The 576,716-nt window shown below is 44.7% G+C and overlaps 3 protein-coding genes, 1 long non-coding RNA gene and 65 other non-coding genes across 78 annotated transcripts; 32 read left to right on the top strand and 37 right to left on the bottom strand.

Annotated features, from left to right (window-relative positions):
• The first annotated feature begins 2,075 nt into the window (after positions 1 to 2,075).
• trnaa-agc (transfer RNA alanine (anticodon AGC)) lies at positions 2,076 to 2,148 on the top strand. Its single transcript has one exon. It is a non-coding gene; the product is annotated as a tRNA-Ala (tRNA).
• Positions 2,149 to 2,428: 280 nt separating this feature from the next.
• Positions 2,429 to 2,501, bottom strand: trnam-cau (transfer RNA methionine (anticodon CAU)). Its single transcript has one exon. It is a non-coding gene; the product is annotated as a tRNA-Met (tRNA).
• A 2,445-nt stretch (positions 2,502 to 4,946) lies between these two features.
• Positions 4,947 to 5,019, bottom strand: trnam-cau (transfer RNA methionine (anticodon CAU)). Its single transcript has one exon. It is a non-coding gene; the product is annotated as a tRNA-Met (tRNA).
• A 2,092-nt stretch (positions 5,020 to 7,111) lies between these two features.
• trnaa-agc (transfer RNA alanine (anticodon AGC)) lies at positions 7,112 to 7,184 on the top strand. Its single transcript has one exon. It is a non-coding gene; the product is annotated as a tRNA-Ala (tRNA).
• A 280-nt stretch (positions 7,185 to 7,464) lies between these two features.
• Positions 7,465 to 7,537, bottom strand: trnam-cau (transfer RNA methionine (anticodon CAU)). Its single transcript has one exon. It is a non-coding gene; the product is annotated as a tRNA-Met (tRNA).
• Positions 7,538 to 9,629: 2,092 nt separating this feature from the next.
• On the top strand, positions 9,630 to 9,702 carry trnaa-agc (transfer RNA alanine (anticodon AGC)). The gene has a single exon. It is a non-coding gene; the product is annotated as a tRNA-Ala (tRNA).
• Positions 9,703 to 9,982: 280 nt separating this feature from the next.
• On the bottom strand, positions 9,983 to 10,055 carry trnam-cau (transfer RNA methionine (anticodon CAU)). Its single transcript has one exon. It is a non-coding gene; the product is annotated as a tRNA-Met (tRNA).
• A 2,092-nt stretch (positions 10,056 to 12,147) lies between these two features.
• trnaa-agc (transfer RNA alanine (anticodon AGC)) lies at positions 12,148 to 12,220 on the top strand. Its single transcript has one exon. It is a non-coding gene; the product is annotated as a tRNA-Ala (tRNA).
• A 280-nt stretch (positions 12,221 to 12,500) lies between these two features.
• Positions 12,501 to 12,573, bottom strand: trnam-cau (transfer RNA methionine (anticodon CAU)). The gene has a single exon. It is a non-coding gene; the product is annotated as a tRNA-Met (tRNA).
• A 2,092-nt stretch (positions 12,574 to 14,665) lies between these two features.
• trnaa-agc (transfer RNA alanine (anticodon AGC)) lies at positions 14,666 to 14,738 on the top strand. Its single transcript has one exon. It is a non-coding gene; the product is annotated as a tRNA-Ala (tRNA).
• A 280-nt stretch (positions 14,739 to 15,018) lies between these two features.
• On the bottom strand, positions 15,019 to 15,091 carry trnam-cau (transfer RNA methionine (anticodon CAU)). The gene has a single exon. It is a non-coding gene; the product is annotated as a tRNA-Met (tRNA).
• Positions 15,092 to 17,184: 2,093 nt separating this feature from the next.
• trnaa-agc (transfer RNA alanine (anticodon AGC)) lies at positions 17,185 to 17,257 on the top strand. Its single transcript has one exon. It is a non-coding gene; the product is annotated as a tRNA-Ala (tRNA).
• A 280-nt stretch (positions 17,258 to 17,537) lies between these two features.
• Positions 17,538 to 17,610, bottom strand: trnam-cau (transfer RNA methionine (anticodon CAU)). Its single transcript has one exon. It is a non-coding gene; the product is annotated as a tRNA-Met (tRNA).
• Positions 17,611 to 19,702: 2,092 nt separating this feature from the next.
• trnaa-agc (transfer RNA alanine (anticodon AGC)) lies at positions 19,703 to 19,775 on the top strand. Its single transcript has one exon. It is a non-coding gene; the product is annotated as a tRNA-Ala (tRNA).
• A 280-nt stretch (positions 19,776 to 20,055) lies between these two features.
• trnam-cau (transfer RNA methionine (anticodon CAU)) lies at positions 20,056 to 20,128 on the bottom strand. Its single transcript has one exon. It is a non-coding gene; the product is annotated as a tRNA-Met (tRNA).
• A 2,092-nt stretch (positions 20,129 to 22,220) lies between these two features.
• trnaa-agc (transfer RNA alanine (anticodon AGC)) lies at positions 22,221 to 22,293 on the top strand. Its single transcript has one exon. It is a non-coding gene; the product is annotated as a tRNA-Ala (tRNA).
• Positions 22,294 to 22,573: 280 nt separating this feature from the next.
• trnam-cau (transfer RNA methionine (anticodon CAU)) lies at positions 22,574 to 22,646 on the bottom strand. The gene has a single exon. It is a non-coding gene; the product is annotated as a tRNA-Met (tRNA).
• A 2,092-nt stretch (positions 22,647 to 24,738) lies between these two features.
• trnaa-agc (transfer RNA alanine (anticodon AGC)) lies at positions 24,739 to 24,811 on the top strand. The gene has a single exon. It is a non-coding gene; the product is annotated as a tRNA-Ala (tRNA).
• Positions 24,812 to 25,091: 280 nt separating this feature from the next.
• trnam-cau (transfer RNA methionine (anticodon CAU)) lies at positions 25,092 to 25,164 on the bottom strand. The gene has a single exon. It is a non-coding gene; the product is annotated as a tRNA-Met (tRNA).
• Positions 25,165 to 27,256: 2,092 nt separating this feature from the next.
• Positions 27,257 to 27,329, top strand: trnaa-agc (transfer RNA alanine (anticodon AGC)). The gene has a single exon. It is a non-coding gene; the product is annotated as a tRNA-Ala (tRNA).
• Positions 27,330 to 27,609: 280 nt separating this feature from the next.
• On the bottom strand, positions 27,610 to 27,682 carry trnam-cau (transfer RNA methionine (anticodon CAU)). Its single transcript has one exon. It is a non-coding gene; the product is annotated as a tRNA-Met (tRNA).
• A 2,093-nt stretch (positions 27,683 to 29,775) lies between these two features.
• trnaa-agc (transfer RNA alanine (anticodon AGC)) lies at positions 29,776 to 29,848 on the top strand. The gene has a single exon. It is a non-coding gene; the product is annotated as a tRNA-Ala (tRNA).
• A 280-nt stretch (positions 29,849 to 30,128) lies between these two features.
• On the bottom strand, positions 30,129 to 30,201 carry trnam-cau (transfer RNA methionine (anticodon CAU)). Its single transcript has one exon. It is a non-coding gene; the product is annotated as a tRNA-Met (tRNA).
• A 2,092-nt stretch (positions 30,202 to 32,293) lies between these two features.
• Positions 32,294 to 32,366, top strand: trnaa-agc (transfer RNA alanine (anticodon AGC)). Its single transcript has one exon. It is a non-coding gene; the product is annotated as a tRNA-Ala (tRNA).
• A 280-nt stretch (positions 32,367 to 32,646) lies between these two features.
• Positions 32,647 to 32,719, bottom strand: trnam-cau (transfer RNA methionine (anticodon CAU)). Its single transcript has one exon. It is a non-coding gene; the product is annotated as a tRNA-Met (tRNA).
• A 2,093-nt stretch (positions 32,720 to 34,812) lies between these two features.
• Positions 34,813 to 34,885, top strand: trnaa-agc (transfer RNA alanine (anticodon AGC)). The gene has a single exon. It is a non-coding gene; the product is annotated as a tRNA-Ala (tRNA).
• A 280-nt stretch (positions 34,886 to 35,165) lies between these two features.
• Positions 35,166 to 35,238, bottom strand: trnam-cau (transfer RNA methionine (anticodon CAU)). The gene has a single exon. It is a non-coding gene; the product is annotated as a tRNA-Met (tRNA).
• A 2,093-nt stretch (positions 35,239 to 37,331) lies between these two features.
• Positions 37,332 to 37,404, top strand: trnaa-agc (transfer RNA alanine (anticodon AGC)). The gene has a single exon. It is a non-coding gene; the product is annotated as a tRNA-Ala (tRNA).
• A 280-nt stretch (positions 37,405 to 37,684) lies between these two features.
• On the bottom strand, positions 37,685 to 37,757 carry trnam-cau (transfer RNA methionine (anticodon CAU)). Its single transcript has one exon. It is a non-coding gene; the product is annotated as a tRNA-Met (tRNA).
• Positions 37,758 to 39,850: 2,093 nt separating this feature from the next.
• trnaa-agc (transfer RNA alanine (anticodon AGC)) lies at positions 39,851 to 39,923 on the top strand. Its single transcript has one exon. It is a non-coding gene; the product is annotated as a tRNA-Ala (tRNA).
• Positions 39,924 to 40,203: 280 nt separating this feature from the next.
• Positions 40,204 to 40,276, bottom strand: trnam-cau (transfer RNA methionine (anticodon CAU)). Its single transcript has one exon. It is a non-coding gene; the product is annotated as a tRNA-Met (tRNA).
• Positions 40,277 to 42,368: 2,092 nt separating this feature from the next.
• trnaa-agc (transfer RNA alanine (anticodon AGC)) lies at positions 42,369 to 42,441 on the top strand. Its single transcript has one exon. It is a non-coding gene; the product is annotated as a tRNA-Ala (tRNA).
• A 280-nt stretch (positions 42,442 to 42,721) lies between these two features.
• On the bottom strand, positions 42,722 to 42,794 carry trnam-cau (transfer RNA methionine (anticodon CAU)). The gene has a single exon. It is a non-coding gene; the product is annotated as a tRNA-Met (tRNA).
• Positions 42,795 to 44,887: 2,093 nt separating this feature from the next.
• Positions 44,888 to 44,960, top strand: trnaa-agc (transfer RNA alanine (anticodon AGC)). Its single transcript has one exon. It is a non-coding gene; the product is annotated as a tRNA-Ala (tRNA).
• A 280-nt stretch (positions 44,961 to 45,240) lies between these two features.
• Positions 45,241 to 45,313, bottom strand: trnam-cau (transfer RNA methionine (anticodon CAU)). Its single transcript has one exon. It is a non-coding gene; the product is annotated as a tRNA-Met (tRNA).
• Positions 45,314 to 47,406: 2,093 nt separating this feature from the next.
• Positions 47,407 to 47,479, top strand: trnaa-agc (transfer RNA alanine (anticodon AGC)). Its single transcript has one exon. It is a non-coding gene; the product is annotated as a tRNA-Ala (tRNA).
• Positions 47,480 to 47,759: 280 nt separating this feature from the next.
• Positions 47,760 to 47,832, bottom strand: trnam-cau (transfer RNA methionine (anticodon CAU)). The gene has a single exon. It is a non-coding gene; the product is annotated as a tRNA-Met (tRNA).
• Positions 47,833 to 50,278: 2,446 nt separating this feature from the next.
• On the bottom strand, positions 50,279 to 50,351 carry trnam-cau (transfer RNA methionine (anticodon CAU)). Its single transcript has one exon. It is a non-coding gene; the product is annotated as a tRNA-Met (tRNA).
• Positions 50,352 to 52,444: 2,093 nt separating this feature from the next.
• Positions 52,445 to 52,517, top strand: trnaa-agc (transfer RNA alanine (anticodon AGC)). The gene has a single exon. It is a non-coding gene; the product is annotated as a tRNA-Ala (tRNA).
• Positions 52,518 to 52,797: 280 nt separating this feature from the next.
• Positions 52,798 to 52,870, bottom strand: trnam-cau (transfer RNA methionine (anticodon CAU)). The gene has a single exon. It is a non-coding gene; the product is annotated as a tRNA-Met (tRNA).
• Positions 52,871 to 55,315: 2,445 nt separating this feature from the next.
• On the bottom strand, positions 55,316 to 55,388 carry trnam-cau (transfer RNA methionine (anticodon CAU)). The gene has a single exon. It is a non-coding gene; the product is annotated as a tRNA-Met (tRNA).
• A 2,093-nt stretch (positions 55,389 to 57,481) lies between these two features.
• Positions 57,482 to 57,554, top strand: trnaa-agc (transfer RNA alanine (anticodon AGC)). The gene has a single exon. It is a non-coding gene; the product is annotated as a tRNA-Ala (tRNA).
• A 280-nt stretch (positions 57,555 to 57,834) lies between these two features.
• trnam-cau (transfer RNA methionine (anticodon CAU)) lies at positions 57,835 to 57,907 on the bottom strand. The gene has a single exon. It is a non-coding gene; the product is annotated as a tRNA-Met (tRNA).
• Positions 57,908 to 60,000: 2,093 nt separating this feature from the next.
• On the top strand, positions 60,001 to 60,073 carry trnaa-agc (transfer RNA alanine (anticodon AGC)). The gene has a single exon. It is a non-coding gene; the product is annotated as a tRNA-Ala (tRNA).
• A 280-nt stretch (positions 60,074 to 60,353) lies between these two features.
• On the bottom strand, positions 60,354 to 60,426 carry trnam-cau (transfer RNA methionine (anticodon CAU)). Its single transcript has one exon. It is a non-coding gene; the product is annotated as a tRNA-Met (tRNA).
• Positions 60,427 to 62,518: 2,092 nt separating this feature from the next.
• trnaa-agc (transfer RNA alanine (anticodon AGC)) lies at positions 62,519 to 62,591 on the top strand. The gene has a single exon. It is a non-coding gene; the product is annotated as a tRNA-Ala (tRNA).
• Positions 62,592 to 62,871: 280 nt separating this feature from the next.
• On the bottom strand, positions 62,872 to 62,944 carry trnam-cau (transfer RNA methionine (anticodon CAU)). Its single transcript has one exon. It is a non-coding gene; the product is annotated as a tRNA-Met (tRNA).
• A 2,092-nt stretch (positions 62,945 to 65,036) lies between these two features.
• Positions 65,037 to 65,109, top strand: trnaa-agc (transfer RNA alanine (anticodon AGC)). Its single transcript has one exon. It is a non-coding gene; the product is annotated as a tRNA-Ala (tRNA).
• A 280-nt stretch (positions 65,110 to 65,389) lies between these two features.
• On the bottom strand, positions 65,390 to 65,462 carry trnam-cau (transfer RNA methionine (anticodon CAU)). Its single transcript has one exon. It is a non-coding gene; the product is annotated as a tRNA-Met (tRNA).
• A 2,092-nt stretch (positions 65,463 to 67,554) lies between these two features.
• trnaa-agc (transfer RNA alanine (anticodon AGC)) lies at positions 67,555 to 67,627 on the top strand. Its single transcript has one exon. It is a non-coding gene; the product is annotated as a tRNA-Ala (tRNA).
• A 277-nt stretch (positions 67,628 to 67,904) lies between these two features.
• trnam-cau (transfer RNA methionine (anticodon CAU)) lies at positions 67,905 to 67,977 on the bottom strand. Its single transcript has one exon. It is a non-coding gene; the product is annotated as a tRNA-Met (tRNA).
• A 2,092-nt stretch (positions 67,978 to 70,069) lies between these two features.
• trnaa-agc (transfer RNA alanine (anticodon AGC)) lies at positions 70,070 to 70,142 on the top strand. The gene has a single exon. It is a non-coding gene; the product is annotated as a tRNA-Ala (tRNA).
• Positions 70,143 to 70,422: 280 nt separating this feature from the next.
• Positions 70,423 to 70,495, bottom strand: trnam-cau (transfer RNA methionine (anticodon CAU)). The gene has a single exon. It is a non-coding gene; the product is annotated as a tRNA-Met (tRNA).
• A 2,093-nt stretch (positions 70,496 to 72,588) lies between these two features.
• trnaa-agc (transfer RNA alanine (anticodon AGC)) lies at positions 72,589 to 72,661 on the top strand. Its single transcript has one exon. It is a non-coding gene; the product is annotated as a tRNA-Ala (tRNA).
• Positions 72,662 to 72,941: 280 nt separating this feature from the next.
• trnam-cau (transfer RNA methionine (anticodon CAU)) lies at positions 72,942 to 73,014 on the bottom strand. The gene has a single exon. It is a non-coding gene; the product is annotated as a tRNA-Met (tRNA).
• A 2,093-nt stretch (positions 73,015 to 75,107) lies between these two features.
• Positions 75,108 to 75,180, top strand: trnaa-agc (transfer RNA alanine (anticodon AGC)). The gene has a single exon. It is a non-coding gene; the product is annotated as a tRNA-Ala (tRNA).
• Positions 75,181 to 75,460: 280 nt separating this feature from the next.
• trnam-cau (transfer RNA methionine (anticodon CAU)) lies at positions 75,461 to 75,533 on the bottom strand. Its single transcript has one exon. It is a non-coding gene; the product is annotated as a tRNA-Met (tRNA).
• A 2,089-nt stretch (positions 75,534 to 77,622) lies between these two features.
• On the top strand, positions 77,623 to 77,695 carry trnaa-agc (transfer RNA alanine (anticodon AGC)). Its single transcript has one exon. It is a non-coding gene; the product is annotated as a tRNA-Ala (tRNA).
• A 280-nt stretch (positions 77,696 to 77,975) lies between these two features.
• On the bottom strand, positions 77,976 to 78,048 carry trnam-cau (transfer RNA methionine (anticodon CAU)). The gene has a single exon. It is a non-coding gene; the product is annotated as a tRNA-Met (tRNA).
• Positions 78,049 to 80,141: 2,093 nt separating this feature from the next.
• Positions 80,142 to 80,214, top strand: trnaa-agc (transfer RNA alanine (anticodon AGC)). The gene has a single exon. It is a non-coding gene; the product is annotated as a tRNA-Ala (tRNA).
• Positions 80,215 to 80,494: 280 nt separating this feature from the next.
• trnam-cau (transfer RNA methionine (anticodon CAU)) lies at positions 80,495 to 80,567 on the bottom strand. The gene has a single exon. It is a non-coding gene; the product is annotated as a tRNA-Met (tRNA).
• A 2,089-nt stretch (positions 80,568 to 82,656) lies between these two features.
• trnaa-agc (transfer RNA alanine (anticodon AGC)) lies at positions 82,657 to 82,729 on the top strand. Its single transcript has one exon. It is a non-coding gene; the product is annotated as a tRNA-Ala (tRNA).
• A 280-nt stretch (positions 82,730 to 83,009) lies between these two features.
• trnam-cau (transfer RNA methionine (anticodon CAU)) lies at positions 83,010 to 83,082 on the bottom strand. Its single transcript has one exon. It is a non-coding gene; the product is annotated as a tRNA-Met (tRNA).
• An 8,773-nt stretch (positions 83,083 to 91,855) lies between these two features.
• trnam-cau (transfer RNA methionine (anticodon CAU)) lies at positions 91,856 to 91,928 on the top strand. Its single transcript has one exon. It is a non-coding gene; the product is annotated as a tRNA-Met (tRNA).
• Positions 91,929 to 96,867: 4,939 nt separating this feature from the next.
• Positions 96,868 to 151,838, bottom strand: tmem71 (transmembrane protein 71). 3 transcript variants are annotated; one of them, XM_087986568.1, is made up of 11 exons: positions 151,594 to 151,836; positions 135,835 to 135,899; positions 134,814 to 134,871; positions 132,296 to 132,499; positions 120,360 to 120,532; positions 117,195 to 117,389; positions 110,727 to 110,802; positions 110,567 to 110,631; positions 110,393 to 110,460; positions 105,961 to 105,985; positions 96,868 to 99,120 (listed from the first exon to the last, which is right to left on the bottom strand). In XM_087986568.1, the coding sequence occupies exons 2-10, from the start codon at positions 135,863 to 135,865 to the stop codon at positions 105,962 to 105,964; spliced, it is 894 nt and encodes a 297-aa protein (XP_087842694.1). In that variant the 5' UTR covers positions 135,866 to 135,899; positions 151,594 to 151,836; the 3' UTR covers positions 96,868 to 99,120; position 105,961. The 3 variants fall into 3 exon arrangements, with proteins under 3 accessions (XP_087842694.1, XP_087842692.1, XP_087842693.1); XM_087986566.1 differs by lacking the exon at positions 105,961 to 105,985 and having other exon boundaries at positions 151,594 to 151,838; XM_087986567.1 differs by lacking the exons at positions 105,961 to 105,985; positions 151,594 to 151,836 and adding an exon at positions 148,183 to 148,261.
• A 74,627-nt stretch (positions 151,839 to 226,465) lies between these two features.
• On the top strand, positions 226,466 to 396,713 carry cables1 (Cdk5 and Abl enzyme substrate 1). 2 transcript variants are annotated; one of them, XM_087986560.1, is made up of 10 exons: positions 226,467 to 227,286; positions 291,523 to 291,594; positions 292,317 to 292,409; positions 310,373 to 310,450; positions 329,290 to 329,395; positions 341,326 to 341,482; positions 346,490 to 346,593; positions 369,839 to 369,945; positions 384,591 to 384,798; positions 395,401 to 396,713. In XM_087986560.1, the coding sequence occupies exons 1-10, from the start codon at positions 226,709 to 226,711 to the stop codon at positions 395,539 to 395,541; spliced, it is 1,644 nt and encodes a 547-aa protein (XP_087842686.1). In that variant the 5' UTR covers positions 226,467 to 226,708; the 3' UTR covers positions 395,542 to 396,713. The 2 variants fall into 2 exon arrangements, with proteins under 2 accessions (XP_087842687.1, XP_087842686.1); XM_087986561.1 differs by lacking the exon at positions 310,373 to 310,450 and having other exon boundaries at positions 226,466 to 227,286.
• On the bottom strand, positions 308,130 to 309,506 carry LOC122547336 (uncharacterized). The gene is made up of 3 exons (XR_006310975.2): positions 309,409 to 309,506; positions 308,413 to 308,586; positions 308,130 to 308,243 (listed from the first exon to the last, which is right to left on the bottom strand). It is a non-coding gene; the product is annotated as an uncharacterized LOC122547336 (long non-coding RNA).
• On the bottom strand, positions 360,160 to 538,331 carry slc35d4 (solute carrier family 35 member D4). 7 transcript variants are annotated; one of them, XM_087986562.1, is made up of 16 exons: positions 538,148 to 538,330; positions 535,043 to 535,089; positions 534,855 to 534,935; positions 533,968 to 534,049; positions 521,357 to 521,434; positions 514,976 to 515,001; positions 514,375 to 514,426; positions 512,175 to 512,223; positions 494,601 to 494,646; positions 492,988 to 493,023; positions 487,492 to 487,526; positions 482,136 to 482,205; positions 473,730 to 473,823; positions 440,428 to 440,492; positions 360,997 to 361,116; positions 360,160 to 360,372 (listed from the first exon to the last, which is right to left on the bottom strand). In XM_087986562.1, the coding sequence occupies exons 1-16, from the start codon at positions 538,211 to 538,213 to the stop codon at positions 360,315 to 360,317; spliced, it is 1,005 nt and encodes a 334-aa protein (XP_087842688.1). In that variant the 5' UTR covers positions 538,214 to 538,330; the 3' UTR covers positions 360,160 to 360,314. The 7 variants fall into 7 exon arrangements, with proteins under 7 accessions (XP_087842688.1, XP_087842690.1, XP_087842689.1 ...); XM_087986563.1 differs by lacking the exon at positions 440,428 to 440,492 and having other exon boundaries at positions 360,169 to 360,372; positions 538,148 to 538,331; XM_043688004.2 differs by lacking the exons at positions 360,160 to 360,372; positions 360,997 to 361,116 and adding an exon at positions 412,188 to 414,780 and having other exon boundaries at positions 538,148 to 538,323.
• Positions 484,735 to 484,807, bottom strand: trnaa-agc (transfer RNA alanine (anticodon AGC)). The gene has a single exon. It is a non-coding gene; the product is annotated as a tRNA-Ala (tRNA).
• Positions 538,332 to 576,716: the final 38,385 nt, after the last annotated feature.

Raw genomic sequence — 576,716 nt, 5'->3', positions numbered from 1 at the left:
GCATACCGGGTGCCCAAATAGGCCGGTTTTCAAGGTGCTGCGAGCCACAGAACAAGCCTTGTCAGAAAGCTGCAGCTCAAGTGAGGCCAGGATATCGGCTTTCAATCCACAATCACGCACGTCGCCCGTTACATGCTGGGCTCCGGCCCGTGCAGAGACACGGCCCACTCGCGGTGCCGCAGAGCCGTGGCGTCAGGAGGTCGGCAAAGCCCGGTATGTCTTGCTCTTGGCAGCCAACATTCGGCCTCTTTGCCTCGATGGCTCCGCTACTGGAGAGCCACGCCACAGCGCACTAAGATCCTTTGCTCAGCAAGAAGGGAGGTGCTTCCGTTTACCAAAGAGCCTAAGAAAATGAGGGTTTGGTTAAGAAAAAGAAGGAAGCACATGTCAGGTATAGACAGGATAGATCGAGTGAATCCTTACCAGAGTATAAAGACAGTCGGGAAATCAGGAGGGCAAAAAGGGGACCTGAGATAGCTTTGGCAGATAGAGTTAAGGAAAATCCAAAGGGTTTTTACAAATACATTATAAGGACAAAAGGGTGACTAGGGAGAGAATAGGGCCCCTCAATGATCAGCACAGCGGCCTTTGTGTCGAGCCGCAGGAGAGGTGGGGGGTGGGGGGGGCTGGGCGATACTAAACGAGTAGTTTGCATCAGTGTTTACTGTGGAAAAGGATAGAATGTAGGGAGAAGTATAGAATATAGGGAAATGGATGGTGACATCTTGTAAATTGTCCACATTGCAGGGGAGGAATGCTGGATGCCTTGAAACGCATACAAGTGGATAAATGCCCAGGACCTGAGCAGGTCTGTGGGAAGCTAGGGAAGTGATTGCTGGGCCCCTTGCTGAGATATTTATATCATTGATATAAAATCATGAGGCGTATAGATAGGATAAATAGACAAAGTCTTTTCCCTGGGGTGCGGGAGACCAGCACGAGAGGGCAGAGGTTTAGGGTGAGAGGGAAAAGATATGAAAGAGAACTAAGGGGCACCTTTTTCACACAGAGGGTGGTACGTGTATGGAATGAGCTGCCAGAGGAAGTGGCGGAGGCTAGTACAATTGCAACATTTAAAAGGCATCTGGATGGCTATATAAATAGGAAGGGTTTGGAGGGATATGGCCCGGGTGCCGGCAGGTACGACTAGATTGGGATGGGATATCTGGTCGGAACGGTCCGACCGAAGGGTCTCTTTCCGTGATGTACATCTCTATGACTCTATGACTCCTTCCAAGCAAAGTTTTCCCGCGAAGCAGCGCTCTAAACTGCTCGATGACAACTTACTATGTCAATGTCCGGACGAAGGAGCCTTCCATTCCTGTCGGAAAACTGGCTGTGGACTTCTCTTCGTTTCTTCTTCTTGAAATTTGGCCTGCACGGGGTGTGCCACTTCCACAGTTGCACAAGTTGAACAGCAACGCATCCGAGCAGGTCAGCACTAAGGAAAGGCCCTACCGGTCAGACAGGGCTCGCGGGTGCTGCTTCAGACGAGTGGCGGTTGCTATTTGCATCTCGGCCTGCTTGGCGTGTATCTGAAAGCAGCACTTTGCGGAACCTGACCGCATGGCTGCAGCTCACGAGGATGAAGGAGAAGGCCTCTTTTTTTGTCTGGTAACAGCCCCCAGTGTTCTCTTTCTCCAAAATACACCTTCTTCTTCTTCAGAGAATTCTGCCTGTTGGTGTGCTGTGACGTCTGCAGTTGCAAACCACGAGCAGCAGGGAGCCCTCTGGAGGAACACAACATCCACGCAGTCAGTCAGCACTCACTTGAAAGTGTCGCAAGTCTCCAATCAGTCAGACAGCGCTCTCGAGTGCTACCTCACACTTGTTGTGACTGCTCGTGCCGATCGGTTCCTTTGGATTCTGGAATCTCAGAGCGTCTCGCTGGCGATTCTTTCGGCGGCACCGTGTTTTCCAGAAGACTTCGCGCACGTGCTGCTGCTGCTCGGATGTGCCGATAGTCGCATCGCGTTGTTCGGCTGAATACAGCGTACAATCTCGAGAGGAAATCGCCTGCTGCTCTCAGCTCATCGTTCCGAAGCACCATGGGGCTGAGGTGAGCACCTAGCATAGGGGAATTAGCTCAAATGGTAGAGCGCTCGCTTAGCATGCGAGAGGTAGTGGGATCGATGCCCACATTCTCCACAATGCTTTTCCTGGGGACACGTTTGGGACGCAAGCAGTGTGACCTCGCGTGAACCCTGCATGTGGCTCCAGTCTTTGCTGCTGCACAGATGGCACGATGGTGAGTTTACAAAATGCTGCGCAGAACAAAAAGTTGAGCACGTGTCGCCCAGATGTTAAACCTTGCAGCAGCGCGTTTGCTCTGGTGTGGTCAGCTCAAATCAGGCGTGAAGCCGTCCAAAGCAAATATTCTTGCCCGCGGAGAGAAAGAAAACACGCACGGTGGCAAAGGCCACAGTCTTGCCTTCTCTGAGGATTGAACTCAGGACCTTCAGACTATGAGACTGACGCGCTGCCTACTGCGCTAAGAAGGCCAGCCGACAGCCGAGGGGCATACCGGGTGCCCAAATAGGCCGGTTTTCAAGGTGCTGCGAGCCACAGAACAAGCCTTGTCAGAAAGCTGCAGCTCAAGTGAGGCCAGGATATCGGCTTTCAATCCACAATCACGCACGTCGCCCGTTACATGCTGGGCTCCGGCCCGTGCAGAGACACGGCCCACTCGCGGTGCCGCAGAGCCGTGGCGTCAGGAGGTCGGCAAAGCCCGGTATGTCTTGCTCTTGGCAGCCAACATTCGGCCTCTTTGTCTCGATGGCTCCGCTACTGGAGAGCCACGCCACAGCGCACTAAGATCCTTTGCTCAGCAAGAAGGGAGGTGCTTCCGTTTACCAAAGAGCCTAAGAAAATGAGGGTTTGGTTAAGAAAAAGAAGGAAGCACATGTCAGGTATAGACAGGATAGATCGAGTGAATCCTTACCAGAGTATAAAGACAGTCGGGAAATCAGGAGGGCAAAAAGGGGACCTGAGATAGCTTTGGCAGATAGAGTTAAGGAAAATCCAAAGGGTTTTTACAAATACATTATAAGGACAAAAGGGTGACTAGGGAGAGAATAGGGCCCCTCAATGATCAGCACAGCGGCCTTTGTGTCGAGCCGCAGGAGAGGTGGGGGGTGGGGGGGGCTGGGCGATACTAAACGAGTAGTTTGCATCAGTGTTTACTGTGGAAAAGGATAGAATGTAGGGAGAAGTATAGAATATAGGGAAATGGATGGTGACATCTTGTAAATTGTCCACATTGCAGGGGAGGAATGCTGGATGCCTTGAAACGCATACAAGTGGATAAATGCCCAGGACCTGAGCAGGTCTGTGGGAAGCTAGGGAAGTGATTGCTGGGCCCCTTGCTGAGATATTTATATCATTGATATAAAATCATGAGGCGTATAGATAGGATAAATAGACAAAGTCTTTTCCCTGGGGTGCGGGAGACCAGCACGAGAGGGCAGAGGTTTAGGGTGAGAGGGAAAAGATATGAAAGAGAACTAAGGGGCACCTTTTTCACACAGAGGGTGGTACGTGTATGGAATGAGCTGCCAGAGGAAGTGGCGGAGGCTAGTACAATTGCAACATTTAAAAGGCATCTGGATGGCTATATAAATAGGAAGGGTTTGGAGGGATATGGCCCGGGTGCCGGCAGGTACGACTAGATTGGGATGGGATATCTGGTCGGAACGGTCCGACCGAAGGGTCTCTTTCCGTGATGTACATCTCTATGACTCTATGACTCCTTCCAAGCAAAGTTTTCCCGCGAAGCAGCGCTCTAAACTGCTCGATGACAACTTACTATGTCAATGTCCGGACGAAGGAGCCTTCCATTCCTGTCGGAAAACTGGCTGTGGACTTCTCTTCGTTTCTTCTTCTTGAAATTTGGCCTGCACGGGGTGTGCCACTTCCACAGTTGCACAAGTTGAACAGCAACGCATCCGAGCAGGTCAGCACTAAGGAAAGGCCCTACCGGTCAGACAGGGCTCGCGGGTGCTGCTTCAGACGAGTGGCGGTTGCTATTTGCATCTCGGCCTGCTTGGCGTGTATCTGAAAGCAGCACTTTGCGGAACCTGACCGCATGGCTGCAGCTCACGAGGATGAAGGAGAAGGCCTCTTTTTTTGTCTGGTAACAGCCCCCAGTGTTCTCTTTCTCCAAAATACACCTTCTTCTTCTTCAGAGAATTCTGCCTGTTGGTGTGCTGTGACGTCTGCAGTTGCAAACCACGAGCAGCAGGGAGCCCTCTGGAGGAACACAACATCCACGCAGTCAGTCAGCACTCACTTGAAAGTGTCGCAAGTCTCCAATCAGTCAGACAGCGCTCTCGAGTGCTACCTCACACTTGTTGTGACTGCTCGTGCCGATCGGTTCCTTTGGATTCTGGAATCTCAGAGCGTCTCGCTGGCGATTCTTTCGGCGGCACCGTGTTTTCCAGAAGACTTCGCGCACGTGCTGCTGCTGCTCGGATGTGCCGATAGTCGCATCGCGTTGTTCGGCTGAATACAGCGTACAATCTCGAGAGGAAATCGCCTGCTGCTCTCAGCTCATCGTTCCGAAGCACCATGGGGCTGAGGTGAGCACCTAGCATAGGGGAATTAGCTCAAATGGTAGAGCGCTAGCTTAGCATGCGAGAGGTAGTGGGATCGATGCCCACATTCTCCACAATGCTTTTCCTGGGGACACGTTTGGGACGCAAGCAGTGTGACCTCGCGTGAACCCTGCATGTGGCTCCAGTCTTTGCTGCTGCACAGATGGCACGATGGTGAGTTTACAAAATGCTGCGCAGAACAAAAAGTTGAGCACGTGTCGCCCAGATGTTAAACCTTGCAGCAGCGCGTTTGCTCTGGTGTGGTCAGCTCAAATCAGGCGTGAAGCCGTCCAAAGCAAATATTCTTGCCCGCGGAGAGAAAGAAAACACGCACGGTGGCAAAGGCCACAGTCTTGCCTTCTCTGAGGATTGAACTCAGGACCTTCAGATTATGAGACTGACGCGCTGCCTACTGCGCTAAGAAGGCCAGCCGACAGCCGAGTGGCATACCGGGTGCCCAAATAGGCCGGTTTTCAAGGTGCTGCGAGCCACAGAACAAGCCTTGTCAGAAAGCTGCAGCTCAAGTGAGGCCAGGATATCGGCTTTCAATCCACAATCATGCACGTCGCCCGTTACATGCTGGGCTCCGGCCCGTGCAGAGACACGGCCCACTCGCGGTGCCGCAGAGCCGTGGCGTCAGGAGGTCGGCAAAGCCCGGTATGTCTTGCTCTTGGCAGCCAACATTCGGCCTCTTTGTCTCGATGGCTCCGCTACTGGAGAGCCACGCCACAGCGCACTAAGATCCTTTGCTCAGCAAGAAGGGAGGTGCTTCCGTTTACCAAAGAGCCTAAGAAAATGAGGGTTTGGTTAAGAAAAAGAAGGAAGCACATGTCAGGTATAGACAGGATAGATCGAGTGAATCCTTACCAGAGTATAAAGACAGTCGGGAAATCAGGAGGGCAAAAAGGGGACCTGAGATAGCTTTGGCAGATAGAGTTAAGGAAAATCCAAAGGGTTTTTACAAATACATTATAAGGACAAAAGGGTGACTAGGGAGAGAATAGGGCCCCTCAATGATCAGCACAGCGGCCTTTGTGTCGAGCCGCAGGAGAGGTGGGGGGTGGGGGGGGCTGGGCGATACTAAACGAGTAGTTTGCATCAGTGTTTACTGTGGAAAAGGATAGAATGTAGGGAGAAGTATAGAATATAGGGAAATGGATGGTGACATCTTGTAAATTGTCCACATTGCAGGGGAGGAATGCTGGATGCCTTGAAACGCATACAAGTGGATAAATGCCCAGGACCTGAGCAGGTCTGTGGGAAGCTAGGGAAGTGATTGCTGGGCCCCTTGCTGAGATATTTATATCATTGATATAAAATCATGAGGCGTATAGATAGGATAAATAGACAAAGTCTTTTCCCTGGGGTGCGGGAGACCAGCACGAGAGGGCAGAGGTTTAGGGTGAGAGGGAAAAGATATGAAAGAGAACTAAGGGGCACCTTTTTCACACAGAGGGTGGTACGTGTATGGAATGAGCTGCCAGAGGAAGTGGCGGAGGCTAGTACAATTGCAACATTTAAAAGGCATCTGGATGGCTATATAAATAGGAAGGGTTTGGAGGGATATGGCCCGGGTGCCGGCAGGTACGACTAGATTGGGATGGGATATCTGGTCGGAACGGTCCGACCGAAGGGTCTCTTTCCGTGATGTACATCTCTATGACTCTATGACTCCTTCCAAGCAAAGTTTTCCCGCGAAGCAGCGCTCTAAACTGCTCGATGACAACTTACTATGTCAATGTCCGGACGAAGGAGCCTTCCATTCCTGTCGGAAAACTGGCTGTGGACTTCTCTTCGTTTCTTCTTCTTGAAATTTGGCCTGCACGGGGTGTGCCACTTCCACAGTTGCACAAGTTGAACAGCAACGCATCCGAGCAGGTCAGCACTAAGGAAAGGCCCTACCGGTCAGACAGGGCTCGCGGGTGCTGCTTCAGACGAGTGGCGGTTGCTATTTGCATCTCGGCCTGCTTGGCGTGTATCTGAAAGCAGCACTTTGCGGAACCTGACCGCATGGCTGCAGCTCACGAGGATGAAGGAGAAGGCCTCTTTTTTTGTCTGGTAACAGCCCCCAGTGTTCTCTTTCTCCAAAATACACCTTCTTCTTCTTCAGAGAATTCTGCCTGTTGGTGTGCTGTGACGTCTGCAGTTGCAAACCACGAGCAGCAGGGAGCCCTCTGGAGGAACACAACATCCACGCAGTCAGTCAGCACTCACTTGAAAGTGTCGCAAGTCTCCAATCAGTCAGACAGCGCTCTCGAGTGCTACCTCACACTTGTTGTGACTGCTCGTGCCGATCGGTTCCTTTGGATTCTGGAATCTCAGAGCGTCTCGCTGGCGATTCTTTCGGCGGCACCGTGTTTTCCAGAAGACTTCGCGCACGTGCTGCTGCTGCTCGGATGTGCCGATAGTCGCATCGCGTTGTTCGGCTGAATACAGCGTACAATCTCGAGAGGAAATCGCCTGCTGCTCTCAGCTCATCGTTCCGAAGCACCATGGGGCTGAGGTGAGCACCTAGCATAGGGGAATTAGCTCAAATGGTAGAGCGCTCGCTTAGCATGCGAGAGGTAGTGGGATCGATGCCCACATTCTCCACAATGCTTTTCCTGGGGACACGTTTGGGACGCAAGCAGTGTGACCTCGCGTGAACCCTGCATGTGGCTCCAGTCTTTGCTGCTGCACAGATGGCACGATGGTGAGTTTACAAAATGCTGCGCAGAACAAAAAGTTGAGCACGTGTCGCCCAGATGTTAAACCTTGCAGCAGCGCGTTTGCTCTGGTGTGGTCAGCTCAAATCAGGCGTGAAGCCGTCCAAAGCAAATATTCTTGCCCGCGGAGAGAAAGAAAACATGCACGGTGGCAAAGGCCACAGTCTTGCCTTCTCTGAGGATTGAACTCAGGACCTTCAGATTATGAGACTGACGCGCTGCCTACTGCGCTAAGAAGGCCAGCCGACAGCCGAGGGGCATACCGGGTGCCCAAATAGGCCGGTTTTCAAGGTGCTGCGAGCCACAGAACAAGCCTTGTCAGAAAGCTGCAGCTCAAGTGAGGCCAGGATATCGGCTTTCAATCCACAATCACGCACGTCGCCCGTTACATGCTGGGCTCCGGCCCGTGCAGAGACACGGCCCACTCGCGGTGCCGCAGAGCCGTGGCGTCAGGAGGTCGGCAAAGCCCGGTATGTCTTGCTCTTGGCAGCCAACATTCGGCCTCTTTGTCTCGATGGCTCCGCTACTGGAGAGCCACGCCACAGCGCACTAAGATCCTTTGCTCAGCAAGAAGGGAGGTGCTTCCGTTTACCAAAGAGCCTAAGAAAATGAGGGTTTGGTTAAGAAAAAGAAGGAAGCACATGTCAGGTATAGACAGGATAGATCGAGTGAATCCTTACCAGAGTATAAAGACATTCGGGAAATCAGGAGGGCAAAAAGGGGACCTGAGATAGCTTTGGCAGATAGAGTTAAGGAAAATCCAAAGGGTTTTTACAAATACATTATAAGGACAAAAGGGTGACTAGGGAGAGAATAGGGCCCCTCAATGATCAGCACAGCGGCCTTTGTGTCGAGCCGCAGGAGAGGTGGGGGGTGGGGGGGGCTGGGCGATACTAAACGAGTAGTTTGCATCAGTGTTTACTGTGGAAAAGGATAGAATGTAGGGAGAAGTATAGAATATAGGGAAATGGATGGTGACATCTTGTAAATTGTCCACATTGCAGGGGAGGAATGCTGGATGCCTTGAAACGCATACAAGTGGATAAATGCCCAGGACCTGAGCAGGTCTGTGGGAAGCTAGGGAAGTGATTGCTGGGCCCCTTGCTGAGATATTTATATCATTGATATAAAATCATGAGGCGTATAGATAGGATAAATAGACAAAGTCTTTTCCCTGGGGTGCGGGAGACCAGCACGAGAGGGCAGAGGTTTAGGGTGAGAGGGAAAAGATATGAAAGAGAACTAAGGGGCACCTTTTTCACACAGAGGGTGGTACGTGTATGGAATGAGCTGCCAGAGGAAGTGGCGGAGGCTAGTACAATTGCAACATTTAAAAGGCATCTGGATGGCTATATAAATAGGAAGGGTTTGGAGGGATATGGCCCGGGTGCCGGCAGGTACGACTAGATTGGGATGGGATATCTGGTCGGAACGGTCCGACCGAAGGGTCTCTTTCCGTGATGTACATCTCTATGACTCTATGACTCCTTCCAAGCAAAGTTTTCCCGCGAAGCAGCGCTCTAAACTGCTCGATGACAACTTACTATGTCAATGTCCGGACGAAGGAGCCTTCCATTCCTGTCGGAAAACTGGCTGTGGACTTCTCTTCGTTTCTTCTTCTTGAAATTTGGCCTGCACGGGGTGTGCCACTTCCACAGTTGCACAAGTTGAACAGCAACGCATCCGAGCAGGTCAGCACTAAGGAAAGGCCCTACCGGTCAGACAGGGCTCGCGGGTGCTGCTTCAGACGAGTGGCGGTTGCTATTTGCATCTCGGCCTGCTTGGCGTGTATCTGAAAGCAGCACTTTGCGGAACCTGACCGCATGGCTGCAGCTCACGAGGATGAAGGAGAAGGCCTCTTTTTTTGTCTGGTAACAGCCCCCAGTGTTCTCTTTCTCCAAAATACACCTTCTTCTTCTTCAGAGAATTCTGCCTGTTGGTGTGCTGTGACGTCTGCAGTTGCAAACCACGAGCAGCAGGGAGCCCTCTGGAGGAACACAACATCCACGCAGTCAGTCAGCACTCACTTGAAAGTGTCGCAAGTCTCCAATCAGTCAGACAGCGCTCTCGAGTGCTACCTCACACTTGTTGTGACTGCTCGTGCCGATCGGTTCCTTTGGATTCTGGAATCTCAGAGCGTCTCGCTGGCGATTCTTTCGGCGGCACCGTGTTTTCCAGAAGACTTCGCGCACGTGCTGCTGCTGCTCGGATGTGCCGATAGTCGCATCGCGTTGTTCGGCTGAATACAGCGTACAATCTCGAGAGGAAATCGCCTGCTGCTCTCAGCTCATCGTTCCGAAGCACCATGGGGCTGAGGTGAGCACCTAGCATAGGGGAATTAGCTCAAATGGTAGAGCGCTCGCTTAGCATGCGAGAGGTAGTGGGATCGATGCCCACATTCTCCACAATGCTTTTCCTGGGGACACGTTTGGGACGCAAGCAGTGTGACCTCGCGTGAACCCTGCATGTGGCTCCAGTCTTTGCTGCTGCACAGATGGCACGATGGTGAGTTTACAAAATGCTGCGCAGAACAAAAAGTTGAGCACGTGTCGCCCAGATGTTAAACCTTGCAGCAGCGCGTTTGCTCTGGTGTGGTCAGCTCAAATCAGGCGTGAAGCCGTCCAAAGCAAATATTCTTGCCCGCGGAGAGAAAGAAAACACGCACGGTGGCAAAGGCCACACTCTTGCCTTCTCTGAGGATTGAACTCAGGACCTTCAGACTATGAGACTGACGCGCTGCCTACTGCGCTAAGAAGGCCAGCCGACAGCCGAGGGGCATACCGGGTGCCCAAATAGGCCGGTTTTCAAGGTGCTGCGAGCCACAGAACAAGCCTTGTCAGAAAGCTGCAGCTCAAGTGAGGCCAGGATATCGGCTTTCAATCCACAATCACGCACGTCGCCCGTTACATGCTGGGCTCCGGCCCGTGCAGAGACACGGCCCACTCGCGGTGCCGCAGAGCCGTGGCGTCAGGAGGTCGGCAAAGCCCGGTATGTCTTGCTCTTGGCAGCCAACATTCGGCCTCTTTGTCTCGATGGCTCCGCTACTGGAGAGCCACGCCACAGCGCACTAAGATCCTTTGCTCAGCAAGAAGGGAGGTGCTTCCGTTTACCAAAGAGCCTAAGAAAATGAGGGTTTGGTTAAGAAAAAGAAGGAAGCACATGTCAGGTATAGACAGGATAGATCGAGTGAATCCTTACCAGAGTATAAAGACAGTCGGGAAATCAGGAGGGCAAAAAGGGGACCTGAGATAGCTTTGGCAGATAGAGTTAAGGAAAATCCAAAGGGTTTTTACAAATACATTATAAGGACAAAAGGGTGACTAGGGAGAGAATAGGGCCCCTCAATGATCAGCACAGCGGCCTTTGTGTCGAGCCGCAGGAGAGGTGGGGGGTGGGGGGGGCTGGGCGATACTAAACGAGTAGTTTGCATCAGTGTTTACTGTGGAAAAGGATAGAATGTAGGGAGAAGTATAGAATATAGGGAAATGGATGGTGACATCTTGTAAATTGTCCACATTGCAGGGGAGGAATGCTGGATGCCTTGAAACGCATACAAGTGGATAAATGCCCAGGACCTGAGCAGGTCTGTGGGAAGCTAGGGAAGTGATTGCTGGGCCCCTTGCTGAGATATTTATATCATTGATATAAAATCATGAGGCGTATAGATAGGATAAATAGACAAAGTCTTTTCCCTGGGGTGCGGGAGACCAGCACGAGAGGGCAGAGGTTTAGGGTGAGAGGGAAAAGATATGAAAGAGAACTAAGGGGCACCTTTTTCACACAGAGGGTGGTACGTGTATGGAATGAGCTGCCAGAGGAAGTGGCGGAGGCTAGTACAATTGCAACATTTAAAAGGCATCTGGATGGCTATATAAATAGGAAGGGTTTGGAGGGATATGGCCCGGGTGCCGGCAGGTACGACTAGATTGGGATGGGATATCTGGTCGGAACGGTCCGACCGAAGGGTCTCTTTCCGTGATGTACATCTCTATGACTCTATGACTCCTTCCAAGCAAAGTTTTCCCGCGAAGCAGCGCTCTAAACTGCTCGATGACAACTTACTATGTCAATGTCCGGACGAAGGAGCCTTCCATTCCTGTCGGAAAACTGGCTGTGGACTTCTCTTCGTTTCTTCTTCTTGAAATTTGGCCTGCACGGGGTGTGCCACTTCCACAGTTGCACAAGTTGAACAGCAACGCATCCGAGCAGGTCAGCACTAAGGAAAGGCCCTACCGGTCAGACAGGGCTCGCGGGTGCTGCTTCAGACGAGTGGCGGTTGCTATTTGCATCTCGGCCTGCTTGGCGTGTATCTGAAAGCAGCACTTTGCGGAACCTGACCGCATGGCTGCAGCTCACGAGGATGAAGGAGAAGGCCTCTTTTTTTGTCTGGTAACAGCCCCCAGTGTTCTCTTTCTCCAAAATACACCTTCTTCTTCTTCAGAGAATTCTGCCTGTTGGTGTGCTGTGACGTCTGCAGTTGCAAACCACGAGCAGCAGGGAGCCCTCTGGAGGAACACAACATCCACGCAGTCAGTCAGCACTCACTTGAAAGTGTCGCAAGTCTCCAATCAGTCAGACAGCGCTCTCGAGTGCTACCTCACACTTGTTGTGACTGCTCGTGCCGATCGGTTCCTTTGGATTCTGGAATCTCAGAGCGTCTCGCTGGCGATTCTTTCGGCGGCACCGTGTTTTCCAGAAGACTTCGCGCACGTGCTGCTGCTGCTCGGATGTGCCGATAGTCGCATCGCGTTGTTCGGCTGAATACAGCGTACAATCTCGAGAGGAAATCGCCTGCTGCTCTCAGCTCATCGTTCCGAAGCACCATGGGGCTGAGGTGAGCACCTAGCATAGGGGAATTAGCTCAAATGGTAGAGCGCTCGCTTAGCATGCGAGAGGTAGTGGGATCGATGCCCACATTCTCCACAATGCTTTTCCTGGGGACACGTTTGGGACGCAAGCAGTGTGACCTCGCGTGAACCCTGCATGTGGCTCCAGTCTTTGCTGCTGCACAGATGGCACGATGGTGAGTTTACAAAATGCTGCGCAGAACAAAAAGTTGAGCACGTGTCGCCCAGATGTTAAACCTTGCAGCAGCGCGTTTGCTCTGGTGTGGTCAGCTCAAATCAGGCGTGAAGCCGTCCAAAGCAAATATTCTTGCCCGCGGAGAGAAAGAAAACACGCACGGTGGCAAAGGCCACAGTCTTGCCTTCTCTGAGGATTGAACTCAGGACCTTCAGATTATGAGACTGACGCGCTGCCTACTGCGCTAAGAAGGCCAGCCGACAGCCGAGTGGCATACCGGGTGCCCAAATAGGCCGGTTTTCAAGGTGCTGCGAGCCACAGAACAAGCCTTGTCAGAAAGCTGCAGCTCAAGTGAGGCCAGGATATCGGCTTTCAATCCACAATCATGCACGTCGCCCGTTACATGCTGGGCTCCGGCCCGTGCAGAGACACGGCCCACTCGCGGTGCCGCAGAGCCGTGGCGTCAGGAGGTCGGCAAAGCCCGGTATGTCTTGCTCTTGGCAGCCAACATTCGGCCTCTTTGTCTCGATGGCTCCGCTACTGGAGAGCCACGCCACAGCGCACTAAGATCCTTTGCTCAGCAAGAAGGGAGGTGCTTCCGTTTACCAAAGAGCCTAAGAAAATGAGGGTTTGGTTAAGAAAAAGAAGGAAGCACATGTCAGGTATAGACAGGATAGATCGAGTGAATCCTTACCAGAGTATAAAGACAGTCGGGAAATCAGGAGGGCAAAAAGGGGACCTGAGATAGCTTTGGCAGATAGAGTTAAGGAAAATCCAAAGGGTTTTTACAAATACATTATAAGGACAAAAGGGTGACTAGGGAGAGAATAGGGCCCCTCAATGATCAGCACAGCGGCCTTTGTGTCGAGCCGCAGGAGAGGTGGGGGGTGGGGGGGGCTGGGCGATACTAAACGAGTAGTTTGCATCAGTGTTTACTGTGGAAAAGGATAGAATGTAGGGAGAAGTATAGAATATAGGGAAATGGATGGTGACATCTTGTAAATTGTCCACATTGCAGGGGAGGAATGCTGGATGCCTTGAAACGCATACAAGTGGATAAATGCCCAGGACCTGAGCAGGTCTGTGGGAAGCTAGGGAAGTGATTGCTGGGCCCCTTGCTGAGATATTTATATCATTGATATAAAATCATGAGGCGTATAGATAGGATAAATAGACAAAGTCTTTTCCCTGGGGTGCGGGAGACCAGCACGAGAGGGCAGAGGTTTAGGGTGAGAGGGAAAAGATATGAAAGAGAACTAAGGGGCACCTTTTTCACACAGAGGGTGGTACGTGTATGGAATGAGCTGCCAGAGGAAGTGGCGGAGGCTAGTACAATTGCAACATTTAAAAGGCATCTGGATGGCTATATAAATAGGAAGGGTTTGGAGGGATATGGCCCGGGTGCCGGCAGGTACGACTAGATTGGGATGGGATATCTGGTCGGAACGGTCCGACCGAAGGGTCTCTTTCCGTGATGTACATCTCTATGACTCTATGACTCCTTCCAAGCAAAGTTTTCCCGCGAAGCAGCGCTCTAAACTGCTCGATGACAACTTACTATGTCAATGTCCGGACGAAGGAGCCTTCCATTCCTGTCGGAAAACTGGCTGTGGACTTCTCTTCGTTTCTTCTTCTTGAAATTTGGCCTGCACGGGGTGTGCCACTTCCACAGTTGCACAAGTTGAACAGCAACGCATCCGAGCAGGTCAGCACTAAGGAAAGGCCCTACCGGTCAGACAGGGCTCGCGGGTGCTGCTTCAGACGAGTGGCGGTTGCTATTTGCATCTCGGCCTGCTTGGCGTGTATCTGAAAGCAGCACTTTGCGGAACCTGACCGCATGGCTGCAGCTCACGAGGATGAAGGAGAAGGCCTCTTTTTTTGTCTGGTAACAGCCCCCAGTGTTCTCTTTCTCCAAAATACACCTTCTTCTTCTTCAGAGAATTCTGCCTGTTGGTGTGCTGTGACGTCTGCAGTTGCAAACCACGAGCAGCAGGGAGCCCTCTGGAGGAACACAACATCCACGCAGTCAGTCAGCACTCACTTGAAAGTGTCGCAAGTCTCCAATCAGTCAGACAGCGCTCTCGAGTGCTACCTCACACTTGTTGTGACTGCTCGTGCCGATCGGTTCCTTTGGATTCTGGAATCTCAGAGCGTCTCGCTGGCGATTCTTTCGGCGGCACCGTGTTTTCCAGAAGACTTCGCGCACGTGCTGCTGCTGCTCGGATGTGCCGATAGTCGCATCGCGTTGTTCGGCTGAATACAGCGTACAATCTCGAGAGGAAATCGCCTGCTGCTCTCAGCTCATCGTTCCGAAGCACCATGGGGCTGAGGTGAGCACCTAGCATAGGGGAATTAGCTCAAATGGTAGAGCGCTCGCTTAGCATGCGAGAGGTAGTGGGATCGATGCCCACATTCTCCACAATGCTTTTCCTGGGGACACGTTTGGGACGCAAGCAGTGTGACCTCGCGTGAACCCTGCATGTGGCTCCAGTCTTTGCTGCTGCACAGATGGCACGATGGTGAGTTTACAAAATGCTGCGCAGAACAAAAAGTTGAGCACGTGTCGCCCAGATGTTAAACCTTGCAGCAGCGCGTTTGCTCTGGTGTGGTCAGCTCAAATCAGGCGTGAAGCCGTCCAAAGCAAATATTCTTGCCCGCGGAGAGAAAGAAAACACGCACGGTGGCAAAGGCCACAGTCTTGCCTTCTCTGAGGATTGAACTCAGGACCTTCAGATTATGAGACTGACGCGCTGCCTACTGCGCTAAGAAGGCCAGCCGACAGCCGAGTGGCATACCGGGTGCCCAAATAGGCCGGTTTTCAAGGTGCTGCGAGCCACAGAACAAGCCTTGTCAGAAAGCTGCAGCTCAAGTGAGGCCAGGATATCGGCTTTCAATCCACAATCACGCACGTCGCCCGTTACATGCTGGGCTCCGGCCCGTGCAGAGACACGGCCCACTCGCGGTGCCGCAGAGCCGTGGCGTCAGGAGGTCGGCAAAGCCCGGTATGTCTTGCTCTTGGCAGCCAACATTCGGCCTCTTTGTCTCGATGGCTCCGCTACTGGAGAGCCACGCCACAGCGCACTAAGATCCTTTGCTCAGCAAGAAGGGAGGTGCTTCCGTTTACCAAAGAGCCTAAGAAAATGAGGGTTTGGTTAAGAAAAAGAAGGAAGCACATGTCAGGTATAGACAGGATAGATCGAGTGAATCCTTACCAGAGTATAAAGACAGTCGGGAAATCAGGAGGGCAAAAAGGGGACCTGAGATAGCTTTGGCAGATAGAGTTAAGGAAAATCCAAAGGGTTTTTACAAATACATTATAAGGACAAAAGGGTGACTAGGGAGAGAATAGGGCCCCTCAATGATCAGCACAGCGGCCTTTGTGTCGAGCCGCAGGAGAGGTGGGGGGGTGGGGGGGGCTGGGCGATACTAAACGAGTAGTTTGCATCAGTGTTTACTGTGGAAAAGGATAGAATGTAGGGAGAAGTATAGAATATAGGGAAATGGATGGTGACATCTTGTAAATTGTCCACATTGCAGGGGAGGAATGCTGGATGCCTTGAAACGCATACAAGTGGATAAATGCCCAGGACCTGAGCAGGTCTGTGGGAAGCTAGGGAAGTGATTGCTGGGCCCCTTGCTGAGATATTTATATCATTGATATAAAATCATGAGGCGTATAGATAGGATAAATAGACAAAGTCTTTTCCCTGGGGTGCGGGAGACCAGCACGAGAGGGCAGAGGTTTAGGGTGAGAGGGAAAAGATATGAAAGAGAACTAAGGGGCACCTTTTTCACACAGAGGGTGGTACGTGTATGGAATGAGCTGCCAGAGGAAGTGGCGGAGGCTAGTACAATTGCAACATTTAAAAGGCATCTGGATGGCTATATAAATAGGAAGGGTTTGGAGGGATATGGCCCGGGTGCCGGCAGGTACGACTAGATTGGGATGGGATATCTGGTCGGAACGGTCCGACCGAAGGGTCTCTTTCCGTGATGTACATCTCTATGACTCTATGACTCCTTCCAAGCAAAGTTTTCCCGCGAAGCAGCGCTCTAAACTGCTCGATGACAACTTACTATGTCAATGTCCGGACGAAGGAGCCTTCCATTCCTGTCGGAAAACTGGCTGTGGACTTCTCTTCGTTTCTTCTTCTTGAAATTTGGCCTGCACGGGGTGTGCCACTTCCACAGTTGCACAAGTTGAACAGCAACGCATCCGAGCAGGTCAGCACTAAGGAAAGGCCCTACCGGTCAGACAGGGCTCGCGGGTGCTGCTTCAGACGAGTGGCGGTTGCTATTTGCATCTCGGCCTGCTTGGCGTGTATCTGAAAGCAGCACTTTGCGGAACCTGACCGCATGGCTGCAGCTCACGAGGATGAAGGAGAAGGCCTCTTTTTTTGTCTGGTAACAGCCCCCAGTGTTCTCTTTCTCCAAAATACACCTTCTTCTTCTTCAGAGAATTCTGCCTGTTGGTGTGCTGTGACGTCTGCAGTTGCAAACCACGAGCAGCAGGGAGCCCTCTGGAGGAACACAACATCCACGCAGTCAGTCAGCACTCACTTGAAAGTGTCGCAAGTCTCCAATCAGTCAGACAGCGCTCTCGAGTGCTACCTCACACTTGTTGTGACTGCTCGTGCCGATCGGTTCCTTTGGATTCTGGAATCTCAGAGCGTCTCGCTGGCGATTCTTTCGGCGGCACCGTGTTTTCCAGAAGACTTCGCGCACGTGCTGCTGCTGCTCGGATGTGCCGATAGTCGCATCGCGTTGTTCGGCTGAATACAGCGTACAATCTCGAGAGGAAATCGCCTGCTGCTCTCAGCTCATCGTTCCGAAGCACCATGGGGCTGAGGTGAGCACCTAGCATAGGGGAATTAGCTCAAATGGTAGAGCGCTCGCTTAGCATGCGAGAGGTAGTGGGATCGATGCCCACATTCTCCACAATGCTTTTCCTGGGGACACGTTTGGGACGCAAGCAGTGTGACCTCGCGTGAACCCTGCATGTGGCTCCAGTCTTTGCTGCTGCACAGATGGCACGATGGTGAGTTTACAAAATGCTGCGCAGAACAAAAAGTTGAGCACGTGTCGCCCAGATGTTAAACCTTGCAGCAGCGCGTTTGCTCTGGTGTGGTCAGCTCAAATCAGGCGTGAAGCCGTCCAAAGCAAATATTCTTGCCCGCGGAGAGAAAGAAAACACGCACGGTGGCAAAGGCCACAGTCTTGCCTTCTCTGAGGATTGAACTCAGGACCTTCAGACTATGAGACTGACGCGCTGCCTACTGCGCTAAGAAGGCCAGCCGACAGCCGAGGGGCATACCGGGTGCCCAAATAGGCCGGTTTTCAAGGTGCTGCGAGCCACAGAACAAGCCTTGTCAGAAAGCTGCAGCTCAAGTGAGGCCAGGATATCGGCTTTCAATCCACAATCACGCACGTCGCCCGTTACATGCTGGGCTCCGGCCCGTGCAGAGACACGGCCCACTCGCGGTGCCGCAGAGCCGTGGCGTCAGGAGGTCGGCAAAGCCCGGTATGTCTTGCTCTTGGCAGCCAACATTCGGCCTCTTTGTCTCGATGGCTCCGCTACTGGAGAGCCACGCCACAGCGCACTAAGATCCTTTGCTCAGCAAGAAGGGAGGTGCTTCCGTTTACCAAAGAGCCTAAGAAAATGAGGGTTTGGTTAAGAAAAAGAAGGAAGCACATGTCAGGTATAGACAGGATAGATCGAGTGAATCCTTACCAGAGTATAAAGACAGTCGGGAAATCAGGAGGGCAAAAAGGGGACCTGAGATAGCTTTGGCAGATAGAGTTAAGGAAAATCCAAAGGGTTTTTACAAATACATTATAAGGACAAAAGGGTGACTAGGGAGAGAATAGGGCCCCTCAATGATCAGCACAGCGGCCTTTGTGTCGAGCCGCAGGAGAGGTGGGGGGTGGGGGGGGCTGGGCGATACTAAACGAGTAGTTTGCATCAGTGTTTACTGTGGAAAAGGATAGAATGTAGGGAGAAGTATAGAATATAGGGAAATGGATGGTGACATCTTGTAAATTGTCCACATTGCAGGGGAGGAATGCTGGATGCCTTGAAACGCATACAAGTGGATAAATGCCCAGGACCTGAGCAGGTCTGTGGGAAGCTAGGGAAGTGATTGCTGGGCCCCTTGCTGAGATATTTATATCATTGATATAAAATCATGAGGCGTATAGATAGGATAAATAGACAAAGTCTTTTCCCTGGGGTGCGGGAGACCAGCACGAGAGGGCAGAGGTTTAGGGTGAGAGGGAAAAGATATGAAAGAGAACTAAGGGGCACCTTTTTCACACAGAGGGTGGTACGTGTATGGAATGAGCTGCCAGAGGAAGTGGCGGAGGCTAGTACAATTGCAACATTTAAAAGGCATCTGGATGGCTATATAAATAGGAAGGGTTTGGAGGGATATGGCCCGGGTGCCGGCAGGTACGACTAGATTGGGATGGGATATCTGGTCGGAACGGTCCGACCGAAGGGTCTCTTTCCGTGATGTACATCTCTATGACTCTATGACTCCTTCCAAGCAAAGTTTTCCCGCGAAGCAGCGCTCTAAACTGCTCGATGACAACTTACTATGTCAATGTCCGGACGAAGGAGCCTTCCATTCCTGTCGGAAAACTGGCTGTGGACTTCTCTTCGTTTCTTCTTCTTGAAATTTGGCCTGCACGGGGTGTGCCACTTCCACAGTTGCACAAGTTGAACAGCAACGCATCCGAGCAGGTCAGCACTAAGGAAAGGCCCTACCGGTCAGACAGGGCTCGCGGGTGCTGCTTCAGACGAGTGGCGGTTGCTATTTGCATCTCGGCCTGCTTGGCGTGTATCTGAAAGCAGCACTTTGCGGAACCTGACCGCATGGCTGCAGCTCACGAGGATGAAGGAGAAGGCCTCTTTTTTTGTCTGGTAACAGCCCCCAGTGTTCTCTTTCTCCAAAATACACCTTCTTCTTCTTCAGAGAATTCTGCCTGTTGGTGTGCTGTGACGTCTGCAGTTGCAAACCACGAGCAGCAGGGAGCCCTCTGGAGGAACACAACATCCACGCAGTCAGTCAGCACTCACTTGAAAGTGTCGCAAGTCTCCAATCAGTCAGACAGCGCTCTCGAGTGCTACCTCACACTTGTTGTGACTGCTCGTGCCGATCGGTTCCTTTGGATTCTGGAATCTCAGAGCGTCTCGCTGGCGATTCTTTCGGCGGCACCGTGTTTTCCAGAAGACTTCGCGCACGTGCTGCTGCTGCTCGGATGTGCCGATAGTCGCATCGCGTTGTTCGGCTGAATACAGCGTACAATCTCGAGAGGAAATCGCCTGCTGCTCTCAGCTCATCGTTCCGAAGCACCATGGGGCTGAGGTGAGCACCTAGCATAGGGGAATTAGCTCAAATGGTAGAGCGCTCGCTTAGCATGCGAGAGGTAGTGGGATCGATGCCCACATTCTCCACAATGCTTTTCCTGGGGACACGTTTGGGACGCAAGCAGTGTGACCTCGCGTGAACCCTGCATGTGGCTCCAGTCTTTGCTGCTGCACAGATGGCACGATGGTGAGTTTACAAAATGCTGCGCAGAACAAAAAGTTGAGCACGTGTCGCCCAGATGTTAAACCTTGCAGCAGCGCGTTTGCTCTGGTGTGGTCAGCTCAAATCAGGCGTGAAGCCGTCCAAAGCAAATATTCTTGCCCGCGGAGAGAAAGAAAACACGCACGGTGGCAAAGGCCACAGTCTTGCCTTCTCTGAGGATTGAACTCAGGACCTTCAGATTATGAGACTGACGCGCTGCCTACTGCGCTAAGAAGGCCAGCCGACAGCCGAGTGGCATACCGGGTGCCCAAATAGGCCGGTTTTCAAGGTGCTGCGAGCCACAGAACAAGCCTTGTCAGAAAGCTGCAGCTCAAGTGAGGCCAGGATATCGGCTTTCAATCCACAATCATGCACGTCGCCCGTTACATGCTGGGCTCCGGCCCGTGCAGAGACACGGCCCACTCGCGGTGCCGCAGAGCCGTGGCGTCAGGAGGTCGGCAAAGCCCGGTATGTCTTGCTCTTGGCAGCCAACATTCGGCCTCTTTGTCTCGATGGCTCCGCTACTGGAGAGCCACGCCACAGCGCACTAAGATCCTTTGCTCAGCAAGAAGGGAGGTGCTTCCGTTTACCAAAGAGCCTAAGAAAATGAGGGTTTGGTTAAGAAAAAGAAGGAAGCACATGTCAGGTATAGACAGGATAGATCGAGTGAATCCTTACCAGAGTATAAAGACAGTCGGGAAATCAGGAGGGCAAAAAGGGGACCTGAGATAGCTTTGGCAGATAGAGTTAAGGAAAATCCAAAGGGTTTTTACAAATACATTATAAGGACAAAAGGGTGACTAGGGAGAGAATAGGGCCCCTCAATGATCAGCACAGCGGCCTTTGTGTCGAGCCGCAGGAGAGGTGGGGGGTGGGGGGGGCTGGGCGATACTAAACGAGTAGTTTGCATCAGTGTTTACTGTGGAAAAGGATAGAATGTAGGGAGAAGTATAGAATATAGGGAAATGGATGGTGACATCTTGTAAATTGTCCACATTGCAGGGGAGGAATGCTGGATGCCTTGAAACGCATACAAGTGGATAAATGCCCAGGACCTGAGCAGGTCTGTGGGAAGCTAGGGAAGTGATTGCTGGGCCCCTTGCTGAGATATTTATATCATTGATATAAAATCATGAGGCGTATAGATAGGATAAATAGACAAAGTCTTTTCCCTGGGGTGCGGGAGACCAGCACGAGAGGGCAGAGGTTTAGGGTGAGAGGGAAAAGATATGAAAGAGAACTAAGGGGCACCTTTTTCACACAGAGGGTGGTACGTGTATGGAATGAGCTGCCAGAGGAAGTGGCGGAGGCTAGTACAATTGCAACATTTAAAAGGCATCTGGATGGCTATATAAATAGGAAGGGTTTGGAGGGATATGGCCCGGGTGCCGGCAGGTACGACTAGATTGGGATGGGATATCTGGTCGGAACGGTCCGACCGAAGGGTCTCTTTCCGTGATGTACATCTCTATGACTCTATGACTCCTTCCAAGCAAAGTTTTCCCGCGAAGCAGCGCTCTAAACTGCTCGATGACAACTTACTATGTCAATGTCCGGACGAAGGAGCCTTCCATTCCTGTCGGAAAACTGGCTGTGGACTTCTCTTCGTTTCTTCTTCTTGAAATTTGGCCTGCACGGGGTGTGCCACTTCCACAGTTGCACAAGTTGAACAGCAACGCATCCGAGCAGGTCAGCACTAAGGAAAGGCCCTACCGGTCAGACAGGGCTCGCGGGTGCTGCTTCAGACGAGTGGCGGTTGCTATTTGCATCTCGGCCTGCTTGGCGTGTATCTGAAAGCAGCACTTTGCGGAACCTGACCGCATGGCTGCAGCTCACGAGGATGAAGGAGAAGGCCTCTTTTTTTGTCTGGTAACAGCCCCCAGTGTTCTCTTTCTCCAAAATACACCTTCTTCTTCTTCAGAGAATTCTGCCTGTTGGTGTGCTGTGACGTCTGCAGTTGCAAACCACGAGCAGCAGGGAGCCCTCTGGAGGAACACAACATCCACGCAGTCAGTCAGCACTCACTTGAAAGTGTCGCAAGTCTCCAATCAGTCAGACAGCGCTCTCGAGTGCTACCTCACACTTGTTGTGACTGCTCGTGCCGATCGGTTCCTTTGGATTCTGGAATCTCAGAGCGTCTCGCTGGCGATTCTTTCGGCGGCACCGTGTTTTCCAGAAGACTTCGCGCACGTGCTGCTGCTGCTCGGATGTGCCGATAGTCGCATCGCGTTGTTCGGCTGAATACAGCGTACAATCTCGAGAGGAAATCGCCTGCTGCTCTCAGCTCATCGTTCCGAAGCACCATGGGGCTGAGGTGAGCACCTAGCATAGGGGAATTAGCTCAAATGGTAGAGCGCTCGCTTAGCATGCGAGAGGTAGTGGGATCGATGCCCACATTCTCCACAATGCTTTTCCTGGGGACACGTTTGGGACGCAAGCAGTGTGACCTCGCGTGAACCCTGCATGTGGCTCCAGTCTTTGCTGCTGCACAGATGGCACGATGGTGAGTTTACAAAATGCTGCGCAGAACAAAAAGTTGAGCACGTGTCGCCCAGATGTTAAACCTTGCAGCAGCGCGTTTGCTCTGGTGTGGTCAGCTCAAATCAGGCGTGAAGCCGTCCAAAGCAAATATTCTTGCCCGCGGAGAGAAAGAAAACACGCACGGTGGCAAAGGCCACAGTCTTGCCTTCTCTGAGGATTGAACTCAGGACCTTCAGACTATGAGACTGACGCGCTGCCTACTGCGCTAAGAAGGCCAGCCGACAGCCGAGGGGCATACCGGGTGCCCAAATAGGCCGGTTTTCAAGGTGCTGCGAGCCACAGAACAAGCCTTGTCAGAAAGCTGCAGCTCAAGTGAGGCCAGGATATCGGCTTTCAATCCACAATCACGCACGTCGCCCGTTACATGCTGGGCTCCGGCCCGTGCAGAGACACGGCCCACTCGCGGTGCCGCAGAGCCGTGGCGTCAGGAGGTCGGCAAAGCCCGGTATGTCTTGCTCTTGGCAGCCAACATTCGGCCTCTTTGTCTCGATGGCTCCGCTACTGGAGAGCCACGCCACAGCGCACTAAGATCCTTTGCTCAGCAAGAAGGGAGGTGCTTCCGTTTACCAAAGAGCCTAAGAAAATGAGGGTTTGGTTAAGAAAAAGAAGGAAGCACATGTCAGGTATAGACAGGATAGATCGAGTGAATCCTTACCAGAGTATAAAGACAGTCGGGAAATCAGGAGGGCAAAAAGGGGACCTGAGATAGCTTTGGCAGATAGAGTTAAGGAAAATCCAAAGGGTTTTTACAAATACATTATAAGGACAAAAGGGTGACTAGGGAGAGAATAGGGCCCCTCAATGATCAGCACAGCGGCCTTTGTGTCGAGCCGCAGGAGAGGTGGGGGGTGGGGGGGGCTGGGCGATACTAAACGAGTAGTTTGCATCAGTGTTTACTGTGGAAAAGGATAGAATGTAGGGAGAAGTATAGAATATAGGGAAATGGATGGTGACATCTTGTAAATTGTCCACATTGCAGGGGAGGAATGCTGGATGCCTTGAAACGCATACAAGTGGATAAATGCCCAGGACCTGAGCAGGTCTGTGGGAAGCTAGGGAAGTGATTGCTGGGCCCCTTGCTGAGATATTTATATCATTGATATAAAATCATGAGGCGTATAGATAGGATAAATAGACAAAGTCTTTTCCCTGGGGTGCGGGAGACCAGCACGAGAGGGCAGAGGTTTAGGGTGAGAGGGAAAAGATATGAAAGAGAACTAAGGGGCACCTTTTTCACACAGAGGGTGGTACGTGTATGGAATGAGCTGCCAGAGGAAGTGGCGGAGGCTAGTACAATTGCAACATTTAAAAGGCATCTGGATGGCTATATAAATAGGAAGGGTTTGGAGGGATATGGCCCGGGTGCCGGCAGGTACGACTAGATTGGGATGGGATATCTGGTCGGAACGGTCCGACCGAAGGGTCTCTTTCCGTGATGTACATCTCTATGACTCTATGACTCCTTCCAAGCAAAGTTTTCCCGCGAAGCAGCGCTCTAAACTGCTCGATGACAACTTACTATGTCAATGTCCGGACGAAGGAGCCTTCCATTCCTGTCGGAAAACTGGCTGTGGACTTCTCTTCGTTTCTTCTTCTTGAAATTTGGCCTGCACGGGGTGTGCCACTTCCACAGTTGCACAAGTTGAACAGCAACGCATCCGAGCAGGTCAGCACTAAGGAAAGGCCCTACCGGTCAGACAGGGCTCGCGGGTGCTGCTTCAGACGAGTGGCGGTTGCTATTTGCATCTCGGCCTGCTTGGCGTGTATCTGAAAGCAGCACTTTGCGGAACCTGACCGCATGGCTGCAGCTCACGAGGATGAAGGAGAAGGCCTCTTTTTTTGTCTGGTAACAGCCCCCAGTGTTCTCTTTCTCCAAAATACACCTTCTTCTTCTTCAGAGAATTCTGCCTGTTGGTGTGCTGTGACGTCTGCAGTTGCAAACCACGAGCAGCAGGGAGCCCTCTGGAGGAACACAACATCCACGCAGTCAGTCAGCACTCACTTGAAAGTGTCGCAAGTCTCCAATCAGTCAGACAGCGCTCTCGAGTGCTACCTCACACTTGTTGTGACTGCTCGTGCCGATCGGTTCCTTTGGATTCTGGAATCTCAGAGCGTCTCGCTGGCGATTCTTTCGGCGGCACCGTGTTTTCCAGAAGACTTCGCGCACGTGCTGCTGCTGCTCGGATGTGCCGATAGTCGCATCGCGTTGTTCGGCTGAATACAGCGTACAATCTCGAGAGGAAATCGCCTGCTGCTCTCAGCTCATCGTTCCGAAGCACCATGGGGCTGAGGTGAGCACCTAGCATAGGGGAATTAGCTCAAATGGTAGAGCGCTCGCTTAGCATGCGAGAGGTAGTGGGATCGATGCCCACATTCTCCACAATGCTTTTCCTGGGGACACGTTTGGGACGCAAGCAGTGTGACCTCGCGTGAACCCTGCATGTGGCTCCAGTCTTTGCTGCTGCACAGATGGCACGATGGTGAGTTTACAAAATGCTGCGCAGAACAAAAAGTTGAGCACGTGTCGCCCAGATGTTAAACCTTGCAGCAGCGCGTTTGCTCTGGTGTGGTCAGCTCAAATCAGGCGTGAAGCCGTCCAAAGCAAATATTCTTGCCCGCGGAGAGAAAGAAAACACGCACGGTGGCAAAGGCCACAGTCTTGCCTTCTCTGAGGATTGAACTCAGGACCTTCAGATTATGAGACTGACGCGCTGCCTACTGCGCTAAGAAGGCCAGCCGACAGCCGAGTGGCATACCGGGTGCCCAAATAGGCCGGTTTTCAAGGTGCTGCGAGCCACAGAACAAGCCTTGTCAGAAAGCTGCAGCTCAAGTGAGGCCAGGATATCGGCTTTCAATCCACAATCATGCACGTCGCCCGTTACATGCTGGGCTCCGGCCCGTGCAGAGACACGGCCCACTCGCGGTGCCGCAGAGCCGTGGCGTCAGGAGGTCGGCAAAGCCCGGTATGTCTTGCTCTTGGCAGCCAACATTCGGCCTCTTTGTCTCGATGGCTCCGCTACTGGAGAGCCACGCCACAGCGCACTAAGATCCTTTGCTCAGCAAGAAGGGAGGTGCTTCCGTTTACCAAAGAGCCTAAGAAAATGAGGGTTTGGTTAAGAAAAAGAAGGAAGCACATGTCAGGTATAGACAGGATAGATCGAGTGAATCCTTACCAGAGTATAAAGACAGTCGGGAAATCAGGAGGGCAAAAAGGGGACCTGAGATAGCTTTGGCAGATAGAGTTAAGGAAAATCCAAAGGGTTTTTACAAATACATTATAAGGACAAAAGGGTGACTAGGGAGAGAATAGGGCCCCTCAATGATCAGCACAGCGGCCTTTGTGTCGAGCCGCAGGAGAGGTGGGGGGTGGGGGGGGCTGGGCGATACTAAACGAGTAGTTTGCATCAGTGTTTACTGTGGAAAAGGATAGAATGTAGGGAGAAGTATAGAATATAGGGAAATGGATGGTGACATCTTGTAAATTGTCCACATTGCAGGGGAGGAATGCTGGATGCCTTGAAACGCATACAAGTGGATAAATGCCCAGGACCTGAGCAGGTCTGTGGGAAGCTAGGGAAGTGATTGCTGGGCCCCTTGCTGAGATATTTATATCATTGATATAAAATCATGAGGCGTATAGATAGGATAAATAGACAAAGTCTTTTCCCTGGGGTGCGGGAGACCAGCACGAGAGGGCAGAGGTTTAGGGTGAGAGGGAAAAGATATGAAAGAGAACTAAGGGGCACCTTTTTCACACAGAGGGTGGTACGTGTATGGAATGAGCTGCCAGAGGAAGTGGCGGAGGCTAGTACAATTGCAACATTTAAAAGGCATCTGGATGGCTATATAAATAGGAAGGGTTTGGAGGGATATGGCCCGGGTGCCGGCAGGTACGACTAGATTGGGATGGGATATCTGGTCGGAACGGTCCGACCGAAGGGTCTCTTTCCGTGATGTACATCTCTATGACTCTATGACTCCTTCCAAGCAAAGTTTTCCCGCGAAGCAGCGCTCTAAACTGCTCGATGACAACTTACTATGTCAATGTCCGGACGAAGGAGCCTTCCATTCCTGTCGGAAAACTGGCTGTGGACTTCTCTTCGTTTCTTCTTCTTGAAATTTGGCCTGCACGGGGTGTGCCACTTCCACAGTTGCACAAGTTGAACAGCAACGCATCCGAGCAGGTCAGCACTAAGGAAAGGCCCTACCGGTCAGACAGGGCTCGCGGGTGCTGCTTCAGACGAGTGGCGGTTGCTATTTGCATCTCGGCCTGCTTGGCGTGTATCTGAAAGCAGCACTTTGCGGAACCTGACCGCATGGCTGCAGCTCACGAGGATGAAGGAGAAGGCCTCTTTTTTTGTCTGGTAACAGCCCCCAGTGTTCTCTTTCTCCAAAATACACCTTCTTCTTCTTCAGAGAATTCTGCCTGTTGGTGTGCTGTGACGTCTGCAGTTGCAAACCACGAGCAGCAGGGAGCCCTCTGGAGGAACACAACATCCACGCAGTCAGTCAGCACTCACTTGAAAGTGTCGCAAGTCTCCAATCAGTCAGACAGCGCTCTCGAGTGCTACCTCACACTTGTTGTGACTGCTCGTGCCGATCGGTTCCTTTGGATTCTGGAATCTCAGAGCGTCTAGCTGGCGATTCTTTCGGCGGCACCGTGTTTTCCAGAAGACTTCGCGCACGTGCTGCTGCTGCTCGGATGTGCCGATAGTCGCATCGCGTTGTTCGGCTGAATACAGCGTACAATCTCGAGAGGAAATCGCCTGCTGCTCTCAGCTCATCGTTCCGAAGCACCATGGGGCTGAGGTGAGCACCTAGCATAGGGGAATTAGCTCAAATGGTAGAGCGCTCGCTTAGCATGCGAGAGGTAGTGGGATCGATGCCCACATTCTCCACAATGCTTTTCCTGGGGACACGTTTGGGACGCAAGCAGTGTGACCTCGCGTGAACCCTGCATGTGGCTCCAGTCTTTGCTGCTGCACAGATGGCACGATGGTGAGTTTACAAAATGCTGCGCAGAACAAAAAGTTGAGCACGTGTCGCCCAGATGTTAAACCTTGCAGCAGCGCGTTTGCTCTGGTGTGGTCAGCTCAAATCAGGCGTGAAGCCGTCCAAAGCAAATATTCTTGCCCGCGGAGAGAAAGAAAACACGCACGGTGGCAAAGGCCACAGTCTTGCCTTCTCTGAGGATTGAACTCAGGACCTTCAGATTATGAGACTGACGCGCTGCCTACTGCGCTAAGAAGGCCAGCCGACAGCCGAGTGGCATACCGGGTGCCCAAATAGGCCGGTTTTCAAGGTGCTGCGAGCCACAGAACAAGCCTTGTCAGAAAGCTGCAGCTCAAGTGAGGCCAGGATATCGGCTTTCAATCCACAATCACGCACGTCGCCCGTTACATGCTGGGCTCCGGCCCGTGCAGAGACACGGCCCACTCGCGGTGCCGCAGAGCCGTGGCGTCAGGAGGTCGGCAAAGCCCGGTATGTCTTGCTCTTGGCAGCCAACATTCGGCCTCTTTGTCTCGATGGCTCCGCTACTGGAGAGCCACGCCACAGCGCACTAAGATCCTTTGCTCAGCAAGAAGGGAGGTGCTTCCGTTTACCAAAGAGCCTAAGAAAATGAGGGTTTGGTTAAGAAAAAGAAGGAAGCACATGTCAGGTATAGACAGGATAGATCGAGTGAATCCTTACCAGAGTATAAAGACAGTCGGGAAATCAGGAGGGCAAAAAGGGGACCTGAGATAGCTTTGGCAGATAGAGTTAAGGAAAATCCAAAGGGTTTTTACAAATACATTATAAGGACAAAAGGGTGACTAGGGAGAGAATAGGGCCCCTCAATGATCAGCACAGCGGCCTTTGTGTCGAGCCGCAGGAGAGGTGGGGGGGTGGGGGGGGCTGGGCGATACTAAACGAGTAGTTTGCATCAGTGTTTACTGTGGAAAAGGATAGAATGTAGGGAGAAGTATAGAATATAGGGAAATGGATGGTGACATCTTGTAAATTGTCCACATTGCAGGGGAGGAATGCTGGATGCCTTGAAACGCATACAAGTGGATAAATGCCCAGGACCTGAGCAGGTCTGTGGGAAGCTAGGGAAGTGATTGCTGGGCCCCTTGCTGAGATATTTATATCATTGATATAAAATCATGAGGCGTATAGATAGGATAAATAGACAAAGTCTTTTCCCTGGGGTGCGGGAGACCAGCACGAGAGGGCAGAGGTTTAGGGTGAGAGGGAAAAGATATGAAAGAGAACTAAGGGGCACCTTTTTCACACAGAGGGTGGTACGTGTATGGAATGAGCTGCCAGAGGAAGTGGCGGAGGCTAGTACAATTGCAACATTTAAAAGGCATCTGGATGGCTATATAAATAGGAAGGGTTTGGAGGGATATGGCCCGGGTGCCGGCAGGTACGACTAGATTGGGATGGGATATCTGGTCGGAACGGTCCGACCGAAGGGTCTCTTTCCGTGATGTACATCTCTATGACTCTATGACTCCTTCCAAGCAAAGTTTTCCCGCGAAGCAGCGCTCTAAACTGCTCGATGACAACTTACTATGTCAATGTCCGGACGAAGGAGCCTTCCATTCCTGTCGGAAAACTGGCTGTGGACTTCTCTTCGTTTCTTCTTCTTGAAATTTGGCCTGCACGGGGTGTGCCACTTCCACAGTTGCACAAGTTGAACAGCAACGCATCCGAGCAGGTCAGCACTAAGGAAAGGCCCTACCGGTCAGACAGGGCTCGCGGGTGCTGCTTCAGACGAGTGGCGGTTGCTATTTGCATCTCGGCCTGCTTGGCGTGTATCTGAAAGCAGCACTTTGCGGAACCTGACCGCATGGCTGCAGCTCACGAGGATGAAGGAGAAGGCCTCTTTTTTTGTCTGGTAACAGCCCCCAGTGTTCTCTTTCTCCAAAATACACCTTCTTCTTCTTCAGAGAATTCTGCCTGTTGGTGTGCTGTGACGTCTGCAGTTGCAAACCACGAGCAGCAGGGAGCCCTCTGGAGGAACACAACATCCACGCAGTCAGTCAGCACTCACTTGAAAGTGTCGCAAGTCTCCAATCAGTCAGACAGCGCTCTCGAGTGCTACCTCACACTTGTTGTGACTGCTCGTGCCGATCGGTTCCTTTGGATTCTGGAATCTCAGAGCGTCTCGCTGGCGATTCTTTCGGCGGCACCGTGTTTTCCAGAAGACTTCGCGCACGTGCTGCTGCTGCTCGGATGTGCCGATAGTCGCATCGCGTTGTTCGGCTGAATACAGCGTACAATCTCGAGAGGAAATCGCCTGCTGCTCTCAGCTCATCGTTCCGAAGCACCATGGGGCTGAGGTGAGCACCTAGCATAGGGGAATTAGCTCAAATGGTAGAGCGCTCGCTTAGCATGCGAGAGGTAGTGGGATCGATGCCCACATTCTCCACAATGCTTTTCCTGGGGACACGTTTGGGACGCAAGCAGTGTGACCTCGCGTGAACCCTGCATGTGGCTCCAGTCTTTGCTGCTGCACAGATGGCACGATGGTGAGTTTACAAAATGCTGCGCAGAACAAAAAGTTGAGCACGTGTCGCCCAGATGTTAAACCTTGCAGCAGCGCGTTTGCTCTGGTGTGGTCAGCTCAAATCAGGCGTGAAGCCGTCCAAAGCAAATATTCTTGCCCGCGGAGAGAAAGAAAACACGCACGGTGGCAAAGGCCACAGTCTTGCCTTCTCTGAGGATTGAACTCAGGACCTTCAGACTATGAGACTGACGCGCTGCCTACTGCGCTAAGAAGGCCAGCCGACAGCCGAGGGGCATACCGGGTGCCCAAATAGGCCGGTTTTCAAGGTGCTGCGAGCCACAGAACAAGCCTTGTCAGAAAGCTGCAGCTCAAGTGAGGCCAGGATATCGGCTTTCAATCCACAATCACGCACGTCGCCCGTTACATGCTGGGCTCCGGCCCGTGCAGAGACACGGCCCACTCGCGGTGCCGCAGAGCCGTGGCGTCAGGAGGTCGGCAAAGCCCGGTATGTCTTGCTCTTGGCAGCCAACATTCGGCCTCTTTGTCTCGATGGCTCCGCTACTGGAGAGCCACGCCACAGCGCACTAAGATCCTTTGCTCAGCAAGAAGGGAGGTGCTTCCGTTTACCAAAGAGCCTAAGAAAATGAGGGTTTGGTTAAGAAAAAGAAGGAAGCACATGTCAGGTATAGACAGGATAGATCGAGTGAATCCTTACCAGAGTATAAAGACAGTCGGGAAATCAGGAGGGCAAAAAGGGGACCTGAGATAGCTTTGGCAGATAGAGTTAAGGAAAATCCAAAGGGTTTTTACAAATACATTATAAGGACAAAAGGGTGACTAGGGAGAGAATAGGGCCCCTCAATGATCAGCACAGCGGCCTTTGTGTCGAGCCGCAGGAGAGGTGGGGGGTGGGGGGGGCTGGGCGATACTAAACGAGTAGTTTGCATCAGTGTTTACTGTGGAAAAGGATAGAATGTAGGGAGAAGTATAGAATATAGGGAAATGGATGGTGACATCTTGTAAATTGTCCACATTGCAGGGGAGGAATGCTGGATGCCTTGAAACGCATACAAGTGGATAAATGCCCAGGACCTGAGCAGGTCTGTGGGAAGCTAGGGAAGTGATTGCTGGGCCCCTTGCTGAGATATTTATATCATTGATATAAAATCATGAGGCGTATAGATAGGATAAATAGACAAAGTCTTTTCCCTGGGGTGCGGGAGACCAGCACGAGAGGGCAGAGGTTTAGGGTGAGAGGGAAAAGATATGAAAGAGAACTAAGGGGCACCTTTTTCACACAGAGGGTGGTACGTGTATGGAATGAGCTGCCAGAGGAAGTGGCGGAGGCTAGTACAATTGCAACATTTAAAAGGCATCTGGATGGCTATATAAATAGGAAGGGTTTGGAGGGATATGGCCCGGGTGCCGGCAGGTACGACTAGATTGGGATGGGATATCTGGTCGGAACGGTCCGACCGAAGGGTCTCTTTCCGTGATGTACATCTCTATGACTCTATGACTCCTTCCAAGCAAAGTTTTCCCGCGAAGCAGCGCTCTAAACTGCTCGATGACAACTTACTATGTCAATGTCCGGACGAAGGAGCCTTCCATTCCTGTCGGAAAACTGGCTGTGGACTTCTCTTCGTTTCTTCTTCTTGAAATTTGGCCTGCACGGGGTGTGCCACTTCCACAGTTGCACAAGTTGAACAGCAACGCATCCGAGCAGGTCAGCACTAAGGAAAGGCCCTACCGGTCAGACAGGGCTCGCGGGTGCTGCTTCAGACGAGTGGCGGTTGCTATTTGCATCTCGGCCTGCTTGGCGTGTATCTGAAAGCAGCACTTTGCGGAACCTGACCGCATGGCTGCAGCTCACGAGGATGAAGGAGAAGGCCTCTTTTTTTGTCTGGTAACAGCCCCCAGTGTTCTCTTTCTCCAAAATACACCTTCTTCTTCTTCAGAGAATTCTGCCTGTTGGTGTGCTGTGACGTCTGCAGTTGCAAACCACGAGCAGCAGGGAGCCCTCTGGAGGAACACAACATCCACGCAGTCAGTCAGCACTCACTTGAAAGTGTCGCAAGTCTCCAATCAGTCAGACAGCGCTCTCGAGTGCTACCTCACACTTGTTGTGACTGCTCGTGCCGATCGGTTCCTTTGGATTCTGGAATCTCAGAGCGTCTCGCTGGCGATTCTTTCGGCGGCACCGTGTTTTCCAGAAGACTTCGCGCACGTGCTGCTGCTGCTCGGATGTGCCGATAGTCGCATCGCGTTGTTCGGCTGAATACAGCGTACAATCTCGAGAGGAAATCGCCTGCTGCTCTCAGCTCATCGTTCCGAAGCACCATGGGGCTGAGGTGAGCACCTAGCATAGGGGAATTAGCTCAAATGGTAGAGCGCTCGCTTAGCATGCGAGAGGTAGTGGGATCGATGCCCACATTCTCCACAATGCTTTTCCTGGGGACACGTTTGGGACGCAAGCAGTGTGACCTCGCGTGAACCCTGCATGTGGCTCCAGTCTTTGCTGCTGCACAGATGGCACGATGGTGAGTTTACAAAATGCTGCGCAGAACAAAAAGTTGAGCACGTGTCGCCCAGATGTTAAACCTTGCAGCAGCGCGTTTGCTCTGGTGTGGTCAGCTCAAATCAGGCGTGAAGCCGTCCAAAGCAAATATTCTTGCCCGCGGAGAGAAAGAAAACACGCACGGTGGCAAAGGCCACAGTCTTGCCTTCTCTGAGGATTGAACTCAGGACCTTCAGATTATGAGACTGACGCGCTGCCTACTGCGCTAAGAAGGCCAGCCGACAGCCGAGTGGCATACCGGGTGCCCAAATAGGCCGGTTTTCAAGGTGCTGCGAGCCACAGAACAAGCCTTGTCAGAAAGCTGCAGCTCAAGTGAGGCCAGGATATCGGCTTTCAATCCACAATCACGCACGTCGCCCGTTACATGCTGGGCTCCGGCCCGTGCAGAGACACGGCCCACTCGCGGTGCCGCAGAGCCGTGGCGTCAGGAGGTCGGCAAAGCCCGGTATGTCTTGCTCTTGGCAGCCAACATTCGGCCTCTTTGTCTCGATGGCTCCGCTACTGGAGAGCCACGCCACAGCGCACTAAGATCCTTTGCTCAGCAAGAAGGGAGGTGCTTCCGTTTACCAAAGAGCCTAAGAAAATGAGGGTTTGGTTAAGAAAAAGAAGGAAGCACATGTCAGGTATAGACAGGATAGATCGAGTGAATCCTTACCAGAGTATAAAGACAGTCGGGAAATCAGGAGGGCAAAAAGGGGACCTGAGATAGCTTTGGCAGATAGAGTTAAGGAAAATCCAAAGGGTTTTTACAAATACATTATAAGGACAAAAGGGTGACTAGGGAGAGAATAGGGCCCCTCAATGATCAGCACAGCGGCCTTTGTGTCGAGCCGCAGGAGAGGTGGGGGGGTGGGGGGGGCTGGGCGATACTAAACGAGTAGTTTGCATCAGTGTTTACTGTGGAAAAGGATAGAATGTAGGGAGAAGTATAGAATATAGGGAAATGGATGGTGACATCTTGTAAATTGTCCACATTGCAGGGGAGGAATGCTGGATGCCTTGAAACGCATACAAGTGGATAAATGCCCAGGACCTGAGCAGGTCTGTGGGAAGCTAGGGAAGTGATTGCTGGGCCCCTTGCTGAGATATTTATATCATTGATATAAAATCATGAGGCGTATAGATAGGATAAATAGACAAAGTCTTTTCCCTGGGGTGCGGGAGACCAGCACGAGAGGGCAGAGGTTTAGGGTGAGAGGGAAAAGATATGAAAGAGAACTAAGGGGCACCTTTTTCACACAGAGGGTGGTACGTGTATGGAATGAGCTGCCAGAGGAAGTGGCGGAGGCTAGTACAATTGCAACATTTAAAAGGCATCTGGATGGCTATATAAATAGGAAGGGTTTGGAGGGATATGGCCCGGGTGCCGGCAGGTACGACTAGATTGGGATGGGATATCTGGTCGGAACGGTCCGACCGAAGGGTCTCTTTCCGTGATGTACATCTCTATGACTCTATGACTCCTTCCAAGCAAAGTTTTCCCGCGAAGCAGCGCTCTAAACTGCTCGATGACAACTTACTATGTCAATGTCCGGACGAAGGAGCCTTCCATTCCTGTCGGAAAACTGGCTGTGGACTTCTCTTCGTTTCTTCTTCTTGAAATTTGGCCTGCACGGGGTGTGCCACTTCCACAGTTGCACAAGTTGAACAGCAACGCATCCGAGCAGGTCAGCACTAAGGAAAGGCCCTACCGGTCAGACAGGGCTCGCGGGTGCTGCTTCAGACGAGTGGCGGTTGCTATTTGCATCTCGGCCTGCTTGGCGTGTATCTGAAAGCAGCACTTTGCGGAACCTGACCGCATGGCTGCAGCTCACGAGGATGAAGGAGAAGGCCTCTTTTTTTGTCTGGTAACAGCCCCCAGTGTTCTCTTTCTCCAAAATACACCTTCTTCTTCTTCAGAGAATTCTGCCTGTTGGTGTGCTGTGACGTCTGCAGTTGCAAACCACGAGCAGCAGGGAGCCCTCTGGAGGAACACAACATCCACGCAGTCAGTCAGCACTCACTTGAAAGTGTCGCAAGTCTCCAATCAGTCAGACAGCGCTCTCGAGTGCTACCTCACACTTGTTGTGACTGCTCGTGCCGATCGGTTCCTTTGGATTCTGGAATCTCAGAGCGTCTCGCTGGCGATTCTTTCGGCGGCACCGTGTTTTCCAGAAGACTTCGCGCACGTGCTGCTGCTGCTCGGATGTGCCGATAGTCGCATCGCGTTGTTCGGCTGAATACAGCGTACAATCTCGAGAGGAAATCGCCTGCTGCTCTCAGCTCATCGTTCCGAAGCACCATGGGGCTGAGGTGAGCACCTAGCATAGGGGAATTAGCTCAAATGGTAGAGCGCTCGCTTAGCATGCGAGAGGTAGTGGGATCGATGCCCACATTCTCCACAATGCTTTTCCTGGGGACACGTTTGGGACGCAAGCAGTGTGACCTCGCGTGAACCCTGCATGTGGCTCCAGTCTTTGCTGCTGCACAGATGGCACGATGGTGAGTTTACAAAATGCTGCGCAGAACAAAAAGTTGAGCACGTGTCGCCCAGATGTTAAACCTTGCAGCAGCGCGTTTGCTCTGGTGTGGTCAGCTCAAATCAGGCGTGAAGCCGTCCAAAGCAAATATTCTTGCCCGCGGAGAGAAAGAAAACACGCACGGTGGCAAAGGCCACAGTCTTGCCTTCTCTGAGGATTGAACTCAGGACCTTCAGACTATGAGACTGACGCGCTGCCTACTGCGCTAAGAAGGCCAGCCGACAGCCGAGTGGCATACCGGGTGCCCAAATAGGCCGGTTTTCAAGGTGCTGCGAGCCACAGAACAAGCCTTGTCAGAAAGCTGCAGCTCAAGTGAGGCCAGGATATCGGCTTTCAATCCACAATCACGCACGTCGCCCGTTACATGCTGGGCTCCGGCCCGTGCAGAGACACGGCCCACTCGCGGTGCCGCAGAGCCGTGGCGTCAGGAGGTCGGCAAAGCCCGGTATGTCTTGCTCTTGGCAGCCAACATTCGGCCTCTTTGTCTCGATGGCTCCGCTACTGGAGAGCCACGCCACAGCGCACTAAGATCCTTTGCTCAGCAAGAAGGGAGGTGCTTCCGTTTACCAAAGAGCCTAAGAAAATGAGGGTTTGGTTAAGAAAAAGAAGGAAGCACATGTCAGGTATAGACAGGATAGATCGAGTGAATCCTTACCAGAGTATAAAGACAGTCGGGAAATCAGGAGGGCAAAAAGGGGACCTGAGATAGCTTTGGCAGATAGAGTTAAGGAAAATCCAAAGGGTTTTTACAAATACATTATAAGGACAAAAGGGTGACTAGGGAGAGAATAGGGCCCCTCAATGATCAGCACAGCGGCCTTTGTGTCGAGCCGCAGGAGAGGTGGGGGGGTGGGGGGGGCTGGGCGATACTAAACGAGTAGTTTGCATCAGTGTTTACTGTGGAAAAGGATAGAATGTAGGGAGAAGTATAGAATATAGGGAAATGGATGGTGACATCTTGTAAATTGTCCACATTGCAGGGGAGGAATGCTGGATGCCTTGAAACGCATACAAGTGGATAAATGCCCAGGACCTGAGCAGGTCTGTGGGAAGCTAGGGAAGTGATTGCTGGGCCCCTTGCTGAGATATTTATATCATTGATATAAAATCATGAGGCGTATAGATAGGATAAATAGACAAAGTCTTTTCCCTGGGGTGCGGGAGACCAGCACGAGAGGGCAGAGGTTTAGGGTGAGAGGGAAAAGATATGAAAGAGAACTAAGGGGCACCTTTTTCACACAGAGGGTGGTACGTGTATGGAATGAGCTGCCAGAGGAAGTGGCGGAGGCTAGTACAATTGCAACATTTAAAAGGCATCTGGATGGCTATATAAATAGGAAGGGTTTGGAGGGATATGGCCCGGGTGCCGGCAGGTACGACTAGATTGGGATGGGATATCTGGTCGGAACGGTCCGACCGAAGGGTCTCTTTCCGTGATGTACATCTCTATGACTCTATGACTCCTTCCAAGCAAAGTTTTCCCGCGAAGCAGCGCTCTAAACTGCTCGATGACAACTTACTATGTCAATGTCCGGACGAAGGAGCCTTCCATTCCTGTCGGAAAACTGGCTGTGGACTTCTCTTCGTTTCTTCTTCTTGAAATTTGGCCTGCACGGGGTGTGCCACTTCCACAGTTGCACAAGTTGAACAGCAACGCATCCGAGCAGGTCAGCACTAAGGAAAGGCCCTACCGGTCAGACAGGGCTCGCGGGTGCTGCTTCAGACGAGTGGCGGTTGCTATTTGCATCTCGGCCTGCTTGGCGTGTATCTGAAAGCAGCACTTTGCGGAACCTGACCGCATGGCTGCAGCTCACGAGGATGAAGGAGAAGGCCTCTTTTTTTGTCTGGTAACAGCCCCCAGTGTTCTCTTTCTCCAAAATACACCTTCTTCTTCTTCAGAGAATTCTGCCTGTTGGTGTGCTGTGACGTCTGCAGTTGCAAACCACGAGCAGCAGGGAGCCCTCTGGAGGAACACAACATCCACGCAGTCAGTCAGCACTCACTTGAAAGTGTCGCAAGTCTCCAATCAGTCAGACAGCGCTCTCGAGTGCTACCTCACACTTGTTGTGACTGCTCGTGCCGATCGGTTCCTTTGGATTCTGGAATCTCAGAGCGTCTCGCTGGCGATTCTTTCGGCGGCACCGTGTTTTCCAGAAGACTTCGCGCACGTGCTGCTGCTGCTCGGATGTGCCGATAGTCGCATCGCGTTGTTCGGCTGAATACAGCGTACAATCTCGAGAGGAAATCGCCTGCTGCTCTCAGCTCATCGTTCCGAAGCACCATGGGGCTGAGGTGAGCACCTAGCATAGGGGAATTAGCTCAAATGGTAGAGCGCTCGCTTAGCATGCGAGAGGTAGTGGGATCGATGCCCACATTCTCCACAATGCTTTTCCTGGGGACACGTTTGGGACGCAAGCAGTGTGACCTCGCGTGAACCCTGCATGTGGCTCCAGTCTTTGCTGCTGCACAGATGGCACGATGGTGAGTTTACAAAATGCTGCGCAGAACAAAAAGTTGAGCACGTGTCGCCCAGATGTTAAACCTTGCAGCAGCGCGTTTCCTCTGGTGTGGTCAGCTCAAATCAGGCGTGAAGCCGTCCAAAGCAAATATTCTTGCCCGCGGAGAGAAAGAAAACACGCACGGTGGCAAAGGCCACAGTCTTGCCTTCTCTGAGGATTGAACTCAGGACCTTCAGATTATGAGACTGACGCGCTGCCTACTGCGCTAAGAAGGCCAGCCGACAGCCGAGTGGCATACCGGGTGCCCAAATAGGCCGGTTTTCAAGGTGCTGCGAGCCACAGAACAAGCCTTGTCAGAAAGCTGCAGCTCAAGTGAGGCCAGGATATCGGCTTTCAATCCACAATCACGCACGTCGCCCGTTACATGCTGGGCTCCGGCCCGTGCAGAGACACGGCCCACTCGCGGTGCCGCAGAGCCGTGGCGTCAGGAGGTCGGCAAAGCCCGGTATGTCTTGCTCTTGGCAGCCAACATTCGGCCTCTTTGTCTCGATGGCTCCGCTACTGGAGAGCCACGCCACAGCGCACTAAGATCCTTTGCTCAGCAAGAAGGGAGGTGCTTCCGTTTACCAAAGAGCCTAAGAAAATGAGGGTTTGGTTAAGAAAAAGAAGGAAGCACATGTCAGGTATAGACAGGATAGATCGAGTGAATCCTTACCAGAGTATAAAGACAGTCGGGAAATCAGGAGGGCAAAAAGGGGACCTGAGATAGCTTTGGCAGATAGAGTTAAGGAAAATCCAAAGGGTTTTTACAAATACATTATAAGGACAAAAGGGTGACTAGGGAGAGAATAGGGCCCCTCAATGATCAGCACAGCGGCCTTTGTGTCGAGCCGCAGGAGAGGTGGGGGGGTGGGGGGGGCTGGGCGATACTAAACGAGTAGTTTGCATCAGTGTTTACTGTGGAAAAGGATAGAATGTAGGGAGAAGTATAGAATATAGGGAAATGGATGGTGACATCTTGTAAATTGTCCACATTGCAGGGGAGGAATGCTGGATGCCTTGAAACGCATACAAGTGGATAAATGCCCAGGACCTGAGCAGGTCTGTGGGAAGCTAGGGAAGTGATTGCTGGGCCCCTTGCTGAGATATTTATATCATTGATATAAAATCATGAGGCGTATAGATAGGATAAATAGACAAAGTCTTTTCCCTGGGGTGCGGGAGACCAGCACGAGAGGGCAGAGGTTTAGGGTGAGAGGGAAAAGATATGAAAGAGAACTAAGGGGCACCTTTTTCACACAGAGGGTGGTACGTGTATGGAATGAGCTGCCAGAGGAAGTGGCGGAGGCTAGTACAATTGCAACATTTAAAAGGCATCTGGATGGCTATATAAATAGGAAGGGTTTGGAGGGATATGGCCCGGGTGCCGGCAGGTACGACTAGATTGGGATGGGATATCTGGTCGGAACGGTCCGACCGAAGGGTCTCTTTCCGTGATGTACATCTCTATGACTCTATGACTCCTTCCAAGCAAAGTTTTCCCGCGAAGCAGCGCTCTAAACTGCTCGATGACAACTTACTATGTCAATGTCCGGACGAAGGAGCCTTCCATTCCTGTCGGAAAACTGGCTGTGGACTTCTCTTCGTTTCTTCTTCTTGAAATTTGGCCTGCACGGGGTGTGCCACTTCCACAGTTGCACAAGTTGAACAGCAACGCATCCGAGCAGGTCAGCACTAAGGAAAGGCCCTACCGGTCAGACAGGGCTCGCGGGTGCTGCTTCAGACGAGTGGCGGTTGCTATTTGCATCTCGGCCTGCTTGGCGTGTATCTGAAAGCAGCACTTTGCGGAACCTGACCGCATGGCTGCAGCTCACGAGGATGAAGGAGAAGGCCTCTTTTTTTGTCTGGTAACAGCCCCCAGTGTTCTCTTTCTCCAAAATACACCTTCTTCTTCTTCAGAGAATTCTGCCTGTTGGTGTGCTGTGACGTCTGCAGTTGCAAACCACGAGCAGCAGGGAGCCCTCTGGAGGAACACAACATCCACGCAGTCAGTCAGCACTCACTTGAAAGTGTCGCAAGTCTCCAATCAGTCAGACAGCGCTCTCGAGTGCTACCTCACACTTGTTGTGACTGCTCGTGCCGATCGGTTCCTTTGGATTCTGGAATCTCAGAGCGTCTCGCTGGCGATTCTTTCGGCGGCACCGTGTTTTCCAGAAGACTTCGCGCACGTGCTGCTGCTGCTCGGATGTGCCGATAGTCGCATCGCGTTGTTCGGCTGAATACAGCGTACAATCTCGAGAGGAAATCGCCTGCTGCTCTCAGCTCATCGTTCCGAAGCACCATGGGGCTGAGGTGAGCACCTAGCATAGGGGAATTAGCTCAAATGGTAGAGCGCTCGCTTAGCATGCGAGAGGTAGTGGGATCGATGCCCACATTCTCCACAATGCTTTTCCTGGGGACACGTTTGGGACGCAAGCAGTGTGACCTCGCGTGAACCCTGCATGTGGCTCCAGTCTTTGCTGCTGCACAGATGGCACGATGGTGAGTTTACAAAATGCTGCGCAGAACAAAAAGTTGAGCACGTGTCGCCCAGATGTTAAACCTTGCAGCAGCGCGTTTGCTCTGGTGTGGTCAGCTCAAATCAGGCGTGAAGCCGTCCAAAGCAAATATTCTTGCCCGCGGAGAGAAAGAAAACACGCACGGTGGCAAAGGCCACAGTCTTGCCTTCTCTGAGGATTGAACTCAGGACCTTCAGACTATGAGACTGACGCGCTGCCTACTGCGCTAAGAAGGCCAGCCGACAGCCGAGGGGCATACCGGGTGCCCAAATAGGCCGGTTTTCAAGGTGCTGCGAGCCACAGAACAAGCCTTGTCAGAAAGCTGCAGCTCAAGTGAGGCCAGGATATCGGCTTTCAATCCACAATCACGCACGTCGCCCGTTACATGCTGGGCTCCGGCCCGTGCAGAGACACGGCCCACTCGCGGTGCCGCAGAGCCGTGGCGTCAGGAGGTCGGCAAAGCCCGGTATGTCTTGCTCTTGGCAGCCAACATTCGGCCTCTTTGTCTCGATGGCTCCGCTACTGGAGAGCCACGCCACAGCGCACTAAGATCCTTTGCTCAGCAAGAAGGGAGGTGCTTCCGTTTACCAAAGAGCCTAAGAAAATGAGGGTTTGGTTAAGAAAAAGAAGGAAGCACATGTCAGGTATAGACAGGATAGATCGAGTGAATCCTTACCAGAGTATAAAGACAGTCGGGAAATCAGGAGGGCAAAAAGGGGACCTGAGATAGCTTTGGCAGATAGAGTTAAGGAAAATCCAAAGGGTTTTTACAAATACATTATAAGGACAAAAGGGTGACTAGGGAGAGAATAGGGCCCCTCAATGATCAGCACAGCGGCCTTTGTGTCGAGCCGCAGGAGAGGTGGGGGGTGGGGGGGGCTGGGCGATACTAAACGAGTAGTTTGCATCAGTGTTTACTGTGGAAAAGGATAGAATGTAGGGAGAAGTATAGAATATAGGGAAATGGATGGTGACATCTTGTAAATTGTCCACATTGCAGGGGAGGAATGCTGGATGCCTTGAAACGCATACAAGTGGATAAATGCCCAGGACCTGAGCAGGTCTGTGGGAAGCTAGGGAAGTGATTGCTGGGCCCCTTGCTGAGATATTTATATCATTGATATAAAATCATGAGGCGTATAGATAGGATAAATAGACAAAGTCTTTTCCCTGGGGTGCGGGAGACCAGCACGAGAGGGCAGAGGTTTAGGGTGAGAGGGAAAAGATATGAAAGAGAACTAAGGGGCACCTTTTTCACACAGAGGGTGGTACGTGTATGGAATGAGCTGCCAGAGGAAGTGGCGGAGGCTAGTACAATTGCAACATTTAAAAGGCATCTGGATGGCTATATAAATAGGAAGGGTTTGGAGGGATATGGCCCGGGTGCCGGCAGGTACGACTAGATTGGGATGGGATATCTGGTCGGAACGGTCCGACCGAAGGGTCTCTTTCCGTGATGTACATCTCTATGACTCTATGACTCCTTCCAAGCAAAGTTTTCCCGCGAAGCAGCGCTCTAAACTGCTCGATGACAACTTACTATGTCAATGTCCGGACGAAGGAGCCTTCCATTCCTGTCGGAAAACTGGCTGTGGACTTCTCTTCGTTTCTTCTTCTTGAAATTTGGCCTGCACGGGGTGTGCCACTTCCACAGTTGCACAAGTTGAACAGCAACGCATCCGAGCAGGTCAGCACTAAGGAAAGGCCCTACCGGTCAGACAGGGCTCGCGGGTGCTGCTTCAGACGAGTGGCGGTTGCTATTTGCATCTCGGCCTGCTTGGCGTGTATCTGAAAGCAGCACTTTGCGGAACCTGACCGCATGGCTGCAGCTCACGAGGATGAAGGAGAAGGCCTCTTTTTTTGTCTGGTAACAGCCCCCAGTGTTCTCTTTCTCCAAAATACACCTTCTTCTTCTTCAGAGAATTCTGCCTGTTGGTGTGCTGTGACGTCTGCAGTTGCAAACCACGAGCAGCAGGGAGCCCTCTGGAGGAACACAACATCCACGCAGTCAGTCAGCACTCACTTGAAAGTGTCGCAAGTCTCCAATCAGTCAGACAGCGCTCTCGAGTGCTACCTCACACTTGTTGTGACTGCTCGTGCCGATCGGTTCCTTTGGATTCTGGAATCTCAGAGCGTCTCGCTGGCGATTCTTTCGGCGGCACCGTGTTTTCCAGAAGACTTCGCGCACGTGCTGCTGCTGCTCGGATGTGCCGATAGTCGCATCGCGTTGTTCGGCTGAATACAGCGTACAATCTCGAGAGGAAATCGCCTGCTGCTCTCAGCTCATCGTTCCGAAGCACCATGGGGCTGAGGTGAGCACCTAGCATAGGGGAATTAGCTCAAATGGTAGAGCGCTCGCTTAGCATGCGAGAGGTAGTGGGATCGATGCCCACATTCTCCACAATGCTTTTCCTGGGGACACGTTTGGGACGCAAGCAGTGTGACCTCGCGTGAACCCTGCATGTGGCTCCAGTCTTTGCTGCTGCACAGATGGCACGATGGTGAGTTTACAAAATGCTGCGCAGAACAAAAAGTTGAGCACGTGTCGCCCAGATGTTAAACCTTGCAGCAGCGCGTTTGCTCTGGTGTGGTCAGCTCAAATCAGGCGTGAAGCCGTCCAAAGCAAATATTCTTGCCCGCGGAGAGAAAGAAAACACGCACGGTGGCAAAGGCCACAGTCTTGCCTTCTCTGAGGATTGAACTCAGGACCTTCAGATTATGAGACTGACGCGCTGCCTACTGCGCTAAGAAGGCCAGCCGACAGCCGAGTGGCATACCGGGTGCCCAAATAGGCCGGTTTTCAAGGTGCTGCGAGCCACAGAACAAGCCTTGTCAGAAAGCTGCAGCTCAAGTGAGGCCAGGATATCGGCTTTCAATCCACAATCACGCACGTCGCCCGTTACATGCTGGGCTCCGGCCCGTGCAGAGACACGGCCCACTCGCGGTGCCGCAGAGCCGTGGCGTCAGGAGGTCGGCAAAGCCCGGTATGTCTTGCTCTTGGCAGCCAACATTCGGCCTCTTTGTCTCGATGGCTCCGCTACTGGAGAGCCACGCCACAGCGCACTAAGATCCTTTGCTCAGCAAGAAGGGAGGTGCTTCCGTTTACCAAAGAGCCTAAGAAAATGAGGGTTTGGTTAAGAAAAAGAAGGAAGCACATGTCAGGTATAGACAGGATAGATCGAGTGAATCCTTACCAGAGTATAAAGACAGTCGGGAAATCAGGAGGGCAAAAAGGGGACCTGAGATAGCTTTGGCAGATAGAGTTAAGGAAAATCCAAAGGGTTTTTACAAATACATTATAAGGACAAAAGGGTGACTAGGGAGAGAATAGGGCCCCTCAATGATCAGCACAGCGGCCTTTGTGTCGAGCCGCAGGAGAGGTGGGGGGGTGGGGGGGGCTGGGCGATACTAAACGAGTAGTTTGCATCAGTGTTTACTGTGGAAAAGGATAGAATGTAGGGAGAAGTATAGAATATAGGGAAATGGATGGTGACATCTTGTAAATTGTCCACATTGCAGGGGAGGAATGCTGGATGCCTTGAAACGCATACAAGTGGATAAATGCCCAGGACCTGAGCAGGTCTGTGGGAAGCTAGGGAAGTGATTGCTGGGCCCCTTGCTGAGATATTTATATCATTGATATAAAATCATGAGGCGTATAGATAGGATAAATAGACAAAGTCTTTTCCCTGGGGTGCGGGAGACCAGCACGAGAGGGCAGAGGTTTAGGGTGAGAGGGAAAAGATATGAAAGAGAACTAAGGGGCACCTTTTTCACACAGAGGGTGGTACGTGTATGGAATGAGCTGCCAGAGGAAGTGGCGGAGGCTAGTACAATTGCAACATTTAAAAGGCATCTGGATGGCTATATAAATAGGAAGGGTTTGGAGGGATATGGCCCGGGTGCCGGCAGGTACGACTAGATTGGGATGGGATATCTGGTCGGAACGGTCCGACCGAAGGGTCTCTTTCCGTGATGTACATCTCTATGACTCTATGACTCCTTCCAAGCAAAGTTTTCCCGCGAAGCAGCGCTCTAAACTGCTCGATGACAACTTACTATGTCAATGTCCGGACGAAGGAGCCTTCCATTCCTGTCGGAAAACTGGCTGTGGACTTCTCTTCGTTTCTTCTTCTTGAAATTTGGCCTGCACGGGGTGTGCCACTTCCACAGTTGCACAAGTTGAACAGCAACGCATCCGAGCAGGTCAGCACTAAGGAAAGGCCCTACCGGTCAGACAGGGCTCGCGGGTGCTGCTTCAGACGAGTGGCGGTTGCTATTTGCATCTCGGCCTGCTTGGCGTGTATCTGAAAGCAGCACTTTGCGGAACCTGACCGCATGGCTGCAGCTCACGAGGATGAAGGAGAAGGCCTCTTTTTTTGTCTGGTAACAGCCCCCAGTGTTCTCTTTCTCCAAAATACACCTTCTTCTTCTTCAGAGAATTCTGCCTGTTGGTGTGCTGTGACGTCTGCAGTTGCAAACCACGAGCAGCAGGGAGCCCTCTGGAGGAACACAACATCCACGCAGTCAGTCAGCACTCACTTGAAAGTGTCGCAAGTCTCCAATCAGTCAGACAGCGCTCTCGAGTGCTACCTCACACTTGTTGTGACTGCTCGTGCCGATCGGTTCCTTTGGATTCTGGAATCTCAGAGCGTCTCGCTGGCGATTCTTTCGGCGGCACCGTGTTTTCCAGAAGACTTCGCGCACGTGCTGCTGCTGCTCGGATGTGCCGATAGTCGCATCGCGTTGTTCGGCTGAATACAGCGTACAATCTCGAGAGGAAATCGCCTGCTGCTCTCAGCTCATCGTTCCGAAGCACCATGGGGCTGAGGTGAGCACCTAGCATAGGGGAATTAGCTCAAATGGTAGAGCGCTCGCTTAGCATGCGAGAGGTAGTGGGATCGATGCCCACATTCTCCACAATGCTTTTCCTGGGGACACGTTTGGGACGCAAGCAGTGTGACCTCGCGTGAACCCTGCATGTGGCTCCAGTCTTTGCTGCTGCACAGATGGCACGATGGTGAGTTTACAAAATGCTGCGCAGAACAAAAAGTTGAGCACGTGTCGCCCAGATGTTAAACCTTGCAGCAGCGCGTTTGCTCTGGTGTGGTCAGCTCAAATCAGGCGTGAAGCCGTCCAAAGCAAATATTCTTGCCCGCGGAGAGAAAGAAAACACACACGGTGGCAAAGGCCACAGTCTTGCCTTCTCTGAGGATTGAACTCAGGACCTTCAGACTATGAGACTGACGCGCTGCCTACTGCGCTAAGAAGGCCAGCCGACAGCCGAGTGGCATACCGGGTGCCCAAATAGGCCGGTTTTCAAGGTGCTGCGAGCCACAGAACAAGCCTTGTCAGAAAGCTGCAGCTCAAGTGAGGCCAGGATATCGGCTTTCAATCCACAATCACGCACGTCGCCCGTTACATGCTGGGCTCCGGCCCGTGCAGAGACACGGCCCACTCGCGGTGCCGCAGAGCCGTGGCGTCAGGAGGTCGGCAAAGCCCGGTATGTCTTGCTCTTGGCAGCCAACATTCGGCCTCTTTGTCTCGATGGCTCCGCTACTGGAGAGCCACGCCACAGCGCACTAAGATCCTTTGCTCAGCAAGAAGGGAGGTGCTTCCGTTTACCAAAGAGCCTAAGAAAATGAGGGTTTGGTTAAGAAAAAGAAGGAAGCACATGTCAGGTATAGACAGGATAGATCGAGTGAATCCTTACCAGAGTATAAAGACAGTCGGGAAATCAGGAGGGCAAAAAGGGGACCTGAGATAGCTTTGGCAGATAGAGTTAAGGAAAATCCAAAGGGTTTTTACAAATACATTATAAGGACAAAAGGGTGACTAGGGAGAGAATAGGGCCCCTCAATGATCAGCACAGCGGCCTTTGTGTCGAGCCGCAGGAGAGGTGGGGGGGTGGGGGGGGCTGGGCGATACTAAACGAGTAGTTTGCATCAGTGTTTACTGTGGAAAAGGATAGAATGTAGGGAGAAGTATAGAATATAGGGAAATGGATGGTGACATCTTGTAAATTGTCCACATTGCAGGGGAGGAATGCTGGATGCCTTGAAACGCATACAAGTGGATAAATGCCCAGGACCTGAGCAGGTCTGTGGGAAGCTAGGGAAGTGATTGCTGGGCCCCTTGCTGAGATATTTATATCATTGATATAAAATCATGAGGCGTATAGATAGGATAAATAGACAAAGTCTTTTCCCTGGGGTGCGGGAGACCAGCACGAGAGGGCAGAGGTTTAGGGTGAGAGGGAAAAGATATGAAAGAGAACTAAGGGGCACCTTTTTCACACAGAGGGTGGTACGTGTATGGAATGAGCTGCCAGAGGAAGTGGCGGAGGCTAGTACAATTGCAACATTTAAAAGGCATCTGGATGGCTATATAAATAGGAAGGGTTTGGAGGGATATGGCCCGGGTGCCGGCAGGTACGACTAGATTGGGATGGGATATCTGGTCGGAACGGTCCGACCGAAGGGTCTCTTTCCGTGATGTACATCTCTATGACTCTATGACTCCTTCCAAGCAAAGTTTTCCCGCGAAGCAGCGCTCTAAACTGCTCGATGACAACTTACTATGTCAATGTCCGGACGAAGGAGCCTTCCATTCCTGTCGGAAAACTGGCTGTGGACTTCTCTTCGTTTCTTCTTCTTGAAATTTGGCCTGCACGGGGTGTGCCACTTCCACAGTTGCACAAGTTGAACAGCAACGCATCCGAGCAGGTCAGCACTAAGGAAAGGCCCTACCGGTCAGACAGGGCTCGCGGGTGCTGCTTCAGACGAGTGGCGGTTGCTATTTGCATCTCGGCCTGCTTGGCGTGTATCTGAAAGCAGCACTTTGCGGAACCTGACCGCATGGCTGCAGCTCACGAGGATGAAGGAGAAGGCCTCTTTTTTTGTCTGGTAACAGCCCCCAGTGTTCTCTTTCTCCAAAATACACCTTCTTCTTCTTCAGAGAATTCTGCCTGTTGGTGTGCTGTGACGTCTGCAGTTGCAAACCACGAGCAGCAGGGAGCCCTCTGGAGGAACACAACATCCACGCAGTCAGTCAGCACTCACTTGAAAGTGTCGCAAGTCTCCAATCAGTCAGACAGCGCTCTCGAGTGCTACCTCACACTTGTTGTGACTGCTCGTGCCGATCGGTTCCTTTGGATTCTGGAATCTCAGAGCGTCTCGCTGGCGATTCTTTCGGCGGCACCGTGTTTTCCAGAAGACTTCGCGCACGTGCTGCTGCTGCTCGGATGTGCCGATAGTCGCATCGCGTTGTTCGGCTGAATACAGCGTACAATCTCGAGAGGAAATCGCCTGCTGCTCTCAGCTCATCGTTCCGAAGCACCATGGGGCTGAGGTGAGCACCTAGCATAGGGGAATTAGCTCAAATGGTAGAGCGCTCGCTTAGCATGCGAGAGGTAGTGGGATCGATGCCCACATTCTCCACAATGCTTTTCCTGGGGACACGTTTGGGACGCAAGCAGTGTGACCTCGCGTGAACCCTGCATGTGGCTCCAGTCTTTGCTGCTGCACAGATGGCACGATGGTGAGTTTACAAAATGCTGCGCAGAACAAAAAGTTGAGCACGTGTCGCCCAGATGTTAAACCTTGCAGCAGCGCGTTTCCTCTGGTGTGGTCAGCTCAAATCAGGCGTGAAGCCGTCCAAAGCAAATATTCTTGCCCGCGGAGAGAAAGAAAACACGCACGGTGGCAAAGGCCACAGTCTTGCCTTCTCTGAGGATTGAACTCAGGACCTTCAGATTATGAGACTGACGCGCTGCCTACTGCGCTAAGAAGGCCAGCCGACAGCCGAGTGGCATACCGGGTGCCCAAATAGGCCGGTTTTCAAGGTGCTGCGAGCCACAGAACAAGCCTTGTCAGAAAGCTGCAGCTCAAGTGAGGCCAGGATATCGGCTTTCAATCCACAATCACGCACGTCGCCCGTTACATGCTGGGCTCCGGCCCGTGCAGAGACACGGCCCACTCGCGGTGCCGCAGAGCCGTGGCGTCAGGAGGTCGGCAAAGCCCGGTATGTCTTGCTCTTGGCAGCCAACATTCGGCCTCTTTGTCTCGATGGCTCCGCTACTGGAGAGCCACGCCACAGCGCACTAAGATCCTTTGCTCAGCAAGAAGGGAGGTGCTTCCGTTTACCAAAGAGCCTAAGAAAATGAGGGTTTGGTTAAGAAAAAGAAGGAAGCACATGTCAGGTATAGACAGGATAGATCGAGTGAATCCTTACCAGAGTATAAAGACAGTCGGGAAATCAGGAGGGCAAAAAGGGGACCTGAGATAGCTTTGGCAGATAGAGTTAAGGAAAATCCAAAGGGTTTTTACAAATACATTATAAGGACAAAAGGGTGACTAGGGAGAGAATAGGGCCCCTCAATGATCAGCACAGCGGCCTTTGTGTCGAGCCGCAGGAGAGGTGGGGGGGTGGGGGGGGCTGGGCGATACTAAACGAGTAGTTTGCATCAGTGTTTACTGTGGAAAAGGATAGAATGTAGGGAGAAGTATAGAATATAGGGAAATGGATGGTGACATCTTGTAAATTGTCCACATTGCAGGGGAGGAATGCTGGATGCCTTGAAACGCATACAAGTGGATAAATGCCCAGGACCTGAGCAGGTCTGTGGGAAGCTAGGGAAGTGATTGCTGGGCCCCTTGCTGAGATATTTATATCATTGATATAAAATCATGAGGCGTATAGATAGGATAAATAGACAAAGTCTTTTCCCTGGGGTGCGGGAGACCAGCACGAGAGGGCAGAGGTTTAGGGTGAGAGGGAAAAGATATGAAAGAGAACTAAGGGGCACCTTTTTCACACAGAGGGTGGTACGTGTATGGAATGAGCTGCCAGAGGAAGTGGCGGAGGCTAGTACAATTGCAACATTTAAAAGGCATCTGGATGGCTATATAAATAGGAAGGGTTTGGAGGGATATGGCCCGGGTGCCGGCAGGTACGACTAGATTGGGATGGGATATCTGGTCGGAACGGTCCGACCGAAGGGTCTCTTTCCGTGATGTACATCTCTATGACTCTATGACTCCTTCCAAGCAAAGTTTTCCCGCGAAGCAGCGCTCTAAACTGCTCGATGACAACTTACTATGTCAATGTCCGGACGAAGGAGCCTTCCATTCCTGTCGGAAAACTGGCTGTGGACTTCTCTTCGTTTCTTCTTCTTGAAATTTGGCCTGCACGGGGTGTGCCACTTCCACAGTTGCACAAGTTGAACAGCAACGCATCCGAGCAGGTCAGCACTAAGGAAAGGCCCTACCGGTCAGACAGGGCTCGCGGGTGCTGCTTCAGACGAGTGGCGGTTGCTATTTGCATCTCGGCCTGCTTGGCGTGTATCTGAAAGCAGCACTTTGCGGAACCTGACCGCATGGCTGCAGCTCACGAGGATGAAGGAGAAGGCCTCTTTTTTTGTCTGGTAACAGCCCCCAGTGTTCTCTTTCTCCAAAATACACCTTCTTCTTCTTCAGAGAATTCTGCCTGTTGGTGTACTGTGACGTCTGCAGTTGCAAACCACGAGCAGCAGGGAGCCCTCTGGAGGAACACAACATCCACGCAGTCAGTCAGCACTCACTTGAAAGTGTCGCAAGTCTCCAATCAGTCAGACAGCGCTCTCGAGTGCTACCTCACACTTGTTGTGACTGCTCGTGCCGATCGGTTCCTTTGGATTCTGGAATCTCAGAGCGTCTCGCTGGCGATTCTTTCGGCGGCACCGTGTTTTCCAGAAGACTTCGCGCACGTGCTGCTGCTGCTCGGATGTGCCGATAGTCGCATCGCGTTGTTCGGCTGAATACAGCGTACAATCTCGAGAGGAAATCGCCTGCTGCTCTCAGCTCATCGTTCCGAAGCACCATGGGGCTGAGGTGAGCACCTAGCATAGGGGAATTAACTCAAATGGTAGAGCGCTCGCTTAGCATGCGAGAGGTAGTGGGATCGATGCCCACATTCTCCACAATGCTTTTCCTGGGGACACGTTTGGGACGCAAGCAGTGTGACCTCGCGTGAACCCTGCATGTGGCTCCAGTCTTTGCTGCTGCACAGATGGCACGATGGTGAGTTTACAAAATGCTGCGCAGAACAAAAAGTTGAGCACGTGTCGCCCAGATGTTAAACCTTGCAGCAGCGCGTTTGCTCTGGTGTGGTCAGCTCAAATCAGGCGTGAAGCCGTCCAAAGCAAATATTCTTGCCCGCGGAGAGAAAGAAAACACGCACGGTGGCAAAGGCCACAGTCTTGCCTTCTCTGAGGATTGAACTCAGGACCTTCAGATTATGAGACTGACGCGCTGCCTACTGCGCTAAGAAGGCCAGCCGACAGCCGAGTGGCATACCGGGTGCCCAAATAGGCCGGTTTTCAAGGTGCTGCGAGCCACAGAACAAGCCTTGTCAGAAAGCTGCAGCTCAAGTGAGGCCAGGATATCGGCTTTCAATCCACAATCACGCACGTCGCCCGTTACATGCTGGGCTCCGGCCCGTGCAGAGACACGGCCCACTCGCGGTGCCGCAGAGCCGTGGCGTCAGGAGGTCGGCAAAGCCCGGTATGTCTTGCTCTTGGCAGCCAACATTCGGCCTCTTTGTCTCGATGGCTCCGCTACTGGAGAGCCACGCCACAGCGCACTAAGATCCTTTGCTCAGCAAGAAGGGAGGTGCTTCCGTTTACCAAAGAGCCTAAGAAAATGAGGGTTTGGTTAAGAAAAAGAAGGAAGCACATGTCAGGTATAGACAGGATAGATCGAGTGAATCCTTACCAGAGTATAAAGACAGTCGGGAAATCAGGAGGGCAAAAAGGGGACCTGAGATAGCTTTGGCAGATAGAGTTAAGGAAAATCCAAAGGGTTTTTACAAATACATTATAAGGACAAAAGGGTGACTAGGGAGAGAATAGGGCCCCTCAATGATCAGCACAGCGGCCTTTGTGTCGAGCCGCAGGAGAGGTGGGGGGGTGGGGGGGGCTGGGCGATACTAAACGAGTAGTTTGCATCAGTGTTTACTGTGGAAAAGGATAGAATGTAGGGAGAAGTATAGAATATAGGGAAATGGATGGTGACATCTTGTAAATTGTCCACATTGCAGGGGAGGAATGCTGGATGCCTTGAAACGCATACAAGTGGATAAATGCCCAGGACCTGAGCAGGTCTGTGGGAAGCTAGGGAAGTGATTGCTGGGCCCCTTGCTGAGATATTTATATCATTGATATAAAATCATGAGGCGTATAGATAGGATAAATAGACAAAGTCTTTTCCCTGGGGTGCGGGAGACCAGCACGAGAGGGCAGAGGTTTAGGGTGAGAGGGAAAAGATATGAAAGAGAACTAAGGGGCACCTTTTTCACACAGAGGGTGGTACGTGTATGGAATGAGCTGCCAGAGGAAGTGGCGGAGGCTAGTACAATTGCAACATTTAAAAGGCATCTGGATGGCTATATAAATAGGAAGGGTTTGGAGGGATATGGCCCGGGTGCCGGCAGGTACGACTAGATTGGGATGGGATATCTGGTCGGAACGGTCCGACCGAAGGGTCTCTTTCCGTGATGTACATCTCTATGACTCTATGACTCCTTCCAAGCAAAGTTTTCCCGCGAAGCAGCGCTCTAAACTGCTCGATGACAACTTACTATGTCAATGTCCGGACGAAGGAGCCTTCCATTCCTGTCGGAAAACTGGCTGTGGACTTCTCTTCGTTTCTTCTTCTTGAAATTTGGCCTGCACGGGGTGTGCCACTTCCACAGTTGCACAAGTTGAACAGCAACGCATCCGAGCAGGTCAGCACTAAGGAAAGGCCCTACCGGTCAGACAGGGCTCGCGGGTGCTGCTTCAGACGAGTGGCGGTTGCTATTTGCATCTCGGCCTGCTTGGCGTGTATCTGAAAGCAGCACTTTGCGGAACCTGACCGCATGGCTGCAGCTCACGAGGATGAAGGAGAAGGCCTCTTTTTTTGTCTGGTAACAGCCCCCAGTGTTCTCTTTCTCCAAAATACACCTTCTTCTTCTTCAGAGAATTCTGCCTGTTGGTGTGCTGTGACGTCTGCAGTTGCAAACCACGAGCAGCAGGGAGCCCTCTGGAGGAACACAACATCCACGCAGTCAGTCAGCACTCACTTGAAAGTGTCGCAAGTCTCCAATCAGTCAGACAGCGCTCTCGAGTGCTACCTCACACTTGTTGTGACTGCTCGTGCCGATCGGTTCCTTTGGATTCTGGAATCTCAGAGCGTCTCGCTGGCGATTCTTTCGGCGGCACCGTGTTTTCCAGAAGACTTCGCGCACGTGCTGCTGCTGCTCGGATGTGCCGATAGTCGCATCGCGTTGTTCGGCTGAATACAGCGTACAATCTCGAGAGGAAATCGCCTGCTGCTCTCAGCTCATCGTTCCGAAGCACCATGGGGCTGAGGTGAGCACCTAGCATAGGGGAATTAGCTCAAATGGTAGAGCGCTCGCTTAGCATGCGAGAGGTAGTGGGATCGATGCCCACATTCTCCACAATGCTTTTCCTGGGGACACGTTTGGGACGCAAGCAGTGTGACCTCGCGTGAACCCTGCATGTGGCTCCAGTCTTTGCTGCTGCACAGATGGCACGATGGTGAGTTTACAAAATGCTGCGCAGAACAAAAAGTTGAGCACGTGTCGCCCAGATGTTAAACCTTGCAGCAGCGCGTTTGCTCTGGTGTGGTCAGCTCAAATCAGGCGTGAAGCCGTCCAAAGCAAATATTCTTGCCCGCGGAGAGAAAGAAAACACGCACGGTGGCAAAGGCCACAGTCTTGCCTTCTCTGAGGATTGAACTCAGGACCTTCAGACTATGAGACTGACGCGCTGCCTACTGCGCTAAGAAGGCCAGCCGACAGCCGAGTGGCATACCGGGTGCCCAAATAGGCCGGTTTTCAAGGTGCTGCGAGCCACAGAACAAGCCTTGTCAGAAAGCTGCAGCTCAAGTGAGGCCAGGATATCGGCTTTCAATCCACAATCACGCACGTCGCCCGTTACATGCTGGGCTCCGGCCCGTGCAGAGACACGGCCCACTCGCGGTGCCGCAGAGCCGTGGCGTCAGGAGGTCGGCAAAGCCCGGTATGTCTTGCTCTTGGCAGCCAACATTCGGCCTCTTTGTCTCGATGGCTCCGCTACTGGAGAGCCACGCCACAGCGCACTAAGATCCTTTGCTCAGCAAGAAGGGAGGTGCTTCCGTTTACCAAAGAGCCTAAGAAAATGAGGGTTTGGTTAAGAAAAAGAAGGAAGCACATGTCAGGTATAGACAGGATAGATCGAGTGAATCCTTACCAGAGTATAAAGACAGTCGGGAAATCAGGAGGGCAAAAAGGGGACCTGAGATAGCTTTGGCAGATAGAGTTAAGGAAAATCCAAAGGGTTTTTACAAATACATTATAAGGACAAAAGGGTGACTAGGGAGAGAATAGGGCCCCTCAATGATCAGCACAGCGGCCTTTGTGTCGAGCCGCAGGAGAGGTGGGGGGGTGGGGGGGGCTGGGCGATACTAAACGAGTAGTTTGCATCAGTGTTTACTGTGGAAAAGGATAGAATGTAGGGAGAAGTATAGAATATAGGGAAATGGATGGTGACATCTTGTAAATTGTCCACATTGCAGGGGAGGAATGCTGGATGCCTTGAAACGCATACAAGTGGATAAATGCCCAGGACCTGAGCAGGTCTGTGGGAAGCTAGGGAAGTGATTGCTGGGCCCCTTGCTGAGATATTTATATCATTGATATAAAATCATGAGGCGTATAGATAGGATAAATAGACAAAGTCTTTTCCCTGGGGTGCGGGAGACCAGCACGAGAGGGCAGAGGTTTAGGGTGAGAGGGAAAAGATATGAAAGAGAACTAAGGGGCACCTTTTTCACACAGAGGGTGGTACGTGTATGGAATGAGCTGCCAGAGGAAGTGGCGGAGGCTAGTACAATTGCAACATTTAAAAGGCATCTGGATGGCTATATAAATAGGAAGGGTTTGGAGGGATATGGCCCGGGTGCCGGCAGGTACGACTAGATTGGGATGGGATATCTGGTCGGAACGGTCCGACCGAAGGGTCTCTTTCCGTGATGTACATCTCTATGACTCTATGACTCCTTCCAAGCAAAGTTTTCCCGCGAAGCAGCGCTCTAAACTGCTCGATGACAACTTACTATGTCAATGTCCGGACGAAGGAGCCTTCCATTCCTGTCGGAAAACTGGCTGTGGACTTCTCTTCGTTTCTTCTTCTTGAAATTTGGCCTGCACGGGGTGTGCCACTTCCACAGTTGCACAAGTTGAACAGCAACGCATCCGAGCAGGTCAGCACTAAGGAAAGGCCCTACCGGTCAGACAGGGCTCGCGGGTGCTGCTTCAGACGAGTGGCGGTTGCTATTTGCATCTCGGCCTGCTTGGCGTGTATCTGAAAGCAGCACTTTGCGGAACCTGACCGCATGGCTGCAGCTCACGAGGATGAAGGAGAAGCCCTCTTTTTTTGTCTGGTAACAGCCCCCAGTGTTCTCTTTCTCCAAAATACACCTTCTTCTTCTTCAGAGAATTCTGCCTGTTGGTGTGCTGTGACGTCTGCAGTTGCAAACCACGAGCAGCAGGGAGCCCTCTGGAGGAACACAACATCCACGCAGTCAGTCAGCACTCACTTGAAAGTGTCGCAAGTCTCCAATCAGTCAGACAGCGCTCTCGAGTGCTACCTCACACTTGTTGTGACTGCTCGTGCCGATCGGTTCCTTTGGATTCTGGAATCTCAGAGCGTCTCGCTGGCGATTCTTTCGGCGGCACCGTGTTTTCCAGAAGACTTCGCGCACGTGCTGCTGCTGCTCGGATGTGCCGATAGTCGCATCGCGTTGTTCGGCTGAATACAGCGTACAATCTCGAGAGGAAATCGCCTGCTGCTCTCAGCTCATCGTTCCGAAGCACCATGGGGCAGAGGTGAGCACCTAGCATAGTGAATTAGCTCAAATGGTAGAGCGCTCGCTTAGCATGCGAGAGGTAGTGGGATCGATGCCCACATTCTCCACAATGCTTTTCCTGGGGACACGTTTGGGACGCAAGCAGTGTGACCTCGCGTGAACCCTGCATGTGGCTCCAGTCTTTGCTGCTGCACAGATGGCACGATGGTGAGTTTACAAAATGCTGCGCAGAACAAAAAGTTGAGCACGTGTCGCCCAGATGTTAAACCTTGCAGCAGCGCGTTTCCTCTGGTGTGGTCAGCTCAAATCAGGCGTGAAGCCGTCCAAAGCAAATATTCTTGCCCGCGGAGAGAAAGAAAACACGCACGGTGGCAAAGGCCACAGTCTTGCCTTCTCTGAGGATTGAACTCAGGACCTTCAGATTATGAGACTGACGCGCTGCCTACTGCGCTAAGAAGGCCAGCCGACAGCCGAGTGGCATACCGGGTGCCCAAATAGGCCGGTTTTCAAGGTGCTGCGAGCCACAGAACAAGCCTTGTCAGAAAGCTGCAGCTCAAGTGAGGCCAGGATATCGGCTTTCAATCCACAATCACGCACGTCGCCCGTTACATGCTGGGCTCCGGCCCGTGCAGAGACACGGCCCACTCGCGGTGCCGCAGAGCCGTGGCGTCAGGAGGTCGGCAAAGCCCGGTATGTCTTGCTCTTGGCAGCCAACATTCGGCCTCTTTGTCTCGATGGCTCCGCTACTGGAGAGCCACGCCACAGCGCACTAAGATCCTTTGCTCAGCAAGAAGGGAGGTGCTTCCGTTTACCAAAGAGCCTAAGAAAATGAGGGTTTGGTTAAGAAAAAGAAGGAAGCACATGTCAGGTATAGACAGGATAGATCGAGTGAATCCTTACCAGAGTATAAAGACAGTCGGGAAATCAGGAGGGCAAAAAGGGGACCTGAGATAGCTTTGGCAGATAGAGTTAAGGAAAATCCAAAGGGTTTTTACAAATACATTATAAGGACAAAAGGGTGACTAGGGAGAGAATAGGGCCCCTCAATGATCAGCACAGCGGCCTTTGTGTCGAGCCGCAGGAGAGGTGGGGGGGTGGGGGGGGCTGGGCGATACTAAACGAGTAGTTTGCATCAGTGTTTACTGTGGAAAAGGATAGAATGTAGGGAGAAGTATAGAATATAGGGAAATGGATGGTGACATCTTGTAAATTGTCCACATTGCAGGGGAGGAATGCTGGATGCCTTGAAACGCATACAAGTGGATAAATGCCCAGGACCTGAGCAGGTCTGTGGGAAGCTAGGGAAGTGATTGCTGGGCCCCTTGCTGAGATATTTATATCATTGATATAAAATCATGAGGCGTATAGATAGGATAAATAGACAAAGTCTTTTCCCTGGGGTGCGGGAGACCAGCACGAGAGGGCAGAGGTTTAGGGTGAGAGGGAAAAGATATGAAAGAGAACTAAGGGGCACCTTTTTCACACAGAGGGTGGTACGTGTATGGAATGAGCTGCCAGAGGAAGTGGCGGAGGCTAGTACAATTGCAACATTTAAAAGGCATCTGGATGGCTATATAAATAGGAAGGGTTTGGAGGGATATGGCCCGGGTGCCGGCAGGTACGACTAGATTGGGATGGGATATCTGGTCGGAACGGTCCGACCGAAGGGTCTCTTTCCGTGATGTACATCTCTATGACTCTATGACTCCTTCCAAGCAAAGTTTTCCCGCGAAGCAGCGCTCTAAACTGCTCGATGACAACTTACTATGTCAATGTCCGGACGAAGGAGCCTTCCATTCCTGTCGGAAAACTGGCTGTGGACTTCTCTTCGTTTCTTCTTCTTGAAATTTGGCCTGCACGGGGTGTGCCACTTCCACAGTTGCACAAGTTGAACAGCAACGCATCCGAGCAGGTCAGCACTAAGGAAAGGCCCTACCGGTCAGACAGGGCTCGCGGGTGCTGCTTCAGACGAGTGGCGGTTGCTATTTGCATCTCGGCCTGCTTGGCGTGTATCTGAAAGCAGCACTTTGCGGAACCTGACCGCATGGCTGCAGCTCACGAGGATGAAGGAGAAGGCCTCTTTTTTTGTCTGGTAACAGCCCCCAGTGTTCTCTTTCTCCAAAATACACCTTCTTCTTCTTCAGAGAATTCTGCCTGTTGGTGTGCTGTGACGTCTGCAGTTGCAAACCACGAGCAGCAGGGAGCCCTCTGGAGGAACACAACATCCACGCAGTCAGTCAGCACTCACTTGAAAGTGTCGCAAGTCTCCAATCAGTCAGACAGCGCTCTCGAGTGCTACCTCACACTTGTTGTGACTGCTCGTGCCGATCGGTTCCTTTGGATTCTGGAATCTCAGAGCGTCTCGCTGGCGATTCTTTCGGCGGCACCGTGTTTTCCAGAAGACTTCGCGCACGTGCTGCTGCTGCTCGGATGTGCCGATAGTCGCATCGCGTTGTTCGGCTGAATACAGCGTACAATCTCGAGAGGAAATCGCCTGCTGCTCTCAGCTCATCGTTCCGAAGCACCATGGGGCTGAGGTGAGCACCTAGCATAGGGGAATTAGCTCAAATGGTAGAGCGCTCGCTTAGCATGCGAGAGGTAGTGGGATCGATGCCCACATTCTCCACAATGCTTTTCCTGGGGACACGTTTGGGACGCAAGCAGTGTGACCTCGCGTGAACCCTGCATGTGGCTCCAGTCTTTGCTGCTGCACAGATGGCACGATGGTGAGTTTACAAAATGCTGCGCAGAACAAAAAGTTGAGCACGTGTCGCCCAGATGTTAAACCTTGCAGCAGCGCGTTTCCTCTGGTGTGGTCAGCTCAAATCAGGCGTGAAGCCGTCCAAAGCAAATATTCTTGCCCGCGGAGAGAAAGAAAACACGCACGGTGGCAAAGGCCACAGTCTTGCCTTCTCTGAGGATTGAACTCAGGACCTTCAGATTATGAGACTGACGCGCTGCCTACTGCGCTAAGAAGGCCAGCCGACAGCCGAGTGGCATACCGGGTGCCCAAATAGGCCGGTTTTCAAGGTGCTGCGAGCCACAGAACAAGCCTTGTCAGAAAGCTGCAGCTCAAGTGAGGCCAGGATATCGGCTTTCAATCCACAATCATGCACGTCGCCCGTTACATGCTGGGCTCCGGCCCGTGCAGAGACACGGCCCACTCGCGGTGCCGCAGAGCCGTGGCGTCAGGAGGTCGGCAAAGCCCGGTATGTCTTGCTCTTGGCAGCCAACATTCGGCCTCTTTGTCTCGATGGCTCCGCTACTGGAGAGCCACGCCACAGCGCACTAAGATCCTTTGCTCAGCAAGAAGGGAGGTGCTTCCGTTTACCAAAGAGCCTAAGAAAATGAGGGTTTGGTTAAGAAAAAGAAGGAAGCACATGTCAGGTATAGACAGGATAGATCGAGTGAATCCTTACCAGAGTATAAAGACAGTCGGGAAATCAGGAGGGCAAAAAGGGGACCTGAGATAGCTTTGGCAGATAGAGTTAAGGAAAATCCAAAGGGTTTTTACAAATACATTATAGGGACAAAAGGGTGACTAGGGAGAGAATAGGGCCCCTCAATGATCAGCACAGCGGCCTTTGTGTCGAGCCGCAGGAGAGGTGGGGGGGTGGGGGGGGCTGGGCGATACTAAACGAGTAGTTTGCATCAGTGTTTACTGTGGAAAAGGATAGAATGTAGGGAGAAGTATAGAATATAGGGAAATGGATGGTGACATCTTGTAAATTGTCCACATTGCAGGGGAGGAATGCTGGATGCCTTGAAACGCATACAAGTGGATAAATGCCCAGGACCTGAGCAGGTCTGTGGGAAGCTAGGGAAGTGATTGCTGGGCCCCTTGCTGAGATATTTATATCATTGATATAAAATCATGAGGCGTATAGATAGGATAAATAGACAAAGTCTTTTCCCTGGGGTGCGGGAGACCAGCACGAGAGGGCAGAGGTTTAGGGTGAGAGGGAAAAGATATGAAAGAGAACTAAGGGGCACCTTTTTCACACAGAGGGTGGTACGTGTATGGAATGAGCTGCCAGAGGAAGTGGCGGAGGCTAGTACAATTGCAACATTTAAAAGGCATCTGGATGGCTATATAAATAGGAAGGGTTTGGAGGGATATGGCCCGGGTGCCGGCAGGTACGACTAGATTGGGATGGGATATCTGGTCGGAACGGTCCGACCGAAGGGTCTCTTTCCGTGATGTACATCTCTATGACTCTATGACTCCTTCCAAGCAAAGTTTTCCCGCGAAGCAGCGCTCTAAACTGCTCGATGACAACTTACTATGTCAATGTCCGGACGAAGGAGCCTTCCATTCCTGTCGGAAAACTGGCTGTGGACTTCTCTTCGTTTCTTCTTCTTGAAATTTGGCCTGCACGGGGTGTGCCACTTCCACAGTTGCACAAGTTGAACAGCAACGCATCCGAGCAGGTCAGCACTAAGGAAAGGCCCTACCGGTCAGACAGGGCTCGCGGGTGCTGCTTCAGACGAGTGGCGGTTGCTATTTGCATCTCGGCCTGCTTGGCGTGTATCTGAAAGCAGCACTTTGCGGAACCTGACCGCATGGCTGCAGCTCACGAGGATGAAGGAGAAGGCCTCTTTTTTTGTCTGGTAACAGCCCCCAGTGTTCTCTTTCTCCAAAATACACCTTCTTCTTCTTCAGAGAATTCTGCCTGTTGGTGTGCTGTGACGTCTGCAGTTGCAAACCACGAGCAGCAGGGAGCCCTCTGGAGGAACACAACATCCACGCAGTCAGTCAGCACTCACTTGAAAGTGTCGCAAGTCTCCAATCAGTCAGACAGCGCTCTCGAGTGCTACCTCACACTTGTTGTGACTGCTCGTGCCGATCGGTTCCTTTGGATTCTGGAATCTCAGAGCGTCTCGCTGGCGATTCTTTCGGCGGCACCGTGTTTTCCAGAAGACTTCGCGCACGTGCTGCTGCTGCTCGGATGTGCCGATAGTCGCATCGCGTTGTTCGGCTGAATACAGCGTACAATCTCGAGAGGAAATCGCCTGCTGCTCTCAGCTCATCGTTCCGAAGCACCATGGGGCTGAGGTGAGCACCTAGCATAGGGGAATTAGCTCAAATGGTAGAGCGCTCGCTTAGCATGCGAGAGGTAGTGGGATCGATGCCCACATTCTCCACAATGCTTTTCCTGGGGACACGTTTGGGACGCAAGCAGTGTGACCTCGCGTGAACCCTGCATGTGGCTCCAGTCTTTGCTGCTGCACAGATGGCACGATGGTGAGTTTACAAAATGCTGCGCAGAACAAAAAGTTGAGCACGTGTCGCCCAGATGTTAAACCTTGCAGCAGCGCGTTTCCTCTGGTGTGGTCAGCTCAAATCAGGCGTGAAGCCGTCCAAAGCAAATATTCTTGCCCGCGGAGAGAAAGAAAACACGCACGGTGGCAAAGGCCACAGTCTTGCCTTCTCTGAGGATTGAACTCAGGACCTTCAGATTATGAGACTGACGCGCTGCCTACTGCGCTAAGAAGGCCAGCCGACAGCCGAGTGGCATACCGGGTGCCCAAATAGGCCGGTTTTCAAGGTGCTGCGAGCCACAGAACAAGCCTTGTCAGAAAGCTGCAGCTCAAGTGAGGCCAGGATATCGGCTTTCAATCCACAATCATGCACGTCGCCCGTTACATGCTGGGCTCCGGCCCGTGCAGAGACACGGCCCACTCGCGGTGCCGCAGAGCCGTGGCGTCAGGAGGTCGGCAAAGCCCGGTATGTCTTGCTCTTGGCAGCCAACATTCGGCCTCTTTGTCTCGATGGCTCCGCTACTGGAGAGCCACGCCACAGCGCACTAAGATCCTTTGCTCAGCAAGAAGGGAGGTGCTTCCGTTTACCAAAGAGCCTAAGAAAATGAGGGTTTGGTTAAGAAAAAGAAGGAAGCACATGTCAGGTATAGACAGGATAGATCGAGTGAATCCTTACCAGAGTATAAAGACAGTCGGGAAATCAGGAGGGCAAAAAGGGGACCTGAGATAGCTTTGGCAGATAGAGTTAAGGAAAATCCAAAGGGTTTTTACAAATACATTATAAGGACAAAAGGGTGACTAGGGAGAGAATAGGGCCCCTCAATGATCAGCACAGCGGCCTTTGTGTCGAGCCGCAGGAGAGGTGGGGGGTGGGGGGGGCTGGGCGATACTAAACGAGTAGTTTGCATCAGTGTTTACTGTGGAAAAGGATAGAATGTAGGGAGAAGTATAGAATATAGGGAAATGGATGGTGACATCTTGTAAATTGTCCACATTGCAGGGGAGGAATGCTGGATGCCTTGAAACGCATACAAGTGGATAAATGCCCAGGACCTGAGCAGGTCTGTGGGAAGCTAGGGAAGTGATTGCTGGGCCCCTTGCTGAGATATTTATATCATTGATATAAAATCATGAGGCGTATAGATAGGATAAATAGACAAAGTCTTTTCCCTGGGGTGCGGGAGACCAGCACGAGAGGGCAGAGGTTTAGGGTGAGAGGGAAAAGATATGAAAGAGAACTAAGGGGCACCTTTTTCACACAGAGGGTGGTACGTGTATGGAATGAGCTGCCAGAGGAAGTGGCGGAGGCTAGTACAATTGCAACATTTAAAAGGCATCTGGATGGCTATATAAATAGGAAGGGTTTGGAGGGATATGGCCCGGGTGCCGGCAGGTACGACTAGATTGGGATGGGATATCTGGTCGGAACGGTCCGACCGAAGGGTCTCTTTCCGTGATGTACATCTCTATGACTCTATGACTCCTTCCAAGCAAAGTTTTCCCGCGAAGCAGCGCTCTAAACTGCTCGATGACAACTTACTATGTCAATGTCCGGACGAAGGAGCCTTCCATTCCTGTCGGAAAACTGGCTGTGGACTTCTCTTCGTTTCTTCTTCTTGAAATTTGGCCTGCACGGGGTGTGCCACTTCCACAGTTGCACAAGTTGAACAGCAACGCATCCGAGCAGGTCAGCACTAAGGAAAGGCCCTACCGGTCAGACAGGGCTCGCGGGTGCTGCTTCAGACGAGTGGCGGTTGCTATTTGCATCTCGGCCTGCTTGGCGTGTATCTGAAAGCAGCACTTTGCGGAACCTGACCGCATGGCTGCAGCTCACGAGGATGAAGGAGAAGGCCTCTTTTTTTGTCTGGTAACAGCCCCCAGTGTTCTCTTTCTCCAAAATACACCTTCTTCTTCTTCAGAGAATTCTGCCTGTTGGTGTGCTGTGACGTCTGCAGTTGCAAACCACGAGCAGCAGGGAGCCCTCTGGAGGAACACAACATCCACGCAGTCAGTCAGCACTCACTTGAAAGTGTCGCAAGTCTCCAATCAGTCAGACAGCGCTCTCGAGTGCTACCTCACACTTGTTGTGACTGCTCGTGCCGATCGGTTCCTTTGGATTCTGGAATCTCAGAGCGTCTCGCTGGCGATTCTTTCGGCGGCACCGTGTTTTCCAGAAGACTTCGCGCACGTGCTGCTGCTGCTCGGATGTGCCGATAGTCGCATCGCGTTGTTCGGCTGAATACAGCGTACAATCTCGAGAGGAAATCGCCTGCTGCTCTCAGCTCATCGTTCCGAAGCACCATGGGGCTGAGGTGAGCACCTAGCATAGGGGAATTAGCTCAAATGGTAGAGCGCTCGCTTAGCATGCGAGAGGTAGTGGGATCGATGCCCACATTCTCCACAATGCTTTTCCTGGGGACACGTTTGGGACGCAAGCAGTGTGACCTCGCGTGAACCCTGCATGTGGCTCCAGTCTTTGCTGCTGCACAGATGGCACGATGGTGAGTTTACAAAATGCTGCGCAGAACAAAAAGTTGAGCACGTGTCGCCCAGATGTTAAACCTTGCAGCAGCGCGTTTCCTCTGGTGTGGTCAGCTCAAATCAGGCGTGAAGCCGTCCAAAGCAAATATTCTTGCCCGCGGAGAGAAAGAAAACACGCACGGTGGCAAAGGCCACAGTCTTGCCTTCTCTGAGGATTGAACTCAGGACCTTCAGATTATGAGACTGACGCACTGCCTACTGCGCTAAGAAGGCCAGCCGACAGCCGAGTGGCATACCGGGTGCCCAAATAGGCCGGTTTTCAAGGTGCTGCGAGCCACAGAACAAGCCTTGTCAGAAAGCTGCAGCTCAAGTGAGGCCAGGATATCGGCTTTCAATCCACAATCATGCACGTCGCCCGTTACATGCTGGGCTCCGGCCCGTGCAGAGACACGGCCCACTCGCGGTGCCGCAGAGCCGTGGCGTCAGGAGGTCGGCAAAGCCCGGTATGTCTTGCTCTTGGCAGCCAACATTCGGCCTCTTTGTCTCGATGGCTCCGCTACTGGAGAGCCACGCCACAGCGCACTAAGATCCTTTGCTCAGCAAGAAGGGAGGTGCTTCCGTTTACCAAAGAGCCTAAGAAAATGAGGGTTTGGTTAAGAAAAAGAAGGAAGCACATGTCAGGTATAGACAGGATAGATCGAGTGAATCCTTACCAGAGTATAAAGACAGTCGGGAAATCAGGAGGGCAAAAAGGGGACCTGAGATAGCTTTGGCAGATAGAGTTAAGGAAAATCCAAAGGGTTTTTACAAATACATTATAAGGACAAAAGGGTGACTAGGGAGAGAATAGGGCCCCTCAATGATCAGCACAGCGGCCTTTGTGTCGAGCCGCAGGAGAGGTGGGGGGTGGGGGGGGCTGGGCGATACTAAACGAGTAGTTTGCATCAGTGTTTACTGTGGAAAAGGATAGAATGTAGGGAGAAGTATAGAATATAGGGAAATGGATGGTGACATCTTGTAAATTGTCCACATTGCAGGGGAGGAATGCTGGATGCCTTGAAACGCATACAAGTGGATAAATGCCCAGGACCTGAGCAGGTCTGTGGGAAGCTAGGGAAGTGATTGCTGGGCCCCTTGCTGAGATATTTATATCATTGATATAAAATCATGAGGCGTATAGATAGGATAAATAGACAAAGTCTTTTCCCTGGGGTGCGGGAGACCAGCACGAGAGGGCAGAGGTTTAGGGTGAGAGGGAAAAGATATGAAAGAGAACTAAGGGGCACCTTTTTCACACAGAGGGTGGTACATGTATGGAATGAGCTGCCAGAGGAAGTGGCGGAGGCTAGTACAATTGCAACATTTAAAAGGCATCTGGATGGCTATATAAATAGGAAGGGTTTGGAGGGATATGGCCCGGGTGCCGGCAGGTACGACTAGATTGGGATGGGATATCTGGTCGGAACGGTCCGACCGAAGGGTCTCTTTCCGTGATGTACATCTCTATGACTCTATGACTCCTTCCAAGCAAAGTTTTCCCGCGAAGCAGCGCTCTAAACTGCTCGATGACAACTTACTATGTCAATGTCCGGACGAAGGAGCCTTCCATTCCTGTCGGAAAACTGGCTGTGGACTTCTCTTCGTTTCTTCTTCTTGAAATTTGGCCTGCACGGGGTGTGCCACTTCCACAGTTGCACAAGTTGAACAGCAACGCATCCGAGCAGGTCAGCACTAAGGAAAGGCCCTACCGGTCAGACAGGGCTCGCGGGTGCTGCTTCAGACGAGTGGCGGTTGCTATTTGCATCTCGGCCTGCTTGGCGTGTATCTGAAAGCAGCACTTTGCGGAACCTGACCGCATGGCTGCAGCTCACGAGGATGAAGGAGAAGGCCTCTTTTTTTGTCTGGTAACAGCCCCCAGTGTTCTCTTTCTCCAAAATACACCTTCTTCTTCTTCAGAGAATTCTGCCTGTTGGTGTGCTGTGACGTCTGCAGTTGCAAACCACGAGCAGCAGGGAGCCCTCTGGAGGAACACAACATCCACGCAGTCAGTCAGCACTCACTTGAAAGTGTCGCAAGTCTCCAATCAGTCAGACAGCGCTCTCGAGTGCTACCTCACACTTGTTGTGACTGCTCGTGCCGATCGGTTCCTTTGGATTCTGGAATCTCAGAGCGTCTCGCTGGCGATTCTTTCGGCGGCACCGTGTTTTCCAGAAGACTTCGCGCACGTGCTGCTGCTGCTCGGATGTGCCGATAGTCGCATCGCGTTGTTCGGCTGAATACAGCGTACAATCTCGAGAGGAAATCGCCTGCTGCTCTCAGCTCATCGTTCCGAAGCACCATGGGGCTGAGGTGAGCACCTAGCATAGGGGAATTAGCTCAAATGGTAGAGCGCTCGCTTAGCATGCGAGAGGTAGTGGGATCGATGCCCACATTCTCCACAATGCTTTTCCTGGGGACACGTTTGGGACGCAAGCAGTGTGACCTCGCGTGAACCCTGCATGTGGCTCCAGTCTTTGCTGCTGCACAGATGGCACGATGGTGAGTTTACAAAATGCTGCGCAGAACAAAAAGTTGAGCACGTGTCGCCCAGATGTTAAACCTTGCAGCAGCGCGTTTCCTCTGGTGTGGTCAGCTCAAATCAGGCGTGAAGCCGTCCAAAGCAAATATTCTTGCCCGCGGAGAGAAAGAAAACACGCACGGTGGCAAAGGCCACAGTCTTGCCTTCTCTGAGGATTGAACTCAGGACCTTCAGATTATGAGACTGACGCGCTGCCTACTGCGCTAAGAAGGCCAGCCGACAGCCGAGTGGCATACCGGGTGCCCAAATAGGCCGGTTTTCAAGGTGCTGCGAGCCACAGAACAAGCCTTGTCAGAAAGCTGCAGCTCAAGTGAGGCCAGGATATCGGCTTTCAATCCACAATCATGCACGTCGCCCGTTACATGCTGGGCTCCGGCCCGTGCAGAGACACGGCCCACTCGCGGTGCCGCAGAGCCGTGGCGTCAGGAGGTCGGCAAAGCCCGGTATGTCTTGCTCTTGGCAGCCAACATTCGGCCTCTTTGTCTCGATGGCTCCGCTACTGGAGAGCCACGCCACAGCGCACTAAGATCCTTTGCTCAGCAAGAAGGGAGGTGCTTCCGTTTACCAAAGAGCCTAAGAAAATGAGGGTTTGGTTAAGAAAAAGAAGGAAGCACATGTCAGGTATAGACAGGATAGATCGAGTGAATCCTTACCAGAGTATAAAGACAGTCGGGAAATCAGGAGGGCAAAAAGGGGACCTGAGATAGCTTTGGCAGATAGAGTTAAGGAAAATCCAAAGGGTTTTTACAAATACATTATAAGGACAAAAGGGTGACTAGGGAGAGAATAGGGCCCCTCAATGATCAGCACAGCGGCCTTTGTGTCGAGCCGCAGGAGAGGTGGGGGGTGGGGGGGGCTGGGCGATACTAAACGAGTAGTTTGCATCAGTGTTTACTGTGGAAAAGGATAGAATGTAGGGAGAAGTATAGAATATAGGGAAATGGATGGTGACATCTTGTAAATTGTCCACATTGCAGGGGAGGAATGCTGGATGCCTTGAAACGCATACAAGTGGATAAATGCCCAGGACCTGAGCAGGTCTGTGGGAAGCTAGGGAAGTGATTGCTGGGCCCCTTGCTGAGATATTTATATCATTGATATAAAATCATGAGGCGTATAGATAGGATAAATAGACAAAGTCTTTTCCCTGGGGTGCGGGAGACCAGCACGAGAGGGCAGAGGTTTAGGGTGAGAGGGAAAAGATATGAAAGAGAACTAAGGGGCACCTTTTTCACACAGAGGGTGGTACGTGTATGGAATGAGCTGCCAGAGGAAGTGGCGGAGGCTAGTACAATTGCAACATTTAAAAGGCATCTGGATGGCTATATAAATAGGAAGGGTTTGGAGGGATATGGCCCGGGTGCCGGCAGGTACGACTAGATTGGGATGGGATATCTGGTCGGAACGGTCCGACCGAAGGGTCTCTTTCCGTGATGTACATCTCTATGACTCTATGACTCCTTCCAAGCAAAGTTTTCCCGCGAAGCAGCGCTCTAAACTGCTCGATGACAACTTACTATGTCAATGTCCGGACGAAGGAGCCTTCCATTCCTGTCGGAAAACTGGCTGTGGACTTCTCTTCGTTTCTTCTTCTTGAAATTTGGCCTGCACGGGGTGTGCCACTTCCACAGTTGCACAAGTTGAACAGCAACGCATCCGAGCAGGTCAGCACTAAGGAAAGGCCCTACCGGTCAGACAGGGCTCGCGGGTGCTGCTTCAGACGAGTGGCGGTTGCTATTTGCATCTCGGCCTGCTTGGCGTGTATCTGAAAGCAGCACTTTGCGGAACCTGACCGCATGGCTGCAGCTCACGAGGATGAAGGAGAAGGCCTCTTTTTTTGTCTGGTAACAGCCCCCAGTGTTCTCTTTCTCCAAAATACACCTTCTTCTTCTTCAGAGAATTCTGCCTGTTGGTGTGCTGTGACGTCTGCAGTTGCAAACCACGAGCAGCAGGGAGCCCTCTGGAGGAACACAACATCCACGCAGTCAGTCAGCACTCACTTGAAAGTGTCGCAAGTCTCCAATCAGTCAGACAGCGCTCTCGAGTGCTACCTCACACTTGTTGTGACTGCTCGTGCCGATCGGTTCCTTTGGATTCTGGAATCTCAGAGCGTCTCGCTGGCGATTCTTTCGGCGGCACCGTGTTTTCCAGAAGACTTCGCGCACGTGCTGCTGCTGCTCGGATGTGCCGATAGTCGCATCGCGTTGTTCGGCTGAATACAGCGTACAATCTCGAGAGGAAATCGCCTGCTGCTCTCAGCTCATCGTTCCGAAGCACCATGGGGCTGAGGTGAGCACCTAGCATAGGGGAATTAGCTCAAATGGTAGAGCGCTCGCTTAGCATGCGAGAGGTAGTGGGATCGATGCCCACATTCTCCACAATGCTTTTCCTGGGGACACGTTTGGGACGCAAGCAGTGTGACCTCGCGTGAACCCTGCATGTGGCTCCAGTCTTTGCTGCTGCACAGATGGCACGATGGTGAGTTTACAAAATGCTGCGCAGAACAAAAAGTTGAGCACGTGTCGCCCAGATGTTAAACCTTGCAGCGCGTTTCCTCTGGTGTGGTCAGCTCAAATCAGGCGTGAAGCCGTCCAAAGCAAATATTCTTGCCCGCGGAGAGAAAGAAAACACGCACGGTGGCAAAGGCCACAGTCTTGCCTTCTCTGAGGATTGAACTCAGGACCTTCAGATTATGAGACTGACGCGCTGCCTACTGCGCTAAGAAGGCCAGCCGACAGCCGAGTGGCATACCGGGTGCCCAAATAGGCCGGTTTTCAAGGTGCTGCGAGCCACAGAACAAGCCTTGTCAGAAAGCTGCAGCTCAAGTGAGGCCAGGATATCGGCTTTCAATCCACAATCATGCACGTCGCCCGTTACATGCTGGGCTCCGGCCCGTGCAGAGACACGGCCCACTCGCGGTGCCGCAGAGCCGTGGCGTCAGGAGGTCGGCAAAGCCCGGTATGTCTTGCTCTTGGCAGCCAACATTCGGCCTCTTTGTCTCGATGGCTCCGCTACTGGAGAGCCACGCCACAGCGCACTAAGATCCTTTGCTCAGCAAGAAGGGAGGTGCTTCCGTTTACCAAAGAGCCTAAGAAAATGAGGGTTTGGTTAAGAAAAAGAAGGAAGCACATGTCAGGTATAGACAGGATAGATCGAGTGAATCCTTACCAGAGTATAAAGACAGTCGGGAAATCAGGAGGGCAAAAAGGGGACCTGAGATAGCTTTGGCAGATAGAGTTAAGGAAAATCCAAAGGGTTTTTACAAATACATTATAAGGACAAAAGGGTGACTAGGGAGAGAATAGGGCCCCTCAATGATCAGCACAGCGGCCTTTGTGTCGAGCCGCAGGAGAGGTGGGGGGTGGGGGGGGCTGGGCGATACTAAACGAGTAGTTTGCATCAGTGTTTACTGTGGAAAAGGATAGAATGTAGGGAGAAGTATAGAATATAGGGAAATGGATGGTGACATCTTGTAAATTGTCCACATTGCAGGGGAGGAATGCTGGATGCCTTGAAACGCATACAAGTGGATAAATGCCCAGGACCTGAGCAGGTCTGTGGGAAGCTAGGGAAGTGATTGCTGGGCCCCTTGCTGAGATATTTATATCATTGATATAAAATCATGAGGCGTATAGATAGGATAAATAGACAAAGTCTTTTCCCTGGGGTGCGGGAGACCAGCACGAGAGGGCAGAGGTTTAGGGTGAGAGGGAAAAGATATGAAAGAGAACTAAGGGGCACCTTTTTCACACAGAGGGTGGTACGTGTATGGAATGAGCTGCCAGAGGAAGTGGCGGAGGCTAGTACAATTGCAACATTTAAAAGGCATCTGGATGGCTATATAAATAGGAAGGGTTTGGAGGGATATGGCCCGGGTGCCGGCAGGTACGACTAGATTGGGATGGGATATCTGGTCGGAACGGTCCGACCGAAGGGTCTCTTTCCGTGATGTACATCTCTATGACTCTATGACTCCTTCCAAGCAAAGTTTTCCCGCGAAGCAGCGCTCTAAACTGCTCGATGACAACTTACTATGTCAATGTCCGGACGAAGGAGCCTTCCATTCCTGTCGGAAAACTGGCTGTGGACTTCTCTTCGTTTCTTCTTCTTGAAATTTGGCCTGCACGGGGTGTGCCACTTCCACAGTTGCACAAGTTGAACAGCAACGCATCCGAGCAGGTCAGCACTAAGGAAAGGCCCTACCGGTCAGACAGGGCTCGCGGGTGCTGCTTCAGACGAGTGGCGGTTGCTATTTGCATCTCGGCCTGCTTGGCGTGTATCTGAAAGCAGCACTTTGCGGAACCTGACCGCATGGCTGCAGCTCACGAGGATGAAGGAGAAGGCCTCTTTTTTTGTCTGGTAACAGCCCCCAGTGTTCTCTTTCTCCAAAATACACCTTCTTCTTCTTCAGAGAATTCTGCCTGTTGGTGTGCTGTGACGTCTGCAGTTGCAAACCACGAGCAGCAGGGAGCCCTCTGGAGGAACACAACATCCACGCAGTCAGTCAGCACTCACTTGAAAGTGTCGCAAGTCTCCAATCAGTCAGACAGCGCTCTCGAGTGCTACCTCACACTTGTTGTGACTGCTCGTGCCGATCGGTTCCTTTGGATTCTGGAATCTCAGAGCGTCTCGCTGGCGATTCTTTCGGCGGCACCGTGTTTTCCAGAAGACTTCGCGCACGTGCTGCTGCTGCTCGGATGTGCCGATAGTCGCATCGCGTTGTTCGGCTGAATACAGCGTACAATCTCGAGAGGAAATCGCCTGCTGCTCTCAGCTCATCGTTCCGAAGCACCATGGGGCTGAGGTGAGCACCTAGCATAGGGGAATTAGCTCAAATGGTAGAGCGCTCGCTTAGCATGCGAGAGGTAGTGGGATCGATGCCCACATTCTCCACAATGCTTTTCCTGGGGACACGTTTGGGACGCAAGCAGTGTGACCTCGCGTGAACCCTGCATGTGGCTCCAGTCTTTGCTGCTGCACAGATGGCACGATGGTGAGTTTACAAAATGCTGCGCAGAACAAAAAGTTGAGCACGTGTCGCCCAGATGTTAAACCTTGCAGCAGCGCGTTTCCTCTGGTGTGGTCAGCTCAAATCAGGCGTGAAGCCGTCCAAAGCAAATATTCTTGCCCGCGGAGAGAAAGAAAACACGCACGGTGGCAAAGGCCACAGTCTTGCCTTCTCTGAGGATTGAACTCAGGACCTTCAGATTATGAGACTGACGCGCTGCCTACTGCGCTAAGAAGGCCAGCCGACAGCCGAGTGGCATACCGGGTGCCCAAATAGGCCGGTTTTCAAGGTGCTGCGAGCCACAGAACAAGCCTTGTCAGAAAGCTGCAGCTCAAGTGAGGCCAGGATATCGGCTTTCAATCCACAATCATGCACGTCGCCCGTTACATGCTGGGCTCCGGCCCGTGCAGAGACACGGCCCACTCGCGGTGCCGCAGAGCCGTGGCGTCAGGAGGTCGGCAAAGCCCGGTATGTCTTGCTCTTGGCAGCCAACATTCGGCCTCTTTGTCTCGATGGCTCCGCTACTGGAGAGCCACGCCACAGCGCACTAAGATCCTTTGCTCAGCAAGAAGGGAGGTGCTTCCGTTTACCAAAGAGCCTAAGAAAATGAGGGTTTGGTTAAGAAAAAGAAGGAAGCACATGTCAGGTATAGACAGGATAGATCGAGTGAATCCTTACCAGAGTATAAAGACAGTCGGGAAATCAGGAGGGCAAAAAGGGGACCTGAGATAGCTTTGGCAGATAGAGTTAAGGAAAATCCAAAGGGTTTTTACAAATACATTATAAGGACAAAAGGGTGACTAGGGAGAGAATAGGGCCCCTCAATGATCAGCACAGCGGCCTTTGTGTCGAGCCGCAGGAGAGGTGGGGGGGTGGGGGGGGCTGGGCGATACTAAACGAGTAGTTTGCATCAGTGTTTACTGTGGAAAAGGATAGAATGTAGGGAGAAGTATAGAATATAGGGAAATGGATGGTGACATCTTGTAAATTGTCCACATTGCAGGGGAGGAATGCTGGATGCCTTGAAACGCATACAAGTGGATAAATGCCCAGGACCTGAGCAGGTCTGTGGGAAGCTAGGGAAGTGATTGCTGGGCCCCTTGCTGAGATATTTATATCATTGATATAAAATCATGAGGCGTATAGATAGGATAAATAGACAAAGTCTTTTCCCTGGGGTGCGGGAGACCAGCACGAGAGGGCAGAGGTTTAGGGTGAGAGGGAAAAGATATGAAAGAGAACTAAGGGGCACCTTTTTCACACAGAGGGTGGTACGTGTATGGAATGAGCTGCCAGAGGAAGTGGCGGAGGCTAGTACAATTGCAACATTTAAAAGGCATCTGGATGGCTATATAAATAGGAAGGGTTTGGAGGGATATGGCCCGGGTGCCGGCAGGTACGACTACATTGGGATGGGATATCTGGTCGGAACGGTCCGACCGAAGGGTCTCTTTCCGTGATGTACATCTCTATGACTCTATGACTCCTTCCAAGCAAAGTTTTCCCGCGAAGCAGCGCTCTAAACTGCTCGATGACAACTTACTATGTCAATGTCCGGACGAAGGAGCCTTCCATTCCTGTCGGAAAACTGGCTGTGGACTTCTCTTCGTTTCTTCTTCTTGAAATTTGGCCTGCACGGGGTGTGCCACTTCCACAGTTGCACAAGTTGAACAGCAACGCATCCGAGCAGGTCAGCACTAAGGAAAGGCCCTACCGGTCAGACAGGGCTCGCGGGTGCTGCTTCAGACGAGTGGCGGTTGCTATTTGCATCTCGGCCTGCTTGGCGTGTATCTGAAAGCAGCACTTTGCGGAACCTGACCGCATGGCTGCAGCTCACGAGGATGAAGGAGAAGGCCTCTTTTTTTGTCTGGTAACAGCCCCCAGTGTTCTCTTTCTCCAAAATACACCTTCTTCTTCTTCAGAGAATTCTGCCTGTTGGTGTGCTGTGACGTCTGCAGTTGCAAACCACGAGCAGCAGGGAGCCCTCTGGAGGAACACAACATCCACGCAGTCAGTCAGCACTCACTTGAAAGTGTCGCAAGTCTCCAATCAGTCAGACAGCGCTCTCGAGTGCTACCTCACACTTGTTGTGACTGCTCGTGCCGATCGGTTCCTTTGGATTCTGGAATCTCAGAGCGTCTCGCTGGCGATTCTTTCGGCGGCACCGTGTTTTCCAGAAGACTTCGCGCACGTGCTGCTGCTGCTCGGATGTGCCGATAGTCGCATCGCGTTGTTCGGCTGAATACAGCGTACAATCTCGAGAGGAAATCGCCTGCTGCTCTCAGCTCATCGTTCCGAAGCACCATGGGGCTGAGGTGAGCACCTAGCATAGGGGAATTAGCTCAAATGGTAGAGCGCTCGCTTAGCATGCGAGAGGTAGTGGGATCGATGCCCACATTCTCCACAATGCTTTTCCTGGGGACACGTTTGGGACGCAAGCAGTGTGACCTCGCGTGAACCCTGCATGTGGCTCCAGTCTTTGCTGCTGCACAGATGGCACGATGGTGAGTTTACAAAATGCTGCGCAGAACAAAAAGTTGAGCACGTGTCGCCCAGATGTTAAACCTTGCAGCAGCGCGTTTCCTCTGGTGTGGTCAGCTCAAATCAGGCGTGAAGCCGTCCAAAGCAAATATTCTTGCCCGCGGAGAGAAAGAAAACACGCACGGTGGCAAAGGCCACAGTCTTGCCTTCTCTGAGGATTGAACTCAGGACCTTCAGATTATGAGACTGACGCGCTGCCTACTGCGCTAAGAAGGCCAGCCGACAGCCGAGTGGCATACCGGGTGCCCAAATAGGCCGGTTTTCAAGGTGCTGCGAGCCACAGAACAAGCCTTGTCAGAAAGCTGCAGCTCAAGTGAGGCCAGGATATCGGCTTTCAATCCACAATCATGCACGTCGCCCGTTACATGCTGGGCTCCGGCCCGTGCAGAGACACGGCCCACTCGCGGTGCCGCAGAGCCGTGGCGTCAGGAGGTCGGCAAAGCCCGGTATGTCTTGCTCTTGGCAGCCAACATTCGGCCTCTTTGTCTCGATGGCTCCGCTACTGGAGAGCCACGCCACAGCGCACTAAGATCCTTTGCTCAGCAAGAAGGGAGGTGCTTCCGTTTACCAAAGAGCCTAAGAAAATGAGGGTTTGGTTAAGAAAAAGAAGGAAGCACATGTCAGGTATAGACAGGATAGATCGAGTGAATCCTTACCAGAGTATAAAGACAGTCGGGAAATCAGGAGGGCAAAAAGGGGACCTGAGATAGCTTTGGCAGATAGAGTTAAGGAAAATCCAAAGGGTTTTTACAAATACATTATAAGGACAAAAGGGTGACTAGGGAGAGAATAGGGCCCCTCAATGATCAGCACAGCGGCCTTTGTGTCGAGCCGCAGGAGAGGTGGGGGGGTGGGGGGGGCTGGGCGATACTAAACGAGTAGTTTGCATCAGTGTTTACTGTGGAAAAGGATAGAATGTAGGGAGAAGTATAGAATATAGGGAAATGGATGGTGACATCTTGTAAATTGTCCACATTGCAGGGGAGGAATGCTGGATGCCTTGAAACGCATACAAGTGGATAAATGCCCAGGACCTGAGCAGGTCTGTGGGAAGCTAGGGAAGTGATTGCTGGGCCCCTTGCTGAGATATTTATATCATTGATATAAAATCATGAGGCGTATAGATAGGATAAATAGACAAAGTCTTTTCCCTGGGGTGCGGGAGACCAGCACGAGAGGGCAGAGGTTTAGGGTGAGAGGGAAAAGATATGAAAGAGAACTAAGGGGCACCTTTTTCACACAGAGGGTGGTACGTGTATGGAATGAGCTGCCAGAGGAAGTGGCGGAGGCTAGTACAATTGCAACATTTAAAAGGCATCTGGATGGCTATATAAATAGGAAGGGTTTGGAGGGATATGGCCCGGGTGCCGGCAGGTACGACTACATTGGGATGGGATATCTGGTCGGAACGGTCCGACCGAAGGGTCTCTTTCCGTGATGTACATCTCTATGACTCTATGACTCCTTCCAAGCAAAGTTTTCCCGCGAAGCAGCGCTCTAAACTGCTCGATGACAACTTACTATGTCAATGTCCGGACGAAGGAGCCTTCCATTCCTGTCGGAAAACTGGCTGTGGACTTCTCTTCGTTTCTTCTTCTTGAAATTTGGCCTGCACGGGGTGTGCCACTTCCACAGTTGCACAAGTTGAACAGCAACGCATCCGAGCAGGTCAGCACTAAGGAAAGGCCCTACCGGTCAGACAGGGCTCGCGGGTGCTGCTTCAGACGAGTGGCGGTTGCTATTTGCATCTCGGCCTGCTTGGCGTGTATCTGAAAGCAGCACTTTGCGGAACCTGACCGCATGGCTGCAGCTCACGAGGATGAAGGAGAAGGCCTCTTTTTTTGTCTGGTAACAGCCCCCAGTGTTCTCTTTCTCCAAAATACACCTTCTTCTTCTTCAGAGAATTCTGCCTGTTGGTGTGCTGTGACGTCTGCAGTTGCAAACCACGAGCAGCAGGGAGCCCTCTGGAGGAACACAACATCCACGCAGTCAGTCAGCACTCACTTGAAAGTGTCGCAAGTCTCCAATCAGTCAGACAGCGCTCTCGAGTGCTACCTCACACTTGTTGTGACTGCTCGTGCCGATCGGTTCCTTTGGATTCTGGAATCTCAGAGCGTCTCGCTGGCGATTCTTTCGGCGGCACCGTGTTTTCCAGAAGACTTCGCGCACGTGCTGCTGCTGCTCGGATGTGCCGATAGTCGCATCGCGTTGTTCGGCTGAATACAGCGTACAATCTCGAGAGGAAATCGCCTGCTGCTCTCAGCTCATCGTTCCGAAGCACCATGGGGCTGAGGTGAGCACCTAGCATAGGGGAATTAGCTCAAATGGTAGAGCGCTCGCTTAGCATGCGAGAGGTAGTGGGATCGATGCCCACATTCTCCACAATGCTTTTCCTGGGGACACGTTTGGGACGCAAGCAGTGTGACCTCGCGTGAACCCTGCATGTGGCTCCAGTCTTTGCTGCTGCACAGATGGCACGATGGTGAGTTTACAAAATGCTGCGCAGAACAAAAAGTTGAGCACGTGTCGCCCAGATGTTAAACCTTGCAGCAGCGCGTTTCCTCTGGTGTGGTCAGCTCAAATCAGGCGTGAAGCCGTCCAAAGCAAATATTCTTGCCCGCGGAGAGAAAGAAAACACGCACGGTGGCAAAGGCCACAGTCTTGCCTTCTCTGAGGATTGAACTCAGGACCTTCAGATTATGAGACTGACGCGCTGCCTACTGCGCTAAGAAGGCCAGCCGACAGCCGAGTGGCATACCGGGTGCCCAAATAGGCCGGTTTTCAAGGTGCTGCGAGCCACAGAACAAGCCTTGTCAGAAAGCTGCAGCTCAAGTGAGGCCAGGATATCGGCTTTCAATCCACAATCATGCACGTCGCCCGTTACATGCTGGGCTCCGGCCCGTGCAGAGACACGGCCCACTCGCGGTGCCGCAGAGCCGTGGCGTCAGGAGGTCGGCAAAGCCCGGTATGTCTTGCTCTTGGCAGCCAACATTCGGCCTCTTTGTCTCGATGGCTCCGCTACTGGAGAGCCACGCCACAGCGCACTAAGATCCTTTGCTCAGCAAGAAGGGAGGTGCTTCCGTTTACCAAAGAGCCTAAGAAAATGAGGGTTTGGTTAAGAAAAAGAAGGAAGCACATGTCAGGTATAGACAGGATAGATCGAGTGAATCCTTACCAGAGTATAAAGACAGTCGGGAGATCAGGAGGGCAAAAAGGGGACCTGAGATAGCTTTGGCAGATAGAGTTAAGGAAAATCCAAAGGGTTTTTACAAATACATTATAAGGACAAAAGGGTGACTAGGGAGAGAATAGGGCCCCTCAATGATCAGCACAGCGGCCTTTGTGTCGAGCCGCAGGAGAGGTGGGGGGTGGGGGGGGCTGGGCGATACTAAACGAGTAGTTTGCATCAGTGTTTACTGTGGAAAAGGATAGAATGTAGGGAGAAGTATAGAATATAGGGAAATGGATGGTGACATCTTGTAAATTGTCCACATTGCAGGGGAGGAATGCTGGATGCCTTGAAACGCATACAAGTGGATAAATGCCCAGGACCTGAGCAGGTCTGTGGGAAGCTAGGGAAGTGATTGCTGGGCCCCTTGCTGAGATATTTATATCATTGATATAAAATCATGAGGCGTATAGATAGGATAAATAGACAAAGTCTTTTCCCTGGGGTGCGGGAGACCAGCACGAGAGGGCAGAGGTTTAGGGTGAGAGGGAAAAGATATGAAAGAGAACTAAGGGGCACCTTTTTCACACAGAGGGTGGTACGTGTATGGAATGAGCTGCCAGAGGAAGTGGCGGAGGCTAGTACAATTGCAACATTTAAAAGGCATCTGGATGGCTATATAAATAGGAAGGGTTTGGAGGGATATGGCCCGGGTGCCGGCAGGTACGACTAGATTGGGATGGGATATCTGGTCGGAACGGTCCGACCGAAGGGTCTCTTTCCGTGATGTACATCTCTATGACTCTATGACTCCTTCCAAGCAAAGTTTTCCCGCGAAGCAGCGCTCTAAACTGCTCGATGACAACTTACTATGTCAATGTCCGGACGAAGGAGCCTTCCATTCCTGTCGGAAAACTGGCTGTGGACTTCTCTTCGTTTCTTCTTCTTGAAATTTGGCCTGCACGGGGTGTGCCACTTCCACAGTTGCACAAGTTGAACAGCAACGCATCCGAGCAGGTCAGCACTAAGGAAAGGCCCTACCGGTCAGACAGGGCTCGCGGGTGCTGCTTCAGACGAGTGGCGGTTGCTATTTGCATCTCGGCCTGCTTGGCGTGTATCTGAAAGCAGCACTTTGCGGAACCTGACCGCATGGCTGCAGCTCACGAGGATGAAGGAGAAGCCCTCTTTTTTTGTCTGGTAACAGCCCCCAGTGTTCTCTTTCTCCAAAATACACCTTCTTCTTCAGAGAATTCTGCCTGTTGGTGTGCTGTGACGTCTGCAGTTGCAAACCACGAGCAGCAGGGAGCCCTCTGGAGGAACACAACATCCACGCAGTCAGTCAGCACTCACTTGAAAGTGTCGCAAGTCTCCAATCAGTCAGACAGCGCTCTCGAGTGCTACCTCACACTTGTTGTGACTGCTCGTGCCGATCGGTTCCTTTGGATTCTGGAATCTCAGAGCGTCTCGCTGGCGATTCTTTCGGCGGCACCGTGTTTTCCAGAAGACTTCGCGCACGTGCTGCTGCTGCTCGGATGTGCCGATAGTCGCATCGCGTTGTTCGGCTGAATACAGCGTACAATCTCGAGAGGAAATCGCCTGCTGCTCTCAGCTCATCGTTCCGAAGCACCATGGGGCTGAGGTGAGCACCTAGCATAGGGGAATTAGCTCAAATGGTAGAGCGCTCGCTTAGCATGCGAGAGGTAGTGGGATCGATGCCCACATTCTCCACAATGCTTTTCCTGGGGACACGTTTGGGACGCAAGCAGTGTGACCTCGCGTGAACCCTGCATGTGGCTCCAGTCTTTGCTGCTGCACAGATGGCACGATGGTGAGTTTACAAAATGCTGCGCAGAACAAAAAGTTGAGCACGTGTCGCCCAGATGTTAAACCTTGCAGCAGCGCGTTTGCTCTGGTGTGGTCAGCTCAAATCAGGCGTGAAGCCGTCCAAAGCAAATATTCTTGCCCGCGGAGAGAAAGAAAACACGCACGGTGGCAAAGGCCACAGTCTTGCCTTCTCTGAGGATTGAACTCAGGACCTTCAGATTATGAGACTGACGCGCTGCCTACTGCGCTAAGAAGGCCAGCCGACAGCCGAGTGGCATACCGGGTGCCCAAATAGGCCGGTTTTCAAGGTGCTGCGAGCCACAGAACAAGCCTTGTCAGAAAGCTGCAGCTCAAGTGAGGCCAGGATATCGGCTTTCAATCCACAATCATGCACGTCGCCCGTTACATGCTGGGCTCCGGCCCGTGCAGAGACACGGCCCACTCGCGGTGCCGCAGAGCCGTGGCGTCAGGAGGTCGGCAAAGCCCGGTATGTCTTGCTCTTGGCAGCCAACATTCGGCCTCTTTGTCTCGATGGCTCCGCTACTGGAGAGCCACGCCACAGCGCACTAAGATCCTTTGCTCAGCAAGAAGGGAGGTGCTTCCGTTTACCAAAGAGCCTAAGAAAATGAGGGTTTGGTTAAGAAAAAGAAGGAAGCACATGTCAGGTATAGACAGGATAGATCGAGTGAATCCTTACCAGAGTATAAAGACAGTCGGGAAATCAGGAGGGCAAAAAGGGGACCTGAGATAGCTTTGGCAGATAGAGTTAAGGAAAATCCAAAGGGTTTTTACAAATACATTATAAGGACAAAAGGGTGACTAGGGAGAGAATAGGGCCCCTCAATGATCAGCACAGCGGCCTTTGTGTCGAGCCGCAGGAGAGGTGGGGGGGTGGGGGGGGCTGGGCGATACTAAACGAGTAGTTTGCATCAGTGTTTACTGTGGAAAAGGATAGAATGTAGGGAGAAGTATAGAATATAGGGAAATGGATGGTGACATCTTGTAAATTGTCCACATTGCAGGGGAGGAATGCTGGATGCCTTGAAACGCATACAAGTGGATAAATGCCCAGGACCTGAGCAGGTCTGTGGGAAGCTAGGGAAGTGATTGCTGGGCCCCTTGCTGAGATATTTATATCATTGATATAAAATCATGAGGCGTATAGATAGGATAAATAGACAAAGTCTTTTCCCTGGGGTGCGGGAGACCAGCACGAGAGGGCAGAGGTTTAGGGTGAGAGGGAAAAGATATGAAAGAGAACTAAGGGGCACCTTTTTCACACAGAGGGTGGTACGTGTATGGAATGAGCTGCCAGAGGAAGTGGCGGAGGCTAGTACAATTGCAACATTTAAAAGGCATCTGGATGGCTATATAAATAGGAAGGGTTTGGAGGGATATGGCCCGGGTGCCGGCAGGTACGACTACATTGGGATGGGATATCTGGTCGGAACGGTCCGACCGAAGGGTCTCTTTCCGTGATGTACATCTCTATGACTCTATGACTCCTTCCAAGCAAAGTTTTCCCGCGAAGCAGCGCTCTAAACTGCTCGATGACAACTTACTATGTCAATGTCCGGACGAAGGAGCCTTCCATTCCTGTCGGAAAACTGGCTGTGGACTTCTCTTCGTTTCTTCTTCTTGAAATTTGGCCTGCACGGGGTGTGCCACTTCCACAGTTGCACAAGTTGAACAGCAACGCATCCGAGCAGGTCAGCACTAAGGAAAGGCCCTACCGGTCAGACAGGGCTCGCGGGTGCTGCTTCAGACGAGTGGCGGTTGCTATTTGCATCTCGGCCTGCTTGGCGTGTATCTGAAAGCAGCACTTTGCGGAACCTGACCGCATGGCTGCAGCTCACGAGGATGAAGGAGAAGGCCTCTTTTTTTGTCTGGTAACAGCCCCCAGTGTTCTCTTTCTCCAAAATACACCTTCTTCTTCTTCAGAGAATTCTGCCTGTTGGTGTGCTGTGACGTCTGCAGTTGCAAACCACGAGCAGCAGGGAGCCCTCTGGAGGAACACAACATCCACGCAGTCAGTCAGCACTCACTTGAAAGTGTCGCAAGTCTCCAATCAGTCAGACAGCGCTCTCGAGTGCTACCTCACACTTGTTGTGACTGCTCGTGCCGATCGGTTCCTTTGGATTCTGGAATCTCAGAGCGTCTCGCTGGCGATTCTTTCGGCGGCACCGTGTTTTCCAGAAGACTTCGCGCACGTGCTGCTGCTGCTCGGATGTGCCGATAGTCGCATCGCGTTGTTCGGCTGAATACAGCGTACAATCTCGAGAGGAAATCGCCTGCTGCTCTCAGCTCATCGTTCCGAAGCACCATGGGGCTGAGGTGAGCACCTAGCATAGGGGAATTAGCTCAAATGGTAGAGCGCTCGCTTAGCATGCGAGAGGTAGTGGGATCGATGCCCACATTCTCCACAATGCTTTTCCTGGGGACACGTTTGGGACGCAAGCAGTGTGACCTCGCGTGAACCCTGCATGTGGCTCCAGTCTTTGCTGCTGCACAGATGGCACGATGGTGAGTTTACAAAATGCTGCGCAGAACAAAAAGTTGAGCACGTGTCGCCCAGATGTTAAACCTTGCAGCAGCGCGTTTCCTCTGGTGTGGTCAGCTCAAATCAGGCGTGAAGCCGTCCAAAGCAAATATTCTTGCCCGCGGAGAGAAAGAAAACACGCACGGTGGCAAAGGCCACAGTCTTGCCTTCTCTGAGGATTGAACTCAGGACCTTCAGATTATGAGACTGACGCGCTGCCTACTGCGCTAAGAAGGCCAGCCGACAGCCGAGTGGCATACCGGGTGCCCAAATAGGCCGGTTTTCAAGGTGCTGCGAGCCACAGAACAAGCCTTGTCAGAAAGCTGCAGCTCAAGTGAGGCCAGGATATCGGCTTTCAATCCACAATCATGCACGTCGCCCGTTACATGCTGGGCTCCGGCCCGTGCAGAGACACGGCCCACTCGCGGTGCCGCAGAGCCGTGGCGTCAGGAGGTCGGCAAAGCCCGGTATGTCTTGCTCTTGGCAGCCAACATTCGGCCTCTTTGTCTCGATGGCTCCGCTACTGGAGAGCCACGCCACAGCGCACTAAGATCCTTTGCTCAGCAAGAAGGGAGGTGCTTCCGTTTACCAAAGAGCCTAAGAAAATGAGGGTTTGGTTAAGAAAAAGAAGGAAGCACATGTCAGGTATAGACAGGATAGATCGAGTGAATCCTTACCAGAGTATAAAGACAGTCGGGAGATCAGGAGGGCAAAAAGGGGACCTGAGATAGCTTTGGCAGATAGAGTTAAGGAAAATCCAAAGGGTTTTTACAAATACATTATAAGGACAAAAGGGTGACTAGGGAGAGAATAGGGCCCCTCAATGATCAGCACAGCGGCCTTTGTGTCGAGCCGCAGGAGAGGTGGGGGGTGGGGGGGGCTGGGCGATACTAAACGAGTAGTTTGCATCAGTGTTTACTGTGGAAAAGGATAGAATGTAGGGAGAAGTATAGAATATAGGGAAATGGATGGTGACATCTTGTAAATTGTCCACATTGCAGGGGAGGAATGCTGGATGCCTTGAAACGCATACAAGTGGATAAATGCCCAGGACCTGAGCAGGTCTGTGGGAAGCTAGGGAAGTGATTGCTGGGCCCCTTGCTGAGATATTTATATCATTGATATAAAATCATGAGGCGTATAGATAGGATAAATAGACAAAGTCTTTTCCCTGGGGTGCGGGAGACCAGCACGAGAGGGCAGAGGTTTAGGGTGAGAGGGAAAAGATATGAAAGAGAACTAAGGGGCACCTTTTTCACACAGAGGGTGGTACGTGTATGGAATGAGCTGCCAGAGGAAGTGGCGGAGGCTAGTACAATTGCAACATTTAAAAGGCATCTGGATGGCTATATAAATAGGAAGGGTTTGGAGGGATATGGCCCGGGTGCCGGCAGGTACGACTAGATTGGGATGGGATATCTGGTCGGAACGGTCCGACCGAAGGGTCTCTTTCCGTGATGTACATCTCTATGACTCTATGACTCCTTCCAAGCAAAGTTTTCCCGCGAAGCAGCGCTCTAAACTGCTCGATGACAACTTACTATGTCAATGTCCGGACGAAGGAGCCTTCCATTCCTGTCGGAAAACTGGCTGTGGACTTCTCTTCGTTTCTTCTTCTTGAAATTTGGCCTGCACGGGGTGTGCCACTTCCACAGTTGCACAAGTTGAACAGCAACGCATCCGAGCAGGTCAGCACTAAGGAAAGGCCCTACCGGTCAGACAGGGCTCGCGGGTGCTGCTTCAGACGAGTGGCGGTTGCTATTTGCATCTCGGCCTGCTTGGCGTGTATCTGAAAGCAGCACTTTGCGGAACCTGACCGCATGGCTGCAGCTCACGAGGATGAAGGAGAAGCCCTCTTTTTTTGTCTGGTAACAGCCCCCAGTGTTCTCTTTCTCCAAAATACACCTTCTTCTTCAGAGAATTCTGCCTGTTGGTGTGCTGTGACGTCTGCAGTTGCAAACCACGAGCAGCAGGGAGCCCTCTGGAGGAACACAACATCCACGCAGTCAGTCAGCACTCACTTGAAAGTGTCGCAAGTCTCCAATCAGTCAGACAGCGCTCTCGAGTGCTACCTCACACTTGTTGTGACTGCTCGTGCCGATCGGTTCCTTTGGATTCTGGAATCTCAGAGCGTCTCGCTGGCGATTCTTTCGGCGGCACCGTGTTTTCCAGAAGACTTCGCGCACGTGCTGCTGCTGCTCGGATGTGCCGATAGTCGCATCGCGTTGTTCGGCTGAATACAGCGTACAATCTCGAGAGGAAATCGCCTGCTGCTCTCAGCTCATCGTTCCGAAGCACCATGGGGCTGAGGTGAGCACCTAGCATAGGGGAATTAGCTCAAATGGTAGAGCGCTCGCTTAGCATGCGAGAGGTAGTGGGATCGATGCCCACATTCTCCACAATGCTTTTCCTGGGGACACGTTTGGGACGCAAGCAGTGTGACCTCGCGTGAACCCTGCATGTGGCTCCAGTCTTTGCTGCTGCACAGATGGCACGATGGTGAGTTTACAAAATGCTGCGCAGAACAAAAAGTTGAGCACGTGTCGCCCAGATGTTAAACCTTGCAGCAGCGCGTTTGCTCTGGTGTGGTCAGCTCAAATCAGGCGTGAAGCCGTCCAAAGCAAATATTCTTGCCCGCGGAGAGAAAGAAAACACGCACGGTGGCAAAGGCCACAGTCTTGCCTTCTCTGAGGATTGAACTCAGGACCTTCAGATTATGAGACTGACGCGCTGCCTACTGCGCTAAGAAGGCCAGCCGACAGCCGAGTGGCATACCGGGTGCCCAAATAGGCCGGTTTTCAAGGTGCTGCGAGCCACAGAACAAGCCTTGTCAGAAAGCTGCAGCTCAAGTGAGGCCAGGATATCGGCTTTCAATCCACAATCATGCACGTCGCCCGTTACATGCTGGGCTCCGGCCCGTGCAGAGACACGGCCCACTCGCGGTGCCGCAGAGCCGTGGCGTCAGGAGGTCGGCAAAGCCCGGTATGTCTTGCTCTTGGCAGCCAACATTCGGCCTCTTTGTCTCGATGGCTCCGCTACTGGAGAGCCACGCCACAGCGCACTAAGATCCTTTGCTCAGCAAGAAGGGAGGTGCTTCCGTTTACCAAAGAGCCTAAGAAAATGAGGGTTTGGTTAAGAAAAAGAAGGAAGCACATGTCAGGTATAGACAGGATAGATCGAGTGAATCCTTACCAGAGTATAAAGACAGTCGGGAAATCAGGAGGGCAAAAAGGGGACCTGAGATAGCTTTGGCAGATAGAGTTAAGGAAAATCCAAAGGGTTTTTACAAATACATTATAAGGACAAAAGGGTGACTAGGGAGAGAATAGGGCCCCTCAATGATCAGCACAGCGGCCTTTGTGTCGAGCCGCAGGAGAGGTGGGGGGTGGGGGGGGCTGGGCGATACTAAACGAGTAGTTTGCATCAGTGTTTACTGTGGAAAAGGATAGAATGTAGGGAGAAGTATAGAATATAGGGAAATGGATGGTGACATCTTGTAAATTGTCCACATTGCAGGGGAGGAATGCTGGATGCCTTGAAACGCATACAAGTGGATAAATGCCCAGGACCTGAGCAGGTCTGTGGGAAGCTAGGGAAGTGATTGCTGGGCCCCTTGCTGAGATATTTATATCATTGATATAAAATCATGAGGCGTATAGATAGGATAAATAGACAAAGTCTTTTCCCTGGGGTGCGGGAGACCAGCACGAGAGGGCAGAGGTTTAGGGTGAGAGGGAAAAGATATGAAAGAGAACTAAGGGGCACCTTTTTCACACAGAGGGTGGTACGTGTATGGAATGAGCTACCAGAGGAAGTGGCGGAGGCTAGTACAATTGCAACATTTAAAAGGCATCTGGATGGCTATATAAATAGGAAGGGTTTGGAGGGATATGGCCCGGGTGCCGGCAGGTACGACTAGATTGGGATGGGATATCTGGTCGGAACGGTCCGACCGAAGGGTCTCTTTCCGTCATGTACATCTCTATGACTCTATGACTCCTTCCAAGCAAAGTTTTCCCGCGAAGCAGCGCTCTAAACTGCTCGATGACAACTTACTATGTCAATGTCCGGACGAAGGAGCCTTCCATTCCTGTCGGAAAACTGGCTGTGGACTTCTCTTCGTTTCTTCTTCTTGAAATTTGGTCTGCACGGGGTGTGCCACTTCCACAGTTGCACAAGTTGAACAGCAACGCATCCGAGCAGGTCAGCACTAAGGAAAGGCCCTACCGGTCAGACAGGGCTCGCGGGTGCTGCTTCAGACGAGTGGCGGTTGCTATTTGCATCTCGGCCTGCTTGGCGTGTATCTGAAAGCAGCACTTTGCGGAACCTGACCGCATGGCTGCAGCTCACGAGGATGAAGGAGAAGCCCTCTTTTTTTGTCTGGTAACAGCCCCCAGTGTTCTCTTTCTCCAAAATACACCTTCTTCTTCAGAGAATTCTGCCTGTTGGTGTGCTGTGACGTCTGCAGTTGCAAACCACGAGCAGCAGGGAGCCCTCTGGAGAAACTTTTTTTATATTTTATTACAAAAGTATACTTTATTAATAAAATAATTTGATGGTCTGTACAGTTGGTCATGCCATACTTATGTAAACATGTACATACAGAGATCAGAAATTATCATTTTTATACAGGTCTGTACATTTTTCAATCATATGCCCATACAAATAGCTGAGGCGTCAGCAGAGCCCAAATGACTGCATGGGCCCCCTGTTCTTCGTTAGGCAGGCAGACTTTACACAGTGGTCTTTCCCCACCGCGCCTTGGCGGCAGCTGCCCCAAGCTTCAGCGCATCCCTCAACACGTAGTCCTGGACCAGGGAATGTGCCAGTCTGCAGCACTCAGTCGGGGTCAACTCCTTCAGCTGGAAGATCAGCAGGTTTCGGACCACCCAGAGAGCGTCCTTCACCGAGTTGATGATCCTCCAGGCACAGTTGATGTTCGTCTCGGTGTGCGTCCCGGGGAACAGGCCGTAGAGCACGGAGTCCCGCGTCACGGCGCTGCTCGGGACGAACCTCGAACCTCGACAGACACCACTGCATTCCTCTCCAGACTTCCTCTGCATCGGCACATTCCAGAAGGAGGTGTGTGACAGTCTCGTCCCCCCGCAGCCGCTTCGAGGGCAGCGTGCGGTGCGGCTGAGAGTCCGGGTGTGCATAAAGGATCTCACAGGCAGAGCCCTTCTCACCACCAGCCAAGCCATGTCTTGGTGCTTGTTGGAAAGTTCTGGCGATGAGGCATTCTGCCAAATGGCTTTGACAGTCTGCTCAGGAAACCGCTCGATAGGATCCGCCCTCTCCTTTTCCCGAAGGGTCTCAAGGACACTACGTACTGACCACTTCCTGATGGACTTGTGGTCAAAGGTGTTTTTCTTCATAAATTTCTCCACGAAGGACAGGTGATACTGAACGGTCCAACTACTCGGAGCGTTCCGCGGCAGCGAGGCCAGGCCCATCCTTCGCAACACTGGGGACAGGTAGAACCTCAGTACGTAGTGACACTTGGTGTTTGCGTACCGGGGATCCACGCACAGCTTGATGCAGCCACACACAAAGGTGGCCATCAGGGTGAGGGTGGCATTGGGTGTATTTTTTCCCCCGTTGCCCAGATCTTTGTACAGCGAGTCCCTTCGGACCCGGTCCATCTTTGACCTCCATATAAACTGGAAGATGGCCCGGGTGACTGCAGCGGCACAGGTTCTGGGAATAGGCCAGACCTGTGCCACGTATAATATCAATGACAGTGCCTCACCCCTGATGACCAGGTTTTTTCCCGCGATGGAGAGCGACCGTAGTTTCCATCTGCCCAGTTTCTGCCTCACTTTGCTGATACGCTCCTCCCAAGACTTGGCGCACGCCCCAGGCCCTCCGAACCAAATACCCAGCACCTTCAGGTGGTCGATCCTGATGGTGAAGGGGAGCGAGGATTGGTTGGCCCAGTTCCCGAAGAGCATGGCCTCGCTCTTGCCTCGGTTTACCTTGGCCCCCGAGGCCCGTTCGAACTGGTCACAAATGCACATGAGTCTGCGCACGGACAGCGGATCCGAACAGAAAACGGCGACGTCAACCATGTACAGGGAGGCCTTAACCTGCAGGCCCCCACTGCCAGGAATAGTCACCCCTCTCAGGCTCGCATCCTTCCTGATGGACTCGGCAAATGGCTCTATGCAGCACACAAACAAGGCAGGAGAGAGAGGGCAGCCCTGCCTGACTCCAGATCTGACTGGGAAGCTATCTGATTCCCACCCGTTGAATGAGACTGCACTGACAATGTTGGTGTAGAGCAGTCTGATCCAATTGCAGACTCCCTCCCCAAAGCCCATTTTGGAGAGAACATCTCTCATATACCCGTGTGATATCCTGTCAAAGGCTTTCTCCTGGTCCAGGCTGATGAGGCAGGTGTCCACCCCCCTGTCCTGCACGTAGGCGATCGTATCCCTGAGGAGTGCGAGACTCTCAGCGATCTTCCTGCCCGGCACAGCACAGGTTTGGTCAGGGTGGATCACCGACCCCAGAGCAGACCTGACCCGGTTGGCGATTACCTTTGACAGAATTTTGTAATCTGCATTCAACAGTGAGATTGGTCTCCAATTTTTGAGTTCCTCCCTCTCCCCCTTCCGCTTGTAGATGAGGGTGATGATGCCTTTCCTCATGGATTCACTCATGGTACCTGCCCGAAGCATACTGACATACACCACCAGCAGGTCCCGGCCAATCAAGTCCCACAGAGTGGAATAGAGCTCGACTGGTAAGCCGTCGCTTCCGGGAGTTTTATTCTTTTCGAAGGACTCGAGGGCCTTGGTCAGCTCGTCCAGAGATAGCGGCTGGTCCAGCCTCTCCCGTGTTCTGTTGTCTAAGACCTCCGTGATAGAGGACAGGAACGACTGGGAGACCGCGCTGTCGGTCGGCTTCGCGTCATACAGACTGGCGTAGAAGGATTTACTGATCCTCATGACGTCAGCCTGAGATGACGTTATCGAGCCATCTTCTTCCTTCGGGCTGCTGAGCACAAAGCTCTCTTTGTGCACCTTCTGGAAGAAGAAACGTGAGCACGTCTCGTCCTGCTCCACCGAGCGGACCCTGGACCGGAAGATTATCTTGGAGGCCTCCGAAGCAATGAGCGAGGCTTGCTGGCCCTTCACCTCCTTGAGGTCCTCCGTGACATCCACCCCCATCGTCTGCAGCAGGAGCAAGTTCTGCATACTTTCCTGGAGCTGGGACAGTTTTCCCCGCCTCTCTCTCGCCTCCTGAACACCTTTGAGGATGAAGAACCTCTTGATGTTCCCTTTTACTGTTTCCCACCAGTCCGCTGGGGACTCAAAGAGGGGCTTCACAGTTCTCCACACTGCGTAGTCCCTCTTGAGCTCCTCAATGTTTCCCGGGGTCAACAGCTTGGTGTTCAGCTTCCACGTTCCCTTACCAGCCCGCTGCTCGTCCTGTAGGTGACAGTCGGCCAGCAGGAGGCAGTGGTCGGAGAAGAACACCGGCTTGACGTCGGTGGATCTGACCGAGAGCGTTCGGGACACAAACAGGTAATCTATCCTTGAGCGGATAGACCCGTCTGCCCGTGACCAGGTGTATCTACGCTGCGCTCCATCTGCAGGGGTGCTGAAGACGTCGTGCAGCTTGGCATCTTTTACCGTGTCCATCAGGGCTCTGGACGTGGTGTCCAGTTTACTGTCCCCCCGCCGGATCGTCCGTCTGCATCATTGATACAGTTGAAGTCTCCGGCCAGAATGACCGGCCTGGACGTAGCCAGCAACAGTGGAAGCTGCTGCTGGACGGCCAACTGTTCACTCTTACCCACTGGGGCGTACACATTAATCAGTCTCAGGGGAGCATTCCTGTACATGACGTCGGCGACGAGGAGGCACCCGCCCACCACCTGCTTAACCTCGGAGATGGTGAAGTTGTCTCCTCTCAACAGGATACTCAGGCCGGAGGCGCAGCTATCGTTGCCCCCCCGACCAAACTGACGGCCCATAGGCCCACAAGCTCGACCATCTCCTGTAGCTGCTGAGGTGCCGTATCCCACACTCCTGCAGGAACAGGACGTCGGCTTTAACGTTGGCCAGGAAGGCCATCGTAGAAACACATCGCGCAGCAGATTTGATGCTACGCACATTGATGCTGGCAATCTTTAACCCCATTTTAACAGTTTACAAGGTTAACAGTGTCCATTTGCTGCTGGTCTTGCCCCTCTGGGGTAGCTGTGTGCATTCCCGTGGTGAAGGCAAACTGCTGGACCCTCCCAGGGCTGAGGTAGCTGTCCGGCTCCACGCTGGAGCCATTTCCCCGCTCTGGTGTCTTCGGATCGGGCCCAGGGTCCGCATGGTCCAGTTCTCCATCTGACAGCAGGGCTGTCACAGGACTCAGTTACCTGGAGATGTGGGCCGGTGGGTACCTCTTGGTTCTCAACGGGTGGGGGGAGGTCTTTACCCATCCCCTCAGAGGGATCGTCTTTTCCTGCTTGGGCGGTGCTGCCCTCCTTTTTCCCCGCGGTGCTCTGTCTCTTCCTCTGGTGATGACCCTCCTTGCGCCCGTCCTCACCGTCGGAAGAGCTGCCTGTATCCTCGTTGTGTAGCTGTCGCTTCCCCCTTCGCTGGGTGGCTTTTGGAGGTTTCATCTTCCTGCTTTTGACAGTAATCCAATCCTCTGCCTCCTTTGATCCCTCCTCTTCCATTTCCTCCGTCTGTCTTGAAGGAGCTTGGATCGATAAGACCCAATGCCACCCTCACCCTGATGGCCACCTTTGTGTGTGGCTGCATCAAGCTGTACGTGGATCCCCGGTACGCAAACACCAAGTGTCACTACGTACTGAGGTTCTACCTGAACCCGGTGTTGCGAAGGATGGGCCTGGCCTCGCTGCCGCGGAACGCTCCGAGTAGTTGGACCGTTCAGTATCACCTGTCCTTCTGGAAAAATTTATGAAGAAAAACACCTTTGACCACAAGTCCATCAGGAAGTGGTCAGCACGTAGTGTCCTTGAGACCCTTTGGGAAAAGGAGAGGGCGGATCCTATCGAGCGGTTTCCTGAGCAGACTGTCAAAGCCATTTGGCAGAATGCCTCATCACCAGAACTTTCCAACAAGCACCAAGACATGGCTTGGCTGGTGGTGAGAAGGGCTCTGCCTGTGAGACCCTTTATGCACGCCCGGACTCTCAGCCGCACCGCACGCTGCCCTCGAAGCGGCTGCGGGGGGGGGGAACGAGACTGTCACACACCTCCTTCTGGAATGTGCCTATGCAGAGGAAGTCTGGAGAGGAATGCAGTGGTTTTTGTCGAGGTTTGTCCCGAGCAGCGCCGTGACGCGGGACTCCGTGCTCTACGGCCTGTTCCCCGGGACGCACACCGAGACGAACATCAACTGTGCCTGGAGGATCAGCAACTTGGTGAAGGACGCTCTCTGGATGGTCCGAAACCTGTTGATCTTCCAGCTGAAGGAGTTGACCCCGACTGAGTGCTGCAGACTGGCACATTCCAAGGTCCAGGACTACGTGTTGAGGGATGCGCTGAAGCTTGGGGCAGCTGCCGCCAAGGCGCGGTGGGGAAAGACCACTGTGTAAAGTCTGCCTGCCTAACGAAGAACAGGGGGCCCATGCAGTCACTTGGGCTCTGCTGACGCCTCAGCTAAAAATAGAATCGTTCCGACCTGTAAATAGGAATGATTACTCTGTTTCGGTATGCAAGGAAATGGAATGTTTACATATGTATGGCATGTTCAGTTGTACAGACCATCAAAGTATTTTATGAATAAAGTATATTTTTGAAACAAAATAAATTCCTCCAGAGGGCTCCCTGCTGCTCGTGGTTTGCAACTGCAGACGTCACAGCACACCAACAGGCAGAATTCTCTGAAGAAGAAGAAGGTGTATTTTGGAGAAAGAGAACACTGGGGGCTGTTACCAGACAAAAAAAGAGGGCTTCTCCTTCATCCTCGTGAGCTGCAGCCATGCGGTCAGGTTCCGCAAAGTGCTGCTTTCAGATACACGCCAAGCAGGCCGAGATGCAAATAGCAACCGCCACTCGTCTGAAGCAGCACCCGCGAGCCCTGTCTGACCGGTAGGGCCTTTCCTTAGTGCTGACCTGCTCGGATGCGTTGCTGTTCAACTTGTGCAACTGTGGAAGTGGCACACCCCGTGCAGGCCAAATTTCAAGAAGAAGAAACGAAGAGAAGTCCACAGCCAGTTTTCCGACAGGAATGGAAGGCTCCTTCGTCCGGACATTGACATAGTAAGTTGTCATCGAGCAGTTTAGAGCGCTGCTTCGCGGGAAAACTTTGCTTGGAAGGAGTCATAGAGTCATAGAGATGTACATCACGGAAAGAGACCCTTCGGTCGGACCGTTCCGACCAGATATCCCATCCCAATCTAGTCGTACCTGCCGGCACCCGGGCCATATCCCTCCAAACCCTTCCTATTTATATAGCCATCCAGATGCCTTTTAAATGTTGCAATTGTACTAGCCTCCGCCACTTCCTCTGGCAGCTCATTCCATACACGTACCACCCTCTGTGTGAAAAAGGTGCCCCTTAGTTCTCTTTCATATCTTTTCCCTCTCACCCTAAACCTCTGCCCTCTCGTGCTGGTCTCCCGCACCCCAGGGAAAAGACTTTGTCTATTTATCCTATCTATACGCCTCATGATTTTATATCAATGATATAAATATCTCAGCAAGGGGCCCAGCAATCACTTCCCTAGCTTCCCACAGACCTGCTCAGGTCCTGGGCATTTATCCACTTGTATGCGTTTCAAGGCATCCAGCATTCCTCCCCTGCAATGTGGACAATTTACAAGATGTCACCATCCATTTCCCTATATTCTATACTTCTCCCTACATTCTATCCTTTTCCACAGTAAACACTGATGCAAACTACTCGTTTAGTATTGCCCAGCCCCCACCTCTCCTGCGGCTCGACACAAAGGCCGCTGTGCTGATCATTGAGGGGCCCTATTCTCTCCCTAGTCACCCTTTTGTCCTTATAATGTATTTGTAAAAACCCTTTGGATTTTCCTTAACTCTATCTGCCAAAGCTATCTCAGGTCCCCTTTTTGCCCTCCTGATTTCCCGACTGTCTTTATACTCTGGTAAGGATTCACTCGATCTATCCTGTCTATACCTGACATGTGCTTCCTTCTTTTTCTTAACCAAACCCTCATTTTCTTAGGCTCTTTGGTAAACGGAAGCACCTCCCTTCTTGCTGAGCAAAGGATCTTAGTGCGCTGTGGCGTGGCTCTCCAGTAGCGGAGCCATCGAGACAAAGAGGCCGAATGTTGGCTGCCAAGAGCAAGACATACCGGGCTTTGCCGACCTCCTGACGCCACGGCTCTGCGGCACCGCGAGTGGGCCGTGTCTCTGCACGGGCCGGAGCCCAGCATGTAACGGGCGACGTGCGTGATTGTGGATTGAAAGCCGATATCCTGGCCTCACTTGAGCTGCAGCTTTCTGACAAGGCTTGCTCTGTGGCTCGCAGCACCTTGAAAACCGGCCTATTTGGGCACCCGGTATGCCACTCGGCTGTCGGCTGGCCTTCTTAGCGCAGTAGGCAGCGCGTCAGTCTCATAATCTGAAGGTCCTGAGTTCAATCCTCAGAGAAGGCAAGACTGTGGCCTTTGCCACCGTGCGTGTTTTCTTTCTCTCCGCGGGCAAGAATATTTGCTTTGGACGGCTTCACGCCTGATTTGAGCTGACCACACCAGAGCAAACGCGCTGCTGCAAGGTTTAACATCTGGGCCACACGTGCTCAACCTTTTTTCTGCACAGCATTTTGTAAACTCACCATCGTGCTATCTGTGCAGCAGCAAAGACTGGAGCCACATGCAGGGTCCATGCGAGGTCACACTGCTTGCGTCCCAAACGTGTCCCCAGGAAAAGCATTGTGGAGAATGTGGGCATCGATCCCACTACCTCTCACATGCTAAGCGAGCGCTCTACCATTTGAGCTAATTCCCCTATGCTAGGTGCTCACCTCAGCCCCATGGTGCTTCGGAACGATGAGCTGAGAGCAGCAGGCGATTTCCTCTCGAGATTGTACGCTGTATTCAGCCGAACAACGCGATGCGACTATCGGCACATCCGAGCAGCAGCAGCACGAGCGCGAAGTCTTCTGGAAAACACGGTGCCGCCGAAAGAATCGCCAGCGAGACGCTCTGAGATTCCAGAATCCAAAGGAACCGATCGGCACGAGCAGTCACCACTTTGGAGGCTGATATCCTGGCCTCACTTGAGTTGCAGGTTTTTGACAAGGGTTGCTGTGTGGCTCGCAGCACCTTGAAAACCAGCCTATTTGGGCATGGGATGTGGCTCGCCATCTTGCTGATGCTCATTTAGCACAGTAAGCAGTGAGTCCATTTTATAACCTGAATGTCTTGAGTTCAAAACCTACAGGAGTCGTGATTGCAAGTTAGTGTCTTTTTGTCCCATTCAATTCTTCAGAGCTGGTGATGACATTTCTTTCAGTCTGCTTCAAGCGTGATTAGAACTAACCGCACCAGAACAAATGTGCTGCTGATTCGTTTAGCATCTGTGCCACATATGGCCTTTTTAAAAATTTTCGAAGGGTATGAACTCACCATTCAGCTTGTGAGATAGTATGCCTGCAAAACCTCCAGCTTGTTCTCCGGGATCCCTGCACTCCGATTATGCTTTTGTGCAAAGTTGACGTTCTTGGCACTCTCCCCACCTGTCTCTAGTTTGTTGACATGTCCTCATTGCTATAAATGGTTCTGAAAACCTGCAAAGGTGACTAAATCTGTGATCATTAGATCAAATATCACCTCTCACTGTGTCAAATTTTGATTAGTTTAGATTCCCTTACAGCGTGGAAACAGGCCCTTCTGCCCGACAAGTCCACACCAATCCTCTGGAGAATAACCCACTGAGTCCCATGTCACTATGCTTATCCCTGACTAGGGCACCTAACACTATGGGCAATATAGCACACCCAATTCACCTGACCTGCACATTTTTTTTGGAATGTGTAAGGAAACCCACATAGTCACCTGAGGTTAGAATTGAACCTGGGTCTCTCCAGCTGTGAGGTAGCTGTGCTAACCATGAAGCCACCATGCTTTCAATCTCTCCAGTACTGAACTTTGCTGCACTTCTTTTTGTTAAATGAGATTATAAATATAGTTGTAATGCTGTCGTTGTCATGGAGCATTGGAACAGGAATGCGTATTCAGCCCCTCAAATCTGTTCCACAATTCAATCAGATTGTGACTGATCAGTTTCTTAACTACATTTCTGCAACTTGATTCTATTACTTCTGATAAAGTACTTTGTTGCATACAGATAGGAATAGCAGACAATATTACATAATGCAGTGAAACAGTCAATGAAAAATTCTTCATTTACATATTTCTAATACATTCAGTACTTTCATAATCTGTTCATTAGAAAGTTACACAGAAATGGTTAACATTTTTATTGTTATTTTATTTTGAAATGAAAACTCAAAACATTTAAATCTTCAACATTTATTATATTCTGGACTTTCATTAAACTTAATTCTTGGTCTTCAAAAATCTGGGCATTTGTCAAGTTGGACATATGAACATACAAATTAAGAGGTGGATTATTGTACTTTGCATCAGTATTTACTGTGGAAAAGGATATGGAAGATATAGACTGTAGGGAAATAGATGGTGACATCTTGCAAAATGTCCATATTACAGAGGAGGAAGTGCTGAATGTCTTGAAATGGGTCAAGGTGGATAACTCCCCAGGACCTGACCAGGTATACCTGAGAATTCTATGGGAAGCTAGGAAAGTTGAGTGCTGGGCCTCTTGCTGAGATATTTGTATCATCGATAGTCACAGGTATGGTGCCAGAAGACTGGAGGTTGGCTAATGTGGTGCCATTGTTTAAGAAAGGTGGTAAGGACAAGCCAGGAAACTATAGACCGGTGAGCCTGACCTCGGTGGTGGGCCAGTTGTTGGAGGGAACCCTGGGGGACAGGATGTACATGTATTTGGAAAGGCAAGGACTGATTACGGATAGTCAACATGGCTTTGTGCGTGGGAAATCATGTCTCACAAACTTGGTTGAGTTTTTTGAGAAAGTAACAAAGGGAATTGATGAGGGCAGAGCAGCAGAAGTGATCTATATGGACTTCAATAAGGCGTTCGACAAGGTTCCCCATGGGAGAGTGATTAGCAAGGTTAGATCTCACGGAATACAGGGAGAATTAACCATTTGGATACAGAACTGGCTCAAAGGTAGAAGACAGAAGGTGGTGGTGGAGGGTTGTTTTTCAGACTGGAGGCCTGTGACCAGTGGAGTGCCACAAGGATCGGTGCTGGGTCCTCTACGTTTTGTCATTTACATAAATGATTTGGATGTGAGCATAAGAGGTACAGTTAGTAAGTTTGCAGAATTGGAGGTGTAGTGGACAGCGAAGAGGGTTACCTCTGATTACAACAGGATCTGGACCAGATGGGCCAATGGGCTGAGGAATGGCAGATGGAGTTTAATTGAGATAAATGTGAGGAGGTGCATTTTGGGAAAGCAAATCTTAGCAGAACTTATACACTTAGTGGTAAGGTCCGAGGGAGTGTTGCTGAACAAAGAGACCTTGGAGTGCAAGTTCATAGCTCCTTGAAAGTGGAGTCGCGGGTAGATAGAATAGTGAAGAAGGTGTTTGGTATGCTTTCCTTTATTGGTCAGAGTATTGAGTACAGGAGTTGGGAAGTCATGTTGTGGCTGTACAGGACATTGGTTGGGCCACTGTTGGAATATTGCATGCAATTCTAGTCTCCTTCCTATCGGAAGGATGTTGTGAAACTTGAAAGGGTTCAGAAAAGATTTACAAGCATGTTGTCAGGGTTGGAGGATTTGAGCTATAGGGAGAGGCTGAACAGGTTGGGGCTGTTTTCCCTAGAGCGTCAGAGGCTGAGGGGTGACCTTATGAGGCGCATGAATAGGGTAAATAGGCAAAGTCTTTTTCCTGGGGTTGGGGAGTCCAGAACTCGAGGGCATAGGTTTAGGGTGAGAGGGGAAAGATATAAAAGAGACCCACGGGGAAACGTTTCACACAGAGAGTGGTACATGTGTGGAATGAGCTGCCAGAGGAAGTGGCGGAGGCTAGTACAATTGCAACATTTAAAAGGCATCTGGATGGCTATATGAACAGGAAGGGTTTGGAGGGATATGACCCGGGTGCCGGCAGGTACGACTAGATTGGGATGGGATATCTGGTTGGCATGGGCGGGTTGGACCGAATGGTCTGTTTCTGTGATGTACATCTCTATGACTCTATGACTCTTCAACTCTGATCTACCCATTAGTAACATTCGGGTTAGTCTGACTTTAATTCAGCTTCATATTCCTGCATACCCATGGTGATCTTTCATCTCCTTTTTCCAATTGTCACAAAGCTGTTCCTTTTCTCAAGGATACTGTGTCCTTGGTTTTTTTTCAAACGGTTCATAAACAGCTCCTGGTTCCAATCAGTCTGGTTTGGGACAGAGATGAAAAGGATTTTGAGACCTTTTGTTTATATGTAAACAAATGAGACTTCAGGACAAAGTGGTCACGTTTTAGAAGTGACCTGTATAATGAAAGGAGAGTGGTCAGCTCTCTCGCTGAGCAGTTCAGTCCAGAACTAGTTAGAGGTTCAGCTGTGTGGGAATGGGTTGCAAAAAACTCTCTCTCCTTCTGCCCTTCTAACTTTATTTTTACTGTTTTTAAGGGGGTTTGCTTATTGGGGCTGCTGTGTATATATAGAATAGCTAAATTAAGTCTTGATTTGGAGATGCCGGTGTTGGACTGGGGTGTACAAAGTTAAAAATCACACAACACCAGGTTATAGTCCAACAGGTTTAATTGGAAGCACACTAGCTTTCGGAGCGACGCTCCTTCATCAGGTGAAAGGGCGTCGCTCCGAAAGCTAGTGTGCTTCCAATTAATCCTGTTGGACTATAACCTGGTGTTGTGTGATTTTTAACTTAATCAAGTCTAGTTTGGATGGACTGAGTTCTGTCGGGGTTCTTCTGTTCTTTGTGTTTCATTGTGTAATCTTGTGAATACATTTTTGTCTGTTTTAAAACCTGGTAGTCAACCTCGCTACCTCACTCTGGGTAATTTTCACTGTACACTTACCAAACAAAATTGTCAAGTTATGATCTGGAGCTGCCTGCTTAAGAATGTTTTGAGTGGTCTGGCCTAGTCCATAACGCTATCAAGAATCCATTAATACCTTTTTTCAGAAAATGTTCATAGATTCTGCCTCCACTACTTATGAGGAAGAGAGCTACAAAGTGTCATGACAGCCCGTTAGGAAAAAAAAATCTTTCTATCTCTGTCTTAAGAGGGCAACCCTTCATTTTTAAACAGTGATCATTAATTCCATATGAAGGTTAAGAGAATAAATCAAATTGATTTGAGGTGAGAGGGAAAAACAATCTTCTATTACAGTTGAGCAAATAAATCCATTCTAAATAAAACTTGAAAAACTGCAGCTGTATTACAGCCCTGGTGAATCGATCATCAAATCTGCTTTGAATCGATGGCACAAATCTTGAAGGGCATTATCGAGGTCGGTTTTAAGCAATTTATTACAGACTTATAGCGAAAGAAAAAGAGAAACAAATGCAAATAACTTTTCAGATAGACATTAATATGCTTATCAGTAACATTAATAGCATTTTGTGTTTGCTTATTCTTAAATGATATCTTTCAGTAGTCAAACAAATTCCATTGTTCATATTTAGCATGTTCAAATAATCAATTCATTAGCAGGGATACGTCTATATGGTTCCAAAGTAATAACCCGGACGTTAGAAATTTAGAAACTCGTTGTGTTAACCAAACTCGAAAAGCCCCAATGTACAAAATATTGCCCAGTATCCCTCATGGATTCCCACTTTAAAGCTGATGGATCAGTTCTCTATCTGTTCCAATCAGTGGGGATGCCACACAAAATGAAGGCAACCCTTCTCACAGTGAAAACTGCACTTGGTCTCCAGCAGGTGTTTTTGTGGTTACGATGACCCATGCTGTGTCGAGAAAAGATTCTGTGACAGGAAGATTAGTGAAGATGTGTGAAGGAGATTTCTCTCCCTGTTTTCTCTTTCACTTTTCATGCCAAGCTCAGAGTGGCAGTTAACCTCTTCAGAATCTGGACAATGCTGGCACTACTTATCGACTCTTACAAATGAACAATTATGTTTTCCACCAAACTTGAATTCAATGCCCTAGCTGCATTCAGTGCTTCCGCACAGTGGTTCTGTGGTTAGCACTGCACCACAGTACCAGGGACCCTGGTTTGATTCCAATCTTAGGCGACAGTCTGTGTTGAGTTTGAATGCTCTCCCTGAGTCTGCATGTGTTTCTGCCTAATGCCGTGGTTTCCTTCCACAGTCTAAAGCTGTGCAGTATGGATGGATTGGCCATGCCTGCAGCGTCCAGAGATATATAGGTTCGGTGGATTAGTAATGGTAACTGTGGGGTTACAGGGATAGAGTGGGAATCTCTTAAGAGGGTCGTTGCAGACTTAATGGGCCGAATGGCCTTTATCTGTGCTGTAGGGATTCTATGTTCAGCAGGAGATTTCCATGGCCATGACTATCTGAAACAAACATATCACTGGAGTCTATTAGTAACGTTGGATGCTGCCAAGGCCCTTTTACTCCCCACCTCTGTTGGGAGGTACAGTGGTGAATGCTTTAAGGAGGTTAGCTGGAGATGTGAGAACTCTGAATGCAGTGCTCTTGAGATGGCTGTGATTGGGAAGAAACTGTTGTGCACTTCCTTCTGGAATGCGCCTTTGGTAAGAGATGCAGTGGCTTTTGTTGAGTTTAATCTTGAGCAACTGCACTGTCCAAACCTCTCTAAGCTGGTGCAATAAAGTTTGGGGCAGCGGCCTAAAGACCCCACTTTGAAAGGGCATGGACTGAAACTCTCCTGGCATAACCCCCTAAGGCCGGAACCCAAACAAATGCCCTTGGACTGTTTGCATCAGTGAGTTTGATAAGTGGCAACATCATCATGGATAGGCACATATGCCTAGTGACTGGTGCTGGATGTTGGTTCTATGTGGGCACTGATCAGCAGGAAAGCAGAATGATATCAAACAAAATGCTAAAGCTGGATCTGTAGCCCAGCCCAATGATTTAAAGAGATGCAGTTCTCTTAAATCTAATATCCACATCATCTATAATAGTAGCAGCTGCCAGCATCTTTAATTGTCTTTCTCTCTTTTCATAAGTGAGGCATAGTGAGCTAGTGTGGCATCATTATAGGAATGCTCATGCTGCATAACAGTCACTATCTCATAGACAGAATGGTTGAATGTATGTGAATTGTGATGCTGCTTGTATTATTTGTGGCCTCCACCAACTGAACACAAAGAGGTCAAAAGATAATGGACACAAGGACAACTAGGATTAGCCAAGGATAAGTCTCTGCCACATTTTAAGAGTCTTTCATCAGCCATTCCTCCATGGAGACCATTGAAATGGCTCAGTATGGAAATGAAGCGAGGTGAGATTTAAAGATCATTTGAAGCTAGATGTGTAAGGGCAAGAGAGAATAGTTTCTTATATTCAAGTCCATTTGACATTTTCATTCTCCTTTAAAAGAGCATCTTGCTTTCTGAAATGATTTAACCACTTGGTTTTCTCTAGAATTGTGAAATGAGGAACCGTGCTTAAGATCAAGAGAGAAAGGATCATTGCGTCTCCCGTCAGTTCAACGTGATGTGCTTCCCACTTGTCAAAATTGTCAAGACTTTTCCAACTTCATCCCTAGTGCTGCTATGAAGCAGTTCGTATATAATTGTTCTTCAAATTCTGTTTCAAGCAAAAAAAAAGTTACAATCATCTTGTTTACGTTCTGCCCAGGGTACTGTAATATTATAAAACTTTCAAACAGTCTATCTGAGAGAGAAGGACACCTCACATTCAGTCACACCCCATTTAAAATCGGATTTGGTAAAAATAATTCAAGTTTTAATTTGACTGACTTCCATCTTTGGTGAAATAAAGTCATTTTTTGAGTTTGATTTATTGTCACACACCAAGATGCATTGAGAAGTGTTGTTTGTGTGCTATATAGGCAGTTGGTATTACACAAAGTGCATCAGGGCAGCAGAAGAGAGTGCAGAATACAGAGTCACAGCAACTGAGGAGGTGCAGAGAGTAAAAGGGAGCAGAATTAACATTTGGGAGGTCCATTCAAAAGTCTGACAGCAGGTTGAAAGAAACTGTTTTTGAATCTGTTTGTATATGTATTAAAACTTCTACATCTTCTACACAATGGTTATAAAATGTAATCACCATAAGGTTTGCTCAACCAATCATAGATTTCATGGGAATTAACTATATACTTGAGCAATTGATGGATTTGGCTGTGATGTGTCCGGCCAAACATTAATTAGGATCATATTTTAACATTTGCGCGATTATTTCACCAATTTCACACAAAATTTGTGTACTCTTTTCTCAATGTTCAGCGTATCTTCACACAGACCTATAGAGTGTGCTCAGAGATGCATAATTTGTATCGAAATTAATACCATTTTGGCATTTAGATATCAAAAAATAGTGGCAAATGGGAGTTGGTTATTTTTCTGAACGGTTTCTTTAAAAAAAAAATCAGTCTTTCCAAAAAGTGGCTTATTCCAGTATGTTTCAAGGAGCAGATGACTGCACACCCCGTGGTCTTAATGGAAAAAGCTTTATACTGTGGTGCTTACCACAGGTTGAGTAAACATCTAAGTCATTTGGCTTGATTTCAGTTCAGAAAAATTCTGGATAGGTGAGCTTTTTTGATAAGATCTCAGTTCAAAACTAAGTTTTCAGCTCAGCTCAAATGATGGGAATTTTGAGTTTAAAAATAGGCAGAAGCTTTGTTTTGCTGTGTGATTTAAAATGATTCAAAATGCTTCCTTTAGCTTGGTTTGCTTTTTTATTCTCCATTTCTTCTTTTGTGTAAAAACTTCTGTCGAAGAAAGTCTGCTGGCAGATGCGATTATGTCCATGATTAACTACCATGTTAAATAACTAACTAAAACAAAAGAAAAGGTGGGGTGCTGCATTTTGGAAAGGCAAATCAGGGCAGGATTTATATACCTAATGGTAAAGTCCTGGGGAGTGTTGCTGAACAAAGAGACCTTGGAGTGCAGGTTCATAGTTCCTTGCAAGTGGAGTCTCAGGTAGACAGGATAGTGAAGAAGACCATTGAGAATATGGGTGTTGGGAGGTCATGCTGTGGCTGTACAGGACATTGGTTAGGCCACTTTTGGAATACTGTGTGCAATTCTGGTCTCCCTCCTGTGAGAAGGATGCTGTGTAACTTGAAATGGTTCAGAAAAGATTTACAAGGATGTTGCCGGGGCTGGAGGATTTGACCTGTGGAGAGGGGCTGAATAGGTTGGGGCTGTTTTCCCTGGAACTTTGGAGGCTGAGGGGTGACCTTATAGAGGTTTGTAAAATGAGTGGCATGGGTAGGGTAAATAGAAAAAGTCTTTTCCCTGGGGTGGGGGAGTCCAGGACAAGAGGGTTTAGGATAAGAGAGGGAAGATTTAAAAGGGACCCAAGGGAAAATATTTCACGCAGAGGGTGGTGCATTTGTGGAATGAGCTGCCAGAGGAATTGATGGAGGCTGGTGTTATGAAGTTGAAGGTGTGTACTGTACTTTTAAGAGAGGGTGAATGCTATTCTGAACTGAGAGATTACAAGCACCTATGTATATAGCTAGATGGCAGTCCTAGAATTTACTGGAAAATTGAAAGTGCATAACATTTGACTGTGAAATGGATATCTGAGCTTTGGTTGCTGTTTTGACAACACTTCAAATTTAAATTATGTCCCAGGATACTAAAACCCAATTGAGTTTGAATTTATTGTTTTGCCAACATTGAACCAAATGTGACAATCTGATGTTGGGAATATAAAATGCCGACATTTTGAAAATTAGAGAGACAGCAACTGCCATCAAGAGAGACCCAAGAAATTAGGAAACGCTCTCTGTCACAAGTACCTTTTCATAAGAACCATACTTGCAGTAAAAAGAAAGATGACTCAGGGGATCTTCAGCCGGAAGAAGACAGAGACCAAAGACAACAGCAGCTATATGGTTTTGGAATTAAGTTGATGTAATTTCAATAAGTGTCTTATTGGAAAAGCATATTGTTATAGAGTTAGAGGCAGGTAATAAGCAGTTAAGAGAAAGGAGGGCTTAAGAATTGTGAATAGTTGTTGGTTAATGTTCACTTTTAGGGTTATAAAATAAATTGATGTTATTTTCTTCAAATAGTGGAATTTGGGAGTTCTCTGTCACTTATATTTTAACAGATTACAGTCCGAGGTGAGTTTTTCTGGGTGTTTGTTTTATTAATAGAGGGGTTCACCATTGTGTCATTACACCAGTACAATTACAGCATTTAAAAGGCATCTGACTGGGTATATGAATAGGAAGGATTTAGAGGGATGTGGGCCAAGTACTGGCAAATGGGACTTGATTAATTTAGGATATCTGGTCAGCATGAATGAGTTGGACTGAAGGGTCTTTTCCAACAGAAAATATAATCCTAAAATCATTCTTGCAAAATGTTGCTTAATAAGACAAGACCTCATTAATTAATTAACAGAAAGTAAGCAAAGCTCACGCTGCAGAACCCTTCTGAATTAGTTTCACGAGAACTTGTAGGTTTTAATGCATATTAAAAATGATTGAACTGTAGTAAAGACTCAAAAGGAACAAATAATTCTCAATGCTTAGACAATGAAACGGACTTCAAATAATGAGGCTACTGGGAACGTTAGTGCAATCAACAAAACTGCAGGGTTATTTCCTATTTTAAATGAAACATTCTCTTTGAGTTCCTCCCCTCCCAAGGAAAACCACCAGAGCCCAGAAGACAGGCATGGAGAGGGTGACCTTTGGCCAGGCCTCTGTTCACAGTGTTCTGCATCAAGCAGATTACACTTAAATGACTGCATTTCAAAGTCAACTGTAATGTTGTCTTTGCTTCTGGCACAAGCATAGTGGGCTTCAAGGAATCATGCTGTACAGAAGGGATCCTCCAGCCCATTGTGTCTACACTGACTATGAAAACTAAATCTACACTACTCCCACTTTTGGCCAAAAGGGTGTAGGATAGTGCAGTTGGCTAAATAACTGGCTTGCAATACAGAGTAATGTTAAAAGCATAGGTCAGTTCCTATATCAGCTGAGTTTACTGTAGAGGACTCTCCTCCTGAACCTCCCCCACCCACCCCCACCTGAGTTGTGGTGACCCTCAGGTTAAAACAGTTCCAGTTGTCTCTCTGTAATTAGAAAGTGGCCCTCTGGTCTGGTAGGACTGGCAACTTGACTTTTACTCCCACTTTCTAGTAGTTGGCCCATAGCCTTGAATGTTACGACATTTGAAGTGCTCATACAAGCAATTTTAAAAAGGCTTTAACAGTTCCCTCCCAGGCAGCGCATTCCAGATTCCCACCACTTGATGTGAGAACCATTTTCCTCAAATCCCCGGTAAACCGCCTGCGTTCCACTTAAACATTGTGCCCTCTTTTTATAGGCCATTCAACTAGGGGGAACAGTTGCTTTCTATCTACCCTCTCCGTGTCCCTCATACATCTCAAATCAAGTCCCATCTCACCCTTCTTTACTCTGAAAGAAAACATTCCAAGTTTATCCATACTCTCTTCACAGCTAAGCTTCTCCATCCCGGGCAACAACCTGGTAAATCTCCTCTGCAATCACATCCTTGCTTTAATATGGCAACCAGAACTGCATGCAGTATTCCAGCTGTGGCCTAACCAAAGTTCTCTACAGCTCCAACATAACCTCTCTGCTCTTATAATCTATGCCACAAATGATAGAGGCAAGTGCCTTCTTAACTATCCCATTAACTGGAACTGCCACCTTCAGGGATCTGTGGACAAACACCCCAAACTTCCTATTGGTCTGAGCTTCCCAGCATCCTACCATTTTTTGAGTACTCCCTTGTCTTGCTACTGCTTCCAAAAGGCACCCCGTCAGGGTAAAACTCCATCTGGAACCAGTCTGCCCATCTGATCAATCCTGTAATCTCAGACCTTCTTCACTAAGTCAGCTGGCCAATCTTTGTGTCACCCAAATTTACTTTTCTCATTTCCACGTTGTCATCTATATCATTTACTGTATATATCTTATAGACCTGAAGAAGGGTTACATCCGAAACGTTGACTTGTTCACCTTTTGATGTTGCCTGGCTTGCTGTGTTCTTCCAGCCTCCTGCCTGTCTATTCCAGTCACACAAACAACATTCTATCATTACTTTCTGTCTCCTACCAGTCACTGAATTTTGGATATAGATTGCCAAGTTATGTTGGCTTACATGTGTTTTTACCTTCTTTATCAGTTTCCCACATGGAATCTTGTTAAAGGCTTTGTTGAAATCCATATAAACTGCACTACCATCTACAAACTTGATCATCTCCTGAAAAAAATTCAATTAAATTTGTTTGCCAGGACCTCCCACTGACAAAGCCATGCTGACTACTTCTGATCAAACCTCTCCTCTCCAAATGAAGATGAATTCTTTCCTTCAATTTTCCCCAATAATTTTCCTACACTGATGTGAGATTCACGAATATGTAATTCCCTGATTTAGCTCTACCATCCTCTACTGACCAGATAGCGGATCAGAACCTGTGTCCTGATGTCAAATTGCTCAAGAATCTCACAGTCCTGCTTCTGGAATTCTGTACCTACACCCTCCTTCTCCAAAGTGAAGGCAGACACCCTACCAATGTCCTCTGGTTCCATGCACAAGATTGTCCCCTTAGTCCCGAACATCTCCTACTCTTTCCCTGGTTATCCTCTTCCTCCACTATATTCATAAAATACCTCTCTAATCTTACCTGCCAGTGTTTCTCATGCTCCCTCTTTGCTCTCCTATTTGCTTTTTGAAGATTTCCCCTTCACTTTCTACGCAACAGTAGGGGGTCTATCGATTTGAACTTGCTTCTAGCCAGCACCATTCCAAAGACCAAATGGAAAGGTGAAGGTAGAAAGTATCCAACTGTCCAGCTCACCACCTGATATCCAATCCTATTGGTTTCAATGGGATTCAATGGAGTATGTTGTGTGATGCTCACCACTACTAGCTTGGCAGGTTCCAGTATTTTGCTGCCACCCCCATGATTTTCTTGACTGTGTCTAAGGACATAATTGATTTAAACTGGTACAGGAAACCCATTCATGACTCTAACGAGAAGAATGTCTTATCTTAAACAAGATGTAGTTTACTGAATTTATTTTTTATTGACACATGAGATGTGACGTCACTAACTGTACAAGCATTTATTGTCCATCCTTGAGATGGTGGTGAGCTGCATTCTTGAACCGCTGCAGTCCATCTGCTGTAGGTAGATCTACAATGCCAATGGGAGGGACTTCCAGGATACTGCCCAAGCAACAGTGAAGGAAAAGTGGTATAAATTCCAGTCAAGCTGGTGATTGGCTTGGAGGGGAACCTGCAAACGTGGTGTTCCTATACATCTGCTGCCCTTGTCCTTCTAGGTGGGCGTGGTTGTGGGTTTGGAAGGTACTGCCTAAGGATCTTTGGTGAACTTATGTAGTAAATCCTATACATGGTATAGATTGCTGTTTCTGAGTATTGGTGGTAGAGGCAGTGAATGCTTGTGGATGTGGTACCAATCAAATGGATTACTTTGTCCTGGATGGTGCAAAGCTTCTTGAGTATTGTTGGATCTGTCTGCACTCATCCAGGCAAGTGGAGAGTATTCCTCACACTCATGACTTGCATGATGATGGACAAGCTTTGATGAGTTAAGTGGTGAGTTACTTGCTGCAGTATTCCTACTCTCTGATCTCCTCTTAGCCACTGTATTTATGTTACTAGTCCATTTGAATTTCTAGTCATTCGTAACCCCTAAGATGTTGATAATGGCGGAGGGGGGGGGAGTGGGGTTGGAGGTTGGTGGTTGGGAGTTTGGTGTTGGTAGCACCATTGAATGTCAAGGAGCAGTGATTAGATTGCCGCTTATTGGAAATGGTCATTATCTGGGATTTATGTGGTGCAAATGTTACTTACCACTTTTCAGCCCAAATCTGGATCTCGTATTTAGTAGCTCTCATGCAGCAAGATCTGGACAAGTTCCATTAGTAAGTTAGACATTGTATTTGAGGCTATGAGGAATCATGTGATAACACGTCTGACCTCTTCAAGATCCAAAGACGTTCCGCCATTTCTCTGCCCAAGTCCTTACGTGGTTATCAAATTGGGTTTGTGCTTAATGCATTCTCCAACAATAACCCTTTCAGAACCTTTATATAACACAGCAGCATGAAATACAGGTAGATGATGTAATAATACTCATTTTGTTACTGTTTGTGATCTTTTTCTCCACCTCTCTACTATAAGTTCACCATCCTCGCTGGTGATGTTGTCCATATAGCACAGAAAATATACCTTTTTTTGCAAACTTTCTTAGTTTTTGATTATCTCTGTCCATTACCAACCATAAGAAAAACAAAATTACTCTTTACCTTACTATACACAAGCTTTGGCAATTAGTTGCTGATAAAAAACAGTTCTGAAACATTAAAAACGTCTTGGATACATCTTAGCAAGATCTATTTGCCTAGAAAATAAATAAAATGCTATTAAAATTTACCTCAGTCTTGTTTTGTTGTGATTTCCTTTAAAAAAAACATCACAGATTAGTTCAATAAAAACTACAATTAATGTAGGACCTTACTTTTCTATTACATAATATTTGATATGACTGTGACAAAGGTGTCCTTGCCCTGTCCATTTTTGTCATTTATTATTTTTTTAGGATCTATTGCTGATCGCTAATTTCCCTTGAAGCAGCTCAGCCATTTAAGAAGATAATTAAGAGTCTAACATATTGCCGTAGATTTGGCGACATATGTAGATTAGGCAAGAGCAGCAAAAAGAAATTAGTGAGCCAAATGGGGTTTTATGACAACTGATGATAGTCTTATGGTTAACATGATTGAGATTACAGTTTCCAGAATTGTTAATTGAATTCAAGTTCCATGAGTTGCTCTGGTGAGTTTTGGAATCATGTTAATTGGTAATGGAGCTGAAAATGTGTTGCTGGAAAAGCGCAGCAGGTCAGGCAGCATCCAAGGAACAGGAGAATCGACGTTTCGGGCATAAGCCCTTCTTCAGGAAATGAAGAATTGGTAATGGAGAACAAGGAAATGGCACAGCAATTAAACAATGACTTTAGTTCGGTCTTCACCAAAAACCCTTAAAGAAAAAGAGTCAGTACAGACTGCCAAAAGGCCTGGTTTGGCTCTGCGGCAATTCTGTTATTCTTTGCATGCAAAAAGGCGGTGGCCATTTCACATTTGTGTGCACATCTGGATGAGTCTGTTTCATGTGTCTGTTTACCAAAGATGCATGCAAAAACAAACATCGAATTAATGACCCTGTTTGCTCTTCCAGAAACTTATTGGTCTTCTAATGCAAACAGCTGTCAATTGTGAGATACAGCATTGAACTGTATATCACTTGCAGTAATTTCCAATTCGTCATGTTTTGGAAAGCACTGTCACAGAATATGCATTGACTAACAAGACAAGGGAGCACTGAGAATATGCAGTGAGTAATTTCAGCCAGAGATAAGAAATATTTTTTCAGGGTGGTGAACCTGAATAGATTGATTTCATGGGGTTTCAAGGAGTAGGAGGACAGACCTGGAGTATGGTGTTGAGATACAGGATCAGCCATGGCCATGCTTAATGGCAGAGAAGGCTCAATATGTCAAAAGGCCTGCTCCTACTCTAATTTTCTGATTTATATTTCATCTGCCCTAATATCACATCCTATATTTGGTTCGATACTGCACTTTGGTACATTTGATGGCATTCAGAACTTTCATCACTGCGGCATTTTTACTTTCAATTTTGTTCTGAAGTAAAGGACACCTGCCAAGATGCATTCATATATATATTGTACGCCATAATATCATTGCTAAGTGACGTTTTGTATATTTAAACCTTTAGAGCTTCAGGGGGCTGTTGAGACAGCAGAGGATGTTACTAATGCAGAAACTGTACCACTTCAGGAATAAGAAAAAATGGACGAGGGGTCCTGCTACTCCTAGCCTTCTTCCTGGCTGCTATTAGACAGATGAATGGACTTTCTAACCTCAAATAATGCTGTTCTTGCTAACGCAGAATTTGCCGAGAGCATGCCCTATGCAATATAACCTGTATGCCTCTGTCTGAGTCTTTTTGGTCTATACATCATAGCATACCATGATCTGCTTGTACTATTTGCGAACAAAGCTTTTCACTGTTCCTTGTTACACGTGACAATCAATCAATGGGAACTTTAGCACTTGGCTTTTTAGACCTTTTGTGCTGTAATGCTGAGTTGAGCTTCCTTTTGACAAAATATATCTTGTGAGTCAATAAAACAACATGGCATTCCTATGTCAATCCTGGTCACTGGCTGGAAGGCCCACACAAACCTAGCAGTTCCACTTTAACTCTGCTACCAAGGCATGCTGCTAAAATCCAAAACAAATGCCAAAACTGGAACGTAGCCAATATACCTCAAAGCATTCAGCCAATAACCTCTGATACCTTTGCCGAACAAAAATTGAGCAATGCTGAAAATGTGTTGCTGGAAAAGCACAGCAGATCAAGCAGCATCCAAGGAGCAGGAGAATCGACGTTTCGGGCATGATCCCTTCTTCAGGAAAAATTGAGCAATCCCAGTTTTGAAATGGCCGCGACAATAAGGTGGGGGGGGACAGTTCCTGATTTCCACAACTCCTTCTGTGAAGTGATTGTAATATCACAGAGACCTGAGCTCTCATTTAAGAATATTCCATTTTCTTCAGGAGTGTCTGTCAACTCCTTTAATTATCATAACTGAAACAGTTAGATTATCTTTTAATCATCTCTGTTCAGGGGATCTAAACCTAGTCTCTGCAATGTGTCCTCATAATTGAACTGTTTTAGCTCTGCTTAATTCTCATATATGTAAACACTATACTCCCCACTATCCTCCTTCCTTTTATATTCGTATTTTTAGAAATTTATTTTAATGGTCATTTTATTTATGAATGGAGGCATAAAGAAAGGTACAGTGTTTATTCTTAATGCTTTAGTTTAACTTGCTGATGAGGGACGAGGATGCAAGTACGATTCTTACATTGAGTTTCATGGGACAATCTGATCCACTTAAGTTTCACTGAAAGATCCACTTTCAAGAACGCGACTTCAATTTTAAGCCAGGAATTGCCACTGCTCAGAGTTCCATCCAGCTATAAATGTAATTACCACAGCCTTGTTTCTTTTGGGAGTGAGCTGAATCAGCATTTATTGCCTATCCCTAAATGTCTCAGAGTGGATAATAGTGAGTTGCCTTCTTGAACGGCTGCAATCTTCAGAGTGTAGGAAATTCTAAAATTTTGACCCACTGACACTAAAGGAACATTTTTCCAAGTCAGACTGGTGAGTGGCTTGGAGAGGAACGTAGAGGTAATGTTTCCTGTAGCTGGTACTCTTCTTCTTTTATATGGAATTGGTCATGGGTTTGGAAGATGCTGGCAGAGGACCCTCGGTGAGTTATACCAATGCATCACATTGATGGCACACACTGCTGCCACAGAGCGAAGTACATAAGTGTGGAAGTTGGTGGATGGGATACCAATAAATTGGGCTGCTTTAACCAATATGGTTTTGAGTGTCTTTAGTATTGTTAGAGCTGAGCCCATCCAGATAAATGGGGATTGAAGGGCAGGTGGTTGGGAAGGAGTAGAGAGCAAGAGAGAATGGAGAGCAGGGTGGTGGTATATTCTATCATGCTCCTGATGGACTGTGTAAATGTTGAACAGGCTTTAAGAGTCAGGAGCTGAGTTATGCACTGCAGGATTCCTGATCTCTGACCTGTTCTTTTTTTAAGATTAGATTAGATTACTTACAGTGTGGAAACAGGCCCTTCGGCCCAACAAGTCCACACCGCCCCGCCGAAGCACAACCCACCCATGCCCCTACATTTACCCCTTACCTAACACTACGGGCAATTTAGCATGTCCAATTTACCTGACCTGCACATCTTTGGACTGTGGGAGGAAACCGGAGCACCCGGAGGAAACCCACGCAGAGAACGTGCAAACTCCACACAGTCAGTCGCCTGAGGCGGGAATTGAACCCGGGTCTCAGGCACTGTGAGGCAGCAGTGCTAACCACTGTGCCACCATGCCGCCGTTTTTTGAGGTCACAATATTTGAATGGCTAGTCCAATTCAGTTTCTGGTTAATGGTGATCCTGGGATGTTGATAGTAGGGAATTTGGAATCATAATACCACTTAATGGTGAGAAGCAACAGTTAGATTCTTTAATTAGCTGGAGATGGCCATTATTTGGCTTGTGTAGTGTGAATGTTACTTTCCACTTGTCAGCCCAAACTGTGATGTTGTCCAGGTCTTGCTGCATTTGAACTTGGATCGTTTCAGTGTCTGATGAGCCACAAATGGTGCTGAACATTGTTCAACCATCAGCAACAGCCCCACTTCTAACATTATGAAGGAGGGAAGGCCACCTGGTCCCCTTGAGAAAAAGGCCAACATGACCATTTATTTTAATCACTTTGGCCCCATTTCTGTTTTCATTCATGGGATGTGAGCATCAATGGCTAGGCCAACATTTTTTGACCCGAGGTCAGTCAATCATATTACTGGGTCTGAAGTCACATGCCTGGCAGACAAAATGGGAAAGAACTTTTTCCTTCCCTGAAAGGAATTAGTGAACCAGCTGGGATTTTATGACAATTGACAGTAGTTGCATGGTAGCCATTTGGTTACCATTTATTGACTTATGTACATGGGCCATTCACAAGCCCATTGCTCACTCACTGCTTCTAGTTTCTCATCAATGATTGAACTTGTTGCCAACAGGAACAATAGAACGGAATAACTGGTAAATCCGGGAGCTCAAACTCATAAGCCATGTTTGGGATTCAAGTACTCTACTCTACTGCTCATCTCCTGCAATCCCTATCCTTTTGGAATTAAATGACCAGTGGTCCCAAACTAAAATATTTGCAAATTGCTGTCCTACCTCAGATTGTACATGGTCCAAGATATTGTGAGATTTAATAAAGCAGGGATATGCAGATTTTGCTGTGTCTGTTTAAAGGGAAAAAAAAGATTGTGAATTAGAATTCAACTTCTCCAAAAGCCTGTTTTTAAATAAAAACCTTTCCAAGGGTGGTCTATACGAAATATCACTTACGCAGCACAGCTGCAAACACCAGCATAGTCATGAGTAACGCAGCAACCGCTCCTCCAAGAAAGCACCTGTTCAACAAGAAACACATCACACTGATGGTCAAAGAGCAAGTCACAAAACGCATGGTCAAAATCCACCTTCAGAAATCTCAGAATTACCATACCTTGCAAACACGGCGACACATATTGAGAGGACCAAAATGATCAGGTGAAAAAAGAAATTCTTGACAGTCATAAAATCTGAAATAGAGCCAGTAAAACACTTTCAGTGGTACAGGTAGTAGAGGAGGTTTCAGTTGCAAAGAAGTGCTCATCTAAATGTAGCATGAAAAGTTATTCAATATAGCTATTAATTATGGAGACCAAACTGTATTTTACAAAGTTTATAAAGGCATCTTCCCATCTCAAATTCCATGTCCATCAGGTTCTGGATTTCATTCTTGTTGTCAGGCAATAAGTATGTAACTCGGGCAAATGAGAAGACATATAAAAATCAAACACACAATGTATTGGTCATTTTTGTAACTTTCAGCATCGTCTTTATCTTTACAACAGAAATCTCACTATTGTGAGAGTAACAGTGTAAACCGAGTTTCAGACCACAAACAGGTGTGTTAATTTTTCTTACACACAGAACACAAAGGAAACACTCCCATTAGGGTCTGAAGAAAACCTCTCGCCCTTGCTAGTTGTCAGTAGAAGGATTAAAAGTTAACTGCTTCCAAATTCGGCCAAGAGTCGAGATGATTGGAGAATTTCCTTGTCAATCATTCCTAGAGATTACTTTGATAGAAGTAACTGAATTTTGTGTTTTGATTTTATAATATAACTATATTTCACGCATTGATTTTTTGCTGGAGAAATACTGTTGCTATGCACATTGGGATTATTTAATGATGTTTCTGAGTAAATTAAAGGTCACACTGCACCTCCAACTCATTGATTAGCACAGTCAATAGTCACACCCTTTAAAACTGTGTCCATTTTGTAAACAAGTCAGAGCAAATGGTATAGAAAGGTCTCTCAAAAGGAAGGTGGCAGGTAGGTGCCCACGCCCCCTGAAATGAAAGATTAACTTTCAGGTTACTGTTGCAACCAAAGAGGAGCAAAAATAAATCTTAGGGGCATTAAGACCATCAGAAAATAGAAAGATGCTAATTTTCTGGATTGGATTACAAAGAGAATGCTTACTCTCTAATGGGTTTGGAAAGGTGGTTCATTGTGAATGATGGAGAAAGTGAGGACTGCAGATGCTGGAGATCAGAGTCTGCAGTGTGGTGCTGGAAAAGTAACGCAGGTCAGGCTCCATCTGAGGAGCCGGAGAATCAACGTTTCAAGCATAAGGCCTTCATCAGGAATGGGGCTTATGCCCGAAACATTGATTCTCCTGCTTTTCGGATGCTGCCGGGCCTACTGTGCTTTGCCAGCACCACACTCTCGACTCATTGTGAGGGTGCCCAACATCAGGCAGCAAATTGTGGCACCTTTCAAGATTCCTTTCTAGAAATCGCAACACAAATAAAGTCATAGAGTCATAGAGATGTACAGCATGGAAACAGACCCTTCGGTCCAACCCGTCCATGCTGACCAGTTATCCCATCCCAACCTAGTCCCACCTGCCAGCGCCCGGACCATATCCCTCCAAACCCTTCCTATTCGTATACCCATCCAAATGCCTCTTAAATGTTGTAATCGTACTAGCCTCTACCATTCTTCTGGCAGCTCATTCCATACACGTACCACCCTCTGTGTGAAAAAGGTGCCCCTTAGTTCTCTTTTATATCTTTGCCTTCTCACCCTAAACCTCTGCCCTCTAGTGCTGGTCTCCCGCACCCCAGGGAAGAGACTTTGTCTATTTATCCTATCCATACGCCTCATGATTTTATAAACCTCTATAAGGTCACTCCTCAGACTCCGATTTTCCAGGGAAAACAGCCCTAGTCTATTCAACCTCTCCCTATAGCTCAAATCCTCCAACTCTGGCAACATCCTTGTAAATCTTTTCTGAACCTTTTCAAGTTTCACAACATCCTTGTTCCAACTACTTTTCTTATTTCAAAAGTATACCTTATTCATAAAATAATTTGATGGTCTGTACAGTTGGACATGCCATACATATGAAAACATTCCATTTCCTTGCATACCGAAACAGAGTAATCATTCCTATTTACAGGTCAGTACAATTACATTTTTAGCTGAGGCGTCAGCAGAGCCCAAATGACTGCGTGGGCCCCCTGTTCTTCTTTAGGCAGGCAGATGTTACACGGTGGTCTTTCCCCACCGTGCCTTGGCGGCAGCTGCCCCAAGCTTCAGCGCATCCCTCAACACGTAGTCCTGGACCTTGGAATGTGCCAGTCTGCAGCACTCAGTCGTGGTCAACTCCTTCAGCTGGAAGATCAGCAGGTTTCGGACGCCCAGAGAGCGTCCTTCACCGAGTTGATGATCCTCCAGGCACAGTTGATGTTCGTCTTGGTGTGCGTCCCGGGGAACAGGCCGTAGAGCACGGAGTCCCGCGTCACGGCGCTGCTCGGGACGAACCTCGACAAGCACCACTGCATTCCTCTCCAGACTTCCTCTGCATAGGCACATTCCAGAAGGAGGTGTGTGACAGTCTCGTCCCCCCAGCAGCCGCTTCGAGGGCAGCGTGCGGTGCGGCTGAGAGTCCGGGCGTGCATAAAGGATCTCACAGGCAGAGCCCTTCTCACCACCAGCCAAGCCATGCCTTGGTGCTTGTTGGAAAGTTCTGGTGATGAGGCATTCTGCAATATGGCTTTGACAGTCTGCTCAGGGAACCGCTCGATAGAATCCGCCGGCTCCTTTTCCCGAAGGGTCTCAAGGACAATACGTACTGACCATTTCCTGATGGACTTGTGGTCAAAGGTGTTTTTCTTCATAAACTTCTCCACGAAGGACAGGTGATACAGAACGGTCCAACTACTCGGAGTGTTCCGCGGCAGCGAGGCCAGGCCCATCCTTCGCAACACCGTGGACAGGTAGAACCTCAGTACGTAGTGACACTTGGTGTTTGCGTACCGGGAATCCACGCACAGCATGATGCAGCCACACACAAAGGTGGCCATCAGGGTGAGGGTGGCATTGGGTGTATTTTTTCCCCCATTGCCCAGATCTTTGTACAGTGAGTCCCTTCGAACCCGGTCCATCTTTGAAGTCCATATAAACTGAAAGATGGCCCGGGTGACTGCAGCGGCACAGGTTCTGGGAATAGGCCAGACCTGTGCCACGTATAATAGCAATGACAGTGCCTCACCCCTGATGACCAGGTTTTTTCCCGTGATGGAGAGCGACCGTAGCTTCCATCTGCCCAGTTTCTGCCTCACTTTGCTGATACGCTCCTCCCAAGACTTGGCGCATGCCCCAGCCCCTCCGAACCAAATACCCAGCACCTTCAGGTGGTCGGTCCTGACGGTGAAGGGGATCGAGGATTGGTCGGCCCAGTTCCCGAAGAGCATGGCCTCGCTTTTGCCTCGGTTTACCTTGGACCCCGAGGCCCGTTCGAACTGATCACATATGCACATGAGTCTGCGCACGGACAGCGGATCCGAACAGAAAACGGCGACGTCACCCATGTACAGGAAGGCCTTAACCTGCAGGCCCCCGCTGCCAGGAATAGTCACCCCTCTCAGGCTCGCATCCTCCCTGATGGACTCGGCAAATGGCTCTATGCAGCACACAAACAAAGCAGGAGAGAGGGGACAGCCCTGCCTGACTCCAGATCTGACTGGGAAACTATCTGATTCCCACCCGTTGATTGAGACTGCACTGACAATGTTGGTGTAGAGCAGTCTGATCCAATTGCAGATTCTCTCCCCAAAGCCCAGTTTGGAGAGAACATCTCTCATATACCTGTGTGATATCCTGTCAAAGGCTTTCTCCTGGTCCAGGCTGATCAGGCAGGTGTCCAACCCTTTGTCCTGCACGTAGGCGATCGTTTCCCTGAGGAGTGCGAGGCTCTCAGCGATCTTCCTGCCCGGCACAGCACAGGTTTGGTCAGGGTGAATCACCAACCCCAGAGCAGACCTGACCCGGTTGGCGATTACCTTTGACAGAATTTTGTAATCTGCATTCAACAGTGAGATTGGTCTCCAATTTTTGAGTTCCTCCCTCTCCCCCTTCCGCTTGTAGATGAGGGTAATGATGCCTTTCCTCATGGATTCACTCATGGTACCTGCCCGAAGCATACTGACATACACCTCCAGCAGGTCCTGGCCAATCAAGTCCCACAGAGCGGAATAGAGCTCGACCGGTAAGGCGTCGCTTCCGGGAGTTTTATTCTTTTCGAAGGACTCAAGGGCCTTGGTCAGCTCGTCCGGAGATAGCGGCTGGTCCAGCTTCTCCCGTGTTCTGTCGTCTAAGACCTCCGTGATAGAGGACAGGAAAGACTGGGAGGCCACGCTGTTGGTCGGCTTCGCGTTCGGGACACAAACAGGTAATCTATCCTTGAGCAGATAGACCCGTCTGCCCGTGACCAGGTGCATCTACGCTGCGCTCAGTCTGCAGGGGCGCTGAAGATGTCGTACAGCTTGGCATCTTTTACCGTGTCCATCAGGGCTCTGGACGTGGTGTCCGGTTTACTGTCCCCCTGCCGGATCGTCCATCTGCATCAATGATACAGTTGAAGTCTCTGGCCAGAATGACCGGCCTGGACGTAGCCAGCAACAGTGGAATCTGCTGCAGGACGGCCAACTGTTCACTCTTATCCACTGGGGCGTACACATTAATCAGTCTCAGGGGAGCATTCCTGTACATGACGTCGGTGATGAGGAGGCGCCCGCCCACCACCTCCTTCACCTCGGAGATGGTGAAGTTGCCGCCTCGCAACAGGATACTCAGGCCGGAGGCGCAGCTATCGTTGCCCCCCCGACCAAACTGATGGCCCATAGGCCCACAAGCTCGACCATCTCCTGTAGCTGCTGAGGTGCGGTATCCCACACTCCTGCAGGAACAGGACGTCGGCTTTAACGTTGGCCAGGAAGGCCATCGTAGAAACACATCGCGTAGCCGATTTGATGCTACGCACATTGATGCTGGCAATTTTTAACCCCATTTTAACAGTTTACAAGGTTGACACTGTCCATTTGCTGCTGGTCTTGCCCCTCTGGGGTAGCTTTGTGCATTCCCGTGGTGACGGCAAACTGCTGGACCATCCCAGGGCTGAGGTAGCTGTCCAGCTCCACGCTGGAGCCATTTCCCCGTTCTGGTGTCTTCGGGTCGGGCCCAGGGTCCGCATGGTCCAGTTCTCCATCTGACAGCGGGGCTGTCACAGGACCGCTGCTCCCAGTTACCTGGAGCTGTGGGCTGGTGGGTACCTCTTGGTTCTCTCCAGGTCGGGGGAGGCCTTTACCCATCCCCTCAGAGGGATCGTTTTTTCCTGCTTGGGCGGTGCTGCCCTCCTTTTTCCCCGCGGCGCTCTGTCTCTTCCTTTGGTGACGACCCTCCTTGTGCCCGTCCTCACCGTCGGAAGAGCTGCCTGTATCCTCGTCGTGTAGCTGTCGCTTCCCCCTTTGCCTGTTCTTCCACTCTTTTTTTATATATTTCAAAAATATACTTTATTCATAAAATACTTTAATGATCTGTACAGTTGGACATGCCATACATCCGTAAACATTCCATTTGTTTGCATACCGAAACAGAGTAATCATTCCTATTTACAGGTCTGTGCAGTTACATTTTTAGCTGAGGCTTCAGCAGAGCCCAAATGACTGTGCGTACCCCCTGTTCTTCTTTAGACAGGCAGATGTTCGACGGTGGTCTTTCCCCATCACGCCTTGGCGGCAGCTGCCCCAAGCTTCAGCGCTTCCCTCGACACGTAGTCCTGGACCTTGGAATGTGCCAGTCTGCAGCACTCAGTCAGGGTCAACTCCTTCAGCTGGAAGATCAGCAGGTTTCGGACCACCCAGAGAGCGTCCTTCACCGAGTTGATGATCCTCCAGGCACAGTTGATGTTCGTCTCGGTGTGCGTTCCGGGGAACAGGCCGTAGAGCACGGAGTCCCGCGTCACGGCGCTGCTCGGGACGAACCTCGACAAACACCACTGCATTCCTCTCCAGATGGCTTCCACTCTATCTGGCTGTTGCCATTTTGTTGGGATCCCAGGGAGAGATGGCCACAGTGCCTGCTCATTTCTGACAGGTTTCTATAAACCACAGTTCAGTGATTGCATAATGGTATCTGAAAATTGCATCAGGATCTTATGTGCACATTGCGCTCACTCCCTTTATTGACCTTCAGTGTAGAGTGACCCAATCCTCAGAAAAGAAGCTGTGCTAGCCATTTACATTCTTTCCACAATCACTTACTTGCATCTCACATCCACAGAGAAGTCAAATGATTAGCAAATTGGGTAAGTGCTCACAAGTGACATGTTAATGAGGACTGACAAGTAAAACAGCTTGCTCCTCTCAGTGAGGACATCAGAGTTGCTCCACTCATTAACCTTCCACCAGCAATAGTTCAAATCAACGCTATACTTCTTTAAGAAATGTAGGGAGTGCTAGAGAAACTCAGCACTTTTGGCAGCAGGTGCAGACAGAGAACTAAAGTTCTGAAAAGTCACACTGGATTCAGCCTTTTTACAATGCTTTTGTCATATACGTGTGGAAACATTGTCTCACCTGGACCTCTTGACATGTTATTGAGGGAGCACTTTGTAGGATGTAATGATGAATGAAAAGGAAGTTCAAAAAAGCCTCCTGTTGATTTGTTTATCAATAAACTTTCTTTGGTGCAGGCTTCAGTATCAATGAGGGGCAGATTCTCTTCTGATAACCAGGATCGACCAGTGGAGGTCAAGTCAGCACTGTTTCCTCCTGAAACACAGAACATTTTAGCACTTTAATCATGTGCCCAGCTTCTTTCTTTGAAGTTCTAACATTCCATTTTCCTTTAACGCAACAATTTATTCCAACAGAAGGAATGAAATGAAAAACGTTGGAAAAGGAAGAAATCAAAAATCTGAACAAAAAAAATGCTGAACAAACAAAACAGTGAAAGGTACCAGCTCTCTCATTGGAGAACGAGACAGAGCCAACTGGTGGTTTAACCTGAGGGTCACCCACACTTCAGGGGACAGGGAAGGCTGAGAAGGAGAATCCTTCAGGGTAACAAATGGAACAGTGCCAAAGAGACAAAAGACTGTCACATAACTTCAGTTGAGATTCAAAAAGATTTTGGAACTTAAGTTCTGAGGAAAAGTTGCCGCCTGAAGTATTAGTCACTTTTCTTTCTTGAGACACTGAGGTAGGAATTTGATTCAGCCCATTTTCAGAATTGAAACAGGTTGTGCAAGGGGAATACATGCCAGAAAGCCGAGGGTTGAGGCTGACCTGAAACAGGGGCTCAGGCTTCACTTGAACATTAATGGTGAGCTGCCGATACAAATTGGCCATCCAATGGCTGCTCACCAATTACATAAGGACAAAACTGGGGCCACAGTCTCTCCAGCTGCGTTGTTCAAGAAGCAGCTCCAAAGGGGTCACAAGACTAAAATATCATGGACATTTTTAGAATTTTAATTCCAAAATATGTTTAAGAAAGGAAATAAGATTGCAGATATAAATTCAGTGCTCTCTGTCAATGGCCTGTGTGGTGTCCATGAAATACTGCACGTGTGGAATGTCAAATAGAGAGACAGACATAACAGGAAGAGATAACAAGGGGTTTGACAATGTCAGAGAAAATGAGGACTGCAGATGCTGGAGATTTGAGTTGAAGAGTGTGGTGCTGGAAAAGCACAGCCAGTCAGGCAGCATCCGAGGAGCAGGGGAAATCAATGCTTCAGGCATAACTCCTTCATCAGGAATTAGGCTTGTGGGCCAGGGTGGTTAGAGATAAATGGGAGGGGGTGGGGGCTGGAAGAAGGTAACTGGGAATGTGATAGGTAGATGAAGGTGAGGGGTGGAGAGGAGGGTGGAGCGGATAGATGGGAAGGAAGACGAACAGGTCAAGAGGGCGGTACTGAGTTGGAGGTTTCGGACTGGGACAAGGTGGGGGGAGGGGAAATGAGGAAACTGGTGAATCCACATTGATTGCATGTAGTTGCAGGGTCCCGAGACGCAAGATGCCTTCTCCGCTCAGCTGAAAGTCATCATTTTCAGACAATTGTGCTTTGTCCTTTCAGGAATATATAAAAACAATTTAAAGCGGACATATCTTGTTTCTATGTGCTCCTACGAGAAGATTTGCCAGCGAACTGCAGTATCCATATGTAATAGCCTGGGTTCGAGTAATATTGTTCTGTGAAGCACTTTTGTTCACATGCAAAGAAACCACCCACTTCTCACTCCAGTATTGAAGGTTAAAAACATTCCCTCTCGCTGAGAGCTAGACACTAAACACAAAGTAACAGGACAAAAGGATTTGAACTAACTTTAAAAGCCAAGAATCCCAAAAATCAAGTGCTTAACTATTAAAATTCCACTAGCTACTCTTCATAAACAATCTAGACAGACTGATCTGTACAGCTTTTATTATTTTTTGGACTCACTTCTCATTCATAATCTATGAATATGTTGCATTATGAACACGTCTTGCACTGGGGAAAAAAAAAATCACTCTTTTGTTAGCCCAAGAAAGCCTGGTCAGATTGGCCCTTTGTAAAACAAATTCATTCAGTGTTGGAGTAAGGCATGCACAAATTAACACTGTTGTATAATACCATAATATCTTGGGAAGCCTCACACCACATCTGGTTGTAACAAAGGAGAGTCGTCATAGGAGTTGGGAGCAAACCCTTCGAGCCCACTCTGCCGTTTGACATGATCATAGCTGATCTTATCCTGGTCTCAACTTCCAAGTCTCAGCCTCACTCTCCTGCCTGCCCCCAACAGCCTTTACCTTTCTTTTCATCAGAAGCATATCTATTTTTTTCTTGAATCTGTCAACTGATTCTGCCTCCACTACTCTGGGTCACTGTATTCCACAGAGTCACAACCTTCTGAGAGTAGTTTCTCCTCATCTCAGTTTCGAACCTACCACCTCTCACTCTGTACTGTGACCTCTTGTTTGATACTGTCCCACATGGGGAACATCTGTTCAATGTCGATCTTATCCTTTAGCATTTTATGTACATCAATCAGATCCCCCCCCCCCATACTTCATGAACTCCAGCAAGTACAATCCCAAGCTATTCAGCTGCGTCTTATACAACAGCCATTTCATCCCTAATGGGAATCAGTTTAGCTCAGTTGGCTGGATTGTTGGCTTACAAAAGCAGTCCGATGCCAATAGTGTGGTCTCAATTCCCGTCACTGGTTTGAGGTTACCATGAGGGACTCTCCTTCTCAACCTCTTCCCTTGTCTGGTTGCCCTCAGGTTAAATCACCACCAGTCACTTCTCTTTAATGAGAGAGCAAACCCTGTGGTCTGGTAAGACTATGGTGACACAACAAAACGTCTCTAGAATCAATCTGGTGAACCTCATCTGAGCTGCCATGACATTGTTCCTCAAGTCAGGAGACCAAAACAGGGCATGCCAATGCCTTATGTAACTGTAACAACACTCCTCTGCATTTATAACCCAGTCCTTTTGCAATAAATGCCAGGATTACATTTACCCTTCTCATAACATGCTGCACCGTTTCTTGTGTTTTCTCTCTCTCTCATTTTACTTACGTCTTGGTGAGGAATTCAGTTATGGTAAGGGCATCAGCAGCAGCAAGTGAGCCCAGTGCTGACTCATTGCGGCGGTGTTGGAGGTGGATTTGGGGCAGACTAATTGTTTTTTTGAAAATGACAATTGGGCTCTTTTTTATACTTTTGCAACTACTGAAACAATGTACCTTGATTGTTACTAAAACTGGAGTCAAAATCACTTCCTCCATCAATCCAAGAGGATTCTGCAAGGGGACATTCAGTTCCACTGAAAAGACTGCTATTCAACCAGGAACTGGAGGAGTCAATCGAAAAAAGACTTGCAAAGGATCGACGAACTTTCTTCTTCCGGCGAAAAATTCTGCAAAGTTAAAAAAGGTGTTTTTTTAGGAAATAGCATACGAAATATTGTACTGCATGCTTTTTATTGATTAAAATTTGCTATCTACCAGTTCCTACATCTCGTGGGTAGGACTGAAAAATAGTTTCTGTAACTATGTCTGTGGCTCATCTTGCATCATTTAACATTTTCTGTCACTTATTTAATAATTTGCATTTTGTTCATCAATCAGAGGGAAATGAATGCTGGGAGCTGTCGTTACTCCCATTTCATCCACCTGGTGGCATTGTAAAGCAGTTCCAGTGAAACACAGCAAAACTCATCTATCCTGTCTCAACATGCTTAAACCCAAACCTTATCCTAAACTCAAACCTAACCCTAAATTTTGACTCCAAATATGGATTGGCAATACTACAGTTTGAGTACTTTAGATGGGTCAATTTTTGTCTAGTGTGTGCAGGAGGGCTTTCTGACACAGCATGCAGACAGGCTAACAAGGGGCGAGGCCGCATTGGATTTGGTACTGGGTAATGAACTCAGCCAAGTGTTAGATTTGGAGGGAGGTGAGCACTTTGGTGATTGTGACCACAATTTGGTTATGTTTACTTTAGTGATGGAAAGGGATAGGTATATACTGCATGGCAAGAGTTATAGCTGGGGGAAAGGCAATTATGATGCGATTAGGCAAGATTTAGGATGTATCAGATAGAGAAGGAAACTGCAGGGGATGGGCACAATTGAAATGTGGAGCTTGTTCAAGGACCAGGTACTGTGGGTCCTTGATAAGTATGTACCAGTCAGGCAGGGAGGAAGTTGTCAAGCGAGGGAGTCGTGGTTTACTAAGGAAGTTTAATTTCTTGTCAAGAGGAAGAAGGTGGTCTATGTTAGGATAAGCTGTGATGGCTCAGTTAGGGGGCTTGAGAGTTACATGTTAGCCAGGAAAGACTTAAAGGGAGAGCTAAGAAGAACCAGGAGGGGACTTGAGAAGTCGTTGGCAGATAGGATCAAGGAAAACCCGAAGGCTTTCTATAGGTATATCAGGAATAAAAAAATGACTAAGTAAGATTAGGGCCAATCAAGCATAGTAGTGGGAAGCTGTGCATGGAGTCAGAGGAGGTGGGGGAAGTGCTAAATGGATACTTTTCATCAGTATTCACACTAGAAAAAGACAATATGGTCGAGGAGAATACTGAGATACAGGCTACTAAACTAGATGGGATTGCGGTGCATAAGGAGGAGGTGTTAGCAATTCTGTAAAGTGTAAAAATAGATAAGTTCCCTGGGCCGGATGGGATTTATCCCAGGATTCTCTGTCAGGGAGGAGATTGTCGAGCCTTTGGCTTTGATCTTTATGTCATCATTGTCTACAGGAATATTGCCAGAAGACTGGAGGCTAGCAAATGTTGTTCCCATGTTCAAGAAAGGGGAGTAGAGACAACCCTGGAAATGATAGACTTATTAGCCTTACTTTGGTTGTGAGTGAAGTGTTGGAAAGGGTTATAAGAGATAGGATTTATAATCATCTCGAAAGGAATAAGTTGATTAGGGATATTCAACACAATTTTGTGAAGGGTAGGTCATTCCTCACAAACCTTATTTAGTTCTTTGAGAAGGTGACCAAATAGGTGGATGAGGGTAAATGGTTGATGTGGCGTATTTGGATTTCAGTAAAGTGTTTGATAAGGTTCCCCAAGGTAGGCTATTGCACAAAATACGGAGGCATGGGATTGAGGGTGATTTAGCGGTTTGGATCAGAAATTGGCCAGCTGAAAGATGACAGAGGGTGGTGGTTGATGGGAAATATTCATCCTGGAGTTCAGTTACTAGTGGTGTACCACAAGGATCTGTTTTGGGCCACTGTTGTTGTCATTTTCATAAATGACCTGGATGAGGGTGTAAAAGGGTGGATTAGTAAATTTGCGGATGACACTAAGGTTGGTGGAGTTGTGGATAGTGCTGAAGGATATTGTAGGTTACAGAGGGACATAGACAAGCTGCAGAGCTGGGCTGAGAGGTGGCAAATGGAATTTAATGCGGAAAAGTGTGAGATGATTCACTTTGGAAGGAGTAACAGGAATGCAGAGTACTAGGCTGATGGTAAGATTCTTGGTAGAGAGATCACGGCGTCCAGGTACATAGATCCTTGAAAGTTGCCACCCAGGTTGATAGGGTTAAGAAGGTATACGGTATGTTAGCTTTTATTGGTACAGGGATTGAGTTTCAGAACCATGAGTTCATTTTGCAGCTGCACAAAACTCTGGTGCAACCGCACTTGTAGTATTGCATACAGTTCTGGGCACTGCATTATAGGGAAGTCATGGAAGCTTTGGAAAGGGTTCAGAGAAGATTTACAAGGATGTTGCCTGGTATGGAGGAAAGGCCTTATGAGGAAAGGCGGAGTGACTGGAGGCTGTTTTTGTTAGAGAGAAGAAGTTTGAGAGGTGACTTAATTGAGACATAGATAATTAGAGGGTTTGATATGTTGGATAGTGAGAGCCTTTTTCCTCGGATGGTGATGGCTAGCAGGAGGGGACAGAGCTTTAACAGAGGGGTGATAGATATAGAACAGATGTCAGAGGTAGTGTCTTGACTCAGAGTAGTAGGGACATGGAATGCATTGCCTGCAACAGTCATAGATTCACCAACTTTAAGAGTTTTTATATGGTCATTGGATAGGCATATGGATGAGAATGGAATAGTGTAGGTTAGATGGGCTTCAGATTGGTTCCACAGGTCGCCACAATATTGAGGACCAAAGGGACTGTACTGCACTGTAATGTTCTATGCTCTACGTTCGAAACTAAATTGTAATTACCAACCCCTTTTCGTCCTACACTTCCCTCAGCAGCTATTCTGTGGCTGTGATTAGATGCAACTTGCAGACATGAGCAAAGTCCAAACCCAGATTTACCCAGGACCCTTGCAGCCAACAGATGGAGAATCTTTTCATTTTGTTAACTGAATTTGAATGAGAGTTCACTGTCAAAATCGGTTTTTCTGCATCTCACCCTTCTTTGCAGTGTCCTCAATGACTCAGAATATTTTTCTGTACATCTCAGGCAACTGTCTGTGTGGAGTTTGCACATTCCCCCTGTGTCTGCGTGGGTTTCCTCTGGGTGCTCCGGTTTCCTTCCACAATCCAAAAATGTGCAGGTCAGGTGGAATGGGTCTGGGTGGGTTGCTCTTTGGAGGGTTGGTGTGGACTTGTTGGGCCGAAGGGTCTGTTTCCACACCGTGTAATCTAATCTAATCTCACACTTTCTTTCCATTCTTTGGATATAAGTGTTAGGGGTTGGGCCAGCTTATATTGCCCATTCTTAATTGCCCAGAGGGTGGTTAAGAGTCAGCCATATTGCTGTGAGCCTGGAGTCACATGTAGGTGAGACTAGCAGTTTCCTTCCCGAAAAGAAACCAGGTGGATTTAACCCTGATAATCAACAATGATTTCATGTTTGTCATCGAATTCAGATTCTATCATTTTCCATGGCAGAATTTGAACCCAGGTTTCCAGAACATGACTTGGGTTTCAGGATTTATAACAATATTACCACTAGGCTATCACCTCCTCAAGACCAGTCAGAGTTCACCAACCTCCCCCTGTCTGACATCTCTCCTGACTCCTATCTTGGCCAAACAGGGCAGCAGCTAAATGCCAGCACTTCTCCAGGTGTGCAGCCCACTTTGTAAGTTAGCACAAGGGATGCTGGTCTTCGGGCAGATATCTGGCAAGCGGCATGTTGCTCCAGGAACATTGTGTGGTAAGCCAGAGTGAAAATTGGATGGGATACTCACCGTAAGTTCAGGAACCATGTGGACTGCACTGGCTCAAGGAGAAGATCACTATCACCACCTTCTCAGGAGCAACCAGGGAGGGACAGAAAATGTCAGCTTTATCAGCACAAATAAAATGTTGATTTGATTTCTTGTAACTGGTTATATTTATCCTTTAATCCCAATGCCTAAACATCCAACAATTTTATTTAGATTTCTTAGTTGGTGCTTCTCTGTCAGTATTAGAGTTTTCCATGACTTTTGAAACCATCTTTGAATGTTCCTTGATCTAGGTGACAAATGGTGAGAACTGCTGATCCTACAGGAGGATGCCAGGATGGTGACACTGGCTCTCTGAGAGTTGGGTGCCAATGTCCATTGTGAGAGGGTAAATATGGCTGGTTCTGGTGCATCATGCCCCACTCTGCACACTGCCAGTGGGCAAGATGGAGATCATTCAGATTAGGCAGTTCTTGAATTGCTGAGAACTGCTCTGGTTTCCATGTCAAGCTTTCCTGACAGTTAGTCTGGCAAATTTAGTAAGATTGCAACTGGCCAACAGTGTGGCAATTGGGCTTTTACAAGGTATTTAACAAGTAATAATGTGTCATAATCATCGAGTCATACAGCACGAAAACAGACCCTTCAGTCCAGCTAGTGCCAATTGAAAACATTCTGCTGTCAAGCAAGGATCTCATCACATTACTTCAGAAAATCAAGATGGTGAGTGACTTGAAGATCGAAGTTACAGGTGTGGTGTTCCCACGTATCTGACAACCTTGTCTGTCTCGACGGTCGTGGCCATGGGTTTTGAAGTACTGTCTGAGGAGCGTCATTAATGGAGGGAGTGACTGTTTGTGGATGTGGTACCAGTCAAGCGGGCTGCTTTGTCCTGGATGGTAAGAGGAAGGGAGGGCTGCAGATGCTCGAGATTAAAGTCAAAAAGTGTGGCGCTGGAAAAGCACAGATCAGGCAGGCTGGTGACACAGGAATGAAGGGCTTATGCCCGAAACATCGACTCTCCTGTTCCTCGGACGCTCCTTGTCCTGGATGGAGTCAAGCATTTTGAGTATTGTTGGAGCTGGACTCATCCAGGTGAGTAGGAAGTATTCCTTCACAATCTCGGCTTGTGCCTTGGAGATGGTGACAGGCTTTGTGGAGTCAGGCGGCAATACTCCTCCCCTCTGACCTACACCTGCAGCCACTGTAGTTGTAAGGCTGGTTAATAAATGACAATTCTCCAATGTAATTAACTAAGAAATTCTTGGGAATATATCTTTAGGTTATATTCAAAATATTATAATAAAGGAGATATTTAAATTAAGCTCACTTTTGTTCCTTTATGGAGTCATCTACTCAGTTCAGCTGAAGCATGTTCTCAGTTCTTGGACCACCATATCTTAATATTTGGTAATCAAAGTTATAAGTAAGGGCAGGTTTAGATTCACATTCAAGCCAGCCATCAATGAACCTTTCTCTGCTCGTCTCAGTTTCTTCTGTTCTCCTACTTTGTATTGCCTTGACCTGCTGCTACAAGTTTCCATTTCTCTCCTCCTTCATTTCCTCCTCAGGTCTGTCTTAATCCTTTGTGATCCCCAACGTAACACTTCTATCCTATATGCTTTCTTTGTCCTGTTCCTTCGCAGCCAAGTGAGCTACTTCTCACAGTTCACATTTTCCAAGATCTGTTTCTTTCTGGTAATGGTGTTTCCGTTCACAGGTGGATTTAATTCCATTTAAACAACTTGTAAAGACAACACACAGCGCACTCTTCCATAAAGAGATCTAATTTATGATGTCATATGGAGGTGATTGGGATGGGACCATTCTCCACAGCAGGTTCCCTGCCGCCGATTAGCCACTGACCTTTGACCGCCGAGGACGCTTAGCCACCGCCCATTGGCCACTGAAGACGATTCGCCACCGCAAGTGTTTGTAACTCATTTTTATACATAAACCATTAAAATGATATTGATTTTAAAAAAAAAGGTAAAATAAATATGTAGCATGTAGTTGTATAAAAGGGGACTGAGAATTATGAAAGAACAGGTGGGAGGGAAAACAATCAGTACATATATATATATTTCAGGTGGCAAATAATCTCCAGAGGTCAAACAACCCCAGTGGAGAAACGCTGGTGGTAAACCGGCGGTGGTGAACGTGCCGTGGTGAATCATCATCAACCGGAGGTGATATGTCTAAGATGACCAATAACACCGTTGTGAGCCTAAGAAACTCACTAGGAATCAGTACAAGGTGATACTCTCCTTGATTCTCTGGCTGCGAGAGAAATAACTCTGACTGAGGAATCATAGAATCCATACAGTGTGGAAACAGGCCATTTGGCCCATCAGGTCCACACCAACCCTCTAAAGAGTAAACCACCCAGACCCAATTCCCTGCCCTACATTTTAGCCCTGACAAAAGCACCAGTTTACACATCCCAGAACACTATGGGCAATTCACCTAACACTTGCACATCTTTGGATTGAGAGAGGAAACCCATGCAGAGAATGTGTAAACTCCACACGGACACAGTCACCCAGAGCTGGAATCAAACCCAGGTCCCTGGCACTGTGAGGCAGCAGCACTAGCCACATGCCATCGCAACATTGTTAATAACCTGGTTTGATATCAAAACCAGGTTCAGGAGATGCACTGCTGAATGCCAGATGTGTAAAGCTTTAGGCACTGAAAATACAAAACTGATGCTCTGTATACAGTGACTGTAAAATCAACCCCACAAAGACCTATGAAATAATACAAGACTAATCACCAAGTCAATGCCTCTTCTAAAAGGGTATCAAATCAGTTGCCTTTTAAAGTCATCTTCCGCCTGGGAACTCTCCAACCACAAGGGATGAACTCAGATTTCTCCAGTTTCCTCATTTCCCCTCTCCCCACCTTGTCTCAGTCAAATCCCACGAACTCAGCACCGCCTTCCTAACCTACAATCTTCTTCCCAACCTCTCCGCCCCCACCCCACTCCGGCCTACCACCCTCACCTTGACCTCCCTCCACCTATCGCATTCCTAACGCCCCTCCCCCAAGTCCCTCCTCCTTACCTTTTATCTTAGCCTGCTGGACACACTTTCCTCATTCCTGAAGAAGGGCTTATGCCCGAAACGTCAATTCTCCTGCTCCCTGGATGCTGCCTGACCTGCTGCGTTTTTCCAGCAAGACATTTTCAGAATAGATTAAAACTGCCTATTTGACCATCTACTCTACTGTTGGAATGGGGTTGGTCGTCAAATCTTTAAGCTCACTCAGTTATTATGAATTTTGTACTTGAATTCTCCAGTCGTATCTCACTGTTCAAGTTCAGTAGTTTGCTTGTTTCAATCTGATCGATATCTTTCATTATAACAAAGACATGTAGCTGGTCTCTATTTTGTACAAAACTCAATGCTTTTATACATGGAATACAGCAGTTTTATATGTTTACACTGGCTGTCTAATTGTACACACAGCATTTTCTTAAATACCTAGCCCCAAGTTGGCAACCAAGACACTGCATGAAACCCCTGAACTCTTCCATGACGGCAAATGCTAATTTAGTGAGATGGTCATTTTGTCCCTTATATAAATCATTTGGATGTAAATGTAGTTAATTTGCAAATGACACCAAAACTAGAGGACATAAATTTAAAAAAAAAAAAGAGGGGAAAGATTAAAAGGGAACAACTTTTTTCACACAGAGGGTGGTGTGAGTATGGAACAAGCTGCCAGAGGAAGGAGAGTGAGCTGGTACAATTGCAACTCTTAAAAAAGGTATCTGAATGGGTACATGAATAGAAGGGGTTTTGGAGGATATGGGCCAACTGCTATCAAATGGGACGAGGTCAATTTAAGATATCTGTTAAAGTGGGGATAAGAATTGCCAGTATCAATGTGCGTAGCATCAAATCGGCTACACGATGTGTTTCTACGATGGCCTTCCTGGCCAACGTAAAAGCCGATGTCCTGTTCCTGCAGGAGTGTGGGATACCGCACCTCAGCAGCTACAGGAGATGGTCGAGCCTGTGGGCCCATGGGCCGTTAGTGTGGTCGGGGGGCAACGCTAGCCGCGCCTCCGGCCTGAGTATCCTGTTGCGAGGAGGCAACTTCACCATCTCCGAGGTTAAGGGGGTGGTGGCCTCTTCGTCACCGACGTCATGTATGGGAAAGCTCCCCTGAGACCTATTAATGTGTACGCCCCAGTGGGTAAGAGTGAACGGTTGGCCGTCCTGCAGCAGATTCCACTGTTGCTGGCTACGTCCAGGCCGGTCATTCTGGCCGGAGACTTCAACTGTATCATCGATGCAGATGGACGATCCGGCGGGGGGGACAGTAAACTGGACGCCACATCCAGAGCCCTGATGGACATAGTAAAAGATGCCAAGCTGCACGTTGTCTTCAGCACCCCTGCAGATGGAGCGCAGCGTAGATACACCTGGTCACGGGCAGACGGGTCTATCCGCTCAAGGATAGATTACCTGTTTGTGTCCCGAACGCTCTCGGTCAGATCCACCGACGTCAAGCCAGTGTTCTTCTCTGACCACTGCCTCCTGCTGGCCGACTGTCACCTACAGGACGAGCAGCGGGCTGGTAAGGGAACGTGGAAGCTGAACACAAAGCTGTTGACCCCAGGAAACATTGAGGAGCTCAAGAGGGACTACGCAGGTTGGAGAACCGTGAACCCCCTCTTTGTGTCCCCAGCGGACTGGTGGGAAGCAGTAAAAGGGAACATCAAGAGGTTTTTCATCCTCAAAAGGTGTTCAGGAGGCGAGAGAGAGGCGGGGAAAACTGTCCCAGGTCCAGGAAAGTATGCAGAACCTGCTCCTGCTGCAGACGATGGGGGTCGATGTTACGGAGGACCTCAAGGAGGTGAAGGGCCAGCAAGCCTCGCTCTTTGCTTCAGAGGCCTCCAAGATAATCTTCCGGTCCAGGGTCCGCTCGGTGGAGCAGGACGAGACGTGCTCACATTTCTTCTTCCAGAAGGTGCACAAAGAAAGCTCCGTGCTCAGCAGCCTGAAGGAAGAAGATGGCTCGGTAACATCATCTGAGGCTGACGTCATGAGGATCAGCAAATCCTTCTATGCCAGTCTGTATAACGCGAAACCGACCGACAGCACGGCCTCTCAGTCGTTCCTGTCCTCTATCACGGAGGTCTTAGACAACAGAACACGGGAGAGGCTGGACCAGCCGCTATCTCTGGACGAACTGACCAAGGCCCTCGAGTCCTTCGAAAAGAATAAAACTCCCGGAAGCGACGGCTTACCAGTCGAGCTCTATTCCGCTCTATGGGACTTGACTGGCCAGGACCTGCTGGAGGTGTATGTCAGTATGCTTCGGGCAGGTACCATGAGTGAATCCATGAGGAAAGGCATCATCACCCTCATCTACAAGCGGAAGGGGGAGAGGGAGGAACTCAAAATTGGAGACCAATCTCACTGTTGAATGCGGATTACAAAATTCTGTCAAAGGTAAATCGCCAACCGGGTCAGGTCTGCTCTGGGGTCGGTGATTCACCCTGACCAAACCTGTGCTGTGCCGGGCAGGAAGATCGCTGAGATTCTCGCACTCCTCAGGGATACGATCGCCTACGTGCAGGACAGAGGGTTGGACACCTGCCTGATCAGCCTGGACCAGGAGAAAGCCTTTGACAGGATATCTCACACGTATATGAGAGATGTTCTCTCCAAAATGGGCTTTGGGGAGGGAATCTGCAATTGGATCAGACTGCTCTACACCAACATTGTCAGTGCAGTCTCAATCAATGGGTGGGAATCAGATAGCTTCCCAGTCAGATCTAGAGTCAGGCAGGGCTGCCCCCTCTCTCCTGCCTTGTTTGTGTGCTGCATAGAGCCATTTGCTGAGTCCATCAGGAAGGATGCGACCCTGAGAGGGGTGGCTGTTCCTGGCAGCGGAGGACTGCAGGTTAAGGCCTCCCTATACATAGATGACGTCGCCGTTTTCTGCTCGGATCCGCTGTCTGTGCACAGACTCATGTGCATCTGTGACCAGTTCGAACGGGCCTCGGGGGCCAAGGTAAACCGAGGCAAAAGCGAGGCCATAATCTTTGGGAACTGGGCCGACCCATCCTCGATCCCCTTCACTGTCAGGACCGACCACCTGAAGGTGCTGGGTATTTGGTTCGGAGGGGCTGGGGCTTGCGCCAAGTCTTGGGAGGAGCGCATCAGCAAAGTGAGGCAGAAACTGGGCAGATGGAAGCTACGGTCGCTCTCCATCACGGGAAAAAAACCTGGTCATCAGGTGTGAGGTACTGTCATTGCTGTCATACGTGGCAGAGGTCTGGCCTATTCCCAGAACCTGTGCCGCTGCAGTCACCCAGGCCATCTTCCAGTTTATATGGAGGTCAAAGATGGACTGGGTCTGAAGGGACTCGATGTATAAATCTCTGGGCAACAGGGGAAGAAATACACCCAATGCCACCCTCACCCTGATGGCCACTTGTGTGTGGCTGCATCATGCTGTGCGTGGATCCCCGGTACGCAAACACCAAGTGTCACTACGTACTGAGGTTCTACCTGTCCATGGTGTTGCGAAGGATGGGCCTGGCCTCGCTGCCGCGGAACGCTCCGAGTAGTTGGACCGTTCCGTATCACCTGTCCTTCGTGGAGAAGTTTATGAAGAAAAATACCTTTGACCACAAGTCCATCAGGAAGTGGTCAGCACGTAGTGTCCTTGAGACCCTTCGGGAAAAGGACAGGGCGGATCCTATTGAGTGGTTCCCTGAGCAGACTGTCAAAGCCATTTGGCAGAATGCCTCATCGCCAGAACTTTCCAACAAGCACCAAGACATGGCTTGGCTGGTGGTGAGAAGGGCTCTGCCTGTGAGATCCTTTATGCACGCCCGGACTCTCAGCCGCACCGCACGCTGCCCTCGAAGCGGCTGCGGGGGGGACGAGACTGTCACACACCTCCTTCTGGAATGTGCCTATGCAGAGGAAGTCTGGAGAGGAATGCAGTGGTGTTTGTTGAGGTTCGTTCCGAGCTGGGCCGTGACCCAGGACTCCGTGCTCTACGGCCTGTTCCCCGGGACGCACACCGAGACGAACATCAACTGTACCTGGAGGATCATCAACTCGGTGAAGGACGCTCTCTGGGTGGTCCGAAACCTGCTGATCTTCCAGCTGAAGGAGTTGACCCCGACTGAGTGCTGCAGACTGGCACATTCCAAGGTCCAGGACTACGTGTTGAGGGATGCGCTGAAGCTTGGGGCAGCTGCCGCCAAGGCGCGGTGGGGAAAGACCACTGTGTAAAGTCTGCCTGCCTAACGAAGAACAGGGGGCCCATGCAGTCATTTGGGCTCTGCTGACGCCTCAGCTAAAAATGTAATCAAACAGACCTGCAAATAGGAATGATTACTCTGTCTCTGTATACCAAGAAATGGAATGTTTACGGATGTATGGCATGACCAATTGTACAGATCGAAATATTTTATAAATAAAGTATATTTTTGAAATAAAAAAAGATATCTTTTCAACATGGACGAGTTGGACAGAAGCGTCTCTGAGCTTTATAACTCTGATTCAGTGTCTTCCAACATCTTCCTCCTATATTGAATAAGCTGTCATATTGAATAAGTAGACCATAAAATCAGAACAGGAGTAGGCCATTCAGTCCTTTGGATCTTTCAGATTCCTCACATCTCCTTTCCTGTGTTTTTTCTGTAATCCTTGATTCCCCTCCTGACCAAGTATCTGCCTAGGTCAGCCACAATGTGAACAAGCACTACCCGCACAGCTCTGTGGCCAGCTGTCCAAAAACTCTCAACCCCCAAGAGAAGAAATTCCTCCTCATCTTGGTGTTAAATTAAAACCCTTCAGTCAAATAGATCTGAGGGAAGTTCTCAAATGGTCCTGAAAGTGAAGCAAATGATAGGATACAGTGAAACCTCAGTATTTGGATTATGTGGTTCAGTTTACTGAAGGTGACTACTGTCCAGAAGCCATGATTAACCCGAGTGTGATTAACTTGAGGTACACAGTCATCAATGGAGATACCCACCGTACAAGATTTTCCTTGTAACTGATGTTTATTTTAGATGGCGTGAGAGTGAGATTGCCCTCCTCATCCATGAAGCTCTCTTCACTGAGATCATAATAGCCATTTGTTAGCAAGCGAGGACTCCGACGGCACATACAGGGGGAGCCAGTCAGCGAATTTAGGTGCCAAGGTGAATTGGAGTTCTCACTGGTCATCAATGATAATCTTAAATTGACAAAGTACAATAAAAAAAAAAGCAGCAACAAGATATTAATAACTGAAAGTTCGCACACAGGACAAATGATCATTTAGAAATAAAGATGGGGCAAAGTGGATCATTGTAGTTGCACTCACATTTAGAACGGGCCACAGGATTCAGCCTGGGACTAATCGGAATGAAGTCCATGCAGACAAAAGTGGCTGCATAATAAGATTCTTCATTAGTGACTTCTAGGGGCTTTTATAATCTCACTCCATACATTTGGCAGAAATGTTTTTGAACTTTACGACTATTGCAGAACTTTAGGGAAATTCTACCACTTTGCCTCCTATTCCAATATGACCTCCTGGGCTTTTAAAATGGAATCGGAGAATCAGATGGATTTGGGAAGTAGTAACTTTCTCTAGGGCAGCATGGTGGCTTAGTGGTTAGCACTACTGCCTCACACCAGCAGGACCTGGCTTCAATTCTACCCTTTGTCAGGTTTGCATGTTCTCGCCCTGTCAGTGTGCTCTGGTTATTCTTTTTAGGTGGTAGTGGGCATGTGTTTGGAATGTGCCATGTAAAAAGCTTTGGTGAATTTCTGCAGTGCACCTTGTAAACAGTACACTCTGCTGCAACCGAGTGTCGGTGCTGGATTTGCTGCATGTTTGTAGATGTGGAGCTAATCAAGTGGATTGCTTTGTCCTGGATAGTGTCAAGCTTCTGAGTATAGTTGGAGCTGCACCCAACCAGGCAATTGAGGATTATTCCATCACTCCTGATTATTGTAGACAGTGGACAGGATTTAGGGAATCAGACTTCGAGGGTGGCCATTAAATTAAGTGCATTTTGGAGGGGACAGGAAATTTTGCCTTGAGTGATTGATCATCTCGATTTATACCAATCCAAATAAACACAAATAAAGCAGTAAATCTCCAGTGAGATGGTACCATAATGTGGCATTTTGGCTATGGCTCTCTTTATTGTAGAAACAGAAAAGGCAATTCTATTTTCCCCTTTCACCAGGAAGAATGTTTTTATCCAGTGTGCTGGAGTCCCAGTTCTGTGAGGCATAATTGTGATAAAATAACAGAAGGCCTCTTTTCTTTACATTACATTACAGTGTGGAAACAGGCCCTTCGGCCCAACAAGTCCACACCGACCCGCCACCCACCCATACCCCTACATTTACCCCTTACCTAACACTACGGGCAATTTAGCATGGCCAATTCACCTTACCTGCACATCTTTGGACTGTGGGAGGAAACCGGAGCACCCGGAGGAAACCCACGCAGACACGGGGAGAATGTGCAAACTCCACACAGTCAGTCAGTCAGTCGCCTGAGGCGGGAATTGAACCCGGGTCTCTAGCGCTGTGAGGCAGCAGTGCTAACCACTGTGCCACCGTGCTGCCCATCTTATATGTTCTGCCCAATATAAGAAAAAACTAGTTAATCAAGTACACATCTAATGAATATTGAACCTACCATACTAACACACTGAATAGTCTAAATTTAAGTTGGATAGAAGTTTGCCTCAGGGAAGAAGCAGACCTGATACATCTAGTCCCTTAGGGTGATAAAGGTTGCACAGATGCGTCACTAGTGTTTAACTAATGGTAACAGACTCCATTTGAGAGTCAGCACCCAGAGTTGAGGAAAATGGTAGCATAAGCAAACCATTCAGCTCCCTCAAAACTATTCTAGTATTCAATCAGATCATGGATGGGAAAGAAAGAAGATGCCTGTAAATAGGAAATGGGAGCAGAATATTCTGGAAACTTTTGGTCAGTCAGCATTTGAAAAGAAAAAACAGCAAAGCTGATGTTTCAGGTGGAGACCATTAAACCAAGCCAATTTTCTGAGATTTGTGTATTCCTAGCACTTTGACTTGAGAGAGGAAAGATTTAAGAGGGACCTAAGAGGCAACTTTTTCATGCAGAGGGTGGTGCGTGTATGGAATGAGCTGCCAGAGGAAGTGGTGGAGGCTGGTACAATTACAACATTTAAAAGCCAGTTGGATGGGCACATGAATATGAAGAGTTTACAGGGATATGGGCCAAGTCCTGGCAAATAGGACTGGATTAGGTTAGGATATCTGATCAGCATGGAAAGTTGGACTGAAGGGTCTGTTTCCATGCTATAATTCTCTACGACTCTATTGCAATGTAACAGTACACCAGCCGTTTCATCTGCAAAAAACCCACTTAAGTTTCAAATTACCTCATACAAATGTTGTTGACAACTAAGAGCATCTCTCAATACACGTTATCTTCTGAATTAACTGCAACCTAATCAATGCTATAAAGTATGAAACTTGAAATCCACATCAAATTACCTGTGAAGAGTCTCTTCAGTAGGTGTCTCTTGTTGAACACCTGGGAACATCTGTGCAACTGTCACAAAGGACAAATAATTTAAGACATGTTGAGAAAGCTAAACTGAAAACAACATTACTAACAATAACCTGAAAGAACACAGACTGCTTCCACTTATACATGTCCTGTTTACGTGCAGGGAAACATTGCAAAATAGTTAACATCAGAGGAACAAATGAGTAGGTGATAATCAGGTAAAGAAAATTGCAAACAAGGGTGTGAGCCTAGTCTAAAGAGACTCTTTAAAATTTAGAGCTGTTTTACAATAGAAATCTTTCTGGGAACAAAAAGCTAAAACATTGTCAGTTTGGAACACCTACAAGTGAAATGGAGCCAATTCTGATAGTCACTATATCAGCAGGCTCAATGCTCAAAACTCCAACCCTCCTCCAAAACATTAAACTTGGGCATAGCACATAGTTTCTGCAAGGAGTAGCAAATATGTAACCAGGTCATTCTGAGTCAAGGCTCTAGTATTGGCACATGCACTCCTCCACACTGAAAAGCAACTTAATGGCTGACTGCCAATAGCCACCGATGGTAAGGGCAAAGGAAGTGGGGATACATCAGAGGAATGCAGAGTTGTCAGTGGTTTCAAGGCAGAAGTGCAGGGAGAGGAGGTGAAGACCTAGAGGGGTTTGAACACAAGAATGAATATTGGAAATTAGAGACAAGCACAGGGGTGATGGGACAATGGGACTTGCCACTATTATAGGGCAGAAAAGCTTTAGATGAGTTCAAGTCTACAGAGGGTAGAGACATGAAAATGGCTTAAGGAGTAAACTGGTTGGTTCGGAGATAACAGATACAGGGATAAGGGTTTCAGCATCAAATGATCTGAAGCAGGGACCAAGACAGATAATATTAGTGAGACACACACGAGATAAAAAAGTGAACTGTGAAATAGAGAAAATGCATGCTACTTTAAATACTGAACAAAATACTGCTATATATAGATCAGTGAAATGAGTATTTTTGTACCGGGTAATGAAGTTGACAATGCAGGAAACATTTCTGATGCTTGTCCAATCTTCAACAGTCAAACCCTGAATGAAGAGTAGACCAATTAAAATTAAATATACACAAATGGTTCTGATGTATCTTTAGTAATTCACAGTAAAAGTATCATATTTGAACAAAACCTTTTATCACAGCATCAAGACTAGGCAAGAGCTCTGGAAGTTTTGGATTCCTAATACAAAAGAACATTTGTTTACAAAAATAGTTGACTTGGGCTGGACATATCAGCTCACGGAGAACAATAGGTGACATTCTGCACAGAATCTGCATTTGTTGCAACAAGCACTGCCTCAGCTGCAGGTTGGTTTAAATTTTTCAGAGTTGCATCAGAAAAGTAAAAATAAGATTTAAAAAGGATGGCAAAAAATCATGGAATATAGAATGGCCAACTATAGGCATAAGCTCAACCCTGGATCATGGTGTGAAGGAGCTGATGTTGGATTGGGGTGGACAAAGTTAAAAATCTCAACACCAAGTTATAATCCAACAAGCTTAATTGGAAGCACTAGCTTTCGGAGCACTGCTTCTTCATCAGGTGGTTGTGGAGCAGGACCATAAGACAGAATTTATACCAAAAGATTACAGTGTCATGCAACTGAAATGATATGTTGAACAAACCTAGATTGTTAAGTCCAGGTTTGTTCAATATATCATTTCAGTTGCCTGACATTGTAATCTTTTGGTATAAATTTTGTGTCTTATGGTCCTGCTCAATGACTACTTGATGAAGGAGCAGCGCTCCGAAGGCTAGTGCTTCCAAATGAAGCTGTTGGACTATAACCTGGTGTTGTAGGATTTTTAAACTTTGTCCACCCTGGATCAGAAGTGCTTCTCATATCCACCCAAGTGGGAATGAATTCTGAAGCACTTCCAAAGGATTTTACAGTTTATTTCTGATATTATTCCCTCCGAAGTAGCTGGGGGTTGTTGGGTAGGGAGAAGGAAGACAATATGGATTTGCATCAGGTCCTAAAGGAATTGTTTTTGATTTTTGATCAGCACAAAAAGAAATCCTTTGGACTTTGACGATGTAAAACAGTTATATCAAATTCAGCAGTTAGTGTGTACACATTAATGTCCATTCAGGCAGCATCTAAGGGGCAGAAGAGTTGACATCTGAAGCAAAAGCTAATGTGGTGGTTCTGCGGGGGGCCCTTGCCTCCCTCCCCCACCGCCGCCCAACATTCCTGATGAAGAGCTTATGCTCGAAACGTCGATTTTCCTGCTCTTTGGATGCTGCCTGTCTTGCTGTACTTTTCCAGCACCACACTTGCTGACTCTGCAATCTGCAATCCTCACTTCCAATGTCCATTCATAGCCACTGAAGTCAAAAAGGGAGATTTAAAAACGCGTAGTCAATTTGATACCACCCATTTAATACCAAAGTTATAATTCCCTACAATTAGGTAAAAAGGTTTGATAGCTTTGAGAGATGATGGGCACGGTGGCAGTGGTTAGCACTGCGGCCTCACAGCACCAGGTTCAATTCCAACCTTGGGTAACTGTCTGCGTGGGTTTTCTCTGGGTTACTCGGAGGGTCAGTGTGGACTGGTTGGACCGAAGGGCCTGTTCCCACACTGTAGGGAATCTAATCATAAGATCCATCTATTTTAATGTGATTGTCACCCTGCTAAGTTTAGTATCATCACCATTTTAAACGGTCATGTTGACTGCTTCAGCCTACACAGTGAGGGGCGACTGGTCATTCAATTCTAGAGGCATTGGTAAAGAACAGATCCATCAGAGTCAAGTCCAGAATTAGGAGGGGCAGCAATGCTGGATCACTGTCACACTAGGGCATGCACCCTCCATGGCTTCACTTCCATCTTGGCGGCAGCTCTGTTGCACCTTGCTGTGCCAAAACTCTTGGTGTTGTGCACTGGGATACTTTCGGACATCCTATAGTCATCCAGCAGATGTAAGTGAAGCAGAAGCCTCGAGGTCAAGGCTGCCAGATCAGCAGCCTATTGGCCAGCCCTCCACTACAGCTGTACAATAGATCAGCCTGAGACAATCCCACAAGCCTACAGTATGAAATAGTCCCAACTGTAAGCCTGAGCTGATGGATGCCTTTAAAATTAAGTAGTTTGACAAGGCAAATACAGAGAAGACATCTCCATTTACAAGTGAAAACAACTAGGGACCACAAATAAGAAAATTAATCCAAAAGGAATGGCTTTACCCAAACCATCATTAAAATGTGGAATTCGCTATAGTCATTAAGGCAAATAGTTAAGAAACCTCATAAGAGAAAGCTGGAAGTATTTGTTAAGAATTTAATAGAAGGAGATACCATTGGGTTAAATATTGAAGAAAAGGAGGAAGCTCATTTGGATTATATACACTGATATGGATCAGGGGGACTGGATGGTCAGTTCAGTGTAATCCAATGTACTTTTTAAATCTATAATTCCACGTTGTTTGCAGACTGGATGACATTCCTATAATCTTCCAAGTGACTGGCATACAGCTTTAAAAACAGAGTAACTTGAGACTGATATTTCAGTCTTAGTTACTAGCCCTTCAGTGATGTACAGCCAGATGCCTTTCAGCACAGGATAACCACTCTCCATTCCGTAATAGTTAACATGTTTTTTTATTTATAGAGCATGAACTACACAGAGATAAGTTCTCCATGATCATTTCCTTTCAGACAACAGCTGCCACATCCAAAACTGTGCAGACAGCAGGAGGTCATTTCAAGTTCACGTTCTGTTTTGGTCAGCCCTTACTCCAGTCACAATTTGAAAGCAGTTTCTTCTTGTTATTAATTTTAACAGTTGGCAGCATCATGAGGGTCAAATGCTGGTAAATTGGAGAAGATTAATTTAGAATATCTAGTTGGTATGGACAAGTTGGGCCAAAGGTGTGTTCCATGCCTTACAACTCTGACTCTACTTCAAAAGAAATATGTTGTGATCTGTTTGCTTTAGAACCTTTAACTCGTTATAATGCTGCCAACTTCTAATATTCAAACCAGAATCAAATCTTCACAAGTCACTCATTTTTCACAATTCATTTTCACAGGGGTGAAACCAATGCTAACACAAAGAACCATACTTCTCAGTGGATAGTGGGTCTCCCTCCACCTCCACCTCCAGCCCACTATTCAAATGTTCTCCTTTCAAAAGATTCATGACACCCATTTAATTGTTAAAAATCACACAACACCAGGTTAGAGTCCAACAGGTTTAATTGGAAGCACACTAGCTTTCGGAGCGACGCTCCTTCATCAGGTGAATATTTCAATCACCTGATGAAGGAGCGTCGCTCTGAAAGCTAGTGTGCTTCCAATTAAACCTGTTGGACTGTAACCTGGTGTTGTGTGATTTTTAACTTTGTACACCCCAGTCCAACACCGGCATCTTCAAATCATGCTCATTTAATTGAACCTCCTCTTACAGATTAGCTCATTCAGATGGTTTTTTCCCTTCTGCGCTCATTGGCTGATCACTTTGGGAATTGTTAGCACAGGAACGGCTGCTCCTATACAAGTGAATACCCCTCCAAACCGGACTGAAAAGTTTTGAAGCATGAAAGAGGCAACTTTTGTAACATTAAAGTCAATTACCAATTGGTGCATGGCTGAGTGACAACTGGGGAAATGCGCAGATGCATAAATCCATGAAGATTGTCGGAAATGTTGTAGCTGAGTATTGAAAGTGCAGAGGCATCTCTGCCGAGGCAGAGTGTTGCCTAGAAAATATTTATTGCACTTCCTCTGATGTGCCCTTGGGCGACGTACCAGATGAAGAAGAATTTATGAAATATTTATGTTTTTATGAAAATGAAGACTGTTACAAACATGCAGATCGAATTTTCATAGAATTTCTCCAGTATTCAGATTGAAATGGTTCTTTTGACAAATTTTATGAATAAAGCATATTTTAAGTAAGATGTTGACATTGTTCAAATAAGTTAATCAGAACAATTTTGTCAGAGTTTTATTGCATTACTTACATCACACAAACAGGCCACATAGCCCAGTTGGTAGATTGTAGAGTTTGTGCTCTATATTAGCCTTCTGCCACCCTAACAGAACACAGCAAATCTCTTCTGCCTTATGCATACATTGCACTTGGCATTACCATGTGTTGGTAGTGGATAAGGTAATGATTATTAAAAGAGTTAATGTTGGATACTGCATCAGGCTTCATCCAATCTGATGAGGTCTTAAGGCCTTGGCTGGAGAAAAGGCAGGAGCTGGTAGGAAGAAGACTTATAGCTACAGATCCCCAATAATATTAGCAACATAGGGCAGAATTTTATAGGGAGCGGAACAACATGGACTATGGTGAGACCTATGATAGAATCAGGCGACATAATCAGGGGTGTCAGTCTGTGTCGGAAATTACTTGCGCCATTTTTTACACTTTTCACAAATAACATGGCAAGATGTTTGCTAGATGGCAGCAATTTCCCAATTGATGGCATTTATTGATTATTAAATGCACTACTAATGGTCCAAACTGCTTCGCTAATATTCAGTGTCCCAGTTTACCCAAGTTGACAAACAAGCTTGACATTGGGTAAAATTCAACAAGGAAACCAATACAGATGCCAGGCAAATTCAGCTTGCTGATTGCTCTCAACTGCTGCCATACTGGACACTGGGTAACAACATCTCAGGGTACACTCCATGGGCTCGGGCCACGTGAACCCCATATCCATTGACATCGAACAGCCAGCATCTAAGAACCCTCATGGGGCACCTTTGATCCACATACCATGTACTTCTGATCCATGGTGCTGCACCTCAGGCTGCACTGGCAGTAATCAGTGTAATGCTGCAACAAGGACACTGTGCACTCAGGCTCACACCCAGCTCATAGACTGCCACTGGGCTGCATGGTGAGGTTTTTTGCTTGCTGTCATAGTGAACAGTCACTCTTAGCCCTACCTGGATACTCACAAGGGCTCTTTGGTGCAGTGCTAGTGCCCCTACCTCCGAACCAGGAGTCTTGGCTTCCAGTCCCACCTGTTCAAGGTGGATGTAATAACAAATCAGAGCAGGTTAATGTGAAACTAGCTACCTGGATACTCACAGCATCCCTACCTTGCATTACCATGCATTGTCCCCTCAGGCAGAGACACCCAGGTTCATCTCGCTCCTGTTATATCTTGCTGTTTCACACAAACAAAGCCAGGACGTTTGTCATGGGGGTCAGCATGCCTCATTCAAGTCAGGAGGATAACATTCATTCAGGGAGTCCACGAACAGCAAGTCATGGACAGCCTCGGATACCAGTCCAGGCCCTGCTTGGGTCAGATAGAGAGTCCTCATAATGGGCGAGGAGCTAAACATCGGGCAGCCCACCAGTCATCTTGAATCTTTCTAGTCTACTGGGCCTGTTTTCCTTTCAGAATGAGCAGGGCCCTGGCACTAAGGAAGATGGACATGGGTGGCACAGCTGTTACTTTTGTCAGAGTTGGGGAAGTTTCTTGATTGAGTGAGTGGGAAGTGTAGAGGATGGGCAGGGTACTGCTGTCAAGAGTTGGGCTGGGAAAGAGTGAGTGAGTGAGTGAGTCAAGATGTAGCAGGTTGTAGCAGGAGCATGAGCCTCAATGGGAGCAGAGTAAAGTGGGAGAGATAGAATGAGTATGAGGTCTCAGAGAGAAGATGGCGGTACTTACCATGGCAGAGTGTAGATGGACGCTGAGCTTCTTCCTACAATGCTGGTCATGCCTCCAGAGGAAGGTGAGACTGCACTGACCTAGATGGGAGTCTTCGCCAAGGTCAGCATGATCTGGCATTGTGATCTCATCTTTGCATAGCCTCATCTTGCAGGACCTTCAGGATCCTGCCCACATAGCCGGGCACAGAGTTCACCCTCATTGCCATGTATAGGCAAATACCAGGAGTTGTGCAGGGCAGCTCCAGACTGTCAATGTTTGTCCTGGATGCACCATGGGTTGTCAAAGATGGCACAGGTGCCCTGGATACTGGTGGGATTTCCCCAAGTATCTGTTAAGTGGCGAGTTGTTCTGGAAACAGTGCACGGTAAGATGAGGCCAAACTGAACAGTGGAGATGCCACAGGGTTATAGTCAGAAATTAAATGAGGTGAGTTTGGGAAGATATGGTGATAAAACTGGCTAGACCTTGGCTTCCAAAAGCCTTGGTGCAATTTGAATTTGGCTGAAAAAGATCCATGAGATTCAGTCAAATATCTGTCTCATGGACGTAACTTAGAGTCATACAACACAGAAACAACTCATGCAGGTTGAACCAGGTTCCTCAAACTAAACTAGTTCCATTTGCCTGTGTTTGACCCATATTCCTCGAAACTGTTCCAATTCATGCACCTGTCCAAATGTCTTTTCAATGTTGTAACTGTACCTGCATCTACCACTTCCTCTGGCCGCTCAATCCACATATCAAATAATGTGTGAAAAGATTGCCCCTCACTTTCCTTTCAAATCTTCCTCCTCTCACCTTAAAATTATATCCCCTTGTTGCTTTCATGCAATTAACCGGATTCTTTTTTTCTTTAAAAACAGCTTCCAGTTGTTCAGATTCACTAGTGGCTTTGCCCTACATCAAAAACCAAGTAGGTCCTTAGACCTGGTCAAGAAAGGTGATGGTGGCAACAAACTACCCAGACCCACAAGTTGGTAATAGTTAGCGTCACAACATGTAAACTGATATGAGGTTTCACATTCTAACCACCCTCTGAGTAAAGAGCTTCCCATTGAGTTTATTAATTATGATCTCCTATTTCTGGACCCTGGTTTTAGTCTCCCCATAGAGGGGGAGCATTTTCTCAATGTCTAATTGCCTTTTTAGAAATACCAGAGTTTGCTGATCCTCAAAAGATTTAACATCAGGCAGCTGCAGCTCATCTTGGGCACTGGATTTACGTTTCAGACATTTGTCTGCCAGAGCTAACTACTTCTGTCCCGGATTAGTCTGCAATAATTACTGAATGTGTGTATGGACCAAATAAACACAACCAGCCTGACTATCACCATTACAGTGCTCTCATCTTCAGGTGCAGAAACTTTACATGAACCTCAATGGCTAATGTTTTGATTACTAGGTTTGCCATTTGCCATCCCATCTCTTTGAAAAGCTGTGCAAAATGTAGCTGCAGGTTAATGTTTAAAGCCACATTGAGGTATTTAGCACAATATAATCCATTGACAGATGCCCAGCCAATAAACCATTGTTCCCCCGAGTGGGATCTCGGAGGCAGCAATGGCCATGTGGAGCTCTGACCAATTATACAGTTACTCTCCTGCTCTCATTGTTCTCATGGAGGCATCCCATCAATTTTCAAACCACAAAATGGGGTTACAGAAAGAAAGGTTTGAGAAGCACTGGTGTAAAGCTTGTGAAAAGTCATCAACATTCAACATATTGCGGTATGATTTGGCAAGGAGCAAAAACTTTTAGTTAAGAGGTCTTCTGGGCGGTTTCTGCAGTCATAAACAATGATATTTGCCTGAACTTTCCACTGAGAAAACCAGGGATATAAAAAAAGGTTAGAGAAGATTATATGAAGGTGTATATGGCACATCTTGTAGCACACATCATAGAATTCTACTTTTAGCACCAATTTGCTGCCCAAGTATAGCTGTCTTGCAGGGAAAAAAGAATCTCAAAACCAATGGCAGTTATGTTTTCCAAGAGGTTCTGAATGAACTTGCTTGCTCCAATAAATCACTTACTCTCCCTGTACAATGCAGAAAGCATTGGTAAAATGCAGCAAACTAATGTTTCCATACAATCTTAAACTGAATTGGAGAAAATATTCAACACATCCAATCACTTCATATAGTCTAGCATTTTTCTTGTCCCCCAGTGACAATCATTGACAGCAAAACTAAAGAACACCTAAAGTAAAATTATCGCAAACTATCTCTATAACTGGTCTTGCATCGAAGACACAGTCACATGAAGCTGTATGTTTAGTCACGGGTTGGGAACTGGAAGTGGAAGAGCGTTCAGGGTTCCTGGCCGGCAGTTTGCTGCAGGAATGGTATGTGATGGCAAACAGGTGCAGAGGCCAGGGCCCCCAAACTCTGAGCCCCGATCCACAGATTCCAAACCCCAAACTCAAAATTTGGTGGTGGACAATTTTACTGGAATAAACAAGCACAAGTCTAAGTTCTTTGAGTTTAGCTTCTGCATTTCCTGACAATCTCTTACTAACAGTTACTTTAACAATTTCCTGCCCTTGTTTATTATGCAATAAAGTCTAAATCAGAAAAATAACCTCACAATCTAAACATTATTCTGAGTAATGCTATCATGTGAATGTAGTCATATCATATGCTTTTATCTGGCATTTATTTAAACCGCTTATCCTAACTCTCCTTAAAAATCTGAAGAAAGGAATTTGATAGGAGTGCGTTAGGTATTGGTTTGATAAGAGTATCTACTGGTTTGCATTTCAAAGTGAAAGCTCCATAGGCCACAACAATTAGTGGGCTCAGGTAAAGGCAACATTTCTGGACTGCAAGACCAATTTTAGATTGTCATGTGTACCTTGTTACGAAATACAGTGAAGAGTGTTGTGTAGTGTCACCACTCTCCGGCAGCATCTTAAAACACAGAAAAACCCCTTTAGAAATATAACTTTATAGATGGTCAGAATCACCATGGACATTGAAACAGACTTGAAAATTCAGGACAAAACACACTTTCAGACTTTATGGTTACTGGTGATCAATTAGTGGTCCCTAATAATTCAGGCATCTTTCTTACACCAAACCATACAAACAGGCCAACCAACTGAATGGGCATTTTTATTTTACTCGTCTACAAGATTGGGGAATTGCTAGTTTGTATTGTCCATCCCTAACTATCCTGAAGAAGGTTGTGTTGAGCTTCCTTCTCCAACCACTGCTTTCCTTGTGAGTGGGCATTGCTGTTAGGAGGGGAGTTAGAGGATGTTCACTCGGAGACAAAAGGAACTACAATGGAGGGCAAAGTAAGATGCTGTGTGTCTTTTGGGGCCCCAGTTAGTGGGTCCGTGTGCACCCTTCCAACCCCATTCTCTGTGTGGTAGTGCCCCAATGCATTTGCTGTCCTAGTTTTTCTAGGTGACAGATGTTATAGGTATAGAAGGCGAAGCAACTGTGATGGCTTGATGCAGATCATCTTGTAGATGGTACGTGCTACTGCCATTGCATACTAGTGATGGAGGGAATGACTGTTGAAGGAGGTGAATGTGGTGCCAACCAAGTGGGCTGCTTTGTTCTGGAATCATCTCAAGCCTCTGGAAGGTTGCTGGTGCTGCACCCATCCAGGCAAGTGGAGTATATTCTATTACACTCCTGACTTGTGCCTTGGAAGCGGTGGATGAGCTTTGAGGCTTCAGGAGGTGAATTGCTCACCACAAAATTCCTAGCTTCTGACCTACTCATTAAACTAGCCATATGTTTATACTGCTAGCCCAGCTCAGGTTCTGGTCAATGGTAACCCTCTGATGTTGCTAGTATGGGATTCAACAATAGAACTTCAAGGGGAGAGGTGTCACCTCTCATGGTTCATATGTATTTCTGACTGCTACATCTCGTTGTATCTGGATGTTCTAACAATGGTATTACTTCTCGGGGTCGGTCCAGTTAATTCAGTTTTCTAGGTGGCTTGAGTATGGTGCAGAAGAACACCAGAAGTGTGGGGTCAATATCCTTACTGGCTATGATAGATCTCAGGACTTGCCTTTCACCATTGTGGTATCAAGGCATTAACTACAGTTAACAATCCTTAGAGAATTAGAATGTGAATTAAGAAGAGAGATAATTTTTCAAAAACTTAGAAAACAGGAGTTTATTTTGTTTGCCGCGTTATTTTCAGGCAGAGCATGGCTTCCAACTGTGGGCAAAATATTGAAAATTCAGGAGAAAGTGATATGTCATTGTAATTAAAAAAAAAGCTAAAGTGAAATCGATTGCGAAGGAAATTGTCTGGAACACTAAAGCTGCTTTCTTTCAAAAGTTGCTTCAAAACAGCGAGGGATATGCATAACAACTATCCTGTGGGTGACTGGGCTGATTTCACTCTGCCAGATGTGCTGATAAAGAATATTAGAAAATTCTTTCACCACTGAACAAAGACAATGGAGAACTTAAAAGAAATCAATCCCTGCAATGGGAGTTTCTTTGAAAGACCTTGTACTTCAACATGTTAAAACAGATTCAGGTTGTTTATTTTCAAATTTAAACCTCCATCACAAATACAAGATGAATTCTGTGGTTAGCACCGGAAACAGCTCAGTTTCTGCCCTGTTCAGCAATTCTGCAATGTAGAGAGGAAGAACTAACTAAAAGAAAGAAATTAAGAATTGAACAGCAAATATAAGTTCTACAACAACACACAGCACTTTTATTGTTTGAAAATATATATTTGTTACACCCCTGCAATGTATAAACAAGAATTATAATTTCATCTTCTCCTGTCTATCCAATAGTGGTTATGGCATATTATGACATATTACAAAAGGCTGTAATATATATGCTTCAGGAACTGCCAGAAGCTCAATCAATTACCTTGAAAACTTCCCATGCACAATTGTTAATGTGTTCATTATTAGGTACATTTGTACAGTAGTAAAGACACAGTAGACATCAGCATCCACAACCACAAAAGACTGATCAACTATTGGGGTCTCGACCCACTTTTGATGAGAGATTAACAGCTGAAAGGTTACCCTGCTTCTTTAAGATATTGGTACCTTTTTACATATTTCCTACATTTTCGATTTGTCATTAGATAGGTAAAAATGCTTGCCATCATATCTTTGCGAAAATTCTTCGCTTTGTTTTTACAAAATATTCTTCAATTATTTAATAATTGTCAAGAAAAAAGGCATGGGAATTTAGTACAAAAACAAACCATAATGAATGAAATGGGTTTTATCTACAGATTCATGCTTTATGAAAGGTCATCGACCAGAAACATTCCTGATGCTTTCTCCATAAAAGCTGCCAGACCAGCTGAGTAATTCAAGGACTTATAGAGAGTCATAGAGATGTACATCACGGAAACAGACCCTTCGGTCCAACCCGTCCATGCCGACCAGATATCCCAACCCATTCTAGTCCCACCTGCCAGCACCCGGCCCATATCCCTCCAAACCCTTCCTATTCATATACCCATCCAAATGCCTCTTAAATGTTGCAATTGTAACAGCCTCCACCACATCCTCTGGCAGCTCATTCCATACACATACCACCCTCTGTGAAAAAGTTGACCCTTAGGTCTCTTTTATATCTTTCCCCTCTTACCCTAAACCTATGCCCTCTAGTTCTGGACTGCCCGACCCCAGGGAAAAGACTTTGCCCATTTACCCTAGCCATGCTCCTCAATTTTGTAAACCTCTATAAGGTCACCCCTCAGCCTCTGACGCTCCAGGGAAAACAGCCCCAGCCTGTTCAGCCTCTCCCTACAGCTCAAATCCTCCAACCCTGGCAACATCCTTGTAAATCTTCTGAACCCTTTCAAGTTTCACAATAACTTTCCAATACGAAGGAGACCAGAATTGCACGCAATATTCCAACAGTGGCCTAACCAATGTCCTGTACAGCCGCAACATGACCTTCCAACTGCTGTACTCAATACTCTGACCAATAAAAAGAAAGCATACCAAACGCCTTCTTCACTATCCTCTCTACCTGCAACTCCACTCAAGGAGCTATGAACCTGCATTCCAAGGTCTTTGTTCAGCAACAATCCCTTGCACCTTACCATTTAGCATTTAAGTCCTGCTAAGCTTTGCTTTCCCAAAATGCAGCACCTCACATTTATCTGAATTAAACTCCATCTGCTATTTCTCAGCCCATTGGCCCATCTGGTCAAGATCCTATTGTAATTGGAGGTAACCCTCTTCGCTGTCCACTACACCTCCAATTTTAGTGTCATCTGCAAACTTACTAACTGTATCTCTAATGCTCGCATCCAAATAATTTATGTAAATGACAAAAAGTAGAGGACCCAGCACCGATCCTTGTGGCACTCCACTGGTCACAGGCCTCCAGTCTGAAAAACAACCCTCAACCACCACCCTCTGTCTTCTACCTTTGAGCCAGTTCTGTATCCAAATGGCTAGTTCTCCCTGTATTCCGAGAGATCTAACCTTGCTAATCAGCCTCCCATGGGGAACCTCGAGTGCCTTTCTGAAGTCCATATGGATCACATCTACCACTCTTCCCTCAATCCTCTTTGTTACTTCTTCAAAAGACTCAATCAAGTTCGAGAGACATGATTTCCCATGCACGAAGGCATGTTAACTATCCCTAATCAGTTTTTGTCTTTCCAAATACATGTACATCCTGTCCTTCAGGATTCCCTCCAACAACTTACCCACCACTGAGGTCAGGCTCACCAGTCTATAGTTCCCTGGCTTGTCTTTACCACCCTTCTTAAAACAGTGGCATGTTTGCCAACCTCCAGTCTTCCGGCACCTCACCTGTGACCAATGATACACTTGTTTTAAAGGAGCATACAATATTCAACTTAAAGCACCCTGTTCAGCAGCTTAACCAAGTAATGCATTGGGTGGAAATCTTCAGAAAAATCCAAGATATTTTGAAGAGCATGATGCAGAAAGGTGGTAAGGTTGTCTTCCACGACACGCCAAAATGTTAGTTTGCTCATAATATGGTGTAATTTCAAGGACCTCACCTCTATCTATACAGCAGCATAACTAAAGCTTCTGACAGCATACTGGCTTACAGCACGATGCTTATCAGGGTCATTTTAATCCTGTGTTGCTAACAGCACTACTACAGGCACTACCTGCCTGATTTTTTTAATAATCTCAATGAACAGGTATCACCACGTCCTCCTTCTGGGACATCCATGTAAACTCCCTTGAAATGTGGGAACATAGAAAATATGAGCAACAGGCTAATAGGCACTTTCTGCATGTTCTGTCAATCAGTTCGACCATGTTATCTCCTCCCATGCTAGGACCGTGCTCTCCTGTCTGCCCACATCTTTTCCACTCCACAAGTTCAAATCCACAGTCTATTGTTCTGCCGCCTGGACATGCCTGTAAACATCAGACATTATTTGCTCCTGGTCATCCCCAGCAACTGTTCAACAAAAGCATAATACTTCCCAATCTGAAGGAACTGGGGATATTTAGCATATGGACTGAGCAAAATGAGTCTTCCTGGCCTGGCAAATATTTCAGGTATGCTTGCCCAAAACATGTTTGGATGATGTTGCCATTTGCACATCTGTTGCTGTTGTGCTGATATTGACAAAACAGATTCATTAATTGACATCTCATATCGATTCATTCAATTTCCCTGTGTTCTCCCCCCCGCCCCCCCCAACCACCCCCAAACTGGGGAAACATTACAAGTGGAAAGTTGCAAAGTCACAAACAAAGATAGTGTAATAAAATAAGATAAAATACTGTAGGTGCTGAGAGTACAAACATAGTAACTACAAACAGGAGTAAGCTAATCAAACCCTCAGTGTGCTCCACCATTCAACAACATCAAAGCAGATCTGATCTTAACCCCAAATCCACATTCTTGCCCACTTAAATCGCTTTTGTCCCCTTATCATGAACCTCTGCCTTTAAGATATTCAAACACTGCCTTTTCAGGAAGAGTTCAAAAGACTCACGAGCCACAGTGAGCTAAATCTCTCTGCATTACTGCCTTATGCGATGACTCTTAATTTTCAAAGAGTGGCCCCTAGTTTTAGATTATCCCAGCAGAAGAAACATCCTTTTCACATGGATAGTGTTGTCAAACAGAGACCTATGGGTTCAGGTGCATTCTCCTTTGAAAGTTGCATCACAGATAGACAGGGTGGTTAAGGTGGCAGTTAGCACACTTGCCTTCATTGTTCAGACCATTGAGTATAGAAGTTGGGATGTCATGTAAAGGTTGCACAGGACATTGGTGAGGCCACATTTGGCATACTGTGCACAGTTCTGATAGCCCTGCCATAGGAAGGATATTATTAAATTGGAGAGGATTCAAAAAAGATTTACAAGGATGTTGCCAAGAGTGGACGGCTTGAATTATAAGGAGAGGCTGGGATGGTTTTCACTGGAGCACAGGAAGTTGAGGGCAAATTGATGTAAATTAGAGGATTATAGGGGCATAGTGAAGGTAAATAGCAAAGGTGTTTCCCCAAGGGTGGATGAGTTGAAACAGCGAAGAGGGTTACCTCAGAGTACAACGGGATCTTGATCAGATGGGCCCGTGGGCTGACGAGTGGAAGATAGAGTTTAATTTAGATAAAAGGTAAGGTGCTGCATTTTGGGAAAGCAAATCTTAGCAGGACTTATACACTTAATGGTAAGGTCCTAGGGAGCTGAACAAAGAGACCTTGGAGTGCAGGTTCGTAGCTCCTTGAAAATAGTGTCGCAGGTAGATAGGATAGTGAAGAAGGCGTTTGGTATACTTTCCTTTATTGGTCAGAGCATTGAGTACAGGAGTTGGGAGGTCATGTTGTGGCTGTACAGGTCATTGATTGGGCCACTTTTCGAATATTGCATGCAATTCTGGTCTCCTTCCCATCGGAAGGATGTTGTGAAACTTGAAAGGATTCAGCAAAGATTTACAAGGATGTTCCCAGGGTTGGAGGATTTGAGCTATAGGGAGAGGCTTAATAGGCTGGGGCCGTTTTTCCCTGGAGCATCGCAGGTTGAGGAGAGACCTTATAGAGGTTTATATAATCATGAGGCATATGGATAGGATAAATAGACAAAGTCTTTTTCCTGGGGTGCGGGAGACCAGCACTAGAGGGCAGAGGTTTAGGGTGAGAGGGAAAAAATATAAAAGAGAACTAGGGGGCAGCTTTTTTCATGCAGAGGGTGGTACGTGTATGGGATGAGCTGCCAGAGGAAGTGTTGGAGGCTGGTACAATTGCATTATTTAAAAGGCATTTGGATGGGTATATGAATGGGAAGGGTTTGGAGGGATATGGGCCGGGTGCTGGCAGATGGGACTAGATTGGGTTGGGATATCTGGTCGGCATGGACGGGTTGGACTGAAGGGTCTGTTTCTGTGATGTATGACTCCATAAAACTTTTGTAAGTTTCAACCAAATCAACTTACCCTTCAAGGATACATGCCTGTGCTGTCAGCTTTTCCTCAGCCTCGCCAAATCTAGCCAAAATGTTAATTTAGTACATTTTCTATGAACAGTTTCCAACGTATTTATGTTTCCTTAATTAAGACCAATACTGACGTACCAACTGAAGTTGGTGGAAACTCAACAGATCTGGTAACGTTTGAGAAGGGGAGAAACACAGTCAATGTTTCAAGTCTTCGACTTCTTCAGAACTGAAACAGTGCACGTTTTCACAATGAATTCACATCAAAACAACTAATTCAAAACCACAATGACCACATCAAGAAATAATTAATTATTCTGTTAAAGGCAAAGTACATCGGGCGTTGGAATCCTAAAACAAACAGAGTGCGAGAGAAACTCAGCAGGTCTGGCAGCATCTGTGGAGAGAGGCTTAACGGTTCCAGCCTGATCGGCCTTTTCTGAATTATTCTATTGCTTCCGCCTTTTGAAAGATGAAATACAAAACAAAAACTGGTGTGATCCTGTTTGAATTTTTTAACTGCCATTCCATCTGACCCACAGTTGGACACACGCTGAAGCGATTGCGAGATAACTCTGAGCCATTAGCACTTTGGTCGCTGCAACATTCAACACAGTGTATTCGCTGGAACATATGCAATCCATCAGATAAGTGCAATAGAGTAAGTGTATTAAAAATAATGCTCTTACCAGAAAAGGATGCGAGCTTCTCCAAACACGATGGTTAAAATGCTATCAATGCAATTCGCTGTTGAAATCAACACAGCACTTTCTACAGGACAAATAATGTCTGATTTGGAACGTCAAGTCTCAGGCTATTAGACACAGCAAAATGCAAACAATAGGGGTTTCCCAGGACTCATTCTGGATCACTCACTTCGTCAGTTCCTTCCGACGACACAGTGTACCCCCTTCACCCTGAAAGCTGCCTGCTGCTGCAGTTAGCCTCCTGTATCCGGGCGGATGCCTTTTTAAGCTCGTAGCTCGCAACCCCTCCCTCCTCCCGGCTCGTAGTGCACTAGGTCCTAGCGCCCAGCCGTCCAAAACATCAACTGGTTACGTTTCGCTTCAAACATAAAGTAACGTTTCTTTCTTCCCCTAGACGTTAGGATCGATTTCAAATATATTCGATTGCTTAAATTTACTGACTAATAACTCCCTATTTAACTAACAATGCTTTCAAAACGTTCAAACTCCAAAATAATAACATTCTGCCTGAGTATAAGTGGGTAACATTGCAGAGTATATTACATTTCATAGATTTAAGAATGTCAGTCAGGACCTTATCAACAATGATGTGGAAACGTTAACTCTGATTTCTCTGCACAGATGCTGCTAGACCTGCTGAGCTTTTCCAACAATTTCCCGTTTTGTTTCTGGTTTACAGCATCCGCAGTTCTTTCGGTTTTTCCTTATCAGCGCTGACTGGGGTAAGTACAAAAACAAAGTGAAATACTGTCGACACAGAGAGTTTGGAAACACTAGCTGTGGGGCCATCTGTGCAGCAAGAAATCGTGTAAACAAGGACATTATAAGATTGAAATGGAATTAGTTTTGAGGAAGTGTAAGGATGAAATGGAGGAAGAATAAATGGGGTTGTCGGTGATTAGGTAGAATGCAGAAGAAATTAATTGACAAAAGATTTTATAGCACAGAAGACAAAAAGAATGGTCATGATTGGAGTACAGAAACATAAGACTGGTCCAGATTTTAATGGCCAAGTAATAAAGTAATGAACAGCTGTAGCCCAAAAGCAAAAGAAAAGTAAAAGGTCAAAGCCAGCACTTGGAAAAAAAATCCAAAATTGGAGCAGGAATCACAAGTAGCAGTTTAGGAGGCTATAAAATTTCTAATCAATACATAAAGTGCTATTTGTAGATCCTGTCTTGAGTTTCTGGAACTTCAGGGTCATGCTCTGGAGACTGAGCATGGGGTTCCACCCAGTCAAATCCCACCCAATCTGCATTTGGTTTCCTCATGGTATAAAAGACTGCATTGTGAGGGGTAATGTTGCACCCCTCAATCACCTCCAACATCTTGTCCCCTTCCCCCTGCATCTTGCCACATGATCAGTGTAATATAATATCTGGTCTTTTACCTCCTCGCTCCTCATTGTCTGAGGCCCCAAGCACTTTTCTGAGGTGAACGAGTGGTTGAGGTGAGCTTCAGTTATTTCCTTTGTTTTATATCTTTGTCCTCTAGATTTGGACTTTCCACATGTGGAAATATTTTCCCTATTTCCACTTTCTCAAAAACTGCGCTTGATGCATCAGGAGCTGGGATTATTTTCTCTTACACGAATACTTCGTGGGAATTAATTCAGAGGTTAAGGCAATGTTCTTTTAATCTGTTCTACTCTGCACACATAGGTTATAACCCCAACCATGTTGCTGCTTTAAGAAATATTTAATGCTACCTTCTTTGCATTTAATCAGCTTTTAGAGGGCTCTTGTGGTGCAGTGAGGGTGCCCTACCTCCAGGCCAGGATGCTTTGGTTCAGGCTCCTCCTATTCCAGAGGCATGAGGTAACATGCTTAATAGATTATTAAAAATATCTATAAGGTGACGAGTAAGGTAGATACAACAATATTACAAGAATTTTCACATCTTACAATGTCATATTCATTTAGAGTCATAGAGATGTAAGCATGAAACAGACCCTTTAGTCCAACTCGACAATGCCAACTAGATATCCAAAATTAATCTGGTCCCATTCGGCTAGCATTTGGCCCACACCCCTCTAAACCCTTCCTATTCATATACCCATCCTGTTGCTTTTCACATGCTGTAATTGTACCAACCTCCACCACTTCCTCTGGCAGCTCATTCCATACACACACCAGATTCTGGATTAGTGGTGCTGGAAGAGCACAGCAGTTCAGGCAGCATCCAAGGAGCTTCGAAATCGACATTTCGGGCAAAAGCCCTTCATCAGGAATACCCCATACACGCACCACCCTCTCCATGACAAAGTTGCCCCTTAGGTCCCTTTAAATCTTTCTCCCATCTCGTTTTGGGCTCACCTACTCCAGAGAAAAAGATCTTGAATATCCAGCCTATCCATGCCCTCATGATTTTATAAAGCTCTGTAAGACCTCAACCCCTGAAACTCCAGGGAAAAACAGCCCCAGCCTATTCAGCCTCTCCCCATAACTCAAATTCTCCAACCCTGACAACATCCTTGTGAATCTTTACTGAACCCTTTCAAGTTTCACAACATCTTTCTGATAGGAGGGAGACCAGAATTGAATGCAATATTCTAAATGCGGCCTAGACAATGTCCTGTACAGTTTAACAGTAAGCAACTTGAAAATCCTATCATCAATGTCATTTAACATTATGTACAGGTGATGATAGTCATACAGCAACAGATTCTTTTATCTCTTCCACAAAATGTTCAAAAGCTTCATTTAACATTTTACATAAACACTCTTAGGTTGGAAGGAAAAGCTGTAATCAAATTTTGAGCTTCAACTGATGTTGATAAATTTGTCTGACTCTTCTCTTTGTGATTTAATCTAATCTGAACGTTTCAATCTTCTTTAGGCTTGTAAATTCTCTGCTCTGTTTTTTAAAGAAAACACCCTTTAAAAACTGTGATCAATCCCAGATGCAGATCATTAACAATCTATCCTGTTTCGCTGTCAATTCTTTGTACAGATCCTTTTAACAGAGTTTTAGTCAAATAATGGGACAAATGGCTACCAAATAAAACACCAAATATGAGGGCAATTTTATATATAAAATACAGAATGTTATGAATAACAACTTATTATAAAACATCAGTTGTTACGAATAGCAATTTACTATAAAGCAATAGGATTTCTGAATCCATTCTGAAATAAACAGCAATGATTTGGCATTGAAGTAAAGCTGTGCAGGCACTAGGACCTCTCAGACCACAGTAGGATCATTCAACAGAGGCATTGCATCATTTGAATTATGCCAAACGTTAGAAACCGCAATGGAACTTTGTTCACAAAATTGGATGTTTCCTTTTGCTTTTCATTACTGAACAGCCTCATGTCTTTCAAATTAATCTATAACAAGCCACAACTTATGTGGCATGTAAAGTGAAAATTCAAATCATAACCTATTAACCGCATTGCACAACTTTTGCAGAACACTGGAAGTAAACTTATGAATTTATCATTCAGCAGCTTCATTTAGTGTTGATCTTCAATTTCTTTGTTTTCGTTAATAAGAAGAAACAAAGTATAATAGGCTGAAAATTCAGCTGGAGTTGATTAACACTGAGGGTGGAGGACTTTAATTATTGGGCACTGACTGACTAACAGAGTGGACCAATCAGCTCATCAAATCTGTTTTGTCATTCAATAAAGTCATAGTTGACCTGTATGATAACTTCGAGGAGAAAGTGAGGACTGCAGATGCTGGAGATCAAAGTTGAAACTTTATTGCTGGAACAGCACAGCAGGTCAGGCAGCATCCAGGGAACAGGAGATTCGACGTTTCGGGCACAGGCCCTTCCTCAGGAATGAGCAGAGAGTGTTCAGCAGGAGAAGAGGGACTCACTGAAATCTTTGTAGACCTGCTGTGCTGTTCCAGCAATAAAGTTTCAACTTTGATCTCCAGCATCTGCAGTCCTCACTTTCTCCTCGAAGATTTCAACCTACTGCGAATCCTCTTACAAGGATGCCTTCCTTGAAGAAGCTCTCTACCTCTCTCTACAAAGATTTCAGTGAGTCCCTCTTCTCCTGCTGAACACTCTCTGCTCATTCCTGAGGAAGGGCCTGTGCCCGAAACGTCGAATCTCCTGTTCCCTGGATGCTGCCTGACCTGCTGTGCTGTTCCAGCAATAAAGTTTCAACTGTATGATAACTTCATCCATTTAACCTGTTTGATAAAGCTGATCAATAGAATTTGCTGATAGATAGAGCTACATGAAGGCTCATTCACTGTAAAGCAGGAATCCTGCTGGAGTCCTGTCAATTTTTTTTAATCTGATTCTGAACATTCGCTGAAGTTAGCATCACTCACATCAGGCACAGGAAAATATTGTTCCTGGCAAAAGTATGTAGTATTTGTTTGCTGTATGTATGTGGTTATCTCACTGACTGTCTTCCAAAATAGCCTAGCAAGCTGCTAATGTCCAACTGCTAGAGACAAGGTAAAAAGAACAAAACCAGCACAAGAATTGGCATTAACCTCAGCTCCAGAAATGTCAACAGCATGTCCAAGTGCTGCTGACCCTGAAAAGTCCCGTTTACAAATATCTGGAGGCTTGTGTCAAAATTGGGAGAGCTGTCCCACAAACTAGTCAAGCAACAGCTGACACAGTCATACTCACTGAAACGTTCCAAACGAACATTATCTCAGATATCACCCTCAGCATCCCTAGATATATTCTGTTCTCACTAGCAGGTCTGATCCGGTGGAGGTGACTACACAGTACTACACAAACACAAGGGAATGAGCCAACCTGGTGAAGTTTCAACACCAGACTGTTTGCATACCAAACCTTGCAGGTAGTACATCATAAATAGAGCTAAGCAATCCCACATCCACTGGATGAGACCTAAGGTAATAATATATGGCTCTAATGCAATGAGGGGTACGTCAGGTTCCAAACGATCAATTGTGTTCGGGGACTCTCTAGTCCAAGGTACAGTGAGAGGTATGTCGGGTTCCAAGAGATCAATTGTGTTAGGGGACTCTCTCGTCGGAGGGACAGACAGACGTTTCTGTGGCCAGCAGCAGAAAATCAGAATGGTGTGTTGCTTCCCTGGTGCCAGGATCAAGGATGTCTCAGAGAGGGTGCAGAATGTTCTCAAGGGGGAGAGGGGCCAGCAAGAGGTCATTGCCCACATTGGAACCAACGACATAGGAAGGGAAAAGGTTGAGATTCTGAAGGGAGATTACAGAGAGTTAGGCAGGAATTTAAAAAGGATATCCTCGAGAGTAGTAATATCTGGATTACTCCCGGTGTTACGAGCTAGTGGGAGCAGGAATAGGAGGAGAGAGCAGATGAATGCATGGCTGAGGAGCTGGTGTATGGGAGAAGGATTCACATTTTTGGATCATTAGAATCTCTTTTGGGGTAGAAGTGACCTGTACAAGCAGGACAGATTGCACCTAAATTGGAAGGGGACTAATATACTGGCAGGGAAATTTGGTAGAGCTGGGAGGATTTAAACTAGTAAGGGGAGGGGGGGTCCCAGGGAGATAGTGAGGAAAGAGATCAATCTGAGACTGGTACAGTTGAGAACAGAAGTGAGTCAAACAGTTAGGGCAGGCAGGGACAAGGTAGGACTAATAAATTAAACTGCACTTATTTCAAAGCAAGGGGCCTAACAGGGACGGCAGATGAACTCAGGGCATGGTTAGGAACATGGGACTGGGTTATCATAGCAATTATAGAAACATGGCTCAGGGATGAACAGGACTGACAGCTTAATGTTCCAGGATACAAATGCTACAGGAAGGATAGAAAGGGAGGCAAGAGAGGAGGGGGAGTGGCATTTTTGATAAGGGATAGCATTACAGCTGTGCTGAGGGAGGATATTCCCAGAAGTACATCCAGGGAAGTTATTTGGGTGGAACTGAGAAATAAGAAAGGGATGATCACCTTATTGGGATTGTATTATAGACCCCACAATAGTCAGAGGGAAATTGAGAAACAAATTTGTAAGGAGATCTCAGCTATCTGTAAGAATAATAGGGTGGTGATGGTAGGGGATTTTAACTTTGCATACATAGACTGAGACTGCCATAGTGTTAAAGGTTTAGATGGAGAGGAATTTGTCAAGTGAGTAAAAGACAACTTTCTGATTCAGTATGTGGATGTACCTACTACAGAAGGTGCAAAACTTGACCTACTCTTGGGAAATAAGGCAGGGCAGGTGACTGAGGTGTCAGTGGGGGAGCACTTTGGGGCCAGCGACCATGATTCTATTAGTTTTAAAATAGTGATGGAAAAGGATAGACCAGATCTAAAAGTTGAAGTTCTAATTTGGAGAAAGGCCAATTTTGATGGTATTAGGCAAGAACCTTCAAAAGCTGATTGGGGGCAGATGTTCGCAGGTAAAGGGACGGCTGGAAAATGGGAAGCCTTCAGAAATGAGATAACAAGAATCCAGAGAAAGCATATTCCTGTCAGGGTAAAAGGAAAGGCTGGTAGGTACAGGGAATGCTGGATGACTAAAGAGATTGAGGGTTTGGTTAAGAAAAAGAAGGAACATAGAACATTGAACATAGAAAAGTACAGCACAGAACAGGTCCTTTGGCTCAAGATATTGTGCCCAGGTTTAATCCTAATGTAAAATATAACTTAACCTATGCACCCCTCAACTCCCTGCTATCCATGTGCATGTCCAGCAGTTGCTTAAATGTTCCCAATGACTCTGCTTCCACCACCACAGCTGGCAACGCATTCCATGCATTCACAACTCTCTGCGTAAAGAACCTACTTATGATGTCTCCTTTATACCTTCCTCCTAATATCTTCAAACTATGACTCCTCGTACCAGTCAATCCTGCCCTGGGGAAAAGTCTCTGGCTATTGACTCTATCTATTCCTCTCATTATTTTGTACACCTCGATCAGGTCTCCTCTCTTCCTCCTTCTCTCCAGAGAGAAAAGTCCAAGCTTATTCAACCTTTCTTCATAAGGCAAGCCCTCCAGTCCAGGCAGCATCCTGGTAAACCTTCTTTGCACCTTCTCCAAAGCCTCTGTATCTTTCCTATTGTAGGTTGACCAGAACTGGACACAATATTCCAAGTGCGGTCTCACCAGGGACTTGTAGAGCTGCAGCAAAACCTTGCGGCTCTTAAATTCGATCTCCCTGTCAATGAAAGCCAAAACACCATGTGCTTTCTTAACAGCCCTATCCACTTGGGTGGCAACTTTGAGGGATCTATGTACTTGCACACCCAGATCCCTCTGTTCCCCCACACTGCCAAGAATTCTGTCTTTAATCCTATATTCAGCATTCGAATTCAACCTACCAAAATGCATCACTTCACATTTATCCAGGTTGAACTCCATCTGCCATTTCTCAGCCCAGCTCTGCATCCTGTCTATGTTGCACTGCAGCCTGCAGTAGCCCTCTATACTAATGATGACACCTCCAACGTTTGTGTCATCTGCAAATTTACTAACCCACCCCTCAACCTCCTCATCCAAGTTTTTTATAAAAACTACAAAGAGCAGAGGCCCAAGAACATGGCCCTGCGGGACCCCACCCAACGCCTACCTCCAGGCAGAATACTTTCCATTTACAACCACTCTCTGCCTTCTGTCAGCCAGCCAATTCTGAATCCAGATAGCCAAATCTCCCTGTATTCCATATTTCCTGACTTTATGAATGAGCCTACCATGGGGAACCCTAACAAATGCCTTGCTGAAGTCCATATACACCACATCCACTGCTCAACTGTCGTCGACCTGTCTTACACCTCCTCAAAGAACTCAATAAGATTTGTGAGGCATGACCTGCCCCTCACAAAGCCATGCTGACTGCCTTTAATCACACTATGCTTTGCCAAATAGTCATAAATCCTATCCCTCAGAATTCTTTCCAAAACTTTGCTGGCCACAGACGTGAGACTGACTGGTCTGTAATTGCCAGGGATTTCCCTATTACCCTTCTTGAAAAGAGGAAAAACATTCGCTTCCTTCCAATCCTCCGGTATGACTCCTGTGGAAAGTGAGGAGGCAAATATCCTCGCCAGCAGCTTAGCAACCTCCTTTCTCGCTTCCTAGAGCAACCTAGGATGAATCTGGTCTGGCCCTGGGGACTTATCAATGTTAATGTTTTCCAAAATTTCCAGCACATCAACTTCATCAATCTTGATCTAGTCAAGACTGTATCCCAGCTCCTCTAAGTTTTCATTCACAACAAGGCCCCTTTCCTGAGTGACAGCCGAAGCAAAAAACTCATTTAGGGCTTCCCTTATCTGCTCAGACTCCACGCACAAGTTCCCTCCGCTATCTCTGATCAGCCCTATCTTCTCCCTGATCATTCTCTTATTCCTCACGCATGAGTAAAATGCCTTTGGGTTCTCCCTAATCCTTCTTGCCAAGCCTTTATTGTGCCCCGTCCTGGCTCTCCTCAATCCATTCCTGCGATCCTTTCTAGCAAGCCCATAATCCTCTAAAGCTGTGCTAGATCCTTGCGTCCTCCACTTTACATAAGCTGCCTTCTTCCTTTTGATGAGAAGCTGCTCTGTTCTCGTCATCCAAGGTTCCTTAATCCTACCCCTTCTTACCTGTCTCAGAGAAACAAATTCATGCATCACTTGCAACAACTGCTCCTTAAATAGTCTCCACATGTCTGCTGTGCCCTTTCTGTGAAACAATTGCTTCCAGTCTGTACTTCCCAACTCCTGTCTGATAGCGTCATAATTTCCTTTTCCCCAATTAAGTATCTTCCCTCGGTAACTGCTCCTTTTCCTCTCCAAGGCTTTGCTAAATGTGAGGCAGTTGTTATCAGGAAGCATATGTCACATAGAGACAGGATACATCGAGTGAATCCTTAGAAGAGTATAAAGGCAGTAGGGAAATCAGGAGGGCAAAAAGGGTACCTGAGATAGCTTTGGCAAATAGAGTTAAGGAGAATCCAAAGGGTTTTACAAATACAGTAAGGGCAAAGGGGTAACTGGGAAGAGAATAGGGCCCCTCAAAGATCAGCAAGATGGCCTTTGTGTGGAGCTGCAGAAAATGGAGGAGATACTAAATGAGTATTTTGCATCAGTATTTACAGTGAAAAAGGACATGGAAGGTATAGACCGTAGGGAACTAAATCATGACATCTTGAAAAAAGTCCATCTTACAGAGGAGGAAGTGTTGGATATCTTGAAACGGGTCAAGGTGGATAAATCCCCAGGACCTGATCAGGTGTACCCTAGAACTCTGTGGGAAGCAAGGGAAGAGATTGCTGGGCCTCTTGCTAACGTATTTGTATCATCGATAGTCACAGGTCAGGTGCCAGAAGACTGAAAGTTGGCTAACGTGGTGCCACTGTTTAAGAAAGGTGGTAAGGACAAGTCAGGGAACTATAAACCAGTGAGCCTGACATTGGTGGTGTGCAAGTTTTTGGAGGGAATCCTGAGGGACAGGATGTACATGTATTTGGAAAGGCAAGGACTGATTTAGGGATAGTCAACATGACTTTGTGCGTGGGAAATCGTGTCTCACAAACTTGATTGAGTTTTTTGAAGAAGTAACAAAGAGGATTGATGAGGGCAGAGCAGTAGATGTGATCTATATGGACTTCAGTAAGGGGTTTGACAAGCTTCCCCATGGGAGACTGATTAGCAAGGTTAGATCTCATGGAATACAGGGAGAACTAGCCATTTGGATACAGAACTGGCTCAAAGGTAGAAGACAGAGGGTAGTGGTGGAGGGTTGTTTTTCAGACTGGAGGCCTGTGACCAGTGGAGTGTCACAAGGATTGGTGCTGGGTCCACTACTTTTCGTCATTTATATAAATGATTTGGATGTGAGCATAAGAGGTACAGTTAGTAAGTTTGCAGATGACAGCAAAATTGGAGGTGTAGTGGACAGCGAAGAAGGTTACCTCAGAGTACAACGGGATTTTGATCAGATGGGCCGATGGGCAGAGGAGTGGCAGATGAAGTTTAATTCAGATAAATGTAGGGTGCTAAATTTTTGGAAAGCAAATCTTAGCAGGACTTATACACTTAATGGTAATGACCTAATGAGTTGAACAAAGAGACCTTGGAGTGCAGATTCGTAGCTCCTTGAAAATAGAGCCGCAGGTAGATAGGATAGTGAAGAAGGCGTTTGGTATGCTTTCCTTTATCGGTCAGAGTATTGAGTACAGGAGATGAAGGTCATTTGTGGCTGTACAGGACATTGGTTGGGCCACTGTTGGAATATTGTGTGCAATTCTAGTCCTCCCCATTGGAAGGATATTGTGAAACTTGAAAGGGTTCAGAAAAGATTTACAAGGATGTTGCCAGGGTTGGAGGATTTGAGCTGGAGAGAGAGGCTGAACAGGCTGGGGCTGTTTTGCCTGGAGCGTCGGAGGCTGAGGGGTGACCTTATAGAGGTTTACAAAATCATGAGGCATATGGATAGAATAAATAGACAAAGTCTCTTCCCTGGGGTGCGGGAGTCCAGAACTAGAGGGCAGAGGTTTGGGGTGAGAGGGAAAAGGTATAAAAGAGAACTAAGGGGTAACTTTTTCACGCAGAGGGTGGTATGTGTATGGAATGAGCTGCCAGAGGAGGTAGGGGAGCCTATTACAATTGCAACATTTAAAAGGCATCTGGATGGGTATATGAATAGGAAGGATTTGGAGGGATATGGCCCGGGTGGGACTAGATTGGGTTGGGATAACTGGTCGGTATGGACAGGTTGGACCGAAGGGTCTGTTTCCGTGCTGTACATCTCTATGACACTATATAGGAACAGAAGAAGGCCATTCAGCCCACTCCACTGTTCAAAAAAAATCATGACTGATCTGATCATCATCAACTCCAGTTTCCTCGATAACTCTTAACTCCCTTACAGATTAAAAATCTGTCTACCTCAATCTTAAATAAAACTAATGACCCAGCCGCAAACAGCCCTCTGTGGCAACAAATTCTGCAGATTCACTGCAATCTGAGAGAAGAAATTCCTCTTCATCTGTGCCTTAAAAAGCAACCCCTTATTCTGAGATGTGTCCTCTTGTCCTAGACTCTCCTTCAAGGGGAAACAACCTTTCCTCATCTACTCTGTCAAATCCTCTTAGACTCTTTTGTGCTTCAATAAGGTCACTTGTCATTCATCTATATTCCAGCAAGTACAGGCTCAACCTACTTAAACTCTCCTCATAAGATTTCTCCTGCGTACCAGTGAACCTGGTCTGGACTGTCTCCAATGCCAGTATATCATTATGGGAACCAAAACTGGTCATATTATTCTAGCTATGGTCGGACTAGTGTCTTGTATAGTTCCGCTGTTTATACTCCATACCATTTGAAATGAAGGCCAGCATTCCATTTGTGTTCCCTATTACCTGCTGAACTTGAATGCTAGGTTTTGTCATTCGTGGATCAGGACTCCCAAATCCCTCTTGGACTGGAGCTTTCTGCAGTCTATCTCCATTTTAATAATAACCAGCTCCTCTATTCTGAATGTTACAGTGCATAACCACATATTCCATCTGCCAAGTTTAGAATCCCTACAGTGTGGAAACAGGCCCTTTAGCCTAACAAGTCCAACCAACCCTCTGAAAAGTCTCCCACCCAAACCCATTATTCTATATTTATCCTTGACTAATGCACCTCACCTACACATCCCTGAACACTATGAGCAATTTAGCATGGCCAATTCACCTAACCTGTACATCTTTGGGCTGTGGGAGGAAACCCATGCAGACAGTCGCTCGAGGCTGGAATTGACCCCAGATCTCTGGTGCTGCGGGGCAGCAGTGCTGACCACTGTGCTACCATGCCTCCTCAGTTAACCTTTCTGTATCTCTCTCTGCAGACCCTTTCTGTCATCCTCGCTATTTGCCTTCCTAAATATTTTTGTGTCATCTGCAAACTTGGCTATAGTATATTCACTCTCTTCATCCAAGTGATTAAAATATATTGGAAATAATTGTGTCCCCAGCACTGATCCCTGTGGCACACCACTTTATCCTAACTCTTTGCCTTCTATTAGTTACCCAATCCTCTATCTATGCTATTATACTATATCCAACATCATTGGCTCTTATCTTATGAACCTTATCAAAAAACTTCTGAAAATCTAAACATCTCTGTCATCCTGCCATATCCAGCTGTGAATGGTGATGAATTATCGAATGGTGAAGACTCCATAAATGATGGCGAGCCGAGGACATCAGTGCAAAAGCGAAGGCTGGGCAATTGCAACCATTTACAACCAGACGTGTCAAGTGGGTGACCTGACAAACCCAGCTTCACAGATGCCAGTGTCTAACCAATTTGGTTCACCTAATCTGGCATGGTATACTGCAAAGTCTATGAATCCTGACAAGATTTTGGAAATAGTACTGAAGACATGTACTCTGGAACGAGCTGGGTCAAGCTGTTCCGGTATAAAGACAACACTGGCATCTATCCAATAATGTGGAAAATAAGCCTGGTGCCTCTCATTAATAAAAAGCAAGACAAATCTAACCTGGCCAATTACAGCCTCATCAGCTTACTCACAACCATTAGCAAAATAATGGAAAAGGTATTGACAGTGTTATCAAATGGTACTTAATAATAGCCTGTTCAGTGATGCTCAGTTTCAGTTGTGCCAGGGCCACAGTGCTCCTGATGTCATTGTACCAATGATTTAAACATGAACAAAAGAGCTGAACTCCAGAGAGACTGCCTTTGAAAGTGAGGCTGCATTTGACCAAATATCCAACAAACAGCCCTCACAAAATGGAAGTCATAGAGAGAGAGAGGTCTCCATTGGCTGGAGTCATTTCTAGCACCAAGGGAGATGGTTGTTGTTGTTGGAGGTCAATCATTCCAGTCCCAGGACATCACTTCAAAAGTTCTTCAGGGTAGTGCCCAAGACCCAGTGACCTTTAATGGCTTAATCAATGACTTTCTTTCCATTCTCAGGTCCAAAGTTAGAGTGCTTATGATGATTACACAATGTTCTGCACCATTGGTCAGCCTCTTCTGGAATACTGTGTCCAGTTCTGGTTGCCTGATTATAGGAAGGATATTATCAAGTTGGAGGGGGTTCAGAAGAGATTTACCAGGATGTTGCTGGGTATGGAAGGGTTGAGTTATCAAGAAAGGCTGGGGCTTTTTTCACTAGAGCGTAGGAGGTTGGAAGGTAATCTGATAGAAGTATATAAAATAATAAGAGATATCGATAGAGTTAATGGTAGTCTTTTTCCTAGGATGGGGATTTCAAGACTAAGGGGCACATTTTTAAGGTGAGAGTCATAGAGTCTTCGCTCCAACCCGTCCATGCCGACCAGATATCCCAACCCAATCTAGTCTCACCTGCCAGCACCTGGCCCATATCCCTCCAAACCCTTTCCTATTCATATACCCATCCAAATGCCTCTTAAATGTTGCAATTGTACCAACCTCCACCACTTCCTCTGGCAGCTCATTCCATACATATATCACCCTCTGCATGAAAAAGTTGCCCCTTAGGTCTCTTTTATATCTTGAGATTTAAAAAAGACATAAGAGGCATATATTATACACAAGAGGGTTGTTTGCATGTGGAATGAACTTCCTGAGAAAGTGGTGGATGCGAGTACAATTACAACTTCTAAAAGACATTTGGATAGATACTTGAGTAGGAAAGGTTTGGAGGCATATGGACCAGGACCAGGCAAGTGGGACTAGTTTAGTTTGGGATTATGTTCAGCATGGACTGGTTGGACTGAAGGGTCTGTTTCTGTGCTGTATGACTTTTTGACTCTTTTTGTGATTCCACTTATATTGAGGCACTCCTTGTCCATATACGGCAGGACCTGGACAACATTCAAACATAAGTTAATATTGTGAAAGTAACATTTGTATCAAAAAGTGACCATCTCCAACAAGAGAGGATATGGCAATCTCCCCCTTGATATTCAATGGCACTATCATTGCTGAATCGCCAACTATCACCATTCTGTGGGCTACTATTCACTAGAAACTAAACCAAATCAGTCATATAATTATTGGCTACAAGAACAGATCAGAGGCTTGAAATGTGTTGATGGTTTGAATTATACAGCAAGTACCTCACGTCCTATCTCCCCAATATCCATCTACCACATACAAGACTCATATCAGGACTGTGGTGAAATAGAGTTTGTTTACCTGATGAGTGTAGCTTCAATGACTCTCAATAAGCTCAACACCATCTTGGACAAAGCAGTCTGCTTGATTAGCACCACTCCATCCAGCACCTTAAGTATTCACTTTCTTCAGCACCAATGTACAGTATGCACTAGCTACGAGATGCACTGCAAAACTCACCAAGGCATCTTCCAAACCCATGACCTCTGGCACTCAGAAGGACAAAGGCAGCAGGTACATGGAAACAACATCACTTGAAAATTCTTCTCCAAGCTACGCATCATCCTGATTTGCAATGACAGTATCGTTCTTTCACTGTCACTTGGCCAAAATCCTGGTATTTCCTTCTGACCAGCCTTGTGAGTGTATCTACATCATGTACACTGCAATGGTTCAAGAAAGTGCCTGACCACCATCGTCTCAAGGGCAACTAGAGATGGACAATAAATGCTGGCCCAGCCAGCAATGCTCACATCTTGAATAAATCAAGAGAGAACTGTCATGGCAGTAATTGGCTGGAATGAATTTATCCTAATTTCTGTAGTCAGACCATATTGGCAAATTTCCACATTGTTGGATGCTGTAGTTGTACTGCAACAACTTGGCAAGGACTGCAGCATGTTCTGAAGGACAATTCTTCTGTACTGTTGCCAGAAAGCGGTTGGGGCCCAGATCCTTTGTCGTATCCACTTCTTAAAATAGTTTTATCATATCACAATGTAAAATGTGTAAAATACATCATAGCTTGTTGTGCAATGTCTAGTCATTTGTGCCAATTTCATGGATTCGTGTTCATTTTTATTGAATCACTCTTTTCAATGCTGATGTCTGATCTTAAACAGGAAAACGTAGAATTTAGTTAAATGCTCAATGCCAAAAGAAATTCTTTCAGCTTTATTCACTTCAATGGGTCTGCTATAACTCATTCCATTCAGCAGTCATTACTCTGTTCACTGAATACCTCTGGCCGGTACACACATACACAATACTGTCATCAGTAAGTCACTCTGAAACAAGTTGGAAGTTGCAGTATAAAGAATAATACATTCTGTGACAGAGCTCAAGTAAGTGGAGGAGTTGAGATAACAGTCTGCCTCTGATTGCCAAGAAAGGATAGAAAATATATATTTTTTCAAATATAAATAGAAAAAACCTGGAAGTAAAAATATTCTATGGACTTTCCCTTTCCTTTCAATTAACTTTGAATGACATATTTTTCAGGATGCATGGTGAAATTGTTATGAAACAGTAACTCCAGTTACATTTAACGTTCCATTTCTCTGGACTGAATTTTCTTTCATTTTGCCAAATATCTTCACCCCTCCCCTTTTCAAAGTGGCTAATTTTTTACACAATAACATTAAATATTGGAAACTCTCAGTAAGTCATCACACCGACTAACCCCCCCTCCCCCATCAACATTCATTTCTTTCCCACCAATGCACATTTTGTGTCATGTTGATGATAATGGTCTATTAATCAATTCCTTTTCAGGGTTTGATTAAGTGGGTTAATTCATTTAAATGTGTAAACATATTATGAGCTACCCAACAAACACTGCAACAAAATGACTGTGTATGCAGCTTGGAAATCTAAAGCGATGAACTGTCAAACAGAATCACAGAATTGCATACCCTCAACACTGGAATTCTTAAAGTGAACTTTCTTAAAGGCATGGTGCACATATATCCCCATCCTTTCCAAAAGTAAAGTTTAACTATTACAATATCAGTGAGCTTATGAGTTTCAAAAATGTAGCATCCAGATGTCAAGAGGCACTGTTGGCATTAGCGACAGCAGAATCATATTCCAACACAATCTGTAACCTCATGGCTTGGTATAACTCCCATTCTACCATTACCATCAAGCCAGGGGATAAATGTTACTTCAACAAAGAGTGCAAAAAGGCTTGGCAGGAGCAGCACCAGGCATACCTAAAAATTAGATATCAGGCTGGTAAATCTACAAAACAGGATTATTTGCATGACAAACAGCATAAGCAGCAAATGGTGAGGGATCCCACAATCAGTACAACAGATCTAAGCCCTGCAGTTCGGTTCAGCCAGAATCATTCAACTCTGACCTCATTACGGACTTTCTCCAAACATGGACAAATGAATGGTGAGAGTGACAGCCCTTGACATCAAGGCTGCATTTGACCAAATGTGGCATCAAGGAGACTGAGCAAAACTGGAGTAATTGGAAATCGGTGGGGGGGAAGTGCTTCACTAGTTGGAACCGTAGCTGGCACTTAGGAAGATGGTTGTGGTTGTTGGAAGTCAGTTATCTCAGCTCCAGGACATCAAAACAGAGATCTTCAGGATGGGGTCCTAGGCCCAACCACCGTTAGCTGCTTCATCAATGATCTTCACTTCACCATAACATCAGAAAGAAGATGTTCACTGATGGTTGCTCAATGTTTAGCATCATTCATAATCCTCAGAAACTGAAGCAGTCCATTTTCAAATGCAACAACATGTGGACAATATCCAGGCTTGGGCTGACAAATGGCAAGTAACATTTGGATCACATAATAACAGTCTCCAATAAGAGACAACCCCTGCTCTTGACATTCAGATGGCATTATTCTCACGGAATCTGACCCTCACCCACATCAACAAGCTGGAGCGACTGTCTGCGTGGAGTTTGCACTTTGTCTGCGTGGGTTTCCTCCGGTTTCCTCCCACGGTCCAAAGATGTGCATGTCAGGTGAATTGGCCATGCTAAATTGTCCTCAGTGTTAGGTGCATTAGTCAGAGGGAAATGGGTCTGGGTGGGTTACGCTTCGGACGGTTGGTGTGGCCTGTTTCCACACTGTAGGGATTCTAATTCTAACTCAGGAAGCCGCAGTGTGGAGGCATTGGGACCATTTAGCCAAAGACCAAAAATCAAGTGTCTCTTTGAAGGACTCAGCCAAGATTGAACATGGGAGAAAATGGAAGGAAAGAAGGGTCCTACAGGAGTTGTTGTCTATTGGAGCAACTCCAGGATAACCACCATCTTCCCTAACGGTAACCACAGGCAGCTGGTGTAAGAAAGGGTGGAGAGCAGGAAAACCAGTCAGTGACACAGACTCTATAGTTAAAAGCAAATTACTGCGGATGCTGGAATCTGAAACCAAAAGAGAAAATGCTGGAAAATCTCAGCAAGTCTGGCAGCATCTGGAAGGAGAGAAAAGAGCTGACATTTCGAGTCTAACTGACCCTTTGTCAAAGCTTTGTCAATGCTGCCAGACCTGCTGAGATTTTCCAGCATTTTCTCTTTTGGACTCTATAGTTAACTTAGTTCAGTTGATAGTCATTTTGGTGTGATTTTTTCATCCAACAGGATGCTTTACCTGATGTGGCAACGCATTTCATAGAGTCATAGAGTCATGGAAATGCACAGCACAGAAACAGACCTTCAGTCCAATTTGTCCAAACTGAGCAGATATTCAAAATTAATCTAATCCCATTTGCCAGCACCTGGCCCATATCCCTCCAAACCCTTCCTGTTCAGATACCCATCCAGATGCCTTTTAAGTGTTGTAATTGTACCAGCTTCTACCATTTCCTCTGGCAATTCATTCCATACACATACCACCCTCTGTGTGAAAATGGTGCCTCTTAGGTCCCGTTTAAAACTTTTCCCTCTCACCTTAAACCTATGTCATCTAGTTTTAGACTCCCCTACCCTGGGAAAAATATCTTGGCTATTCACTCTATCCATGGCCCTCATGATTTTATAAACCTCTATACGGTCACCTCTCAGCCTCCGGCACTCCAGGGAAAACAGCCCCAGCCTGTTCAGCCTCTCCCTACAGCTCAAATCCTCCAACCCTGGCAACACCTTTGTAAATCTTTCCGGACACCTTTCAAGCATAAAGTTTAAGCTTGTGTTGTCTCATTTAACAGAAGTTACTGCATGTGGATATTGCTGAATCCAGCAGACATTTATTCTAATTATTAATGTGTAAACGTTGGGCAAAGCACACACATATCTGGGTCAATGGTAAGCTATTAAGTTACAACATCTCTTCCATGAGTGTGTCAAGCATCAAATAACCTGAAATGAAAGGGAATATGAGATCATCAAACCCTTACATCACGTACTATAATGCACTAATGTTAGTACGAACGTATCACTTAAAGGCATATTGACATACTGACGTCATGTTGCAGTTGTATAAGACTCTGGTGCGGCCGCATCTGGAGTATTGTGTGCAGTTTTGGTCGTCATACTATAGGAAGGATGTGGAGGCACTGGAACGGGTGCAGAGGCGGTTTACCAGGATGTTGCCTGGTATGGTAGAAAGAACGTATGAGGAAAGGCTGAGGCACTTGGGGTTGTTTTCATTGGAGAAAAGAAGGTTTAGGGGTGACTTGATAAATGTGTACAAGATGATTAGGGGTTTAGATAGGGTCGACAGTGAGAATCTTTTTCCACGTATGGAGTCAGCTATTACAAGGGGGCATAGCTTTAAATTAAGGGGGGGTAGATATAGGACAGATGTTAGGGGTAGGTTCTTTACTCGTGAGTTCGTGGAATGCCCTGCCAGTAGCAATGGTGGACTCTCCCTCATTATGGGCATTTAAGCGGGCATTGGATAGGCATATGGAGGATAGTGGGCTAGTGTAGGTTAGGTGGGCTTGGATCGGCGCAACATCCAGGGCCGAAGGGACTGTACTGCGCTGTATTCTTCTATGTTCTATGTTCTATGAATATGAAATATAACGCATCCCTCTTTTCCAAAGATAAAAACCTATTCCTAATATAGATACATAGACATGTGTTGTCAATTTGATAATTATATAGACATCACCTCCCCCCTCACCTCCCACCAAGGCCCCAATGGATCCTTCCATATCCATCGCAAATTCACCTGCACCTCCACACACATCATTTACTGCAACCGCTGCACCCGATGTGGTCTCCTCTACATTGGGGAGATAGGCCGCCTACTTGCGGAACGTTTCAGAGAACACCTCTGGGACACCCGCACCAACCAACCCAACCGCCCCGTGGCTAAACACTTTATCTCCCCCTCCCACTCCACCAAGGACATGCAGGTCCTTGGTCTCCTCCATCATCAGCCCCTGGCCACACGACACCTGGAGGAAGAGCGCCTCATCTTCCGCCTAGGAACCCTCCAACCACACGGGATGAATGTAGATTTCTCCAGCTTCCTCATTTCCCCTCCCCCCACCTTATCTCAGTCCCAACCCTCGGATTCAGCACCGTCCTCTTGACCTGCAATCTTCTTCCCGACCTCTCCGCCCCCACCCCCTCTCCAGCCTATCACCCTCACCCTTACCTCCTTCCACCTATTGTATTCCCAGTGCCCCTCCCCCAAATTCCCTCCCCCCTACCTTTTATCTCAGCCCGCTTGGCACACCAGCCTCATTCCTGAAGAAGGGCTTATGCCCGAAACATCAATTCTCCTGCTCCTCGGATGCTGCCTGGACTGTTGTGTTTTTCCAGCACCACATTTTTCAACTCTCTTACTGCTGCCTTCTTGAACCATCGCAGTCAACCTGCAATGTTGTGACAGACAGAGTTCCACAACATTGATCCAATGATACTGAAGGAACAGCAATACATTTCAAAGTCAATATGCTGAGAGGCTTGGAGGGGAAACTTTTATGTGGCGATGTTCTCATTTATCTGTTGCCCTTGTTCTTTGAGATAGAAGTGATCATGGATTTGGAGGGTGCGCCTTAAAGGGGTTTGGCGAAGTTCTGCAGTGTACCGTATAGATGGTACATACTGCTGCTACTGAGCATGAGCAGTGGAGGAGTGTTTGCTAATGGATGAGATGCCAGCCAAGCATGCTACTTCATCCTAGATGGCCTTAAGCTTCTTCAGTGTTGTTGGAGCTGCCCATCCCTAATTGCCCTTGAGAAGATGCTGGTGAACTGCCTTCTTAAACTGCTGCAGTCCATGTGCTGTAGGTAGACCCCCAAGGCCATTAACAAAAGAGATCCAGGATATTGATGTACAAAATTGTAGGAACAGCGATGTATTTCTAGGTTAGAATGGTGAGTGGCATGGAGGGGAAGCTGCAGCTGCGGGTGTTCCGATGTATTTGTTGTTCTTGTCTTTCTAGGTGGATGTGGTTGTGGGTTTGGAAGGTGCTGTCTAAGGAGTTTTGTGAATTTCTGCTGTACATCTTGACATAGTACACACTGCTGCTCCTGAGTATCGGTGGTGGAGGGACTGAATGCTTGTGGATGTGGTGCTAATCATGTGGGCTTCTTTGTCCTGGATGGAATCAAGCTTCCTGAGTGCTTTTCTGTTGTTTTTCTTGTCATTCAGGCAAGTGGGGGGTATTCCATCATAGTCGAACCTTGTGCCTTGTGGATGGTGATATTACTTGCAAGTTTATTCCCAGTTTTTGGGAGTAAGGAGGTGAGTCACTCCTTGCAGCATTTCTAATCTCTGACCTGATCTTGTAGCTATTTTTTCACAGATTCAGTTCAGTTTATGGTTAATAGTAACCCCAAGGATATGTATAGTGCAAGATTCAGTAATGGTAATGCCAATGTTGAATGTCAATAGGCAATGATTAGCTTCACTCTTGTTGGAGTTGTTCATTGCCTGGCATGCGTGTGACATGAATGTCATTTGCCAACTGTCACCCTGAGCTTGGATATTGTCCAGATCTTGTTGCATTTGGTCATAGCCAGGCTCAGTATCTGAGGAATCACGGATGGTGCTGAACATTGAACAACGGTTGCAAACACCCCACTTCTGACCTAATGAACCAGGAAAGGTCATTAATGAAGCAACTGCAGATGGTTGGACCTGGAAAAAAATGATCCCTCTTCCATTGGCATTGCATGAAAATGCAGTGACAAAATCTCACTCTGTTATTCTCAATCCAAGAATGGATGGAACATCATGGGAAGTAAAGGCTCTATCTGCTGCTGGGATTGATACATTTGGCATTCACCAGTCATTGAATACCTTGATACATCCCTCAGCAGTGCACAAACGTGCTCGTTGTCATCTCAGTTTCAATCCTCCTATGCCCTTGGTGTAACATAGACACAATATCTTGGTATAACATAAACATGATGTCTCGGTGTAATGTTTTGCTAAAATAATTTTTGCCTTTTAAAATGACTTGATAAAATCAGCTCATCTCTCTGTGGCCGAAATGAACAAAGCCCCTCAGGTACTTCCTTTATACTTTCTGTGGCATCTCTGGACAATGATGTTAGGGAACTCCTATAGATGTTCATTTGTATGAGTGTAGATTATTAACTGAACCTTCTTTAATAGCAAAGATTTTGCAGGTAATGCCGTGAAAGACTGTTGCTTATATATCGTGAACAGAGCAGTTTGATCAGTATCCCAGCCCTAGAATATACTTCAGCCTTTTTTTTAAAAAAGGGAATTAATTTTATCTTGGAAGAACTTAAGATTATAGTCAAAAATTAATTAGTTCTGTTTTGTTGGTAGATAATATCCTACTCACAGATCTGTACATTTCTGTGTTCGTAATCACAGAAATTGATGTGACCTGAAGGTGAGGAACTCTCCTTTTGTCCAAATGTTTTGAATTAAAATTAGTATTGGCTTCATTGTCACATGCACTCGAATGGGTGCAATGAAAGGCTGGCAATGTTGCTGCTTATCGCATCATTTTAGGTCCAGGGTACCTAGATGCAGATACACAAGTATTTGGTACAAAACAGAAAGAATAATAAATAAAGTTGAGCACAGCAAGAAAAGATTTTAAAAAGCACTCAAATCACTTGAAAAGTCCAGTATAAGATTAAAAAGTTTTTTTAAAAAGTACTCAAGTTACACTCCTTTTCACCATGTCAATGCCAAAACCAAGTCTCCAGACCACGCTGGGTTTTCAAAACTCGAGACCTTGCTTCCAGTCTGCAAGAGCCTCAACTCCCCACCATGGCCTGCAGTCTGGGACTCACCTCCCCACCATGGCCTCCAGTCTGGGACCCACTTCCCCACCATGGCCTCCAGTCTGGGACCCACTTCCCCACCATGGCCTCCAGTCTGGGACTCACCTCCCCACCATGGCCTCCAATCTGGGACCCACTTCCCCACCATGGCCTCCAGTCTGGGACCCACTTCCCCACCATGGCCTCCAGTCTGGGACTCATCTCCCCACCATGGCCTCCAGTCTGGAACTCGCCTCCCCACCATGGACTCCAGTCTGGGACTTACCTTCCACCATGGCCTCCAGTCTGGGACTCACCTCCCCACCATGACCTCCAGTCTGGGTCTCATCTCCCCTCCGTGGCCTCCAGTCTGGGACTCAGCTCCTCACCATGGCCTCCGGCCTGGGACTTACCTACCCATCATGGCCTCCAGTCTGCGACTCACTTCCCCACCATGGCGTCCAGTCTGGTACTCAACTCCTCACCGTGGGCTCTGGTCTGGGACTCACCTCCCCTCCATGGACTCGGTCAGGGACCCGCCTCCCCACCATGGGCTCTGGTCTGGAACTCACCTCCCCACCATGGACTCAGTCAGGGACTCACTTCCCCACCATGGCGTCCAGTCTGGGACTTACCTACCCATCATGGCCTCCAGTCTGCGACTCACATCCCCACCATGGACTCGGTCAGGGACTCGCCTCCCCTCCATGGACTCGGTCAGGGACTCGCCTCCCCACCATGGGCTCTGGTCTGGGACTCACATCCGCACCATGGCCTCCGGTCTGGGACTCACCTCCCCACCATGGCCTCCAGTCTGGGACCGCCTCCCCACCATGGCCTCCGATCAGGGACTCACCTCCCCACCATGGCCTCCGGTCTGGGAATCACCTCCCCACCATGGCCTCCGGTCTGGGAATCACCTCCCCACCATGGCCTCCAGTCTGGGTCTCATCTCTCCTCCGTGGCCTCCAGTCTGGGACTCGCCTCCCCACCATGGGCTCTGGTCTGGGACTCACCTCCCCACTATGGGCTCTGGTCTGGGACTCACCTCCCCACCATGGCCTCCAGTCTGGGACTCACCCCCCCGCCATGGCCTTCAGTCTGGGACTTGCCTCCCCACCATGGGCTCTGGTCTGGGACTGCCTCCCCACCATGGGCTCTGGTCTGGATTTCACCTCCCCACGATGGCCTCCAGTCTGGGACTCACCTCCTCACCATGGCCCCCAGCCTGGAACTCACCTCCCCACCATGGCCTCCAGTCTGGGACTCACCTCCTCACCATGGCCTCCGGCCTGGGACTTACCACCCCACCATGGCCTCCAGTCTGGCACTCACCTCCCCACCATGGCCTCCAGTCTGGGACTCACCTCCCCACCATGGCCTCCAGTCTGGGACTCACCTCCCCACCATGGCCTCCAGTCTGGGACTCACCTCCCCACCATGGCCACCAGTCAGGGACTTACCTCCTCACCATGGCCTCCAGTCTGGGAGTCACCTCCCCACCGTGGCCTCCAGTCTGGGACTCATCTCACCTCCCCACCATGGCCTCCGGCCTGGGACTTACCTCCCCACCATGGCCTCCAGTCTGGGACTCACATCCCCATCATGGCCTCCAGTCTGGGACTCATCTCCCCCCGTGGCCTCCAGTCTGGGACTCACCTCCCAACCATGGCCTCCAGTCTGGGACTCACCTCCTCACCATGGCCTCCATCTGGGACTTGCCTCCCCACCATGGGCTCTGGTCTGGATCACACCTCCACACCATAGCCTCCAGTCTGGGACTCACCTCCCCACCATGGCCTCCGGTCTGGGACTTACCTTCCCATCATGGCCTCCAGTCTGGGACTCATTTCCCCACCATGGCCTCCAGTCTGGGTCTCACCTCCTCACCATGGCCTCCGGCCTGGGACTTACCACCCCACCATGGCCTCCAGTCTGGCACTCACCTCCCCACCATGGCCTCCAGTCTGGGACACACCTCCCCACCATGGGCTCTGGTCTGGGACTCCCCTCCCCTCCATGGGCTCTGGTTGGGACTCACATCCGCACCATGGGCTCCAGTCTGGGACTCGCCTCCCCACCATGGCCTCCGATCAGGGACGCACCTCCCCACTATGGCCTCCGGTCTGGGAATCACCTCCCCACCATGGCCTCCAGTCTGGGACGCACCTCACCACCATGGCCTCCAGTCTGGGACTTGCCTCCTCACCAGGGAGTCCAGTCTGGGACTCACCTCCCCACCATGGCCTCCAGTCTGGGACTCACCTCCCCACCATGGCCTCCAGTCTGGGATGCACCTCACCACCATGGCCTCCAGTCTGGGACTTGCCTCCTCACCAGGGACTCCAGTCTGGGACTCACCTCCCCACTATGGCCTCCAGTCTGGGACTCACCTCCCCACCATGGGCTCCAGTCTGGGACCGCCTCCCCACCATGGCCTCCGATCAGGGACTCATCTCCCCACCATGGCCTCCGGTCTGGGAATCACCTCCCCACCATGGCCTCCAGTCTGGGTCTCATCTCTCCTCCGTGGCCTCCAGTCTGGGACTCGCCTCCCCACCATGGGCTCTGGTCTGGGACTCACCTCCCCACCATGGCCTCCGGTCTGGGACTCACCCCCCCGCCATGGCCTCCGGTCTGGGACTTGCCTCCCCACCATCGGCTCTGGTCTGGGACTCGCCTCCCACCATGGGCTCTGGTCTGGGACTGCCTCCCCACCATGGGCTCTGGTCTGGATTTCACCTCCCCACGATGGCCTCCAGTCTGGGACTCACCTCCTCACCATGGCCCCCAGACTGAAACTCACCTCCCCACCATGGCCTCCAGTCTGGGACTCACCTCCTCACCATGGCCTCCGGCCTGGGACTTACCACCCCACCATGGCCTCCAGTCTGGCACTCACCTCCCCACCATGGCCTCCAGTCTGGGACTCACCTCCCCACCATGGCCTCCAGTCTGGGACTCACCTCCCCACCATGGCCTCCAGTCTGGGACTCACCTCCCCACCATGGCCACCAGTCAGGGACTTACCTCCTCACCATGGCCTCCAGTCTGGGAGTCACATCCCCACCGTGGCCTCCAGTCTGGGACTCATCTCACCTCCCCACCATGGCCTCCGGCCTGGGACTTACCTCCCCACCATGGCCTCCAGTCTGGGACTCACATCCCCATCATGGCCTCCAGTCTGGGACTTACCTCCCCACCATGGCCTCCAGTCTGGGACTCACCTCCCAACCATGGCCTCCAGTCTGGGACTCACCTCCTCACCATGGCCTCCATCTGGGACTCGCCTCCCCACCATGTGCTCTGGTCTGGATCACACCTCCCCACCATAGCCTCCAGTCTGGGACTCACCTCCCCACCATGGCCTCCGGTCTGGGACTTACCTTCCCATCATGGCCTCCAGTCTGGGACTCATTTCCCCACCATGGCCACCAGTCAGGGACTTACCTCCTCACCAGGGACTCCAGTCTGGGACTCACCTCCCCACCATGGCCTCCAGTCTGGGACTCACCTCCCCACTATGGCCTCCGGTCTGGGAATCACCTCCCCACCATGGCCTCCAGTCTGGGACCGCCTCCCCACCATGGCCTCCGATCAGGGACTCACCTCCCCACTATGGCCTCCGGTCTGGGAATCACCTCCCCACCATGGCCTCCAGTCTGGGACTCGCCTCCCAACCATGGGCTCTGGTCTGGGACTCACCTCCCCACTATGGGCTCTGGTCTGGGACTCACCTCCCCACCATGGCCTCCAGTCTGGGACTCACCCCCCCGCCATGGCCTCCAGTCTGGGACTTGCCTCCCCACCATCGGCTCTGGTCTGGGACTCGCCTCCCACCATGGGCTCTGGTCTGGGACTGCCACCCCACCATGGGCTCTGGTCTGGATTTCACCTCCCCACGATGGCCTCCAGTCTGGGACTCACCTCCTCACCATGGCCCCCAGCCTGGAACTCACCTCCCCACCATGGCCTCCAGTCTGGGACTCACCTCCTCACCATGGCCTCCGGCCTGGGACTTACCACCCCACCATGGCCTCCAGTCTGGCACTCACCTCCCCACTATGGGCTCTGGTCTGGGACTCACCTCCCCACCATGGCCACCAGTCAGGGACTTACCTCCTCACCATGGCCTCCAGTCTGGGAGTCACCTCCCCACCGTGGCCTCCAGTCTGGGACTCATCTCACCTCCCCACCATGGCCTCCGGCCTGTGACTTACCTCCCCACCATGGCCTCCAGTCTGGGACTCACATCCCCATCATGGCCTCCAGTCTGGGACTCATCTCCCCCCGTGGCCTCCAGTCTGGGACTCACCTCCCAACCATGGCCTCCAGTCTGGGACTCACCTCCTCACCATGGCCTCCATCTGGGACTCGCCTCCCCACCATGGGCTCTCGTCTGGATCACACCTCCCCACCATAGCCTCCAGTCTGGGACTCACCTCCCCACCATGGCCTCCGGTCTGGGACTTACCTTCCCATCATGGCCTCCAGTCTGGGACTCATTTCCCCACCAAGGCCTCCAGTCTGGGACTCACCTCCTCACCATGGCCTCTGGCCTGGGACTTAACACCCCACCATGGCCTCCAGTCTGGCACTCACCTCCCCACCATGGCCTCCAGTCTGGGACTCACCTCCCCACCATGGGCTCTGGTCTGGGACTCCCCTCCCCTCCATGGGCTCTGGTCTGGGACTCACATCCGCACCATGGGCTCCAGTCTGGGACTCGCCTCCCCACCATGGCCTCCGATCAGGGACGCACCTCCCCACCATGGCCTCCGGTCTGGGAATCACCTCCCCACCATGGCCTCCAGTCTGGGTCTCATCTCTCCTCCGTGGCCTCCAGTCTGGGAGTCGCCTCCCCACCATGGGCTCTGGTCTGGGACTCACCTCCCCACTACGGGCTCTAGTCTGGGACTCACCTCCCCACCATGGCCTCCAGTCTGGGACGCACCTCAACACCATGGCCTCCAGTCTGGGACTTGCCTCCTCACCAGGGACTCCAGTCTGGGACTCACCTCCCCACCATGGCCTCCAGTCTGGGTCTCATCTCTCCTCCGTGGCCTCCAGTCTGGGAGTCGCCTCCCCACCATTGGCTCTGGTCTGGGACTCACCTCCCCACGACGGGCTCTAGTCTGGGACTCACCTCCGCACCATGGCCTCCAGTCTGGGACGCACCTCCTCACCATGGCCTCCAGTCTGGGACTTGCCTCCTCACCAGCGACTCCAGTCTGGGACTCACCTCCCCACCATGGCCTCCGATCAGCGACTCACCTCCCCACCATGGCCTCCGGTCTGGGAATCACCTCCCCACCATGGCCTCCAGTCTGGGTCTCATCTCTCCTCCGTGGCCTCCAGTCTGGGACCGCCTCCCCACCATGGCCTCCGATCAGGGACTCATCTCCCCACCATGGCCTCCGGTCTGGGAATCACCTCCCCACCATGGCCTCCAGTCTGGGTCTCATCTCTCCTCCGTGGCCTCCAGTCTGGGGCTCACCTCCCCACTATGGGCTCTGGTCTGGGACTCACCTCCCCACCATGGCCTCCAGTCTGGGACTCACCCCCCCGCCATGGCCTCCAGTCTGGGACTCACCTCCCCACCATGGCCTCCAGTCTGGGACTCGCCTCCCACCATGGGCTCTGGTCTGGATTTCACCTCCCCACGATGGCCTCCAGTCTGGGACTCACCTCCTCACCATGGCCCCCAGCCTGGAAGTCACCTCCCCACCATGGCCTCCAGTCTGGGACTCACCTCCTCACCATGGCCTCCGGCCTGGGACTTACCACCCCACCATGGCCTCCAGTCTGGCACTCACCTCCCCACCATGGCCTCCAGTCTGGGACTCACCTCCCCACCATGGCCTCCAGTCTGGGACTCACCTCCCCACCATGGCCACCAGTCAGGGACTTACCTCCTCACCATGGCCTCCAGTCTGGGAGTCACCTCCCCACCGTGGCCTCCAGTCTGGGACTCATCTCACCTCCCCTCCATGGCCTCCGGCCTGGGACTTACCTCCCCACCATGGCCTCCAGTCTGGGACTCACATCCCCATCATGGCCTCCAGTCTGGGACTCATCTCCCCCCGTGGCCTCCAGTCTGGGACTCACCTCCTCACCATGGCCTCCATCTGGGACTCGCCTCCCCACCATGGGCTCTGGTCTGGATCACACCTCCCCACCATAGCCTCCAGTCTGGGACTCACCTCCCCACCATGGCCTCCGGTCTGGGACTTACCTTCCCATCATGGCCTCCAGTCTGGGACTCATTTCCCCACCATGGCCTCCAGTCTGGGACTCACCTCCCCACCATGGCCACCAGTCAGGGACTTACCTCCTCACCATGGCCTCCAGTCTGGGAGTCACCTCCCCACCGTGGCCTCCAGTCTGGGACTCATCTCACCTCCCCACCATGGCCTCCGGCCTGGGACTTACCTCCCCACCATGGCCTCCAGTCTGGGACTCACATCCCCATCATGGCCTCCAGTCTGGGACTTACCTCCCCACCATGGCCTCCAGTCTGGGACTCACCTCCCAACCATGGCCTCCAGTCTGGGACTCACCTCCTCACCATGGCCTCCATCTGGGACTCGCCTCCCCACCATGGGCTCTGGTCTGGATCACACCTCCCCACCATAGCCTCCAGTCTGGGACTCACCTCCCCACCATGGCCTCCGGTCTGGGACTTACCTTCCCATCATGGCCTCCAGTCTGGGACTCATTTCCCCACCATGGCCACCAGTCTGGGTCTCACCTCCCCACCATGGCCTCCAGTCTGGGACTTGCCTCCTCACCAGGGACTCCAGTCTGGGACTCACCACCCCACCATGGCCTCCAGTCTGGCACTCACCTCCCCACCATGGCCTCCAGTCTGGGACTCACCTCCCCACTATGGCCTCCAGTCTGGGACCGCCTCCCCACCATGGCCTCCGATCAGGGACTCACCTCCCCACTATGGCCTCCGGTCTGGGAATCACCTCCCCACCATGGCCTCCAGTCTGGGACTCGCCTCCCAACCATGGGCTCTGGTCTGGGACTCACCTCCCCACTATGGGCTCTGGTCTGGGACTCACCTCCCCACCATGGCCTCCAGTCTGGGACTCACCCCCCCGCCATGGCCTCCAGTCTGGGACTTGCCTCCCCACCATCGGCTCTGGTCTGGGACTCGCCTCCCACCATGGGCTCTGGTCTGGGACTGCCACCCCACCATGGGCTCTGGTCTGGATTTCACCTCCCCACGATGGCCTCCAGTCTGGGACTCACCTCCTCACCATGGCCCCCAGCCTGGAACTCACCTCCCCACCATGGCCTCCAGTCTGGGACTCACCTCCTCACCATGGCCTCCGGCCTGGGACTTACCACCCCACCATGGCCTCCAGTCTGGCACTCACCTCCCCACTATGGGCTCTGGTCTGGGACTCACCTCCCCACCATGGCCACCAGTCAGGGACTTACCTCCTCACCATGGCCTCCAGTCTGGGAGTCACCTCCCCACCGTGGCCTCCAGTCTGGGACTCATCTCACCTCCCCACCATGGCCTCCGGCCTGGGACTTACCTCCCCACCATGGCCTCCAGTCTGGGACTCACATCCCCATCATGGCCTCCAGTCTGGGACTCATCTCCCCCCGTGGCCTCCAGTCTGGGACTCACCTCCCAACCATGGCCTCCAGTCTGGGACTCACCTCCTCACCATGGCCTCCATCTGGGACTCGCCTCCCCACCATGGGCTCTCGTCTGGATCACACCTCCCCACCATAGCCTCCAGTCTGGGACTCACCTCCCCACCATGGCCTCCGGTCTGGGACTTACCTTCCCATCATGGCCTCCAGTCTGGGACTCATTTCCCCACCAAGGCCTCCAGTCTGGGACTCACCTCCTCACCATGGCCTCTGGCCTGGGACTTAACACCCCACCATGGCCTCCAGTCTGGCACTCACCTCCCCACCATGGCCTCCAGTCTGGGACTCACCTCCCCACCATGGGCTCTGGTCTGGGACTCCCCTCCCCTCCATGGGCTCTGGTCTGGGACTCACATCCGCACCATGGGCTCCAGTCTGGGACTCGCCTCCCCACCATGGCCTCCGATCAGGGACGCACCTCCCCACCATGGCCTCCGGTCTGGGAATCACCTCCCCACCATGGCCTCCAGTCTGGGTCTCATCTCTCCTCCGTGGCCTCCAGTCTGGGAGTCGCCTCCCCACCATGGGCTCTGGTCTGGGACTCACCTCCCCACTACGGGCTCTAGTCTGGGACTCACCTCCCCACCATGGCCTCCAGTCTGGGACGCACCTCAACACCATGGCCTCCAGTCTGGGACTTGCCTCCTCACCAGGGACTCCAGTCTGGGACTCACCTCCCCACCATGGCCTCCAGTCTGGGTCTCATCTCTCCTCCGTGGCCTCCAGTCTGGGAGTCGCCTCCCCACCATTGGCTCTGGTCTGGGACTCACCTCCCCACTACGGGCTCTAGTCTGGGACTCACCTCCCCACCATGGCCTCCAGTCTGGGACGCACCTCCTCACCATGGCCTCCAGTCTGGGACTTGCCTCCTCACCAGCGACTCCAGTCTGGGACTCACCTCCCCACCATGGCCTCCGATCAGCGACTCACCTCCCCACCATGGCCTCCGGTCTGGGAATCACCTCCCCACCATGGCCTCCAGTCTGGGTCTCATCTCTCCTCCGTGGCCTCCAGTCTGGGACCGCCTCCCCACCATGGCCTCCGATCAGGGACTCATCTCCCCACCATGGCCTCCGGTCTGGGAATCACCTCCCCACCATGGCCTCCAGTCTGGGTCTCATCTCTCCTCCGTGGCCTCCAGTCTGGGGCTCACCTCCCCACTATGGGCTCTGGTCTGGGACTCACCTCCCCACCATGGCCTCCAGTCTGGGACTCACCCCCCCGCCATGGCCTCCAGTCTGGGACTCACCTCCCCACCATGGCCTCCAGTCTGGGACTCGCCTCCCACCATGGGCTCTGGTCTGGATTTCACCTCCCCACGATGGCCTCCAGTCTGGGACTCACCTCCTCACCATGGCCCCCAGCCTGGAACTCACCTCCCCACCATGGCCTCCAGTCTGGGACTCACCTCCTCACCATGGCCTCCGGCCTGGGACTTACCACCCCACCATGGCCTCCAGTCTGGCACTCACCTCCCCACCATGGCCTCCAGTCTGGGACTCACCTCCCCACCATGGCCTCCAGTCTGGGACTCACCTCCCCACCATGGCCACCAGTCAGGGACTTACCTCCTCACCATGGCCTCCAGTCTGGGAGTCACCTCCCCACCGTGGCCTCCAGTCTGGGACTCATCTCACCTCCCCTCCATGGCCTCCGGCCTGGGACTTACCTCCCCACCATGGCCTCCAGTCTGGGACTCACATCCCCATCATGGCCTCCAGTCTGGGACTCATCTCCCCCCGTGGCCTCCAGTCTGGGACTCACCTCCTCACCATGGCCTCCATCTGGGACTCGCCTCCCCACCATGGGCTCTGGTCTGGATCACACCTCCCCACCATAGCCTCCAGTCTGGGACTCACCTCCCCACCATGGCCTCCGGTCTGGGACTTACCTTCCCATCATGGCCTCCAGTCTGGGACTCATTTCCCCACCATGGCCTCCAGTCTGGGACTCACCTCCCCACCATGGCCTCCAGCCTGGGACTCACCTCCCCACCATGGCCTCCAGTCTGGGACTTACCTCCCATCATGGCCTCCAGTCTGGGACTCATTTCCCCACCATGGCCTCCAGTCTGGAACTCACCTCCTCAGCATGGCCCCCAGCCTGGAACTCACCTCCCCACCATGGCCTCCAGTCTGGGACTCACCTCCTCACCATGGCCCCCAGCCTGGAACTCACCTCCCCACCATGGCCACCAGTCAGGGACTTACCTCCTCACCATGGCCTCCAGTCTGGGAGTCACCTCCCCACCGTGGCCTCCAGTCTGGGACTCATCTCACCTCCGCACCATGGCCTCCGGCCTGGGACTTACCTCCCCACCATGGCCTCCAGCCTAGGACTCACTTCTCCACCATGGCCTCCAGTCTGGGACTCACCTCCCCACCATGGGCTCCAGTCTGGGACTCTTCTCCCTACCATGGGCTCTGGTCTGGAACTCACCTCCCCACCATGGCCTTCAGTCTGAGACTCACCTCCTCACCATGTCCTCCGGTCTGGGACTCACCTCCCCACCATGGCCTCCAGTCTGGGACTCACATCCCCACCATGGCCTCCAGTCTGGGACTCACATCCTCACCATGGCCTTCAGTCTGAGACTCACCTCCTCACCATGGCCTCCAGTCTGGGACTCACCTCCCCACCATGGCCTCCAGTCTGGGACTCACATCCCCACCATGGCCTCCAGTCTGGGACTCACATCCTCACCATGGCCTTCAGTCTGAGACTCACCTCCTCACCATGGCCTCCAGTCTGGGACTCACCTCCTCACCATGGCCCCCAGCCTGGAACTCACCTCCCCACCATGGCCACCAGTCAGGGACTTACCTCCTCACCATGGCCTCCAGTCTGGGAGTCACCTCCCCACCGTGGCCTCCAGTCTGGGACTCATCTCACCTCCGCACCATGGCCTCCGGCCTGGGACTTACCTCCCCACCATGGCCTCCAGCCTAGGACTCACTTCTCCACCATGGCCTCCAGTCTGGGACTCACCTCCCCACCATGGGCTCCAGTCTGGGACTCTTCTCCCTACCATGGGCTCTGGTCTGGAACTCACCTCCCCACCATGGCCTTCAGTCTGAGACTCACCTCCTCACCATGTCCTCCGGTCTGGGACTCACCTCCCCACCATGGCCTCCAGTCTGGGACTCACATCCCCACCATGGCCTCCAGTCTGGGACTCACATCCTCACCATGGCCTTCAGTCTGAGACTCACCTCCTCACCATGGCCTCCAGTCTGGGACTCACCTCCCCACCATGGCCTCCAGTCTGGGACTCACATCCCCACCATGGCCTCCAGTCTGGGACTCACATCCTCACCATGGCCTTCAGTCTGAGACTCACCTCCTCACCATGGCCTCCAGTCTGGGACTCACCTCCCCACCATGGCCTCCAGCCTGGGACTCACCTCCCCACCATGGCCTCCAGTCTGGGACTTACCTCCCATCATGGCCTCCAGTCTGGGACTCATTTCCCCACCATGGCCTCCAGTCTGGAACTCACCTCCCCACCATGGCCTCCAGTCTGGGACTCACATCCCCACCATGGCCTCCAGTCTGGGACTCACATCCTCACCATGGCCTTCAGTCTGAGACTCACCTCCTCACCATGGCCTCCAGTCTGGGACTCACCTCCCCACCATGGCCTCCAGTCTGGGACTCACCTCCCCACCATGGGCTCTGGTCTGGAACTCACCTCCTCACCATGGCCTCCAGTCTGGGACTCACCTCCCCACCATGGCCTCCAGTCTGGGACTCACCTCCCCACCATGGGCTCTGGTCTGGAACTCACCTCCCCACCATGGCCTCCAGTATGGGACTCACCTCCCCACCATGGGCTCTGGTCTGGGACTCGCATCCCCACCATGGATTCGGTCAGGGACTCGCCTCCCCACCATGGGCTCTGATCTGGGACTGACCTCCCCACCATTGGCTCTGGTCTGGGACTTGCCTCCCCACCATGGATTCGGTCAGGGACTCGCCTCCCCACCATGGGCTCTGATCTGGGACTGACCTCCCCACCATGGGCTCTGGTTTGGGACTCACCTCCTCACCATGGCCTCCAGTCTGGGACTCACCTCCCCACTATTGCCTCCAGTCTGGGACTCGCCTCCCCACCATGGGCTCCAGTCTGGGACTCATCTCACCTCCCCTCCATGGCCTCCGGCCTGGGACTTACCTCCCCACCATGGCCTCCAGTCTGGGACTCACATCCCCATCATGGCCTCCAGTCTGGGACTCATCTCCCCCCGTGGCCTCCAGTCTGGGACTCACCTCCTCACCATGGCCTCCATCTGGGACTCGCCTCCCCACCATGGGCTCTGGTCTGGATCACACCTCCCCACCATAGCCTCCAGTCTGGGACTCACCTCCCCACCATGGCCTCCGGTCTGGGACTTACCTTCCCATCATGGCCTCCAGTCTGGGACTCATTTCCCCACCATGGCCTCCAGTCTGGGACTCACCTCCCCACCATGGCCTCCAGCCTGGGACTCACCTCCCCACCATGGCCTCCAGTCTGGGACTTACCTCCCATCATGGCCTCCAGTCTGGGACTCATTTCCCCACCATGGCCTCCAGTCTGGGACTCACCTCCTCACCATGGCCCCCAGCCTGGAACTCACCTCCCCACCATGGCCTACAGTCTGGGACTCACCTCCTCACCATGGCCTCCGGCCTGGGACTTACCACCCCACCATGGCCTCCAGTCTGGCACTCACCTCCCCACCATGGCCTCCAGTCTGGGACTCACCTCCCCACCATGGCCTTCAGTCTGAGACTCACCTCCCCACCATGGCCACCAGTCAGGGACTTACCTCCTCACCATGGCCTCCAGTCTGGGAGTCACCTCCCCACCGTGGCCTCCAGTCTGGGACTCATCTCACCTCCCCACCATGGCCTCCGACCTGGGACTTACCTCCCCACCATGGCCTCCAGTCTGGGACTCACATCCTCACCATGGCCTCCAGTCTGGGACTCACATCCTCACCATGGCCTCCAGTCTGGAACTCACATCCTCACCATGGCCTCCAGTCTGGGACTCACCTCCTCACCATGGCCTCCAGTCTGGGACTCACCTTACCACCATGGGCTCTGGTCTGGGACTCACCTCCTCACCATGGCCTCCAGTCTGGGACTCACCTCCCCACCATGGCCTCCAGTCTGGGACTCACATCCTCACCATGGCCTCCAGTCTGGGACTCACCTCCTCACCATGGCCTCCAGTCTGGGACTCACCTCCCCACCATGGGCTCTGATCTGGGACTGACCTCCCCACCATTGGCTCTGGTCTGGGATTCACATCCTCACCATGGCCTGCAGTCTGGAACTCACCTCCCCACCATGGCCTCCAGTCTGGGACTCACCTCCCCACTATTGCCTCCAGTCTGGGACTCGCCTCCCCTCCATGGCCTCCAGTCTGTGTTTCGCCTCCCCACCATGGGCTCTGGTCTGCGACTCACCTCCCCACCATGGGCTCCAGTCTGGGACTCTCCTCCCCACCACGGGCTCTGGTCTGGGAATCTCCTCCCCACCATGGGCTCTGGTCTGGGAATCTCCTCCCCACCATGGGCTCCAGTCTGCGAGTCTCCTCCCCACCATGGGCTCTGGTCTGGGACTCACTTCCCCACCATGGCCTCCAGTCTGGGACTCACTTCCCCACCATGGGCTCCAGTCTGGGAGTCACCTCCCCACCATGGCCTCCAGTCTGGGAATCTCCTCCCCACCATGGGCTCCAGTCTGCGACTCTCCTCCCCACCATGGGCTCTGGTCTGGGACTCACTTCTCCACCATGGCCTCCAGTCTGGGACTCACTTCCCCACCATGGCCTCCAGTCTGGGAGTCACCTCCCCACCATGGGCTCTGGTCAGGAACTCACTTCCCCACCCTGGCTTCCGGGTCGGGTCTCGCCTCCCCACATTGCCTTCAGTCTGGGACTCACCCCCAGGACGTGCCTCCTGTGCTGGCCTGGTCTCGGCTCACCAGCGACGGCCTCCAGTCTGGGAGTCGTCTCCGCTGTTCCCTCCTGGTAAGTTTTAGAAGTTAAAAGTTTGGGGAAAAGACTGCAGAAATGAGAAGATTGAAAGAAAAAGAAAAGAAAGAAAGAAGCAGACCAGAGGAGCTTTGGCTTGAACATTTTACTCTGCTGCCTTCCTACTAACGTGTCGTAGTTCAAAGCTATTGTTTGTTTGATCTTCTATTACTTTTCACCAAGATATTCTGCAGACAGCCAATGTTTCTATCATGCTGTGAATTTGCTTCGAACAGGATGTTTTACCTAATATGGCAATGCTAATGTTAATGCTCCTGTAATCTAAGAAATTTGGAGTAGATATTGTGGTATTGAAGAATCTAACAGACTTTTATTATAACTATCAATTATGTACAAACATTTTATTCCTCAGACATTGCGGTATCTGGGTGAATGTTAAGTTGTTAAGGTGCAATGGAAGCACGTGCTTCCAGTAGAGTGTCAGGCTTGAAATGATCCAAGTTACCATGGATATAAAATCTTTATTCCCACTGGGCAAATGCTATGGTGCAGTGATTATATCTCCCTCACCTCTGAGTCAATAGATTACAAGCTCAAGTTCCACTTCAGACAGTTGAGCACCAAAACCTAAGCCACATTCCACTGTAGCTCTTATGAAGGAGCACTGCACTATTGCTGGTGTTGCCTTTTGGCTGAAGTACTAAAGCAGTGCCCTCTACCTGCTCTTGCATGTGGTTGGAAAAGATCTATGTTGCTATGTTGAATAAAAGTAAGGAAATTAATTCAGGAATCTTGGCAAATATTAATCCCACAAACAATATGACAAAATAAATCAAATGGTTGTTAAATATATGTGGCTGTTCATAGGATCTTGCAATGTACAAATTGCCTGTCACGTTTCATACATATAACAGTGATCATATTTAAAGAGCGCATTATTGGCTATAAAGTGCTTTGGGATGCCCTGTGTTACTTGTGTAGGTTAGAAGGGGATCAGTGACCTGTGCTACCTTGGTGGATAGAGGAAGGGAAATTCCACCTGTGGTAATGACATGTTGGGGACTTCATTGTCCAAACGTTTTGTTCCTGTGACCGCACCTGGTCTGGGATCAATTCTTTTAGTCATAGTGTCAATAAGGACACCAATATCATGAAGGGCACAGGCAGGTCAATTGACATGTTATCTTCTTTTTGAAGAAAAGGAAAGAATTGAATCTAGACCATGACACTCCTTTCTTGACTTCCTGAAGTCTCACTCTATCACCAGATGTATCCAGCAACCCTTATATATCTATACCTGGAATAAACGCAAGGTACTGGCATCTCCTGGACAAAATCCATTGATTCCTTATTCTTCAGCAAATCAATTTGAAGAACTTTACTCTCACATTCTTGGAGAGCTTCATCACACAGCCTTTCAGCTTCTCTGCTATAGGCCTACTATTTTAATGGTAGCCCGTTCTTTAAAACATTTAACTACTACCATGTATAACCCCCTTCATTGCTTGGAACAACTTGCTATTGCCCCATCTGCATCCTTGGCTTGCTTTGAGTGTACTTTCTAACTCACCTTTGGAGCAGGCGGTATCCTCACGATGAGGTCAGGTCCATTTGTCCAGTTGGGAAGACTGCCACAGGAGACGAATTAATCATTGAGCAGGAGATGCCCGAGAGATGATTTCATCAACAAAACAATACCACTGAGTAGACAAAAACCAGCAACTGTGGTCACACATGAAGAAAGAAGCATGAAAGGAAGACTAAGGCCGTGCGCAGCAGGAAAACCTGGGACCAACAATCTGACATGGGAGCAAGTAGCCCACCCATACACCTGATCAACCTGAGCACATACAGTCAATCACACATTGGTAATATCACACACGAGTAATATCACACACAGTAATATTACATATAGTCACATCACTCATTGGTAATATCACACACAGTAATATCACACATGGGTAATATCACACACAGTAATATCACATATAGTCATATCACACATTGATAATGTCACACACAGTAATATCACACACAGTAATATCACACATGGTAATATCACACGGGTAATATCACACAGTAATATCACATATAGTCATATCACACATTGATAATATCACACATGGTAATATCACACACGGGTAATATCACACACAGTAATATCACACATGGTAATATCACACGGGTAATATCACACAGTAATATCACACATTGGTAATATCACACACGGGTAATATCACACACGGGTAATATCACACACAGCAATCACACATATAGTCATATCACGCATTGGTAATACATACACGGGTAATATCACACACGGGTAACATCACACACAGTAATATCACATACAGTCATCTCACACACTAGTAATATTACACATGGATAATATCACACACGGGTAATATCACACACAGTAATAACACATATAATCATATCACACACTGGTAATATCATACATGGGTAATATCACACATTGGTAATATCACAAACAAGTGTTATCACACATAGGTAATAACACACACAGTAATATCACACACAGGTAATATCATACACAGAGTAAAATGTTTGGTTAATGCAATTTCATGATTATTTCATGATTAAGCCACCTTTAGTAAAATAAAGCATTGCAATTAAGGGAATCAAGGATTATAGGGGAAAGACAGATGGTGGAGTTGAGGATTATCAGGCCAGCCATAATCTCATAGAATGGCAGTGCAGATTCAATGGGCTGAATGAGTTGCTTTTGCTGCTATGTCTTATGATGGGTTAATGGAAACTTGTGCCCCCCCGGTTGTTACATACACAGTGCTCGACATGAGTCAACAACTCCGTCCACTCATATTCTGTTCTTACTGTTATCCATTATCCATTTTTCGACATACTGTCTAATGCTTTGGCTTCATTCTGCATGTGAGGAGCATTGGAGGAAACCTCTGGGCTGCTGGTTGGATGTTAGTATTTCTGTCACAAGTACATGATGTCCCTGATTGATGAATGCCCAACTTACAAACGTAATCGCAAACAGGGTTCAATTTTAATTATCTGAATTACAAGCATTTCCTGTACTTGTGAACAGCTCCTTTCCATTGGCCTGCATATTATTCTGACTTGTGAACAGACATCAGAATGGAACACATTCGCAACCCACAGGCTGCCCATAATCAACTTTACATAAAGCACATGAGTGACACTTATTGTCCAAATGTTGGTACTGCAGTGCATGCTTTGTTTCTGATATGCCCTGTGTGCTTGTTTCATATTTTAGCTAGGAACTGGAGTCATTACTTTGACTTGCAACCCAGTGTTGAAATTAATGTAAACAGCGATTCAAACCAATTAAAGGGTAAAGGCACTGCTGGTATAACAGACTCTTTAATTCTGCTATTCTCAAGATGGTGCAAATACTGCCAATGTGTACTTGGATGTGGATGTTCCAGTGTTGGAGTGGATTTGTCAAGGTCAAAAATCACATGATACGAGGGGCTTTAGTCCACCTGGTGTCGTGTGATTTTTGAACGTGTCGTTAGGCAGATACCAGCCACAATACCCTTTGCTGACTTGGTCCACATGGTCTATTTGGTCTAAAGTGGTAGAGGAAATCTGCAAGTGAACCTAACAGGAAGGGGCTTTTGTCTTAAACCAAATATAGCTTATTGCATGATAACAATCTTGTTACATCAGTAAGACAGATAATGGGCCGAATCTTGCATATTTTTGGCTCAGTCCAAATTGTGCTGGGTTTTTTTGGAGGATTTCTCTCCACTGGGCCCGACATAGTTACACACTGCATCTTATCAAATGCACTTAATTAATTACCTATACACACTACATCATTTCTCACATCTGTTTTCTACTGCATGCGCTGTTCCTGGAAATACATCCCACTCAGTGGAGATCCCAGAATTCACCTGCATCCCTTGTGTCTGCCTCATCTTTAAAAGGTAACCTGACAAACACTGTCAGTCCAGAGCTGCCTTGTACAATTCTTGGCATTTGTCCTGGGCATGGCAGACAGGGCAAAATTGGCACCCCACTTTGTGGGCAGGGGCCTGGAGATCCAGATGGATAGGGTGTGCCAATCCTGAACTTCCACAGTAGTGGAGGTCACAGTACCTGACCATGTCAGCCTAATCCCAGGCTGCCCATCGCCAGGTTAAAGTAGCCCTCTAGAGGAATGTCCAACACTACAGGACAAAGGTCAACAACTTCCTGTGTTACACCAGGCAAGTGTCACCACGGTCTCTCGGATGCCCTACACTCACTCTATCTCTGCTACTGTACCCATCCCCCACCACGATTCATGCTCTACCACTCTCACTATTAGCCGCAACATCTTCCCTCACTCACCCTCACCTACCCGATCTCTGGACACTACTAACCCTGTATGCCCTCTGTGCTGCCTTCTCACTCACTCGGGACACCTCCTCACCCGCACCAAAAGTAACAGCTGTGTCACCCACTTCCACCTTCTGTGTTGAGATAAGTGAAAAAAAAGCAAGGCAAGGCATGGATTCCATTAATGAAGACTCAAAGTGAGTACTATGGCAAAAACTGAAGTGTTCCAAGATCAATGGTGATCTAGTGGTTAGAATTCGCTGCTCTCACCACCGTAACCCAGCTCAGGGAATTCAATTTTGGATGGCACAGTGGCTCAGTGGTTAGTACTGCTGCCTCACAGCACCAGGGACCTGGGTTCAAATCCAACCTTGGGCGTCCGACTGTGTTGAGTTTGCACATTCTCCCCATGTCTGCGTGGGTTTCCTCTGGGTGCTCTGGTTTCCTCCCACAGCCCAAAGATGTGCAGATTAGGTGAATTGGCCATGCCAAATTGTCTATAGTGTTCAGGGATGTGTAGGTTAGGTGCACTAGTCAGGGCAAGTGTAGAGGAATGGGTCTGGGTGGGTTACTGTTTGGAGGGTCAGTGTGGACCTATTGGGCTGAAGGGCCTGTTCCACACTGTGGGGATTCTATGTTCTTCATTCTCTCCATACTAATGCAGTCCATGAACTGGGTGTGTGTCCCAGAGTCCACGGCATTCTTGCTTCAGCAGTACAATGAGAGGTGCCAGTTTAGGTATTTTCTAATCGACCTATCCAGGGCACTTATGATAACCTCTGGAGCAGGTGGAACTTGAACCCACTCCACCTGGCTCAGAGCTAGGGACATTACCACTGCACCACAAGAGCCCTTTATTGTACTGTACAGTGCAGCTTTGAAGGGTAAATGGATCGGAGAGTTCTTCAAGGTTGGCACATAACAAATGCTCATGGTTGTGGACGTAATGTGCACGTCACAGTGTCCGTGGGGCATGGCCTGAGAGCACAGTGGCTGCTTTCCAATGTGAAGATCATTGGGAATGCACAGTTAACTGATTCGGCCACATACCTGCTCTGATCTCCATATCAAATTTTCCCAGAGGCGGTCTTGTTTGTACATTTGATAAAATGGGAGTCTGAATATTAATGAGGTGAGTTGTTCTGTTAATAAGGCACCTAACAAGTGTTAAACCCCATCAGCTGACATTTTGCCACCTCCTAGCAAGAATCTTTCCAAATCAATTACGAAAAGCATAAAAGATGGTGTGAATTGCTGCTAATGTCGACACAGGCCTCATCAAACATGACACCTGATTCTTGTCATAGTCCGTATCTCTCAGACCCCTATAGGATTCTGCCCTATGATGCGAAGACAATGAGGAAGACAATGAGCAAAGGGGGAGATAACAGATCTACCCCTTACAAGATCCTCAGATGTTCTGCCATTTCCTATTCAAGTGCTAAGGACAACATCAGATTTCATCGAATTCAATGAACATAATCTGCATTAATCCTTTCAGAACCATGATCTTATGTTCCAGAAATTTAATGGAGAAATATCCCACTGGTTTAACTCCAGCCACCCAAAGTACTTTCACAGCAGTGCTCATCACCACATTCTCAAGAGCAAGCAGAATGGGCAACAGACGTTGACCTTGATCTTAAAGCCCACACCTGATGAAAGAATATTAAAACACTGACATCAGACATATGAGAACAAATAAATAGGAATGTACTTGAATGAAATGCTCATAATACAAAAACTTAATTTTGCAGCAAAAGGTGAGATTTATGTACATTTTAAAGGGTCATTGCTTTCACAACTCAGACATTGAGCAAAATCAGTTTCAGTCAGCACCTGGAGTCAGATTTGCTCCTGCAGTCAGTTACTTCATCTGACCTTCCTGTGGTGGGAATATGCACAAAACCATTGAAAATCCTTTTGGTTGCACATCATAGAATCACACAGGAGGCTTTTGGCACATTAACAGGCAGAGTTTTATTAGATTACTTACAGTGTGGAAACAGGCCCTTCAGCCCATCAAGTCCACACCGACCCGCAACCCACCCAGATCCATTCCCCTACATTTACCCCTTCACCTCACTCTACGGGCAATTTAGCATGGCCAATTCACCGAACCTGCACAATTTGGGACTGTGGGAGGAAACCGGAGCACCCGGGGGAAACCCACGCAGACACGGGGAGAATGTGCAAACTCCACACAGTCAGTCGCCTGAGGCAGGAATTGAACCCAGGTCTCTGGCGCTGTGAGGCAGCAGTGCTAACCACTGTGCCACATCTGGTAAGATTCAGCCTGATGCATTTGAAAGTAAGAAACATTGTGCTTGCCTACAGGGGAAGAGCTCTAGACTGAGACTAACTGGACGGTTGACACAGCCAGGATAAGAAATAGATGGGGCTGGGGAGTTGGTACATGTACTATTTTGGGTTTTCAGAAAGCGTTCAGTTGGATGCCAGATAAAAGCTTGTACAGGACGGTTTTTTGCAAGGAGAGGTGGTGGGAATTTTAAAATTGGTCAAGCCGTTTTACACTGTACATGATATTGGTGAGGTATCTGTAGTTTTTGTCCCCTTATTTAAGGAAGTACATACTGGCATTGGAGGCAGTTCAAAAGAGATTCATTCGGCTGATTCCTGGAGTGAGCGGGTGGACTTATCATGAATGGCCAAACAGGTCATGCCTTTATTAATTAGTCATTGGAAGAATGAGGAATGGTCTTATTGAAATGGACATGATTCTGAGGGGCTTGATCGGGGAGATGCCGAGACGATGTTTCCATCAATGAGGGAATCTTGATTTAGGGGACATAGTTACAGACTAAAGGGATACTCATTTAAACCTGAGATGTAAAGGAATTTCTTCTCGCATAGAGTAGTGAATGCTTGGAATTCTCTACACTGGAGAATTTTGGAAACTAGATACTGAAAGGATTGAAAGAGCAGATAGATAGATTTGTGGATATTGAGAAGTTGATGGTTATGACAGAAAACAGGAGTGTCATACTGGGCCAGGTCAGTAATGATCTTGTTGAATGGTGGGCAAATTTGGGGCTCAAATGGCTACACCTGCTCCTCTTTCTTAGGTTCTATTTCTTATCCTGGCTGTGTCAACCGTCCAGTTAGTCTCAGTCTAGAGCTCTTCCCCTGTAGGCAAGCACAATGTTTCTTACTTTCAAATGCATCAGGCTGAATCTTACCAGATGTTGATTTAGTGTCAGTTTTGCTGAGTTTTACTGAGGCTTTCTCTCTGCAATGCTGAGTGGATTTTCTCACGTGTCCAAATGCCTGATTAGGATATAGATAGATTAACGTCATAGAGTCATAGAGATGTACATCATGGAAACAGACCCGTCGGTCCAACCCGTCCATGCCAACCAGATATCCCAACCCAATCTAGTCCCACCTGCCAGCACCTGGCCCATATCCCTCCAAACCCTTCCTATTCATATACCCATCCAAATGCCTCTTAAATGTTGTAATTGTACCAGCCTCCACCACTTCTTCTGGCAGCTCATTCCATACATGTACCACTCTCTGTGTGAAAACGTTGTCCCTTAGGTCTCTTTTATATCTTTCCCCTCTCACCCTAAACCTATACCCTCGAGTTCTGGACTCCCCGACCCCAGGAAAAAGACTTTGCCTATTTACCCTATCCATGCCACTCATAATTTTGTAAACCTCTGGAAGGTAACCCCTCAGCCTCCAACGCTCCAGGGAAAACAGCCTCAGCCTGTTCAGCCTCTCCCTAGAGCTCAAATCCTCCAACCCTGGCAACATCCTTGTAAATCTTTTCTGAACCCTTTCAACTTTCACAACATCTTTCCGATAGGAAGGAGACCAGAATTGCACGCAGCATTCCAACAGTGGCCTAACCAATGTCCTGTACAGTGGCAACATGACCTCCCAACTGCTGTACTCAATACTCTGACCAATAAAGGAAAGCATACCAAACACCTTCCTCACTATCCTATCTACCCGCGACTCCACTTTCAAGGAACTATGAACCTGCACTACAAAGTCTCTTTGTTCAGCAACACTCACTAGGACCTTACCATTAAGTGCTAAGATTTGCTTTCCCAAAATGCAGCACCTCGCATTTATCTGAATTAAACTCCATCTGCCACTTCTCAGCCCATTGGCCCATCTGGTCAAGGTCCTGTTGTAATCTGTGGTAACCCTCTTCGCTGTCCATTACACCTCCAATTTTGGTGTCATCTGCAAACTTACAAACTGTACCTCTTATGCTCGCATCCAAATCATTTATGTAAAAAACAAAAAGTAGAGGACCCAGTACTGATCCTTGTGGCACTCCACTGGTCACAGGTCTCCAGTCTGAAAAATAACCCTCCACCACCACCCTCTGTCTTCTACTTTTGAGCCAGTTCTGTATTCAAATGGCTAGTTCTCCCTGTATTCCTTGAGATCTAACCTTGCTAATCAGTCTCCCATGGGGAACTCATCTAACGCCTCACTGAAGTCCATATAGATCACGTCTGCCACTCTGCCCTCATCAATCCACTTTGTTACTTTCTCAAAAAACTCAATCAAGTTTGGGTGGAGAAAGAGCAGATGGAATTTAATCTAGATAAATGCGATGTGACGCATTTTGGAAGGTATAATGCAGGAGGAAAGGATACAGTAAATGGCAGAACTTTTAGAAACATCAAGAGGAATCTAGGTGTACAAGTCCACAGATCCCTGAAAGTGGCAACACAAATGGATAAGATGGTCGAATAGGCATATAGCATGCTTACTTAATCAGTCAGGGCATAGAGTCTAAAAATTGGTAAATCACGTTGCAGCTGTATAGAATTTGGAATATTACGTACAGTTCTGTTTGCCACATTACCAAAAGGATGTGGAGACTTCGGAGAGGGTAGAGAAATTGGATAAACTTGGTTTGTTTTCACTTGAATGTCGATGGCTGAGGAGAAACCTGATAGAAGCTTACAAAGTTATGAGAGGTGTGGAGAGTTGGAATTATTTCCCAGATTAGAAATGTCAATTACTAGGGAACCTAAGTTTAAGGTAAAAGGGGGAAAGTTTAACGGAGATGTGAGGGGCAAGTTGTGTACACAGTGGGTGGTAAGTGCCTGGAATGTGCTGCCAGATGATATAATAGCAAGATTTAAGAGGCATGGTGACAATTATATGAATATGCCGGGAATAGACGGATATGGACTACATAAAGACAAGGCGTTTGGGTTTAGAAAGGCATCATGTGTCAGCACAAGCTTGGTGGGCTAAAGGGCCTGTTCCTGTGCTGTATTATTGATTGTTCTTTGTTCTCCCCAGGCTTGAGCTGAAACGTGGCCAGGAACATACCTACTACACAAATGCCAAATTATGAACATGTCAAAAACATTATCCCCATTGATATTCGATGGCATTAACATTACTGAAACCCCCACTAACAATGTGCCAAGGGCTACCATTGACAGACTGAACTGGATTAGCCATATGCGAACAACAACTACAAGAGCAGGTCAAGGACTTGGAGTCTTGCTCTGGGTAGCTCCCCAAAGCCCATCCACTATTCACAAAGCACAAGTCAAGAGTATGATGGATTACCCACTTGCGTGAATAAGTGCAGCTCCAACAACACTCAAGAAGCTTGACACCATCCAGGACAAAGCAACTGACTTGACTGCCATCACATCAATAAATACTGACTCTCTCCACCACTGATGCTCAGTAGTAGTGTGAGAGGTAAAGTTACCAACATCCAACTTCCTCATTAAAGAGACAGAAACAACAGGAGATGGTTTTAACTTGCCTCAGGCAAGGGCAAGACTTTAAAGTCCTATCCTTCTCAACCTCTCCCCTTGAATATCCTTTAAGTAAACATGGTCAGTGTGGGATTTTAGCTTATGCTGTCAGTGTTACTCTGTGTTGCTAACCAACTGTCCAGCCAACTGAGCCCCAAAGTTTCCATAGTCCCAAAGGATGTTGGGACTGCTCTCTCTTAGAAAGCAATGATGAGTGGTGGCTTCACCTGAGGGTCACCACCACCTTCTGCAAGTTTGCCTTACCATCCTGACTTGGAAATATATCGCCACTCCTTCACTGTCATCACAATCCTGGTACTCCCTCCCTGATGAGAGAGTTGGAAATCATGAGGGTAAGAAAGCTAGCATAAGGGCACTTTACCTGAATGCTCTTAGCATTTGTAACAAGGTTGGTGAGTTAACAACACAAATCATCATGAACGAATATGATTTAGTAGCCGTTACGGAGACATGGTTACAGGATGGTCACGACTGGGAGTTAAATATCCAGGGGAATCAGACTATTCAGAAGGACAGACAGGAAGGTAAGGGAGATGATGTAGTTCTGATACTAATGGATGACATCAGGGTGGTGCTGAGAGATTACATAGGTTATATGGAGAATTAGGTTGAATCCCTTGAGTGGAAATTAGAAATTCCGGCACGGTGGCACGGTGGTTAGCACTGCTGCCTCACAGCGCCAGAGACCTGGGTTCAATTCCTGACTCAGGCGACTCTCTGTGTGGAGTTTGCACATTCTCCCCGTGTCTGCGTGAGTTTCTTCCAGGTGCTCCGGTTTCCTCCCACAGTCCAAAAATGTGCAGGTTAGGTGAATTGGCCACGCTAAATTGCCCGTAGTGTTAGGTGTAGGGGAATGGGTCTGGGTGGGTGCACTTCGGCGGGTCGGTGTGGACTTGTTGGGCCGAAGGGCCTGTTTCCACACTGTAAGTAATCTAATCTAAAAAAAAAGTCATTGATCGGAGTAGTCTATAGGCCACCAAATAATAACATTGCATTAGGGCGGGCAATAAACAAAAAAAAAACTCATGCTGTAAAAATGGAACCGCAATTATTACGGGGGATTTTAATCTACATGTTGATTGGTCGAACCAGCTCAGTCAGGGTAGACTTGAGGAGGTGTTCATTGAGTGTATCTGTGATAATTTTCTTGGACAGTATGAAATGGAACCGATGGGGGAGCAAGCTATCCTAGATCTGGTCCTGTGTAATGAGACAGGAATAATAAATGACCTCAGAGTTACAGATCCTCCTGACAGGAGCAATCATAGTATAGTTGAATTTAGAATACAGATGAGAGTGTGAAGATAAAATCCAATACCAGGGTGACTACAATAGAATGAGGGGGGACTTGGCTAAAGTAGACTGGAAACAAAGGTTTTATGATGGGACAGTTGATGAACAGTGGAAGACTTTCAAAGCAATTTTTCAAAGTGCTTACCAAAATTATATTCCAGTGAAAAGGAAGGACTGTAAGAAAAGGGGGTAGTCCACCATGGGTTTCTAAGAAAATAAGGGAGGCTATCACATTGAAAGAGAAGGCATACAACATGGCCAAAAACAGCAGGAATCTAGAAGATTGGGAAAGCTTTAAAGGTCAAACGAAAGCCACAAAAAAGAGCTATAAAGAAAAGTAAGATAGAGTATGAGAAAAAACTACCACAGAACATAACAACGGATAGCAAAAGTTTATATAAATATATAAAATGAAAAAGAGTGGCTAAAGTAAATGCTGGCCCTTTAGAGGATGAGAAGGGACATTTAGTTATGGGATATGATGAAATGGCCCAGGCATTGAACAGGTATTTTGCCTTGGTCTTGACAGTGGAGGACACTAATAACATGCCAGTAATTGACAAAGAGACGAAAGTAGGTGAGGACCTGGAAGCAATCATTATTATGGAAGATGGTAGTGTTGGACAAGTAATAGAGCTAAGGATAGACAAGTCTCCTGACTCTGATGGAATGCATCCCAGGTTACTAAAAGAGATGGTGGGAGAAATAACAAGTGCTGACTCTGAGGCAGTCCCAGAAGATTGGAAAACAGTAATTGTGATGCCACTGTTTAAAAAGGGAGATGAGCAAAAGATGTGGAATTATAAACCAGTTAGCTTAACCTTTGTTGTGGGGAAGATGCTTGAGCCTATTATCAAGGAAGAATAGAAATAGATGATTTGGAGTTGGGGATCACGTTTAGTGTGTCAAAGTTTGCAGATGACACTAGGATGAGTGGCAGAGCTAAGTGTGCAGAGGACGGTGAAACTTTGCAGAGGAACATAGATACTACGAGTGGGTGGGCAAAGGCCTGGCAGATGGAATACAATGTTAATAAATGTGAGGTCATCCATTTGGTAGGAGTTACACTAAAACGGATTATTACTTGAATGGTAAAAAGCTGCAACATGCTGCTATGCAGGGACACTTGGGTGTCCTTGTGCATGAATCACAGAAAGTTGGTCTGCAGATACACCAGGTAATTAGGAAGGAAAATGGAATTTTGTTCTTCATTGGTAAAGGGGTTCCTCTTCTTCTTTTTGCAGTTCTGGTGTACTGCAGTGTGTTGTGGCCCTTTTGAATAGTGTCCTGATGCAGCTTCGTTTGTGTGTGTTGGGGTGGTTACTTTCATAGTTTAGGACTTGGTCTGTGTGTGTGGCTTTCCTGTATACCCTTGTAGTGAATTCTCCGTTTGGTGTTCTCTGTACCATCACGTCTAGGAATGGGAGTTGGCTATCCTTTTCTTCCTCTCTCGTGAATCGGATTCCTGTGAGTGTGGCGTTGATGATCCGGTGTGTTTTTTCTATTTCCGTGTTTTTAATGATTACAAACGTGTCATCGACATATCTGACCCAGAGTTTGGGTTGAATTTGTGGTAGGATTGTTTGTTCTAACTTTTGCATAACTGCCTCTGCTATGAGTCCCGAGATTGGTGATCCCATGGGTGTTCCGTTGATTTGTTCGTACCACAAATTCAACCCAAACTCTGGGTCAGATATTTCGATGACACGTTTGTAATCATTAAAAACACGGAAATAGAAAAAACACACCGGATCATCAACGCCACACTCACAGGAATCCGATTCACGAGAGAAGAAGAAAAGGACAGCCAACTCCCATTCCTAGACGTGATGGTACAGAGAACACCGAACGGAGAATTCACTACAAGGGTATACAGGAAAGCCACACACACAGACCAAGTCCTAAACTATGAAAGTAACCACCCCAACACACACAAACGAAGCTGCATCAGGGCACTATTCAAAAGGGCCACAACACACTGCAGTACACCAGAACTGCAAAAAGAAGAAGAGGAACACCTATACAAGGTATTCGCCAAAAACGGATACCCGCGCAACTTCATCAACAGATGCCTAAGAGAAAGACCACGGAACGAGGACATACCACAACCAAAAGGCCTAGCCACACTACCATACATCAGGAGCATCTCAGAACTGACAGCCAGACTACTGCGACCCCTAGGACTCATAACGGCACACAAACCAACAGCCACGCTCAGACAACAACTCACCAGAACGAAGGACCCGATACCCAACATGAGCAAATCGAATGTAGTGTACAAAATACCATGCAAGGACTGCACTAAACACTATATAGGACAAACAGGAAGACAGCTAACGATCCGTATACATGAACATCAACTAGCCACGAAACGACACGACCGGCTATCCTTAGTAGCCACACACGCAGACAACAAGCAACATGAATTCGACTGGGACAACACTACTATCATAGGGCAAGCCAGACAGAGAACAGCCAGGGAATTCCTAGAGGCATGGCATTCATCCACAAACTCCATCAACAAACACATCGACCTGGACCCAATATACCAACCACTACAGCGGACAGCTGAAACTGACAACTGGAAGCGGCAGGGACAGACCACTATAAACACCGGAGCAAACATCAAAGAAGCGCTTCGCAGGAGGCTCCCAAGCACTGATGATTTCTGTACCAATGTTCTGTAGTGCGCTGAGTTTTTCCAGAAGTTTCTCTTTATGTTTAAGAAATTAAATATTTTGATAAAGGAAGAGTGGAAAAATTGGCCAAAGAAAAGAAAATCCAGTCCAAAGAAATGGAATTTAAAGAGTAAATGGTGTCCTCATTCATGACTTATCCAGTCATTTATCATTCAAAGTTGATTGAAATGAAAAAAAGTCCAGAAATGTATATTTCATTTGTGCTTGAAAAAGTTGTAAATATGTAGTTTACATGCCATTAAAATAGCTTTAACTTCCTGGAAGTTAAGGGAAGCCTGTCCTCTCTCAGTTACTCCAATAACATGGATAGTGGGGATGAGGTTGCAGTGACACTGAACTCTTCTCTTCATTTCAGCGCAATTTCTGACCAGACTGGGAATCAGTCTGTTGATTCCTGGCTAGGAGGTAGCTGTGTACTGGCTCGGTACTGACCAGTGGTTACCAACCAGAACAGCATTGGCATATGTTTTGATAAGAGGTGCGGGGGAATCAGAAATAACAATGCCAAGCATTGTACTCTATGCTACTTTCTCCGCACCCCCACCCTCCTCTCACTTATCTCTCCACCCTTCAGGCTCTCTGCCTGTATTCCTGATGAAGGGTTTTTGCCTGAAACGTCAATTTTACTGCTCCTCGGATGCTGCCTGAACTGCTGTGCTCTTCCAGTACCACTAATCCAAAATCTGGTTTCCAGCATCTGCAGTCATTGTTTTTACCTATAGTTCTTTAATTATTAAGGGGTGTGGTAGCTGAGACATATTCAGTTCAGTTGGGAACTGGCACCAGCACAGGGGAAAGAGTGAGCTGTTCTCCTGGGATGGGCTTCCTTTGAAGCATGATGGGACCATGTTCTGGTGAATTGGAGGAGATTAGATTAGATTACATTACAGTGTGGAAACAGGCCCTTCGGCCCAACAAGTCCACACCGACCCGCCGAAGCGCAACCCACCCATACCCCTACCCCTACCCCTACGTATTACACCTTCCCTAACACTACTGCCAATTTAGCATGGCTAATTCACCTGACCTGCACATCTTTGTGACTATGGGAGGAAATCAGAGCACTCGGAGGAAACCCACGCAGACACGGGGAGAACGTGCAAACTCCACACAGTCAGTCGCCTGAGGCGGGAATTGAACCCGGGACTCTGGTGCTGTGAGGCAGCAGTGCTAACCACTGTGCCACCGTGCCGCTCATTAATGTAGGTTGGGCGTTAATCTAACTGATGGCAGAGAGAGTACAATTGAAAGGAGGTTTAAATATTCAAGAAGAAAGGAGAAAGAGCAGGAGTGCCGGGTAGTGAAGAGGTGAACAATAATTAAAGTCTGACAGGAAGGGATAGAAAATATATGGAGAAGAGTGCAGCAGAAATTAGAACCGGTGAAAATCATAATGGTAAGAAAGTCAAAACCTCATGCTCTTTATCAATATTTACAACATTGAAATGTTGAAAATATTATTGGAGTTGAGAATAAAGGCAATAAAAAAGTCCTTTGGGACATTACTCCTTCCATAGCTTGGACTAATCAAATTAGAAAAAGTAGTCTAGAAGTTCGACAAGGTTCCCCATGGGAGACTGGTTAGCAAGGTTAGATCTCATGGAATACAGGAAGAACTAACCATTTGGATACAGAACTGGCTCAAAAGTAAAAGACAGAGGGTGGCAGAGGGTTGTTTTTCAGACTGGAGGCCTGTGACCAGTGGAGTGCCACAAGGATCGGTGCTGGGTCCTCTAATTTTTGTCATTTACATAAATGATTTGGATGCGAGCATAAGAGGTACAGTTAGTAAGTTTGCAGATGACACCAAAATTGGAGGTGTAATGGACAGCGAAGAGGGTTACCACAGATTACAGCAGGATCTGGGCCAGATGGGCCAATGGGCTGAGAAGTGGCAGGTGGAGTTTAATTCAGGTAAATGCGAGGTGCTGCATTTTGGGAGAGCAAACCTTAGCAGAACTTATACACTTAATGGTAAGGTCCTAGGGAGTGTTGCTGAACAAAGAGACCTTGGAGTGCAGGTTCATAGCTCCTTGAAAGTGGAATCGCAGGTAGATAGGATAGTGAAGAAGGCATTTTTATGCTTTCCTTTATTGGTCAGAGTATTGAGTACAGGAGTTGGGAGGTCATGTTGTGGCTGTACAGGACATTGGTTAGGCCACTGTTGGAATATTGCATGCAATTCTGGTCTCCTTCCTTTCGGAAAGATGTTATGAAAGTTGAAAGGGTTCAGAAAAGATTTACAAGGATGTTGCCAGGGTTGGAGGATTTGAGCTATAGAGAGAGGCTGAACAGGCTGAGGCTGTTTTCCATGGAGCATCGGAGGCTGAGGGGTGACCTTATAAAGCTTTATAAAATTATGAGGGGCATGGATAGGATAAATAGGCAAAGTCTTTTCCTTGGGGTCGGGGAGTCCAGAACTAGAGGGCATAGATTTAGGGTGAGAGGGGAAAGATATAAAAGAGACCTAAGGGGCAACTTTTTCACACAGAGGGTGGTACGTGTATGGAATGAGCTGCCAGCAGAAGTGGTGGAGGCTAGTACAAAGGCAACATTTAAAAGGCATCTGGATGGATATATGAATAGGAAGGGTTTGGAGGGATATGGGCCAGGCGCTAGAGGTGGGAATAGATTGGGTTGGGATATCTGGTCAGCGTGGACGGGTTGGACCGAAGGGTCTGTTTCCATGCTGTACATCGCTATGACTCTATGACTCTATATAGAATGTATTTGTGACAGCTTCCTGAAACAATGTCCCAAGGAACTGACTGGAGATAAAGATGTCTTATATCTCTTATTGAGCAACGAAGGCAGGATTCATCAATAAAGGCAAAGGGCAAGTTGCCACAGTCCTACCAAACCATCAGGTGGTCTCTCATTAGAGAGAGGTGACTGATGCTGCTTTAATTTGAGCATCATCACATCTCAGGGCAGGGGAGAAGTTGTGAAGGAGACTCCTTGCAGAGTTAATCTTGAACAAAGCCAATTGTTTACATATGATTGGAGAGCTGGCTGAGGTTAATTGGATAAACAGACTGAAATGTATAACCCTACATAAACAATGTAAAACATTTTACAAAGCAATGTTCATCAAAATACACTGAATTAAGAATTCAGTGAGAAAGCTCCATCTGTTCCTTAATAGAGAGTTAAAATTTTAATATTAGATTTAAGAGGCTTATAAAGTTCATTAATTCTTCATGAGATATGCCAGGACAGCATTTGTTCCAAATCCCTAATTACACTTGAACTGTGCATGACTTGCTCAACCATTTCAGAGCCAACACATTGCTGTGGCCCTTAAGTCACATTGAGACTACAGCAGGTAAGGCAGCAGCATTCCTTCCAGAAAGGCCATCAGTTAACTTTGTGGGTTTTTATAACAATTGAGGATTGTTTAATTTGGTCACTTGATTGAATGGGGTATGGTGGGGGTTTGTGTTGGCATGGAGTGTGCTTTAAGATGTTGCTGACGGCAGTGCAAGATGGAGGTCTGGAGGAACTATCAGGTAACCATGCTGATGTTCATGCTAGGGATTTTAGAATACTTACCAAGATTTAGTAATAATGACGTGCTAATGTGTGTAAATAGGATTCCCATTCTTGTCTTGTTGCTCCAATCCAGTTTGGAGAATTGGACATTTCCCTTTCATTGTTGAGAATCTCATTTCTGCTGATCACACCCTTTTTCTGAACTGACCCATGCCTTTCAAGATTCTGAACTTAGTCACTATTAATGAGTCAAGATTTAATTCTATATCTTATCAACTGAACTTTGAAGTTTTTCCAGCTGTTCATGTTCCTTGTATATATGTCACCATCATCTCTCCTCAATAGATTAGTGATCAGTCTAAGGATTGGGAATGCTATGGAAATCAACAAAAGGCACTGAAAAGTTCACCAAAAAAAGGAGTAAAATAAAATGAGAGAATGTGATCAGACTATCTGGAGTAATGTGTGCAGTTTTATTTCTCTGATTCAAGAAAGGATATATTTGCCAAAGTAGGAGTGCAGCAAACATTCACCAGATTCCTTCTATTCAATTTTTGGGTTTGTGACCACCGTTACCTCAGTATTTGCAGCTGACCATTTGTACGTTCAGATTGAAGATCTTGACCCACGGGAGGGGTCTCACGGTTCCGCGATCGGTCAATAAACACGAGCAATTCAATCTGGTTCTGTAAGATTTCATACTTTATTATCACAGTCAGGTACAGGTTGTCCAGCAACACAGAGCTTAAACACTTTTGTGTCTCTAGGAGAAACTGCACACATGGCTTAAGACAAAGACATTTTAATATATTTTTTGAAAAGAGGTACAGCCATAATTACAGAGCAAATTCAAACAATTACCAATCAAATTTAATCAAATGACATTATTGACAGCACTTAGCCCAATGATATTTCCTGGGAACCAACCTTCCTTTACATATCTAAGCACCTTTATCTCCTGAAACTATTTTTTTCACCTGCACTTGCAGTCAGTTAGGATGGCTAGTAATGTCTTATTTAGTCTAGTTATTTCTATGCTGTAAAGGAAGCATTGTCTGCTCATCTTTGTTAAAGCACACTATGGATAATTCAGGAATGCAGCTTTTAGCAGGGTTAAAAGCTATTTTATGCAGCTTTTAAGCAGAATTGGCAATTTTCAGCCAAGAAACCATTTTGTCATGTTATTTGCGTTAAGAAGCCATTTTGTTACTGCCTATGTTAGTAAGAGCATGTATTAAATGGTTGTTCGTGACAACAGCCTGTATTCAGATTTCAGATCCTCACGATAATTTATTAAAGCAGCAGTATCGATATGATACATTAATCAATTAGCAAAGAAGAGTATCGACTTTGTGATATTTGATATGATTCACACATACCACAGCACAAACAGGCAGGTGGCACAGTCTGTGTCAATCTCATTAAAGCTGAGCAATCTGCTCTCTAGCCGAAGTGTTAGGTGTCTTCCTTTAATTTCTTCTGATCCATTTTCCGTCTGAACAAGACAGTTCCCTAAATAGAATTGCTCCCAAAGAGGCCTACCTGATGAGGACTGCCCCTTGACCATGAGCAAGTGTTGCTGATACACCATATTTCTAAGGGCTGGTAGTTTACCCTGTCCCCCATTTACCTAAGAATATAGGAAATAGGAGTAGGCTGTTCACTCCCTCAAGCCTGCTCCGCCATTCAATACGATCATGGCTGATCTCATCTCAGCCTCGACTCCACTTTCCTGCCTGCTCCCCATAATGCTTCAACCCATTACTCATTAAAAATCTGTTTATCACCTCCTTAAATTTAATTAATATCCCAGCATCAACTGCACTCTGGGGAAGTGAATTCCACAAATTCACGATCCTTTCAGAGAAGTAATTTCTCCTCCTCTCTGTTTTAAATCTGCCACCCCTGATCCTAAAACTACAAAGTCTCAACCTAGATCGCCCCACAAGAAGAAACACCTTGCCAAATCTACTTGGGCAATCCTCATTAGAATCTATAAACATCAATGAGATATCCTCTCATTCTCCTAAACTCCACAGGATATAGGGCTAAACAACTCAATCTCTCTTCATAAGACAAACCACTCAGCTCTGGAATCAAATCTAGAGAATCCCTTCAACCGCTGGACATTGGACACCTACTATGATGTTCGGATAACTATTATTCCTTTGCCCACAATCAACTGAAGGTTACTTGACTTCCTTTCTAAGAACAAAACTCACTGTTTTCCCATAACTACATTAATAAAAGGGTAGAGGTGGAGCAAGATAAATATTTGGTGTTGGTTCAATGGAACATTGTGACTTCAGACACCCTAGCAATTCTTGAGATTTTTCTTGTACCTTTTTTTTTGTCTTTATTTACTAGAAATTTGCTTAGATTTGGAGAAGGCTAGTTACTGCCGTAACAGTAGTTAATTAATGCATCATCCTTCACAGAAAATACGAGAAAAATGCAGTATTAAAAAGAATAATCTCAACATTGGGATGGGAGGTCTCTTGTATGAGAAGTGATTGGGCTAATTGGGTCTGTATTCACTGGAATTTAGAAGGATGAGAAGGATCTTGTTGAAATGTATTCAATTCTGATAGAACTGGACACAACGGATGAAATACTGTGCTCCCTCAGTCCAGGGAATCTAGAACAGTTTCAGGATACATGGGAGGCCATTTTGGACTGTTTGAGGAGAAATCTCTTCTGTCAGAGGGTGATGAACCCATGGAAGTCTTTTCCAAAGAAGGCTGTGGTGGCAAAGTTTCTGTATACATTTAAGAAAGAAATATATTTCTAGAAGATAGTTGTGCCAAGGGGAATGTGGAGAGAATAGAAGTATTGCATTAGGAATGAGGATCATCCATGATCACATTGAACAGCAGAGCGGGTGAAATCAGTGTAATGACCTAATCCTGCTCCTATGTTTCTGGATTTCAAAATTGCCTATAGTACCTACATGCTAACTTCCTTGTAACTTCATATATCATGGAGTCCACAGTCCAATAACTTGCTTTCTAATTTGCAACACAATCACAATCTTTTATCAAAGGATTGTCGTGACAGAGAGACAACTTCTCAGCATTACTACACTGGTGGCATTATTTTCGATTTTGAGGCCATTAGATTATTCCAGCATGCACCGACTGGTTGAAAATAAAAAAAAAACATTTAAACAGAAATTCTTCCTCCTATCCTATTTGATGAATTAGTCCTCTACATGGTGTATTCTATTTTTTCCTCATTTCAGCTGTAAGTATCATGCACACTCTAGGCTTGGTGTTCCGATTAAGTCCTGCCAAGAGAACATTGCTGCTGGCCTCACATCCCAGGAAATCAGGGCTGTACTGTCTGCAATTTTCCATCCATTACTCTGTCGAGTTTCACTCAATCCAGAATTACCAGGGTTCTTATTTTGTGCCAAGGTCCATGTAAACATCCCAAGGTTGATTTTATGTGGGCGCCCTCCCAAACACCCGATGTAATTTCACCAGAAAACTGGCATAACTCTTGGAGAAGCAAGTAAAATTCAACCCCTCTCTGTTTAGTGAGCATGGCCTGCTCAGTTGAAGTAGGAAGGATGGGCTGCACTGTTCTGCAGAAAGGAATTTTGCCCATTGCAAATTACACATTCAATTACTTGCAAAATAATGTTGCATAACAAGCCTAGCTTTATTTCAATTATTTTTGCACTTTGTTCTCTATACTTTAATCTTTGCTAATATGTTATTCCATAAATGCTTATCTTATGCAATGTGGCTTCATGCGGGATCTTAAATGATGCTTGAATATCCATTTATGCTGCAGTTTCCGGAGGAATAAAATCATGGTGGGACACTTTGACCAGGAGGACTGTACAAGCCGTGGGTGAGCAGGTGAGTGATGGTGATGCTGTGAAAGTGGATGGGTGAAATGAAAACAGAGAATGCTAGAGGAACTCAGCAGGTCTGTCAGCATCCCTGGAGAGTGAAACAGAATCAATGTTTCAAATCTGATACGACTCTTCCTCCTCATCTCAACTAGAAACATTAACTCCATTTCACTCTCCACCGATACTGCCAGACATGCAGAGTTCCTCCAGCATTCTCTGTTTCCCTTTCAGATTTCTGGTATCTGTAGTGTTTACCTTGTGTTAGGTGGCCTGGTATGAGGGAAACCTGTAGACGTTGGTGGGTGTTGTGGGGGTTGGGTTTCTGATAATTCTGTGACAGTGGATAAGGCACTGTGTTGCTGTGCAGCCTGTAAGAGTGTGGAGAGGAGTTGGCTGGGGAAACCGTGTAATTGTTGGATGGGAGGTGGTGCGACCTGTGAGACTGGGGCTGAGGGATTGTGGTGCTAGGGAAACCTGTGACAGGGGCAGGATGGTGATAAAAATCTCCTGAGAATAGGTGGGCCAGGTGGTGGACCATTGCTGGGCACTTCTAGCTCAATCAGCCGCTGATTCCATATTTGCAATTGGAAACACGGTTATAAAATACAGCCTTAGAACTATTGTCTGTATTTTCCTCCCCCCCATTTTCTGATACCATGCTAACTGGTTATATCCTCTCTACCTCTTGAAGAGTAATGTCACGTTTGTTACCTTTCAATCCATTGGCATTTTTCCAGAATTGAGGGATTTTTGGACATCAAAACTAATGCATTCACCGTTTCTACAACTACCTCTTTTCAAACTCTTAATAACTCCAGGGTACTTGTCAGCCTTTAGTATGATTAATTTCTTATTTTTTTTACTGGCATTAATCTGTTTACCTTTCTCACACTGTTTTGTATTTGCATTTTTTATGTGAAGACACAAAACATTGAACACCTCTCCCCTTTGTCAATTACAATTTCTTTTGTCTCAGGTTCTCTTGTTTTGTGACTCTTTTCCTTTTTGTATAATTGGAGATATTTTCACACTTCCAATTTATATTTTTTGCTAATTTACACTCATAATTTCTTTTTCATTCTGCATCAAAATTTTAATCATCCTTTGCTGGTTTCTATAATTGTCCTAATCCTCAGCCTTACTACTCTTTTTTTAGCAACAGAATAAGATTCTTCTTTGAACCTAAAACTCTCCTTATATTTTTTTCTAAACCACAGATGAGTCATTGTATTTCATTAAGTTTTTGTTTCTCTGGATCTTTACTCAGAATTATGATACTTTTCCCCCCTTAAACTTTCTCCATTATTTTTCTATCAACGTACCTTTTAATCTGATGCTGCAAACAACCTCATCCTTATCCCTCACACTCAAGCAATTGGCTTTACTGCACAAAAGTGTAAGATTCTAGTTTTGAAATTAGTAGGTGACGCTTAATATAAATTCCATCAAATTGCTACCACTCTCCTCCAGAGTATTGCTAACTATGCGATGCCTAATTAACCATTATCACACAAGATAAGAGAAAATTTGAAACGTTCTTACCTGGTTGTTTGACGGAACTATCCCAAATATACTCCATAAACTCATTCTCCAAACTAACATTGCAAATTTGATTAGTGCAGTGTATATGAAGTCCCAAATGATTAATACATTATCTTTGCTTCAAACCCCTCTCACGTTTTGATTAATACTTTATCCTATAAGTCATTCTCACCAATATTTTCTACTCCTTGTTACTACTTATCTCCAATAATATAAATTATATTTACTGATATTTTAAGGCAATTATTGTCAGTTGCCCTGCGTCCCTTTTAATTTTGTCTTTTTTTAAAGTATTTGGTTCAGAAAATTGCTCACCATATAACTGTAATGGCTACTAGATCAAATGTATTTATTTTGTACCATTAATGCATATATCTTAATACAAAGGCTTTGTGCATGAAGTTAAAACACCTTTAAGATTAATTTCTTGTCACTTTTCCCTGTTTGAAGCTAATTCATTTGAACAAACATCAAGAAGTCCTTGCTGCCATACTTTTCTACTGCATGTCTTTGGCTTTCTTCTTGGATTTATAAATGACCCCTCATCTGAATCCCCTACCTTCCCCTATTTATTGTTATGTCTTCAGTACAGTCATAATTATCTGATTGATTGGAAATCTGGTTCTAACTTGGTTTAAGTGAAGCCTGTCCAACAATGCTGGATGTCCATTCTATACGAAGTGGGAATTATGCAATGAGGTACATACAAAGTCACCATGTCCAATGATGTGCAGGTTAGGTGGATTGGCCATGCCAACTTGTCCATTATGTCCAGCGATGTGCAGGCTAGGTAGATTGGCTATGTGAAATGTAGGGTTAGGGAAGAGGGTGTGGATCTGGGTGGGATGCTTTTTGGAGGGTGAATGTGGACTCGATGGGCTGAATGGCCTACTTCCATACTGTGAGGATTCTATGATTCAATGTCATTTTTGGATGAATACTCCTATTGAAAAATGTTAGAAATTAGAATGGGCAGTACAGAATGCAAAAGATTTCACACCACAAGCTGAAATCAATTATTTTAACTTTCTATATGGTTTTGGTCCATCTTCACCATTCTAGTGTAAGTGAAAAATCTCAATGTTCACCATTACTTTGTTTGCTTAGCAAGAATTCTCTCTCTCCCTCTCCAGGGAATCGTTGTGATTTTCAATCTCAAATAATTCACCTGTCAGCATCACAACCACTTTTACTTTCCATTGAGGCTAAAAAAATGTATAGCCGAGTGACTGACGTAAAATGGATCGCTGATTTTATAGCTGACCATTCTACACTATTGATCAAAGTTAAAATTATCTCAAAGGATTGCTGGAGAAACTCAGCAGGTGTGGCAGCATCTGTGGGAAGAAACCAAAGCTAATGTTTCGGGTCCAGTAACTCTTCCCTGTCTTCACCTTACTTTAACACTCTCGTTCCACCTTGACCCCTCCCTCTGACCTTTTACCCACACACAACTTGCTCATTGAGAACTGTTGATGTGACATCAGTCTCTTTAATTTCTCTGCCCCACCTACTCATTCAAACCTATCTACCTCTGAACTGACTGCATTTCATGCGCTCAGATCCAATCCTGACTTTGTCATCAAGCTGCCGACAAAGGTGGTGCTCTTGTTGTCTCATGTGTGACCTCTACATTGTGGAGGTTGAGTGTCAGCTCTTGGACACTTTCTTCCATTTTCCCCTGGACCATGATCCCACCTTCGAGTATCAGACCAAAACGAAATCACCTGACTTGAGATATTAACTCTGCCTTTCTTCCCTCAGATGCTCCCGGTCTTTGTTTTATCTGAAAGATGTTTGAAGGTGAAATCAATCTTTTCAAGTACCAGCAGAGGACTCTGCAAGATGAAGCAAAGAAGGTGCAATTTGAGTCAAAATGTACCATTATATTTAAGGAAGGAATGGCTTTCCACTTCAGCTAAACTGTGTTTAGTTGTGAAATGATACACTTCTCAATTGTTACAGCTATGAACAGAAACTTCATTTAAACAGTTTGATTGTTGTATTATAAGAAGAAGCACAGTTCTTGGTTAATGCATTAAAATTTATAACCAGAAATGTTTTTAATCATTTTTGTTGTTTAGGTTGTAGACACAGAGAGCTGAATTTTCACTATGGAAGTGGGGACAAGAGCCAGGTTTATTTTTGGATCAGACACTCATTGCCAGTTGTGCTGGATTGAAAGGGTTAATATGAGCAATGCCATAAGCACTACCCATCGTGATAAAGTCTCATGGACTTGTCTCAGGATTTCGGCAAAGTGAGACCTGACATCTGGTCCTCTCTGTGACAATGGGCTGAATATTGGCAAAGTGCAGGTGACATTGACTTTTTCTGGGGGCTTCTTACCATGAGATCCAGTGAGAATTGTTGTTGTATCTTACCAATCTTGCCTTATTAACTATCTACCCTGTCCCTATTCGATTCCATCCCAATCTTATCATGCAACATTACCAGAACTACTTGTTACACATTGGTTACCTCCAAAAGGCTGGCAGTCTTGCACCAATGCCATGTATAAAGTCCCAGTTTACAAGGACCTGCACAGTTCCTGACATTAGTCAATGACATGCCAGACAAAGGGAAATTGTCTTTCACATCCCCCAGACCAGCACACAAGACCATGCCAGTCTTGTCTGAGTTTGCCACCTGGGTCAGTGCAGTCTCAATCATCTGAGGGAATGCCCAGCACTGTGGGAGGAAAGTCTTCACTCCATCAGGGTACATGCCACCATTTTCTCTCTGATGTCCCCATCACTCTCCACCTCTGCTCCTGTACTCACCTTCTACCAAGGCGCATGGTCTACCACTCTCACTATTGTCTGCAATATTTTCCATTTCTTATTATCAACCACCTGAACCCTCTGACAGCACTAACATTGCATGCCTTCTGTGCTGCCAACTGACTTACTCAGGACACCTCCTCACTTGCACCAAGCTGTGCTACCCACTTTTATCTTCCATAAAACCTGCCTCTCTCGCATTCCATGAGGGAAGAAGCCCCCTGCAGAATTAATAAAACCCAAGGTGGATAGTAGGCGGCCTGACATTTGGCTCCTCACAGTTATACAAGAAGACGATAAGACCAAAAGATGGCGGAACATTCAGCCAATCAGTGGTGCTCCATCATTTGATCATGGCTCTTATGTTTCTCACCCCCAATCCTGACTTCTCCCCATAATCTTTGATCCCCTAACTAATCAACAACCTAACTATCTCTTCCTAAATACACAGAGTTCCACAGATTCAGCACCCTTTAGCTGAAGAAATTCCTCCTCAACTCAGTTCTCAAGGGTCATCTATTAACTCTGAGGCTGTGCTCCTGGGTCCTACTACAGCACTACCTTAGAGTGGACAGATGGAAACATCTTCTCCATGTCCATTCTATCCAGGCCTCTCAGTGTCCTGTAAGTTTCATTGAGATGTTCCCTTATCTTTCTAAACTCCATTGCATCCTCAATGAGTCAGAGTCCTCAACAGCTCCTCATATGGCAAACCCTTCATCCTCAGATCATTCTTGTGAACCTCCTTCGAACCTCCTGCAAGGCCAACACATCCTTCCTTAGGTATGGGGCCTAAAACTGCTCTCACTATTCCAAATGCCGTCTGACCAGAGCCTTATACAACCTCAACAGTACATCTCTGCTCTTGTATTCTCGCTCTCTTGGAATGAACGCTAACATTGCATTTACCTTCATAACTGCCAACTGAACCTACAAGTTAACTTTAAGAGAATCCTAAGGTTGCTGATTCTGACCATCCGAGTATCTGACTGACTATGGCCAAGTGTCTGGATTGGTATCACAGGTTACCCTTGACTTACTGTGCTGGCTAACCCTGGCTGAAAGCTATTCCCTTCGACTTGACTGTCCCTGCTGACAGTCTTGATAAGGTTCCTGTCTTTGTGTCTGTGCGAAATGGCAAGGCAAGACAGAAGCAGTATAACCCTGGTAACTCTGGCCAAGGAGGTGAAGTGAAAGTCGAGGCAATGCAAGCCAGGTGGCTCACAGTTAGTGAGTGCTGTAATAGGAAATGGAGAGCCTGGAGAGGCAGCCTGGTGCAGTCGATGAGCTGGATGTGTGACCCCTGAGTGCACAGTGTCCTTGCAGTCGCATTACAATGATAGTTGCTGGTGCAGCTGGAGATGCAGCACTGAAGTGCAGAATCATCTTGTAAGTGGAATGGAGATGTGTCTTGAGGGTTCTTGGAGGCCGATACATGTCAGTGGACATGGGGTATTTGGGGCCAGGGAGTGTGCTCTGGGATCTTGGTTCTCAGTGTCGAATATGGATTTCCATTGCAGTCAGCTGAAGTCACCAGGCACCCACTCTGATTTCCATCTTTAGCTTGTTTGCCATGTTTTGTAAAATAGGAAGCTGAATATTTATGAAGTGAATTGTGGAATTAATATGATGTGTAATTAGATAAATCCACCTTAATGTTTAGCTTACTGTTGCCTGGTGAGAAACTTGCCTGTCACCAACAAATTGCATAGAAAAAGGAGAAAGATGCTCTTGATGTCAAGATGGATTTCTAATCCAATTTTGTCACAGATCTTTCTGTAGTCCATGTTGCTCAGACCCTGTCATATCACTATAACCTACAATGAGTTGCTAATATGCAAAGAACTACATATTGAGAATGACAAGAAATTTATCTGGTGAACAGGAACTGTGTTTCATCCACTACACTACACCAGGAAGGTTGTGTAGGTTGTGTTGGTACTCGTTCAGATAATATTGCCATTGCTGTCGAGACCAGCATTAATTTTTTTTTCTTTTTTTTTCCACCACTAGGAAGAAAGGAAACACCTGAGTGGCCAGTGACAAGCAGTGCCCTCCTCGACAAAGGGCAATATCTCCTGGTTATATATATATATATTTTTTCTTTTTCTTTCTCCCCAACACTACCACCTAACTGCTTATTTTTTCCCCAGCACCCATGTTGTGTGTGTGCAGGTGTGAGACACAGTGAGAGACAACAGGTGTACAAATCTTTATTCAAATTCCACCACCATGAGGAAAGGAAACACCTGAGTGGCCAGTGACAAGCAGTGCCCTTTGCAGAGGGCAATACTGCATGATCAAACAGTGAAGGGGAGGGCAGGAATTAAATCAAAATGGAGTTGGAGAGGGAAATAAAACACTCCAGTCCCTGCGGTGCCCAACTTTCCCTGAAAATCTCGAGGGTGTTGGTGGACACTGTATGCTCCTTCTCCAGGGACACCCAGGCTCTGACATGCAGGCCAATATTTATTGCTCATCCTTAATGATCTTTAAGTAGGTGGGAGTGAGCTGTGAGTTTCCCACACTGACAGGATATGGTGGCTTCACTATGATCAGACAGTGTACAAAAAGTTGGAAGAAATTCACTTGCAGATTTTCAGGGGTAAGCACACAAGTAATGTCGAGACAGATTTCCTTCTCAATTAGTGCCAGAGGGGGCAGAAACGAAGATCTGACAGATGAAGTGTGGGACCGCACAGCAGTCTTCACTCAGGCTGTCAGCGGTCTCAATGGATTGATCTGCAAATTGGAACAAAAGTCTCCCCCTTCACCAGATGCCTCAGGGGAGCCAGAGACCTGACACTCAGGCCAGAGACCTGGCACTCAGGCCAAAAACCCCTGACACTCAGGCCAGAGACCTGGCACTCAGGCCAGAGACCTGACACTCAGGCCAGAGACCTGACACTTAGGCCAGAGACCTGGCACTCAGGCCAGAATCGCTCCGCACTTCATTGATGCTGATCTGGATCGAATGTTGGAGAGCATGAGAGAGATAAGGGAAGTCCCTTTCCCCCTTACCTTTCCTAACTGTGAATTAAAAAGGAGGCCAGCTCTTGGAGTATCTCCCTTTTTTCAGCGCTATCTCTTTCTGCCTCAGGGTCCTCCTCCTTTATTCCATCCTCCTCCTCACAGACACATACAATATAGTACCTTTTCTATGAAGAATAGGGAGGTCACTTATACTTGGAAGGTGTGAATTGAGATCATGTAGAGGAACGATGGGATCTCACCAAATATAAATATAACAATCATTAAAGGTTGCATCATAGGTTAGCGAGGCCATTAAAAAACACAAACAATATGTCAGTTTATTAGTGGAGAGAAAGAATTTGTATTGCACATTTCACAATCAGAAATCTCAAAGCATTTTACACCAATGGAGTGTTTCATGAAGTTTCATCACTGTTGTTGGGTAGGAAATACAGCAGCCAGTAAGATGTGATATTTTGATTTATTTATTGTCACGTGTATCTTGTTACAAAATTCAGTGAGAAGTGTTGTATAATGTCACCACTCTCCAGCGCCTTCGTAAAACACAAATAAACCAAAACATTGAATAAAAAGGTGGAAAAATGAAGAAAAAAAGGAAGTGTCCAACTTTACAGTTCTTCTTGTGAAGTGCTCGGTCATGGACCATGGGCCTGATGGTCAGGTACAAGTCCCTTCACTGCTGGAATGAAAGTCTCCACTCTTCGGTGCCAACTCACCTCACTACTATGAGTCCACGCTGGAACATGCCAGGGCAGAAGCCACCAATGTTGGTGAGTACTGAACCAGCCCAAACTTGACTCCACCGCTACCATGAGTCTGCTTCGGGCCCACCTCATCAATGCAGTCGCTGATGCCCCAGCTCTCCTACTGGGTCCAAACTCACCTCCCATCGCCACCTCCATGAATCTGCACTGGAAGCAGTCACCACTGAGAACCCAACTTCACCTCCGCAGCAGCCATGAGTTGGTGCGAGGATCACCGCGATGGTGCAGGAGCTGCTGGGTACCCAAACCCACCTCCAACACTATTGCCACGAGTATGCATCCCTGGGCCCACTCAGGTCTGAGACCAGGCTCTTCACTGAGAAGTAAGTGAATTAAAATAGAAAAGAAAAGAAAATTAAGAGAAAAGAGGAAAAAAGAAAAGAGAAGAAACAATAAAAAAGCAGACAGAGTGGAGTCCTGGGCTCAAAAGCCCCACTCCACCACCATCTTTCCAGATGTAAGCAGACACCAAATTCCCACATACAGCAAGGTGAGGAACAATCTATTTATCTGTGCTGTTTGAGGGATAACCATCAATCAAGACTAGGGACAACTTGCCTACTCTTCGAAATAGTGCTCTGTGAGCTTTTACATCCAGCCAAGCAGTCAGATGAGGCTCTCTCTATTTTTTTAATTATTTCATGGGCTGTGGGCATTGCTCAAGCTCAGCATTAATTGTCCACACTAGACCATTTCAGAGGACAGTGAAGAGTCACCAACATTGATCTTGGTTTCAAGTCACATGTCAGACAGATCAGATAGGGGTAACAGATTTCCTTCCCTCAAAGATGTTAGTAAGGGTTTTTAACAACAATTCATGAATGCCATCACTGATATCTACTCTCATTTACAGAACTTTTGTTAATCACTTCAAATTCCACTTGTTGTCACATGCCAAGAGCAATAACTTCTGGATACTGGTCCAGTGACATTTCTACTATGTTACCATCTTCCCCAAAAAGAACCTTGTTGCTAAAATCCCTCACCCTTGGAGCTATTCTGGTAAATTTCCTATGTACTCTCTCAAGGACCCTCACTTTCTCTCAAATAAGTGGTGACCACAACTGGACACAGTACTCTGGCTCTTACTGGAGCTTTGTACCTTGCCTACTTTTGTACATAATCAATACTTGATTTACCAAGACCAAGGTCCCATAGGCTTCACTAATGACTCTCGCAACATGACTTGTTGCTGTCTTCAAACATCTTTACATCTCCACCTCAGGTCAGGCTGTTCTTGTTCATTCGTTAGAACTCTGTCATTTAGTCTGTCTTTAGTTTAGTCTGTTGTTTGTCCTTCTTTAGTTTAGACTGTCTTTAGTCTGCCTTTTGGTCTGCATTTAATCTGTATTTAATTTGTCTTTAGTCTGTAGTTAGTTTAGTCTGTCTTTAGTCTGTCTTTAGGTCTGCATTTAGTCTGTCTTTAGTCTGTCTTCAGTTTAGTCTGTCTTTAGTATGTCTTTAGTCTGTCTTCAGTCTGTCTTTAGTATATCTTTAGTCTTCAGTTTAGTCTGTCTTTAATTTAGTCTGTCTTTAGGAGAAAGTGAGGACTGCAGATGCTGGAGTACCAGAGTTGAAAAATGTGGTGGAGGAAAAATGTAGTGAGGAAAAACTGAATACAGCCTAAACTAAACACAGACTAAAGACAGACTAAAGTTGAAAAATGTGGTGCTGGAAAAACACAGCAGGCCAGGCAGCATCCGAGGAGCAGGAGAATCGACGTTTCGGGCATAAACTCTTCTTCAGGAATCAAGACAGACTAAAGACAGACTAAATACAGACTAAAGACAGACTAAACTGAAGACAGACTAAAGACAGACTAAATGCAGACCAAAAGACAGACTAAAGACAGTCTAAACTAAAAAAGGACTTATGCCCAAAACGTCGATTCTCCTGCTCCTCGGATGCTGCCTGGCCTGCTGTGTTTTTCCAGCACTACATTTTTCAACTTTAGTCTGTGTTTAGTTTAGGCTGTATTTAGTTTAGACTGTATTTAGTTTGTATTTTCTCACCCTCTCCTTTCTGCAAAAATTCACTATTTCCCACTTTTTTGTGTACCACACCATTTCCCTCTTATCGGCACATTCTGTTTACCTATCTCTGTCTTGTTACAGGTGCTGATCCTATCCTCACTGTCTGCCCCACCCTCAAGTTTTATATCACCAGAAAATGTTGATATTTTACTTTGCATTTCAACTTTGAGGTCACATCGTCATTTATATAATAACAAAAAAAATTAAAACAGATGCAAAGTGTTGAGTATTACCACAGGTTGTGGTGGCTCAGTGCAACAGTGGGAATCAGGGCTAATGCTGACATTTGCCGAGGGCAGGTCTAGCTCTGGGGTTTTATATCAAGAGGCCGTGGGCATGTCCAATGAAAGTGGATGGGTTCTCCACGTTACTGGTCCAATCAGGGGACTGGCAGGTCTGAAGCCTCAGCAATACCACGGGAGGGACGGAGAATGTTACTGAGACAGGCAGGAGACACCAAGGGTGCATCAACATGGAAAATGTCTTTGGACAGGTGAATGAAAATAATACTTTAGAATAGCCAGTGACAGCAGGCCACAATCATTGGAGGTAGATCACATCCCAGAGATGGAGTAAGGAAAGAGATCAATCTGAGACTGGTACAGTTAAGAACAAAAGCGAGTCAAACAGTCAGGGCAGGAAGGGACAAAGCAAAGACTAAGGTAGCACTGACAAATTAAACTGCATTTATTTCAATGCATGGGACCTAACGAGGAAGGCTGATGAAGTCAGGGCATGGTTAGGAACATGGGATTGGGATATCATCGCAATTACAGAAACATGGCTCAGGGATGAACAGGACTGGCAGCTTAATGTTCCAGAATACAAATGCTACAGGAAGGATAGAAAGGGAGGCAAGAGAGGAGGGGGAGTGGCATTTTTGATAAGGGATAGCATTATAGCTATACTGAGGGAGGACATTCCCGGAAATACATCCAGGGAAGTTATTTGGGTGGAACTGAGAAATAAGAAAGGGGTCATCACCTTATTGGGATTGTACTATAGACCACCTAATAGTCAGAGTGAAATTGAGAAACAAATTTGTAAGGAGATCTCAGCTATCTGTAAGAATAATAGGGTGGTTATGGTAGGGGATTTTAACTTTCCAAATACAGACTGGGACTGCCATAGTGTTAAAGGTTTAGATGGAGAGGAATTTGTTAAGTGTGTACAAAACAATTTTCTGATTCAGTATGTGGATGTACCTACTAGAGAAGGTGCAAAACTTGATCTACTCTTGGGAAATAAGGCAGGGCAGGTGACTGAGATGTCAGTGGGGGTGCACTTTGGGACCGGCAACCATAATTCTTTTAGATTTAAAATAGTGATGGAAAAGGATAGACCAGATCTAAAAGTTGAAGTTCTAAATTGGAGAAAGGCCAATTTTGACGGTATTAGGCAAGAACTTTCAAAAGCTGATTGGGGGCAGATGTTCGCAGGTGAAGGGGCAGCTGGAAAATGGGAAGCCTTCAGAAATGAGATAACGACAATCCAGAGAAAGTATATTCCTGTCAGGGTGAAAGGAAAGGCTGGTAGGTGTAGGGAATGCTAGATGACCAAAGAAATTGAGGGTTTGGTATAGAGAAAGAAGGAAGCATATGTCTGGTATAGACTGGATAGATCGAATGAATCCTTAGAAGAGTATAAAGGCAGTAGGAGTATACTTAAGAGGGAAATCAGGAGGGCAAAAAGGGGACATGAGATAGCTTTAGCAAATAGAGTTCAGAAGAATCCAAAGAGTTTTTACAAATAAGACAAAAGGGTGACTAGGGAGAGAATGGGGCCCCTCAAAGATCAGCAAGACAGCTTTTGTGTGGAGCCACAGGAGATGGGGAGAGATACTAAACGAGTATTTTGCATCAGTGTTTACTGTAGAAAAGGACATGGAAGATATAGAATGTAGGGAAATAGATGGTGACATCTTGAAAAACGTCCATACTAAAGAGGAGGAAGTGCTGGATGTCTTGAAATACATAGAAGTGGATAAATCCCCAGGACCTGATCAGGTCTGTGGGAAGCTAAGGAAGTGATTGCTAGGCCCCTTGCTGAGATAGTTGCATTGTTCATTGTCACAGGTGAGGTGCCGGAAAACTGGAGGTTGGCTAACGTGGTGCCACTGTTTAAGAAGGGTGGTAAGGACAAACCAGGGAACAATAGACCAGTGAGCCTGACCTCGGTGGTGGGTAAGTTGTTGGAGGGAATCCTGAGGGACAGGATGTACATGTGTTTGGAAAGGCAAGGACTGATTAGGGATAATCAACATGGCTTTGTGCGTGGGAAATCATGTCTCACAAACTAGATTGAGTCTTTTGAAGAAGTAACAAAGAAGATTGATGAGGGCAGAGTGATAGATGTGATCTATATGGACTTCAGGTAAGGCGTTCGACAAGATTTCCCATGGGAGACTGGTTAGCAAGGTTAGATCTCATGTAATACACAGAGAACTAGCCATTTGGATAAAGAACTGGCTCAAAGGTAGAAGACAGAGGGTAGTGGTGGAGAGTTGCTTTTCAGACTGGAAGCCTGTGACCAGTGGAGTGCCACAAGGATTGGTGCTGGGTCCACTACTTTTCGTCATTTATATAGAAGATATAGTTAGTAAGTTTGCACATGACACCAAAATTGGAGGTGTAGTGGACAGCGAAGAGGGTTACCTCAGGGTACAACAGGATCTTGATCAGATGGGCCAATGGGCTGAGGAGTGGCAGAAGGAATTTAATTTCGATAAAAGTGAGGTGCTGCATTTTGAGAAAACAAATCTTAGCATGACTTATACACTTAATGGTAATGAGCTGAACAAAGAGACCTTGGAGTGCAGGTTCATAGCTCCTTGAAAATAGAGTTGCAGGTAGATAGGATAGTGAAGAAAGCATTTGGTATGCTTTCCTTTATTGGTCAGAGTATTGAGTACAGGAGTTGGGAGGTCATGTTGCAGCTGTACAGGACATTGGTTAGGCCACTTTTGGAATATTGCATGCAATTCTGGTCTTCTTCCTATCGAAAGGATGTTGTGAAACTTGAAAGGGTTCAGAAAATATTTACAAGGATGTTGTCAAGGTTGGAGGATTTGAGCTATAGGGAGAGGTTGAACAGGCTGGGGCTGTTTTCCCTGGAGTGTCGGAGGCTGAGGGGTGACCTTATAGAGCTTTATAAAATCATGAGGGGGATGGATAGGGAAATTAGACAAGGTCTTTTCCCTGGGGTGGGGGAGTCCAGAATTAGAGGGCAGAGGTTTAGGGTGAGAAGGGAAAGATATAAACGAGAGAACTTTTTCACACAGAGGACGGTAAGTGTATGGAATGAGCTGCCAGAGGAAGTGGCGGAGGCTAGTACAATTGCAACATTTCAAAGGCATCTGGATGGCGATATAAATAGGAAGGGTTTGGAGGGATATGGCCCGGGTGCTGGCAGGTGGGACTAGGTTAGGTGGGGATAGCTGGTCGGAATGGACAAGTTGGACCGAAGGATCTGTTTCTGTGCCATACATCTCTATGACTCTATCCAGAAGAACCGTCGGAGATGTGATGAGTTGCTGACCACACTGAAATTCACTGCTGAAATAAATAGATTGGGAAGTCATCCCCAGTCTCTGTTGTAAACCCTTGCCCCATGATGGACACATTACAATTCATCAGTTTTTTTCGCTTCCAACTGATCTTATTGAACCTCTCAAAGTCTGAATCCTCATTCACTATGTCACCTGATTAAAATTCCTCACTTTCATTTTACAGAATTCTTTTTGAGATGCTCTTTGTTCTTATTAGTGTTGAGTTTAATTACTTTAAAGGTATCCAATATGAGAACACGGTGGCTCAGTGGTTAGTACTCCTGTCTCAAAGGATCTGGGATCTATTCGAATTGGAAACTTGTCTTGCTGCTCGTCAAAAGTATAACAGGTGGAGAGAGAGGCTCCCAAATTCAAAATGCACATTGCCAGATGTCTTGTCTAATCTGACACAAATCTCACCATAGCCCACGTCACTCAGACCCCTATTAAATACCTCCTGTAGACCTTTTATGCAGTTAATTTATTGTATTCTTAGTTTTAAAATGTTTATTGTTACACTTTACTGTGTATATCAATTGGCTTCATTGAATAATTCTTAATTTTGATTTTTTTTAAATACAGCAAGCAACCAAATTGAAAAGCACAATATGCTCAGAATAAATAGTTCATTTGAGGGCTCTGAGTACATTACAATGTTAAATTGAAAAAGAAGAATTACCGAACTTCCATAAAATGTAAATATACTGACTCCTGTGAGGTTTTAGCCCATCTCATTATCATCCTGTGACCTGGACCTTGATTTGACAGATGGGACCTATCTTGAACACCCACACTTCACAAAACCGGATGCAACAGTGTTTTGCTATCTGGTGCACAATGACCTGCATACATCCTTCTCACTCAAGTACAGATAAAGGTTGTAAGTTATCTGACCACAGAAACACCATAACGTATACATGAATGTTAGCCAGAATGTATGGTGATGGAATTTTACAATGAAAAAAAACCCCTGAGTGGGTTCTCACACTCAATACGAATGCAGAATAAAATGGATGAAGTAAAACTCCACAGGCGACTGACTGTGTGGAGTTTGCACGTTCTCCCTGTGTCTGCGTGGGTTTCCTCCGGGTGCTCCGGTTTCCTCCCACAGTCACAAAAATGTGCGGGTCAGGTGAATTGGCCATGCTAAATTGCCCGTAGTGTGAGGTAAGGGGTAAATGTAGGGGTATGGGTGGGTTGCGCTTCGGCGGGGCGGTGTGGACTTGTTGGGCCGAAGGGCCTGTTTCCACATTGTAAGTAATCTAATCTAATCTAAATTGGAAACAAAGATAGAAAAAGCTACCCATCAAGGAGGAAAATTGCCCATATAAGTCCTGTACATAAAAGGCGGGACAAGACCAACCTGACCAATTTCCGCTCTATTGGTCGACCCTTGATCACCTGTAAAGTGATGGAAAGCATCATCAACAGTGCTATCAAGCAGTACTTTCAAAGCAATGATGGCCTTGGTCCAAACATGGACAAAAGACTGAATTCCCGAGGTGAAGTCGAGAGTGACTGCCCTTGACATCTAGATTGCATTTGACCAAAAGTGGCGTCAAGGAGAGCTGGCAAAACTGGGGTCAATGGGAAACAGAGGGAACACTGGTCGGAGTCATACCCGGCACAAAGGAAGTTGTGGTTGTTGGAAGCCAGTCATCTCAGCTTCAGGACACCTCTGCAGGAGCTTCTCAGGGGAGTGTTTTTGGCCTAACCATCTTCAGCTACTTCATCAACGACTTTCCCTCCATCATAAGGACGTTCACTGATAATTGCACAATGTTCAGATAGTGAAGCTGTCCATGTCCAAATGCAGCAAGTTATGGATAATATCCAAGTTTGGGCAACGAGTTATGAGAAACATTTGCACAAGTACCAGGCAATGACCATCTTCAACAGGAGAGAATCTAACCATCATCCTTTGACATTCAATGGTATTACCATTGCTGAAACCCTCCAAAATTAAAATTCTGGCAGTTACTACAGACAAGAAATTGAACTGGACTAGTAATATAAATACAGTGGCTACTGGAACAGGTCAGAGGCTAGGTATCCTGCAGCAAGTAATTCACCTCCTGACTCCTCAATTCCTGTCTGCCATCTAAAAGGCAAAACTCAGAAGTGTGATTGAATATTCCCAAATTGCTTCAATGAGTACAGCTCCAACTACACTCAAGAAGCTTGACATTATCCAGGACAACTTAGGTCACTTTACTGGCACTACATCCACAAATATTTAACCACTTTTGCACAGACACTCAGCAGCAACAGTGTGTACCATTCACAAGATGCTACTTCACCAAGGCTACTTCGATAGCATCTTCCTAACACATGACCAGCACTATCTCGAAGGACGAGAGTGATATATCACCACTTGCAAATTCCCCTCACAGCCAATCACTATCCTGTCTTGGACTCATTGTCCCTTCAGTGCTGCCCCAGGCAGCAAAGCCCACATCACGTAGATGAACAAAAAAGAACAAAATGTCAAACAATGAATTCAGAACAGTCCAAACCAGAGGAAGTCATGGCCATCTTTGAATTGTTTGAGCAGCCCTGGGCACTGAAAACCTAAGGATACATTCAAGCACCAGCCAAATAACTTGGGGTGGCACAGTGGTTAGCACTACTGCCTCACAGTGCCAGAGACCTGGGTTCAATTCCTGCCACATTCTCCCTGTGTCTGCATGGGTTTCCTCTGGGTGCTCTGGTTTCCTCCCACAGTCTAAAGATGTGCAGGTTAGGTGAATTGGTCATGCTAAATTGCCTGTAGTGTTAGGTGAAGGAGTAAGTGTAGGGGAATGGGTTTTGGAGGGTTGGTGTGGACTTGTTGGGCCTAATGGCCTGTAAGTAAGCTAAATTTTTTTTATTCACTTATGAATTGTGGGTGTTGCTGACTGCACTAGCAACATTACCTGTCCCTAAGTTGCTCTTCAGAAGGTGTTGGTGAGGCGTCTTCTTGAACTGCTGCAGTCCACACGCAATACCAAATAATTTTACCTTAATAAAATGCTTTTACGTAGCAAAGCATGGAAAAGAAAAGCTCGACTGCCAATTCATGTCAGTCTCCAAAACTGACTTCTTTCCCTGCTACGAAAGGAGGCATCTAAGAAGTAATTTCATTTCAGCAACATAAAGTCGTAAGAACAAAAACTTTTTGCAAGCTATTCAATTGTTATTGCCTGGCACCTGCATACTGTCGACAGGAATAAGTAAACAGTCATCATGTCTACAAAGTAGACATTTTCATCCCTTCCAGAATAGGAACACGGTGATTTTTATAAAATCAGGTGATTTAGCTGAAATTTTTGGTAACCACTGGGGCTGCTGGAGAAGTGTTCAAGAAATTCAATATTTAGCAAAATAAAAACTGAGAAGAAACCACTAATAAGAAATATTCAGGACAACAGTTAAAATAGGGCACGTCGAACCTTAATTAGGAATGTAGGCCAATGCTCCCAAATCAAGACATCTCCAGTGTAAGAGCACTGAAGTTTGGAATAAACTTTATTTGTGGATATTTCCCTTTCCTTTGTGATTGGCTAATTACTTGTTGCAAGAACACATTGAGCTCGAGTTATACATTTTGTAAGCTTTTTGCTCGTTCAAAGGATCATTTAATCTGATGGGAGAGAATGTGGTGGTACCGGTGGACACCGCCCTGTTAATTCATGTGCAGTGAAAATAATGCCGAGGCTCCCTGGTTGGTGTACAGTGCATTGTTGTCAGCTCGGCATTTGCAGAAGGTACATTATACAATTTACACTGTCAGCAATCCCCTCGCAGGTTGGCTCCAAAAAGAAACGCACACCCACATTGCTGAATGTAGGCGGCCAGCAGGAGTCGCCTGCGGAATGGCAAAGGGAGTGGATACCCAAGTCTTACACAACCTTCGGTCGGGGAAAAAATATGTTTTTGTGTCCCCGAGGAAGTTCCCATTGCAGATTAATCTTTCTCTCTCCGGTCGCGCGACGTTTGCATTTTACAATCTTGGGTTGCAAAGATAACCAGGCACATGAAAAGAATCCCCACCAGCCAGTGGATCCGGTTTGCATGAAGCCTGCAACCTTGAGCTGACTGTACAAGAGCTACCGTGTGTGTGTGGGAAGGGCTGGGGATCATGCGCTTTGTCTAGTGGCCGCCTCCTTGTCCCTCCCTCCAGCCTGACTGCTGGGGCTGACAGAGCGCTTCTTAGTGTTTGCACCGAGCAGTGCAGCAGCACGTTTAGCTCTGTTAGCAAGGACACGCGCTTTTAAATGTATAAATATTATATGCACGAGATAAAAAGAAACAACTCCTATCTATATGCATAGGTACACACATCCACACACGCTGCATTGGGACACATTCAACATTTCCACAGGAGGATGGCGGCTGTGACCACCACCAGCAGCAACAACAACCCCAGCTCGGCATTACATTCCAGCAGCAGCACTGAGCCCAGCACCAGGAAACGGATAGACCCGAGGAGGAGGCAGGCGGCACTCAGCTTTCTCACCAACATCTCTCTGGACGGACGCCTCACTCAGGATGAGGAGGCTGAGGAGCAGGAGGATGGGGCCGGGGCGAGTGGGCTCACCAGTAGCAGCAGCAGCAGCAGCGCCGGCGGGGGCGGGGGTGGCACAGCGCCGCTGCCTCTCCGGGCTCCAGGCGGTGCGGCTGCTGTAGCTCCAGCCGCCGCCGCCGCCTCCGCCTCCTCCCCGCTGCCTCCTCCCGATGAGAACGCGGCGCTGCTCCCTGCCGAGCCCAGGCTCCAGCCGAGCGGAGCCTCTGCATCGCCTCTCCCCGCCCCGTGTGCTCCTGCAGGCGGCGGTAGCAGGGCAAGGATCAACTCCTTCACTCAGGGAATACTGCCTGCTGCCTTCTTAAGGCAGGCATCAGTCCCCAACTACTACCTGGAGCAGGGACAGATGGGCAGCAGCACTTTTGATTTGCAAAGATCCAGGTTGGTGCATAAGCGTTATGAGGATTTTACCGTATGCGTACTGTTTTATATAATAGCATTGAAGTGTTTTAAATATTAAATTGAACTTCTTAAACATCAGAATACTAATCAATACATAACAAAATCAAAACACTGCGGGTATTGGAAATCTGAGTTATTTGTAAACTGTTTCTCTCTTTACAGATGCTGCCAGACCCTGCTGAGTATTTCCAGCACCCTTCTAACTTTTTACTGCATGCCTGTTCTGTTTGTATGTGCGACTTTACACCGTCTGCGTTATTATTATGGGAATCCATTCATGGGGCCAGGGATTGCTTTCAAAATGATGCTGCAGCTCATGGTGCACACTGTAGTTTATGTATCAAAGTCAGCGACAGGCGAGGATTAGAGGGGGGCGCGTTTAAAAGGCGATAGCCAAAAGTTGCTGTCTGAGTTGTGATGTTCTATCATTCACTTTTGCCTCACCATTGAATTCAGTAACGTTTCAGTATTCGAGCAGCAGATTTGAACTAAATTCAGTAAAGAGACTTGAATTTTATTATTTGAAGTCTACATACTGTACAGGATATTGGTTAGGCCACTTTTGGAATACTGCATTCAGTTCTGGGCTCCCTGCTATAGGAAGGATGTTGTGTAATTTGGAAGGGTACAGAAAAGATTTACAAGGATATTGCCAGGGTTGGAGGTTTAATGTGTTCATTAAATCCCCTAGCTTCTCTGGCATTTGAAACATTTCTGGTGTTTTATTCTGCCAGTTATTAATTATTGTTGGAGTTTGTAAAATATCAAATTTCAATCCTTTTACTTGCTGTTTTCACTGACTTATTACTTATCTTTATACCTTGTTCTTAAAATAATCATTTTCCTTGCTCATTTTTCTTTCTGTACCTGATTTGACATTGAGTTTATATTTCCTTTGCAAACTTTGCATGGTTAATTTCCAGATTCTTCAATAAGTTTGGAGATATGCTGATGTTTACATGAGTCAAATCCCTAATGCCTGGTTTTCATGCTATGCCATTATCAGCTTGCACTTTCAGCAACGTGTCCTGCAAAAAATGTAGGAACATGAATGTGCCATGACAAGTCTAGCAGATACCGTCAAATACTCACAAGTGAAAACTTACTTGAAGCTAATGAGAGAGATCAATTTTTGATAATACTGTGTTTATTGTCAAACTAGAATAGAATAGCAATTTATTGATGAAAATATAGTGAAATGTACATAGGTCGCCACACATCGGCGCCATTTTACTGGCAGAAATTATAAAAAGAAATAATTGAGACAAAGTTAGGTAAAAGGTCATCTTCTGAGTCCTCCACTGCAATCTGGTTTCATGGAGTGGCTTCGGAATGCTGTCACCAAAGTTGCCCCTGTGGTTGCCGGAGCAAGGATTTCCAGACCGGGCGCAGCACGCTGCCACCACTGAAGCTGACACTGAAGCCATTGCATTGCTGCCATAACAAGGAGGGGCAGACTGAACGCACCAAGTCGCCGATGCTGAAGCCACTGCGCAAGCCAGTGCCACTTCAGCTGTCACCCGAAGTTGCCACCGTAGCCACGAGGAATGAACCAGAGCCACCGCGCTGCTACCGCTAAAACCAGCAGGTGGAACGGACCAGAACCACTGACAATGAACCCTTCGATAAAGCAGCGTCCACTACGGCCATGAGGAACAGACATCTGGATCCATCACACTGCTGGCACCACAGCAGGCCCTCACAGGATCCAATACAGCCACAGAACAGAAGACCCTTTGATACATAAGAGAAATGAAGAAACAAAACAAATAAAAGAAGAATGCAGCCAATTAGCTGAGCAGAAGCTAACAGGCACAGAGCCTGAACACTTTCTACCCTGCCACCATCGCCATCTTGTAAAAGAAACTATTTCCAAATGTAAATGCAGTTAAACAAACTCTTTCTTTGAGTGCTACATTTATATGGCAACATTCGTGTATTAACTGTTCTTAAGATTTTAGAAATTTGAGATTAAAATTGCTCCCACAAATCAAACAGAACTTCCTGTCACAACGTCCTAAGATTGTTTTCAAGATTTGGTGTTTATTTGAGTCTTGATAGTTAACCAAAATGTGCTTTCATTAATAAGGGCCTTTTGTTTTCTTTTCAACAAATTACTAAGGATTCCAGTAAAGAAAATTGTTTCTAGCAAATGTTTTGGTCATCAATTTTTCCACGTTTCCATAGGTCAACATTATTTCTGCTTTGTTGTATTTGGTTGATTCCCCATTCTTTGCAAAGCCTCTATTAATTTCAGTGTTGTATTATAGTCAATTTATTTTCTGCTGCTACTACATAAGATTTATGCAGATATTTAATATTGGTGAGTAAATCCAAGTCCCAGTTACATTTGAGTAAAGTATTGGTAGAGTGACACACAAACAGAATTCAGTTACCCTTGTGGTTTACCATTTGCCATGATGTTGTAATTGTCCAAATTGAGTTTCAGTAAGCATAGAGTTCATGAATGATAATTAAAAGGTCACGTAGTCCATCTTGGTGCATGCAGAGGCATTTGGAGATCGGAAAATAACTCGTGAGACTGCCCCACCCCCCAAAATGTAACTATTTTACAACCGCCATTGTCCTGACTGCAACAGTGCAAAATTTGTTCATCAGATACCCTTGTTTATGTTGCTGCAGCCACCTTCAATTCTGATATCAGGATAGAGGTAGCGCACATTGCTTGCCTGTAATCTGAACAATGGAGGGATAGAATTGCTTGCTAAATCTCCAGTGCTTTTATTCTCTCAAATTTCCCACTACACTGTACATGAACTGATGTGGGTAGGCCTAGCAGGCATTAATAGTGCTCCACTGTATAAAAAAAAAGCCTTCTCCTTCGCTGAAGTTCAATCGTCTCACTGTACCTTGGCAATGTGGTAATACGAGCTGTTAATTCTTAACTGCTACCGAGTCTATACTGCGGTTTGTAAATGAATATATCCCTTGAAAGATAGCATCAATTTAAGTTGGAATTATTTGTATATTCATAAAGGTAATCCATGTCGCTAAGTACTGTCTTAAAGTGAAAACAAATAAAACAGTGAGCAAAGGTGTTATTGGCACCTTCTTTGTTTCTCAGGGGATAAAATGCACCTTGGACTTTAGCTGGTTAGTCATGTAACTATAAATATCGCTGAAGCTTTTGTATGGTAGTACTGTTTTGTGGCTACCTGTGGGGGTTGTTGAAGAACAACTGCAGAAGCTCTCTAATTATCCTTTCTTTCACCTCTCACCTTTACTGAGTCCCAAAAATAGTATCTCATCATCTGCTCGAAGAGAGATGATGAAGATTCCTAAATATATTATTAATGTTTGAAAACACAGTGTTTTAAAATGATGGAAAAATGGATTGGTTTTCAGTTCTGTGAAGATCTGACTTTATTTAAGAAGTCAGAAAGTCATTTTTGAGTAGCGAATTTCAAACAAAATCCATAAAAAGGCTCGTTATGTAAGGCAACAACCAGCCAACGAGACAGGTAATTGCTGAGTTGAGTTTTACAACCCAGGGAGAGAAAGTAGCCCAGAGTAGGCCCAGTCAGATGGAGACTAATGCATTCCGAGAGAAGAGATCCTTTATAGCAGAGATGCTGTTATCAACTGTCCAAGGTGTCAGGGCTGGAGGTAAAATCTTGAGTTGCCTAGCAATATGATGTCCAATGACAGGAAGATGGAAATGTCTAGAATGGCAGTGAGCTTGTCTGTGGGTACCACAGAGAGAGATTTGAATGCTAAACCAGTTAGAAGACTGGCTAGAAAACAGCTGGAAGCTGAGTCTGTGGAAAACCTATGTGTTTGCTCTGAAGGTGCTTAGAAGTCAGTAAGAACATTCCAGAAAGCAATTCCAACTGTACCAGATAAGCAAGAAGCTTTAGTGTGAAAAGTGGGGTGACTCTTCACTGAGGTTTGTCTGGTTATGGTTGGAGTAAAAGGTTATATCTTCCTTACTGATATTTACACTAATGCTGTTGCAATTGTTATTGTATAGTGTAACATTTGTTTATTTTGTTGTAAAAATGTTTGTAATAAAAGTACATTGAATACAACCTCTCATGAATATGTTCATGGTGTGGAATTGCTGGTGTTGGGCTGGGGTGGACAAAGTCAGAAGTTACACAAAACCAGGTTATAGTCCAGCAGGTGTATTTGAAATCGCCAGCTTTCGGAGCATTGCTCCTTAGTCAAGTGAAGTCCAGATGTTAGCAGCATTCTGAAAGCATGTGATTTCACGTAAACCTGTTGGACTGTAACCTGGTATTGTGTAACTTCTGACTATGAATATGTTCTGTGACTGACCCCCACAGTAAACAAAAACAAAACTCCGTCCCTCACCGGGGTCTGACCTCTCCAGTATTACCGTCAGTTGGGGTCATAATTGTTTATGATGGACAAGATAGAAACATTTGTGAAGAACCTTTTTAGAGTACTGAGTTCAGGTTTAGGTGGCAAAACTCATTGGAAGGACAGCAGGGTTTAAAGGGTTAATTTGTGAAGTGAATCTGCATGAGCCTTGTTTGTATTCCCTTGAGTTGAGAAGATTAAAATCTAAATGAGATATTTCAAATTACATAGGCTCAATACTGATTATTTATTCTGGATGAGGTATCCAGAGGAACAGAGCATAATATTAAATTAGAGTCAAACTACTTAGAAATGAAATCAGGAAGCACTTTGTGTAATGGAAATACAGAAATTTCTTCCTGAAAACCGTGAGTCAAGTGAAATTTTCAAGTTTCAGATTGATACAGTGGTATATCCCTACCCCGAGACCAGAAGGCCTGGATTCAAGCGCCGTCTCCTCTAGAGGTGTGTGATAACATCTCTGAACAGGTTGGTTAGGAAATATCGTTACATGGAGCTGTGGTATTGAAGGGCAGGTTGTCTGATGAGGGAAGAGTGGACAGACAAGGCTTGGATCTGCTGGAGTTTACAAGAACAACCCGCAGCCTTGATTGAACCATGTAAGAGCTGAGGGCTCTTGACAGGGTGGATGTAGAAAGTATGTTTCCTGTAATGTGAGAGCCTAGAACTGTTTAAAAATAAGGCAGTTACCCACTTTCATTCATTTAAGAAAGACTCTGAGGATAAGCCTGGAAACTAAAGATCTGTGAGCCTGACATCGATGGTGGAAGTGAGGACTGCAGATGCTGGAGGTCAGAGCTGAAAAATGTGTTGCTGGAAAAGCGCAGCAGGTCAGGCAGCCTCCAAGGAGCAGGAGAATCGATGTTTCGGGCATAAGCCCTTCTTCAGGAATGTCGATTCTCCTGCTCCTTGGATGCTGCCTGACCTGCTGCGCTTTTCCAGCAACACATTTTTCAGCTCTGACATCGGTGGTGGGAGGGGATTCTGAAAGTTAGGATTTGCATGCATTTGAAAAGGCAAGGACTGGTTAGAGATCATTAGCATGGTTTTGTGCAAGACAAGTCATGTCTCAAACATGATTGCAGTTTTTGAGAAAGCAACCAAACAAGATTGTTGTGGGCAGAATGGTAGATGTTGTTTATATGGACTTTTAGTAAAGCCTTAGAAAAGGTTCTGTATGGTAGACTAATTCATAAAGTTAGATCACATGGGATTAGAGTGAACTTGTCAATAGGATTCAAAATTGGCTTGATGGTAGGAGACAGGGTGGTGGTGAAAGGTTGGTGTTTTTTGGGCTGGAGGCCTGTGACCTGCAGTGTTCCACAGGGATCAGTACTGGGTCCACCTTTGTTCCTCATTTATGTTAACGATTTGGATGAGAATATAGAAGACATGGTTAGCAATTTTGCAGATGATACCAAGATTGTATTTTAACTGTAGTGTTTAAGTAAATTGTATTTTGTTTAACATCGAGTAGTTTGACCAGTTGCATCACATCTGGAACACAGCACTTCACATCTACATTTAAAATAAGAAAACGTTGGGTCTACGCTACCACCTTAAAATATTTTTAGAGGGTGGATCTAGGGGTTCAGGTGCATAATTCTTTGAAATTTGCATCACAGGTAGACACAGGGTGGTTGAGAAGGCATTTAGCACACTTGCCTTTGTTGCTTAGACCTTTGAGTGTAGGAGTTGAAACATCATGTTGAGGTTGTACAGGATGTTGGTGAGGCCTTTTTTGGAATACTGTCTCCAGTTCTGGTCACCCTACTGTTGGAAGGATAGGATTAAATTGGAGATGGTTCAGAAAATATCTACCAGGATTTTACTGGGAATGGAGGGTTTGAGACATAAAGTAGGTTGGATAGGTTGGGTCTTCTATCACTGGAGTGTAGCAGGTTGAGGGGTGACCTTCTAGAAATTTATAAAATAATGAGGGGCATAGATCAGGTGAATAGCAAGGGTCTTTTCACTGAGATGGGGGCGGGGGGGTGGCGGGAGAGAGGGTTCAAAACTAGGGGGCCTATTTTTCAGGTGAAAGAAGAAAGGTTTTCGAAAAGACATGAGGGGCAACTTTTTCACCCAGAGTGGTTAGTGTGTGGAATGAACTGCCAGAGGAAGTGGTGGATGTGGGTAAAGTTACATCATTTAAAGGCATTTGGATAAGTCTGTGCATAGGAAAAGTTTGGAGAGATATGGGTCAAACGTAGGGAAGTAGGACTATTTTAGTTTGGGAACACGGTCAGCGTGGACTGGTCAGACAAAAAGGTCTGTTTCTGTGCTGTACGACTCTGTTCATGATAAGGCAAAATTTTCTTCTGCAGAGGGTTATAAATCTCTTCTTCTAAAGCCAGTGGAAGTAGAGTTGTTGAATATATTTACAGCAGTGGTAGATAAATGCTTGATAAGAAATGGATGAAAAATTATTGTGTGTAGGTTGGAATATGGATTAATCAGATCATATAATTCAGTGGCTGAGCAGCCAAGTGGCCTGTATATGCATTCTTCAATATTGATTATATTCAATAATGACTAATAAGACTAATGGAATGCTGTCCTTTGTCATGAGAGGTGCTGAATAGTAAAGTAAGGATGTTGTGCCTCAGTTAGACAGAGCAGAAATCTGAAATGAAGAGTATTAATAGTGTATTGGCACATTTCTGGAGCATTTGGATGTTAAAAGGAAAGGTTGGATTAAACCTGTACAACCAGGGTTGGCTTATTCTGCACCAGTAATCATAAAATATAATGTTTTAATAGCTATGGAAAATATTACTTTTTATAGTTGTAAGTACTGTAACATTGGCTAAGAGAAACAAAGTTAATTAAAAAAAAATAGTGCACCTAAATGTGGAAACTTGTAATCAGAGTTTCAAGGTTAATTTCTTGTGTGTTTTTGCTTTCTAGTGAATAGTTATGATCATAAAAATAAAGATTGCGAGGTTGGAAATGAAATGTTTCTCCAACCTGGTGAACTATTGTCAACATTAACTTCTGCTGGGTCAGGTGCAGTCAAAGACAACAAGGACCTGACTACCTATTTCTTTGTAGTGGGGCTCAGAATCCCTTGGATTCTAATATCAAAATGCGTTTGGGAAATTCATCTGCTAAAATATTTTGCAAAATCCTGTAAAGGTTATGGACCAGACCAGACCCCCTCAAAATATTTTAAGGTAGCGTAGACCTCACTTTTCCTTATTTTAAATGTAGATGTGAAGTGCTGTGTTCCAGATGTGATGCAACTGGTCAAACTACTCGATGTTAAGCAAAACACCACTTATTTAAATACTACAGTTAAAATACAAACAAAAGAAAGAAGAATTTAGAATAACTCAACTATTGGAAAACTTAACCAAATAATAGATACAGATATTACTATTTAACTGTTCCAATATAGTAACATCCCATAAAGACACCCCTTTGTAAAAAGATACATTCAGACACAGATGTTTACATGCAGTTCTGCAATCCAGGAGGAAACAACATCAAGAGAGATGTCTGAGAAAGTCGCAGCTAGGAATCAATGACTGAAGCTTCCAACGCTTCTGGGACCCCAAACAGCTTCTGACTGCTAAAGCTTAAAAAAAAAACTAGAAAGTCTGGGTTTTGAAATCTGGCCATTCCCTTTTTTTTTTAGGAGAGATCAAATGATCTTTATTTCCCATTCATTTCTTCAGTACAAGTTCCTGCTTCCTGGAGAAATTCTCCCAAGGAGAATTGGATACAAACAGGCAAAGACTGCAGTCAAAAGGTCATATTAGCTGCTGTCCTCCAGTGAGAGCCTGTCAAACAGGTACAATCCCATCCCATTCTCAGGAGCTCCCAGACACTTCAGGTTGGTGATGTAGTCCCCAAGTCGCTTGATGATCTCGACCTCCTCATCCAAATAGTGAGTCTCCAGGAAGTCACACAGATGAGGGTCAGTCTGGGCAATGGCGAGTTGGTGTAGATCCAGCAAACTCTGGTTCAGATTCTTCTCCAGATCCACGGCACCCTGCATTGCCTGCAGACTGTTACCCCACTCATCCTTCTCTGGCTTCTTCACATCCTGGAGGAGGACTCTGCCTCCACGCTGACTCACTATTCTGTTCCCATTGTTCCAACATTTTAAGTAAAACCTAACGGCCTCCTAAAGTTTTTAATCAGGCTGTCTCTGGCACTGATCTTTTGCTGTAATTTGATTCTGTCGATGTTAGCTGAGACTGTTATACAGCAGTTTGGCACCTCTGCCTTTACAACCCCTCTTCAAAACAACAAATAGCCTTTTTACAGTGACAGCATTGCCACAAAGGTTTTGCCAGAAGCGCCATAATGAATTCGTCACTAATGTATTCCTGGTATTGCTTTGTATGATCATATGATGAACTGCAGCATCAGTATACATTTATCTTATCTTTGTAACATTTAAACATGGAAAATAAAATCAGGAGTGGGCCATATGATCTTTTCCACCTGCTCTGCTATCAATATTATCATGGCTGATGATCTAACTCAGTACCCTGTTCCTTTTCCTCCCTATATGCTTTAATCCCTTTAGCCCTTAGAACTATAACTCATTCTTGAAAACATTCAATGTTTTGGCTTCAACTGCTTTCTGCAGAATAGAATTTCAGAGACTCATCTCTTTCTGGGTGAAGATATTTCTCCTCATTTCAGTCCTGAATACCCTTATACTTAAACTGTGGCCCCTGGTTCTAGTGACCTTGGTCATCAGGAACGTCATTCCTGTTGGAGTTTTATGGGTTTCTGTGAGATCCCCTTTATTCTTCTCAACTCCAGTAAAAGTTGTCCTAACTGGTCCAGTTACGCTTCATATGACTCAGGAATGTTGCCTCAGGAATCCGTTCAGTAAACCATTATTGGATGTTACAGAGACACCTTGATTTTGGTGATAAATTCATAAGCTTCTTTCACAAGATATTGGATGTGAAGATTTGGAAATATGCAGTGCAATTAGTGCAGTCATTCCTTTGTAAAATGGAGCCTGAGATTATTTGTGTTTTGAACTGGCACAGTTGGAAGTTTTGAGGTTAGGAGACTGGAGCATCATTGTATTTGATATGGTCAAGTAAAGATCTGGTGATAAGTGACCAGTCAACTGTGCACCAAAGCCCCTCAGGTTGAGTGGGTGAAGATTAGGTTTGTAATTCAGGAAGCACAGGCAGGATTTATTTTATCAGAAATAGCACGTGAGTCTGGATTATGGTGAGAAAGGTGTTACAAGAGTGAGAGACCGATAAACCTGATGTCTGATCAGGAAGGTGGCTGGCATTGTTTAGCCAGTAGAGTTGTTTTGCTGTAAACTGATTCTATCAGTGGATTAGCATGTCAGCTGAGACTGCGTTATATAGCAGTACAATACTATATAATACTGAACCAATGTTGGTAGAAATGTATGCACCTTGAACAATTCCCTTTTTTTTTTAGCCTTTGTCCTCATCTGTCCGGTAAACAATCTCTTTCTGGGATAGTTTCTCCCAGCAAATATTCTATCCCATCTGAATGGACTTTTGTCCAGAAGACATAGGAACATTGCTCTCACAGTCCAAAGATGTGCAGGTCAGGTGAATTGGCCATGCTAAATTGCCCATAGTGCTAGGTGCATTAGTCAGAGGGAAATGGGTTTGGGTAGGTTTTTCTTTGGAGGGTCAGTGTGGACTGGTTGGGCCGAAGGGCCTGTTTTCACACTGTAGGGAATCTAATCTAATCTAGAAACAAGAATAGGCCATTCCGCCCCTCCAGAATGTTCCACCCCTCAATGAGTTCATGGCTAATCTGTGAAGCAACTCCATATATCTCTCTCTATCTGTTTTGGTTTTGAAATTAGCGAGTGATCCAGAATCCACTGCCACTTGTGGAAGAGAGTTCCAGACACCCGCCACCTGAAGACATGCTTCAGCTGAATGGTTTGGCCCTAATTCTCAGACAATGCCCCCTAGTTTCAGAATCCCTAACCAGTGGATATGGTTTATCTTCATCTGCCCTGTCTTTTTCTGTTGATATCTTGAAGACTTTGATCAGATCGCTCCTTGAACTTGTAAATCCTAGAGGAGACAGGCCTGATTTGTATAATCTCTCCACATTAACTTAACCATGAAGTCCAGGTATCATAGATATATGAAGGGGAAGGCAGGATTGTGTGTTAAACAGTCCTCTATACAAGGTATTGAACAAAATAGGGCAGGATGAACATGGGCAGTGATACTGATTAAAGGAACCGTTGCAGTACTAGAGAGGTAGAAAGTCCCAGAAGTGTCAAGAACAATATTTATATATTTCCCAGTCTAGTCTGTATGACAACAACTATTGGAAAAGATATAGAGGAACAAATTTGCAAGGAAACTGCAGAAGGACAAAATTTATAGAGTAATTATAATGGAAGCTTTAATTTTCTGAATTTAGCCTGGAATAGCAATTATGTAAAGGCAGAAAAGGGTTCATAGAGTGTGTTCAGGAGAATTTTCTAGAGCTGTATGTTTTCGTTCCAAAGAGAAAGGAATTACTATCAGTCCTTGTTCTTTGGAATGAATTGGACCAAATAAATCCAGTATCTTTGGGAGGACATTTTTAGTGATAGTGATCTCTGTGTTTATAACTAGGCTGACTATTTTAAAAAAAAAAGCTAATGAACAGTACAGAAGAAGAGTAATTCATTGGAGTAAAGCCAAGTTTGATGGGATAAGAATAGATCTGGGTTGAATACACTGGAGTCAAATGTTGGCAGGAAAAATAGCTGAACAAAGAACTACCTCCAAAAGAAGAGATGTTTCATCTGAAGGCATAGTCCCTTGAAAGGGAAGGGGAGAGCATCAAATCAACAACTCCCTGGTTGACAAAATAGGTAGACCTCATAATGAAGTAGGAGAAGTCTGCGTATAACAGATGTCAGATCGAAAATACTGTTCAGAGCCAACCTGACTAAAGTAGGTACAGAGGAGTGAGGGAATATCAAATAAGAGAAGCGAAGAGAGCAGTGACAAACATAAAAGAAAGTTCCAAAGTCTTCTAATAATATCTCTGAACAGGTTGATGAGAAAATATCTATAAGAATTGAAAGGAGGAGTTGGGCCTATTTAAGTTCCAAAGAAGGGATTTACATATAGAGGCTGATGATATGGCTGAAGAATTAAGTAAGAACTTTGCATCTATCTTAACTAAGAAAGAAAATGCCAAGAAATGCAAACGAAGGAAATTCAGATACTCTAAGGATTCACAATTAACGAGCAGATATTGAATAGGTTGCTTGCACAAGATAAATTGACAAAAGACTGAATGTGATGCACCCAAGAATGTAGAGATAGGTGGAAATTGCAGAGGCATTGGCAATTTTTCAGTCTTCCTTAGACTCAGGGTGGTGCCAGAGGAGCAGAGAATTTCAGACAAGCAGCACTGTTGAAAAAAGGATGCAAAGATCAATCAAACAGCTACAGACAACTCAGTTTAACTTCACTTATTTTAAACCTCTAGAATCTTTCATTTGGGACAAAGTATATGATGAAATGCACAAATGTGGGTTAATTAAGGAGAGCCAGCATGGATTTCTTGAAGGAAATCTTTTTTTTAACTAAAATGGAGTTTTTTGGATGCGGTAACTCAGGTAACACTGTTAATGTACCTCACATGATTTCCAGAAGGTGTTTGATATAGTGTCACATGGCAGACTTGCGAGCCAAGTTAGAACTCTGGAGGAATAGGGATGTTGATTAAGTGATAGCAAACAGAGTAATGGTTAATTCATATTTTTTGGGCTGGGGGTAATTTTGTAGTGATTTCCCAAGGAGTGAATGTTGGACCCTTGCCTTTCGTGATTTATACTCATGATCTAGACCTCTTGTGTGCAGGGTACAGTTTCAAAATTTGTGGAGGATACAAAAGTTAGAGGCACTGTAAACTGTGAGGATGATTATGTCAAATTTCAAAAGATAATGATAAATCGGTGAAGTGGACAGATAGGTGATAGATAAAGTTCAGCTTCATCTGGATAAGCGTGACGTGATACAATTTAGTTAAAAAGAACATGAAAGACAATACAAAATAAAAGTTACAATTCTAAAGGGGGTGCAGGTGCAGAGGACCTGAATGGGTGTGTACAAGTTATCAAAGAGGCGCAGTAGTAGTGTTCCTACTCCTGGACTGAGAGGCCCATGTTCAAGTCCCTCCTGTTCCAGATGTGTCTAATTAACATTTCTGAACAGGTTAACGAGAAAATTGATTTAAATAAAAAAATTATAAACAAAAAAGTTATTAAAGATGGTAGGACAGGTTGAGTAAATAGTTCATGAAGCATGGTTTATTCTAGCCTTTATCAATATAGGCATAGAGTATATGTGCAAAGTGTTTTGTTGAACTTCTGTAAGACACTAGTTCAGTCTCAGAGGGAATATTGCTTCCAGTTCTGAACACCAGGCTTTGAAGGAGGGCAGATGAGTTATCCTGACCAATATTTATCCTTTAAGCTACATCATAAAAACAGGTTACCTGTTCTTTATTGTTATCTGTTCTGCATTGTTCTTTATCTGTTCTATATTGTTTCAGGAGTTTACTGTTCTGAAAATTGGCAGCGGTGTTTCCCATATTATAGCCATGACTGCATTTCAAAAGTACTTCAGTGGCTGGAAGCTACCAAGAGCTATCCTGTACTTGTAAAAGATGCTTTGTATATGCAAGTTATCTTACATTGGGAGAACTTCTTGACCTTAAATACCGTCCTTATTTAAAATTCATTCTTGAGATGACTGACAACATCAGCATTTATTGATTATGTCTAAGTACCTTTGAGAAAGTGCTGGTAAGTTGCCTTAAAAACAGAAACTTCAAGCTACATATAGAGGTTATTCAGCCCATCATACCCATACCAGCCATAAAGCGCTGGATAACATGATCATACTTTGCAGCTTTCCTCAAAAGCTCTGTGGTTTATGGCAGTACGAATACTTTTTCAATATGATGAGAGTTTCTGCCTCTACCATGCCAAACCCCAACTGCCCTCTGGATGCAAGATGTCTTCAATGTCCCTCTAATCTCTCTGCCAGTCACTTCAAATATATTCACCTTAGTTATTGACCTATTTGTTAAGTTAAAGAGATCCTTCTGACCCACACTATCTTGGCCTCTTATAATTTTATAAACCTCAGTTGAATCTCTCTCAGCTTCAACTATCACAAAGTAAACAGCCTTTGGCTTTCCTCATGGCTAAAGTTCCTGCTTCTGGCAACAATTCTTGTAAGTCACCCCCAGTACCCTCTCCACCAGAGTCATGCTCATCGTGTAAAGCAATGAGCAGCACTGTATCCTGTGGCCTAACTTAATATTTTATATAAGTCATTTATAGTCTGTCATTAAGGAATGCAAGGGCAAGCAATGTCTTTATATATTCGTGCATTTTAAAATTATGGGCTGAACATATAAACAAGAAGGGGAAGGCGGCTTTTCAGGACCTTGTTCCTGCTCTGCCATTTAATAAGATCACAGTTGATCTGATTGCAACCCTAAATCCACATTCCATCCTAAACCCTGATAACCTTTCATCTTCTGGTTTAACACCTCAGCCTTAAAATCCATGGGATGTATCCCATGAAAAGCAAGGGCTTATGAACTGTGTGCTGCGGAAATACCCACTCGTCACAAAAGCGCCAATCAACCATTACCCTTCCTGCTCCAGTGACTTTCTGCTACTGAGCTCGCTTTGGATCCAAATGACCTCCTTTGATCACTGCAATCTATGTGGGGTGGGTAGAACCAGAGTGCTGTCATCTGTGGCTTTCCACAATTTTGAGCAAGTGACAATAAAGCAATGATAATATATTTCCAAGTCTGGGTGGGGTGTGAGAGCGCTTGGGAAGAACTATTGCAGGTGATGGTGTTCCCAGGTGTCTACTGCCTTTATTTTTCGAAGTGGAAGCGGCCACTGATTTTACAAATCCGAAGAAAGTTCATTCTCAGTAATCATTGCTTTATGAAGCACTATGCATTTAAGATACACTTTCTTTGTTCTATTTCAGTTTGTTTTGCAGTTAGTACCTGATGTTGCCTTGGTGATGTTTCCTCACCTTTGCTGATTGCTGTGTTGGTGGCTGTCATGCATTGCTGTACTGTTTAGTTTTGTGGTGAACAGCAGATTTTATAAATTTCTGAAGACAGGTCAGGTTGGTAATAGCATCAGCTGGTAGGGAGAGAACATTAGCATTAAAGAAAGCATTTGTTTTGTTGCTTCATGCCTCGAGTCATGCCCAGGCCATCACCAATGTGATAACTGAAGAACTATAATCCAGATACATTAAATACAGGAGAATATTCAATAAATACAAAAATGGGTCCATCACCAACTGTGAAAAGTAAATGTTTCAGAGAGCATTTTCTTTTAACCAAAATATCAATATGTTTGTTTTTATTCCACGTATTGGGTATTTATATACTTTTAATTTTATCAACAACCTGGAATGAGGCTTACTTAGTGTTCTATAGAAATGTTTCTAGTTCATACGTTATCACAATAAAGTTAATTATTGGAGTAGAGACATCATCTGATTAGTGGGACATGACCATTTCCGCCCTCCTATCTTAAGAGTTTTGTGCCACACCATTCCTGACTCCTCTTGATAAGGTTATGGTTGCGTAGGGATGACTGTTAAACACAGAAGGGTAAAAAATCCACAATCTACTCTACTTTTTGAGAAGGCAGTTGTAAACCTCTCCAGTGTTCCTTACTGGCTTAGCACCTTTCAATGTGTTGGGTCAACATTACCTCAGTCAGTATTATTTACAGTGATTGTATGTGCTCTTAAATCTGGCATTGGAAATTGTTCTTCGCCAGACAGAGATAAAGTTTCTATCCATTGTAAACATTTAGCTGAGTGTGAGCAACTCCTTCCATATTACTTGGTGGAAAATGAAAAAATATTCATATGTAATAGGATCTGTGTAGGAGGGTGTAAACTCTTCCTGGCATTTCACATTTGCCTACCAGGCATTTTGATGGAGTCAAAAACTATCTGACAATTGCATTAAACTAATGAACACTAATGCCATACAAGCATTTATACATAGAAATAGATAGCAGTTACAATATGTGAATAGGCCTCTTGGCCCTATCAGTCCATGCTTGTGTTAATGGTACACAAGCCAAAAGCCTTAATCACTAGTACCGGGCATATCTAGCATTCCCAAGTACCCTCAACCTTTTCCTTTCAATTTGGCTATCCTATGTAAAGCTGATTTTGCCTCGACCATAAGATGTGGGAGTAGAAGCAGGCCAATTGGCCCATTGCATCTGCTCCTCCGTTCAGTGAGATTGTGGCTGATCAATAATCTTCAACTCCACTTTTCTGCCTTTTCCCCATGACCCTTGATCTCCTTACTGATTAAAAAATCTTTCCATCTCAGACTTGAATACATTCAATGACCCAGCCTCAACAGCCTTCTGTGCTGAAGAATTCGTTAGATTCAGTACCATCTGAGATAAGGAATTCATCTCTGTCTTAAATGTGTGGCCCCTTAGGTAATTTTCAATCAGGAATGAAGTGGTCTTTAGCAACTTCAAAGTTAGATTTGTCCACGCTTCACCTTTACAATAAATGTAGAGCCGGCAGCTAACTTGGAAGGACTGGGAATCCCACTCTTGTTGCTGCATCAGTCAATGTTCAGTGGACTCAGGCTTGTCTCATACCTGCATGAGTCTGTCCTTATCAATTGTCGTACTGAAGAATCTGTACCGAGGTAGCTTGTACCGAAGATGGCGCCATAAGTGGCGACTTGGAGCACATGTGGCAATAAAGCTAGTTCAATTCATAGTTTCAATTCAAATTCACTTGCCCTGGCTCAGGAAGTTTGTTTATTTTCTATCCATAGTTCAGACTGTGCAAATGTTTTGCTTCACCTGTTGCCGTCAGAACAGTTTCTGTGAGTTGGACATTATTTGCACAACAATGCAACAAGCATCTCTTGCCCTCTGGTGGCACGCACACAGCTCAGGCCCAGTGAGCCCTCTTGACCATTTTGTCAGTTCCCTTTGCTATGGGGGAGCATGTTCAAAGCCAAACAAGCCAAGTTGCATTTTGAACTTGTAATGACACCAGTTTTTTGACAAGTTGCCTGTCAGCACCTCTGTTCCTTTGCATTGTGTCAGAATTAAGAGATTTTGACACTTTGTGTAAAACTCAAGTGTTTTACACAAAGAAATCTATTCTATCAGGCTTCACACAGTCTTATCCACTGACAGGCTGCACAGCAGCCTCCCTCACTGTATTGTTTTACAGTCTGCAAGCTAGCCTCTTTCTGACCCATCCAGTTTAAATTTCAGGTCAGGAACCAGGTTAAGACTAACACACTCTGTAGTACGCCACTGCCCAAATGACTGACAACAGTGATAAATTGAGAGCTTACAACTGCAGGAAATGGTTCATGCCCTAAGAGGAGAGCTCAGGAAAGATGATGAAGGAATGCAAAAATCCATATCTAGAATATGCTGAGTTGAAGTTTTTTTATGCGACTTATAAAATCTTGTGAGTCATTTGAAACGGCAGTAGCATTTATTTGTGTTGCTGTAGCTGTGCATCTGCCGAGAATCTCTCTGAGCAGTGACCAAAACAAGTTATCCTGAATGGTAGCTTTGTTTTCTTTTAGGAGGATGTCAAATCATGTGTTCAGATTGGATTGCTGGCACAGGAAACTGGCAAGAAAAGAGAACTGCTTTCAGAGTAACAGCTGAACTACAAAGTCCTGCCCATATAGTGTTAAATAATACTTTCATTTATTTACCACCACAACACAAAGAAATCTTGTGGGCGGCACAGTGGCACAGTGGTTAGCACTGCTGCCTCACAGCGCCAGAGACCCGGGTTCAATTCCCACCTCAGGCGACTGACTGCGGAGTTTGCACATTCTCCCCGTGTCTGCGTCGGTTTCCTCCGGGTGCTCCGGTTTCCTCCCACAGTCCAAAGATGTGCAGGTAAGGTGAATTGGCCATGCTAAATTGCCCGTAGTGTTAGGTAAGGGGTAGATGTAGGGGTATGGGTGGCTTGCGCTTCGGCGGGGCGGTGTGGACTTGTTGGGCCGAAGGGCCTGTTTCCACACTGTGAGTAATCTAATCTAACACACTCGAAGTCTCATATTACTTCACATAGTGAATTCCTTTTGCAGTACATCCTTTTTTCCATTTGTACTTTTGTTTCTGTGAATATTTAGATTTTCATAACCAGTTAAAAAGTGTTTGGTTTGGTAGTAAAGTGGGGAAGCACTTATATGATTAAGGGTTTTACTGACCAATAACCAGACACCTCTGTCTACTCTGTCATCAGGAAATTAATTAATGGAAGGTGGTGTGGACATTGTCATAGGGTTAGGGTTGTGTCACAGATGTCACTTAGTCATCAATAATTCGCTCACCAAAGTTCAGTTTGAGTTCTGCTGGCACTACTTGATGTCTGACCTCATTACTCTGTTGGGTCCAATATGGATACATGAGTTGCATTCTAGAGGTAAGCTGATAGTGACTGCCCTGATGTCAACGCAGCTTTGACCGTGTGGCATTAAGGAGTCCTAACAAAATTCCATGCAGTGGAAATAGTTGTGGGGATGGAGAAAGAGTCAGTACAGATGAGAGTGAGATGAGAGCAAGAGGAACAGTGAAAGCTCTCCACTGGCTCGATTCATGCCAAGGAAGATATGGCAATTGCTGAAGGCCTTAGAGTATTTCTGAAGGAGTCCCTTAAGGTGACTCACCTCCTGACTCCTCAAACACTCTCTACCTTCTCTCACGTATAAGTCAAGACTGTGATGGAAGAGACATGATTAATTTGGGAGGGTACAGCATCCTGGGCATAGCAGCTAACTTGGTTATACACATCTATCACCTTCAACACACAGTTCCTTTACTGTTGCTGTACAGTAGCAACATCATATACCATCTTTCAGATGCCATACCTTATAACCTTCCAAACCCATAATGTTTAGCAGCAAGAAGAACAAAGGCAGAAGATGATTAGGAATATAATCACCATTTAGAAGTTTCTTTCTAAGTCAAGCATCATTCTAACTTGAAACCAAAAGAGAAAATGCTGGAAAATCTCAGCAGGTCTGGCAGCATCTGTAAGGAGAGAAAAGAGCTGACGTTTCGAGTCTAACTGACCCTTTGTCTTTTCCAAAAGTACCTAAACTAGTTAGGTTGTTTTTGTGAGAAACCACAAACTCAGTGGTTGTTTTTACTGCTGACAGATTTTTATTTTCAGACTGAAGTTAATTTCTGAGTTATCTGAGCTGCTAATCCAGGCTGTTCTTAATCTGGTAATGAAACACAACTGCATCCTTAATTCAAGGTAGTATTCTGTAGGGCACATGTTGTAACACCTATTACAGAATGATGTCATGTGCTGACAAAAATTCCATTAGAACATGTCTTGATAAAGCTGTGTACTTAACTTCTCGAACAGTTCACGGAGTGACTCTTACTGAACTACAACAGGCTGGGAAAGCTTCAGGCATGGTCTGTGCTGAGATAAGTGAATTGCAAGAAGTTAGTATTCAGGTACAGCCCATTAGACAGGCACGTGGAAAGTTGTTTATTGCAAAGTGAATGAAATTTGAAATGTTTTGCCACCATTTTATACAGCATTAGTGAGGCCACATCTGGAGAACTGTTTTAGTCGTCTTATTTAAGAAAGGATGTAAATTTGTTACAAGCTATTCAGAGAAGATTCACAGCTGACTCCTGAGATGTAGTGAAGGCAGATTATCTTCGGAAAGATTGTCTTATGACTGGCTGGATTTATATCATTTGGAGTTTAGAAGAATATCAAGTGGCCTTATTGATTTACTTCAGATTAGTTAGTCTGTTGTAGCGATGAATATTTATACTACAGTAACGAAATGAGGGTTGCTCCTGGTAATGTGTGTCTGGGGTGTACCTTGTACATGTTGCTATAAGCACTGTGTTTATAAAGGGCCTCATGATACTTCCTTCGCTTTTTAACCAAAGTAATGTGTACTCTTTCTAAACACACAACACACTGCAGTGCATCTAGATGGGCTCTGCTTGAGAGACTTAGTTCTTTAAATAAGCCATCTTAAACTACATGTGTCAAAGGCAGCTGGTTTTATGTCCTATTGAAGCAACACTGAGAGGTCAATGTTGTAACTTGCAATTGTATCTCTTTTCAGACAGTGATTTTCTGTGCAGAATGTGTGTGTGTTGCAAGTGGAGCTGATTATAATGGGAACTGAGGTTCATCAGTTGTCAGACATAACTGACTGAGGATTTCAGAAGAGCTTTGATTCTGTTACCCTACCACAGCTCCCCCAGCAATCTGCTCATCCATTTCAATGACCTCATGCACAGCACAGCTTCTTCTTAGTTAGTTTTGCGTGTGGACTTTCCTCAATTAGACCAGGTCCTTCAGAGAGTGTCAAACTTCAGATGGAGAGATTTGCAACTGCCTGTTGAAACCTTACAGTATAGTATGCGTTACTGCAGAGCTAGAACAATAGAGATATTAACAAGGAGCTGACTTGTATACCTTCCAAGACCATGCTGAGGGGTTTGTGGTCATTCTGTGGACTGTGTCCTGACTTGTCCAGAAGTGAGCAGAGCTAACTGTGGCATCCTCTCTGACTACACTGCACCGGCATCTGACTTTGGACCAAGCACCTGGCAGATGCTCCACCTGCTTCTCGATCTCTGGCTATAAAGTGCTTTTGAGTGCTCTTGGGCTGTGGAAAGATGCTATATAATCATAACTGTCTTTGAAAAACATGATCCTCAGTGATTTTTGAGAAGATTTGTAGCTCAGGATGCTGAGAAGTCTGTAAGTTAGCTCGTTGAGCTTAAAGGTTTGTTTTTCAGACGTTTCATCACCATACTCAGTAACATTATCAGTGAGAGTGTCTGGTGGTATGTCCCGCCTCTCTATTTATAGCTCTTGGTTTCTTAAGGTGGGTCATTTCGGTCCTTGTTTTCAAGGGAAGGTAGATAGGATCTAAATCGATGTGTTTATTGAAGGAGTTCTGGTTAGAATGCCATGCCTCTAAGAATTCTCGTGCGTGTCTTTGTTTCGCCTGTCCTAGGGTGTGTATGTTGTCTCAGTCAAAGTAGTGTCCTTCTTTGTATGTACAGAAACTAGTGAGAGTGCTAGTGATCCTGTGTCAGAAACTGGAGTCTGGTTTTCTATTCTAAATTGAGTCAGACTGAGGGATGGGGTATGCTACTGATTTTTGGGGCATATGCAGCAAGAGAACAGGGGAACAATTCCTACAACTACAGCAATAAACCCCCCTCGCCTTTTGCTGCACATTTTGTGCAGCCTCATGATTCAGGCCTGGGTCTTTGATTTGCTTTGAAATCAATTGCTTTCAAGAAGCTGGTGTGACAGAGATGCTGACACCGTGCTCTAGCTGAGGGTAGCTTGATGATTCGCAAAGAAGATCATGATCGTGGTAGCGATTGTCTTAAATGCTTTTCCAAAACTGTTTATTATGAAAAGCATCTGCTTATTTGCTCCTAAGCAAAAGACTCTGTTTAAGCTCTGCGCAAAAAGACGATGCTGAGAAAGGAAACGCTGGTACTTTTTTGAAAGATGATTTGTGAGCAAAGGTCCTTCTGACCTGGCTGAAAAACACAAGCTGGATGAAGTAGTTAAAAGCAAAATTACTGTAGATGCTGGAATCTGAAACCAAAAAAGAGAAAATGCTGGAAAATCTCAGCAAGTCTTGCAGCACCTGTAAGAAGAGAAAAGAGCTGATGTTTTGAGTCTAACTGACCCTTTGTCAAAGCTGTCAGAGCTTTGACAAAGGGTCAGTTAGACTCGAAACGTCAGCTCTTTTCTCTCCTTACAGGTGCTGCAAGACTTGCTGAGATTTTCCAGCATTTTCTCTCTTTTCTGGATGAAGTCGTGTTGCTTTTTTCCCTCCTTACATTAAGTAAGAAAGGGAACTGCTTTTCTGAAGAAAATCTGCAATAGTATAAATCAGATCATCAACATAGCACGTGGCTAAGAATATTTTCTAAACAGGTATTATTTTGATGAGAAGTCAAAGTTCTGTATAAAAGATAAGTAATAACATGCCTACGTATAAATAATGATACATCAACTTCCCAGTGCCTCAGTTGCTTCAGGCCAATTATGAAATCAAATTAATTGGATTGTTCTATGGAGAGTCACTATGGACCTGATGGGCTGAATGGCTGTCTTATGTGCTAGAATGATTTTGTAAGATACTCTGGCTTCTTCAGCTGTTAGTGCATTTTGTAACGGAAATATTCACACTTACTCAGTGTTGTCCCTGCATACAAGAGATTAAACACAGCAATGTTTGAAGGAACAAAGTACTTGTGTTTATTAAACACTTTTCAGATTCTGAGGGCATCTGAAAGCCATTCACAGGAAAGTGGGCAACTCCATGGGAGTGCAGCGGATGTCTGAGGGTGGTAGCCGAGGGAGGTCAGATGGAGACTCTCCAGCAATGGGTAGTGGGATGAGGGACTGATTTGGGCATCATCAGGTTCAGGGGTTGGATTTCGGGCCAGGTGTTTCCAAGACAAAGGGATAGGATGCAGAGGTTTTGCTGTTTTAGGGAAAGATGGGGCCACGATGCTGTTTATAGTGTTGTTGATTAGGAGGGTGGTTTACTGTGAGGTCAGAAGCTTCTGATGTTGTCTTTGTTGGAGATGTTCTGTAGGATTGACATGATCTGAACACAGCTTTAATTATGCCAAGTCTTCCAGGATAACTCCGTCCTGCAGCAGGACATCAGGAAGATAGTAGGGCTTTTGCTTATGCAATATGCGGCCTAACACAGGCTTTGTGAAGGGATAAATGACTTCTTTCTTGTCTTCTTTCAACAGAATAGATAGTGCATGTCCTGCCTGTAAGATTTGAGACTTTGGCATCTGATATTGCCTGAAAACCGACATCAAACTTCTGTCGTCTTCTGTTATTTTGATTGGAGGATACATTGACAAAAACGTGAAGCAAACTGTCCAGGTTTTTCTTGAATAGTGCCATAGGCCTTTAAAATCCACCTGGTTAGGCTCTCAGATAAATGTCTTATTAAAAATATAGTGCCAGTCTGATTATGTCCTAATATGTGGAGCTTGAGCCTATAAGAAAGTGACTGACAGGCCGTTGGGAACAGATGGACAATAATCATGATGGTGCTGGAACTCCAATATTATTTTGAAATAACGATAGAAAGTTCTGGATTAACTCAGGTCTGCCTACATCTGTGAATGGAGATGATTTGTAGGTGCCGATGTTAAACTGGGGTATACAAAAGTAAAAATCACACAACACCTGTGTTTCAGGGTAGCACGGTGGTTAGCACTGCTGCCTCACAGCACCAGGGACCCGGGTTCAATTCCCGCCTCGGGAAACTGTCTGTGTGGAGTTTGCACATTCTCCCAGTGTCTGCGTGGGTTTCTTCCGGGTGCTCCGGTTTCCTCCCACAGTCCAAAGATGTGCAGGTTAGGTGAATTGGCTATGCTAAATTGCCCATAGGGTTAGGTGCATTAGTTGGGGTAAATGTAGGGGAATGGGTCTGGGTGGGTTGCTGTTTGGAGGATCGGTGTGGACTTGTTGGGTCGAAAGGCCTGTTTCCACACTGCAGGGAATCTAATCTAATCTAACACCAGGTTATAGTCCAACAGGTTTATTTGGAAGCTCTAGTTTTCAGCGCGCTGCTCCTTCATCGGGTGGTTATGGAATAGAAGATCATAGGACACAGAATTTATAGCAAAAGTTTACAGTGTGTTATAACTGAAATTTCATGTTGAAAAAAACCTGGATTGTTAAATCTCTCATCTTTTAGAATGGGCATGTTAGATTAGATTAGATTACTTTACAGTGTGGAAACAGGCCCTTCGGCCCAACAAGTCCACACCGACCCGCCGAAGCGCAAACCACCCATACCTCTACATTTACCCCTTACCTAACGCTGCGGACAATTTAGCATGGCCAATTCACCTGACCTGCACATCTTTGTGACTGTGGGAGGAAACCGGAGCACCCGGAGGAAACCCCCACACAGACACGGGGAGAATGTGCAAACTCCACACAGTCAGTCGCCTGAGGCGGGAATTGAACCCAGGTCTCTGGCGCTGTGAGGCAGCAGTGCTAACCACTGTGCCACCATGCCGCCCACTTTAGTTTCAGTTCTTTCTGATGTCAATCCCAGAACTTCCTTAAAGTTACACTCTCAAGTGAACTTTAACAACAGGTGCCATGTTGGCCCAGATAATACATTGAAAGTGTGAGGTGCCCAGTATGATACTGTCTGTGCCCCAATGTCTTAACTGATTCTAATCTAAAAAAGGGATTTACAGAATATTACATGGATTTATGCAGTTTTTGAGCAGAGTAAAATGTAATTCTGCAAGGACAAATTCACCCCACAAACGTGTGTGTGTGTGTGTAAAGGGGTATAAGTCTGTGTGTGTGAGAGAGTGTACATGCGAGCATATGAGAAAGGGTCTTTGTGAGTGTATGGCTCTGTAGGCGTGTGTGTGTGTGTATATAGTGCAGTGGGGTCACCTGTAGTGTGACATGAGTCCAAGGTCCCAGTTGAGGCCATTCCCATGGGTACCAAACTTGGCTATCAGCCTCTGCTCGGCCACTTTGCATTGCTGCCTGACCCGAAGTCCACCTTGGAGGACGGTCACCCGAAGATCCGAAGTAGTGTGTCCTGGACCGCTGAAGTGTTCTCCGACTGGAAAGGAACACTCCTGTCTGTTGATTGTTGTGCAGTGTTCATTCATCCGTTGCTATAGCTTCTGCTCGGCCTCACCAATGTACTATCCCTCAGGATATCCTTGCCTGCAGTGTATGAAATAGTTGTCTATCTCATCACACTACAACACGCGCGCGCGCGCACACACAGGTTTGTGGGGTGAATTTGTACTTACAGAATTATATTTTATTTTGCTCAAACTGCATAAATCCTTGTAAGATTCTGTAAATCTCTTTTTTAGATTAGAATTAGTCTGAACATTGGGGCACAGACAGCTTTACACAGGGCACCTCACACCTTCAATGTATTATCTGGGCCAACACGGCACCTGTTGTTAGAGTTCACTTGAGATTGTAACTTTAAGGAAGTTCTGGCATTGACATATGAAAGACCTGAAACCAACATGCCCATTCTAAAAGATGAGAGACTTCACAAATAATCCAGTTCTTTTTCAATGTATAATATCAGTTCCATCACACTGTAAACTTGTGCTATGAATTCTATATCCTACGATCTTATACTGCACAACCACCGGATGAAGGAGTCGCGCTCCGAAAGCTAGTCCTTCCAAATAAACCTGTTGGATTATAACCTGGTGATTTTTACCTGTGAATAGAAAAACAGAGTTAACTTGTTGCATCCAGCAACTCCTCTTTGAAGCGTCAAAAGGAGTAAGGGAGCACTGGTACAGCGATAATATACTGGAAAAGCTAACCTAATGGTGATCACTTTGCTTATCATAAAAACATACCAGGTTCACTGATGCCCTTTAGGGAAGGAAATCTGCCCTCCTTACCGATCTGGCCTACAAGTAACTCCAGACCCACAGCAGTGTGGTTGACTCTTAATTGTCCAGTGTGTAACTAGGGATGGAAAGAAAATGCTCATCGAGCCAGTGATACGTACATCCTGTGAACACACAAGACTAATTGTTCTATATAGCATTAAGCGTTTAGAGAGTACTGGACTTAAGCTCATAAAAAACATGTTGCCAGTTATCCTGCCACTTTTGAAGAGTAGTCCTTGCCTCCTCACCCCGTTGAATGGAACACACTCCTCTGTAGGACTCCTTGGAAGTCAGCATGCATGTAGTGTGCTAACTTGGATTATGACTACCACTGAGGTTTGAAACCACAAACCAGCAGACATACTGAGCAAACATTTTAATTATATTCCCATGTTTGATAAATACATGACTAATTTGTTTGGACCATTTTATGCTTGCTAAATATTTCTGATTAAGGAGGGTGAAGATTTACATTTTGTAACCCTATGCTTGTATCAGGTGTAATTGTGTCCACAAACTATTGGAATCAATGTCAGAGATGTGTACACGAAATAACAGCCTTTTGTATCCAAACTATCAATGTCCTAAATTTCGGGCATAATCTATTTTGATTATTGCTGAATGAAGACACATTATTGAATCACTTCACCTTGCACTCGTCAGGGCAATTTGATCGCAGATTGGTCTCATTGGGAACCTCAGAATTCAGATCAGAGTCATCTGTGTAAGCTAGATGCTGAAGTAGGGCACATCAAAACTCTCCTGAGAGATAATGGATACCCCTACTAGATTTCGAGCTGTGTATCATACAAACTCATGAACATGTTAAAGACTCACTTTTAGTTCTGAAGATTGCCTAGGTTAAGGGTAAAATATCACAAAGATTTGAACAAAACGTGAAGCTAGCTGTTTCATGATGCTGCTTTGCAGAACTGCAATAAAAGCTTTCATCACTAACACGATATATCAAGCCAAAGAGAGCTTCTGCCCTTTTAACAAATGGTTCAAGTGATATATAAATTTCAGTGCTGGTGTGTTGCCAGCTATCTAAGCTGTATGTCCCAATGACTCATGGATATGAGAGCATACCCTTTCTAATGTTTGCAACAAGCCAGGCACTGACTGGACCCAACCAGCTCATGCTTGCCATGCCTAAAGCACAGCACAGCATCCAAACTTAATCGTGATTCCACGATTGGACAACAATTGCAAAATAATCATGGGTGTCTGTGTGTGTGGGGGGAGGTGGAAAATGTGTGGCTGGGGTGGAAACTAAGCAAACTATCAATTTAGGGTTGTCATTCGGACTCCGTCTGGCATAGTTGTGTACACTGAAAGCTGTATATATTCAGACATAAGGGCCTATTCTTTGCAGATCGAGGTTGTACTTTTGTCAACTCAACAAAATAGGTGACCTGAACTATATCCTTTTAAAATAACATGAGTTTGTAAATTTGGGATCTTTAAACTGAGATCTCTATTAAGTGCTTAGTCTGGTCAATTCCTTTTATTATTCTTAACATTTTAGTGAGATCATGCCCAACCTCTCTAGGGGAATATAACTAAAGTTTATGCAATTTCATCAAAACAAAAGCATTTTATCTCCAGAACCATCTTGAGGGAGCAGGACTGATATCTCTTCATGGTTCCTACATGCTTCCTGTGGTAAGGCAGTTAAAGCCCAAAGCAATGTAAATATTATACAAACTATTGACTCTGATCACTAGGTTTTCATATGATTGTCGCCTGTTGGAATGAAGATTGTCAGATATATAGGTCCTGAGAATAAAGCAGTTCCTCAAATAATTTCAGCAGTAGTGTTGCCATTGCTGGCCTTTGAATGGGACTCACTGTAAGCATCCTAAGCAGAGGCCCCGCCCCCCCGGGTAAGCTGCATTCTGAGGTGGGATCATTTTGCCCTGATGGACCTTTTGTCAACACATCGTGACAACAAGGCTGTTGCAGGGAGAAATAATATCTTATATTGTGCACAGTTAACGTTCCTTCTGGTGAGAGAAACTTGGAGCATGAAGGATGTTTGTGACAGCACGGATTGCTTTAAGAGTTGCATGGTGTCCTGAGGCAGCTGCCTGGTCAGCTAATAGCCATGAACAGTAAACTGTTTGAAGGAGGGCAGTGAGCAGGTATGATTAGACTGACCATGAAGAAGCAGGTAGCACACAATGTAAGGGGGAAGGAGAAGTGGCGAGATGGGCATTGTTCTTTTTCTTTCTCAGTTCTGTATGTTCCTATGAACTGACATTTCCCTTGATTTTATAAAAAAGAGGCCTGTTTTTTTTCATAGTTAATGAACCAGCACCACAATCACGATCATGTCTGTTTCATGAGAACTGCAGTGATATAAACAGACACACTCCTGTCCAATCTTAAGAATATCACCTTGTCTTTCCTGTATTGACAGCACATTAATGATAAACTGCTTATTTAAAAACCTTTTCTGTTGCAGTGCAAACTATTTTTGAGCGACAGCATGTGCAATCATTTAGAAGCTGAGTGGGGGAAGAGTTTTGGAAGCAGCTAGATCTGTTTCTGAATGAGAACAGATCCTTGTCCCAGATTGGCTGTGCTGTGATCACTGAGTACTAACCTTTCCAAACTAAATGGTCCTATTGGTAAAGTTTTATCTCAACAAGTGAAGTAAAAGGAAATAATCAATGTGACAACATCAGGAAGGAGAGAACATTTGAGTGGGATTAATCTGTTTAATATCTTCGAGTGGGATTAAAGTGCAAATTAGAATTTATATTTTTCATCACAATAACAATGTAGCACTTAGTAAGGGCGACTGTGCACAGTGAAAAGTTTTTTGTTTTGCTCGATTTTAGTCAAGTCAATTAAGTGGAAGAAATTTTGTAATAAAATTATGCACACCATTTGAATGGATTGAGAGCTTACCATCGTTAAAGAATGATAATGTGGTTTGAAATGGGCCAGAATTTCAAAATGTAACTTGGCTTCAGATCAATCCATTCAGATTGGATCTCAGTCTCTCTACAGAGACCTAGTTTGTGATTCCTGCCTTTGTTCCTGCCCACAACAGAGGTTGCCCACTGAAGGGGAGGAGGGGGTGGCTGATGTGCTGTGTATTTGAAGAGCAGCCTGAGGTCTGCAGCATAGTCAGAATGTCTAGCTGAAAAAAACGGTCTTGTCCTTTCAATTGTCTCTTTAAGCAAGTGATATAAATTGGCCAAACATCTGCTTGGAAATCTGCTTCAAAACCTCTGGAGTCCAATCTGAGGTCACTTGAAATGTTTTGAAATTTTATTTGTTTGTGAGGCAGATAAACTATTGTGAAATGACCAGCATTTTTTTGTGGATTAGTGGTGCTGGAAGAGCACAGCAGTTCAGCCAGCATCCTCGGATGGTGCCTGAACTGCTGTGCTCTTCTAGCACCATTAATCCAGAATCTGGTTTCCAGCATCTGCAGTCATTGTTTTTACCTAGCATTTTTTTTGTTTAGACTGCTACATTCGCAGCAAAGTATAAAACCTGGAGTGTGACAGATGCACTAATTACCAATTATATGTACATAACATAACTAATTATAGTCACATTGTGCATTTTCCTTAATGATATTGATGTGCTTCCAGCCTACCACCAGTGAATGTAGTATAGATACATATTCCTCCTGTTAGTGACCCTTTGCCCTCCATCAACAACTTCATGGTTCAAGGTATAGACCTATGCTGAGTTTGCTGATCTCATCTAGTTGATGAATAATGCTCTGTAGTCCACCTCACTGTCACTGGGCTGATGAGAGGAAAGCAAACTAGGATTCATGCCTTCACTTGTATCTTGATGTCGCTTGAGGGCAGATTTAGGGTTGGCTTTGGTTGACTAATTTGTTTCTGCACACAGTCATTGCCAACATATAGTGGGACAACATCTCAGGAGACTAATTAAAGCCTCCAATAACCAAACTGTGACAATGCTTTCAAGAGAACAGGCAGTAAACATTATTTGGAGAAAAATCGGACTTGTCCAATTTTGTGGAGCGTCGGAGGCTGAGGGGTGACCTTACAGAGGTTTACAAAATTTTGAGGGGCATGGATAAGGTAAATAGACAAAGTCTTTTCTCTGAGGCTGGGGAGACCAGAACTAGAGGGCATAGGTTTAGGGTGAGAGGGGAAAGATATAAAAAAGACCTAAGGGGCAACTTTTTCACGCAGAGGGTGGTACGGGTATGGAATGAGCTGCCAGAGGAAGTGGTGGAGGCTGGTACAATTGCAACATTTAAGAGGCATCTGGATGAATATATGAATAGGAAGGGTTTGGAGGGATATGGGGCGGGTACTGGCAGATGGGACTAGATTGGGTTGGGATATCTGGTCGGCATGGCTGGGTTGTATTGAAGGGTCTGTTTCCATGCTGTACATCTCTGACTCTAAGAATTATTACAGTGAGGCTTTTTTATGCTAATGTGCAAGTTTGTTTGTATAAATCTGTTTTGACAGTGCCTTTGCAGCTGCTTGCAGCCAATGTAGAGAACACACAGTCTGGACATAATCAGAATGATCTTTGTACCTGTCATTCTGGTATTTACACACATTGATTTGAGATATTATGGGGAACCTTTTTTTAAAACAATCCAAGAAATGTATTTAATACTTGTGCTAAAAGAAATCTTTGGCTGAGTTTCATATCTGAGAATTTCAAAATGGCATACAAAATTTTTATACGTTTTATAGAGTTCCTGGTTCCTGGAGACAACCCGCCTCCAACAGTTGAGAAAGCTTTTGATGTTTCTTCGCCAAGGGTGGGTGAGCAGAGATAGGGATGAGCACTCCCCATCTCTTGTGTGGAGGCCTCCTGTCCATTGGGCATAATGCGTTAATGTCAGTGACTGGAGACATTGGGGCATCTGCCACTGCAAGTGGAACAAAGCTCTGCGTGGGCCAACAAGTGTTGAGCTGGTTGTAAATTGTTTTGCTCTAGTTAATAGCACTTTAGATAAATGACCGAAATGTCTTCATTAAACACCACTTTAGCACCAACTTAGTTCTCCGGAAAGCCCCTGAGTTGTAGTAGTTTCAATGCTTCCTTGCCGTAATGTGTAGTCACCCATTGATTCACTATGTATCTGATTCTGACCTTTCATATCCTGTGTGCTGAATTTCATCTGCTGTAATTAGGGACATCAAATGTACATAATAAAATAGTGGCGGGTACCACCCAATTTGTTGACCAATCACGCAATCTATTTAAATCTGTCCTAAGTAAGTAGTGCTAACCAGCAGAAAATATGAAGAAAAACAGTGATAAATTATCTTAAGCAGCTAGCTAGTTCATTGTGATGGACATTTATTGTTTGCACCAAGCAAATGGGCAGTGAATAATTTATGATGAAAACAATAGTTTCTTTGGAAGATGATTAAATATTAATAGTATAAAAATTTGTTCATGACAAAATGTACCAGCACGGTAAATACCTCATAAAGAGATGACCAGTGGCGTTTTAATCTTCTTTACTGGGATTTTGTGTTTAACTGCAGACCTTAACAAAAATAATGGAATCAGACCAGGAGGTCAGTGTAGGCCAATCACTTGCAGTTGAAGCTGCACTTGGTGTGTTAACATTTGATTTGCCGAGCGCGCAGTTTATGTAAAATTCATTCAGTACTGTAGCCTCTTGGCATTTTTAAAAATTCTGGAATAAGTTTTGAATGCAGAGTGCAGTCATCATCAATATGTGCAAATTACACTCCCACCCAGCGGACACAGCAGTGTAGACTTACTAAATGGTGGTAGTATGCTCTAGTGCCTAATTTTGTTCCCCTAATATTCTAGATGGTGGACATGACTTACTGGAATAGATAACAATATTTAAGCTGCCAGACCAATATAAACGACACAGCTAATTTCACTGGTTTGAGGTTGTCAGCCATAAACAAATAGGCCTGAAAATGTTGTTGCCCGTATGCAAGAAATGGGCCTAATGTCAGATTCAGGTGGGAACCCAACCAACATGAAAGGTGGCGTATATCCGGTGCACATTCAGCATGGGCACAGCACATGTGCCATTGTCCATTATTTTTGATTGAAAAGCTAGATGCACGCTGTCCCTTTTTTTTCTAAGTCCTTTCTTTTTGTTAAGCTGGAAACAAATCAAAAAGGTTTAACCTGCTCCTCCTCATGGATGTTGTCCATTTGAGTTGCCAGGCAAAGCTGCTCTTGGATAGAGACCTGCACAGCCGGTAAGAAAATGAGAGGGGACGCTGGTTATCATTTACCATGAACTGAACAGGACTAGTCAGTATAAATACAGTGGTTACAAGAGCAGACCAGAGGCTAAGAATCTTGTAGTGAGTCACTCACCAAAGCCTGATCACCATCTACAAGGCGCATCAGGAATGTGATGGAATATTCCCCACTTGCCTGGATGGTTACAGATCCAATAATACTCGAGAAGCTTGACATCTTCTAGGACAAAGCAGTCCACTCAATTGGCATCATGTCCACAAATGTACAGATGAGGAACAAGAGTAGGCCACTTGGCCCTTCAAGCCTACTTCCCCATTCAATAAGATCACAGCTGATTTGATTTTTAACCTCAAATCTACATTTCTGCATATTCCGGATAATCTATCTACCCCCACTGCCTTTTGAGGAAGGAAATTCCAAAGACTTACAACTCTCTCAGAAAAAATATTTCCTCATCTCAGTTTTAAATGAGCATCCCCATATTTTAAAACTATAACCCCTAGTCATAGAATCATCAATGACGCAGTGCTAAATTCTCCCACAAGTGAAAACAGGAGACCATCAACTCTCAGTAGCAGCAGTGCACACTATCTACAAGATGCACTGCAGTAACTTACCAAAGCTCATTAGAAAGTGCCTTCTAAATTCCTGCCCTTTTGTATCTAGATGGTCAAGGGCAATACATGCACGAAAGCACCATCAACTGCAAATTCCTCTCCAAGCCACACTCCAATCTGAGATGGAAATATATTGCTGTTCCTTCAGTGGTGTTGGGTTAAAATCCTGGAACTCCCTCCCTAATGGCATTGTGGGTTTACTAACAATAAATGAACTGCAGTGGTTCAGGAACACAACTCACTACCATCTTCTCAAGGGCAGCTAGGGATTGACAATAGATGCTGGCCCAGCCGCATTGCGTAAGTGAATAAGAAAAAAAGACCCGAAGAAATAGTAGATGGTGCGTTAGCTTCTCTTACAAAGAGTTTGGAGGTTAAGAATGCCCAGTATCTTACCATTAGCACTTCTGGCCTCCTTCCCTGTGAGAAACAGTCATATAGTGAAATTGTTGTGAAGTCTCCTGGGATTGTCTGACTGTGAATAGACTATATTTTCTCTAGATCGGAAGAATAGAGTTGATCCAGTTAACACTTATGACCAGACAACGAGGGAGAATTAGCTCCTCTGTTTTTCAGTCCCCGTTTGTTGTCACAATTTTAAAAACAGTTTCGCCTTTAGCATGCAGCTATCATACTTCAAATAAAACTTAATAAAGTGGACCAAAATGGAGGAGTCAATTCCAATGATTTCTTGAGTGGGAGAAAGAGGAATTTTATGACTCGCGAATCCCAAGGGAAAAAAAATAATATTCTCAACCATCAACCATGCCCGCAAATTAGGTAATACATTTAAAAACACGGTAGTGGAAGGGTGTTCAGTCCGAAGAGGAGGTTAAAAGTAGATGCAGTTTAAAAATACTTAAGTCCTGGAGCTGTGGGAATGAAAGCTGAGTCCATGGCAGTTTCCTCAGCAGTTGTGAAATATGTAGAATCCTGGAATTCTTGATGAATGGTTATTTTTACCAAATTCTTTCTTTTGTCAGGCCTTACATGAAACATCAAAGAGGGAGTTACCCTTCCAGGTTCTGTTGTTATGAATTTGTTTATCCTTCTCCTTCTACCCTGACAAGTAAGCAACTGAAATGTGGTTCACTTGCAGATTCCTGATTCTAACTCCATCGTCTTTCCAAGCTGAGTGCAAGCAACCTTTTTATCCTCCAATATTTGAAGTTATCTTGTAAGTTTGAAATAAACAGGAGGTGTGAATTTATTGGACTGACTGAGTTGTCTGGTTTCACTGTTTTCGGATGAAATAATAATTTCAGTGATATCGGTTTTAGATGTTCTCTCTAAGTTCTGTGGTCTGTTGATCATGACAGCGGTTTTAGGTCAATATTTTTCCTTTGTAAAGATCACTTTCATTCATGTAGGTCTCCAGTATAATAATCAGACGATGGAAGTTAAATTTGATACTCTACTTTTAACACTGTTGTAACAATACACATAAAATTTGTCAAGAGTTTGGCAGGGTAGTAAAATGAGAAAATGTTTCCCTGAATCTAGGACAAAGGTCAGAGTCTCAGAACAAGGAGGCAGTAGCATTGTGAAAATGTCATTGCAGAAATAATCCAGAGACCCAGGCTAATGCTCTGGGAAAATGGGCTCTTGTCTCAGCATGACAGCTGCAGGGATATAAATTCAGTAAATTTTAAACATCAGGCATTGAGGGCTGGTCTCGGTAACGGTGACTCTAAAACTATCTTCGATTCTCACAGAATTCAACCTGGTTTACAAATATCCTTGAGGGAAGGAAATGTGCTGTGGTTACCTGGTGTGGCTTATGTGTGGTAGCAGCCTCCCAGAGGTATGATCAATGCTTAAATGTCCTCTGAAACGACCAAGCAAGCCAACACGTTCCATGGTAATTAGAGATGGGGAAAGAATGAAGATCAATGTGTCAGCCATTTAATGTTGAGCTGAGAAGTTTCTTCACTTAAAGGGTCAGAAATATTTGGAATTGTCTACCCAGAGAGAGCTGGACCACGCTCGCTAATCAGGTATAATCAAGACACCAGTAGTTAGGTTTTCGGGACTTAATGATTGTGTGGAAAGATAGAGTTAGTGTAGAGGTTTAGCCATGATCTTATTGGTGGGGGGGGGGAAAAATGCTTTTAGGAGCATAGAGAAAAGAAATACAAATCAAAAGGAAATTTGTTGACAGTTGAATATTGTAAAACTATGAATAACAATATCATGAAGTTCAAATGAAAAGAGTAAGAAAGGCTGATTTTGTGTATCTTGGAGTAATCTCAATGTTAGTTTGTGTACCGGTAGTGCAGTGACCGTTGCTATACAGAAAAAATGGGAATAAAACTATCCCAGTTGTAGATATTTTCCATTCTGTCTATTTATCAATGTTGCTACATACCTCTGAAGTAGGTGGGACTTTATCTTGAGTCTCTTGGTTCAGAGGTAATAACACTACTACTGTCATAAGAGCCCTGTACTATGCCAGTTATTATTTATTAATTTAAGCAATTCTTCACTACATTCTTCTAATCAAGCTATTCAGAGATATTACCTCACATCTCTGGAGCAGGTGGGACTTAAACCTCGGCCTCCTAGTCCAGGGCTGAAAATGTGTTGCTGGAAAAGCGCAGCAGGTCAGGCAGCATCCAAGGAACAGGAGAATCGGCGTTTCGGGCATAAGCCCTTCTTCAGGAATGAGGAAAGTGTGTCCAGCAGGCTAAGATAAAAGGTAGGGAGGAGGGACTTGGGAGGGGCGTTGGAAATGCAATAGGTGGAAGGAGGTCAAGATGAGGGTGATAGGCCGGAGTGGGGTGGGGGCGGAGAGGTCAGGAAGAAGATTGCAGGTTAGGAAGGCGGTGCTGAGTTCAAGGGATTTGACTGAGACAAGGTGGGGGGAGGGGAAATGAGGAAACTGGAGAAATCTGAGTTCATCCCTTGTGGTTGGAGGGTTCCCAGGCAGAAGATGAGGCGCTCTTCCTCCAACCGTCATGTTGCCATGGTCTGGTGATGGAGGAGTCCAAGGACCTGCATGTCCTTGGTGGAGTGGGAGGGGGAGTTGAAGTGTTGAGCCACGGGGTGGTTGGATTGGTTGGTCCGGGTGTCCCAGAGGTGTTCTCTGAAACGTTCCGCAAGTAGGTGGCCTGTCTCCCCAATATAGAGGAGGCCACATCGGGTGCAGCGGATGCAATAGATGTGCGTGGAGGTGCAGGTGAATTTGTGGCGGATATGGAAGTGTCCCTTGGGGTCTTGGAGGGAAGTAAAGGGGGAGGTGTGGGCGCAAGTTTTGAAATGCAAAACTTGCGCCCACACCTCCCCCCTTACTTCCCTCCAAGGCCCCAAGGGACACTTCCATATCCGCCACAAATTCACCTGCACCTCCACACACATCATCTATTGCATCCGCTGCACCCGATGTGGCCTCCTCTATATTGGGGAGACAGGCCACCTACTTGCGGAACGTTTCAGAGAACACCTCTGGGACACCCGGACCAACCAACCCAACCACCCCGTGGCTCAACACTTCAACTCCCCCTCCCACTCCACCAAGGACATGCAGGTCCTTGGACTCCTCCATCGCCAGACCATGGCAATACGACGGTTGCTGGAAGAGTGCCTCATCTTCTGCCTGGGAACCCTCCAACCACAAGGGATGAACTCCGATTTCTCCAGTTTCCTCATTTCCCCTCCCCCCACCTTGTCTCAGTCAAATCCCTCGAACTCAGCACCGCCTTCCTAACCTGCAATCTTCTTCCTGACCTCTCCGCCCCCACCCCACTCCGGCCTATCACCCTCACCTTGACCTTCTTCCACCTATTGCATTTCCAACGCCCATCCCCCAAGTCCCTCCCTACCTTTTATCTTGGCCTGCTGGACACACTTTCCTCATTCCTGAAGAAGGGCTTATGCCCGAAACGTCGATTCTCATGTTCCTTGGATGTTGCCTGACCTGCTGCGCTTTTCCAGCAACACATTTTCAGCTCTGATCTCCAGCATCTGCAGTCCTCACTTTCTGCTCCTAGTCCAGGGGAAGGGACTCTACCACTCCGCCACAAGGGGGGGGCCCTCCATTCCCAGTTGTCCGGCTGGTGTCCTGCTTGCATTCAGCAGTTTTTAAGTTGCTATTGATTAGTTAATCAACAGGGCATTCACAAATTGGCTGCATGGAGAAAAGTGCAGTACGTTGAGTTGATTCAGTGAAACTCATTTCTGCCAACTCACGTTGCATCATTACTACAGAAGTCTACCTTGCACTGTTTCCCACTCACTTCTGTTTGTGTAATGACAAGCTTTGAATAATTTTGCTGCACCTCCCAAGATCAAATTTTCTTTAGTAGCTGCTTAGATGTATCATAAACCTCTCAATTTTGGGTTCTTGTGGGACAATAGTAGTGTCCCTGCCTCTGAGTCAAGAAGTGTGGTGCTGGAAAGGCACAGCCGGTCAGGCAGCATCTGATGAGCAGGAGAGTCAACGTTTTGAGCATAAGCTCTTCATCAGCAATGTGGGGGTTGCCCAAGAGGGCTGCCTCTGAGCCAGGAGATCTACATTCAGATTCCACCCCTATCCCAAGTCTGTAATAACATTTCCGAGCAGATTGATTAGAATATTTCCACAGTTATAACGTCCCTATCTCTTAGCCACAAGGTCTGAGTTTAAGTCCCACTTGTTTCAGAGGTGCATCATAATGTGTCTGAACAGGCTAATTAAAAAATATTTAAACCTCTCAATTTTTAGGTTTTGGATCATTAACCAAAACTGCTCTGAAATTAAGTTTGAGTTAGCACATTGGTTTGGATCTCACCTTTACTGGGGTTTTTTGCCAATTGGTACATGACAATGCATTTCTGTTTTATCTGTTTGATAACTGGCTTGTTACTCATTTTAAAAGTCTTTACATAAATAGCTGAACACAAATAAATGAACAGACACATTGAAAATAATGCTGCACTTGAAGCACTCTCTGAAAAGCAAATCCATTAATCTCCCCAAATTATTGTAACACCTAGCCTTGGTATACTTAGCACATTAACTTTGGCACTTTTAAAAAACATAATTTAGTTTCAGCAAACAGAATTTAACGTGCATAAACAACTGAACCTTGTCACTTTTTAATATGTGAAAATTGTTTGCATTTAACTTTATTAAGCATCCCAAACACACAGGGATATGAAATGCTCTGCTCCCATCGCTAATCTCTTAAACCTTTGCGTTTGGCTGATTATTTCCTTATAAACTGCACATTTTGCTACTTTAGTTTGTCCGTGCACACTTAATAAATAAAAAGGATCTAAGGTTTCTTGTTGCGAAAGTATGGAATGTTTTCCCAGTCTCCATTGATGAAAGCAATGGCTTAGAATGAAGATTCATAAGCAGCTGGTCCAATATTCACTGAAACATGTAAACAGTGGATTTAAAATGTGTGCAGCAGTACTAATTCTATTGATTACTTGGCAAGGGTATGCCTGGAGAAAGATGATTATGCTATTTCATTTGGGACATTACACCACTTTAGATTTATTTAGATAGATTAAATTTGAATGAATCCTATTTTTAAAAAGTAAGCATTTTAATGTTTTATTTTCTGATTTAATTATAAAAGGGTCATTTGTTGCAGTTCTACTTATTGTATGATACATTTAGTTATACTTTTGCTGTCTTTTGATGCTCAGGCTCCCAGTGCCAGGCTTCTCTGAGATCCCAGTCAGTTTGTCAATCCTGGAATTCAGAACATATTCAGAGAAGTTCCTCTCTTTGGGGGTTATTATACTTTTCACATTGATCTGAAACGTGTTTCAAATTACTTATGTATCATTTTTTTCCACTCTCTTCTTTTAGTTCATTAGGCTGGACAGGATTCGGAAGAGATTTATCAGGATGTTGCTGGGTCTGGAGGGTTTGAGTTATAAAGAAAGGCTGGATAGGTTGGGACTTTTTCACTGGAGTATATGAAGTTCAGAGGTGACCTTTATAATGGTTTATAAAATAATGAGGGCCATGGATAAAGTTATGGTAGTTGTCTTTTCACTAGGATGGGGGATTTCAAGATGAGGGGGCACATTTTTAAGGTGAGAAGACAGAGATTTGAAAACAAAAGGGGCAAATTTTTTCACCAGGTGGTTCACATGTGGAATAACTTCCTGAGGAAGTGGTGGATATGGGTCCAATTCTAACATTTAGAAGACATTTGGATAAGTCCATGAATAGGAAGGGTTTGGAGGGATACGGATCAGAAGCAGGCAGCAGGGACTGGTTTAGTTTGGGATTATGTTCAGCAGGGATTGGTTGGTCTGAAGGGTCTGTTTCTGTGCTGAATGACTGTATGAGCAAAAGCAGCATTAATCAAAAGGTTGAAAATCCCACCCTCACGTGTTTGTTTGTGTAGATATTGAAACTCCCACATAAGAGGCAGGCGTCATTTTAGCATCAAATCACAAAATTTCCCAATTTCAGAGTTTGGTTGTGTTGTTTAGTTGTGACCCTGATGAGATCTGGTTCTGTTCCGAGTTGGGGTGGGGGTGAGTTTTGTGGAAGACTTTCAAATGAAAGCATGTGCCGTCAATGAATTAGGGTTAGATTTTATTGTCATTTGTATTAAAGTACATGGAGACAGAAGTACAGTGAGACGTGTACAAAGTTGCCATTCTCCAGCATCACCTTGAGTACAAATCCTAGATATAAAGTAGAAAAATAAAGAAATAAAGCTAAAAGTTGATCATCACAGTCCTTTAGAAGTGCTTGGGCCTGGATCTGGGCACTTCCACTCTGATGTTGAGATCAATACCAGTGTACAGCCACCTGCCCGCCCAGTCCAGCCAAGGTCACCATTTTTCAGGTGATGGGAGATGTGGAGTGAGTCTTCACATGTGGACAATTCCGGCCCTTTAAGGGGCAATTCATGCTTAATTAAAGGCCTCATCCCTTCCCCCAATCCAACATAATGTCCTTCAGAAGAGCCAACATGTACCTAACAGTTTGAACCTTGTGGGTTGCTGGTCAGTGCCTCCTTCCTAGGCCCCTTGTCAATTGAAGATGTGCCCACACTTTGCCACACCCCCCCACATACACCCATCCCGCACTCCCACACAACCCCCCCTCTCCACCCACACCTACACCACATGCACACACCCACAGCCCAACACACATGCACACACCACAGCAACACGTGCACACCATACCCACACCCGCACACAAGCCCTTCCCCCTACACCCCCCCCCACACAACACACACAAACATTTTTGACTCTCCATGAACACAGCCTTGGCCTATCTGCAGTACCAACAGTAACCACCGCTCCAGCTTGGTGCTGCTAACGCTCTAATGCAGCAGGACGTCTTCCTGGAGATACTGCCAAAGTTCCGTCTTGTACAAACTGAAGAACTGTCACCTGAAAAATTAAAGCATAGCAAACCGGTAACGCACAGACTGGCTTGCACCAGACTTGAATAAACCAAAGAACTGAAGATGCTGGAGATGTGAAGAGCATAAATTGGCAGCTGAACTCGGCAGGTCTGGCAGCGTCTGTGGGGGAGAAAGCAGAGTAAACATTTTGAGTCAGTGACTGTGTTCACCAGCGCAGTTCTGAAGAAGGCTCACTTCACTCAATGTTTTCTCCCCACATGCTGTCAGATCTGAATTTCTCCAGCATGTACATGTTGCCATGTACTTGACTGTGGAGAGCGCACCTTCAGTTTAAAATGCATGCTGGTGTCTTCCACTAAGCTCTGGCTGGGTTAGTGTTCCTGAGCTGTGTTGTGCTCACTGGTTACACTCCAGGGTGATCCAACGGTGGTCTATCCCCATAGTTTGCCCAGAAGTGAGAACCCTGATCATTATTGTGACAACCTTAGCAATTGTAAACATTTATTTTTAACAGAAGGCTGAGAAAACTAGAGACATGGTCATTCAACTAAAATAACTCCAGATTGCTCTGTCGTTACTGGAATATGGCTGAAAAATGTATTGCTGGAAAAACGCAGCTGGTTAGGCAGCATCCAAAGAGCAGGAGAATCAACGTTTTGGGCATAAGCCCTTCTTCAGGAATATCCTGGAATATTCCTGCTTCAGGCTGACAGTCTGCTTCTAAATTCACAACAACAGAAGTGGGGATGATGGGCTATATTTTAGCTCTGGCACAACCGCACAGCCTAGCATGACATTACAGAACCTGAACTGCAATCAACAGGGCTTATGCAAAGGGACACAGCCAATGAAGGATGGCTGCTTGATTATCATGTGAGAACCTAATGGCATTGCAACTAATGACGAAATGGCTGTAGACATGGTATATGTTTATACTGGCAGCCTCAAACTGCATTTCCGACCTGCATTATCTGTGTTTCTAGGTACTGTTGTTACTGAAGACTCCCTTTATAAATTCAGATCATTCTATTCCAGACCTTATTACAGCTTTGGTTCAAACGTGGAGAAAAGAGACAAGTTCTAGGAACTGAGGTTAGAGTGATTGCCCTTGGATTACCAGGGCAGTATTTGAACAAATGTTGCTTCAAGAGACTCCAGCAAAGCTAGAGTCAGTGGGAATTGGGAAGAGAATTTTCTGCTGCTTGGAGCCATAACTGGGACAAAGATGTATTTCAGTCATCTTAGCTCCAGGACATCTCTGCAAGAAGTGCTCGGGTTAGAAATTTTCTAATTAACCTGTCGAGAGAATGTTATGATCCAACTGTGTATGAATGTTGGACTTGTACCCGGACCTCCTGGCTCAGAGGTAGGACATCACTGCGCCACGAGATGGAAAAATCACAAAGACTGTATGTTTTTAATCATCCTGTTCAGAGATAGTATTACCCACCTTTGGTGCAGGTGGGATTTAGATCGTGCGCTAGATCTAACCATCCTCAACTATTCTATCAATGACCTCTGTCTCCAGCCTAACTACAAAAAGGGGGCGGTTCACTCTTCGTATCAGAGTTTTCGATTTTATTTACAACTCCTCAGATAATGGAACAGGCCTGTGCCCACATCCAACAAGGCCACAGCATTCACAAATAATAAGTAATGCCCATCTCCTACAAGGGAGAATCTAACCTTATACTCAGCATCATTACCATTACTGAATTCCCCACTATCAATATCCTGGGGCAGGGAGAGCTGGGGGAGGTGGGGTTAATGACTGACCAGAAACTGACTATCCATATGCATACTGTGGCTGCAAGAGGAGATCAGACATTAGGAAGCCTGCAGCAAGGTACCCTGTACCTCCTCATCTCTCCCCAAAGCCTGTCCACCATCTACATGACCCAAGTCAAGAGTATGATGGAATAACCTCAGTTTACTTGGATGAGTGTGGCTCCAACAACATAAGAACCTTAACACCACATAGAGTAAAGCAGTCAACTTGATTGGCACTTTGTCCACCACGTCCAGTGCAGCTTGTCTGCATTATGTACCATTTACAAGATACACTGCAGGGTGAGACTAGGACTAGGGGACTTGGCCTCAAGATTAGGGGGGAGTAGATTTAGGACAGAGATGAGGAGGAATTGCTTTTCCCGGAGAGTAGTGAATCTATGGAATTCCCTGCCCAAGGAAGGAGTTGAGGCAGCTTCACTAAATATATTTAAGATACAGTTGATGAGTTGATGGCAGGGAAATTAAGGGAAGTTGGGATAATGCAGGTAGGTGGAGCTGAGATGATGGATAGATCAACCATGATCTTAATGAATGGCAGAGCAGGGTAGACGGGCCAAATGGCCTACTCTTGCTTCTGTTACTGTGAAACTGTTCAAGGCTGCTTCAACAACATTGTCCAACATAAGAACTCGGCTACCTAGAAGGTCAAGGATTGCAGATACATGGGAATACCACCACATCAGCATGTACACCATCCTGAGTTGGAAATATATCACTGTTCCTTCACTGTCACTGTGTTAAAATCCTGGAACTCCATTCCTTGCAGCACTATGGGTGTCCATACACCATGTGGGCTCCAAAATGTCAAGAGGTTGGCTCACCAGCCTCTCGAAGATAATTAGATATGGGCAATAAAATATTACCTTGCCATGTCCCATGAATGAGTTAAAAAGAACAGTGCTTTAAAGGAAAACAGGAATAATTATACAAACCTGAATCTAAATTAGTATGTGGAATTCTCATCTTACTCGTTTGCTGTAAATGTGACATTTTGTTTTGAATTATTCTGTAAGATGTTACTGGTACCCTTCTGTGAGCTGCCATCTGTTGAAGACCAGTGTGCTCTTTGTGAATGTCACTTCCCACCACAAGTACAGAATCAGTATTTATAATTGCAGCTTTGCAGTAAACAATGCTGCCGTTGTCCTGTCATTGTGCCCTGAAACATGATAATGGGCTGCTGTTTATTTTTGTTTTGTTTCTTTTCCCTCCTCCAGCAGAGTATCCCTCCTCCCGCCCCCATGACTAGGGATTATACCCTGTATTTAGCCAATATGGTAGTTCCATGGTCGGTTGCTTGGTCTCTTCATATATCCGTGGCTTGCCCTTTATACTGCATTTAAATTAACACTAAATCTAGCCTAGAATAATGAGTTTTCAGTTTGTTTTCTTTTTTCTTTTATGGGATATGGGTGTTACTGTCCATCCCTAATTGTCAATTTCAGAGGAAACTTTCAGAGGAAACGTTCAGAGTCAACCGCATTGCAATAGGTCTGGAGTCACTTGTAGGCCCGGTTGGATGCGAATGGTAGATTTACGTTCCTCGCAGAGATCAGTGAAACTGTAGGTTTTCATGACAATCAACACCGTGTTTGATGGGCACTGTATCGGAGACTAGTCTTTAATTCCAGATTTTATTAACTGGTGGAATTTAAATTCAGTTGTGAGTTTGAGCTTCTGTCACTGTGTTAACCCGGACCTATGAGTTACTCGGTTAGCGATATTATCACCACTCTGCTTCTCACCACCTCGCTCCCATTTAACTGTCCGACGGCTGTACAACTTCCACATCAATAATTTAACAACCTTTAATTCTACCATTTCATGTGTCGTTAATGATGGAGTTTTAGAAATGGTCATGGCAATTTACAACTTTGTGCGGCACTCCACAAAGTGCAGTTGAGTCTGACATCCAGGTTGTGTGGAGCGATACATTCTTGCTTAATGTTGTGAATCACAGCCACGCAGTAACCTTTAAAGGGGTGTGGCAGCACAATGACCGTGTAAAGCACAACAAAGAGAAACCAGGTGGGACAATGGTCAGACAATCCTGAAACATTGATGAAGGATATGTTTTAAACAAAAACAGGCATCTGGTTCGTTTGATTAATGTTTCTACACATTTCAGTTTGTAAAGATAGTTTCATAGTGTTTTAAAATACTTGCTTGACCTGTCAAAGATGTCCCAAGATCAAAAAGGATTGTGTGTGGTTTGTTGAGTTTAAAAACTGACTATTTACACCAGGTCCCTGCTACAGTCCATGCTGTTTTCCAGCAGGTGCTAGTCTGGTGTGCAGTGTCATTGTGCTGAAGTAGGATGTCCAAGCGTGTTATCCATGTGTTTGAGCTTCTGTAAATTCAAACTTCAATTTTGATGTGGCATTTCTCAGTTCAAAGTCTTTTCAATGGACTTGGAGATACCCAATAACTCCTTAAGAACGTATTTATGGACTATTCCGATGGTAGACAATGGGTTTACATGGAGCATGTAGAGGCTGCTGTAGAGGTGCTGCGAGAGGGTAATGGGCCTGTGATCTCCCTTTGTCTCTGTGAGACTGTAGGGGACACTATTCAGTCAGTCTGCTTGCCTGCTCTAGTCACTCAGAAAAGCCAGTAACATTTTCCAGTCGGCATGTTGGTTCCCCACATGAATTTGGGAAAAAGTTGGCTTTCTCATGGAGTCCGATGGAGTATGGGCCAATGCTACTGTCAGCTGGGGAACTTGGCCACACTTGGCGCAACCTATGGGCATTGTTGCAGTCGTAGACTGTTTAAAAGGGAGTCTGCCCATACACAGCCTGACAGCTGTGGCCTTTTCACCCAGAAGAGAGCATTGAATGGTGAACTGATAATGACCAGAGAACTTCCAATTGGCCCAGTAACCTTAGGAACAAGTTAATTTAGAGGGGAAATGGCTGCATAGTGGTGATGTCACAGGACTAGTAAGCCAGAGATGCCAGGGAATGGGGACGTGGATTCAAATCCCATCATGGCAATTGCTGAAATTTAAGTTTAGTTACTAAATTGGGATTGAATGCTAGCCTGTAATGATGACCGTGAAATAATGATCCATCATAGAGTTGTAGAGGTCGACAGCACAGATTCTAAAAGCCCATCTGGCTCACGAGAGTCATAGAGATGTACAGCATGGAAACAGACCCTTCGGTCCAACCCGTCTATGCCGATCAGATATCCCAACCCAATCTAGTCCCACCTGCCAGTGCCTGGCCCATATCCCTCCAAACCCTTCCTATTCATATACCCATCCAAATGCCTCTTAAATGTTGCAATTGTATCAGCCTCCACCACATCCTCTGGCAGCTCATTCCATACACTTACCACCCTCTGTGTGAAAAAGTTGCCCCTTAGGTCTCTTTTATATCTTTCCCCTCTCTTCCTAAATCTATGCCCTCTAGTTCTGGATTCCCCAACCTCAGGGAAAAGACTTTTGTCTATTTATCCTATCCATGCCCCTCATAATTTTGTAAAGCTCTATAAGGTCACCCCTCAGCCTCCGACGCTCCAGGGAAAACAGCCCCAGCCTGTTCAGCCTCTCCCTGTAGCTCAGATCATCCAACTTTGGCAACATCCTTGTAAATCTTTTCTGAACCCTTTCAAGTTTCACAACATCTTTCCGATAGGAAGGAGTCCAGAATTGCATGCAATATTCCAACAGTGGCCTAACCAATGTCCTGTACAGCCGCAACATGACCTCCTAACTCCTGTACTCAATACTCTGACCAATAAAGGAAAGCATAAAAATGCCTTCTTCACTATCCTATCTACCTGCGACTCCACTTTCAAGGAGCTATGAACCTGCACTCCAAGGTCTCTTTGTTCAGCAGCACTCCCTAGGACCTTACCATTAAGTGTGTAAGTCCTGCTAAGATTTGCTTTCCCAAAATGTAGCACCTCGCATTTATCTGAATTAAACTCCATCTGCCACTTCTCAGCCCATTGGTCCACCCGGTCCAGATCCTGTTGTAATCTGAGGTAACCCTCTTTGCTGTCCACTACACCTCCAATTTTGGTGTCATCTGCAAACTTACTAACTGTACCTCTTATCCAAATCATTTATGTAAATGACAAAAAGTAGAGGACCCAGCACCGATCCTTGTGGCATTCCACTGGTCACAGGCCTCCAGTCTGAAAAACAACCCTCCACCACCACCCTCTGTCTTCTACCTTTGAGCCAGTTCTGTATCCAAATGGCTAGTTCTCCCTGTATTCCATGAGATCTAACCTTGCTAAGCAGTCTCCCGTGGGGAACCTTGTCGAACGCCTTACTGAAGTCCATATAGATCACATCTACTGCTCTGCCCTCATCAATCTTCTTTGTTACTTCTTCAAAAACTCAATCAAGTTTGTGAGACATGATTTCCCACGCACAAAGCCATGTTGACTATCCCGAATCAGTGCTTGCCTTTCCAATTACATGTGCAACCTGTCCCTCAGGATTCCCTCCAACAACTTGCCCACTAATGTACTTTAGGGAGGGAAATCTACCATCCTGGCGTACAGACGACTCTAGATCTCTTGTAATGTGGTTGACTCTCTGTAATGGCTGAACAAGACCCTCGGTTGAATGGGAATTAAGGCAACAAATGCTGGCCTTGCTAGTGAACCCCGCAACCCATGAGAGAACATGGTGCTTGTTCGCTACCTCCCAATTTTTGTTTCCTTATTCTTTCATGGGATGGGGACCACCATTTCTTTCCCTCGAACTGAGTGGCTTGCTAGTCCATTTCAGTTCAGTGTCAACCACATTACAGACCACAGCAAGGCCATGGGGTGCTGACGAAACGTTGGGTTGAGAGCAATGTTCCCTCAAAGCGGTTTGTCTGCTCAGCTGCTTGGAGGGACTGCACATACACTTCAACGTGTGGATGTTCGATTTTGGAAACCGTGCACGCAGGACTGGAAAAACGAGAAGCAACACAGATAGACAGCTGGATATTCCTGTGATGTCGGATACCTAACTACAGTTTTGGCCTCCTTACTTCAGAAAGGATGGAGATGCAGAGAAAAATCAGTAGGTTGATTCCGGAGTTGAGGGGGTTGGCTTATGAGGAGAGACCAAGTAGACTGGGATTATGTTCATTGGAATTCAGAAGAATGAAGGGGGCTGTTATAAAAACACCATAAAATTATGAAGGGAATCAATAAAATAGAAATAGGTAGGATGTTTCCACGGGCAGGTGAAACTAGGATAGGAGGGCATAGCCTGAAGATTAGAGGGATCAGATTTAGGACTGAATTGAGAAGGAACTTCTTCACCCAGAGGGTTGTAAATCTATGGAATTTCCTGCCCAGTGAAGTAGTTGACGTTACTTCAGGAAATGTTTTTAAAGCTAAGATAGATTCCTTTTGAACAATAAAGGAATTAAGGGATGCGGTGAGAGTGCAGGTAAGTGGATCTGAGTCCACGTAAAGTTCAGCCATGATCTTATTGAATGGCAGAGCAAGCTGGAAAGACCAGAAGGCCTACTCCTGCTCCTAGTTCTTATGTACAGAGTAAAAGCCCAGTCGTATGAGTGCAGTGATCTTGTGCAATATCTTTGGATCCTACAGAACTGTTGTGAATGCACCATACAGAAGCTAATCAGAAATCAGCCTCCTGTACCAGGTTTATTCCTCGAGGCTGAATATAGCTAAAGGTATAAGACAGGAGATCCGAGCAGTTGGTATAGTCTGAAAACTTTATAAGCCTAAAATATTTCACATATTTGGATATTTCTGGCATATAAATGAAGTAATTATTTTAGCTCTAGCATTGGAGTTGAATATTTCGCAATTAATTTGACAAAGCAAGTATGAATCATCTCCACTTGAAGACTGCAGGCACATTTTATTTTGAAAAATGTTGAATTTGAGAAATTATTTTAAAAAATCGTATTAATGGTGAAATATCATTAAAGCCATCCTTCACTCTAAATTGTTAGAGACATTCAGTTGTTTGATGGAATTTATTTTAATCTTCAATTGATGAAGAGAATGCTTGACCCATTGTGATTTATCCATTGCCAGGTACAGAGCGGATTATAAAAGAATGTACAGCAGGTTGAAAGGTGAAACATAAAGTCTTGGATTTATGTAGCACCTTTTGCTAACTTTTTTTTAAAAACACTTTTGCAAGCAATATTTGGAATGTAGTGTCACGAAGTTGAGATCATGTGTGTTTACTTTAAGATGGAAAGTGTTTTCTAAATTTTGAAATAGACTTAAAGTACAGGTTCAGCTGCCTGAATGGAAAGATGAGCTGTTCCAAAATAGATATATGTAGCAAATTGCTTTTCAATGGAAACCTGAGTTTTGGTTGTTTTGACAAAAAATTTAAATTAGTTTAAATTATGCTGAAATTACTAAGACCCAGTCGAGTTTGAATTTATTGTTTTGACAACATTGGATCATGAGACAGTACGATGTTGAGGGATATAAAAACATGGGCCTTTTGAAAATTGGGCAGAGAGCAACTGCTTTAGAGCCGGAAAGCTAACTGCCCATCTAACATCTAGTTCTAAAAGAAATTAGAAAATATTCTCTATCAAAGCTACCTCTTCATGTAAAACATAGTCGCAGTAAAAGGAAAGAAGACAACCCGGGAGATTATCAGATAGAAGATTGAATACCACAGAGAAGACAAGGATTGTGTCGTCTTGAGATTAAGTTGATGTAATGTTTAATAAGTGTGTTGTTGGAACAGCATTTTTTAATCAGAGTTGGGGTCTGATAGTAAGTAGTTAAGAACAAGCGGGGGCTTGGATTCGTTAATAGTTATTGTTCACCATTAGAGTTAGGAAAATAAATTGTTATTTTTTCTTTAAAAAGTGGGAATTAGGAGTTCTCTGTCACTCACATTTGAACAGATAACGAGATGAGATGAGCTTTTCTGGGTGTTTGGTTTTAATTAACAGAGCAGTTCGATTTCCGCGTCATAACAGTTTGAGGACGCATTGGGGATCTGAACCCAGGGCCTCTCTCAATGTTAAGAGCCATTTCCCTCACTTTTAATTTAACCAACCACAAGTAACCAAAATTTAACAAATTTTCTCACCTGAGTTTTTATTTAAATATCTAGGACACTAATTGCCAAGTGTTTAAACCTACTTTCGTGCCCCAAATCTGTTCAAATCCCAGATGATTTTGTAACAGTAGTTACTTTTATAATCTCAGCAAAGTGTCTGCCAATTTGTGCACAGCATGCTCCCACAAACAGCCATACGGTAATGGACGCATTTTTCTTAGTGACATTGATTGAAGGAGAAATATAGGCTGGGGCATCAAGGACAGTGCTCCTGTTTGCTCCATCGAAAAGGGCAGATTGAGGCTTGGTTCAACATCTTATTTGACAGGCAGCACCACCAATAGTGCAGCAATCATTCTGTACTGTAGTGGAGATCCAGCTTAAATTTCTGTGTTTACTCTCTAGGGTCAGACATTGAACTCTCAACATAGTAATACAGCACAGAACCAGACCCTTCAGCCCAACCAGTCAATGCTGACCATAACCCCAAACAAAAGTAGTCCCACCTGCCTGCACTTGACTCATATCACTCCAAACATTTCTTATTATGAACTTGTCTGAATGTCTTTTAAATGTTTGGACTGTAACCGCATCCACCACTTCCTCTGGCAGTTCATTCCACACACGAGCCATTCGTGTTAAAAACAAAATTGTCTCTTATGTTCTGGGATGCAAGAATGAGATGAATCGAGCCAGTGGTGATACCTATAATCCTCAAAGAATGCCAAGATGAAAACTCAAAGCTAAAAACTTGAAACTTCCAACTTGAAAAATATAAGGAGGGCTAAAGCTTTGTATTAATTCTGTTTATTTTTAATTTTAAAAGGTGGAAATTATCGTAATACTGTCTCCTCATGACCTGGGAAGTACTGACCTCAAATGTTACCACAATGCTTTCAACCTTTCTCACCAATAACTAAATAATCTGCTACCGCTTTTCCTGATTCCTGTATTTCTAGTACTTTGTTTTAACTATCATTCTTGATAAATTGGTGAAAATTATATATCTGAAATTTCGGATGTTTACCGTTACCGTGCTGTCCGAGCAGTCAATTGAGGGTGCGAGTGAGAAGGCGGTAAGTTTTATTTAAGGCAAAGTTGTATTGTTAAGTGATTAATGCTGTAAATAAAGTATAATAGTCATATGTATACCCCCTGCATTACACTTCTATTACTTACTGTGTTTTTACATTGATTATGTGGACCTCCTGATCAATCAGTGTATTTGATCAGCTGGCAAACTCCTGGTTCCTGTTAATAAAACATTTGCTACACTTCTCTTTTAAAATAGTCATTGCTGTAGGGCCATGAGTTGAAATCTCACCTGACCAAATAAGAATTAACACAAGCCAACACTTTGTTTTCTGATTTCAAACTCTGTATGCAACTGCTTAAATTCCACAGCTCCATCCCCAGCTCAGCCTGTGGAAGGCCAGCATGAGTGCATTATCACATTCAGTCATGCCAGTGGTGAGTGGTAACTCTTGATCCAAGTTGTTCCAGCTCCGCATGTCCTGTTGGAGATTGTACAATGTGGAACCTGACTCTGACATATGCGCAGAGTCTGGGCAGGAAGCAAGTTGCTCGAAACAAGTTTCAGCCTGTTGTACAGGTACTACCAAATTTTGAAACTAGCAGCACTACTCTTGATAGCAGACTAAACATTGGATTGTATTTGTCAGATTGGTGGAGATGTGATTCCTATTGGTTGGAGCAGCGGGGCTAATTATGTTCAAGAAAGTAAATATCCTGTCAGAACTGATCAGAATCTTGGCTGCCACTTGCTGTTAGTAGCTTATGTAAACAGTCAGGAGGCTAGAAGAACACAGCACGCCAGGTAGAATCAGGAGGTGGAGAAGTCAACATTTTGGGAGCCCTGAAGAAAGGTTACACATGAAACATTGACTTCTCCACCTCCTGATGCTGCCTGGCTTGATGTGCTCTTTCAGCCTCCTGCCTGTCTACCTTGGATTCTGCAGTTGCAGTTTTTTTTGTCTCGTTAAGTAGCCTATAGCATATCTGCATATCTGTACATCTCTCAAAATCAACTAATGTTAAATTCATGCAGTTCAGTTCAGAGGAACCGTAATGGTAAAAATATAGTGTAGGGGAAAGTGCACAGTGCTGTTGCACAGTGCCGTTTGGAATTTTTGACTTGCTTACTTCGGAGGGAGTCGTAAAAATTTAAAGAGATGGAATGCAGTGGGTACGTTTGCGATATTCAACACATGAGCACCCTTTATTTTCTTCCTGCTTGGTGCACAGCATGGAGTCTTGAACTTTGATCTGACCATTGAACCTGTGACTCGGATGTGTTCATTGCAGGGCCCCAGAGTCACTGATGTATTTATTGCTACATGGCTATTGCATCAGCTTCATTTCTGCCTGAAATCATCTCATGTGACTGCTTCTGCTTTCAGCAGCTTGCTTTTGACCCAGGATTACTTTGATATTATTTGTTTCACTGCCTAGGTTGCTGACCAAGCAGAAAAGTGAGAAAATAATGCTGGACTTTATAGTTAAGTGATGTCACCGAGAGCAGCAAGATTTTCACATTGTGTATGCAGGGCAGAGAAACAAACCCGTCTGCTGAATCACAAGCACATTTAAGCGACTCCATTCTTTTCCTCCTTCCCCTTTACCTTCACAGTGCTTTCACCTGGCTATTAGGGACTGTGGGCTGGTAAACAATTCTCATGACATGAGATCAATGCCTGACCCTGTCAGCAGGTGGCAGGACAACATGAGTCGAGTAAAGGCTTTACTCCCTTGTGAAGGCAACTTGTGTTTATTTTTTTGGAGATGTCGGTGTTGGACTGGGGTGTACAAAGTTAAAAATCACACAACACCAGGTTATAGTCCAACAGGTTTATTTGGAAGCACACTAGCTTTCAGAGCGCCGCTCCTTCATCAGGTAGTTGTCCATGACCTGATGAAGGAGCGTCGCTCCGAAAGCTAGTGTGCTTCCAATTAAACCTGTTGGACTATAACCTGGTGTTGTGATTTTTAACTTGGTATTTATTTTGCTTCTTTAACATTGGAGAATAATCCAAGGCACTTCACGGGTGGGAAGACCACTTCCAACTTTCAGACTGTGGATAGGGAAGGGTATTGCTTTCAACCAAAGAGACTGCCCAAAGAGATGGCTTTGGTTTTACATGTCATGTTTACTGGAGCGCATTGTGAGCTGTACACGATGGTGCATTCCCCCGAGGTATGTGAGAGCAAACGTGGACAGTAGAAAGCCTAATGGTGCTGAACGAGAGGGGCATTTGTTTGCTGACAATGTTCTGCTTGGGTTCTGACCAGGTGGCTGTGGCTAGCGTGGGGACCAGTGCAGGAGAAACACCGAGCCTGCAAAGAGAAAGCATCAAAAAATATATGTGTCTCTTTCTCCTATGTGTCTGAAAGTCTCCAGTAATAGTTAGCTGTGTCCAACCAGCTTTCTCTGCAATTCCCAAGCTGAAGGAAGAATAAAACATCTTCAAAAACAATGAAAGGACCAATTCTCAGTCAGTGAATGAGAGAGACGATCAGTGTGGAAACAACCCATGTCAGCAGCAAAGAATGGGAAGAAGGTGAAAGGGAACTATCCATTGAATCTTGTGGGTCTAGACTGTTGCTATCAGAATGTTTCCCTGATCCCCCCCCCCCCCCGCCTTTCTTTCCACCCTTGTCTATCTGACTGCAAGAAGGAAATTTAAAAGGAATAGAGTTTAAGTTAAGCGTTAGCAGTTCATAGAGTCGTATATGTGTCAGAGTCCTACAGCACAGAGACTGGCCCTTTGGCCCAAACTGGTCCATGCCAATTAAAATGTCCATCAAAGCTAACCCCATTTCCCTGCTCTTGGCCCATATCCTTCTAATCCTTTCCTATCCATATATTTGTCCAAATGCCTTTTTAAATGTTGTAAATGTACCTGCCTCAGCCATTTCTGCTGGCAGTTCATTCACCACCCTCTGTGTAAAAAAACAAAAAAAATCGCTCAGGTTCTGTATTATTCTTTCCTCTTTAACCTTAAACTGCTGCTGTCTGGTCCTCAATTTCCCAACCCTGGGAAAAAAAGGCTGAGTGCATTCACCCTATCAATGCCTCTCATGATCTCATACACCTCTGTAAAGATACCCCCTCAGTCTCCTACACTGTAAAGAAAAAAAGTCCAAGTTTGTCCAACCCCATCCTATAACTCAGACTATTGAGTGCAGATGACATCCCTGTAAATTTCTTCAGCACTCTTTCCAGTTTAGTAACATCCTTCCTATAGGAAGGTGAGCGAAACTGAACACAATACTCATAGTGCGGCCTCACCAATGTCCTGGATAACTGCAACATAACTTCCCAACTTCGATATTCAATGCCCTGACTGAAGGCCAGTGTGCCAAAAGCCTTCTTCACTGCCCTGTCTACCTGTGACTCCACTTTCAGAGAACATTGCACCTGAACTGCAAGGTCCCTGTGTTCCACTACACTCCTTAAGGCTTACCATTCACCATGTTTTATTTTCTTGCCATTAATTAAAACCATTTCATCTCAATAAAAAAACTTTAATGTAAAACCTGGTGTATACTTTCTTGAAACCTGAATGCACGGGGAGGCAATGGTAATATCACTGGATTTGTTAATCCAGAGACCCAGATAATGTTCTGGGAACCCAGGTTCGAATCCTGCCATGAATTTGAATTCAGTAAAAATCTGGAATTAAGAGTCTATTGTAGATTGTCCGAAAAACCCATTTGGTTCACTAATATCCTATAGGGAAGAAATCTGCTATTCTTACCCTGGTCTGGCCTACATCTGACTCCAGACCTACAGCAATATCATTGATATATAACCCTACTCTGTGCAATTGGGGATAGGCAATAAATGCTGGTCTATTCAGAGACACCCACATCCCATGAATATAAAAACAATTAGACAGTTAAATTGGGCAATTCAGTGTTTAATCAAATTTTCATATTTATGACAACTCCAGTTACAGATCTGACAAATTTGTTAGGCATTTCCAGCATCTTTTTGAATTCCGTTGGCTGGTTGTAGCCATATAGGTAAAAACAATGACTGCAGATGCTGGAAACCAGATTCTGGATCAGTGGTGCTGGAACAGCACAGCAATTCAGGCAGCATCCGAGGATGCTGCTCATCGGATGCTGCCTGAATGGTTGTGGCCATAATTTGGCCTGAAGCTCTGTCTCTAATCTTTCAAACAGTCTCTTACATGCAAACAAGAGTCGGCCATTCAGTCCCTCAATCTGTTCTGTAAGATCATTGGCAGATCTGATTTGTGCCTTAAACTACACACCCTGCCCCTCTCTGACATGTTTTACTCCCGTATTGGCCTCCCCTTTTAAGATGTTTCGTTAAACCCTTGAGGTTTATTATTCCATCATTGGAATAAAAGTAGTTGGAATATAGAAGAATAAAAGGCGACCTATTTGAAACATGTACGATTCTTGGGGTTCTTGACAGGGTAGGTGCAGAAGGTTTGTTTCCCCTTGTGGGAAAGTCCAGGACCCGAGGGTATAATCTCAGGATGAGGGTTGATACGTTTAAGACTTTGCTCTCTCGGTACTGAAGGTATGGATTTTTTTCACCGCAGAAGGATGGGGGTGAGAGTGGGTCATTAATATATTCAAGACTGAGATTGGCAGGTTTTTAATCAGTAAGGGAATCAGGGTTATGGGGAACAGGTAGGAAAGTGGAGTCGAGGATTATCAGATCAGCCATGGTCTTACAGAATGGCAAAGCAAATGGATGGGCTGAATGGCCTACTTCTGTTCCTTGTTTTATGGGCTGCTATAAATTTATGCTGTCATCAGGTTCTCTTCTGTTTAGTCATTTTGTTTGCACCAGTCACCCAGTCTTGGTTTTGAAAGTAACGTTTTACATTTCTTCTGAATTAGGGGGAGAGATGCATGGGAAAGCTGTAATGAATATGTACAGCATTTTAGTTTGTGCCGTAAAGATGATAAAACATTGCAAAGTGGTGCACAGGAGCAAGGATTGACGTGGAGCCAAAGAAGATGATGCTAAGACGATGACTAAATTCTTGGAAACACTCTGGCACTTATACACTCGGGATGATTGATGGAAGTGAGGGGTTTGGAGAAGCAAGGATGTTTGGTGGAATTCAGAAATCTCGGATGGTTACGGAGATTCAGGAGGTTAGAGTGGTAGTGAGGGGAGGGGTGAGCTGGATTGAAGTTGATAATTTTAACATCAAGACTTTGCTTAACCAATGTAGGTGAATGAGCACAGGGATGATGGGAGAACTTGGTGTGAGTTAGAACGTAGTCAGGTCATCAGGTTTTCGGGGGGCTAGACTGTGGAAGACCAACCAGAATTTTGTTGGAAGATCAAGTTCCTTCTTTCTCCTGGAATGGTTGAATTGGTGATATTTGAGAAAAGGTGGGAGGTATTGAAGTTTTATAGTCTGGGTCTCATTGTCAGAGTGTGGTGTCCTGGTTGTTGCCTGCAAGTTAGGATATGACATTCATCACTGGATTATTCAGGACTCCATAGCCTGTAACCATTTGAATAGAACCTGGCTTCTCTGATGCCTGCAGCTGTGAGTCCCTAATGGATGCAAGTTATAATTTGTGAAGAATATTTCAGTACTATAGGAGAACAAAGTTTGCACGAGGAATATTTATATCCTACCCAGGACATCATGGGTTTTCTACCAGGGGTCCTTACTAAAGCTTGTACCAACTTTGAATTCATTTGGCCTAATGAGGGCATAGCAGGCTGAATTGCAGGGGTAGCCTGCAATATTCCCTGATTTTCCCCTCCCCACACTCACCCCTCAGGGTAGGATTTGATGGCAGTGGTGTATGGGCATGTGGTGATTTTGTTCGTGCTCCACCTCCAACTGAGCTTTGGGTTAAATTTCACGTTGGATGAAGTCTGTGTCAGCCTGCCCTAAATCTCAGCCTTCCTCAGGAACCAATTTGTCTGCTTTTTGCCTCCCGCAAATACTACTACTTTCAGACTGATAGAATAGCAGAGACCAGCGACAGTATAATGATGCCTGCCCTTCTTCAAATAAAGTCTAAACTGAGAGCTGGCAGTGAATTGATGCTGACACAGTGTCCTTGCCAGTGCAACAGTGCAGGTTTAAGCCATGTTATATGTGCACACTGATGTGGTGAATCCTGCTCATACTGATGGCCAACAAAAATTGAGAGCAATAAAAAAAGAAATCGCAAGAAAATGCAGTCAGCACAGTGGTTATCACTGCTGCCTCACAGTGCCAGGGACCCGAGTTCAGTTCCAGCCTCGGGCGACTGTCTGTGTGGCGTTTGCATGTTCTCCCGGTGTCTGTGTGGGTTTCCTCTGGGTGCTCCGGTTTCCTCCCTCAATCCTAAGATGTACAGGCTAAGTGGATTGATCGTGCTAAATGTCCATTGTGTCCAGGGATGTGCAGGTTAGGAGTGTTAACCAGGGGAAATGTGGGATTACAGGAATAATGTGTGGGGTGGGTCTGGGTGGGATGCTGTTTGGAGAGTCAGTGTGGACTCGTCGATAGGCTGAATGGCCTGCTTTCACACTAGGGATTCTGTGATTCTAAGTTCCGCAGGTCTGGCAGCTTCTTTAAAAAGAGAAACAGCGTTAATGGTTCCAGTCCAATATAATTGTTATTCAGATTTGCAGCAAATGCAATATTTTCGCATCCACAAAAATTGAGAATGTTGTGATGGAAACCATTAGGCATGACTTGATGCATCACATTGGAGAACGATGGACTGTGCCATTGTGTAGCTTCCCACTCTTAAACATCATGAATTGCTGAAGTGATGGCTGAAAACTAACATTAATGTAATGATGTCAGTGTTATAACCAGAGCAGTGATTCTAACAGCTCAATCTCTGATATACTGACAGTCTGACTCGATCAGCAATGAACCTTTACAGGGATAGGTGAAAGAACAAAAATTGTAGCATGCTGCATATTCTAAGTCGAGAGAAGAAGAAACAGGCTTATCAAGTGCCTTTCAGATTAACACAATAATGAAGTGCTTTTGATGTGTATTCACTATTCTAATGCAGGAAAATATGACGGCCAATTTCCACAGTGCAAGCTCCTTCAAGCAGTCACGCGATAACCAGATAGTTGGTTTTTGAGGGATTGTTAAATGCTTCGATTACTCTGCTGTTTTTCACAATAGTGCAGTAGGATTTTCTATGTTTTTATGAGGAGGCTGATGGGACTTTGATTTTACATTTCATCTGAAAGACAGCAGTTTTAAAACAGGTGTTCCCTTTTATACTGCTCCGTCTGCCTTATGTGCACAATTTTATTTGGAGGGGTCTTGACCCCATAACGTTCTGATTCAGGTGTGAATGCAAATGATCCCATCCGAATAAAGCTACTGTTTTGATACAAGTCCAACCTGTGTAAAACACCAAGTTCCAAACTTAAGTCCCATCATTCCTGGAAGAGAGAAGGGAAAAATAAACCAAGCTCCCCAACGAAGCTGCATAAGCATGAAGACGAAGCTGAATCTGGCTGTGATGGCTCTCGCTGCTGAATAGTCTGCCTATACTTTCTTATTGAACATAGACATAGAACAATATAGCACAGAACAGGCCCTTCGGCCAATAGGTTCTTACCTATTGGACACCTGTACAGGTGACGTTCTGGATTTTCTTTCTGGCTGCCAATGGAAAATGATCCCAGAGTGTTCTGCCTTTGACTTGGAAGCGGAAGGTGGTGGAGGAGGGAACAAAGAAATGTCTGGTGGTGCACAAGTTTCTGTAATCACTAACTCCTTCAGCACGATCCAGCACAGTCTGAGATGATGTGCGAATCTTCACATCCTCCATTGACAGTAAAAGTTCTACCTCAACCAAAACGTTGGTTAAATAATGCCGGCACATGTTAGAACAATTCGTTATTATTGGCCTTAGTGAGCCAATAGAATGAGCTGCATAACACTCATTCTATTATAAACCATACTCACTCGCTATTCCCAATAAAACAAGCACTGCCTGATATTCCTATGGTTCCCTAAGTGTAACCCATATCTGTCTCTCCTCAATCTGTATAACTCTATGACTTTAATCTGGGAGATCTAAATGCGGCGTGCAGTAGGCTGGCCATGCTTCCTCAGATTGTTGCTCGATTACATCAACTGAGACCACGTTCCATTCCCCCTCAGCCTAAATCACAGGTAATTGTAGACATGAAGAATAACTCAGTATTTACAGCGCAGAAAGAGGTTCTTTGGCGCATCGCGACTGTGTTATCCCAAGGCCAAATGACTGGCAGTTGTGTGCCCTTGTGCCCTCCACCCCTCCCCATGCCCCATCCTCCGTCAAACCGCACATGCAGGAAGCCTATGGATTTCTTTATCATGTGACATCACCCTCCAGCCCAGCCCAGTCAGTCACCTAATTCTCCGAATGCCTGCCATCCTGAATTTTCTCTTTTGTCTTCTGTTCTGTTTGTAAACACACATTGTATTTTTGAGATCTCAGTTGTAGTGTAGGGAAACGTGGCTAATAATTTTGAGCACAGCATGGTCCCACAAACAGAAGTGTGATCATAACTGCTTCATCGGTGACAGTGAAGCTATTTGACAAGTGTTGGCCAGGGTACCCTGGAGAAACTCTCATCTTCAAAATAGTGCTGACCTTCAACATGCACCTTTCATAAACTTGAGGGAAGAGATCTTTTACATCCCACCATGGTTTCACATCACATGTGAAAGAGGGCACCTTTGACAGTGTAATCCTACCTCAATACGACATTGCAGAGTCTGTAGGCTCAGGGGTAAGTCTCTGGACACCATCAATATGATGAAGGGCTTTTGCCTGAAATGTCGATTTTCCTGCTCCACAGATGCTGCCTGACCTGCTGTGTTTTTCCAGCACCACTCTATTCTACACACCATCAAGATGATGCGAAGTTTACAGCTCATTTCTTCCATGTTTGTTTTAGGTATTCAAATGAAGACAAGCCAGCTCGAGGGTCAAATTTAGCAATACTGAATATAGTGAAATTTATCGTAACACTATTTGTGTCAAATTCAATTGCTTTCAAAGCAGAAAGTGCTGGAGCAACTCAGCAGGTCTCACAGCATCTGTTGAGAAAGAAAAAAACAGTTAAAGTTTTGATTCTGGTGTGCCTCTTCTTTGGAATTATTGTTAGCCTTTGTTTTTGATTGCTTTTGAATTCTCTCCTAGTGTTTGATAGTGTTTTTTAACTGTGGTTTTCCTCTCCACAGATGCTGCCAGACTTGCTCTAACACTGTTTTCATTTCAGGTTTCCAACCCATGCAGTGTTTTGCCTTTCTATTATTATCAAAGAGTTTCCACTTAATTTCTGTGTGACACTCACATTGTTATATGCTTGGCTTTCCTGTACCTCTTACTATTTGAGAAATGAAATAGTCAGCTTAGAAGTTTGTCCTAGTGTCCCGCTTGTGCAGGTTGGTTTAAAAAAAATAGTGTGTCAAGCTCATTCAGTTAGCTCCAACTGTTGCTTCATCTCAATGCAAAAGCTTATCTCCTGCTGGGATTTTGTGATTTCACCACTGGCAAAAATGCAAGCTGATGTTTAAAGTACAAGAGCTCACTGTGACACTAATTTTAACTTAATTTGAGGCCTTAAACCCATGTTGAACAAATATTGATTTTTATATAATACATACATTCCAACCTGCTCCTGGCCAGCTTCCTCTAAACCTGAGCTCTTTTAAAACTCATTCTCTTTCATAACCGTCAAGTCCTGTCCCATAGCCTGGGTTCGCAGACTGATATTGGTTGGCAGTTAAGCAATGCCTCAATTTAAAAAATTCCACTGTTTTTAATTCCCTGCGTTGTCCTTCTCCATCTCTATCTCTGTAACCTTTTCCAATTTGATAAATCTCCAGAGATTTCTGTGCTGCTCCGGCTCTAACTGAGTGAGAATCCTCAGTTTTCGGTGCACTGCCCTCAGTGACTGTGCCTTTAGCTGAAAAGGCCCCATGCTTTGGTGAAACCTCCTAAAATGGTGTGTGTCTCTCTCTCTCTCTCTCTCTATACCATGTTCTTTAAAGTCAACCTCTTTGACCAAGTGTTTGGTCATCTGTCCTCCTATCACCCTCTGTAGCCTGGTGTCAGAGTTTATTTGAGTTAGCTTCCTGTGAAGCACCTTTGGTATATTTTACCGTGGTAGGTGTGTGCCATGTCAGTGCAAGTTGTTGTTACTTTTTCATACTTATGAGAAGAGCCAAATAACTCACTCAATATATAAATAGCTCTGACAACTGAAGTGATCCTGTCTCACATACTTCGTGTTAAATTCTACAGCTTTTTCTCTTTACTTTCGCAATGTTATGTTTAGAAATGTTTCCATCTGTTATTGGCACAAAGAGATAAACAACGTAATACCATGATCGGTTTAATGCCAGTAGTTTGACTGGCACCCTTGTTGTCAAGAGCTGACCTTATATTGGAGAGTAAGACGTACAGAGGGTTATAGGAAACACTTTTTGGATGCAGAAGTGAGACTGATCTGAAACTTGTTGCCCATGAGGGTGATGAAGCAATGTTGAAAAATGATTTCTGAAAGAAATTGGAAGGGCATTTGTGGGAAACAAACTTGTAAAGCTATTGGGATAAAGCAGGGGAATGGGACTGATTGGATTGGTTCACAGTGAGCCAGCATGGACCCAGTAGGCTGTAGCATTATGACTCTACGGTTCTGGAGAAGGTGTGTCAGGATTTTATCTACAATGGAGAAGAGAGGAATATGTCTCTAGTTCCCACAACTTCCTGACCTTTTGGGGGTGGGACGTGTTGTTAAGAAGTTCCTTTACCTCCTGATGTGCAGGATGGGTGCATGGAGCCTTGATGAGAGCATAATGCACCGGCATTGCGACTTTAGAGCTTTTCGAGGAACCTCCAACAGGAACAGGAGTAGGCCGTTCAATCCTGTGAGCCTACGCTGCCATTCAACGTGATGATGATTTATCATCCAACTCAGTAGCCTGTCCTGGTTTCTTCCCAAACCCTTTCATCCCTTACAGCCTAAGAACTCTATCTAACTTGACAGTGGGCAGTACGGTGACACGGTGGTTAGCACTGCTGCCTCACAGCGCCAGAGACCCGGGTTCAATTCCCGACTCAGGCGACTGACTGTGTGGAGTTTGCACATTCTCCCCGTGTCTGCGTGGGTTTCCTCCGGGTGCTCCGGTTTCCTCCCACAGTTCAAAGATGTGCACATCAGGTGAATTGGCCATGCCAAATTGCCCATAGTGTTAGGTAAAGGGGTAAATGTACGGGAATGGGTGGGTTACGCTTCGGCGGGTCGGTGTGGACTTGTTGGGCCGAAGGGCCTGTTTCCACACTGTAAGTAATCTAATCTAATCTAAAAAAAACAAACTTCATTTTGAAATCGTTCAATGTTTTGGCCTCGACAGCATTCTGTGGCAGAGAACTATCACCCTCTGGGTGAAGAAGATTCTCCTCACCGTAGTCCAGAATGACCTCCCCCAATCCTTAAACTGTGACCCCTGATTCTGGACTCCCTGGTCTGTCTTGTGTTTATCCTGTCTAACCCTCTTCGAATTTTCTGAGGCTCCCCCTTCACTCTTCCAAATTCCCGTGGATATGTTCCTAACCAATGCAGTCTGTCTTTTTATAAGAGCGTTTTATCCTCTTGGACATCAGTTCGGTAAATCATTGTTGCAATCCCTCCTCCGTCAGATAAGATCAAAACTGCACAGAATACTCTCGATCTGGCTTCTCCAAGGTCCTGCGCACTTGCTGCATGACATCCCTGCTCCTGTACTCAAATTGTCATGCTATTAAAGCCAACACATTGTGTGAATTTGAAATGTTAAGCAGAGGCTTAAATGTCCACAGAGGGTACCAGAGCCAATGTATTTCTCCAACATTTTCTGTTTCTCATTACAAGTAGATGAGACCTCATTTCAACTACTCATTGGTGCAATGCCCCTCAAACAGTGCAGCAATCCTTCAATGTTGCATTGGAATATCAGCTTCGATTTTAGACTGGACACTTACTAGTCGAATGAATATTCACTCTTGGCCCCAGGTAATTGATGCTGGCAAAACGCCAGAAATTCCTGGCTGCATCTAAAACGGTGTCTGCTGGAGGAACCAGACAGAGCCCTGAAATGTTGCAGTATATGTTGGATACAGTCCATGGAAATGGGTACACCTGGAGTTAACACTATGATAATTACTTGTAGAACTTTTCTAACATCACTTTCCACCTTTTTTAAAATTATTGACTGGTATTAGAGATTTTTCAGAGAATCATAGTGATGTACAGCACAGAAACAGATTTTTCAGTCCAACTTGTCCATGCTGACCAGATATCCTAACCTAATCTAGTCCCATTTGCCAACATTTGGCCCACATCCCTCTCAACCCTTCCTATTCATATACCAATCCAGATGACTTTTAAATATTGTAACTGTACCAGTCTCCACCACTCCCTCTGGCAGCTCATTCCATACACGCACTACCCTCTGCATGAAAAAGTTGCCCCCGTATGTCTCTTTTAAATCTTTCCCCCCTCACCTTAAACCTATCCTGTCTAGGTTTGGACTCCGCTACCCTGGGGAAAAGACCCTATTCAGCCTCTCTCTGGAGCTCCAACCCTGCCAACATCCTTGTAATTGTTTTCTGAACCCTTTCAAGTTTCATAATGCCCTTCCTATAGCAGGGAGACCATAACTTAGGCAGTATTCCAAAAATGGCTTAACCAATGACCTGTACAGCCGCAACATGACCTCCCAACTCCTGTACTCAATGCTCTGACCAATAAAGGAAAGTATACCAAACACCACCTTCACTATCCTATCTACCTGCGACTCCATTTTCAATAAACTATGAATCTGCACTCCAAGGTCTCTTTGTTCAGTAACACTCCTCAGGACTTTACCATTAAGTATCTGAGTGCTGCCCTGATTTGCCTTTCTAAAATGCAGCACCTTGTATTTATCTAAATTAAACTTCATCTGCTGCTCTTCAGCCCATCTGCCCATCTGAGATAACCACGTTGGCTGTCCACTACACTTCCAATTTTTGGTATCATCTGTAAACTTTCTAATCACACCTCCTATGTTCACATCCAAATAATTTATATAAATGACAAAATGCAGTGGTACCAGCAGCATTTCTGTATCCAAATGGCTAGTTCTCCCTATATTCCAGTAACCAGTCTACTATGGGGAACTTTGTTAAACACCTTACTGGGCGTCCACTGCTCTGCCCTCATCAATCCTTTTTGTTATTTCTTCGAAAAGCTCAGTCGAGTTTGAGACATGATTTCCCACGCACAAAGCCATGTTGACTATATCTAATCAATCCTTGCCTTTCCAAATACATCTACATTCTGTTCCTTAGAATCCGCTAGAACCACTTGCTGACCACCGATGTCAGGCTCACCAGTCTATAGCTCCCTAGCTTTTTCTTACCACCTTTCTTAAACAGTGGCACCACGTTAGCCAACCTCCAGTCTTCCAGCACCTCACCTGTGACTATGGATGATGAAAATATCTCACCAAGAGGCCCAGCACTCACTTTGTTGTTTTCCCACAGAGTTCTAGGCATAACTGATTAGGTCCCAGGGATTTATCCACTTTATACTTTTTGAGGTGCCCATCACCACCACCTCTGTAATGTGTACATTTTTCAAGATGTTGCCTATTTCCACAAGTTCTCTATCTTCCAAGTCCTCCTCCACAGTAAACACTGATGCAAAATACTCATTTAGTATCTCTCCCATCTCCTGCAGTTCCATACATAGGTAGCCTTGCTGATCTTAAAAAGGGTCAAGATTAGTGTGGTGCTGGAAATGTACAGCAGGTCAGGCAGCATCTGAGGAGCAGGAAAATCGTCCTGCCTGAAACGTTGATTTTCCTGCTCTTCGGATGCTGCCTGACCTGCTGTACATGACCAGCATCACTCTAATCTTGAACATTGTGGCAAATTTGCCAATTCATTTAATTTGGATTATTTATTTGAATACTTTGCAGACATATCTACCTTTTGAGAATAATTTGAATTAATGAGCAGCAAGTTATGGGGATGGGAGCAGAGAGAGTGGGACTATGCATAATGGGTTCTGTAGCTGTAAAGCTGTGTGGCTGAGTGAAACCAGCTCTGACAGAACCTGACAGAACCTCCCATCCCCTGACCAGGAGGATATCTCACCCTGTGCACTGCCAGTCACTCAGATTAGCCAGCAGCATCTACAGGCCCACTGCGCTAGTGCTCCATAGTGCATGCACATGAATATAGGCAGGAGGCTGGAAGAACACAACAGGCCAGGCAGTATTAGAAGGCAGAGAAGTCAATGTTTCGGGTGTAACCTGAAACGTCGATTTCTGCATCTGCTGATGCTGCCTGGCCTGCTGTGTTCTTCTAGCTTCCTGCCTGTCAGCTTCAGATTCCAGCATCTGCAGTTTTGTTTTTGTCTCATACATGAATATAAAGTCACAACAGTGTCAACTGTTCAAGCTTGTAGTGTCAGTTTAAAGATATGAGCAGTGTATTAACAGGTAGTGACAGGGGTTTTAAAAAAAAATGTAAAGTTGCCATGGACTGATCAGACATATGGTCTTCTCGCAGAGAGAGAGAGAGAGAGAGAGAGAGAGAGAGAGCGAGGACTGGTGTGGTTTAACCTCCTGGTCACCCTCTGGTGAGGGGAGAGGTTGAGAAAGAGAGCTATCATGGTAACCTCAGCCTGTGTTTGGACAACTCGTTTGCTCTGCAAAGTGACATCAACCTCATGGGTACATTTCCCATTCAGCCTGAGATTACTGTGAAGGTGCTGCGTTCTCAACCTCACCTTCGCTTGAAATGTGATGACTCAAGTTAAATGACTCCAGTCTCTCTCTCGCTGTATCTCTCTCTTGTTCTCCGTTTATGACTATGGGGACAAGGAGTGGTCAGCTCCCATCAATTGAACTGCATTGTTTACCCCTCCTTGGACCTAGCATTACTAGGATTTAAACACCGCCTTCCAGTGTGTGTGTTGTTACCTGTCAGTTGGACAGAATTGTGACAAATAAAGTACCTACCTTCTGCATTGTAATGGCAAAGTAAATGTGTAAATTATTGGGCAAGTCCACTGGCCCTTTGCACACTTCGGGTCAAGAATCTCATCAGACTAAAATATCATAATCCTGTGGAAAAATAGAAAATTTTAATTGACTGAGTATTTTTGGAACCTGGTGCAAGCTGCCACTGACGATTTTAAGTTTCTCAGCTATCACCAACTGTTTAATTTTATATTTGTACAGATTCACATTCCTTTGATCTTCGGAGGTGCTGTGCAGTATTGACATTATGTGCAACAGCAAGTATGTTGAATGATTCACTGTGTGCTCCTCTTATTCCTTCCAGGCGGCGGTTGATTTCCCAACGTTCTTCGTTAGAAACTCTGGAAGATATCGAGGAGAATGCTCCATTACGGAGGTAAGAAAGTAAGCCAAGATGCCAGGAACAGCACTGGCTAGTTCTCTTTTATGTCTCTAGTCAGTGGAATATTGTTTCCATCCCAACAAGTAATCGTCACTGCTGAGTAGATTATGTGTCAAAATCCTTTCTGCTTCATCAGATAGCAATTTTCTAATGGGCTCTGCCTTGTCCAATGGTGTGATTTGTGTTACTCTTAGCTCTATTCCACTGGCTGGGTAACTCGTATGCTTTACTGAAATGTTATTGAGTTAGTTTGCAACAAAAGGCTTTCCCTTCTGAAAATATATTGATGTTCAATCTAACTTTTTTATCGACTCATGGGATGTGAGGCTGGACCAGCATTGATTTCCCGTCTCTAGTTCATTGGTCCACAACGGAAGCTATTGTCAGTCTCGAAAATGTAAAGAGGACAGTAAATGCTAACTACGGAAAATATTGGAAATCTGATACAAACATGCTGGAAATACTCTGTGAGTCTGGTGGCATTTGTGGAGAGAAAAACAGTGTTACCATTTCAAGTCCAGTAGGTTAATTCTGAGAAAGAATCTCTCCACAGTTGCTGCCAGACCAACTGAGTTTCTCCAGTATTCTTTCTATTCATTTATAGGAGAACTGGCTTTAAATTTTATGTCACTCTCTGCTTTAGGCAAAACTATTTGAGAAAACAACTTGAATTCATTCAGCATTAATGGTTACATTTTAATTGCCTTTTCTTACAGATGTCGGACTCTATCGGGTTCACCCAGACCAAAGAGCTTTAAGAAAATTCACTTTATCAAAAATATGCGACAACATGACACCAGGAACGGCAGGTATGAGGCAATTTTTGTTTTAAAAAGAGTTCAAACATTTGGTTTGGTGGTGTCCAGCATTGGCTTTTTTTCTAATTATAAGTTTGAAGGTAAGAAAGTAGTGGAGGTTATTGTCTCTGGATGTTATTTGTATGGTCTTCCAAAGGCATTTGACAGAAACAATCATGGAAAGACTTCTGGTTCAATTTGGTGAGGATGCATTTGTAGATAAATTGTTTCCCTGGTTAGGAGCTGATGTGATTGCCAAGAGACAGAGACGGGGATGATGGGTAGGTACTCTCGTTGACCGGATGTGATCGTGTTCATTGTAATATCTATCTTCGGCTCTCAACTGGCACTGCATATACCAATGGCTTAGAGTAGAAAGTATCATTTTCATATTTCATGCATAATAACCACTATTTGGTGACATTCTAAAAACAGTAGCGGTTTAAACAGACCAGGGAACCCATGGATACAGCTCATTAAAATGTCTTGAACTAGCACAGAAAATAAGAATAAGGCTAATGAAATGCTGTCCTTTCTATGTAGAGGACTAGAATACCAGGAGGGTTGAAGTGGATTTGGCTGGAGTTGGATTTGGTTACATAGCTTACTGTTCCTATTAGAATATTTCTTTATAAGGTATTTTAGTTTAGCATTATACTACAGTTCAGTGTGGGTTTTGTTTCCAAACAATCATGGCAATTCACAAATCAATATGAAGAAGAGCTGCGACCACAGGTTAGAAAATGTATTGATGCTGTACTGCATCCCTGAATAATAGGTACTGAATTACAATGGCAGTTGGACATTTAGGGTTTAGTAGCTATGATAATAATGCATGTGTGACATAGAATGACTTTGATCAACGAGTTAACATGCTCCTGCTGCAATCTATTCGGGTAACTCGCTCTTCCCTAAAACTCAGAAAATTGCTCCAGAGCTTGGAGCAGCTAATGTAGGTGAACTCGTCAGTATACTGCTGAAGGGGTACTGAACTATCAGCCGTTTAACTAAGGCCCAGTGCGATCAGATAGATCCTTGGTGCTATTTGAAGAAAAGCAGTGCAGAGCTTCTAATGTCCTGAGCAATGCTCATTATGGGCCAAATGCTGGTAAATGGGATGAGATCAGTTTAGGATATCTGCTCTAGCCATTATGTCAGTAGTGTTGGTGGGACCTTGCTGTATGAAGATTGGCTGCAATGTTTGCCTAAATTACTATACTGACTGCATTTCAAGTGGATATGATTGGCTCAAAATGAGGCAGCATGAAGACATAAGGGGAAACTGTTTTACACAGAGGGTAGTTAGCATGCAGAATGAACTGCCTGAGCAAGGTTACAAGAAGATGGGACCCGGGGAGACAGTGAGGAAAGAGATCACTCTGAGACTGGTACAGTTGGGAAAAGGAGCAAGTCCAAGCAGTCAGGGCACGCAGGAACAAAGCAGAGAACAAGGTAGGACTCATAAATTAAGCAGCATTTGTTTCAAAGCAAGAGGCCTAACCAGGAAGGCAGATGAACTCAAGGCATCATTGGGAACATTGGACTAGGATATCATAGCAATTACAGAAATGTGGCTCAGGGTGGACAGGACTGGCAGCTTAATGTTCCAGCGTATAGATGCTATCGGAAGGATGGAAAGGTGAGCAAGTGAGGAGGGGGAGCGGCATTTTTGATTAAGGATAGCATTACTACTGTATCTAGGGAGGATATTCCTGGGAATACACCCAAGGAAGTTTTTGGGTGGAACTGAGAAATAAAGGGATGATCGCCTTATTGGAATTGTATTATAGACCCTACAATAGTCAGTGGGAAATTGAGAAACAAATTTGTAAGGATATCCCTGTTATCTGTAAGAATAATAGGGTGAGTATGGTAGGGGATTTTAACTTTCCAAACATAGAATGGGACAGATATAGTGTTAAGGGTTTGGATGGAGAGGAATTTGTTAAATGTGTACAAGAAAATGTTCTGATTCAGTATGTGGATGTACCTACTGAGAAGGTGCAAAATTTGACTTTTTCATCTTCCTGATGAAGGAACAATGCTCTGAAAGCTAGTGCTTCCAGATAGACCTGTTGGACTATAACCCTGTGTGTGATTTTTAACTTTGTCCACTCCAGTCCAACATCTTAGGAAGTAAGGCAGGACAAGTGGCTGAGATGTCAGTGGGAGAGCACTTTGGAAGCAGTGACCATAATTCTATTTTAAAATAGTGATGGAAAAGGATAGACCAAATCTAAAAGTTGAAGTTCTAAATTGGAGGAAGACCAATTTTGACAGTATTAGGCAAGAACTTTCAAAAGTTGATTGGGTCCGGATGTTCACAGGTAAAGGGATGGCTGAAAAATGGGAAGCCTTCAAAATGAGATAATGAGAGTCCAGGGACACTATGTTCCTGTTAGGGTGAAGGGCAAGGCTGGTAGATGCAGGGAATGATGGATGATGAGAAAAATTGAAGTTTTGGTCAAGAATAAGAAGGAAGTATATATCGAGTATAGACAGCAGAGATTTAGTGAATCCCTAGAGGAATATAAAGGCGGTAGGAGTATACTTAACAGGGAAATCAGGAGGGCAATAAGGGTACATGAGATAGCTTTGGCAAATAGGATTAAGGATAATCCAAAGAGATTCTACAAATCCATTAAGGACAAAAGGGTAACTCTGGAGAGAATGGGGCCTCTTAACAATCAGCACGGGGGCCACCTATGTATGGAACCACAGGAGATGACGGAGATACTAAATGAGTATTTTGCATCACTGTGTTTACTGTGGGGCAGGATATAGAAACTAGAGAATGTGAGGGAAATAAATAGCGACATCTTGAAATATTACAGAGGAGGAGGTGCTGGATGTTTTAAAATGCAAAAAGGTGGATAAAACCCCAGGACCTGATCAGGTGTACCCTAGAACTCTGTGGGAAGCTAGGGAAGTGATTGCTGGGCCCCTTGCTGAGATATTTGTATCATCGATAGTCACAGGTGAGGTGCCGGAAGACTGGAGATTGGCTACCACTGTGGTGCCACTATGTAATAAAGGCGGTAAGGAAAGCCAGAGAACTGTAGACCAGTGAGCCTGACATTGGTGCTAAGTAAGTTGTTGAATGGGAACCTGAGGGACAGGATTTACGTGTATTTGGAAAAGCAAGGACTGATTAGGGATAGTCGACATGGCTTTGTGCATGGGAAATCATGTCTCACAATCTTGATTGAGTTTTTTGAAGAAGTAACAAAGAGGATTGATGAGGGCAGAGAGGCAGACGTGATCTATATGGACTTAAGTAACGCGATTGACAAGGTTCCTTATGGTAGACTGGTTGGCAAAGTTAGATCACATGGAATACAGAGAGAACTATCCATTTGAATACAGAACTGGCATATAGGTAGAAGACAGAGGGTAACGGTGGAGGGTTGCTTTTCAGACTGGAAGCCTGTGACCAGTGATGTATCACAAGGATTGGTGCTGGGTCCACTGCTTTTTGTCATTTGTATAAATGATTTGAATGTGAACATAAAGAGGTATAGTTAGTAAGTTTGCAGATGACATCAAAATTGGAGGTGTAGTGGACAGCGAAGAGGGTTACCTCAGAGTACAATGGGATCTTGATCAGATGGGCCAATGGGCTGAGGAGTGGCAGATGGAATATAATTTAGATACGTGTGTGCTGTTGTGTTTTGGACATACAAATCAGGGCAGGATTTAATGGTAAGGTCCTGGGGAGAGTTGCTGAGGGGTATAAATAGTGTAAATAGACAAGGTATTTTCCTGGGGTGGGGGGTAACATAGACTCGAGGGCGTAGGTTTAAAGTGAGAGGGAAAAGATTTGGGCCAAAGGGGCATGAGCATCTGTATGTCTCTATGACATTTAGATATGTACATGAATAGAATGGGATATGGGCCAAGAGCAGGCAGGTGGGATTAGCTTCCTTTTGGGATTATGTTCAGCATGGACTGGTTGGACCAAAGGGTCGGTTTCCATGGTGTATGACTGATGTTCTGAATGGTGCTATGTAAATATATTTTTAAAAATTTCTTTACACAATTAACTTTAACACACTAATTTGCATTAATAGAATATTGCTTGCGAATGAAGTATTTCCTTTGGCTATTTGTCATGGTCCCTTAGTTTCCTGTTTAAGTCATATTATTATCAGCAAAACTTGTAATTAAATAGTATGCTTAATGAATAACAAAATCCCAATGCTCAATGTGGTGAGGCAGTTCCAATAAAATATTTCAGGCTTATAAATAGTGTTACATGATGAAAGCTTATCAGCAACAGCTCCTTTTTTCATTAATCAATGGATAAATGCAAATTGTTCAATTTCCGGGAAGAGGGTGCATCATCTTAGTAAAGCTTATTTGATCATTTAAGAGTCTGAGCAATCAATCAAACACTAGACCCCAGTAGGTTTTATTTGACTGCACCATTTATTGGGGATTCTATAGAGACTTGCAAACCCTATTCCTTCACTAGATGTGTACAAACACAAATGTGGCCTACAGTGCATAGGATACATTTTAATTCATTGGTCTGTCACTGGTACACTGCCTATGGCCCCTAATGTAATAACTGTAATACAGGCGGTCTCGGAGTTGCAAGCAGGTTCCATTCTGGAGTATGTTCGCAAGTCAATTTGTACTCCGGTTAGAGTGCGATACAGGCCAGTGTACAGCAACTGTTCATAAGTAAGGTACTGGAAAGCATTCGGAGAGATAGATAGGATTTATGAATCTTTGGAAAACATAGTTACATTAAAGATAGTCAGCATGGCTTTGTGAGAGGCAGATCATTTCTCACAAGCTTTATTGAGTTCTTTGAGGATGTGACGAGACAAGTTGACGAAGGTCGAGGAATGGATGTGGTGTGTATGGATTTCAGTAGTTAAAAATCACACAACACCAGGTTATAGTCCAACAAGTTTATATGGAAGCACTAGCGTATGGAGAGCTGGTCCCACCTGATGAAGGAGCAGTGCTCCAAAAGCTCATGCTCCCAAATAAACCTGTTGAACTATAACCTGGTGTGTGTGATTTTTAACTTTGCATACCCCAGTCCAACACCCGGCATCTCCAAATCATGGATTTCCGTAAGGCATTTGATAAGGTTCCCCACGGTAGGTTCCTTCAGAAAGTTAGGAGGGATACAGGGAAATTTGGCTGTCTGGATATACAATTGGCTGGCCGAAAGAAGGCAGCGAATGGTAGTGGGATGGAAAGTATTCTACTGCAGATTGGTGACCAGTGGTGTCCCGCAGGGATCTGTTCTTGGGCCTCTGCTCTTTGTAGTTTTTATAAATGACTTGGATGAAGAAGTCCTGATGAAGGGTTTATGCCCGAAATGTCGATTCTCCTGCCCTTTGGATATTGCTTGACCTGCTGTGCATTTCCAGTGCCACACTCACGACTTAGCTGAAGAAGTGGAAGGGTGTGTTAATAAGTTAGCCGATGGCACACAGGTCAGTGGTGTTGTAGATAGTGTAGAGTTGCAGGCTACAACATGACATTGACAGGATGCAGAGCGGGGCTGAGAAGTGGCAGATGGAGTTCAGCCTGGACAAATGCAAAATGATCTGTTTTGGAAGGTTGAATTTGAAAGACAGGATTCTTGGCAGTGTGGAGGAACAGTGGGATCCTGGGGTCCATGTACATAGATCCCTCAAAGTTGCCACCCAAGTTGATAGGGTTGTTAAGAAGGCATATGGTGTTTTGGCTTTCATTAATCGGGCGATGAGTTTAAGAGCTGCAAGGTTTTGCTGCAGCCCTTTAAAACCCTGGTTAGACCACACTGGGAATATTGTGTCCGGTTCTGGTTGCCTCATTATAGGAAGGATTTGGATGCTTTAGAGAGGGTGCAGAGGAGATTTACCACGATGCTACTTGGATTGGAAGGCATGTCTTGTGAAGAGAGGTTGAGTGAGTGAGGATTTTTCACACTGGATAGAAGAAAGAAGAGGGGGTGACTTGGTCAAGGTAATGAGAGGCATAGATTGATTAGATAGCTGGAGACGTTTCCCCAGGGCAGAAAAGGTTGTCACGAGGGGACATCATTTTAAGTTGATTAGAGGAAGGTATAGGGGAGATGTCAGAGGTTCTTTATGCAGGGAGTGGTGGTTGTGTGGAATGCACTGCCAGTGAGAGTAGAGTCAGAGACATTCGGGACATCTAAGTGACTGCTGGACAAGCACATGGATGGCAGCAAATTGAGGGGTGTGTAGGTTAGATAGATTAAGATAAATGCTCGACACAACATCATGGACTGAAAGGCCTGTACTGTTCTATGTTCTATAAGTATAAGAAATGTTCATAAGTCAGATCTTTAAAATTACAGTAATGTTTGGGATCACATTTGAGAGTACGAACATTCATATGTCAGATGTTTGTAAATTGGGGACCCACTCTGACCATTAACTAAATTTTTATTTGTTCACATTATTGCCTGTCCCTAATTATCCTTCAGAAGGTAGTGAACCACAGTGGTACAGTGACGGTGTAGATATACCAAGAATGCTGTTACAAAGGGCTTTCCCGGGCTTTGGTCCAGCAACAGTAATGGAATGGCAATACGTTTTGAAGTGAGGATAGTGTGTGTGGCATGGAGAGTAAATTGCAGGTGCTGGTGTTTCAAACATCAGTTGTCTTAATGGTAGAGGATGCATGTTTGGAAGGCAATATTAAAAAATAAGTTTAGTGAGTTGCTACATTGCATCTTGTAGATGGTACATGCTATTGCCACAGTGTGTCAGTAATAGAGGGAGTGAATGTGGATGGTAGTTGATGTGGTGCCAATCAATTGGATTGCTTTGTCCTGGATGGTATCAAGCTGCTTAAGTGTTATTTGAACTCATCAGGCAAGTGGAGCGTTTTCCATCACTCTCCTAACTTTGGTCTTTTAGATGGTGGAAATGATTTGTAGGGTCAGAATTCCCAGCCTCTGGCTGACTCTTATAGTCTCAGTATTTACGTAAGACAGAGGCACCAATGCTGGAGCAATAAAGACCAAGAGTCAGGAGTCTGATGGAATGCTCCCCACGTGGATGATTATGGCTCCAATGACACTGAAACTCAGCACCATCCAGAAAAAAAGCAGCCTGCGTGATTGGCACCCCATCTACCACCTTCAATGTTTACTCCCTGCACAGCAGCAGTGGTGTGTGCTATTTACAAAATGGATTTCAGATCTTCACCAGGCCTCCTTCAGTAGCACCTTCCAAATCTGAGAGTCTACCACCTAGAAGGGAGGAACAGCATAGATATATGCCACCACCTGCAAGTTTCCCTCCAAGTTATAGAGTCATAGAGATATACAGCATGGAAACAGACCCTTCGGTCCAACCAATCCATGCTGACCAGATATCCCAACCCAATCTAGTCCCACATGCCAGTACCCGGCCCATATCCCTCCAAACCCTTCCTATTCATATACCCATCCAAATGCCTCTTAAATGTTGCAATTGTACCAGCCTCCAACACATCCTCTGGCAGCTCATTCCATACATGTACCACCCTCTGCGTGAAAAAGTTGCCCCTTAGGTCTCTTTTATATCTTTCCCCTGTCACCCTAAACCTATGCCCTCTAGTTCTGGACTCCCTGACCCCAGGGAAAAGACTTTGCCTATTTATCCTATTCATGCCCCTTATAATTTTGTAAACCTCTATAAGGTCACCCCTCAGCCTCTGACGCTCCAGGGAAAACAGCCCCAGCCTGTTCAGCCTCTCTCTGTAGCTTAGATCCAAGTTCTGTGCCCATGCGATTTAGAATTACCTTCTCGTTCCTTTGCTGTCACTGTATCAAAACCCCGGAGTTCCCTCCCTCACAACATTTTGGGTGTACCCTCACCTTGGGGGCTGTGGTTCAGCGAGACAGCTCTCCACCATCGTCACCATGGCATCAAGGGGTTGGGCAGTTAATGTTGTCCTAGCAAGGGACACCCATACCAAATGATTGAGTAAAACAGAATAGTTATCTCTTCTTGCTTAGTGCTGTTAATGTGAGAAAATGTCCTAAGATACTTCACGGTGCAATGCATAATAAAATACGCCACTAAACCATATAAGGAGGATTTGGGACACATACCAATAGGTTGGTTAAAGAGTTAAGCGAGGTGGAATGATTTTGTGAAGCAAGTACAGAAGTTAGCAATGCTCCTCAGTGGAAGGTAGATGTGTCAATGGTGAAGTGATTAAAATTGGGATGCACAGGAGACAAGCCATGGATGGGCGTAGATAGCTTGGAGGATTGTGGGATTGGAGGATAATAAAAATAGGAAAGGATCAGGCCATTGGAAGCATTTGAAAACAAGGATGAAAACTTTCAAATCGAGCTTTCACTTGGCTAGGAGCTCCTATCAGGAAGCGAGCCCAGGGCAATAGGTAAACATGACTTTGTGTCTGTTAGGACACGGGTAACAGAGGTTTGGTTCATCTCCAGTTTATGGAGGAGTAGTATGTGGGAGGCCAGAGAGGAGAGCATTGGAGTTGTCACGTCTGGAGTTAAAGGCATCCGGATGGGTATATGAATAGCAAGGGTTTAGAAGGATATAGGCCAAAAACTGGCAAATAGGACTAGATTAATTTAGGATATCTGGTCAGCATGAACGAGTTGAACTGAAGGGCCAGTTTCCATGCCGTACGGCTCTATGACTCTATATCAAAGGAATATATATAAAGATTTTCAGCAGTAGATGAACTGAGGCAGGGGTGACATCTGCTTTGATGTGGAGATAGAAACACACTGTCTTGGTAATGGTACGAGTATGTACTTGGCTCATATATAACATTAAGATTGTGATCAGTCTGGTTTAATCTAATATTTGACAGTGTGAGGGATGATGTCATTAGATAGGGAGAAGTTTAAAGTACAAGTGGAAGGTAATGACTTGAGTCTTTGCAATTTTTAATTGGTGAAAATTCCTTCTCGCCCAATTCTGAATGTTGGATAAGCAGTCTGATGGGTTCACAACAGTGAAGGAATCCAGTCTAGTAGGCATGAAGTAGAGCTGGATGACAACAGCTACGTGTGAGAACCAGTGGTGTGCTTGCTGATTGTGTCACTGGGAGAGCAGCATGTGGATGTGACGTGGGGGGAGTGGTGAAGAGGCATAAGTAACAATGGTTAGGAAGGAGAAAATGCCAGCTGAGTTGAGGGGTCAGGTCAAGGTCTGATGTAATTAGCACCACAGCGGGCTTGGCAGGGCAAATAGTTGAAGATCTAGCCAAGCAGCGAGGTTTCATAAAGGTGAGAGATGCCACCATGGCCTCAAGTAAGTGTCTGTTATTGCAATTGCTCACAGTGAATGCCAAAGACCTTTTCCGCATGTGAATATTAGAGACCATCGGCAGAATTCACAGGTCAGCAGTGGGAGACACCCGTTGAACTGCAAATGAATCAATAAGCAAGGGTTGAAGCAATGGAGTAAAGTAATTGCGACTACTACTCAAGTTGAGTTGGAGTAGTGCACTGGGATACATAACTATTGAACAGTTAGGAAGCTAAAGAGCAATGTGCAAATGTGAAAGGGGAGGTCAGTGGCTTAGTGGTATTATTATTGGACCATTAGTTCAAAGACCCAGGAATGTTTTGGGTTTGAACCCTGTCACAGCAGGTGGTGGAATTTGAATTCAATGATAAAAAACTGGAATTGTGTCTAATGATGATCGTGAATCTACTGTTTATTGTCAGGAAAATCTGGCACACTAATGTCCTTTAGGGAGGGAAACTACAGTCCTTATGGTCTGGCCTACAGACCCACAGCATTGTGGTTGACCTTTAACTGACTTCTGGGTAGCTAGGAATGGGCAATACCGGCTGCCTGGCCAGCGGCGCCCTCATCCCATGAATCAACAAAACAAATTAATACAGAACGTGGAAGCAATCAAGGAAGTGCTGATAGAAGCTTAGCAGGTCTGGCAGTATCTTTTTGAGAGAGAAACAGAGTTAACATTTTAGTTCAAGTCTCTGTTTCTTTCTCAACAGATACTGCCAGGTGTGTGCTGACTTTCTCTCAGCATTTTCTGTTTTGTTTACAGATTTCTAGCATCTGCTGAATTTGTTCTTATGGAAACAATAGAGAATGGGATAGACATCAAGCAGAAGTCTGTGTAAAAGAGGGTGTATGCTGTGGCATTTGTATAAATTGGAATTTTTATAGGGTGTGTGTTGATGAGGATAGTTGATGTTGTTGAACCTGGAGGTTTTGTCATGGGAATAGGTTGTCTAGATAATTGGAATGTGGTATTTGGCATTCAGGCTAGGGTGCAGAGACTTTGGTGGAAGTTGATCTGAGCTACTTTAGACAGCATGGCCTAGGTATCTGCCGATGAGAAATTTGTACAACAAACCTTCAGTTTACAATGTCCTTTGTACTGAAATTTTAGAATTTGTCATCTTTGCAGAATCCATCACATGAAGGAAAACGATGGCATGTTTAGTTGGTGTTGGCATGGAAACCAGACTTTATACTCCTGCTTTCCTTAGAATTATGGAGCAATTTTCTTTGCCGAAGCCACCATTTTTGTCCCTGTTAGAGAAGGAAGATTTCCTCTGTGTACAACACAAAATCGTCTGCTATATAAGTAATGGCTTTAGAATTTTGTTACAGAAATAATTGTCCCCTACTTAGTTAAAGCAGTTAATGTTCTACTTGAAATAATACTTAATTTCCTCCGTGGCAAATTAGAATACCTTTTGGATTAACCAATCATTTTACACATAGTAGGATCCCTGTAGAAATTTGATTTTGCTTGTTAGTTAAGTTTCTGTAGTTGTATGTTGTTTCTGGAATGGTTAGTCCTTCAGGTGTCATTGTGTACACCTGTGCATAGTGACTGCAATGTTGCCTCAGCTGATTTGAAGTTCTGCATCATGCGCTGACTGGGAACAAAGGGAGTTCTGCAAAACTGAGAAGAGATGAGGTCATCGTTACCTTTGCTAAGCATGCTAATCCCTCCTGCCAACTTTTTGGTATTTGGCAGCAGCAGTGTCCAGGGCGACTAATAGAGCAACTTAGTTACATAGCCTGTCCAATTTCACAATACACCAAAGTCAGTGAAAAAGGGATGCTACAAGGAATGACTGATTCTGGTTCCTGCTACTGCCAGTTTTCCACTGAACAAAGAATTTTATTTTGCTCTACAGTTAAATTTTACCTAAAATATGTTTGGACATCTTAACATTCTCAACTGCTGAAATGCTGCATAGTATAAACTACAGTTTAACTGATTTGGCACATTCTTCTACAGTGTAAATCCCCCTGTGAATAGGTCACCTCTTGCTGGCAGCATAGCAGTTGCAGCTTAAGAGTTGGCTGCAAAGAATGTCACTGCTAATTCTTCATAATTTCCGGCTCAAGATTGATGTGACATCTGCAAAAATGATTGCCTGTAAAGCCTCAAATGCTAACTATTATACGGCAAATTTAGTGGCTGCACAGAACTAAAAGGGTTTACTTTCTGGCTCCGTCAGCAGTAAAAGCAGCACAAGAATTTGATGAGAGTTTGGAACTGTAGAAAAGTACTGAAGGCTTCAACAGTAAAGCTACCTTCATTTCCAAATGATTGGGTTCATCTAAATCCACACTGCAATCTACTTAAATTGTTAAAGATCTGCTTCACAAGCATTCTGTTAGCTTTAAAATGAATGCTTTGGCGAACTTTGGATTTGGAGAAAAAGAGGTTTGCGCAGAGAAAATGAGTTCTCTGTAAATGTGATTTGAAGTTCAATCTAAGCTTTAAAGCATTCTTAATGACTTATGTTATTTCGTTCATTCAGTCAACAAAGTCCCAATACGTGCTGACTTCATAGTTTGAACCTGTTCAGGTCTGTGGATTTGCCGTTACTGCCCTGGGCTGGGGTTGGGGTAATTGGCTTCTGCTCCCCCTGGTGACTGCAGCAATGTCACCACTGCTGAAAGTGTACACATGTCAAAAGGGTCAGGCATAAACTGTAATATGTCCTGCTGCTGCAAGTCTGTTGATCTTCCCTGTAGAGACACTCATCTGGATCATTGCCATTGCCAAAGGAGGCATGTGAGGAGCATGAAGCTAGTGTCTTCAAGACAGAAGAGTGGAGGAGAAAATGGCAGACTATATTTCTCCATTCCTCTCCTCTACATTTTGCATAGAATGTATCAAGGAAGTTAGTATATTATTCTGTACCCTATACGCCTCGATAGTTCAACCACATTCTCCAGTTCTGTGCGCGTTCCTGTTGAAGTCTGAGGCTAATGAGTTGCAGATGATATTTCAATGGCTTGCCGCCCATTCTTCAGTATTTACCCTAGTAATCAGGTTCTGCTCACTGCCATGTAAACTAAGCATTTGGAGCCGCCTAAAGTATTGATTTGACCGCTGGCAGCAAAGGAACTATATTATTCATGCAACTGAGTGGATTTGCATATAAAAGTGAAGTGGAACACCACTGGGAAATCTCTAGTATGTTTGAAGGAAGGCAGCACCATTTTCCAAGTCAAATCCAGACAGTGTACTGGACCGACTGGGTGTGCTTTTTCCAATCTGCCTTTGAATATGCTTCCTGTAGGTGGCAGGAAATGAGTGAGCAGGTATCCATTTTGGATGCCTCACTGGAAAGGATTTGGATACACTGAGCGCCCGGCAAGCTCACATTTCTACGTGAGCGTATTTAGTTATGATCGCAGAAACATGGGCAAACATATTTGAAGGATTTCTGCTTAAGTTGAGTTGTCATTGGCAAATTGTTTGAAACGCTGACGCGTGGTTGTTGAGATGAACACAGTCTCATTTCCTCAGGGATCTTAAGTCGACAACAAGCATTGTGTGCGAACCGGTTCATCTTGAAGTGCACACACTGATGGGTAAAGTGACCGAGACTGATCAGATATTTTCAGTTGTAACAACGCCAGAAAGATACCAACTCCAACAATGCACTGCAGCAACCCACTAGGGTGACTTGGAACTTACCATCCCAGCAGGAGTCACTCACCCTATCCAACCTGGGCAAATTTCATACGTGCTCACTCAGCAACATAAACCTCTCAACCTAACACTACTGCAGGAGCTCCAACCAGCACAGGAATTGAAGTGGATTCAATGGGGCCACGCGGCCCATCCTGAAATGACTATGACTGGAATTGCAATATGTAAGGGGAGGCTCATCAACATTTTCTCTGAATAGTGGGGAGCAGGAAATGCATGTGGCCTTGATAGTATCGCTCGTGTTGGTTTTGCTCAGTTGGCTGGATGGTTGGTTGATTTTTGAAGTAGTGTGATGCCAACAGCATGGGTTCAATTCCCATCGCCAGCTGAGGTTATTATGAAGGACTCTCTGTCTCAACCTCTTCCCTTGCCTGTGGTGTGATGGCTTTCAGGTTAAAGCACCACCAGTTATTTCTCTGTAATGAGAGTGCAGCCTGATGGTGTGGTAAAACTACAGCATATTGCAAGAACAGAACTTTTATTTTTACCAGGTTTAAAGTTCAGTTATACTCCCCATTGAATTAGATTTACTGAAGCGAGTGATGTTTAAGGCAGAGTTAGACACTTTAGGTGGTGAGGAGCCAGAAGTTCCCTCTCTATTTCCACCCCTCCCCATTATTGTCTGCTGTTTCCCTCCCTTGGGCTGAATAAAGGAGTTGATTCCTTTTCACTTTATTTGTATTTTCTGTTGTTTTAGACTTAGTTATAATCCTGTTTTTAGAGCCATTGGTGATGGGGTTTTGCTGGCAGCATAAACTAGCAAATGCAGTTTAGCAGCTCATTCTGCCCAGCTCCAACAGGAAGGAAAATGAGGCCGGCTGTAAAACAGGCTGCCGATTCACTCTCGCCTGTTTCAAGCTGCTGGCCAAGGTGAGTTTATATCCTGGGTTTTCTCATTCGGGTTATTGTACTTTTGGATATGAAAATAAAAGTAGTGCAGTGACCTGACTCCGAATTTACTGAGTGAAGTTAAAATAAATAAATCGCCAAACAACTATTAAAATAGTGATCTGAAGAATGTTAAATGAGGACGATAAATTGTTTTTGAGCACAAGTTACAAAGGGAATAACTTGTGTCCTCTTGAAACAGTCAAAATCTTGCACAGAAAATAGTATCGTAGGCTGCAAATGTTTTAAAAAAGAAACTGAATCATAGGAAAATGTGATATGTAGGAACAAGTAGGGGGAACTGTATTCCCACAATTGGATCTGGCTGAGTGCTTCCAGTCTGGATTGTAGCCTATTCTCAGTGATTTATTAATGCTATTTGTCTCATTTCCTTCTTGATGGCGCTTGCTGTAATATGCACCATGTGGACCTTCTCCTTAGTTTCTTTGCAGTAACTAAGGGACCTTCATTATGACTGGAAGCAGTTTTCTAGGTAGTAAAAACAAAAACTGGCTACCTTTATTCAAACTTCTGCTAAATCCTAACTCATATTTAAACCTGTTCGATTCTCACCTCTGCACTTGCAAACTTACGCTGATCTCCAATGAGCATAAAGCTAGTTTTTAACATTATGGAGAAGTTGTCTGGCTGGCTGACCATTAGTGACCCATACTTGTGCTCCAGTCCCTTTTGCATAAAGACTAATCTTCTATTTGCTTCTCTCCCTGTTTTTTACAACTGCTTACTAACTTTGTGATTCGTGTACAAGTGCGCACATATACCTATGAATGCCAGTACATCAACATTTGCAAAATATTCAGTATTTCTGTTTCTCTTATCCAAATGGGTAACTTGTTTTTCCATTTTCCGTATTTCTGCCCACTCATTTAATTTTGCATCCTTTTGCTCTCCCTCCCCCTCACAGTTTGCAGTCCCATCTGACTGTACCATCAGGAAACGTGGAATTGATGCGTTCGGTTTCCTGATCAAAGTGATTCAGTAAATAGTGCAGCGATTTTTCTTCATCCCTCTTCTCATTATGAAGAGCAATAATTTAATCTTTCATCGCAAATACTGTTCTCTCTTTGGAGAATCCGTGTTTGTGGAACTTTTCAGGGATCATTGACGAGAAGGGATTTTTCAGTCAATGGAAAGCTAAAATCATGCCAAAAATTTGGTTCACCAGAAATATCTAACAGAGTCTTTCTGTGACATTCCAGGTTTTAAATCTTACAGTTAAAATAAGACTAATATAACTATATTTTTGTAACATTATAATCTAATTCCTTGGTGGTTACTGGTATTCTGTAAGAATAATTGTAGCCAAGGGTCATTTCCACAGCATACAACATAAACCCATTCATCAAAACACACGGTGAGGGCATACTTTCCAAAATTTTTAATCTGTACAGGGGAGCCTCCATGGTTTCATGTGTTTCTCATTCTTTAATCAAACAAATTTATCATGACCTCAAACCTCCTGTTTCCCAGTAGACGGTTCATGCTACACAGTATGCAGAAGGTTGGTACAGTACAAGGTACACGACAAAATGTTTACTTTGCCGTCTGTTTAAAGGAACAGCCAGGGATACTGTTACTGTATAAGATGATGACAAATCTATGCCATTACTTATGCATTAATAGATTAGATCCATAGTTAACCATTTGGAGACCAATGTTGGGTCTTAAAATGTTTCACTGTACCTACTTACATTACACCAATTTTTTTGTAGTCTATCTCATCAATGATCAAACATACTATCTTTTAAACTACATTTAATGATGAAGGGAGAGAAGGAAAACATTCCCATTTAGTGAAAATTGAAATGTATGCTTTCTCTTTATTCAACAATACCACAGAACTTGTGCAAGTTTCCAGTACTGAAGGACATTGTTCAGCCCAACTTCTTTGTGCAGTTCTCTTTATTAAAGCAATTCAGTATTAGTCCTTTTGCACCACTCTCTCTTCATATCTTCCTTGTACCTATAGGCAATGAAATGCATGTCCTGTGAACAAATAAAAAGAAGTCTATCTTTTATTCAAAGACATTCATGTTTTTCATACAATTACTAATATTTAAAACTATATTCTGAAAATGATTACTTCACTGAAGACAACTCATGCAAGTTTCTCTGCATTTTACAAAGAGAAAAAGGGAGTTTCTGACTTCACTACCTGGTCATTTGTTGCAGTGGTTCACACATTTGTAACAACATGTTCAAGTTTCATCCCATTGAGGGGAAAAGAAACTCATCAGCAACTTTCTGGTCTTTGAGCAATGTGAAAGGTGTTGTTTTTTTCTTGAGACCCAAATGTTGTAGGCCGTGAGGTCCAGAGCATAGGACATGCCTTAGGTAGTTAAAGTAAAAAAGAAGATAGAGTAAATGAACAAGGCTTGATTTATAGAATCATAGAGTACAGAAGAGGCTCATTCCATCTGTACTGCTAAAAATATATCGTTACTTATGTTAGTCCTACTTTACTGCACTAGGCTGTAGTTTTGAATGTTATAACACTTCAAGCATTCATCCAAGTACTTTTGAAAGGTTATGATGCCTCAACTACCCTCCCAGGCAGTACATTCCAGATTCTCACCATCCTCTGAATGGAAAAAAACGTTTCCTCAAATCCCCTTGAAACCTCACTTAAAACGTGTGCCCCCTTGTTCTTGACCCTTCTACTAAGGGAAACAGTTGCTTTTTATTCATGCTGTGTTTGCCCCTCACAAGTTTATACACCTCTGTTAGGTCCCCCCTCAACTTTCTCTGCTCTGAAGAAAAATACCCAGTCTCTCTCCATCCCTCGCATTGGAGGGTACCTCAGCTTTTAAAAGCTTTAAGAAGGATCAATGGAAATGAAAGAGAGTTCAATGTAGTTGAAGCTCAGGCAAAATGAGAGAGCAGGACTGTGTGATAGTTCTCAGGTTTGCCACTGGAAAGGGGCGAAAGGGTGAAAAACACTTTACTTGAGGCACATTATTCCAGAACCTTCCAAACTTGCAGCTTCTATCTCTAGAAAGGACAAGGGCAGCAGATACATGGGAACCCTACCAACTGCAAGTACCCCTCAAAGGCCCACATCACCCTGACTTGGAAGTATATTGCCATTCCTTCAGTGGTGTTGGGTCAAATTACTTGGACTCTCTCCCAAACAACATTGTGGTGTACCTACACCAGATGGAGCACAGCAGTTCCTGAAGGCAGCTCACTATCGTCTTCTCCAGGGCAATTAGAGATGAATAACAAGTAATGATGTAGGCATCAACACTCTCATCCCAGGATTAAGTTATTTCCTAAAAAATAAAACAAGCAGGAAAAGTTTTGAAGGTGAAGGATAATAATATTGATTTTATAAAGAAACACTAACAAGAAAGGCTTGGAGCAAAGGGTAAGACTGGTGCTGGAGAAGGATTACATTTGTGACCATGTTAAAAATCTCACAACACCAGGTCATGGCCCAACAGGTTTATTTGGAAGCACTGCTCCTTCATCAGGTGGTTATGGATCAGAGCCATATGACGTAGAATTTATAGCAACAGGATCGCAGTGTCATAGAATAGGGAGTAATCTTCAGACATGCACTGCAGCATGCCTTATTTCCTGCCGCCCCCCCCCCCCCCCCGTCCAGCCAACCCAATTCCTTCTCAATAATCCACCAGTGGTGTCGAGAGCTCACAATTGTCCCATGTGTGTTGACTGGCAGAAAAGGTTCATCACCAGAGTTGCGATCTCAGTGACATCTCTGGAATTTTGATTGTCACTTTTAACGATTATAATTGCAAAAAAAAAAATAGTTGTGTAAACATTGACAGTCTACCAACATGTGCTTGGGACCAGTTATATAAATTGGGAGTAACGAGAGTTAAAGTTCTTTGACTTGGGTAGATAAACTTTCATGAGTGTTCTCTACCGTTAATTTCTGTTCCCCAAATGATATATGACCTTGTCAATATTTATTGCGTTTTTAGTTTCTTTTTGTCAGATTTCCAGTACCTGCAATATTTTGCTTTTTTCCCCCTAAGTTGAGCATTGTAGCTAACCACCTTATGCCATTAATGCAGGGAGACATTGCATTGTTGTGTTTGCTGAGGAGGTGAAACCAAAGTGTGAGTGACTGTTCGTTTCTACTTTTCTAGGATAGTGCTAATCAGTGGCAAGAGATCCTTCTGCTCAGTGTTTTCAGTAATGCCATATCGAGACAACAGTCAGACAGGGTGAGTATACACTGGGCATCGAATCTTACACTGGGCATTGAGAATTCACCCGACTATTTTTATTCTGCCTTAAATGCGGAAAAATGAAGAAGATATTCTGTTCACACACAATTCTCAGTGATGCAACACGTGGTTCATGAGCTGTGTACACAACATCCAGAATTTCAGTTTCTGGTTTGTGGAACATTTCTATATTCAAATATCTGTGTGTATTAAGAGAAACAGTTTTGATGCTGTGTTAATTTACAGCTATCTCATGTGTGACATCGAACATCTTATGTGAATCAATGCCATAATCCTGAAAGTGGTCATTATATTTTTCATGTGTAACAATTTACCGTGCCAGCCTCCGTGACGTAGAACCGTGTATCCAAAAGGCTGATGGTTAATTAGGAACATCCCAGTCATGCTTCATCATTCCCATTAGGCATTTGCAGACAGAGGATGAGGGCAAAGATAATGAGGCCTATGGGATTGAAGTGCCATTTAAATGCATGGCTACATTTGATGAAGCCATGCAGGAAACATTACAGTTATTCATAATATTGTTAAGCAGCGGGGTATGATGATGTTGCTAAAGAGTCTCTTCATCCCTAGATCAGGAGCAGGGGGGGCACATGAAGGAGAGGAGATAGAGCAAGATCCATCTGTCTTTCACCAGACTAAAGAGGGGGAAGCACCGTTCACCCGAGTGCTTTCAGTCAATTGCAGTTAAAGAAAAAAAAATGCACCCGTCTTCAGAATGGTACTGGCAGTCCGACAGGAGTAGGATGAAGTTTGAAAATTGTTTTTTGGAGAAAAGAGGTCATTAAAAGTCTGATCGGGCAGTCAGGGCTCAGTGGGAGCTCTTTCACCAAAGCCTCATTGGTACAGGTCCAGCCCAGAAATGAGAGGTGAGATTGAGGCTGACAGTGCAGTGTGGTACCGAAGGAGTGCTGCATTTTCAGAAACACTGGGTTTCAGCTGAGATGTGAGATGCGGCCCTGTCCATGTTCTCAGTCGGATTTAAAGAGCAGAGGCCACTCAGCCCTTTGAACCCTGATTGGTCGCTCCTATTTTTCTCTACCCAGGGGACAGTTCTCACCTTTCCCAGTGTTGGTGTGAGTGCCTCATGAACTGGAACCCACTTCTACTGCACCAGACTTTGACCCACTCATTAATTCAAACCCCAAACAGTTCATAATGTTAGTTCCCGAGCACTTTTTCTCATGTCCTCACCCAATCCCCATACATCTGGCCTTGTCATCATATGGGTGACTAACAAAGCAAACTAATTTTTGGCTACTGACGGTAAGCATAAACAGCTATTTATTCTCCCTGGCTGACCATTGCCCATTCCTCTGTTATTCTGACTCTCTGGGCTCTGTCTCCCCCTATTGTTTACTCCCCACTACCTCCCCCCCCCCCCCCCCCCCCCAAAAAAAACATCCCACCTCCAGCGTATATGCCAATTGACCCAAAATGTTAACTCTGATTTCTCTCAACAGATGTTCCCAGACCTGTTGAGTTTTTCCAGCACTTTCTGTATGTTCAACCCACAGATAGTGGTAACTATTGAGGCTGTGCTTCATTTGGTGCTTAACTTGTCGTACTGACTATTTCAAAACGCTTTCCTTGTGCTGCCTATGTCATTGATACATGGCATGGACCATGGCAACAGAATTCATCCATTTCCACTTTGACTTTCTCTCCAGCTGCAAGTAGATCTCCTGAACCCCGTCTGGAATTGCACTTCGTGTAATGATCAGTATCAATTCCTCTGACTGTGCTGTCTCTTAACCAGCAGTACATTTCTTTTTGTCTTCAGCTTGTCAACAGTAGCTCAGCACTCTGCTGACCCCACCGTATTTGCCTGTCTCTGTGACACGTCTGTTGAAAGTACAGGTATTGTGCCAAAGTTAGGCACGAATTTCTAGTGAAACCCATGCATTTCCGGAAGTCTGAGAATAAGCTTTAGGAGCTAGGAATTCTATAAGAGCCGTCCCTTGCCTTGGGGAAAACAGTATGAAAGTCAAATTACAGGGAACATCAAAACTGACTCAAATCTCCTCCAAAAATGTGAAGAGAGAAAAGATCAGTCGAGAAAAAATGTAGGTCCCTTTTCAGTCAGAAACTGGGGAAATTATAATGAGGAACAAAGAAATGGCAGAGGAATTGAACACATGTGTTGGTCTTGTCTTCACATAGGGCACAAATAACTTCCTAGAAATGTAAAGGAGTCAATAAATCAGCATGGGTTGAAAATTGGTTGACAGACAGGAAACAGAATGGATCGTTTTCTGACGGACAGGAAGTGAGATAGTCCTTCGGCTCCAAATATTTGTGATCCGTAAAAATGATACGGAATCCAATGCAACATTTCAAAGTTTGATGATGGCACAAAAATTTGGACGGGATTATGAGGACGATACAACAAGGCTTCAAGGTGATTTAAACAATTTGCATGAGTGGGCAACACATGGCAGAAGCACTTTAACGTGGCTAAATGTGAAGTTATACATTTTCTCCGAACAAGAGAAAGGAATATTATAATTTAAATGGTGATAAGGGTTGAAGTTCTAAAGCGGAGGAAGGCTAATTTTGATGGTATTAGGCAAGAACGTTCAAAAGCTGACTGGGGGCAGATGTTCGCAGGTAAAGGGACGGCTGGAAAATGAGAAGCCTTCAGAAAGGAGATAACCAGAGTCCAGAGACGGTATATTCCTGTTGGGGTGAAAGGAAAGGCTGGTAGGTATAGGGAAAACTGGATGACTAAAGAAATTGATCGTTTGGTTAAGAAAAAGAAGGCAGCATATGTCAGGAATAGACAGGATAGATCGAGTGAATCCTTAGAGGAGTATAAAGACAGTGAGGAAATCAGGAGGGCAAAAAGGGGACGTGAGATAGCTTTGGCAGATAGAGTTAAGGAGAATCCAAAGGGTTTTTACAAATACATTATAAGGACAAAAGGCTGACTAGGGAGAGAATAGGGCCCCTCAAAGATCAGCACAACGGCCTTTGTGTGGAGCCACAGGAGATGGAGAGATACTAAATGAGTATTTTGCATCAGTGTTCACTGTGGAAAAGGACATGGAAGATATAGAATATAGGGAAATAGATGGTGACATCTTGAAAAATGACCATATTACAGAGGAGGAAGTGCTGGATGCCTTGAAACGCATAAAAGTGGATAAATCCCCAGTACCTGATCAGGTGTATCCCAGTACTCTGTGGGAAGCTAGGGAAGTGATTGCCAGACCCCTTGCTGAGATATTTGTATCATCGATAGTGACAGGTGAGGTGCCGGAGGACTGGAGGTTGGCTAACTTGGTGCCACTTGGTGCTAACTTGGTAAGGACGAGCCAGGGAACTATAGACCGGTGAGCCTAACATCAGTGGTGGGCAAGTTGTTGGAGGGAATCCTGAGGGACAGGATATACATATATTTGGAAAAGCAAGGACTGCTTAGGAATAGTCAACACTGTTTTGTGCGTGGGAAATCATGTCTCACAAACTTGATTGAGGATTTTGAAGAAGTAACAAAGAGGATTGCTGAGGGCAGAGCAGTGGATGTAATCTATATGGACTTCAGTAAGGCGTTTGACAAGATTTCCCGTGGGAAACTGGTTAGCAAGGTTAGATCTCATGTAATACACGGAGAACTAGCCATTTGGATATAGAACTGGTAGAAGACAGAGGGTGGTGGTGGAGGGTTGTTTTTCAGACTGGAAGCCTGTGACCAGTGGAGTGCCACAAGGATCGGTGCTGGGTCCACTACTTTTCGTCATTTATATAGAAGGTATAGTTAGTGAGTTTGCTAATGACACCAAAATTGGAGGTGTAGTGGAAAGCATCGAAGGTTACCTCAGATTACAATGGGAATTTTGATCAGATGGGCCAATGGGCTGAGAAGTGGCAGATAGAGTTTAATTTAGATAAATGTGAGGTGCTGCATTTTTGGGAAAGCAAATCTTTGCAGGGCTTAGGCACTTAATGGTAAGGTCCTAGCGAGTGTTGCTAATTAAAGAGACCTTGGAGTGCAGGTTCATAGTTCCTTGAAAGTGGAGTCACAGGTAGATGGGATAGTGAAGAAGGCGTTTAGTATGCTTTCCTTTATTGGTCAAAGTATTGCATACAGGGGTTGGGAGGTCATGTTGCGGCTATTCTGGACATTGGTTGGACCACTGTTAGAATATTGCGAGCAATTCTGATCTCCTTCCTATCGGAAAGATGTTGTGAAACTTGAAAGAGTTCAGAAAAGATTTACAAGGATGTTGCCAGAGTTGGAGGATTTGAGCTATAGGGAGAGGCTGAATAGGCTGGGGCCATTTTTCCCTGGAGCATCGGAGGCTGAGGGGTGATCTTATACAGAAGTTTATAAAATCGTGAAGGGCATAAATAGACAAAGCCTCTTCCTTAGGGTGCGGGAGTCCAGAACTAGAGGGCAGAGGTTTAGGCTGAGAGGGAAAAGATATGAAAGAGAACTAAGGGGCATCTTTTTCACACAGAGGGTGGTACGTGTATGGAATGAGCTGCCAGAGGAAGTGATGGAGGGTAGTACAATTGCAACATTTAAAAGGCATCTGGATGGCTATATGAATAGGAAGGGTTTGGAGGGATATGAGCCGGGTGCTGGCAGGTGGGACTAGATTGGGTTGGGATATCTGGTCGGCATGGACACGTTGGACCGAAGGGTCTGTTTCTGTGATATACATCTCTATAACTCTATATATTGCGAAATATGGATCAGAATTCCCTCTAATTTTTTTAACAGCTCTGCAGGCCTTTTGGAATAGGAAGTCAATGCCATAATCAGTGTGTTGATTGGAGTGGCTGTAACCTATGTAAATTCTAGTCAACCAATTCTATTAAGAAGTTAACCACTGTGAATTCCAGCTGCTTTAACCGTGTTTAGTCATGTGATTTTCCAGAAAGTGCTGAAACTCTGTTTCTAACTGAATTTGTTTTTCCGGAATTAATGAACAAGGAGAAAAAAACTCGAAAAACCTCAGAACCTCATAAATAAGGATCACTGGATCTGAAACATTAATTCTGCTTTCTCTCCACAAATGCTGCCAAACCTTCTGAGTTTGTCCAGTAACTTCTGTTTTTGTTAACTATAAGGATGTTGTTATATCAGTACTGATTCCCTTAAATCCATATCTTGTCTGGTTAATGTAGTAAATCTAAGCATATTTCTACTTATCAGGTCGGTAGGGATGAGTTGGACCAAAGGGTCTGTTTCCATGCTCTAAGAGTCTATGACTGTATGCAATAACCTGAGGTATCACTTATTCTTTAAATATGGAAATGCATTATCTAACGATCACAGTATTCCAGTATTTGCTAGTCAAATCATTGGAGGTTCATTCTTTCGACAGTCTACCTCACTCTTGCAATCTCCGCCACACTACATTACTCATGACCCCTGATGCACGCACTCTTTCTCATCTTCCTCTGTACGCTGGTATTGCATTTACATGCCACATTTGTGCTATATTTGATTCACCTTTATGTAATCTGGAATATGTACAAGGGGGCATAGCTTTAAATTAAGGGGGGGTAGGTATAGGACAGATGTTAGGGGTAGGTTCTTTACTCAGCGAGTCGTGAGTTCATGGAATGCCCTGCCAGTAGCAGTGGTGGACTCTCCCTCATTATGGGCATTTAAGTGGGCATTGGATAGGCATATGGAGGATAGTGGGCTAGTGTAGGTTAGGTGGGCTTGGATCGGCGCAACATCGAGGGCCGAAGGGCCTGTACTGCGCTGTATTCTTCTATGTTCTATGTTCTATAAGATACCTCCCGAACTAGCTTGTATAGCCCACTAAATCTCGCCTTGAAGTTCACTTTGTAAAAGTAATAGTAATAATATTTGGTTTTCTGTTTGAAGCATTCTCATTGTAACATGTCTGTCTGCCCATGTAATTTTTAAGTGCGCCTGTGCTACTCTACATTAATCTCTCTGGAAAAATGGACACTCACTCTTATCTTCAAGGATTCATCTCTTTGCCTTTCAAAAAAATTTCCTTCATCAGTTTTAATGATCTCTTAGCTCATGATCATAGATCAGTTCAAATTGACTAAAGCTAGGCGACTCATCCAGAGAATGTCTGACAGCAACCCTTTACCCCAATCCTGTGGATCTTTGTAGCAGTCTGCCTTAATCATTGCTTAGAGAGTCTGGCGATCAATCTCCAAAATTCCCCGTGTTGGTAAGTGATGAGTTTTACACCCATGTTGATTACATCCTGAAAAATTTTAGATGTGAATTTAGAATCTTGGTCTCATTAAATTTTAATTGGTAACCCATAACAAGTTTTATGAAAAGCTGAATTAATTTTTCCACCACTATCTTACCTGTAATTATCCTTAACAGTACAGCTTCTGGATATTACATTATCATCGGCAGAAACTGTAATGTTATATTGATGATGTGCTTTCATTTTACAGTAATGGTTCTATGCAGTCATTGCCTGTCGACATTATCCCTCATGTATGGTGTTTTTAGAGAACTACACTCCTTTCTTGTGAAGTCTAGGCCAGATAAAATGCCTGATATTGGATCATCTCTTACACTACTTACTTTATTCAATTTTTTAATACGTATTTATTTTGACCTAACCATCACTTCCAATATTATTTAACATTTTAGTATTAGAATAGATCTGAACCAGTTACCAGTTACTTGCCAAATGCATCTAACTGACTGATGTTAGAGGTTCCTCCTGGATAAATAACGTCACAAAAGCAAAGGAGCTCTTTCATCCTTCCTCCCTCCTCCCTCACTCTCCTCCTCCCTCACCCCCTCCTCTTCCTCCTCTTCCTCCTCTTCCTCCTCTTCCTCCTCTTCCTCCTCTTCCTCCTCTTCCTCCTCTTCCTCCTCTTCCTCCTCTTCCTCCTCTTCCTCCTCTTCCTCCTCTTCCTCCTCTTCCTCCTCTTCCTCCTCTTCCTCCTCTTCCTCCTCTTCCTCCTCTTCCTCCTCTTCCTCCTCTTCCTCCTCATACTCGTTCTTTACCTATCTCCCTTACTCACCCAACTCCCAGCACTCCACTCAAAGTCACTCTTGGTACTCAGTTGCTGAAAATGTGTTGCTGGAAAAGCGCAGCAGGTCAGGCAGCATCCAAGGAACTTGGTACTCAGTTGCCCTAGATGTCTCTATTTATGTGCTATCCATTAACTGCACTGATGTTATTTTCAGAAAGAACAATAAAGTTAACCTTGATATGCCAGGTTAAAAATCTCACAACACCTGGTTATAGTCCAACAGGTTTAATTGGAAGCACACTAGCTTTTGGAGCGACGCTCCTTCATCGGGTGAGAGTGGAGGGCTCGATCCTAACACAGAATTTATAGCAAAAATTTACAGTGTGATGTAACTGAAATTATACTTTGAAAAATTGATTGTCTGTTAAGCCTTTCATCTGTTAGAATACTGTGATAGTTTCACTTCTTTCATGTGTAAATCACAAAACCTTTTTTTAAAAAAGTTGCATTCTCTGGTTAGCTGTTAATAATGGTGATAGCGAGACAATATGTTGAAGGTGTTAGCCCCCTGTGTTCTCTGTCTATACCATGATGTTTAGATTGATTCTAATCAAAAAAGTGAGATAATGGAGTTTTACATAAATTCATGCAGTTTAATTCATGAATTCATGTGATTTACACATGAAAGAAGTGAAACTATCACTGTATTCTAACAGATGAAAGGCTTAACAGAAGATCAATTTTTCAATGTATAATTTCAGTTACATCACACTGTAAATTTTTGCTATAAATTTTGTGTTAGGATTGAGCCCTCCACTACCACCTGATGAAGGAGCGACGCTCCGAAAGCTAGTGTGCTTCCAATTAAACCCGTTGGACTATACCTGATGTTGTGTGATTTTTAACTTTGGACACCCCAGTCCAACACTGGCATCTCCAGATCATTGATATGCCAGCTAATGGTTATCCCTGCCAACGTTACTGAGGGAGAGAATCTTTTCATTTTCCCATTTTGTAGATCCTTGCATTTTGGCTTCCCTTGTATCTACATCACATCAATGACGATATGTTCTAAAGTACTTTACTGTTAGTAAAGCATTTTGGAATGTCCTGAGATCATAAATAATGCTATTCTTGCACATCTTTAAAGAGTTGAAATTGTGAGTAGAACACAAGACCAAAGATGTGATAGTTCTCCCAGACCACAAGGCTGCGCTCTCCGGTGATGACCTGAGACAAAAGGACAGGTTGAGAAGGAGATGCCTTCATATGGAACATATTTACAATTGGAGAAACAAATAAATTTAGATGGAATTATTTAAAGGATGGAGAAAGCAGTTTGTTTTTCTTCTTAGATAAATCTGTTTTATGGCTTGATATTGTATGCTGTATTTATATTTAATTAACAAATTGGATTCATTTTACTACTAACACATCACTTATTTTTTCAAAAACAACTACTCCATTCCATCGAGGCTGACATTTTTAAAGACCTCTTGGTTTTTGAGGAGTTGACGAAAACTGCAAAAAAAAGTCCAACAAACAATAAGAACTTGCTCTTCAGTATTGCTTTATCACATTGCCGGGTCACCTCAAAATGCCTTACCAACAAAAAAATGTACCCACTGTTGTTATGTAGTCAAACATATCCTCTAATTTTCAGGCAGTAAAATACAGGCTTCACTTGTTGTGGAAAAAGATAATGTGCTCAATAGTTACTACTACCTCAATGTTTCAAAAAAATGTATGTTTAGACAAAACCAACCTATTTCAAGCTCATAATGTCTGCTTCTGGTCACAAAACATTAATGTGCATGATATCATCCTAAATCAGCAGACAAAACAAACATTAAAATCATCTGCAAAACAAATCTTAGCTATGATTTTTGGACTCCCAAAAAAAAACCAAGACTTAAAATAACGTTTTAATTTGAAGGTTTATTGACAAATACTGAGAGGTTATTTAGGCTTGCATGGAATGATTGTGAGTGCACCATGGAAACAGTGTGTTCTGCTGTCCATTGCATGGTACTTAAACTGGGATAAACTTTGCACCACTGTCAGGCCAAGGTGGGTCTGAATGTTGAACAGTGAAGATAGACCGGAGAAGGAGACTTCATTCCTTATTATCCCCAAATTAGCAAGCAGTAGACATGAAAGCAGTGGCCACTATTGGAAGGTAACAATTTCTTACACTTTTAGTCTGTTTTTCAGAACAGTCTGGCGTAGCACATGGATTTATTTTAAAAAAAAAGTGCTTCACAAGCAACAAACTAAGCTGAAGTGGAGGGTGTGCACTCTTATTTGTGTACAGCAAGATCTCACAAATGGCATTAACATCAGATAGTGTTTTTTTCGTACTTGTGGGGAAAGGTACTTAGCCAGGGCACGTGGGGAACTCTGGGCTCTTTGTATTGTGCTTTTAATTCTTTAATGGCATTGAATGTTGTAAAACAAGTTGAAGCCACCTACAAAGGCAGCATTATGTTTGTGCTACGCTGAAGTGTTTGCCTGGAGTATCTTGTTTAGTGCTGGGATGGAGCTCAAGTGCAGAATTGAATGGAGTGAAGGGAAACAAGGTGAATCAATGTCACTCAAATGGAAAATGCTGCAATTAATGTTTTGAATCAAGTGACCCTTTGTTAGAACTGAAAATAGCTGGGGAAGGATAATATATGGATGAAAGGATGGGGATAGGGTTAGGGTTGATGAGAATAGTATACATGGATCCCATACACAGACAGAGAGAGAGAGAAGGGTTAGGCAAACAGAAGTAGCTGAGAGAGATGGTTGCTAATGCGAAGTATAAATGGTTGAAAGTGGATTAGCATGCCAACAGGAGCTAGGGATTTGGGACAGTTAACGAGCAAAGAAGAGGCTTTTCACTATATGAAATTGTTAAACTTATTGTTAAATGTTGAAGGCTATAATGTACCTAAGCACAAGATGAGGGATTGGTTCTCCCAGCTAGCATTGAGCCTTGCTGGAGCACTGCAGTAGCTATTTCCACTGAAACAGTGGGTAATGACTAGGGCGTACAAAGCTTGAGTTTTAAATTCCTGAAGTAAGGGATGGCCAAAGCAAATCTATTATTTTGAGATCTGGGGATGAATGAGTTAGAATTGTAAACCGTGGCAAAACTTGGTTTCAATGGTGATGTTGTGGTGAAAATTAGAATCTTTGGAAAATAGAGCATTTACAGACTAGCAGCAACAACTTTCAAAGTAAATTGGCAGCTGATCACTTTCCAGTCCAGTGATAAAAAATTTCCATATTTATCCCTGGGGCCGGAATGTTGCTGGCCTGCTTTTTATTGTCCATTCCTAGTTGCCCTCGAGAAGATGGTGGTGAACTGCATCATTGAACTGCTACAATCCGTTTGTGTGTGGACATCTACAATGCCGTTATGGAGGGAATTCCAGGATTTTGACCCAGCAACAGTGCAGGAATGGAGATGCATTTCCAAGTAAGGATGCTGAGTGGTTTGGAGAGAAACTGAATGTGATGTTCCCATGTATCTGCTACCCCTGTCCTTTGAGATGGAAGTGGTTGTGGTTTGGAGATCGACAGCAGTGAAATGGAATAAAGGGCACTGAATTATAGATGAAAAATATTGTCATCTGTATTTTTAAGCATTCATTGTAAATTATTTGTATAATGTGCATGTTGTGCACAACGCCCCCAGACCACTTCAATAGACCATTGCATATGCTATACCTAATGCCCCTGAAATTCCTCAGGGAATCTTGATTTCCTTGATTTCCTGGCACAGTTCTAACTTGGATCATCAACTTGAAACGTTAACTCTTATAATGCCACCACTGACTGACTGAGGGAATCCGTCATTTTCAGGTTTCATTTCAGATTTCCAGCATTCTGGTATTTTGACTCTGTATCAAAGGTGCAATTTTTTGCAATTTCTGGGCATTTCCTCCAATACCTTGTAGAGATTATAACTACTGTTCCCCTCTTAGAGTACGCGATAGTAATGAGGCATATGTTGGACTCCACAGTAGAAGGGCTTTATACTGGTGGCTAGTTTACTGTGACAGCAGTGTAATAGCTACCACCACAAGAACATTGGTGTGTTTCACCATCGTCTCATTGAGGATTTTCAGAGCCTGTTTTTATATTTTTTAGTCAGCCTGATCAGAAATGTTAGGTCTCCTGGCTCAGTGGTCTGGACACTGCACCAATTCTAACAGTTTTCATTGTTGTCCAGTAATCGGACATCAGTGGCTAATAATACAGTAACCAGACAACTGCAGAAATATCGTCCCAACTGCTTGTAGCAGACAGCAACATGATTAATCAGAGATTTCCACTGGTTGTTAGACCCTGGTCGAACTACTTTGTTACTTGTCAGTGTCAGCAGTTTCCTGATCCCCTAGCTGAATGACCGTACTTTGTGTTGGTCCTTAGACTTCATCGAGGACTTTCCTATTTCCAGTCTTCCCACCTCCCTTCCAGTAGGTGCCCTCCAGCAATCGAGGTCCGATCTCAGTAATGCCTCAAATGAACTTGAACCATTAACCTTCTATAAGAAGCATAGCACTGAGTGGTAACAAACTAATTCACAATTTGAAAAGTGGCAAACTGCTGCGTTACTAGGACAGAGAACTCAATTAAATCTTTTGGCATCATATTGGATTAGAAGCAGAGCTTCAGAGAATGTTTCTTAGACTTTCTGCATTATGTAATTTTCTAACATAGTACAGATATAATCCTACAAGAGACAATGGTATTTATCTTCTGAATTGGCCCTGACTACTTTATGTATACTGTTTATAAAAAGTGGAAAAAAATTGATGAATTGTGTGCTCCATTTGTATACAGCAAGCATGACTTTTCTTGCCTGGAGTTATGTCATAACTGGAAACTTTCAAATTGTATCACAATGCAAATTAGTTATTAATTTATACTGCTTTTTGACTAGTATAAATGATTGCCTCCTTAAGTGGAGGTGATCTGCACTGTTATGAATGTAATAAAATAATGAAGAGCTAAACACTATTTGGTCAGTGAGGCCATCCAATGATCTATAATCCAATTAAAACTGCTATGCCACACCCCCATTCAATTTAGTCTCATAAGGAAATTGAAGAACTGCAATAAAACTACTAATTATATGTTTCGTAACGTGTGCAAATCTGTGGGCAAACTGCAAGTTGCTTGACTACTCCTTTTCATAACTCTAGGGATTCTGAAACTCTGTTTTGGTGATCGTTTGCACTCCTGGTTACTGTAACAACAAACTCTGAGTCCGGCAAAAAAGACAAAAAGCAATGCATTAGGATGACTGAGAGAAGGCTACGATGTTACGCGAGGAGGGTTATAGTAGGTCTTCAAGGTTATCTGGTTATTTCCTGTTGACTTAGCACATGTCACGGGAAGGCTACGAAAAGCTGACGGGATAGTTATCAAGGGCCCAGCCAATATGGCAAAGATTTCTCCAGTAATCCAATACCATGAGAATCAGGAGCAGCATTCAGTTGCAGTTTGGTGTAGAGGGAGCTGAAGCCAGTGAAAGGAAAATTGACTGCTGAGGGTTGGAATTACTAAAAGAGAAGCACAGCTGTGGGAACATTGAAGATGTGTGCACAGAATTTGTCATAACTAAGATAGCAAAGCTGTGAAATACCTCAGACAATCAGGTGAAGCTGCTGAGAAAGAGGAGCTTAAGCTGACTTTAACTATCTGAAATGGGAAGGCACTGAGTGACTGAAATAAGAGAAAAATGGCTTGAAGGTGAGGACCAGTGAGGACATGTATTTGTCAAGTCTGCTGAGAGGCCCAAGGGACACTCAGATTCCTGAAGGCACTTTGGAGTTTGAAATCTAAAGGAAAACAGCACAAGGGACAATCATTGCTATTAGGAAAGGATACTGAGCAACATTTGATTTGAAAAATAGAAATACTGGTCAAATCTCTACTGGGCATGTTGAATGTTGCAGGTCCGATCTGGAGATGGTGTGAAAATAGACTTAACCAAATTTCAATACTTGCTTAGACATGAGCCAGTTACTGCAGTGCTGCCCCAACAAAACCAATGCAGTAACTAGGGAAGACCTTTTTAGGGGATGCTCTTAGATTGTAATAACTGCCTTGATGTTGTTTGCCCTGAGATAGTTTGCGACTGAAAATGTACTTGTGGGAGTCTCTGTGAGAGACATGACCTGGCCATCTAGGTTGAATTTTCTGGAGGGTGATGTTTTGGCTGTTGAGGAGAAAGTGAGGACTGCAGATGCTGGAGATCAGAGCTGAAAATGTGTTGCTGGAAAAACGCAGCAGGTCAGGCAGCATCCAAGAAACAGGAGAATCGATGTTTCGGGCATAAGCCCTTCTTCCTGAAGAAGGGCTTATGCCCGAAACGTCGATTCTCCTGTTCCTTGGATGCCACCTGACCTGCTGCGCTTTTCCAGCAACACATTTTTGCATTTGTTTAAACTGTCACTTAATTCTGTGTCTCAGGCCGGAAGGGGGATGATCGATCAATCTGTTTTTTATAACACAGAAATTTTCCAGCTGTATATATGTCCTGTCAGTTTTTTTTTTCTGGTTATAAATTTCCGATTGTAGCTTTTATGGTGAGAACTGTTAATGTAAAACTGACCATGCTTTAATTACTCCCTGTTGCCACTAGAGGCACTGATGTACCACTGCTGACTTATGTATTTATGTGCAGCATGACATTCAATTTCTGTATTGACCAAGGAATTATGATCTTGGAACTAAATTCCAACTGCGCAACCAAGTTGAATTAAGGTATCCGCCCCCAAGAATGAAATGAGAAATCAAGGTTATTGCTTTTCCAGTGCAATTCTTCCTTCCTCATGGTGCTAATTACAGCGGGAGGTCAGGCAACCCCACCAGAGACTGCTCCCAGATGCTTCAAATAAAAATGTAAAACTGTATGTTAAGATTCCATCCCGCATCCAATATACCACTCACCAGACAGTGACCAGTTTAATATTAGGCAGTACTTTGATTGCTGCCATTGGTTTCTGTACAATCCATCATTAATCATCTTGTACATTTTTATCTTGAAACAATCAGCCTCCATCCAACCAGAACAATATTATTAGCATTTCTTCTGTGGGAGCACTGCAACAACATTACACTACTTTGTGCATATCCATGTTACGAACCACAAGCATAACAATGCCAGATCTATTAAGGCTGTGGCGGAAATCCCAGGAGGTTGCAGGAGGCACATCGAGTGCTATCAAACTCCACAGGTGGCGATGTAGACTAAACATTAGGAAATTAATGAGCAGGCTTTGCACATCATTTCTCTAGTAATTGTATTTCACACAATTCCTGGATCTTGCTCATAATTCCTGGATCTTGCTTATGTAACCTCCTTTCCACACCTGAGAACCAGCACAAACAGAATGTTGGCTCCATCAATGTGACTGGAAGTCAGGAAATATTAACCTTCCCAGAATCCTGAGGAGCAGCCTGCAAGGGGCTGAAGTAACAGATCTGAGTCCTTTAGGGTATAAGTGCACTGACCTCCAGTGCACGGGAGGCTGGGGGATTTTCCGTTTAGTAAAGTCTGGGTGTTATTCACTAACTGGCAACAAAATTGCAGGAATCTACCATTTTAAAATGCTCGTTTACTAATGAAACTGATTTGTGTTGGCTTTTGCTCAGTGATTGTGCTCTTGCCACTGAGTAATGAAGTTGTAGCTTCAGGTCCCAATCTGTTGAGCACTTAACCCTGCACAGTACACCAGTGAAACGCTGACAGAGTGCTGCACAGTTGAGTTTCCTTCCTTTTTGTTGAGACATTAAACCAAGGTCCTGTCTAAATGGATGTAGAAGGTCCCAGCGCAATATTTGAAGAAAGGAGGGGTGGTTCTCCCCAGTATCCTAACCAATAACTATCCTTCAAGTCACACCAAGTTAACAGGTTGCTTCATTATTTATATTAGGGCTGTGTGCAAGTTGAATTTTACATTACAACAGCGACTACTTCACTAAGTATGTGTGGATCGGAAATCCTTGTGGCATTCGAGCTTGTGAAAGGCATTTTGAAAAGCCGTGTCTTATCCTTTACTCCCTGTTTCAGGGTTTAGAAACTGTGCGTCACAAGCTCTGAGATAGACATAGCGGCTGAAGGTTTAGATTGAGATTTGATTGCTGGGAGGCCCCGTGAAATGGGTGGGATTTTCTTTCCTTTGATTGTCTGAGGCCCAATTGCTGCTCTCGCAGCAGCCTGTAAACTGCTGGGCCTTCACTTTCTCAGGGCAGTTTTAAACCTCACCCTCAGCCCTTGTAATTTTCACTCTGGGAATGTGCAAAGGTATTAAAATACGGTCACCTTACGGAAAACTGGAAACACTGTTCTCTCAACAGCCTAATAGTTGACAAGAGAAAAGACACCCCTTTGACTCCTTGGTAAGGGAGAGTTCATCCATTTTCACTTTCCGATGCTGACTAAAAATGATGCTGTGGTTGTGAAAACATACAGTAAGTTATCAGACATTTTAATGATCATAACTGTGATTGTTTTAACATGGAAGCTGTTTGTGTCCTCTCACATTTCTGTGTTAAGGTTAGCCTGGCTCCACAATACAGTAAAATTTGTGTTACCTGGCGCACACTGGAGTCCAAAGCTGCTGGTTAATCAAAAATGCTAGCTAGCCCTTTATAGATGGTAGTAACAGTAGAAATTGAACAAAACCATGGCCTGACGTTTCCTGCAACTTGCGGAGCCTCTGCACCTTTTGAGTCCTTTTGCTGTAAATGCTGCAGGAATAATACATCAGTCTTCAGCCAGTTTCTTTGCAATCGCTGCAGACTGGCAACGTTGGTATTTTGTGCAGGAACAGTGATGTCCAAGGGGGATATTCGATATTCAGGTTGGTGGAGAAATCCAGTTCATGGGATAAGAACAAAAGAAATAGGAATGGGGCAGGCCACTCAGCCCCTTGAGCCTGTCCTCTATTTCGTAGGATCGTGGCTGATCTGACATTCCTAGTGTCCAATTCAGGATGTCAAGTTAAGTCAATTTTACTGGACTTCAACTTTTTTTCTTCTTTGCTATTTTCCTGTTCGCTTCTTTCCTCCTCGGGTGATGGTCATTCATGGTGACATACGATATGTATTTTTTCTGCTTTCACTTCAGTGGTAGTTCTTCACATCTGTCCCTGAATGGTGAATATTGACAGGCTATTTGACCATGGATGCATTACAACTGAGCTTGATCATGTTCTGAACTGTGCATTCCACTGACAGAAATTCTGGATGGTTCGTCCCCTGTTAGCCTAGATACTTACTGAGACAGCTCACTGTCTGAAATCTAATATCCCAGCCCAATTCAGAGATCAACGAAGTTCCATACTCAGCACTTGAGTTATGAAGGTAAAGATTTATGAAATTTATTAAATGGGGCTTTATCGAAATAACTATCTGTGTGCGAAGGTGGATGCAGGAAATATCATTTTTTTTATTCTTGGAAGTATCTCAACAGTTAAACATGTTTGAAGTGCACCAGATCAGTCCATGCAGCATTCTGTCTAGATTTGGACAAGAAGCATCATGGGCAAGAAATTAAAAGAGTGGGCTATTACATTATGGAATACATATGAATCTCCACCACTTAAAGCATCCACCTTGAAAAGGGGTAATCCTTGTATTAGCTGAAAATGTGTTGCTGGAAAAGCGCAGCAGGTCAGGCAGCATCCAGGGAACAGGAGAATCGATGTTTCGATGCCCGAAACGTCGATTCTCCTGTTCCCTGGATGCTGCCTGACCTGCTGTGCTTTTCCAGCAACACATTTTCAGCTCTGATCTCCAGCATCTGCAGACCTCACTTAATCCTTGTATTAGACTTAGAAGGTGAACACCAAAATTTATTTGCATAAGTATCAATTCCATAGGTGCCTGCTATAGCTTCTCTATTGCTGCACGAGTCCTAGCTGAAAACCATTGTGCTTTCCCACGGGGTTGGACATCAAATGCTTTAAAGAGAACATCCTATCTTTCATTGTGTATATGACATTTGAGCTGTTTGAAAGGGTTGTTCACTTAAGTTATATTTGTATGTTTTCCTTCCTATCTGGATCTTGCTGAAGTACTTTACCTGTAATGCCTTGTTTTTAACTGATGGGATTTGCTATATTTCTTGATGGCTACAGCCAGGTTGTGGGTCCAGTATGTGCAATAGTCTTGCTGAATGCTTCATTTATATTTTATACACCTTTGTCATAACTTTACTTCAACCTGCACTTAGTAGCCTTCAGCATTGCCTTTTATTACATGCCTAATATGATTAAGTATCTCATTACATTCTTTAAAATGCCAGCATAATGTTATTACTTAGATCTGGCTACTGCATTCTGACATATCTATGCCTGTTATATGTGATGGGGTTGCATACAAGAAGCCAAATTAACTACAACAGTTCAGAAAGCAAGCGATAAGTACCTGAAGAATGAAACAATTTGAGAATATGCAGAGGGATCAGAGTGGGCCTATCACTGGTACAGTTATGATGAGTTTCAATTTCTTTGGTAATTATAAGCTTACAGAAATTCATGTCATATTCGCATGATGTGCCCCTTTATCTAAATAGCTGTTCTTTATGTGTGAGCTAAGAGCATGAATATTGTGAAGGCGCTGTGTGGTAATTTAACAGGTAATGTTCATTGTGTATTGGGAAGTAATAAAATTTATTTGTTCACAAATGTGTAATGTTATTTCCAGAGCTTTGAAAGCTAATACTTTTCATCACATGATGAATGCCAGACGACTGTACAGAGAGCAATATTAACAATTATCTGTCATTCGCTTTTGTTGATGATGAGGATGTTTTACAACCGTAGCAATGTTTACAGATTCTCTAGCGAAAGGCTTTTTTTTAACAACAGAAACGTTTCAGAAAAAATTAATAGCTCCTGAGAAATTGCAGCCATCTTCACAGTACCTTGTTTTCAAATTGCTTTTGTGTCACCAAACTCTCGAGAAATCTTTAACTCTGTTCCCACTTGGTTCTGCTTTTATTCAACAGTTATTAGATTGTGAAAGGAAAGGGATATGTTTCACTCTGTGCTGAGTTACTGTTGGGTCTGGCATTATCAGTACAACTGCCCCGGTAAGGAGTGGAGTGATGCTGATGGCAGTGTCCTTGCTTCTGTCTGACTCCTGCTGGAATGTAAATGTGTGTGGGCAGGCTCTGGGTCAAGTCAAGATTTTTCTGAGGTGCTGCCCCCATCCCCAAATTTAAACGGCCTGTTGCTAAGTTCTAATTTCATCCCTCTCGTTCCCCTATGACTGTTCCCACTATCTGCCCAGTCTTAATAGGAGCCAGGCCATGGCCTGGAAGAGGCCCAGTGGGCAGTGGAATCCTTAAAAAAACCTAATTTTAAGTTCCTTTTGGGCCTCTCTTCTCCTTTGCCCTGTGTTATCCCCAGCCCCATTCCGTTCACCTAGACAGAACTACCCTCTCCACTCACCTTGGACTCTGGTTATGTCCAGCTGCTTCTGTCGACAGCAGGCCTGTCTGTCCTCCTCTTGAGGCCAAGTGTGCACTCTGCCCCATTGTCCAACACTACACTGCCTCATTTATTAAAATCAGGGCCATTACATGAAGTTGAGGGGAGGGCGGGTTACTGACCGTCGTAGAATCAAATTTCCGCATGAGTCAGTGATTTCCAGGGAATAGAAGTTTAAAGCGTCCATATGGTGTCAACTGAAAGGGAACTTACAACGTAATGAGTCTTGGTTATGAATGCAGAATGAACTGGTTTGCTTTGGTACAAGGTCTATCTACTGTAGGTCTGCACCGACAAAGGGAGAAAGTTGCATGCACTCTGTTTTCTTTGATTCTCTGCTATGAGTGATTTGTAGTGATTCTATATTTTCAGGGATCTGAAAGCTGAGGGCGGCAGGCAGAGGCATTCTTCAGGTGGCATTGGCGTCAAAGAGATGGTGATTGGTCTTGAAGGAGTGGAACTTGGTGCTGATGGCAAGGTGGGTATGACTGAATCTATGTTTCCTATTAGCCAGCCAACCTTCTGTGTATTAGGTGAAAGTAAGGACCGCAGATGCTGGAGATCAGAGTCGAGAGTGTGGTGCTGAAAAAGCACAGAGGGTCAGGTAGCATCTGAGGACCAGGTGAATCATTCCTGAGGTCATCCCTAATGAAGGGCTCTTGCCGGAAACGTCAATTCTCCTGGTTGCTGCCTGACCTGCTGTGCTTTTCCAGCACCACACTCTTGAATCTTCTATCAATGTTAATATGCTACCCTCTACAGCAATAGCTTTTATTTTCTGCAGTCATCTTAGATGTGGCTCCTTATGAAATACTGTCTGGACATCAATGTACAGTGCATTCATCGGCTCCCCTTTATCCAGAGAACATGTTACTTAGTCAAAGTAATCCCAACAAATGGGTTTAATACAATTTCCTTCTCAGCAAACCGTGTTGATTCTCCTTGAATTCCTGGACATTTCCAAGTAACCTGCGATTAAATCTTTAATAATAGTTTCTAACAGCTTTCCCATGATAGTTCATTGACCTATAACTTTCTGTGTCTGTGTTGTTTTGAGTAAAGATGTTACATTAGCTATTTTCCAATCTAACAGAATTCCCCATATCTAGGGAATTCTGGAAATTTAAAGTCAGCACATCATCTATCTTTGTTAAGGATATTGCTCACTTAAAAAGTATTCTGGATAGACATGCTTGAAGTTGTGGAGTTTGTTTTGCTTTGGACCTCAAGTGAGATTTTTTTTATTGACACATGGGACATGGGCAATGTTGACTGGCCAGCATTTATTGCACATCCCCAGTGTCCTTGAGATGGTAGTGGTGAGCTGCCTCCTTGAACTGCTGCAGTCCGTGTCTTATAGGTTGACTTACAATGCCCTTAGGGGGGGAGATTCCAGGATGTTGACCCAGTGACAGTGAAAATGATATTTCCAGGTCAGGGTGGTGAGTAGCTTGAAGGGGAACTTGCAGGTGGTGAGGTACCCGTATATCTGCTGCCCTTGTCCTTCTAGATAGAACTGACTGTAAGTTTGGAAGGTGCTGTCTAAGGATCTTTGAATCTTTGCGGTCCATTTTGTAGATAGTAGACACTGTAGAACATTGAGATTTGCCGAAGAAGCCTTTCCCACAACCCACGATAATAGCTTCTAATAGCATCAAATATAGAATTCCCAATGCGAATTTTCTTGTGTATAGTTTCAAGAAGTAAATATGTGCAAATAAACCCCCAAAATGTCTGTATTGGGGTAAAATGACCCAATACATTAAGCAAGACTTAACATCAAACACTACCAAGATATTAGGACAGATTCCCAAAAGACAAGTAACTGTTTCGGGAGAGAATTCTTAGGGCAGAGGCTATGAATGGTGAGGTCAAACAATTTTAAGTGACTGTTTTTGGAATTGGAGTAGGAAGAATAGTGACATGGAGTATTTTCTAAAAGGGGAGAAAATTCAGAAATTAGAAGTGCAAAGAGACTTGAGAATCGAGTCCAGGTTTCATTGAACATTACAGTGCAGTACAGACCCTTTGGCCATCGATGTTGCGTCAACCTGTGGAACCAATCTGAATCCCATCTAATCTACACTATTCCATTCTAGTTTATATGCCTATCCAATGACCATTTAATTGCCCTTAAAGTTGATGAGTCAACTAGTGTTGTAGGAAGTGCGTTTCACGCCCCTACTACTCTGAGTAAAGAAGCTACCTCTGACATGTATCCTATATCTGTCATCCCTCAATTTAAAGCTATGTGTCCTCATGTTAGCCATCACCATCCGAGGAAAAAGGCTGTCACTGTCCACCCTATCTAACCCTCTGGTTATCATATGTCTCAATTAAGTCACCTCTCAACATTCTCCTCTGTAATGAAAACAGCCTCAAGTCCCTCAGCTTTTCCTCAAGACCTTCCCTCCATACCAGACAATATCCTAATAAATCTCCTCTCACCCTTTCCAAAGCTTCCACATCCTTCTTATGATGCGGTGACCAGAACTGTATGCAATGCTCCAATTGCGGCCGCACCAGAGTTTTGTTCAGCTGCAGCATGACCTCGTGGCTCCAAAACTCCATCCCTCTACCAATAAAAGCTAACACACCGTATGCCTTCTTGACAACCCTATCAACCTGGGTGGTAACTTTCAGGGATCCATGTCCTTTGACACCAAGATCTCTCTGCTCATCAACGATACCAAGAATCTTACTATTAGCCCAGTACTCTCTATTCCTGTTGCTCCTTCCAAAGTGAATCACTTGACACTCTTCCACATTTTACTCTGTTTGCCATCTCTCAGCCCAACTCTGCAGCTTATCTTTGCCCCTCTGTAATCTGCAACATCCTTTGGAATTATCCACACCTCCACCGACCTTAGTGTTATCTGCATACTTACTCAGGTTAAGGTAAACTTGCGGATTGAGTCGGAAGTTAGGAAGGCAAATACAATGTTGCCATTCATTTTGAGAGGACTAGAATGTAAAACAAGGGATGTACTATTTTGAGGCTTTATAAGGCTTAGACCAAATTTAGAGTATTGTGAGCAATTTTGGGCCCCATACCTCAGGAAAGATGGATTAGCCATGGAGTGGGTCCAGAGGAGGTTCGCAATAATGATCCCAGGATTGAAAAGCTTGACATATGAAGAATGTTTGAGGACTCTGGGGCTATACTTGATGGTTTATAGAAGGATGATAGAGGAATCTGACTAAAATTTTCAAAATACTGAATGGCGTGGACAGAGTGGACATTGGGAATATGTTTCCATTGGCAGGAGAGACAAGGACCTGAGGGCATAGACTTAGAGTAAAGGGAAGATTTTCTTTAGCAGGAGAAATTTCTTTTGCCAGAAAGTGGTGAATCTGTGGAATTCATTGCCATAGGATGCTGTGGAGGCCAGGCCATTGAGTAAATTTAAAATAGAGGTAGGTAAGTTCTTGATCGCCAAGGGGATCAAAAGTTATGGGGAGGACGTGGGAAAATGGGGTTGAAATGGAGTTGAATCAGCCATGATTGAATAGCGGAGCAGATTTGAAGGGCTGAATGGCTTAATTTCTGCTGCTATGTCTTATGGTTTTATATAGTACAGAAGGAGCTCTGTGGCTCATCTATTCCAAACTTGTTTCCAACTTTCTTAAAACAACAGTCATTGGGACAAATATCTCCATATTTCAGAGCAGTGGCATGTCTGAAAGGCTGTAAGGAAAACAATTTCACCCAGAGGGTGGTGGAAATCTGGAACTCCCTGTATGAAAGGGTGGGAGAGGCAGAAACCTTCATAATATGTAAGAAGTATTTAGATGTGTACGTGCATCTAAGCCCTGGAAAATGTGATTAGAATAGTCAGGTGGCTACTTTTGACCGAGACAGATTGGGTGGGCAATGGCCCTTTTTCGTGCTGTAGAATTCTAAGACTGTAAAGTAGACTCCAAGCTTCTCTGGCTAAACTGGAACAACTCTGACCTGTTCTTGAAAAATCAACAGTTTGGTGCAATTGAGGTGTATTCCTATGGGTGGGGGAGGGGGAGCGGTGGGTAAGAGGTGTGACAATTTAGTCTTGAGCTTCATTGCTAATGTCAGTGATAGAAAGCCAGGTAAAGCATAAGAAATGTCTATGCAACAGGTCAAGAGAGGAACTTATCCGATGCCAACCCCTGTGGAAGCTTACCAAACACTTTGCTCCAGACTGAGAAACAACCATTCTCCATCCCACTGTTTCCTATTGCTTAGGAGGAGAAAGTGAGGTCTGCAGATGCTGGAGATCAAAGTTGAAACTTTATTGCTGGAACAGCACAGCAGGTCAGGCAGCATCCAGGGAACAGGAGATTCGACGTTTCGGGCACAGGCCCTTCTTCAGGGAGCACCTCTGGGCCACCCGGACGAACCAACCCAACCAACCTGTGGCACAGCATTTCAACTCCCCCTCCCACTCCACCGAGGATATGCAGGTCATTGGACTCATCCACCGCCAAACCACAACAACCCGACGGTCGGAGGAGGAGCGTCTTATCTTCCGACTGGGAACCCTCCAACCGCAGGGGATGAACTTGGACTTCACCAGTTTCTTCATCCCCCCTCCCCCCACCTTGTCTCAGCCGGATCCTTCCAGCCCGGCACCGCCTTCCTGACCTGCAGTCTTCTTCTTGACCTCTCCGCCTCCACCCTACTCCGACCTATCACCCTCACCTTGACCTCTTTCCACCTATCACATTTCCAACTCCCCTCCTCCAAGTCCCTCCTCCCTACCTTTTATCTTCTCCTGCTGAACACTCTCTGCTCATTCCTGAAGAAGGGCCTGTGCCCGAAACGTCGAATCTCCTGTTCCCTGGATGCTGCCTGACCTGCTGTGCTGTTCCAGCAATAAAGTTTCAACTTCCTATTGCTTACCCAACTTGGTATTGATTGCTGTCACTGACCTTTTTATTGCATGGGCTTCAGTTGTGCTGGCAAGCATGTTATGCAGGACTTTATCAAAAACCTGATGTGTACACTATATTAACTATGTGATCCTCATTAACCCCCTCTGTTTTTTTTTCATCTAAAATAGAAAGCAAGTTAGTGAAACATGAATGTAGCAAATCCATGGTGGATTTTCCATTTAGTTCACATTTGTCCCAAACTATAATTTCTAAAAGCTTTTCCAGTATCAAGATCAAATGATTGGCCTATAGTTGTTGTGTTTAGCTTTGGGCATTTTTCTAAAGTAAAGGTGTTACACAGAGCAAGACAGAGGCAAGAATAAGGGGTAGCAGACTTAAAACTGATGAGAAATTACTGAAGTAACTCTACAGAGGCTGGTATCCAAAGTCCCCCTTTATTTGAACGTGGCGAATTCTCGATACTTATCTAACTTGCTCAAAGTCAATGAAGTGTCGCACTGGAAAAAGCACAGCAAGTCAGGCAGCATCAGAGGAGCAGGTAGAGTTTACGTTTTGGCGGGACCCTTCGGTCTGATGAAGGATCCTGTCTGAAACGCCGAACTCTCCATCTGTTTGACCTGCTGTGCTTTTTTCCAGAGCCACATTTTATCTACTCTGATTCTCCAACATCTGCAGTCCTCACTTTCTCCAGCTCCCTCAGAGCCAGCTCTCCGAGTGAACAGAATCCCGACACTCTTGTTTATTTTTTTCCCCCCGCACCCGTGTTGTGTGTGTGCGGGTGTGAGACACAGTGAAAGGCACAAGGTGCACAAATCTTTATTCGGTTTCCACCAGCAGGAAGCAAAGAAACACCCGAGTGGCCAGTGATAAGCAGTGCCCTTCACATCAAAGGGCAATGCTGTGTGATCAAACAGTGAAGGGGAGGGCAGGGATTAAATCAAAACACTCTTGTTTATTTATTTTTTTCTTTTTTTTCTTTTTTTTTCTTTTTTTTCCCCTGATTTTTTTTTTCCCTTTTTTTATATTAACCCCCACACTACCGCCTAAGTGTGGTAGTGCTTATTTTATCCCCAGCACCCATGGTGTGTGTGTGCAGGTGGAAGACACAGTGAAAGACACAAAGTGCACGAATCTTTATTCAAATTCCACCACCAGGAAGACAGGAAAACACCTGAGTGGCCAGTGACAAACACTGCCCTTCACATCAAAGGGTAATGCTGCGTGATCAAACAGTGAAGGGGAGGGCAGGGATTAAATCAAAACACTCTTGTTTATCTTTTTTTTTTCTTTCTTTTTTTCTTCTATTTATTTTATTTATTTTAATTTAACCCCCACACTATCACCTAAGTGTGGTAGTGCTTATTTTATCCCCAGCACCCATGGTGTGTGTGTATACGTGTGAAACACAGTGAAGGACACAAAGTGCACGAATTTTTTATTCAATTTCCACCACCAGGTAGATAGGAAAACACCCGGGTGGCCAGTGACAAACACTGCCCTTCACATCAAAGGGCAGTGCTGTGTGATCAAAACAGTGAGGGGGAGGGCAGGGATTAAATCAAAACACTCTTCTTTATATCTGTCAGCCAGGGCTCCCTGATTGGACCGGATTAACAACCCCAATCAGGGAGCACATATTCTATGAGGTCCATCTGGCTGACCTCATTACAGTCACTACAGTTACTTTAAAATGCTCATGTATCAATGGAATTCATCACCCCAGATGTAGTGGATGTCAGGATGTTGAGTAAATTCAGTTAGGAGATTTTTAATTTACAGTGGGCTAAAGTGTTGTGGACACAAGAAAGGAGAATGGAGTTGAGGCTGAGCTGAGATCAGCCGTGATCATACTAAATAGTGGAGCAGGCTCAAGGCGTTGCATTGCTTACTGCTGCTTCTAATTCTTATGTATCAAGGAAAATGGATCAATAAGAATCTATAGAAGTGGTGTACGTAAATGTCCGAAAGGCATTTGATAACCGAAGGTTACTATGCAAAAAAAAATGACATCATGGTAGGGGTGAATTTGGATGAATGAAGGACTGGCTTAGCTAATGGGAAGCAGACATTAGTGATAAGTGGGGTATTTTTTGGATTGACAAGCTGTACCTAGTGGAGGTCGCAGGGATCAGTACTGAGCTATCAACTATTTACAGTCTCTATCCCTGATTTGGATAATGGGACTGAATGTACGGTAACTGAATTTGCCAAGACACCAAAATAGTTAAGAAAGTAGGGCTGTAGAGAGGTAGTAAAATGCACTCCAAAAGCTAGTGCTTCCAATTAAACCTGTTGGACTATAACCTGGTATTGAGTGATTTTTAACTTTGTACACCCCAGTCCAACACCGGCATCTCCAAATCAGAGGGATCTAGTTAGCTTAAGTGAATGAGCAGATATTTGACAGATGGAATGTTATGTGACAAAATGTGAAATTGTCGACTTTGACAGGAAGAACAAAAAAATTGTACTTAAATAAAGAAAAGTTGCAGAAATCATTGGTACAAAATGATCTGGATGTTTCTGGTGCGTGAGTTCCAAAACGTTAGCATGCGGATATTGTAGGTGATTAGGAAGTCGAATGGAATGTCGGAATTAATGCAAGAGGAATGGAATATAAATTTAGGGAAATGTTATTGTAATTGTACAACCTCGGTAAGACCATATTTGAAGTACTGTGTAGTTGAGGTCTGCTTATTGGGAAAGTATATAATTGCTTTTGCAGTGGTTTAGAGAAGGCTCACTTGACTCATTCCTGGGATAAAGGGCTTATCTTATGAAGACAGTTTGAATAAATTGGGTCTGTGCCCATTAGAGTTTCACATGAATTTATTGAAACATGTAAGATCCTCAGGGAACTTGATAAGGTGGATGCTGGGAATCTGTTCCTCTTGTCCCTCTTGAGGGAACACAATTAAAGAATAAGAGTTCTACTTTTTGAAATGGAGATGAAGAAAGCTTTTTTTCTTCTCTGATGATCACTAGTTTGTAGAATACCATCTCCAGAGGACAGTGGAGGGTGGTTACTGAATTTATTTAAGGCTAAGTTAGATCTTTGATTGACAAGCAAGTGAAGGACTATGGGGGTCAACAGGAAAGGGAAATTAAAACTATAATCACATCAACCTGATCTTATTTAATGTCAGGTCAGGTTCGAAGGGCCAAATGGCCTACTCCTGCTCCTAACTCTTCTGTTCCTGTGGAGTACAAAAGCAAGGATGGATCTGTGTCAAACGCTGGTGAATCCTCCCTTAGACCATTATTTCAGAAAGGGAGCAAAGGATTAGAGGGTGCAAAAAGGATAATAGATCCAGGGTTGAGAGACTTTGGGTGGGGAAGCTGGAACTGTTTCCTGGGCAAAGAGACAGTTGAGAGGAGTTTTGATAAAATTTTTTAAAATCAGTTGGAGTCTGAACAAAGTAGAGCGAGAAAAATGGGTTGCTTTGGCAGTAGGGTTGAGGACAGCAGACACCAATTTTAGGTAATTGGCAAAATGAAAACCTTGTTACGCAGTGCATGATAAGAAGCTGCAGTGCCCTGTCTGAAAGTGCGATAGAGACTGATTCAATCAAGAATTGGCTAATGAACTGAAGTGAAGAGGTTGGTGAACGAATAAGAGTTGCTCTTGTAGCGAGCCAGCACGGACATTCTGGCCTCTTTCTATGCTGTGAAATTTCTGTGATCCTTATTACTACTGTGTTGGCCAACATTTAACATGTAAGGAGCAATTTCCATGTTCTGAAGAAGGGTCACTAGTCCTGAAACATTAATCATGCTATCTCTCCATAGCTGCTGCCGGGTCTGTTGGGTTTTTCCCGTGATTTCTGTTTTTGTTTGTAATTTCCACTCATTCTTCCATGGCAGCATGTCTTGAAATCTTCGACCTTCTCTGCAGAGAAGGTCTTCTTGATAACCCCAGACCTCTCAATTATCCTGGGGACGTGATGGTCTTGTGGTATTATGGCTAGGCTAGTAATCCAGAGTAATATTTTGGGGACCCGGGTTTGAACCCCACCATGACTGGCTAAGAATCTAATGACGGCCGTGAAATTGTTGCTGATTGTTGGAAAACCCATCTGGTTCACCAGTCCCCCTTTTAGGAGAAGGAAGCTGCCAATCTTGCCCGTTCTGGTATAAACGTGCCTGCAGACCAACAGCAATGTGGTTACCTCTGAACAGCCCTCTGGGCAATTATGGATCGCCAACAAATGTTGGCCTAGCCAGTGACTTCCACATCCCATAAATAAATAATAAAAATCCTATAATTGAGTCTACTTGGCTATTCTGGACATCATGCTATGTAATGAGCAAGACTTTATAAAGATCTTAAAGTCAGGGAACACTTAGGAGGCAGCGATCATAATATGGTAGAGTTCAGTCTGCAGTTTGCAAAAGAGAAGGCAAAATCCAATGTAATGGTGTTACAGTTAAATAAAGGTAATTACAGGGGTATGAGAGGAACTGACGAAAATTGACTGGAAGCAGAGCCTAGTGGGGAAGACGGAGCAACAATGGCAGGAGTTTTTGGTGTAATTGAGGACACAGTACAGAGGTTCATCCCAAAGAAAAGAAAGAGTAAGCGGGGGGGTTGAGGAATTACACAACCATGGCTGACGAAGGAACTCAGGAAATGTATCACAGAAAAAGGGAGAGCCGATAAAGTGGCCAAGAGCACTGGGAAATCAGAAGATTTGGAAGAATACAAAAACAGAGGATAACAAAGAGAGAAATAAGGAAGGAGAGGCTCAAATACGAAGGTAAGCTAGCCAGTAATATTAGAAATGATAGTAAAAGTTTCTTTTAATACATAAGAAACAAACGTGAGGCACAAGTCGAGATTGAGTTGCTCCAAATTAATGCAGGAAAGCTAGTGCTGGGAGATAAGGAAATAGCTGAAGAACTTATAAATACATTGTGTTAGTCTTCACAGTGGAAGACATGAGTAATATCTCGACAATTAAGAAGAGTCAAGGGGCAGAGTTGAGTATGGTGGCAATTACAAAGGAGAAAATGTTTGATAAGCTAAAAGGTCTAAAAACTGATAAAGCTCCTGGCCCGGAAGGGCTACGTCCTAGAGTTCTGAGGGAGGTGGCAAAAGAAATAGCGGAGGTGTTGGTTGGAATCTTTCAAAAGTCACTGGAGTCGGGGGAAGTCTGAGATGGTTGGAAAATTGCTGTAACCCCCTTTTTCAAGAAAGGATCAAGACAAGAGATGGAAAATTATAGGCTGATTAGCCTAATCTCAGTCATAGGTAAAATAAGGATGAGATTTCTAAATTAGAACAAGCCAACATGTATTTAATAAGGGAAGGTCGTGCCTGACAAACCTGTTAGAATTCTTTGAGAGATAACAAGTAGGTTAGAACAGGGAAACCCAGTGGATGTTATCTACCCAGACTTCCAAAAGGCCTTTGATAAAGTGCCTCCCAGGAGGCTGCTGAGTAAGGTGAGGGTCCATGGTGTTCGAGGTGAGCTACTGGCATGGATTGAGGATTGGCTGTCTGACAGAAGATAGAGAGTTGGGACTAAAGGTTCTTTTTTGGAATGGCAGCCGGTGACAAGTGGTGTCCCACAGGGTTCAATGTTGGGGCCGCAGCTGTTCACTTTATATATAAACGATCTGGATGAAGGGACTGGGGACATTCTGGCGAAGTTTGCCGATGATACGAAGTTAGGTGGACAGGCAGGTAGTTCTGAGGCGGTGGGGAGGCTGCAGAAAGATTTAGACGGTTTAGGAGAATGGTCCAAGAAATGGCTGATGAAATTCAGTGTGAGCAAATGGGGGGTCTTGCACTTTGGAAAAAAGAACACAGGCATGGACTATTTTATAAACAGTGAGAAAATTCATAAAGCCAAAGTACAAAGGGATCTGGGAGTGTTAATCCAGGATTCTCTAAAAGTTGACTCGTAGGTTGAGTCTGTGTTTAAGAAAGCAAATGTAATGTCATTTATCTCAAGAGGGTTGGAATGTAAAAGCAGTGATGTGCTCCTGAGACTTTATAAAGATCTGGTTAGACCCCATTTAGAATAATGTGTCTAATTCTGGGCCCCCCACCTCAGGAAGGATATACTGGCACTGGAGCGTGTAGAGCGGAGATTCACACGGATGATCCCTGGAATGGTAGGCCTAACATACGATGAATGGCTGAGGATCCTGGGATTGTATTCATTAGAGTTTAGAGGGTTGAGGGGAGATCTAATAGAAAGTTACAAGATAATACTTGGCTGAGAGAGGGTGGATACTGGGAAATTGTTTCCGTCAGGTGGGGATACTAGAACTCGTGGGCACAACCTTAGAATTAGAGCGGGTCAATTTAGAACGGAAATGAGGAAACATTTCTTCAGCCAGAGAGTGGTGGGCCTGTAGGAATTCATTGCCACTGAGCGCAATGGAGGCTGGGATGTTAAATGTCTTCAAGGCAGAGATTGATAAATTCTTAATCTCGCAAGGAATTAAGGGATATGGGGAAAGTGCAGGTAAGTGGCGTTGAAATGCCCATTGAATGCCGAAATGGACTCGATGGGCCGAATGGCCTTATTGCCACTCCTGTTTCTTATGGTCTTACTGATTTTACATCGTCCTGCTAGTGGAAATAGTTTCTTCCTATCTATTCCATCAAAAGCCCTTTAATTCTTAAATGTGTGGAGTTTGCACATTCTTCCAGTGTCTGCATGGGTTTCCTCCGGGTGCTCCGGTTTCCTCCCACAGTCCAAAGATGTGCAGGTCAGGTGAGTTGGCCATACTAAATTGCCCATAGTGTTAGGTGCATTAGTCAGAGGGAAATCGGTCTGGGTGGGTTACTCTTTGGAGGGTTGGTGTGGCCTGTTTCCACACTGTAGGGAATCTAATCTAATCTAAAACTGCGATCAAGTCTCTCCATAATCTTTCCTGCTGAGGGTATAACTATCTAAGTTTTCCCTGTCTTTTCATATAATTCATCACAGAAGTGTTTCTGAGAAACATCAAAAGTACATGTTGGACAGTAAGTGAACCTGTGACATTTCCATTTTTGGTACCTGTTATTCTAATGGCCTGTCTGAGTGGGACAATTTGTTACTAGAGGATTTCTGTTCAGATCAGAAACTTGGATGAAATTGTACAAGATCATTATTTGTCATCCTCATACACAACACAAAAAAGCAGAGAGGGAGAGAGCGAGCAGCACTTTGACTTAACACAGTGAATTCAGACCTGAAACAGCATTAATTTGTTGGAAGGTTTTCTTATACATTTGTCTTTACAAGTTCAGACATTCCTTAACTTGCAGTAATCTGATATCTTGTTAGTAGTGTTTCATTCATGGCTTTCTTCCCAAAATGTGAGAAGATATGAGTTCACTGAGAGGACCAGTGAAGTTTTAATGATGAAAATGTATTTGCAAGAACGATGATACTTCAGAAACTAATTATAAGGCTGTATCATTACCAATGCAGCTTCATTTATATTTTATACCAGAGACTAGCAGCTGACAATTCGGTCAGAATAAGACACAGAATAAAATTTGCTGATGCATATTTTTAAACTTCTTCCTCACAGACTGTTTCGTACACTCAGTTTCTTTATCCAACCAATGTCCTGGGTGGCAGGAGGAATACAATAGATTCTACAGCTTCATTATCCCAGTTTCGGAACAGCAGCCATCGCAATCTTCCCCTTGGAAGGGCAAACAGTACCCAAGGAAACATTGACACTGGTAACTAACTAACAGGAATAAGCATGTGCTACTTACACTTCTTTCAGTTTTCAGACTTGCATAGAACAGGAGGATTGTAATCAACTAGAAGAAGTACCACTGTCAGGCAAAAACATCTCACGCTTCTGCTTGGATGAAACTGAAACAGAAGTAAAGATCATATGGACTGAATGTCATCAAAGGACTTATTTTGTGGAAGATGCTATGTGGTAGACCTAGTGAGAATAATGAAGTAGCTGAGGGTGTTTGTACACTTCGGCTTCCTTAGGTCTAGTTTCTCAGTCGCTGTATGTGACTGGAGAAAGTCAGTCTGTGAGTGAAACAGATGTTTAGTGACATGGGTGATGGATATTCATGCTCCTCACTAACATCCCTCCTCCTGTTTCTTACTACCAGAGCAATCAGACACACAGTGTTGTGATTCAAATGCTATTCTTTTTGGAAATTCTTCCAATTCCCCCAAAGGTGTTGATAAATATTGAGGTAGCACCATAGGCATTCATGTTCAGTGGCTGCTGTCATCTAGGAGTGAGTGTTTTTCTGACCACCATTTACCCTCATCCAAACATGAATACTTCAAAAGACATAATCCGATAGTGAATGAGAGTGGGGCTGTGTGCTAATATTCAATTCCCATCCCTTCCTAATCTGATATGAGTTGGAGCATCTCTGTTGTCCTGGCTATTGATAATGTTGGAACATGTGTGTCGTGTGTGTGTGTCCATATCTGTGGGACCCAGTACCTCTTCAACATATTTATCTACCATGCTATTGTGTTCCTTTTGAAACTTGTGCCACCTGACAACCATTCAGTACCATCCCCTTTGAAATATTGTTTCAGCAATATGTCTCTGGGCAGAGTGCAAATACTAGTGGCACCCCAGTATGTTGTCTTAAGGTTCAAATAGGTGACAGAATACAAAATTCAATCTTTGTGTGTGTTTAATATTCTGCAATAGGCTGCAAGATTGTAAAATGATCAGGGGACTCTGACATTGTCGGTTGATCAGTGCAAACAATGTAAAAGCTGAGACTACAACTGCAGGTCTGAACCTGGGTGTTCTGCAGTAAGTGACTCCTGTCCTGGCTGCCAAAGTCTATCTCTAGCGCCTGAAGTAGAATTAGTGTTGATTAGGATATCCTCCTGCCTTCACTGGTCAGTTAGCTCAGTTGGCTGGACTGCTGGTTTGTGATGCAGAGGAATGCCAACAGCTTGGGTTCAATTCCCACACCAGCTGTGATTATTATAAAGGATTCTTCTTCCCAACCTCTCCCCTCGCCTGAGGAGTGGACCCTTGGGTTAAACCATCAGCAGTCATCTCTCTCTAATGAGGGAGCAGCCCCATGGTCTGATAAGACTGTGCCCTCCTTTCCCCAGTAACTAGAAGAATCTCATTGAAGCGACAGTTTGAAGTTTATTGCTTACATGAGTATGTCCTACATCACTACAGACAGTAAGGAGCTGCAGGATAGTTCCGGGGCTGCCTCCTACAAGTGGTTTCTTTGCTCTGTCAAAGTCTCTTTGACATCAACACTTAGGGTATGCTTACTGTATTTAATCAAAAATCATTCATTATAGATTCATTCACAATATCCTGTCTCAAATCTTTTATCCCCTCATCATTATGTTGTTGTACATTTGTTTATGTATTTATATTTAGCATTATTCTCTGTCCTGCACCCATTAAAGAACAATCTGGAGGCTTCACTGTTCTTCCAGAAAGTGTTCTCTTTGGATTTGTAAGAATGGTATTTTGTTGGGAAGAGGAGCCTGGACTTGGGCTGTGGTCCTGATAGTCTGATGTCTGTAGGGCTCCTCTTGAACTGAAGGATCATTAACCTCTTGTGAACAAAGACCTTACTTTCCATAAAGCAGATTGAAGGTTGTTCTGCAGGAGTTAGAATTAGAATTCCTACAGAATTAGAATTAGAACAGGCCCTTTGGCCCAACAAGTCCACACCACCCCTTTGAAGAGTATCCCAACCAGACCCAATACCCTACATTTCCCCTGACTAATGCACCTAACCTATACATCCCTTAACACTATGTACAGTTTAGCATGGCCAATTCACCTAACCCTCACATCTTTGGACCGTGGGAGGAAAGCTGAGCACCTGGAGGAAACCCATGCAGACACGGGGAGACTGTGCAAACTCCACACAGTCAGTCGCCCGAGGCTGGAATCAAACTCGGGTTTCTGACACTGTGAGGCAGCTCAGAGTGATGTTGGTTCTCTTCTGAGAAAATTGAGCATCTGAAAACAATGATATATTTTGGCAGATGAGAGTGCATTGTCCTGACATCATGAACTTTCAAAGTTTGGATCAAATTCTAACCATGATCAAAGTACACAAATGCAACACAGCTTATTACCAGCCCATCTGTCTACTCTTGATTGTGAGTATCTAGATAGAAGATAACCATCAATAGTGCACTCTAGCAGCATTTACATAGCAATAACCTGCTCACTGATGTTCAGTTTATAGTCTGCCAGAGCCATATAGCTCCTGACCTCATTACAGCCTTAGTTCAAGCATGGACAAGAGAGTTGAATTGCAAAAGTGACTTGAGAGTGACAGGCCTTGACATCAGAAACACGTTTCACTGAGTGGGGAAATTGGGGGGTGAGTGGGGGAAGCTCTCTGCTAGTTGGAGTCATTCCTGCCACAAAACAAATTGTAATTTTTCAATGGTGTAACCATCAGTGAATCTCCCTTTTAGCAATGTCCTGGAGGTGACTGTTGACCAGAAACTAATCTGAACCAGCTATGTGTATGCTTTGGCCACAAGAGCAATTCAGCAGTCTAGCGAATAACTCATCACTTGACTTCCCCAAAGCCTGTCCTCCACATATAAGGCACAATTCAGGAGTGTAGTGGAATACTCTCCATTTGTCTGCATGAGTACAGCTCCAACACCACACTCTGGAGACTTGAGACCATCTAGCACAAAGCAATTTGCTTGACATCACCCACCCATGAACACTGAGGCCCCCACCACCATCACTGAATAGCAGCAGTATGTACCATCTACAAGATGCACTGCAGAAAGTCACCAATGTGTTTTCCCAACCATGATCACTTCTATCTAAATGTCAAGCACAAATGTTACATGAGGGCACCATCACCTCCAAATTTTCCCCTCAAATCACTCATTGTCCTGATTTAGAACTATATCACCATTCCTTTATTGTCACTGGGTCAGAATCCTGGAATTCCCTTCCAAATGGGTACGGTGGGTCTACCTACAGAAAGGGGACTGTAACCATCAAGAGGTGGCTCGCTGTCACCTTCTCAAGGACATCTGGGGATGGGCAATAAATGCTGGCTGGCCAGCCAGTGGCACCCACATCCCATAAATGAATACTGAAAAAATGTTCTACCAGCAATTGTTTATCGATCTATATTGGATTGACTTGAGGGGAGGCTGTGATGTGTTTGATATTTAATTTCTGGTCTGATAGATTCCAGAAAGCTGTTGCACAGTTTTAGTGAAACTACTGGAACAGCAGCAGGCTCACATCTCAGGGTATTTGTACTATTATATAATTGACCTTTTTGATGATTTGAATTATTAATTAGTTTATTTTAGGTGGGTGGCTTAAATATCGCATCTGAGCATTCAAACAGGATGCAAAATACTTAAAGGATAGAAGCAGGTAAGATGTTTCTCCTGGTAGGGAAGTCTAGAAACAGGATGGACTTTTTTTGAAAATAAGAACGATGCCATTTAAGTCTAGGATTAGAATTTTTTTAACTTCGGTAGAACTTGATAGGGTTCTGATTATCAATGGTATACTAGAATGTAGGATGTGGAACATTGACGCATTGAATAGCTGGGCAGGCTGGATGGGCTGAATGGCCGACTCCATTTCCTAAGTTTCCATTCCTGTCATTAACTCAGAAACATCATAGTATGCAATGTTCATATAAGTATATATTTCACCACAGATACATTAATGTATGCACATAATAAGAATTTATAGCATGGGAGGGGGCTATTTGGCTCACCTGGTTCTTTTGGTGTAAATGCTTTATCTAAGCCTTGTCCCACTATACTTCATCTAAACCTGTCAATGTGTCCTTCTGATCATTAAATGCATCTGTGCTATTTGCCTCAACTCTTGTTTCAAGTTTCACATTTAAACATGCTTGGTGAAAGAAGTTCCTGCTTAATTTATGATTGGATTTAATAGTAATTAAATATTTTATTTGTGGCCCCAAGTTTTGGATTTGCCTGTAACTGGAAATACCTCGCTACATCAACCCTATTGAACCCCGTCATAATTTCACTCTCCTCTATACCTCAGCTGTCAGCTTCTGAGGGAAAAGAACGGCAGCCTCTTTACTCTTGCTGTAAAATCCAAGCTCTGTTACATTAGACTACATTATATAGGACAACAAGACCATTCAGTCCAACTAGTCCATGCCTGTGTTTACTTCCTCCAATTTCTCACCTAGATCTGCCTCCACATTCTCACCTAGATCTGCCTCCACATTCTCACCTAAATCTACCTCCAATTTCTCACCTAAATCTACCTCCACTTTCTCACCTAAATCTACCTCCACATTCTCACCTAAATCTACCGTTGTAAGCCTCCATTCCTTTCTCCCTTGTGCTTGTCTAGTTTCCCCTTAAATATATCTCCTGTGCTTTGTACTGTTCATTCCAACCACTTTTTGTGGCAGAGAGTTCAATATTCGTACCACCGGTACCTGGTATTGTACTCATAAATCTGTGTTGCAGCCTTCTGCAGCACCCCGCTCTCCTTTCTGCAGTCTGGAGATCAGAAATATGCTCCATATGCAGCATGTATATGAACCAAGTGTCATAAATCTATCTGCAACATCTGATCTCAAGTGTATTTTTCAAAATGTGAGGAATTGGGGATTGTAAAATTGTGCTGGAATACTGTTTATGCTCGGTGACGCTTGTATGATTCTGTGCAAAAAACACAAATAGAGTGATTCTAGGAAGATAAAAATAATGCTGAGATTTTATTCTAGGCAATGAAGTATTGGAGTTTGCGGAATATGATCCAAACCTGCTGGATGACCCACAGTGGCCATGTGGAAAACATAAAAGAGTTCTGATCTTCCCTTCCTATATGGTAGGTGCCTATGTAATAGTTTTGTGGAGCTGTATGCAACCATGAGGCTGTAGAAATCATATTTGCAGCTTTGCTAATATATCCCTGTTTCTGTGCAAGTGTTAGCACAGAGCATCACTGCAGAAGTATTATTGTGAAACATGCATATCCATTCAAACTGTCAAGAAAGTATTGTGAATAGATATGAAGCGATGTGAGGGATGGTTAAACTTGCTTCCTCTGGAAAAGAGACCTCAAGGCTATGTTTTCAAAGATGTGAGGCGGATTCGCCAAGGTGATCCAAGTAAAAGTTGCCAAGATATCCAAACGGCAAGGAATGAAAGTTTAAAAATGGGGCATTCAGATTTCCAAAACTAGTTTAAAATTGGAAGTTAGCAATAAGTAGAAAAAATGCACCTGATCTGTTTTGAATTTCCATTCCCTCATGAAGCACTACTTATACTGAATTCCTTGTGTGTAGTTTCCTCTCTGGTATCTTGCCAAAGTTGTATTGACATGTGAATCCAGGCAGTGAATGTTGTAGGCTTTTTTGAATATTGATGTTGTCACATGCAGTACCCATCGCTTCACAAGCAACCTGCAGAATTTCTGGCAGAAGTCACTGATGTGGAAATTGCTGCCTAATTGGGTCACGTAACGGGTGCACTACGGATGAATTTAGCTGTGGGGCTTCCAGCGCCCAGTCTGTGCAGTAGTAGTTTGTTTTTCTTAAGTTGCCTATCCCCCTCGAGGGGAGAGGAGCAGGAATGCTCCCGTCTGCTCCCCTGACTGTGCAAGAATCTGAATCAACTCTCTCTCTTCCTCTTGGGACTCTGCTGAGAACAGCCACTGGGGAGGCAAGCAGCTGTTATTTACGGTATTCACTTGGGCTTTCTGCCTGGTCAACCCAGCACACTGGGCCAAGTGATCAAACCTTTACAGAGCTCCCTGGTCAGGGTGACAAACTAGCTCCAACTGAAGTCAACTTGCTCATGCAATCAGGCCAACTTAGTCCCTTTTCTCCAAGTCCTCTGACCAGTTTTAATGGTCCTAATGTTACCCTGGCTGAGATAAATGAACTCTGCATAGAACAGAAATCAAATGAGTTTTCTGGTACACTCAAACTTAGCACTGTACCGTGCTGGGAGAAATGTGTTGAGCAAACTGTTGTGGGAATAATTCATTTTGCATTGCTTTCAATCATTTATTATCCCTCAAGAGAACAGTGGAGGTGCAACTTGAGCTCTCTTGAGTAATGAGCTTTCTTTACAGTTTAGAACCTGGCTGAATATGATTATTTATTCATGCTGCTGAAGGTAACAAAGCGAGCAAACATCCAAGGTGTAAAATGAGCGCTTTGTTCAAAGTTTTGATGTGATGAAAGGGATCCTAATGTTTTAGTCCTTAATTCCTCCACTCCCAATTATAAAACACAAAATCTAGAAAGATTAGGAACTGTGACTTTAAATTGCAGCAATTATAGAATTCTGGATTAGTGGTGCTGGAAGAGCACAGCAGTTCAGGCAGCATCCGAAGAGCAGCAAATCGACGTTTCGGGCAAAAGTCTGATGAAGGGCTTTTGCCCGAAACGTCGATTTTACTGCTCCACGGATGCTGCCTGAACTGCTGTGCTCTTCCAGCACCACTAATCCAGAATCTGGTTTCCAGCATCTGCAGTCATTGTTTTTAACCTAGCAATTATAGAATGACAGTTTAAGCCTTTTAGCTTTTAAGCAGTTAATGCCTATTCTGTGCCTATTCTGTGCCTAGTCTCATGATTGACCAAAAGCAAACTACTGCATATGCTGCAAATCTGGAAGAAACACTGAGAATGCTGGAGAAACTCAGCAAGTCTGCCAGCATTGATGGAGAGACAAAATGTGTTAATGTTTCAAGTCCAGTGTGACTTTGAAAGTGAGTCAGAGCTTGATCTGCTGAATTTGTCCAGCATTCTCCATGTTTGCCTTGTGCTTGGTTAGCTTCTTCAGGACTTTACGTGGTTTCATATTCACAATCGAAGACCAGAAGAAAGCCAGCACAAATTCTACACCGTTTTACATGAAAAATCGTAAACAATTAATAATACAACTTTGAGGGTGTAACAGAAGCTGTGAAGGCTCGTGTTTTTTTTTGTGGGTCCTACTGTCTCTTTTGCAAACTGCATTCTAAAAATCGAAATGAATGCTGGCCCAGATCTCTCGGTCCCAATGGCAATGTTTGTCACGATTGAGAAAGCTGACTGATGCTGGAACCTTGACCTTCCAATCTGCCCAGAATGTCCCCATAGGTGCAGATGACAATGGGCCTCCCAGGATCTGTTGGTCTGTAAATTCAGCCTGTTTTTCCAGGCAATTGCACAGTATTTTACACTGATTTTATTTAGAGCTGCACCTAGCAATTATGAGTCAAGTCGAACATTTCATTATTCCCATGACACTCTTCTGCACATCTGCTCTCTGCATACTAGCTTTGTTCACCGTCCCCTGCAGCATCTCCAGCACTGTCACGTGCGTAGACACTGTCACTCCTCACCCAGGTAGCATACCTGAATTCAAGCCCCATTATTACTGCAGTTGTCACAAAGCTTAATGATTCGGTAAAGTAAGAAGAATGCTGCAATTTACCTATACAGTATTTCAAACCCAAATTGACAGAAAGCATGGACCAGGTGTCTGTATTCAACACAACTTACTATATATTACACATAGATTTGAACCACAGATAAACATTACAAACCATTGACATACAACTTTAACAAAAATAGAGGTCGTTGGAAAAGCTCAGCAGGTCTGGCAGCATCTATGAAGAGAAATCAAAGTTAATGTTTCTGGTCCTCAGAAGGGTCACTGGATCCAAAATGTTAACTTTGATTTCTGTTCACAGATGCTGAGCTTTTCCAGTAACTTTTGTTTTCATTTTGATTTACAGCATCTGCAGCTCTTTTGGGTTTTTTTAACGACGTACAACTACTTGTTCAACTGTAATAATACACCTTGTTAACACTACTAAACCACCTCCTCTACATGTGCAGACAGACACACAAGCATAGGTATTCTGGATGGTGGTAAAGATAATAAGGCAGTTTAGTGGTCCATGGCTACAAGCTTTGTTGCAGTGATCTTTCTGTGATTGGAAAACTGCTCCTCAATCTTCCTCCAGGTACTTTTTATCGTTTGCAGAAGGCACAGGGTGACTGGTTCATACTCATAAGGATCTCTGACTTGTAATTAAAAGTCACAGCTTCTAACAGTTGATCAGAGGAATTAAATGGGCTATGTTCAGGCTTCAGATGCTTTCTACTGTAGAGCAATAATAACCTCTTGCCTTCCAGAGGTCCAATAATTTCTGATTTGAGTATTCACAATTCAAGCTGTGCACCAGGCAGACGGGAGGCCTTTGTCACCAATAGCTGGTCACCATTTCAAAGACTAATCAGCTACTTGTTGCTGACTGAAATTCCATTCATACACCAACCCTGTGTCGAGCTCATGTGGATCTCGGCTTTCCACGCTGCTTCAACCAACAGCTGTGTAACCAGCAATACAATGAGTGTAAACGTCACTTTTTTTTCTGCAAGGTGCAGGAATCCTTGGTGTTCAGACAGGTCCTTTTCTGATTTCAGTCTATAATTAAAAATATAGAAAAATAAGAAGATACATTCTTTACAACCCACACCCACAAACTGTCACTCCCTGTGACTCCACTTTCCTCCTTGCAGCTCTCCTCCACCCTCGGCTGGTCTAATGAGCTGTGGGGATATTAGGGATTGGACCAAATGTGGGAGTTGACTGGGCTGAGCAAACAGGCTGTGTTGAGCTGGGCTGTGCCAGGAGTGTAGGTGAATAGTACCAATGGGGGTGTTGGCCATAAACCGAGCCACACATGAGCAATGATTGGATTGAAGAGTAGAGACCTAGATGGTATGGAGACCTAGAATTAAAAGTATACACCAGCGACATCTGAAAATCACTGAGCACATTCTGAAGGAAGGACTTGTCTGCTCGTACCTCTGACCCTCACCACCAACTCTTTACCAGGCTTGTGTCTCGGATGCTGCCTGAATTGCTGTGTTCTTCCAGCACCACTGATCCAGAATTGTGTCTGATTCTGTCAAACTCCCTCCTGCACCTTAAAGGGCAGTGCTCCCGTTTTTAAGGTGAGAGAGGATGTGGGATGGCTGTGTTTGCTGAATTCGAATCACGGAATTCGATAGAATCTGAGTGTCCCGAAGATATGTTGCAGACTGGGCTATAGCACGGCTGTGTTCCTCACTGTAGGTCATCTCTCTGTACATTGGTCAGTTCAGTTTTGATAGAGGCAACTGAAGTTAAGATCTTTTCCATCTGGGTGGTATTTAATCCTCACACCAGAGGGCAGTTGATGTTTGTGGTGAATATCCACTGTTGGGTGGGTTGTAAGTGCTGTGGAGGCTTCCACACAGCCTTGTTTGACACAGGTCTGGAGTTTGAAAGCATCTATTTCCAATCTCCCAGCCACATCAGCATGCAGCTTAGACAGAGCCAAATCCCGGGCAAACCAATCAACAGAGCCTCACCCTTTATTGATTAAAAGCTTTGTTCAGGTTAGTAAATACAATGAAAAATTCCTGCTGGTGTTCTCAGCATTTTCCTTGCATATTCTTAGCAACAAAGGCCACTTTGGGCTTTCTCCTGGAAGGGCTAAAACTGTGCTTCCTCTCTGGGAGGGTTTCCTCGGCCTTGAGATGTAGCATTTCAGAAGAGGCTTTGTCAGGACTTTTGCTGCTATTGGCAACCAGAAAATACCTTGCACATTTCCAAAGAAGAATTTATTTACCTTTTTGAAAATGATCACAGTTGTCATAATCTTGTGGGTGGGGTGGACAAAGCAGGAAGAATGGGGTTTATTTTCCTCCCAATTCCATAGGTTGCATGCACGGCGTCTTAGAATAAGAACTAGGAATAGGAACAGGCAATTCAGCCCCTCAAGTCTGCTCCACTGTTTAATACAGTTATGGCTGATTTCACCTTGGTCTCGATTTCACCTTGGTCTCAACTTCACCTTCCCAAGCAATCCCCGTAACACTTTAACCCATTGCTGATTAAAAGTCTATTTCCTCTTTAAATTTATTCAGTGTCACAACATCCACTGCTCCCCATCGTCATCATCAATAGTCCCTCGCAGATGAGAACGACACTGCTGTATAGGATAGTGAGTTCCACAGTTACACAATTCTTTTGACAGCATTACACCAGGTTATAGTCCAACAGGTTTATTTGGAACTACAAGCCTTTGGAGCGCTGCTCCTTTAGCTAGCTGATGAAAGAGCAGCGCTTTGAAATCTAGTGCTTCCAAATAAACCTGTTGGACGATGACCCGGTGTTGTGTGTCTTTTTAACTTTGTCCACCCCAGTCCAGCATCGGCCCCTGCACATCTTTTGACAGCAGTAATTCCTCCTCATTTCTGTTTTAAATCTGCCATTTGTTGTTTTAAACCTATGACTTCATATCCTAAGTTGCCCCACAGAGGGAAATATTGCTCAACATTTATTTTATCAATCTCCTTGAGCATCTTATATGCCTTAATTAGATCTCTTCCATTTCTTCTAAGCTTGAGCAAGTATAGGCCTGAACTGCTCAATCTTTCATCATAAGGTAAGCCCTTCATCTCTCGAATCAGTCTTGAATTGAACATTCTCTGTACTACCTCCAATGCAACTAAATCCTCCTGGATAGGATAAAGTCCTTTTGAAGGGACTTTAAACCTTTGAGACCTCACTTGGATTGCCATAGGGACCATATGGCTTGTAGTTTTCATCCATTTAAATAGTTTCTGAAGAGACTTTGAATTTTGTCCTCTTGAACTTTTGCCATTTGTGATATCTTGTGTTTGATGGAAGTTCATCAGCCTGCAGCAATGAACCTACCTCAATCTTCTCTCTCGCCCGGCCCTCTCTCGCCCGGCCCCCTCCCTCTCGCTACCCCCTCATCCTTTCTCTCACCCTTCCTCTATTCCTCTCTCTCCCACCTCTCCCCTCCTCCCCAATCCTCTCTTTCATTTTTTCTTTGTCTTGCTCTCTTTAATAGTTGCTGTCAGCTAACCAGTAACTGGAAGTCTTTGCAACTGGCATGTGAACTGCCTTATGTCTTCACAAAGAATTGGAAGTATTTGGAAATAATGACATCAGTGAATACAGTGTCTTGGAAGGAAGAGTACTAAGGATTGATACTATTGAACTCTTTCCCCATTATTTATTTTCTTCCACTCCTAACAGCCCTGTTTGGTTGGTGATTTACATTTTGTTTCCTTGTAGTTGGACTAATTTCTATGTTATGAGTCATAGTTCTAGTTACCTTTCGAAGCCGCTCAATGTTTTCTGTTAACCTGAGTTCATTCAACTGGCAAATTAGGACTTTGCGTACTTTAGCTATATCATTAATTTTGGTGGCAATCCCAGGTGTGGTGAGCCTTGAATCTCAGTCCACTTTCCCAGGCGAGTCCTGACAGTGTTTGTTAGAAAAAGCCCATCCTCAGCCCACTTTTTGTCAGCAGGAGGGCACCATTCACATTGATTTGTCTCAATTACTGCTCTCCTGATGTCGGACTCATGGCCAGTCTTGCCATTAGAGTCCCCAGATGAAAGGTCTGCTGTTCTGGGATGTGACATACTGGCAAGGCATGAAGAGAGATTGTAAATTCTTTTTTTTCTCTAAATGAAAAACCATACTGTCTTCTCTAAAGTTTAAAATGGAACTCTGGAATTCAGTTTGGCTGCTCACACAAAGTGAGCCACTTGGCTACTTGTAGAAATTACCAACACAAAAGCTCCATCATCTTCTGTAATATCACATGGCACATTTGTATGAAATTAGAACAACAGATACCGTGCCTACCCCAGCCAGTTCTGAACAAAGAACAGATTTAAAAACCATTATGACTGAAATGATGATAATAACTCCATAGTTATCTCTAGAAAATATACCAGTTTTGACAAGAGACGTTGAAACCACTTTGTTAAATTGAATTAGCTTCTCCAGGAACTCTGTCACGTGACTGAAACGTATGGGTTTTTTTTTTAACAGATTTTAACCATGCAGTGCTGAATCTCAGTTTACTTTTTAACTCTGGGACAGACAGCAAGTAGTTTCAGGCTCAGCAAAAGCAGGCTTCTAGTCTCAACCTGATATCTTGGCTAAATCTTCTATTTTGCCTGAGTAGTGAATTAATTTCCAGTTTACAAAAATCATACTGCCAACCCTTCAACTGCATCCACTTGAACTCCCAGGAAAGTGAATTCTATCAGAGCCAATAACTGCAAGAACCTTCACTGAGCATGGACTTACTGCACTGTCAGTCATGTGAATCAGTCCCCATACCTTTTGTTGGAAATGTTATTTGCAGCTGCAAATTACTTTATTCCTTTGCTTTTGTTCCTACTATGCATATATATGTTGCAAAAATTTATTTCCTTAGGGTTGCACACTTAGAGTTTGTTTTAACCTTAACATTCATTTTAAAATTAGACTTCACAAACTGATTGTTTGAGGGGAACACACCATAGACTATTTCAAACAGCAAAAGAAATAAGAGGAAAAGAAATTAAAATCAGCTCTGTTACAAATGGAAGAGGAGAACACTACAATAATTCCACTGACAACGCACTCTTCTCTATGAAAGAAAATGTGAAGACTTCACTTTGTGCAGGGTTGATCTTTTCCTTAATATTTTCACCTGAATCGAGGATGGGTCACAAGTGCTGATGACGGTGGTGTATTGATTATTGGCTGAGCTGTGGGTGAAGTGCCATGAACCTTTCATATCTACAACTGGGGAGTTCAGGTAGTGAATAGGCAATTGGTTTCTGAATCGCAAAGCCAACTCCATGGATTTGAACATTGCTGCCACCCATTCCTTGCCTGTAGAATGTGTCTTTCCCCTGCTTGTTACTTCTGCTCCACTCTTGAAGGTGCATCCCACTGAGGATAGTGATGCCAATTTGTTTGAGATTTGTTAACTCGCATGGTATAAATGCAGTGGCACATAGTGATACAAGGGATACCATTAATGAATCTTAAGAATAGTTTGTGGTCTGGGATTATGGCTGTGATTTATTGCTGCCAATTGCGGTCTGACCCTTTAAGGTCAATGTTCCTATTTGAGAGAATGTAATGGGAGCTACTTAACTGCTGAGGTTAATCAGAGAGTGGTTGTACACATTTGTAAATTACAAGATCTATTGACCTAGAATCAATCTTCCAATGGCAAACAGAGTAAACAGTACTTGTATGTTTTCCTCATGGCAGTCCTGCTACAGCGAAATTCCTGGGAATTATCCTGAAAATTGAAATTTCCAATGAGCAATTACCTGAAGCCTGGAAGCCAACAGAAAAGTCCCAAGTATAAGGTGACTATCTGGGGAGGTGATGGCCTAATCTAGAAACCCAGGTAATGTTCTGGAATTGAATCCCATCACAACAGATGGTAGAATTTGAATTCAATGTAAATCAGGAATTAGGAACCTAATAATGACCGTGAACCCATTGTTGATTGTCAGGAAAGAGCCGTCTGGATCACTAATGTTCTTTCAGGAAAGAGGCTGCCATCCTTAGCCTATATGTGACTCCAGACTCTCAGCCATGTGGCTGATTCTTAAGTGCCTTCTGGACAATTAGAGTTGGGCAATAAATGTTGGCCTGGCCAGTGATGCCCAGATTCTCTGCATGAATTAAAATGAAATAAAACCTGCTCTATTTCTTGGATAACTATTCAACTGATTTATGACTAACCTCAATCTCCCCAACCCCCAATCACAGACCATCAATCTGTTACGTCTATAATTCTATCTGCCACCCCTATCTCCACACCTTCCCTCTCATCTACCTTATTGCTTGGCACTTCCGTCCCCCAGTCTTCTGCAGTTTCTAACACCTGCTCACCCCTGTGGCACACTAACCTCTTGCTTAACTCACACATCTCCCTGTCCTCCGTGGCTGCGAAAGTGGCTTCAGGACTTGTAAACATAGGAATTCTGTAGGTTTTGTACTGAAATAGGATCATAGTTTCAACAGTGAACAATCTGCTGCTGACTGAATGAATTTCTGGACTGTGCTAAGCTGTTTCAGCTGAGAACACTCCTCAGGAGGTCCCTGTTAAAATAAGTATGTATTCTTTTTGTACGATAAGGATCAAAAGATCTTGGCCATTGTCTTCTGTCTGTAACTAAAATATTTCTTTTTAATACTAATATTAACAGGAGTAGATGTTTGAAAAAAAAATATTTTTACGTGTTGTTCTAATACAGTCTGTTTGTCGTGATTTGCACCGTATAGCAGAGGCTTGATTGCTCCAGTGCTTTAAGTTGTAAGTGATAAATTAACACTGGCCTTATGTATAATCTTTGGCCCACTTCCTTCCTGTTGATGATGTTCGATAATGAATTAAGAACTTCTCAGGGAAATCATTATTGTGCACAAGCTTCCTAGGAATGCCAATTCCCGAAAGGGATTTACCAAACATGATCCCAAAATTTATTACCAAAGATGTGGGGAGTAAAAGGGGACTTGCTTTGTATGCACATTTAATGGATCAGGTTGAAAAGTGGGAGTCGGTCAATATGTTGCATTTGGCCTGATGAAAAGCTGAAATCTATCTCTGGTGTTGTCCGTGTTGTGTAATCATCATGTACCTGAAAGTAAAAGACAAAGAGGGCGTCTTTGACAATGGGCCAGATTTTTACCATCCTGATAAGGCACAAAGCTACATCAGGGAGATGCAGATGGAACCAGTGATTAGGGACCATAAATCCAAATTATATCAAACCATGGAGTCTGCACCTCCATTTAGTAAGATCGTGGCTGATCTGATAATCCTCAACGCTGCTTGCTTTTTCTGTGCAACAATTCATTCCCTTATTGATTAAAAATCTAACAATCTCAGCTTTGAATAGACTTAATGATCCAGTCTCACCAGCCTTCTGTGATTAAAGAATTCCACAAGTTCACTACCCTGTGAGAGATCAGATGGAATTTCTTCTATGCTATTCTGTATTGCCTTAGATAAGGGGCATCAAAGTATTCAAGTGTTCCATCTGTGGTCTGACATATGCCATGTATAGTTTCAGCAAAAGCTCCCTATTTTTAGATTCCATTCCCAGTAAAATTAAGGGCAAAACATTTGATTTCCATTCCATATTACCTCATGGAATCAGGTATTACCTTTTGAAGTTGGGTATGTTATGATTGAGTTATTGTCACCTGTACTGCAGTACAATGAAAAGCTTTGTTTATGAGCAGTATAGGTAGATCATAGTAGGCAAGGATCTACCGATCAGAGGTTGTTTAAAAAAAAATGGACCCAGGCAAACAGGTTACATTGCATTTGGCGAGAACAATGTTAGCAAGGTCAGCATTATTTGGGGCTAGAGAGTCCATTCATCAGTTTAATAAGGTGGTGCTTGTGTTCAGGCTTCTGTATCTTCTGTCTGATGGAAGAGCTTGTAGAAGATCGATACCAGTACCAGGGTGTGATGGATCTTTGATGCTGGCAGCCTTTCCATGGCAGCGAACCATGTAAATGGAGTCCATGGATGGAAGGTTGGCTTCCGTAATGGTCTGGGCTGTGCACACAACTTTCTGCAGTTTCTTACAGTCCTGGGCAGAGCAGTTCCCTATCAGACCGTTATGTACCTGGACAGTATGATTTCAATGTGGAAGTTGGTGTGAGGGTCCTTATGTACATGCCGAATTTCCTGAGGTGCCTGGGGGAGAAGAGGTGCTGTTATGCCTTGACCGTCGTTCCAGGCAGGTGGAAGCTGATCTGGGACATTCTGGCCCAGAGATATGGACAATATCACAAGAGCCCAAAAGCTCTGAACTTGAGATGGCTAGGATTCAAAACCTGTTCAGCTGCTTGGAATGCCCAATGCCATCGCTGCCCCAAGGGAATTGATATAACCTGATGGAAATCAGAGCCAATGTTTACTACCCAAAAATGTCTCTGTTCTTAAGCACTATTTGTCACTGAATGTTTGTTTATAAACATTTACAGGGCATCTCCCCTGTTTGCACTACTAACTGTCCACTGTTTTGTAAAATAATGATGGAAAAGGATAGACCAGATCTGAAAGTTGAAGTTCTAAATTGGAGGAAGCCTAATTTTGATGGTGTTATGCAAGAACTTTCAAATGCTGATTTGGGGCAGATGTTCGCAGGTAAAGGGATGGTTGGAAAATGGGAAGCCTTCAGAAATGAGACAACAAGAGTCCAGAGACAATATATTTCTGTTAGGGTGAAAGGAAAGGCTGGTAGGTGTAGGGAAGGCTGGATGACGAAAGAAATTGAAGATTTGATGAAGAAAAAGAAGGAAGCACATGTCAGGTATAGACAGGATAGATCGAGTGAATCCTTACCTGAGTATAAAGACAGTCGGGAAATCAGGAGGGCAAAAAGGGGACATGAGATAGCTTTGGCAGGTAGAGTTAAGGAGAATCCAAAAGGGTTTTACATATACATTTATGACAAAAGGTATCTGGGGAGAGAATAGGACCCCTCAAAGATCAACTAGGTGGCCTTTGTGTGGAACCGGAGGAGACGTGTGAGATACTAAATAAGTATTTTGCATCAGTATTTACTATGGAGAAGGACATGGAAGGTATACAATGTAGAGAAATTGATGGTGACATCTTGAAAAATGTCCATATTACAGAGGAGGAAGTGTTGGATGTCTTGGAGTGTATAAAAGTGGATAAATCCCCAGGACCTGATCAGGTGTATCCTAGAACTGTGGGAAGCTAGGGAAGTGATTACTGGGCCTCTTGCTGAGATATTTATATCATCGATAGTCACAGGTGAGGTGCCGGAAGACTGGAGGTTGGCTAACGTCGTGCCACTGTTTAAGCAAAGGTGGTAAGGACGAGCCAGGGAACTACAGACCAGTGAGCCTGACGTCAGTGGGGGGGGCAAGTTGTTGGAGGGCATCCTGAAGGACAGGATGTACATATATTTGGAAAGGCAAGGACTGATTTAGGGATAGTCAACATGGCTTTGTGCGTGGGAAATCATATCTCACGAACTTGATTGAGTTTTTTGAAGAAGTAACAAAGAGGATTGATGAGGGCAGAGCAGTAGACATGATTCAGTAAGGCGTTCGACAAGGTTCCCCATGGGAGACTGGTTAGCAAGGTTAGATCTCATGGAATACAGGGAGAATTAGCCGTTTGGATACAGAACTGGCTCAAAGGTAGAAGACAGAGGGTGGTGGTGGAGGGTTGTTTTTCAGACTGGAAGCTTGTGACCAGTGGAGTGCCACAAGGATTGGTGCTGGGTCCACTACTTTTTATCGTTTATATAAATGATTTGGATATGATCATAACAAGTATAGTTAGTAAGTTTATGACACCAAAAGTGAAGGTATAGTGGACAGCGAAGAAGGTTACCTCAAAGTTCAATGGGATCTTGATCAGATGAGCCAACGGGCTGAGGAGTGGCAGATGGAGTTTAATTGAGATAAATGTGAGCTGCTGCATTTTGGGAAAGTGAATCTTTCTGGTAAGGTCCTAGGGAGTGTTGCTAAACAAAGAGACCTTGGAGTGCAGGTTCATAGCTCCTTGAAAGTGGAGTCCCAGGTAGATAGGATAGTGAAGAAGGCGTTTGGTATGCTTTCCTTTATTGGTCAGAGTATTGAGTACAGGAGTTGGGAGGTCATGTTGCGGCTGTACAGGGCATTGGTTAGGCCACTTTTGGAATATTGCATGCAATTCTGGTCTCCTTCCTATTGGAAGGATATTGTGAAACTTGAAAGGGTTCAGAAAAGCTTTACAAGGATGTTGCCAGGGTTGGAGGATTTGAGCTAGAGGGAGAGGTTTAATAGGCTGGGGCTGTTTTCTTTGGAGTGTCTGAGGCTGAAGGGTGACCTTATAGAGGTTTATAAAATCGTGAGGGGCATGGTTAGGGTGAATAGACAAAGTCGTTCCTGTGGGGTCGGGGAGTCCAGAACTAGAGGGCAGAGGTTTAGGGTGTGAGGGAAAAGATACAAAAGAGACCTAAGGGGCACCTTTTTCACACAGAGGGTGGTACGTGTATGGAATGAGCTGCCAGAGGAAGTGATGGAGGCTAGTACAATTGCAACATTTAAAAGGCATCTGGAAGGCTCTATGAGCAGGAAGGATTTGGAGGGATATGGGCCAAATGCTGGCACGTGGGACTAGATTGGGTTGGGGTATCTGGTCGGCATGGACAAGTTGGACTGAAGGGTCTATTTCCTTTCTGTACACTTCTATGGCTGTATAATTCCATTCCCAACTGGAAAGTGGGAAGGAAAGTGTCAATGTCTGCAGTAAATTTACATAAAATACAGGCTGTTGTGTAAACAAATCTCGTTATAAAATGTCTCAACAATGACGACTGAATCTCCAGTATGTTCTGCTGATACTCTTTTCCATTTTCTTTATTACACTTTTTTTAAGCATTTGTCTCCCAGATCCCCAAGGGTTTGTTTTGTGTAATACATCAGATTCACACCCTAGTCCCAGTCAATGGCAGGGGACTGGGAGCAAGCTGAGGTGGCTGAACTTCACCACCTTGTCATAACAAGACAGCTTGGTGTGTCGTCTTGCTTTAACTTTTATTTGGTATCATAAATAAACAAGCCAGATTTTAAACTAGTGCATGAATTTGTGAATGACATACATTCATTCCTGACATGTTAAGTTTCCATGCCAGTCCACTACTGTGAAGCAGCTTCAAGGAAACTGGAACTCTTCCCACTACTCAGTAGCTTGACATCTTCTTTGCTTTCCGAAGTTTGTGTAGGATGGTGGCACACTGCAAAATAATAGGAAGATTAGAATAAAGAGAAAGAAATCTTTTGAGGGTTGTATGCCGTCGTCTTTTGCATGTATAGTGGACACATTGTGTTCAAAGTTTTGGGCAGAAATCCTACACCAAATGATGCTAAAGCCCTGGCCATTGTGTGTGGGTTGTTGTTTGATTTGTCATTAAAAGCAATGTTGGCCAAATTTCAATATGCAAGGAAGGATCATACACTGGTTCGAGGACATTCTTACAAGTACTTTAAATGTTGTGACCATTTTTTGAATTGTAAAAATAAAAGCAAACCAACAGTCCATAAAGGAAACATTGGCAGTGTAGAATGAAAGATTTTAAATTTTGCTTAACTTCATGTGAAGTTTACAGAACTGTGGGCTGCTTTTGCCCTACAGTGAATCTGCTCACGTTTTCCTTATGAGGATCGATTTCTTTTGATGTTTTAAGATTATTCAGTGTGAATCTGATGCTGGAATTGGCCCAAATTAATTTCTACTTCAAACAGCAGGAGCTGGGGCTGTGCAACTGAATGCAGTTGTGCAACAGATCTACTGACCAAATTCAACTGTGAAGCTGAAGATGTAGCAGACCTTTCTGAATTGAAAAGCAATGGAAAATTACCAGCGATCCTGATTCTTTTTCCAATACTCCTGCATGGCTGTATTCTGCACAGCCAAGAACCAACAATACTGTCCTTTCCACCATCTGTCGCAGTCTGCAATCCAAATGCATGCTGTCAAGCTGGGTGTGAGAAATGACAACAGTGAGCAGAGCCACAGGAAATATTTCAAAAGCATCCAGCAAACAGTGGAGGATCGAGATCAGTGCACCTCCATACTAATCTTGTACATTGATCCTTGAATATGCCAGGGTAATCTTTCCATTGCTGGCAATGATAACTGGGCATACTCTCAGTCACTTAAACGGGATTAACTTACTGCAGAAAATGTGCTGATTTGTTTTTTAATAGGGCATTGATTTCAGTTAGTCTTGTCGTACTGCAGACTTCTTGTATTGATCATTTCCTTAGCACCCTGTAGACTGCCGTTCTTTACAACACGGCATGACACAGGAGCCACAAGAAAACCTGGCAACTTCTGCTTGGAACATGTTGGCTTCCAGTGATGAATGTGTAAATGCAATTATGCGACAAAGTTTTTTATCATTCTTTCAAAGGGTGTGGGCATTCCTGACCAGGCCAGTATTTAGTGCTCATCACTAATGGCTGTTGGGAAGGTCTAGATGAGCTGCCTTCCTGAACCATATCCATCTACTGTAGGTAGATCCATAATGTTAGAATGGGAAATGTAGGATTTTGACCCAACAACACTGAAGGTATGGGTATGGTTTCGGGGGGAGCTTGCAGGCTCTAGTGTTCTCATGAAGCTGCAGCTCTTGTCCTTTGAGATGTTAAAGTTCTTGAGTTTGGCATTGCTGTTATCAGAACATGGGTGAGTTGCTGTAGTGCATCTTATAGAAGGTACACGCTGCTGCCACTTTGCAGGAATGATGGTGGATGTGGTGCCAGTCAGATGGAGAGCTTTGTTGAGGTTCTTGAGTGTTCGATCTGCTTCTATCCAGGCAAGTGAGGAGTATTCCATCACACTCCTGACTTGCACCTTGCAGATGGTGGACAGGCTTTGAGGAGTCAGGAGGTGAGATACTCCCTGCAGAATTCCCAACCTCTGACCTGCACTTGTGGCTACAGTATTTTATATGGCTAATCCAGTTCAGTTTCTGTTCAATAATGACCCCTAAGGCGGTTATAGTGGGACATTTGGAAATCAGAATGCCATCGAATGTCAAGGGCACATGGTTAGATTTTTTTTTGTTGAAAGTGGTCATTGTCTGGTGTTTGAGGGATGGAAATGTACCTTGCCACTTTCCAGCACAGACCTGGATATTTGCACATGAGCACAGTAAACCTCAGTATCTAGGGAGTCACGAATGGTGCCCAACACTGTAAAATCATCAGTGAAAGCTTTGCATCAATAAAAACTACTTCTGCCCTTATGGTGGAGGGAAGATTATTGATTGAGAATGGTTGAGATTGTGCGGAACTCCAGCAGTCATTTCCTGTGGCTGAGATAATCGCCCTCCATCACCCACAGAGGAAGGCACAAGAAATCTTCCTGAAATCATTAAAATCCAAAGGACAAGTGAGAGTGTGAAACTTAAAGAAATTAATAAAAATAAAATAGTATTCAAGAAACTAATGGAACCAAACATTGATGTTTCTACAGGACCCAATGTTTCTCATGATGGCCACAGCGATAGTGGATGCCGTAGTGATCATTTTTTAGACTTTTGGTAATGTTGCAACAATATCTGTAGTTTGGAAGGTAACAACTGTTAGAAGTGCTTAAGAAAAGAGGGAGAGAGAAACCGAATGTCAGCCTGATGGCAGTGGTAGGGAAGGTGCTAGAATCTATTTTAAAGGTTGTAAGCAGTGGATATATAGAAAATAACTGTTTGACAGGACAGAATCAAGACTTGTGAAGTAGAAATCACGTTTGACAAACCTGCAAGTTTTTAGAGGGTGTTCCTTGCAGGTTTGATAAGGGTGACACAGTGGATGACCATAGTCCTATAACCATACTGTACTAAAGAGGCCCTTCAGCCCATTGGGTTTGAATCGACTGGTGTGGTACTTCAATTTTCAGAAAACGTTTGATATAGTCTTACATAGGAGGTTAGTAAACAAATTAAAGCGGATAGGATTGAGGAGAATATATTAACATGGTCTTCGGATTGGTTAACAGGCAGGAAGCATAGAGAATAGAACATAGACCAGTACAGACCCTTCAGCCCTCAATGTTGTGCCAGCCTGTTATCCTACCCTATCCTTCATTATGCTATCTTCCATGTGCCTATCCAAGAATTGCTTACATGCCCCTAATGAGTCTGACTCTACTACCACTGCTGGTAGTGCGTTCCACTCACCTACCATTCTCTAAGTAAATAACCTACCTCTGACATCTCCCCTAAATCTTTCTCCAATTACCTTAAAATTATGCCCCCTCGTGATAGACATTTCTGCCATGGGAAGAAGTCTCTGGCTATCCACTCTATCTATGCCTCTCAACACCTGTACACCTCTATCAAGTCACCTCTCATCCTTCTTCGCTCCAATGAGGAACGCCCTAGCTCCCTCAACCTTTCTTCATAAGACATGCCCTCCAGTCCAGGAAGCATCCTGGTAAATCTTCTCTGAGTAAGTAGGTCACTCTCAGTATGGAATGCTGTGACCAGTGGAGTTCTACAAGGATCAGTGCTTGGAAACCCACTATTTACAATCTATATCAATGATTTGGGTGTGGGGGCCAATTGTAATATTTCCAAATTTTCAGATGATGCAATATTATTGGAAGTCTTGATCGTGAGAAAAGTTCAAAGAAGATTTAGTCTGGCTTAGTGATTGACCAAGAAAAATATAATGTGGGTAAATGTGAGATTATGCAGTTTCATGGGAGGAACAAAGTCGCAAAATATTTTTCAAATGGTGAGGGGCTCGACAATGTCCAAAGGGACCGAGGTGTCCTTGTTCATGAGTCACGGAAAGCTAGCATGCAAGTGGTATGTTCACATTTAGCACAAGAGGATTTGAGTCTGCAACAAAGACTGCTTCCTCCAATCATGTTGAATGTTAGTGAGACCCCACCAAGAATGTTGTGTGAAGTTTTGATCCCCATGTCTAAGGAAGGATATAGTTCCCATTGAGGAAGTGCAGTCAAGGTTTATCAGATTAATTACCTGCGATGGTGAGACTGTCTTGTGGAGAGATTGCACCTTTTATTCTCTGGAGTTCAGAAGAATGAGATGTGATTTCACTGAATTTTCAAAATGGAGTTGACAGAGTCGATGAAGAAAGAACTTTTCCCTTAATTTTGTGATCCAGAACCAGGGGACCCAGTCTCCAAATAAAAGGCAAGCCCTTTGGAACTGAGATGAATAATTTCTTCACTCAGGGTTGTGCGAGTTCAGCCATTAAGTAAGTTTGAGAGAGATTACAGATCTTTAGTTCCTAATGGTGTAAAGGAATATGGGGCTATTATATGAATATAGCATTGAGGTAGATGATCAGCTGTGATCTCGAACAGGCTCGAGAAACTGAATGGCTTCTATGTTCCTAACCATCCTCATTTATGCTAGGTATTACCAGTAAGAGGTCTTCCTTGAAAACCCATTGTGTAAAGTTTTGTCAGGGATTCTCAATGCCGTGTCCAGTTGAGTGTTGCCTGTGATATCACACTTAACCTCACATTTTGAGTTCAGCTCTTTTTTTTCCATGTTTGGACCAAGGCTGTGATGAGGTTAGCAGTTGGTTAATGACTGCTATCCAGGTAGTTCAGGATGATTAGTCAGCACTTCTTCTGACTGAAGGTGATTGCAGAGGCTTCAGCCTCGTCTTTTGCACTGATGTGCTGGGATCTCCTATCATTGCAGAAAAGGATATTTGTGGAACTTCCTCCTTCAGTTAATAATTTAATTTGTGACTGGATGTGATCTACTGATTGTGTGATTGATTATCTCTGCCGATCACGAGCTACCTGTGCTGTTTAGCATGAAGTAGCCCTGTGTTGTAGTTACACTAGGTTGACAGCTCATTTTTGGGCATGTTTTGTGCTCCTCCTGGCGTACGCTTTTACACTCTTCATTGAACTAAGGTTGATCTCCTGGCTTGATGGCAGTGTGGGGATATGCTGGGATTGCACATTGTAATCGAATATAATTGTATTGCTAATGGCCCACAGTGCTTAGAAAGGAGCATCGCAAGAGTCAGAAGGGAAGCCATGATTTTCTCAATTTACTGCATCAATAAAACCAGAAACAGGTAAGAATGATCCCATCCAGTTGGAGGAGGTTAGTGTGGTCAACCCTGTTCAAGATGACAGGACCAGGAGACTACTCCTGTCATTGTCACACAGGATACCATTTTGTGACTTGTTCCACTACTGCAGGAGTCGGGTCATGGAGACAATAAGAATCAAGACCATTTACAAAAAAGGCACTGCAAACTTGGAGTCACATCTCTCCTTGGAAGAATAAACATGGTGACCTCCCTCAGCTAAATTTCCCAGTTGTGATCAGGCAACTTTCCACAAATGGGGTGTCTTGTTTCAGCTTACCAGCTCCAATTCATAGCTATTTGAAGGCTGAGAACTTAAGAGAAATGCAGAAGTAAACTCATGGACTTTGTGTTCTGCCTCTGGTACCACACTACAGATCATTTGATACCATTACAATGTCATCACCTTATAATGCTCACCAACTAATTGAATGCAGCCAAACTGTCCCTTAATTTCCATCACATTCTGTGATGCTCTGAACAATTCCTCAGGTAATAGCTATATTTGGCTCCCTATAATTTTGATTCCTTTCACTACCCTGTCAGTCATTGTCTCTCACATTCCCAACATTTCATTATAATCTTCCAGTCAACTACACTCACACCCTCCCAGCTCCCCTGTCTATTGCACATCCTGTATCACTGCAGTCAGTACTTTGCAGCAGATCTCTTTCTTCACAAGGACATTTTTAATAGAAGCTAACCAAATAATGATTTTTCTTAAAATCACAATTTTGAGGTGATTATTTTAATTGTGTAACTATCCATCCATGATAGAGTTTGGATTTGTCTTAGTAGTGTTCTGTTCCAGTATTTTAAGAGGTTTACCATTGAAACATTTACACACTAAAATAAAAAAGTATCAAGCAGTTACAGTCCATTAAAATAATTTTATCAAAGCTGTATTTCTTCAACTGCAGATTGATTTATTGAATTTTTTCTAGATGTGGCTCAGACAAACAACTGAAAAGACTCAGATATCCTTTTTTTAAATTGAAACATGAAAATCTAAAATACATCCTTTTCAAGCTGTTTCGTTGCATCAGTTGTGAAAATGTTATTAAGTCAGGTCAAAGAAGGATCCTCATTGTCCTGTCTCAGACAGTCAAGCCCTCTTCGTTGTAGTGTTTTTGATTTAATTTCAGAGTGAAATGAATAGGTTTGCTGAGAGGAAGGTCCCAAGGCCATTAAAGGAACAGAACAGCAATACCACTTGTTTTGTACTTCTTGTATGCATCTCAAGGTGAGGAAGTGGTGAAACGCTGCACAGGGAACAAAGGAATCGAGAGAGGGAGCTTGAGGCTAAGGTAATAGGGGAGGCTGTTGGAAAGCAGCAGTAAACGAAGTGACTTATGAAGGGAGTTCCACACACCATGATCTATGGAACATGAACATGTCACTGGGAGTAATCTGGTGAATGCCAGGTATGAGGCCTGCTTGCTAATTATCTGTCTAGTTCCCTAAGTTATTTTTGGAATTTTTTTTATAATGGCAATCTTGGAGAAAATTTAAAAGTCACCTCGGCAAATATGGATTAAATAAAACCACAAATTTGTTTAAGATAAATTGTGTTTGACTAAGATAGGGTTCCTTTATAACAGCCATGGTTGATCAGGATTTGGAGATGCTGGTGTTGGACTGGGGTGTACAAAGTTAAAAATCACACAACACCAGGTTACAGTCCAACAGATTTAATTGGAAGCACACTAGCTTTCGGAGCGACGCTCCTTCATCAGGTGGTAGTGGAGGGCTCAATCCTAACACACAGAATTTACAGCAAAAATTTAGTGTGATGCAACTGAAATTATGCTTTGAAAAATTGATTGTCTGTTAAGCCTTTCATCTGTTAGAATACAGTGATAGTTTCACTTCTTTCATGTGTAAATCACAAAACCTTTTTTTTTAAAAAGTTGCATTCTCTGGTTAGCTGTTAACAATGGTGATAGCGAGACAATATGTTGAAGGTGTTAGCCCCCTGTGTTTTCTGTCTATACCATGATGTTTAGATTGATTCTAATCTAAAAAGTGAGATAACGGAGTTTTACATAAATTCATGCAGTTTTTGAGCTCAGTGTTCTACATGAATGCATGCAGTTTTTGAGCAAAGTACTATGTAACCCTGCAAGTACAAATTCACCCCACAAAATATGTGTGTGTGTGTGTCTGTCTGGGTTGGGGGTTGAGAGTGCAGAATGTCTTAAGTCTGTGAGGGGGTGCATGTGGGAGTGTGTGTGTCTGTAAGGGTGTGTGTGGGTGTCTGTGTGTATGTGTGTATAGGACTGTACAGGCAGCAGAGAAAAGTGGCCGAGTAGAGGCTGATAGCTAAGTTCAGTACCGGGACCTTGGGATCATGTCACATTACAGGTGACCACCATTGCACTATACACACACACACACACAGACACACAGACACACAGACACACAGACACAGACACAGACACAGACACAGACACAGACACAGACACACACACACACAGACACACAGACACACACAGACACAGACACACACAGACACACACACACACAGACACACACACACAGACACACAGACACACACAGACACACACAGACACACACAGACACAGACACACACAGACACACACAGACACACACAGACACAGACACACACAGACACCCACGCACACCCTTACAGACACCCACACTCACACATGCACCCCCTCACAGACTGAAGGCACTCTGCACTCACCACACACACACACACACACAGACACACACACACTTTCTCACACTCACAACCCCCAACCCAGACAGGCGCGCACACACACAGACAGACAAAGACCCGCATGCTAACATATATTTTGTGGGGTGAATTCTGTGTTAGGATTGAGCCCTCCACTACCGCCTGATGAAGGAGCGTCGCTCCAAAAGCTAGTGTGCTTCCAATTAAACCTGTTGGACTATAACCTGGTGTTGTGTGATTTTTAACATGGTTGATCAGGGTAGTGTAGGTGATGTGATGTATACGAATATCCAGAAGCCAGTATAAAGTATCATACAATAGTCTTGTCTATAGAGTTAGAAACAGAGAAAGATAGAAAAAGGAACAGGAGTAGACTACATGGTCCTTTGAGCCTGCTTCGCCATTCAATGTGTCATGACTGATCTAACTCAATACCGTGTTCTTGCTTTTGACTCATGTCCTTTGATACCATTAGCCCTAAGAGCTCCAACTCCTCCTTGAAGGAATTCAGTGATTTGACCTCAAGCGCTTTCTGGAGCAGAGAATTCCAGAGGTTCCCCACTGTCTGCGTAAAGAGCTTTCTCCTTATCTCAGTTACAAGGAGCACATTGGGGAGTTACGAGGTTTTGTTTGGACCAAAACCCTGAAAGCGCTGAACAAGTAAAATAGCAGACCAGCTTGGTGAAACTAGGTTGATTATAGACAGTGGAGAAAGTGAGCACTGCAGATGCAGGATTTCCTGAAGAAGGGCTTATGCCCGAAACGTCGATTCTCCTGTTCCTTGGATGCTGCCTGACCTGCTGCGCTTTTCCAGCAACATATTTTCAGCTCTGATTATAGACAGTGCCCGTTCTGTCCAATTGTCCATCAGAATTATAATTCAGGATGCTGATTTTCATATTAAGAGTTGACTGCCATAAGTGGGACCAATCTGTACCTGCTTACACAGGGTGACACAATTCCAAGCACTTCGTCCACGTGATAGCGATTTGGTTGTACTACTATTGACTCAGTTTACTGTATTTCCTGCTCACAGTATGGATTCTGCAACATGGGGAGGCTAAATGTAAAGTGAGTGAGTGCTTTGCGGAACAACTCCCTTCAAACTGCAAACAGAGAACCCAAGCTTCTGGTTGATTATCACTTTAGTTCTCTCTGTTGCTCCCATACTGACCATTCTGACCATGGTGCACAACCAAGCACACATCAGCTTGAGGAGCAGCGCCTCATCTTTTGACTTGGGCAGCCTACAGCCTTCTGGTCTCAACGTTGAATTCAATGCCTGTACATCCGGACCCCTGGCTTCACATTGGTTTATTCCCATTTGTTTTGCTGGGTTGATCATTGTCTTTCTTGTTAACCCTTCATGTGGCATTCATATGTTTTTTATTCCCAACACCTTTCAGCATAACCCTCTGCTTCTTCACTATATCCATTACCACTCTTTATCTGTTGCATAACAAAATGTTTTATTATCTAATCTTCTTTGGCCTTCATTCTGTCAGAGACTTCCACTTTGCTTTTCCTTTTCCCTTCTGCAGATGTTTTAAAAAAAAAGTACTTAAATCTGTTTCTCTTCTGTTCTGTTGAAATATTATTGATATGAAACATTGTCTCTTTCTGTCCACAGAAGCTAGCTTTCCAAGTGTTTATTTGAATTTATTTCAGAGTTCTGACATCTGCAGTGCTTTGCTGTTGTTTTAAAATCAAGCCATTTTGTGTTAGTGGCTTGAGGTATCAAATAGAGAAGATACAAAATGGATTAAATAAGAAATGGGGAAAATACATGAAAGGTCAATCAGCACTCTCAGGGGAAACACAGGTTAAGATTTTTAATATATATCTTTCATCAGAAGTTAAAGAATAACTGTGCCTCTGTAAATTACTAAGCCAGTGTTTTTTTTTCTCTGTAGACCACAGTGATTGAATATGTCAAGCCATCCGATCTGAAAAAGGACATGAATGAAACCTTCCGAGAAAAGTTTCCCCATATTAAGTTGACCCTCAGTAAGATAAGAAGGTAAGAAAATAGAGTAGCTGTGAATTTCTATATTCATTCATGGAATGTAGATGCTGATGGAAAGTCACATGTATTGACCACTTCAATTGCGCTTTGAGAAAACTGGTGGTGAACCAACAACACACAACCTTGCCACAGCATTTCGGAGGACAATTAAAAGTCAAGTACGTTGCTTGGATCACATGTAAGCCAGACTGAGTAATGACAGATTTCTGTCTCGAAAGGTCATTGATGAACCATATGGGTGTTTGGTGACAATCTGGTAGTTACATGGTCAGCGTTGGTGCTCATTTTTAATTGCTGACCTATGCAATTAAGTGAATTGAAATTCCCCAGTTGTGAAGGTGTGAATGTGAACACTTGTCTCTAGGTCTGTAAGTCTTCTGAACGAATACCCCACTAAAATAGCCACTCTGCTGCCATCCCCTGAACTTTGACTGTTCAGGAAATCTATTATGTGGCCCAAGTCAGGGCAGAGGGCTTTATGGAATAAATTTGGATTAAGTGCATCTGTTCTGCAGTGACTGCAGCTTGAAGCCCTTTGACTTTCCCTTTGTGGTAATCCCTTCATTGTTTATGTCGAAGCTGTGTTTGTTTTTCATTTTCTGTGAATCCCACATTTCTGATTAGTTCAATGTGACGTTGGGTAACCATCCACAAAACTGGCAGTTCATGTTTGTGGTACTGGGAGCTTTTATAGCTGACCCACTTCCAGCTTTCCTCTGAGTACTTTGGTTGCTGGGCAGTCGGTGGAGATGATTCTTGCGAATGGCTGGTCTCAGTGATTGCCTTTACATGGGCAGGGCTGAATGTTGCATTTTCTCAAGAGAATGGGTCTGCATTGCAGAAGTTTGTAAAGCATTTTTTAAAGCTTGTTTTGTTTCGCCTGTACTGACCTTAACTTCCCCTGAGATATTTCCCTGTGGCAGATTTGCATGGGAGATTCTATAGTTATTCATGTGGAAGACATGGCCTGTCCATCTAATATGTATTTTCTGGAATGTGATCTCTAACCTCTTGACGTTTGCATTAATATCTTCACTCATGACATCCCCAAAGAGCACACCACCTTTAAGATTTATGCCATTAGTTGTTTCATCTGGTGCTGATGAAAGCATTGCCTGCATCTTGGGAAAACAGATTGGGAGACCAAAGGGTTTGATAACAGTCAGGAATTTCATTGCCATAGTCTGGATATCTTGCTTATGGGCAGCTTCCGTCATGTTGAGATGTGGACAAAATGTTCATGCCACCTTACAAAGTGTTTAAACATTCTCGACTTGTTTACCAGATGGTTCAGAGAAAATGCCTCAGTAATGTAAAGGCGGCTGATCTCTCCTTGTCGGTGTTCAAAATACAAGATCCTTTAAGGGTAAATCAGCAGAGTTTCAGACTTGAACAAGAGTAGAATAAATGCTCATTGGACCTTGTATTTTATGAAAAGGTTCTTATTGCAGAGTGATAATGTCCCTCCCTCTGAGCCAGGAAGCTGGGTTCAAGTCCTACCTGCTCCAATGGTGTGTAGTAATATCTCTGGACAGGTTGATTAGAAAATATCAATAACTGTAAAGGTAAAGGCTCTTGTGGTGCAGTGGTAGTGTCCCCATTTCTGAGCCAGAAGATCCAGATCAAGTCCTACTTGCCTCAGATATGTGTCATATTTCCTGTCAAGTGGTTGATAGGTTAGAAGCTGCTGTAATAAAATGTGCTATGAGATGGATTCTTATGGTGTAATGATGGTGTCCCCTACCCTGGAACCAGGAGAGTTTCAAGTCCCCACTTGCTTCAAAGGTGTCAAGAGTGTAGGGCTGGAAAAGCACAGCAGGTCAGGCAGCAGTCGAGGAGCAGGAGGAATATTCATTAATTAAGATCATGGCTGATCTATCCATCATCTCAGCTCCTCCTCATGCGTTATCCCAATAACCCTTAATTCCCCTACCATGCAAAAACCCATTCAAGACCCAACTATGTCTTGAATATATTTAATGAAGCTGCCTCAACTCCTTCCTTGGGCAGAGAATTCCACAGATTCGCTATTCTCTGAGAAAAGCAATTCCTCCTCAGCTCTGTCCTAAATTTACTCCCCACTAATCTTCAGGCCATGTCCTTTAGTCCTAGTCTCACTCACCAGCAGAAACAACTTGCCAGCCTCTATCTTATTTATCTCTTCCATAATTTTATATGTTTCCATAAGATCCCCTCTCATTCTTCTAAATTCTAGCGAGTATAGTCCCAGGGAGCTCAGTTAAGGCATTCAAGAAGATATTCGGTGCCGTAACACTTCTATGATACTGAACGGGCTCAGTATTTTTGAGGAGTGCTTTGAGGACACAGACTTGGTAGGTTTGTTGTTTGATCACTCTCGGTCAGGTTGCTGTTGTTCCACACTCTGTTACTCAGCGTGGACATAACAGCTAATTGATTTCAGCATCAAGTTGTGGATTGCTTGCAATAGTGGAGCTTAGATAGGAAGCTGTAACCTCCTGGCTCACCACCTCCAGTCTGATATATGGCAGTATTGCAAAGTCCTGGACTATGATATCCATCTTCCTGAAGTAAATGATCAAACCAAACTCTTTACAGGCGTAACAGAGTGTTGCAAAGTTATTGCTCATTCACTGGCGTACTTTTCCAGGTCATGTACAGTAGACTAGATGGATTGTTGTTCAATCATCACCAGCACCCTTTGCAGCCAGGAATTGAAATTATTGTGTCTGTTTTTGAGGATTGACTGAGCCCTCAAAACGAGGTTGGTTTCACTGCCCAGCCAGTGACTGCTGGGAGAGAATTGGAATTCTGTTTTATTTCACACTCAGTCTTCTGGCATCAAGCCACACTGCACTCCACTGCCTGCTCCCCCACCCCAATGGTCAGTTCTCAGACACTTGACTATTGCTGACCACTGTGGGAGATCATAACAGCAAGTTTCTTTCTCCAACTTGACCACAAGAAACCCTACTCATAGGGAAGACTTGGGCTAAACTTCCCTTGGGCTCTATTCCTGATGAAGGGCTTTTGCCCGAAATGTCGATTTTTCTGCTCCTCTGATGCTGCCTGAACTGCTGTGCTTTTCCAGCACCACTCTAATCTAGACTCTGGTTTCCAGCATCTGCAATCATTGTTTTTACCTAAAATTTCCTTGTTTGTTAGAGTTAGAAAACCATGGGTGGTGAGTGCATAATTTCTCAGGGCTTTGTAAACTCCATCTAACTCATCATCAGTCACTAGATCTCGATAGGCACCAATTTGAGCCATAAATATCAAGTAAGTTTCTGATGGGGATGTGACAGGATGAATGTTTGAAAGGTTGTTTCTCCTTGTGAGAGTAGAAGCAGGGGACACAGTTTAAAAAGGAGGAATCTCCTATTGGGATGTGAACTTTTTTTTCCATGAGGAACCGCTGTGTAGAATTCTCTTCTCTAGAGAGCAATGGAGCATAGTTTTGAGTATCTTGAGGGCTGAGTTGAAGATTCTTGATTGAAGAGGAACTCGCAGGGTGCAAGGCGTGAACTGGAAATTTGAGTTGGGGTCACAATCAGATCGTTCACAAATGGCAGTCGGGCTTGAGGGGCCAAATGGCCTACTGTCGTTCATTCAGATGTTTGATAGGCATCTTGGGAATCTTGATGTATTATCTACAAGAGATTTGCTCCATTAAAGCGTACATTGTGAGTTTTGTTTCAATGTGATTATTCTCTGCTTTAAAAAAAAGCATGTGGAAATCTGGCAGCCCAAGTGATGTGATACCTCTCTATATGGCCCTATGTGATTCATCATTGTTTAGCTTTCAATTGTCAATTCAAGTCTTTTCATCTTGCCACAGTAGCTACTCAATCTGAATATCAAAGTATACCTGACAATGACAATACTTAGGTTTGTTTGCATTTTATGCCCTCATTAACGTCATTGAGAAAGCAGTGAGAATCCGGCAGGAGCACGTTGAGTGACTAGCCAGCACTTCAGGGTCTCAGCTTCATTCCCTCATGTCAAACGTACAACATTAGCAGCACCATTCATGGTAAAACTGTCAATGCTCGCACATTGTTGTGATGGCAGAAAGGAAAAGTCTGATGTGCTGCATCTCACCTGAGACAGCTTGAAGAACCAGTCTTAGCAAACAAAAAGCTTATCCTTGACAACAAAATAGTTGCAATTCTTAAAATGATCCAATTAATTTATTGTGTATATTTGCAGACAGACTCGTACAGTTATTTAACAAAACTAATTTTCCCATTGTGCTGCATTTCAAAAGTGTTGCTTCCTACTCCCTTGCAAGGTTAATTATGTAAAGTTCAACTTGGGAGGCAGAGCAAATGGCTGACAGAGCAGGCGGGTACATTTGATCACCAGGTCTCATTGTCTTGTGTATAAAAGATTCTACTGGTACACAACCGTCTATACAGACAGATTTAACTCTCAGTGCCTTTTGTACCGTACTAGTGTTTCCTTGTTAAAAAATCACTCATCAGTTGACTTAATGTAAACACACTGGCCACTGTCATAGAAGAGCACATTCAAATCTTTCAACCACATTAGGTGATTTGAAATGCAGATGGTACCAACCTGCACAATATAAAATAAAATCTTACTGGCACTGGGTGATTGGCTCTTGCTGATTATAAGCTGCTTTCCTGACCAGATGGTCTTGAATCCAAATCTCAGGCTTTTCTTTTCTTTGCCAAATGTATGTTGGGTCAGATTCCCTTGTTTAAGGCCCAAAATTGATGACTCTCCACAGCACATGCCATCTGATGCATTTGGCACATTTTGTTACATGCCAGTGTTGTCTCCAGTCTGTGGTGACTTGGGAATTTTTTTCTTAGAAGGCAAAAGTAACAGCAAAAGGATTTGAAAATGCCCAATATGTCAAGCTCCAGAAGCCATACTGGGGGTATTTTTTAATCCGTATAAAACGTGGATAAATCATTGCTGCCACTTTCACCCAAAGCTGAAACAAACAAACAAATATTGACTTGTTCATTGATTTAACTTCTCCAGAGCCATCAATGTTTTGGTGTTAAATTTTGATGTGCTGTGAATCAATTGGGCTTAGTTTACTGCAGCAATACATAAATAAAAAGTACGTATCTCGCTGCATCTGTCCAAAATGCTGTGTGCTTTCAGAAATTTACAGCCATAACTTTATGCCTCTAATAACTCCTCTTAATCAGATGAGAGGAGTGGTATGGTTCATAGTGTGCGTGCTTATATACATATATATTTTGTTCTCGTCCTCCCCTACTGACTGGTAGTTGCACTTTCATGTTATATCTTCAGTAGACATATGTGGAAATGCTAGGAATTTTATTTCAATCACGTTCTCCTGATTGGGAGCCATGCCCGTGTTGGAAACTTCATTTGCATGATTTTTGAGAACATTTGCCAGAAGTTTCCAAATTGACAGTAGCTGATCAGAAGAACACCAGGAGAAACACCAGTGACTGATTTATTCAACTAGCTTTCTCAGCCATAACCTTTATAATTTGCTTCCACTTTGTTATTATCTTCCTGTCATTTGGAATCATACAATCCCTACAGTGTGGAAGCAGTCCATTTGGCCCATCGAGACAACACCAACTGTCCGAGGAGTGTGCCATCCATACTCACCCCCTCATCCTAAATCTGTAACCCTGCATTTCCCATAGCTAATGCGTTGCACCTACAAGTCCCTGGGCACAACGGGCAATTTTGTGTTATGACACAGCAGTGAATCTCTCTGTTAATTAAACCAAATACACTCAAAAGCTCACCTCGCCTTGTAATCTGTTAAAATAAGAATGACCGAGAACTCCCAAGTTCCACTATTTAAAGAAAAAATATCAATTTCTTCTTTAACTCTAAAAGTGAGCATTAAACAACAAGTATTCATAACTCTAAGCCATCCCTTTCTCTTAAGTGCTTGCTATCTGCCTCCAACACTATAACAATATGCTGTTCCAATAAAACACTTATTAAAAATTACATCAACTTAATTTCAAAACCATACAACGGCTGTTGTCTTCGGTGTCCATCTTCTTTCAACTGTAGATCTCCTTGGGTCGTCGTCTTTCTTTCTACTGTGAAGATGTTTCAGATGAAAAAGTATCCTTGATAGTGTTTTTGAAAGGCAGTTATACTCTCAATGGCGGTTGCTCTTTCTGACTTTGCAACTGCCTGCCTTTTTTGTAACCCCAACATTGGATTGTCTTATTGATTCAATATTAGTTAAACAATAAATTCAAACTCGATTAGGTTTTAGTATCATGAGGCATAATTTAAACTGGTTAAATTCGAATTGTTGTCAAAACAGCAACCAATTCCGGTACCTATTTCACAGCAAACTTTACATATTTTCAATTTCCAGCACACTCTGAAAATGCTGGCTAGTCATATGCCAGGGACTTGTAAGCTCTTGGGTCAGAACAACATTCAGTCTCTCTTAAAGGGACAGTACATGCCTTCAACTTCATAACATTAGCTTGGCCAAACAACATAAGCTGAGAGAAAGAACTTGATTTTTATTGTTGTTCAGCATAGACCAATTCATTATGTGTGCTCCCAATCACTTGATCATTTAGTGTGCAAGTTTTTCAAAATCAAAATATTAAGGAAGTCTAAATAATGGTGGGACTCAATACTGCATATCAAAGCGTGGACTGGTTTTGAGTGGCCTTGATTTAAGAGAGTTACATAACAGAATAAATAATAGCTTTGGCAGAGCGGATTAAGGAGAATCCAAAGAGATTCTATGAATACATTAAGGACAAAAGAGTAACTAGGGAGAGAACAGGGTCCCTTAAAGATTAACAAGGCTACTTACATGTGGAACCACAAGAGATGGGTGAGATACTAAACAAATATTTCATGTCAGTATTTACTGTAGAGATAGACATGGAAGCTAAGGAACTTCAGATAATAAATAGTAATGTTTTGAAAAATGCCCATATTATAGAGGAAGAGGTGCTGGAATGCTTATAATGCATAAAGGTGGACAAATTCCTGGGACCTAGGAGAAAGTGAGGACTGCAGATGCTGGAGATTAGAGTCGTGAGTGTGGCGCTGGAAAAGCACAGCAGATCAGGAGAATCAACATTTTGGGCAAAAGCCCTTCAGCTTTTGCCTGAAACGTCGATTCTCCTGCTCCCTGGATGCTGTCTGACCTGTGCTTTTCCAGCGCCACCCTCTCGACTCAAATTCCTGGGACCTGATCAGGTGCACCCTAGGTTACTGGGTGCCTTGCTGAGATATTTGTATCAGGTGAGGTGTTGGAAGACTAGAGGCTGGCTAACATACTGCCATTATTTAAGAAAGGTGGTAAGGAAAAGCCAGGGAACTGTGCACCAGTGGGCAAGTCATTGAAGGAGATTCTGAGGGACAGGATCTACATGTATTGGAAAGGCGAGGACTGATTAGGGATATTCAACATGGCTAAGTGCTTGGGAAATCAGTCTCTGTAACATGATTGAGTTTTTTTTTTGAACGGGTTACAAAGAAGATTGTCCACCCCTCTGCCCTCAGTGTCTGAATGGGCTTTAGCAAGACATTCAACAAGGTTTCACATGGTAGACTGATTGGCAAAGTGAGATTGCATAAAATCCAGGGAGAGTTAGCCAATTGGATACAAAATGAGCTTGAAGGTAGGAGACAGAGGGTGATGGTAGAGGTTTATTTTTTGGACTGCAGGCCTGTGACCAGCAACGTGCCACAATGTTCAGTGCTGGGTCCACAGTTTTCATCATTCACGTCCAAATCATTTATATGAATATAGGAGGGAATGGTTAAGAAGTTTGCAGATGATACCAAAATTACTGGTGTAGTGGACAGTGTAAAAGATTATGTCAGAGTAAGTGGGACCTTGATCAGATGGGCCAATGGGGTGAGGAGTGGCAGATGGAGTTTAATTTAGATAAATATGAGGTGCTGTATTTTGGTAAGGCAAATCAGGGCAGGCTTATACATTTAATAGTAGGGCCCTGGAGAGTGTTGCTGAACAAAGCGACTTGGGGTGCATAGTTCCTTGAAAGTGGAGTCACGGATACACAAGGTGGTGAAGACGACATTTGGCACACTTGCCTTCATTGGTTATTGCGTTGAGTATAGGAGTTGGAACATTGTGTTGCAGCTGTACAGTGAGGCAAGTTTTGAAATACTGTATTAAATTCTGGTCTCCCTGCTATAGGAAGGATGTTGTTAAATCTGAAAGGGTTCAGAAATGATTTTCTGGATGTTGCCGGATTGGAGGGTTTGAGCTAAAGGTAGAGGCTGAATAGGCTGGGGCTTTTTGCCATGGACCATCGTAAGTTGAGGGGTGACCTTATTGAGATTTATAAAATCATGAGGGACAAGGACATGGTGAAGAGCCAAGGTCTTTTCCCCAGGATAGGGGAGTCAAAAACCAGAGGATGTAGGTTTAAGGTGAGAGGAGAAGGATTTAGATGGGGCCTAAGGGGCAAATATTTCACGCAGAAGTTGGTCTGTGTATTAAATGAGCTGCCAGAGGAAGTGGTGGAGACTGGTATATGTACAGCATTTAAAAGGCTTCTGAATGGATGCATGAATAGGAAGGGTTTAGAGGGATATGGATTAATGGTGCTGGAAAAGCACAGCAGTTCAGGCAGCATCCAAGGAGCAGTAAAATTGATGTTTCAGGCAAAAGCCCTTCATCAGGAATACAGGCAGAGTGCCTGAAGGGTGGAGAGATAAATGAGAGGAGGGTGGGTTTGGGGAGAAAGTAGCATAGAGTACAATAGGTGAGTGGGGGAGGGGATGAAGGTGATAGGTCAGGGAGGAGGGTGGAATGGATTAGGTGGAAAAGAAGAGAGGCAGGTAGGACAAGTCATGGGGACAGTGCTGAGCTGGAAGTTTGGAACTGGGGTGAGGTGGGGGAAAGGGAAATGAGGAAACTGTTGAAGTCCACATTGATGCCCTGGGGTTGAAGTGTTCCGAGGCGGAAGATGAGGCGTTCTTCCTCCAGGCATCGGGTGGTGAGGGAGCGGCGGTGAAGGTGGCCCAGGACCTCCATGTCCTCGGCAGAGTGGGAGGGGGAGTTGAAATGTTGGGCCACAGGGCGGTGTGGTTGATTCATCCGGGTGTCCCAAAGATGTTCCCTAAAGCGCTCTGCTAGGGATATGGGCCAAGTGCTGACAAACGGGACTAGATCAGTTTAGAAAATCTGGTCAGCATGGATGAGTTGGACTGAAGGGTCTGTTTCCATTCGGTGTATCTCTATGACTACAAAACAAAAAGCCGACTATAGAAGTTCCAGGTTTAGCGAGCTGGATTGACAAATATCAGAAAGTGGTGCTCCATAGGAAGTGGTGTTGGGACCATAGTTCTTTATTTTCCTTTTGACTTGTGAATCTGTGATACAATTTCAAAGTCTGCAGTTGGTGCCAAATTTGAGGTGTATTACTAGAAAGGAGAACTGAGACAAAGTGGTTAAAGACATTGGTAAAGTTACAGAATGGGCATGTTACGTGCAAATGATCTTCTAAATGGTCAAGGACAATGTAACACATTTTGGTAAAAAGAACATAGAGATTACAGAGACTCCTGTAGAAAAATAATATAAAGTAGGATAAAATAAACCTTTACAAAAGGGATAGAGGGACAAATCTAGAGGCAGCAATACCTGGACATCATTCAGACTTGGATTGATGAGTGGCACAGTGTTACTTAATTGGACAGTACCCTTGGCTTCCAATTGCATTATCACCTGTGACTCAATGACAGCCAATATCCTGAGGAGTTATCATTGATGGGTAACTGAGGTAGACCAGGCATATCAGTATCGTGGCACTAGAACAGTTCTGAGACGGGACATTCTGTGTCCCTGTGACTCCCCAAAACCTATCCAACAACTACAGAAGCACAAGCCAAGATTGTGATGGAATTCTCTCCATTTACCTGGATGGGTGCAACTCCACCAACACTCAAGAAGGTTGACATCATCCAGTACATCATAACCTGCTTGATTGGCACCAATCCACCAGCTTAAACATTCATTTTTTCCACTGCGAATACACAGTGGTAGCAGTGTATGCCATCCACAAGATGTACTACAAGCTGTTGGAAGGCATTTACCAAACCTGTGAAGATTAAAGGCAGCAGGTGCACTGCAATATCACACCTGAATGATTCGCCAACCACGCCACCCTGATTTAGAACTGTATCACTGTTCCTTCACTGTTGCTGGTTCAAAATATTGATCAGGGAATCGGTTATGGCATTAAGGAGGGATGATATCATAGAAGGCTTGTCAAATGAAGACATATGGGTGCAATATAAAAAGCAAAGAGGAGCAATCACCCCACTGGCAGTGTACAATCTGCCCCCTGACAGTCCCAGAGAAATAGAAGAGCAGATATGGAGGCAAATTTCAGAGAAATGTCAAAGTGATAGAGCAGTGATAATAAGGGATTTCAGTGTCCCCAACGTTAACTGTGATAGTCGTGATGTGAAAGGTTTAGAGGGAGTGGAATTCTTAAAATGCAGCCAGGAGAGCTTTTAAAAACAGTATGTAAAGTATTTTGTTCAGTTGTGATCATAATTCTATTTGATTCAAGAAGGTTATGGAATATTGACAAGAATGAGCCTGAAATCAAAGTTCTAACCTGGAGGATAAAATCAGATTTAATAAGATCAGATATGATTTGGCCAGAGTGGACTGGGAGCAGATACGTTTAAGTAAATCCATGTAAGAACAGTCAGACGCATTCAAGATGGAAATAGGGAGAGTTTAAGAGCAGGAAGCTTATGCTGGAACTGTGTAAAACGTTGGTCAGGCCACAGCTAGAGTATTGTGTGTAATTCTGGAATTTACCTCATAGGAGGGGTGTGGTTGCACTGGACAAGATGCAGAGATTTCCTGGGATGTTGCCTAGGCTGGAGAGTTTTAGTTATGAGGATAGATTGGAGTTGTGTTCCTTAGAGTGGAGAAGACTGAGGCGACACTGAGATGTATCAAATTATGAGGGGCATAGATCAGGGAAATGGGAAGAAACTTTTCCCTGTGGTGGACACATCAGTGCCCAGGAGGTATAGGCTAAAGGTAATGGGCAGGAGGCTTAGAGGCGATGTGAGGAAAAACTTTCAGAGGATGGTGGAAATCTGGAACTCACTGTCTGTAAGGATGATAGTTGCAGAAACACTCAACATTTTAAGAAGTGTTTAGATCTGCACTTGTGATGCCTAGCCATACAAAGCTATGGGCCAAGTGCTGGAAAATGAGGTTAGAGTATTTAGGTTGGTTCCTTTGACTAGTGCAGTCTCCATGGGCTGAAGAGCCCCTTTTTTCTGTGCTGTAGACCTGTAAGACACTCTCAAATTCTGGCCCTGTCTTCCTAACAGCATTGTGAGTGTGCTTACACCTTGCAGACTGCAGGGTTTTAAGACCACCTCAGGATTAATTAGGGATGAGGAACAAATGCTATCCACATCCTTAATAGGATTTTTAAAAGTAGGGGCATGAAGAAAGGAGGCTTTCTATAATATTACAACTAAAATATCATGAAATAATTAATTTGAGACTGATTCAAGGACTCTGTAAACTTTGGAAACTAGGTGTTCTGTGATCTGCTGGCACACGAAATGTTTTGTCATGCATTGATTCATGCTTCTCCAGTGCTGGTTCCCATTGTACCTTGGAAAATTGTGCCACTGAACAATTATGTAACTATCTGCACAAACTTGCCTTTAGATAACATTTTTTCTTATTTAAATTATATAAAGCTGGGTTTTTTTTTGAGTTTTCCATAGGAAACAGCATGGAAATACACCGATTATGTACTGTGACTTGTGCACATGACCAAAAGCTCATTTCCCAGGGTGAAGTTCAAAGCAGCCTATCTGATGGCCAACATGCTCAGTTGTTTCAGGCTGTGCCAGATGTTGGTCAGAAGTCTTTCTGCAAGAAGTTGAAACAGCCAGCAGAGGTACAAGGAGAGCTGACCAGCCTGGGTCTGTGACAAGATAGTGAGCAGCCTTGAGACCTCCACCAGCTTAGGCGCTTTATCTGTGTTTTGCAGAAAAAGCGACTTGAAGCTGAAAGAAAAACAATTAACGTTTCCTCCAGCAGTAGTTGGAAGTTGTGAATTTTATTCAGAAAGTCAGAGCTCTTTCAGAAGTATGAACTAGCTACCGTTGCCACCTGCAAACCAGTAAAAACCGTCGGAGAAGGAAGACTAAAAAAGCAGCACAAGAATCATCTCAGCAGATCTAGCAAACATAGACTGCTTTCTTAGATTTCCTTCCATCCATGTCCCTTTCCTGTGTAAGGGGGAATTTTACAGGAATTAGTTTTTAATCAGTAGAGTTGTGTACCAATGGTTCATAATTGTTTACCTGTAGCTAGAGTCATTTTCTTGTGATTAATACTAATCCTTGGTAATTTGACGTCAGCACTCACTCACTAAGGAGTCTGATTGTCCACCTCAGAAATTCAGTGTCGTTGATTGGGGGTCCTGTGGGTCGTTGTGTCTTTGATCCTGGAGTTACATTTCCGACCGCACATTTAGCGGGTGTTTGGCCTCGATCACCGGCATTCCTTTCTCTGATTCCCTTTCTGTACTTCCTCTTGCCACTGGATGTCTTAAAGAATGGTGTCCATTCATGCAGGAGTTTCCACTGAGTCAATTTCTTCAGAATGAGAGTCAATATGTATGTAGCATTTCTTGAGGGAACCCTTCAGTGAGTCTTTGAAAGGTTTCATCTGTCCTCCTCTTGTTTGAGCGCCTTCCTTGAGCTGGACGAAGATGATTTGCTTGGGCAGTCAGAATTCAGGTATTCTAAGCATGTGGTCAGCCCAGTGAAGTTGGTTTTGGATGGTCGTTGTCTCGATGCTGGTGCTGTTAGCTGCTTAAAGGATGCTGATGTTTGTATCCCTATCCTCCAGCTGATGCAGAGAATCCATCTCAGACAATGTTGATGGTATTTCTCAAGGGTCTTCAGGTAGTGTGCATATGTAATCCAGCTTTTGGAGCCATACAGAAGAGTTAGGGAGATGAGTGTCTTGTACTCATGGATCTTGGTATCAACACGGATGTCACAAAGACTCTCATCCTTAGATGACTGAAGATGAGGCTCATAGATTGAAAGTAGTTTTGAATCTCTGCATTGATGTCAGCCTCGGATGAGGGGTAGCTTCCCAGGTAGGGGAAGTGTTCTATGTTTTGGAGCATTTCTCCATTGATCTTAATGGAGGGATAGACTGGAACGTGACCTGGGACAGGTTTGTAAAGGTTTTGAGTCTTCTTGAGGTCGAAGCTGAGACTAATTCTTCAGTATGCTTCTGCAAAGGCATTCATTATAGACGGCTGGTCGGTGCTTTCTGTCAGCTTGGGTTTAAAGCACTGGTAAATGGGGCAATTTTGAATACTTATATGAAATCTTTAACTTTTGTGACAACTCTGAGAATAGCAGAGCTTGATTTTCAGCATGTTAGCCTAGTTAGTAGTAACGGAAATGTGTTGCTGGAAAAGCGCAGCAGGTCAGGCAGCATCTAGGGAACAGGAGAATCGACGTTTCGGGCATTAGCCCTTCTTCAGGAATGAGGACAGTTTGTCCAGCAGGCTAAGATAAAAGATAGGGAGGAGGGACTTGGGGGAGGGGCGTCGGAAATGTGATAGGTGGAAAGAGGTCAAGGTGAGGGTGATAGGTCAGACTGGGGTGGGGGCGGAGAGGTCGGAAAGAAGATTGCACGTTAGGAAGGCGGTGCTGAATTTGATGGATTTGACTGAGACAGGCTGGGGGGAGGGGAAATGAGAAAACTGGTGAAATCCGAGTTCATCCCTTGTGGTTGGAGGGTTCCTAGCCGGAAGATGAGGCGTTCTTCCTCCAACCGTCGTTTTGCTGTGGTCTGACGATGGAGGAGTCCAAAGACCTGCATATCCTTGGTGGAGTGGGAGGGGGAATTGAAATGTTGAGCTACAGGGTGGTTGGGTAGTTAGTAATAACCACAAGCAAACCAAAGGCAACGTCAGGAAACAGGTAATAAGCTTCAAAGGAAGATTGTCTGATATAGGTAGAGAAAGTTAAAGGTTAAACGGTCCTTAGAGACTTGGGGTAGATTGATTTTAACCTGAAAGCATGGTTAATGAATGGTTGACCTGTATTTCTAACAATGCTGGAATATCTCGATATTACGGAGTTCTTTGTGAATGGTTTTCCTTCTTAATTTTAATTTTCCTTTTCACTGTATACTGTGTTTTGGGATATTGAGTAAAGCAGATATTGGAAGAGAGTGTGTTCTGGTTCTTGTCACAAATTCAGTTGTCTTTCTGTGTGTCCTGTCTGCTCAAAAGTAGCTTTTGAAATGTTCATTGTGTATTCTGGAGTCTGACTCCATTGTTTTCAGAACTGGCTAATGATGCATCTTGAAATATATTATCACGCACGCGTGAATTTAATAAGATTTTCGCATTTCCTAATGCTTGTCTGGTTTCAATGTCTTTAGATAAAAATGTTAATTTCAGTGCAGTGGGCTTTGTTTATTCCATACGGGCTTCCTGAAGCTTGCCATAAATAATGCTGACACCATATTGGGTGCATGTTTCTTCCTTTTCAAAAGCCAGTTTAATTGCGAAAGGTCTTGGGTGTAACAATCAGATGATGGAAGTTAAAATTCAGTAGTTCATGTGGGTTACTGATGGCGTTTTTGCTTCCCACAGTCTGAAACGTGAAATGCGGAAGCTGGCTCAGGAGGAATGTGGCCTGGAAGAGCCCACTGTAGCCATGTCCTTTGTCTATTTTGAGAAGCTGGCCCTCAAAGGCAAACTGAATAAACAAAACCGAAAACTCTGCGCTGGTGCCTGCGTTTTGCTCGCTGCCAAAGTAGGCAGTGACCTCCGAAAGCATGAAGTCAAGCATCTGATAGATGTAAGTACATCAGAACAGAAGAATGGCTTTCTGTGTGATAGCACCTATCCACCAATGTTATATTTAAACAATGCTTTGTAGATGACATAGAATTTGGGGACTGTATAACTGATCTTGGAGAATTTAAAACACAAGATGTACATATCAGTTTCTTCAGAATTTGAAAGTTGGATCAAATTGGGAAATTGCAGTAAAGATAACTTATAAATCATATTTCACTTAAATAGAATGTAGCCAGGGTACATAACATTTATGCAGTGAACCTCACACAGGAATCATAGCTCCTCATATTGAACAAAGACAGACACCAAACAGAAGGTAAAAGGGATAAGCAACAACATTGGAAAGGTGAGGAGAAGAGTGTTTTGTAAAACGTTTTCTTACATGGGTGATGGAGACTAACAGTACATGGCTCAGGAAATCAAGGAGGGTCAGGAGATTCACATCAGAGGAGTGAGCAGTTACATTCGCGAGAACAGATTGCTGAACAGCAACAGCTTCAAATGGCACTGTGGTAGTGAGCAGCTGCACAGGAAGTGATGTCAGAGCACAAGAAGGGTGCTACTGGAGAAGTACAGAGCCTTGGTGGGACCACGTTGAGAGTATTCTATACAACGTCTGTCATCCTATTCGAAGAAGATGATAATTATGTTAAAGCATATTCGAGAAGGTTCACTCGATTCAGTTCTCAGATGAAGGACTTGCGAAGAGAGGTTGAACCTTTTAGAATGAGAAGAGATCTTACTGAAGCTCATAAGATCTTGTGAGTACTGAATAGTGTGAATACTGAGATGTTTCCTTTTGTGGGGGAGATAGGAATTAGGGGACACAATTTTAAAACATCCACTCTTAAGATGTGGATGAGGAGAAATGTTCTTGTCTTATTAGTCCAGGGAGTTGTCTTCCACATGAGCAGCAGAGCCTGGATCATTGAAGTTATTTAAGGCTGAGTTGGATTGGTGTAGTCTCACCAGTGCTCTGTACTATTTTATCAAGTCCTGACTACATTTATATTCCATGCCTGCTGGCCTTCCTAATTCCTTGCTGTACCTTCCTAATTCCTTGCTGTACCTACATTCCCAGGAAAAGACACATTAGTCCCTCAGTACCACAGCATCCTGCAGTCTCTCTCCAATTAAATAATTTTCCGCTTTTCTATTCTTCCCGTCAAAGTAAGCAATTGTTCAGTCTTTTTCTCTTCATACTTGCCAAATGTTTTTTAAAATCTATTCATTTAATTATCTGTAGTCCTTTGGAGACTCTTTGTATCCTTCTCGTGACTTGCTTTTCTGCCATTCCAGCAAATTTGATTAAATGGCAATCAGTCACTTCAACTGAATCATTAATATTGATTACATATTGTTGAGGCTGCAGCACTGATCCCCAGGGCACTCCACTGGTTACACTTTGCTGACCTGAAAATGATCCATTTGTTCCAACTCTGTTTCCTTCTCATTAGCTAATCAATTATCCAAGCTCACATTTTCATCCCCAGCACCATGAGTTCTTTTTTTATTTCATTCACTCGTGGGATGTGAATGTGGCTGGCTGGCCAGCCTTTATGGCCCGTCCCTAGTTGCCCTTGAGGAGGTGGTGCTAAGCTGCCTTCTTGAACCACTGCAGTCCACTTGCTGTGGGTTGACCCACAATTGCCATTAAGGAGGGAATTCCAGGATTTTGACCCAGCGACAGCAAGAGAATACATTTCCAAGCCAGGTTGCTAAGGCAGGCTTGGACGGGAATTTGAAGGTGGTGGTGTTCCCATGTATCTGCTGCCCTTGTTCTTCTAGATGGAAGTGGTCATGGGTTTGGAAGGTGTTGGCCGTGGATCTTTGGTGAATTTCTGAAATGTATCTTGTAGTTAGTACACACTGCTGCTACTGAGTGTCAGTGGTGGAGGGAGTGAATGTTTGTAGATACGGTTCCAATTAAATGGGTTGCTTTGTGTTGGATGGTGTCAAGCTCCTTGAGTGTTGTTGGAGCTGCACTCATCTGGCAAGTGGAACGTATTCCATCGCATTCCTATCTTGTGCCTTGTAGAAGGTGCACAAACTTTGGGGAGTCAGGAGGTGAGTTACTCACCACACTATTCCTAGCCTCTGACCTGCTCTTATAGCCACTATGTTTCTGGGCAGTGGTAACCCCAAGGATGTTACAGTGGGGTTTTCAGGTAACACTATTGAATGTCAAAGGATGGTGGTAAAACTATCGGTCCTGGGAAGGGTGGTTGCCTGGTATTTTTGTGACGCAAGTATTATTTTCCACTGGTCAGCCTAAGGCTGGATATTATCCTGATCTGTTACATTTGAACATGGACTGCTTCAGTATCTGAGGAGTCGTGAATGGGGCTGAACGTTGTGACGTCTTCGGTGAACATCCCCATATCTGACCTTATAACGGAGGGAAGATTGTTGATGAAGCAGCTGAAGATGGGTGACCTAGGACATATCTGAGGAACACCTGCAGAGGTGCTGTGGAGCTGAAATGACTGACATCCAACAATTTGTAACCATCTTCCTATTTCCCAAGGATGACTCCAGCTACTGGAGAGTTTGTCCCTGATTCCCAATGATTCCAGTTTTCCTAGAGCTCCTTGATGTCACACTCAGTTGAATGTGGCCTTGATGTCAAAGATTGACACTCTACCTCACCTCTGGACTTCAGCTGTTTTGCCCACAATTTGGACCAAGGCTGTCATGAGTTCGGGTTGAGTCACCCCTGGCAAAACCGAAACTGGGCATCACTGAGCGGGTTATTGCTGAGCGTTGCTGCTTGATAGGATTGCTGATGGCACCTTCCATCAGTTTCCTGATTGCGAATAGACTGATGGGTGGTAATTGGATTTGTCCTGCTATTTGTATACATGACATGCCTGGACAATTTTCCACGTTGTCAGGTAGATGTCAGTGATAAGGGCCGAGAGTGTGGTGCTGGAAAAGTACAGCAAGTCAGGCAGCATCCGAGGAGCAGGGCTTTGACATTTTGGGCATAAGCCATTCATCAGGAATGAGGCTTCTGGGCTGGGGGGCTGAGAGATAAATGGGAGAGGGTGGTGGAGGGGGGTGGTGGGGTGAGGGGAAGGTAGCTGGAAATGTGATAGGTAGATGAAGGCTGGGCAGAGGAGATGACCTGGGGGTTGTAGTGAGAGAGACTCACTGACATCCTTGTAGAGGGAGGAGGAGAACTTCTTCAAGGTGAGCATCCTTGAAGAGGCTTCATAGTAAGGTTATAATCAACTAGGAGAAAGTGATGCTGGAGATCAGAGTTGAGAGTGTGGTACTGGAAAAGCACAGAACGTCAGGCAGCATCCGAGGAACAGGAGAATTGACATTTTGGGCATGAGTCCTTCATCAGGAATGAGACTTGTGGGTTGTGGGGGGAGTGGGGGTAGTGCTAAGAGATAAATGGGAGGCGGGGTGAGGCAAGGGGGGAAAGACAGCTGGGAATGTGATAGGTAAATGAAGGCAGGGCAGAGGAGAGGAGAGTCAGTGATGTTTCTGTACTGGAACAGCTTGGCTAGGGGGCAGCAAATTTTGAAGCACAAGTCTTCAGTATTATTGCTGAAATGTTGTCAGGGCCCATAGCCTCTGCAGCATGTAGTACCTCCAATTGTTTCTTGATATCATGTAGCGTGAGCCGAATTGGCTGAACACTAGTATCTGTCATGCTGGGGACCACTGGAGGAGGCCGAGATGGATCATCTACTCGGCACTTCTGGCTGAAGATTGCTGCAAATGCATCAGCCTTACCTTTTGCACTGATATGCTGGGCTTTTCCATTGGGATATTTGTGGAGTTCCCTCCAGTGAGTGTTGAATTGTCCACCACCATTTACAACTGGATGTGACAGGACTGCAGAGCTTAGATCTGATTCATTGGTTGTGGCATCACTTAGTTCTGGCTATCACTTGCTGCTTATGCTGTTTAGCACACACATAGTCCTGTTTGATGACTTCACTAGGTTGACAACACATGTTCAGGTATGCCTGGTGCTGCTCCTGGCCTGTCCAGGACTGAACCAGGGTTGATCCCCTGGGCTTGGTGGTAATGGTTGAGGTTGCAGATTGTTCTGGAGTACAGTTCTGCTACTGCTAATGGCCCACAGCATCTCATTGATGTCAAGTCTTGAGTTGCTGGCCCTGTACGAAGTCTGTCCCATTTAGCATGGTGATAGTACCACATAACATGATTGGAAGTATTCTCAATGTGAAGAAAGGGCTTCATTTTCACAAAGACTGTGTGCGGTGGTCACTCCTACCGAAACTATCTCGGACAAATGCATCTGTAGCTAACAGATTGATCAGGATGAGGTCAAGTATGCTTTTCCCTCTTGTTAGTTCCCACATCACCTGCTGCAGACCCAGCCTAGCAGTGATGTCTTTTAGGACCTGATCAGCTTGATCAATTGTGCTGCTGTCGAGCCGCTCTTCCTGATCGACATTGAAATCCTCCACCCAGAGTATACTTAGGACTCTTGACACCCTCAGTGCTTCCTCCAAGTGTTCAACATGGAGGAGTGCTGATTCATCAGCGGAGGTAAGATGGTTCTTGATAATCAGCAAGAGGTTTCCTTACTCATGTTTAACCTGAAGCCGCAAGATTTTGAGCTCCTGAGTCAATATCTAAGACTTCCAGGATAGCTCCCTCCCAACTGTATACCAGTGTGTCACTACCTCTGCCAGAGGGATACGACCTCGCCATGAATGGTGATGACACCGTCTGGGATATGTTAGTAAGGTAGTCTTTCTGGTGCCAAGGTTGATGCCAAGTGGTCTGTCTAATCTCATTTCTCTGTTGAGACTTGGTAGCGGTTGGTATAACTGAGTGACGTGCTAGACCTTTTTCGGTTGAAAGTAAACAGCATAGCAGAGCTTTTGCAGCAATTTCTGTTTTTGGTTCTGGTTTTCAGCATCTGTAGTTCTTCAGTTTTTTTTACTCCAGAACAGTTCTGAGGAAGGGTCACTAAACCTGAAACGCTAACTCTGACTTCTCTCCACAGATGCTGCCAGACCTGCTGAATCTTTCCAGCGATTTCTGTTTTTGTTTCTGGATTAATAGCCTAGCAGTAATACCACCTGGCTACTCCCTCTGCTGAATTTGCAGTGACCTGTTATGTTGCAGCTTACTTAAGTGTCTTTTGGAAATCCAATCATTCTCATCTTTTAGTTCTCCTTTTTCCAACATGTTTGCTACATCTTCAAAGAAATCAAATTTGCCAGTCACGATTCCTATTTCACAAAAACCTGTTGACTCTACCTGATGGTGAAATGATTTTTTTCAGTTTCTTGTGGCTTGTAACCCATAACATTGTCTGTTGTTTGGAGAATCAATGTATTCCACATATCATCACTTGAATGTGTATTTGCAACAAAATATAAATTAACTGCACAGGCTTGAGCTAATCACCATTACAGATACGTGTTTGCAGTGACTATCCTAGAAGTAATTTTTCCAAAACGTTTGGATTTCTGGAAGGATTTCTGGAAGTGGTAGTTCTGATAATGAAGAATATACTTAATAAATCAAGATGTAAAATTAACTTGAGTGATGCTAAGATAGAGCAATGGGCAGAAAACACTGGTAGGAGTAATGTATAGAGATTCAACAGGAATTATCCTGGAAGGGAGAGCACACCCCATGAAATGAGAGGTACATATAACAAATACAGTTTTTTGGATTGGTCAAGTCAAATGCGTAATAGCAGTTCAGGCAGCATCCAAGGAGCAGGAAAATCAACGTTTTGGGCAAAAGCCCTTTTGCCCGAAATGTCGATTTTCCTGCTCCTCGGATGCTGCCTGACCTGCTGTGCTTTTCCAGCATCACTCTGGTTTCCAGCATCTGCAGCTCTTGTTTTTACCTAAATGCGTAATATCTCAGAGGACAGATTTATAGAATGCATTCAAGGTGGTTATAGAATGCATTTCTACACTAATATACCAAGTAGCTAAAGGAGAGACATCTCCGACCGTCTTGAAAGGATATTGGAGCGGGAGGGGGAGGATCCAGTTGTTGTGGTCCACGTTGGTACCAACAACATAGGCAAGACTAGGGTGGAGGACCTGTTTGGGCATTATGAAGCACTAGGCAGGAAATTGAAGCACAGGTCCTCAAGGGTCATAATCTCCGGATTACTGCCCGAGCCACGTGCCAATTGGCATAGGGACAAGAAAATTAGGCAAGTAAACACGTGGCTAAGGGATTGGTGTGGGAAAGAGGGATTCCACTTCATGGGGCATTGGCATCAGTTTTGGAACAGGGGGGATCTGTACCGTTGGGACGGTCTCCACCTGAACCGATCAGGTACCAATGTTCTAGCGAAGAGGATAAATAGGGTGGTCAGTAGGACTTTAAACTTCTGAGTTGGGGGGAAGGGAAAGTGAAAGCGACAGGGAGTATGGAGGTAAATGGCAAGATAAGCAGCAGGATAGCATGTTTCCAGGCGGATTTAAAATTGAGGCAGACTGAGAATGCAGTAAAAAGCAAGGATAACTTAGGACATATGACTTCCAACATCTCTAATGATAAGGAAGTTAGCATTAAGGCACTTTACCTGAATGCTCGTAGCATACATAACAAAGCCAATGAACTAATGGCATAGATAATAGTGAATGATTATGATGTAGTAGGCATCACAGAGACTTGGTTACAGAGGGGTCAGGACTGGCAGTTAAACCTCCATGGTTTTTCAACTTATCGAAAAGACAGAGAGGTGGGCAGAGGGGGTGGGGTTGCCTTGTTAGTTAAGAACAAAATTAAATCCATGGTATTGAATGACATAGCGTCGGATCATGTGGAGTCTGTGTGGGTGGAATTGAGGAACCACAAAGGCAAAAAAAACATAATTGGAGTTGTGTATAGACCTCCTAACAGTGGTCAGGACCAGGGACGCAACATGTACCGGGAAATAGAGAAGGCATGTCAGAAAGGCAAGGTTACATTGATCATGGGAGACTTCAATATGCAGGTGGACTGGGTAAATAATGTTGTTAGTGGATCTAAAGAAAGGGAATTCATGGAATGCTTACAGGATGGCTTTTTGGAACAGCTTGTCATGGAGCCCACAAGAGAGCAGGCTATTCTGGACCTAGTGCTTTGCAATGAACCAGACTCTATAAAAGATCTTAAAGTAAGGGAACCCTTAGGAAGTAGCGACCATAATATGATAGAGTTCAGTCTGGAGTTTGAAAGGGAGAAGGCAAAATCAGATGTAATGGTGTTACAGTTGAATAAAGGTAATTATGAGGGCATGAGAGAGGAACTAACTAAAATAGACTGGAAGCAGAGGCTAACCGGGAAGACAGTAGAGCAAAAATGGCAGGAGTTTGTAGGTATAATTGAGGACACTGTACAGAGGTTCATTCCCAAGAAAAGAAAGATTAACCAGGGAGGGATTAGACAACCTTGGCTGACAAAGGAAGTCAGGAAATGTATTAAAGAAAAAGAGAGATCCTATAAAGTGGCTAAGAACAGTGGGAAATCAGAAGATTGGGAAGGATACAAAAGCAAACAGAGGATAACAAAGAGTGGAAAAAGAAAGGAGAGGATCAAATATGAAGGTAGGCTAGCCAGTAATATTAGAAATGATAGTAAAAGTTTCTTTCAGTACATAAGAAACAAACGACAGGCAAAAGTAGACATTGGGCCACTTCAAACTGATGCAGGAAGCCTAGTGATGGGAGATAAGGAAATAGCAGGAGAACTTAACAAGTACTTTGCGTCAGTCTTCACAGTGGAAGACATGAGTAATATCCCAAAAATTAAAGGGTGTCACGGGGCTGAGTTGAGTATGGTTGCCATTACGAAAGAGATAGTGCTAGAAAAGTTAAAAAGTCTTAAAATTGATAAATCTCCTGACCCCGATGGGATACACCCTAGAGTTCTGAGAGGTGGCTGAGGAAATAGCAGAGGCATTGGTTGAGATCTTTCAAGAGTCACTGGAGTCAGGAAAGGTCCCGGATGATTGGAAGATGGCTGTTGTAACCCCCTTGTTCAAGAAAGGATCAAGGCAAAAGATGGAAAATTATAGGCCAATCAGCTTAACCTCGGTTGTTGGTAAAATTCTAGAATCCATCATTAAGGATGAGGTTTCTAAATTCTTGGAAGAGCAGAGTCTGATTAGAACAAGTCAACATGGATTTAGTAAAGGGAGGTCATGCCTGACAAACCTGTTGGAATTTTTTGAAGAGGTAACAAGTAGGTTAGACCAGGGAAACCCAGTGGATGTGGTCTATCTAGACTTTCAAAAGGCCTTTGATAAGGTGCCACACGGGAGGCTACTGAGCAAGGTGAGGGCCCATGGTGTTCGAGGTGAGCTGCTGGGATGGATTGAGGATTGGCTGTCTAACAGAAGGCAGAGAGTTGGGATAAAAGGTTCTTTTTCAGAATGGCAGCCGGTGACGAGCGGTGTCCCGCAGGGTTCGGTGCTGGGGCCACAGCTGTTCGCATTATATATTAACGATTTGGATGAGGGAACCGGGGGCATTCTAGCGAAGTTTGCCGATGATACGAAGTTAGGTGGACAGGCAGGTAGTACTGAGGAAGTGGGGAGGCTACAGAAGGATCTTGACAGGTTGGGAGAGTGGTCCAGGAAATGGCTGATGGAATTTAACGTGAGCAAGTGCGAGGTCTTGCACTTTGGCAAAAAGAATAAAAGCATAGACTACTTTCTAAATGGTGAGAAAATTAATAAAGCCAAAGCACAAAGGGATCTGGGAGTGCTAGTCGAGGATTCTCTAAAGGTAAACATGCAGGTTGAGTCCGTGATTAAGAAAGCGAATGCAATGTTGTCTCTTATCTCAAGAGGGTTGGAATATAAAAGCAGAGATGTACTACTAAGACTTTATAAAGCTCTGGTTAGGCCCCATTTGGAGTACTGTGTCCAGTTTTGGTCCCCACACCTCAGGAAGGACATACTGGCACTGGAACGTGTCCAGCGGAGATTCACACGGATGATCCCTGGAATGACAGGTCTAACATATGAGGAATGGCTGAGGATACTGGGATTGTATTCGTTGGAGTTTAGAAGATTAAGGGGAGACTTAATAGAGACGTACAAAATAATACATGGCTTGGAAAAGGTGGATGCTAGGAAATTGTTTCAGTTAAACGAGGAGACTAGGACCCGTGGACACAGCCTTAGAATTAGAGGGGGTCATTTCAGAACAGAAATGCGGAGACATTTCTTCAGCCAGAGAGTGGTGGGCCTGTGGAATTCATTGCCACGGAGTGCAGTGGAAGCCGGGACGCTAAATGTCTTCAAGGCCAAGATTGATAGATTCTTGTTGTCTCGAGGAATTAAAGGCTACGGGGAGAATGCTGGTAAGTGGAGCTGAAATGCGCATCAGCCATGATTGAATGGCGGAGTGGACTCGATGGGCCGAATGGCCTTACTTCCACTCCTATGTCTTATGGTCTTATGGAGAGCATCCTATTTTGGCTCTAATTTTGTGCAGTTAGATATTAGTTAATTAATAACTTCATAGTAAATGAACTCCATGGAAAAATGATCATAATATAGAAATCCATACAAGGTTAGAGGGTAATTTCATTAAGCTCAATACTCTGAATTTAAATGAAGCAAACTGTTATGACACAAATGTTGACTGAGGTAGATGAGAAACTAGTTGTGAAATATAAAGGACAGAAACTTTTGGAAATACCCTCCAGTTTATTCACATCTATGGAGTAGGAAATAGAATTAACCTTTCATGTCAATGAGCTTAGCCCTGAATGCACAATGCCTATAGATGACACCCACCAGTGATTTCTTTCCAATCCTATTTCTGATCTCTTTGTAAACTTGATTTTACATCTTGATCTTCTGAGCCAAGACCATTTATCACTATTGTACCAATCTCATCCATCATTGCTGCACCTCCTTTTCCATTTTTTAATTTACTTTTTTTTAAACCTATATCCTTGAATATTCAATAGAAACCGAAAGGACACTTTTATTCTATAATCAGTGTTTCACATCAATGGGAAGAGGCCTTGGACTGAGGCAAGTAATGTTGTAGAGCTAAAAGAAAGCAGTGTTCCTGGTGGATGTAGCTGGAAAAGCTGGGCTTGGAACTAAGTAAACTTGTAAACTTTAATGTTAGCCAGACATGTTCATGGAGTCAAGGTCAGTCATACAAAGGAAAGGGTTAGAGAATGACTTCACATTTAACAGCATTAAGCAGGAATGAGTAACAGCTCCTGCTCTTAATGTGCTAAGTCAGGCATATACGTCAGCGAGCTTGTTGGAGGTACCAAATAAATGAGGAGGAGGTCATTGGATTCAAATGATTTGAATAGTTAACAATTACATATGAGTTGGCAATCTGTGCTTGAAATAAGGGATGAACAAGTCCTCCAGTACTTCAGTAGATAAATGTGCAGTGCTCCAAAGAGAGGGAAGGCCCAACCCAAAAAAGGTCAGCTTCATGATTGCACAACTTGTTGACTGTGCTTTTGAGGTGAATATTTTCCACATGGTTAAAGTGGATGTTGGCCAGTAACTATAAAATTTGTCTAGTTTCTTGGAAAAAAATGCATAATTTCTGATTATATTGACTGCATAACATTGATTCAATGTAACACTTGTTCTTTTCTCTTTCTGAAGAAACTGGAAGAAAAATTCAGACTTAACAGACGGGAACTGATAGCATTTGAGTTTCCAGTGTTAGTGGCCTTGGAATTTGCTCTTCATCTTTCTGAAAACGAGGTGCTGCCACACTACAGAAGACTTACCCAGCACTCTTAGCCCAGGCTGTATAGTAGCTGATGAAGGCCAGGTTCTTGTGGTAAGTATGTGTACTTCGCTCTCCAATGGATCTTCAAGTGCTGCTGCAAGTAAGCTAACTACGAAGAACTTCCAAGATTGGAATAGCTTTCTGTAACATATGCGTGTACTGATAAGCCAGTGCATAAAACAAACAGATCTATTTTTATATATCCGCTGATGGAAATGCACTTTTGTGGCCCGAAGATGTAGCGTTGAGGTTTTTCTCAGTCTGTATTTCTGAACACGGTGTCTATTTATTTGGCATCGACTATCAATACTGAACAACAGTTCAATTGTGTTTTAATATAAAGCTGACAAATTTTGAAGAACAGTTTTGGTTTGTTCTGCCATTATATACTGAAGTATCATATGAGCTGTTTCGTAAGGAATTTACTTCTGAACACTGAACTTTTTCCAGTATTACCAAACAGAGTAAAGTTTAAAAAAAAATTTGTTAACTTTGTACATTTGTGTATGAAGCCATTTATTGACCTTGTCCATATTACAACTTTACAAGTGTTTCTGTTGTGGAGCACTACTGAACAATGAAGATGAGTAAAACTGCACTCTTTAGTTTCATTAGCATGCTCTATGTTAGAGTTTATTCTGAGCACATTTATTGTGCTTTGTTGGGGTTTTAATCTTCAAAAAAAAACTTTTTGTTGAACCATTGATGTAAAACTGGTGTAAAAATCTGCTGGATTTTTTTCTCTTCCTTATCTGGCATTACTTTTCCAATGTTTAATTATCTTTTGATAATGCTTGAATGGTGAGATATTTGAATGATGAGCTTTTGCACTGTTAGCTAATGAAAACAAGCCATATTTATCGAAACAAACAAGCACAAACTTAGGCCAGTATCTGTTATTCTGTTCTATGATTTCTGATGGTGTTTTAGAGCAAAGACATGTATTGTTCTGTAAATTACAAATTGTTTTAGCAAAGTACAGACCTACCAAAACAGAAATGCTGAATGTACAAACATGATTAAACCAATTTTCCTGATGGTAATTCAGATTTCTAGTTTTCAAACAAATTCTATTTAAAAGTGAATTCTTCACATGCATTTTTCATGTTAATATACTGTACACCTTACACTGTCGCTTTGGAAATTGATTTATTGATTAAAACAAGTTGTTTCAAACTGTTATTTTGTAAATCTGGTCTGTATAACATACCTCCACCAATTTATAGTATTTTGTATAAAATTAAAAATAGTGATAAGTTACATAAATTGAGGCCACAATACTTACTTCTGTCAGCGATCAACAAAAGTTGACAGTAATAGTTTGAGAGTAACCATTATGAAATGTCTAAGCTGAGTTCTCTTCCTACCCTCGTACACCTAGCAGGTGTGTCTGTCATGGTTACAACTTGGGAGGTAAACAGCTGCTGGACCTTTATTACGGACAGTTCAGAAAATTTTCAACTGCTGAGGGGTCTGAGCTATTGCTCACTAGGTTATTGGAATATTAAATAGTGATCCTAGAATTTACTGGTGCATGTTCATCAGCTTTGAGGTAGCCGGGACCCATGACGTATGCACTGGAATCCTCTCGTTATCTGCACCAAGCCATCGACTGATGCTACCTCCTTTATTATCTCGTGAAGATGTGTGGGTGTTTTATGTTTACCTACCTCTGAGAATACACTACATCATTAATCCTGGAATGTTGGTCTGGATAAATTTGAACCTATGTTATGTGATTGAAAGAAAAACAAATTGCTGGAAAAGCTCAGCAGGTCTAGCAGCAAATGTGGAAGGAAGTCAGAGTTAACATTTCGGAAGGGTCACTTGACTCGAAAAAGGCATGGTGGCTCAGTGGTTAGCACTGCTGTCTCACAGCACCAGGGACCTGGATTCAATTCTAGCCAAACTGTCTGTTTGGAGTTTGCACATTGTCTGCATGGGTTTCCTCCGGATGCTCTGGTTTCCTCCCACAATCTGATGATGTGCAGGTTAGGTGAATTAGCCATGCTAAATTGCCCATAATGTTCAAGGATGTGTAGATTAGGAGGATAAAGTCAGGGTAAAATGTAGGGGAATGATTTTGGATGGGATACTCCTTGGAGGAACTATGTGGACTTGTTGGGCTGAGGGCATATTTCCACACTGTAGGGATTCTAATTCTGTAGGGATTGTAATTTCTCACCACAGATGCTGCCAGACTTGCTGATCTTTCCCAGCAATTTCTGTTTTACTTTCTGATTTACGGTATCTACATTTCTTTTGGTTTTTATTTGAGTGAAAGGCAAGATCACTACCTCTGTTTTTGGACGTGAGGCATTCCGAGATGTTGTTGTCCATATTCTTTTAGGTTTTTAAGATTCAAGTGAGATGTGAACCCAACGTATTGAACCAAAAAGCAAGAATTTTACTACTAAACCCACTCAGGTCTGCCTCATGTTCTTTCATTGTAACATCTGCTTTCATCTCGTAGTTTAGGACAATTATTGCTGAGTGTAAAACAAAGTGGGCAAGAATGCAGTAATCTGCTTTACATCTTTGATGCTGGTTTCGAGTGAAGCCAGTCGAAAAGTGAACACAATGAGGTGTAAAATCGGTTGCTTGCTCACCAACAAGTGATAATTATCCTTGATGAGTGCCATCCCAAATAGCAATGCTTAAGACAACTTGAATCATGAATTTCCTTTTTCTTCCTTAACTCAGTCACGAGTGATTGCAGCTTTCAGCATCATTGTGTAGTTACAGGAATTGGTGCAACTGTAAACATCATTAACATATTCAGGGTGGAATGAGGAGTTACAATTTCACTTATTCCTGTTGAACAATATGAACAGGATCTTAGAAACCTGCATCTGTGCAGACAGTTAGCATTTATACCTTGGCACCGCTTATTGTCTGATCATTACAAGATATAAACCAAGTACGTTTAGTCAGAAATTCTGTTGAATCATTGCAGAATTATGAATAATTCCTCCATTATCTTTACCCTTATATTACCTAGAAACCTAGGATGCACTCCAGATGATGGAGGGAATGTCACTGATGAAGTAACCCAAGGCATTACCCTAAGGAACTCCAGCAGAGATATCCTGGAGTTGAGATGACTGACCTCCAACAACCACAGCCATCTTCCCCTTGTAAGGTTTGACTCCATCAGTGGAGTGTGTCTTGGTGCTGCAGTCAGTCAAATGCAGCATTGATGTGAAGCACTATCAATCTCTTCTAGCCTCAGGATCGAGTCTCAATGCTGCCTATCTTCGGCTACTTCATCAATGACCTTCCCGCCATCATAAGGTCAGAAATGTGGATGTTTACTGATGGTTGCACAATGTTCAGTGTCATTCATGACTGCTCAGATACTGAAGTAGTCCATGTCCAAATGCAGCAAGATGAAAGACATGGACAATATCCAGATTTGCATTAAGGAGTAGCACTATACAAATGCCAAGAAATGACGATCTCCAACAAGAAAGAGGTCACCCCTTGATATTTAATGGTGCTGAATCCCCAACTATCAATTTTGCAAGGACTGCCGTTGACTATGCATTTAACTGAACTAGTTGTATAAATACAGTGGCTACACAGGTAGGTCAGAGGTGAGGCACACTGCAGCAAATAACTCACTTCCTGAATCCCCAAAGCCTGTTCATTGTCTATAAGGCACGCGGGCAAGATGCCTGGCTGATTGCTGCTCCAACAACACTCAAGAAGCTTGACACCATCCAGGACGAAGCAGGCTGCTTGATTTGCACCAATTCACAACCATTCATTCCCTCCACCTTAGTAGCAGCTGTGTGCACTACCTTTCAGATGTACTCAGAAAATCATCAAAGCCCCTTAGACAGCATCTTCAAAACTCATGACCACTACCATCCAGAAGATCAAGTCTGCAGTTATATGGGAACACCACTACCTGAAAGCTTCCCTCTAAGCTGCTCAGCATCCTGACTTGGAAATATATTACTGTATCAGTAGTGTTGCTGCATCAAAATCCTTCAACTCCCTGATGGCACTCTAGTTATATAGACAGCACATGGACTGCAGCGATTCAAGGAAGCAGTTCACCACCACCAGCTGAGAGTTAATTAGAGATGGTCAGCGAATGTTGGCCTGACATCCTATGAATGAATGGAAGAATCTTTTCTACATTCAGTATTGCCAATCTTTTAAGTTTCTCCTCCAACTATCCATTCTAATTAACTTCTCCACTCTAGAGAGTTAAAGTATCCTCTTTAGTGAAGATGGATGCAAAGACCCCACTTACTGGCTTGACCAAGTCCTCTGCTTTCTCAAAAAGATTTACTTTTTGGCCTTGAATTCAATACAATAGAACACAGGAACAGGCTCTTTGGCCGACCAAGCTTGCTCTGCTTTCTATTCCTCTTTTAGACTCACTGTTGATGACCTATGTGTGGTTTCTATCTCTCTGTCTGCCTCACATTCATTGTCTATCAAGATACACCTTGAACATTGCTCAGGTGCCTGCTCCACGCCTCCACTGGCAGTGCGTTCCAAGCAGCCAGTACCCTCGGCATGAAAGATGTTTCCTGCTCTACTCCCTAAACTTTCCTCGTCTCAGCTTGAACCTGTGGCCTCTTGTAGTTGGCCTTTCCACTCTCAGAAAAAGCCTCTGACTATTCACCCTATTGATGCTTCTCATAATTGTGCAGATCTCTATCAGGTTGCTCCTCAGCCTCCATCTTTCAGGTGAAAACAATGCAACCTCTCCTCATAATTAAAGCCCTGTGGACCAGGCAATATCCTGATAAATCTTCTCTGAACCCTCTCCGAGGCATCCACATCCTTCTGGTAGCGTGATGACCAGTACAGCATGCAATATTCCAGATGTGGCTGAACTAAAGTTTTTAAAAAAAATTTCCAACTTTTATATTTGATGCTGCAGCTGATGAAGACAAACATGATGTATGCCTTCTTGACTGCCTTATCCACATGTGTTGTCATTTTCAGGGATCTGTGACCTATGCACCCAGATCCCTTTGTATGTCAATTCTCCTACTCCTTTCATCAATTAATCCCACACTTCCTCTGAATATCTCAATATTCTTTATATGTTTATATATTTATATGCTGCGAACATTGCCTGGTCATCCACAGGTATTTAGAGACTCAGTGCTTTCCACCCAGGATTTAAAATCAACCTTGTGTAGAGAAACATTGGCTGCACTGGAAATGTAGATCGGAATATACTCCTGAAAGGATGGAACTTTATGGACAGTAGCTACTTAGATTTCCATTATGCAATGGCAGTACAAAAAACTTTGCCAAAAGTGTCACGTTTAAATTTACCACAGGTTCTTGCATTTCTGCGCAGTTAGAAGTTATCGAAACGTAACAGAAGCTTACTTTGATTTCAAACTTGATAATCGATGATTGAGGATCAGAGTCCAAAAAAAATCAGACTTTTCCCTCAATACCAAAATGCCTCAAAACAATTAAAATGCAATAATGATAGAACATCATAATATTGTTTTAACCTTGGAAAACTGTTTCTCAGAAGCTGTTGGCTGCTGTTTGGTTGCACAATGCAATGTATTTGCTGTTCTTGGCTATTCTTAGGGGGAAACAATTCTTTTTTGAATAACATCAGACATACTTCACATATTCAGTCTCCCAGCACAGCCAGCAAGTCCGTGTGTGGATATCTGCTTGCTGGTGGAACTGGGCAACTCAAGTGTTCCAGTGTGTTGGTAAAGTTCCCTCTCATTGATTCTCAAGAGCATACATACAATCAACAATAGCTTTCACTTACATAGTGCCCTTAGAGTAGAACATCCCCAAGGTATGTCATAGCAGAATATACACAAAAACTAAGCCGAAGAAGTTGACTTTAGGACAGGACACTAAAACCTTGCATTCAGCTTTAAGGAATAATGTATAGAAGAGAGATGGTGAGGATATATTAAGAAGGATATATTGAAATTATATTAAAACGTTTCTTTTCCTGTTAATTACAGAACAGTGCAGTAAATCTTACTGTAGCTGGAGGGGAATGAGTGGTGTATTTAATCCTAAATCAGATTAAAACTCAGCCAATTCAAACTGCACTATAATAAGGAAACCAAGGTATCTGTACCTTTCTGCACTGACATTTGAAATTCTATTTTGTTCAACAACCTCAATGTTTCCAACAAACAAGCAATAGTATTTAAAAGTTAATATATTCTGATTTTCAATTATGTGTTTTACAGCTCAAGTAATTGTTGATCTTTTAAGCAAACATCTCTCTTTTTGGGGTTCAAGTATTTGGACATTACAAATTCCAAAATGGTATTTCAGCAAAGTGATGAAACTCCTGTTTTCAACCATTTATAAGATTCTGTAAGTTAGTAAAAAGAAACATGTGGACAAATGGTTGGCAAGCAAACTGGAATTTCACTTCCAAGGCCTGTGTTTAAATCCTACCCAAACTAATAAAGTGAAAGTCTCCTCTCCAGTTTGAGTTCCAAACACAAGTCCAGGTCTGTATGTGGCAAGAGCTCCATTAAGGACTCAAAATGCGTTTGGGCTGGTTTCTTAGAGTGGCACATTTTGAAGCGGCCTGAGAGCAAGCTTTATTTGTCTTGGTATTGTGTAACCTGAAGGGATTAACTAATGTCTTCAGAGTTAAGGCATGCCCAATTGAACCTTAAATCCAGTTTGAAAGGGAGAAGAGGGTTTAAGTTTAGTATTTTCAATCTAAATAAGGGCAAATACATGGACATAAAAGCTGAGTTGGCTGAAGTGAATTGGCATTCTAGGCCAGGGATACACAAACAGAAACCATAACATACAGGAGCAGAAATTAGACCATTCAGCCCATCGAGTCTGCCATTCAATCGTGGCTGATAAATTTCTCAACTCCATTCTCCCCATAAACTTTGACAATCAAGAACCTATCTATGTCTGTCTTAAATATTTAAATATACTCAATGACCAACCTCCACAGCCTTCTGTGGCAATGAATTCCATGGATTCAACACTCTCTGGCTGAAGAAGTTCCCCTCATTTCCATTTTAAAGGGTTTCCCTTTACTCTAAGGCTATGCCCTCGGGTCCTAATCTCTCCTACCAATAGAAGCATCTTCCTAACATCCACTCTGTCCAGGCCGTTCAGTATTCTATAAGTTTCAGTTAGATCTCCCCTCATCCTCCCTTTCAAATTTTTTGTTTAAAGTGGGAAAATATTTATTCTGAATTTTTTGAAATATCCCCATAACCGTGTTCCACTGTGCCTGGACCAGATGTACTCCAGTCCAGAGTTCTGAATGAGAAGGCTGAAGAGATCGTGGAGGTGTTAGTGGTGATCTTTCAGGAATCACTGGAGTCAGGGAGGGTCCCAGAGGACTGAAAAAAATCACTAATGTAACCTCCCTGTTTAAAGATTAGATTAGATTCCCTACAGTGCGGAACAGGCCTTCGCCCCTACCAATCCACACCGACCCTCCGAAGAGTAACACACCCCGACCCATTTCCCTCTGACCCTATTAGATTAGATTCCCTTCAGTGCGGAAACAAGCCCTTCGGCCAAAGAAGGGATGAAAGCAAAAGACAGGAAATTACAGCCCTCTACTGAGTATAAAACCCAGAATCCTCTAATATTCTTCATATGTTAAGTCTTTCGGTCCTGGGATCATTCTCGTGAGCCTCCTCTGGACCTGCTCCAGGGCCAGTACATCCTTCCTGAGGTATGGGGCCCACAACACTGTAAATGTGGTCTGACCAGAGGCTCATAAAGACTCAATAGTACATCCTTGTTTTTATATTCTAGTCTTGAAATAAATAGCAGCATTGTGTTTCCCTTCCTAACTCCCCACTTAACCTGCAAGTCTACCTTAAGAGAATCCTGGACTAGAACTCCCAGGTCTCTTTGCACTTGAGACTTCTGAATTTTCTCGCCATTTAGAAAATAGTCCATGCTCCATTCTTCCTCCCCAAGTGCATGACCTCACACTTTCCCACCTTATACTCCATCTGCCACGTTTTTAACAAATTTATTGGATGACTTTGAAGTAGTCACGTGCACTGTGGTTTAAGTGGAGCTGTAGATGTAGTGTAAATGAAACGTGTGGCACTGGAAAAGCACAACAGGTCATACCTGATGAAGGGCTTATGCCCGAAATGTCGACTCTCCTGCTCTTCGGGTGTTGCCTAACCTGCTGTGCTTTTCCAGCACGACATGTTTCAACTCTGACTCTCCAGCATCTGCAGTCCTCACTTTCTCCTCCCTGTTGACGTACTATTTTTGGATTTCTAGAAGGCATTTGATGAAGTGCCACACCAAATGTTATTGCTAGAAAATAAAAATGCATTGCGTAGAGGGTGACAAAATAGCATGGATTGGAGTTTGGTTGGTTGGCAGAAAATAGAGAATAGGCATAAATGGATCTTTTGTCTGAGTGGCAGGATGTGACAAGTTGAGTCCTGCAAGGATCTGTGCTAGATCCTCAATGTTTTACCATTTGCATTAATTATTTCATTATTGGTTAATTTTGCAGATAACACAGAGAAGTTGGAAAGTATTTTTTGAAAAAGACATAATAAAGTTGCAGAGTGATATTGATAGGTTAAGTGGGGGTCCTTTTCTGTAATTATCAAATACAGGATGAGCCATATCAAAGAAGACACTGAGGTCACTTGCAAATTGCCCATAACCTTTCTATCCCAGGGCAAACCGAGAGGAAGGTTAGCTCCATGTTGGAGAACATGCAGAGCTTGACACAACATAGACATCCAGGTTATAGCTATTGTGTTTAGATCGATGTCCAGCTTGTCACTGGACAATGACAGGGCAGTTTGAAGTGAATGAGTGAGGTTGACGATATCCAACAATTACTCACAATGATCCAATTTATACACAAGACATGTTCATCATCTTTTCATCATACAATGACAAATCCTGTGGAGATGAGTGACTGATGTGGTATATGGAGCTGCCCTAAGAAACTGCACAGACATTGCTGAGGTCAAAGGATTGGTCTTCACAGGAATGAAGGAGAATTGCAGCCCTGAGGGACTGAGCAACTCTTTACAGGATCACTGCTCTCCTCCCTGAATATTGTTTGTTACTCCACCCTGGCCAACAGGCTGAAACTGGCAAGGATCCCATCAACATGGTAATGAACTAATCTCATAAAAGAAAGTAAATACCAGTCATCATTGGCACATGACAATGTCACAGCCAACAGACCAGAGAGAAGAACTCTTCTTATCAGGAGAGAGGTGGCTTGGCCAATGTCTTGATCACTGCCCTTTGTAAGACCGTTCTGGTGCTCTGCTATAGGAAGGCTGTTATTCAACTGGAAAGGATGCAAAATAGATTTACAAAGATGTTACTGTTGGCATGGACGAGTTGGACCAAAAGGTCTGTTTCCGTGCTGGATGACTCTATGGTTATAAAATGCCAATTATAAAAATGAGGTTCTACTACTCAAACTTGGATTGGAGCTGTATATAGACATGGCTAGAAGGCCATCACCAGAGTGGGACTAGGTTGAAGACTTAGAATGGCACATGAGCAGAGATCAGGTTCACTCCTACTCACACATTGGAAGGATATATATATAGAGCAATCGCCCAATCTATCTTTACAAGCAGTTAATGCAGCAGGTTGGAAGAAATCAATTGTTATTCCACTGTTAAAAATCACACAACACCAAGCTGAAGTCCAGCAGTGCTTCCAATTAAACCTGGTGTTGTGTGACTTTTAACTTTGTACACTCCAGTCCAACACCAGCATCTCCAAGTTATTCCACTGCAAAGAGTGGTTGGGGCCCTGGATGAAAGGTTTGGACAAGGTGACAGTGCAGCAAATGGGAAGGTGCAGGGGAAAGAAGGGCAAGAATTGGGGTCAATAGAGAACAGTACAAGAATATCAGTGGTCACTAATCCCTTTGCCGATTCTGAAAGGGTAGTCGTGAGATTGCATTGGAAGTGGTAAAGGGTGTTGAGCTGAATGCAGAGGTTGGTGCTTTAGAAAGGGGTGTTAAAATAGAAGGTAGTAAAACTGGTGGTTGGGGTTAATTGATTAGGGAGCTATCAAGGGAGAACAGAGCCAAAAGATCCAGGTTCAAGTCCCACCTGCACCAAAAGTGCTTAATAACATCTCTGAAAACCTTGGGAAAATGTAAGGAAAAGAATAAAGGGGAACACACAGAAGTGATGTGTTGAGGGAGCTGTAAGACTGAGTAGTTAACTCTATCCACAAAGAAAGGTGTCTTTGTTTCTGTCTCATCAATGGCTTGGATTCAGAATGGCAAGGAGGACAGTATGGCTTGTCCTTTAATTAGAGTTTTGTTTTAATTTGTGGGATGTGAGTTACATCCCTAACAGAGGGTGGTGCGTATGTGGAATGAGCTGCCAGAAGTGGTAGAGTCAAGTATAATTACAAAATTTAAAAGAGATTTGGAAGTTACGTTGATAGTTAAGATTTACAGGGATATGGGCCATATACAGGCAAATGGGACTTGCTCGGTTTAGGAAACCTGGTCAGCATGGATGAGTTGAGCCAAAGTGCCTCGGTCCTGTAATACTCTATGACTTCAAGCCAGTGGGTGAAAATTTGGCAGATGGAGTATAATGGAGGGAAATGTGAATTTGTCCACTTTGGCAGGAAGAATAAAAAAAAGAGTATTAACTAAAGAAAGAATGCAGTATTCTGAGGTGCAGAGGGATTTAGGTGTTCTGGAGTAGGAGTCACAAAACATTACTCTGTTCAAAAAGGCCAATGGGCTGCTACGTTTTATTAGGAGAGGAACTGTATAGAAAGATAAGGATATTATTCAGGGTTGATCTTCTTTAGGGAAGGATGTAAATGCAGTGGAGGTAGTCCAAAGGAGGTTGACCAGGTTCATATCTGGAGTGAGTGGATTCTCATATGAGAGAAGGTTGGACAGCCAGGCCTTGCTTCTGCTGGAGCTTAGAAGAAGGGGTGATTTGACTGAAGTATGTATTATCCTGAATGGTTTTAATTTGACAGGGTGGACATGGAAAGGGTGTTTCTACTTGTGGCGAGTACAGAACTCAGGGCTCTGTTTAAAATTAGAGGTTGTCCTTTAAGATGCAGATGAAGAGACTAGGGCTGTGTGACTTTGGAACTCTCTGCCTCAGAAAGTAGATGATTGAATATTTTTAAGACAGAGGTAGTTAGATTAGAACATAGAACAGTACAGCACAGAAACACGCCCTTCAGGCCACCATGTCAGTACTGACCAGGATGCCATTCCAAACTTAACCCATTTGCCTATATGTAGTCCATATCTCTCTATTACCTGTCTGTTTATGTGTGTGTCTAAATGTCTCTTAAACTTTACTATTATATCTGTTTCTACCATCTCTGCTGGCAGCACATGCCAGGCACCTACTACCCTCTGTGTAAAAACACTTTTCTCACATATCTCCTTTCAGCTTTCCCTTTTTCACCTTAAACCCATGCCTGAGTATTTGACATTTCCATCCCAGGAAAAAGACTCTTAACTATTCACCCATTCCATGCCTCTCATAATTTTATATACTTTTCTATCAGATCGTCCCTTAGCCTCAGATGCCCTGACAAAAATATTTCAAGTTTGTCCAACCTCCAGGCAACATCCTGGTAAACCTCTTCTGCACCCTTTCAAAACCTCCATATCCTGCCAGTGGTGTAGTGACCAGATATGTGCACAATACTCCAAATGTGGCCTGACCAAAGTCTTTTACAATTGCAACATGTCTTGCACTGACTGATGAAGAGGAGCATGATATATGCTTTCGTTACCACCTTATCTACTTGGGTTGTCATTTTCAGGGAGCGATGAATTTGCATCCCAAGATCCCATCAATGCTCCTAATAGTCTAGCCATACTTTTCTCTTGCATTTGACCTCCCATAATGCATCATCTCACACTTATCTGGATTAAAGTCCATCTGCCATTTCTTCACACAATTTTCCATCTATATCATGCTGCACACTTTGAAACCCTTCCTCACTCTTTGCAACTCTGCCAATTTTCATGTCATCTGCAAAGTTACTGATCGGACTACCAACATTTTCATCAAAATCATTTATGTATATTACAAACAACAAAGGTCTCAGCACTGATCTTTGTGGAATACCATTGATCACAGACGTCAAGTGAAAAAAACACCCCTCCACAACTACCCACTGTCTTCTATGACTTGCCAACTCACCATGAATTCCTTGCAATTTGATCTTCTGGACCAGCCTATCATGAGGGACCTGATCAAATTTAGTAAAGTTCATTCAGACAACATCCACTGCCCAACTCTTCTTCATTTCCTCAAAAAACTCAATCAGGTTTATGAGACACCACCCCATGATAAAACCATGCTAACCATCCTTAATAAGTCTATTGTTCTCCACATTCTAGTAAATCCTGTCCCTAAAAATCTTCTCCAATAATTTCCCTAGCGATGATGTAAGACTCACTGCTGTATTTCTTTGATTATCCCTATTGCCTTTCTTGAACAAAGAGACATCATTGGGTTTTCTCCAGTTTTCTGGGACCTCACCAATGGCTAAGGCAGATACAAAGATATCCATCAAATCCTCAACAAACTCCTGCCTTAGTATCCTGGGATAGATTCCATCGGGCCCTGGGATCCTATCTGCCTTCTTTTTTTTTAAGACAACCAACCTCTCCTCCTCCATATTGATATACCTTAGACTATAAACACACACCTCTATAAATCTACCATCATCCATGTCTTTTGTGTTGGTGAATACCAATGTCAAGTACTCATTATCCACCTCACCCCACTTCACAGAATCCCTACAGTGTGGAAATGGGCTACTCAGCCCGAGTCCACACTGATCCTCCAAACAGCATTCCTCTCAGACCCATCCCAGTAATTCTCCATTCCCACGGCCAATCCACCTAAGCTGCATCGCTTTAGAATGTGGGAGGAAACCAGGGCATCCAGAGGAAACCCTGACAGACACAGGGAGAATGTGCAAATTCCACACAGTCACCCAAGGCTGGAATCAAACCTGGGTCCTTGGTGCTGTGGAACACCACTGAGCCACCATGCCAACCCTCATTGTCCAAAGTTCCCGGATCTTGTCATCCTTATCTTTCCTCCTCACAGAAGCATACTGGTCCGGAATTCTAATCACCTGGCTTTTAAAAGATTCCTGCATTTCACATATGGATGTACCTTCAAATAACTGCCCCAGTCGAATTTTCCCAGTTCCTGTTGAAATTAGCCTTCCCTCAACTTAGCACTTTTACCCGAGTTTGACAGAAATTGAAAATGATGGAGAAACTCAGCAAGTCTGGCAACGTCAGCAGAAAGAGAAGCAGAGTTAACATTTTAACATTAACTACAGAGTTTCCCCAGCACCTTCTGTTTGTACTTCAGATTTCCAGCATCCATAGTTGTTTTCATGGAAGCTGCAACAGGCCTGTTTTAAGATAAGACTTTTGACTTCCCCTTGAAGCTACTGGGCCTCAAAAAGGCGTTATGACCTTCCCTTGCCCTGGATTCTCTGTATTCCATTCCTTCCTATTGCCCCCAGAGCAACCAACCTGCCCACTGACCACCACGCAGATTGTCTGAGTCTCTACTCTCCCAACTCCCAACCTACACCATTAGCTTTAGAACTTGTGTGAACTGTACAAACCAATTCCCTTCAAAACCAGAACCTGGAAATGAGATTCTAGCTGGGAAAACCCACTATCCACATTTCACTACAGAAATGAAAATGGATGAATTGGAAATTGTCGTATAATCCCTTCTGACCAATTTCACAAGTGCAGCACCTGTATTGCTGAGTTCTTTAAGCACATTTTTACAATTATCAGTCTTCCAGAACAAGGAATTGACTTTGATCATGTGTTGCAGACTGGCAGGTTCCAAGATCCAGAAGTACATGCTGAAGGACACACTAAAGCTTGGGGCAGCTGCTACCAAGGTACAGTGGGAAAAGTCCACTGCCTGAGGTCTTTCTCTTGAAGGTAAATGAGGGTCCGTTTAATTATGGGGCCTTCTTGGTGCCTCAAATATATGTAAATACAGTATTGTATGTGTAGGAGAAGTCTTTGGTTTTTGGATGGAGTCAAACACCAAGCTTTGTTTCCTTGATATGCTACTGTACAGAATCAAATCTAATTTGTGACTACATATATATGCAGAGCTTTTTTAATGAATGAAGTATATTTTTAAAATAAAACATTTTTACAGTTATCACAGCTCCCTAGATCCTCTGCATTACTGATAATTTGTTGACTACATGCATTTCCAGAATAGCTCTGAAAAGGTCTGTCAACATTTGAACTGATTTGAGAAAGTAGCTTTGGTCAGTCTTAGACAAAAACCTCTGTCAGCATTAGTTGTCAGCTGAAAATCATGTAAGCATGAATTGCTCCTTAGCAATTTATGTAATTTTTACTGATATTTTTAATTGGTTAATCCCATTTGATAATCGTCCACCTTATTGGTTCAAAATGCAGAAATGTTAACTTCCCAAAATTGTCAGCCCTCATCATGATCAAAACATAAACTTTACCTAAGAAACTTAAATGAACAAAAATATGTTTTTGAAAATGAATGAAGTGGTGTTGATTGGTGTGGACAATGCTGGCAAGGAAGCATTAACTGCCCTGGGAGTGTGATAATGGAAGTCTTTGCAGTGCATGTGGAGTATGACCAGAGGTGACAGATTTAGTTGAATAGTCTGGTCACCTATTTCAGCCATTTTACAGTTAAGGACACCTATTTTATCTCATTATGCACGAGGAAGTTCTTTATATTGAAATATAAAATCCCATTAACCAGTTAACTTGCATGTTCTCTTGGACACCAATCCCTGAATTTGACCTTTTTAGTACACATTGTATGCCCATAATATCAGCTAAGCTTTAGTTCCTGAACACTTGTCTCTAAAACACAAAGTTGTTGGTATAACTCCCACTTCAGGCTGTAAGTGCAACAACTATGGTTAATACTACTGTGCAATACTGAGGGAATGCTGGAGAGGTATTAAATCTCAGATGTTAAAACTGAAGTCAGAGTTCTGCCTTCCACACTGAATGTGAAAATTACCACGGCACTATAAGAAGTGCAGGAGATTTATTCCTGTTTTTCTGGCCAATACGTGTTCTTCAGTTACAAAATAAAACAGATTAGGAGATATTTTCTAATTAACCAGTTCAGAGGCAAAGACACACCACTGCACAATAAACCAATGAGCTGGATTTGAAAAGTATGTGGTGTTATCGTGGGGAAACCAAAGGGTCCTGAAACTGAATTAGACAGATTACAGGTTTGCTGAATATTACAGCAAATGTTAGCTTGCTCAGTTTTCAGCTGCAGTTGTATATTTGAACCATGCAAGCTACTGATCAGCTCAAAACAGCTTTTGTTCAGAGACCGATATTAACCAGGCAAAGAAATAATGAGGCAAATTTATTCAGTTGTGTTTCTTTTGCCCAATAAACCCCTGATTGCCATTTGTTTTGATGCAGCAGGTCACTAGACTGCAAAACTGAGATTTTACATTTTACTTTCTTTTAGAAAGTGTTCTTAATTGCTCTGCAGTGCATCAGTAGTTCTAAAGCTATTGTGCTATTATTCTGAGATTACATTTTATGTTTCACACTCAAATTTCAATCCAATTATGAGAAAAACTTATACATTGCTTTGGGCATAAATGAATAGCTCAATTTTCATCAACAAGCTTTCTTGAATTCTGATCTCCTTCCTATCAGAAAGATGTTGTGAAACTTGAAAGGGTTCAGAAAAGATTTACAAGGATGTTGCCAGGGTTGGAGGATTTGAGCTGTAGGGAGAGGCTGAACAGGTTGGGGCTGTTTTCCCTGGAGCGTCGGAGGTTGAGGGGTGACCTTATAGAGGTTTACAAAATTATGATGGGCATGGATAGGGTAAATAGACTTTTCCCTGGGGTTGGGGGGTCCAGAACTGGAGGGCATAGGATTAGGGTGAGAGGGGAAAGATATAAAAGAGACCTATGGGGCAACGTTTTCACACAGAGGGTGGTACATGTATGGAATGAGCTGCCAGAGGAAGTGGTGGAGGCTAGTACAATTGCAACATTGAAGAAGCATTTGGATGGGTATATGAATACGAATGGTTTGGCGGGATATGGGCCGGATGCTGTCAGGTGGGACTAGATTGGGTTGGGATATCTGGTCGGCATAGACTGATTGGACCAAAGGGTCTGTTTCCATGCTGTACATCTTTATGACTCTATGACTCCAAACATTTTATATAAAATACAGCATTAAACACACATACAAGATTTTAAATGAGCATTTGGGCTTGTCCTTTTTCCTCCTCCTATCCTGAGTGTGACAGTTCTTGGTTGGGGGCATTTACACATTCAGCAACATCTTCAAATATTTCATTTGAATTGCTGTTCAGAGGCTAGAATACTATTCCACAATTTTTACCTGAATTCCACTTGGTCCCCTTGGTCATGCACAGTCACTATGTGATGGTCAAAAATAAAATTGCTCATTGACTTGAAAGGAAATACTACTAACTTAACCTATAGAAAATTCTTTTCACAGCCTCTCAACATCCCAAATCATTACATAAGAAATCAATTATTTTTAAAGCAATTTCTGTATTGTATGCAAATGAAACAACCGACTTGCAACATCCTACAAGAAACAAATAAATAATCACCACTTAATCTGCTCTTAGTATTATAGATTAAGATTTTGGTTATGTACACCTTTAATATCCAATTGAACAGGCACCAAGAGGCTCAGTTTGACATCTATAAAAGATAGCATGTCTGATGGAACTGAATTCTAATGTTACCACAATTAGGTCAATTTAGAATACACTATATATGCTTACACTCATTGGAAGACTTGAATGCAATGTCTCCTCTGAGGCATGGTATTATTAACACTGAGAAAATTGCTACAATAAAACACACAGTATAAAATAAGATCTGAGAAAATCTCAATTATTTTGTTCTTGCAATCTTCGAAGTCAGCTGCAATCTGTTCACGCAACCATTTCTTCATTTTCATGTTAAACACAAGATGTTTATCTCGCTCTAAAATAAACCTTCATCAACCCAAAGATATACTGATATACACGTATTATGAAATACAGATTGCCATTCACTGAAATATGAGAGAGTGAAGGATATAGATTTTAAGATGATAAGGAAGGCAAGGAGATTCAAGACTACACCAGAGTTGTGGACTTTCAGAAACAGTAGTGCAGTGATTAAAATCTCGAATGTTCAATAGGCCAGACTGGGCTCTCTCGTTTTCTTTTTCTCTTCTGAAGTTCATGTTTTTTACTTCCCAATTCCTTTTCCAACCTTTCCAATAACAAAGTTCATTACTTTTCTTTTTTCTCTTTGGAATTCAATTTCTAATTGCTTCATTTCCTTTTCATGTTGAATTTGTTCTAACTGTATCTGAATTATAACTAACACCAATGATTTGACTTGGAGTAGTGGCCTCTCTTGTCCTTCCACCAATCCTAAACGCTGTGTTAGTACATCAGCTATCTCTAATTCCTTTGCTAATTTTATTCCACCTTTAACTCCTTTGCAAATTTTATTAGCTTTGCTTCAGGCAAATCTTGTAAACCTAACAAGGATAGTTGTTCCATCTTTAAAAAACTGCTTCCAGTGCTGTTCGTTTTAATATAAAAAAGAACTGGAATCATCCTTTTATCCTTTACCAGTTATTGTTACTCCATGTCTAGCTACCCATTGTCGGTATTCAAAATATCCCATATAAAGCCCTAAACTTTGTTGCAACTCCGGTGGGAGCAGTGTGCTGAAAATCAAGTCCCATTACTCCACAAGCAATACCAAAAGTGTAAGTGATTTATCCAATCACCAAAGAACGATCTAAAATAAACACAGGTCAAAGCATACAAGGCCTACACGAGTCCCTTTTTTTAAATGACTTGGCAGGTCTAACAAATAGTCTTTTAAAGACACAACAGGCTATTGCTATATTTCTTAAAGGCAGTGAATCTTAATAGATTATTAAAAAAATTAACATTCAACAAATTTGAAGTACATGCTTCAATTCCACTTTGGCCCTTGGATACTGAATAAATTGTAAATAATAAAAATTCATTTCAAGAATTTTACTTTTAAGAACATAGAACAACACAGTGCAGAACAGGCCCTTCGGCCCTTGATGTTGCGTCGACCTGTGAACTATTCTCAGCTCGTCCCCCTACACTATCCCAAAATCATCCATGTACTTATCTAAGGATTGTTTAATCTCCCTAATGTGGCTGAGTTGACTACATTAGCAGTAGGGCATTACACACCCTTACCACTCTCTGCGTAAAGAACCTGCCTCTGACATCTGTCTTAAATCTATCACCCCTCAATTTGTAATTATGCCCCCTCGTACATGCTGACGTCAACATCCTAGAAAAAAAGACTTTCACTCTCTACCCTATCTAATCCTCTGATCATTTTGTTCCTATCGTAACCAGGCTCCATTATTATTAGCTGCCTTCTATTTAAATAAAAGTTTAAAAGATGTCATCTGTTCATGGAAGAGGATATTTTAGCATTTATGAGAAACAAATGAATAGGTAAACCTGACTGGCATAATATCATTTGGAACATATCAGTTAATATTTTATGTACCGGAGCACATCTGGAATTGAAAGCCACGCAATTCATGAAAGACAATTCTCCCAGCAACGTTTTCCAATTATATCTTATTTACCAGCGTGACACCAGAACAATGAGAAAGCATTAAAAACATATTCATATTTATATCTTTGGGAAACAAATCATGATCTATTTAAATAATCTTTATTTGCGTTATTGCATTGTTCACAGTAATCCTCTCGGAGGCTTTTTCACAGGGCTGGGGCATCCAGAGGAGAGTAGTACATTTCCTGTTTCTGCTGTGAATTGTCTGCAGTGATCCAGTTCCCAGCATGAGAAGGTAAAGCTAAAAGTGGTTCTCACACACACAATGTTGTCACCAGATACAATGCTATTTTCTTCCTCTTTAGGTTCTCACAAGGCACAGTTAAAAAAATGTATATCCAAGGCCTTGAGGTGAATCTTAATCACTGAGCTGTATATGGATTCTTCAATCATGTCTATTGGTGGAAAGTTGGGAAAGGGAAAATTGCTTCTCCAATGAAAATTGTAACATGTACACCCTTTCTTTTGAGAAACTGGCTTTGAAACAAGATATATGGCACCATCTTCATCCCTTTATTTCTGCTCCATTCCTCTCGGCATAAACAATTAAAGCTTCTCCTACTGCACAAAGTATGAGGCTGGGGGGAAAGAGAGAGAGAGGGAGAGAAAGCAAATTACATTATTAGTTCAAACTCAGTTGATTGCAGGCAATAAACAGAGGTTGGGACACATTGATACCACTAGGGCCAAATGGAGTTAACTCATTGTTTTTATGTCAGTTGAGTATATTATGAGCATACTGGCCTCTGAATTAGAAGGTTGTGATCACAATCCTCACAGATGATAGGCTGATACTTCACAGCTGGGTTGAAACAGTGCTTCTCGAGGGACTGACTTTCAAAAATCCAAACCTACAACATGGTCTTAAATAAAAACAGAAAGTGCTGGAGAGCTCAGCGAGACTGATAGCATCTATGGTGGGAGAAGGTAAATGAACACTTCAAGCCTGGATATGACTTCTTCAGAACTTGTCTCCAGGTCACTCAACCTTGTCCTTCTGATTTGGTGAATGTGAAACATTCTCATAGCTGTGTTGAAAGAAGAGAGGGAGCCCTGGGTAATGTTTATTCTCCAATAACAGCACCAAAAAGCACAGAGATTAACTGGTCATTTAGGCTTACTTGCTGCTGGTAAAATCTGGGGAGAAAATTGGCTGCTGTTTTTAGAGATCTAAAAATAATGAATTAACTGGATGTTTCTTTGAGACTTCCTGCTGGCATGAAAGGCACTATTGAAATGTAGGTCAAATTAACAATGATATGGTACAGAAGACAGTTGTTTGGCTCATTAGGCAGTATGTGAAGGCAATGGGGCTCTGGACAGGCAGCAAGAGACTCACACTGCCCTTTTTACAGGATAGCCCACTGAATTAAGGCACTTAACTGGGCAATGGTGGGACTTCCTTAAGGTCAAGGACTTCATGAGTGGAAATTATGTTGACTGAGAGCTGCCAGCTAATTAGAAACTTGTAGCTTTTCATGTGGGGCAATGATAGCTCCTGCACCTACCTGAGGCCAAGGATTGGTAAGGCACCCGGGTGACAGGGGAGTGATGGCAGGTAGGGTGTAAGAGGAGTGCTTGGCAGCAAAGGCAGAGCGATGGCTCTCAGTGGGCTCCATGTCCCTATGCTGGGTCTCTCAATCAGACTCTGTGACTTTGAATGAGGGATCCTCTGCTCCATGAAGCCCGTGAGTAACCCTAACAAGAGTTTAAATTTCAAGGTTCCACTTTGTAAATTGCTCAGCTACTGCTGGGTTAATGCCAGCTATTGTGGCATAAGACCCTTAAATGAACTTTACTGGAACAGTGTGGCGTCTGAACTCACTGGTTTGATTAAATGTCTCTCCACTAGCAGCAAAGTCAGCATGCTAGAGGGCATTAAAATCCACCGATTTCATTTCAAGGCTTACTTTGTTTCTGTGTTGTAAATCTTCCCTTTCCAAGGTCCACTACATTCAAGTTATTTTATGTCTATTGAAAGAATTTCAGGACTCCTCTTGAAAAATTATTTGCGGTCAAGATCTGCATCCTGCTGTCTAACAGTGAGAAATCTTTCTCCCTCTCTCAGAAGCTCTTCTGCCTGGTTATTCTTGCCTCCACTGCTTCACTCTTGTCATTGTGGCTAACTTTGCAAAAATCTTACTCTTGATTCCATTGATGCTTTTGGAACATTGCATTCCTTTCCTGTATCAGACTTCTCATTCCTGATTCTATTTCTTCTTTCCCAAGTCAATTGCCAACTGCTTCCCTGAGCTGTCTTCCCTTCTCTATTCTATTAGTTTTTGCACCAAGGAATTGCTGCTCATCTTCATCAAAACCAAGGTCTCACCCCTTTCAAAGATCATGCTGTGTATAACAGGATTCATTGGTTATGTACTTTGAGCCAAGACAAATTTATATCTGTAAATATTCTTTGAAAGGGTACTTAATTGTTATTCTACATCTCTTCCTGTCTGACTCATTCAGTAATCAATGGTGTGGCCACAGTCTGTGATCTTTGGGTTTTATTATCCTGCTGTTAAGACTCAGCAAGCGTGATGTGTCTAAACCTGCTGACAATGTGAACTTACTTAGGGATGTAACTCACATCCCACAAATTAAAACAAAACTCTAATTCTTGCCCTTCTTTCCCCTGCACCTTCCCATTTGCTGCACTGTCACCTTGTTCCTATTTTCCATCCAGGGTCCCAACCACTCTTTGCAGTGGAATAACAATTGATTTCTTCCAACCTGCTGCATTTACTGCTTGTAAAGATAGATTGGGTGATTGCTCTACGTATATATCTTTCCAATGTGCGAGTAGGAGCGACCCTGATCTCTGCTCATGTGCTATTCTAAGTCTCCAACTAGTCCTACTCTGGTGTTGGCCTTGTAGCCATGTCTATATGCAGCTCCAATCTCATTTTTCTACTTGGCATTTTATAGCCATGGAGTCATACAGCTTGTTTACTGATCAAGGAACCAGCAGAGATCTCACCTTCGCTCCACAGGGGAAGCTTGAAAGAATTTTAAGATACCTTCCCTATAATTGAGTTCGTTCAACTTTAACATCTCTCTGGACTTGCATTATTATCCTCTTTTGTCTTTTACTTAAAATTAATTGTGGCAAGGCAGGAAATTATTATCTTTTCCTGTACCCTGTCTCTTGGTGTCGTATTTGCTTAAAGCATTATCTATCTTTTAGATAATGCTTTAGCAAATACAACGCCAAGAAAACTAACGAAGGATCATAACCAGATTTGGATAATATACAGTGGTTAGCAATGCTGCCTCAGTGCCAGGGACCCGGGTTCAATTCCAGCCTCGGGTGATTTGTCTGTGTGAAATCTGTACATTCTCCCTGTGTTTGCATGAGTTTGATTCAGTTTCCTCTCACAATCCAAAGATATGCAGGTTAGGATGGATTGGCCATGCTAAATTGCCCATAATTTAGGTTATTAGTCAGGGGTCTGTGTGGGTTACTCTTTGGAGGGTTGGTGTGGACTTGTTGGGCCGAAAGGCCTGTTTCCACGCTGTAGGAATTCTAATTCTTTATTAATTGGCTAATTTCCATAACAATATAAATAAGCTCCATCCATAAAAGGGAACTGGTGCCATAGCACTGGTGGGCAGCTCGTGCTGGTCATTTTTACGTAAAGGGATATGAAGCAAATTCTGGAAACTATGGAGTGTAAACTTAACATTAGCAAGAGGAAGGATACGTGAATCTGTACTCATAGAGGTGATAGAAAGCATTAAGAGACAGACACAGAACAACAAATATGGATTCTGAAAGATTAAGTCACGTTCAACTAATGCGGTCAGATACTTTGAAGAGGCAGTGGCAAGTGTAGGCAAAGGAAATTTAAATGGGTGTCAAAGACTGGCTTTTGAAATCATTTTATAAGGAATGACATATGCTCATGGCAAAGGATGGGGCTAGTAGAGTTAGAGGAAATGCAGCTGGAAAATACAGAAGAGATGGTAGATTTGAGGAAGATCAAATTTTGAATTCCAGAAGGATCTGTTTTAGGAATACAGTTATTCAGAATTGACATTAATGATTTGGTTATGGAAACGGGTAACTCGATTTCAAAATTATGGGGATAGTGGATATGGGTGCAATAAATCACAAGATTACATATAAATTACACTGTAGTATATACCACATTTCACTGTATTTTGTAACAAGATACACATGACAATAAATAAATCAAATCAAAGATAAACCATGCACTTTGGGCAAGGCAAATGAACTTTGACTTAGATAAATGTGAGGTGTGCACATGGTAGGAAAAGCAGAAATATCACCTGCACCTCAGGAAACATTCAGAAACAAAATGGCGCAGACAAGCAAAAGAACTGAGGGATACAAATGAACAAATACACGGACCCATTACTGCAGGACAGGAAACAAATGAAAATGAAAACTAAACACCAGGATTTATTTCGAACGGGGACAAAATTCAGATGTAGTGAAGTTGTGTTAAATGTGTATAGGATACTGGTCAGACCACACTTGAGAGTAAATGCAAAATACTGTTGGTGCTGAAAATCTAGTACTTCAAAACAGTACAACCTTTTGGGACTCGATATTGAGTTCCACCACTTCAGAGTATGGTCTCTTTACTATATTTTCTTACATTCCTCACTCTACCTCACTGAATCTTGTTTGTATCATCTTGGCTTTGATAACAGCGGAGTGGACCTGTTTTCTCCTTTTTACAACTGATGTTTATACCAAATTTAAACATCTATCACTCCTTTGCCACCATTATCACTGCCTGTGTCTCCTGCTCTGGGCACACCCATCTGTTCCACTTGCTCCCCCTCGGTCTACAGCATAAAAAAGTTTTCTACTTTGATTTGATTAGATTAGATTAGATTACTTTACAGTGTGGAAACAGGCCCTTCGGCCCAACAAGTCCACACCGACCCGCCGAAGCGCAAACCACCCATACCCCTACATTTACCCCTTAGCTAACACTATGGACAATTTAGCATAGCCAATTCACCTGACCTGCACATCTTTGGACCGTGGGAGGAAACCGGAGCACCCGGAGGAAACCCACGCAGACACGGGGAGAATGTGCAAACTCCACACAGTCAGTCGCCTGAGGTGGGAATTGAACCCGGGTCTCTGGCGATGTGAGGCAGCAGTGCTAACCACTGTGCCACCGTACTCTTCTTCTATTCTGAAGAAGGGTCATACTGGATTCAAAATGTTAACTGTGTTTCTTTCCCCACAAACGCTGCCATACTTGCTGAGTTTCTCTACTTTCTGTTTCTATTCCACACTTACGAGTTCAGGTCTTTATGCTACATTAAGAAAGAGAAATATAGGAAAAAGTGCAAAGCAGATTTGTATATAAAGTAAGAAAACTGAGAGCGTACTCTATTGGGAAACATTAAACAGGTTGGGGGAAATTTGTTAAAATAGCAAAGATGATTTACAGGAGACTTGATAGAGATCTTTACATTTATGAAAAGGTGGGACAGGGTTGATGTGAAAACATATGGAAAAAACTCCTAAACTAGAAATTGTGAATACAAGATAATTATCAATAGATGGAGAGATATGAATATAAAGAAGTTTCTTTATCCAAATAGCATATAAAATAGAGAATTTGCTACGACAGGAATTGGCTGACACACTTAACCTAGAAGCTTTCAAAAGGAAAATTGACTACATGAAATAAAAAGGGAACACTATCAATTCTCTAAGAGAATCTTGGAAAGTGGCACCTTTTAAAAACTTTTTCCAAAAAGGCACATTGTTTACACAATGTGGTCCAGCTCAAGCAGGAGGAAAACTGACAGTTCAGTCAAAAAAAAAGAACAGTCAGACAGAAAGATTATGCATTACACCAAAATTCTGGAACTTACTTCCCTCCAGCACTGTTCCTACTGCACACGGACTGCAGCAGTTCAATATGGCAGCCGACCACCACCAGGGTATTTGGAGATGGGCAACAGATGAGACCTAGCTAGTGGTGCCCACATTCATAAACAAATAAAAACAATATGCTAGCAGGCCTATAATTGTTTGGACACTCTTTAGGAGGGATCCTACCTCATGAAGTTCTGTGCTACTGGCAGCACCACCAGAAGAGGTGGCTTCTGTTGGTACTGTGACTTAGGCCAAGGTGGAGGTGATCAGAAATGGACATGGACCTCCAGTTAAGTCTGGGATCTCACTGGATCCCAGATGGCAGACCTTGGTGAGGGGAAGAGGGCATGCAGCCTTTTGGACTGGGGACTGGGTCTTAGTCGTGTAGAATCTTAGTCGTGTAGAATGTTAATTGCTTCCAAACTCTGTGTGCTATTACAAAATCTCAACTTGCTGGATTATGTTATTTTGCGGCCTGTGTAACCAACCAGTGAAGGAAGTCAGGATGCACCAACCTCATGTGAAGAGTGACAGCAATGCTGAATTCTCTCCCATAAAAAAGCAGTGGCTGGAAGCCCAATTAATAATTCAAGATCCAAGACTGATAGCTCAGTATTGCTTCACAAGGATCTAAGACAGATGGATGGAGTTCGGATACAAATGACCCAGAATCTCAGTGAATAGCAGAACAAGCCTGACAGGCTGCATGATGTTCTCCTGTTCATTGGCATGGTGGAGACTGCAGGAAAGTACAGCTGCTGCTTTCAGATCATTTATTTGCTTCTTCCTCTCTTGCTTGACACAATACATCTGCAGCAGTCATCTCTTTGGCTTCTGCAAAGTTGTGAATCTTACATTTAATTAGAATTGGAAGCAGGAGATGACATAATGCACATAAATAGATAGCAATCGACAACATTTCTGAAATGTTACTGTTTATGATCTAGTTTGATGTAGTGGTATGTGGGAGAAATTTAACTGGAATGGCATCAGGCCAGATGCATTATCTCAATAAGTTATCATGCCAAGTCCTGTGCTGCAAATATAATCAAATGTTCAGGGAGTGTAGTACATTCCAAATAACAAGCCAGATTTTCTGAGGAGTGGCAATTTGCTGAGACTGCCTCTGTTTCTTTTTTACTATAGGAGCGAGCTCCACAATTCTCTGTGGAGATTCCAATCAGCCCCTCTACAGGTTTGCAGAGTTGTACTTTTATTCTGACTGTTTTCTCACACCGTCAGAGGAAGGCAAATGACGTCCTCAGTCAGCTGCAATGGTCTAGAATCAGTTGCAGTCAAATGATAAGTACATACTGAGTTTAGGACACCAGGAGTGTGCCAGGTTAAGTGTGGGGGGGGGGGGGGGGCGGTATGGGCACGGAGTTCTGACAGCTGAAGGAAGATGATGAGTGGAGTGAGAGGGGGTTTAGCCCCACGGAATGAATGGACATTGGGTTCTGGAAGCTGAAGGAAGGCCTGAAGTGGGTGAAGAGCATGTAGTCTGAGATTGGGGTGTTTGGGAGTTAAACGGTGTACTTAACACTTTTCCTGAGTAACTATTTACTTAATTTATTTGGAATCTTCTGAATTTCTGATTTAAATTGATTACTTTTGAAGTATTCAGGTGCAGGGAAATTGCTCAGTTTAACTTTCTATTCAATTCCATCGGAGTTTGCTATGATGGGAACCCTGCATCTGTTCCTATCTATGCTAGGAAAACAATTGTTTGGCCATCTGAAAATCTGGAATGTTACATTTATTTTAAATTTAAGATACCTACATTTTAGAAAGTTAGGTTACTGGATACATCCTTTTGACAGGAGCTTTTTAGATTATTCTTGTTTGGGATATGGCTATTACTATCAAAGTCAGCATTTGTTGCCCATCCATGCTATTGAATAATTGGCTCTTTGAGCCATTTCTGAGGGCAGTTAAGAGTCAATCACACTTCTGTGGATCAGGGGTTACATGCAGATATGACTTAGTAAGAATGGCAGATCTTCTTAAGGGCATTAATAAAGTAGACAGGTTTTTTTTTTAAAAGACAATTGATAATGATTATACGGTTACCCTTAGACTGGTTTTTAAATTCCAGGTTTTACTGAATTCAATTTTTACCAGCTATCTTGGTGGAATCTAAATCCATGTCACCACAACATTAGCCTGGGTCTCAGGATTACAGTCCAATCACATTATCATTGCGCTATCAGTTCCTGTCAATTTGAAAGCACTAATGCAATAATATCAGAGATTTCACTGGCAGCAGTATCAAACAGCTTGTATTACATTGATCTCTTTATTCATAGTAGCACATTTGTAAGCTGCAGTATTGCAAAAAGGATGAATATATTTATCCAACCATTAAATGTTGTGCAACTGCATATAATAAACAACAATTTTGCTACATTGCAAGTAATGTGCTGTTTTTTTCTTCAGAAGTTAAATTGCAGTAATTCTGTTTGTGTTTTGTGTTGACAGGTCTATTGTGTGAGCAGCACCAGTTTTGTAATCCGCTCGTGGTAGAATAAATACACAAAATCATTATAAGATCATTTACATCATTTGCCTGCTGCTTAGCCCATTTAAAGAAAAATCTAGCTTGGCTCAAGTCTCACTTGTTTTTTTTTCCTTCCTGGCATTGGCAGATTACTCATGTCTAACAATCTCATCTCGATGTAGTAGTCAGTCATTCCCAAATTGTTAGCAACCAATTGAACTGTGCAACTCGCTACAGGGACTGAACAAACTTGCTCCCTTTATGCTGAACTCTTCCAATATGAGAGAATAGCAAACTCTTCATTAGAGGAGATTTACTACAAAGATATGTGGGCGGCATGGTGGCTAGCACAGCTGCCTCACAGGGCCAGAGACCCGGGTTCAATTCCCGCCTCAGGTGACTGACTGTGTGGAGTTTGCACGTTCTCCCAGTGTCTGCATGGGTTTCCTCCGGGTGCTCCGGTTTCCTCCCACAGTCCAAAGATGTGCAGGTCAGGTGAACTGGCCATGCTAAATTGTCCTAGTGTTAGGTAAGGGGTAAATGTAGGGGTATGGGTGGTTTGCGCTTCGGCGGGTCGATGTGGACTTGTTGGGCCGAAGGGTCTGTTTCCACACTGTAAGTAATCTAAAAATGTAAGTAATCTAATCATAAATGCTAAGATGGTGATAGCATTTACTCTATGTGCATCGATCTCTTGCTTTTCCTCCCCTTCATCTTTTGTTTTGAGAGAAAGTGGATTTGTTTTAAACACTTTGAATAAGAATTTGCTTTAGAAAAAGCTTTTGCAATTTTGGATGCGTAGCTCAAAGATAATGAAAGCACAAAAAAATTTGAAATCGGTGCTCTGGCCCATGTATTATAATCATTGGTCTTACTGGTGAATTTGCCAATGGATAATCCAATCTACCTCCAATGGGAAACTGCCACTTATTGCACAGTACGTTCTTCCCATAACTCATTACCCATCTGAGCAAAAAAAAAAAAAATCACCTCTCATTGGCTTAACAATATGAGGTGGGAGGATGATGCAGTCTACCAGGCATTGCCTGCGAAAAGAGAATATCTTTCAGCAAATGGCAGGATGAGCATGTGTGTTAGGAGCTGGAATCTGTTCAGGTTTTTCATTGTCTCTATGGCAGTGCTGTGTGCTGGCTGACCCTACTGCCTTCAATTTTGATGGCTGTTTTGGACAGGTGTCAAAGTCATTGGCCTGCAGCCTTTTTCACAAATCCAGTCCTGATTGTAATTTAGCTCTGACCCAAGCAAGGTCACACCCATGGCTTCTCCATCAAGCAAAGAGTACAGGAAAAGGACCTATGTTCAGCAGAGGCCAAATAAGTTCCTTTACTTTCCTTGTGGAGCCAGGTATAGTCACATGACTCCTATAGACTTCCCCAAATCAGGCTTACTCCACTTCACTTCCTCGAGATCACGTCTTGGAGAATCCCTACAATGTGGAAGCAGGCCAGGTTGGCTCCATGCTGATCCTCTGAAGAGCATCCTACCCAGAATCAGCTGCTTACCCACTCGTGGAAACCTGCTAGGCTAATCCACCTAACCTGCACATCTTTGGACTATAGGAGGAAACCAGAGCACCCGGAAGAAACCCATGCAGACACAGGGAGAATGTGCAAACTCCACACAGACAGTCGCCCAAAGGAGGATTCGAGCCCAGGTCCCTGGTTCTGTAAGGTAGCAGTGCTAACCACTAAGCCACCATGCTGCCCCCTTGTGGTGGCAAGCTGGTTGTCTCCGTCCACGTGAATCTAAGTGCCCACTGTCAGTCAGCTCCTCATCCTGTCCATAATAGTGGGGAGCTGACTGGTGACATACAGATCAGCTCTAGTTGTTATAATTACCTTGAAATCAGCCTGCTGAGATTGGGAGTGTGGTGCTTGGCTTCATTAGCAGCATGAATTCTGCTCTAGATTAACATTGCAGATTGTGCATCCAAGTCACAGAACTAATGAAGAAAGCAGGACATTGCTCACATAACAAATTTACAGAATGACCGTGATGCCATAGTTATTTTAGCCAGTAACCTCCCCAGTCCAAAAGTTCAGAATATGGGCTCAAGAAATTTAGAGGCAATGAGGCTCAAACACAGGTACCTAACAGGATAGCGAACGTGGCTTTGATGGGAAATAAAACTGCAGAAACCGGATTACAAATGCCAAAATACAACACAGACCCTATCCCGGGAAAACTCAAAATCATGCAGCTGGGGGAAACAGTCGTGATGGAACAGAATGACTAAAATCTTCACATGACTGAGACTGGTACTGGGTGCAGTATGCTTGACAAGTGCCTTTGTTTCACTGTTACGCTTGTAATCAGCACCATAAACAATCAGAGATGTAAAATACTGAAAAAGCTGCTGAACAGCTAATCTCTACATCATTCACAGAGGATCAGATGAATTTTCGAGATGATGTTCAGCTTAGGATTGTGGGCAACAGGAAATTTCGTGGCTGCTGGACAAAAAAAAAACAGAGGTGACCACATTGGAACTTCTGAGTCATGTTAACGTTCAGAAAAAAATATTGCAACATGTTCTCTGTATCCATAAATTCCAAGTGATTTCCGCTGATGTTATGAACCCTAGTTGTTTCTTTTAAAATATTTTTCAGTATTTATTATTTCCACCAGAATGTGAAAAATGTAAGTGAAAAAGAACTTAGAGTCCCAAGACAAGTTAAGTTTGTAGAACATCACCTTATAATTCCCCTGATATATACGGATTTTAGTAGCAATTCGAAGAATTCCAGGAAGTGCATGTCCCCAGGATTTATGTTAAATTGTGTAAAAGGGAATAAAGGAGTTAAAACTGAGCGCATTTCATTTTGTTTCATTTTAGTATCTACTTTGGAATGCGAACAAGAGAATTCTCAACATCAGTGATGCAGTTCAATGTTGCCATTCTGAGACTCCCTAAGGTTTGAGTGAAAACAGTTGGACCATTGGGATACCATTAAGACAAAAATCATGTACATCGATCCACATCCAGCAGGGATTAACCGTTGCCTCTCTGGTATAATCTGTCAGTAACAGAGGGGAAAATTGAATACGTGCTCAGATTTGGAATTGAATGATTGATGCTCCACTTCTAACAAGAAGCAAAGCTCTCGAGCATTTTAAAATGTTTCAATAGTAGCCCTGATACAGTTCTAATCATGAGTATTTTGGTAATACACCCACATTGCTGGTACAACCTAGTCCAAATCATCAATATTGAGCAACAACCGCATCTTCAAAACTCTGAGCTGTGTTCGCTCAATATGACTCATTCCTTGGGTCAGAAATTAAGATTTCATGCTCATTCCTGGGATTCTCAGTGTCAGTGAACTTGTGTTCAGTTGCTTTTCTTTCAGAATCTGATACACAAGGACTGAGCCTGAAAAGTTTATACTATGTTTATCATCAAGAAACACGCGATGATTTCATAAATTTCACAGGTTTGCACACAATACATAATAATACAAATTAGGAACAGAAATAGAGCAAACTTGACACCAAATGGCCTATCATTCAACAAGACCATGGCTGATCTGCTTATGCTTTGAAGTCCACATTCCCATCTACCCCCAATACCTTTTGATTCCTTGGACCTCAAACAATCTATCTGTCTCTGCCTTCAAAATATTTAATGACTCCGTCTCCATCAGCTTCTGAGGCAGTGTTCTAAAGCCACACAATCCTCCGATACAAAAACAGAATTCTCTTCATCTTTGTTCTAAGAGGAAAATCTCTAACTTATAAACATTGCCTCTCAAGTCTGGACTCATCTACAGGAGGAACCAACTTTTTTTATGCCCATCTTGTCAAGACCATTCAGCATCTGGACTAGGTCAACCTAATTACTCCTCACTTCGAAACTCAATTGGAAACAAACTCAGTCTGTCCAACCTTTTCTCAGAAGATAACTTGCTTACTGCAGCGATCATTCTGGGAAATGTTCTCTGAAGCAGCTCCAATGCATGTACATCTTTTTTATAAAATAAAGAGGCCAAAATTGCACAGCATTTGAGATATGATCTCACCAATGCCTTGTAAAAATGAAGTATGATGTCCTGACTTTTATGCTCGATTCCCACCCAAACAAAGCATATCATTTCCTTAGCATTCATTCTATCGAGTACTGACCTGCTGTGACTCTCACATTAGAATACCTAGATCTCTCTCAAATTCAAGATTCTACAATCATTCTTTGTTCAGGTAATATTGGCTGTTAGCTGCCTGCCAGACAATCTTCTATCCATGTTAATGTGCTCCCTCTACACCATGAGCTCCTACTTTGATCTCACATTTTCAAATGCCTTCTGGAAATCTAAGTCAAGTCAATATGCAGGCATCCCTTTAGCCACTGCATATGTTACTCTATGGGGCGGCACAGTGGCTCAGCAGTTGGCACTGCTGCCTTACAGCACCAGTGTCCCAGGTTCGATTCCAGCCTCGGACGACTGTCTGTGTGGGTTTTGCACATTCTCCCAATGCCTGTGTGGGTTTCCTCCCACAGTCCAAAGATGTGCAGGTCAGATGAACTGGCCATGCTAAATTGCCCAGAGCATTAGGTGCATTTAGTCAGAGGGAAATGGGTCTGGGTAGGTTTCTCTTCAGAGGGTCAGTGTGGATTGGTTGGGCCAAAGGGCCTGCTTCCACACTGTAGGGAATCTAATTTAAATAAGTTGATTAAATAGAATTTCCTTTTTTCAAAATCATGCTGACTCTTCCCAATTAGAGCTTTTTCAAGGTGTGCAGCTATAACCTCCACACTGAGCCACTCTCACTCCTTTCAAGCTAACGTTTCCTGTTTTATTTCCTTTTTCCCTGCTTGAATAGAGGAAATAATTGCTACTTTCCGGTTTGTTGGAACTTCCCCAGAATCCTGGGAATCTTGGAAAATTAGCACCAAACCACCTGCTACCTCGTTAGCCACTTTCAAGGCCCTAGGAGGAAGGGACTTGTCAACCCACAGCCCCATTAGTTTGCAGAATACTGCTTCCCAAATGATTGTAATTTCACTTAATGAAATTAGTCACACAGTTAACTATATGAGCACGAAACCTTTGCTGGCTGAAGTGATCTGGGATACTAGACCAGAATAGATCAATACAGAAGCAGTGGCAAACATATAAATGGGTATTTTAGAATATCAGAATATCTACATTCCTACTACAAAGATAAATCCTAAGGAGTGGATCCATCATCTGTGGTTCACCACAGAAATTAAGGAAAGCATCAACATAGGGAGAAAGCATTTGTGTGAAAATGAGTGGCAGGGGAGTTGTTTTGACAGAACATAAGCAACAGTAGAGAATGACTAAAATATAAATCAGAAGAAAGAAATTACATAAGGAGATGAAGCTAGCTAGAAAAGTAAAAGCAATATTCAGGACCCAATCCTTGTCATTTTGCAGCCTATGTAATGACTATCAGATCATATTTATTTAGCTCAATGTGCCCCACCTTCTTTACTTTCTTATGACCGCTCTATACATTGAGACACAGCTTCTAATTCTGTCCTTTTGTTAAATTTGTAACATCTAGACACAATTGTCATGTATTGTTAGATTTATTCTGTGTGTCACTTCTCACCATCCCTTGGCTACATCTCCGATATTATTATTACTTTGCTCTCCGGCCTTGAATTGCTACATCTACTCACAACCCCTTGTTTAGTTTAAAGCCTGCTTACTTCCCTAGTTATAGGGTTTGCTGGAACACTGGTCTCTGCACAGTTCAGATGGAGACCATTCCAATATCATCAGTATTAATGACAATATCCCACAAACTGAAATCCACTTCCCCCTCCCCAATCTTTGGGCCACGTATTCAATTCATTAAGCTTATGTGCCCTCTATCATTTGGCACATGGCTCGGGTAATGATACAGATTATTCCCCTTGAGGTCTACTTTTCTAACTGGTGGCTGAGCTCCTCGTACTGCCTAAGTAGAGCTTCCGATCAGGATCTCCCCAAATAGCAATGAGAATTTCTCATTTTTCAGATCAATACCGGACTAAAGTTTAGAACTTGACCACCAGCTCAGAAAAATTCTGGAACTGATCAGTGAAAACCGATAATGCCAACTTCAAAGACTTGGAAGAGTCCCTCCTATTGGAAGCTCACTATTTGTGGAATGAGATTACTGGCATTTTTGCAGGATTTTAACTCTGTCAAAGTATTTCCAAGGGAAGTTAAAGTATTTACATTTAGAAACATGTCCAGCTCATTTTTTGTTTTTGAATATAACATACCCTGCTCCTTCTTGCATTTAAAAAAAATCTTGCTAAAATAAATGGGCTGCGTACTCCTCCACATCCACCTATCCGAGTCGTGTTATAACACTGGCAGAGTGAGTTTGAACAAGCTCATGGTGAATGGACTACTGCTTTCTGTGAGTGGCCACTCTCTGTTATGGCGGAAGACTCAGACCTGGCTGTTTGATTTATCCTAAGGGACATCCAATGTTCTGCTGTTATTTCAATGATTGCTTTGCCAATTTCAACAATCGGCACCGTCTGTGGTGCAGAAACTGGGCAGGTTTCTCAAAGTTATAGTCACAAAAAATTCAGTGTTGTTGACAGTCATTTATAATTTATGCAATAGTGCCCACTTCTGAAAAGAAAAAAAAACTTTCCTGGCAGTAAAACAGAATGTTATATACATGAAATAGGATCGAATGCTGTTTGAAGGTAGACACAAACAGCATTATAAATCCAACGTATCATAGCTCTTGGGACATGGTTCATAATTCAACCTGATGTGAACTATTTCCAAACACCAGTGAGCTCTTTCCTTGAACAATCAATCATTCCAGCTCACTGTTGTATATCTCCTTGTTTGTCACATCACTCCTCGCTAAAAAGACTGTGACTAACCTGTCCCTTTATAAATTATTAGTTAGTGCCCACTTCTTGGCACCACACTTTAACAAGGTTATCCAGATCTTGGATTGAATGCAGAAATATTTATCAGGTATGAGGGATGTCAGTTACATGGAGAGAAGCTAGGATTATTCTCCTTTGAACAAAGAAAGCTCAGTAATGATATTGCCACTGGCCTCGTAATCACTTCAATGCTGCACCTCTAGCTACACCTAAAACTAATTATTGCTGCAGCAAGGACATGGTGTGCTCAGGGACTACACTCAGACCATGGTCTGAACCAAACTGCATCGTCGGGCTCCTCACTCTGTCAGAGTGCTCACTTGCTTATAGCCAACCGGGGTGCTCACAGAATCGCTGCCTTGTCTGCTCACATTTGCCTCTCAGCTAGAAGTATCAGATTTGTATTGACATGCTGTTTATGGCAGACACAAAGCCAGGAAGGCAGTCATATCGTCAGCAGGTCTCAGTCAAGGGGATCCTGCTACAGTAAGTCAAAAGCAGCCGTCTAAAGCAAGCCAGGTCCTACTTGGCGCAATCAGAGTCAGGCGCTCTCCTCAACCACCACTCCTTTTGACCCTTTCTCCCCTACTGGGGACTGCTTTCTACCTGGAATGAGTGCGAGGCAGGTGTTAAAGGGAGGTGTAAGCAGGGGGGGGGGGGGGGGGGGGGGTGGTATAGCCATTACTGCTCGTGCAGGTGGGGAAATGTCTTGATCAAGTGAGCAGGCAGCACAGAGAGTAGGCAGGTGGTGTCAGGGGCTGGGGCAGGTGACAGTGAGTGGGGAAGATATTGCAGGGGATACTGAGAATGGTTGAGCACAAGCCTTGGTAGGATGCAAATACAGTAGAAGAGTTAGAGCAAGTGTGAGGTACTGGAGAGAAGATGATGGACTGGAGTAGGACATTAACCTTCTTCTTACAGTGTTGGGTATTTCGCCAGACAGCTAAGACTGCTTTAACCAGGGTGATAATCTTGGACCACACTGACAATGGTCTGGTGTCATGGCTTAAAAATGTATTGCTGGAAAAGCGCAGGTCAGGCAGCAAAGGAGCAGGAGAATCGACGTTTTGGGCATAAGCCCTTCTTCAGGAATGGCTTCCATTGCTAGTCATAGGGGATGAGGATATCCTGGGTCAGCACTAGCCTGTTCAGGAGGACAGTCAGGACTCTGCCCACAATGCGGGCACCGAGTTACCCCAGCTCTCATGTCCAGGGCAAACATCAGCAACTGTGCAAGGCAGCCGTAGACTGAAAGTGCTTGTCCAGGTGCACACAGCCTTTTCAAGGTGGCACAGGTGCAAGGGACACCAGTGAATTCCAGGATATCCACCCCATGGTGGGACGAGATGGAAATCAGATGTGAGTGACACCACAGGAGTGTGGTAGGCAATTAATGTGGCGACTTGGTAAGATACAGTGAGAGACCTCACTAAACCTTGCAGCGACAAACTTTCTAAAAAACTTAATGCAATTTGGACTTAGCCAAAATAAGATTTAGCCCCACCTCCGAAACGGCCAAACTATTATTATTAAATCATGACCCCAAGTTTTAGACTCTTCCACATCCACCCTGGAAGGAGCTGACAGGAACTTCACAGAGTCACAGAATTGTTACAGCCCAGGAGGTGGTCATTTGGGCCATCCCGCCCTCAGGGCATTTCTTCTGGACTGCAGAGGAATATGAACTAGTAGGTACAGATATCAGTAAGGGAATTAAGGGTTAGAGGGAAAAGGCAGGAAAATCAAGTTGAGGATTATCAATTCTGAGGAAGGGTCACCGGACACATAACGTTAACTTTGATTTCTCTTCATAAATGCTGCCAGACCTGCTGAGCTTTTTCAGTATCTGCTGTTTTTGGTTGAGGATTATTAAACTAGACATGACCTTGTTGAATAGCAGAGCAGATGTGATGGGCTGAATGGCCTACTTCTGCTGCTACATCTTATGGTCTAAGATGAAGGATCCAGCTCTCGTGGTCCACATAGGTACCAATGACATAGGTAGGGCTAAGAGCTTCTGCTGAAGGAATATGAGCAGATTGGGACTAAACTAAAAGTCAGAACTAAAAGGGTAATCATGGGATTACTACCTGAGTCAAGTGCAAATCGGTGTTTGGTAAATAAGATTAGGGAGGTAACTGTGTAGTCCCGAAGACTGGAGCAGGAGAAATGGATTCTGGTTTATGGGACACTGGCTGCAGTTCTGTTAGGACGGGTTTTATTTGAACCACACTGGGACCAGCATCCTGACGAGTTGTATAGCTAGGGTTAAAGATAGGACTTTAAACGTTTTAATTCGGGGGTGGTTTCAATTAAAGGAAGTTTCAAAAATCACAAAGGAAGGAGAGAGCAGAGATGCAGGATAGTGAAAAGATGAAACGATAATTAGAGTGACAGGAAAGGTAGACAACATAAGCAGAAGGGTGTAGTGTAAATTAGAACCAGAATAAGTAACAATGGTAAAAAGTCAAATCTTAAGGTTCTTGATCTGAATGCACACCGTATTTGTAACAGGACTGATCAGTTGATAGCACAAATAGAAATAAAAGTACATGACTTGATAGCTATTGCTGAAAAGCAGTTACAGGGTGACCAGGGCTGAGAACTCAATATTCAAAAGGACTCATGTTCCAGAAGAATAGTCAAAAAGCAAAAGGAGGGGGCGGGGGGGTAGCATTGTTAATGTAGGATTGTATCAATGCAGTGGTGAGTGTTGATCTGGGGCAATAGATCATGATGTGAAATCAACTCGAGTGGAAATAAGGAATAGCAAGAGAAAGAAGGGTATTGTTTCTAGTTCCTAAAGAGTCTCCTCACTGTGGGATAAAGTAAAAATCTGCAAATAATGGAGACTTGTAAGAACAGCACTACAATTGTCATGAGTGATTTGAATCTACATGGTTAGATTCCACATTATGTTTTCCACATAACAAAGGTTACGTGGAAGACAGATTTGTAGAGTACATCAGGGACTGTTTATAGAGCAATGTGTTGCACAAACTACCTAGGACCAGGCCATTTTAGATGCAGAATGTATAATGAGGTAAGATTAATGAGAGATTTTGTAATTAAAGTCCATCTAGGGGCTAGCAGTCATGGTAGAATTCAAATACAGTTTGAGGGAGACCAACAAAGGCCTCAACACAGATTCCTCAGCTAAAATAAGGACAATTACAGAAGTGTGAAGATACAATTGTCTAAAACAGGTTGGGAAAATAGGCTAATGAGAAAGTCGATGAGCGGTAGCAGACATTTAAGCAGATGTTTCATAACACTCAGGAAAATGTATTCCAGTCAAAAAGGAGTCATCGATGAGAATAATGAACTAACCGCGATTAATAAAGATGGTCAAGAAGAGTATCCAATCAAAACCAAAGGCATACAAAGCATTACTGAAATGCTGAGAGAGAAAACTGATCATGAAAAAAAAAAAGGCAAGAAATATAAAAACAAACAGCAGAGCTTCTACAATATATAAAAAGAGAGTAGCTGATCTAATTGTGGGACTCTTTGAGAATTTAACTTTGGAATTGAAATTAAGGAACAAGGAAATTTCAGATAATTTAAATAAATATTTTGCATCAGTCTTCATGTTGGAGGACAGTATAAACATCCCAAAGTTATCAGACAAGCAAGATGCTAATGGGAAGAAAGATATAGACTCTATCCCAATGGACAAAACAGTTGACAAACTAATGGGACTAAAGGGAGAAAAATAAATTACTCTGGTCTGATGGTCTACATCCAAGGATTTAAAAGAAAATGGCTGCAGAGATAAGACTGGCATTAGTTGAAATATTGCAGAATTCATTGGATTTCGGGAAGATTCCAACAGATTGGAAAACCGCTAATGTAATGGCCCTGTTCAGGAAGGGTGGGAGACAGAAATCAGGAAACTGTCTTTGGGAAAATGCTATGGTACATTGTTAAGGAAGAAAATAACAATACTTAGAAAAACTTAACATAATCAAACAGAGCTAACATGGTTTTATGGAAGTTCAACAAATTTGCTCCTATATTCTATGTCCTGGCTAATGAAGCCTGTATGCCTTCTTCACAACCCTGCCTACCTGGCTTGTGGCGACTAAGAGGCATGCTACTCTATTTTAGGAGAGCAGAGAGTCAAGCACGTGGCTCTGTGTCTGGAGTCACATGTAGGCCAGACTGGGTAAGGACGGCAGATTTCCTTCCTGAAAGGACATTAGCGAACCAGATTTTTTTTTTTTAAAACAATTGGCATCCGTTTCATGGTCTTCAAAGACTTTTAATCACAGATTTTTTTTTCCCCAATTCAACGTTGTACCATTTTCAGTGGTAGGCTTTGAAGCAGGGTCCCTAGGTATTGGCTGGGTTTCTGGATGAGCAGTCCAGCAACAATACCACAATGCTGTTGTCTTCCACTAAACCAAATTTGGCGGCTAAAATCTACCCTGCTCCTGGAATGATCTGGTAAATCTGCACATTCATGACCTTCCAAAAGGTTATTTTGTTTATTATTTTATTAGACTAAGATTGTTACTTATTTTATTCTATTCATTTGCTTTTAATGTAAAGACTGTTCTGCTGTTCTCCTTCTGCTTTGCCCAGTCCCACAGTCCCTTGCTGTTTTACCCCCATTGGAACCTGTGGGTTTCTGCAGAGCCCCCAGTGGCGTTGCTATGCTCTGATCAGTTGCTAGATTCCGCACAGTTAAAGTCATGTTGCAACACTGATAACATTTTGACATTCAGCTCCTGCTTGTTTGAGGTCAATCCTCCATACTATTGGAATCCTGACAGTAAACTGATCCAGGGAGGGAGCTTGTCAGTAATGTGGTGCCCTTATTTTGAATCCCCAGCCCCTCCCCCTTCCTCCTCCCTCCCCCACCCATCCCAACGGCCTGAGTTAAGGAAAAGAAAACATTGCCAGTCTCATGGCTGGCTTCCACTGATTCACCTCAGCTGCCTGTGTCCTGCTCACCTTTGGTCCCTCTGTTGAGCAGTGTTTTCCGTGGGATCATTATTCACAATCATTGTTACAGTGAGCAAAATGAAGCATTAACTCCACACACACTGCACTCTTCGGTTTTTCACTCTAATATCCTTCTTAATGACAATCGTGCAGTTAGGCATTTGAGCAATCTTCGTAAATATTTAATGATCACTTATTTCATTTTTCTTTGCAAACGTGTTTCAACACAACAGGGCAGGGTCTTCTCTTCAGTAATGAAGTTTATATCACAAAACATTATTGTTCTGAAGCAACAAGCAATTAAGTACATTCCAAGGTAACTCAAAATCAATTAAAATTTCAAAATGGATTGACAAAAGGCACAGAAGAGTTCTACAGTCAGAGACTGATACGAACAATTCCCGTAATCTGTGGTTGGGGATGAGCAGCTGCTGTCTGCTTAATATGTAAAGTCTGAGACCTGGCTTCTGACAGAGACAGGAGGATATTAAGATGATGGTATCGCATTGCTGACAGGTTCTCCCCCACTCCCAAGTAGTTTTACTTTCAGGATTGTTGGGGAATTGACCTCAACCAAGGAGGGCCCTAATTTAAAATCATGTTGCATCACATTGTTTAACTCGAAGGATCAGGAGACCTGCAAAGTGCTAAATCCTGTGGCAAAATCTGGCAGCAGACCAGAGCAGACTAGGCAAGTTGTTTTCTCATTTCTGACCCAACAAAAGAAAGCTTGAGCTTCTCTCTTCCTGAGCTTTACCCTTTCTTCCTCCTGCCTTGACTGTCCAACTCCACCACCCTCCCATCTCACTGATCTTGTTTAAGAGCCTTCTCTCGGGAACACATCACTAGCTACCTCCAGTCTAACTTCAGGCTCTTACTAATTATCTGGTGGCCTGTATGCAGTGTCTGTGACCTTCCTGTGTTATGGAGCTGAATTAACCAAATCCAAACTTCGATTGAATAGATCCATTTTGGGGGCTAATTTCTACACTCAAAAAGGTAAGAAAATTCAGTGGAAAATAAACTCCTCGGAAATGTCAGCCCTAAATGTCTTCAGGTCAGATACTCTCTGATCAGTTCACAGTAACCTCCTTCAATACAGGGATCCTAGAAAGTTCCCCAAATCCCAACTCAAAACATCCTTTAATTCCCATGTAGACTGCTCACTTTAGCAAAACCATGATAGTTTTTAGGATATTTGTTCAAAACTATGAGAAATACATTGGCAATGACTCAACCTGATTTTGCATTAGTTTGGGTCCAACTCAAATTGAGCTTGCACAGGTGAAACAATGGCATGCAAGTCGTTCTGCTATAATGCGCATTTAGTCAACACTAATTCACTGTAATGCGACTGATGAATTGGGGACGCTGGTTCTAAAGCGTGTACTTCTAAAACGTGTGTTGGCTCCTACACAATGACAGAACCAACACTTTAAGCATCGTTTCTAAAGTGCAATTTTTCTGTAATGTGGGGTTGCACCAGAATGCAACTATTGTCTTGTAGACGAACTAACTACACGGGCTCGGGGTGACCCAGCCCCATTTGTTTTTAAATCACTTTCTCAAGCAATCCTCCTTCACACATTAATCTTTCTCAAGAGTTAGCAAAATTTCTTCAACCAACTTTGCAGATACGTCGTTCTCTGTTCACACTGAACTACTTGACTCAGTTAGAAATTGTTCTTGGTGGCAGGAAAACAGGGGGTGCATTGGGAGTGGGTGTTATTAAACAGTATTACATCTATGCTTCACTTTATATCCCAGTCTTACAGCTGCAATAGAGCCAAATGTTTCAGCCGTTACCGCTATCATCCAAGCAAGGTTTTTACTCCTCTGCTTCAGTTGAGAAGCATCCCCAGCTTCTTATTCTAATTTTATATCCTCCAGCAGGAACTTGTCATTATGGATGCTGAATTCTTTTATATAAAAAAAAACAGGTTGGACGAAATCCTATCTTTACTAAAGCAGGCAATGTTAAACCGATTAGAGACAAACAAACTGGTACTCCCACACTTTCACAGGTGCACGTTGTTCCCCACAAGTTGAGTATGGATACAGCCATAGTCCATACTGTCACACTCCTGAGCAGAGTGCAGCAAGATTAGTGTATAGAGCTGCTTCAGGGTTGGGTCATACGAACGGGGGGAGGCCATTCAGCCCCTCAAGCCTGTTCTGTCTTTCAATGAGATCATGGCTGATCTGCCATTTAAATCCAAATACCTGCCTAACTGAACTCTCTGCATAGACATTTTTAGCTTTCAAACAATCAATCTCAATTTTTTTGATTTAGCATCAATCGCCATTTGCAGAAAATAATTCCAAACTCATGCCATCATTTACGTGAAGCTGTTTTTTTCCCCCCAGTTTTACTCTTGAAACCTTTAGGCTGTAACTTTATGATCAGGCCCATTAATATTTTACTCACCAACCGACAGAAATAGATTTTCACCAACCATCCAATCCATTCCCCCTAATGTCTTGAGAACTTCAAATAAAACACCCAAGAAATATCTAAGTTCCCTGAATATAATTTTAGTTAATGTAATCTCCCCATATAATTTAGTTACTGAATTTCACATATCACTCTGCTAAACCTACACTCCCTCCCTCCACTTTAATGTATGGTATCCAGAATCACAGATCTTTGCAGGGGTGACCAACCAAGACCTTGTATGGCTGGACCTTGACCTCTTATATTCTAGTCCTCGAGATATTAGGCATATTGTTCAGTCTGTACCTGCTCATGATACCTTAAGCAGGCTGTGTACCTGTAACTTCCAAATCTCTGTGGGATCTCCTTTTTTTGAGTATTCACAATTCGTAGAGTCATAGAGATGTACAGCATGGAAACAGACCCTTCGGTCCAACCCGTCCATGCCGACCAGATATCCCAACCCAATCTAGTCCCACCTCCCAGCACCCGGCTCATATCCCTCCAAACCCTTCCAATTTATATACCCATCCAAATGCCTCTTAAATGTTGCAATTGCACCAGCCTCCACCACTTACCCCGGCAGCTCATTCCATACACGTACCACTCTCTGTGTGAAAAAGTTGCCCCTTAGGTCTCTTTTATATCTTTCCCCTCTCACCCTAAACCTATGGCCTCTAGTTCTGGATTCCCTGACCCCAGGGAAAAGACTTTGCCTATTTACCCTGTCCATGCCCCTCAATTTCATAAACCTCTATAAGGTCACCCCTTCAGCCTCCAATGCTCCAGGGAAAACAGCCCCAGCCTGTTCAGCCTCTCCCTATAGCTCAAATCTTCCAACCCTGGCAACATCCTTGTAAATCTTTTCTGAACCCTTTCAAGTTTCACAACATCTTTCCGATAGGAAGGACCAGAATTGCATGCAATATTCCAACAGTGGCCTAACCAATGTCCTCCCAACTGCAGCATGTTCTCCCAACTCCTGTACTCAATACTCTGACCAATAAAGGAAAGCATACCAAATGCCTTCAGAAGGTATCGTGCTCTATCTTTTTAGGTTTATCTTTATATCCAAACTTTGCATTAAAATCCATTTGCCATAGCTTTGCCCATTCACATCCTCTATCAACATCAACATCAGAAGTGTAAATGGGAAGTTATAATGTTGCCTTTACTTGTGGCATGGACAAATTTGGATATGTGACTTTCTGTTCCTGCATCTAAATTACCAAGTGAACAGCTGGACCAAAACACAGATCATGTGGGACATTATCACTCACACTTATCCATAACCCCTACTCTCAGTCTCCTTCTTCTCAGGCAATTTATTTACCCAGGTCATCAATTCCACAAGCTTCAACATTAGATTGCAATCTCTATTAACTGCCTTCTGGATGTCCTTATAAATAACATACACAGATATTCTCCTGTCACCGCTTCAAAAAATTCAAATCAGATTCATCTGGCATGACCTATTCTTTACAAATCCGTATGGACTCTCCCTGATCAGCTGAAAAGCTTCAGTCATCCTTGACTTAATTATAGATTCCAGCCATTTCCCAAGAACAGATGTTAAACTAACTAGTCTATAATTCCCTGGTTTCCTTCTCCCACATTTCTTAAATAAACATCCCCTATAGTGGGAATGCTTTAAAACATAATTTGAAGTCTCACTATCAAGCTGAGTGTTGATCAGAGATCAGTCATTCATTTCAGTTTGCATCACCAATTCCTGCTTTGGGAGCTGGGTTCAGCGTAATTTATAACACTGCTAGCTTTTAATCACAAAGGAACTTTAAATCTCAGTCCATCTTCATTATTACTGATGGCTGACTTTGCACATGTTTGAACGTGTTCTTACATGACAAATGGTTTATCAGTGTTTGGGGTCAAGCGAATATTATCGCATCCCATACCAGCTTACAAGCTCAGTTTCTAAAGAGGATGACAGGGAGGGGGGAAAAGACAGCAGAGGGGAGGAGAAAGGAGAAGAGCAGGACAGGAGGGCAGATTGGAAGGAGTGAGAGGAGAGTAGGAAGCAGAAGGGGAAAACTGGAGGGAGAGAGCAAAGGTAAGTGCGTACTGGGGCTGGGGTGGCGTAAAAAGCAGATAAATTGGAGACAGAAGAGAAATATAGGCAATGGTAGGAATAAAAAAAAAGTAGGCTATCAGAAAAGGAAAAACCAGATCCTTTGAGAGGCTGCTCCAGCAATAAATATAAACATGAATGGTCCACACCATCCCATTCACATTGGTGGGTGGAAGAGGAGGTAGGGAGGTAGAGGAGTAGATGTGGCAAAATATATTTTGTGGGGGTAGGGGTGGTGAGGAGCACACCCTGGCAGATGGCCACACAGATACCATTTCCTTTTGAGAGATATAATGAATTGGATTCTATTCTTCTTTTAGGCCCTTACAGAATATAACAACTTGTGCAAAAACAGAATCTTCTCATCATTCCCCTGGGTTTTTCACCAATTATCTCAAAACTGTGTTCAAGTTAACGACTCTCATGCCAATAGAAACATTTTCTCCTTATCAAAATTTTGAACGCCTCCATTAAATCTCCCCTTAACCTTTCTTGCTATAAGTCAAATCATCCGAGCCTTTCCAGTTTCCCACCATAACTGAAGTCCTTTGTTCCTGCCCTATTCTGGCAAATCTCTGCAACCTCTCCATGGCCATGAATCTCTGTGTGAGCTGGAGTCAGAGGGTGTAGGTTACTACATCACAACAGACAAGAAGAAACTAAAACAGCAAAAGTTGGAAAAACTCAATGCCAAGCAATATCTGTGGGGAGAGAAACAGTGTTAATGTTTCAGATCAACAATCTTTCAACAAGGCTGGAAAGCACTTAGACATTTAAACAGGTAATTAATTAAGTACAGAGACAGGGAAGGAAGAGTCCCTGGGGGTTGGTGGTGTAAAAGACTCAGGGAAAATGTCTGAACAAAGTGGAAGCCTAGACAATTTGAATGATAAAATGGGTGATAAAATGGGTGATGGCAATGCAAGTGAGCTGGTAAAGGTAAAAAGTAAAGAAAGGTGTAACACAAATAGAATTCAATTAAATGTTGGATTTTCTGTATTTACATTGCCATTACAATTTATTTTCTACATTCATAATAGAAATTGCCCATGATCTGTACTTTGCCGTCTAGCAGAAAGTCGTAATTATACTGCTACAAGTTGGACCATCAGATTCTCCTGTCTATGGACCAAACAAATTTAATAAAGAAGAAAAGAATAACAAGTAGTACATATAGTTGAGAGATTTTTGTCGGATAATGGATCCTGTAAGGAACTTAAGCCCTTCTTGAACATTCAATGCAGTTCGTGCAAATACGTCCCACCACTGGAATACCATACCATTTGTTTGATGGGCATCTATTGCCTAGTGGCCTCCTCCGAGTGGCAAGATGCTGTTGCGCAGCTTTATGATAACAGCATGTATAATTTAAGAAAAAAATGTTTAAAAATGGTGGGCATTGCAATTTTTTCCAGTGTAAAAAGAAAAACAGAATCAGCACTGTGCCACAGTCACACTTGTCTGAATATGTACTTTGGTAATGAAGTGTTTACTCACCAGCAACTTGTAGTTACACTCAAAAGAGTCTCAAAGACAACCAATGATAAACACGCAGTCAAAACCTAAACACACAAAAATACATACATTTACATATTTACAGTTTTCTCTTCTTCCATCCAACTCTTTTTCTATCTGACCTGAAAAAGTGATCTGTGCAGAATGAAGATTCAAACTGGCGAAGAATAACTGGTGAACTATAATAAAGGGGACTTTCAATTCTTGGAACACCCCAACCTACGTCTATTCCCATCCAACGGCCCAGACAAGAACTGACAAATTTCACAATGACTGCCTAGAGCCTGTAAATCACAGAGATATAACGTTACTTCAGTTCCCAAGTAACATAGATCACTCTAATTGATAGAAACTAATGCACTAAGTTATTTCATTATCCTTAATATTTATTAAGTTTGGAAAACTAGAATGGTAGATACAAGGAATATTAACATTCCTCATCAAAATATTTATTATTCATACCGCACTACCTGAGGTTACCATGAAGAACTCTTCTTTTCAAACCTTCCCCCCCTTCCCCCATTTTGCCTGAAACGTGGTGGCCCTTAGGTTAAACCACCACCAGTTACCTCTGACTCTGATGAGAAGCAGCCCTATGGGTCCTGTAGAATTATGGTAATTTTACTTTAATTTAATATACCAGGAGCAAATGGAGCAATCAAAAATATGGAAAATAGTCCAAATGTAGAAGGCACAAGTGAATAATCCATTTGGATATAAAATATCTTTCTTATGGGACAAATAACAAATTAGATTACCAGACCATCTGTCTATAGAGTAAACAAAAATCAGCTACTATACAGTCAAGAACTTTCAGTACTCTTATTTACATTATTTCGCTCGTAAAGCTTTATTCACACCACAAAACAACAAAATGACAGACTTAAATTTGTATTCTGAGCAAATTGCAATAACCACTTCTCTGCACCCAGAACGTGGAAATTGAATAAAGCAAGCAGCTCCTGGATCAATCTCTCTCTTCACAGATGATTTTAGGAAGCATGTACTCATTGGTTGCAGGTTGCTTAGTCAGGGCTATCAGTGAGTGACGGACATTTCCACAGAATGTGCAAGTGAAGGCTGTAGTTGCTGTTGTGAACAATTGGATCTGTCCTTCCTTAATGTGCTGGCTCTTTGCTCAGTCTCTGTAGGATTCTTAATGTAGCATCCAAAGGCATGATCCCTGATCTGAGCTGTTCACTGGCGATGGTCGATGTGGTACACAGAGAGGGACTCCTTGAAACGCTTGCATGGTGCTCTTCTGTTTAGAGTGGTCAGTTCACTGTATGGCACGATCTTGGACAGCTGTCATTCATCTATTCAACATGAGCCACCCAATACAATTAACGTTGCAGGAGGATGGCCTTGGTGTCAGTGACATTAGCTGTTTCCAAGACTTCAAAATGATTGTGATGTGGTCTTGCCAGTTGATACTGCAGAGGTAACACTGATAGAAGTGCACTTGAAAGCAACACTTGAAAGCAACCCGAGACTTGGCACAAGCTGGATGGAGAAGAGGTGAGGACAACAGCTTTGTAGATTTTGAGTCTGGTCTATGTTCTCAGGATGTGGTTGCTCCCTATTTGTTTCTAGTGTCTGCAGAATACACTATTTCCTTTAGAAAACCTATTATCCACTTCATCTTGTTTGATGCCATCGTTGAAAAAGATGTTCTTCTGCGTGGTATTGAGGACAATGCTGAATGGCTTATATTCTTTGTGGACTAGAGGCTGATGCAGGTCTTCACTTTTCAAGCTAATTTTTAATCTGAAGAGTTTGCACCTCAGAAACGTGTTGTTATACATTGCAGGTCTGGCAAGTGTGGGGCAACAGCATGGAGTCCTCAGTGAAAATAAGTTCATCGGTAAGTTTTTCCTGTGTTTTTGGTGTTGTCATTGCCTCAACATAAAAGTGGCATCATAGCTCCAAAAATGCTGGTGCTGAGTTTGACACTGAAAGTTTCCAAGTACTGCATTAGTGAGAGACAAAATTACTCTTTCCTCCTGCTACAATTAGATTTATTATGAATTAGCATCCTCAACTTTCTTCACAGGGAGTTGTACGTCATCGAGAAATAACTCTGCTAACAAAATAATATTCTTCACAGACAATTTAGACCAGATAGACAAATGGGAACAATGCCACCTGCAGTTGTGGGTCTATCTACACCAAAGTCATACGGCAACACGATCACGTGATAGGTCCTTCCACATCTATAATAGTTTCTATTCTGAGAAGATCACTAATGACCTTGTACTGTGTTGATGTTCTTCCAGGGCACTGGAGATGTCAAACAGCATGTGCAACCAACTATCTGGGTTTGAACACTGGTCTCAACTGACATTTGAATTCAGCTGGACTTCCAAGGGCTGAATTTTCCCTACAGGCTTCTAGAACTCACTTGTTTAGAGACAAAAATAAACTGCAGATACTAGAATCCAAAGTAGACAGACAGGAGGCTGGAAGAACATAGCAAGGCAGGCAGCATCAGTTGGTGAAGTCAACGTTTCGGGTGTAAACTTTCTTCAGGACCCACCCCTCCTCCCTGCCACCTACCAGATTAATTCCTCCCACTGACCAACCCGGTCATACCCTCTACCTGTCTTCACCTCTTCCCCACTTCATCACCCTGCTCCTGTCACTCCCATTATCTGCAGCACCCCCTACACCTACCCGCAGTCCTGAAGAAGGGATATACCTGAAACGTTGACTTCTGAAACCCGCTGTCAGGCTCAAACGTGGGTCAGAGGGCCAAACTGTGGAACACAACCATTGTCCCTAGACACTTAGCAAAAAGCTGACAAGTTTCCCTCCCTGCCACTGGGGGATGCAATCAGTGGCAGGAACACATTGAGGAGCCATACCTAGAGCAGGAAAATTCCACCTGCTAATTCCAAAGCATCAAAGCAGCTAGAAGCTTTAATGGGACAGTTGGACCTTAAAACAAAAACAGAAATTGCTGGAAAGGCTCAGCAGGTCGGGCAGCATCTGTGGAGAGAAATCAGAGTTAACGTTTCAGATTCAGTGACCCTTCCTCAGAATGGATTTGATCTGCTCAATGGCCATTTCTTATAATTGATTTTGCGTATGCAGAGTTATATTTAATGCTATGAATAATATACAAATTTCTCTCGTGAGTCTTCACAATTATTGGTTAACAGATGCCGCAAACAAATCAGTTAAATAATTATAAGGATAAAATCAAGATTAGTTTAATGATACTATGACTGCCTTTGTGGTTTGGTGCAGAGATGTCCAGGGCAGTGTGAGCACTCATCAGTTTGTTATTATGGAATGTGGGCTTTCAGTGTTTACTCTCTGAAGTCTCATTTCATTATTGTGGTGTTTGTGTTCAAAAAGCATATTCTTTGAAATTCTCTTCAATTGGATTTTCAAAGGAAGTGTATTTCTGGCATTTAGACAATGATATAATCTGTACAAAATGTATTGGAACAAAACATTTTACAAATGAGACACATAGCAAATAAAAAGATCGATTACTAATGACTGTAAAAGGTAACTAACAAAGCATGGTTATACGAGAAAACTATGGTAATAAAGGTCCTGGTAGCATATTAAATAGACTTGGTAGAACAAAATAGGCCACAAGTCTTCCCAAGGGACTCATGCCAAGGCTTCAGCTTTTCACATGGACATCACTGAAGGGACAGAGTATCATACATCAAAGTTAGTAGATGGTACTAAAAGGGGAGGCACAATAACCAATGCAGATGGAGCAGAACTTTAAAAAAACAACCAGCAGATTCAGTAGTTGGCAAATGGAGCTCAGTGAGAGGAAATGTGCAGACATCTACATTGATTTCAGATGTCGGTGTACATAAATCACTAAAACTAGTGGCTAGCTACAAAGCAAATATCAAAAAAGACTAATAGAATATTTGCATTTATCTCAATAGGCCTGAAATACAGAGGAGAGGAAGTGATGTTTCGGTTTGACAGGAAGTCTGAGCTCAGCTGGGAGTATTGCCTTTAGTCCTGGGTGCTGCATCTCAGAACAGGTACAATTGCCTTGGAGAGAGTGCAGTGCAGATTCAACAGAATGAGTGACCAGGTTATAATGACTGCAAGGCCTCAAATAGGAGTGCAGGTTTCATAAACTTGACATTTATTGCTTTGAGCATTATACATCAGGAATGGTGCCTATAAAGAAAATGATTCACTCAGGTAGCAAGTATGAAAGTATTTCCTCTTCCATGAGGAGACAGAAACTTCTAACTAGAGCTTGGCCATTCAGTGCTTCAGAAGTGTTTTGTCAGGTAAGGGTTTCAACTGGTGAGGTGGATAAATGACAATATTTCAACTATTCTGACTGAATGATGGAACAGGTAAGGGGCCGAATGGCTTATTTGAGTATCTACACATTAGAATTGAAACTATCTCCAAAATGCTAACCAACATTGCACTGTCCTCTTAACAGATTTTTTGCTGCTTTAAATGACCAGTTGATCTGTAATTAATCTTCCAATTTGCAATTCTGAAATCTAATATGCAATATCATTATCCACTAAACACCAAATTTTGTAATAATTATCTCTAATAGAAGAGAATCTAACCAGTTCTCCTTGCATGCTGGGTGATCCCACAACAGATCAGGTCAAAACTTTACAGTCCTACCACACTGAGTCATGTATGTCGGGAGTGGAGGACGTGGAGCCATATACATCCCTACTTCCAGAGATCAGAGAGACCTACAAGGCAGTGCAAGAGATGAGGTTGAAGCATTTGCAAACTTCTTTAAATCAGCAGCACTGGTCTCTCTCAGCCTCATTCTGAACTCCCTAATTTCAAAGATGCTTCACCCCAAATTCAATTCACTCAAAAAGTATTAAAAACTGCAAAGACACCAGATACAATAACTTTCCAGCTTTCAAGAACTCGCAATAGCATAATTAGCTCATTGATGCTTTGTTCAGATCCCATCAGGGCCATAACTCCTGGCTCAATTATAGTCTTGGTCCAAAAATGCACAAAAGACACTTTTTAGGATGACTGCATTTGACAGTGTGTGGTAAGAAAGAGTGCCAAGGCCATTGTCTTTGCTCGTGAACATTTTCACCAATACCCACTTGAAAGGGACAAAGTGACAGGCGAGTCCAACACAAACTGCTTCAAAGTGTCTTCCTCAACTTTTACTAGGCATCTGCAAAGAATGTTACTTCAGTTATGGAGATGTCATCTGAATGTGACACATAAGAAAGGGGAGCAGATGCATATTACGGACTCGCTGTCGCGAGCAGCACTCCCAATGAAGGAAGTAGGCGGCACTCCAACAGACTGTGAAACCTTCCAGATTCAACATGAAGCAGCATTTCTTCATGCCCTGGAAATTATGTAGCCAGCAGAGATACTGAATATAACACATCACCTCGCTCAAACTACATGCAAAAACTTGAGCTTTTGAAAATTGTGATAAATGAATGGCCAGACAGTATTGAGGACTTATCTGTAACTGTGATTAAATTGGGTAAATAGATATGGATTGACAGCCTGGGATGGTCCACTGTAAAATGCCAGGTGGAGAGGCACTGATGACATACAACATCATCAACAGACAATAGATGAAGTTGAGAGTAGATCTCTCAACCTTCGCAGGAACTGAATATCTTGTCATAGCAGATGACTATTCCTGACCATTGGGAGGTGGATGAGTTGATTTTGATAATTTCAGCAGCTGTTGTTGAATACCTAAAAGGATAGTTCAGCTGTTGTGACATTCCTGACATCGTTACGAGTGGCAATGACCCTCAGTTCATGAGTGAAAGATTCAGTCGCTTCATGAAAGATTGGGAAATTCAACACTGACCCCAGTCAAACAGAATGGCCAAGGCAGCAGCAGAAATAAAGCAAATCCCACACAGATGTACGCATGACAATCCTCGAACTAAGAAACACACCTACTGAAGGCATGGAAAGTAGTCGCGTACAAAGACAAATGTGATGCTGCACAGGAACAGTAACCAACTACAAGAACAGCTACGGAAGCCAGAAATAGGAACAGCTGAGTGAACTGACCAAGGTAAAATGGCAGAAAGCAAAGCTTCATTTTGACACAACTGCAAAATCATTGAACACAAGAACCAAAAGAACGGTGGATGCTGGAAATCAGAAACAAAAACAGAAAATGCTGGAGAAACACAGCAGGTCTGGCAGCATCTGTGGAGAGAAAACAGAGTTAACATTTTTCAGAACATTTTTCTCCAGAAGCTGCCAGACCGGTTGAGTTTCTCTCGCAATATCTGCTCTTGTTGCAAACCACTGTCTGAGTAGTGCATCGAAAACCAATCACGGTACAAACATTCACCGATCTCAACAAAACTTAACCCAACCTGGAACCTGTGTGGAGTAGCAGTCACTTTAATCCTCTGTAGTGGAAGTGAATGTCCAGATACAGGGTCGTAACCACAGCTATGTCTGCAACTGGTGGGCAGAGAGCTGATCAGGAAGAAATGCTACCTACACAGAACATATATCATGATTTGGAGATGCCGGTGTTGGACTGGGGTGTACAAAGTTAAAAATCACACAACACCAGGTTATAGTCCAACAGGTTTAATTGGAAGCACACTAGCTTTCAGAGCGATGCTCCTGATCACCTGATGAAGGAGCGTCGCTCCGAAAGCTAGTGTGCTTCCAATTAAACCTGTTAGAACATATATCAACCACCAGATCCAGAGGTTCACATCTACCTAACAACAGAAACAGAATGATAACAGCCACCACAGCAATAATAAATGATAATCAATGCTTCCTGGTGAAACAACATTTCCCAGACAAATAGAGAAAGATAACACACACACACACACAAGAAGAAACCAGCACTACTCAAGGACTATGTGCACAATGCCTACCCAGAGAATAAGTGTGGCAATCCTTCAATAATCTTTGGCTTTTACAACAGTGATTTTCCCATTTCAGTCCTCAAATCAAAAATACAGAAAAATAAAAAAAAGTTTCTACTTTATTGCAGAGATCATCTTGAATCCACTAGAAAAATTCTCATAACACGTTATACTTAAGATATTTAAAACTAAGAATGGAGACTATCACTTTAGCATTTGTTATAATAGTGTTTGACTCTTAAAGTTAATAGCACGGTACTTAAATTCAGTGAACCATTTTCTCCACATTATTACACTTTATAATCAGCTGTGGCACATCTCTTACAGCATCATGTGACAAACAACCTTGAACAGATGAAATCACTGATTTCCACACAACTTTTCTGGAGAGAACCGGCCTTGTGTCTAAAACAAAAATCAAAATTGTATTTTTTTTTAAATTACAGAACTGCCAAGTACAATAATTTCCTGTTTTTAGTTCATTTATCCAGAGTTATGGGCAGTCAAGATGGTTTAGAAGTCTGCAGTTTAATTTCAGGCTTCAGATGGCGTCAGGAACTGCGGAGATCAAACTGCAGCATTTAACTCATTCTCTCTCGTCCACGTGGTGTTTGTGGGAAGTGCCGTGGTCTCAGTCATAAAGACAGTGGGTGAAGTGATAGTCAAGTTGCATGGGCTAGACATAGCATGCAACTTCATTGTCATTACTGCAAAATTCAGGTCCTGATTTAACTGCAAGTTACATGAAGTGAAAGTAGCCCAAGTTGCTCAGTCAGGAAGGAAAATCAGCAAATGAATTTTGATTCTTGAATATGACAAAACATGAATTCAAAAGAATCTAAATAGCACATTTTGTAAATTTCCACAAACTCTCCACCTGATGGAGAAAACAAATAAAGAAAAAATAATGACACGTGAACTCTTTTGAAAAAAAAAGATATTCTCAAAATACAAAAGTGCAATTTGTGATGACCATTGAAATTTGCTTTTTTCTCCCGAATTGTGTTTGGCCATGATTTAATGGCGCACTTTCCAGTTTTTGAGCAGTCACTTTTAATGTAGTAGTCCATTCCTCACCTTGGGGCACCATAATAAAAACAGATACTGCCCCTCAACCGAAGCCCAAATATATACATTGCAAACCAGGGGAGCTGCTGGACAGTGATGGGTTTGAGGAAAAAAAAAATGGCAGATTGTACCATCCTTGCTCAGTGAAGCTCAAGTCATCTAGGGTGACTATTCCACCATTGCCTCGCTGAAAGCAAATGTCTGTGGATTAAATCTGTGACTTCACTAATTGGCTAAAAATCAGAAGAATTTCATTGTGACTTTATGATTTTGAAATAAAATATTTAACGATACAATATATTTTGTACCCTCAGTAAAAACAAAACCTGGTATTTCTATCGAGAATTTACTGTGACAAAGCATCCTGAGGCACTTCGAGCAGCATTACAAAGCAAAATGGTACTGAACTCCAAAGGGAGCACTCGTTCAAATGGTTAGAGATAGGTTTTAAGGAAAGTTTGAGAGAAGGAAAGCCATGTAAAAGCAATGTAAAATTTTAGGGAGTAAACTCTAAAGCTGAGTTTTACAAGTTAAAAGGATAGTCACCACTGCCCAAGCAATTAGAATTGGAGGTTTTTAAAGAGGTCAGAATTAGAGAACTGGGGACTTCAGGAAGAATATGGGGCTGGCAGAGATTTGAAATATGGGGTAAAGGAAGAAGGGAACTGAAAATGAAAGATTTTTAATAGATGTGAATAGCTTCTTTCTGTCTTGCTCATAGCCCAAGTTGTTCACTCACCTGACAAGCCGTCACCTTTTTGTTGGCTGTTCATAATCAGTGCTTAGTCAACAAACCCATCAAGTTCACCTGGAAACAACCTCTCAGCTCCAGTTCATCTGCACATCGCCTGAATCTTCAGCTACACAAACAGCTTTCAGAATGGGTAACAAATATCTTCTTTTCAAAATGCAGCCATCCTTGTAAGCCCCTGTGTTTCTAAACAGTTTTATTTTCTCATTTCAGTCCACATTTTAAAAAAAAAATCACAAAAATACAAAGACGTGGTCTTTATAATTGTTTGACCAGGTGTAAGTGAGGGGGTCAAGGAGTGCGCGGTTGATGGTCGACTGAGTGTTAACAGCAGCAGGGTTCTGGATTATGGAGTAATGTGGGAAGCAATCCATGAATATGTTGAATAGAAGCAATAAATACACAGTGCATGGCAGCAGTCAATGAGCTGAGGCAATGACAGACTAAGAGGATACTGGGCTGAACAAAGATCGTTCTAAGGTGCTGTGAATATATAGTTGACAGCTCACCAACAATGTTAACAGACTTGTTCAATCTTTCAGATTTTCCAGGGAATGGACTGAGTCAATGGTTAGGGAGCGGAGTTTGTGATGGGGTCCAAAGGTAACAGTTTTAGTTTTCCCAATATTTAACACCAGAAGCAGACAAAGCATCTATAGTTTAGAGACAGAGAGCAAAGGTGAAGAGGGATGCTGAGAGGTCGAGTTCGGGATCATCATCACATACGTGAGAACTATTGTGTTTTTGGAGAATGTCATTAAAGAAGCGCCCGCAGATGAGAAATAGGAGGGGTCCAAGAAGAGAACGTGGAGGACACCAGAGGTAACTACAGTCGTGAGAAATTAAACCATTGTAGGTGATTCCTTGGTTTTGATTAGATAGAGAAGAAAGGGAGTAAGCAAGCACATTCTCAACCCATTAGACAACAATGAGGAGACAATGGAGGAAGATGGTGAGATCAACCATGCAAAAGGATACATACAGGTCAAGAAAGAGGAGGAAAAGTGCACTACCTTTGCCACAATTCCACTGGATGTAATTGATGACTTTAGTAATAGCTGTTTCAATGTTACAGAATGGGTTGGACAAAATGAGGGAAGTGGCAGAGGTTCTGAACTGAAGGTCTCAAATCTCAATCTACAAAGGCGGCCATGAGCTCTTCACTTGTGCTTAGAGTAGACAGGGGAGAGGGTTGAAGAAAATAAATGTCTACATATGTCCGAATGCACCTTCCAGCAAATTAAGTACTCTACAACAGCAAGTACATTTCAAATTTGGGAAATGAAGCAGCTAAATTGCACAAAGAAAGCTCTCACAAATGGCAATATGATAACCAGATGTCGATCGTGGGATAAACATTGCCAGGGCACCATGGGTACTCCATTGTTCTTCTGCATAATAGCATGAATGATTTTTTTTTAACATCCAACATGAAAGAACAGATGAGGTCTTGGTTAAATGATTCATCTGAATGCTGGTGCCTGTGATAGTGCAACACTCCTCCATAACTATACTGCTCTGCACTGCAGTGTTAATCATATATTTCACTGAAAGAGGTTCAGTCCTTTCTTGACAGACTATCAGTCAGAAGATCTTTGGAGATTTTATTCTGTAAAACAAATACTTTCAGCTACTGTCACATCTGCATTTGTGAAGGTGTCATGGGTGAACATTGTTTTTTGGCTACCTAATTTTTAAAAATGCTGCTGAAATATAATAAATTTGAATGGCACAAATAATTTCAACGGCTAATTTTAATCAAATACTCTTGCCTTATTAAATTGAAAACTGCACTGAAGCACTTATTATAAACCACTTAATGTTTACACTTAGCAATGGTTGTCATAGATATGAAAAAATGATCAAAATAGATTAGAAATCAATTAAAAAGATAGACAATTGGCACTAATTACTTGCTCGAGTGCCACAGGGTAAAAGCAGAAATCTATGTGAACTGGATCAGAGAGCAAAGAACTGGAGGAGAAATTCCTTCAATGTTATTAGGATCTGGAACACACTGCTTGAAAAAACCTTTGGAACTATATTCCTTAGTAACTTTCAAAAGACAAATGGGTAAGTACTTGAAGATGATAAATTTGCAGAAATATGGAGCAACTTTCTTGTGTAGAACCAAACCTTTCAAGAGAACAGATAATGGAAAAGCGGGTTGAATAAACTTCCATGTTGTAAAATTCAAAGAAAATACTTGCATTTATACAGCATTTTTCACAACTACTAGATGTATAAAAGCGTTTTACTGCTAACGATCTCTGATGTGTGTTAAGTGTTGTAAACGGGAGGGTACATAGACACTGCACAGAAAAAGGTTGAGTGAGTGAGCAACAAGATGATAGAGTAAAATGCAAGGAAGTATAGCGTTCTAGGGATGTGGCTTTCAATCCCACCATAACATATACTGAATTTAAATTTCAATAATATTCTGGAACAAAACTCTAGTTTAATGTGACTACTGTCTATTATTGTAAAAATCCATCTAGCTCACTAATGTTCTCTAGGGAGGGAAATCTGCCATTCTTACCTGATCTGATTACAAATGCACACCAACATGCTTGATTATTAATAAGTTTCTCAATAAAACTATGGATTATTTGATAATCCTCAATTCCATTTTATTGTCTTTTCTCTTTAACCCACAATTTCCTTACTGATTAAAAATCTGACTATCTCAGCTTTGAATATACTTAATGACCCAGCCTTGATAGCCCTCTGTAATAAAGAATTCCATAGACTTGTTAGCCTCAGAAGAAATTTCTCTTCATCTGTCTTAAGTGACAGACCTCTTACTCCAAGGTTATGTCCTCTGGTCCCAGACTCCCCCACACGGAATATAACCTCTTCACTTCTATACTGTCACATCAAACGACCTTGCAGTGCCTCTGTAGGTCAGATCAGGTGAGAATGGCAGATTTCCTGTCCCAAAAAGATATAAATGAACCAAACGAGTTTTTACAGTGTGGGCACCATAACAGTTAGAGTCATAGAGATGTATAGCACGGAAACAGACCCTTTGGTCCAATTCATCCATGCTGACCAGATATCCAAATCCAATCTAGTTGCTTTTTGTCAAGTCCCCTAAGAATATTGGATGTTTCACAGTAAGACACCTCTCATTCTTCTAAACTCCAATGAGCAAGAACCCAAACGACTCAACATCTCCTCCTAAGAAAATCCCTCCATGTCCGGATCAATCTGGTGACCCTTCCTTGGTCACCTCCAATGCTTTTCCTTTGACCAAAACTTCACAGTATTCTAGGTGTGGTCTAAGCAGAACCTTATATAGTTTTAGCAAGACTTCACTCCTTCTATACTCTGTCCCCACTGAAGCAAACGCCAACATTCCATTGGTGTTCACTATTACCCACTTAACTTGGATGCTTACTCTTTGTGAGTCATGCATGAGAACTTCCAAATCCTTCTATGGTGTAGGTATTTGTAATCTTTCTCCATTTAAATGATGGCAAGTCCAAAACTAACAGGCATGGGTTTAAGATGAGGGGGCAAGATTTAAAAGGGACCTCAGGGGCAACTTTTTCACATGGAGGGTGGTACGTATATGGAACGAGCTGCCAGAGGAAGTGATACAATTACAACATTTAAAAGGCTTCTGGATGGGGATATGAATAGGAAGGGTTTGGAGGGATATGGACCAAATGCTGGCCAGCGGGACTAGATTAATTTAGGATATTAATTGGATTGAAGGGTTTGTTTCCACTGTAGAGATCTATGTCTCTAAATAATATTCTGCTCTTCTATTCTTCCAGTCAAAGTGCATAAGCTCACCTTTCCCGACATATTCCACCTACCAAGGTTTTGCCCACCCACTTAACCTGATAACCTCCCTCAGCAGACTTTGTGATACACTCACCACTTGCCTTCCCACCGATTTTTTATGACATATGCAAATGTGGCAATAGTATATTCACTTTCCTGCTCCAAATCATTTGCGTACATTGTAAATAATTGGGACCCCTGCACTGATCCCTGTGGAATTACAAATTTCTACCATAAAATGTGGCCCTTTCACGAACTCTTGTCTTTATTAGTTAGCCAATCCGCTATCAATACAAATATACTCCTAACAACACCATGGACTCTTATCCTGTTTAATCTAATGTAACGTAAATCCAAATACATTAGATTTACTGCATCCCTGTCATCTATTCTGCTCGATACTCTTCAAAGAATTCTAACATAGTTATCAGGTATGATTTTACCTTCATGAAGCCATGCTGACTCTGCTCGACTATATTGCATATTTCTCAATATTCTACTAATACATCCTTCATAACAGACTGTAGCATTTTAATGATAACATATGTTATGCTAATCGGTCTGCAGCTACCTATTTTTTGTCTCCCTCTTTTTTTTGAATAAAGGTGCAATATGATAATAGCCAAATAATCGAGTTTTAATTAACAGTGAATTAAGGAACAAATACTCACATCTGGTATACAACTACGCATCAAAATCATACCACACAATCCTTTTACCATGTTTTTTCCTCTCCTGTAGGGCAGATGAGACCTCAACTGAATGCATCATCTGAAAGCAATTTGTTTATGAAATATTACTGTTCAAACACCAAGTGAAAAGTTATTTGTTCCTTGAAGCTTATATAACTCTGCCACCATAACTAGAGGGCATAGGTTTAAGGTGAGGGGGGGGGGGGGGTAAAAATTTAAAAGAGACCCAAGGGGCAACTTTTTCACGCAGAGAGTGTGGTGCGTGTATGGAATGAGCTACCAGAGGAAGTGGGGGAGGCTAGTACAATTGCAACATTTAAAAGGCATCTGGATGCGCATGAATAAGAAGGGTTGAGGGGGATATGGGCCAAGTACGGGCAAATGGGACTAGATTGATTTATGATATCTGGTTGGTATGGACGAGTTGGACCAAAGGGTCTGTTTCTGTGCTGTGCATCTTTATGACTCTATAACACTGCTATAAGAATAGCAGAATCTTTGTTATATGGATAACTGGGTTATCTGCTTCATGTTTGATGCAGTTAATTGCAAAGTGGGTACAACTTTGGAGCAAATGCATAGTCACAATGTTTCAGAAAAACAAAGTGAAAAACTGTGGATTGCCTGTGATTCCACCTTGCCCGAATTTCTCCATCTGCTTTGGTATTACTATTTCATCTTCACCCTTTTTATACCCTAGTCTGTTTACTCTAATTATTTTTTTAAACTTACAGCTGCCTTTTCTCTTGCTTCACTGCTCCTGTCATAATTGAGTGGGGACAAGCAAAAGCTACCTCAATAGTGTAAAACCAATTGAAAGACCAAGTGATCAAAATGGACATGATCAAGATCTGTATCAAGAAAATCCATCCATCACAGAAAAGATGTGATTAGCAATTATAAAATCGTCCACAGCATCAAAAAAGTTTATGAAATAGCAGCGATTTTGTTCACAAGATAGGTGTCGATGAAAAAAAATCCAATTTAAATCAAAGTTGCCAAAATACAGCCTCCAACTAATTTCTACAAGATTCCAACATTTTTCATCTACATCATAGCCATGAGTCTATTCAGCAATAATATATATTCACACTGGAAAAAATGTCCCAGGATGTTTGACAAACTGAACATACTTATTTTGGAGTACATCTTTTACACCTCAGAGACTGAACATGTTCATTCAACAGTTACCTCTTGACTTAAACCCAGATTTAGTGTTAAATGAACAGCATGTGTGCAAACTCTCACACCAGATTCATTTGAGGTCAAGTAATTGTTAGGAAGTGCCTGACATATATGACAAATCCAAAAATAAGCAAAATATAATGAGGACAAGCATCTTTGATCATGAAAGCGTGATGTTTATTTGTTAGAAAATAAGTAGAAAGCAAGAACTGTAGATGCTGGAGAGACTTATGCGTGTGGTGCTGGTAAAGCACAGCAGGTCAGGCAGTATCCGAGGAGCAGGAGAATTGACGTTTCGGGCATAAGCCCCTCATCAGGAGTGAGGTTTGTGGGTCGGGGGTGGGGGCTGAGAAATAAATGGGAGGGGGGGGGGTGGGGTTGGGGAAGACAGCTGAGAATGTGATAAAATAAGCGAAGCCGGAAAAAAAAAGATTGACTGTCAGCAAACAAATCCAGTATCAAACCACTCAGGCAAATAAAATACACAGATAATGATCGAATGTTGTCCAATAGATTTTAAAAGGGGGAGAAAAAAAAATCTTAGCTGGCTGGAAAGATTCAGAATTAAGATGGGTAAATGGTTCATGTGTGGCTAATAATGTTGACAAATACAATAGTCAATAGCTAAGATCAGACAAGGCAGAATTATATTGTTATGAAAGAATTAGCATAGTCCAATTAAATAATAACATGACTGTGGTTAAATTTGTTTGGTAGTGTTCCTGTGAAAGGCCTTGGGAAGTCTTTGTTGAAGACAAATTGTTGCTCTTTTCACTGTGTACTACATCCACTAACTCTGCACATGAGGCAGGTCTCAGAACTATTCTCCTCTTGGAGTTTAATGAAGATTTTTTTTCATAATAATAGGCACAGGTTCAGAAATTGAATTTAATTGGAAAATAATTACAAGAGATGCAGCTATCAAATCAGCATCTGCATGCTTTATTGCAGATACTTGCATGACTTATGCAATTAAGTGACTGTAGTAGACGAGTTGTCTAGAGGGGTCTATCATTTCTGCACTTTATCCCTTCAGGATACATGTCACTAACGCAAAATTAATACCCAACACTGAAAAAAGGCATAGTTTTCTTACAACCTTAATCCTTTCTACACTACCAAGTGCAAGCAGCATAATTCCAAATTAAAATTACAGCTAACATTTAAAAAAAAAGTGGTAGCATTATTACACTTTAAAACTTCAGCTTAATTGTCTATGCTTATACACTGCACACAGGATACTTAGATACTCAATGTACACTGTATAATTTTTCATATACTTAATGGCACAACTCTCAAAAGTGTGCAGTGACAGAATGATGTGGGGATTTATGTACCTTAATATTTGAAGGAAGCAAACCATAGTGAGAATGTAGCAGAGCATGTGATTTTGGGCTTCATAAATAAATAAAGGTTTTGAGAATAAAAGCAGAAAAATTATGTTGAATATTTATAAATATCAGGTTGAGCTACAAAGAGTATTGCACCCAGTCTTGTACTGTAGGAAGGATGTAAGGTCCTTGAGAGGGGAGCAGAGGGGATTTATCAGAACGTAGAATGAGGCAGTCAAGCTACAATGCTGGATGAAAGAAGCTGGTATTGTTCTTCAATTAAACAATGTTGAGGAGAAAGCAAATCAATTCATAGAATTATGTCAGGTTTAGATAGATAGACAAAGAAAAACGGTTCCCCTTAACTGATTTGATAGAGGTTTTCATAATCATGAGTGGGCTGGAGGGAGTATGTGCAAACAAAGCAAGCCTGATCAGAGAAACATAGCCACTGGTCAATATATGGAATGCACTTCTTGTAAATGTGGAGGAGGCAGGTTCAATTGAGGCATTCAAGAGAGCAATGGATGATCATTTAGACAAGAAAAGGTATGCAGGTATACGGGGAAATACCTAGTACCATAGTTACTGGAGATTCGACGTTTCGGGCACAGGCCCTTCTTCCTGAAGAAGGGCCTGTGCCCGAAACGTCGAATCTCCTGTTCCCTGGATGCTGCCTGACCTGCTGTGCTGTTCCAGCAATAAAGTTTCAACTTTGATCTCCAGCATCTGCAGACCTCACTTTCTCCACCATAGTTACTGGTGCAGGCACAAATGGTCTTAACAGCCTCCTTCTGCACCGTGACAATTCTGTGATGGTACAAGTCTCAGATTTAAGGTTATAGCAGGATGCGAGGAGGAAATTTATTTACAATGGAAATGGCCTGGGACTTACTGTCTACCTGCTGATGGTCTAGTTCTGACAATAGCTAGTTACAAGGATGATAATAAATGGTCATCCAGTCATGAATTAGAAGTTTTGTGCATAACACAGTCATTGTATGCGTCAAAGTTCCTTCCTTACAATAGAAACAACATCACAACACACAAAGTGATGTAGATACCAGAAATCTGAAAGAAAAGTAGAAAGGGCTAGAGAAACTCAGCCGATCTGGCAGCACCTGGAGAGAGATAGAGACAGAGAGAGAGAGAGTTAACATTTTGAGCATGGTATGACTCTTCACAGATGCTGCCAGACTTGAATTATTCCAGAACTTAAGTGTGTTTTCATTACAATATAAACAGCATATCTGATGCACATTTCCTGCAAATAATGACATATTTTAAAAAAAAATAAAGAAATGAAGGCAAGTAATTTGAAAGGCACATAGGCCCTCAGCAATTTAAAGTTCCTAAAATGACACAATTTTGATTTGTACGTTTGCATAAGGACCAGAATGTCTATAACCCATGAATGACCTTACCAATTATATGTTTAGAAGGAGAAAGAAAGTCAGGATTCTGACCTGTAAATTGAAAAGCAATGACCTCATCCAGACTTTATGGTTTTATTGAGGCAAAACTTCACCCTAACCGTTTCTTATAAAACATTGCCTGTTTATTCTGAGTTACATGGGACACTCGCTAGTGCATGCACATAAGTCTTACATCCTACTTTCCTGTCTGTTGAATTCAGATATCATTTAACAGCAGGTTAAGTGAATTGGCTATGCTAAATTGCCGGTAGTGTTAGGTGCATTAGTCAGGGGTAAATGTAGGGGAATGAGTCTGGGTGGGTTGCTCTTCGGAGGGTCGGTGTGGACTTGTTGGGCTGAAGGGCCTGTTTCCACACTGTAGGGAATCTAATCTAATCTAAACAAAATTCTGCAAGTTTCGAAGCTCCTATTGCTTCTAAATGGGTCAAATTGCACGCAGAACAAAAGCATATCACTACCAACTCTGACAAAGGTATATCAGCAAACCAGAGAGCTAAGAATGAGTCACGAATGAGCCATATTCAACACGGACACAAACAATCAAAACCAACAAAGCAAACAGCTACCAACATAGACCACCAAAACAGTGGAATGATAATTAAATGAACAACTGAAATTTGTTTCGAAAAATCTGTCATCTGGCTTGATTATGATGATAGAAAACATTAAATTGTTTAGCACTAGAACTGCTTTTTATTCTCAAGGGTAATAGAAGGATCTTATTTTTAGTTTGAAGAATTTCGACGTTCACCTGCAGTAAAGAGACTGCCTGCTTAGTGGCAGGGTGTAAAGACAACAATCTCTCCATCAATGTCAGCAAAACAAAGGAGCTGGTCATTGACTTCAGGCAGCAGAGTGGAGGGCATGCCCCCGTCTGCATCAATGGTGCTGAACTGGAGATGGTCAAGATTGTCAAGTTCCTGGGACTGATGACCACCAACAATCTGACCTGGTCCACCTTCGGCGACACAATGGTTAAGAAAGCACAGCAACGTCCCTACTTCCTTAGGAGGCTAAGGAAATTTGGCACGTCCACAAGGATTCTTACCAATTTTTATAGATGCACCATAGAAAGCATCCTATCTGGATGTATCACAGTGTGGTATGGCAACTACTCTTTCCAAGACATTCAAGAAACTACACAGAGTCGTGAACACAGCCCAGTCCATGACAAAAACCAGCCTTCCATCCATTGACTCCATCTATACTCCATCGGTCAGAAAAGCAACCAACCTAATCAAACACCGCTCCTACCCCAGTTACAATTACACTCTCTTCCATTGGACAGGAGAGAGGTTGCAGCAAAAAGGATAAAGTTCCATAATTTTATAGTCTTACCAGACCATAGGGCTGCTCTCTCAGAGAGAGGTGGTGGTTTAACCAGGGTGGTGGCGGTAGGGTGGGGTTGGGGGGAATGAAGGGGTGTTACCCATGCCTCAGTCAAGGGGAAGGGTTGGAAAAGAGAACTTTTCATGGTATTCTCCAGGAGTTTAAATATCATGAGGCTATTTGACCTCATGAACATCAGGGCAGAAGACAGAAAAGTTTGAGTATGAACAGCTTCTTCCCTGCTGTTATCATGCTTTTGAACAGACCTCTTAAATGTTAATTCTAATCTCTCTCTCTCTGCCCCTTCTCGGTGGCTGTAACACTGTGTTCTGCACTCAGTTCTGCTACCCTGATGCACTTTATATGGTACGATCTGTCTGTATAGCACACAAAACACTTTTCACTGTATCTTGGTAGATGTGAGAATAATAAATCAATTAGTTCAGTTCCTTCAAAGTCATTTATGTGGATAGTAAGTAATTGAGATTCTAACAGGGACCCCCCCCCCCACACTCCACTTGCCACATCCTGCCAATCCAAAAACAACCCTTATAAGCCCACTCTCTGCCTCCTATCAGCTAACCAAGCCTCTATTCATGCTAATATGTTACACCCTACGTCATGCAATCTTATAAAATAAAACAAAGAATTGTGGATGCTGGAGATCCGAAACAAACAAAAACATAAGTTGCTGGAGAAACTCAACAAGCATGACAGCACCTGTGGAGAAACCAGAGTTAACATTTTGAGTGCAGTAACTCTGCTTCAGAACTTGGCCAATGAGATCCTACTTTATATAGTAAATTTTGAAGTGACACCTTATTAAAGACCAATTCAAGTATAGCACCTCTTCTGGATTCCCCTTTATCCACATTGCTTATCACTTCCTCAAAGACTAATAAAATAGTCAAACATGATTTCTCTTTCATATAGTTATGTTCATACTGCCTGACCGCATTGCAATTTTCTAACCATCTTAATATATGAGATTCTAGTGTTTTCCCGATGGTAGTTGTTAAGATTATTCAGTCTGTAGTTTCCTGCTTTAGTCTCTCTCCACTTTAGGACAGGAGAGTAACGTGCTTATTTTACAATCTAATGGGACCTTTCCAAGATTTAGAGAATTTTGAAAAATTAGAACTAATGATCCCACAGCCAGTTCTTTTAAAATGAAGTCCATCAGAACCCAGTGATTTGTCATATTTCAGTTTAGATTAGATTAGATTAGATTACTTACAGTGTGGAAACAGGCCCTTCGGCCCAACAAGTCCACACCGCCCCGCCAAAGCGCAACCCACCCATACCCCCTACATTTACCCTTTACCTAACACTACGGGCAATTTAGCATGGCCAATTCACCTGACCCGCACATCTTTGGACTGCGGGAGGAAACTGGAGCACCCGGAGGAAACCCACGCAGACACGGGGAGAACGTGCAAACTCCACACAGTCAGTCGCCTGAGGCGGGAATTGAACCCAGGTCTCTGGAGCGGTGAGGCAGCAGTGCTAACCACTGTGCCACCGTGCCGCCCAAATAATAATAATCAAGTTCTAATAAACAAGACTTTTGCTCACTGATCTGCATTGGCTCCTTGTCTGACAACATCTTAATTTTAAAATCCTTGCCCTAACTCTTGTCCTTATTTCCTCTATTGTCAAGCTCCTTTCCCAGTTCTAACCACCTCCGAACTTGGTCCAATTCTGGTTTTTCACACGGCTGCAATTTTAATTAACCCACCATTGTTGATCTTCCTTTTTCTACAATCTGTTCATGGGATGAAGGTATGACTGGCTAGGCCAGCATTTACTATCCATCTCTAATTTTCCAAAGGGCACTTATTGCTGTAGGTGTGGAGTGACAGAGGCCAGCCATCAAGGACAGCAGATCTCTGTCCCGAATGGCCATCAAAGGACCAGTAAGGATTTTACGACAGTTGACAGTGGGTACATGGCCATTAGACTATTTACTATTCCAGGTTTTCATTGAATTGAAATTTCACCATCTGAGTCCAACGACAAACTGTAGAATACCCTCCACCTCTCACACTACCATATCAAGATATTGCTCAGATCTACATTAAAAGTGCTTCATGAAATAAGTGTTTGTTCTCACACTGAGTGAGTTAGCATTTTGCAGCTTCCATTAGGTTGCAGTAAAAAGGATAAAGGCACCATAATTTTATAGTCTAACCAGACCATAGGGCTGCTGTCTGAGAGAGGTGGTGGTTTAACTGGTGGTGGGGGTGGGATCACCATGCTTCAGTCAAGGGGAAGGGTTGGAAAAGAGAGCTTTTCATAGTATTCCCAGTCGGTGAACCCATGCTGTTGACATCACTTTACATTGCAAACCAGCCATCCAGCCAACTGAGCTAATTGAGATTGGAGTAGATCCCATTTGGGACATGCAGTTGTGGAAAGTAGAGTTATGCTTCAATTGTGTACAGAGGTTGGTCTGTCTGTTTGTTTGTAATCGACAGACTTTAGAAAGTGCACTTTCAAACCTTGCATCCTTAAAGGACTCCAGGACTTTGAGTATCATTAAGCTATTTGACCCCATGAACATCAGGGGCATTCGGAGGCATTTAGGAGATTCCACGCTGAAACATGTACGGCATATTCTCTGGCAGCAATCACTGGAGTATCAGTGGGGGCAGGAATCCTGGATCACTGTACCTCTCTATTCCCCCCCAAAACCCTCTCAGCCTAGGGGCCCATCAATCCAATCATCATTAGCACTTACAGTCATACCCTTCGGCTCAACTCCTCCACACCAACCAGATATCCCAGTGTGACCTAGTCTCATTTGGACCATATCCCTTTCCATACGTATACCCATCCAGATACCTTTTAAACATTGCAACTGTACCAGCCTCCACCTCTTCCTCTGACAGCTCATTCCGTACATGCACCACATTCAACATGCAAAAATTACCCCTCAGGTCCTTTTTAAATCTTTTCCCTCACCTTAAACCTATGCTCTCTAGTTTTGGACTCACCCACCCAAGGAAAAATACCTTAGCTATTCACTCTATCTTTGCCTCTCATGATTTTATAAACCTCCACAAGCTTCCAATACTCTAGAGGAACAAGTCTCAGCCTATTTAGCCTCTCCCTGTAAACTCAAACCCTCCAGTCCCAGCAACATCCTTGTAAATAGTTTCTGCACCCTCTCAAGTTAACCAACATCATTCCTAGTGAAGGGCAACCAGAATTATATGTAGTATTCTGCAAGTGGCCTCACCAACATCCTGTACAGCCGCAACATGACATTCCAACTCCTGTACTCAATGTTCTGATAAATGAAGGTAAGCGTTCCAAACTCCTCCTTTACCACCCTGCCTACTGTGACTCTACTTTCAAGGAACTATGCACCTGCGTTCCTAAGTCTCCTTGTTCAGCAACACTCCCTACTGCCTTTTAACAAGCGCTCACCCCAGTGCAGATGCAAGGATCAGATTTAAAGTCACATTCTTTCCACAAAGAGAAGCATTCATTTAATGTCAGGAGTCCCTGACCAACAACAGACCCATTCGCTTGATCAGCAAACTTGACTTCACTGCTTTCTCAATTTTGAGCAACACAGATGATATAGTACAAATCAATTGCCCGAAACGTCGATTCTCCTGTTCCCTGGATGCTGCCTGACCTGCTGCGCTTTTCCAGCAACACATTTTCAGCTCTGATCTCCAGCATCTGCAGACCTCACTTTCTCCTCAAATGGTACAAATCAACTCAAGCTAACTGCTGGGACAATTTACTATGACAGCAGTTTCTCAACAAATTAGTCAGGAAAGAGTCTTTAGATCTTTTAAAAAGAGGAACAAAATATTTTCAGACAGTTTAAGCTCCTATCAGAGTCATAGCCTGAACTGCATTAATAAGAACTCAGGAGTCATTTTAGGTCTGAATATCTGGTCCATTTCATGCATCCTCTGGGAAACATGTATTTAAAAATAAACAGTTTGCAGCCCAAATGGCTAAACATGTCAGACCTTCACATACTCCAAGACAGGCTGGGAATACAATCTGCAGAAGCCTATTTTGTGGTATGTTTATTTCCTTTTAATGATGTAATGGAAAGATGATGATCTGGTAAAGATTGTTTAAAAACAAAATTAGGTAGCATGTCTGAGACCTTCCTTCACGGAGCAAGGATTTCATCATTTTGAACCAGGCTTAAAATAGACAAATGTGAACAGATGGCTTTATAATTAAAAGTCACCATATCAAATCTCAAAATTATGGGCATTTCAAAAGAAACTGAGTTTTTGTTTTCCTATGCAAAATATCAATAACAGGAAACATTACTTATAGTACAGTCACTGGCCAAAAGGAGCTTGTTGTGAGAAGCTGTGCAAATTGCCTCCTACACTCAAAGCGCTTGGAAGAATGAGAGGTTATACAATCATGGAGTAGTACAGGATAGAAAAAAGCCCTTCAGCCCACTGCATCTGTACCCATCAAACAACTATCTACATTAATCCAATTTCCTGACACTAGGCCCATTGTCTTTAGATGGCTAAGGTGTTCCTACCTCAAAAGAGTAATCAGATTGAAACATACAAGATTGAAAAGGGGCTCAACACTGAAAGGTAATCTCCCCCTGCCTGGGCATCCAGAACACAGGGCTACAGTCTCACAGGAAATAAATGACCACAACAAATGCCGGAGGAAAGATCACAGAAGCGCTTCACAGGAGGTTCCCAAGCACTGAGGATGTCACCTAGACAGGGGACGAAACGTCTGCAACACAAATTCCCAGCTTGGTGAACAGAACCACAACAACGAGCACCCGAGCTACAAATCTTTACACAAACTTTGAGCACACAGGACTAAGCAAAGATGAAATCTCTTCACTCAGAAGGCTATGAATCTTTGGAAATCTCCACACTGATGGTTGTGAACGTTTCATCAGAATAGTTACCTCAAGATGCGGGAGGGGGTTACTGCTTTTGCCCTTTTTGTTAGTTTGCCTGTAAATAACATACCTGAAAAACTATAAGACAGATTTTAATGAAATTTGGCTCACAGAGAAGGATTGGCCTGAGGAAAAAATGGACTTGCTTTGGTGGAGATGGGAATCCAGATGTTGGATTTCTTTTAAAGGATCTGTTAACAATAGAAGGCAGAGTGTACCAATCTTTATTCAGAGTAGAGTCATTTACTTTATTTAGAATTTTGTTGATTATTTTAGGGTTGTTGATGGTCTCAGGTGCAATCTGTCACAACAGAAAGGTGCTTCTGGCTACAGAGGAAGTACACCGAAGGTATATCAGATCAGAACCTCAATCGGCAGGAAGCGTAAGGTCTGTTCAACAACAGGCTTTTGTCAAAGTATGGGCAGCACTGCATCTTTCCTCAGTGGCAGTCGAGGATTTCTTAGAGGATCTTCAGGCAGGTGTGGAAAGTAATCACCATTTAATAGAGAGAGAACCTTCAAGAGAGGCTGGCACCTCGGACGTGATGGCACTTCCCTGGAAGACGAATGCAGACCTGCAAGAACTAGCTGCTCTAGTCACAGATGGTTTGAACATTAAGGGCATGGAATCCTTTCCTATTCATGAAGACTGACGGTTCATAACAGGGTAACATGATTGCTTTGTGAATCCACCTGATTCCAGATGGAACCAGTTAAGGCTGACATTTCTGATGCTGTCACTGCCCGACTCCCAAAGGGGGACAAGGTGAATAAATGGGCTGATGAGAAGACAACATCAGTGATAACTTACGAGTTGAGGACTGAGAGATGCCATGAGATCTACAGTAGCTGCCCTAAAACAATTATTGAACCAGTAATTAAGAGAACTATCCTCATTTCAGGATAATGAGATGGCATTGCCACCTAGCCCTTGTGACGGAGTTTTCCCCCAGCAGCTGGCATGAGTGTGGCACAGTGGCTCAGGACATTGTCTTCCCCCTTCTGCACTGGTTCTCTGTCATTTCCAGGGAGCTGCAGCTGTCTCCTGTGGTACTTCCTTTACAATAGTAGTATCACAAGACCACCTGCTGGACTGACCTCCTCCAAATTTTCTCAACTCCCAGATCAGAGTGAGTAGTAAGAGAAAGCGCAGTGTAGCAAGGGAGGCTTCACTCCTGACATCCTTCGTCTTTAATTTTCAGGCATGGCCTCACAGAAGGTAGTGCCGCACTTTGACCGAGACCCTAACAGCACACACTGCATTCAATTCTGCCTTGTGTCTGTTGAGAGGGCAACTCCTCATCTCCAAGCTCTACAGAGTTTTAAGACATTTGCTACTGCTTTAGAGGCCAGACAATATCCCTTCCCATGTACGTTCTTAATCCTGACCTCACGTATGTTGGCCCAAGAAAGTACCCATGGAATAGTTGCTAGAAGCATGCAGCCATTTACCCCTCCCCCTCCCCAAAACACCCCCCCCCACCAACCACCCCCTACCAACCACACACCCCCTACCAACCACACACCCCCTACCAACCACACACCCCCTACCAACCACACCCTCCCCAACCACCCCTCCCCTCTTCCACCAACCACTCCCCTCCCCACCCCCAACCTCCTCCCCCCCCCACCACACCAGGCCCAGCAGTGTCGATGTGAGAAAAACAGTTAACACTTCAGATCAATTCCCTTTTGTCACTACTGGGTTTGACTGATAATCGGTTGAGCTGTTCACTGTTACTTCCAGTAGCCAACTAAACACTGCTCCGGGTTACTTCTCCAAAATGTTAGAAAACACAACAAAAAGGAGTGCTAATATTTTAAATTTTATTCTGGTCACGGCACTCAATCCAAAATTAGCACTTGGTAACACACGGAACTCACCTGATAACACATTAAATACAAGCCACACTGTATCCTGGCTGTCATTTTCAGTTGGGAATTTGATAATAAAGGTGATAATACATTTAAAATACCAACAACGTGCATCATAGGGGATGCCGTTGTGGAATTAGTTGACTGTATTCCTGAAATTCTTTAGTGTTTGCCTGATGTGAATAGGTGTTGATGGAGAGTTGAGTAAATGGAAGGCTCTCTACCTCTCTAGCAGGCAAGCTGGAGATCAAACTTTAATCATTTGGTGCGAAATGTACAGACTGCTAGATTGTGGTCTGCATGGGGTAATCGACGCTAGTCAAGGAACATCAGTGAATGGAAATAGCTCACTGCAGAAAACAGATGATAAATTCAGGACTTCACAACTTGACATCCTCAAAGAAAACAATATGGTTTCGGCAAATCAATGGCCACAGACTGAAGCAGACATGGCGCAAACACCGCTTTCTTCACTTATGCAAAAAGGGCGTGTTTGGGAACATAGTTATAAACAATTCGGGAATATACCTAGCAGGAAAAGAAAGGTTACAGAATGGGTTAGCGCAATACAGCCTTTTCTCATGGCCACTTCAGAATTCTAATGTAAAGTAATCAGAGTTTCTGACTTCAACTTCACGAGAAAGCAAGTGTGCACATAAATGAAGCAAAGCTCTGAAAAATATCCCTTTTTCTCTCACAGCCTAGACACCATGAAATCTTAATTTACTGAATAAGGTGATGTAGTCTGAATGAGGAGGAGAAAGACTCCCTCCTGTGGATGATAAAAAATGACAGAGTCATAGAGCTGAACAGCACAGAAACAGACCCGTTGGTCCAAGTTACCCATGCCGACCATGCCTAAATTAATCTAGTCCCATTTGCCAGCATTTGGACCATATCCATTCAAACCCTTCCTATTCATATACCCATCCAGATGCCTTTTAAATGTTGCAATTGTATCAGCCTCCATCACTTCCTCCAATCCATCCTCTGTGTGAAACAGTTGCCCCTTTTGGTCCCTTTTAAATATTTCCTGCTCACCTTAAACCTATGTCCTCTAGTTCTGGACTCCCCTACCTGAGGAAGACATTATCTATTTACCCTATCCATGCCCCTCATGATTTTATAACCCTCTATAAGGTCACCCCTCAGCCTCTGACATTCTGGGGAAAGCAGCCCCAGCCTATTCAGGCTCTCCTTAAAGCTCATACCCTCCAACCCTGACAACATCCTTGTAAATCTTTTCTGCATGTTTTCAACTTTCACAACATTCCTCCAATAGCAGGGAGATCAGAATTGAATGAAGTACTCCAAAAGCAGCTTCACCAGTGTCCTGTTCAGCCATAACATGGCCTCCCAAGCCGTACACTTAATGCACTACCCAATAAAGGAAAGCATACCAAACGCCTTCTTCACTATCCTGTCCACCTGCGACGCCACTTTCAAGGAGCTATGAACCTGCACTCCAAGGTCTCTTTGTTCAGCAACACTCCCCAGACCTTACCATTAAATGTATAAGTCCTGCCCATGATTTGTCTTTCCAAACCTCACATTTATCTAAATTAAACTCCATTTGCCACTCCTTGGCCCATCTTTGTACTCTGATGTAAGATCTTTGTACTCTGACGTAACCTTCTTCAATGTCCACTACACCTCCAATTTTGGTGTCATCTGCCAACTAACTAACCATTCCTCCAGCGTCGACATCCAAATCATTTATACAAATGCCAAAAAGCAGTGGACCCAGCCCCGATCCTTGTGTCACTCCACTGGTCACAGGCCTCCAGTCTGAAAAGTAACCCTCCACCACCACCCTCTACCTCCTACCCTTGAGCCAGTTCTGTATCCAAATGGCCAGTTCTCCGTGTTCCATGTGATCTAACCTTGCTAATGAGGGACCTTGTCAAACGCCTTACTGAAGTCCATACAGATCACGTCCACCGCTCTGCCCTCATCAATCCTCTTTTTTACTTCTTACTCTCAGAAAGAAAAATCTCATCTCAGTCTTAAATGGGAGACCTGTTATTTTGAAATGGTCATCTGAATCCAATCTGAAATAAATCGCCAAAATTGGATTGCTATCAATTTAAAATTTCACTAGATAGGGTTCCATTGTGACTCCAACAAAAAAGAATTGCCTTTTGTTTCGAAATTAAAACCAAAATACTACAGTTACTGGAAATATATCGCAAAGAAATGAAAGCTAGAAGTACTCCATGGATCAATTAGAATGTATGGAGAAAACTGAGATGGCTGAGATGGGTGGAATTTGATTATTTTCACAGCAGCTTTGCAGTGGGACATAGAAGCAATGACATCATCACTATGTCTGATAGCTCAGCATAATGTCACAGGTAAATACAGATGGGTCTGATATCAGCTATGGCCGAGATAGCAGCTTAGTTTAAAATTCAAAGAGTCTGAAGAAAGATGTTTCAAAGCACTTACATCTTTTGATGAACATTACTTAGTTTTTTTGGTGACTATTTTTAATAGCCCAGATATGGGGAGGAGAGTGAAGCTGTCAGTATTCCAGTAAAACCAACAAAAGCTTACAGAATTCTACTTAAATGTGGAAATGCAAATGTTGCTAATAGTAATTCTATTCTTCACTCGAAGGTATGCCGGTTAGGTATCCAAGACCTGTGTTAGCTGTGCCTGGGAAGGAAGTAACTATATTTTCTGCACTCAGCTATAGACCTCTTCTTACTACAGTCTCAATCCCTTGCAAGAGAAGGAAGTCCAAAGGACATTTCCCTTAGCATCCAGATGAAATGTTTTCCATCTTCTCAATCCAGAGAGCCCTGGGAGAAGCCCATTGCCAGGTTTCCTCAAACTCCACATTTTTTTTTGGCAGCTGTGACTCTAAATCTGCAATCTTTTAGCTTTAAGAAGCGGAGGAATTAATTCAGCTCACACCACTTAAAAAGGGGCATTATTCACCTTTCAAGAGCATTTACATTTCCTCCATTAAAATTACAATTTCCACACAGCGCCTGAAAACCCTTGGAACAGCAGATATGGCTTGAAATCATTACTGTAAAGAACACAGCTTTTTATTTTTCTGTGTTTTTGTTATGAACAGAAATAGGAAAAAGGACTGTTTTAAAAGCCAAGTACTATTGAAGGATTACTGCACTTCTTGTTAAAAGCCAGGTACCTAGCAAACATTAGAAGCACTGTTTACTCAGCTATTGGCTCAAACAGTGGGGAAAGCCTAGTTACAGATGAGCTGGGGGCTGTACACAAATGGAAATTTGGTTGAAAACAAGTAGCTGATTAGTCTGTAAAATGGTGACTCGTTATTGATGACCAAGGTTTCCTGCCTGCCAACAATCATGTGATTGGCTCCCGGGTAGCTGAACAGCTCGGTGGTGCGAACATTCGTGTCTGAAGCCATCAGACATCCAGAAAAAAAAAGGAGCTGTTTTCCCTCTGCAGTAAAAAGAATCTCAAACCTGAAGATAGCCAGTTTATTTCAGTCCACTGTGATTTTTAAGAGGACTTTTAAATGTGTGAACCAGTCACCCTGTGCCTCCTGCAAACAAGTGAAAGCACCCGGAGAAAAAAGAAGAAAAAATCAGCATTTTGATCCACGAAAGGACGATTTCAGCAAATCCTGTGACCAGGGACCGCTCAACCAGCTGTCCATACTTTCCCTCTGCCCACACTTTGTGTACACGTTGAAGTGGTGTTTGTAAGTGTTATAACTTTAACTAACAGTTATATGTCAACAGTTCACAATAATTAGAATGTATTTATCTGTAATTATTCAGTATAGAATGGTCTGTGTTTTCTGTCAGCTTGGGTCTAAAAGATAGGTAGTTTGGGGAATTCCACATGCCTTGATAAAATCTTCAACTTTTAAGATGACACCAGGAATAGCAGGGCTTGATTTCCAGCATGATACTCAATAAAACACAATAGTGCTAATTTCATATGGTTAGACTTAAAAAGCAGATACTTAATACCAGGGTGCACTGATTGGCAGACATCATTCCTGCAGTTCCAACAGAGTTATTAATTGACAATTTCCAGTGGTTGCGACTGAAGCGGAGAACATTCAGAATTCTTGGCTGTTTACAAAGGATCCAGTACTAATTCTCTCAGCAGGAGCTGAATTTACATTTGGTTCAAAGTGTTATGAGGCTATTAAAGAACTACCTAACTTTGATATGAGTTGATAAATATTTGGTTCTTTTGTAAAAAAGAACATATTGACTACTTGAAAGGATTTAGATTGTTGAATGAGCTTCACAAGAGTTATATTCAGTAACAGGTGTATATGAGTGAGAGCTCTCCCAGTTTGTTAGAAGCTTAAAAATGTTCTCCATGTGCCTTCTGAAGATTATGTATAGTGATTACTGAGGAATGGTGTAGAAGAGGATGAGGGTAGGGGTTTTATGAAGACCATGTGAGGTACATAGCCCATGGATGTGGCTTAGAGGATAGACACAGAAGTTGGCCTGTTTGAAAGAGGGGTCGTGGAGATCGTTTGGAGGATTTGGATGGTGAAGGCTTGAGTGCTTAACAGTGTTTTATGTTCCAGAGAGCTGCGATAGGCATTCTAACCATCCTGTCTCAGCGCTTGCCTATCTCCAATGCCAGTGAGCTGAACTCCATCCCACCCCACCAAGCAGTGAGGGGTGCTGTTAAAAGGTGAAGGGTATGCTACATTTGACTTGCTCCTCTTGCCTTAGTTGGGAAGATTTTAACGTTCAGGTCATGAAAAGGAGCTCTCAGACGTGTTGTCTCTATTGAAAGGAAGTGATGCATGCGAAATAATCTAATGCTATCAGGGATTGTGAAAATACAACCTGTTTCATTCAAGGCATTTGAGGGTTTACAGATAAAAAGAGACTGGCTTTAACTGAACAAGTTGTGAATGAAGAGGTTATAAGCAACTTTTCTTCTATGTCACAGAGAAGAAGTTGCAGGATACCTTCTGTATTAGAACATCTTGGTTGAATAAATCAAAGATCAATTGGATAATTCTCTGTCTGGGAGTAAGATTGGAAGTTATAAAACAAAAACAGAAATTCCTAGAAAGGTTCAGCAGATCTGGCAGTATCTGTAGAAAGAAATCAGAGTTAGCCTTTCAGGTCAACTGACCCTTCCTCAGAACCTGAAAGGCTAACCCTGATTTCTCTCCACAGATGCTGCCAGACCTGCTGAACTTTTCCAGCAATTTCTGTTTTTGTTTCTGATTTCCAGCATCCATAGTTCTTTCAGTTTTTATTTGAAAGTTATGAAGACAGGTATGGACTTAAGAAAGTTAAGCCTTCAAACCATTTTACAATTTGAAGACATTTTTATCAATTTACTACTATTACCATCATTGAACTTTTAAAAGTTTGGAGATCTTGCCTGAAAAACATCTGTAAAGAACAGGTCAGTGCTGTTTCAGTTATTCAAATAGCAGTGTTATTGATCCTGCAATTGTACAAGTTTATATTTTTGATGTATTAGAATAATTAAAGAGAACAACATCGGAGTTTAAACTAATTGACACAACTTGGAATTCCCCTAAACATTGTAGTAGCACAAGTCTTCACTTGGATTTATTCATTTATATCAATACTTCCAGAACACAGTGGGAGACCAAGCCTGGGAAGGGGGGAGAAGTGGGAGAGCGGTCCCAGGTCAGGTGGGGGGTTGGGGAGAGAGAGGAAAGGGATGGGCTGGTGACCCCAGGAGCTGGGTGCAGTGGGAGACTGAGCCCAGGGCGGTGTGAGAGTGGGCCTGGGGTGGGGGGTGGGGGTGGGGGTGGGGGTGGGGGCTGGGACAGGGACAGGGAGATCAAGACAAAGGGGAGAGAGGGTGGGAGACAGTGAGCCTGGGAAGGGGGAAACCATATGACAGCAAGCCCACCACGGCAGTGAGAGCAGGCAGCCCAAGGTCTCCCGACAGCTGCAGCAGTGTCAAGCCATCCCAAGGCAGAGGAGACCAAACCCTTGTGGGGAGTGCGATCCCAACACGGCTAAAAGGTCTGCAATGTTGAACTTTTAACTTTATTTCTTTACTTTTCAACATTATAATGGGAAGGACTCTAATGCTGAAATTTTAATTACACTCCTTATTTTTCCATTTTGTACCTAGGTACCTTGTACTAAGATGGTACCAGAAATGGTGACATTGTACATCTTTCACCATACTGCTGTATCCCTGTACTTGAGTATATGTGACAATAACATCTCAGTCTCATTCTAATACGAAATGTTTTGCTTTTTTCCCCAATTTAGTTCTAAATGACATAAAAGACAAATTGAAACATCTCCTTTATGGTCAAATGCTCTCCGACAACTTTCATTTTAATACAGCTGTTGTAACCAGGGCCATGTCTGTTTCAAGTGAGTGTTAAATGCAGAAGGCCATTCAGCCCACTGTGAGCGTACTACTTTAAAAAAACCTCTGAATAACCTCTCTTGTCTGATGAGACGGTTCGATCTACAATCTAGCACTGTTGTACAAGTCTATGCCTCCTATCAGTCAAAATGCTTTTAATGTGGTCCTTCAACAGAAAATCAGATACATTCAGCAGACAAGACTGGGGCTAAACGAGAGCACGGCTAGGTTGGAAGACTGGTTACGTGCAAAGTTTGTTTGTACAGATGGGAGCTCATATGAAAATTGGTGCATGGTAGCAAAAAAAAAACCAAAATTTACTTTGAGTCATAGAGATGCACAGCATGGAAACAGACCGTTCTGTCCAATCCATCCATGCTGACCAGATATTCCAACCCCATCTAGTCCCACCTCCCAGCACCCGGTCCATATCCCTCCAAACTCTTCCTATTCATATACCCATCCAGATGTCTCTTAAATGTTGCAATTGTACCAGCCTCCACCACTTCCTCTGGCAGCTCATTCCATACACATACCACCCTCTGTGTGAAAAGTTGCCCCGTAGGTCTCTTTTATATCCTTCCTCTGTCACCCTAAACCTCTGCCCTCTGGTTCTGGACTCCCCGACCCAAGGGAAAAGGCTTTGCCTATTTATCCTGTCCATGCCCCTCATAATTTTGTAAACCTCTATAAGGTCACCCCTCAACCTCCAACACTCCAGGGAAAACAGCCCCAGCCTATTCAGCCTCTCCCTATAGCTCAAATCCTCCAACCCTGGCAACATCCTTGCAAATCTTTTCTGAACCCTTTCAAGTTTCAAAAGCATCCCCACCCAGACTCACTACCCTCCTCCCCCATTTCCCATGGTTAATCTATACATTCCTGGACACTGGTAAATTCAGCCAATCCATCTAACCTGCACGTCTTTGAACTGTGGCAGGAAATCCACACAAACACGAGGAGAACGTGCAAATTCCACACAGACAGGCTGGAGTGAACTCAGGTCCCTCGTGTTGTGAGGTAGCAGTACTAACGACTGAGCCACAGTGAGTAAAGGTACTGCAGACGAAAAACGCACATATGTTAGGACATGCGTTTCATCAATGCGAATTCATTGTAACATGATGACAATTTGGGAACGCTGTCTCTAAAGTGTGATCTTTTAGAACATATGTTGGCTCGAATGCAATTACAGCACCAACACTTTAAGCGCTGTTTTTCAAGTACAGTTTTTCTATAAAGTGGGGTTGCACCAGAACACAATCATTGTGTTACAGAAGAACTGACTGTACTAACCTTCTCGTAAATCTGCCTTTTCTCAAGATGCAAATTCACAGTAGATTCATTACTAACTCACTGCTGATGCTAAAGTAAACTGATTTCTTATTCAGGAGTCAGCTTTGTAAAAAAAAAAATCACATGCTTCAGTTAATTATAGTATTTTGCATTCAATAAATGACCTAGTAGTAAAGCAACCAATGTCAAAAGTATATCTGACCAAATAAATGTAAGTAATACTGGATGATGGAGACATTTCATACAGTTTTCTTAGAAATTGCAGAACTGTATAACCTTGAATACTATAGTAACGGGGCAAGGATCGAACTTTAACAAATGTCTGTTCAATAGGTTTAGTGTCAAATCTGTAGCACTAATCAACATTTGTGTTAAACCCTAAGAGAGTTTGGTTTTATTTCCTTACCTTTGTTACCAGTCTCAATGTACCATATTGTTCTGAAGACAGATTGCTCTTCACATTTACAGAAGCCAACTTCAAGGACACTCCCAAAATTGCACTAAATAGAAAGAAAACGGTATTTACTTTCATTTCGCACAGAACATGATGCGGTATAATGCCAAATTATTACAAAAGCAGCAAAATATTAAAATGCTAGTCTCGGCTGCATTCAGTCACATCAAGATCAATTCTAATTTGTGCTTCACCTATCACCTAATGAATGAAACCACGTTTTTAAATTTCAAAAATATATTTTATTTATAAGCATATCAGTCACACAGTTGAGTTCTGTACAGTAGCATATGAGAAAACAAACACTGGAGTTTGACTCCACCCAACAAACAAACCCAAGACATCACTTCCACGAGGAGCAAGTGAGGACTGCAGATGCTGGAGATCAAAGTCGAGCAAAGTGTGGTGCTGGAAAAGCACAGCAGGTCAGGTAGCATCCGAAGAATGGGAGAATAAACGTTTCAGGCGTAAGCCCTTCATCAGAAATCATTTGGGCTGATGCCCGAAGCATTGATACTCCTGCTGTCCGGATGCTGTGCTTTTCCAGCACCACACCCCTTCCACATACAAGACTTTATTTACACATGATTGAGACACTGGGAGGGTCCAATAACTGAATGGACTCGCATTTAACTTCAGCAGGAAGACCTCAGATAGTGGTCTTTCCCCACTGCGCTTTCGGGGTAGATGCCCCAAGCTTCAGTGTATCCCTCATCATGTAGCCCTGGGCCTTGGAATGTGCCACTCTGCAACATTTAGACTAAGTCAACTCATTGTTCTGGAAGACCAGCATGTTTTGGACAGACCAAAGAGCATCTTTCACCGAGTTGATGGCTCGCCAGGCATAGTTGTTGTTTGTCTCAAAGTGTGTCCCTGGAAACAGAGCACAGAGTCCAGTGTCATGGAGCTGCCTGGGATAAACCTTGAAAAGAACCACTGCTTCTTTCTGCACACATCCTTTGCAAAGGCACATTGCGGAAGGAGATGCGTGATAGTCTCATCCTCTGCAGCTGCTTTGACAGCTGGAGAACAGACTAACAAAGTAGTGGGGTTTATTGCAACTACTGGGACAGCATTGAAGGCATTATGTGGAGTCCCACAATTAACATGAGCATCTCGCATGAGAGCAAGAAACATGGGTGAGGATTCCTTGTCCCATTGTTATCCAGCAAGCCCTGTGTGAAAATGAAGATCAAGTGAAGACATGATTGGGATTAATTTCCATGACTAAACAACTACCAATATTCCTAATGTAAATCACACATCAAGGTTAGCCATTACAGTGAATCAGTAATAAACGTCCTCGTGGTCCTATTTGGAATCAATCCCAGTAATTGGGTCTTTAAAGGTGACGTTGGAGCCTTTGTCCGAATTTAATCTGGTAAAGCTGCAGTAAGTTATTTTCCGGTTGATTACTGAGAAGTCTTTAAGCGAGTATCACAGGCAGCCAGATTTTTAAATGCAGACTTTAAAACACCTAAAAAGGATCTATATTTGGATATGCATCCCCCAGGTTAAGATTATTTATTAAATGCTGATGCCAAGTAATGCTGCAGAATCCAGAAACAGATTGTTTGCCCGACAGGCTTCTTTTCAGGACCTCCTCAATGAATTTTGCATTTAATTTTGTTTTAGGTAGGAGACTACATCTAGCAGTATACTTTTCAATTTGTTTTCAAAAACCTCTTTAGTATATCACTCAGTTTAGACCTCCCTGGTCAAGGAAGCCTGTAGCTTTAGTGGTCTCAAATTAACAAAGTACAGCAATCATTGTATTACTTTGGTTTCAGTACACACACTCACTCAGCCTCCATGTAATGAATCATGGAATCCCTATTGTGCAGATAGAGGTCATTTGGCCCATCGAGTTTGCACCGACCCTCTGAAGTGCTTCACACCCAGACCCAACCTAGCCCCGTAACTCTGCATTAGCCCGGCTAATCCACCCAACCTCCATATCGCTGGTAAATGCAGGGCAATTGAACATGGCCAATCCACCTAACTATGAAGGACTACTTGACTGTACCATCAATTACAGTTTACTCTCACAAAGACAGACAGACAGACAAGCTTGGCTGTTACACAGTACCTGTCAAACCTCCCAAAGTACTTTCCAGTCAATGAATCATTCTGTGTAGTTACTGTTGTAACACAGGGAGTGAAGCAATCACTATTCCACAGTATGCTTCCGCATAATGCAGTGCGCACACACACATACACACACACACACACAATCTGTCTTTTAGTGAAGTCAATTGCAGGATAAATGTTGGTGAGGATACTGGGATAGCTCCCCTGTTCTTCTTCAATATAGTGCAAGGGGATCCAGCCAAGAGGGCAGACGAGGTCTCGATTTAATGCTGTATCCAAAAGGCAACATCCAAGGCACTGCAGCATTCCCTCAGCACTGCCCCAGAGTCCCAGTATAGATATTGTGCTCAAAATTCTGGGTTGGGACTTAAAACTCTCAGTGGGACTGAGACATGAGAGTTATACTTATAGCTCATTATGTACTTGAAATGCAAGGGAATGTAAGGATTTTATTCTGGAGATGATTGGCATCAGACCACTGAATGAACCAATTCAACATTTCAACAGGACTTTCAGACAGGACCATTTTTAATTAGAGGATTCAAATTCCAGATAGAGTTTAACCACCTGAATATTATCCTCATTAAACACTAATAAATTCTTCCACTATCCCCTTCTACTTAAATTTATAGAGTAAATTTTCCCTTTGACCTTTAGAAGACCTTCAGTAATAAATGACGTGAGAATTCTCTTTTGGGAAATCGTTTAAAAATCTGCTTCTAAATTGATCCCTTTCTAAATTACAATTTCTGCACAGCTTTCAAAAACAGATCACAAAAAGGGTGTGGGTGTTCTGCTACATTAAGGAGTTACTTGAGTAAAAATGCCAAAAATGAACATTTTTGAGTGTTTTCGAATGAGAAGTATGACAGTGTTGTTATGTCAGTAAACATTATAGAGGAATATTTCCTTTCAGCTAAACTCAGCTGCCACCAAAACAGGAAGGGAGAAACAACGAGAGAACTGATTTCTGCCAATGCTGCCACTTTTTCTTGACAAAGTGCTTCACCCTGCACTCCAAGCAGTGTTTGAAATATAAATCAATCTCTGAGGTTGCTTTTCCTCAGTCTTACATTATTTTACAGCTCTAGTTATTTACAGGTTTTGGGACACAACTGTTGTGAGGAAATGAGAGTTTGGTTTATTTTAATACTAGACTGAGACAATAATAAGTATTTCCTGTCACCATCTTTCTACCCACTTTCTTTAAATCCATGGATCCATTACCTAAGGTAAACAGACAAGGAAGACTCCAAAGACTTAATTCAGATCCAAACCCTAGTCTTCCCTTATCAGCTCAGTGTCAACCATCTTTGAATTGTGACTCGCTTGGATGGGATCAAAACATGCCCAATGGAACGCGGGCAAGACCATACTATAATCATAAAACAGAAATTGCTGGGAAAATTGCTGGTATGGCAGTATCTGCGGAAAGAAAGCGGAGGTCAAGTTTCAGGTCCAGTGATCCTACTTCAGAATCATTCTGAAGAGAAGTTACTGGACCTGAAAGTTTGAGCTTACTTTCTCTCCACAGATGCTGCCAGAACCGGTGAATGTTTCCAGCGATGTCTATTTTTGATTCTGATTGCCAGTATCTGCAGTTCCATGATTTAAAAAAAATCATCATACAACTTTGCGTGGCTTTGCTAATGTGTGGACATAGGGGAGCCAGATTCTGGAGCATCTTGGTTAATATGGCAGTGGAAATGTTTGGTGAACGCGAACTGGAACATGGGAAGACATTCTGTTGTAACCTTCATAAAAAGAACTGTAACTCCCCATGTATTACGGGGATTTTCCACGTATGGAGTCAGCTATTACGAGGGGGCATAGCTTTAAATTAAGGGGTGGTAGGTATAGGACAGATGTTAGGGGTAGATTCTTTACTCAGCGAGTCGTGAGTTCATGGAATGCCCTGCCAGTAGCAGTGGTGGACTCTCCCTCTTTATGGGCATTTAAACGGGCATTGGATAGGCGAAGATTTGTAGCTCGGGTGCTCGTTGTTGTGGTTCTGTTCGCCGAGCTGGAAGTTTTTGTTGCAAACGTTTCGTCCCCTGGCTAGGCGACATCATCAGTGCTTGGGAGCCTCCTGCGAAGCGCTTCTTTGATGTTTCCTCCGGTGTTTATAGTGGTCAGTCCCTGCCGCTTCCGGTTGTCAGTTTCAGCTGTCCGCTGTAGTGGTTGGTATATTGGGTCCAGGTCGATGTGTTTGTTGATGGAGTTTGTGGATGAATGCCATGCCTCTAAGAATTCCCTGGCTGTTCTCTGTCTGGCTTGCCCTATGATAGTAGTGTTGTCCCAGTCGAATGCATGTTGCTTGTTGTCTGCGTGTGTGGCTACTAAGGATAGCTGGTCGTGTCGTTTCGTGGCTAGTTGATGTTCATGTATGCGGATTGTTAGCGGTCTTCCTGTTTGTCCTATATAGTGTTTAGTGCAGTCCTTGCATGGTATTTTGTACACTACATTAGTTTTGCTCATGTTGGGTATTGGGTCCTTCGTTCTGGTGAGTTGTTGTCTGAGCGTGGCTGTTGGTTTGTGACAAACAGGAAGACAGCTAACAATCCGCATACATGAACATCAACTAGCCACGAAACGACACGACCAGCTATCCTTAGTAGCCACACACGCAGACAACAAGCAACATGCATTCGACTGGGACAACACTACTATCATAGGGCAAGCCAGACAGAGAACAGCCAGGGAATTCTTAGAGGCATGGCATTCATCCACAAACTCCATCAACAAACACATCGACCTGGACCCAATATACCAACCACTACAGCGGACAGCTGAAACTGACAACCGGAAGCGGCAGGAACTGACCACTATAAACACCGGAGGAAACATCAAAGAAGCGCTTCGCAGGAGGCTCCCAAGCACTGATGATGTCGCCTAGCCAGGGGACGAAACGTTTGCAACAAAAACTTCCAGCTCGGCGAACAGAACAACATTGGATAGGCATATGGAGGATAGCGGGCTAGTGTAGGTTAGGTGGGCTTGGATCGGCGCAACATCGAGGGCCAAAGGGCCTGTACTGCGCTGTATTTTTCTTTGTTCTATGAGTGCTTGATACAAGTTCATTCCTCAGATTCTTAAGAGTAACTGAAAATCTCATCATCACTGTGTGCCTAAATGACAGCTGCTCCTCTGAGACTTGCGTTTGAAACCGCACAGAATGAAGGATGGAAGTATTCAGCCTCTGTACTAACTCTACACAAAAATGTGTTTGGGAATGTCAGGCTGAACTGATACTGAGCAGATTCAGGTTGAGGCCTGTAATAAGTCTCCCAGTCCGCCAAGTCTGCTTGGCTTGTTACTTGCAACAATATTTCAAAAGCCGAGTCATGACACTTTATTAAGAGACTGCCGCAACTGAGAGACCAATAAAGTTAGAGGGAAGAGGAGAAGAATCAGTGTAAACGACCCACGTTTCACAAACGGAGCATGAATTCACAGCACAAAACTACCTGCAATCTGGTAAAAAATAAAAACACTCCCACTCTTGCAAAACACAGTTCACTGCAAACAAAAATAATCGCAACACATCTATCTTCCAATGAGCAGGAAGCTGGTGACAGAGTCAATGGATTAGTAATCCAAAGGCCCAAACTAATGCTCTATGGGAAAGGGTCTAAATCCCACTGTGGTCCCTGATAAAATGAACAATTATTAAAAGTAGAAATCTAACTGAAAAACAAATCTCAGATATGAAGGCTATGTAACTATTGTTGCAAAAAGCTACCTGATTCACAATCATTCTTTATGGAAGGAAATCTCCCACACTTACCAGGTCTGGTATACAAATGACTCCAGACCCACAGCATTGTGGTTGACTCTTAACTGCCCTTTAGCAAGCCATTTGGGAGCAGTGATAGGGCACCACAGTTCATGCAAAAAACTGATAGATACATGATAGACAGCTCATCCTGCAGCATCAGAGAGAGAGACAGACAGATAGCGAGTCACAGAGCCTACATGGAATCCTAGGGATCATATGGGAAGATCGGCAAATTCCACTTCCCAACGCAATGTGTCATCACTGTAGAAAAACCGTGAATCCAAAATTGAGCTCCTCAGTCAGCTGAGGGCTCATCTCGGCTGACAGACTCCATCCTCTATTCAGAGGGACCGCCAAAGACAGGTTAAGCAAATTATGAGTGCAGGCCATGAGACCTAGTGGGAGGACCAAATAACCCTGAGTCTCTCATAATCAATGATATCCTCTCTATCATTAGTTGTCAACTTCTACCATCTTGGTCCGCACTTTTTGGCACTTGCTGTCCAAATCCTTTTATCTTTAAACTCCTTCTCAAAATTTTTCTTCATCTCTCTAATGCCACTCTTCCAAGTTTAATGTCTATTCCCTTGGTCTCTATGAAGCACCTTGGTTCTCTGCAGACCCCAGTGTTATTTGTCTCTACAATAGCACACATTATGATAGTTTGATTGTTGAATGAGTGTCAGTAAATAACTGGGTGGACCACAGATGGAATACTGTGTGCAAATGTGGACAGCCCGCTTTAGGAAAGACATGAAACAACTTGTTATGTGATGACTCAGGAGAAAGGAGCTGAATTTGAGCAGAGAATGAATAATGAAGATTAATTACACGTTTAAAATCAGGAATGGTTTGGAGAGAATAAATTAGGAGAACTATTTTCAATGACAGAAGAATTTGAAATTACAGGACACAGATTTAAGATGCTTTGCAAAATTACTGAGAAAACTACTTTTTTTTAAATGCAGACTGCTAATAATCTGGAATCTACTGCCTGTGATGAGGTATAAGCTGATTTCATAGTAACTTTTAAAGGGGGAACTGGATAAATACTTAAAAGGGAAACATTTAAAAAGACACTTGTGAAAAAAATAGGAGAGTGGGACCAACTGGATAACTCAAAAGGCTGGGGAACAGTCATATCAGGCTTAATAGTCGGTTCTGAGCTGTAACAATTTATATCCAACAGGTTTATTTGAAAAGCTTTTGAAGCACTGTCCCTTCTGACCTTATGCACCCCAGTCCAACACTGGCACCTCCACATCATGGGTAACAATTTATGATAACCTTGGCAATATGGGGAAGGCAGAACCCTTTTTGCTAAAAGAGACTCAAGAACACTTCTTCCCTGCTGTTATTAGACTTTCAAACAGACCTCTCATATTAAAGTTGATCTTTCTCTACATCTTCTCTGTAACAGCACCTTCTGCATTCTGTTCTATTATGCAGATGGAATTTTGTAGGGTATGATTTGCCTGGATATCACAATACTTTTCACTGCATTTTGGTATCTGTCACAATAATAAATCAAAATCAACAACTACAATCTAGAGAAAGACCAGAGCAAAAACATCACAGAGATACTCTGGATTGGAATGCTGCTGAGTTGCCACAGGGTGTCAGCACTGCTGGAATTGTTAATGTGTTCCTGAATATGAAAGTCAGTGTGGACCCTACCCAGACGTATGATACCACAGATGCCCAAGGAACCCTCAGCAACCGCCATAATTCACTACTTCATAGAATCCCTACAGTGTGGAAACAGGCATTTGGCCCACAAGTCCACACCAACCCTCCAAACAGTAACCCATCCAGACCAAATCCCTTACCTTTGTCACTGACTAATGCACCTAACCCTCACAACTTTGAACACTATGGGCAATTTAGCATGGCCAATCAACCCAACCTGCACATCTTTGGACAGTGGGAGGAAACTGGAGCTCCCAGAGGAAACCCACATAAGCACATGGAGAATGTGCACTGAGCCACCATTTGGTTCATATCCCAACTCATGATCCAACTTGTCATCTCTCCGGTTTCCCCATTGCTGACTCCCCAGTGTCAGTGAACAATGTGGAGGTACAGGGTGAGCAGGAGGGAAGCAGTGAGGAGTGGGGAATGCCATAATGAGTGAATCACAATCCCAGGATCTGCATTCATGTCAAACACTTGAAAAGCATACATTCGCTTGCAGCCGTTCTATGATGCAGGCACCTTGCTACGGTATTACCAGCAGTGACATTCTAACCACGGTGACTGTGTGGGAGGCGGTTGAGCCTCCTGTGGTTGCACTGCCAACAAACTCAGCTTAATTTTTAATCACCTTCCAAGTTGTTCAAAGAAAACGCAGAAACGAGAACTTCTACATCTCTCATCTGCAAGAAGAGACGTCCACGACTTAAGATGCTGTATATGGAACAAACAAAGCCAACCTGTGAGAGAACTAACATGCCAATGCTTTTAGAAGATGATAACAAATCAGACATTACCTTGCACAGCAGCTGCTGTGAAATCGGTAGGCGTTGAGAAACGGAAACTCCAAAGCACCATAAACATCACCTGAAAGCAGAAACAGAAACCCAGCGAGACACTGAGTAGATATTCAAATCTTCCTATCGATATCATTCATTAAATAATGCTGTTATAACCAGAGACAAAAATTTGCTGTTGCAGTGAATGAAAATGATTTCCTTTGATTCTTAAAGATGCACAATTTAGATACATCTTTGGAATTATTCAAGAAACAGCTGGGGTCAAAGCATTAATCCCAGTCAGTCAGCACCTGAAGACGGACCCATTTATTCCCATTCTCCTCTTCTGGGCTGTCAAACAATTCTCAATCCAAGCCAGTACATTCCATCTAATCTCGTATTTTAACTTTACCCACCACCCTCTTCTGTGAGATGCTATTAAAGCCTGTTGAAATCAAAATACACCAGATGCACTTGTTCTCCCTTATTTATTCTACTAGTTATATTCTCAAACAGCTCCAGAAGCTTAATTAAGCATGATTTTTCTGATGACGAGGTAAGAAGAGACAATGATAAATTTCAGACAATTGCACTGCCAGTTATACAAGTATTCTCACACTAATCTCTGTCCTTGGTCTCCTCAGCAGCTCCAATGAAGTTCTAATGTAAGCTCAGAAAACAGCACTGTATCTGTCTATTAGGAATTTTACAGCTGTCCAGGCTCAACACTTCATTCCATAATTTCAGATGATGATCGTGACGCCCACTACATTTCCCCTCTAACTTTTTAGTTGTTTCCTTGGTGACAATTGTTCATCATTCTGTCACTTACAGCCCCTATAGACACCTCTTCTACTTTTACCTGTCATGTGTCCATATCCTCCTCACATCATCCCTCCTGCTATTTATCTTCTTTGCCTCCCAGCCTTTTGCAGACTCCTTTTTGCTCTCATTTCAGTCTTTTCTCTTTCATTGACTTAAACACCTATTACATTTCAAGTTTACATCGCCCTGATAGAGTCCTAGAGATGTACAGCACGTAAACAAACCCTTCCGTGCAACTCGTCCATTCCGACCAGATATCCCATCCCAATCTAGTCATACCTACCAGCACCCGGGCCATATCCCTCCAAACCCTTCCTATTCATATGCTCATCCAGATGCCTATTAAATGCTGCAATTGTACTAGCCTCCGCCACTTCCTCTGGCAGCTCATTCCATACACGTACCACCCTCTGTGTGAAAAAGGTGCCCCTTAGTTCTCTTTCATATCTTTTCCCTCTCACCCTAAACCTCTGCCCTCTAGTGCTGGTCTCCCGCACCCCAGGAAAAAGACTTTGTCTATTTATCCTATCTATACGCCTCATGATTTTATATCAATGATATAAATATCTCAGCAAGGGGCCCAGCAATCACTTCCCTAGCTTCCCACAGACCTGCTCAGGTCCTGGGCATTTATCCACTTGTATGCGTTTCAAGGCATCCAGCATTCCTCCTCTGCAATGTGGACAATTTACAAGATGTCACCATCCATTTCCCTATATTCTATACTTCTCCCTACATTCTATCCTTTTCCACAGTAAACACTGATGCAAACTACTCGTTTAGTATCGCCCCCCCCCCACCCCCCACCTCCCACCTCTCCTGCGGTTCGACACAAAGGCCGCTGTGCTGATCATTGAGGGGCCCTATTCTCTCCCTAGTCACCCTTTTGTCCTTATAATGTATTTGTAAAAACCCTTTGGATTTTCCTTAACTCTATCTGCCAAAGCTATCTCAGGTCCCCTTTTTGCCCTCCTGATTTCCCGACTGTCTTTATACTCTGGTAAGGATTCACTCGATCTATCCTGTCTATACCTGACATGTGCTTCCTTCTTTTCTTAACCAAACCCTCATTTTCTTAGGCTCTTTGGTAAACGGAAGCACCTCCCTTCTTGCTGAGCAAAGGATCTTAGTGCGCTGTGGCGTGGCTCTCCAGTAGCGGAGCCATCGAGACAAAGAGGCCGAATGTTGGCTGCCAAGAGCAAGACATACCGGGCTTTGCCGACCTCCTGACGCCACGGCTCTGCGGCACCGCGAGTGGGCCGTGTCTCTGCACGGGCCGGAGCCCAGCATGTAACGGGCGACGTGCGTGATTGTGGATTGAAAGCCGATATCCTGGCCTCACTTGAGCTGCAGCTTTCTGACAAGGCTTGTTCTGTGGCTCGCAGCACCTTGAAAACCGGCCTATTTGGGCACCCGGTATGCCACTCGGCTGTCGGCCGGCCTTCTTAGCCCGGTAGGCAGCGCGTCAGTCTCATAATCCGAAGGTCCTGAGTTCAATCCTCAGAGAAGGCAAGACTGTGGCCTTTGCCACTGTGTGTGTTTTCTTTCTCTCCGCGGGCAAGAATATTTGCTTTGGACGGCTTAACGCCTGATTTGAGCTGACCACACCAGAGCAAACGCGCTGCTGCAAGGTTTAACATCTGGGCGACACGTGCTCAACTTTTTGTTCTGCGCAGCATTTTGTAAACTCACCATCGTGCCATCTGTGCAGCAGCAAAGACTGGAGCCACATGCAGGGTTCACGCGAGGTCACACTGCTTGCGTCCCAAACGTGTCCCCAGGAAAAGCATTGTGGAGAATGTGGGCATCGATCCCACTACCTCTCGCATGCTAAGCGAGCGCTCTACCATTTGAGCTAATTCCCCTACGCTGGGCGCTCGCCTTAACCCCATGGTGCTTCGGAACGATGAGCTGAGAGCAGCAGGCGATTTCCTCTCGAGATTGTACGCTGTATTCAGCCGAACAACGCGATGCGACTATCGGCACATCCGAGCAGCAGCAGCACGTGCGCGAAGTCTTCTGGAAAACACGGTGCCGCCGAAAGAATCGCCAGCGAGACGCTCTGAGATTCCAGAATCCAAAGGAACCGATCGGCACGAGCAGTCACAACAAGTGTGAGGTCGCACTCGAGAGCGCTGTCTGACTGATTGGAGACTTGCGACACTTTCAAGTGAGTGCTGACTGACTGCGTGGATGTTGTGTTCCTCCAGAGGGCTCCCTGCTGCTCGTGGTTTGCAACTGCAGACGTCACAGCACACCAACAGGCAGAATTCTCTGAAGAAGAAGAAGGTGTATTTTGGAGAAAGAGAACACTGGGGGCTGTTACCAGACAAAAAAAGAGGGCTTCTCCTTCATCCTCGTGAGCTGCAGCCATGCGGTCAGGTTCCGCAAAGTGCTGCTTTCAGATACACGCCAAGCAGGCCGAGATGCAAATAGCAACCGCCACTCGTCTGAAGCAGCACCCGCGAGCCCTGTCTGACCGGTAGGGCCTTTCCTTAGTGCTGACCTGCTCGGATGCGTTGCTGTTCAACTTGTGCAACTGTGGAAGTGGCACACCCCGTGCAGGCCAAATTTCAAGAAGAAGAAACGAAGAGAAGTCCACAGCCAGTTTTCCGACAGGAATGGAAGGCTCCTTCGTCCGGACATTGACATAGTAAGTTGTCATCGAGCAGTTTAGAGCGCTGCTTCGCGGGAAAACTTTGCTTGGAAGGAGTCGTAGAGTCATAGAGATGTACATCACGGAAAGAGACCCTTCGGTCGGACCGTTCCGACCAGATATCCCATCCCAATGTAGTCGTACCTGCCGGCACCCGGGCCATATCCCTCCAAACCCTTCCTATTTATATAGCCATCCAGATGCCTTTTAAATGTTGCAATTGTACTAGCCTCCGCCACTTCCTCTGGCAGCTGGTTCCATACACGTACCATCCTCTGCGTGAAAGATTTACCCTTTCGGTCTCTTTTATATCTTTCCTCTCTCACCCTAAACCTATGCCCCCTAGTTCTGGACTCTCCCACCCCAGAGAAGAGACTTTGTCTATTTATCCTAAACATGCCAGTCATGATTTTATGAACCTGTATAAGATGAAATATCATTGGCAGGAACTTTTAACTGTTCCTCTTCCCACAGATGCTGCCCGACCTGCTGAGTACTTCAATATTTCTTGAGAGGTTTGAAATGACTGCTTCTTTGTTCCCCAATGGAGTTACTTAAATTGGCGAGTGAAACCAAAGGAAAGTCAGTGCCAAGCCATGCCTCCCAGTACACGAGCTGTAAAGTGACAAAGAATTAACAATATAGAAATGGCCATTCAGCCCACTAAATCTATGCTATCGTCTGGACTCTATACAAATGTCACTACCCCCGCTTCATGTGACTGTATTAGAAATAACCTTTTTTCCCTCATGTACCAACTTAACTTTCCCCTAAAGTACAGCAATGTTATTCAGCTCAACCACACCTTTGTTATACTGAGTTCCACATTTTAACAACTTTCTGGTTGAAGAATTGAGCTTATTAGAGTCATCAGCTCACTATTTTTTATGTACAGCCCCTATATTTATACAACTGTCCCCCAGATCTAGGGAAGACCCTGTAAATGTGAGCCCGTTTTACATCTATCTTACTACAAAATCATGACTGTTCCCACCCATAACAGGATGAAGAATCAGAGGGCAAAACTTAGAGCAATTTTTAAGAGTGGTGGCACAGTGGTTAGCACTGCTGCCTCACAGCACCAGAGACCCGGGTTCAATTCCTGCCTTGGGCAACTGACTGTGTGGAGTTTGCACATTCGCCCTGTGTCTGCATGGGTTTCCTCCGGGTGCTCTGGTTTCCTCCCACAGTCCAAAGATGTGCAGGTTAGGTGAATTGGCCATGCTAAATTGCCCAGAGTGTTAGGTGTAGGGGAATGGGTCTGGGTGGGTTGCTCTTCGGAGGTTCGGTGTGGACTTGTTGGGCCAAAGGGCCTGTTTCCACACTGTAAGTAAACTAATCTAATCTAAAGGGAGCGAACGTGATTCCAGAAAAATCATTTTCACACAGCAAGTAGTTAGGGTCTGGATTGCACTACCTGAAGTGCAGGGGGAGACGGGTTCAACAGAGGCATTCAAGACGACATTAGAGGATTACTTGGACAGAAATCACATGCAAGGAGAAGAAAACAGGAAATTGGAAGGAGGTAATGCTGCGCATTTGAAGAGCCAAATGCAGTGTAGCACTTCACTGATTCTGAGAAGTGACTGAGGAATGTCATGCCAAAACAATGCCAAGCTCTTTCTTCCTTTTGTAATTTTAAACAAAAATAATAATTGCATGATGTGATTAAATTTAAAACATGTATCATGTAAATGCTCAAATCCTATGAAAAATTTTACAATTGAGTTCTGCAGGACTCTCGAGCAGGATGAATAGGGTATTTGGAAACAAAAATATGTAATCTATGATCTCAGCTGAAGGACAAGGAAAGACTTTAAACACATTCACAATTACCTGCCAACCTTAGTCTTAAAAAAATGAAAATTGCTTTAAATAAAACAGTACATGTACCTGAAAGCTGAGCCAGTAAGATCAATATCAGCACACTGTAACCAAAGGAAATAGAAATAAGTTGCAAGACAATTACTGCAAAGCACAAGTAAAACCTTATTGCACGGTTAAATATTAAGACAATACTTCAGGAAATAGATAAGGGCAGTAAGTCCCCACACGGACAGATCTTATACGGCCCAAGCACAGTGAACATGAGTTGGAAGACCAGACACAATAGATCCCCAGTGTTGTCTTTTGGATAGGTTAACAAAAGGTTTGCAAGGATGTTTCCACCAGTTATAAATATTCTCGGACAGTTCCACTAACTAACTCAAGGCAATAAGTGAATAGCAAAAAGCCTTTTCCTAAGGTAGGGGAGTTCAAACTTAGAAGGCATATATTTAAGGTGAGAGGAGAAAGATCTAAAAGATAAGTTAATGCAGATAAAACAGACTGAGTTGGTCAGAATTCACTTACAATTGAAGCACCTTGAACATGAAGGGAAAAGAAAAAATGAAACATATCCATGAGCTGGAAGAAAAGAAATAGAAAGGGAAATTTTGAACTAGAATTCCAGAGGGAAGAAAGATAAAGAGTTAGAGTTTCAGAGACTTTTAGAAAAACAAGGAAAGCTCTAGATACCAATGAAAGAGGGAATTCAAAAAATTGGAAATGGGCAAAGAAAGATTTTGATTGAATGAACACGTTATTATTAATATATTTAACAGGATGTGGACATTGCTGGCTAGGTCAGCATTTACTGTCCATCCCTGATTTCCCAGAGGACAGTTAAGAGTCAACGCACTGGTGTGGTTCTAGAGTCACATGTAGGCCAGGCCAGGTAAGGAAGGCAATTTCCTTCCCTAAAGGACACTAATGAACCAGATGGGCTGTTCCAACCTTCATACAAACCTTTCGCCATTCGTGCAAAAGGACACCCACAATCCCCTGCAATCCCTCAACATTTAGATAATATCCTACTTCTTTATTCTTCCTACCAGGGAAAGTTTCACACTTTCTCATATTGCACTCCATTTGCCAGATCACGTAACTTTGAGCTGGAAGAGTCAGAGTCATAGAGACGTACAGCACGGAAACAGATCCTTCGGTCCAACCCATCCACGCCGACCAGATATCCCAACCCAATCTAGTCGTACCTGCCAGCACCCGGCCCATATCCCTCCAAACCCTTCCTATTCATATAGCCATCCAGATGCCTTTTAAATATTGCAATTATACTAGCCTCCACCACTTCCTCTGGCAGCTCATTCCATACACGTACCACCCTCTGCATGATAAAGTTGCCCCTTACATCTTTCCCCTCTCACCCTAAACCTTTGCCCTCTAATTCTGGAATCGTCCACCCCAGGGAAAAGACCTTGTCTCCTTACTCTATCCACGTCCTCATGATTTTATAAACCTCGATAAAGGTCACCCCCTCAGCCTCCAACGCTCCAGGGAAAACAGTCCCAGGCTATTCAACCTCTCCCTATAGCTCAAATCCTCCAACCGTGGCATCATCTTTGTAAATCTTTTCTGAACCCTTTCAAGTTTCACAAGATCTTTCCGATATGGAAGGAGACCAGAAATGCACGCAATATTCCAACAGTGGTCTAACCAATGTCCTGTACAGCCGCAACATGACCTCCCAACTCCTGTACTCAATACTCTGACCAACAAAGGAAAGGATGCCCAATGAATTGAAGATTGATCAGATTTAACACCTCTCCAGGGTATCTAAATTCAGTGAGGAAAGAATGGGAATGTATTTTGTCCTTTTATTAAAATTGTCACAAAGTTATAATGGCCAAAAGAAACATGGATGTGTTTATCAGTGTGGTTGGTCAGGAAAGCACTGGAGTAACCCTTGCTGATGAACAACTTGCTAACAATGGACTGAATCTTATGTTTTTTTGACTAAGTGTGAGCAGTGTTAAGATTTTTGGAGGGATTTCTGCCATGTGGCCAAGTGGGTTTGCTTGCAATATCTTATCAAACTTACCTCAATAACTAGCTTCCTCATTCCTAGGGCAATCATGTTCCAATATGGTTCCATCTTGTCACCCGCTGCTGCCTGATCAACTGACTGATGTCGTCCAAGCCAGGGGTGTTTTCGTAGGCCACCCCCGACTTACTGTGACCTAAACAAAGGCAAACCCTCTCCCACCCCCATCTTGATTTTACAGAGGCCTGATACCACCAATGGCAAGCTTCTGGCTTTGTGTCAGCACTAAGCTACATGGCAAGATAAAAATAACATGAATCTGATATTTCTGGTTAAGTGACAAAGCACAAAAAGCAAGGCAAGTCAACGCAAGGCAGGGATGCTATGAGGTAGGCTCAGAGTGCGGTGAGCACTATAACAGTGAGCAAACAGCTTGGAGATGCAGTCAGGTCTAGTTCATGTGTCCTTGCTGCAGCATTACCATGATAGTTGTTGGTGCTGCCTAAGGTCCAGCACTGAAGCGCAAAACCATCCTGAACGCGGATCAGAGATTTGCTGTATGGGCTTTTAGGGGCTGGCACATAGTGGCACTGAGACGTTGGTGCCATGTCCAAAACGGAAGCCCTTTGGAGCAAGCCGCAAACTGAATTTGTCAGGTACCCAATCTGATTTCCATGTCGGGGTTTCTCGACATCCAGCTTGTTTGCATAGATAGAAATCTGAATATTAGCAAGGTCAGCTGCAGCATTAATAAAAGTGCTTAGCAAGTCATAATCTCCCTTACTTAGCAATTTGCTGTGGCCAAGTGAGAAACTTGCCACACTGCTCGTGCAAAGATGCAGTAAGATGCTCCTGATTGTGAGCTAGGCCTCACTGGACTTCTCATCCAATTTTGCCACAAATCTCCCCAAACATCTCCCTAGGTCTCTCAGACTCCTATACGATTTGACCCAATGACACAGTTGAGACAGAACTTAAGAATAACTACGTTATTTCCAGAAGTTTATCAGCAAAAATGTAGATATCTGAAAAAGGGACAGTACCGGACTTTTCTACAGGAAAAGACTTGGTATTTGATCAACGAGACAGAGCTTTGAAGCTTGATCAAAATTGTGAAAATCTCAACAGCGTCCTTACTGGTTGAATTTACTGACAGAATTCCCAGAGATTAGGTGCCCACCTGGAAGTCTAAAGTTTCTCAAACAAGGGGAGCAGCAGATAATGAATAATGCCACAAATACATCTTCATTCCCAAACCCCTACAGAAATTGAAGAAATAAGAGAAATGACATTGAACAGTACATCAATTATTTTAAGTGGGACAGCAGAACTGAAAAGACAGACTTTTCTCAGAAGAGTGTGGAAAAATACAGTTTGGGAGGTGAAGATGACTCAGAGATCAATATGTGTCTTTTGCCATACGACAAGGAATGTGAAGGCTGGAAGCTGAATGCTAAGTCAGTAGTTTTGGTGGAAGAATAGAGCATTTTTCCAGAAAATTCTGCACAAACGATTAAACTTGGAACAAAATAACGAATGTATTCATCGTGGATATAAACCTGAACACAAGTACAAAGGAACCTCAATTATCCAAAGGACACAGGTGGGGAGTATTTCGTTTGGTTAATCAAATTCCGTTTAACAGTTTAGCCAAGCTTCGGGACCTTGTGATCTTGCTGGATAATCTGATATTTGGATAATCGAGGTTCCTCTGTAATGGGAATTTTGTATTTGAAGGTGCTTTAGTCAATGGGTCTGTTATTACTGGGGAGTAATGCTGGAGCTGTTGACTAATGATGAAGACTTCACATTAGGGAATGCCCTGCAGGAGACAGTGCATTGCCATCTACAGGGATGGCAGGCAAGTCCACTGAAGTAGGGATGGTAGGCAAGTCCAAAGGAAATTAAACAAAGAACTGTGGATGCTGGAGATCTGAAACAAACAAGAACAGAAATTGCTGGAGAAGCTCAACTGGATTGGTAGCATCTGTACACAGAACAGAGTGTTAAACCCAGTGACCCTTCTTTAGAACACTGACTCAACTGTTCTAGTTCTATCTCATCACAAAATACACGCTTGAAATATTTAACTAAGCCCATCATTGACCCACAATTGTATGGTTAATCCAATTTTTTGGATGCAATGTTCCTCCAACATTTAACTAGCATGTGAAAATGTGTAATACATTTCTGCCCTAATCATAGCTTAGTTGCAGATTAATTACCAAATTCTTCAGAAATCACTGAACATTCATTTTAGAAACAGGTCATTGTACTGCAGCTAATGAAATTAGCTTCATGCTCCAAAAGGTTATCAGGCATTAATCATGCTTGATATGTTAAATGTTTTCCAATTAAGAACCCTCAGTTTTTCTTCTCCTTTATACTAATTTCCAATTGTACATACACTTCTGATCATTAAAATTCAAGCAAGCAGTAGGAATCAACTCACTGAGGGCCAATTCTGAATCGGGGGCACACTAGACACCTGTAATTTAAGGATCATATAACCAACTTCTAGACTATTCTGAGGTAATCTAATTAAACTTAAATGAGAGGCTGGCTATTGTAGGTCTCCATTTTCATTTTATTTCATATCCTGCTTTTTCTGGTTTTAAAATATGTAATTTAAAGTAATCATTACCAGTCATTGACTAATTGTATTATTAGACTGTGCTAGATAGACATTAAACAGTTACTGTAATGACACTGTAGTACCTTTGTTGCAAATGCCTGCTAGATAGAGACAATCCCAACATAGAGAGTATTGTACAGAATCAAATAGTGATCATTCAGTCAGCTATATACATGCCAGCTCTCTGCAACAGCAATTCATCTAGTCCTGACTTTTTCTTGTAGATCTTAGAAATATGGATAGAAAACAAAGGAACTGGAAGAGATAGACACAGGGATATACATAAACTATTAATGCTAGCAGTGATACAAATGACAAGGGAAGAAAACAGAAACATGTAATTATAAATTAACTTTTGTCTTTACAAACAAACTTGGAGTTTGTGGAGAGTTGTTAAAGAAAGATAGATGTTAAACACCAGGAAACCAGGTGATAAAGGTCAGAACAGAAACCAACCTTAACACTTTTTTTTTTATAAACAACTATTTATTACCAGTGATACACAGTACAAACATGTATTTCCTTACCCAACAAGCAGCTTCAGCCTGTTCTTTTTTATGGGGTCACAGCTATATGTTCAGTTAATATGCACCATCTGTATACAACTGAATACAATCAACAAAACACTCAGAGGGGGCTCTTGCGGCACAGTGGTAATGTCTAGATTTCTGGATCAGGAGGACCTACATTCAAGTTCCACTTGCTTTCAGTGGTATGAGAGCAACTCTGAACAGGACGATCAGAAAAAATAAAAAAAATCTCAGAGGTGAAGTTGGTGATGTCCATTTCAGCACTATGGTATGGAAAATGCATTCGAAAAATTCAGGCAGACAGAAAAACATAAACTGAAGGTAGTATATTTTATTGGAATCTCAAGTCTTCTGATATAATACTGAACATAATCTAGATGTCTTTTGTAATCATTCATATTTACCTGTATAAGTAGTTTAGGAACTGCTCCTCAAGCTCGCTGAAAAATAGAAAGAAAATCAATATATTTCTACTGTTAAAGCATTGATGATGAGGTTTCAGCACCCAAATGTATATAAAAGTGTGTGTTTCTGGAATGTAATAAGTGAGTAATGTTCCTTACCACCAATTAGTATATTTTCATTACATAACTCTTGAAGAGGTAACCCTCTTCCAGGGAAAGGATTGTGTTTGCTTACATGTCGTCATGGTAATGAATCAACATTCTTCACCATATCTAGTGATAAAAGAAACTGCGTAGTCACGAAGAACGGAGGAAAAACAAATTATTTTTCTGGTCAGATTGTGCATTATATCAAAACTTTGTACCACTAAACCTTACAGTGAAATGTAACTTCTGTGTTAATAAAAGATTTGAAGAAGTGCCATGAATAGGATAGCATGGATCCGAGCCCCAGCTTTATGAAGTCCTTCACTTTGTAAAGGGAAAGCCTCAATCAGCATCTTATGGTCTGTCAGTTGCTCAGTTTACCACAAAAGCTCAAGGTAAGGTTCACATATTTTCTCCTGAAAAGTAACCATTGCTCAATTATTTCCACAGATGACTTTACAGGTTGTTCTACTATAATGTGACAGTTGTGTTCCTCACGCTATGGAAAATCGCGCTGCAGAAGATTGCTAATAGAAAATCGCTATACCCGTTCAGTTGAAAGTTCGCATTACCCAAACAACGTCTACTTTTCTCTGAGCTTTGACAAAGGGTCAGTTAGATTTGAAACGTCAGCTCTTTTCTCTCCTTACAGATGCTGCCAGACCTGCTGAGATTTTCCAGCATTTTCTCTTTTGGTTTCAGATTTCAGCATCTGCAGTAATTTGCTTTTATCCACTTTTCTCCAATTGGGTTATGGCTAATTCGCACTGACGAAACAAGCGTTATAGCAGAATGACCTGTTCTGGTCCCAGCATGAATTGGCCTTTAAAAAAATGATAAGTAGCCCTTGCTCTGCTTTGGTAATGCCTCCTTATGAGAGAACGTTTCTGTACCTCTGGTCTCTTAGCCATCCAACCATTAATGAACCTCAACAGTGAGTGCTCCAGAGCTGGTCATCCAGTGAGGCACTAAACACTGTTCTCACCAGACGTCTATTCATTGCCGTGTTTCTGAATAAAAGCACAAATTTTTAACTTTTTGCAGAATATATTAAAAACAAGGCCAATGGAGCTGCAGCAACATTTGACTGAATACCATCACAAGTTTGTTATTATAATAAATTTTGGCAAGTGTTCAGAATGTCCAACTCAAAGCTGTCCAAGCAGGTGTTTGGAAAGCTAAAGAAAGCATTTCAAAAGCAATCCCAAAGGCCCCAGAAAGGATTCTGCCATTAACATTATGTTTTAATGTACCATTTCTGACCAAAATCCATCATCGAAAACAGTGTCAAGACCTTTCCGCAAACAAACACTGGGAGAGAACAGCAATGGAAGGAGATGGTAGGTGCTCAAACCAACAAGGCACCTACTTCAAGCAATGATCAAAGCCTCTACCATGGGACAACCTGCAAGGCTCAGTTAGGAATCACAGATGTGTGTGACAGTAATCGGCTGAACAACACTTACGTTAGTGAATACGACTTTGTTAGCTTCTGAAATACTTTGTATACACCTGTGGAAAGAATACACACATTATAATGCACTCTTGTTAATCTTACATTGTCACACTGAAGAAGAATTGACATTTGTACTTTATACCTGCCTGTACAGGTTACAAATTCTAGCCGAACAAAACTCTGCTCAGTTTAGTAAATTCATGTGAAGAATTTTAATAAACTGTGGACTTTAAATGGCAAGTCATAATTATTACTTTGAATATAACATGTCCAGGGTTGAACTTTCAGTTAACACATCCAAGCAAAGCTCCAATGTACCATGCACAAACAAAACAATAGCAGAAATTCTAAGCAGAAATACTCCATACTGCTGAGTGAGGGCTGCACCAGAAATTCTGTTCTTACAGTTACAAACATTCAATGATGCCAGTTGAAATAAAGCAAAGTTTTCCCAGATGCCCTGGTCCACATTTCATTACATCATTCATAACAGATATTGTTTTTTAAAAGAAGTATTTATATGCAAAGTGCTTTGAGATATTTGAGAGCTGTGGTTAAATACTGTTAAACTCAAAAAGAATAATAGGGTGGGATCCCAGGTACATAGTTCTAGATTGGAGGGGGAATACATTGGAGAAGGTTTGTAGGTAATGATGGTCACAGTTTAAGTTACTAATATGGAAGAGGAGATCTTTGGAAAAGCAAAGATGAAGCTTGAGTAATTGGAGAAAGATTGATGGTACTTTCTAGATCTAAAGTTTCATGCTCCTCCATGATACGGTTTCAAAACATTTAATCACTGTTACACACGGACTCATCATGGCTATGGACAAAGTACAGGAATGGAACTAAACTGTGTTCCAAAATAAAGCATACTCCAGGAGGACATGGCAACCAATGTGGCAATATTTTTCCCTTAAAAGACTGCATGTTAGACTGTTAACTAGAGTCATAGAATTTTACAGCATGCTGCTGAGAATAAAAACCAAATTACTGAAGCTTTTTGTCTCACACTCACTGGGACAAATGCAAGAGTGTGCTTGGAAGTAGGAGGCAGAGGGTGATGGTGGAGGATTGCTTTTCAGCTTGGAGGCCTGTGACCAGCAATATGCCACAAGGATCGGTGCTGGGTCCACTGCTTTTCGTCATTTATATAAATGACTTGGAAGGAAATATAGGAGGCACGGTTAGTAAGTTTGCAGATGACAGCAAAATAGATGGTACAAAGAACAATGACCTTGATCAAATGGGCTAACGGACTGAGTATTGGCAGATGGAGGTTAATTTAACTAATTAAATGGGAGGTATTGCATTTTGGTAAGGCAAACCAGGGCAGGACTTATACAGTTAATGGTAGGGCCCTTGGTTGTGTTACTGAACAGAGACCTTGGGGTGCAGGTGCGTAGTTCCTTGAAAGTGGAGTCACAGGTAGACAGTGTGGTGAAGATGGTACTTGGCATACTTGCCATCAATGGTCAGTACATTGAATATAGGAGTTGGGATGTCATGTTGTAGCTGTACGGGACATTGGGGAGGCCACTTTTAGAATACGGAGTACAATTCTGGTCGCCCTTCTACAGAGAAAATGTTGTTATACTTAAGGTACAGAAAAAATTTACAAAGGATGTTGAAAGGACTACAGGGTTTGAATTATAGGGAGAGGCAGAATACATTGGTGTTTTTTTTTTCCCCTGGAGCGTTGGAGGTTGAGGGGTGGCCTTGCAGAAGTTTATCAAATCATGAGGGGCATGTGCACAGGGTGAGTCGCCAAGGTCTTTTCCCTGTCGTGGGAGAGTCTAAAATTAGAGGGCATAGGTTTAAGGTGAGAGGGGAAAGATTTGGAAAGAAACTGAGGGGTGGTGATGCATCTATGGAATGAGTTGCTAGAGGAAGTGGTGGAGGCTGGTACAATTACAATATTTAAAAGACATCTGGATGGCTGTATGAATAGCAAGGGTTTAGAGGGATATAGGCCAAATGCTAGAAAATGGGACTAGATTAATTCAGAATATCTGGTTGGCATGGACGAGTTGGACTGAAGGGTCGGTTTCCGTTCTTTATGACTCTATTCAAATCTACACTGTGTGGAATGTTAAGTTAAATTTGTTTAAAATTGCCAAGTGTGTACAGTTCAGACAGGAAGACAAAGTTGGAAATACTCTCAGTAAAGGCGAACTTAACACATTGTCAAAAACAAGTGAGATCCTGCTCTATTATGATGCGCAGTCCTGTACCTATTGCACAAGATTCTTATTCACTGTATCTACAAACCTGCTTGCGCATAACCAAATTGCCCAAAATGTAAAGGATGTTTAAGCTACTTCCATCTGCTTCGGCTGAGATTTAATGAACTTAACAGTACATTACTATCAGATCAGGAGAAAAACGGGGATGATTTTGCTATAAGCACACCTGAAGGGCAACCTTTTCACACACAAGGTGGTTAGTGTGGGGAATGTACTGCCAGTGGAAATGGCAGCTGCTATATCTACAACATTTAAAAGACATTTGGACAGGTACAAGAATAGTCAAGGTTTAGAGGGATATGGGTCAAATGCAGGCAAACCTGGTCGGCAAAGACAAGTTGGACCAAAAGGGTTTGATGTTGTGCCGTATGACTTGATGGCTCCCTATGATAATGTCTCTCTCATAGAACCCACTGTGCACTGACTCCTGGGTCATTCCACTGACTGCATGAAATATAATGAAGCAAGCACAAATCACACAGCTAACTAAGCCTTTACTTTACCTTAAGCTACCTTTGGACAGACTTCCACAAGCAATGTACATGTCCCAACTTCCAGGTTTTTATTCATCTGGCCATTCGTCATTAGATAGGAGACAGTCTATTCAGCCATGGCAATGATTACAACGTCTGACTTCTCTCATCAAATGTCCACTCTCAAACAGACATCAATACACTCTGGTCAAAAAATGGGAACAGTTGCTAACACTTCCTCTTAGTCCAGAGTTACAGGTAATAAATAAAATACTGCACGAACCAAATCTACTTTCTCTGCATCACAATGGGCCAGGTTCAGGTACGTGGTGAAAGAATGTGGGGGTGGAGGGTGGGGAGACAACTTCCCAAAAAAAAAGTTAAGTGGGCTCCACAGTTATCAATTTTCTCTGTTACAATGTGATTTTAAATTTTGTCATGTCTAGCAATAGTAAAAGGAGCAGGCAGTCTGACCAGTCAATATGAATGAAGAATTCTTACCAGACAGAAACACTTATTAAAAATAAGGTTGAAAGCTCAAATATTTAAAAAAAGCAAATAGCTTTTTTTAGTAATGGTATTTTTAAATGTTCTGCTGAAGAATGACACATCTTACTTGGAAAGCTAGCTTCTTTGAGCAAGTGAGGATGTTCAGTAGTAATTATGACATTAGTACACAGTTACAAACTCAGGATGCACCTCTTTCAGCATGGCTTAACTTCTTTTATAGCAAGGATAATGTATAAAAAGCTGCAGTTTATAACAATTTGTTGATTGCACTGGTGAAGCATACAATCGAACAGCCCAGCATCACTGACAGTGAACAGCTGATTGCCGCATACAGCTGAACAAAGGCAGATGTCTGAAGCTGCTTCCAATTTAACAAGCTAATAATGACGAGTACTGACAGTTATACCATTATCACAAGTGCAAATTCTGGCCATCTCAATCAGTGTATCAAAATTACATAGTTAGGAGTCTGACTTTGCTGCAAAAATGGGATATGATACAGATCCAATTACAACACTTAAAAGACATTTGGATAGGTACATGGATAGGTAAAGTTTAGAAAGACATGGGCCAAACGCAGGCAAAAAAGGACTCGTTCGGTTTAGGAAATGTGGTTGGCCTGGATGAGTTGGGACGAAGGGTCCATTTCCATACTGTATGACTATAAAACCGATAATGGTGGAAGATCTTCAGCAATGACTAAACCTTCCTAATTATTGTTTTCTCAAATTTCCAATAAGTTTCTCAAGCCTCTCACCCTGACTCCACTTGGAAACAACTGGTCATCTCCACAGCCTTACCATTTGCCCGGAAGCGATGAATTCTACTGTAGCTCGTTTCTTTCCTGCTACATCATTCCCCTCCACCCATCACAAATTTTATTTGGACTTGAAAAGTGGAAGGCAAGACTACAAACTTAAAAATTGCTTTTCCCTACCCCCAACCTCTGCCCCTCAAGTCGATGACAAACCTGATCCCTTTAAAAGTGGCTCCACATTTATCAGATTTCACTGGGACCTTGTTTAAGTAACAACTGGATGTAGACCCGGCACATTTGGTTGAATTGTACTACTGATTTTATCTTAAATCAAGGTGCTCACTTATTAAATTAAAACCAAGATCTTGAGAAACTGCTGAGTTTTAAAGAATTCCATGGTGACAACACACACTTCACTTGGCCAGTTTCCAGGAGTAATCTACTTTGGGGGCGGCACGGTGGTTCGCACTGTTGCCTCACAGCGCCATAGACCCGGTTTCCTCCCACAGTCCAAAGATGTGCGGGTCAGGTGAATTGGCCATGCTAAATTGCCCATAGTGCAAGGTGCATTAGTCAGGGGGAAATGGGTCTGGGTGGGTTACTCTTCCAAGGGTCTGTGTGGACTTGTTGGGCCGAAAGGCCTGTTTCCGCACGTTAGGGAATCTGATCTTATCTAACAACTTCAAAGTAGATTGCCCAGTCACCATCACAAGCTGTAGAAAATGCAATGATTAATCATCTAGATTTTCAGATCATCATAAAACTGATTTTGCCAGTAATTATTCAAGAGCTGCTTTGAGCTTTAAATCCTCATGGAGGACTTCTTTTCCTTTCTCTCCTGCATTAACTTATGACAGCATCCAGCCTTACAAATAGCAGCTTTTGAATAATGGCTCTCACCACTGAGTAGAAATTGCGCTGCTCAAGGCTTAGGCTTTATATTAACCTTGAAGCAATAAAAGGGAATTACTGTCAGAGACTAGGCATTGAAAAATTGCGTACATTGACTAAGTGTCTGGTTTCTGAAGATTTTCTGGAAGGTGCCGATGGAACATGATTTGCAGAGCTTCATCACTTTCCTTATTGAGACAGGGAATGCTAACAGGTCATTTGATCATGGCCAGATGAGGACTCCTTGCTGCTTGGTATAATAGATCCCATGACAATATTTCAAAACTTATCTCAGTGTCCTCGCCAATACTTGGCTTGTTTTAGTGACGTCAATTGAGGGATAAATAGTCACCACTATATTACTACACTGGGTTCTTGCGGTCACAAATTGGTGGCCGCGCTTCCCATGTTGTGTGACAAAGCTTCAAAAACACAGCATTGTCTATAGTCAGACTCGACAGACACTGCATGATTTCAAGCCTTTCGTTGTTTTCTTCTTACAAAGTTTACTGTTCAACAACTGGTGCTAATGCCAACGATGGTGGCCTTTAGTCATCTGGTTGAGATCAAACACAGACTAACATCATTTAAAGCTGGAGGCTTCCCAGTTCCTTCTGCTCAGCAGCACACTGTGCAGTGTATTTAATCTGCAACATCAGGAGAGTTGCTGCAATACACTGTGACTTTAGCATCTAGTAATACAAGACCTAAAACTGTTTACCAAGTTGAATAATGCTTCCTACCAAATGATAGAACTTGTGCAGCTCAGGACTAAGGCTATATATTAATGCAGTGTCAGACTAGATATTGAAAAATTGTGTAGAGTTCACATAGGCACAAAATAGATGGTAGGCCATGTTGGCCCTTGGGTCTGGTACTTGCCACTTGGTAAGATCATGGCTGATCTGACTGGGGGAGATGAGAAGTACAGGTCCAATAACCTGACTCTCATCAGTCAAACTCTATACAATGCCAGAGTAAAAATATTCAAAGATAAGGCCCCCACTGCTCCTCAGAAAGAGTTTTTCACCTACAAATAACTGAGGAATTTCTCCCCATACTGATCTCAAATGGGAGACCGTATCTACTCAGTATCTGATGTGATCAACTCTCATTCATCTAAAGCCCAATGAGTACAGGACCAATCTGCCTAAACATTCAGTTGAGTGAATCTTTCAAAATTGCTTCTATTGCAATTTCAAACTGTCTTAAATAAAGTGACAAGAACGATATATAATGCTTCAGATGTAGTTTCGCTAACATACTATACAGCTTTTGCAAAGATTCCTTACTTTTATATTTGACTCCTCTTGCATTAAGCAACATCCCAGTTAGATACTGTACCTTCTTGTGAACACTTTTTGTGATTCATGTATCAGAACACCACTCCTCTGTGCAACAAAGTCCTATCATCTCTCTCCATCAAAATAGTGCCAAAGTGGACACATTCATATTTTCACGCAATATACTGTCACATTTTTTTCCCCATTCATTTAACTTTGGTTTCTTTTTGCACAATCCTAATGTCCATTTGACAACTTATATCCCTATCTATTCTTTGTGTCATCAAATTTAGCTACCATACATTATGTGCCTTCATTAAGTCATTAATGTATGTTGTTAGTCATTGAGATCTCAGCACTGATTTCTGTGGCACTTCACTAGTTGTACCTTTGCGGAGTTGAAAATGGTTTATTTAGCTTTTTACTGTTTCCTGTTAGCTAACCAAACCTATTATTGCTAATACGTTCAAAACAGAAATTGCTGATGCTGCCAGATCTGCTCAGTTTTCCGAGCGAGTTCTGCTTTTGTTTCTGATTTCCAGCATCTGTAGTTTTTTTTTGTTTCGTGTTACAAGTTAATAACCTGCCACCTACACATGGAACTCACTTTGTGTCACAATCTTTGTCAAATGCTTCAGCATTCATATCTCATGATTCCCCTTATCCTTATTGCCTGTTACTGCCTTAAAAAGGAGTCTAATAAATTAGTGGAACACGATTTCCCTTACACAACACAAAGTCGACTCTACCTAATTGCATCACAATTTTCTACATTCACTACAGTTTCCTTCTTTATATTTCCTTCCTCGAATTCTTTCATCGGGTAGTTCTGAAGGAGGATCAGTTGATCTGTCCCCAATCGAGCCCAGGTTTCCCTCCTCCAGTTGAGCCCAGGACCTGCTTGATTAACTGAACCGCAGTCCAGCTCCTTTTAACTCAATCAAAACATTGCAATGGAGTATGAAATCTGAAGAGTTCCTTAAGATGCTGTCAAAACCTGACCAGGGAGTTGAGAGGTTCCTTGTCAGAACTTAATTTTACTCCCAACAAAGGCAATGACAATTTTCTTTATTGGTTCCCACTTGAAGAAACAAAGGCTTGTTCTTCACTATCATGTACCTGCTGCCTATCTAATAGGGTAGCTTGCAGTTTTTAGCTGATCCATGCCTTCGAATTTCTTCCTATTTTTAAGACATTATCATAGAAGTATAAAAGGCACAGGAGGCGGCCATTTAGACAATCACATCTGCACCAGCTCTTCAAATCAGCGTTGTTACCTCGTGTCAAACTCCTCCTTATTCCCCATCCCCTCACACATTATTTCCATCCAACCCTGCTGAATGCTTCAAATGAACTCGCCTCCATTACATTGCCAAGCAGTGCATTCCATTACATAACTATTTCTTCAGTTTTTTTTAAAAACCCCCTCGCATTAGTTTCTTTCGCAAATCACATTAAATCTGTTCACTCTGGCTCTTGATCCTTTTTCAAAATGGAAAGGTTTCCACCTATCTATTCAAAACCTCTGTCAGATCACCTCTCAGCCACCTTCTCTCCAAGGAGAACACACCCAACTTCTTCAATCTTTCCTCCAAACTGAAGCTCCAGATCTCTGAAACCAATCTTGAAAATTGTTCCTGTAATTTCTCCAATGCATTCACATCCTTCTTATAATATGATGCCCTTAAGTGTAAACAATGCTCCAGCAGAGGTTTAACAAGCATTTTATACAAGTTCAACATCACCTCTTTGCTTTTGTATTCCATGACTCAATTAGTAAAGTCAAGGACCCAGTACACTTTGTTGAATGCTCTCTCCACCTATTCTGCCACCTTCAATGGTCTGTGCATCATAAACCCAGGTGGCTGTGTTCCTGCACCCAATAGAACTCCTTATTTCATATCATTTTTCAATGTCCCTCTGACTAAAGTGCATCACGTCTCTGTATTGAACCCAGTCTGCCACCTAATCGCCCACTCCACCAACTTGTCAAAGTGCTTTCTGGAGTTCTGCACTTGACTCTCTCACAGTTCACAATTCTTTGAAGTTTTGTCATCTGCAAACTTTGAAATTGCCCTGTGCATGCATTGATCCAGATCATTATTATATATCAGAAAAAGCAAAGGCCCCGATACTGACCCCTGGGAAACTCCACTACAAACCTTCCATCAGCTTGAAAAATATCCATTGACTAATACTCGCTTGTTTCCTATCACTTAGCCAATTTCGTATCCATGTTGGTACTGTCCATTCACACCATGACCTACAACTTTCCTCACAGGTCTGTTGTGTGGCACTGTATCAGATTCCTTCTGGAATCCATGTAGACCACATTAATAGTGTTACCCTCATTGACCCTTTCGGTTACCTCTTCAAAAAACTCCACCAAGTTAGTTAAATACAATTTCCACTTTATAAATCTGTGCTGACTTTTCCCAATTAGCACACATATTTTCATCTAACAAAATAGAACTATTCTATCGCAAAAATTGTTTCTAGAATCTTCCCCACCATTAAAGTTAAACTGACTGGTCTATAATTGCAGAGCTTACCTTTACAATTTTTCGTGAACAAGCCCTTAATGTTTGCCATTTTACAAACTTCTGGCATCTTCTCCAAGGACTAGGGAAGACTGAAAGATTGTAGCCAATGCCCCAGCAATTTCCATCATTCCTTCTTTCAAAATCTTCGGATACATCTCATCCGGAGCCAATGCTTTGTCAGCTTTAAGAAACAACAATCTACTCAACTTTTCTGTCCTATCAACGCTTAGCCCTTATAGTAACTGAGTTTCCACCTCTTCCAACATGGCTTGGATAGCACCCCCCTCTTTGGTAAAGACAGAAGCAAAATTTTCATTTAAATACTCAGCCTTCCTTGCTGCCTGTATGTGTAAATCTCTTTTTGGTCATTTCTTTACTATTTATACGTCTACAGAAGACTTTGGGACATTGCTTTTTTGAGTACCTGTCTTTTCTCATTATTCCTCTGCTTTTCTAATAAGTATATTTCTATACTTAACAATACTTACTATTTACTATGAATAAACAGATTCTAGTTAAAAGGTAGACAATTATAAACCACTGATATATAATTTTACTAGTTAAAACACTAAATACTGAAGAAAACATCCTCTGACACAAATATTGAGATAAACACAATGAAAAACGGGTGCCAAGGGTGGCAGGAAAGAATGACAAGCATTTCATTTGTCCCTATCCTCACAGTTCACAGAAATGAACCTTTCGACTTGTCAGGACCTGCTGGTTTTGATCTTCTTCTGTTCCAGGCGCTTTGGACTTGCCTGGAGGTGGTCCTGGTACATGAATTACAAAATGTTAGTGTGCAGGTAACACAAGTAACTAAGGCAACAAGTGCAATGTTGTTGTTTATAGCAACTGCAGTAGAATATAAGAGTAGGTATGTCTTGTTAGAGTTGATTATGTATAGTTTTTATCTCCTTATGTAAGAACGGACACAATTACATTAGAAACAGGTACAGGAAGAGGTGGATCCCACTTGACCATTTTCTTTGATGTGGGACATTATCTTATGAGAAACATTTGGACAGTTTGAGCTTGTATCCTTTGATATTTTGCCATTTGCAATTCAAAAAAGGTATTCTATCCTCACTGCATGAAGTTCTAAGACAGTGCATTATCAATATTCATATTTTGAAAGAGACACATTTTCTTCCTTCAACTCTCCCTCGGCAAAATGGCATTTTTTCCCTTTCTTCTTAATTCAACCTAACATTCTTCTCTACTCGTGTATCCTTGCATTTCTCTTCTCTTTCAATCTTGTGCTTTGTCTTCCCATCCCAATTCAAGTTGTCATTTTCTCTACATCCCCTCCAATCAACCCAGCAATGATATCTTGCTGTAGTCCAGTGTAATCTGACATACATTTTCCACTCACTTTACACAAGCTGTTCCTTTCACAGGAATATAGGGGTTGAAGAGATAGAAGTAATGCTCAAAGAAAAATGGATAGATCCGCACTGAGATTTTTTCCCAGTAAACATTGATCGTGGGCTAGGCTTAGTGGTTGACTCAGTAAAACTCACCAAAAGAGAGCACAAATCTACTCACCAGACTTAGAATTTAAATAGGATTCACAGATCATCTTTAGCATGTGGAACATAACTAGACTATGAGACATGCTTGGAATTTTCAGACACAATGATTTACTTCCCTAATATTTACAGCTTGTGGAAATGAGAAATTTGGCACAGTAAGCAGTCATTGGCAATTGAGAAACTGGAATTGGTTCAAGGAAGGTCTCTGGAAAACTCATACTGCAAAATGCTTTGATCAGTAAATGTTACACATTAACATTCAAAAACTGAGCTGTCACAGATTGGTGTAAGGGATGCAAATGTTTTCAGTTGGGATCACTGTACAGAACCATCTCAAAATTCCTGAACTTTCAGCAAATAGCATATCCAATAGATCCCAAGAATAAGCTAGCGTTTGTCAGGTCTAAATGAATTTTTGACAGGCCAACTCTCAATGTCAAACCACTTCACTACCCATGAAAATTAACTTTCATAAGGGGAAGTCTCACTTGTCACATTTTAAATTATTGCTGAAGATTTAAAATAAAACCTAACTTCAAAACTTCTGAGTCATATTGTTCTTTTTCAATATGCTGTAGACGATTTGACATGGATTTAAATATTCAAAGTTAGACGTTTTCACATGGACTCAGGGAAGGGGTTGCTGAGGGAACGTGGAAGCCTTTTACGTGCCATGTGACTATCACTGCATTGGAGGAGGTTTCCTAGACTCGGGTGATTATTTGTGATACCTTAAAGGGTTTTTGGTTAGTTTGCTCTTCCCAGCTATCAATCTTCACATAGATTGGTAATCACTTTTGCACCTCTGATGAGGAACAAGAGGACAAAACATGTTCAAAGATCCAGCTCACTACAGGGTATGGGCGACCCAAGGGCATGAGGACAGGTTTGGGTTTTTGCGTATAACCCAGTAGCAGTGCCTCAGGAGGCTCTGACTTTCCCATCAGGTGGTCACTGACATTTACGGCTTCCCAGAAGAAAGTCACCTTAACAGATGGTTACCAAGTTAAGTTACCAAGCACCAATCAAGGTCACCTATTCCCCGATTTCTTTTTTTTAAATCCTTTATAGTTCCTTTAATAAATCTGCAAGAAGTGCATTATCCCAGTGATCAACATCACATTGTCACTGATAAGGCCAAGGCAGTGCCCTCAGAATTGCTGCTCTATCCCGATTCCCACAGCACAGGGATTCATAAAACAAACATATAGCAGTTAAAACGTCCTCAGATAAACTAGGAGCAGTCACCAACTGATCAATATCCAGCTGATCTGCACTCACAGACACTTGGGATGTTACACAATACCTTCATTACAAATATCCACCTCAGAATGGAGTCAGTGGAGGTGCCCTGGAAATTAGGACATGTCATTGGTAAGATGCCCCTCGGAGGCCTCCAATTCCAGTACATCTTTCCTTAAAAATGGGAATGAAAAATAATGTCCGCAGTATTCCAGGAACAGTCTCAGGAACACCCTGTTGAGTTGTGACAAGCTTTCCCTATTTTTGAACTCCAGCCTCTAGAAATGAAGGCCAAAGCTCCATTTGGTGGACCAGCTTCATCTGTTTCATGCACAAATCTCCCAGATCCTGCTGTGTTGCAGCTTGTTTTGGAGTCTCTCTCCATTTAAACAATTGTTAGCTTCTGATTTTTCCAACCCAGGTGCATGACTTCCTAGTTCCCTACATTAAATGTCATTTGCCAAGCTTTTGCCCACACACTCAACCTATGCACCCTTGCAAATTCCTTACATCCTCATCATAGTTGCCCTCCTAACTATTTTTGTATAATCGGTAAAGTTAAATACATCACACACTGCCCCCTCTTCCAAGTCATTGGTATAGACTCAACAAAGACCCAGGAATTCAGACTCTGTTTTCAGCATTCTAATCAAACCTCAATGTATGTACTTTACCCAAATATCACAACCTCCTACCTTCTGCAATATAACCTTTGGTATGGCACCTTATCAAATGCCTTCTGAAAATTGAAATGCACTATATCTTAATGGGATTCAACCATGGTTACTTTATCCTTGGAGAACTCTAGCAAATTTGTCAATTTCACAAAACCATGTTGATTCTGTTTGATTGCATTAAGCTTTTCTAAATGGACAATTTCTTCCTTAATAATAGACTCTAGCATTTTCCCAATGACAAATAGTAAGCAAACTGGCCTATACGTTCCTGCTTTCTGTCTTCCTCTCTCCTTGAACAGGCTGTCACGGGTGACTTTCCAATCCACTGAAACCTTCCTACAATCCAGTGAGTTCTGGAATATTTCAACCAATGCTTCCACTACCTCTGCAGCCTCTTCCTTTAAAGCCGTTGGATGCAGACCATCAGATCCTGATGCTTTGTCTGCCTTCAGTCCAGGCAGTTTGTCAAATACTTTATCCCTTACAATAGAGACCATTACGAGACCTTTCCATTAGCACCTTGCTTATCTGATATATTTGAGATGCTTACAATGTCATCTACCATGAAAATTGGTTTAAATATTCCTGATGAAGGTCTTTTGCCCGAAATGAGATTATCTTGCTCCTCGGATGCTGCCTGACGTGCTGTGCTTTCCCAGCACCACTCTAATCTAGAGTCTGATTTCCAGCATCTGCAGCCCTCATTTTTGCTCCATTAAATTATGTTACCTACTCCCCATTATGAATTCCTCAGCCGCATCCTCCAAGTGTACCCCCCCTTACTTTAACTACTCTCTTTTTATATACTCCAAGCTCTTGCTGTGTGTCTTCTATTTCTTGCCAATTTACTTTCCAATTCATGTTATTCGATTTTTAAGCTTTTCAGTCATCTGCTGCCAGTTCCTAAATAAATTTTCAATACTCTGGCCTAACAGAACTTTTGCCACTTTGTCTTTCTAATACAGTTTTTAAATTGGATACTTGCCTTGACTGCCTTTGTTAACCACAGGTGGTACATCCTTCATGGTCAGACAGAATGGAAATAGACACTTTGGTCCAACCAGTCTGTGCCGACCATAATCCCAAATTAAACTAGCCCCATCTGTCTGCGCTTGGCCTATAACCTTCTAAACATTTCTTATTCACATACTTATCTAAATGCCTTTTAAATGTTATAACTGTACCTGCAGGCAACACTTCCTCTGGAAGTTCATTCCACACATGAATCACCCTGTATAAAAATAATTGCTCCTAATGTCTGATTTTCAAATCTTTCTTCTTTCACCTTAAAAATATGTCCTCGAGTCTTGAAATCCCCTACTCTCAGGAAAAGACACCTGCCATTCACCTTATCTATAACCCCCCCATGATTTTATAAACCTCTATACGGTCACCCCTCAACCCCCTATTCGCCAGTGAAAGTAGTATCAGCCTATCCAGCCTCTCCTTATAACTCAAACCCTCCATTCCCAGCAACACCATGGTAAATCTCTTCTGAACCCTTTCCAGCTTAATAATACCTTTCCTAAAACCGGGCAACTAGAACTGGACATAGCACTCCAGAAGAGGTCTCACCAATGCCCTGTATAACCTTAACATAATATCCCAACTCCGAAAATCAAAGGTGTTCTTAACCATCCTGATGGAAACTTAAAGAACTATGTATCTGAACTGTTAGGTCTCTCTGCCCACAACACTTCCTAAGGCCCTACTTTTAATTGTGTATGTCCTGCCCTTGTTTGTGTTACCAAAATTCAATCCCGTGCATCTATCCAAATTAAACTCCATCTGCCACTCCTCAGCCCATTGACCCAATTGATCAAAATCTCTTTGTAATCTTAGATAACCTTCTTTGCTGTGAACTATACCACCAATCTGAAGATCATCCGCAAACTTATTCATTACGCCTTTTATATTCTCATCTACATCATTTATATAAATATTAAACAAAAGTGGACCAACTCCCATCCGTGTGGAATACTGCTGGTCACAGGCTTCCAGTTTGAAAAAAATTAGCAAGTTACCAGGCCAGAGAGGCCGGGGAAAATTACTCCTATTCCTTTCGAGGAACCTGTCAACGTTCACCTGGAGCACTAGGACCCTGGCCAGCCACCAGCCGTTATCCCAACCTATTATCTCAGCCACTCCTAAACAGTAAACTCCCAGTCAGTCTCCTGTAACCCTCCCCAATTAAACACTAACTGAATCAAATGCCTGTCAGTCCCAGAAGGCTAAATGTAAAGCCTCAAACCGACCTCAACAAAATGGCTGGCCATACCAACCAGAGCCTTGTCTTCAAATCCTTCCATCTTAGTCCCATCTTGGTAGTTCCCCGAAGTATATCTGACCTGGACAAGGCCCATGTTAATAGAGTCAGGGTGCTTCCTCAGAGTGCATGCCCTCCACTGAGAGGGGCCTGTTGTCCTTTGTGGGAGATTAGGGAAAGCAAATGGAATTGACAAGATGAAAGGGCTCAAAATCAACACTGGGCATGTGTGTAATTTTCAATGCCTGCTAACATTAAGCCCACACGCGTGAGTGCTGTACAACACTGGCAAACTGGTACCTAATTACCAGGCAGCTGGGGACACCATTCCTCTATCAATGGTCAGTGTGACACCGCACTCCCGCTGCTGACCTCATCTGTCACTGCCACCTAGGCCTGCTCACTCTCAGAGGCTGCCTTCTTCCAGGTATCTGCTGGGAACAGAATCTCCCTGCGGGCCCTTACAGCATAGAATTCCCAAAACGGATTGCAGCCTGTTCACATCGACACTCCCATCTGCCAGGTGGCTGATTCAATTTTGACTCCGCAAGGCCTCCATTCAGACCCTGACTGGAGCCCATTAAACAGTGAAGCCGAAACAGATTGCTGCTGGTCTCCATCACATCCTCCCGCTCCAATCTGAAAGAACTATCTGGAAATCACATGCAAATACTGTGGCTGAATTTAAAAGCAAACATGAAAGCACTGTTGAAATGTTCAGGTCCCTCACACACCATTAGTACCCCTCACTCTGGGTGGGTATAACTGATAAACTTCAGCCTTGTCTTTCTTATCACGTTAATGGCTGATGAAAATTTGAGTACCCAATATTGGGGTACTTGGATGCAATTCTGTAAGGTTTTTAATGACATTTGGGAGGGGGTTCATCTGAGCTAGGCAGTGCAGGTCAGATTGCATATATTTGGTGTTAGCCAGTATGACAGATTCAGTAATGTGACGGGCTACTGTCTGTTAACTAGCTCAATTTAAAAAGATTAATGCCACTGCTAACATATCACATGATGTAAAGTTGTATTTGCACACTGAACATTTATCTAACATCACAAACTGTAAATTCTAGGCTGCAATAAGTGTAATCCATGGAAAGATTTAATTAATCTCTGCTGCTATATAATGTGTTGGCTATTGCATTGTATTAGCAACGCAAATGCATCACTTCTAATTGAATTCAGTGATCTTGTAATTTTGTGCATTAACAGCAGAGGAAATTTTAAAAATTAGCAATGTTGCTGGATCATCTATAAAACCTAACTAGCTCTTTATGGTCTTTTCTGGAAGGGAAGCACAACAGCTGTATCTGGCTCCAACACAATCCAGACTACATTCTTGATTCTTAATGCTCTCTGAAGTGGTTCAAACATGTCACTCAAGATTTGTATGGCACAGGAGGTGGTCACTTGGTCCACTGTGCCTGACCTACATCTTGGCAACAACTATCCAATTCGTCCCACTCTCTGGCTCTTTCTCCATAAATGATTATTTTTCAAGTAGGTAAGAAATCTCTTTTGAAACCTTACTATTATACCATTTTCCATCACCTGTTCAGGAAATGCGTACATTGGGAGAAACAAAATCTCATTACCTCCCCACAGTCGGCGCCCTCTGCTTAATTTCAAAAATACTTTATTCATAAAAATATCCTTATACACACAGTCATTGAAACAGCTCAGTTCTGTCCAGTAGCATAAGAAACAAACAAACATTGGAGTTAGACTCTATCCAGGAAACAACCCAAAGGCATTTCTTACTTATACACGACTATATTTGCATACATTTGTGGCATCGAGAGGGTCCAATAAATGAAAGGACCCCCATTTAAATTTTGGCAGAAAGACGTTAAATGGTGGTGCTAACCCACTCAGCGCCTTGGTGGCAGCTGCCCCAAGCTTTAGCATTTACTGTCGCTCCTGTCGGTATAAACCGAGGAGGGAACTGTTTGCACTCAGCTGTTAAGCAGAAGAACTTACCCAGAAGGCACTGCTTCCTTCTGAGAGTCACTAGACTTGAGCAATTTACCAATATAGCCTAAATCCCCAGAAGAAATAGTCGTAAAAGCAGAAAAAATTTGGAGCATGGATCACAGGAAGATATAGTGTTAGTTGATTCAAATATGTAAAAATATTGCAACAATTAACATTGTAAATCTGTCAAAAATGTCGGGGGGGGGGGGGGGGGGGAACTGACCTAGACTCTCCTTCGTGGCATGAGATTCAACAGTAAGATTGTGCGTTAGCGTGCTTGAAACAATTCTAACAGATTATGCATTTTAATAGAGTTGTTCATACAGTTTTTTTTAAAAAAGTGCAAAACACATATTACAGGTATAATTATACAGTTCAGTAATGCTATATTCGATTGTTCATTTACCAACAGGATTGAAAACAAGATCACAGTGACTTCATGCAAAAGAAAACAAACAATCTGATAATGCTATGCTACAGAATTTGACCAGAAATGCAGTGCCCATAGCTCCTTCTGAGAGATCAGATGAAAATACTTCATTCACTGTTTTCCATGAAAAGATTACTCTCAGTCCAGAACAACATATGTATGTTCTTTTGGCAAATTAATATTGTATTTCAAAGCTTTAATTAATTTCAAGAAATAAAAGTCAATATTTTGGCATCCAGCAGATTAGCAGGTACGATCATTACCAGATTTAAGATCATAATCTAATTGCCATCAGAGCAACTGGACCAACACAAATAGATCTTAAAGTCCCTGAGCTGGGAGATGGTGGAGGTGAAGAAAATGGAAAGAAGAAAAATTGGCTAGACGTTAGAACTTGTCAAAAGACATTCAAGGACGTGACTATATGATTGCAACTGCAGAGTACATTTGTGCAGATTTCAAGTGAGTAGGACTGTGTTTGGCTCCCCCTATGGTAAAAGAGCTTACTGAGAGTGGACAGAAATTTAGACAAGGTACAGAAGTGCTGCCTGCACCTGTGGGCTTGTACGTAACAACCAGTGGTGACTTCATAAAGAAATCAGCAAAATAAAGATACCAAACTCAAACTCGGATGTAAAGCAATGCTATATATCTGCATTTTTTTGAAAAATTAGACTAGAAGAATAGAACATAGGTCTTAACTTCTTGAAGAAAGCACTATAAGGACACAGTAAAATCATTTCACTCACCAACGCAGAGAATGTGTATCATCGCCCAGATATAGCCTCCTGGGTCAAACTGAAACACAGGAAGTTTTTTTAGGTTAAGAAAACACACACTCATTGCTTTGTAGCTCCCCTACATGGAGATTCAAGAGAACTGCAGAAGTAAATTATATAAAACAAACTGGGAATATTGATAACATGTACAGTCTACTCACTTCTCAGAACAACACACAAATGAATATAACAAACTTAAAGAGTAAGGAAAAAGTTATTTTTCCCATCCTTTTCTTGATAAATCAGTCCTGCTTACCTTCTGGCTGCATCTCAGTTAAACTACATAAATTGAACTAAAACATGAGCACTGTTAACATACAGATTTATCAGAGTGACCACAGGTCAGTAATCTCTCTTTACAAGGGCTCATAAACACTTAGGAGATATTCCAACAGATGGTTACATAAGAAATAATCAAGATCAATTATTAGTTTCATCAGATTATAGTACATTTTCCACATGGAACCATTTTCAGGACATTTAAATACAAAATACCCTGTAATGGATTCAATCAAAATACTTCAACAATATCAGCTAACAAATCTGAAATCAACAGATATTGTCAAGCCAATGACTGGAAACAGAAAGTGAACACTTTAAGTATTAACGCAAACCCCACAGGCACAGCAACTGACTGCAAGTGGATGTAAATTATTATATCATGTACAATTGTAACCACAAGCCAGAGACCAGAGATCCTGGAGAAAGATATATTTATGAAGCTCCCCAGTAAAGTTCCTGCTTTATCTTACAAAGTTAGAATTTGCTATCCCAACCAGGATTCGGTTTGGAGGTTTTTCTAGATTAATGACTAACACTAACAAATAATAAAAAAAATCATATTGCACTGTAACACCTGCAAGCAGAACCAAATTAATGTGAAACTTGAATAAGGTAGTGACCTTATTCTACATAATTAGATCATTAAAAGAAAGGTGCATACAGGCAAGGAACTGCACTGTAGAATCAAATAGCCTTGGATTCCAGCCAATCAATCTGAGCTGGTGGCAATGGGTCTCTGCAAGGGGAAAAGAAAACTGAGCAACACTCTCACTCCCACCAAAGGACGTACGTAAGAAATGTAAGCACAGGCTTGGAAGCAGGCCATTGTCACCCAGGAAGCAGCTTGTAGCACTGGATAACATGAATTTATGGCACTTTAATCTCATACTATGCACAAATAATTATAAGCCATGGTCTTCTCAGCGTTTGATTAGAATAATCTTGGCATAAAAGACTCTGTAATTAGTGTGTCAGTGCATAGGCTTGCTATTCCTGAAGTAATAAGATATGCTGCTTTAAAATAATTCCCCGCACAACGTGCTTCTAGCAGAATGCCTCACTGGGTTGTTCTGTTGCACTGGGTGGGGGATGGCAGAAAAGATGACAGAAAGTATACCTTGTGTCAGAAGTTGGTTCAAAACTATGGTGTAATTAATTCAGAGAGTATGGAAATTAATATTAATTCATTACAAACTTGACTGTATCTTAATTCTGCTCCTGTGTTGTTTGGAGTCAAGGTCATAAAAGGGTATTATCTCCCACTGGGATATCACAGTTCATAGGATTTGGTGCTAACATGGGAATTTTTGTTTCAATTGTCGGAAAATATAGATCATTAGATGTGCTGCACCCTCCAGTGCTAGAAAAGAGTTTATTCTTCCATGTATGGTGGATCCTGGGAACAGGGATGATCAGTGGTCAGCTCTGGGAGCCTTACTTATTGGTAAACTTCTCTGCCCCTTCCACTATCTGAAAGCATCTCAAACTTTTAACCCAGCCCTCATGAACTTTCAATCAAGCCTTTCTAAACAGATTTTTAAAAAGTTTTCTTAAGAAGTTGATGTAGTTTTGCTCAAGAGTCAAGGGACTTTTGACCTCCAAAGCGTTCAGGAAACTTTTCTGTTTAAAACAAAAGAGCAGAGTGAGCTGTCCTCATCCAGGAGTGTCTAATGACATGGTGTTGAGAGGCTTGGCTTTTCTGTTTATGTCTTTTAAAGAAAGAGTAAGAGCTGATGGGGGAAGGGGGTCATTGGCAGAAATCATATACACACACTCCACCCTGACCCACCAGTGACCAACACCTACATTCTGTGAAGAAACAATAAAATGCATTAAGGATATCAAATTATCAAACAATTAGTTCATAGGACAGATGTCACTCACTTACCGGAGAGTCATTGTATGCCAAAATGACAGCAGATAAAGGAAACATAAACATACTGAAAGAGAAGCATCCAGATACAAAATTAGTAAGCTCCAGTCATGTTTTACCTTATAAACATTCCTTAGCAATGGAATTCTGCACTGCTTTAATGGTATAACTAAGATTAAAGTATGCATTCAGCATAAATGCCACTTGATCCAAACTTGCTCCATCCTTTGTTAACCTTAGTAGTTTTTATTCTCTTTGATAGGTCAATTCCATGGCCTTTTCTATTAAAGGATATTTTTTTCCTGATGCAAATCTGTGTATTGTTTATCAACTTGAATTTCTCTAGATCTACTGCCTATTGCCTCCATAGATTAACTGCAGATTCCAAAATTACTTTGGTGATCAATTCACAGCATTACACAATTTGAATTTGCGTATGGAGGTCACCCACCTAGTTTTCCCTCACCTCATACGGCATCTCCTGTATGTACTCAGTGTTAAACTACAACACTCTTCAACTATTCAACATTCTGCAAACATTCATTCAATAGGGACTGTAATCTATAATATTTGACAAATATGCAAAAGATATCAATAGGTCACTGAACAAACATACCCAAGGAACTTCAGCCAAGACAACTTCTGTGTAAAAGAAGAGTTAAGAAACAATGATTTGTAATCAGTTACAACTTGATTGTCAGTATTTTGCTTTACTTTCTAAAGCACAGCATCACCATTTAAGCTAGTTTATGTTCAAATGTGAAACAGAAATCACCTTTTGATCTATCAAACCAGTCAAGGTTCTGTCTTAATAGTGAAGCGATCCAGTCAAAGCAAATTTCCTCACATTTCAAAATATTGTTAGAGATTTTTTGAAGTGTTAATCTAATTCCCACTTGTCACAATGTACTTCATTTTAAAAGCCTCTTGTTGTAATGCATTCCTTATTTCAATAACCCTCCGTAAGACAGCATTTCTTTTAATCTTACCAGGTGACTTTATGACATTTTGTGTTCACCAGTGCAAGAAATAGCACTATAGATGACAGTATCGTTCTAAAATTTGGATTTGACATTGTAACAAATTAGCTCCAGGTTCCAACATGCCCTCAACCTAATCACAGAGAAAGACCATCCTTTAAAAGAGCACAATACTTTCACTCCTCCTTCATACTCCTGCAAGCAGCAAACACAAATTCAATCCTGAACGCCTCAACATTTAGTTTATCCATATTTGGAGTGTTGTGTGTAGTTCTGATTGCAGAACACTAATGGAAGATGTGGAGGCTTTGGAGAGGGTGCAGAAGTAGTTTCTCAGGATGTTGCCTGAATTAGAGTCTCTTAGCAATAAGGAGAGCTTGGATAGATTTGGATCGTTTTCAGTCGAGCTTTAGAGGCTGAGGAGCGATCTGGTAAAAGTTTATGAAATTATGAGGCATGAGTAGTGTTGATAGTCAGTCTTTTTCCCAGGGAGTACACGTCAAATACTAGGGGCCTTAGCTTTAAAGGAGATATATGAAGCAAGTTGTTTTTACACAGAGTGGAAGGTGCCTAGAACACGTTGTCATGAAAAATGGTAGAAGCAAATGTGATGGCAACATTTAAGGCAGGAAATAGAGTGACACAGACCAGATACAGCCAGGTGGGGTTAGTTTAGAATGGCATGGTCAGCATGGACATGACAGGCTGAAGTGCTTGTTCCTGTGCTATACTATCCTATGTTCTTGATATTCTGCTGTCAATTTGTACTAGTAGAAAGTAAGTCAAGGTTGACTAACTTTATTTTGAAACCAAAAGTCCTCAATACAGAGGTGTGAAGGTGTAGCAGACTGGATAGAGCAGATTCAAAACCATTTACAAAAAGCAGTGTTCATTCACTTTTTATTGTATAAGTGCACTGTAGATGTATACTTCCAGTATATGCATGTGGATGATGCTGAAGATAGCCCTTCTTTTGCCCCCATAATGGTACTGTGAGGGTAACTGTTCTGGTGACCTTTTTTGGGAGCACTATTGTATTAGATAGGAAATTCCAGGTTTTGGCTCCGTGGTACGGAGGCTGAGGCAGCATATTTCCAAATTAATAACTGATAATATGAGTTGGTGAGGAGTGGAAGCAATGGTTCTCTTATTATGTTGTTACTCCTGTCCTTTTTGGTGGGACTGGCATGTGCCATCATTGATTAATGCTTGGCAAGTTGCTGCAGCTATAGTGCATTCATAGGGAAGGGAGATATGATACTCAGTGACAGAGAGGAGAAAGCAACCATTACTTAACTGTCTCAAGTGTTGTTGCAGCTGTACACATTCAGGTACGTAGCAAATATCAATCACACTCCTGACTTGAGTCTCTCAGATTGTGAAGAAGCTTTAAGGTATGGAAGTGGCTCGCTCTTTACAGAACATCCAAGTAACTCAGTGTTAACGTGTCTGATCCAACTACCTTCTGCCCAATGACAACCACTGGACAATGATGATTGATAATCCAACTATATCCATTCCTTTGAAGTTCAAGCAATGCTGCTTTGACCTTTGCTTGCTGGAAATGCATTACTTGTGCTGTGAGCATTGTGTGAGCCTAATTAGCCTAAGCTATGTATTCATGCTGCTCGCTGACGCAGAGAGCATCCAATTCCTCATCATCAGTGGAATGCCAAATGGAGTTAAACATTGTTGAATAGAGTTGCGAAAGGCTTGCAAACCTGGCTTAGAGTGGTAGTGACATTACAGCTGTCTGCAAGGCACAGAGCTCACATATCTATATAGTTGAATTTTGGCATGGGAGGGAATTAAAAAGTTTCTCATCTAGATGGTAATAGATACAGAAAGAAAGGAATGTACAATCAGAGAAAAGTGACAATTGAAAAGTATGACCCAAAGAGTCTGCAGAGGGATACAGACAGGGTAAGGTTCATAGAATGTGGTGCTGGAAAAGTACAGCTAGTCAGGCAGCATCCAAGGAGCAGGAGAGTCGACGTCTTGAGCAATAATCAGGAATTTATGCTTGAAACGTCGACTCTCCTGCTCCTCAGATGCTGTCTGACCGGCTGTGCTTTTCCAGCATCCACTCTGACCTCCAATCCTCACTCTCTCCCAGATTAAGGTTCATCCCAAGCAGCTGCGTGACGCAGGACTCTAGGCTCTACAGTCTGTACCCTGGGGACACACACAGACATACATTGACTGTGCCTGGACAACCATCAACTCGGTGAAAGACGCTCTCTGGTCTGCTTGAACCTTGTTGGTCTTCCAGAACAAGGAGTTGACGCCGACTGAGTGTTTCAGACTGGCACATTTCAAGGTCCAGGACTACGTGCTGACACATGCAGTAAAACCTGTGGCAGCTGCAATCAAGGCGCATTGGAGAAAGACAACTGCCGGAGGGTAAATGGGCAACTGTTCAGTTATCAGACCCTCCTAGTGCCTCAAATACATGTAAATATTAGTATTGTATGTGCAAGAGTGGTCTTTGGTCTTTTAGATAGAGTCAAAGTACAATGCTTTGTTTATTTACTTGACATGAAACTGTACAAAATCGAACTGTTTTTGTGACAATGTGTATGCACGAAGAGATTTTTTACGAATAAAGTATTTTTTGAAATAAAAAGATACAGATAGGTTAAGTGGGTGGGCACAACCCTTGGCAGATGAAATACATGCAGAAAACATGAGGTCGTGCACTTTGGCAGCAAGAATAGAGGAGCTGGACTCTACCTAAACAGAAAAAGATAGCAGAAAGCTCCAGCACAGAAGGATTTGGGAGCCCTCGTCAATGAATCATAAAAAATGCTAGCACCCAAGGTCAGCAGGTAAGAGGAAAGACAAATAGAATTTCAAAGGGAATGGAGTTTAAAAATAGGGAAATCTTGCCAAAACAATACAAGGCACTAGTCAAGTGACAGCTGGAAAACTGAACAGTTCTGGACCCTTATCTAAGGAAAAATACATTGGTATGGGAAGCAGACCAGAGAAAGCTCACTAGGTTGCCCAGGGAATGGAGACTCATTTTTAAAATGAGAAGTTGACTAAGTTAGAGCTGTACTCATTGGAATTTGGAAGAATGAGGAGGTGATTTTATTAAAACATACAACCTATTTAGGAGATTTGACAGAGTCAGTGTGTAAAAGGCTGTTTCCCCTTGTGGGAAAGTCTAGGACCACAGGAGAAAATCTCAGAAGACAGGGTACTCATTTAAGAAAGAGTTAAGGAGGAATTTCTTCTCTTAGTAGGTAATGAATCTGTAGAATTCTTTACTGCAGAGTGCAGTCAAGGTTGGATCGTAAAGTATAATCAAGGCTAAGATACACAGATTTTTACTTAGCAAGGGAATCAAGGAGTATGGGAAAAGACAGGAAGTGAAGTTGGGGGATTTCCAGATCAACCATCATCTCACTGAGACATGATGGGCTGAATGGCCTCATTCTGTTCCTACTTCTTATGGACACCAGAATTAATCTTTACTGAAGTGTGTATATATGGGGAGATAACTAAGCAAATTGTCTCCCTCTAACATTTCCATATTCAGGAGGGATATCGCTTCATCTTCCATTATCCCAATTTGCTAACTGCTCTTGCTCATCAATGCTCCAACTGTACCAGATATACGCAACTTACGCACTCAGTTTTATCTTTACTATAATTTAGGGACCTCAAACTGTTCTGGCGTAAGACATCAAATTGCTTCCAATTCCTCCAAACCAATGTAGTTTATTCGATATTTATGGTGATCTTCTTTAGCCTTGTGAGGCCATTTCATACTCATTTCTTTTCTATGCACAATCTTTAAACTGAGCTACTTTCATGCCTTTCTGAAAAATCTTTCAGTGGTTAGCAATGCTGCCTCACAGCACCAGGGTCCCAGGTTCGATCCCAGTCTCGGGCGACTGGCTGTGTGAAGTTTGCACATTCGCCCTGTGTCTGCGCGTGTTAGCTTCGGCTTCCTCTCACAGTCCAAAGATGTGCAGGTCACGTGAATTGGCCATGCTAAGTTGCCCAACGTGTTAGGTGCATTAGTCAGAGGGAAATGGGTCTGGGTGGGTTGTCCTTCAGAGGGTTGGTGTGGACTGGTTGGCCCAAAGGACTTGTTTCCACACTGTAGGGAATCTAATCTAAATAACCTTTCCACTGTGTCACAGATGCCTTGTATAGAACCGGGTTACACATGAGAGAATCTGCTGACCGTTCAAACTAATCGACTTCTTGCTGCGACAGGGTCACAGGTTCTTAATTTCTATCTCATTCTCTCTCCCTCCCCATTCCCTTTTGCTCAGCCTTTTTGGTGGTGACCATGATTTCCTGGTTCAAGATTTGATAAACCTTGATGTACAAATCTATATTTTCTATTTTTGGGTACAGTCAAACTTGGCTTTGCATTTGCAGTAATTTTACTTTTCCTTATTTTTTGTTCCTATTGCATACAGTCAAAAAGCTTTTTCTTTTTGAGTGTTGGTTCAGAGAAAACAAAATGGCATTTAGATATCACAGGTTTAACCAGTAGCTGACAAATTAGACTGACCTACTTTGAAGATTGGATCACACTAAAAACCTTGTAAATGGGCTGGCCTCACCTTTTCTAGCACACACTGATCAATCTCATTACCAGCATCAGTCCAACAACCAAACGTGGCCGATTACCCTTGTATTTTTAATGAGGTTTATGAGACTCTATTCAGGTGTCAGCAACAGCTGTTACAGTGGAGTTGGCATTATATGAAAGGATATCAAGATATTACTTGGGTGTGAGAGAAAGTTAAACAGGGACAGAAATTCTAGAGAACAGTGACACTCAGTTATACCAAGTTAGACGTACAATCAGTGTTGAACTAGGGCTGTCTGTTGGTAATAAATTTGACAGCATGTCAACATTTGGACATTTAGACCATCAAAACAGCATTGTCTTGAAATACAGGAGGACTGATCAAAGCATGCAGCAAATTAAATCTGATCAGTAAAAAGTATCCCTACAAGTGACAGGGGAGCCAGGAAGTATTTAGCTTTGATGCCCTGGCTACCTGAGGCAAGCTGAACGGACTAAGCTCAAAGCTCATGGTTCGGGCCCAGCTGTAATTTTCAGTCACGAATTCCAAACCACCAATGGCAGGCATAAAGCACTGACTTGAGTGAGTCTGGCCCCTTTAAATTCTTGCAGTCTTTTGAACGTTGTGGGCATGATCTGACTGGACAATCTTTTGAGACCCAATTCCTGTTCTGAAAAACTCTGGAGAACTAGCTTTACTTCTTTTTCAAATCTGCAGCTTTTAAAGCCCATTGCTTTTAAAGCTTTCTACGCTATACCAACTCTCAAAGCCTACCAACCACACCACCCAACTCACTACCCTCCCAAACCACCCCCCTCCATGCTTTCCAACCCTCTTCCCCATCCAACCACCTCCCCCACTTGCATCTCCCCATCCCAACAGCCCCCCAATCCACAATCAACCATCCCCCCCTTACACCCAGGGCTCTGCATCCCCCCGGCCCAGCCCCAGAAACCTCTCCACCCCCCTTCCCTACAGCCTTCCACCTTCTTCCCCAGAGCTTTCCATTCCCCTCCCACAACCCCAGAACCTCCCCCATTCCCCCAAGTCTCCAACAACTCTTCCAACCCCCACAGCTGTATTCTTCCTCCAACCCCAAAGGCTTCCCAATCTGCACAGCCCTCCATTCCCCTCCCCCAACCCAATAGCTATCCATTCCCACAACTCTCCACCCCCCAACTCTCCATCCACCACAACCCAACAGCTGTCCACTCACTCTTCCCCACATCTCCACACCCCCTTCCCCACCCTCCATGCCCTTCACCTCTCGCCTCACTCTCCATACCGAGCGTCACAGCAATACTCAATTCTTTTAAAATGGGACCACAATGGTAAGAGTTAGACTTACACCTGATTTTTCATGTTTATTAATCTGATACTGTTTAAAACAGACACCACGCAAAACCTGTCTCAGTCTAGCTTCAAACATCAAAAGGAAAACAATGCACTGTTAGACTGTACCTCTTTTCTGGCAATTTTCAGGAATATGGTGACAATAACCTCGGATGTATTCTGAAGCAGCAAGAAGAATGGAATAGGCTGTAAGAAATAAATAATACAAGTTAATGAGGAGATCAAGGTCACTTTTCAAACTAATACTAACCTGCTGGAATTCTGCTGTAAGGCTCATCTCCAAAAGGCAGCTGAATGATTTACATTTATTTATTTATGAAGAAAGGGATTTAAGGAGGATTCATCACCCAATAGAAAGCAAGTGTCTTTTGTAGACATATTACATTGTAGCTTTAACAGTGCAAATGGCGTGTGGAAGAAAAGAGCTTTAAACATATCTGAATATGTACACACACAATTAAACAACCTTAAATAATCCCATGCTGTTTTCATTTTCAGTAACAGCATGAAGCAGGCCTCTTGAATGGTGAGGAAGTTGAGTAGTCAGAAATAGTTGGCACTCCACCTAATGGCAATGTTAAGAACTGAAAGATCAAAATGCTCCTTTTAAAAAAAATGGGAAGGGAGATTGGAATTGGTGCTCACAGGTCTGAATGGCTTCTGCATTTTTACTACGTATCCTGCTAAATTCCCTCACTTTTTAAGATACAAGAGTCAACTGACAGACACTCGGCATGGGTCCTGTCCGTAACGCTGACAACTAGCAAACAAAGGCAGCCGATCCAGCCACAGAGCACCTGCACATGCCACAGTGAAACAGGCTATAATCGACAATAACAGAAACATTGCCTGGCAAATTTTTATATCCGGTGGCTTCTTAAATGCCAGTACAACACAGTGATAATAATAGGAGAATTAAATGGGATGTATTACACGCACAAGAGGTAAAACTGGAAAGTACAAATACTCCATGAATGGTGTTGATGTAGTTTGAGTGAAAGAGGTTTAGAAATTTCAGATGATGCAACACATGGAAGGATTCTTCTGGCACAAGGGGTAGTGTCTCTACCTCTGGACCAGGAAACCAGAGTTGAAAAATGTGTTGCTGGAAAAGCGCAGGTCAGGCAGCATCCAAGGAGCAGGAGAATCGACGTTTCGGGCATAAGCCGTTCTTCAGGAATGAGGAAGGTGTGCCAAGCAGGCTAAGATAAAAGGTAGGGAGGAGGGACTTGGGGGAGGGGCGTCGAGAATGCGATATCTTAGCCTGCTTGGCACACCTTCCTCATTCCTGAAGCAGGGCTTATGCCCGAAACGTCGATTCTCCTGCTCCTTGGATGCTGCCTGACCTGCTGCGCTTTTCCAGCAACACATTTTTCAGCTCTGATCTCCAGCATTTGCAGTCCTCACTTTCTCCCAGGAAACCAGAGTTCAAGTTCCACCTGTTTCAGAGGTGTACAGTAACAGCCCTGGACAGGTTGATTAGAAGAAAAAAAAATTACAAAGACAGTACATCCAGCCTGACAGTAGCAACACTGAACAAAGCAGGTGGGATTTCAAACTACTGAACTAGACAGGCTAAATACTAGTCAAACGATAGCTTCACAGATCTCCCTTCAAACTGCACTTCGAATATTGTAACCAGCTCGGATCACAGACTTCCAAGTAAGGTCAGCGTTGGAAGCAGTGCAGTGCAGAGCTAAGAAGTGGGCAGGAATATCAAAACAACTGAGAGATGTGGAATTTTAGGCTTTTCTGTCTGCAAAGGAGACATCCAAGATATAGCTTTATCAGCACATATAGGGAGATAGTTAAAGAATAATAACTCTAGTTTATTACTTTAATACAAAATAAATTGGGATAATGTGTGGGGGAACAAGGATTCAGACAAATGTAAAATAAATTCAGGATTGAGGATATTCTCCTGCACACATAAATCAACCTATGGAATAGTTGCGAATCACTGTAATCATTGAAGAAATAAATCGCTGCATTGGAGAGATCTTAGAGACTTCAAGGTTGGGTGAATTGTGACGGGATGCCCATCCTTATTAATTTTGCAATCAATTTTGGAAATGAGTAGCTACCTTTACATTTGCACATAAATGAGTTTGCTGGGCTCTCTAGGTTTTGGCTTATGGGTATCTTCAATTTTGTCTTGAGTGTAGTACTGTATGTAACAAACAAAGTGTAATTTCCTAATTTTTATAAACAGATTGTTAAGCGGTCAAGCAATTCCATTTATAGCTGCAATGTGAGCAACTGTCCTGTCAGTTAATCTAAAGCATGGATTTATTAAGGAGAAATATTGTTTGACTGGAGTATGGTTCATTGGATGAAGCAACACAGTAGTTAGGATTTCACAGATTTCCTGAAGACAACTGATAAAATGTCCTACAGGAAACCTTTAGTTACAAAAACTTGGCACACATTCAAATGCTGTCAGTGTTTTAATCATTGCTTGAAGCAATGTGTCAAAGTTAGTCACTACTTCACAAGAGCAATCATATCACACCACTGTCAACCAACCAACCAACCCCACATACATTTGAGACACCACCCACGCCCTCCACCTCCTCCAAGACTTCAGTTTCCCCAGCCCCCGACGCCTCATCTTCACCATGGATATCCAATCCCTCTACACCTCCATCCGCCATGACCAGGGCCTCCAAGCCCTCCGTTTTTTCCTCTCCCCACGTCCCCAATAGTACCCTTCCACCAACACTCTCATTCGTTTGGCTGAACTGGTCCTCACCCTTAACAATTTCTCCTTCGAATCCTCCCACTTCCTCCAGACCAAAGGGTTAGCCATGGGCACATGTATGGGCCCCCGCTATGCCTGTCTCTTTGTTGGCTACGTAGAGCAGTCGATCTTCCGTAATTACACCGGCACCACTCCACACCTCTTCCTCCGCTACATTGATGACTGCATTGGCACCACCTCATGCTCCCGTGAGGAGGTTGAGCAATTCATCAACTTCACCAACACATTCCACCCTGACCTTAAATTTACCTGGACCATCTCTGACACCTCTCCCCCTTTCTGGACCTCTCCATCTCCATTAATGACGACCGACTTGACTGACATTTTTTACAAACCCACCAACTCCCACAGCTATCTGGATTACACCTCTTCCCACCTTACCTCTTGCAAAAATGCCTCCCATATTCCCAATTCCTCCGCCTCCGCCGTATCTGCTCCCAGGAGGACCAGTTCCACGACAGAACACACCAGATGGCCTCCTTCTTTAGAGACCGCAATTTCCCTTCCCACGTGGTTAAAGATGCCCTCCAATGCATCACGTCCACATCTCACACCTCCGCCCTCAGACCCCAACCCTCCAACCGTAACAAGGACAGAACGCCCCTGGTGCTCACCTTCCACCCTACCAACCTTCGCATAAACCAAATATCCGCCGACATTTCCGCCACCTCCAAAAAGACCCCACCACCAGGGATACATTTCCCTCCCCACCCCTTTCCGCCTTCCGCAAAGACCGTTCTCTCTGTGACTACCTGGTCAGGTCCACGCCCCCCCCTACAACCCACCCTCCCATCCTGGCACCTTCCCCTGCCACCGCAGGAACTGCAAAATCTGCGCCCACACCTCCTCCCTCACCTCCATCCAAGGCCCTAAAGGAGCCTTCCACATCCAAAGTTTTACTTGCACATCCACTAATATCAGTTATTGCACCCGTTGCTCCCGATGGGGTCTCCTCTGCATTGGGGAGACTGGACGCCTCCTAGCAGAGTGCTTTAGGGAACATCTCCGGGACACCCGCACCAATCAACCACACCGCCCTGTCGCCCAACATTTCAACTCCCCCTCCCACTCTGCCGAGGACATGGAGGTCCTGGGCCTCCTTCACCACCACTCCCTCACCACCAGACGCCTGGAGGAAGAACGCCTCATCTTCTGCCTCGGAACACTTCAACCCCAGGGCATCAATGTGGATTTCAACAGCTTCCACATTTCCCCTTCCCCACCTCACCCCAGTTCCAAACTTCCAGCTCAGCAGTGTCCCCATGACTTGTCCTACTTTCTTTTCCACCTATCCACTCCACCCTCCTCCCTGACCTATCATCTTCACCCTCTCTCCCACTCACCTATTGTACTCTATGCTACTTTCTCCCCACCCCCACCCTCCTCTAGCTTATCTCTCCACGCTTCAGGCTCTCTGCCTTTATTCCGGATGAAGAGCTTTTGCCCGAAACGTCAATTTCGCTGCTCCTTGGATGCTGCCTGAACTGTGCTCTTCCAGCACCACTAATCCAAAATCTGGTTTCCAGCATCTGGAGTCATTGTTTTTACCCTGTAGGACAGGAGTCCATTCAGAAGTAAGAGAGGGTGGGGCTGAAAGCAGCAGAACCAGATCCACAGGACTGACAACTCTGCAGTCAGCCAACCAAAACTGAATGGATGGCAGATCTGAAACTAATCAAAAACTTGAGATCGGAAAAAAAATTAAGCTATTTCCAAGATACTTATAGAGTAAGAATGCCATTTGCTTTATCTTAATAAATGCATCAAACTTATTTCCTCACCACAATGTAACTAATTGTTACTTAAAATAATTTAGTGATTCTGCTCAAAATCCAGTTGACATGGTTGATCTCACTCTACAAAAAGATAAGGCTGTAACAGATCCTTCTTTAACGAATGTTGGTTGTTTTGCTTTGATTAAATCTCATAACTGAATTTTGAGTAGGACGTCAACTTAAGCTTTTACTAAGCATTTATTAGCTTGTATACCTCTGTGAGGTCACCTCTCAAATGCCACCCACCCATAAACATGCCAAGTTTCTGCAGCCTTTCCACGCAATTCAAGTTTCTTAGCTGTAGGGATCATCACACACTCTTCTCTGCATTGACTCCACTTAATTTTCTCCCATATTTCCTGACAGCAAGAACTGAACACCATACAGGAAACAAAGTCTGAGATGAGCAGTACAGCTTTCTAATTCGTTTTTCCCTGGTGCATTTTGCCTCCCCAATTATGCTTCCCTCCACATATCTTAGTTCCTCTGATTAATTCCTATTTGAGTGTCATTAATATTCAATCCTTTGTGTGTTTTCTCCCTGCAGGAACAGGTTATTCTTGTTTCGCTCTGGTGCGCAAACTTACAAAATATATTGTTCAACTCTTCAAGCCTGTTCCGCCAATCAACACGATCATGTTTGGTCTGTATGTGTTCTGAATTTCACTATTGGTAGCCATCAGTTTTTTTACTTTGCAAGAATCTACTTCACCTTAAAACGATTCAATGATCGTGCCTCCACTGTTTTACAAGGTACAGAGTTTCAAAGTTGCACAACACACTGAAGGGAAAAAAAAACAATTCCATCTCTGTCCAGAAAGGGAGACCCCACATTTTAATTGTTCACTATTTCTGGACTCACCCACAACAGTAATCATCCTTTCCATGTCCACCTTGTCAAGGTTAATCAAGATCTTATGAAGTTCAAACAATTAAGTCCTTATTCTTCTAAATGCCAGCGTAAACAAGCCCAATGCCATTCAACATTTCCTCATGAGATAACCTGCTCACACTAGGTATCAATCTAGTAAATTGCCTCTGATCTGACCCCAATGCATTTACATCGTTCCGTAAACAAGGAGACCAAAACTGCACAGAGAGAGAGGTGGTCTCATCGATACCTTGTATAACTATAGCAAAGCATTCTCTCTTTAGTGTTGAATTCCTCTTATAAAAAGAATAGCATCCCATTAGTTTTCTTGATTCTATGTTTTACCTGCATTTTAACTTTGTGGCTCATTCACCTGGACACCTCGATAACCTACTTTTCTGTTCTTCCTGCCAAAGTGAAGAACTTCACATTTTCCCATGTTAGACTCCTGCTGGCCTGTATTCTTGTTCTGTCGTCTTCCCAACACACTGTCCTAACTATTTTTCTGTCATCAACAAATTTAGTCACCATACTTTCGATCCCCTCATCCAAGTTATTGATACAAATTGTAAAATGTTGACAGCCCAGCATAGAACCTTTTAGGATTCAGCTCATCACATGTTACCAATCTGAAAAAGACTCATTTATATACACTGTTTTCTTTCAGCCAGCCAATCTTCCATGTTCTGTTACCATGTTCTGTTACCATGTTACCCCCTAGATCATGAGCTCTTTCTTTGAGCAATAACTTTTTATGCTGAACCTGGTCAAGTAACTTCTGGAAATCCAAGACAATGGGCTCCCCATTATCCACAACGCATGTTACTCCATCAAAAGAATTCCATTGAATTGGTTAATCACAATTTAGCAAGCAGAAAACCATCTAACCCTTCTCAATTACGTTGCATTTCTGCCGTGCCTAGTTGAAATGATTGATTTATGTCACAACAGACTCTGCAATAAATGACAAACAATTTTTTAAAATCTTCATTTTTTTTCCTCAAAAGGAATTTTCTATGGTGGGCCATCTCTTCTATTACAAGGTGATTCATTTCTGTCAAAATTGACTGTGGGTGCCTTTTCAGAAATAAAAAATGCAATATCTGTCTTTATTAGACTATTCTTGTCACTTATGAGAGAGTTCAGATTTCGAAATTTAGGAACTGGAATGGGATTCAGACATTAAGCAAGACCAGAAGAGATAGATAAACAGCCCTGAAGTGAAACCTTGAGGACACACTTCACAAGAACAGCAACAGAACTACACAGAGGAATGAGAGGTTCCTGATGCTGAAAGCTTTGCTGCAATCAATTGGTAGCACTCAACTGGATCAGGGTCTGGGTTCAAATCCCACTCTAGGACTTCAGTACAAAATTCAAAGCAGATATTGAGGGAGCACTGCCCTGTCCGAGGTGCTGTCTTTCTGAGGAGTTTTTAAACTGAGCTCTCATCGACCCACATGGGAGATAAGGCCACAAAATATAGGAGTAGAATTGAGCAATGCTGTACGTTTGGATTATCGCTGGTATGTTAGTCAACCCCATTCTCCTGCCTTCTCCCCATAACCTTTCCCGACTAATCAAGAACCTCGCTCTGTCTTAAATACACTCAGCACTTTAATAGCCTCTACAGCTTTCTATAGCAATGAGTTCCACAAATGAACCATCTTCTGGCCAAAACAAAATTCATCCTCATCTCACTTCTAAAAAGTTATCCCTTCATTCTGAGGTTGTGCTTTCAGGTCTCTGTTTCTCCTACCATTGCATACATCTCCATGTCAAAGCTATCCAGGTCTCTCGTATTTTGCAGGTTTCAATGAGATCCTCCCTCATCCTTCTAAATTCTGTGTATAGACACACAGTGCCCGATCACTCCTCACATGATAAGCTGTTTATCCCAAAGATCATTCTTACACTTTGCCTGGACGTCGCCAAGGGCAGCACATCCATCCTTAGATATGGTGCCCAGAACTGCTCACTATATTCTAAATGCAGTCTGGCCAGAACCTTGTACAGCCCCAGTAGTACTTCTCTGCTCTTGTATTCTAGTCCTCTTGGAATGAATGCTAACATTGCCTTTGCATTCCTAACTGCCACTGAACCTGCACGTTAACCTTAAGAGAATCCTAAACTAGGACTCCCAAGTCCCTTTGTGTTACAGATTTCTGAAGTCTTTCCCACATTGGAAAATACTCCAGGCCTCCATTCTTCCTACCAAAGTGCATAACCTCACACTTTCTCATTGTATTCCATTTGCCACTTCATTGCCCACTCTCCTAACCTGTCCAAATCCCTTCTTCACGCCTCCCTACTTCCTGATCCTCCATCTATCTTTACGTCATCTGTAAACTTAGCAACCATGCCCTCAGTTCCTTTGTCTGGATCACGAATGTATAATGTGAATAGGAGAAAGTGAGGACTGTAGATGCTGAAGATCAGAGTCGAAAAGTGTGGCACTAGAAAAGCACAGCAGGTCAGGCAGCATCTGAAGAGCAGAGGAAATCGATATTTCGGGCATTAGGAATATGGGGGGAGAAGGGGCTGATAGATAAAAGAGGGTGAGGGAGCTGGGAAGGCGATAGGTATGTAGAAGTGGGGAGGGGGTGATGGTGATACATCAGAGGGGAGGGTAGAGTGGATAGCTGGAAAGGAAGATGTTCAAGTAGAACAGTTCAAGAAGGTAGTGTCAAGTTGGAGGGCTGGATCTGGATTATGTGGGGGAGTGGAGAGGAGGAAACTGGCGAAGTCAACGTTGATGCCATGTGGTTGGACGGTCCTAAGGTAGAAGATGAGGCTTTCTTCCTCCAAGCATTGGGTGGCTAGACTTTGGTGGTCGAGGAGGCCCTGGACTTGCATGCCCTAGGCGGAGTGGGAGGGGGAGTTGAAGTGTTCAGCCACAGGACCGTGGGGTTGTTTGGTGTATATGTCCCAGAGATGTTCTCTGAAACATTCCACATGTTGGTGTCCTGCCTCCCCAATGTAGAGGCGACCACATTGACAGCAACAGATACAGTGTGGATATGCATGAAAATCTCTGCTGGATGTGGAAGGAATCTTTGGGACCTTGGACGGAGGTTAGGGGTGTGGGGCACAGGTTTTGCATGTCTTGTGGCGGCAAGGTGCCTGGAGTGGAGCGTGGGGACCAAATGAGGGAGTAAAGGAGGGAGCGGTCTCTGCGGAATGCCGATAGGGATAGGGAGGGAAATATATCTCTGGTTATGGGGTTTAATTGTAGGTGGTGGAAATGGCGGAGGATGATGCGTTGTATCTGGAGATTTGTGGGATGGAGGGCCTCCTCCACTGCCAAATCCAAGGCACCCAACAACTGGAAGAAGAATGCCTCATCTTTCACCTCGAGACCCTCCAACCACACGGCATCAACGTCAACTTCATCAGTTTCCTTATCTCCCCTCCCCCCTCCCACCTCTTCCTGGATCCAACCCTCCAACTTGGTACCAGCTTCTTGACCTGTCCATCTTCCTTCCCACCTATCCACTCCACCCTCCCCGATCATCATCACACTCCCGCATCTACCTATCGCCTTCCCAGCTACACCTTCCATCTTCCTATTTATCTCTCAGCTCCCCCACGCCACTTCCTGATGAAGGGTTTATGCCCGACACATCAATTCTTCTGCTCCTCGGATGCTGCCCGACTTGCTGTTCTTTTCCAGTGCCACACTTTTCCACTATAATGTGAATAGTTTGGTCCCAACAGAGACCCCTATGGAACTCCACTAGTCACCAGCTGCCATCCTTAAAAAGACCCCATTATCTCCATTCTCGGCCTTCTATCAGTTAGCCAATGCTGTGCTCATATCAAAGGTCTAATCCCGAGAAAACTAATGGAGTTTTCACCCACCTCCTGACCAATATTCATTCCTCAATCAGTAATACCAAAAGCAGAATACCTGCTCAACGTTACACTACTGTTTGAGAGAATTTGCTGAGTACACGTTGATTCTCTCATATTCTCATACTTACGATGACTATACATCAAACTCAGTAAAGCACTTAGGGACCTCTGGTGGTCATGAAAATGGCAATCATTGTAAGCCTTTCTTTTCTTTCAAAAGATGAAGCAGAGAGTGGCTGCACTAAACACGAGACAAGAAATAGAACAATCTGGGAGATGAGACTAAAGAAGGTGCAGGAATGGAAGGGAACCGAGTGTCAGGGATTTGTAAACAGGGATAAATATTTTCAAACTGAAAGATGGTTGGAGTCAGCAGTGATAGGGGGAAGTGGTAAGCAAAAGGCATCCCTGATCACCAATGAACTGAGAGAACATGCCAAAGCACAGTTAAGAGTCAAATAGGTTTCTGTGGTTCTGAAGACACACGTACAGCAACCTATTATGGAGGGCTGAGTCTTTTCCCTACAGGACATCAATCAGCCAGATGGGCTTTTATGACAAATTGATGATAGTCACCATGACTGGGTGCATTTTCAATTCCAGATTTTACAAATCTAAATTCCTGCTGCTGTGATGGGATTTGAACTTATGACCCTGAAGCATTAGCTCAGCCCGCTGAATTACTACCAGCCCGGTGATATTGTCACTATATCACCATCTCTTAGGGGGCGAAGGTGCAGGTGAACTGGAGTTTGTGTGGGTCGTACCCGATTGGTGATTGTTGAGAAAAATGAAACCTGTATGTAACGGAACGTGAACAAGGGTTTCAGTGGCGATGCAGCTTGAGTCTTTGTTCCTTTGGGAAGCTCTACAGAGCTGGAAAATAAGCAGTTGGGAGGACACAGAAATCAGGTCAGGAGAGATACCCAAAATGGTGCCAGTGCAAGGACAAGGTCATGTTTATTATTAGGATGCATTGTCATTTTGCAACATGGTTCCTGCCTGAAGCTGGTGGGAGCAGTGAAAATTACAGATGGCTACTGCCACTGGCAGGAACCAAAGGAATAAGGCCTGGCACCAAAATAAGCCAACAGTTTATAGAGTCATACAGCATGAAAACAGACTCTTTGGTCCAACTAGTCCAGAGACATGTTGGGAACTTGTTACGAAGCTGTGTTGAATAATAATGAGTCGAAAAGAATGCATGGCCCCTTTCAGAGAGGAAGTGCTCTTCTGAGCTTAAAAAGGTACAGCAAATGCTGCCAGTGTACAGAGCAGCTACAAGATGGGGTTAGAGAAGCTAGGAATTCTGATAAGGATGTAGAAGATTATGATTGTTTAAATAAGGTAGACAAAGAAATCCAAGAGTGATGGATGCAAAGACAATCAATTATTTCAAAATGAAATTGGATGGACACTTGATAGAAATAAATCTGCAGGGCTCTAGTGACAGTAGGAATGGGACTAATTGGATTGTTCTCCAAGGGTTGGCACAAAAACAATGGGCCTAATGGTCTACTTCTGGATCATAATGCCTCTATATCTCTAACACTTAAATGATGAAATTTACATATAATTCCGGTCTGTAAGATTGAAGTGGTATGTCAGTTTGTATAAAACAAAATTAATATCAAGTTGAAGTGAACAAAAATAGAAATTAGCAGATCCAGCAGCATCTTTGGAGAGAAATCAGTGCTAACATTTCAGGTCAGAACTTGCAGAGCCTGAGGGTCACTCAACCCAAAACATTAACTCTGATTTCTCTTCATAGATGCTGCTTGACCCGCTGACCTTTTCTAGCAATTTCTATTTTTGATTCTGATTTACAGCATCTGTAGTTCTTTCAGTTTTTATTTAATTTTCGTTTAAAATCCACTACTTTCCTATACCTGCTGAATCTGTCTATTTTTGTCACTTCGGATGCATGATTTTAACCTGATTACTTCACATGGATACAAATGTTTTAATGCAAGTTACAATGCAACTCAATCTTGAGGCTGTGAATGTGCTTTTTGGATAAAGTCCCACCATTATAATTGGATTGGTTCCACCAGGCGGGTTTGGTGCACAGAGCTTTGGGACCTTTTTTTGTCATCAAACTGTTTAGGCATGTTATGACATAGCTCTGTGGCCATCAATCCCAAAGTGGGATCTGAACTCGGACCTTCTGGGCCAGAGGTAGAGATGTTACACATGCACCATAACACTCTCAGCTTTGGGCAATAACTCTTCACATGTAATTTTGTTTGCAACAACGTGCCAGGGCAGGTGGGTCTTGAACCTGGACCTTTCGGATCAACGGGGGAGGGATATTACCTCTGCGCTACAAAACTCTTACAAACTGAAACTAAATATTAAAATTGCAATTCCAAATTTGAGCTGACTGAATTTCCTCAGTGTCCAACTTACCAAAGCTAGAATAAAAGACATACTGTAAAACGTGACATTTGTGCCAATTCACTGAGCAACATTTCCAAACCCACAGGAGAACCAGCAGTCGATATACTCTAGAACAAAACTTAATTTCTGATGTTCCAAGTTTACATTACTGGGTGAAGCTTCCCACCGGCAATGTGCATGTCGGAATCGCTGGTACAATGCTTACCACTTTGGTCAAGAGAAAACTATGGGCACTGCTCCCTTGATTTTCTGATACCAACATGTTGACGGGCAAACCATCTTACTGACAGCACCGATTGCAAGAAGTCCCAAGCCCAAGCCCATAAATACAAGCCACCAGCACCAGCACCCCTCCACCCTCGATGTGAACTTTGGTGAGGTCAGATGAAATCATCTGCTGCACGTTTTTTCTCACAAACTACAATGGCTTGCATTTATATAGTGTCTTTAATCAGGAAAACGAGTGCCGATAATGTCTGCTGAAAGAACTACGGATGCTGTAAATCAGAAGTGGAAACAGAAGTTTCTGGAAAAGCTCAGCAGGTCTGGCAGCACCGGTGGAGAGAAATCAGAGTTAACGTTGTGGGTCCAGTGACCCTTTCTCAGAACCCATCCTCTGAGGAAGGGTCACCGGATCTGCAATGTTAACTTTGGTTTCTCTGCGCAGATGCTGTCAGTGCCTGCTGAGCTTTTCCAGCAACTTCTGTTTTTGTACCTAGTCAGATGCAGTTCGCTTCAGCTCAAGTTGCAAAACATTGAAAATGCTGTGATTTAATAAAAGTACAGCATTTAAAATTTGATTTTCATTGCTGTGTGCAAAGGGCTCACCTCATTTGGAACAGTGACTACACTTCTCAAGTTCTTCAATAGCTAGAAAGCACTTTACAGGCTGTTCTGAGCCCTTGACAGACACCATTTAAATGCCAGTCTTAATACAGCATTTGTAAATGCAAATAGACTGCTTCAACATGGTTTGCAAATGTCCAACAAAACACTTCATCCAAGTCATCCTTCTCACCCCAAAGCTCCCCTTCCTAAACCAAAGAAAAGTCCTTACCAGTTTAGATAATGCCCGGGAACCTGCATAAATATTACCCACAAACAGTAATGCACCAGGGATCCAGGAAACCTTGGCAGACCTATCAAAGTTTAAATCACATGGTTAGCTATAAGATCAAATCTTATTCCTTTAATACACCTAGATATGTAATTGCTTGGAGCTAATATCACTTGACTAACAATGCTTGTTTCATCACTTTACTAGGTAAAAACAATGACTGCAGATGCTGGAAACCAGAGTCTAGATTAGAGTGGTGCTGGAAAAGCACAGCAGTTCAGACAGCATCCGAGGAGCAGGAAAATCGACGTATCGGGCAAAAGCCCTTCATCAGGAATACAGACAGAGAGCCTGAAGGGTGTTTCAAAGTAATTTCCCAGCAATATTTTGCTCCCCAGATTAATAACCATTCAACTTCTAGATTCAGGAAAGTCAAAAAGAGTTTCCAACCACCGTCACTTCAGCAGGCTAACGGAATCTCCATTATGGAGTCAGTCTAGGGTTTCAAATTGGTTGGAGTAACTTCAGGATGCCACAAGTAAACTCCTATTGAAAACTGTATCTTTCTCTGATATCTTCTCTGGTTGTCCAAACGCGCACAAGGAAAGCTATGACAGATTATTTTGAAATTAATTTGCAAGATGTGAGGCATCTGGAATCCACTATGATAAGTTGTCCAGACACAACTACACCATTGCAGCTGGTTTCACACAACCCAATGACTTACTTGGAATTGAGAGTCTGTCTTTCAATTGTGATTTATGTATTTAGCCTAAATCAGTCAGTCTAGGCATAAAAGCTGAAAGCTGTGTGATCATTGGATCTGAAGTCTGGAGATCAGCACATGCTTTTAGTTGGAGTAAATAATTTTACCACAATTTCCTTACCATAGAGCATTTTTCCTGATTTCCACCCTTCCTAGTTTCCAGGCTGTCAGAAGAAATAAACTTCCCACGAGTGTCTGCCAACTGCAAAAGGAGAAAAAGGGAATGGAGAGGTAATTACAATTCACAATAAATTATGGGCCAGTTCAGCAGTTCTAAATGCTACAAAATTACTGGAGGTTGATACTCACCCTTGAAAAATTGTGGGATAAGTAAACTTCAGTTGTGAAAGGACATACTGGGAAAAAAAAGATCAATTAGATCCTTGCGCTTTGCACTCAGACCAAAATTTCAAGCTAAAGTACTTAAAGTGATACAAACCTGGAAGTAAGGACTTTCGAACTCTGACATCCTTTGGGCAAGTTTTATCAATGGAGCAACACCCACGTACTACCCCAATTCACCACAGAAATTAGCCACTAGCTTTACTCATTGCCACATATCTACCTTTAAGTTCATTATTCTATGAACTTTGCTGTTAACACTTACAGTAGATAATGTCTGGATAAAGAACATAACAATACTGTAAACGTTTTTAGCATTGAATAGACTAACAATTATCAATGACCAACCAACACTGATATAGTGCTTTTAAACACAGGAAAACAATGCAGGCAGTTCATAGGAAAATGGACTTCGTACAGAATTGCCTTGCGGGAAGAGGTTTGAGGTCAGGAGAGAGAATGTTCTGGATAGATTGAAACAGGAAAACGAGAAGTTTAAAGTTGAGGTGTTGATGAATGAGGGTCTGATAGAAAATAGAAATTGATGAGTATTAGTGCATGGGGCACAGTATTGGATGAGTATAAGATAACAGAGGGTGAAAGAAAGAGCTCGACCAAGAACATTTGGAAAGGTTAAACCTAGACGTAACAACAGCATGATTTAGTATCATAGAAGAGTGGTTATGTTACTGGACCAATAGCTCCACCTGTCTCCTCAACTCCAAAACAAAAAGTCATATTGAACTCAATATTAATTCTGGTTTTCTCTCTACATATGCTGTCAAACCTGCTCTGAATTATTGGCAAGCTGGAGAATCTGAGGATTGTACTAATTACCTAACCGAATTCCAGCATGAAAGTCAGGAATTTAAATTCAATGAATAAAATTGATCTAAAATACAATGTAAAGATAGGGAGACATTGCAAGAAATAGCAGTTGGATATATCAAAATCATAATCAGATTCAATGGTAACACAGAGTAGATGGGGTGAATGGTCTATTACTGCTTCTATGTTCACATTAGAGACAATGAAATTATCATAAAAACTCATCTGTTTCAGTCAGGGAAGGATTTCTTCTGTTCCGGCCTGTATGTGAATTCAAAAACGTGGTTTGATTTTTAACTATCCTCTATAATTACCCAGCAAGCCACTCAACCGCATTTACAAAGGCAGTTCACCATTAACTTCTCATGGGCAATAAGGGGCACCAATCAACACTGGGCTTGCCCAAGCACGTTTCCCTGTGAATTAATTACAAAGAACAAACAATTCATCTAGAGACAGTGAGGGGCACTGAATCAGTAATAAGGAGTTGTGAGTTTATTGAGGGGACTGAAGGAAATTTCCTAGGCCCCTTTTTGGCTGAAAGGCACATGGTTGATCCAGTAATAAATGCCAGACGAGCAGTCTAAATAACAAATACAGTGAGCATGCATGTATAAAGAGGTCATGACTGATTAAACCTGATTCCAAGTTTTGAAGGGGGTGAAAAAAGCAAACATTTGAAATTGTTCCCTTGGATTTTAGCAAGGTTTTTGATGAGATTGGTCAGAAAATTAAAGCCAATGAGATCTAAAGTGACAAGTTGGTTCCAAACTTGGCTCAGCAAAGGCTTAGAGTGAATGGGCATTTGTGTGGCTGGATGGCTGTTTCCAGTGCTGCCTCACAGTGCTCACTCAATACTAGGGCCTTGCTATTCATGACATACATCAATGAATTAGGTTCAATACAGGGGGATAATGAACAGGTTTACAGACGACATAAAAGATTGCAGTGTGATTGATGAGAAGACAGCTGCTGACTGCAAAAAGATGATCAGGTAAATTTAAAAGTATCAAATTGAATTCAGTTTGCCGAAGTGAAAAATTGTGCATTTGGGGATGACAAACAAGGCAAAAGAATATACAGCAAGTGATAGGAAGTATAGAGGAACTAATGGACTTTCAAACATGGCTAACAATCTCCAAAGACAGCAGGAAAGGTTGAAAAGTTGATCAAAAAGGCCTTTAAGATATGTTATTTTTCTGACCGAGAATATAACAGTAGGAAGATGCAGTGCCACAGCCATATAAAATAGTAATCAGACTGCAGCTTGAGTAATGCCTAAAGTGTGTAAACACCAGAGAGGGCACAGAGGAGAGTTCAAATTGTACTGTCAGGAATGGAGGACATTAGCTGTGAGTAAAACACGATAGGCTGGGGTTGTTTTCTTTGGCTCAGAGGAACTTGAGTGCAGATTTAACTGAGGCGTATAAACGCTTGCTGGGTTATATGCAACTGTTCGGAAAGATCTATCCTCCTTAAAATGGGGGACAGGGGTGGTCAATAAAAAGGTGTCTAGAATTAAATAATTGGTAGAAGAGTTAGCTCAGGGGTTGGGGAGCACTCTGGCTCTCACTGCCTAGAAGACTGGTACAGGTATAAATCTTCATTGCATGAGAAAGTAAGTGCACCCAAATTGTCAAATCTGAGAAAGGGATGGACCCAGAGCTGGATGGTGGAACTAGGCTGGATGGTTCTGTACTGATTGATGCAAACAGTGAGGCAGTCCAAAACTGTTAAAACCAACTGTAAAATAAATTTAACTGCTTTAGGCTACATGTCCATGTAGGAAACTGATTTATTTCACATAATTAATACATATAAGTTGAATTATTTACAGTTGTTAACTAACTGTAGCACAATTAGAGCCTTCCTTGGTGCTATTAACCCAGTTAAGAAGTCTCACTGTAACTTTGTAGTGAAATGTCCCAGAAAGAAAGTACGCTCAACGCCAAAACTCCTCTCTCAGAATAAAAAAAAACAATGTTGGTTTCAATTTCACCCCGTCCCCACCCACTTCAAATGCTTCATTTGGAAGAATTTATGAACGTTCAAGCAGTTACCACCAGAATCGAGATGTCCAAATCCCAACAGCATCCGCTCACCAGCAGCGAGACAGGGTCAACGTTATCTCTCCTGCTGGACACGGGACTGGGGAAATGGAGCTAAGCTGGGCTAAAAGCCGAGTTGGAAAGAGCTGGTGAAAGTTCAGTGTGTGTTTCCTGCTCCTTTTCCAAACCAGCTCACCTTGTTGGTGAAATAAGAAGCGATGAACAGGAAGCAGAAACAAAGCTCAGGTCCCTTTAACCACATCGGCTTGTGGCAGCGGCCGGGAGAAACCCAGACGGTCTATCACCCGGAGCTGCAGATCCTCCACATCATCACTCGGAGCAGGAACACTCTGAAGCCATCTTTACACATACGTCGCTCGCTGATGAACCAATAAACAGCACATCCTGCTCCGGGCCAAGCTCTTAAAGGGACAGCCCGACTGCATCTGACAGGCAAAGCGTATCCTGAAACAGCAGTGCCCTTTGCAATATCCCCTTCACCGGAAACACCAGGACAGCCCTCTGAAATATTCCCAACACTGGAAACACCAGCAGGGCCCTTTGCAATATCCCCTTCACTGGAAACACCAGCACAGCCCTCTGAAATGTCCCCTACACTGGAAACACCAGCAGCGCCCTCTGCAATATATCCTACACTGGAAATACCAGCAGAGCCCTTTGCAATATCCCCTACACTGGAAATACCAGCAGAGCACTCTGCAATGTCCCCGACACTGGAAACAACAGCAGAGCCCTCTGCAATGTCCCCGACACTGGAAACACCAGCAGAGCCCTCTGCAATGTCCCCTACACTGGAAACACCAGCAGAGCCCTCTGCAATGTCCCCGACACTGGAAACACCAGCAGCACCCTCTGAAATGTCCCCGACACTGGAAACACCAGCAGCGCCCTCTGCAATATATCCTACACTGGAAACAACAGCAGAGCCCTCTGCAATATTCCCGACACTGGAAACACCAGCAGAGCCCTCTGCAATGTCCCCTACACTGGAAACACCAGCAGAGCCCTCTGCAATATATCCTACACTGGAAACAACAGCAGAGCCCTCTGCAATATTCCCGACACTGGAAACACCAGCAGAGCCCTCTGCAATGTCCCCTACACTGGAAACACCAGCAGAGCCCTCTGCAATATCCCCAACACTGGAAACACCAGAACAGCCCTTTGCAATATCCCAGACACTGGAAACACCAGAACAGCCCTTTGCAACATCCCCGACACTGGAAACACCAGCACAGCCCTCTGCAATATCCCAGACACTGGAAACAACAGCAGAACCCTTTGCAATATCCCGACACTGGAAACACCAGCACAGCCCTCTGCAACATCCCCGACACTGGAAACACCAGCACAGCCCTCTGCAATATCCCCTACACTGGAAACACCAGCACAGCCCCCTGCAATATCCCGTACTCTGCAAACACCAGCTGAGCCCTCTGCAATATCCCCTACTCTGCAAACACCAGCTGAGCCCTCTGCAATATCCCCTACTCTGCAAACACCAGCTGAGCCCTCTGCAATGCCTACTCTGCAAACACCAGCTGAGCCCTCTGCAATGTCCCCTACACTGGAAACACCAGCAGAACCCTCTGCAATATCCCCAACGCTGGAAACAACAGCAGAACACTTTGCAACATCCCCTACACTGGAAACACCAGCACAGCCCTCTGCAAAATCGCCGACACTCGAAACACCAGCACAGCCCTCTGCTATATCCCCTAAACTGGACACACCGGCAGAGCCCTTTGCAATATCCCGACACTGTAAACACCAGCAGAGCCCTTTGCAATATCCCCTACACTGGAAACACCAGCAGAGCCCTCTGCAATATCCCCGACACTGGAAACACCAGCACAGCCCTCTGCAATGTCCCCTACACTGGAAACACAAGCAGAGCCCCCTGCAAAATCCCCGACACTGGAAACACCAGCACAGCCCTTTGCAATATCCCCGACACTGGAAACACCAGCACAGTCCTCTGCAGTATCCCAGACACTGGAAAAAACAGCACAGCCCTTTGCAATATCCCCTACACTGGAAATACCAGCAGAGCCCTTTCAAATATCCCTAACACCGGAAACAACAGCACAGCGCTCTTTGCAATATCCCCTACACTGGAAACACCAGCAGAACCCTCTGAAATATCCACTACACTGGAAACACCAGCAAAGCCCTCTGCAATATTCCCGACACTGGAAACACCAGCAGAGACCTCTGCAATATCCCCGTCACGGGAAACACCAGCACAGCCCTCTGCAATATCCCCTACACTGGAAACACCAGCAAAGCCCTCTGCAACATCCCCTACACTGGAAAAACCATCACAGCCCTCTGCAATATCCCCTACACATGAAACACCAGAAGAGCCCTCTGCAATATCCTCACACTGGAAACACCAGCAGAGTCCTTTGCAATATCCCTAACACTGGAAACACCAGCAGAGCCCTCTGCAATATGCACTATCTGCAAACACCAGCACAGTCCCCTGCAATATCCCCGTTGCTGGAAACACCAGCAGAGCTCTAAGCAATATCCACTTCACTGGAAACACCAGCAGAACTCTCTGCAATATCCCCAACACTGGAAACACCAGCAGAGCCCTCTGCAATATCCCCGACTTGGAAAAACCAGCACAGCCCGTTGCAATCTCCCCTACACTGGAAACATCAGCAGAACCCTCTGCAATAAACCCGACACTGGAAAAACCAGCAGAGCTCGCTGCAAGATCTCCTACACTGGAAACACCAGCAGACCCCTCTAATGTCCCCTACGCTGGAAAAACCAGCACAGCCCTCTGAAATATCCCCTACACTGGAAACACCAGCAGAGCCCTCTGCAATATCCCTAAACTGGAAACACCAGCACAGCCCTCTGCAATATCCCCAACATTAGTAACACCAGCACAGCCCTCTGCAATATCCCCAACATTAGTAACACCAGCACAGCCCTCTGCAATATCCCCTACACTGGAAACACCAGTAGAGCCCACTGCAATATCCCTACACTGGAAAAACCAGCAGAGACCACTGCAATATCCCCAACACTGGAAACACCAGCAGACCCCTCTGCAATGTCCCCTACACTGGAAAACCCAGCACAGCCCTCTGCAATATCCCCGACACTGGAAACAACAGCAGAGCCCTCTGCAATATCCCTAAACTGGAAACACCAGCACAGCCCTCTGCAATATCCCCAACATTAGTAACACCAGCAGAGCCCTCTGCAATATCCCCTACACTGGAAACACCAGCACAGCCCTCTGCAATATCCACTACACTGGAAACATCAGCAGAGCCCTCTGCAATGTGCCGACACAGTAAACACCAGCAAAGCCCTTTGCAATATCCCCTACACTGGAAACACCAGCAGAGCCCTCTGCAATATCCCCTACACTGGAGGTACCTGCAGAGCCCTCTGCAACATCCCCTACACTGGAAGCACCTGCAGAGCCCTTTGCAATATCCCAGACACTGGAAACACCAGCAAAGCCCTCTGCAATATCCCCTACACTGGAAACACCAGCAGAGCCCTTTACAATATCCCTGACACCGGAAACAACAGCACAGCGCTGTGCAATATCCCCTATAATGGAAACACCAGCAGAACCCTCTGCAATATTCCCGACATTGGAAACACCAGCACAGCCCTCTGCAATATCCCCAACACTGGAAACACCAGCAGAGCCCTCTGCCATATCCCGAAACTGGAAACACCAGCACAGCCCTCTGCAATATCCCCTACACTGGAAACACCAGCAGAGACCACTGCAATGTTCCCTGCGCTGTAAACACCAGCACAGCCCTCTGCAATATCCCATACACTGGAAACACTATCAGAGCCCTCTGCAATATCCCTTACACTGGAAACACCAGCAGAGACCACTGCAATGTTCCCTGCACTGTAAACACCAGCACAGCCCTCTGCAATATCCCATACACTGGAAACACCATCAGAGCCCTCTGCAATGTTCCCTGCACTGTAAATACCAGCACAGCCCTCTGCAATATCTCAGACACTGGAAACATCAGCAGAACCCTCTGCAATATCCCCAATGCTGGAAACACCAGCACAGCCCTCTGAAACGTCCCCTACACTGGAAACACCAGCAGCACCCTCTGCAATATCCCCTACACTGGAAAAACCAGCAGAACCCTTTGCAATATCCCCTACACTGCAAACACCAGCAGAGCCGACAGCAATATCCTCTTCACTGGAAACACCAGCACAGCCCTCTGCAATGTCCCCTTCACAGGAAACACCAGCAGAGCCCACTGCACCACCCTCAACAGTGGAAACACCAGCACACCCCTCTGCAATATCCCCAACACTGGAAACACCAGCAGAGCCCTCTGCACCACCGCCTACACTGGAAACAGCAGCCGAACCCTCTGCAATATCCCCGACACTGGAAACACCAGCACAGCCCTCTGCAATATCCCCAATACTGGAAGCACCAGCAGAGCCCTGTGCAATATCCCCTTCACTGGAAACACCAGCAGAGCCCTCTGCAATGTCCCCTACATTGGAAACACCAGCAGAGCCCTCTGTACAGCCCCTTACACTGGAAATTCCAGCAGAACCCACTGCAATATCCCCTCCACTGGAAACACCAGCACAGCCCTCTGCAATATCCCCTACACTGGCAACACCAGCACAACCCTCTGCAATATCCTCGATAATGGAAACACCAGCAGAGCCCTTTGCAATATCCCCTACCCTGGAAATATTAGCAGAGCCATCTGCACCACTCCCTACACTGGAAACACCAGCAAAGCCCTCTGCAATATTACCTTCTCTGGAAACACCAGCACAATCCTCTGCAATATCCTGTAAATAGGAAACACCAGCATAGCCCTCTGCAATATCCGCGACACTCGAAAAACAGCAGAACCCTCTGCAATATCCCCCACACTGGAAATACCAGCAAAGCCCTTTGAAATACCCACTACACTGGAAACACCAGCAGAGCCCTCTGCAATATCCCTGACATCGGAAACACCAGCACAGCCCTTTGCAATATCCCCGACACTGGAAACACCAGCACAGCCCTCTGCAATATCCCCTACACTGGAAACACCAGCAGAGCCCTCTGCAATATACCCGACACATCAAACCCCAGCACAGCCCTTTGCAATATCCCCTACACTGGAAACACCTGCAGAGCCCACTGCTCAGCCCCCTACACTGGAAACACCAGCAAAACCCTCTGCAATATCCCCGACACTGGACAAACCAGCAGAGCCCTCTACACCACCGCCTACACTGGAAACAGCAGCCGAACCCTCTGCAATATCCCCGACACTGGAAACACCAGCACAGCACTCTGCAATATCCCCGTCACTGGAAACACCAGCACAGCCCTCTGCAATATCCCCAATACTGGAAGCACCAGCACAGCCCTCTGCAATATCCCCAATACTGGAAGCACCAGCAGAGCCCTCTGCAATATCCACTACACTGGAAACTCCAGCAGAACTGTCTGCAATATCCGCTACCCTGGAAAAACTTGCACAGCCCTTTGCAATATCCCCGACACTGGAAACACCAGCAGAGCCCTTTGCAATATCCCCTGCACTGGAAATACCAGCACAACCCCCTGCAATATCCCCTACACTGGAAACACCTGCACAGCCGTCTGCAATGTCCCCTACACTGGAAACGCCAGCATAACCCTCTGCCATATCCCCAACGCAAGAAACACCAGCAGAGCCCTCTGCAATATCCCCTACACTGGAAATACCAGCAGAGCCCTCTGCAATATCCCCTACACTGGAAACACCTGCAGGGCCCTTTGCAATATCCCCTACACTGAAAACACCAGCAGGGCCCTCTGCAATATCCCCGACACTGGAATCACCAGCACAGCCCTCTGCAATATCCCGTAAACTGGAAACACCAGCACAGCCCTCTGCAATATCCCCGACACTGGAAACACCAGCACAGCCCTCTGCAATATCCCTGACACTGGAAACACCAGCAGAGCCCTCTGCAATATCCCCAATACTGGAAGCACCAGCAGAGCCCTGTGCAATATCCCCTTCACTGGAAACACCAGCACAGCCCTTTGCAATATCCCCTACACTGGAAATACCGGCAGAGCCCTTTCAAATATCCCTAACACCGGAAACAACAGCACAGCGCTCTTTGCAATATCCCCTACACTGGAAACACCAGCAGAACCCTCTGAAATATCTACTACACTGGAAACTCCAGCACAGACCTCTGCAATATCCCCAAAGCTGGAAACACCAGCAGAGCCCTCTGCAATGTCCCTTACACTGGAAGCACCAGCAAAGCCCTCTGCAATATTCCCGACACTGGAAACACCAGCAGAGACCTCTGCAATATCCCTGACACTGGAAACACCAGCAGAGCCCTCTGCAATATCGACTTCACTAGAAACACCAGCAGAGCCCTCTGCAAAATCCCTGACAGCGGAAAAACCAGCACAGCCCTCTGCAATATCCCCTACACTGGAAACACCAGCAGAGCTCCCTGCAATGTACCCTAAACTGGAAACACCAGCAGAGCTCTCTGCAATATCTCGGACACTGGAAACACTAGCAGAGCCATCCTCAATATTCCCGACACTGGAATCACCAGCAGAGCCCTCTGCAATATCCCCTACACTGGAAACAACAGCAGAGCCCTCTGCAATATCCACTACACTGGAAACTCCAGCAGAACTGTCTGCAATATTCGCTACCCTGGAAAAACTTGCACAGCCCTTTGCAATATCCCCGACACTGGAAACACCAGCAGAGCCCTTTGCAATATCCCCTGCACTGGAAATACCAGCACAACCCCCTGCAATATCCCCTACACTGGAAACACCTGCACAGCCGTCTGCAATGTCCCCTACACTGGAAACGCCAGCATAACCCTCTGCCATATCCCCAACGCAAGAAACACCAGCAGAGCCCTCTGCAATATCCCCTACACTGGAAATACCAGCAGAGCCCTCTGCAATATCCCCTACACTGGAAACACCTGCAGGGCCCTTTGCAATATCCCCTACACTGAAAACACCAGCAGGGCCCTCTGCAATATCCCCAGCACTGGAATCACCAGCACAGCTCTCTGCAATATCCCGTAAACTGGAAACACCAGCACAGCCCTCTGCAATATCCCCGACACTGGAAACACCAGCACAGCCCTCTGCAATATCCCTGACACTGGAAACACCAGCAGAGCCCTCTGCAATATCCCCGACACTGGAAACACCAGCAGAGCCCTCTGCAATATCCCTGACACTAGAAACACCAGCAGAGCCCTCTGCAATATCCCTGACAGCGGAAAAACCAGCAGAGCCCACTGCAATATCCACTACACTGGAAACACCAGCAGAGCTCCCTGCAATGTTCCCTAAACCGGAAACACTAGCACAGCCGTCTGCAATGTACCCTACAGTGGAAAAACCAGCACAGCCCTTGCAATATCCCCTGCACTGGAAACACCAGCACAGCCCTCTGCAACATCCCCGACACTGGAAACACCAGCACACCCTCTGCAATATCCCAGACACTGGAAACAACAGCAGAACCCTTTGCAATATCCCCTACACTGGAAAAACCATCACAGCCCTCTGCAATATCCCAGACACTGGAAACACCAGCACAGCCCTCTGCAACATCCCTGACACTGGAAACACCAGCACAGCCCTCTGCAACATCCCCGACACTGGAAACACCAGCACAGCCCTCTGCAATATCCCTGACACTGGAAACAACAGCAAAACCCTTTGCAATATCCCCGACACTGGAAAAACCATCACAGCCCTCTGCAATATCCCCTACACTGGAAACACCAGCACAGCCCTCTGCAATATCCCCAATACTGGAAGCACCAGCAGAGCCCTGTGCAATATCCCCTTCACTGGAAACACCAGCACAGCCCTTTGCAATATCCCCTACACTGGAAATACCAGCAGAGCCCTTTCAAATATCCCTAACACCGGAAACAACAGCACAGCGCTCTTTGCAATATCCCCAAAGCTGGAAACACCAGCAGAGCCCTCTGCAATGTCCCCTACACTGGAAACACCAGCAAAGCCCTCTGCAATATTCCCGACACTGGAAACACCAGCACAGCCCTCTGCAATATCCCCATCACGGGAAACACCAGCACAGCCCTCTGCAACATCCCCAACACTGGAAACACCAGAAAAGCCCTCTGCAATATCCCCTACACTGGAAACACCAGCACAGCCCTCTGCAATATCCCCAACACTGGAAACACCAGAAAAGCCCTCTGCAATATCCCCTACACTGGAAACACCAGCACAGCCCTCTGCAACATCCCCGACACTGGAAACACCAGCACAGCCCTCTGCAATATCCCCTACACATGAAACACCAGAAGAGCCCTCTGCAATATCCTCACACTGGAAACACCAGCAAAGTCCTTTGCAATATCCCCAACACTGGAAACACCAGCACAGCCCTCTGCAATATCCCTGACACTGGAAACACCAGCAGAGCCCTCTGCAATATCCCCGACACTGGAAACACCAGCAGAGCCCTCTGCAATATCCCTGACACTAGAAACACCAGCAGAGCCCTCTGCAATATCCCTGACAGCGGAAAAACCAGCAGAGCCCTCTGCAACATCCCCGACACTGGAAACACCAGCACAGCCCTCTGCAATATCCCTGACACTGGAAACAACAGCAAAACCCTTTGCAATATCCCCGACACTGGAAAAACCATCACAGCCCTCTGCAATATCCCCTACACTGGAAACACCAGCACAGCCCTCTGCAATATCCCCAATACTGGAAGCACCAGCAGAGCCCTGTGCAATATCCCCTTCACTGGAAACACCAGCACAGCCCTTTGCAATATCCCCTACACTGGAAATACCAGCAGAGCCCTTTCAAATATCCCTAACACCGGAAACAACAGCACAGCGCTCTTTGCAATATCCCCTACACTGGAAACACCAGCAGAACCCTCTGAAATATCCACTACACTGGAAACATCCCCGACACTGGAAACACCAGCACAGCCCTCTGCAATATCCCTGACACTGGAAACACCAGCAGAACCCTTTGCAATATCCCCGACACTGGAAAACCATCACAGCCCTCTGCAATATCCCTGACACTGGAAACACCAGCAGAGCTCTCTGCAATGTTCCCTAAACCGGAAACACCAGCAGAGCCCTCTGCAATATCTCTGACACTGGAAACACCAGCAGAGCCCTCCGCAATATTCCCGACACTGGAAACGCCAGCATAACCCTCTGCCATATCCCCAATGCTAGAAACACCAGCAGGGCCCTCTGCAATATCCCCGACACTGGAATCACCAGCACAACCCTCTGCAATATCCCGTAAACTGGAAACACCAGCACAGCCCTCTGCAATATCCCCGACACTGGAAACACCAGCACAGCCCTCTGCAATATCCCCGACACTGGAAACACCAGCGCAGCCCTCTGCAATATCCCCGACACTGGAAACACCAGCACAGCCCTCTGCAATATCCCTGACACTGGAAACACCAGCAGAGCCCTCCTTAATATTCCCGACACTGGAAGCACCAGCAGAGCCCTCTGCAATATCCCCTACACTGGAAACACCAGCACAGCCCTCCTCAATATTCCCGACACTGGAAACACCAGCAGAGCCCTCAGCAATATCCCCTACACTGGAAACACCAGCACAGCCATTTGCAAGATCCCCTACACTAGTAACACCAGCACACCTGTCCGCAATGTCCCCTACAGTAGAAAAACCAGCACAGCCCTCTGCAATATTCCCAGACACTGGAAACACCAGCACAGCCCTCTGCAATATCCCTGACTGTGGAAACACCTGCACAGCCGTCTGCAATATCCCCTACACTGGAAACAACAGCAGAGCCCTCTGCAATATCCATTTCACTGGAAAAATCAACACAGCCCATTGCAATATCCGCTACAGTGGGAACACCAGCAGAGCCCTCTGTAATATCCCCTACTCTGCAAACACCAGCACAGCACCCTGCAATATCCACTTCACTGGAAACACCAGCAGAGCCCTCTGAAATATCTCCTTCACTGGAAACACCAGCACAGCCGTCTGCAATGTCCCCTACACTGGAAACACCAGCATAACCCTCAGCCATATCACCAACGCTAGAAACACCAGCAGAGCCCTCTGCAATATCCCCTACACTGGAAATACCAGCAGAGCCCTCTGCAATATCCCCTACACTGGAAACACCTGCAGGCCCTTTGCAATATCCCCTACGCTGAAAACACCAGCAGGGCCCTCTGCAATATCCCTGACACTGGAATCACCAGCACAACCCTCTGCAATATCCCGTAAACTGGAAACACCAGCACAACCCTCTGCAATATCCCTGACAGCGGAAAAACCAGCACAGCCCTCTGCAATATCCAGCAGAGCTCCCTGCAATGTTCCCTAAACCGGAAATACCAGCAGAGCCCTCTGCAATATCTCTGACACTGGAAACACCAGCAGAGCCCTCCACAATATTCCCGACACTGGAATCACCAGCAGAGCCCTCTGCAATATTCCCGACACTGGAATCACCAGCAGAGCCCTCTGCAATATCCCCTACACTGGAAACACCAGCAGAGCCCTCTGCAATATCCCCTACACTGGAAACATCAGCAGAGCCCTCTGCAATATCCACTACACTGGAAACTCCAGCAGAACTGTCTGCAATATCCGCTACCCTGGAAAAACTTGCACAGTTTCCCTAAACTGTTCCCTAAACCGGAAACACCAAGCAGAGCCCTCTGCAATATCTCTGACACTGGAAATACCAGCAGAGCCCTCCTCAATATTCCCGACACTGGAATCACCAGCAGAGCCCTCTGCAATATCCACTACACTGGAAACACCAGCACAGCCATTTGCAAGATCCCATACACTGGAAACACTAGCACAGCCGTCTGCAATGCACCCTACAGTGGAAAAACCAGCACAGCCCTCTGCAATATTCCCAACACTGGAAACTCCAGCAGAGCCCTTGCAATATCCCCTGCACTGGAAACACCAGCACAGCCCTCTGCAACATCCCCGACACTGGAAACACCAGCACACCCTCTGCAATATCCCAGACACTGGAAACAACAGCAGAACCCTTTGCAATATCCCCTACACTGGAAAAACCATCACAGCCCTCTGCAATATCCCCTACACTGGAAACACCAGCACAGCCCTCTGCAACATACCCGACACTGTAAACACCAGCACAGCCCTCTGCAATATCTCCGACACTGGAAACACCAGCAGAACCCTTTGCAATATCCCCGACACTGGAAAAACCATCACAGCCCTCTGCAATATCCCTGACACTGGAAACACCAGCAGAGCTCTCTGCAATGTTCCCTAAACCGGAAACACCAGCAGAGCCCTCTGCAATATCTCTGACACTGGAAACACCAGCAGAGCCCTCCTCAATATTCCCGATACTGGAAACGCCAGCATAACCCTCTGCCATATCCCCAATGCTAGAAACACCAGCAGAGCCCTCTGCAACATCCCCTACACTGGAAATACCAGCAGAGCCCTCTGCAATATCCCCTACACTGGAAACACCTGAAGGGCCCTTTGCAATATCCCCTACACTGAAAACACCAGCAGGGCCCTCTGCAATATCCCCGACACTGGAATCACCAGCAGAACCCTCTGCAATATCCCCAATACTGGAAACACCAGCACAGCCCTCTGCAATATCCCCGACACTGGAAACACCAGCACAGCCCTCTGCAATATCCCTGACACTGGAAACACCAGCACAGCCCTCTGCAATATCCCCGACACTGGAAACACCAGCAGAGCCCTCTGCAATATCCCTGACACTGGAAACACCAGCAGAGCCCTCCTTAATATTCCTGACACTGGAAGCACCAGCAGAGCCCTCTGCAATATCCCCTACACTGGAAACACCAGCACAGCCCTCCTCAATATTCCCGACACTGGAAACACCAGCAGAGCCCTCAGCAATATCCCCTACACTGGAAACACCAGCACAGCCATTTGCAAGATCCCCTACACTAGAAACACCAGCACACCTGTCTGCAATGTCCCCTACAGTGGAAAAACCAGCACAGCCCTCTGCAATATTCCCAGACACTGGAAACACCAGCAGAGCCCTATGCAATATCCTCGACACTGGAAACACCAGCACAGCCCTCTGCAATATCCCTGACACTGGAAACACCAGCACAGCCGTCTGCAATATCCCCTACACTGGAAACACCAGCAGAGCCCTCTGCAATATCCATTTCGCTGGAAAAAGCAACACAGCCCTTTGCAATATCCGCTACAGTGGAAACACCAGCAGAGCCCTCTGTAATATCCCCTACTCTGCAAACACCAGCACAGCACCCTGCAATATCCACTTCACTGGAAACACCAGCAGAGCCCTCTGAAATATTCCCGACACTGGAAACACCAGCAGAGCCCTCTGCAATATCCCCTACACTGGAAACACCAGCAGAGCCCTCTGCAATATCCACTACACTGGAAACTCCAGCAGAACTGTCTGCAATATCCGCTACCCTGGAAAAACTTGCACAGTTTCCCTAAACTGTTCCCTAAACCGGAAACACCAAGCAGAGCCCTCTGCAATATCTCTGACACTGGAAATACCAGCAGAGCCCTCCTCAATATTCCTGACACTGGAATCACCAGCAGAGCCCTCTGCAATATCCACTACACTGGAAACACCAGCACAGCCATTTGCAAGATCCCATACACTGGAAACACTAGCACAGCCGTCTGCAATGTACCCTACAGTGGAAAAACCAGCACAGCCCTCTGCAATATTCCCGACACTGGAAACACCAGCAGAGCCCTTGCAATATCCCCTGCACTGGAAACACCAGCACAGCCCTCTGCAACATCCCCGACACTGGAAACACCAGCACACCCTCTGCAATATCCCAGACACTGGAAACAACAGCAGAACCCTTTGCAATATCCCCTACACTGCAAAAACCATCACAGCCCTCTGCAATATCCCCTACACTGGAAACACCAGCACAGCCCTCTGCAATATCCCTGACACTGGAAACAACAGCAAAACCCTTTGCAATATCCCCGACACTGGAAACCCATCACAGCCCTCTGCAATATCCCCTACACTGGAAACACCAGCACAGCCCTCTGCAACATCCCTGACACTGGAAACACCAGCACAGCCCTCTGCAATATCCCAGACACTGGAAACACCAGCAGAACCCTTTGCAATATCCCCAACACTGGAAAAACCATCACAGCCCTCTGCAATATCCCTGACACTGGAAACACCAGCAGAGCTCTCTGCAATGTTCCCTAAACCGGAAACACCAGCAGAGCCCTCTGCAATATCTCTGACACTGGAAACACCAGCAGAGCCCTCCTCAATATTCCCGACACTGGAAACGCCAGCATAACCCTCTGCCATATCCCCAATGCTAGAAACACCAGCAGAGCCCTCTGCAATATCCCCTACCCTGGAAACACCTGCACAGCCCTTTGCAATATCCCCGACACTGGAAACACCAGCAGAGCCATGTGCAAAATCCCCAGCACTGGAAACATCAGCAGAGCCCTCTGCAATATCCCCGACATGTGGAAACACAAACACAGCCCTCTGCAATATCCCGTACACTGGAAACACCAGCACAACCCTCTGCAATATCCCCTACACTGGAAACAGCCGTAGAGTCCTCTGTACAGCCCCCTACACTGGAAAAACCAGCAGAACCTTCTGCAATATCCACTATACTGAAAACACCAGCACAGCCCTCTGCAATATCCCCTATACTGGAAACACCAGCAAAGCCCTCTGTACAGCCCCCTACACTGGAAACACCAGCAGAACCCTCTGCAATATCCCCGACAATGGAAACACCAGCAGAGCCGTTTTAAATATCCCCTACACTGGAAATACCAGCAGAGCCCTCTGCACTACTGCCTACATTGGAAACACCAACAGAGCCCTCTGCAATATCCCCTTCTCTGGAAACACCAGCACAACACTCTGCAATATCCTGTAATCTGGAAACACCAGCATAACCCTCTGCAATATCCGTGACACTCGAAAAACAGCAGAGCCCTCTGCAATGTCCCCTACACTGGAAATACCAGCAAAGCCCTTTGCAATATCCGTGACACCGGAAACACCAGCAGAGCCCTCTGCAATATCCCCTACAGTGGAAACACCAGCAGAGCCCTTTGCAATATCCCCAACACTGGAAACACCAGCAGAGCCCTCTGCAATATCCCCGACATAGCAAACCCCAGCACAGCCCTCTGCAATATCCCCTTCACTGGAAACACCAGCACAGCCCACTGCACCACCCTCAACAGTGGAAACACCAGCACACCCCTCTGCAATATCCCCAACACTGGAAACACCAGCAGAGCCCTCTACACCACCGCCTACACTGGAAACAGCAGCTGAACCCTCTGCAATATCCCCGACACTGGAAGCACCAGCAGAGCCATCTGCAATATCCCCTTCACTGGAAACACCAGCAGAGCCCTCTGCAATGTCCCCTACACTGGAAATACCAGCAGAGCCCTGTGCAATATCCCCGACACTGTAAACGCCAGCAGAGCCCTCTGCAACATCCCCGACACTGGAAACACCAGCACAGCTCTCTGCAATATCCCAGACACTGGAAACATCAGCAGAACCCTCTGCAATATCCCCTACACTGGAAAAACCAACACAGCCCTTTGCAATATCTCCTATGCTGGAAACACCTGCAGGGCTCTTTGCAATATCCCCTCCACTTAAAACACCAGCAGAGCGCTCTGCAATATCCACTACACTGGAAACACCAGCAGAGCCATCTGCAAAATCCCTGACACTGGAAACATTAGCAGAGCCATCTGCAATATACCCGACACTGGAAGTGCCAGCAAAGCCCTCTGCAATATCCCCTGCTCTGGAAATACCAGCAGAGCCCTATGCAATATCCCTGACACTGGAAACACCAGCACAGCCGTCTGCAATATCCCCGACACTGGAAACACCAGCAGAGTCCTCTGCAATATCCCCTACACTGGAAACACCAGCAGAGCCCTCTGCAATATCCACTTCACTGGAAAAAGCAGCACAGCCCTTTGCAATATCCGCTACAGTGGAAACACCAGCAGAGCCCTCTGTAATATCCACTTCACTGAAAACACCAGCACAGCCCTCTGCAACATCCCCTTCACTGGAAACAGCAGCACAGCCCTCTCTAATATCCCCTTCACTGGAAACACCAGCAGAGCCCTCTGCAATATCCACTTCACTGGAAAAAGCAGCACAGCCCTTTGCAATATCCGCTACAGTGGAAACACCAGCAGTGCCCTCTGTAATATCCACTTCACTGGAAACACCAACACAGCCCTCTGCAACATCCCCGACACTGGAAACACCAGCACAGCCCTCTGCAATATCCCTGACACTGGAAACACCAGCAGAACCCTTTGCAATATCCCCGACACTGGCAAAACCATCACAGCCCTCTGCAATATCCCCTACACTGGAAACACCAGCAGAGCTCTCTGCAATGTTCACTAAACCGGAAACACCAGCAGAGCCCTCTGCAATATCTCTGACACTGGAAACACCAGCAGAGCCCTCCTCAATATTCCCGACACTGGAATCACCAGCAGAGCCCTCTGCAATATCCCCTACACTGGAAACACCAGCACAGCCCTCTGCAATATCTCCTACACTGGAAACATCAGCAGAACCCTCTGCAACATCCCCTCCCCTGGAAAAACTTGCACAGCCCCATGCAAAATCCCCGGCACTGGAAACATCAGCAGAGCCCTCTGCAATATCCCCGACACTGGAAACATCAGCAGAACCCTCTGCAATATCCCTTACACTGTAAACACCAGCACAGCCCTCTGCAATATCCCGTACACTGGAAACACCAGCACAACCCTCTGCAATATCCCCTACACTGGAAACAGCTGTAGAGTCCTCTGTACAGCCCCCTACACTGGAAACACCAGCAGAACCTTCTGCAATATCCACTATACTGAAAACACCAGCACAGCCCTCTGCAATATCCCCTATACTGGAAACACCAGCACAGCCCTCTGTACAGCCCCCTACACTGGAAACACCAGCAGGACCCTCTGCAATATCCCCTACACTGGAAATACCAGCAAAGCCCTTTACAATATCCGTGACACCGGAAACACCAGCACAGCCCTCTGCAATATCCCCTACACTGGAAACTCCAGCAGAGCCCTCTGCAATATCCCCGAAACTGGAAACATCAGCAGAACCCTCTGCAATATCCCTTACACTGTAAACACCAGCACAGCCCTCTGCAATATCCGCGACACTCGAAAAACAGCAGAGCTCTCTGCAATATCCCAGACACTGGAAATACCAGCAGAGCTCTCTGCAATATCCCCTACACTGGAAACACCAGCAGAGCCCTCAGCAATATCCCCTACTCTGGAAATACCAGCAGAGCCTTCTGCAATATCCCCTACACTGGAAACACCAGCAGAGCCCTCTGCAATGTCCCCTACAGTGGAAAAACCAGCACAGCCCTCTGCCATATCCCCTACACTTGAAAAACCAGCACAGCCCTTTGCAAAATCCCCTACACTGGAAACACCAGCAGAGCCCTCTGCAATATCCCCGACATAGCAAACCCCAGCACAGCCCTCTGCAATATCCCCTATACTGGAAACACCAGCACAGCCCTCTGCACCACGCTTGACAGTGGAAACAACAGCACAGTCCTCTGCAACATCCCCTTCACTGGAAACACCAGCACAGCCCACTGCACCACCCTCAACAGTGGAAACACCAGCACACCCCTCTGCAATATCCCCAACACTGGAAACACCAGGAGAGCCCTCTACACCACCGCCTACACTGGAAACAGCAGCCGAACCCTCTGCAATATCCCCGACACTGGAAACACCAGCACAGCGCTCTGCAATTTCCCCGACACTGGAAACAGAAGTACAGTCCTCGGCAATATCCCCGACACTGGAAGCACCAGCAGAGCCCTCTGCAATATCCCCTTCACTGGAAACACCAGCAGAGCCCTCTGCAATGTACCCTACACTGGAAACACCAGCAGAGCCCTCTGCAATATCCCCGACACTGTAAACGCCAGCAGATCCCTCTGCAACATCCCCGACACTGGAAACACCAACACAGCTCTCTGCAATATCCCAGACACTGGAAACATCAGCAGAACCCTCTGCAATATCCCCTACACTGGAAAAGCCAACACAGCCCTTTGCAATATCTCCTATGCTGGAAACACCTGCAGGGCTCTTTGCAATATCCCCTCCACTTAAAACACCAGCAGAGCCCTCTGCAATATCCACTACACTGGAAACACCAGCAGAGCCATCTGCAAAATCCCTGACACTGGAAACATCAGCAGAGCCATCTGCAATATACCCGACACTGGAAGTGCCAGCAAAGCCCTCTGCAATATCCCCTGCTCTGGAAATATCAGCAGAGCCCTATGCAATATCCCTGACACTGGAAACACCAGCACAGCCGTCTGCAATATCCCCGACACTGGAAACACAGCAGAGCTCTCTGCAATGTCCCCTAAACCGGAAACACCAGCAGAGCCCTCTGCAATATCTCTGAACTGGAAACACCAGCAGAGCCCTCCTCAATATTTCCGACACTGGAATCACCAGCACACCCCTCTGCAATATCCCCAACACTGGAATCACCAGCAGAGCCCTCTGCAATATCCCCAACACTGGAATCACCAGCAGAGCCCTCTGCAATGTCCCCTACAGTAGAAACACCAGCAGAGCCTTTGCAATATCCCCTGCACTGGAAACACCAGCACAGCTCTCTGCAATATCCCCGGCACTGGAAACACCAGCAGAGCCCTCTGCAATATCCCTGACACTGGAAACACCAGCACAGCTGTCTGCAATATCACCTGCTGGAAACACCAGCACAGCCCTTTGCAATATCGACTTCACTAGAAACACCAGCAGAGCCCTCTGCAATATCCCTGACAGCGGAAAAACCAGCACAGCCCTCTGCAATATCCCGTACACTGGAAACACCAGCAGAACCCTCTGCAATATCCCCTACACTGGAAAAGCCAGCAATCCGTTTGCAATATCGCCTACACCAGCAGAGCCCTCTGCAATATCCCCGACACTGGAAACACCAGCCGAACCCTCTGCAATATACCCGACACTGGAAACACCAGCACAGCCCTCTGCAATATCCCACACACTGGAAACAACAGCAGAACCCTCTGCAATATCCCCTACACTGGAAAAACCATCACAGCCCTTTGCAATATCTCCTACGCTGGAAACACCTGCAGGGCTCTTTGCAATATCCCCTTCACTGAAAACACCAGCAGAGCCCTCTGCAATATCGCCGACACCGGAAACACCAGCAGAGCCCTCTGCAATATTCCCAACACTGGAAACACCAGCACAGTCCTTTGCAATATCCCCTACACTGCAAACACCAGCACAACCCTCTGCAACATCCTCTACACTGGAAACTTCAGCAGAACCCTCTGCAATATCTCCTACACTGGAAAAACTTGCACTGCCCTTTGCAATTTCTCCAACACTGGAAACACAGGCAGAGCCCTCTGCAATATCCACTACACTGGAAACACCAGCAGAGCCATCTGCAAAATCCCTGACACTGGAAACATCAGCAGAGCCATCTGCAAAATCCCTGACACTGGAAACATCAGCAGAGCCCTCTGCAATATCCCTGACACTGGAAATACCAGCACAGCCGTCTGCAATATCCCCTACACTGGAAACACCAGCAGAACCCTCTGCAATATCCACTACACTGGAAGAAGCAGCACAGCCCTTTGCAATATCCCCTACACTGGAAACACCAGCAGAGCCCTCTGCAATATCCCCTACTCTGCAAACACCAGCACTGCCCTCTGCAATATCCCCGACACCGGAATCAACAGCACAACCCTCTGCAATATCCCGCAAACTGGAAACACCAGCAGCACCTTCTGCAATATCCCCGACACTGGAAACGGCAGCACAACCCTCTGCAATATCCCCAACACTGGAAACACCTGCAGGGCCCTTTGCAATATCCCCAACACTGAAAACACCAGCAGAGCCCTCTAGCAATATCCCCGACACTGGAATCAACAGCACAACCCTCTGCAATATCCCGCAAACTGGAAACACCAGCAGCACCTTCTGCAATATCCCCGACACTGGAAACACCAGCAGAGCCCTCTGCAATATCCCTGACACTGGAAACACCAGAAGAGCCCTCTGCAATATCCCCTACACTGGAAACACCAGCAGAGACCTATGCAATATCCCGTACACTGGAAACACCAGCAGAGCCATGTGCAAAATCCCTGACACTGGAAACATCAGCACAGCCCTTTGAAATATCCCCTACACTGGAAACACCAGCAGAGACCTATGCAATATCCCATACACTAAAAACGCCAGCAAAGCCCTCTGCAATATCCCTGATACTGGAAACACCAGCACAGCCCTCTGCAATATCCCATACACTGGAAACACCAGCACAGCCCTCTGCAATATCCCCGACACTGGAAACACCAGCAGAACCTTCTGCAATATCCCAGACACTGAAAACACCAGCACAGCCCTCTGCAATATCCCCCATACTGAAAACACCAGCAGAGCCCTCTGTACAGCCCCCTACACTGGAAACACCAGCAGAACCCACTGCAATATCCCCTCCACTGAAAACACCAGCACAGCCCTCTGCAATATCCCCTACACTGGAAACACCAGCAGAACCCTCTGCAATATCCCCGACACTGGAAACACCAGCAGAGCCCTCTGCAATATCCCTGACACTGGACACACCAGAAGAGCCCTCTGCAATATCCCCTACACTGGAAACACCAGCAGAGACCTATGCAATATCCCGTACACTGGAAACACCAGCAGAGCCATGTGCAAAATCCCTGACACTGGAAACATCAGCACAGCCCTTTGAAATATCCCCTACACTGGAAACACCAGCAGAGACCTATGCAATATCCCATACACTAGAAACGCCAGCACAGCCCTCTGCAATATCCCTGATACTGGAAACACCAGCACAGCCCTCTGCAATATCCCATACATTGGAAACACCAGCAGAGCCCTCTGCAATATCCCAGACACTGGAAACACCAGCAGAACCTTCTGCAATATCCCAGACACTGAAAACACCAGCACAGCCCTCTGCAATATCCCCCATACTGAAAACACCAGCAGAGCCCTCTGCAATATCGCCGACACCGGAAACACCAGCAGAGCCCTCTGCAATATTCCCAACACTGGAAACACCAGCACAGTCCTTTGCAATATCCCCTACACTGGAAACACCAGCACACCCCTCTGCAACATCCTCTACACTGGAAACTTCAGCAGAACCCTCTGCAATATCTCCTACACTGGAAAAACTTGCACTGCCCTTTGCAATTTCTCCAACACTGGAAACACAGGCAGAGCCCTCTGCAATATCCACTACACTGGAAACACCAGCAGAGCCCTCTGCAATATCCACTACACTGGAAACACCAGCAGAGCCATCTGCAAAATCCCTGACACTGGAAACATCAGCAGAGCCATCTGCAAAATCCCTGACACTGGAAACATCAGCAGAGCCCTCTGCAATATCCCTGACACTGGAAATACCAGCACAGCCGTCTGCAATATCCCCTACACTGGAAACACCAGCAGAACCCTCTGCAATATCCACTACACTGGAGAAAGCAGCACAGCCCTTTGCAATATCCCCTACACTGGAAACACCAGCAGAGCCCTCTGCAATGTACTCTACACTGGAAACGGCAGCACAACCCTCTGCAATATCCCCGACACTGGAATCAACAGCACAACCCTCTGCAATATCCCGCAAACTGGAAACACCAGCAGCACCTTCTGCAATATCCCCGACACTGGAAACGGCAGCACAACCCTCTGCAATATCCCCGACACTAGAAACACCAGCACAGCCCTCTGCAATATCCCGCAAACTGGAAACACCAGCAGCACCTTCTGCAATATCCCCGACACTGGAAACACCAGCAGAGCCCTCTGCAATATCCCCTACACTGGAAACACCAGCAGAGACCTATGCAATATCCCGTACACTGGAAACACCAGCAGAGCCATGTGCAAATTCCCTGACACTGGAAACATCAGCACAGCCCTTTGAAATATCCCCTACACTGGAAACACCAGCAGAGACCTATGCAATATCCCATACACTAGAAACGCCAGCACAGCCCTCTGCAATATCCCTGATACTGGAAGCACCAGCACAGCCCTCTGCAATATCCCATACACTGGAAACACCAGCAGAGCCCTCTGCAATATCCCCGACACTGGAAACACCAGCAGAACCCTCTGCAATATCCCAGACACTGAAAACACCAGCACAGCCCTCTGCAATATCCCCCATACTGAAAACACCAGCAGAGCCCTCGGTACAGCCCCCTACACTGGAAACACCAGCAGAACCCTCTGCAATATCCCCTACACTGGAAACACCAGAAGAACCCTCTGCAATATCCCCGACAATGGAAACACCAGCAGAACCCTTTGCAATATCCCCGACACTGGAAATACCAGCAGAGCCATCTGCACCACTCCCTACACTGGAAACATCAGCAGCGCCCTCTGCAATATCCCAGACACTGGAAACAACAGCAGAACCCTCTGCAATATACCCTACACTGGAAAAACCATCATAGCCCTTTGCAATATCTCCTACGCTGGAAACACCTGCAGGGCTCTTTGCAATATCCCCTTCACTGAAAACACCAGCAGAGCCCTCTGCAATATCGCCGACACCGGAAACACCAGCAGAGCCATCTGCGATATTCCCAACACTGGAAACACCAGCACAGTCCTTTGCAATATCCCCAACACTGGAAACACCAGCACAGCCCTCTGCAATATCCTCTACACTGGAAACTCCAGCAGAACCCTCTGCAATATCTCCTACACTGGAAAAACTTGCACTGCCCTTTGCAATATCCCCAACACTGGAAACACTGGCAGAGCCCTCTGCAATATCCACCACACTGGAAACACCAGCAGAGCCATCTGCAAAATCCCTGACACTGCAAACATCAGCAGAGCCCTCTGCAATATCCACTACATTGCAAAAACTTGCACTGCCCTTTGCAATATCCCCAACACTGGAAACACTGGCAGAGCCGTGTGCAATATCCACTACACTGGAAACACCAGCAGAGTCCTCTGCAATATCCCCCACACTGGAAACACCAGCAGAACCCTCTGCAATATCCACTACATTGGAAAAAGCCGCACAGCCCTTTGCAATATCCCCTACACTGGAAACACCAGCAGAGCCCTCTGCAATATCCCTGACAGGGGAAAAACCAGCACAGCCCTCTGCAAAATCCCCGACACTGGAAACACCAGCAGAACGCTCTGCAATATCCACTACACTGGAAAAAGCAGCACAGCCCTTTGCAATATCCCCCACACTGGAAACACCAGCAGAGCCCTCTGCAATATCCCTGACAGCGGAAAAACCAGCACAGCCCTCTGCAATATCCCCTAAACACTAGAAACACCAGTAGAGCCCACTGCAATGTCCCCTAAACTGGAAACACCAGCAGAGCCCTCTGCACTATCTCTGACACTGGAAACACCAGCAGAGTCCTCCTCAATATCCCCGACACTGGAATCAAAAGCACAGCCCTTTGCAATATTGACTTCACTAGAAACACCAGCAGAGCCCACTGCAATATCCCTGACAGCGGAAAAACCAGCACAGCCCTCTGCAATATCCCCTACACTGGAAACACCAGTAGAGCCCACTGCAATGTCCCCTAAATTGGAAACACCAGCAGAGCCCTCTGCCTATCTCTGACACTGGAAACACCAGCAGAGCCCTCCTCAATATTCCCAACACTGGAATCACCAGCAGAGCCCTCTACAATATCCCCTACACTGGAAACACCAGCACAGCCCTCTGCAATATCCCCTACACTGGAAACACCAGCACAGCCCTCTGCAAGATCCCCTACACTGGAAACACCAGCACAGCCATCTGCAATGTCCCCTACAGTGGAAAAACCAGCACAGCCGTCTGCAATATTCCCAACACTGGAAACACCAGCAGAGCCCTTTGCAATATCCCCTGCACTGGAAACGCCAGCAGAGCCCTCTGCAATATCCCCTACACTGAAAACACCAGCAGAGCCCTCTGCAATATCCACTACACTGGAAACTCCAGCAGAACACTCTGCATATCCCCTACACTGGAAAAACCAACACAGCCCTTTGCAATATCTCCTACGCTGGAAACACCTGCAGGGCTCTTTGCAATATCCCCTTCACTGAAAACACCAGCAGAGCCCTCTGCAATATCGCCGACACCGGAAACACCAGCAGAGCCCTCTGCAATATTCCCAACACTGGAAACACCAGCACAGTCCTTTGCAATATCCCCAACACTGGAAACACCAGCACAGCCCTCTGCAATATCCTCTACACTGGAAACTCCAGCAGAACCCTCTGCAATATCTCCTACATTGGAAAAACTTGCACTGCCCTTGGCAATATCCTCAACACTGGAAACACAGGCAGAACCCTCTGCAATATCCACAACACTGGAAACACCAGCAGAGCCATCTGCAAAATCTCTGACACTGGAAACATCAGCAGAGCCCTCTGCAATATCCCTGACACCGGAAACACCAGCACAGCCGTCTGCAATATCCCCTACACTGGAAACACCAGCAGAGTCCTCTGCAATATCCCCCACACTGGAACCACCAGCAGAACCCTCTGCAATATCCACTACACTGGAAAAAGCAGCACAGCCCTTTGCAATATCCCCTACACTGGAAACATCAGCACAGCCCTCTGCAATATCCCCTACAGTGGAAACGGCAACACAACCCTCTGCAATATCCCCGACACTGGAAACACCAGCACAGCCCTCTGCAATATCCCTGACACTGGAAACACCAGAAGAGCCCTCTGCAATATCCCGTAAACTGGAAACACCAGCACAGCCCTTTGCAATATCCCCTACACTGGAAACACCAGTAGAGCCCACTGCAATGTCCCCTACACTGGAAACACCAGCACAGCCCTCTGCACTATCTCTGACACTGGAAACACCAGCAGAGCCCTCCTCAATATCCCCAACACTGGAATCACCAGCAGAGCCCTCTGCAATATCCCCTACACTGGAAACACCAGCAGAGCCTTTGCAATATCCCCAACACTGGAATCACCAGCAGAGCCCTCTGCAATATCCCCAACACTGGAATCACCAGCAGAGCCCTCTGCAATGTCCCCTACAGTAGAAACACCAGCAGAGCCTTTGCAATATCCCCTGCACTGGAAACACCAGCACAGCTCTCTGCAATATCCCCGGCACTGGAAACACCAGCAGAGCCCTCTGCAATATCCCTGACACTGGAAACACCAGCACAGCTGTCTGCAATATCACCTGCTGGAAACACCAGCACAGCCCTTTGCAATATTGACTTCACTAGAAACACCAGCAGAGCCCTCTGCAATATCCCTGACAGCGGAAAAACCAGCACAGCCGTCTGCAATATCCCCTACACTGGAAACACCAGTAGAGCCCACTGCAATATCCCCTAAACTAGAAACACCAGCAGAACCCACTGCACTATCTCTGACACGGGAAACACCAGCAGAGCTCTCCTCAATATTCCCAACACTGGAATCACCAGCAGAGCCCTCTGCAATATCCCCTACACTGGAAACACCAGCACAGCCCTCTGCAATATCCCCTACACTGGAAACACCAGTACAGCCCTCTGCAAGATCCCCTACACTGGAAAAACCAGCACAGCCGTCTGCAATGTCCCCTACAGTGGAAAAACCAGCACAGCCGTCTGCAATATTCCCGACACTGGAAACACCAGCAGAGCCCTTTGCAATATCCCCTGGACTGGAAACACCAGCAGAGCCCTCTGCAATATCCCCTACACTGAAAACACCAGCAGAGCCCTCTACAATATCCCAGACACTGGAAACTCTGCAGAACACTCTGCAATATCCCAAACACTGGAAAAACCATCACAGCCCTTTGCAATATCTCCTACGCTGGAAACACCTGCAGGGCTCTTTGCAAAATCGCCGACACCGGAAACACCAGCAGAGACCTCTGCAATATTCCCAACACTGGAAACACCAGCACAGTCCTTTGCAATATCCCCTACACTGGAAACACCAGCACAGCCCTCTGCAATATCCTCTACACTGGAAACTCCAGCAGAACCCTCTGCAATATCTCCTACACTGGAAAAACTTGCACTGCCCTTGGCAATATCCCCAACACTGGAAACACAGGCAGAACCCTCTGCAATATCCACAACACTGGAAACACCAGCAGAGCCATCTGCAAAATCTCTGACACTGGAAACATCAGCAGAGCCCTCTGCAATATCCCTGACACCGGAAACACCAGCACAGCCGTCTGCAATATCCCCTACACTGGAAACACCAGCTGAGTCCTCTGCAATATCCCCCACACTGGAAACATCAGCAGAGCCCTCTGCAATATCCCCTACTCTGCAAACACTAGCACAGCCGTCTGCAATGTCCCCTACAGTGGAAACGGCAGCACAACCCTCTGCAATATCCCCGACACTTGAATCAACAGCACAACCCTCTGCAATATCCCGTAAACTGGAAACACCAGCACATCCCTCTGCAATATCCCCGACACTGGAAACACCAGCAGAGCCCTCTGCAATCTCCCTGACACTGGAAACACCAGAAGAGCCCTCTGCAATATCCCCTACACTGGAAACACCAGCACAGCCCTTTGCAATATCGACTTCACTAGAAACACCAGCAGAGCCCTCTGCAATATCCCTGACAGCGGAAAAACCAGCACAGCCCTCTGCAATATCCCCTACACTGGAAACACCAGTAGAGCCCACTGCAATGTCCCCTAAACTGGAAACACCAGCAGAGCCCTCTGCACAATCTCTGACACTGGAAACACCAGCAGAGCCCTCCTCAATATCCCCAACACTGGAATCACCAGCAGAGCCCTCTGCAATATCCCCTACACTGGAAACACCAGTAGAGCCCACTGCAATATCCCCTAAACTGGAAACAACAACAGAGCCCTCTGCACTATCTCTGACACTGGAAACACCAGCAGAGCCCTCCTCAATATCCCCAACACTGGAAACACCAGCACAGCTCTCTGCAATATCCCCTAAACTGGAAACACCAGCAGAGCCATGTGCAAAATCCCCGACACTGGAAACATCAGCACAGCCCTTTGCAATATCCCCTACACTGGAAACATCAGCAGAGACCTATGCAATATCCCGTACACTAGAAACACCAGCACAGCCCTCTGCAAAATCCCTGATACTGGAAACACCAGCACAGCCCTCTGCAATATCCCATACATTGGAAACACCAGCAGAGCCCTCTGCAATATCCCCTACACTGGAAACACCAGCAGAACCCTCTGCAATATCCCAGACACTGAAAACACCAGCAGAGCCCTCAGCAATATCCCCTACACTGGAAACACCAGCACAGCCCTCTGCAATATCCCATACACTGGAAACACCTGCAGAACACTCTGCTCAGCCTCCTACACTGGAAACACCAGCAGAACCCTCTGCAATATCCCATACACTGGAAACACCTGCAGAACACTCTGCTCAGCCTCCTACACTGGAAACACCAGCAGAGCCCTCTGCAATATCCCCTTCACTGGAAACACCTGCAGAACACTCTGCTCAGCCTCCTACACTGGAAACACCAGCAGAACCCTCTGCAATATCCCATACACTGGAAACACCAGCAGAGCCCTCAGCAATATCCCCTACACTGGAAACACCTGCAGAACACTCTGCTCAGCCTCCTACACTGGAAACACCAGCAGAACCCTCTGCAATATCCCATACACTGGAAACACCTGCAGAACACTCTGCTCAGCCTCCTACACTGGAAACACCAGCAGAGCCCTCTGCAATATCCCCTTCACTGGAAACACCAACAGAACCCTCTGTAATATCCCCAACACTGGATACACCAGCAGAGCCCTCTGCACCACACCCTACACTGGAAACACCAGCAGAGCCCTCCGCACCACACCCTACACTGGAAACACCAGCAGAGCCTTTTGCAATATCCCCTACACTAGTTACACCAGCAGAGCTGTCTGCACCACTCCCTCTACTGGAATCACGAGCAGAGCCCTCTGCAATATCCCTGACACTGGAAACACTAGCACAACCCTCTGCAATTTCCCGTACACTGGAAACTCCAGCAGAGCCCTCTGCACCACCCCCTACACTGGAAACTCCAGCAGAGCCCTCTGCAATATCCCTGACACTGGAAACACCAGCACAGCCATCTGCACCACTCCCTACACTGGAAACACTAGTTGAGCCCTTTTCACCATCCCTATACTCAAATACCAGCAGAGCCCTTGGCATCACCAGCCTCCTTAACTGAAAATGCTGGAGAAATGCCGTCAACAATTCTCCCATTGCATTTTTCAAATCCGACGGGAGCACTGTCAGACAAACCATAATGTGGTCAAGCTGACAAACATTGAGGCAAAACACTTGAAAATCAACGTGAGTGGTCAGGAGAATGTGTCCGGATGGCTGAGAAACATCTTCTGCATCAGGTTCTGTTCTCTCAACGCCCACATAACCAGTGTTCCTGGGAAAGTTAAACAAGGTGCTTCAAAGACACTCTGAAGTTTGACTTGAAGTGCTGCACTATTGTATTTAATGACTGAGAGGGGCTTGCTACCAATCATTCAAAATATGACAACTTGCACTCTGTTCTGAGTTCGAACACCATAATGATGAGACAGAATTACATCCGGGAAGATACAAAATAAATCCTGTACTCCGGATCATGGAGTCATAGAGGCCCTTTGACACATCAAGTCTATGCGAGTCAAAGGTAAACATTGAACTATTCTAATCCTATTTTCCGAACACTTGGCGCGTGGCCTTGTATGGTTTGGCATCACACTACTTGGGGCTACTTCCTGCCCTATTTGCACAAAAACCTGCACGTTTACAATTGGCTTATTTAGGAGGAGTCCCACAGGATTCTGAATGATAGGGGCTGTGGCATGGTATATGGCAAACTGGGTGATAGTAACCCCCACTATCATTTATGCTTTTCACAAGGAGCATGGTGAGTTTCTCATCAGGCAGCAGTAAGGTGCCATTTGATGGTGGATTTTGTTTAGTTCAATGCCTTGTTAATATCCCGACTCACTTCATTAATATTCAGCCTCTCATCTTTACCATACTTACCAAACAAAACTCGACATCAGGAAAACCTGACCAAGAAGCTAGAGTGAGGGAGGATCTGGCCAGTTCAGCTCACCCCTTCATCCAAGTGGACCTCTGTGTTGGAAATTGGGCACCAACATCTCAGGTGCACCTGACACATGTACCTCACATCCATGGACATTGGCATCCAACACACACCAGCCTCCTTCACATTGAGACCTTTGCCTAACCCAGTTTGGCAAAATGTCTTCAATATTTGGCATGAGATGACGAGATCTCTTCTCAACGTTGGCAAAATGCTTTGGATCTGAGCCTACTCACAGCTTTCCGGATTTTTAACTGCGACCATGTTGCCTTCTGGTCTCACCACTCTCTCGTTGAAGATGTTTCTCCATATCTCCATTCTAAAAGGTCTTCCCTTTACTCTAAGGCTATGCCCTCAGGTCCTAGTCTCTCCTACCAATGGAAACATCTTCCCAATGTCCACTCTGTCCAGGCTATTCAGTATTCTGCAAGTTTCAATTAGATCCCCCCCTTATCCTTCTAAACTCCATCGCATATACAGCCAGAATCTTCAAACGTTTCTCATATGTTAAGCTGTTCATTCCTGGAACCAATTCTTGTGAATTGCCTCTGAACCCTCTCCAGGGCCAGTACATCCTTCCTGAGATATGTGTTCTTTATTTCTCCCTTCTTTCCCAGCTCTTCCACTTTGACTTTCAGGCTGGACTTGAAGGTAGCTGGGAATTTCCTCAGTCGATACTGAGTTGGTCTCACACTTCCAACCACTTTATGTTGATAATCACTGGGAAGACGTCACAGATGGATTAAGATCTGTGCTATCATTTAGCATCTGCGCAACAGTGTCCGCAAAATGTCACACTCTCTTCTGGCACATTTGAGTTCCTAACCCAATTTTTGAACTTGCTTCAGCTGAGATGGATATGTATTCTTAATGTCTACTATCTGGAATTCTGATTTATTTCTTCCCATTGCACTTTACTCTCGGTTTCATTTATCCCCTTGGGCATGGAGATCATTCCATTATATTTACTCAACCTTCCTTTTGAGGGCTCCATCGTGAGGTTAGATCTAGAATGCAATAAAACCTGTAGCACTCTTTTCTCAGTTCTAATAACAGAGTTGCTGCTCATTTTGTTTCATTAATTCCATAGATCTTTCATAGTTCTGCCAATGGGTGTCTCATATCTAGTTCACATCCTTCCATTTCTACAGTAGCAGAGGGTGAAAAATGAATAGCCATTTTGACTTGTTTCGTGATTTTGGTTTTGACTTTCCAGTAATTTAAAGATTGTTGTTGATTTTTTAAAAAGCTCTTCTTTGCTGTTTCATTCAGTAGTTGGCTGTCTTACAGTTCTGAAGCTCCACACATTTCTAATTGCACCAACTCTGACACTACCTTTCCAGTGATGTATATTCAATTACTCCCAGACTGCACACAAAGGCACTTACAGCAGATTTAGAGATCACATTATGGAAACCAATAGGGTACAGTGTTTTCCAAACACTGATGCTCAGTAGCTATTCCTTAGTGTTAAGGTATAATTAACCCTTTACTCCAGAATTGCTACTCCTTCTCTCAAGGTGAACAACCTCTGATTGGTTTTTAAATAATGAGTGATTGTTTGTTGTTCTTCATTGAACAGGGAACCCGTTAGCATGCCTGTCTCCCTGAAAACCCTGGGTCAGTGCCTGCTTCTCTGATGTGTATACAGGACCTCAAAACAATCCAGCCTCCTGTTTCCTGTCTGGAAAGTGACAGTTTAGCACTGTGTAGTTGTTGTTGTTGAATACGCTATGAACTGATTCTCTCAGTTGCTTCACTTGAAAGTTTCTCTCTTTATTTTCTGTTTCTTAAACCTTCAGGTTTGGCGTATTCTGCTTCTGTGCATGCTTTTCCTCATCAAAGTGAATGGACAGACAGTGAACTGAGAAATAGCCAAATCTGGCCTACGTCTTCTTTAAGACAAATCTAAGCATCCCTAATATACTACTTTCAGTCACTTATGTTTTGATATTGTAGTGATTGTAACAAGGTCAGCCAGGTAGACTTCATAGAACATGAGTTCTCGGATTGGTGCTGTTAATCTGAGCCAACCAGGGATCCTTGATTAACAGATATAAACATTAGTGTTACACCATCCACCTCTTCTCCCTCATCCACCGTCCGGACACGCCTTGGCGTGCCCATTTGCCACCGGGCGGTGGGGATCCCCAGTGGAGGGCTGTCTACGTGGGAGTCCTCTCCCTTTCTCTCGGGGATCTGGGGTGGAGGGTGCTGCATGCAGCAGTCCCCTGCAACCGCAGATTGCGGTGGTTCATGGACTCCCAGCCCAACTGCTTGTTCTGTGGCGCTGTGGAGTCCGTGGACCATGTATATATTGGGTGTGGGCATTTGCACTCCCTTTTTGATTTTCTCAAAAACCTCCTCCTCTGCTTTGGTTGCACTTCAGTCCCACGCTCCTGATCTTCGGGCACCCGGTACGGAGGAGGGAGGGCAGGTCTGAAGACCTCCTCGTGGGTCTGCTCCTGGGCCTGGCCAAACTGGCCATCAACAGGTCAAGGCAGCGGGCCGTGGAGGGGGTCGTTAGGGCTGACTGCCTGCCCCTCTTCCGCGGTTACGTTAGAGCCCGGGCGTCCTTGGAGAAGGAGCACGCGGTGTCCACCAACACCCTGGAGTTGTTCAGGGAGAGGTGGGCGCCGCAGGGAGTGGAGTGCATCATTTCCCCCTACAACTCTATTTTGATTTAGTCCCTACCCTCCCCTTCACTGTTTGATCACACAGCATTGCCCTTTGACGTGAAGGGCAGTGTTTGTAACTGGCCACTCGGGTGTTTTCCTATCTTCCTGGTGGTGGAAACTGAATAAAGATTCATGCACCTTGTGTCTCTCACTGTGTCTCACACCTGCACACACAGAACATGGGTGCTGGGGGAAAATAAGCACTACCGCAGTTAGGCGGTAGTGTGGGGGTAAGGGGAAAAAAAATTAAACAGGAGTGTCAGAGTTTCTGTTCACTCTGGGAGCTGGTTCTGAGGAAACTGGATCAGTGTCAAGCACTCAACACATGTAAATAAAGGGTGACTTAGTGATGGGATTCTAGCCTCTGTGGAGTTATTTCAGGTTTGAAGTTCTCTTGTTAAGTAGGGTTGAGGGTAAGGCTATAGGCTAGATGCACACACTGTACAGGAACCCCTTCAATTGGTGGGAGCAACAAGGAATGGAACTGTCATGGTGGTTGGTAAATTGAGGGGGATTGACACCATTGTCTGCAGCAAAGAATGGGTGCCCAGGCAGCTGTGTTTTCTGCCTGTGCCAGCATTTAGGACATATGCTCAAGGCTGGAAGGAATTTGCAGAAGGAGGAATATCCAGTTGTTGTGGTCCATGTAGGTCAATTTTGTCACGATCCCAGTTTAGAATCATATTATCTCATGAATACTTTAAAAATAATAAACATCAGTGTTTTCCTGGTGGTGGAAACTGAATAAAGATTCGTGCACCTTGTGCCTTTCACTGTGTCTCACACCTGCACACACACACCATGGGTGCTGGGGAAAAAATAAGCACTACCGCAGTTAGGCGGTAGTGTGGGGGTTAAAAAAAAGAAAAAAAGGAGTGTAAAAAAACCATCAGTGTTAAAGGTCTGTTCACCTGGCAACTGACTCTGAGGCAGCTGGATCAGTGTCAAGGACTCTCCATATATAAATAGAGGGTGATTTGGTGATGGGACACTGGCCTCTCTGGAGTTATTTCAAATATGTTCAACATTCAAACAAGCATTGCAGTCAGCATCTATTTCAAGCCGAATAGTATACAGTACCTATTTACTCTATTTACTTTATGGTGTAGTGTTTGTTATTTTAACACTGATATGCGAAAAATTCTCAGGAACAACTTGGTGAATGGGACTCAATGCCAACCACTCATTTGTGACTTTTTACATGTTCAGATGCACCAATGTCATTGCATTTACTACAACTCAGGCAGCAAATATAAATGAGATAAATTCAAACATCTAACAGATTTGTCGTATCATCTTTTAAATAATAGAATTTCCATCATTTAAATGACTGTAAAGTCATCATTGTAAATGGTCATGTAACAGTATTGGTAACAGATTTTGAAGTGTTTTTTGACTATTGTTCCACCTGGGCTCTTGCAGCAATGCTATTAAGATTGTTTCTGCAAAGAATCTTCCCATTTTAACTTCAACTGATGTGGGGCTCTTGCCCGAGAAATCAACTCTCCTGCCCCTCGGATGCTGCCTGACCTGCTGTGCTTTTCCAGCACCGCACTCTCGACTGTGATCTCCAGCATCTACAGTCCTAACTCTCTCCTCCCAGAATTAAGGAATAATTTAATGTGGTTTTTAAATCCTTGATTATCCTGGAATAAATTTAATCCGTAAAATTCAAAACATTTACCGAGCAGCAGTTGGAAGTACCTGACATCATCTAAGAAAGATTGAATCAGTTCTGTTTATAGATTTCATTTACAATCGAACATTTGAACATTTCTCTTCCAGAGTAATAAATGTAGCATTTAGAAGCAGAACAGAGATGGAAAACAATAAAGGCTTTCAAGAAGAGTGTACTTTTGTAGCATTTATTGCCTGTTGAATTCAGAGAGACTTACTGCTAGTGATATGCAGTTCCAACTTCAAACAACAGATGGCAGAAAAATGCTGTCTTCTGAAGTTACAGCCTTTGAAGGGAATAATTGGACAGTTCAGAGAGTGAGCACATAACATTGTCCTGCCAACTGATTTAAGTAATTGCAATGTCTAACCAGTGCTAGTTGTGCTTTTGATTGGCTGGATGCATTCACAGGGGTCCAATATTGTTCGTGACCAACACCCATTTAAAACCAGCTTTTAAATTCACAAATGGGAATCTAACTTGGAAAACATGGAAGAATATCGCAATCTGGCAGAGAGCAGTCCCCAAGATTTTCAATGCTGCCCTCAAGGTGAGAAATAGGAGATTTATCCAAGATCGGTAGGAAGTCAGGAGTCCCTTAGGACACATGGACAAAAAGGCAATGGGTGGTGATAGATGATGCAGTGAATGTCCAGTGTCATCAAAATCTCAATGATTTTACATGAGAAGACAAGGTCAGTGAATGTCTATTCAAGAGCTATATCCCTCTAACTGTACTGCCACCACATACATGGTTCAGTTCACCAAGCCTCTATCAATCAACCATCAAAAACCATAGCTGGGATCCTCGCGAGTCATATAATATTTAAAATATTCATTCATGTGACATGAGTATCACTACCTGGGCCAGCATTTATCGCCATCACTAATTACAGTCAACCATGCTCTGTGGGGCTGCAGAGAGAGCTTTAAGTTAAATAGTTAGGGAGAGGGGGGTATAGCAAGAGAGTTCAATTGATGGGTGAGTGACTTGGAAAGTTAGAGAGAGAGAAAACAGAAGGGATAAGTGCGGGGTAAATACAGGTAATAGTGACCAGTGCTTGATAGAGCCATAGAGTCATACAGCATGGAAACAGACCCTTCAATCCAACCAGTTCATGCCGACCATAGTCCCAAACTAAATTCATCCCACCTGCATGCACTTGGCCGATATCTCTCAAAGCATTTCTTATTCATGTACTTATCCAAATGTCTCTTAAACATTGCAACTGTACTTGCATCCACCACTTCCTCTGGAAGTGTATTCCACACACGAACCACAGCCTGTGTAAAAAAACTGTCCCTCGTGTCTTTTTTATATCTTTCTCCTCTCACCTTAAAAATGTGCCACCTCGTCTTGCAATCCCCGCCCATAAGGAAAGGACATTCACCTTATCCAGGCCGCTCATGATTTTATAAACTTCTATAAGGTCACCCCTCAACCTCCTACACTCCAGTGAAAAAAGTCCCAGCATCTACTTATAACTCAGAGCCCCCCCCCCCCCCCCCCCCACCCCCCTATTTTCAGCAACAGCCTGCTAAGTCTTTTTTGAACACTTTCTAGTTTAATAATCTCATTTCCATAAAAAGAATGAATAGAAATACAGATATAAGGGTGCACCAGTAAATATGGTCAGAGCTAGAAGAAAATGTGTTATTCTGAGCCAAGAAGGATGTTTCAGGAGAAGGGAGAGTTAGAAAACCAAAGAAAAAAAGAATGGAGACAATGGGAAAGTACATCGATGAAGGTAAAGACAAGCAGAATGGAGAAGACAGGAACACAGAGTTTAATAGTTATAGTTCATCACAGAGCAAGTTCCACGTAGGAGGATAGTAAAAAAAAAATGCATTTCAGTCTCTTTATCTAGTTGTGTGTAACATCCACAATAGGATAAGTGGTTTAGGTTTGATTGATGTTATAGATATGGGGCTTGATTAAATGCTGTACCACTGATGGGTGGGGAACATTAAATTCAAAGGGTATTCTGCTTGCTGTCTCGCCACCTGCACTATCCACACTATAATAATGACAGGAGCAGGCATCTCTCCATCAGTTGGCCATAATGGCAGTTAAATTGCATCATCTCACTGCTGTCAGGTGACAGTAGAGGTCCGTCCCAAACCTGGCTGGTTTCTTGTGCAGGACGCTAGTCTCTCATTACAGGACAGTCTGTGCTCATTGCAGCCACTCAAGGTTTCATCAGCTACAAGAATACCATCCCAGTATGGCCTCTCAAACTCCAACACTTCCACTTCCTATTCCATTCGCCATGGCCTGACAGCTTGATGTCAAGAGGGGATCCGAACACTCACTGGTTTATCAACGATTCCTCTGGGCCCAAAATGCTGGAGAGGTGATGGTCTCTGACTGCCCAGTAGCTCTTTGAGTTGGGAGCTCCTGTCTTTGAGAGGTCTAAATCATGCTCCAAGATTATTAACAGTGAATTGTTAAAAAGCTGTGAGGTAGCCAATGTACTCCTTGCTTTTTAGGCAGGGACTTGATAAATTGTTACAAGGTAACCAAGGTTGGGAAATACTTATTCCAGAATACATAGCAAGCAGAGCGAAAGGGAGGATAGGGGGTCTGATAATAAAGGGTGAAATAAGGACAGCGATGAGAATGAAACTTGAAAATCAAAAAGTAGAAAATGTATGGGAATAGCAAGAAAATGTTGGTATTATTAATTTACAAGATCCTTAATTGTAGTTAATTGGACAGTGTGTTAAATAAATTACTGGGTAATGTGGTTGTGGTATTGGTTGTGGGAACCTTAATCTTCATATAGCCTTCATCAATCAAATTGGCAAAAGTGTTCTGAAAGAAATGTCTGTGGAATGCTTTAGTAATAGTTTTCTTCAGCCACATGCTATGGAAGCAACATAGGATAAAGATATTTTAGATCCATTATTGTGCAATGAGGTAGGGTTAATCAGCAATGTCATAGTTTATTAGGAAATAGTGATCATACCTCACAATTCCCCATTAAGTTTGAAAACGACAGGTTATAATTACAAAGAGGAATTTTAAATGTAAACAAAGTTAATTACACAAACATGAGGGGAGAGCTGACCAAGATTGATTAGGTAAATAGACGAAAAGGAACGATTGTAAATAAATAGCAGAAACAATTTGAGTTGTTCAGCCAAAATACATTCCACTGAGAAACAAAAACTCAGTGAGAAATTTCCTTGACTTAAAGAGATTAAGGGTAGAATTACATTTAAAAGGAGACTTATAATCTTGCAAAGAAGACCAATAAATTCAAGAAATGGGAGGTTTTTTTTTGGAACCAGTAAGTTGATTAAAAAGGGGAGAAACGGTATATGGGAGTAACCTAGCTAGGAATATAAAGAAACAGAGTGGAAGAGCTTTTCCAAATGTTCAATAAAGAAGAGAGCAGTCAAAGTAAATGCTAACGTAAGAAACTTTAACAAAAGAAATTGTTATGGGGAATGAAGAAATGGCAAGGTATTGAACAAATATATTGTATCAGCCTGCTTAATCGAAGATAGCTGTTACAGCCTAGAAATAGAGAGTAACCCAGAGATTAATAACCACATGGAAATTGGATAATTAATGTCAGTAAACAAAAAGTACTCGATAAAGAATAAAATCTGACACATCCCAGAACCTAATGGCTTATATCCTGTGGTTCCACGAGAGGAAGCTGAAGAAATAATGAATGAACTGACTAGATTTTGAAATGGTATCTGCAGATTAGAAGTTAGCAAATGTAGAATCACTATCCAAGAAAGGAGGAAAAGGGTAAACAGGGAACTGCAGGAGTTAGCCTAACATCCATCATTGGGGGTGGTCATCCATTACCGAGGATGTCTCAGCAATGTACTTAGAAAAGCATAATGTGATTAGAAGAAGCCAATGTGGTTTGATGAAAGTGAAGTCCTGTTTGATAAGTTTATGAGGATGTAACTAATAGAGAAATGAATAAATATAGCAAACATCTAGCATTTCTCAAGATTTTTCAATGAGGTAATGCATAAAAATTAATATGGAAGGGCTCACAGGGTTTGGGGTAATATATTAGCATGGTTTGAAAACTGGTTAACAAAGAGGAAGCAGAGGGTCAGGATAAATGGAGCATCCTCAAATTGATAGGGTGTCACAAGGATCAGTGCTTGGGTCTTAGCTATTAGCAATCTATATTAATGACTTAAACAAAAAGACAGAGATGATGCATTTACGTTTTTCAAGATAAAAAGCTACCTCGATGGAAATACGAACTGTGAGGAGGATGCAAAGGTTTGGTGAGTGGGCAAGAAGGTGGCAGATAGAGTATAATGTATGGAAGGATGAATTTAAAGTTTGTGAGAAGATTTGTAGCTCGGGTGCTCGTTGTTGTGGTTCTGTTTACTGAGCTGGGAATTTGTGTTGCAGATATTTCGTCCCCTGTCTAGGTGACATCCTCAGTGTTTGGGAGCCTCCTGTGAAGCGCTTCTGTGATCTTTCCTCCGGCATTTGTAGTGGTTTGAATCTGCCGCTTCCATTTGTCAGTTCCAGCTGTCCGTTGCAGTGGTCGGTATATTGGGTCCAGGTCGATGTGCTTATTGATTGAATATGTGGATGAGTGCCATGCCTCTAGGAATTCCCTGGCTGTTCTCTGTTTGGCTTGTCCTATAATAGTAGTATTGTCCCAGTCAAACTCATGTTGCTTGTCATCTGCGTGTGTGGCTACTAAGGATAGCTGGTCGTGTTGTTTCGTGGCTAGTTGGTGTGCCTTGGTGGTGAATTCTCCGTTCGGTGTTCTCTGTACCATCACGTCTAGGAATGGGAGTTGGTTGTCCTTTTCTTTCTCTCTAGTGAATCGGATTCCTGTGAGTGTGGGGTTGATGATCCACCAACTAGACTGTCTATTTATCCTATCCATGCACCTCATAATTTTGTAAACCTCTATAAGGTCACCCCTTAGCCTCCGACGCTCCAGGGAAAACAGCCTCAGCCTCTCCCTGTAGCTCAGATCCTCCAACCCTGGCAACATCCTTGTAAATCTTTTCTGAACCCTTTCAAGTTTCACAACATCTTTCCGATAGGAAGGAGACCAGAATTGCAAGCAATATTCCAACAGTGGTCTAACCAATGTCCTGCTCTTTAGAAACGTAGAAAGCTAGGTACAGCAAGTAATTAAGAAAGCAAATGCATGCTGTAAAGAAGTCTTACTACAATTGTATAGAACTTTGGTCAGATGATATCTAATAAATATTGCATTGGATGGAGTAGGGAAAGCTTCACTAGGATGGAAGAATTGTCTTATGGTAAGGGGTGGAGTAGATTGGGTCTATACTCTCTGGACTTGAGAAGAATAAGAGGGGATATCATTGATGCCCACAATATTCTGAGGGGCATTGTGGAGTACATACTGACAGGCTGTTTCCATTTAAAGAGAAATCTAGGGCAAGGAAGCATTGTCTTGGGATAAGATACATTTAGGACTGAGATGAGGAGAAATACCTTCATTCAAATGGTTGTAAATCTCTTTTCTTACGACAGTTGTAGATGCATCTTTGTTGATTATATTTAAGGCAGAGACAGCTAGATTTTTGGTCTCCCAGTGAATCAAGGTATCTAAGAGTTAGTAGGAAGGTTTAATTGAAATCTAAGATCAGCCATGATCGTTCTGAATGGCAGAGCAGACGCGAAGGGCCATGTGATCTTCTCTTGTTTCTTATATAATTTCTATCAAGAAGGGCTTGTATCGAACATTCAAATGTTTCAGCTCACCCTTACAACCTTAACACTGTTGCAAGGTTTATGTCTCAACAGCTTGCACACATTGTCAGCTATTCAACCATGATAGTCACATTACCCAAGCCAGTCATTCCCCACTCACTGAAACACTTTCTCTTCTCTTGCAGGACAAGTTGGCCCATAACTTGCAAACAGCTGGAATGAACCAGAGAGGGAGATGGACAGTTGTGTGTTCTTAACACCAGTGAAGGAGATATTGTTGGCTAAACACTAAACTGTGTGAAATTTGAAGGAATTCCAAGAAGCAGGAACTGCACATTGTGCACATAGGACCTACCGCCAGAACAGGAGAGT

The sequence above is a fragment of the Chiloscyllium plagiosum genome, unplaced genomic scaffold, assembly GCF_037043375.1.
Source record: "Chiloscyllium plagiosum isolate Xiang-an unplaced genomic scaffold, Cpla_swu_hap1 HiC_scaffold_4, whole genome shotgun sequence".
NCBI classification, from domain to species: Eukaryota; Metazoa; Chordata; class Chondrichthyes; order Orectolobiformes; family Hemiscylliidae; genus Chiloscyllium; species Chiloscyllium plagiosum.
Note: the sequence above shows the minus strand (reverse complement) of the source record. Positions and strands in the feature narration are given on the sequence as shown.

What these genes read in the sequence shown, in the direction of transcription:
- slc35d4 (XM_087986562.1), bottom strand. Translation starts at nt 538,213, where the DNA reads ATGTGGTTAAAGGGACCTGAGCTTTGTTTCTGCTTCCTGTTCATCGCT. An exon ending in TGGCATACAATGACTCTCCG is followed by an intron (nt 512,224 to 514,374) that starts GTAAGTGAGTGA and finishes CCTGTGTTTCAG; the next exon opens with TTTGACCCAGGAGGCTATAT. An exon ending in CATTGAGACTGGTAACAAAG is followed by an intron (nt 440,493 to 473,729) that starts GTAAGGAAATAA and finishes TTGTGTGTTTAG; the next exon opens with GTTTTGACTGCGTGTTTATC.
- cables1 (XM_087986560.1), top strand. Translation starts at nt 226,709, where the DNA reads ATGGCGGCTGTGACCACCACCAGCAGCAACAACAACCCCAGCTCGGCA. An exon ending in CATGACACCAGGAACGGCAG is followed by an intron (nt 292,410 to 310,372) that starts GTATGAGGCAAT and finishes CTACTTTTCTAG; the next exon opens with GATAGTGCTAATCAGTGGCA. An exon ending in CCAAGGAAACATTGACACTG is followed by an intron (nt 341,483 to 346,489) that starts GTAACTAACTAA and finishes ATTTTATTCTAG; the next exon opens with GCAATGAAGTATTGGAGTTT.
- tmem71 (XM_087986566.1), bottom strand. Translation starts at nt 135,865, where the DNA reads ATGTTTCCTGCATTGTCAACTTCATTACCCG. An exon ending in CAGTTTTAGTAACAATCAAG is followed by an intron (nt 117,390 to 120,359) that starts GTACATTGTTTC and finishes TCTGTGTTTCAG; the next exon opens with GAGGAAACAGTGCTGACTTG. An exon ending in GGTGTTTGCAGCTGTGCTGC is followed by an intron (nt 110,461 to 110,566) that starts GTAAGTGATATT and finishes CCCTTTAAACAG; the next exon opens with ACACAGCAAAATCTGCATAT.